Genomic DNA, 576,716 nt, shown 5'->3' on the forward strand with positions numbered 1-576,716 from the left:
CACTCATACATTTCTGGTGGGACTGCAAGTTTGTGCAACCACTCCGGAAAGCAGTATGGAGATTCCTTAGAAAACTGGGAATGGAATCATTTGACCCAGCTATCCTACTCCTTGGTCTATACCCAAATAACTTAAAATCAGCATACTATAGTGACATAGCCACATCGTAACTGTCATGTTTATAGCACCTCAATTCTCAATAGCTAAACTATGGAACCAACCTAGATGCCCTTCAACAGATAAATGGATGAAGAAAATGTGGTACATATACACAATGAAATATTATTCAGCCTTAAAGAAGAATGAAATTGCAGCATTGCAGGTAAATGGATGGAACTAGAGAATATTAATGCTAAGTGAAATAAGCCAATCCCAAAACACCAAAGGCCAGTGTTATCTCTGATAAGCGGATGCTGATCCATAATAGGGACAGAGGTAGGGAAGAATGAAGGAATATTGGATTGTGCAGATGGAAGTGAGGAGAGGGGTGGGACTGTGGGGGTGGGAAGGACAATAGAATGAGACAAACATTATTACCCTATAAACATTTATGATTACACTACTGTTGGGACTCTGCACCATGTACAGCCAGAGGAATGAGAAGTTGTGCTCCATTTGTGTACAATATCAAAATGCATTCTATTGTCATGTATAACTAATTAGAACAAATTTTAAAAATTAAAAAAGAACAATTTTATTGATATGGAACAGTTTTTTTTAATGTTCAACAAAAACAAATGTATATGTGTATTTTTAATTTAATAAGAATAAAGCATAGGGCCAGGGTTGTGGCTCAGTGGTAGAATGCTTGCCTAGCATGCATGAGGGTTTGATCCCCAGCACCACATAAAAATAGAAAAAAAAAAAAACAAGCAAACAAATAAAATAAAGGTATTTTGTCCATTTACAACTAAAAATAAAAAAGTTTTTAAAAAGCATAAGTGTATATATTATGAATTATGAAATGTTTAAGTAGATTTATGAAAACTCGAAAAACACACATGCAGAGTAGCACTCAATCAATGCTTCTTGGACTTCCTACTTAAGTTCACTTATCCACAGGCATCTTCTAAACTAAAGCTAATTTCTGGTAGTTAGTGGTAATGCTACATCTGTGATCATTTGGACTTAAATTTTTCTACAATGTACAAAACTGGAAGATCACTTTATAGATTTTGAAAATAAGGGCAAGTGGCTTACCTTATATGTGATGATAAATGTCCTCAGTGATACATTTTGGGACAAAAATACTAATGCTTAACTCCATAGAAATGAAACTGTTGATACTGTAGAGACACAAAGAAATCATGTGAATTTCTGAAATAGAGTGACAAGTAATTTCTTTGGGAGATAATATTGAATGGAAAACCAATAGCAGTATTAAAAGAAATGAGTAATAAATATACTTAGTGCACAATAATTATTTTAGGAATCCCCCCTCCCCATCAGGGAAGACTTATCCTAAGAAGGCAATGATTGCCTGAAAGAAAAATTCAATTATCCAAGCCACAGACAACAGTTTTAACAGACACTTTGGCTGTCTATATGTGATAATGATAAGTAATGATTAGCTATGACCTGCTAGCTTTTCACACCTACACCAGGGAGTTTGCTTTGAAGTAATTCCATTAGCCCAAGCAGACCTACCACATGCAATGCCAAAGACCTTGCCCTAATCACTGTTCTTTCCTTTTCAGTGACTTTCTTCCTTCTCTTATTTCCAAAAATAACAATGTAATGTCTAGTTACATTTTTTCCTTTATCACATGGTGCATGAAGAAGTGGGAAACTTCTATTAGTTAACAGAGATATTGCAGAGTTGCAAGTCAACAAGATTTGTTCTTGTCGGTGAGGGATGGAAACATTGGAGAAATGTTATGCTTTCTTCAGTTCTTTTCCCCTCTATTATAAGTGGTATAACTGTTTCCTGGCAATGGGATAACTTAAGCTTTATAGTCCCTTGGACTCCTAGGATCAGTTTGCTGAGTTCACGTATTCCTAGTTGAAGGCAACACTGTCTCATGACAAATGTCCAAGAAGCCTTCTCAGCCTGTCCAGTAGATTATTTGAGGACCCTCTGGCACAGTGATCCAACCTATAAATATGCTCTGAAGTGAAACAAGGACAATACAGAACATGATGGTACTCAATTTTTAGATGATAGGTTAACGAAAGAAGTCATTAAATCTTCACTGGGTGGACTGGAGATAATACAAGAAGACTGAAAAACTGAAAAATGGCTGAGGGCAACCTTCTTTACTGGGATTTTCTTTTTTTAACTTGAGTGCAGACCTAAATGACTGTCACTGGGTCCAAGAGATAGTCATTTGTTTTATGGAAAGGTGACAGAGAGTTGAAATCAGACTGGCCCTAGGAAACACTGGGGAATGGATGAAGTGTGTGATAAGGACAACTCCTCTTTGAGCCTTCAACCACCCAAACACAAGTTTCCAACACTCCACCTGCCCCCTTCTTCAGAGAAGGGAAATTGACCCAGGCCACTCACACCTCACTGTAAAACAATTGAATTTTCTTTATTAACTTGAGATTATTTACATGTTTAAAGAGAAATAAGAACTAATATAGTTAATGGGAATGGAAATTAATTTCCAGTGGTTGAGTTCCAGGCACTTACCAGAATAGGTGATTACTGACTATGGTAGAAATGAAGTCTTTCATATGCCCCTCAAATTATGCTATACAAAACCCAAAAAGTACTTATATTCTTCTCAGCTTGAAGAGGCCAGTTTTGTTGTGTGCTTATTGCAAAGAGAAAAATAAATATATAATAAGTCTATAATGATTTTATGGTAACTATTTGATTAATAGAAAGACAGAATTATAGCAAATTAATCATTTCTTTAGCTCAGCTAGTCAATACCTCAAATTCTGGAAGGATATAGGATAAAGAAATAATTACTTGACATATATCACATAATTCTTCCCATTTGTCTGAGTACTATCATTTAAGTAGCAAGATTTGGTTTATCTAAGGTATGTAAACAATTATAGTTATTTGAAGTTCTATGGGAATTTGATAGCTACAGTTATCTGAGAGTCACACAAGAAATCAAATCAAGCCAAATTAGCACAAAATCAAGCAAAATTAGCACAAAAGAGAGCAGGTTCCAAGACACTGCTGTCCCAGCAGCTTGTCAGTGATATCAACGTCCTCAGGAAACAAGTAAGATTCTCCCAAACAGCTTCCATTTGTTAATTTTTGCACTTGAGGATGTGAGACAAACATTGCCAGACTTGGTGGAGATCACATGTATATGACACTAAGAATAAAAAGGAAGAAAAAATAAGTATTGCCAGATGGACAAAAGGTGACCATGAATAACACAGCAAAATCAGGGAAAGAAAAGCAAACTCAGAGAAACCCCATTACAACTCCCTCTAGTGACACCGAATGGCATGTTTTCAGGATCAAAGTCATATCTGCCTTTAGTGTGTGCGGTATGAGCCAAACACACACACAGGCTCCCTCAAGAAAGAAGGCTGTTTTTCTGCAAGCAAAATGAGAAAGTGCTTTCTATGAGAAAGCCAGTGTCTGATTTCTAAACATTGCTACATTTGAAATCCATACAATAGATTAGTTAGTGGAATCCAGGGAAACAAGACAGTGACCACATCTTTTCAAAATAAGAGGAAAATAATAGGTTATATTTGTATGTGGCCTTTTATAATTACTCTTCCCAGCAAAAAGTGATTGAACTAAAATGACTCAAAAATCAATTCTTAATAATTTAGATTATTTTTAAATTAGAAACTCAGAAAACATGAACTCAAGCCAGGATATTGTAGTCATAATTCACAAGTTTTTGTAATATTTTTTGCTGTTATCAAATATATTCCAATAAATAAAGGCATGATAAATATAGACACTAACCTTAGGACACTTGAACCATGGATATGCACCATTCTGGTTTTGAAGATATGCATTATAAATGATATATATGTTACAGATATAGTAACTGGTCAATATTGAGTCAGCTTTTTAGTGGTATGCACAGGATGGGAAAGAAATGCTGTCACTCTCATAACACCAGATAGAGGAATTGGTATTAAAGTTTGCAAAGCCATACTCTATACTGGTTTTGTACAGGATAATGGGACTCCTACAAATGTTTTATGTGCTAAACAGGTGAAATTGTCAACACAATCTCGTTTATTATGTGCAATGGAGCATTAAACTTCCTTTTCACAAACATCTCTTAAAGAATAGTTTATTCCTCTTCTACACACTTTTTTTTTGTCTTCCTTCAAGTGGGCAACTATTGCTACTGATCAACTTGAATTTACTTTCTGCTAATACTAATGACATCTTCATTTATAAAATATTCTATGTATGTATTATTTACCAAGCCTATAGAAAGAACTAATTCGAGAGTGTAAATGACTTGCTGGGGGATTCCAAATACTTCCACTGCTGTCTGTACTTACATTCTAATTTTCAATACAAAGTTACTTATGATGGTTCTGCCACCAGAGCCATTTGTATCAGATATGTGGCAATATTCTAATAAAAGAATATGTTCTTAATAGTTCTAGATCTTTTCAATTATATCACATCCTTCCATACTCAGAATTTATGGCCCTGTTCAAGTACATAATTGCTCCCCAGGGTTTCTATGATAGAATTCCTACTGGTCAGACATAAACTCATATACATTCTTCTGCTACCAAATTGATAGTCCAATAACTTTTTGTTCATACACTCTCAAGTTTCTCAATTTTCACTGCTTCCCATTGTTTCTAAAAAAAAAAAAAATCTATGGTCTTTGACATGACAAAAAGATCCTCGATGTTCTGGTCTCCACTGACGACTTTAGCCCCATCACTCTGCATTCTGTCTTCTGGATTTCTTTCAGTGTTTCATTCATACAAGCCTCTCAACTTCAAAAATATCAATTCCTCAACAACAGCATTAAGTCATTCCTTATCTAAAATACTCCTAGTAATTCTTTTGATGTGGGGCCAGTTGTCTTCTGGGAGACCTTCCCATTTTATCCCTGAGTATTTGAGGTCCACCAGGCTCCCGAGGCATATGTGCTTTTATTTTATTACCTTCATTTCTGCCCAGAAGAATTTACTAAGGATAAACTGTGTGAGTCTGCTGTGTCTTTCTTATCCATGACTATAGTATCAATGTCTAATTTGGTAGACACAAACAAACAAAATTAACTAACAAAACCCATCAATGAATGAAGAGATATACTAATAAAATAGTTGATAAAATATGAATAAAACATAATTATTTTCTAGCTAGGGTTTCATCTACCTTTTTGTTTGCATAAGTAAAAAAGCAAATACATTGAAAAACAATAGGACAAGCACATCATACCAACCTATGGGGTATTTTGCATATTCATGTACTCTCTAGATTAACTATTTAACATACAAAGCATACTATTTTGCAGATAAAAAATATAGACATGGTGATGGATACAGTGAAAGAGGACATGGTAGCAGCATAGAAAACTAAACATTTTCAATAAAAATTTCAGACATGTCCTTACTGGGCTATACTCAGTAACTGTTTCAGTGTCCAGACATTGACAACAGCACCTGTGAAATACAAATTTCATCCTAATTTGAAGTAGTTTCTGTCTGCTCTCCTACTATAGGTTTCCACTCACAAATAGAGGAATCTTGGAAGTTCGGCTTTAAAGCAAACCAACATTTTTAAGGGTTCCAGCTAAACATTTAGTATTAAATGACTTAATAGTACTTTAGCTAATTCTTTGCAATTCTAGGAACAATGGCCTACACATTTCTTTGAGATGATAAATATTAGTTACTCAGGACTATAGTGATGATTGTTAAAAGCAAGTTTGCTGAGTACCAAATAACGCATTTATGGCACACTTCATTTTCTTCATGTCCCCAGGTGACAAGAAATAAAATTTTCAGTGAAGATTATTTATTATTTGGAAGAGTCTGGCCTGAGATTGAATCAATTTAATTAAGTGCGGTTTGTGTACAGGTAGATTCTGAATTTTGTGCTAAGACATTGGTAAATCTATTTATGAGTAATTCATGTGTCCAAGAAAGCTGTTTTATCCTGCATTTGTACTCCCTCTAGTTCAATAGGAAAAAGTCTGAGGTTGTTGAAATAATGAGCAGGAAGTGAGAAGGCAGCTTTCAAGTATATTAACGATTTTGTTGGATTTAGGATTATTACTGTGGTGTCAAAGTGAAAAAGACTGTTTTCAAGAAAAGTTCTAGAAAGATCTTGCTCTGTCTGGCAGCAAGTCAGTCTGTGCAGAAGTGAGCATGTCCTGTTTAAGGTGAGCCAAGCTGTCACTTACCCACTTTGAAAATGCACTTCCACTGGTCACTAGTGATTTTGTTTCTCTTAATAGAAATTTCAAAGCTAAAGAAAACTCCTCTACTGACAAGGGTTTTGAAAAAGGTGACTATTGTAAATAGTAAAATTTTTGCTGCAGCCTGATTGAATCAAGACCAAGATATCTACTGTTTTGAAGTGATTGGCTTTATTACTTAGTGTAGCAGCCCTGGGCTCGGCCTTTATCACACAGGCTTCTGATTTCTAGGCCTTGAGAGAAGTGATTATTCTGATGTGTTGAAAGCAGAAAATTCTAGAACAATGAAGGCACCTATGAAAACTATACTTTTTTTTCTTTATTTTGCTGATTACTACCAATATTTGTCCAAGAAAGAAATTCTACATACAGCAATCAGTGTTTTTCTTATCATTAGATCAAGTCTGCTAACATATTCTTTGATTTGTGTTATTCCATTGTGGTCTGATTTTGCATGGTACATAAATCCATCAAACGATTTCAATATGATCACAGATTGGATAAAATCAAAGAGCAAATAGATAACTCAAGAGGAAAATGATTATCATGTGGTCTCTTTTCCATGGAAGTCAAACTATATTGTTTGAATTGGGGCTTCTGAGGCAATGAAGGGAATGACTTGACCCTGGAAAATTTTATATGACTCTGTCATATGAGCACAGATTTTCTGTGCCTAGAAATATGTGATTTGATTTGTATGAAAACTATTCCTCAGAAAAGGACAAACAGCTGGGCATGGTGGCTCACGCCTGTAATCCCAGAGGCTTGGGAGGCTGAGGCAGGAGAATCTCAAGTCAAAGCCACCCTCAGCAACAGCAAGGCTCTGAACAACTCAGTGAGACCGTGTCTCTGAATAAAAATACAAAATTGGACTGGGAATGTGACTCAGTGGTTGAGTGCCCCTAATTTCAATCTCTGGTCAGGGGCAGGGGGCGGGGTTTTGTGGGGACAAAAATGGAAATTATATCAATTTCAAAAACATTGATTGGGCAGAAATAAATAAAATTCTCTCTTCCTCATATGTACTTTAAAATGATTCCAAAAATGAAAACAATTTTTAGTTATGTGAATGACATATGTTATGCTGAGGTAAGCACATGGAGTAGAGTATACTCCCATTCTCCTTGGGAATATTATATGACACTTATCAGACCATGTTATGTGCATCATTGGCCTCAACTACTGAACTCTAAAATACATATTGTAGGCTCCATTATCTGCAGAGGATGTAGTCCAAGGCTTCTAGTGGATGCAGGAAACCATGGATATTCTGAACCCTATATAAAGTCTTTTATACATTGCCATCAATCAGAACACATATTCCAGTTGTTTTCCATCCATAAATGTAATGCCTTTTTCATTTTAACTAAGCACTTTATCACTCACTGTGGATATAACTTTTTCAGTTTGAGATGTAAATTCACTAGAATGAATTGCTTTTTCCGTGTTTAAAATTTCATAGGTAAACAATTTGTTCTTACAGTAGATCTCAGCAAACAGTATTGATTTTTTTCTTAAGTTGAGAAATTTTATTTTTTCACTTAAATGACTAACCATGTGGCTTTTCTTAAACTGCCAGCATCATTACTCTTGCACTTTGGGGTCATTACAGTCAGCCTTCTATATCTGCAAGTTCTATAAACATGAATTCATGAGTAACCAAGGACAGGGTAGGGACGAAGAGCTTGAGAAGAAGATTAACATTAAACAGGGATGATAGGTGGGAGGGAAAGGGAGAGACAAGGGAAATCGCATGGAATTGGAAGGTGAGCCTCAGGGTCATACACAATTACATATAAGAGGAAAGGAGGGGTAAGAGAAAAATAATACAAGTGAAGAAATGATTTACAGTAGAGGGGAGAACAGGGGAGGGGAGGGAAGGGGAGGGGAAGGGGGATAGTAGAGAATAGGATAAACAGCAGAATACATCAGTCACTAGAATGGCAATATGTAAATCAATGGAAGTGTAACTGATGTGATACAGCAATCGGTATACGGGGTAAAAATGGGAGATCATAACCCACTTGAATCAAATTGTGAAATATGATATGTTAAGAACTTTGTAATGTTTTGAAAGACCAACAATAAATTTAAAAAAAAACATGAATTCAACTTAGCAGTGATTGAAACTGTAGTTAGACTTATGGTGATTATGTCTGTATTGAATATGTGCAAACTTCATTTTCTTAACATTATTCCCTTAAAAATACCCAGTAATAATGATTTACATAAACTTTATTGTATTAGGTATTATAAGTAATTTAGAGATAACAAACTATACAAGCACATGTGCTTAGGTTATATGCAAGTATACACAATTTCATATAAGGAATTTGAGCACTCACAGATTTGTGTATCTGATGGGGGAGATTCTAGAACCAAACCCTACAAATATAACTGTATAAGTAAAATAAAGGTAACTTGAACACAAGCATTTCAAAACTGTGGCAGTTAATCTGATAATCAAGATGGCTGTGGTGTATTCAGTGCGGATTCACTAGACAAGGGACTAATTCATGATGTGGGTGGGATGGAGTGGGATGATGGGAGATTTTATCAAGCCACTCAGAATGGCATGCAATTTAAAACCTTTGAATTGTTTGATTCTGAGATGTTCCATTTAACATTTTCTGCCTGTGGTTGACTAAGGGTAACTAAAGCTATTGGAAGTGGAACGGCAGATAAGAAAGGATGACGATATAAACCCAAAAGTTTGAAAGATACATTGAGAGCTTAGGCTATGACAGGGCTGTGTTCTGTCAGCATTTAAGATGTTTTCTGAAGTCTCATCTGCCAACACATAAAAATTGGGGAATGAAATCCTCATAGAGGACTTTAAGAAATTCAAATGTTTCTGGCAGTCTATCCAGAAGACTTATGCTTAAGCACCTGGAATGTTTATGGAGAGCCATAAACATTTCCAGGAAGGACCAAGAAAATTCTAAGCTCTCCCGGTTAGCTCCCTTTCATTTTGCAAACAAACAATATTTCTGTTACTGGTAGTTCTAAACATTAGATATTTTTCTTCTCTGTGGGTTACAAAGTATCTAAATATTTAGATATGTGACTGTGAGCAGAAAAATAGTAGTTAGAAAGAAGTTATACCTTGGCAATTTTTCTGTTTTAACTTATTGTGATTTTTTAACATAAATGTGGAGATGTAAAACATTAACAATGTCCAAACATTTGAAACATTGTCCAAATGTTAGCGATCAGGTTTTGGCAGTTTCATGTTGCAACAAAAATAAACTCGTTCAATTTTTCTAGACAACACCAGGATTTGGATATTTTTAAAAATAAGTAAATTCCTTATTGATGGCAAAAATAAGAATTAAAATTGAAAACGGAGGTACTGAGTCTTAATACAACATGGCTATGCCTTGCAAACATTGTGCTAGATGAAGGAAGCTCCACACAGAAGGCCACGTGTTTCATGATAGTGTATGTATGAAATGTCAACAATAAGAAATACATGGAGAACAAAAGTAGATTATTGACAGCCAGGGGCTGGCCAGAGATAAAACAGATTAGTAGGCATGATTGTTAAAGGTACTTATTCTCTTTACAGAATGAGAAAAATGTTCTTAATAACTGGGGATGGTTGTGTACTTGTTTTTTTGTTGTTGTTTTATTTTGTTTTGGGTACTGGGGATTGAACTCAGGGGCACTCAACCACTGAACTACATCCCCAGCCCTATTTCGTATTTTATCTAGAGACAGGGTCTTATTGAGTTGCTTAGCACCTCACTGTTGCTGAGGCTGGCTTTAAACTCTCGATTCTCCTGCCTTAGCCTCTGGAGCCACTGGGATCACAGGTATGTACCACCACGTCCAGCTGGTCTGTAGATACTTGTGACTTTTGTTAATACATTAATGACTGGTACCCTTGGATGAATGGTACCCTTGCACATAGTGTATCATGTCTCAAAAACAGTGGTAATATTTATTCAATAAGTAAGACAGAGAAAAGAGATTCACTTTGGATGCCAATTTTGTGTACATTCAAAATAGTAATCAATGACATATGAATATTAAACAAACATTGAGGGAAAATATTACATTATGAGCAGCAATACCCCCAGGAAAATATTTAGCAGAATTTCTAAATATATTTGTTTTCTTGTAATTCAATTTGTACTACACTGTATGGATAAGTTAGAATGTTAGATTGTCAGATGGAATATCTACATAAGTAAGTATCTAAAGTGTTAACATTGATTTGTATTAGTGTGATGGTTTCAATCTGGACTGTTCCCATAAAGCTCATGGGCCAAAGACTCCTTCTCCAATGCATTGATGTTCAAAGGTGGGAATTTGGGAAAGTGATTGGATCACGAGGGCTGCCTCATTACAGATGGATTAATCCATTGCTGGCTTCATAGCTGAACAGACAACTGGAAGTTGATAGAATTAACTATTGGGAGATTATGGAAGCTACAGGAGTGGGGTCTAATTGGAGAAAGTTGGTCATGTACTTGAGGATATATATCTTTGGCCTCTTCCTTACATATTCCCTCTCTGCACTTCCAGGCTGCCATGAAGTGAGCAGCGTTGTTCCATAGGGTCTCCATCTCATAATGTTCTGCCTCATCACATGCCCTTATCAATGGGACAAAGTGACCATTGCCAGAAATCTTGGAAATGAACACCAAAATAAACTTTTGGTCCTTTAAATTATTTTTCTTAGTGACAAAAATCTAACATATTTTACTTTTCAAAATTTCCATAGAAGAACTCTATAAAGCTCAGTTACATTTTTGAAAACTTCCTAAGATTGCATATTTTCTTCAACTTTTGTAGAGCAGACTAACCTTACTAACAAACAAGGGTCAGGTATAATGAGGAGAAATACATATTTTGGTTTTCTGAAGCTGAAAGGTGATGATAGTTAATTGAAGGCCATAACTCAGAAGTTCCAAGGTTGAGATTTGAATGAAAAATTTGCATTCTGCTGTAAAATAACCTGGGGATTTGAGACAATTCATTTCTCCTGAAATTTTGCTTTACAAATTTATGCTATTTTGCTTAATCATTCATTCATTCTTTCATCTACATATTTGTTAATTTTATTTAATGTAAATATTAGCTATCTGATTAATCATAGGTACTTATTAAGAAATGAATCAAAATGCTACTTAAACATAATAAATTGCAAGGATAGTTCATGTCATATCTATTTTTTAATAAGAAAAAAACCCAGGCACCAGTTGAAACTATTTTGAGATAGAAAAATTCTGTATCTCTGCTAAAGGAAATCAAATGAAGAAATATCATGGCAAGGAGGACTTTTCATATGTACTTGAAAATATTTGAGGGTAATGACAGTTTGTTGCAAGTGCCTGTTGAAAGACAAACAACAATTTAGTTTAAATATCTTAATTGGCCTTACTTTTTATTTTAGAATTTGGTAACACTCCATTCCATAAAACAAATGAGTGTTTTAAAGAACCAAGCAGAAGGTATTGTTTTTATAAACAGAGAATATTTAACAAAAGCAGAAATAAAAATAAAAAGTACATTGGTCATTACATTTTCCTTATAAGGCAGGTATAGGGAAACAAAATAATAGGAAAATAGCTGACAAATTAGCATCAGGTTATTCCAGATCATTTCCTTTGTACAAGGATTAAAGAGGAGGAACCTTCATTATTATGACAAAGGAAACTGATCTGTCCCCAAAATTTGACATTTTTCCTCTCTAATCATGATTTCTCAGATTAGATAACAATTTAGGTTCGATTTGACCTTTAGTATGTATGATTGCATGTGACCTTTTATTCTGGTCTGCTGCAGCCTGGTATGAGAGTATATTCCAAACCATTTTTACTTAACATGTCTTACATGTTTTAATGCTCCCAGTAATCCTGAGGACAGGTACTATTATTGTCTGTGCTGCATGTAGCTACTGTAGAGGAGACCTAGATCCACTATGCAGTACCCATGTATAACACTCATGCTATGCTGAATTTATCTAAGTTTTCATGGGATTGTTGATTTCCTATACAATAACATGAGGTGGGAAATGGATTTCCAAATTTGGGGGGAAGAAAATAACATAGCAGAAGAAATGAGAGGAGAATGTGTCTGACTGGAACTGAGGCTGATGGGGATTGGAACTGGAAAGGTAAAATGGACAGGCTTTGGACTGTTGGGAGAGGACAATGAACGATGGACTGAGAATCTTTTTATATCTGTTGGATAAGATCTGGAAGTAGGGACAAAGCCACCAGAGAGCCTTGAGTGAGACAGACTACTGTGAAAACAGAGTTTTTGAAGAGTCACCTGTCTGATACAGGCTAATTTGTTTGAGAGAATATAGCAATAGCTGTCAGGGAGCCATTGGAGTAATTTATCTTTCCATGTGTCAGTGATAGTGGTCAAAACTTAGCCAAGAAAACAGCAATAAGTAGAGTAATGTGATGTTAGCTTTTCTGGATTCCTTTAGTAAAATCCCCAATTAAAAAATCTCTTTATCTGACCACAACAACATTCCATCCAGATTTCATGTCCAGACCCTGCATTTGAGAACCTATTTTGAATTTATGAGATTTTCAGGATAGTATCCACTCCATTCCTCTAACCCCTAGTCTATTACCTTCTGTCTTCACTTTACTTTACAAAACTGGGTTATGTTTTTCAAGGTCATCATTTAACTAATGCCCTCACAAAATTTCTTAATTTTCTTTCCTCTTTGAATTTCATTACATTTCTCTGATGGATAAAAAATTAACATAGTGAAAATTATTTATGAGCATTTTAAGTACCCCCATTCTGCCCTAACCCCCTACCCCATGAATCTAGTACTGCTTCAGAAAGTCACATAATGAGATACTTTAGTGTTATTAATAGAATTCTTCTTTACCAATCTCATAAATATTATGTTTAGTTACTCAACTTTGTCCAAAACTCCTATGATGTTTTTGACTCAACATTCTCCTACTCCTCAACGTCCTTTAAAAAATATTCTAAAATCATGGGTATCTTCAAATATGTGCAATAGTAGAAAGAAACTATGAGTAGCCAGTCACTTTCTGTAATAATTATCAACATGGCCAACCCTTGCTTCATCTGATTAAATATACTATTCTTTCCCCATGTTATTTTAAGGGTAAATTTTGATATATTTATGCTTTATCTGTTAGTACTTTGAAGAATACCTCTGTTATGGTTTAGTTAGTAATTTGAAGAATACCTATGTTATGGTGAGATGTTCCCCAAAAGCTCATGTGTGAGACAACGCAAGAAGGCTTAGAGGTGAAATGATTGGGGTATGGCAGCCTTAACCCAATTAATGAATTAATAATCCCCTGAGAAGGATTAACTGAGTGGTAACTGAAGATGGTAGAATGTAGCTAGAGGTGGTGGGTCATTGGGGGTATGCCCTGGGGGTATATATTTTGTACCTGGAAAGTGGGGTGTCTCTCTGCTTCCTGATTGCAATGTCCTGAGCCACTTTCCTCCAACACACTCTTCTGCCATGATGTTCTACTTTACCTGAAGAATGGCGGCTGCTGTTTATGGACTGACTCCATGGAAACCGTGAGCTCTTAAATAAACTTTTCCTCTCTAAAACTGTTCTTGTCAGGTCTTTTAGTCACAGCAGCACAAAATCTGACTAAAACAACCTCTAAAACATAGAGACATGTTTTTTTCAAAATATCCATAATATCGTTATAAAAATAAGTTGTTTTCATTAAACTTTCATCCTAAGATGGATGAATTCCTCAATGGTGATGCTAATGGCAATGATGTTGGTGCTGCTGATGAGGAATTTACAGTTGGTTTGGCAGGATTTGGCATCCAGATAGTTTCCCATTTAGCATGTGTAGAATATATCTTTTGAATATAGGTCCTTGTTATGGTTTAGATTCTGAATATCCCCCACAAGCTCACAGGTTGAATGCTTGGCCTCCAATGCAGCCAATATTCACAGTGGGGCCTTTGGATGTGATAGAATCATGAGGGTCCTAATCTCATCAGTAAATTAATCCATTGATGTATTTATTGCTCATTGGGTTTGGGGGAGGTGGTGAAAACTGTAGGAAGTAAGGTCTAGTGGGTTCTTAGGGGCTTGCCCTAGAAACTATATCTCATTCCCAGCCTCCTCTCTTCCTCTTCTCAACTATCATAAGGTGAACAACTTTCCTCCAACACAGACTTCTATTTATGATGTATTATCTATTTATTCCTTACCATGGGCCCAGAAACAATGGAGTCAATTGGTAATGGGCTGAAACTTCTGAAATCATGAGGCAAACCTATATCTTTACTCCCTTTAGGTTGTTTTTATTCAGTTATTTTGTCACAACAATGAAAAGCTGACTAATAATCCTCATTCCTCATTGTTTTCCCTTGCCATGTTATTGTTGAAGAATTCAGACAATTTGTCATGTAGAATCTCTATCTTTCTTGTTATTACTAGCTGCATTGTTTTGTTTTTATTTATAAGGTTTCTTCGTCCTTGTTTTTCCAGAAAATTTTCAGCAATACCTAGAGACCTGTAAGTTTTAGCTCTACTGTTTTTGACAAGAATACATCACAGGTGGTACTGTGCTGGCTATAGCTTTGCATCAGTAATCACTAATGTCTGATTGCCTTCCCATGCATGATGTTAAGTTCAATGGCAGGATCAGTTACTATAAGCCTGACATATTCATTATGAAGTTTTCCATTTTCCCTTCATGTAGTAATTTAAGCTGTTATGAACAGCATTTGTTTAGAACTATTACTTCATTAGAGTTTGCAAAATGGCAATATTCTGTTCCTATTACACATTCTGCCTTGCAGGTACAGGTGAGAAAGAGAAAAGATATGGTAGAATGGAAATGTGTGCTCTTCCTTTCACCCCCATTCTCTTTGTTTTTGTCACTAAATAGAACAGGAGGACTATGCTGACCGTCCTCATTTTTAGGAAAAAAGAGGTAGAGGAAGGACATAAAGACAAGGTAACAAATTATGTACTTGTCATAGTAAACATATTGGTGAACTAAAGAAAGAATTATTGAATTCTACTTGGGGATGATAAGAAGTTATAAATAGCTGGGAGTGGGGTGGGGAGGAATAAGGGCGTATGTGAAGTGTGTTTTTATATGTGGTGTGTGTGCTTGTGTATGAGTAAACAGTGGTAAGATTAAAGAGAGGAGACAGAAGTGGAGGGCTTTATTAGTTATATGAAGTAGTTTGTAAATTTTTTCTCTAGTAGGCAATGAGATGAAAAGTTTTAATCAACAAGAAAGTAATATGAAAAATGTGTATTGAAGGAAGATCACCTCTCTAGCAGCAGGAAGAATGGGCCAGAAGGAAAAGATTAGTTATAGAGACCAGTATACTCTTTATTATTGTAGCTGCAGTGGAAAATGACAAGATCTGAACTTTCAGTAACATTCAGGGTAGTTCTCTCATGTGCTGCTCATCGGTACTTGTTCAACTCTCTGAAATCACCAGTTTTCTTATATGTCTTCTGCATTAAACTATGTGTATGAGGAACGGGTGATGGGACCAATCGGCCCTACATGCAGGTAACAAATGTAGATTATACTAAAATGCCAATAAAACTACCAGTTAATCTGCTTTTATTATCACCTTGCATTGAAATCTCAAAACAATATCAGTGTTAAAATACTCCTGTCTCCCAAAATATTTCCAAGTCTAAGTTCCAATTCACTTGCATCTAGTCATCATTTTGAACTAATCAGCTTCCATTTAGTCTTTTTAAAAACATTCTAAAGAATACTCAATTTGCTTCTATTTTGGCACCCTGCTGCTGCATTTGGAGCCTGGACAAAAGACACTGGGTAGGTATAAAAAGAATTTACTCATAAGATATAATCTTGAATATGAAGACTATTACTAAAATAGTCTTCATTAATATATTCTTCAACATAAGGATGATATATGCATATTTGGTATATGAAAACACTCAATAATATTTTTGTGAAAAATTTTCTAGAATAACTTTGTTTTCTTACATTTTTAAACTTACAGATTTATCCCTTTCTTTGTACCCCTTTTTAAAATCCTCATCCCCTTTCTGTCAAGACCCAGCTCACATTTCACTTCCACCATAAAGCTTTCATTTCTTCTAAATCTGTGTAACAACATTTATGCTTTTATGATGCCCAAACATCGCTGTACTTTAAGCATTGTGTATATATCTTATCAAAATGCACTTGGGCATTTTATTATTTTTGTATCTTTGATGTATTTAATAACCCTCAATCACAGTAGGTACCATAGGGATAGTTATAGATCATTTTGAATTAATTTCTATAAAAATGTATATGAGTTTTAAGAATCTTTCAATCCTGCAGTTGTGAGATTATTTTAGTGTTCTATGTTATGCTTCAAGTTGACTCTTTTTAGGACTATGAAATGGAAAGTATACATTTGAAGAAAAAAGATTTGATATTTAAGAGTTTTATAAGAAAATTTTCCAACTCACATTCTTTTTCTAAGTGAGCATAACAATTCTTTGGTGATATTTGTTTGATCCAAACTAGAAAGCTAGTCTAAACTAAAAAACACAAGTACACCACAAGTTATGTTTACTATATACCAACAAAAAAGGTTCACACTGTGGGAGAAAAGAAATAATGTCCAGGCTTGGTCACTGTATCTCTAGAAGCCAAAATCACATTCATCAAAATTGAAATAAACTATGAAATATTTTTTAAAATAGTCCTCTAAATAATCTCTCCAGGAGATATTAGCAATGCAAAAATCTATAAGTGGGATTTGGACTGAAAACATAGTAAAATGGCTTTTAGCCAGGATAGGAGATAGGAATTTATCAAGGACTAATGATGAGATTTTTGCACTAAAAATGGTATTTATTCATTTGCCAAGATGACTGATACCTGCTGTGTGCCATAAACTGTTTACTCATTGTTTCTTCCTGTTTGAATAAAAGTAAGGTCTACATGTCTATGAGACATGTTTAAATCTAATGGAAAAAATGTAATTATTATGCTCATTCATTACAAAATATAAATGAAAGGTACAGCAAGGATATTTTTAAAGTAATTTGAGATATCTAAGAGTGAAATAATTAATAGTTTTATCCTGAGGGATCAAGGAAAGCTTCTAAGAATAGGTTTCATTTCAGTTGAAGCATGAAGTATGAGTAAACTTATAAATTTTTGGATTGAAAATTTATGTTTTTGGTCTATGGGGTGTAGTGGCTGGTGATGATTTAAGGGTATGAGTACATATCATTAGTAACTGGTGTGCAAAGAACTCAATTCTAGATGTGAACCTGGAAATGATGAGTTGAATGTATGGTAGAGTACAATTTGTTTCAAGTTCTTTGGTGCTTTTCCCATTAAGAGAAAGAGCATATGTCCCAACCCCTTAAACTTGAGATGACTTGCTTTGCCCAAAAGAATATAGGGGAAGTAATATTGCATGTGGTTGAAGCCTTGTCCCCTCAGGCCACACAACTTCTGGACTCACACTCTTGGAACAGGTGGTAGCATATGTCTACACCTGAGCTGGACTACTAAAGAGGACATGTGGAGGACTCAGGCACACTGAATCAATAAAGGCCATCAGTGGCCAACATAAAGTGAGGCCATTACAGATTGTTCAGTCACTGACAAATACAAGTTCATTGTTCAAGTCAGTTTATACAAAGATCATTGGGAGAACAGCCCAGCTGATCTTAGGCCAGCTTGCCAATCCATAGAACTGTAAGTTGATAAATGATTGCTATCCAAAGTTACTAAATTTTGTGAATACAAAGGTTAACTGATATGGTGCTATTTTATTGAGCATCCATAATTTGGTATACAGTGCTTGGATTTTTTTCTCCAAAATAGAGTGAGTTTTATGTTTAGATAATACCTGCTCTGCTATGTCAGGTAAAGGGAAGTGGAGATAATTACTAGTAAGAGAAATATATTAGGTCATAAGTTGAGTGCCTACTGTGTACCTAACAGAAGGTAAACCATGTAGAGGAGGCTAAATACTGAACTTTGGAGCCTGTTTCCAGGCTTCTGACTTTTAGTGATTATTAGAGCTCACCTCTTTGGGAAGAAAGTGTTACATAGCAACTATAGCCAAACTTACCTTTAATTTTTTTGTGTTACTTTTTCCTTCAAGAAAGAGTCCCTGTTCTAGATGCTTCTTTTTATTCCCTTTTATCCCTTTGAGGCAAGCCAGGTTCTAGCCTGGTGATAATAAAATGTTTTAAAAGATTCACACTGAAAGTTTTTTTCTGAAGGGCAATAGCTAGTAATTTGTATTTCTTGAATAGGTTGTTGACCTCTACATCAAATATTTGGAGTATAATAAGTGCTTAACAAATTAGAACTAATATGATTACATCTCCATCCCATGGATCAGAACCTTTATTCAAATCTATCAAGGACTATAAAGACAAACTCACAGGCATCACTTCTTTTAGAAGATCTGAAATAGTGATGAGTTACATAAGTCTTTGCATTGCTATTCTACTTGAACATTTGTATAGGAAAAAAAAAAAGACCAGAGTGCAAGAGTACCTTTCAGATTGATTCTCTGCCCTTAGCTGTGGGGCTTTGTATCACAAAGGGATCATGTGTACAATTACATTGCTTCTTTGCCAACACTTTCTTTTTAATTGGGCATATGAAAGGTACCCATGGGAAATTAAATATATGGTAAGCTAGGGTAATTTCCCCTTTTTCTTTTGCTTTGCAAGTGACTGTGACTCCTTAGGGGCTATAGTTCTTACTAGACTGCTTGTCCCTCTGTATTCTAAATTCCCCATTGGAAGATGCTAGTTCCTGGATTCTGTAAAACCACTAGCTCCCGGTTTCTTCCCAGATCCATGAAGGGTAGTTATGCTCTATTTCAATTACATCATTTAAATCTTCTTTATGATGTTATTATTCCTTTATTATTCCCTTATCACAAAAATCACATAGAGAATTAGTGATAGACATGGGATTTGAAATTTGGCTCTATCTACTAACCTGTGTTGTAGCTGTATCAAACCATGCTGGGCCTCATAACCTCCCCAGATCACATGAACTTGAGTGTGTATTTTTTAAAGCCTGATAGATAATTCACAATAAATCTCTTAGTTTTCTTCAATAGCCCATTGTAGGTGATATTATATAATGGCACTATGAGACATCTCAGATACAACCAAAAATGAATGCAGATATTTTTAAAACTTTGAGTTGATAATGCTTATCTCATTCTATCATGCTAAAAGTAATGATACCACATGTATTGCTCAAATTTTCATTTTAGCTAACCACAGAAGAGATTGAGTTCTATAATTCTTGAAAGTATTCTTACCTCTCTCAACTTATTCTTTAGCAAAATTTCATGATATTATACATTTCAAGACACAGTGAGGCAAAGTTGTGTGGCTTATGATAAGAAAGCTTGTATCAATGAGGAAGAAATCACTTTTCATAAAAGGCTGACATTTTACTATACTATTGACATTTTGTCTTCTGATTTGTAGGAGGTAACATCCCAATTTTTTTGGAGAGTTTTCCAATCTGGTTGTCAGCTACAATAAAATTTTAGTGTATTCTCAGATGAGGTCTTTTTCTGTCATGGCTAAGGATTTATTAATCAATACCAAACCTATCTGAATCTAAACTCTAGCTTCATTTTGAATTATGTTTACAATTGTCAACATTAAGTCTGAGCAGACCATTCAACATGGGGTTTTAAAGAAAAGTTGAAGACAATAAAACAATTGAATATTTTTAAAAGAAGAGACAATAGAAATCAAGGAATTCTGATACATTTTCCTTTTTTTAATAAATACATAAAGCTCTTTACCATTTCCCTCAATTATTTTGAATAACATGATAATAGGATCTTTCAGACCATCATTATACCGATTTTTACAGCCTGATGTAAAATACTCGTTTCACAGAAATCATCATGACTAGCATTAATAGATGAATGTCAATGTAGTAACACAATAGTATAAGGCATATTTACACCATCTTAACATACAGAAATACCATACACATACACATTAAAAAACAAAAACAAAAACAAAAACACATATCCAGAACAAAGAAAACTCAATCTCCTAGACAGCTTACATTTATAGGCTTTGCCTGAAACTTGTTTTTTTTTTTGCTTATTTTTTTATATATTTTTTTCTTTCCAAGCAACAAACAGATCTTCCCTATTTCTTGTAATGTATTTGTAACATTGTGCTCATGCAAAAAAATAATACTTGTTTTATTGCACTGACATTTAAACAGTTTTAGATTTGGATATTAAAACCATCCTCTGAAATTTTAATTGATGTTGCTTCATCCATATTGTCATTTCAGTTGGTGTGATATGATGATTTGTTTTTGGTAAGTTACAAAATGACAAGCATGTCCAGTTGACCACAGTTCAAAAATCAAGATTCTAAGCTTCTTGATCATGCACATTTTACTTTCATTATTGCAACACGATTTGAATCTGATAGATACACCATTTTGACTCAACTTTTATTGGATTCATTTTTTGAATGGTTTCTAAAAATAACCACCACCAAAAAAAGAAAAAAAGGAAAAAAAATACTGTCCCACATCCACTGTTCACAATAAGGAAGAGCAGCAAGAATCACACTGACCATCAGTCAGGTGGCGACACTAGTAAACATCAAATGTCATCGAAATACCCAAGGGATGTGATCATCACTATAACCCATACTTCTGCAAGAGTTCAGATTGCCATTGGCGTTTGCGCTCTGGGAAATACTCTGGAATGTGGATTTTTTTAAAATCTTGAATACACTTTTTCATTTCTTCTTCCACACTTAGCTTCTCACAGACTTTCTTTTTGGAAAGATTTGTTTCCCGGGACTTGCTGATGAGTGTCTGAAAGAGTTCACTGTTTCTGCGTTTATCTGGTGGGGGCATCCATTGCACAGGGGTTTTTTTGGAGGGACGATCCAATGTTAAGGTGTTAGGTTGGTGAGCTGTAGCCTGCTGGGCATTGGGCGGGTTGTCCTGGGGAGTGCTGGCCTCTGAGTGGCTGTCACAGCTGGAAGTAGAGAGCTCATTACAGGAAGTCCCACTTTCACTTCCTTTATCTGTCACTCTGTCGTGTTTTCTGTCTTCGTGTTCTTGTTTAGGTGACACTATTTTCTGAGGTGGTCCTAAAGAGGAAAAAAAAAATGGATCAGAACAACTGAATAAATTGGAAGGTCAAATTAAATAAGCACTGTATTTTCTATTTTCAATGAAGAACACTGATCATATAAAGAATGCTATTTGTTGTAGTAGCCAGCCTTTGAGATATTATACCCCAAACCTTGCAGCTTTAAGTATACATTGAAACATGCATCATGTTTGTTAATATTTCATAATAATAAAATTTGTGAGGTTTGCTTAATAAGCCTTTGTGCCATGATGGATCATCAGTAGCTTTACGTTGTAAAAAAAGACTTTTGTTATTTTAGTTAGAAGATCCTGAGATCTGAAAAACAAATATCATATGTAAGTATCATGCTAGTTTTATATTTGTTTCATTAGACACTTGGTTCATTTCTGATCAGGACACTGTACAAGGTGGTGTCCTTGGTGCATACAGTTTGCCATTATAAAACAGAAAAGTACCATTGCTCTACTTTACAAAGTAGAGGTATTCTCTCAGCTCAGAGGTGTAATAGCATCATTTATACTTCAGGTGGTAGGCTGATTTAAATCTTACCCTCAGTCTCTTAATCTTTTTTCCTGTCTATTTTCTCAGAGAGAATTATGAAAGTGCTATAATATATATATGGGCCTAATATTATGGTGAAAGTATATAGTTGAAATATAGTATTTTCCCCAAATATGAGACTTAGCATTTGAAATAAATTACCTAGAGGACAGTTTTCAGAAAGTGTTAGCTTGCCAAAATAATTATTTCAAATATGCCAAGAGTTTATTTCCAAGAGGGAGCATATTTTATTTACCTTGACTCCACTGTGGAATTAGGACATCCATTCTAGCATTCATTGAGCACTATCACATACCCCAAACAATAATAAAACCTTGATTAAATGGAGCCCAACCATTCAGAGATCTTAGGGGTCCAGATTATCCTTTCTCTAAGTCAACTTTTATGAACATGCTATGTAAGTCGGCCTGGGGGAAGACATCAATGTTCTTTAAACATTATTCAGGGGATTTTACTTTGCATCCAGAATTGAGAAAATTTCTTCTAATTCATGGGGTCTCAACCTTGACTGAAAAGTAAAATAATTTAGAAAGCCTTAGCTTATCATTCTCTGGAATCAATCCAGAATGCCTGATGTCATGAGGAGCCACCTGGACATTGGGTCATTTGGTGGCTACAGGTGATTTCAGTGTGCAGCTAGTTATGGACCATTGTTCAATCAAATACATATCACATGAGTTAACAAGCAACATTGGTAGTTTACTCATAAGAGCGATGAGACAAATGAACAGATATATTTCATGAAAACCTGTAGTATGTACATCATGCGGCTGGTTGCCATCACAAATTTTCTTATTCAAAACAGAAGAAACAAAGCCAGTTGCAGCAGCATATGCCTGCAGTCCCAACTCCTGGGGAGGGTGAGGCAGAAGGATTGCTTGAACTCAGATGTTCAAAATCAACCTGGGAAATGTAGTCAGACCCACATTTAAAGATAAATAAATACATAAATAAATAAGAGTAAAAGGAGAACCAACAAGAGTTAAGTGGGACTAAAGTTTTCAAAAAAGCTTGAGAACTTCTTGCAGTGAGATTCCATATCTTGATTGTGGAGCTGGTTAGAAGATTATATTTGCTTGTCAACAATGATGGAATTCCATATTTTTAAAAAATGGGAGTTTTCTATGTGTAAGCTGTATCTCAATTAACTGGACACCCTACCAAAAGACTTTCTGAAACCACCTCAAAGCAAATGTACGTACATGAAGAAAGGTCTTAACCAATATTTCAAACTTACTTCATCTGTCGTCCAGTAAAACTAGAATAAATGCTAATTTTTAAGACTTCTTAGGAAGAAAGTACACTAAGACATTTTTTGTAGATTTGGAGCTATGGATTTTTTAAATTTATTGTTGGATTTTTGTTGTTTCTTGAATCTCGCCAATTTTTATTTCATTTCTTCTGTCAGGGAGAATGGGACATTGAAGCTGAGGAAAGGAGTAGAAAGGTACATTGTTAACAATTCCGGACTGACCAAGGTCCCTGTCCACCCTCCTGTGTCCTGAGGGGCTGATGGACATGGTATTTGTTAGGCTCCTGGCCTTCTGGTTTCTAGATGGATTTGGCCAATGGCAAGATTAGCCAGATGCCCTCACCCCACCCAACTCCTGGGATTGCTGTATTATAGTTGTGTTGCTAGTACAAGAAGCCCAGATCTATCAAGTAGCTCTCAATTATCCTCTGCTTTCTCTTCCTCCCCTTTCCTCCTCTTCATCCTTCTTCTCAAATTCCATTAAGGCTCACACTTCAGGCCTGTAGGTCATTATTAAGACCAGGGTATTGTTCACACTCTGGTAAACCACTGCTATTAAGTTCTCTTAAATCATTACCCTGTTAGGTATTTCCTTTTTTCTTCCTGGGTCCCTGACTGATAAAGCCACACCGGCCATCAGCCATCATCTCCATTGATTAGAAGGGTGTTACTGTAAGGCTCTGATTTTTAGTGATACTGTATTTTGATGACAGTTGTACTGGGGGAAAAAAATGAGTTTGAAATCCCACTGAGCTGGATTCAATTTCTGGTTGTTTCACAAATACTAGCCTTGTGACCTCGATTAAAATACTTTTCTCTCCTCTGCACGTTAGTACTATTTTCCTCAAGACAATTTTGAGACTATATAATATTCCATAAAAACAGAATCTTGTACAATTATTCTCAACAGAGAGAGTACAAATAGGTATAGCAACAGAACCTACTCAATGTTCATGCCCATGCCTGGAGACTTTATTTCAGTGTGCTGAAGGGGTTCTAGATAGTGTTTATGGAGATTGAGATGGTAGGGAAGACACAATATTTGCTTAATTATCTTTATGATTCATGCAAGCACAAAACTCATCACCCTAAACAACACCGAATATAAAGTACTTTTTTAGTCTTTCTGTCAATCTTTTGCATTTCCTTAACCAAAAATCTATATTAGAGGAATATAAGATTTTCATTCCTTATAAAGACTAAAGGATTAAACTGCAAATACCTGTGCAAGCCAATTTACATTTAAGGATCAATTAATGAGGAGAAAAATAATTTCCTCTTAATAAGCAGGGGGATAGAGCATTAGATAGAGACACTCAGGCAGAAAAGTAATAACATGGAAATGGAAGACACTACAGAGAGAGGATGTCAGATACTGCCAAAGTGAATGCTTCATTCTGTTTCTGTTCAATGGGAGAAATAATTGTTAACAACTTATGCCAGTGAGGATACAGAGTTACATAAAGTCTCTGTGCTAGTTAAATGTGTTACTATTATGCCTGATGGTATTATAATTTATTAATGAAAATAACCACCCCTAAACACATACAAATATAGATACTTGCTCTTGTACTGCAAGATGGAAGACCAAAGAAGACTTCCTTGAAGAAGACATCACAAGACCAGCCAACAGTTTGAGGCTGAGTACCCAGTATGTGCCAGGCATTGTGCTAAGATCAAAGGACACAAAGATAGATAAGATGAGCTCTCTGTTTTGATGAAGCTCACAGGCTTATTCTAACTCTATGTAGGTGAGGACAATTCGATACAGAGAAAAAGACTGGATACATGTGGCCAAGGATCCCTGGAATTTTCAGTAAAGATGAGCTAAGATGCATTTCCCATCAAATGAGTCCTAACTGAATTTCTCACATAAAGCTTTTTATTTATTTATTCCAATTCTTTCTGTTTTCTTTACCCCTCTTCATCACCTTTGTCTCCTTATTCCTTCCACAAATAAGATGGATCAGAGCATGCTCAAACATAGAGTCGACTTCATAATATTTTATGATAACAACTTAACTGTATAGGATATTTTAGAATATCACACTTCTCTCTGGAGACTTTAAAATCTATAAGGAAAAGATGGTGGGAACCTAAAATTATCATAAATTTGTAAGCAAGCTTTAGGCAAGAAGGATTACCAATTATACCAAATAGATAAAGAAGTTTGTATTATATGATCTAAGGGAAAATGTCACTTTGATTTTGTCCACATTTTCATTATATAGAATAATATGGGCAATTCTCTATAAAAATCATTAAGGATGACCAACAGCCTTCTTTTGATTTATGCCAGCACTTTTAAAAAATTCAAGTTGGTTAAGCATGTTCTAAATCATCATTGATAAGATGGTAGATACAAATTGGGACTAAGGTATTTAACTTATTTATGTGCTTTTATGGCATGAAATTAAGAAAAGTAAATTTATTCATGGAAAATAATGATTTACTCTTGTTGCCTAGTTTTCTTGTGGATGCCTGCTAATTGTAGGCTTCTAGGGGTAATTTCAAACTTTAATTTTATATCATTCCATTCAGTAGTCCAAAACCAATTGAAATGCCTTAAGCAGCACACAAACGATAATTTAAATATCACTATGTGGGAACAGCATGACTATTATAAATCCTGCATCTCTTAAACTAATACGAGAATTGAGTATATATTTGAATGATCTTCCCCCAAAGCATTTAGTCCAGTGAGATAGAGCATTAATCAGACCTGGCATAAAAGGGAAAAGGTAAATGTGCTCTGGAGGTCTTGTCAGCTGGGCTTTCTTCCATCACATAACAACTCGTTACTAAGTATTAATGCAACAAGAAGTCAGCAAATAAGCAAATCTGTACCTGAGATTTGTTTGAAAAAGAGTGAATTTTTAAAAGCATTCAATTCCATACATAGTTACACTTTAGACACTTTCAAACATTGGGGCCATTACTCAACTTTTCATTTTTTCATTTACTGTGAAAGCATATTGGACAGCTCTACTGCAAAACCACAGATCATTTTCCATTGGGAAGCACAGGCTTACTGACCCAACAGACCAGCAGGCCACCAACCTAGGTTCTGCTGCTCCTTGATTAATTGTTAAAAAAAAAACTTATTAAAGAATTATGTACGTGCACACCCGACATACCTAATACTAATTTTATGGTATTTTTAACGGTGTGGGAATACCTTGGAAGATATTTATGTTGAATAATAAAATTAACATTTCTGACTATTTACACATGCCAGCCTGAATCAAAATACTTTATGTGTATTAACTCATTTAATCCTTGCCATGATTCTTTGAAGCTTAAACATAAGGAAACTGAGTCTGAAGGAATACAAGTCACTTGCTACAGAAAACTAATCTAGTAAATTGTTGAATTGGGGTGTGAATCAGACAGAATGCACTATGTATCTTTAGGCTTCATTCTGGCTGTTGATGATTTAAACACTAAGAATAGATGCATTAAACAGATGTAAGTTGATAGTATCTCCTAGAACTACATCTTGATGAACTTACAGAAAGTTGTCTTTGAACCCTAAAACTCTGTGGAACACTTTTGTGGAAATAAAATTTATTTCCCTGTTCTAATATCTAATTTCTATCCATGGCAAGTTTTAAAATCTTTGATGTTTAATATTTAATTAAAATTTCATAGTTTGAAAAATCCCTTCCTATTCATTTTAACATTTAGAATTGTAGAAATTTATAACAGATGAGAACTTGGGGCTAATATCAAAATATTAAACAAGGACCAAGTGCTATGAATGTTAAATGACCAGTTAACATTAGTTGGATTGCCTGAGCCAGAATCAAACTCAGTTATACTGAAACAAAAAGGAAGAAAGACGTAGTTTTGCCCACTCATTCAGGTAGATAATTTGGTATAGAAATTGAATGTCTATATTTTTGTCTTTAAATCGCCACATGATTCCTGGGTAGTTCTGGATGTGGGCATGTGCAATAAGAGTAGCTCTATATTTTTCCTTAGAATACAGAAGCATTTCCAAATGAAGTTTGTGTACAACTGCACACTTGAAAAAACCCTTTATTTTAATCTCTTTACCTGCCTAGTGATGATAGAAAAGACTCGGTATGTAAAATTTGTCTGCAATGGGCATAATTCCCAGAAGGGAAATTGCCCTTTAATAGTACTAAACTCAATGGTGTGTGAATGGTTATGTGGTACTTGAATAGAATGAACCAATCCATCTTAAATATTAGCACCACATGCTTCTAAGTATTAAGCAGTTGAATCAAAAAGAAAAAAAACTCCATTTTTTCACAAACATTTATTGAGCACCTGTGATATACAAAATTTCATGTTAGTTACAAGAAGGGGGACACACGTGTGCATACCCACACCACAATCACAGTCCTTGATATCCAGTGGTTAAGGCTGGTCTGCTGCAGAAGTGCAGATGAAACAAAAACATAAATCAATAGACAGGCAGGAGGTAGAAAGGTGTAGAATGTGACTGGCATGAGCTAAGGAATGGAGTCATTCTTAATTCATCAGTAGAATTTCTACAGAAAATTGAAACTTAGAGGCCATACAGGAGGTGTGTTCATCTTGGGAAAAAAGCTATTCAAATGAATAAAAATTAATTTCTATGAGAAAAAAATGAATTCATATATTTATGAATTCTATTATCTTCACTAGCATTACTTAGCCACTTTTAGGAGTTGAGGGTAATAAAAAAAGTGAAATTAAAAGGAAAACATGTTATGGTACTCCTCTTTTTATCAGAATGTGACCCTTATCAGCCTGTTCTTCTAATTATTCCTATACTTGTTAATTTTTCTGGGAATTTATTTATTTATAGTATGTTTCCTAATCCTAAATTATAAACTCCCCAAAGAAGGCTGAAACTGCCTTTTTATCGTATTGTCTTTTCTTTCTTTTTAATTTTTTTTTTTAATTTTGGTACTGGGGATTGAACCCAGGGGTGCTTAACCATTGACCCACATCCCCAGCCCTTTAAAATATATATATTTGTAGGCAGACAAAGTACCTTTATTTTTATTTTTATGTGGTGTCAAGGATCCAACCCAGTGCCTCACCCACACTAGGCAAGCACTCTACTACTGAGCCACAACCCAGCCCCATCAGCCCTTTTGATTTTTTATTTTGAGACAGAGTCTTGCTAAGTTGCTGAAGCTGGCTTTTGTCTCAGCTTCTTGAGCCACTGGGATCACAGGTGTGTGCTTCCATACCCAGCTTACTGTGGTAATTAAATTACTTACTGTGGTAATTAAATTAATTAAATATTCATATTTTTATTAAATTAATATTATTAAAAAATTACTCCTGAATTTCTATAGTAATGGATTTAACTATATTATCCATTTGGTATTTTGTATTCACCATGTTTTGTGTTACTTAATATTCTTGAAACTGACCATAGAGTAGTGTTTTAGGTGGGTTTTTTATTGCTCTGACAAAATACCTGAAATGAACACTATAAGAAGAAAAAATTTGTTTGCCTCATGGATCCAGAGGTTAGTTTCCCCCACTGCTTTTGGGCTTTTGTTGAGGTAGAACATCATGGTGGGGAGAGTATGGTGAAGCAAAGCTGCTCACCTCAAGGCAGCCATAAAGCAAAAGAGAAAGACAAGAAGAGACTGGGACCCCAATATCTCCTTAAGAACATGCCCCCTAAAGATCTAACTTCCTCCGAAAGACCTCGATTCTTACAAGCTCCACCACCTTCTAGTAGTGCCACAGGCTGAAAGCAGATCTTTAGTACCGAAACCTTTGGAAACATTCAAGAACTCAACAATAACAAATAGTAAGAATGCGCCCACTTCCCCACACAAAAATGGGTTCCAAGGTCACATTTCTGTTGTACTATTTCCCTCCAAATGTTATAATTTCCGTGAGAGCAGAGACTGTATTTCCTGTTTGTTTCACCAAGGGCGTTCAGAAGGCTGGTGTGTTTTATCACTGAATAAATAATACTAACAACGGGAGTACGCAAATGTAGCATAGCATTAGGGAAAAAATGTGAGAGTAAATACATTTGCTTATTGGAACATATATTGCAGGAAATTCCAAAAGTAATCTTGTTGTCTTTCTCCCAAAGATTCAAAGCCTGTTCTAAATGTTGCTTTCAGCATAAAACCTTCCATTCTCCCATATGGATGTGATTTCTTGTGATTTTTTTTTATTCCCTTAACAATCCATAGTAGTTTGTTTGAATCTATTTCCAAGTACTGCACAAATTTCATCTTAAATAATAGCTATTTCTGTACATTTTAAGTGCCATCCTTGTTTTGCCTCACAAAATAACACACACACACACACACACACACACACACACACATACTACAGTACCTCATGAGGCAGAGATTCTTTCTCTTTTATTTTTGTATTTCCTGAAGTATCTACCACCCATGACCCATGAAAATTCAGTGACCATCAAACTGAATTAAATAAAATTAGTAATATTTATAAAACCATATCTAATCACATAGGAAATTGTTGTATTCTAAATAAACTCAAGTATAACTAAGCTTAAGTGGTATAACAAAAACAAACAGAAAGCCAGGAAGTAGAACAAGACAAACCTTCAGCAGTGAACCACAAGACAGACTTCATAGGCTCTTTAGTTATTAAAAATGCCAATCCCTTGGGAAGGTCCCTGCATTATCCCTTCTACTTATTAAGGAGAAACACACAGTACTCCAGAACCATCTATAATGGAGAAAAATGATTTCCTTTGCTCTGCAAGTGGATTCTACATTATTTACATGATTTTACCTGATACTCGCACCTAAACATGACCAGTACAAAAGATATCAGGGGTCCTCTTGGAAGACTGTTATAGCCATCGTGCAAGAGTTCTTCATTTAAAATTTATCTCCATGTTGCATAGAGCTAGGAGTCTATGCTATAGTCACCCTTCTTATGCTTCAAACAAACACATAAATGAAGGCCCTTTTGAGATCCTGCAATTAAGAAACAACCCCCCTGCTTGTTCTAGGTTCCCAAGTCTGAATCCACCAGTCCTTATTACCGATGTCACAGCTTTCTTCTCATGCCCAGGAGGCCACCTTCTCATGACCTCCTTTTCACAGGCACAGAGTATATAAGAGAATGATTTATCTGTTTTCCAAATTTGTGAATAGAAACCTGTGTATGCCTCTTGTTCCACATCTATAAAACTTGGATCATAACATCTACAAGGTGCTTGGTAAGGATTAATGAGATGTTGTTTTTATACCACATCTGATGGCACTGGGAGGGGGAAAAGGCGCTCTATAAATATAGGCTGGGGGTGCACTTATGATGTGCTGTGCGTAACAAATTTATATGAACATAAAACATATGCTGGTCGTAAATCATGGTTGTTTGTTATACAGTACTAAACAGCTGCCTGAAGCTCCAGACAAAACTTTGTTGGTTTTAACAGTGGAAGCAGAGTTTGTGAGGAGACAAGGATAAAAATAAAACAACAACAACAAAACAAGCTAAAGCTTGTGTACCGAGAGCAGAAGCAATCACCGAGAGAAAGCCATAGTTCCCAGGAATTTTTTTCAGATCTTTTCAACTCTGGAGTGTCTGCCTGCCAATAAACATTTTCAAGTATTTCCCATAATGTTCTGTGAGATGTGACTTTTTGTGAGCTGCCATACTATTTAATGTGAGTACCGCCTCTTTTCACTTTGAGATGTATGAAGTGCCCGTTACAGAGGAGGCAGGGTGCAGAATCACTACAATGAATGGAAAATGGAAGCATATATGTGCATAGCAGAGCTTAATTTCACTTTGTGGTATACAAAAAAAAAAAAAAAAAAAAGAAAAAAAATGTTGCCCTATCTTTGAAAATAGTAAACCTGAACTAGAGGTGAGGTTCTAACATGTAATGCCAAAAGTCAAAATAATTGTTTAAAACTTATTTTCTTATTTTGCTTAAGAATGAATAAAAATATGGGCATCTTCCTCCTAGAGTGGGGTTTCATGTCAGGATATGTGAAGAACTTTCTAGTAAGGTTATAAGAGGCCCTAGAAAAGACTATAGGTCCTAATACCCATAAATGTCACTTTACATGGCAAACATCTTTGCAGGTATAAGTAAGGATTTTAAGATTGTAAATGTATTATTGTGGATTATCTGGTTGGGTCTTTAAATTTAATTGCAGGTACCATTATAAGATAAAAATAGAGGGGAACCTGAGAGACACAGAAAAGGTGGAGAAAAAGAAAAGTGATGTGACCACAAAGGCAGAGGTTGGAGGAATGTGGCTACAAAGTAAGATCAAGGCAGACACCAGAACTTGGAACAAGTAAACACTATATGAAATGTTGCCCAGGAACAACTCGAGGTAGCACAACCTTGCTGAATTCTTGATTTCAGCCTAGTGAAACTGATTTCAGGCTTCAAGTCTCTAATGCTATGAGAGAATAAATTTCTGCTTTCTCTCTCTCTCTCTCTCTCTCTCTCTCTCTTTTTCCTTTTGGTACTAGGGATTGAAACTAGGGTACTTGACCACTGAGATAATTCCCCAGGCCTTTTTTATGTTAATTTTTTTTTATTTTGAGACAGGGTCTTGCTAAGTTGCTTTGGGCCTTGTTAAGTTGCAAAAGCTGGCTTTAAAATTGTGATCCTCCTGCCTTGGCCTCCCGAGTTACTAGAACTATAGACATGTGCCACCATACCCAGCAATTTCTGTTTTTCTTAAGCCACTAAGTTTTTGTTAGTTATAGAAGCCACTAAAAAGTAATATAAGTCCATTTAGTCTAACATCTGGCTCTTTTAGATGCTAAGTTCTCTTATGTAAGTGAAGATGATATAATCCTTAATGACAGGATTATACTGAATCTGAATACAGGATTTTAATTTCTTTATTAAAATAAAATGTCTTGCAGATTCTGTCAGGCTGTCATCCTGTTTCTGTGAAAGCTCCTTAGTAATGATAAGCTCAGAATAGTGTATTGCAAATCACTTTTCTTTGGGAGTATCCCTAATTTAAGAACATTTCTCTAGTTATAATTTTTCTCCTCAAATAATGCCATCCATGGGTCCTGTTTCTATCTTTTGGATAGAAAATCTTAAAATCTTACTTATACCTGCAAAGATGTTTGCCAGTTACACAGATGAGCCATATTTGAATGAGGTTCACAGTCTCCTTACACCATCTCTGTTCCCACAATACATTATTTTCTTCCTCTTTCTGAAAATACAAACATTACCACCTACTTCCTCATTCTTACACACACACACACACACACACACACACAATCATTAAACATGAGGCCCTTGTCTTTAGCTGATTCACACACACATCACTAGCACCTGATCACTCCTTGAGGTTCCAGCCCCCTGACTTCATTGCCTTCTAACCTTCAAAAACTATATGTCAAAACATAATCTCATTATTTCTTTTCCCTCTAAACTTATTATCCTTCCTGTGATTTCTGTTTTTCTTTTCTTTCTTTTTAAATAAAGGCATCCAATTCTTCTTAATCACCCAGATTTACAATTTGTGACTCATCTTCACTCTTCCAACTCCTGCCCCTGGACTGTTTCCCTTCCTAGGTGATCAGCCACCTGATCCTACTGAGTAAACTTTGATGTGCCCCTATCACTTCATCCTCATGCTTATGAGCCTTTATTAACTGAATCTATGGCAAGAATTCCAAGAAATGCTTTCTTCTCTAGACTCGATGTCTTATTATCAATGCTCAGATCAAGATCCCAGCTCCACACCAATGAAATATAGCTCTTAATATAATACCTGTTCTAAGATGTTGACACCTTTCACAAGCATCCAAATCTCTTAGCTCCACAGACAACACTTCCCATGGCCTAGTCTCAGCTTTAACTCCAAAACTCATTTTGTATTGCTTCCATCCTCTGTCCAAACCTAACTGGAGGAATTAATATTATCCTAAATACCACAAGTATTTGTATTCACTATGTGAATGATAGTTTGGTTTCAGTTTTTAACTATACTTGCATACATGGAGCAAACTGTTATTGGTTCTGTGTGTATGTGTGTCTAAGGACTTACTCAATGCCACTATGTACTTAATGTATTCAGCAGACTCCAGATTTATAACCTAGACTGGCTATTATAATATCTTACCAAGCCAGCCCCATAATCTAAGAACAGGGCTTGGCAGGCAAACAATCTGGATGGTGCACTAATAGCAAATATCTGGGATACACTGAATTCTCTTTGAGGGGGGAAGAAAGAGAAGGTTGTTTCATCCCTTTCCAAAAAAGATATGCCTGCATGTGACTGAGTCCCCCAGTCTCAAAGACAGGAGAGGAGAAAGAGAGGACACCCTAGCAGTGAATGGGTGTCTAGATCACTAATTCCTCTGTGCTGGTTTGACAAGTAGTGTTAGACCAAAAATATATATAAATCTTATGAGGAAAATTTCTTTAAAAAACTTAACTAAGTATTGCATTAGATGCAATTAACTTTGAAACACAGCTGAAACTTCTCTTCCTAAAGCAGGTTGATGGAAGTATTGGCTGTATGTGTTATTGGAAAACTTGTAACACTTCTAATGTGTAAACTTAACTTTTTATGCACATTTTAAGATATATCTCAGAAAATTGGGGGAAATTTGGAGTAAGGCAGAGAAAAATAATAAATCAATGTGTATTTCTGAGAAAGTTATTATGAGAGTCAACCTACAATTCAAAGAATCCAAACTGTTGTACTACTATTGAAGTCACATACCTCATCTATTGTGGCCAAGATGGGTATTATTGGCTCTATCATTATTATTACTATTATTACAATTATTGTCCTCAACTGAGCTCCTAATCCATTCTGTGTCCTGGGAAAAAGATCTATTTCAATCAAGTTAAACACAAACACACACATATGCACACACACACACACACACACACACACACACATACACACACACACACTATCTATCTATCTATGTATCTATCTATCTACATTTTACTTCAATATGAAAAGTGGGGTTAAATATAGAAATCAATATTCTTTGTAGTGAAATAAGTGTCTCACACAATTCCATAGCAACATCTATTGTCACCTTTTTCTGAATAGCCACTTTATGTAGAACAAAATGAGCTGAGAGATAGAAACTTACTGATGGAGTCAGGAGACAGCATGTGTACACATACATTCTCTGAGACTGGGGACTGTAGCAGGGCCTTGCATCTTCTAGACCACTCACTATCAACCAGGCACCTGCCTCATGCACTACATGAGGCATCTCATTTACACCTCACAATCACCTAATAAAGTAGGTGCTTATTATGCCTATTATCCACATAAGGGAATTAAGACTTAGGTTATGAAACTTGACAGGTCATATTTGGAAGTGGAAGAGGCAATATCTAGCCATAAATCTGTTTGACTCCAGAGCTTATACTGAATAAGTTTTGGAGATAAACTGTCTCAAAACTCCTGAAATTGGTGTTGAAACCAGTTTCCTTGAAATCTTAAATTAGAGCTATTGTTTCTTATAAATTTCATGCTCTGAGAAGATGAAATCAAGATGCAGATCTGTAAAAATTTTGAAATAAAAGTGTGGAACTATACCTGAGTGTTAGTATTTATTTAGGTCATTTTTGACATAATACTATTTGATATCTTGATTAGCCATTGTGACAGAAAATAAATTTAAAACATACATATGAAGATGTAGACTACAGTTTCTCTGTTTGTTGTGAACCTTACTAACTGGGACCGTGCTATTTAACCAAGCAATTTCTATTTATCAAATTTAAGGTTTTCCCATTTCAAAATAATTGCTTAAGTTGGATATCCATTGATATACACATTTTTGTAAATTCAGACCACTAATAAAAGACTATTTGATATTAATTAAATGGACTCAACATAAGTGAAAACTATGGTTCAAAGGAATAGTGTATATTTGTAAAGTGTATCCTACTGTGATTTTATAGAGTGAAATTAATACAATAGATAAGATGTTGAAGGGACATCATAGAGCAGAGAAGGAACAGCAAGGAGAAAGGAAGTATCTTAGGATTTGGGGCATGTCAGACACTATATTTTAAAAATTATCAAAGTTATATTTGTACAGTAAAACACCTGTAAGACAACCTTTCCATGATGTGCTCCTCTTGATTAGAAAAGGTTCTGACATAGGCCACAAGTTTCTGCCAAGGGTTTTCAGGGCTTAATTAAATAATGAGTAGATCCTGCCACTGCAGAGCTACCCTGAACTTTCCATGTCACCTCAGAGCATGCTTTAGTCTAAACCCAGAATTTCAACAGCAGATAGAATATCATTTTTATTTTTTTATATTAAAGCCTTATAAATTAAAAGTAGAAGATTCTGAAATGCTGCCTATGAAACTATTACAAGCTAAAAACATGTATTGGTACAACCTCTTAGTGGATCAACCAAAATATTATGTCAGGGAAGAATTTGCATGGATGATACTTTTGGAAAAATGTATTTAATTAATAGTTGTGTGAGTAATTATTCATTAAAAGCTTGGAGATAGATTTCTTTAAAAATACACGAAGCATTAGTAACAGAGTATGTTCTTGACATGACATGTATTGAATAACTTTCCATGAATTGCTGACAGCACAAAAACCACAGAAATGCATAGTTTACTTTGACTTCATATAGTTCAGTGAAAGTGATCAGAGATGTCCACTTACAATTAACTTTCCAAAAACTACTTAACAAAATTATGAGCTATTTGAAGGAAAAAATTCAAGTATATTCATTTCTTTTAGAAGAAAATTCTCATAATAATAAACAAGAATTGTATAATTATTCAATTACAAAAACTAAATATAGAGATTATTAACTAATTGGGAATTGTGATTTACAATATAATTGATTTAAATGTAATTATATTCGTATATTGGCATTACAGAGGAATCAAAAATATCTGTCAAATTAATGATTAAGGGGCTCACACTCCTTTATTTATATGGTCAGCAACAGTGTCTGCCTTTAAAATGCTATGAACTCTTCCCCAACAAAACTTCAAGGTCAAGACTAATGGTCAAAGGAAAGACAGAAAAGATTCTGATTTTATAGATCAAAGAGCACATGAAAATAGTTCATGTTTGTTTTTAATTTGTTTTCTGTCAGTTGGTCCTTTCTGATTACAAAAGATGCAACTAAAAATTTATAATTAAAATCTTTAATACTATGTGTCCAATTGCTCTACTCTTTATCTTATTAATTATAAAAAGATTATTTTATAATCCAATTTGTGGTAATACAAGTTTCATTAAAAATATTACCTGTTGGCACACAGTGCTTTCTATAGATAACTCAAAGTAATTAAGGAAAAATTAATTAAATCCATTCCACTTTTATTGGTAGCACATATTTATAGAATATCACCAGGGAATATGGTTTCAAGCTTTCAACTTTATAGAAACTGCAAAATATGCATTCCTTTGGCATGATATGGTATGGAAGGCATAGGAAAAAAAGGAGATTGAAACAAGATGGTAGGCAATTTCTTTTGTATTTTTAAGTCTGTTGCAAAACCTTTTATAAATGTTATCAGAGCCCAGTGACTCAGGAGGCTGAGGCAGGAGGATCTCAAGTTCAAAGCCAGCCTCAGCAACTTGGTGAGCCCCTAAGCAACTTAGTGAGACCCTGTCTTGAAATGAAAAATAAAAAAGGCTGGAGATGTAGCTGAGTGGTAAGTGTCTTGGGTTCAGTTCCCAGTTCCCCTTCTTAACAAAAAGAAAAAAAAAATGGGACAGGGAGGAGATAAATAGCAAAGGGAGAAGAAGAAAGCAAAGGGAGAAAACATCCAATTTAAGCAGGAAGGAGTAGGAAATTGGATTAGATTTGCATTCTCTAGTGATCATCCGATTTGGGTAGGAAAGGAACAGCTGCCTCATTGCTTTCTAGGTGCCAGATGATGCCACCTTAAAGTAAATGTAGGTGTCACTGTGGTGTTAATGTAGCAGAGTAAAAAATTTGAGAGAACTTTAGTGTAAAAGCCAACAGGATTTAGTGATGTCTCATTGTGAGGACAGAGGAGGAACCTGCAGGGAGAGGGAGAAATCAGTGATAATGCTCATCTCTGGCCTTCATAGTAAACTGGGAGACAATGATATATTGAAATTGTAGATATTGGAAGAAAACTAGATTAATGAGAAAGAAAGAAAGAAAGGGGACAAAAAGGATGAGTTCATCTGCTGTAAACCTATTGTATTTGGAGAGTTCAGTACATCAAGTGCAGATTCAGGTACATAAACTTGTCCAAATCTCAGACATACATTTGGACATACAATTGTCAGAATCTCAGAAAATAAATTGATCCTTAAATTTAAGAAAGAAGACAGAGAACATAAGGGGAAAACTGGAAAAAAAAAAGAAATCATGAAGTCATGATATTAAAAGATTACTAGCAATCTGGAACCTAGAACCCAGATGGTTACAATATAGCAAGTGAGAGAGAGGGCTAAGAGAAAGAAATAGCATACTAAAGATGCTTTCTTGTTCAGAAAGAGAATACAGATCCTGGTTAGAACCAAGGGGGAAAATAGAACAAAGCAAGTGAACAGTAAAACACACACTCAGAACTTGGATAAAGTAAGCAGGTTACATTAACACCAAATAAGCAGAAAGGGAGGTTGGGGCACTGACAGCCCCAGAGGCTACATTGTCTCTTCTAACAGGAACTGACTTAGATGAAGAAAGAGAGCAGCAAAATACTAAGAACACAAATGACCAAAGAATATTGCCATATACCTTTTTATTCAACACTATGCTGAAAATGATGATATAGAAAGAAAAAGAGAAACACATAGTACTTTTTCTTTCAGTCTTTCTGTACTCGTCAGTAAATCTAAGGCAGACAGTAGAATGCACACATATTAATAAGTGGAATAAACATATTGCTTGTTTTGTGTAGTGTTTCACTCTTCTGGCAAGAAATATGCAATGGAATAGTGATTATGTAAATTTGGGGATTCTATATATGAGTTTAATGCTCTTATATTTGCATTCAAAATTGACATCACAAAATATAAAGATAAACATTAAAACTCATACTAACCATTTAAAATTATTATTTTTTATTTAGAGCAATAATAAACGGACAAATAAGAAAATACTTTTTAACACAATCACACATACATGCATACACAGAAACAGAAAACCACTTGGACAAGTGGAGATAGACCACAGAAGAAAGGGAAAAGCTTTATTTTTTTAATACTATCAGCAGCTCTTTTTTCCTGCCTTTTGATCAAGGGATCCTGTGTTTTCATTTGGCACTGGGCCATGCAAATTGTGTCAACCAAAGAATCCAACCAATTCATTAAAAATAATGGAGATAAATGAGGCCACTGCATTCCAAACTCTTAGTACATACACGAAGTGAAAGAAATTATAGTCTTAAAGAAAGAAAATTTGTAGTCTTAAATATATTTAATCAAAAGTGAAAAGGAATAAAATAAATGAACCAAGTCTTCAACTCAATGAACTGGATTAGAGCAAAATAATATAAAATAGGAGCTTAATATAGAAAAAAAGCAGAGAATAACAGAGATGGAAAAGTTATAGAGAAAATAAATGAAACGAAAAATTGACTATTGAAAACAATAGACAATTTGGCAATATATCTGATAAAAAGAGAGAAAAGATCATTGAGACTGAGAAAAGTGAATAAATAAGATACACAAAGTCTTTAAAATGTTAGTAATTTAACACCAATAAACTTCAAATTAGTAACTTTCTAGATTGTACAAATTATCAAATTTGGCTCACTAAAAATATGAAACATGAAGAAATTATTATAGCTACAAGAAATAAGAAATAATTCTGAGATCTAATCCTAAAAAGGAAATATATGTAAACAGCTTTATAGAAACAAATTTAGAAAGAAAATATAAAATCTGTTACACAAGCATCTCCAAAAATGTAGAAAATAAAGGAAACTGTCCTAAATAGTTCTTTAAGTGTGAAAAACCCTAACTCTGATATTACAAAGCCAAAATACACATACAAATATAATTCTGTGGGTCCATCTACTTTCTGAGCCTAGGTGTAAAAATCTTATATAAAAATACACAAATTGAATTCAACAATGTGTCAAAAGAATAATGTATCATATATGAGTCAATGATATTTATCTTCTAAAATGAAAGATGTTTCACCACCATTAAATATATGATATTTGGGTTGGAGGTATGGCTCATTGTTGAGCACAAAGACAGCTTAGTTTTTTCTACCATGAACAGTGCTGCTATGAACATTCTAGCTGAAGTTCCTGTACGCACATGTGAGAATTTTGTGGCATACATCAAGAGTAAAAAAAAAAAAAAAATTAATTTTGTAAGAAAATATCATGTCATTTTCCTAGTTTTCTACTATTTTTCTAATTTTCTACTATTTTTTTCCTATTTGATTTGTGCATAATTAAAGGAGGAAATAAAAATACTCCATCATGTTATTAATCTTTAAAGTTCCCCACGTGCATTTTTATATTTTGTGCTATTTGTTATAGTTATTTTATTTTAAAAGCTTTATTGTATTTTATTATTATATTTGTAATTTGTAAGAAAATTCTGTAGACTTCAATTCTCATACTTGTTTTAAATCTAAAAAACAGCAAACTAATATTAAGAGCAAGAAAAACATTTTTAATTTGATTGTAAAGTATCAAAAGTATTTTAATTGAAGTTAGAAACAAACCCAAAACAACAGCTATTTTTTTTCATTCTTCAATGTTGTATAGAACGATATAATCAATAAAATAACAAAATGTAAAGAAAAATAAGCAAGAATATTGGTTAAAAACAAAGAAAACCATCACAATTTTCAAGTAATATGATGATCTCCATAGAAAAACTAAAAATCCATAGAGTTTTCTAAGAAGACTGCACACATGATTAATATTATAAATCAACATATTTCCTATACTTTAACAAAACTGAGTTTTTTAAAGCATAGCAAATTCATCATACACAGAGAAACAAAACAAATTTCAAAATAACTTTGTATAAACTTAACAAGAGGTAGACAAAAAAAATTTGAAATTTGGGGACTGCTGGACTTTATTGACACCCCTGGAGGTTCTAAATAAATAGTGAGACCTAGTATGTTACCTTCTAGAATAACATTGTAAGGAAGTGGTTATATCCCAGATAAATGTATGAACACAATGCAAGACTAATACAAATCTCAACAAACTGATTCTATCCACTAACCTAACAAACTGATCTTGACAGACTTGTCCTAAATAAATTGGGAAAGGAAACATATTAAAATTGAGCTACAATATTTTGAAACAGTAAATAATTATGTGAGATTTGCCTTCTTAGCTACAAAATCATATGTTAAAACTTTAATATGATTGCAGCAATGTGAAAAATTATGGTGGAATGGAGTGAAGAGTGCAAAGACCAAACCATGTACCTACAGAGGTTTCAGTTTGATAGGAAAACACACTATTCATTGAGCTGCGTTAAGCAACTGGCTATGCATTTGGGAAATTTATACGTTCACTTTCACTTCATCCCACATATAAAAATATATAAAATATATTGTAGGTCAATTAGAGAGTCAAATATAAACATAAACAAAAGAAAAGATAGTTATTTGAAAATAATTTTATGTAATTTAGTTGGAGTCAAAAATATAGCAGTTATAGAGATGAATCATTTCTATTTATAAAAGTAGAAAATTTCTATTGGAAAAGATATCATTGCGACGGAAGATGGCCGCTGCGTAAGGGGGTGGCTGAAGTGCTGAGCCTGGTGCTCAGAACAGTGGCTTTAATAGCGACTTCGCCCAGCTTGTTAGAGCTCCTTTCACCATTAATCTGTAGTGGACCACCCGGCCAAGCAGCAGAAAAAACAAAGAGATTGAAAAAGAGACGCTTGGCTCCCGGGCGCTTTCCTGCTCAAAACCGCGGGCGCTTTGCGCCCATCTGCTTCCTCTTTCACTTCGCTCCCGGCAGAGAAGCTGAATGGGTAATCAGCAGTGGATTGTAAGTACCTAAGGCAAAGAAAGCTCAGTACACCCCGCCCTTTTTTTTTTTTTTTTTTTTGAATATTGTCTATACAGGGAGAGTTAGTGGATTGGAATTGTTGGCGGGGCTGTAGTTTCGGGGCCGAAAATCCACTCCGCGGGAGCCGCCATTTGCTTTCTGCATGCTGTCTTGATGGCCCTGTCTACACGGTCCAGCTGCCGCATCTAGAGACTCGAACTGGGTTGCGTGCCGAGCCCTGTCCTCCGAAGGCTGGACCACGGCCTCAAGTGCCTCGGTCGCCTGTTCCCTGCTGCACCTTGGGGCATAGCCTGCTCTGGGGTCATTCGGCATCCCTCTGCGAGGGGACAGGCGCGGCGCCAGCCGCTTGGGCCCCCCGCGGCGGCAGCTGCTTGGGCCCTCCGCGGCGGCACTGCTAAGGTCGCAGACAAGCGCGGAGCCCAAGAGCGCAGACCAGAGGTGGAGGCGACGGCACCAGGGTTTCAGTTCTAGAAAACTGGACTGGAAACAGAAGCAGCAGTTTGCATAACCCCAAGATCTTGCTTATGCCAGGAAACTGTAAGGGTAACATGAATATCATTGAGGAGGTCTAACATGATGGCAGGCGCGGAGAAATCAAGTCTCTGACCTCTTCAACTGCGCGGGCATAGGGAGCTGTAAATTATCTAAAGCCTATTTGCTCAGGATTACTAGGCAATGCTGAGCTGACGTGGAGCTGGGGCGTACACTTTGGGCCCCCCAGAAAACACACACTGAGCACGAATTTGTTGCATTTAAGCCCCGGATCGACTGCTTCTCGTGACTCAGCACTAACGATCCTGCTGAAATAACTAGTCGGCCCACCTAATCTCACAGAGGTAAAAGCCAACTGAGCACCTTAGCCAGACCCAGGGAATCAGGAGTGACGTGGGACTTGCGGCGCAGAACCCCCGGCTATCGCTCCCACCAGGGCTGACAACAGAGGTCCCTTGCACCAGCTACCAGGGGAGTTGCTACCTAAGGGCAAACAAATTCGCTGGGGGTCCTCAGCCCCAAGCCCTACAAACTTAGAGTCCGAGGGAGGCAAACAGAAAGGGTGTGCCCAGGCATCCGTGAAAAAAGGGCTCCCAGGAACAGCAGACCCGGCGTGTAGCCAGTAATGTAGTAAGCGTCACAAGTGAGTGGGGCCTGGATTGAGGAACCACAAGAGAAGGACCTAGGCACTCAGGACTGGAGACTCGCACAGTCTGGGAAGAAGAGCTGAGGCACAGTGATTGGTTCCCACCTATCACGAGGAGAAGCCTGGCCCAGTGGGCATAGCTCCACCTACTGGAAGAGAAGTTAATCGAGCTCTATGACTGCATTTATTATTATTACTATTTTTTTAATGATTATTATAAGTATTTTTTTTCTTTCTTTTTTTTTTATTCTCACTTTTTGTAGTTGATGTTGTTGTTGTTCTTTAACTTTCTTATTAATGGTTTCAATTTTTTTAATACTTTTTATTCTATTATTATTATTATTTTTTAAACTTCAATTTCCATTTTTCTATTATCATTATAATTTTTTTTGTTTGTTTTAAAATTTTTATTTTTTTGTTTTTTCTTTCTTTCTTTTCACTTTCTTTTCTTTTGCCTTTTCATTTATTTCCAATTTTCTTATTCCCCCCCTCTTGAATTCCACCTGCCTACACTCACTCTATTTAGTCACTTCTTCCCTTCCCTTCTAATACCTCTCCTCCCAAGCATCAAATAAATTTATAAGAGTAAACAGTAACTCAGCAGTCAAACAGAACAAGAAGTATCATGAGCATAAAAAATCAAGGAAGAAAAGGAATACAAACAATGAAAGAAAGCCTAAATATTCAGGAGGACCTGGAGTCATCAGAAAAATGGCCATATAAAGAACTCAAGGAACACCTTAGACAGATGGAAAGGAACCTTAAAGAGCACATTGAAAATGAATTACATAAACAGATAAAAGAAGAAGTTAAGCATCTTTATCAGGAGATAGAGATTATAAAAAAAATCAAACAATAATTCTAGAAATGAAGGAAATGATAAACCAAATTAAAAACTCAATCGAGAGTATCACTTGCAGAGTGGAGCAAGTAGAAGCCAGAACGTCAGATAATGAAGACAAAATATATCATCTTGAAAAGAGTCTAGCCAACTCAGATAGACTGGTAAAAAAATCACGAGAAAAACATCCAAGAGATTTGGGATAATTTAAAAAAATCAAACTTACGAGTCATCGGGATAGAGGAAGGCACAGAGACTCATGCCAAGGGAATGAGTAACTTGCTGAAGGAAATAATTACAGAAAACTTCCCAGAAATAAAAAAGGAAACAGGTATACAAATTGTAGATGCATACAGGACACCGAGCACACAAAATCACAGTAGACCAACGCCAAGACACATTGTTATGAAGCTATCCAATATACAGAACAAAGAGAAAATATTAAAAGCTACAAGAGAAAAGAGGCAGATTACATTTAGGGGTAAACCAATAAGGTTGACAATGGATTTTTCATCACAGACGCTGAAAGCGAGAAGATCCTGGAACAATGTATTTCAAACACTGAAAGACAATGGAAGCCAACCAAGAATTCTGTATCCAGCAAAATTAAGCTTCAGATACGACAATGAAATAAAAATCTTTCATGACAAACAAAAGCTAAAAAAATTTGTAGCCAGAAAACCAGCATTGCAAAGCATCTTGAGCAAAATTCTACACGAGGAAGAAATGGAAAACGATAACCAAAACCATCAGCGGGAAGTGCCTTGGTAAAGACAGAGGACGGGGGGAAAGCTAATCATGGAGAAACAATCTAAATTAGGGGAAAAAAAAGAGATAAATAATCAAACATGGCAGGAAGTACAAACCATATATCAATAGTAACTCTAAACGTTAATGGCTTAAACTCTCCAATAAAGCGACATAGGCTGGTAACATGGATTAAAAAAACAAATCCAACAATATGCTTCCTCCAGGAGACACATCTGATTGGAAAAGACATACACAGGCTCAAGGTAAAAGGTTGGGAAAAAATATACCACGCACACGCTCCTCGTAAGCAAGCAGGGGTGGCCATTCTCATATCAAATAAAATCGACTTCAAGACTAAGTTAATCAAAAGGGATAAGGAAGGACATTATATACTGTTAAAAGGAACCATTCACCAACAAGACATAACAATTAGCAATATTTATGCACCAAATAATGGCGCTGCGACGTTCATAAAACAAACTCTCCTCAAGTTCAAGAATCGAATAGACCACAACACAATAATCATGGGTGACTTCAACACACCTCTCTCACCATTGGACAGATCCTCCAAACAAAAGTTGAATAAAGAAACTATTGACCTCAATATCACAATCAATAACCTAGACTTAACTGACATATATAGAATATATCAGCCATCATCAAGTGGATATACTTTTTTCTCAGCAGCACATGGAACCTTCTCAAAAATAGATCATATATTATGCCATAGGGCAACCCTCAGTAAATATAAAGGGGTTGAGATAATACCATGCACTTTATCAGATCATAATGGAATGAAACTGGAAATCAATGATAAAAGAAGGAAGGAAAAATCCTACATCACATGGACAATGAACAATACGTTACCGAATGATCAATGGGTTACAGAAGACATAAAGGAGGAAATCAAAAAATTCTTAGAGATAAATGAAAATACAGACACAACATACCGGAATCTATGGGACACAATGAAAGCAGTTTTGAGAGGGAAATTAATCGCCTGGAGGTCATTCCTCAAAAAAAGGAAAAACCAACAAATAAATGAGCTCACACTTCATCTCAAAGCCCTAGAAAAGGAAGAGAAAAACAATAGCAAATGTAGCAGAAGGCAAGAATTAATTAAAATCAGAGCAGAAATCAATGAAATTGAAACAAAAGAAAATATTGAAAAAAATAACAAAACAAAAAGTTGGTTCTTTGAAAAAATAAATAAGATCGACAGACCCCTAGCCATACTAACGAAGAGAAGAAGAGAGAGAACTCAAATTACTAACATACGGGATGAAAAAGGCTATATTACAACAGACGCTTCAGAAATACAGAAAACAATTAGAAATTATTTTGAAAACCTATATTCCAATAAAATAGAAGATAGTGAAGACATCGATAAATTCCTTAAGTCATATGATTTGCCCAGACTGAGTCAGGAGGAAACTCACAACTTAAACAGACCAATATCAATAGATGAAATAGAAGAAGCAATCAAAAGACTTTCAACCAAGAAAAGCCCAGGACCGGATGGGTATACAGCGGAGTTCTACAAAACCTTTAAAGAAGAATTAATACCAATACTTTTCAAGTTATTTCAGGAAATAGAAAAAGAGGGAGCTCTTCCAAATTCATTCTATGAGGCCAACATCACCCTGATTCCGAAACCAGACAAAGACACCTCAAAGAAAGAAAACTACAGACCAATATCTCTAATGAACCTAGATGCAAAAATCCTCAATAAAATTCTGGCGAATCGGATACAAAGGCACATCAAAAAAAATTGTGCACCATGATCAAGTAGGATTCATCCCTGGGATGTAAGGATGGTTCAATATACGGAAATCAATAAATGTTATTCACCACATCAATAGACTTAAAGATAAGAACCACATGATCATCTCGATAGACGCAGAAAAAGCATTTGACAAAGTACAGCATCCCTTTATGTTCAAAATATTAGAAAAACTAGGGATAACAGGAACTTACCTCGACATTGTAAAAGCTATCTATGCTAAGCCTCAGGCTAGCATCATTCTGAATGGAGAAAAATTGAAGGCATTCCCTCTAAAATCTGGAACAAGACAGGGATGCCCCCTATCACCACTTCTATTCAATATAGTTCTCGAAACACTGGCCAGAGCAATTAGACAGACGAAAGAAATTAAAGGCATAAAAATAGGAAAAGAAGAACTTAAATTATCACTATTTGCAGATGACATGATTCTATACGTAGAAGACCCAAAAGGGTCTACAAAAAAAACTACTAGAATAAATGAATTCAGCAAAGTGGCAGGATATAAAATCAACACACATAAATCAAAGACATTTCTGTATATCAGCGAAAAAACTTCTGAAACAGAAATGAGGAAAAACACTCCATTCACAATATCCTCAAAAAAAATAAAATACTTGGGAATCAACCTAACAAAAGAGGTGAAAGACCTATACAATGAAAACTACAGAATCCTAAGGAAAGAAATAGAAGAGGATCTTAGAAGATGGAAAAATATACCTTGTTCATGGATAGGCAGAACTAACATCATCAAAATGGCGATATTACCAAAAGTTCTCTATAGGTTCAATGCAATGCCAATCAAAATCCCAATGGCATTTCTTGTAGAAATAGATAAAGCAATCATGAAATTCATATGGAAAAATAAAAGACCCAGAATAGCAAAAACAATTCTAAGCAGGAAGTGTGAATCAGGTGGTATAGCGATACCAGATTTCAAACTATATTACAGAGCAATAGTAATAAAAACAGCATGGTAGTGGTACCAGAACAGGCGGGTGGACCAATGGTACAGAATAGAGGACACAGAGACTAATCCACAAAGTTACAACTATCTTATATTTGATAAAGGAGCTAAAAACATGCAATGGAGAAAGGATAGCATCTTCAACAAATGGTGTTGGGAAAACTGGAAATCCATATGCAACAAAATGAAACTGAATCCCCTACTCTCGCCATGCACAAAAGTCAACTCAAAGTGGATAAAGGAGCTAGATATCAAATCAGAGACTCTCCGTCTGATAGAAGAAAAAGTTGGCTCCGATCTACAGATTGTGGGGTCGGGCTCAAATTTCCTTAATAGGACACCCATAGCACAAGAGTTAATAACAAGAATCAACAAATGGGACTTCCTTAAACTGAAAAGTTTTTTCTCAGCAAGAGAAACAATAAGAGAGGCAAATAGGGAGCCTACATCCTGGGAACAAATTTTTACTCCTCACACTTCAGATAGAGCCCTAATATCCAGAGTATACAAAGAACTCAAAAAATTAGACAATAAGAAAACAAACAACCCAATCAACAAATGGGCCAAGGACATGAACAAACACTTCACAGAGGAGGACATACAATCAATCAACAAGTACATGAAAAAATGCTCACCATCTCTAGCAGTCAAGGAAATGCAAATCAAAACCACCCTAAGATACCACCTCACCCCAGTAAGATTGGAAGCCATGACGAAGTCAAACAACAACGAGTGCTGGTGAGGATGTGGGGAAAAGGGTACTCTTGTACACTGCTGGTGGAACTGCAAACTGGTGCGGCCAATTTGGAAAGCAGTATGGAGATTCCTGGGAAAGCTGGGAATGGAACCACCATTTGACCCAGCTATTGCCCTTCTCGGACTATTTCCTGAAAACCTTAAAAGAGCACACTACAGGGATACTGCCACATCGATGTTCATAGCAGCACAATTCATAATTGCTAGACTGTGGAATCAACCCAGATGCCCTTCAATAGATGAATGGATAAAAAAATGTGGCATTTATACACCATGGAGTATTACACAGCACTAAAAAATGACAAAATCACGGAATTTGCAGGGAAATGGATGGCACTAGAGCAGATTATGCTTAGTGAAGCTAGCCAATCCCTAAAAAACAAATACCAAATGTCTTCTTTGATATAATGAGAGCAACTAAGAACAGAACAGGGAGGAAGAGCAGGAAGAAAAGTTTAACTTTAAACAGAGACATGAGGCGGGAGGGAAAGGGAGAAAAAAAGGGAAATCACATGGAAATGGAGGGAGACCCTCATTGTTATACAAAATTATATATAAGAGGTTATGAGGGGAATGGGATAACAAACATGGAGGGAAATGAATTACAGTAGATGGGGTAGAGAGAGAAGATGGGAGGGGAGGGGAGGGGGGATAGTAGAGGATAGGAAAGGTAGCAGAATACAACAGTCACTAATATGGCAATATGTAAAAATGTGATGTGTAACCGATGTGATTCTGCAATCTGTATTTGGGGTAAAAATGGGAGTTCATAACCCACTTGATTCTAATGTATGAAATATGATTTGTCAAGAGCTTTGTAATGTTGTGAACAACCAATAAAAAAAAATAAAAAAAAGATATCATTGCAACATTAAAAACTTGCAACAAACTAAGGAAATAACTCCAGGAATATAATGTATTCTGACCCAATTGAGAGACAAACAAAGCAGTCAGTCTGATGGAATTCAAAATGTCACATTTGCTAATGATAAAAGCATTAGAAGACCTGAGATTTTCTATGAGGGAGAAATGATTTTGCTATTACAGCACCCTAAAATTAAACATACCATATCACAGGTAGACTTTTACAATTATAGATCTCTTTCTGTAGGGGCCTAATCACTCTAAAGCTCATGTAATAAAAGAGCAAAGCAAAATTCATCTTTTCTATAGACAAGCAGATTCCCAAGGAATAGATCATGAAAAGCTAGAAGAACACAAGAACATATACCAATCTGATAATCATGTTTCACAGGGAAAAGAGTCTGGTACAGGAAGCATGATGGGGAGCTTTCCTTACATTACTTCGTTTAAACAAATAATTGCAATCAATGCGTTTACAATATATGGTGATTAAAAATACAGGTAGAGAGACATTACAAGAAACCTGCCTTCAGTCTAACTAGTGACTTTGCAAAGGAACACCACAAATTTGTGTCCGAATTCACTTGTCTTATAACAGGGGAAACAATTACCAAGGGAACCAAATGATTCCTTTAAATTCTGAAAAATGCGAATATCCCATCAGAAAGATTTAGAGGATTTGGGCCAGCATTTTCTACAAGCAAGGCTTGGACACTATCCCCTTGACTTAAACCTCTGCAGCATGTGAACCCAATGTTCACTGCTGCTGTCAATAAAGATGAAACTATTGGGCATTGCATGTCCAGGTTATCACTGCCTCCTTCTAGAAACACCTATGGATTGCAGAGTGGGAAGAAGAGCGTTCCTTCCACCACCTGGAATGCTGCAACAGGTAGTCTAGGTTAGACCTCATGACTATTACACATGATGGGATCCAGAGGCCTCACCCAGATCATCTCATTTCAATTCCTATGAGTCTCTGCTAATTGAGAAGAAATCCCATCTGGAATATTGCTGAGAGACACAGAGGTTTGAGTTCAGGCTCAGGTCTGAGACACTTCTTGGCTGGAGGAGATCATATATATATTAAAATATCTATAAATTAAAATATTGATATAAAACATCTATATAAAATATTAAAATATATCCCTCAAATCAGGGTGTTCTCCTCTGTGAAGGGTTGTTATGAGGATTGCATGAAACATTCTAGGCAGGTAAGGTAAGTGGTAAGCTTGTGGTATTATTTTAAAATTTAGATAATAACAATAACAGTAATAATATTTCAAATTACTTTCTACTGTGCATCAGGTTCTTTTAAGAACCTTACAAATTTGTGAGATAGTATATTTGTGCACAAGGATCAAATGAGAAACCTGAAAAATGGATATGTCAATGGCCTAATCCTGACATTTGTGCTGTGGCTCCCTAGCTGTGTGACCTGGCACAAGAGATTTGAATTCTTTGTATTTTGTACTCCTGAGTCTGTAAAATGGAGATTAAAACGTTGTGTTTTCCAAAGTATTGTGCCTTACATTATATATTCAATATTTATCTAAAATTAAATAACAATATAAATCTTCAAGGGAACTTCAAATGGCCAAGGATGATATGAATGATATATCATTTTTTCCTGTGTTTGATAAATATTATCTTCTCTATTAGTTCTACCCTGATGCTCTATTTTAAATCAAAACCCACCTCTTTTTCTTTCTTCCTGCTTATTCTTTTTCTGGTTCCTCTAATGTATGATGGAATTTACTTTTTATGTTTCTGGTGTATTTCAGCATTTACCCCATTAGAATGTAAACGTCAGCACCTGCTATATCCTGTGTACCTGACATATTATAGGTACTTAATAATATTTATTGAATAAAGAAATGAATGAATGAATTATTGAAAAAACATCCCCCCAACATCCTTCACATTTTTCCTCTATACCTGGAATATAAAATTGTTGTTTTTTTTTAACCAAGTGTGTGTGTCTGTCAACAAATCAAGTTAATATGTTTAGACATAGTAACTTCTTAAGAACCCTGCTAGCATATGACGCCTTAGTCAACTGCTACACAAACACTAAACACAATATGACAAAGCTCCTTTGTAACAGAAAGGCACTACTGTTTTCCCTACAGGAAGCCTGGGATAATGCTGAAAGATGGAATTGCTCTGCCTGAGGAGTTTTATTAGATGTTACAAGCATGGGGGATGGCTTGCCACAGAGTTGCTAGCAGTATAAACCCAGCAGAGTAAGCAGGGACAATAATCAGAAGTCCAGAAACCAGGTCGAGAAGATGACATGTGACCCATTTGGGGACTAAAAAAATTCTGGAACTTGAGACAAATTCTGAAGGAATCCCAAGAGATTGTGAGAGTCTAAGAAGTCCTGTGTCCAGCACAGAGTTTTTCTTTTTTTGATATAAAAGGTGAACACAGCCTTTAAGAAGAGATGCTCCTTAGCTTTCTTAGAAATTTCCCCAGGAATTCTCTACTTTTCTTTCATCTGTTGAAACATCATCTCTGATCATTATCATAATTGTAGTATAGTAATTGCATTCAGTGTTTAACCAAAGGCACCATTAGCAATTATTTTTACAACAGTTTTACTGAGTCAATACCAATTGGTGTCATCTCTCATATTTGCCCCTGAGTATCCTGGCACTGTGAAGGACCAAATAACAGAGGAAGTAATTATCTGGCAGCATGGCCACGGGGACCTTCATAGAACTGCAGCACCACCAGAATGCATCTTAATGAGCGGCTTTTGAAGCTTCACCTCTACCTCTTATCACTACTTCTATGAAATGAAAACTTCCCTAATTAGGATCATCTTATCAGGCCACAAGATAGAATACAAATTTTATCAAAAACTGCAAAATAACACCAAAGAAGAAGCTAAGTATAACGTATGCAAATATTCTATCTGAAAAGCAAATGATCTTGTCCTGTGCCTCTTAACTTCTGGCAGATATAGTGCCCTGCCCTTTAATTCATTTGTCCTCATGAAACTCAATTGGAATCTATTCTTACTTATAAAAACTGCAACAACTGAGTAAATCAAAGGCTGCATCCTCAGATGACAAGTTAGAAACAAGGGAGGATGTGTTTATTTTATAGTGCTTATTGCTCTGATTTGGTGACTGGAGTCAAGGCAGGACAGATTATACACCAGTTTAAGGTACAACTTGAAAACATGATATAAATGCCTAGGGCAATATGTAAAGATTTTATTCATTTGCTTGTTTATTAAGAAACATTTAATTTGCATGTGGATTTTATTTGAGGGTTTGTTATTTTATACATGGCATGCACTTCCTGTTTAAGTATCCTAATAGAAAAATTAAAACAAAAAGATTAAAAATGTGCTTGATCTGGAATCTCAGATTTTTACCTCCTCACGAGCAATAATATTTAATGATCTGTTAAAATGGTGTTTTCTGAAAGGTTTTTATTATGCATACACAGCAGGGTTTGCTTTAGAATGGCTTCTCTTGCAAGGAAGAATAGAGAAAAGAGATGTGATGGGCTTGCAGACTTAATAAAAGAATATGAGATTCAGTATTTCTGTTCAAAGGCAAGATACCCACTAGGGAATGCCAAGTTCAAATATGATTTCCTTCTCTTTGAGTTCACTCTCCAAGCTAAGTAAACGCTTTATTTTATAGACTTAAAAAAAAGGTTTCCTTTCTCCCACTTCTTCTACATGTATAATTTAGGTTCTTTGTTCCTCTCTTCATAGATATAGATGAAAACAGATACACCATAGACATGGATATGCAGATATAGATATTGATAGATAAAGGCACAGGCATATACATATACATACATCAGCACTTGTTGAAGCTGCTTGTTTGCTAGGCATTGCCCTGGGTTTCTTGTTTCACCTGTGATTACTCAATTCATTGTGTATTAGACTTAGAGTTGAATACTGGATGGCTAAAGAAAAGTTACATTATAAAAAGTAATGGTGGTTACATATTTCTGACTAAATGACTCCATGAGTTGGAAGCCACTGAATGTTCTAGAGTTGAGGATTGGTATATAAAAAGCAAAGCTATAACAGAGTCACCAGAAGGCAAATTAACCTCTCTGAACTCAGCTTGAGATCTCCCTATTTGAATGTGTGATATTTACTTTTTCTGGGGATTGTGTAAATATTTCAACAGTTTATCAAATCATCATCTGAGCTTTTCATTATTTTCTTTCCCAGAAATGTTTTCTTCCTGTCTATGAAACTTAAAAATGTCCCCAGTGAACTCGAATCTTTTGAGAGTTTGAGAAATTAGCTAATTATTCAAATGAAACTTCCCAATTATCTAAAATTTGGACTGTATCTGTGGCAAGGAAAAAAAAACAAAGCTAAAGTATTTTCCTTTTTCTTACATATTTACCTTCTATCAACCACAGCATTTTTAAAGCAGTGATAAGACAATCTGGAAATTTTATTTTAATACAATAACCAAGGAAAAGTCTTATCAATGGTTAAAATGTAAGGTATTAGAAAATAAGAAAAAAATACAGTTTTGTTATAAAAAACAAGTGGTTATCTTATTATTATTTCATTATTTTTGTGTGCCTTGAAAATATGTATCTACTGTGCATCTTAATGATCAGACAAGACAAAATTTGACTAAGAGAATTCCCACAGAGGTGAAGTTCATCAGTCTTCCAGAGGCTGCAATGTGCTTATCACAACTGTCTAACATTTGTATATAGCAGTGTATTTGACAGTGCACTTCCCCTTTCACTAGCTCTGTTTATTCTTAAAACATCCTTACAATATTATTAAAATGAGGCAAATATTACTAGGCTCATTTTACTGATTTTTAAAATTTTTATTATATACTATTTCACACAATGTTACCAATTGTAACATGTTATTCAACAAAACATGATAAAGCAAATATTGATGATCACACCATCAATCTTAAGAAGCAAAACTTTACCAGTACCTTTCAAACATCTGTGGCTTCTCTCTTCTGTCATACCTCTGTGTATCCAGAAAGTTAGCTATTACCCTTAATTTTTCAAGTAATTTCCCTTGCATTAAAATTGTTTTAGTATTCATGAACACACATACACATATATAATATCTGGCATGGGTCTTCCTATTTGAGTTTTATGAAAATGCCATCATACATTTTAATTTTTTTTCTATTCAGTGTAAGTATTTCTAAGATTCATCCAGTTATTAGGTGTAATTCACTCATTTTCAGAGCTTCATACTTGTGCCATTGTATGAAAATACCTTAACTACTCTCCTGTTGGTGGGCACTGGAACAATATCTAGTTTTTAACTATTATTAACAGTGCTACTGTGAACATTCTGAATAAAGTTCTCATACACACGTGCAATAATTTTTTAGAGTATATCAGGGGTAGAGATAATTCAATTTTATAAGAGAATACCTATTGTTTTCTTGGGTTATCTTTACATGGTTTATCTTTATTTCCACTTTTTTTTGGCCTTTTGCCTTTTAAATAATAAATAAGGAAATAAAAATATCCCAACATTATTAATCTATAAAATTTTCCATATGTATTTATGTATTTTATACTATTTTTTATTATTATTTTTTTATTTTTCTTGTTCTTTATTACTATGTAGTTTATAATATTTATATCTTCCCCAAAAATACAAACTTTATAGTTGTATAATGTACCACTTTTTATAAATTTCTTACCTTAAAAATTAATTTGTCATTCTGTTGATATAATTTTTTTGAAATGGCAATTTTATGCACGAAGAATAGACATGTTGTTGCCAGGAGACAGGGATAAGGAGTGGAGTGTAACTATCAAAATATAGCACAAGAAATATCTTTGGTAATAGAACAATTCTCTATCTTGGTAGTAGTAGTGGTTATACAAATTAGACACGATAAAAGTAGACTGAAATAAATACACAAAAGTGAGATTATATAAAACTGGTGAAATCTGAATAAGGTAAGTAGGTTGTACCAATGTTAATTTCCCTGTTGTGATTTTGTAGTTTAATTAAACAAGAGTTGAAGAAACAGGGCTAAATAGTATATAGGACCTCACCATACTTTTGTACAACCAAATGTGAATGTATGATTATTTAAAAGTAAAATAGATAATTTTAATTGTTTTTACTAGACACAGACTAGTAACTTGTTTTCCATTGTTTTACTTCCAAAATATATATTTCCAACTAAGTGCAGTGGCTTATTTCTATAGTGCCAACAGGTGAAAGAATTTCTTGAGCCCAGGAGTTTGAGACCAACCTGGTCAACATATTGAGACTTCATCTCAACAAATGAACAATAACAAACAATAATAAAAGCCCACAACTTGTATTCCCTTAGGTTTTAGACATGTCTATTTAAAAACTGTTTGGTTATCAGTTTTAAAATGTTAAGTGTTTAGTTACATTTTCAGTGATTTAAATCTCATCTGAAAATCTGTGATTTTTAGCTGTGAATTTCTGTCCTTTACATTTATTGTGATTACTGAAATAAGTGGGTTAATAGCATTTTGTTTTTTTATTTTTCCTTTTGTCACCTTTCTTTTGCTTTTCTAATTGATTAAATATTTCAATTAAATATTTATTCTTGTGTCATATATTTCATTTAATTTGAGATGATAAATTCTCCTTTCATTCTTGTAATGGTTAAGAAAAAATACAATGGATATTAACATCTTTAGATGCCAAGACTAAAGTTAATTAGCATTTTGGACAACCTCTTAAACAATACAAGGCACTAAGAATATTGGAACTCTGGCCACCACTCTCTCTACTTAAATACTGTTGTTGCTCAGTATTAACTTTTGTTTTGTTTATTTGCTTTCTAATTCTACAATTTAGATATTATAACTATTATTACATATGAACAATATGTCAATTTATATATACATTTTTTTCTATGCTTTGGGGCCTTTCTAGAGTAATAGTGTTTCCTTGTAAAACAATTTTTTGTAGATGACTTTCAAGGATGTTGTCATAGGTAATTTTGTATCTGTTTATCAATTTTTTAGTTTGTTCTTCCTCTTAAAAGATAATTTTGCTGAGAACATAATTGCAAGTGGATTAAACTTTTTCATTGTAATTTAAAGGTATTTGTTTAATGATTTCTGACATCTAGCTGTTATAGAACAGTCTGTTGTGATTTAAGTGATCTTGCTTTTGTTTCCCATGACACTTGAGCTAAGAATGCTTTTTATGTTTTACAGTTTTAAATAAGAATGAGAGAGCAATTCTGCATGACACACAATGCCTCAAACACTTATCCTGGATTGTTCAGTTTGCTGGACCTTATCTCTTATATGTCTGTGTTAAGGGTACTTTCATTCTCCTTCCCCACCCACTTTCTCTCATGAGCATGTACACATGCACACAGGTATATTCTCTTCCTCTTTGCTTCTCCTTTGTTTCTCTTTTTGTTTTTTAATTTCTTATTTTTCAAAGTATATTTGCTTCCCATTTATTTTTTATTCATTATGCTTTATTATTATATAATAATATTATATAATTTATACATTATATAAATTGTAAACTTTGGGTTGGTGAATTTAATCAGTTTGGCCTACTTAAAAATAATTTTCATTAATTCTTTCAAATAAGGTCTTTCTTCTACTTTTCCACAGATAAAACATTTTTTGAAGATCTTACTTCCAATTTAATTTTTATTTATATATACATGTTAACATAATGAGACCTCATCTCAACAAACAAGCCACTATTTATGAAAAAATAAAAATTGCAATATTTATTGGGTGTCATCTGTTTCAAGGATGTATACATTGTATAACATTCAAAGAAGAGCAAACATATTTGTCTTCTCAAACATTTATCATTACTTTGTGGTGATAATATTCAGAATCTTCTCTTCTAGCTTTTTTGAAATACATAGTATGTTTATTATTGGTCACTTGATAGGAAATAGAACAACAGAACTTATTTGTTATATATAGCTACAGCTTAATATGCATTGATCAACTTTTACCCATTGTTATGGTTTAGATATGAGGGTCCTCCAAAGGCTCTTGTGTGAGACAAAGAAAAAATGTGTAGAGGTGAAATGATTGGGTTATGAGAGACTTAATCAGTGCATTAACCCCTAATAGGGATTAACTGAGTAGAGACTGTAGACAGGTAGGGTGTGACTGAAGAGATGGGTCATTGGGAGTGTGTCCTTAGGGTATATATTTTATCCTTGGTGAGGGGAACTCTGTCTTTCTCTTTACTTCTTGGTGACCACGTCCTGAGCCTCTTTCCTCTACCTCACTCTTCTGCCATGATGCTCTACCACACCTTGGGCTCAGAGCAATGGAGTTGGCTGTAGACGAACTGAGACCTCTGCAACTGTGAGACTCAAATAAATTTGTCCTCTTCTAAAATTGTTCTGGTCAGGTCATTTTGGTCATAGATGCAAAATAGTTTACTGAAACACCCAATCCTCTCCCTATTACTATCCTAGCCTCTTGTAACCACCATCAACTTTTTTAGATCACACATATGGGTGAGATCATGTAGTGTTTCTTTTTTTCTGTGCTTGGCTTATCTCATTTAACATAATAACCTCCCTATTCATTGAACTTCTTGTCCTATTCAATGTCTCTTAAACTCTTTCATATTTTCTACCTCTTTATTTCCTAAAACTGCACTATCGCTCAGTTTCCTGGCTCCATCTTCACTTTCTTGAACTCTCATTTCATTTGTATCTGAAATAGCTATTGACAATTTACATCTTTTGTCTTTCTCATGTACTCCAAATAACATCAGAATGTATATCAAAGAAAATGGACCATTGCAGGATTAATGATAACTTCATTGTCCACCTGTCTGTGGCTAAAACTACACCACTTTAAATTTCCTGTAAGTGCTTTTTGCCTGTGATTATAACTATGATGGTCGTGAGGATGTTAATTTGGCCATTTCCCAATGAGCCAGTTCATTCTAATATAGTTCTCTCTTTTTTACTGCCTTGTCTCTCCTGCCAACCAGTGAGCCAACCAAGTCTTTTACATAATAATGTTCTAAATTCCATAACTTATAAATATTAAGTATTTTTGTATTAAATATATTGGATTTTATTATTAATCTTATTGATGTCTCATTTACTTATAAGTTGGTTTTTAAAATTATTAATAGTATTGTGAGCCCATATTTGGTTTAGATTAATATGTGTGATATTTATCACTTAAGCATAGACTTCTTCCTTACAAAGAGGTTGCCATCAAATTCATAGACTTAGAGGAGTGCAAAATCTCAAATTGATCCTTCTTATGGTAGTATAGATTTAGCTTCTTACCTGATCCTAGTTGTCTTAATTCTTATTAGTGTTTGCTCCCTACAGGCTGTGGCTACACACCTGCTGGTAAGCACTATTCAAATTCTCTTTCCCATTTCCCAGTGTCCTCTTCTTCCCTTTTTTTTTTTTTTTGGTGGGGGTAATACCCGGGATTGAACTCAGAGACACTCTACCACTGAGCCACATCCTAAGCACTATTTTTTTATTTTATTTAGAGACAGGGTCTCACTGAGTTGCTTTGCGCCTCGCTATTTGCTGAGGCTAGCTTTAAACTCGAAATCCTCCTGTCTCAGCCTCACAAGCCACAGGGAGTATAGGCGTGCGCCACTGTGCCTGGCTTCCCTCTTTTTTTGACCCTGGGGAATTCCCTTAGTTTCCTGAAAGCCAGGGATCCTTAAATATTATCTACAGTACTATGTCAGTGATATACTTGTAGCAAGATTTATACTTTAGAATATGTAGTAGGTTTTACTTCTGTAAAACCAAAGTCCTCTAGCTAGCCCATCTTATAGGTCCAGAAACTAAAAGAAAGATAAGGCAATTTTTCTTATAGGGAGTAAGTAGCAGAATTAGCACTAGAACTCATAATTTCTAATTCCAATTTCAGTGTGTTTTCCACTGGTTACTGTATACAGCTGATTTTCATAAATGAAGTTCATTATTTTCTATTCCTTTAAACTCATTGTGCAGTATAATATGAACTACCCAATTCATCATGATTATTTTTTACTAAATTTGTACAGTTCATTTATTTTAAATGTGTATCAGTTTTATCTCCATATTAATTTTATCTCTATATTGAGACTAGAAATCCTCTCAGGAAACTGTCATTTGTGGAATTGTCTTTTATCTCTTTATACCTCAAATTTCTAAGTGAACTCTGAGCACCAATGCTCATTTCCTGATTGTTTATGAATAAATTTAATCTTTGTGTTGGAGCTCAGGACATACCACCCCCAAACAGAGGTGAAAATATGTCACACTCAAATGTCCCTCTTTGGTGTATCGAGTATTAAATTGGGTTATTATGAAAAGTCTGAGACATAGTAGTTGCTTTGAGAAACTGCTAAGAGCCACAGCCAAGTAGTAATGATGCATGGCATTTTTGGTTGAAAGGTGATGCCAGCAAGCCATTGAGATGATATGATTATGTTAAGATCTGCATTCAAATGGATATTAGATCCCTGCTGTCCACCTCAGCCTGCTATGGGACTCCTGGAGAGTTCCCATTGGTTGGGGAAGTGCGGTAGGAGGGAATTCCAGAGGAGGGATTTTCTGTTGGTGTGTGTGTCCGGGAGAACGCCGCATGTGTGGGTCGGCATATTTCCTGGGAGCGTACAGGGCATTGGCGAGAGTTTCAAAAAAAAGTTTGTTCCTGTTTGAGTGGCTCGTAATTTTGTGCCCAGCCAGACTGCGGCAATTGGTGCCCCGTGCGGGGAACTCCTGAAGCTCAGAGGTAAGTAAAATTGCTCGCCCCTGAGGGAAGGCGAGAGAATGGGTGACCATTTCAAAAAAAAATGTGTTCTTGTTTTGATTTATTTTGTTTTTGTTTCAAGCTGTCTATCCCTATAACTTTATCAGGCAAACTGGGAAAAATGGGTGGCTCAAGGTTTGAAGTTGTTCGGCCCTGAGAAAGAGAAAATTGATACAACGATTTTTTGTTCCGTTTTTGTTTCATTCTGTTTTGGTTTTGTTTTATGTTATCTTGTTGGGTTGCGTTATCTTTATAGTAGATTGGAAATTAATAAAAAACAAACCGAAAAACTGTTAAGTAAATTGTTAGAGGTCCAGACTATGCTAGAAAACATGTTAGGTCAAGCAAAAGGGAAGGTCTCTCGACCTAGTCAGATAGAGGAAGAAAATTTAAAGGAAGAAAGCTTAAAGGACAAACAGCTATCAGGCAGGAAACTACAACAGGAGGCTGCTACTAACTCCGTTCTATCACTAGAGAGCATAATTCAACCAACAGCTCCATGTATAGAGACAGCTGAGTGGCCCTCAACCCCCGTAGTTGATAGATGGAATCCTGAGGCAGGACCTCAAAGATTTGCATGCCCTGTACTTGAGCAGGCAGGAGGGCAACAAATTCACCATGCTTTAGATTTCAAAACAGTGAAGCAGTTAAAGGAAGCTGTAACAACCTATGGTCCACAAGCACCCTTCACAGTAAGCATGGTCGAATCCATTACCAACTTGGAAATGATGCCAACAGATTGGGCTAATATGTGTCGATGTGTGCTAAATGGAGGACAATATTTGTTATGGAAGGTTGCCAATGAGGAATTTTGCAAGGAGACAGCTAGACGAAATGCAGCAGCTGGTTACCCTCAAAGAAATCTATATATGTTGTTAGGAAAAGGACCTTATGAGGGTCAACGGCAACAAATTGAATATGATCCTAGCTTATACGCACAAATTGCTGTAGATGTGGTTAGGGCATGGAAAACTTTACAGGGGCATGGAGATTTACAAGTACAATTATCTAAGATAATACAAGGAACTAATGAACCTTACGCTGAATTTGTAGATAGGCTTATTCAAACATCTGCCAGAATTTTTGGGGATACAGAACAAGCAATGCCATTAATAAAACAACTGGCTTATGACCAAGCAAATCGTTACTGCAGAGAGGTCATTAGACCATGGAGACATGAAGATTTAAACACATATATTAAATTATGTAGAGACATTAATGAACAAGGGCAAGGCTTGGCAGCTACAATACAACAGGCTTTAGATGCCAGGCCAAAAACATGCTACAATTGTGAACAAACAGGACATTTTAAAAGGAGTTGCCCCATAGGAGGAGGGTTTAACAAAGCTAGGTATCAAAGGAATAGAATACCTGGTATTTGCCCACGATGCCGTAGAGGGAGACATTGGGCTAATGAATGCCGTTCTCAAACCACCATAGAGAGTATTCCGTTATCAAAAAACGGACAAGGACCAAGTGTTTACCCACAATATCGTGGAGAAAGGCATCAGGCTCCATTGCCAAAAAATGGACTGGGGGGCCCAATGCTCCGGGGCCCACAAACACAAATATACGGGGCAATGGAGGAACCCAGCAACACCATCAGGGTAGTGCCCAGGACACATTATCCATTAAATCCCTCATCAAACTAGAGGGAGCGCAGGATTGGACATCTGCGCCTCCGCCAGAGCAGTACTAACTCCAGAGATGGGAGTTCAAATCATTCCCACAGGAGTAAAAGGACCTCTTCCCCAAGGAACAGTAGGCTTATTATTGAGATGCAGTTCTTCTACACTAAAATGACTTATGATAAGTCCTGGGGTAATTGATTCCGATTATGAAGGTGAAATAAAAATTATAGCTAGTTCTCCAAGAGGTATATCAGTAATTTCACCAGGAGATAGAATAGCACAGTTATTAATAATACCCAGTCTGCATGATAAATTTTCCAGTCGTACTGTAGAAAGAGGTTCCAGGGGATTAGGCTCCACAGGTGTGGATTAGGCTATGCAGTCTTTAAATTTAGATTCTCGCTCAATGCTAAAACTAAATATTCAAGGACATGAATTTAATGGGCTACTGGACACAGGAGCTGACCTTAGCATCATATCTCGTCAAGAATGGCCAAAACATTGGCCATTAAAACAAGCCACTCAAACGCTTCGAGGCCTAGGAGTGTCAACTAATCCCCATAGAAGTGCAATGGTATTAGATTGGAAGGATCCTGAAGGATGTGAAGGAACTATACAACCATATGTATTGGATCATCTTCCTATGAATTTATGGGGACGAGATGCCCTAGATCAATTAGGTTTGACATTAACAAATAACATCAATCCTAACATGCCCACTACTAAGGCTAGAAAAGTCTTTAGGAAAGAAAAAAGATTAAGAGAACAAGAACAAGGTAAAACAGCATCAATTCAAATAGACCAAGGAATAAATAGACATGGATTGGGTTTTCAGAAAGGGCCACTGAGACAATAAAAATTACTTGGAAATCAGAAAGACCAGTATGGGTTCCTCAGTGGCCCCTGACTAAAGAAAAGATACAAATAGCCCATGACCTGGTCAAACAACAATTAGCGGAGGGACATATACAACCTTCCATATCTCCCCATAATACTCCCATTTTTGTCATTAAAAAGAAATCTGGTAAATGGAGATTATTGCAAGATTTAAGAGCCATTAATAATGAGATGGTTATTATGGGACCTGCTCAATCAGGGATTCCCCAATTGTCTGCTTTGCCAAAAACCTGGTATGTTTTAGCTATAGATATTAAAGATTGTTTTTTTTTTTTCAATTCCAATTCATCCTGAGGATAGTCCACGTTTTGCATTTACTATCCCTGCACTAAATCATGAAGGTCCTGATCAGAGATATGAATGGAAAGTACTCCCTCAAGGGATGGCTAATAGTCCAACTATGTGTCAAATTTATGTTAACAAAGCAATCCAGCCACTTAGAAATCAAAATCCTGAACTACAAATATTTCACTATAGGGATGATGTATTATTGGCACATAAAGATAAAAACACATTGCTGGAATGTTATGCCACACTTACAAACTTATTAAAAAATTAAAATCTAGAGATAGCAATAGATAAAGTACAATTAAATTTTCCAATTAATTATTTAGGAATTTTATTATCCTCAACTATGGTGCATCTACCAAAAATTCAAATACGAGTAGATCAACTCAAATCACTTAACGACTTTTAAAAGTTATTGGGAGACATAAATTGGATAAGGCCTTATCTAGGCATACCAACTGGAGAAATCGGACCTTTATTTGATATCCTAAAGGGTCCATCAGATCCAAATTCACCCCGCATGTTAATGCCTGAAGCAAGAAAGGCATTAAAAATCATTGAAATATATAGGGAAAATATGCATTTGGATAGAATTGATATAAGTTTGCCTTTATTATTTATTGTACTACCAACAAAAAATATTCCTACAGGGGTTTTTGGCAAGAAGGTCCATTATTGTGGATACATTTATCTTATTCTCCTAACACTATTCTTACTAGGTATCCTGAGGCTGTAGGACAATTAATACTCAAAAGAATAAAAGCAGCAAAGGGAGTGTTTGGGATTTCTCCCAATAAAATTATTACTCCATATACTATGGATCAAATTGATGAGTTAGCTAATGAGTTAAATACTTGGGCAATAATCATGTGTAAATCTAATGTTTCATTTGATAATCACTTACAATCTAATCCTTTGTTGTCTTTTTGGTCTAAGCATCCTGTAGTTTTTCCAAAAATGACAAAAAAAAACCCTATCATGAATGCTCCAAATATATTCACTGATGGGTCAAATAATGGTACAGCAGCAGTAGTTACCCCTGATCAAACTTTTACATTTTTAGTACCCAAACAATCAGCTGAAAAGGTAGAGCTTAAGGCAGTATTACAAGCTTTTGTGATGTTTAAAGATTCTGTATTTAATTTATTTTCTGATAGTCAGTATGTAGTTAATGCTATAGTATCCCTTGAATATACTGGCAGAATTTCCCCTTTCTCTACTTTTTCTCTTTGTTTTCCACTATACAAAGTCTAATCTGGGACAGAAAAGATCCATTCTTTATAGGACATATTAGAGAACATACAGGATTGCCTGGAGCCCTTAGTTTGGGCAATGAATTAGCAGATAAATCTACACATGACATACATATTTTTTCCACAATAGAAGAAGCTATAAATTTTCATAAAAGGTTCCATGTCAATGCTAATACTTTACAAAAGTGTTTTAAAATAACTAAGGAACAAGCCAGACATATAATAAAACAAGTTGTGTGACCTTTTTACCACAAGTTAATCTTGGAGTCAATCCTAGAGGATTGATACCTAACCATATTTGGCAGATGGATGTCACACACTTGCCAGAATTTGGAAAATTAAAATATTTGCATGTAACAGTTGATACTTCTTCTGGATTTTTGATGGGCTCCCTTCATGCTGGAGAGAAAACTAAAGATATTATAGCTCATTGCTTACAAAATTTTGCCACTGTGGGCGTACCAAAACAGTTAAAAACGGATAATGATACTGGTTATACTTCCACCTCTTTTAAACAATTTTGCTCATCATTTGGCATTACTCACATAACAGGAATTCCATACAATCCACAGGGACAAGGCATAGTTGAAAGAGCTCATCAAACTATTAAAATGTACTTATTAAAGCAAAAAGAGGGAATTGGAAAGGGGTATATATTCCCCAAAGATAAACTTAAAATAACACTTTTTACTCTAAACTTTTTAAATTTGGATTCATCAGGACTTAGTGCTGAGGAAAGACATATGTATCCAAAAAATGTACATAAGCCTAAGGTACTTTGGAAGGATATTCTAACAGGACAATGGAAAGGTCCTGACCCAGTGATTGTCTGGAGTCGGGGTTCTGTTTGTGTGTTTCCACAGGGAGAACAGCAGCCAATTTGGATTCCAGAGAGACTAACCAAAGTGAATCTACAGACCAAAAAGAAGATTATTTGACTCAAATCCATAACAGCTGATATCCAGAGCTCCAGCTTGGCTATTCTTACATCTGCAACAGTGATTGACCGGGATGCTTTTTTCAATATCTATTTTATTATTGCCTTTTCCCACATCATAAAGTTCTATTTTATTTTTTGAGCTCATACAGACCTAGGTTAATGTTTTTCTGATGAGTTTTATTTTTTGACTGTGGAGTTTTAAAACATTGCAATGGAGATTTCACCTGTGTAAAGCTACAAGGCCTTTACTATTGTCTTATGTGTTGTATGTTTGTGTGCACACTTCTGTTTTGTGTTGTATGTCTGTATGTGCATATGTCCATATATCATAGATGAGGAACGCTCATGAAAAAATGGATCCGAATTTTTTTTTATTATTCACGTGATTTTAATTGTTTAATTTAAATAGGGTAAACAACTGTTGAGGATTGTTTTAATATGTGAACAAATAGGAGGTTAACAGATCTGTTTGTTTACTTTCACCTTTCCTTTTCATTATATTTAGTAATTCTGTTCAGGATAATGTAAATTGTTCAGAAAATTGTTTTCCTAGTACCTGTTGGAATGTTACATAATTTTTTTTAGCATCTTTGTCAGAATTCCTATCTTCATCCCAGTGCCGGTGAAGACAAAGATGAAACCAAACTACAGCTTGTTCGATAGTTATCACAACAAACTGTATAAACTGATGCATCAATGAATAATCACTCAACAAGTAATGCTCAATCAAGGAGTCAATTTACTTTGGGAGGAAATGGACATATTGATAGATTTCTCCGCTTTGAACTAATTGCAGAACTTTCCTGGACTATATATCACTTGTATGCGTTGTGAAATATCTGTTGGTGCAGCGAATTGTGGTAGTGCTGGCGTATCTTTGCTGATGGTGTAACCCGTGATACAATTTTTCCAAAGGAGCTGTCAATTGGCTTGGTGTTGTGGCATTTCTGTATCCTCCTCCCTTCTGCTAGTGATGGTCTAAAATTTGGGGGCCAACAGAGGTGAGGCAAAGAATCTCACCCGCCCACTGGCACCAAGGCCAAAATTGGGGGCCAACAGAGGTGAGGCAATGAACCTCACCCCCCCCACTGGTGCATAGGCCTATCCACAAGTATGGCTGTATGCTGGACCGGTAGTCAGTGACGGGTAAGATCCAATTGCAGTGGTACCAACCTAAAACCTAGAGGTCAGCTCATCCAATGACTGGTAAGGACCATATGTTGAATTGGACAACCTAACAGGCACGGTCCCTGAGCCACATTGCTTGTTGCTTAATTAAACCGAAGGGGGGAGATGCTAAGAGCCATAGCCAAGTAGTAATAATGCATGGCATTTTTGATTGAAAGGTGATGCCAGCAAGCCATTGAGATGATATGATTATGTTAAGATCTGCATTCAAATGGATATTAGATCCCTGCTGTCCACCTCGGCCTGCTATGGGACTCCTGGAGAGTTCCCATTGGTTGGGGAAGTGCAGTAGGAGGGAATTCCGGAGGAGGGATTTTCTGTTGGTGTGTGTGTCCGGGAGAACGCCGCATGTGTGGGTCGGCATATTTCCTGGGAGCATACAGGGCATTGGCGAGAGTTTCAAAAAAAAGTTTGTTCCTGTTTGAGTGGCTCGTAATTTTGTGCCCAGCCAGACTGCGGCAAGAAACTTCTATTTTGTAAAGAAAATTTATATCTTTGCAGGAAATTTTCATTAGCCAAGGTGTTTTTACCAGGAAAAGAACTACCATCAGACAAGTGTTATCATTTGTTTCCTAGACCTCCAGAAGTTTGGATTCGTCAATGCCCCAAAGCCCCAAACTTCTATTCCTTTTTGTAGGTAAAGATATCGTATAAGCTTTGACCATCAGGTTCTGTGCTAGGTCTCATATTTTGTGGGACTCCTGAGTATGTGTAAGTAAAATTGAGTTTTTCCAGTTAATCTTTTTCATGTCAATTTAATTCATAGCCTAGCCAAAGAAGCAGAAAGTACAGAGGAAGCCATTGTACTCTCCCTCCGTACACCAGAAAATTCCTTGGCTCCTGTTTCTTTTCCTTTGTCTCTCCTCTCTTTCTGCTTCAGTTAATGTCTTGAGAATACAAAAAATGTAATCTTCTCTATATCAAAAGTCCTCTTCATTCTTCTTGAAAAGGAAACCATACATACAAATAATTTGTATATAGCAATAAGAGCAATGATATATAGCTTTGTGTTTTACCAGTATAAATCTAAACCTACAGCAAACAATTTTATTTATTACAAAATAACAAAGTCTTGGTATAAGAATAAAATTCTATGTGACAAATTTAATGACAGGCCAGAGGATGAAGAGGGGGATAATAAGGAAAATTATTTAACAGTTATAGGCAAGACCAATCCAAAGACTGTTTATGTTGAAATCTGCCCATTGTAACCCCAGGGCCAATGTGCCCTATTTATGTTACCTCTGGAAAAGAAATATTTCAGTGGAGAAACACAATTATAAAAAAAAAAAAAAACAATGTGTTTATTTAGAGAGATGGAAGTAATAGAATGTGATGCAGAAGGGTGGCTCCAAGAGAGGAAAGGCCTGGGGTTTCCCATGTGGTAGACATTTTGTATTTGATCTGGAAATCTCTCTCCTCATATATTATGTATTTGGGGTAGTTACTGTGGTTTTTGTGCCTGGCTTATTGTGCCCACACTGGTTTCCCTGTGTTGAAAGTTTACATTAATGTCTAAAGCAAACTCACTGGGGTTTAAAGTTGTAATGGAAATGACAATGAATGGGGTTCCACAAATGACAGCCTCAGTTCTCTGCTCATTGGAAGCTGGAAGTCTGTTAAGCAGATTAGGAATGTAGAATCTGACTATGAAGGAAGCAGGTTTCTGAAAAAGGTCCTTTATCCTGAAGTTGGGGTGATCTTTTGTCATTCAAGATGGAGCAGGCCCTATTTTCCCTCCCTCCATCCCCCTCTAGTCTCAAGTTACCTGCTTTTACAATTAAAAGTAATCTTTTGGACTCATAACCAACAACCAATCCAGAAACAACCGTTGTTCCTTCTTCTGGAAAGCCCTGCTCTCCACCAGCTCCAACCCTGCCCTCCGGGCCCCCATCTGGTTCTTCTCCTCTTATCTATAGCCAAGGTAAGCTGTGATGCTTTCCTGTACCAGTTTATAAAAATTCTCTTAGCTTTGGTCTGGAGGATGTTTCCTGAGTGTCACCCAGCCGTGATGCTGATAGTGGTGGGAAATTATCTCAGGATCTGGTCCTTTCTTTTTTCTTGGCTATCAAATATCATAGCTCAATAAACCCTTTTATTTCAGAGATCCCTTGTTCTCTAGAATTTTGGTCGAATAATAGCATAACCCCTAGGGAAAAATACTTCTTACTTGAAGAATATTTTAATTAAAAAAATTATAGTTAAGGAGACAGTTTTAAATAAAATGCATATAAGGTGATAAATTCTTAATTTATTCTAATAACATTCTTTGAAATTATTTATAAATTTTGGTAGGGAAACACATCTGTCACATTTTATCAGAGGGCTTATATATTTCACATTCCTATATTATAATTATAATATTTAATTATGCAGTCTGTCACATAGGTAAATCCTTAATTCAGAACTCTTTAGAGATATCACAGAGAAAGCGATGTTCATTGATCCTGAATTTTAGCTAAGGTCTGTTTGGAGATCCGGTTATCTGTGTAATATGTAACACCTCAAAAACCTTTTAGAGAGATTTAATGAACTCAAATCATACAATACAATAGGGCTTTTGGAAACTGGTGGAGCAGTATTAACATGCCTAGTTCTCCTGAAAGGAAAGAATCCACACAGGAGAAAAGAGCAGGGTCTGCCCTAACTGACACATCTTAAATTATAAGACCAGAAAACAGGTCTCCTGTGTGGTGTTGTGTCTTATTAGAAGCTTAAAAAAAAATACCTAAAGGCTAATAATATGGTGAAGTGCACAGAGGAAACTTCCAACCTTCACTGAAGCCAAACAACTTTCAATTTTCATACAAAGACTCCATATGAAAGAAAATAATGCAGAACAGGAAATCAGTATCTGTGAAATGGATATCTGCTATTAAATTTTTCTGAGTGACAATTCCAAACTAAAGCTTATGATGATACAGAGTTCGCTATATTGTAGAGATAATCAGTATATACCTTTTATTTTTATTTATTTATTTATTTTTTATTGGATGTTCACAACATTACAAAGCTCTTGACAAATCATATTTCATACATTAGAATCAAGTGCATTATGAACTCCCATTTTTACCCCAAATACAGATTGCAGAATCACATCGTTTACACACCACATTTTTACATACTGCCATATTAGTGACTGTTGTATTCTGCTACCTTAGTTTTCTCATTCCTATTAGCTAAGGTGCCTTTTAAATTCATAGCCATAGTGGTGGTGTGTTTTGAATGTGATATGTCCCTCAAAACCTCATATGTTGAAGGATTGGTCTCCAATGCAGTAATACTCAGAGGTAGGGTTTTAGAGAGGTGATTGGATCATGAGGGCTCTAACTATATCAATGCATTAATTCATTGATGAAGTCATACCTTTATAGGCTGTTGTATTGGAAACTGGTGGAAACATTAGGAGTTGTGGCCTACTTGGAGGAAAGAGATGACTGGGGCAAAATTTTGAAGGTTATATTTTGTTCAGCACCCATCCCCCTGCTTCCTGGATAGGAGCTCTGCTCCACCACCTGCTCCACAATATGACGTTCTGCCTCACCCCAGACCCAAAAACAATGAGCCAAGTGACCTGAACCTACTGAAACTGTGAGCCTAAATAAATCTTTCCTCCTTTATGTTGATTGCTGTCATGTGTTTTGTCAAAATTAGACACAAATACATATGTCTCAATGTTTGTTTCTCATCTCTTACCACTTCATATAGTAAGTAAATATGTTAAATCTCAGTGACATTATTATAAGGCTTTGCTGGGATTTAAAAAAAGAAACAATGACAGAAATAAGATCAATTAAGCTTTCATTTTTCTGATTTGATAAAGTAGGAGGCACTAATAATCCAATACTTTAACATATAAACTGGAAGTTCTTGCTATCACAATTAATGGACATAGTCTCATATTTATAAATGAACAGAAGGTGGGATAACAGGCAGTGGATAGGGATGTGGGAATATGAAAACCATACACACGGAAATTGTGGGTTTTTTTTTTCCACTTCAAAATGAGAGAGGGTGAAATCCTATTCCTCTATTAGGAAACAAAATCTGTGTGCTACAAGACCAGCACACACTGAAATTACCACTGGCTTCTACCAAAGAAACAACCTCATTTTGTCCCGGCTCTTTTTCTTTGTTTCAAAATTGCGCGTATCTGTGCATTTATGTGTGTGAGAGAGAAAGACAGCATGATAAATAACAATATACACAAGTGGCTTGACAAATTGTGGAAGCTATTAACATCTTTCTGTCAATGGAGAGTCACCTTTTGTGATCTGAAGCCCAAAGGATCTTTCTAGTCATCTAGAAACAAATGCTCCTTGTTCCTTTCAATGCACTAAAGTGAGCAAAAAGGCACATATGTCTCTCTTCAGCATGGCAGGCAATTAATTAAGAAAAAAGCTAAAGGAAATTATGTTAAATGAAATGAGTTAGGTACAAAATGGCAAATAATGCATGTTTTTAAAAGTGGAAAACATTTACTTGTATATATTGCTCTTTATCATGCTATCTATCTCACACACACAAATGCACATATATAATTTTGAAATAAAAAAAATCAAATGTTGATCTTATAGAAGTAGAGAGTAGAATAGTAGTTATCAGAGTCCGGGAAGGATGTGGGGGAGAGAGGATGTTTAACAGACACAGAGGTGCAGCTGAGTAGGAGGAATAACTTCTAATGCTCTATAGCACCTGAGGACAACTGAGGTTGACAACAATTAATGGGATATTCCCAAAGAACCATAGGAGGAAAATTCTGAGTGTTTCTAACACCAAAAAAATAATAATGTCTGAGAGGATGGATATGGCCATCACCCTGAGCATTGTGCCATGTATACATGCATTGACATGTTCCACTGCATCTCATAGATAAGTAAAAACACTGTCAATTAAGACAATTAAGATATATATATATATATATATATATATATATATCCATATTAAACATGTAAAATATATAAAATATATTCATATATATATTAAAACTGACCTTTAGATCTGTATCAGTGAGAGAGGATTTAATAACTGAAGGTAGAGTCAAGAGTGATCCTTAGACACAGAGTGAAACAAATACTTGTCACCAAGGCTTTCATTCGTTGAACTAAAACTCATGGGAGAAAAAGAAAGTCTACTGGAATGACAGACCACAAAAATAAGAATTCCTGATCCCAAGTTAGGGATTTCACCAGGGAAGAGTAGGAATTGTAAAATGGGTCTGTGGAAAACTTCACTGGGTAGAAGAGGAAAATTTATGGAAGAAACAAAGAAACACTAGCACCTCACATAGAAGTCAGAAAGTAAATAAAATAAGATAAAATAAATGAGGAGTATAATATTTGCATGCGATTGGTGTTGCCAAGAGGCTTTCCCAGCTTGCCTTCTTTAATCCTTACACCATACTCTTTCTTGGTCAGGACAACCCAGTGATACAAACGTAAGAAGCAGCGTAAAGTGAGATTCTGAGCTAAAAGGTGACTCCAAAATCTTTCTCAACTTCATGAAACTGTAATCAGATTTCTATGGCCATAACTCTTATCACTGGATTTGTGATTTCCAAAGTGTTCCTAAAGAAGCCGTTCCCTTTCTGCTCAAAGTCCTGTGGTATACATGTCTCACCTTGTAGAACCTGGCTCCATCCTTTTCTTGGCCCCACACACCATACCTTTCCTGAGATCCTAAATCATGGTCCCTTTTGTTACTACAAAACGTATTAAAAATGAATCAAATCTTAAAATACCCTTGAACAATAATACTAAACTATTATTACTTCAAATTTATTTCTGATTTTAAGCCAATCCATGGTTCTAGAAATTAATTTATCTGGAAAAATTTTAAATGTTGTAAATATAATTTTTATCATTTTAAACAAATAGAGATGACTATATTTAGAGGCAAAGAACAAATTAACAAATTCGGATTCTTGATTGCTCAATAGTGTGGGTTAAACAGTATAATCGCCCCTTCCCCCAAATATGTTCAAGTCCTAATCTCCTATTCCTGTGAATGTGACCTTATTTGGGAATAGGATCCTTGCCAGTGTGAACAAGTAAAGATATAATTGTATCAAATTGGGGTGACTCCTAACCCAATGAGCACTCTCCTTATAGGATGAGGGAAATTTGGGCATATACCTAGAAGGATATGTGCCACATGAAGACAGAGGCAAAGACTCAGGTCATAAAGATGTAAGTCAAAGAATTCCAAGGACTGATAGTCTCCACTAGAACTGAAGAAGAAACAAGGAAGATGTCTACCTAGAGTCAGAGGTAGCATGGTGCCTTGATTCCAGACCACAACAATGCAAAATTTATTAATATAAAAATATGATGTTTTTAATTTCAGTAAGTGAAAAGCCGTACTTGAGTGTTTATGCAAACTTACCAGTACAACATGATATCAGAAGTATAAAAAGTCATAACATTTGGTTTCTGCACTCATGTTAAAAGGAAGAACAAGATTTTCACACATGTGGATCCAAACATTACAATGTCTGATATACAAAACTTTACCATGAATGACTTTATTGATTTTACTGCCTATTTTGATGTTGTACCTCAGACGTTACTTTTGAGTTGAAAATAAGGTTAGAAATTTATCCAATATGTATCTGAGCTAAAGGATAAATCCTAAATAACTTATTACATGGCAATTTTTGAATGCAGAAAGGGAGAGGAAAAGAAAATGCCAGTTGTCTATTGTATCTGATACTCTGAGCAGAACAATGGTTTTTCTTGTGAGATTGGATAGTCCCCGTAAGGTTTGGTAAATATAATAGAGTCCACACCAAATATTACACAGTTCAGGGGAATGCCTGCATATGAACTGCTGGTGGAGAAAGAAACAAAGACATCAGTATGATGAATCTAAACAATTTGCCATCCTAGCAAGACTGGTATTAAGAAATCGAATGCTCTCATAAATTCAGTCAATGGTATCCCTGACAAGATTAAAAAACCAGATTGGCATTTCATATAGGAGTGGTGGTGGTGATATGGATAGTAAGGCCAGAGAAGTTAAAGGAATTTGAAGGGCAGGCAGAGGCCCTCCTTCATGTCGCTTAATCCCAAGAGGTAGTAGTCTTTCAAAGAGTTAATACCATGCAGGGGTCAACAGAAAGAGAGGGTTGTTTGGGGTTTCTTTCGAGATGGGGATAGAGAGGTAGATATTCCCTAATAGAGTGCAGATTTTCAGAGTCAAAATGAAATTTAATTTATTTTTTCCTATAACAGGGCAGGTGACTAACACATTTAATATTATCCGACAACTAGGATGTAGTAGCAATGAAACAGGGTTGATGACTCTTCAAGAGGAGAGACCCATAGGAAGTGTTGAAAAGGGTTCATCCAGGTTGTACTAGGGAAGGGTGTGTTGAAACTAACACTGTGCTCTCTCTCAGTCCTGCCCCAAGCTTCATTCACTGCCCTAGTCCATACTGCTTTAATAAAAGATGTGGCCATCCAAATGAAGTAGTAGATATCTTGCTTTTGCTTCCCACATAGGAGCATTTTTCCTTTTGATCTCTCTATATTTATCCTTCAAAAAGGGATGTACCTTGTCACACTAAGTTCTTTTGGGTTTCTTAATTTTGAAAAGGAGTAAATTCTGAGGAGAAGAACAGCAGTTTTGTGAAGCTGGGGCTAAAGGTGTAAGGTTTAGGTGTATTGGGAGTGAAAGGTCCATTGTTCTGGACTCTGAAGAAAATAAACTAAAGATGAACAGAGAATATTTAAGGTAAGTTCTGCATCTGTCTCCACAGTGTCTAAGAACTTCCAATTGAAGGGTTTGTTTTCCTTTAACCATGGTGCCATTATCATCCTGGGCCCCCAAGGTCCTGGATTTTCACTTCGTATATTTTGGGAGCCATATGATTGATTGTAGGCCTAACCAGCAATACTCACATCAGTTTCACATCAGAATAAATTCCTGATCCAACATGAGCTAACAATGTATATCATCACCACTGCTGAATTTCAAGGGTTAGACAGTACAAAGACAGGACATTCAATCAGCAGGAACCAGAATGTCCTTATAATGCAGCTAAAATCCCAAAGTCATCAGTTTATTTAAAGTCTCTCAGCTGAAAATTCACCCTTCACTACCTTCCTTGCTATAGTAGACTGGAATCTGTCTGGATGCTGTTTCCTATTCAGTGAGTACTGTGTTAAGCTTTGGCAGTGAAGGGTGGAGCTGGATCATTGCAGAAGAGGTGGAAAGATGTCTTTTCTTCTCCAGTGCTCTATTTGCTTTTTCTTGCTCTTCCCACATGGTGTGTGTGTGTGTGTGTGTGTGTGTGTGTGTCTGTCTGTCTGTCTGTCTCACAGACAAGTTACTGCCTTTTAGCGTGAAGTATCGGGCAAGAAAATTATTTAACAATAGCCATGTCTGTGATAGGTACAATAAGGGATACATGTAATGGAAAGGATCAATTTAGGATGAGGGTCAGTGGAGAAATTTCTTCATGAACTGGTATTTTCACTAAAACCTATGTGAGGATTCACTAAGAGAAGCAGGATTACTATGAGATCAGAGAATAAAGAATATATTGCAGGGATGAGTCCATATGTAAGTGTGGGAGCTGATGGGAGAGCATAGGCAGCCCCTCTGCCTGCTCATCAGATCTAGCACACAGGTACTACTCCTACAGAACAATAAAAAAGAGTGGGAGAGAGCCAGGCATAAAGAGGCACAAACTTAAATACCTGCAGCCAAAACATCTTGAGAATTTTTAGGAAATGACAGCAACAATAACTGGCTAATTTGGGGTAACCTTAAGAGTCGTCTTTATACTAGGTTAGAGATGTGGGTAAAAAACAAATTATGAAAGTCCTTGTGGGTTATGATATGGGACAGAGATTTATTCTAAATTCAAAAGAATATAATAGAATATTTTTGACCAGAAAAAAACTGAATTAATGAGATAGAGAATGTAATGTGGGTATTGATATTGGAATCAGGGGTATTTTTCAATACTCTGAATGAAAAATTATGGTGGAAATAAATAAATTGATCTGAAACTAAACTTTGAAAGTAGGACCCACAGGAATGTCTGAATGTCTCTAAGATGTATTTTTATAGAAAAGAATGGCTCATAGGATTTCTGTTTCTAGTGATCAGATAAATGTTAAAAAAAAATAGAGAAAGATGGAGATCATTAGAAGATCAGATTTGGGGTGGAGATAAAGGGAAAACAAATGTCTCATTTTATGCCTCCTGTTTTTAACATCACTTTGGGACATTCAGGTACAGAAGACTTAAATAAGTTGTTCAAATCCATGAACATTTCTTATAATGGCATGGCTATTTTTCAGTCACCCATGACTAATAAACATTTTGAAGCTCCTTGGATCTTTGCTTTTTCCCAGTTTATCATAAGGCCTAAATTTGAAACAATCCACCAAAGGCCATGTATTTGGGAAAAAATAAAGTTTGGTCCCCTACCTCTGGCACTGTTGAGAGCTGGTGGAACTTTAAGAAGTAGGGCCTGGTGGCAGGAAATTATGTCATTGAGGTCATGCCTTGGAAGGAAATATTGGGACCCCAATTCCTTTCTTCTCTATTTAATTTCTGTCTTCCAAAACATGTAAAGCTAGGCTCCACTGCATGATCTCAGTCATGATGTGTTTCCTTGCCACAGTTCCAAAGCAATGAGAGCAAGCAACAACAGACTGATACCTCCATGAGCTAAAATAAACTTCCTCTTAGTAAGTTGATTTTTTCAAGTAGTTTGTCACAATAACAGAAAACTGATTAATGTACTTTTCATATTCTGTCAAAATTGATCCAATTAACTTAAAAACATTTCACTGAGAACTTGATATATTATTTTTTGGGGGGAATTCTTATTAGTTGTACATGACAGCAGAATCAATTGTGATAAAATTATACAAGCATGGAATATATCTTATTCTAATTAGGACCCCATTCTTCTAGGTGGGCATGATGGTGGGATTCACTTTGGTATTTTCTTATGTGTACATAGGAAAATTATGTTAAGTTTATTCTACAGTCTTTCCTATTTCTATCACCCTCCTTTCATTCCCCTTTGAATAACCTTCTGAACTTCTCTCCCTCCCTCTTACTTACTTCCACATATCAGCAAAATGTTTGTAATAAAAAGGTGAATGGATTTCAGCCTTTACTTCACAGAACTCTCCTACTGCAGTGGAAAAAGAAAATGTTGTATGGATTATTAGACAATGTGGGAAGTGCTATCCTAGTGCATTGAGTTCTATTAGAATGACTTTGAAATATGTGTCACATTACTTTCCTTCTTTGTCCTTCAAACCCCTCGTCTCCATAGTTTTATTTTTGTTACTCTTCCTTCTGAGTTCCAATGATCTGGCCCATCCTGGCCAACTCATTGGCTATACAACTATATTTATAAACAGAGTTTTACTAAAACACAGCACTGTGCCCTATGACTGCTTTTATTCTACACTGTCAGATTTTAATAGCTGCAACTCACACTATGGCTTGTAAGTCTGAAATATTTATTACTATAGTTTGTAGGGTCCCAATTGACTAAAATATTCCAATATCCTATTTTGTGAGTGTCATGCTTCCTTTCTGTCCTCAATCCAATGCTTCCTATATGCTACTGCTATATTAATTACTTGAAGTTGCTATAATCTTTTATTCAAAAAGGCCTTGTAGGGCTGGGGTTGTAGATCAGTGGTAGAGCACACACCTAGCACATATGAGACACTGGGTTCAAACCTAAGCACCACATAAAAATATATAAAGTAAAAGTATTCTGTCTACCTATAACTAAAAAAAAACAATAATTAAAAAAGTCATTGTATACTTAAGTGAATATGAAAAAAATCATTCTATAAGTGCTTTTGAATTTATAAAACCATGCTCATAGTTCTTTAACAGCTCTTTAGTATATTATGAATTAAATATGAATACCTATTCCACCATTCAAAAGCTTTCATTATGACCAAGCCCTAATTAGTTCTTTAGGTTTATTTCTAATTATACGTCAGTAGAGGTGCTCCAGCAAATTTATCCTCTTACATATTTTGTCACTTCTGTGGCTTATTCCTATTTTCAGTCTTTACCAGGAAGTTCCTTATTCTGCCACTGGCCTTGAAGTTTTCATGATATTCACCTGTGCTTGTTAGGATAATATTAACCTATAAAATATGCAAACATTAAAGTTTCAATGTCTTAATAACCTGAAACTTTATGTCTTGTCCACATGATAGCTCAATGCATGTGTTCTTGATCTGCAGTGGGTGGTGAGGTGGTGAGTGTGGTGGTCTGCTTCACAAAGTCCTTCGAGACTACTATCTATCTTTGACTTTTCTGCCAAAGTCAACCTAGACATCCACATCTAGCCAGCAGATGAGGAAGAGGCAGCAAAAATAGGATTTGGCTTCTTAATCCCTTTAGCCAAAGAAATCACAAACATTGCTTCTGTCTATATTCCATTGATGAGAATTAGTCATGCAGCTCCCCATAATTTCAAGGGGGCAAAAGAAATGTGGCCATCACTGAACCACCACCCCTAGACAACAACTCTACATCACTAGTGGTGGGCATTTGGCACTCTCTACCAAATCACTTTAATGCCATGTTTCCGTACTATCTTAATTAGATAAGCTCTGTCCCCCTTCAACCTTTGTAACACTTTTTTTTTTTGGTATCGATTATTATGTTCTCACAAAGTCTATTAAGTATGTATAATTTTTTTATTTCTCTTTTTACTTTTTAGACAATATTATTTTATTCAACTTATTTTAGCAACAATATCCTTTGCATCCTTTGTGGTAATGCTGGATTTCATTTTGAATTTGTTATGCAGTTAATGATTTTTATGAGTAAAGAATCCAAAATTTTTCCAACTTTTACACTACTAAGATTACTATTTGGATGGAGAAGGAAATGAACTCAGTGAATATTTCCTAAGAGAAATATTCTTGAAGTTTACTTGAGATTCATAAATGGTTCTTGCTGCAAAAACTTGATAACCTTAGAATGTGTATGATTACTGACTTCTCTAACTATTTTTGATTATATGATTTTTTTTCCAAAAAGATATAATGAAGTGTTAACCACTAAGACCTGAGAATGTAAACTTATTTGGAAATAGGGTCTTTTACAGTAATAATAAAATAAAAATGAAGTTTTCAAATTTGGACCTAATACAATACGACTGTTGTCATCATAAAAAGCAGGAATCTAGACAAAGACACAGATGTGTATAGGGGAAGACATGTGACAATATGCAGAGATAAGGTCATGTGAACATGGAGCAGAGAGGAGAGTTTATGCTGCCACAAGCCAAGGAATACCTTGGACCCACAAAAGCTGTAAGAGGCAAGAAAGCATCCTTCTTCTTTAGGTTTCAGAGGGAGCATGACCCTGTTAACCCTAATTTTGAGGTTTTATCTTGAGAACTGTAAAACAACAAATCTATATTGTTTAAGACATCTTATATGTGGTATATTGTTACAACAGCCCTTAGAGACTAACACACTGCCTCTGGATTTAATCACTTTATTTTCTACTGATTTTTTCCTCTGGTGCCTCAGAAGTTTTAAAAACATTAGTCTCTACATGAGCAGTGGCTGATGTGAACCCAGATTATTGGTGAACATACTTCCATATGGAGACTTCTCCAGGAATAACTTGGAGACATTAATTATATTTCTAATATTATTTAGACACATGAGTCTACAATTCTTTAAATAAAGGACCTGAGACTGGATGTTTTCGATATTGTGGGCCACTCTGCCATTTTAAGGTAAAAGCAGTTACAGACAACATGTGAATGAATGTCATAGCTGTGTTCTGAGGAAACCTTATTTACAAAAACAGATGGTGGGTTACAGTTTACCAATTCCTGTTTCCATCTAAAAACATTAGTAAAATTGTACACGTAGCTTTTGGTTATGGTTAGGTAGAACAATCCCAAAGAGACACACCTTATTTTTTTTCTATCCACAACTATAGATCCATATATCAAAACATTTAATCACTGATTACAAAATACATGTCTTCACATTTGGTCAAGCCTACTGTGTAAGAAAAGATGCTTAGTAAGTAGTTCCTTTGAATATGTGTAAGCATTCTCATTATTTGTGGAGAAGCATAATTTTGAAGCTCATAAAAATAATATTGGTATAATTTTGGTGTGAACATACTAAACCAGAAAGTTTAGAAGTCAGAGTTTATTCCTTTACTTCATTCTTAAAATATAGTCTATCTTGCCACCAAACCCTTTCTCAGGTAACATTCTAAGTTCTGTCACTTTTATTCTTAAAACATATTTCAAACATCTACATCTCTTATATACCCAGACATTCATATGGTCTGATATATCTCACACTCCTCCTGTCACCTTGTATAGCTAAAGACTGTTCTTTACAAAGGAACCACTGGACCTCTTAAAGAACAAACCATACAATACTATAATCCTGCTTAATATCCATTTTTTTTGGCTTCTCAATGTCCTTAAGAGGAAATTCAAACTCCTTTATCATCACCATCATGATCTGGTCCCATCTCCAACTCCAAATGAATCTCATACCCTCTTCCTTATATGAATGGCTTCCCTAACAAGCACCAGAAATTTACTTTTGCATGTTGCTAGTGCTATGAGTCCAAGATGGGGGTGTCAGCAGGCCCACGTTCCTTTTGAAAACTGCAGAGGAAGTGTTTTCTTCTTGCCTCTTCCAGCTTGTGCTAGCCCCAGATGTTCCTTGACTTGTGACAGCATAACCCTACCCTCTGCTCCATTTCACATGAATTTCACCCTATCTGTCTTCCTATCATCTTGTCTCTGAGCATGTCTGTCTCTTCATCCAAATTTGATTCAGAGAAATTTTGGTTGACCTCTTTTGAGGCCTCTCCCCTGAGCATACAGTTGGCCATCTTTTCAATGTACCTTCATATGGTCTTCTCTCTGTGCCTAATTTTCTTTTCTTATAAGCATAAATGCCATATGGGATTAAGGTCCCCCATATGACCTTCATTTTATTTTAATAACCTCTTTAAAGGTCTTACCTCCAAATATAGTCACCTTCTGATGTACCAGTGGCAAGGGCTTCAAACGATGAATTTTTAGGTGATGAAATTAGATCATGACCATCCTTCTCATTCATTTTATATGAACAATATGACTTCCTATTTGTTCCTAAAACACTAAGTTTCTCCTCTTCCAGTGATTCCACTTGCTTTTACTTTGTCTACAGTTTTTTGGTGCCCTTCATAGGTCTGAATTTTTCTCTTTTTCATACTCATTGCCAGCTCTTCCTGGCCAACCAATCCAAAGCACCAAGTTCGCCCGACTGTTCCCCCATCACCACTTAGCTGAGCACTTACTTAGCTTGGTTATTTTTTGCTTCCTTCTTTCAGATGTAATCTCCTAGGACAAGATGTTTGTCCCACACGTCTATTACTTATATCATATCAATCATCTCAATATTTCATAGGTCCCCAATAAATAAATAATGATTGTTCCTTTTACATTCTATAAAGTAGGAAAGCTATTCAAAAAATTACAAAACTTCTCTACCTTCTATTCATTTTTTTTAGATTTAAAATACACAGACTCTGACGCCAGACTTCCTAGGTTTAAAATCCCACTCTTGCCATTTCATAGTTCTGAGGTAGGGCAAATTGAACAACTACTTTGTTACTTAATTTTTACATCTGGAAAACTGGTAATATCTGTATTTATGACACTGCATTATTATCATTATCGAATGAGTTATATATAAAATGTTTAAAATTATTTCCATTACATGACAAATGCTATATAACTGTTTAATACTATAATTTAAGATATACACAGGTTAATATCATTTGCTATAATCTATCAAAAAAGACAAAAGGCATTTTGTTCTGCCCATGAGGACTTTACTCAGAGCTAAACAGTCTATATAAATTAAATTATTGATAAAAAATCAATTTACTAATTTAGAGCAGATGAGATGATACAATTAAAAGTACTTGGACTAGTAATCATGAAGAAAGATAACTAACATGATTTTGAATCCTATAGAAATTGCCAAGTGAATTATAGGACCTATTAATGATTTTATCATCTCCCATCACCTGGCTTATAGAGTTGATTTACAAGAAGTATAATTTGTAAGGTACCTCTGGATATTACAAGTTAACTCTTTTTGAAATATTTCTCAAAAATGTTCTTTTCTCTGTGTAGAAGAGAAACCTACAGCAAAATAGAAGATGGTCGGGTGTCTCAGCTTGCACCTCAAAATTTAGAACCAACAAACAACCTTACAAATTCTTGAGCCAAACTTTTAGTTCAACTTTGCCATTAAGATCTCTTAATATTCAAAGTTTGTCCTCAGAATTTAGAAATCTTATTAGATTTAAACAGCTTCCAATTGGGAATATACAGACTCTCAAGCTTAATGGAAGGAAAAGAATGTGATTTCTGAGCCCATCTGGTCATCTGTGCTAGACAGTTCCAAGCAAATATCCTGAAAAAAATTGATTTTGCTTGCAAATTTATAAATTTGGTCCTAAATTCTCTGTGTTTGTTTAGTATTCCTCTACTGGGCAGCAGAGATAGTAAGTGGTAATGACAAACTCAGTTATGCATATTTAGGTGATTATTTTGGATTCCAAACACCTGCGCCAAGAATGGGTTACTGTTCAATAATTCCAGTTATTCTCCAGCTGCCACGTGATTGTTTCATATTTAGGCCAGGGAAAGATCATATATCTCACTCCATTCCACCCTACACTGGCCTATCTCTGATTTTCAGGTCTTTCTATAATTACTCCAATCAATGCTATAACACATTAAGTGGGTATTTATGGAAAATCAATTCAGAACACTATAATTAGCAAGCACTGTAAAGCCTGGAGATGTCAATGTAAAGCATTCAACTCTGAGTAGGGATTTATTTATAATAAAACTTGTATAAAATCACCTGTGACATTTACCAATACTGAGTTGGTTGAGGCTCAATCTTGATTTTTAGTTTATTTGAGATGGTACCTATAATGGCCTTTATCTTATTTTCTTATACAATAACAGTGAGTTATGTCCTTGTTACATTTATCAAAATAGAATGTTATCTTTGAATATGTAGTGTTAAGCATTTTTAGAATTGTGTTATAAACCCTGGAAAATATAAATTTGCATTCTATTTGTGAAATAATTTTGATGCTTTTCTCATATCAAAAGACATACCACAAAAAATTAACTGTGCTAATCTTTTAATTTCAACTTTTTATGATTTATGATGAAATTTCCCAAGAATATTTCTCTCTCTCTCCTTCCCCACTCCCCTCTCTCTCTCAGTACAGGAGGATTGAACTCAGGGGCACTCAACCACTGAGCCACATCCCCAGCCCTATTTTGTATTTTATTTAGAGACAGAGTCTCACTGAGTTGCTTAGTGCCTCCCTCCCTCAGCCCACAGTGCCCAGCTTTGTCTCTCTTTCTTATGGAAAAACCAGCTGTTATCAGTTCAAGTTGATTCCATGCATTGACTCCAGAAAATGAAATAGTGGTCATTCCCCAAATCAAGAACTGAAATGAAAACCCTTCCAGTATCTCTGAGTGTTTTCATAATGGAGTAAACACCTTAAAATTGGATGCTATTGTCAATTGGATACCATTTCCCAAGCTTTTATTCCTACATTAGAATTGTTTCTTCCAGAGGGGTGCTAGTTTATATACAAAATTCCAGGTTCCCACCATAGAAATCCTATTTCCATTGCTGTGAAGTGAGACCTTTTTAGTTTTTTTCACTCACTCCGGTGAGTCTTAAGTGATTCAGAAACAGCATTTTCAGAAATGGTAATTTTTATATTTCTACATTTCTCTCTTAATGCTTAATTGTTCAAGATATTATTATTATTATTTTATACTTTATTTTTTTATTTTTATTTTTTTATTGGTTGTTCAAAACATTACAAAGCTCATGACATATCATCTTCCATACATTTGATTCAAGTGGGTTATGAACTCCCATTTTTTACCCCAAATACAAGTTGCAGAATCACATCGGTTACACATCCACATTTTTACATAATACCATATTAACGACTGTCATCACACCTTTATTAGGGAATTAAGTGGGTAAAGGAACTGTCAAAATACCCAGTGGCAGAGCATGTATTCAAACTGACCCTGCAGCCCCAGACTTTCTCTCAGGTCACCCTGAGACATTGCACACCCAGTATACCTAACCATTCTATGGAGGCTGACTGACAAATGGGGCTGTAGGGGTCCTCAGCACCCCTCAATTTTCAAAGTAACTGCAAAACTAGGAGCTGAGGATGTAGCTCAGTTGGTAGAGTGCTTGCCTGGCATGCACAAGGCTCTGGGTTCAATCCCCAACACACACACACACAGAAAAAAAAAAGCTAGAGAATGAACTGGGCCCTTATATTCCATTGGAGGTACAAAAGAAAGGAATTCAGTAGTATTTACATTTCCATAATGGAAGAATCAACTTTGCTTTAGTTTTAGCTTCTAAAATGACAAAATGATAAAGAATTTTTACGACAATGCTAGCTTAATAAAAATCATAAAAAACAGGAAGGTGCTTTCCTTTGAGAAAGGGAAAATCCAACATCAGCTAGTTTATTTTATTTCTTAAGTTGACATAGATCCATTATATTATTATGTGATTATTTTTTTATGAAATTTGTAAATAAAATGGTATTAAATGCTCATTTTCTAGAAACATGAAACAAAATGACCAAATAAACAAGAGAATAAGTAGAGTTAAAGTTGGGAGTAGGAAATTAGAAGAATATGCAGAAAACTGGTTCTTTGTTACAAAATTTATAGTATTAGTTAGCACCTTTTAAATTTTATAGCACCTTTTATCTTATACAATGCATTATTCAAAAACTATAAATTCAAATTTAAAAATTAAAAATATTAAACTACTAATGTTTTTATTTGGTTTTGCTTTTTATTTTTATTTTTATTTTTTTAGTTTTGTCAATTTCTATAATTTGAGCTACAGTTTAGATGTTCACCTTATGGTGATTCTTTCCAGAGACTCAAAAAGAATGTGTGCTTTCTTTACTATTTCTATCTTTACAATATTCTGATCTGGGTTTTTTATTTTATGAGTTTTTTGATTTGCCTAAGTGTTTTCTGCCTATTCAGTATCTTTCCAAGCCTCAAAAATTTTTTATCAAAGATCAATTCTTTCACCATTTGTATCTCTCATTTCAATTCAGAGTGTTTCTTGAATTTAATCATCACAAATATAATTTGTTCTGTTTCAAGTAGCTTCCTAATTCATCTCAGTGCTGTGTGATGGTATAGTTACACTGGGTTTGTTTACCACTTCAGCAATCTGTACAGCATGTGAATCTGTCAATCCCCGATTTCATTAAGATTAAACTTGCTTTAATGCAGCAAATTCAGTTGCCCCAAGGTTTAGACAATGAACCAAAGAATAGAATCCAGGTTGCTGTCATATGGAGCTGTCAGATATACAATGTTGCTTTTTCTGTTTTATTTTTGTTTATAAATTCTGAATCTTGGCCAGGACTATCAAAGGTTACCATGATTTGGATTAAGAATACAATTTACAACAACAATGCTTATTATTTGAAAAAGGAAAAGCATATGATATGCAGTCTCTGAGAATTTTGTCTGTTTTTTTCCCTAAGAGATGGGATTTTTCTAAAGCTATGTATTATTGACACAAGCACAATGTAGAGTACTTCAGTAAAAGAGCAGTCTGTACATGTGGTGATTTCAAATACTTCCTATTCACACATATATTATTTCCTACTCACCACATGACCTTGGGAAAATTGCTTAACCTCTCGTGTGCCTCAGTTTTCTCTTCAATAATATGAAGTTTATAATACTATCAATATTGGAAAATAAACCACATGTCTGGCTTAGCCTCTTGGATATAATATTTATTAAGTTCTCAGAATAACCCATGAGTTATTTTCTTATAAACATTTGGTTAAATGCATTCCGACAGTGATGCTGGCCCATTAAGAAACAGTGTTATCTCGGACAGACACATTTTCTACTCTAAAGGAGTTTCTAGAATACAGAATGTAGATATTTAAAATCAAGGACAATCAGGGTTTGGACATGGGCACATATGAGGTAGGATGCAGAGACAACAGGAAGCTCCAATCTACACTTTGAGAGTAAAGGAAAATACCTTAGGATGGATCAAATAGTAAAAACTGAACTCTGTGCATTTTGAAAATGACAGTTCTAAAGATGACAGCAAGGATAGTCCCGTAGGTGTCCTCTGGCAGATGGATATCAAAAGAGAGAGTTGAAGGTGTTTTAGAATGAAAGGAAGCTGTTTTCTCTCTGGTCGTATTAATAAGTGTCACTGGACAGAGAAAATAATCAGAAAGAAGTTCAGTATCAGCCAAGGGCAGACAGCAGGGTACCTTGTGTCTCCTGCCTTGTGTGTTCCGCCTTGACTCTCAGCTAGAGAGCAGAACAGAAGATCACTCCATTTTGCCCACCTTAGCTGCTCCTTTCAGTTACTGAACAAGTAAGAGATCATGATATGCCAGGCCCTGCTGTGTAACAGCAGAGAAGGCCACAGATAAGGTTCCTGCCCTCAGGCCTTGACATTCCCATGTGAACTGAGCAAGAGTGAAGACTTCCTATGGAAACTATTACTTTCCTACAGGAGAAAAAAAAAGAAAAAGGTTCTTTTAAGTAATGTGCTATAAAACACAGACTTATGCCCTGTTCTAATTGATAGGATTGGCAGATAAACTTAGCTGGAGCCATGGTGTAAAGAATAATAGAACACATGAAAAGTCATTAGAGAGAAGGTGAAGTGTGTTGTGCAACTTAAGTCAAGATCATTAAATCATTAGATAAAAGCAACAAAACAACATGGACTTAGTCCTCCCTTATCCACAGGAAATATGTTCCTAGACCAACTGTGGATGCCTGAAGCTGTAGAGAATACCACCAAGCCCTGTATATATTGTTTTTTTCTACACACACACATGCCTATGATGAAGTTTAATTTTACCATTAGGCACAGTAAGGGATTAATACAGTTTACTGTATATCTTAATCTTGACATACAATATATTTTCTTTCTTAAGTCAAGAATTTTCACCTTTTCACTTAAAGGAAGTAGTTTGTGTCTTATTTTTGGCACATCTGAATTGCCAGCATCACCACTATCATTCACTGAGGCCATAATTACCATGACAGGGGATCTGAAAACTGTAACAATGTCTGAATGGCTAGTGTGGGTAGCAAATACAGCATGGATGTGCTGGATACAGAGAGAATCTCGTCACGAGTGAACACTACTTGGTCATGCTACTCAGAACAGTACTCAAAATTTAAAAACCTATGAATTGTTTATTTTGGAATTTTCCTTTTAATGTTTTAGATCCTAGTTGACAGCAGGAAATTGAAAATATGGAAAGCCAAACCAAGGTGCATATGAATATCAGAAAAGTGAGTGCATACAACGTGTTAGGCATTTATAGACTATCTCACTTAACACTCAAAATCCTTTGTGCAGGAAAAACATAGGACAGAAGGATTGACTAGCCAGTCCAAGGTCATCCAGCAAAGAAATAGCAAGATTGAGATTTAAAGTTATATGTTGTGATACTTTTTGGATGTTATTAAAGTTAGGATCTCTCTCAACGCATGGGAGATTATTTCTCATGTATGAAAATTTTGTGCATTGTGATAGTATCTATAAATAACTTTGCACACTACCTGATGTGTTTCTGTGATCATTTTTTGTATTACAGTAGTACCTCCTCATCCGTGGTTGGGATCCCCATGGTTTCAGTTCCCTACAGTCTCTCAATCAGAGAAAAAGAGAGAGAGAGATACAGAGAGAGAGGATAGACAAAATAGCTTTCAGTCTCCAATTATGTTACTTAATTCTAATATTTATGGCCAAGTTTTTTTAATGCACAAATTTTAATAGAGAAATAATATCATGCATGCCTCAATTATATGGCTGCCCAGCAGGGCTCCAGCCACAGGTCCAGGAACTCAGCCACTGTCTAACTGCAGTCATGAGCAAAGAAGCTAAGAAATAAATACACTGAGTTTATCATCCTTTGGTGGATGCTACAGGACCACTGTCTGGACCTACTAGAAGCTACAGGACAAAGATGTGTCATTGATGCAGTACAAAAAGTCACCTCCTGGAGTCTACAAGGGTCAGACACAGGTCGGAGTGTAAGATGGTTCCATGGCTTCTGGCCACCTGGAGCACAGAGGCTGCAGCATGTACACAAATGAGAAGCATGAAGAGACACATGCATGAGGGGTTCACTGTGGGCAAGAACATTAATTTTAAGATTAGTTCAGTTTCGAAGAAGTATTTATTTCTTCCCATCACTTTTATGTCTTTTAGTAATTTAGATTACCTTTGATTCTTACCTATATAACCAAGCATTTTGGAAGATCCTTCTCTCTCTCTCTCTCTCTCTCTCTCTCTCTCTCTCCCCCCCCCATCTAAACTAATTATCTACCTACCTACCTACCTATCTCTGTAATTCTTCTACACTTGGGTTATTTTGTTATATTTGCCTGAAATGTACACATAACTACACATGAGTGTGTCTGCATGGAGAGAAAGATACTAGACTTTCAAGAGACTAGACTTTCTAGAAGATATTGAAGAAACAAAATAAGACAGAAAAAAAAGAAAATATGCTGGAAATATACAGAGGGGGCATTTATTCATACACACCCCTTATTTCTGCAGTGTGGAAATAATTTCTTCTGAACCTCTAAACAGAACAACATGGGAAGAACTTTTGTCCTTCTTTTTCATACCTCATCACTCCTCTCCCAGAAGGGGAATAACATCTGGATAGTCTTTCTCCAGCTCCTCTTCCCTGTTTTTTTTTTTTTTTCCCATTTCTTTACAAGACATACAGTAGTTCCTGCTTTTCTGTAGGTGGAACTTATTAGGACAGGTTTCTATTGGGAGGAGGAAGTGGGTGGGATGGGGTTTGTAGTTCTGCATGAATATGATTATTCTTTCAGAAAACAGGATTAGGAAGATCAATTGTGACCTAGATGTTTGCCATATTCTCCAATTTGCATGTGCCAATAATGAAGCTAAAGTTTTGATCTCCATTTATCTAACTCACACCTCATTTCAACTGGTTTTCAACTTGAAAGGGAGGAATGAGCTTTACAAAAACTCTACTCTGGAAAGAAACCCAGCCACAACTATGTTGAGGAATGAAAGATAAGAAATCCTCTCCTGATTCTCTACCCCTGAGCATAAGCACATTTGTAAGAACTCTAATCTGCCCACATTGTTTGAGCATTAAATGAACCTCAGGTGTTGGAGGAGAGAAGCATTGCTGAAGGATTGAACAAAAACCAATGAAACAGCTGAGGTCCAAATCTCAGTTTTTACTCACATAAACACAGCACTCATATCTACTCCTGTCCTAGCTCCCTCCCCAAGTAATCTACTAGAACCAGTAAGAAATAAACAAAAACAAACTGAACAGAAACCTTCCAATATCCTCCATTGATCCTGGGATAAAGTCTAAAATCTCTGCCAGGATCTCTAGCCTTTTCTCCCACTCAGGATTTATTTTGTACTTATTTATTTACTATGATCCTCCCAACCCTTTTCTTCTCCAGTTCCTCTATGCCAATATTAACCCTACTTCAACAGGGCCTTTGCATATGCTGTTTCCTCTACTTGAAATGTTCTCCCCAATACTATCCTACTTAATTGCTCCTTGCAATTGTTCTTATTTCAGCTTGAACTTCCCTCCAGTTTAGGACAGGAATGATGCCATATGTTCTCATAGATTCAGCTATGTCTCTCATATAAAATGACACTACAGTAGATATGAATTATATATCAGATATAAATTATTCATGGTATTATTCTAGATATGATGTTTCATTTATTGATGGGATTACTTGGTTGATGATTATTTCTATCCAAATTGGAGTTTCATGATAGTAGAGATGTATAATTTTGCTATCTACTATTTAAAACAACATTCAGTAAAATTATAATAATTGTTTGTTGAATTAATGAATAAAACAACGAATGAAAATTAATGAAAATTATAGTCATTCAATGATTAACATGTGAATATATGCAGAAGTACTGACAAAAATAGATTTTATGGGTCTCAAAATACAGGATTCTAGTGTATTTCCAGAAAATTTTCCACTGGAATAAGAAATTGATTTCTGCATTAGATTTTAGTATTTTTATTTTCTGTTAGTTAAGAACAAAAATTTCTTTTATTTTATCAACCTTAAAAAAATTTTTCCTGTGGTACAATGAAGTTATTTCTTTACTATTCACACAATTATCTCATTTTTGAAATCTATATAATTTACACATATGGTAGTCATTTTAGCCATTAGTATACTTCAATGAATTTTATAGAATTATAAATTATTCCCAAAATGAATATTGCTTATTAAACAGTATCTTCTATTTAATAGCTTTTATTTATAAAAGATTATCATAAGATGCAGGGAAGAATAATAGTAGACACATATTGATCTGAAGGAAAAACAAACAGAATATCTAGGTTCCAGAATTTTCTAATTGAATTCATGGGTATACTTAAACAACCTGAACATATGTATGAATATTGTTACTACTATCTGGCCTGTTCTTTCACACCAGGGCAGGATTACATGAGGTCCCATCTATTGGTAACATCCAAAGTGCATTTCAAATCTAAGATAACCAATCTATCCTGAGTGTAAAATTTCAAAGGAGACATTGATCTTGTTGTAGACTCCAGAGCTTCATCATACTCTCTCAAGTAAGTAATTTTGGAGCTAAGAAGATAACCTCTGCTTGTCTCAAATTCTAGCTTGAACACTTATTGTGCATCCAGGCAAGATACTTAACCTCTGTCTTCCTTTATTTTCTCAGTAGTGACATAAAATCAACAATAGCATAGATCTTGCATTTCCATTTCCATTATGCAGGTGAAGTAAGGTAGAACAAGGACGTCCAAAAAACAGAGTGAGCATCAAATAAGTGTTAAAAATTATTCATAAGAATGTGCTATGTAAGAATTCACTGTCTAATATATAGTTCCTTATATTGAATGGTGTAGTGAAAATGTATTAAGTTGTTCAGAACATGACTCTGTAGTCTGTTATGACAAAAAGAAAAAAAAAAGAAATTTGTGTATATTTGATACTTTAGGTATCAGGGGGAATATAACTTTGTCAATTATAATTTGAGTGACAGTCATCATTTTTCACTTGCTGTTCACCTCTACCATCCTTTTGTCTCACTTTTACTGTGAGCTTCTCCCTCCCTCAGTGATATGTGTACCTGATTCTTTTGGTTAGCTTGCACCTTCATCTCTCAGACTCTACTTCCAATTTTTCAAAATGTTTTGGCTTCTAACCTTAATAATCAATTTCTCTTAGCCTCGGGCATAGCTCACTTCAGGATTTGGTAAATTGTCTGCTGTATTTCATGCCAATTACCTTCCCATATGGATTAAGAAATAAAGAAACTGGAGATGCAACCTAATACAAACTCCTGCAGAAATCATTAGAACTTTGCATAATGCCATCTATCAGAAACCCACTGCCAGTCTCCATTATGGAAGGCAGGTTTGCTTGGAAGCCTGTTTGAATCAATGTGTAAAACTGCTTAAGATGCTCACCGTTATTTCCTGAAATTGAGATGTAACTTTTGGCAGCCGTGGATAGGGATCCTCTATCAAAACAGTGATCTGATAAGGTTTACATTACTGGTTCTTAGGACATCTGTGGACTCTATGGCTCATATCTGCTTCATTTTCTTTTTTTTTCTTTTTTTTTATTTTATTGTTGGTTGTTCAAAACATTACATAGTTCTTAATATACCATATTTCACAGATTGATTCAAGTGGGTTATGAACTCCCATTTTTACCCCGTATACAGATTGCTGTGTCACATCAGTTACACTTCCATTGATTTACAAATTGCCTTTCTAGTGACTGATGTATTCTGCTGTCTATCCCATTCTCCACTGTCCCCTCACCCCTCCCCTCCCCTCCCCTCCCCTTCTCTCTCTCCATCCCCTCTACTATAAATAGTTTCTTCCACTTATATAATTTTTCTCCTACTCCTCCTTTCCTCTTATATGTAATTGTGTATAACCCTGAGGCTCACCTTCCAATTCCATGCAATTTCCCTTAACTCTCACTTTCCCTCCCGCCTATCATCCCTGTTTAATGGTATTCTTCTTCTCCAGCTCTTCGTCTCTACCCTGTCCTTGGTTACTCCCCTTATATCAAAGAAGACATTTGACATTTGTTTTTTAAGGATTGGCTAGCTTCACTTAGCATAATCTGCTCTAATGCCATCCATTTCCCTCCAAATTCTATGATTTTGTCATTTCTTATTGCAGAGTAATACTCCATTGTGTATAAATGCCACATTTTTTAATCCATTCATCTATTGAAGGGCTTCTAGGTTGGTTCCACAATCTTGTTATCGTGAATTGTGCTGCTATGAACATCGATATAGCAGTGTCCCTGTAGCATGCTCTTGTTAGGTCTTTAGGGAATAGACCGAGAAGGGGAATAGCTGGGTCAAATGGTGGTTCCATTCCCAGCTTTCCAAGAAATCTCCATACTGCTTTCCAAATTGGCTGCACCATTTTGCAGTCCCACCAACAATGAACAAGTGTACCCATTTCCCCGCATCCTCGCCAGCACTTGTTGTTGTTGGACTTCTTAATGGCTGCCAATCTTACTGGAGTGAGATGGTATCTTAGGGTGGTTTTGATTTGCATTTCTCTGACTGCTAGGGATGTTGAGCATTTTTTCATGTACTTGTTGATTGATTGTATGTCCTCCTCTGAGAAGTGTCTGTTCAGGTCCTTGGCCCATTTGTTGATTGGGTTATTTGTTATCTTATTATCTAATTTTTTGAGTTCTTTGTATACTCTGGATATTAGGGCTCTATCTGAAGTGTGTGGGGTAAAGATTTGTTCCCAGGATGTAGGCTCCCTGTTTATCTCTCTTATTGTTTCTTTTGTTGAGAGAAAACTTTTTAGTTTGAGTAAGTCCCATTTGTTGATTCTGGTTGTTAACTCTGCTTCATTTTCTAGATGTTACTTTCCTTCCCTATTGACACACTCGGTGGAGACCAAAGTTTTGGAGTGGTGTCCAGTGACCTATTGTGCAGCACCACACACATTTTCAGCACTCCCATGCACTGTCCCTGGTGTGCTCTTAATGCATGCCTCTAATTCTACTCAAAAATAATTGTTATCGGCAGAATTTTACCCTTGTTTATGTTCATAAATGATTTTGTCATCCTTTCAAGAATGGTGCCAAGAATCAAGTAACCTCAGGAGCTCAGAGATGGACTAATCCCTACAATAGCTTTTTAAATGTTTCTAAGACTGAAACCTACAATTCTAAAGATCAAATGGCCATGGTCAAAACATGTATGTGGAGATGTGCAGAATCTAAAAATATCAGTGACTAGTGCTCAACTGTCTATAAGCAGGACTTTCTATTATCTTATCTAATTTTTCAGAAGGCACTTAGCAAAAGAAATGCAACCAGGTCCCATTCTTTATTCACTTTTCCATGGTCTTAGACCACAATAGGGGAGACCAGAACCCATCCTTTCTTATTCACATAGACCCCTCTATACCAACTCTTTCCACCCTTGTTTTAAAAGGTCAATGTTGCACTGCCCCTATTTTTGCTAAGTATTTAATACCTAATCCATATTTCAGTTATTGTCTGCTAGGTTGGTTTGCAAGCATTATTTATGTGTTTTGCATGCATTTTCTTTTTTTAATCCAAGAAAAAGAAAACAATATAAATCATGTTTATAACACTGGTATAATTCAAAAAAGTTTAAAAGAATATAGGACTACAAAGTGGCTGAAAATGCCTTGTGAATGTTATCACAAGTCTAAAAGAAAATAGGAGCTATTTTCCCTAGAGGATTATAAGGTCAAAAGTAAAATAACTAAAATGCAACATTTGTTGAGTACATACTTTGGGCTACACAGTCCTCTAACTATATACATACAATGTCTTCAATTATATACATATAAATTAAGTCTTGATTCAGTTGTCCCTCTGTGTCCATGGGTCCTGTACCCACAAAATTCATCTAATTGAAAATATTGAGGGAAGGCAAAGTGTGTCTATAGTGAACACGTACACACTTCTTAAAATCTTGTCATATTCCCTAATCAACACAGTATTATAGCTAATTATGTAGTATTTGCATTTTGTTAGATATTAAAAATAATCTAGAGATGATTTTATTAAACAGAAGGATGTGCATAGGTTTTATGCAAACATTATTCCATTTTATAAAGGGACTTGAGAGCATCCTAGAAGTTTGGTGTCAATCTCTTGAGGACACCGAGGGACAAAAGCACACACACATATACCCACTCATTTAGTTCTCACAAAGTCCTCTATGAATATCTCCATTGCATAAAATGAGGAAATTATAGCAATTAAGTAACTTCTATAGGTTCTATGGCTTAATAAATAGCAGAATTGGGTTCAGATCCCAATGGTCTAGGTTCAAGAACTAATTAAAAAAATACTTAAGAACTGTGTACTATATGATCTTGGCAAGATACCAAGGTGAATATCACTTGCATACTTTATTTAAAAAAAAAACTCACTATTACCAGGAGACATTAGCCTAACCAAAGTGGACATATTCTTTTTCACTCTTCATGTTTCTACTTGCCTTTTTCTTAGGCTTAATCTCCATATCTAAATGGTATGCATAGTCTGATTTTTTATCTTTTATCTTTTAATACTGAAATCTGAATGCAGAAAAAATTTAGTAAATACTTTTTTCAGTTTTTTATATTAAGATAAACATATTTAATCGTTTTATGTTTCCTTTAGCTATTTTTTAAATATGAAAAAAACAAAAACTAACAGACAAAACCATACACACTTTCACTTATATAAGGCCAACCCAAAAGGAAGATGGCAGATAAGAGAGAAAATAGGAAATTAAAGCCAGTTTTTTTTCTGGAATAGACAAAGGAATAGGGAGGCTGAGAATGAATATATTATTCCTCAGCATGCTTTAAGATACATAAAATATTAACAACAGGACACTTGAAAAAATATGCAGGACACATCATACTCATAGGAGGCTAGCAAAATGTACCATCTATGGAAAACTTCAAAAAGTAATCTAACAGAAAAGAAAATTACATTTGATAAACAATGTATATAGTGTCCAAATTAATAAACATAGGTCCCTATATGTATTGTGACTTTTATACAAGTATCAATGGTATGTAAACTTTTAGGTGTTATTTAGGTAAAAAAAAATTGTAAAAATAAGTCTTGAAAAAAGGGAAACATAAGATTCTTTTCATAATGCAGTAAAATGAAAAAAGAGACTATCGAGAAAATGCTATTAAGTATATATTCTAATCAGTGTTAAAATGTCAATATCCCAATAACCATATGCCAGCAGTAACTTCAACTTAATTAGTATTTTTTCTTATCAAGCAATAAATCAAGTAGAAGACTGATTGCAGGAAAATTTGCTGACTACTATGAAACATTCTGAAATTGGTTTTCTAAAACTCAGATGCCTCCAGATAGATCAGGAAATCTTGAACACTTAAGGGATTCACAGCAATATATCTCATCTGTATCTGTGTCATGCTTCAAGTACTTTAAATTTGCATAGTTTCTTTAAATACAAGTGGTAAACACTAAAATGAACAAGCCAAACACACAATCCCCTACTGGGTAAGGGTGGGATTTGAAACAAGAAGATGATGACTGGCTCCCAAATCCTGAGCTGGAGTTATAGCAGATTCTAATACATAATGACATCTGGACAATACACTTATTTCTGTTCCATGGGCCATTCTTCTTAACATTCCATCTTATCATTCTATTGTTTCGAACTATTTAGAAACCCCAAACAAACCCTTACAATAATCCTCAGAATAAGCCAATCTCAAGTGATTTTCTTTTCTGACAAATGTGTTTATTGCTTACATGAAAAGGAATTTGAACAGTTATTGGGTTTGCACCACAACCTTCCAGACTATTGAACTTATCTGCTTCTTATCCCATGTTTCTCTCCATCTCTTAGGATGAAGCCTTCTGGTTTCCAGTTCATCTTTTCATATATGGTTCTCAACTCACTGTTTTCCACTTCTTCAGGGACCATGCTCCATTGGTCATAGCTAATTTCTCCTGGATCTTCATCTATAAACATGCTTCCTCCAAAAGCAGCACATGTAATTTCTTCCTATTCTGAAAATTAAAAATCCTCCCTTGGTTTAGATTTCCCATCATGACCTTTTTTCACTTTCCCATTTTTCCTGTTTAAGTGTGTGGGTTAATCCTTGATGTTTTCATCTCTTTGTTTCACATTTATTGAAAATCATCTTTCTTCTCGGATCTCCACCTCTATTTCATCCCTTTCCTTGGAAATAGCTTTACTAAAATAAACTGCAAAGACTCCTGCCAAACCCAGTGGCTGTTCCTCAGTCACTAACTATACTTCCCCATGGCCTTTGAGACATGGACCACAGCGCTGGCTTCTCTGCCATCTACTGCTGCAGTTTCTCCTTCTATTCTCTGCTGTTCCGTTTTAAATGGGAGGATGTTTTTGCTCTGTCCGCCTATTAGTAATGGCATTCTACAGAACTGTGGCAAAGTCCCACCCCTTTTTAATTCGATGCCTCCCTTACTTTGTAGTTTTAAGTCACTGTGTCCAATTGATACCCATGTCCATATATCTAACAGGAATTTCAAACAGAACATAATATCTGACAACTGTTCATCATCCCCATCTGAGCAGCTATCAATCAATGAGATCAAAGTGTCCAAAGTTATCATCTTATGCCTCTGCCTCTCACCTTCCTAAACTGATTTTTTTATTTCTGCATTTCTTTTCTCTGCTTATGGTGTCAGTGATTCCAGACTGAAAAACAATGTTCTAGTTCCACTTTTAGTGATCCAGACTTCCCCACATCCAACTTATCATGTACTTGTATTTGTTCCCATTTCTAATTACTGCCTGATTTCTTTTTTCTTTTCCAATTTTTTTCTTTTGCCACTAGTCAATTTTTTCCCTAAAATCTCTTTATGGAGTTATTGCAACAGTCTGTGTATATATATGTGTGATGAATGTGAAGATCATCATTATCCAATGCACATGTATGAAGACACGAATTGGTATGAATATACTATGTATACAACCAGAGATATGAAAAAATGTGTTCTATATATGTAATAAGAATTGTAATGCATTCCACTGTTATATATAAATTTTTTAAAAAAGAATACAGTATGAAAGCTCTCTTCACAAGTTTAAAGAGCACAATATTGTTAACTCTAAGCACAATGTGGCAGAGCAGATCTCTAGAAATTATTTATCTTGTAGAATTAAAACTATATACGCATGGAAAGACAACTCCCTCTTTTCCACTCCCTTCATCCCTTTGTGACCATCATTCTACTGTTTCCATGAATTTGACTATTTTATATACCTCAGCAGAATCATGTAATATTTGTCCTTCTTTAGGTAGGATTAATTCATTTATCTTAATTTGTCCTCCAGTTTCATCCATGAAGTCTAAATAAGATTCCATTATATACATTTATATGTATATTACATAGATTTCATATATATGATGTATTTATATCACATTTTCTTCATATAGTCATCCATCAAATTTACGATGCTTCCATATCTTGGTTGTTGTGAATCCTGTTGCAATGAACGTAAGAGTTCCCCCCAAATACATAACTACCATATGACTCAGAATCTCACTTCCAGTTATATCTCTGAAAGAATCAAACTTGGAATCTTGAAGAGATACAGTATTTCTTTTGTTGTCTCTTTTTTTGCCTCTAGTTTTGTCCTTTTCCAATCTGTACCACATTGTACTGTCACTGTGCCTTTCAAAAACATTCCTATGACTATAAGTTTTGTATGTGCTACTCAAAAGCTTTAATGATTCCCTCTGATCCACCAGAGTGTAAGCATTTTAGCTTGACATGAAATAATTTCACATTATGTAGCTTTACTAGATTTCGCAAATAAATTTATTGTTGAGGAAATACTTTTACTCAAAGTTAGTCAAGACTTATATGAAATTTAAATTTAATCAGATCCCCCACTTTTTTTCTTTCAGCTTCAATGATAGGGGACTTGCTTATTATTGAGTTTGATGTATTCCTGTATAAACATCCATGCTTGTATTCCCTACTTCTGCATATTACCCCACACACACACACCTCAAAAACAACAACAACAAAAAGAAAACCTACTAACTTGATGTACTTTTCTTCCAAGTCTTTTAAAACACTACATTTTCTGCCCATAACATCTTCTCTTTATCTGGGTGTGCTTCCTCTCCCAGTCGCCATGCCTATGGCTGGTCAGCCTATTCCCATTTCACAAATGGACTTGCAGTTAGGTGTGGTCATAGGACCAAATTTTCTCCAGTGTAATGGAAGCAAGTGTCATGACAGCCATCATCCATTCCTCTTTTACAAAACCTCCAAAGACTGTCCATCCAACATTCTTTGGGATGGTGACTCAGGAGGGACTTTGAGTCCATGTGTGAATGATTACCAAGCTGCCATCAGCCTAACCACATCAAAACTACATGGAATAAAGTGCCTCTAGGACTCAGAATGCTTTGGGGTAAAGAAAATAAAAACAAAAAATATTTTAGCTATTACATCGAGGACCTAATTAGCCTAACATTAATTCACTGTTCTCCCTCATATTCAAGTCCCAGCTAAATACATACTATTATTTACGGTGGGTTATATTTTCATTATGAAAATATAACCTACCGTAAATATCACCTAATATGCCTTCCAAATACAAGAGTGCAAAAGGAGGTGTAGAGTAAATGAAGATGTTTGTTGATTCTGGGGAGTAAGAGTTGCAGTGATAAAAGTAGGACTTTCATTAATTTATCTGGGGCATGGATTATACTGTAAGAAGCCTATGTTCTCATTATTTCTTGTGAACAATGACATATGGGTTAATGAATATGTTTCCTCAGGATTAAATATAGCTTTTTCTGTCTTTCACTTTTGAAAGAAATTGAAGTTAATAAGTTATCATTAGCAAGGCCTTTGAATAAAATCACTCAAAAATCAATTTCTTTTATAAATCAGTGCATTCTAATACATAGTTATAAAATTACAGAATACTTTTAATACAAGGGGAAAGTGCAATTTGTACTCTATGCCAAGTACTGGCACTATTTTTCTCTGAAAAGTCATATAATAAATATTTTAGAAGTTTTAGACAATTTTTTTTTATTATTATCAATCAATTCTGCCATTAAAATGCAAATCAGTCATAAATGACAAACAAACCAATGAGCATGGCATTATTCCAATACAGTTTTATTTAAACAAACAGGTAGGGGACACAATTTGGCCCATGTATTATAGTTTGTTAATTCTACCAAATCATACAGTACCTATATAGACATGAAAAGTTGTGTTCATGTTCTCACATACACTTTCTCTCTTCTTCTTCTCCCTCTACCTCTCTCTATTCTTCTTCGCCTTCTTTCTATTCTCCTCCCTCCCCATCTCTTCTTCCTGCTCTTCTTCTCTTCTTTCTCTAATATGTAAAATATTATAGACAAAGCCAAAGCCACATTTTCTATCTGATTCTAAGATCCTTTACCTTCACCCTTTCCAGAGGTACTACTATTCTGAATTTGGTGTCCATTAAGGTTTAGGTATGAAGTGTCTCTCAAAAAGCTCAAGTTAGTCAATGCAAGAATATTCAGAGGTGAAATTGGAATTATGAGAGCTATGGCCTGATCAGTGGTAATCCATTTGATGGATCAATAATTTCAGAGGATTACTGGGTGATAACTATGGGCAGGTAAGGCATGGCTGGAGAAAGTAGGGACATGCCCTTGGGGGTTATATTTTGTGTCTGGTTTCTCATTCTCTCTCTCTCTCTCTCTCTCTCTCTCTCTCTCTCTCTCTCTCTCTCTCCTTCCTGGCTGCCAAGATTTGAGCAGCATTTTTTCCATCATGCCCTTCCCCCATAATCTTCCACTTTGGACCCAGAATGATGGAGTCTGCTGACCCTGAAACCATGAATGTGAAATAATTTTTCCTCTTCAAAGTTGCTCTTGTAATGTACGTTGGTGACAGTGACAAGAAGCTGACTAACAGTGTCTATCATTCTTATGATTGCATATATGATTAACCTACATGTACATATATATATAAACCATGTGAATTAACATTTTGTTTATGAAATTACATAAAGTGTTATTTTTGTACACAATATTTTTCAGCCAGTTTTGAATTTTTATTAGATATTGAGTGTATTTTTTAAGATCTCTATTTATAGAAATCTTTGTATACTTCTACAAAATGGATGTGCGTAAGAATATATATGCACAAGGGTGAAATTTTTTTCTTAGATTCTTAGAAGTGGAAATACTGAGTATTTACAATCTGTGTATCTTCACTTATCACCAAGTTGCTTTTCAAATTAGATGTTATGTTTTCACCAGAAATATATTTGTTCATTATCTCATATCTTGCCACACACATGGTGTTACCTGACTGAATGAATTTTGCCTGTTTGATGAGAGTTCAATGAAACTCCAATATTGTTCTAATAGTAATTGCCTAGGCTTATGGAATGCTTATTATGTCAAGCATGATTCTAAGTAGTTATTCTAAAGAGTTATTTTTAAATTGCATCATATGCAAAAAGTATTATTTGCATTTCCACTTCACAGCCGATGGAACAGAGACTCAGAGATGTAAAATACCTTTTCAGGGTCAGGTCACTCAGGTTGTCAGTGGAAGAACTGGAATCTGAACCCAGGTAGCCTGGCTCTAAAGTTCATGTATTTCGTCCACAAAGCTGACAATTGTCTCTCTAGATTCAACTTTGTTTTCACCTGATTATGAGTAAATTTTACATATTTTACCATTTTATGAATCTATTAAACAGTCAGGTCTCCTCTATTGTTGAATTGTGGATGAACTCTTGGTTTACTGGGTTACTAGTTCACTACTATTTGTGTGTATGCACATTTTTTTACTGGTTTGCAGAGGTTTTTTTTTATATATTATGAGAAGTAAATACCATTTGATTTATAGAGGGTGCAAACAATTTCTCCAATGAAAAGTCTGGCTTTTCATTTTCTGAGGATGTTTTATATAATTTTGAGTGTTTTTTCTTTAGTCTAATGTATGCAAATGTATCATTCCTCATTCTTTTCTTTCTTGCCTATATTTTTAAATTCTTATTTAAGAAATTCTTTAACTCATGATCATAAGGATATTTCTTTGTGATTTCTTCTTCAGATTTTTTCCCATATGAACAGCAGATTTTACTAGTTTCATTTATAGAAAAGTCAATCCTTTGTTCCACTACATTGTAAGACCACCTGCAATGCTTATTGTTCTTACCTGTTAGGCTATTTTGAGGAACTTTCATTTCCACTAAGATATTTCTCTTTTTACACATATCAAAGTATTTTAATTGCCAAGTCTTTTTAGTATCTCTTATCATTTAAAAGGGTGAATTTTCTTATATCTATGAAAACATTGAGACTTGACTATTTTCATCACATCAGCTTTTCTTGTAATTTTAGGATCATTTGAAAACTTTCAACAGATAAGGACCAACTGGTTGGTTGGGAATAATTTGAATATATAAAATAATGTATGGAAAACTGACGTCTTTATTTTACTGGGTTTTTCAAACAAAAATATGGTGAATCTATTTAAGGAACTTTTATGTCTTCTCTTGAGATTTTATATTCATTCCACGAAAATTCTACATGACATTTGTTAGATTTATTCTTAGGTAACTTGTTTTAATTGTTATTAAAAATACTATTTAGTTACATTTTAATTATTTATTGTTAGGATTTATGATAGACTCCATTTTGGTGACAGCAGTTTTCCTTATGTTGTTCCTTTTAAAATGAAATGACTAAAATTTCTTCATTAAGGATTACATTGAAGTTTTAGAAGATTTTTTTATTTAGTTCAAGAGATTTTCATTTATACTTTGTACTTTTTAGATCATGATTAAACATAAAACTTTCCAAATGCTTTTTCCAAGTGTTAAACAGTTTTTTCCCTTTTATTATTTACTATAGATAATTTCAATAATAGATTTTTCTAAAGCTAAAATATCCTTCCTTTCCTGAAACAAATTCTACCTAGTCTCAATGTTTTTAAAGTATAATCTGGATTGGTGTTGCTAATATTTATTGAATATTTTTACATCTAAAGACACTTGAAATGTTTTTTGGTTTTCTTTTCCATCAAAAAAAAAGTTTTATTCAAAATTACATACAAGTCTTAGAAATTCAAAAGAGACACTTTCCGTGTGTGGTGTAAGAATTCACATATTATAGAGAGTGATAATTTGAAGGTTTATAATATCTTAACATGTAAATCCCCCTCAGGATATTGTTATGTTTTTGAGGATAGTTTTCAGTATATTGATTCTGTTTAACATCTTAAAATTATTAACAGTTTTTTTTCCTTAAATGAGATTGAAAAGTTCTATTCTTAGGTGCTTTTATTTTTAATATTTCCATATTTTAGAATTAATGTATTTTTTCCTTTGTTCTTATTTAAACTCTCTGGAGTGGGTATAGCCCATTAGTCTTCCCAAAGAATTAAAACCTATTGGTTTGTTTCCTGTTCTTTATTTCTTGCTTGATAAAATCTATTGGTAAAATGATCCAGGTGTGGAGTCTTTTTTATGGTTAAGTTTTTATTTCAAATTCAATTTTGTAGTTCACATTGGCTATTTGAGTTTTTAATATTTTTCTCCCTAGCTTTAATAAATTGTGATTTTTAAAGAATTTGGGTCCGATGGATTAAAGTGGCCATTCACCCCCAATGATGGTGGAGTTTGTGTCCTCTTGCCCACATCTGGGCTGAGTTTGGCAAGTAGGACATAGCAGAAGTGATACCATATTATTTCTGGTCCTGGCCTTTAAGAGGGCTCACAGCTTCCACTTGTCTTACATTCTTGCTCATGGTGAGCCAAAATGCATACAGAGAGATAGTAGACTTTCTCTGTTGGTTCTTTCCAATATCCCAGTCAATCTCATGTGGAGTCATTTGTGCCTGGTTAGCCCTATTTGCCTCTGATTACAGCATCTTGAGAGAACCCAAGTGAGGCCAATGGAATAACTACTTGATCACACCATTGATTGATGAGATAATAAATGATTGTTTTTGGATTTTGTCATTGAGTTTCAGAGTTTTTGTTCCATAGCAATAAGTAATCAAACAGAAATTGACCCTATAAGAAGGAGGTTTGTATTATAACAAAACCCTAAAATATGGGCATTGATAGTATACGGATGCTAGAAAACTTTGAGAAAACTGTAAGTGCAGAGTGGAAGGAAAGTGAAGAAATATTAGGGAGGCGATACAGAAAGAAAATATTATATAGTGCTTAAAGATGGGGCAATATTGTCACCTGCTGTGATACAGAAGTTAGGAAATATACCTAAAGAGTCTGCCAAGAAGATTTTTGTGCAAAATGTTGAAAGCACTAACTGGTTTCTTTTAGCCATGTATGATTAAGCTTTGAGAGAAAAATGAACAAATAATGAACTGTTCAGCTCTTTATTTAGTCAGAATATGAAGACATTTCCACGTTAGAAATTGCTAAATCAAATATGAAACTGCCTCTCATTCTCAATGTCCCTCAGCAAAAGATTTTCAAAGTAAGTAATGGCTTCAGGGCAAAGATCAAAAGCAGGTCCCTTACAGGAAAATGTGATATTAGGGTCAAGATGTCTGTGCACTGCTCTGATAGCACCTTCTCATTCTCAGATCAGCAGCAGCTAGTCTCTCTTGAGGATTATACAGCCTCACCCATAAAGACACAGGCCAGTCTTGGGCCAAGGATCTCTGAAACCAGAGCAAACATCTAATTCCTCTTGCAGAGTTTCCTTTTCCAGTTAATTTATGCAAATTTCAGCTACTTTAATAGTTTTTAATTTTGGTCTATACCTTCTCAGTCCCAGAAAATCACCTTTCAATTTGGGAATTCCTTCTCTGCCCTATGGTAAAGAAAGACCCGTTATTAAAAGAGCCTGCATTAATATGAGGTTGATTTCATGTATTTCATCTGACTCAAGGGTCTTGGGTTCTATGAAGATAGCAGTTCTAAATATTTCATACTTTTGTATTTAATTACAATATAAGGAAAAGTCTGGTACCATTTCATCTGTCATGGTTGAAGGCATAAATGTAATGAATTCATATTTATCTATGCAGATTACCCTTATGTGAGGATTATTTTATAATTTGTGAGTAGGAACCCCACCTCCTCCTAAAGTATTATACTTGTTTCTGCCAGGAGTCATCGCCCAAGGAACCAGTTTCACCTTGAAACAGGAAAAATAAGCATCCCGCTGTTAGGACAGAAGTCTTGACCCATTCACCTGAATTCTTATTTTGTAAGAGCTGAGAACTTAGGTGATACCTATAGATAATCTTTAATATAAAAATAATAAACATATAAAGACATTGTATGTATTTAGATGTATAAAAAGTTATTTCTAAAAATCAATAAAAATACAAAAAGCCTACAGAAAAATGGCAAGTGATTTGAATAGATCCTTTAAGTAAGAAAATATTTAAATATATTTTGAAATATATTTAGAAAATATATGAAAGGTGAATTACTTCATTAGTCTACCTATCAATTGATGGGGATGTGGAAGAAGGAATGTTCATAAGTTCATAAACTGTGGGTGGGAATACAAGGTCAAGAAACATCCTTGGAAAACTGCTTGGCAGTATATGGTATAGTAAAGCTGAACACCTGGTATTGCCTGTGTGATAGGTAGAGTAGCAGCCACCAAATATGTTCACCCCTGAATGCCCAGAACTCATGAATATATTACCCTACCTGATAAAGGAGATTTAGCTGATGCGATTATATGAAACATCTTGAGAAGGGGTGCTTATCCTGGATAATCCAGGAGAGCCCAATATAATGACAAAAACATTCATAAGAGACAGGCAGAAGGGACTGTTAGAGAGGAGATGTGAAGATGGAAACAGAAGTCAAGATGATGTGAGAAAAGGCCATGGGCCAAACAATGCAGGCAGCCTTTAGAGGACGTAAAGGTCAAGAGCATTAAGAAGAAACAGCACAGAGACCTATTTTAGACATCTGTACTGCAGAAGTGCTAGAATATTAGACTTGTATTGTTTTAAGGCTAAGTTACAGAAACAATTGAAATTGCATACTCCTAACACGGAGTGCATTCACAAAAAGGGGTACTGGAATGTGTACATCAACACAATTTGTTGTTATAAGCTTGAAATCAATTGACTATAGTAGAATGCATAAATAAATATATTGTGACATATTCATACCATAGAATATTATGTAGGAATGAGTGAGTCACCCAAAAATTCATGAAATAATACATATGGATATCAAAAACGTAATATTAGGTAAAGAGGTTTTTATACAAGAAGGAAATGTATGATCTCTCTTACATAAACTGTAAAACAAAATCTATGGTTTTCAAATATTTGAATAGTGGTTACCTTAGGGACAAATTTGAGTAGGAAGAGAGCAAAAGAAGGGCCTTCAGGTGCTGTTAACATCTGTTCCTAAATCTTGGTTATGACTATATAAGAGTTTTCAGTTTGCAAAAATCCATCGGTTTTATGTATTCAATTTAAACATTAATTAAAAGTTAATATAAATTAAAAAGTATGACCCAGAATTTTTTTTTTGATTGGCAGCAGAGAAGATTAAAACCTGTGCAAAATTTAAAATGTTAAAAAAAATTAAAATAATTTAAAAAGTCACTTTGGATAAATTCATCAAAAACATTAACCAAGGTCTTTTTGAGGTCTTATTTAAAAACTGAAATATTCTCTCAAGGCCTGAGGGCCTTGCCCAAGGTGAGGAATGTCCCTGGAGAACTGGCTTGAGGCCATGCATATCTAATTGAAGAGTTAATTGAAATACACATAGAAAAATATTCCCCCAAGCTGATATAGTGACAATGTTTTCCTCTCTAATTATTTTTCTCATGTCCCTACTGAGACTTTGACCTTAATATAGGTTGTATTTGTGGCTATAATAGCTTCTAGTTAGATATCTCTTGGTTTCTAGCAGGGTTTTTATTCTACTTCTTAACAAGCACACTGAAGTCCTCAATACCAGCTGCTCTTTCTGTGTATAGAAGAATAAGGATTCAAGGAAGTTGTAATCCAATTTGTAAAATGAGTTGTAATGGATAAACTCCCTGCTTTCTTCTACCTCAACAGAAAGAAAAAAGCATATGCACCCCACAATCAAAATACAAACATCTTGATCCATTGACCTAAGTTCCTCTTTTACAAAAGACAGGTACCTAGACAGGCTGATACCATGTTAATAACTTGACCAAACTGTGGTTTCCTAAATTAATTAAATCTCACTAAGTCCTTTTAACCTTTCAATTAAACATACCAAATGTTAGGTTGCTTCTTGTGCAGTGAGAGCTGTTTTAGGAAACTAATGGTATAACAAAAAATGAGTAAGAAAGTTCCTATACTTAGAGAAATGAGAAATTCGGAGGATAGGTAACTCATGATTCATTAATACAAATTCATTTTGATGTTTCAATTTTTAAGAAATACCTGAATATTCATATTATAAGGATTTGTGTTGAAAATCAAAATACTGAGCATTAAGTAAATTTTAAAAAATGTCTCTTTATTTGTGCACTATCTATATTAATGTAATCTTACAATTCTATATTATAAATGTCAAATGCAAGCAAGACTTAAATTGCACCATAACTGAATCAAGCAAAGACCATAACTCTATAATTTAGTTTGAAATAATCTTCTCAGTTTGAGTTTTGGAAGTGGATGTATGCAAAGTATTCTAAAGTCCCCATGTCAGTGTAGTAAAATAAAAAAAAATCAGTGATGCCTGACATTCATTTTTTTCTGCCTTTATCATTCCTTACTTATTTATGCTCCTTATTATTAACCTGTAGGAGTCTGCATTGCCCACCATTCCCTTTTCTAAAAACTATCCTTCCTAGTGTTTCATCTAGGGTCTCAGTCTAAGCTAGACCTTTCACCCAAGCCAAAGAATCATTTTAGCTACAGGTGATTGGACCATGAAGAGGCAACTAGACAGAGGCTGGCAATCTTAGAAACTCTTAAATTGGAGACCAAGAAAATTCAGAGAGTTTGATGAGAATCTAAAGTTGAAAACACAGAGAAAAATAAGAACAGTGACTATAAAGTAAGGAGCCATGAGGAAGCATATGAGGAAGCATAGGTTATTAATTAAAGTCAAGAGTAAGCAGAAATTGACATATACAAAAAGTAAAAAGTTGTTGGGAGAAGGCAGACAGAAAAGCAGATGTGAATCAAGGATAAAATGTACCCCACTGTAAGCAGAACATTACTGTCAGAACAGGAGAAAATATTTGCAAATCATATATATATATATACCTGATATAGGACTTCTATACAGATACGTAAAGAGCTTCTGTAATGCAACAGTAGAAAGACAATCTAATTTTAAAATAATCAAATAATCTAAATAGACATTTCTCTAAAGAACATGAAAGTGTATATGACGAGATGCTCAAAATTATTAGTCATTAGGGAAATAAAAATCAAAATGACAATTTACACCACTGCACACTCACTCCAGTGGCTTTAACCAAAAAGTCAGAGAAGTATAAGTGTTGCCCAAGATATGCAGAAAGTGGAACTCTTCATTCATCACTGGTGGGAATATAAAATGGTTCAGTCACTTTGAAAAACAGCTTGACATTTTCTCAAATTGTTAAACATAGATCTACCAAATGATCCAGCAATTCCAATCTTGGGTATATGCTCAAAAGAAATGCGAGTATAAACACATGAAAATGTGTATACAAATGTTCATAGAAGCATTATTCATAATTGCCAACAAATGAAATCGACCTGTGTTCATCAACTGATGAATGAATAAACAAAATGGATCACATATAGTGAAATGCTATTATGTAACAAAAAGAAACAAAGTACATGCTACAGCTGGATGGATCTGAAAAGGGTACTTGAAAAAACCTTTCACAAAAGACCAACATTATTGAATACCTTTTATATGAAATGTACAAGCAATAGATTACATGAAGTAAATTAATAGTTACATGGAGCTGGAAAAGAGGGTGTGCGGTAATGGTTAATGGGTACTGGGATTATTTTGTAAGCAATGAAATGTTCTAAGCTTAGATTGTGGAATGGTTGCACAGCTATGACCACAGGCTAAAAAAGAAAAAGACAAAAAGGAAAAAGAAACAAAGAAACAACATGAAATGTGCTCTTTAATGGATGAATTTTATAATATGTGGGTTATAAAGCATTAAGGATATTTTTTCAAGAGTACCAGAAGGGGGTTAATAAATTCATGTATCCAGGCAGAGAATTAGATTTCACTTTTCTGTATCTGAGATGTAATATTTGTTGAGGGCATATACTTTCTGGTTCTGTACTTATTTTCATATTTAAAAATGAAGATGATTTCATTCCCTTAATATCACATATTTGTTAGTATTTAATACCCTAAGCTTTAGGCAACCTGAACAACATTGTTTTCCTCAAAACTCAGATAGTATATTTATACATTTCCTTAGATAATAATGTCCCACCATTTTCCATTATTAGCTCTACTTCCTTTACTACAAATAAAGAATAAGGAACGTATTCGCTTTCTGCATTGACATATGAGGCAAGCAGTTTAACACATGGGCTCCGGAGCTAACATGCTTGGGTTCTGATCTGATACCACCACTTAAAAACTGTGTGCTCTCAAGCAAGTTACTTAACCCCTTGGTTTGCCAGTTTTACTTATTTATTTTTTTAAATCTGTAAAAGAGTACTAATAACAACACTTACTTTGTAAAACTGATGTGAAGTGCCTGACACAGAGTAAGCATTGACAGATTTGTTGTATCATTTAGAGCAAATAATTTCTAAATATATCTTTCCACAATGAATGGATTAAGTTAGGAAACATTTTACAAGACAAAGCAGCTAAAGCAGCTTCTCAAATTTGCCAGGCAAAAAAAGCATTTAAACATTCATCTAAAGACTCTGTTCTGAGTCTGAAGCAGTTTTTTCAGGAATTCGTTTTCTCAAAGGCAAATTTTTGGCTTGGTTTTGTCTATTTGTGTGAGGTGTCTTTGTTTTTGTTTTGTTTTGTTTTGTTTTTCTTTTCAAGAGTAATAATGCACAATCTTCCACCTGCAAGTCAAGAGAATTGGTAATTACATGTCTCCCCCCACCCCCCCTTTTTTTTGTTACAATACTGGGGACAGAACCCAGAGCCTTACACATGTGAGGTAAGAAGTCTACCATTCAGCTACATTCCCCTAGTTGTGCACATCTGCGTCTTTCTTTTCAGCACCATGAAGAATATGGTAGCCTTCGAATATCATCAGCAGGTACAGACTATAAATAAAGCATAAACCTGCTACACTAACACTTTGGCTCTAGCAATAAATCTTCTACTTCTCTTTACAAGTATAAATGGTCATAGAATTCAAGAGAATAAGAAGAAATTATAAGATTTATGTACTTTGTCTTCCTACATCCAAATACCTAAACCATCCTAAAAAGTAAGTCTAATTAAACACCTTGAGAGAGGAAAATGTATTTTCCCTTGCCAACCCATTCTAATTTTTTATCATCTGTATGGCCAAATAGTTATTTCTAAGTCAAATATAAGACTAAAATTTGGCTGCAGTTCTATTAGCAACTCTTTTCCTATACATGATGTTTTATTTCCATAGAAGCTGCCTTAATTTTATCATCCTTTTGCAATATATCTAAACCCATGAATGCAAGAAAATTCTGCTGTGAGAAAAAAATAGTGAAAAGGCAAATTATACTTTATGGATATGCTCTTCTAGGTGTATTGGGATTTTCATGATTCCTCTTACCCAAGGAACATCCTTAAATATGTCAATTATAAATCAAACACTTCACAAATATGATTATATGCTCAACTCTACACTATTCATTTAAATTTGACAGGAAGACTATTTCTACATATACCTCAGCTTTCCACAAGTTATTTAGGTGTTAGGAAGGCAGGCAGAAAGTGAAAACAACGAATTACTAGAGTTGGAAACTCTAAGAGGGCTCACTTGGTAGTAAATAAAATGATAACATGGAATAGAAATAAACATTTTATGTTAAAGTGTAAAAGAGTTATTAAAGTGATAAGGGAAATAGTTCATATAAAAGTAAGTACGGTAACATCAAACAGTATCTTGAATATTTTCTAGAAAATATTCTGGGATGGGAAAGTAGGGGGAATATGGCCATGGTAACCACAATTCACCCAGCCTGTGTGAATTAAGTGCTTACTATGTTCTAGGCACAGAACATTCAGTTTTGAGCAAAAGGGGGAAAAGTGTCCTCCTGGGACAAAAACAAATAGAGCCATCTCTGTAAGAGAAATGTGTTCTTTCTCTGTCACACCATTTCTCTTTTTCTCAATGGCAATAGTCCAAGAGAGAAGGGACAGCTGATGATAATGAAGGAAGAGAAGGGGCTAGAGTTGTAGCTCGGTGGTGGAGCGCTTGCCTAGCACATGTGAGCACTGAACTGAATCCTCAGCACCACACCAAAATAAATAAATAAAATGAAGGATTGTGTCCATCTACAAAGAAGATGATGAAGAAGAGGAGGAAATAATTGCCTGAGCAAAACCTCTATAAAGGCAGGAACAGGTAGAATTCACATGAAAAATGTATAAAGATCTATTTTACTTAAGAGAAAATAGACTCCTCTCATAGTAAATTACTTGTGCCTCAGGGCAAACGAAAAGTTATTTATTTCTTTAATAATAGCAATAAAAAAGAAAGAATGTGTTTTGTGCCTTTAATGAGAAAACTTCTAGAAAGTGTTCATTAAATTTTATTTGAATTACCTTTTGAGCAATGTCTTAAGGTAGATGTAACAACATTTATGGTTCTAAAAATAGTTTTCAAAATAGTCATATTTTTCTCCCTTGAGTTTAAAAAAACTATTAATCAAGCAGGATTAACTGTCACTAAGGGTAGCTATATAATGGCAGAATGATACAACATGGCCTAGAACTACACTGCCCATTGAAAGGGTAACAGCTTGTTCAAAAATAATCATTCAGTACTCTCTAGGGTGTCTTTCAAACTTCAAAGTGAGACATTCTGATGTTGTAATTTGTATGAAAACTTGGGTAAAGTGAAATATCTGGTGTTATGAAATTAGACATATGTTAAATTACCACAATAAAGATCAGCATAGGGCTGGGGGCTGCTTGCTCTGTGAGGCTTTTTGTTAACTGTTTTCACTCTGCTCATGACAATTCTAAATTTCACTCTGATACGTTTTTCTTCTGCCAATGCAGCAGTGGAGAGCATATGGTATTTTTTTCTCTTTAGTGCTATATTTTGATAATCTTTATTTTGTCATAGTTGAGACATAACAGTAAGTTGAAAACCATCTCTCTTTCACTAAAACTGGATTTCTATGTTAAAATTTAGGTAGATAAGGGGATGGAGCTGTTTTACTTTGCAAATAATAGTTTTAATACAAAACACAACCATATCTCTGGATTCTTTCAAAAAGAATAAATGGAACACCAATATTGTGCTGACATTGAATCAATACTAAACACGGTGGCCTCTGGCAGAAAGTACTGATATTACAGCCCTATAATTGGTTATTTCTTAATTGTTTACTCTGGCATAGGCCTCTTAAGCCTAGATATAAACACTGTGTTTTTACTATCTGTAGGTAGATTGACATAAAATGTATTATTTAACCTGGATATTTGAAAAGCAGAAATCAGTAACAATAGAAAAAAAAAAGAAAGAAAAAGAAGAGGATAAAAGGAAAGGAAAGAAGAGGGCAGAGGAGGTAGAGCAATACCCATTCTGGGAAATATGATTCAAAAATATGGAAAACTTGTATTAAGCCTAGGGATGTCTTAAAGCACATTTTTAGTTAACAGCCTTCAAATGGCACATGAAGTTGATTCTGCCATCAAGGTAGGACGTAGAGGTATTTATTATTAGCACACTTGCTTCCAACATTCAACTGCTTCCAACACTCAGATGTAGCTTTCCTCATCCCCCTACAACAAACCTGAGGCATTTCAAAGGAAGCTCTTTCCTGTCCCTGATATCATATGTTTATATATACATTATTAAGGGTTATTCATCGCATATGATTTTTTGTGTCAAAACAATTAAAATTTTCCTTTCAAATTTATCGTATCTTTAAGTAAAGAAAACAGGGTCTTTGAAATCTACTTATTCTCATAATAACATTCCTTTTTCCCAATGTGCCTCCTCACAATTTTTTGTTATTTCACTCCTACTTTTACTTTACACTTTAATGGTATAAAAATAGTTATCTTATGTGTTAACTACAGAGATTGTTACTAAGTCAGTAGGAAGAAAAATGAATGTGTACACTGTCTACTCTGTCTACATATCATATACAAGCATGAACTCAAGAGGAAAAAAAATACATAAATAAGTCATAACTAATTCCAAGTAAATCAATGTCATGGTTATGCTTATATTATTAATTAGTTCTTAATTTATTACAACTATCATTGCCTGTCAGAAAAGATATTGCACTTCAAAATACTTCCATTTGAGGTTCATCCTCCATCAATATTTACATGGAATACAAATCATCCTCCATCAATATTTACATGGAATACAAATAATGAATGGTAATCAATCATGATAGTGATACATTGAGTATATCAGACAAGTAATTTGCTAATAATTGTTTTAATGGTAGGCGACAGAAAAGCATAATGATTAAGAGTCTTCAGACTACAAACACAGACTTAAAGTACAAACCTCGGGCTGGGGATGTGGCTCAAGCAATAGCGCACTCGCCTGGCATGCACGGGGCGCTGGGTTCGATCCTTAATACCACATAAAAAATAAAATAAAGATATTGTGTCCACTTAAAAAAACTAAAAAATAAATATTAAAAAAATAAATAAAACTATTTTTTTAAAAAGTACAAATCTCAATGCCACAGTTTACTGAGTATGCGGCTGTGTTAATTCCTCCATCAAATGAAGATGACAAGAGCATCTACAGCTGAGGGAGTTGTCAGCATGAAACGAGAAGACATATACTAAGTGCCAGCACATAGTAATGGCCTATCAGTGAATACCCATGATATTACTAACATGGATATACATGGAGGCTGAGCCACAAGTAACTGCCCATTTTGACTGTATCTGTAACATTTTGTCACTTTCATATGGTTTAACTCATAAAAGCATACATACACAGAATCATTTATAGGATCTTCAAAAGAAACCTCACAAAACTTAGCAACATGCATTTTTTTTAAATGTCAATCATGTATCAGGCATGCTGCCCAGTATTAGGGACACAATTGTGAATGTAAGAAGTAACATCTTTACTCACAAACATACATCAATCATTTAAACTACAAAAACCTGGTAATTACTGCTATGCCATAAAACCAGAGGAATAAAAATTCTTCAAATACAAAAGCACAAATTTGTTTTCTCAGTCTACTGAGCATTTGGTAGGGCCAGAGTTTTTGGTATTCCCAAAGAAGAGTAGAAATAGCTCCTTTGTAGAAGATTATCCCTCTTCATTTATGAGTTACATCACATATTAAGAACCACACAACTTCTTATTTGACTTGAACAGTTAAATAGCTAACAACAAAACTGAAAAATTGAAAGAATAATAGGTTATTCACAAGTCTACTTAAAGAATTTTGAATGTTATATGACAGGTCATTTCTTTAGTTGCATATTCCCTAAAAAAGAAATATTTCCCAATTTAAGAAAGAAAACAATCATAAATATTCAAAAGACAACATTCTTTCCATGTGGCATACATAATTCATTGTTTTATCCATGCTACCTTTATACAGGTTAAAAAATAAGTATATTAAAAGAGGGCTGACTATCCATTTGAATTTAAAAGCTTGTTCTCTTGGTAGCAAATTTACAGCCAAAAAAGCATATGTATACATTTGCCAAATGTATATTAACAGAATACTACATAAATATTTTCTATGAGAAAGCAAGTAAGGCATTTTCAATGTTAGCATTGTAAAATCTTAATGAATTTTTCATGACTGAATGAATGCAGAGGTTTGCAATACAAATTAGAAGTCTGGTGAAAGGTTGGAAATATCTTTCAGTCCTCTCATGAAAACAAGGGAAGAGAGGAGATGAAGATTTCAGGAAAAGGAGTCACCTTTTCTAAAAACAAAAGAAAAAAATAAAAAAAGAAACACCTCATAAGTTGAAGTGCCAGTATCATTTATAGATGGTCATTTCTTAATTTACCCACTGAAAATTAAAGAAGTTTTTAGGGCGGTATGTATTTTATGAAATATCATTTTTAAAGGCAAAAGAAAAATGAGAGAAGGCAAACACAACATTATCATTTAAGCGAAATAATCTAGATGTTTGTGAAAAGATAAAAATGCAAATAACCAAAAAACACTGTAATGTCAATATAATTATCTTGTGAATATGAGAAGATGTTGAGTTGGATTCTCATAGTTAGGTTTATTAAAATTCATTCCAAAAACTGAGGAGAGAAGCATAAATTGTCATCTAAAAACTATTTCTTGGGAAAAGGTCTTACTGTTTGAAATCAAGTAAATGTTCAACAGAAGAAAAAAGAAACTCTAAAAGTTGAGTTTTCCAAATTGAAAAGGATTATAATTTCCTACTTGACCTATTGGTGCTACCACTCCCTGTATACTTTAACCCCATAGAGCGAGTCAAATATACCTCTTTTCCTTATAAAGTCAGATAACCTCAGATGTTTTGTTTACAGGTATCCCATAAACTTGAAGGATAATTTTAAATCCTTGTTTTCCTTCTTGGAGAAATTTATGAAGACTTCACTTTCTAGCCTTCAAAAGAACATGATGTCCTTCTTTGAATGATGTCATGCATATTTCAGAGACAGCTACACATCCTTTTCTTTTTCAAAGGCAATCAACAAATTAAATATTTTTGCATTTTTTATCTCCATAATCATTATCTAAAGACTTCTAGCTTTTCTCTGTACTAATAAAATCTGGAGCTTATCTGTGTCAATGTAATGCTAACCATCAGATTAAACTGAGGTCATATGTTATTTCTTGGAGATTTCTTCTAATCACTTGCACTGTTTCCACCATATTGCATGTCAAACTGAACTGGCTTTGAGTATCTGATCTTCATTACAGTATGTTAATATTTGTACAGTTAGTCCTGGACAAGTGTCAGGAATTTCATTGAAAATTTGTTGTATTATTTGTGGTGAGGGTTTCAAGTCTGAAATAGGAAATATATCCTTAATAAACTTATTGACTTTATAAAATAGTCTCAAATTAGGATTAGTTTGGCCAGGTAACTTGCTATAAAGAAAAAAACATAAAACTTCTATTCTTCTGAATGGAGCTTATCCTATCTGGAGATAAGCCCATGGCAGTCTATTAATGATTCTTTACCCTTCATGCTGATTAAGGTGCTCTACATATTTACAAAGTTGAAAAGACATTTGTATTACCCAGAATGGCTTTTCAGGGGTAAAATGAACCCTTAAGAAAATATAACCTGATGATAGCAAGCAATGAAGGTTAATGTTGAAAGAGTTTTTTCAAACAATAAAACTGTATTGGAAGGATCAAGACTATGTTGTTCCTTGAAAAGATGGGGGAAAGTATGCTGAAAAAAGAAGGGAAATGAGATGGAGATTATTTGGAAGATTAAAGTGTTGGTATAGCTGGAGACAACAGGACAATAAACACTGGCTCTCAATATTATCCACGTTAGGATGTGAATATAAGCTTTCCTTGTGTTGGCTATTAAACTTTAGGTAACCTTTCTCTATGAGAGAGGAACATTCTCTCTCCATCTTCTTTCTTCCCCTCCCATCTGTTTTTCTTTCTTCCCTCCTTCCTTTCTTCTTTTCTAGTGCCCTTTCTTTTAATGTGAGAAATAAAACAGCAATAAAGTATCCCCAACACTCATAAAAACATGAAAGCAAAAGAGATCAAAATCCTCAGGAGAGCTGGGAATATAGCTCAGTTGGTAGAGGGCTTGCCTTGCACATACAAGGCCCTGGGTTCAATCCCCAGCACCACCACCAAAAAAAAAAAAAAAAAAAAAAAAAAAAAAAAAAAAAAAAAAGAAAGAAAAAAAAGAAAAGAAAAGAAAAAAAAAAGAAAAGTCCTCAGGAATTTCTATAGTCACCTATAAGCTGCACCAGTGAGACACATGGAGACTTCAAGTCTATTTGTATAAACTAGGTTGAAATATGATGATTTCATTTGTATCTACTAAGATACAAAATACTGTCTTCAAGTCTAAAAGTTTCTTTGTGATGTTCTTTGTCAGTTCTTTATTTCTTTTGCATTGTGGTAGGTCATGCTGAATCCAAAGGGTGGCAACTACTCCATGCTGCACATCCATGTGACAGGCAGCACTCATGCAGGTCTGAATGACAGGCTGGGTGAAGGCAGGTAGGTAGTGTGAAGAGAATGGTGGGAAGATAGGAAGGATGCTGCCACAAAAAGCTTTCAGCAGAAAAGCGGGACACTAAGATATTATTTAAACAAATAGTGTGACATAAGGAACTATTGGTTAAAGGTGTGCATTGAAATGCAAGGGAATTTGCCTAAAATATGGTTTCTTATTCCATGAGAGCCAAAAATATTTCAGGTTGGTTATGCCCATTACCCCAGGGCAATGGCATACTAAAGGTGCAGTGGAAGCCCATGCTCTGGTTCAGGTAATAAGGTATGCACATTGTATTCAATTGAAAAAATAATAATACAACTATACAAAGGTAATACTTTTATTAACCTCATGCATGTGTAATTCTAACCCATTTTCATGATAAAATATCCCTTCTGTTCAAATAAGTTCTAAGTACCAAGTTTTAGTAATTATGTGCAAGCTTATAATTAGCATATTTATGCTATATTTTTTAATAAATGTAGTATTTGACATGTAAATTAATTCATAGAATTCTCAGTTATACATTTGGCCTCTGACCCATGTGGATTTAGTTGTATGTGTCTCTCTGAAAATAATTTCCTGAGGATTCAGATTTGTTTAAATTTGCTTAGGACACAATATTTGAACTTGTTCTCTATGATAATAAACATTCCTTGGTTTAAATAGTAGATTCAAAATAAATAATAAGGCACAATAATTATAAAGATCAAGAGACCAAACTTAAGTTAATTTGAATTCTACTATTTTGTGAGATCAAATGGCACTTTTATTTATATTATTATTATTTTTATTTATTTTTTTTACCTGGAATAGAATCCAGGGATGCTTAACCGCTGAGTTACCTCCCCAGTCCTTTTTATATTTTCCTTTGAGACAGGGTCATATTAAGTTGCTGAAGCTGGCTTTGAACTGGTGATCCTCCTGCCTCAGTCTCCTAGCCACTAAGATTACAGCTTGTTCCACTGAACCTGGCAGTAATGGAAAATTTTAAAAAATCCTATTTAGATTGCTCTGAATATTAAATGAGTTAGTACAAGTAATTAGAACAATACCTGGAGATTATTAAATAATTGAAAATGTCCAATGTTATTGGTATTCATTCTGGAAAACATGATAGACCAACACTTCCTGAAGTGTATACTTCAAAGAATTAAAACTCAGAAACGTTTGGGGAAACAAAGATTATGCTAAATTCTAAAAGAATAAAAAAAAGGAAAAAGTTTTATATGAAAATTCCAATCTAAGTTAGTACATGAGCATATAAAGAATTTAACAGCAGGGAAATTGCTTAACTTCGCTTAATCCTATAATTCATATTTGTAGGTCATGGGATTCTTTTTCAAGAAATACCTATTTGTATACCTCAGAAAACAAATCCACAGAGTAAATTGCTTATTTGCACATTCATTCTAAAAGCTTACTAAGCAAGAACTACAGAACAAATAACTTTGCTAGGTTATGAATAATCCAAAGAAAAATCATGCATGAGTTTTCCTTCTAATATTGAATTAATAATTAGTAATGAACATTAGAGAGTACTTACTTCCATGAACTGTCCTTCACATGTCACATCTATTGTTTCTTTCTTTCTTTTTTTTTTGTACTGGGGATTAAATGAACTCAGGGACATTCAATCACTGAGCCACATCCCCAGCCCTATTTTGTATTTTATTTAGAGACAGGGTCTCATTAAGTTGCTTAGTGCCTCGCTTTTGCTGAGGCTGGCTTTGAACTCATGATCTTTATGCCTCAGCCTCCCCAGCCCCTGGGATTACAGGTGCACCACTGCACTAGGCCACTGTTTCTTTTTATAAACCCTTTCTTCAATCCTACATGTAGAAATGATAAAGAGCATTGTAACAATAAAGAGTTTTAGGGTCATCCATCTAGCAAGTTGTGGAACAGAAAGGACTTTGGACTAAGAGGTTCCTGACTCAATGCAGGTTCTCACTATACCACTATATAAGGTAAGTTTTTCTGTTTCGTGAAGGAGTTTACTGTCAATAAGTTTACACAGAGGGCTAACGCATTCTTTATGTGTTTTGTTTTTGTCTCAGCTCAAAGCTAGGCATATGATCAATTATGATAGTTTACTATAGCCTTGGTTTTCTGAAAACATTATCTCCTCTGTTTCTTATTACTTCGTTGATTTTTATCAGTGTTTTTAACAGAGAAACATAAACTAGTTCAAGTCCATTGAGGATGGTAGTAGCTGAGATCTTAGGGGCAGAAATCCACATTTATAATAACTACATCTATCAACATGAATCATTCATTAATAATGTTGTATGATGTAATCAACTCATTCTCCCCTATGAAAGGTTAAAGTAAGGATTCCTTTCTCTCCCAATTTATATTTTTCTAATCTCACCTTCTTTCTGTTCTTTTGTTTGGATCTGGAATATACCTAAAAGGCTCATGTGTTCAAGGTTTGATCATCAGTGCAACAGTGTTCAGTGGAGGGGACTTCAGGAAGGCAATTAGCTCATGGGCTCTAACCTCATTGGTGGATTAATCCATTGATAGATTCATAATTTGATGGCATTATTGGATGGTGGTGGAAACTAGGAGGAGGGGTCTAGTTGGAAGACGTAGGCCACTGGGGATGTGCTCTGGAAGGGCATTCCCTCTCTCTTTCTCTCTCCCCCAAGCACCCATCTCCCTCTCTTTATATCTTTGCTTCCTTACCTCCATGAAGCAAGGAAATTTGCTCCACCATACCCTCTCTGCCATGATGCTGTGCCTCAGAATGGGTCCAGGAGCCAGCTAAGCATGGGCTGAAACCTCTGAAACTGTGAACCAAAATAGAACTTTCCTCCTCTAACTTGATCTTGTCAGGTATACGACAAATATCTCACCAACACAATTCTGTGTTGTGATACTGATTAATAGAGCAATAGGTAAAAATGAAGGGGGCATTGTATTTTTAGAGATGATGAGTAAATAATTTCAAAACTCAAAGAAGCAATCAATAGTCATTGGTTCTTTGATCTCATCCTGAAAAGTAAGCCAAACTTTAAAATTCTGTTGGATTTGGAAAATGTATCACACTCATATGGCTCAACAGTATTCAAGTTGGAAGAAAGTTTCTGAAATCAGAAATAAGAAGAATATCAGTGACCTATTTTATAGCCAATCCAATATCCCATATCTGTTTTCATTCTTTCCGACTTCTCAACAGAGTTTACCACTGAATGGCCTTTCCTTGGCTGAGGAGAGAACAGATTCCACAGACTACTAAAACCTACTGCATGCTTTCTCCAACATTTTTCTTTTGACATTCTGTAGCTCATTGCAGGCTTTCTGTGATCTATTTTTATCCTTTTAATCTTACCTTTGGGAGTCTCTTTAAAAAGTCTGTCGAGAGGACACTGAATAGTGGGGAAAAAATGGTCTCTGGGGGAAAATATTCTTAGATGTTATTCCCCATTACCCACATCACCTATGTGACCTAGGATAAAGTCCACACCTTTAAATTTTAAATTTATCTGTAAAATGGGGATAACATCTATATCAAAGTGTATTCCTTTTCTATTTTTGTCATTACAAGTTGCCACAAACTTGGCACTTAAACTAATATTCATTTGTAATTTCACAGTTTTCATGGGTCAGAAGTTCACAAAGCACTGTATGGCTCAATGATGTTCTTGGTATAAGATCTCATACGGAAGAAGTCAAGGTGTTAGTAATGCTGTGTTCCATACTAGAGGCATGAAGCAGGGTCAGGGGGGATCTGCTTTGAAGTCCATTCAGGATTCATGACAGAATTCAGTTATTTTCCCTCTTTCCATGGGGTCCCCTCCATCTTCAAATGGTGTTTGGAGTTATTTTTATGCTTCAAATTTACTTCCTCTTTTGCCCTTAGCTGGAAGAAAATCTGCTTTGGAGGTGTCTTGTGATTATATTGGGCCAGTTAGTCAATTTATTACTAACTTTAATTACATCTAGGATGTCCATTTTGCCATGTAATACAACATATTCCTGATCAGAACACCATGAAGCAAAAGCCCATAAGGTCAAAAATTCTGCCTACTATAAAAGATTACTGCAAGATCATTATAGTGCAAGATATATAACAAACTGAATAAAAAAATTTATCTTTTATTGGCTCATATCACACAACACACACACACACACACACACACACACACACACACTTCTCTTAGCTCTGATATCTTGGCTTACATCCCTTCTTAAAATATTTATTTGAGCAAATAAGATTAAGTGCAAATTTTTAAAATCCCAATATCATTCATGAAGACATTAATGACTTAAAAACCAACAAAACAAAAATGTTTACTATTTTCCCCTGTTTTTCAATGGCCAACTTGTAACCTAAATCCTTAGTTTCTGCTTTAACCTGGGACTGACAATGGTCTCAGAAATTTTCAGCCATCTTAGAGAAGGTGCAATGAAACCTGAATAATTCCTACTCCAGAGAATTTCTACTAAGAGAAACTTCTGGAGAAAAAGATTTATCCACCCTTTATGCGAAATCAAGAAATTTCACAGAGCCAAAGTAGATCTCTATAAGGCCTATATTATTCAGAGACAATCATTTGATTTTTCTTCTCCAATCCAATCACATAAAACAGCTCTAGAAGTTTCTCAAAATAAGAAGGGACCACTGTGCAATTCACTTTGCAGATTCAAGTTTTAAAGCAATTGAAGTTATTTTCCTCTCTCTATATTCAGCTTTTCTAGCACTGTCAAGAGCACATTTTCTCCTCAGATTTAGGGCATCCAGGTACTTGAACTTCAGTGATGCCAATTAACAATCTCACTTTTAAAGATCAAGAAAACAAATGAGAGGCTCCATAGTGAAAAGGGATTCAATGTCTCCATTTTACACCATCCTTCACAGCTACCCTAGGTCAGGGAGACTATTATAGGAAATAAAATCATAGACAGGGGACAGACATATTTTGTGCTATGCTGCTCTCCTCCTGGACAGCCAGTATCATAGCCATGGTTCTCTTTTTGGACTCTCTGAAAGTTTCTGTGTGCTACATAAACTCTTCCCCTGTGACCCCAAAGCACCTGTCAAATCTAGATGAAATTTTTTGCCATCTGCTACTGAGATGGTGTCCGTGGTTGCCTGCTTGGGTTCCTGTAGTTTATGTACAGCATTTCAGAATGTGTTTCAATTGAAATAAGGGAGGATGCAGGCAATGTTTCATTGGGAATAACGTGAAAAGTGAGACATCATATGCAGAGTTAGCTGAGAGTAGATATTTTTTCCCTCTCCCAAAGTAAAAGTCATTTTAATAAGAATCACAAAGTTTCAGAGCTATGAGATTCAAAATTACCCAATCCAGCTATCTGATTTTAAAACTGAGTAAATTGTGCAAATTTAAGAAAACCGTAATTTTATAGGCATGATAGAATTTCAGAAATATGAGATTCAAAATTACCTAATACAGCTATGTGACTTTAAAAATGAATAAACTGAGGTCAAGGAAAGCAAAGTAATTTGCCTGAAGTGGCACAGCTTAATGCAGACTGGTGTAAATCAGCACAATGGGGACAAGTCTTGTGTTATTTCTAATATATCATATGCCACACCCCCTTCAAAATTCTGCTAAATTCAATCTATGAAACTATCTTCAGTTATCTTCACCTGAATTAACTCATACTGATCACATTCAATTGCTGGTTACTGAATTTCACTTACTAATTGCAACAGAGTGAAATTTATAGCTCATTTTTTTTTCATGACAATGGCTTCCATTTCATAAAGTGAACGTATCTTCCTATTTAGATTTTAGAAGGAATCTATGTCCTGCTTTCTCCTGTGCACATATTAAACTATGAATGGCTCAAATAATAGAGATACTTGCTTCCAGCAACTTTTCCTGGACACTACAAACTAACGTGTACACTCATTAAACACTGGAGTTTGAATGATAAGAGATTTCCCTGGGCCTCCTGTCTAATGATATTAAGACAGAGTTCCCAATTTGTATTTCTGGTGATTTAGTATTCCTATCCCAACCATAATGATGGAAACCGCTTTTCCACTATCATTTAATTAGCCCAGCAATCCTGGTGGAAATTAGTCTTTAGAATATATCAGCAGAGAAAAGATTGAGAGTAGTTATAAAGAACCTTGCAGTAAGACTGGACAATTTTAATAGCACAGCATTTGTATTAAACACTATCAATAATAGGAGTAATCTTTTAACATAGAAGGATTAGAACCAGAGGATCTTAGCATTGGGAGCTTGTGTTCCCTATCTATGTAATGAAGGAAAAGCTCTAGAACACTTGAAATATTATTTCTAATTCTGACTTCATTTCATCCCCCAAAGCATGGCCTGTCTGGATGAATGGCATGATGATAAATATCCCAAAATTAATAAAAAAATTGTTTCAAGACAATGAAGAAAATCTGACTTGATTATAACTGCTATGTCTGTTCATAGCATAGCTGGATTCTTCTAAGACCTATGCATTCATCAAAGTATCTAAGATTTCAATAAATTTCATGCATGTTTGGAATTGTTCTGCCTTGTATGTTGAAGATATGAATCCATCTGGAATCAAAGAGAAATCATAGTTTTCAACAGAATTAGCAAAATGTAAACAATTCAATTAGGATCACATACCACATATTGAAACTATTTGAATAAAACAGTTCAGTTACTGCTATTGGCATTAGAATTCCATAGTGACTTTCAATCATATTATTTTAAAAAATAAATAGCGTATGGTTTTTGGAGCTTTCCAGTTGGAATAGTTTGAAGCATATAAAACCAGATTTGTACTTTTCATCTGCCAAAAAGCAGTCAAAATTTGCTTTTTGTCAGAAAAATATATGCATATTCCTTCTGCCCTTTTTATTTTTTAATTTTCTTTTTAGCAAAGTGAGAAGTTAAGCATTGGAGCTCAGATAAATTAAAAAAAAAATATGTGGTCTTTCCTTTTTGTCTCTGCTTCTAAGTCACATAAATACAAAATTATTAACAATTTTTCAACATTATTCACCATAGTGCCTTCAATTTTGATTTTTTAACAAATATGCAAATCAATCACGATAGACTCAAGGATGTAGAAGCTATTTATCTAAAGTGAAGTGAGAAATATTTTTATCACATTAAATAGATTTTTTTAAAGTATGAATACCTGATTTCCAGGGAGTCTATAAAATCTAAGTGATTAGTAGTGATTATTTTTCTTTAATCTGTTCAGACTTTGAAAGAAATATATGAAGAACTATTTGCACATACACACAAAAAAATCCTATTCTTTCACACAAAGCCAGATTGACGAAAATCACCAACTCTTTGATTTTTACAGGTACATTTCCAACATACAAGCAATGCAAACATGATATAATTTCTTCCATCAAGCACAAAACAAAGTAAACAACATGCAACTTGGCCTCATTTACTGCTCCAGGCACAACCCACATCATTTTGTTACCTGTGCAACAAAATACATTGAGAGTCGAGTATATATTTGCTGTCCCCATCTCCTCTCTTCTTAATCCCTGTCCTCTCTCTTTCTCCCCCACCCCACCCCACCCCATAGTACTGGTGATTAAACACCAGGCATTCTACCACTGAGCTACAACTCCAGTGCTTTAGTTTGTATTTTTAGACAAGGTGTCACTAAGTCGCCCAGGCTGGGCATGAACTTGGGATTCCTCTACCTCATTAGCCTTTTCAGAGTCTAGAATTACAGATGCACATCACCACATCCAGCATTCCATTTTCCCTTAATCCCATTTAAACTTTCCCCTTGACCATTCTTCCAAAAATTTTTGTCAAGGGCACCAGAGACCTTATTATTATCAGAGCCAGTGGTCAATTCTCAGTCCTCACCTTGATTAACCAGTTAGCATAATCTGACACCAACGCTATTTCCCATTTCATGCTTTCCACTAGACTTTGTGAACAGCATCCTTTCCTGGCTTTCCTCCTATTTAAGTGGTCATTTCTTCTCAGTCTCTTTGAAAGTCCATTCTCGTTTTCCAAATCATCTTTGTATTCTAGTGCTCACTATCTCCATTCTTGGACTCTTTTCATTTTTGTCCAAATTTATTCCATTGGTATATGTAGGAAGTTTGATGATTTCAAATGACAACTATATTCCAATAAACTTGAAGAATTATACCTAAACTCAGACTTCTCAGTGCCAGGCTCCTATATTCACCCTTTGAACATCTCATATTCAACATCTCCAAAACCAAATTCCTGGTCTTTATTTCCAAATCTATCCTGAACTTAATCTCCATTTAATTGATGGCAACTAGGTCTGTGGATCTTCTCCGTCAAAATACATCCGTCAGGAATTGTTACTGCCTCCACCTTCGAAATGCATCCATACTTGACTACTTTTTATCATCTCCAAAACTAACACCTTGTTTCCCACTTGTAACAAATGCAAAGTCTCCTAACAGATTAAAAATTCAATGTAGTCAAGCGTGTATAGGAAGGAAGAGAGGTGATATCAGAGAAAAACACCAGTGACAGAATCCTTTAGAATTTTTCATGTAAAGTTAAGAAGCTTGGATTATTCACTATTCGAATAGGAAACCACTAGAGCATTTTAAGTAGAGAAGTCACATTATCTCATCTGTGTTTTTGTTTTTTTAAAGAGAGAGGGAGAGAGGGAGAGAGAGAGAGAATTTTTTTTAATATTTGTTTTTTAGTTTTCGGCGGACACAACATCTTTGTTTGTATGTGGTGCTGAGGATCAAACCTGGGCCGCACACATGCCAGGTGAGCACGCTACCCCTGGAGACACATCCCCAGCCCTCATCTGTGTTTTAAGATAACTTTCATCATAGAGAGAGAATTAATGGCACAGAGGAAAGGGTGAAGACAGAAGGGTCAAACAGGAGGCAATGTGATAGACAAGGGAAAGAGTATATTTGGACGCAGATTCAGGATTGGTAGAGACTTATTGATTAGCTGAAGGAAAGTGATGTGGTAGATGGTGATGTCATTTACTAAATGAGCAGAGATTAACTTACTATAATAACCTGGCATCATCAAATGAATGACAAATACAAAGACTATTTATTCATACTTAAATATTCGATATATTTAAACCACACAAACTTGTACAAGTTCATTGAAATAGAGAATTTACTGATTACGTTCACACATCTAATAATGCATCTCTGCTTTAAAATTGATTATTTAATTATATCTCAGTCATGTTCATAAACTATTTCCTACAGGCTTCAGTCACAGAGTTGGAAGTGTTTGTTAGAGTTTACTATTTCCCAAGTGTTTGGTGAATGTTTATGTGGTAAAAATTCCAAGAAAAAGAAGCTCATCTACCCCAGGGACTCTTGGTTATTGTTCTTTCACTTCAGATGTCCAACTCCTTTAAGCAGTTCTTCTACAGGACTATAGTCTAATAGTGCTAAATAACCTTGGTTTTCACTTATTTGAGTCCCACCTCTGAACACTGCTACCGTCAGGAGCAAGCCTTTAATAAATGAGCCTTTTGGGGACATTCCAGATCCAAATTATAACAATAGCCATTCGTATTAAAAGGCCTATCCTAAAAAAAAAGGCTTTCTTCTAAGGTGTTTTTTTTTTTTTTTTTTTTTTTTGGAGGGAGGTATTGCTTTGGTAGGACAGGTTGGTTTGGAATCCAATTTGAAGAAAACAGGGAAAAACACTTCAAGGTTTGGATACACAAAGAATATTTTTGATAATATCTCAAAGCATAGGCAATGAGAGAAAACCCAGGCAAATGGAATTTTATGAAACTCAGAAGTTTCTGCCAGGAAGGAAACCACAGAGTTAAAAGACAACCTACAGAATGAGTAGATATTTGTAAACTATTCATCCGGCAGGGAATAATAACCAGAATATGTAAGTAAGTCAAACAACTCAATAGCAGCAGCAACAGCAACAACATAAAACACAGATAATTCTATTAAAAATAGGCAAATGATCTAAATAGACATTTCTGAAAGATGATAAACAAGTAACCACAAACATATGAAAATATATGCTCAATATCCCTACTCACCAGGAAAACACAAACCCAAACCATAAGCAATAGCATCTTACCATAATTAGAATGGCTATTGTTAAAAAGTCTAAAAATAACAAGTGCTAGGAATATATGGAGAAAGAGGAGCTCAATCATTGTTGCTGGGAATGTAAATTAGTATAGGCATTATGCACTACAGTTTGGAAGTTTCTCAGAAAACTGAAAATAGAACCATTGTATGATTCAGCAATGTACGTACTTGTTATATAACCAAAGGAAATGAAATCATTATTTCAAAGAGACACCTGCAGGATCATGTTTATTAAAACACTGTTCACAATGGCAAAGATATGGAATCAGTGAAACTGTCCATTGATGGATGAATTGATTAAATACATGTACTGAATATATATGAGGGACTATTATTCAGCCATAAAAAAGCACAAAATCCTGTCATTCCAAGAAACATGTATGGAACTGAAGGACATTACCTTAAGTAAGCCAAGAAGAAAAGAGCAAAAACACTTTTTTGCTCATTTGTTAAAGCTAAAAAAGTTCATGACGTAGAAATAGAGATTAATACAGAGGCCATTAGAGGCTAGGAGGTGAATGATAAGGATTATAAAAGATGGACAATGTGTACCAAAACAAACTTGGGGGAGAGCATTTCTAGTGTAATAAAGCACAATAGAATAACATACTCTAAGTAATTATTTATATATTTCAAATTAACCAGTGGTTAAGAGTTTGAAGGTTCTCAGCACATAGAAATGATACTAGATGAGAAGATGGAAATGTTAATTATCCTGATTTGATCATTATATATTACATATGTGTATGGAATTATAATATTGTATCCATAAATAAATAGAAATATTATGTGTCAATTAAAAGTAAAAATAAATACAAGTAGTAGTAATGTGGTTTTTTTTCTTTAGTGACTAGTCATTAGAATTAGGAATATTAACTGATATAAGTCCAGGAATTATCAAGTGATATTAAGTTTTCATTAATAATTCCTCAATTTGAAAGATTCTCTATTTTTCTAGTCATTATATGATTTCCTAGAGGACTAAATTTTGTTTCAGAAAAAACAGTCATTCCCCCCAAGTTTTTTTATTAATTATAATTTTTAATTTTAAAGTGGTCAACTGATTAATGTTGTTTGCTTACATAAGAAAATTTTCTGTTTCTCATTAATAATCTACAGTTAATAAAGGCTTACAAATAATTACTATAGATCATTAGGAGAGTTGATAAAATGTTCCAAATAAAACAAATATAAATATTTATAATAAGTAACCAGAATCTGAACAGAGGGAAGCCCTAAGTCAGGACTATCATAGAAAATGACACCTTAAAATTATTTTCAATTTGATATTTTTTTCATGTTTATAACATGGCATTTTCTTTTGAAAAGTATTTTATGAGAATTTTTCTCAATTGATGACCTTTTCCCTTTAAGTCTGAGTTATCATATATAATCTGCCAGTCTGCTGAGCTCAAAGTACTTTAAAAAAATGTTCAACTTGCCCAAATTTGAAACCAAATTAATTCATTCCTACTTATTGAACAATATTAGCCTTAACTGATGCCAAGGCTATGAACTCAGTTCTGCATATTAATTTGTGTTGAATCTGGGAAAGCAATGGTCCATAGCTTTACAGTCAAGCCTTGAAGTAGTAAAGGTGTTATTGGTAGAAGCAGCACACAGAGGGCATAAAGAAATCCAATTCGTGTAAGAAAATGTCAGGAAAAAGCAAATGATATTTATTACTTCATATTCTAGGTTTTAGGTCTTTGATCTTTTTTTTTTCCAGGAATGTGGTGAGGTAGGTCACTTGATAGGGTTTGAATCAAGTGTCTGATGACATGAGAGAAATAAAAAAGTCCAAGAACCTTTCAACACTGACCAAAAATGGAAGATGGAACAAGTTGTTAAAAATGATGGAGCAGAGCTACTTGAAAATTCTTTCAGCTTTTAAGTTAGAGAAGAAAATTCAGGATGAAAACGTTGTCAAACAGCCTATGGAAAGACAAGCAGGAAGTATAGTTTATCAGAAGTGCAAAAGGAATTGTTTCATTGTATAATATGTCTTTTCATTCAGTGTTCAATCATCTTCTGCATATTTTATTTTATTAATACAAAAATTTTACATTAACCCACAATAAAATGTTTAAATTAATGCAATGCCATGCTTTTTGCTAAAAAAAAAAAAACAGGATAATGCTCATTTTTGGCAAAAGTTTAATGAAATTGATAATCACAAAGTTATAAGTGATGTCATGTTGTAGTACTGCTAAGTCTTAGAAATGATATCATACACACAAGTTCTATATAAACATACACAAGGAAAATAAACAATTACGTTATTACTTCCAGGACGTCCCTCATCTTAGTGTATCTGGGTCGCTGGAGTCCGGTAGTAATTTAGGAATTAGAGAAGTTAATCTGAAACTTAAAATCTTAAGAGATTTTATGTCTCATTTGCCTGCTGGCACCTAAGAGCCATCAAAACTCTCTCAAGATCAGCATATAAGAACACATTCTGCCCAAGGCTTTTGTAAATCAAAACTAGGTTTTTCTCATTATAATGTGACAAATGTTTTCTTAAGAGAATACCTATTTTCTCTGATACATCAAGTTCAAAGCATGTTCTTATCACCCTCCAGCACCATATCAAAGGTGAGAGTATCTGGCTTCAATTTATAAAAGCATTGGCTCACCTTGACATAGAGCACCTATGCATACTGAAAAATTTCCTGATGCACTCTGAGTACTTTGGCAATTTGTCCCCTGAGATTTCACCTGGATTCTCATCAAACACCATCACCAAAAGAAGTGAAGATCCTTGATTTTCTAATACATCCTATATATCAATTTGTGCATCCATTTTAAAACGTTGGACTTGCTTTCATAAGCAAATCTTGTACAGAGCCCAATACAGAACAGATGATTGGTTAAGGTCCTCCTATTTTTTTCTCTGGGAAAATCCTGAGGCATGATTGTTGAAACTTAAGAAGGAGAATTGAATTGAAAAGCATAACTTAGGGAAAAGACAAAATAAAATGTTAAATGTAAAAAGAGATAAAAGGCTATCAAAACCAGAGAAACTAGAGGACATCAAGCATGTCCTAAAGAACTAAGATGTTGGCAATCTTAGGTTTGGACCTGAGTTCAACAGCTTGTGAAACCCAAGAATGCCCTTGTTTCTGGTCCTTTAACATTGTCTTTATTTAATTAATAGTTTCTGGGAAAAAAAAGAAAGAAATAACAGAAAACAACAATGACAAGGACAACAGCAACAAAAACTTAAAAACATTTAAAGTATTCAGGTAAATGTGTTTTTTATCTAAGTAAACTTTTTTTTTTTTAATTTTAATACAACTATTACTTGTCATTTACTTTTATTTGTTTTTAGTTCACATCTGGAATGTCCCCCAGAGGCTCATTGAAGGCCTGGTCCCCAAAGCCTCAATGATTAGAGAAAAACCTTTTTGGAAGTGAGTGGATCATGAGGGTTCTGGTGTAATTAATGGTTCATCTACTGATGAGTTCATCATTGAATAGAGTATTAAACAGTGGTGTAAACTGTAGGAGTTGGGCCTAGTTAGAGGAAGTATGGTGTATCATGGGAGGTTATGTCTTGTCCCTGGCCCCTTTCTTGCTGCTGTGTTCTCTCTCTCTCTCTCTCTCTCTCTCTCTCTCTCTCTCTCTCTCTCTCTCTCTCTCTCTCCCTCTCCCCTTGCTTCTTATGTGCCATGACATAAGCAGCTTTCCTTAACTGCATGCTCCCTGCCGTGATATTCTGCCTTACCAGAGGCCCAAAGGAATTAGATCAAATGATCATAGACTGAATTCTCTGAAATCAGGAGCCAAAATAAATCTTTCCTTCTTTAAGTTGTTTTTGTCTGGAATTTTTTTTCCCAGAAACAAAATGCAAACATAGTTTGCATGTTGCCCCTTTTGTAATGGTGTAACAGAATACTGGAGGCTGGATAAATTTTGACAATAGGAATTTATTTCTCTAGTTCTGGAGGCTAGAAGTCCAAGATCAAGGTTTTGGCATCTGTTGAGGACTTTCTTGCAGCATCCTCACATGGGGGAATGAGGAAAGGACTGACATTAATTCCTTCATGAGAGAGGAGCCTTCATGACCTAAACACTTCCCAGAAGGCCTCATCTCTCAACACTGGGGATCAAGTTTCCAACATATGAATTTGGGGGGACATATTCAAACCATATCAAGATGTGATTAATAACACTGATGATCCACAAAATATTGATTAAATATTAATTGTTTCTCCTTTTGTAAAAATAGTCTAGGTATTTGGTAGTTAAATTTAAAAAAAAAATTAAGTCCCAAGATACTCTGAACTATTCTTTCAATTTCCTTTAATTGCCTGATAAGTAATAATGGTTTTCCTTCATTTAAATATTTCTAATTCTTATCCTATCATATTTTTATTTTATTTATTTTTTTAATGTTTTTTTCACTTTTTTATTATTAATTGTTCAAAACATTACAAAGCTCTTGACATATCATATTTCATACATTTGATTCAAGCAGATATTTTTTAAAGCTGTATAACAAGTAATACTAAGAATCTGTGATTTAAGAAATGGAAGCATAGTGCAATGGAGATCATGAATGTACTATTTGAAATCCAGACACATACTACATTAAAGGATTTCAATTTTCCTCCATTGGACAAGCCAGAGATAAGTTTTACCTCATTTTTCTCATCTTGGAACTAAGCCTAATTTCTCTCCCTTGCTTTTCATCCTGACCACACCAAATTCTCTTCTATTCATAATAGCCAATACCAAAAAAAAAAAAAAAAAAAAAAAAGGCTATGGGTAATTTAGCCCCCAGAACAGAAGACCTGTGTTTAACCTTCAAAATGGCTTTCCCATAAAATTAATGGGATAAAGGATGTCAGTTTCACAGCACCATAACAGCAATACATGGGTTAATTAGACATTTGAGAGCAGGATCGGGGATCCAACAATGCTTTATAATGGTGTTCTACTATATTTAAAATAGATATGGTACATTATACTTTACAAACCAGTTTTATTTTAAAAATAATATCTCAGACAGCAATGTAATCCTTTTAATAACTTCATATGTTACTGTATTCCAATAACACAGTGATGAACAGTGTCATGTGGTCTCTACCAAAGTTTTTATTCTCTGAGTTCTAGTAAAAATACCTGACAAGCTGGATAAGCATAGTTTTGTTTTTTTTTTTTTTAATCTTTAGTTTCTGTGATTTTCTTAAAAAAAAATGTTTTGAATACTTTTCCAATTCAAAACCTAAAATCAAAGGATATAAACTACCTTGGAAAAATTCAAAAGAGTGACAGGTCAAAGATTACCCTAAGGATCACAGAGTGCAGGTTATATAAACCATTATCTGAAATACTCAAATAGATCACAGAAAATGAACCCTTTCCACCTTTTCTTTAACATTAATAAGACATTTAAGAAAGTTCCTATTATCAACACTTCCTAGTTTAAAGAGTATATCAAATGCTACAAAATGCAGAATACTTTCCCATATATTCTTGACATTTCTATGTGCCAAACACTGGGTTAATATTACAAAAGTCCAAATAACATATTTAATAATTTAGACACTAACATATATAAAATGTGTTATCAACTCAAACTACTAAGTTGAAGAAATATTTACAATAAAAAGGAAAAAGAATTCCACAAATAGGTAACACCAGTAAATAGAACTAATTAAGTAAAAATAGACTAGAATAAGAATGATTCTAATAAACTTATAAAAATAGAATAGTTATAAAATTTTAATTTATAAATTAAATTACATTTTGCATTTTTTTCATGCAAAAAAATTCACCTATTTTAACATAAAAATTCCCTATGTCTAAGATGCATATATTTAAATTTAAATAGATATTAAATATATATACATAAAACATAGTCTTATTGTGTATTTTTCCTCTAGCAAATTATTAGTTAATAACATCTTAGGGTGAATAAAATATAGTGTATGTGTGTGTGCATTTCTTGGGTTTAAGGCAAACACTAATTTACCATTATCTTTTACTTTAATACATTTTTGAAAAATAACAGCTTTCACATATGGCCACCATAAAGACATCTTGAAGAAAGACTGTGATTATTAATATTGTACAAATAAAATACTATATCTACTTCAGCCCAGGTCAGTCTTAAACTCCGTACACTCCAAGGGAAAATGCTTGTTATGTATATACGACACTAGAAATGTCCAATTTTCTACAGTAAATTTGAGACTTCTGTGTAACACATCTGTGTGATGTAATTCCAACACTTCTGAGTAATGCATGTGACAAAAATCTGTGGTTCTCTATGGAATGTTTTTACCTCTTATAATTAGAAGCCAGTCGTAGCTTTCAAAGCACACAGTAGTTTCAACACCCTTTCTTGTACATATTACAATGGATGTAGCTATTTCTAATCGTGCCATTAGTCTGTTAAGTTACTTGAGTCTAAACAACCTTTGTTCTCTCTCTATCTCTCAGTACCTGATGCAAGGTTCATAAGTTTGCAAGAATACAGGTGTATGATGAGGATTAAGATGAAAATATAAACCATAATACATGCAGGAGGAACAAATGGACTTAAGCTCTAAAATTTCTCTTTTTATCTGTGTGCTTATATGGAAATCTGTAACAGTGTTTCTAGATCTACTGAGGCTCTTGAAGAACTATTTGTTATCCATAAATGACCTACTGGACATCTTCTGTTTTGGAATTAGATGACATGTCTAAATTATATATACCACCTGAATGGATTATCATTCCTACACTGTCTCTAAATTTTCCTAATAATTTCCTTCAAAGTAGTGACTTGTCCCTCACCCCCCCACACATACTCCCTCTCTAAATAAAAATAAATAAATAAATAAAATTAACTAAGATAAACTAAAGGGGTAAGTGCAAAAACCCATTACAACTTTGAACACTAACTTTGCCCATGGAGTCTGTTTCAGCAGCAATAGGTACAAGTACATATTAAAATATATATATTTTAATATATACATATTATATATTAAATATATATATATAGCATCAATAGGTACAAGTATATATTAAAATTAACTCAGGTGAAGAGCTGACAGCTCTCCAGAAACAATGGGAAATGGCTCCCTGGAGAACAAACCTAAATTTGCTCCCTAATCATATCCTGACAGTCCCTTGATGACTGAAATTTCAAGTATGGAGAAGAGATATCAGTCTAGAGTTCACACCTGCTGGTTCTGTATCCAAGTGACAAAACTCTTCTGTCTTAAAGGTAAGTGACAATATTTCTGTTCTGAATAACCCTCAATGGATCATTCAGAAAAGAACACAAAAATATAAATTAGAAATTTAATTACATATTAAATGATAGTAGATAATGTAACAAATGAACATATCTTTTTAAAGTCATTATGTCCTATAAATGAGTAATCTACCAAGGTGAAAACATGACAAACACATACACAGTTGGCCCTCTGTAACTGTGGGGTTCACATTGAGTATTCAACCAACCACAGATTGAAAACATTCAGATAAATTGCATCTGTACTGTTTATAGACTGTTTTTCTTGTTATTCCATAAACAACACAAAATAATTATTTAAAAAGCACTTGCTTCGTATTAAGTGTTATAGGCAATTTACACATGACTTAAAACATATAGGATGATTAGTTATGTACAAATACTGTCCCATTTATATAAAGGGCTTGAACGTCAACAGATTTTGTTGTCAACAGTGGTTCCTGCAAACAATATCCCATGTATACTGATGTTGAATGTAGTTGTAAAAATAGTTGATTTCAAATTTTTAATTGATATAAAATTTCACTTATTTATTATAGTAAATGTCTTTGAAAATTGCCTTGCATCAAGGATATAAACATTCATATTGCTAAAATTACTTAATTATCTAGTTTTTTGCTTTAATTGACACATTTTAATTGCACATATTTATGGGATATCGTGTGATGATTCAATAATGTATATACTGCATAATGTTCAGACTATACATTAAAATACATTAGAGTACATTAGCTAGGTATCATCCATATTATAAAATTGAATACATACCTGTGGAAATTTATTTAAAAACACATAAAAGTAAGAAAAAGAGAATTAAACAGATATCAACCCATCAAAAATAAAAAGCATTATAATATGTGTGTGTGAGCGCATGTTTGTATAAATTCTTGTGTAACACTGGAATGATGTTGGCAAAGGTCTTCTCTGCTTTGATTTAATAATAAAACACTCCTACTTATTTATCCTCAAAAATGGGAAATTAATCATGTCGCTGCCCACCAAGTCCTCTTTCAAGTTGAAACATTCTCACATGATAAAAATCAAAGATATTTTTACTAAAAATTTAAGGTAAGATGGAAAACTGTTGTGTGTTCTTTTTTAGTATAAAAACTTAGGTGATCTTTAGTATAATGCCTTAGGTGATCTATTTAAATATCTGACTTTTATCTATTTTTTCATATGTAATAGAAATTCAGAGTAGTCTAACATGACATAGAGTACTGTAGGGTAACACATTGTTTAGTTTTATAATTAAGTCCACCCACTTATGAGTAAATTAGACTAGATTATAGCTCTCCAAAGGTCTGATATTTATCAAAGGCATAGCTCTGTTTCAGCTTCCTTACCATGATTTTTATTGCTAGTAATAACAGATAACAATAAATGTAAAGCACCTTCCACAATGGGTCTAATTCCAATCATGCTATCAGAAAAAAAGAGTATATTCATATATTTATGAGGAAATTATACTCTATATTGCAAACTCCTTTTAAATGAAAACTTATTTGAAATATTTTATTAAGATATAGCAGAAAAGAATAATCAAATTTGTAATATCATTGCACCAAAGGAACATACTATCATATGCAATAACTAGAAAAATAATAAAACTCATGCTATGTTTTTAAATGTGCAGTTCAAACTAATCCTATGCTAGTAGGCTTATCAACAAGAATGATTAAATGTTTTAAATTTTTTCTTAAATAGGCTAAAAGAAAGCAATAGTTCTTTAAATTAGCAAATGCTTAGCAGAAAAAAAATACTGTCTTCCAATATCTCACCTGCACAATAAGTAAAAATTCAGGTTACAAATCACAATAATGCAATACATATAAATCTACACTGATAAAACTTTATATAACACTAAACTTTGGCTGGGACTGTGCAATCTCTTGAGATTCTAACAATACCATGTCGAATAAGGAGACATTACTTAACATGAGACAACTAAATTTTGACTATAAATATCTCCAAGTAACTATTTACATTCATAGTTTTATAAAAATTCATTTTCCCTATCAAAGTCTTTCTGTTTATTTTAAGTCTAAGAAGAATAAAACAAAAAAAAATCATATGTTGGGAACTAGATCATATTTAATCTGTGTTGTTCCCAGTTCCAACTAAGCTCCTATAATATAGATTTCCACCATTATATTAATGATTGAAGCAATAAAATATAGGTAAGTATCACCCAGGAAAGATGAAACAAGAGTGAGTCTCTACATTTAAGTACATTCAGCAGTTATTTGTTTTTGCCAATCCAAATGGCATAGGAATGTTCATGGAGATGCAACTGTTTCTATCTTGATGTGATAGTGGCTGCCAATATTTATACATTTGTTAGAATTTATTGAACTATACACTAAAATGGGTGAAATTTTATACATGTAAACAATACTACAATATATTTTTAAATAACAAAAGAGGAATTCAAAAGAGTAAACAGATTTTATATATGTGAGAACAAAACATATTAAAAGGTAGATAAATAATGATAATACAGCAAAAACAAAAAAAAATGGTTAATGTGGAAAGGAGTTTAAAGTACAAGTAAAACTAATGGTAAATTCTAGTGAATGAATTGTCTGAACTCTAGACAGAGATATGAGAAAGAAAAAAGAATGTCAGATTTGAATATATAACAACTGAGAATTATGCAGATGATTAAAACACTAGTTTTAAATTTGAAGTTTCAGTTAAAAAAAAAAAAAGAGCCAGAGGGAAAAAAAAATGATGATATTCCTAAAGACAGATTTCTTAGAGGAGAATGAATTAATTAATTAAAAGAGCTGAAGCTTAAAGTAACTATCAATAAGAATTAAGCACTGTGATCCATTATACCAAAAACACTGTCTTCATAAAGAAAATGTTGTGATAAACACACATTCAGACAAACAAAATAAGAGATTCTACCAGAAGCTGATTTACTAAAGTAACTTCCAATGTAAAAAACTCAACAGGAAACAAAATTATTCCAGAATGAAAGTCTCAGAAGCAAGAAAATATGTGGAGAAAAGACTAATAAAATTTTTATCTAAATTAAGTGCCAACTATATAGAACAATATTGACAATCTCTCGATTATAGAGCATTAAAAAGTAAAAAAGAAAATTAAAAATTCAGAACCAAAACACTTTAATTAATAGCATATAAACTTGGCGGAAAAGATTTTAAGTTACACTATCATAAGAATATTTTTTGTGTGTTTTAGAATAGGAAAAACATTGATTAATCCTGTGGGTTTTTTTTCAAGTAAATATTCCTATTAGAACAATTAAAGTAAAAACAAAAAGACCAGAATATAATATGTATATTGAAATATAGAAGAAAATGAATTTTACAAAATCAAAGATCAGTTAAAAGAAAAAGAAGGAGGAAGAATAAGAAGGCAAAAGAAGCCTTTATTCAAATGCCATTACACCAGGGGAGGCCGACCAGACTCAATCTGAACTCAACCCCCCTGAAACCAAGGGCTGCTAAAAGTTTAAAGGAGCTGAGGAGTGAAAATCAAAGGCCATCAGTGTTTGCTAACTCCCCTTACCCAGAGGAAACTTAAGCTTTTGTAACTTTCCTCTTCTTCGAGGCTGGAGGTAGTTTTAGAAATCAAGTAGAGTTTTTATCGGAAGTTGAAGTTCCAATTCCCATCAAAATACCAATGGCATTCTTGACAAAACTAGAAAAAAAAAACAATCTAAAAGTCCATCTGGAAGCACAGAAGCAAGCCCAGAGCAATCTTGAGCAAAATGTATAGTCCTGGAGGCATCACAATGCCTGATCTCAAAACAGTACTACAAAGTCATAGTAACAAAACACCAGGGTATTGGCATGAAAACAGATCTGTAGACAGAGCAGAATAGAAGAACCAGAAATAAACCCACACATCTTCAGCCAACTGATTTTTGACAGTGGTACCAAAAACACACTGGAGAAAATACAGCATCTTCAATCAAAGCATGCTGGGGAAACAGGAAATTTACATGTAGAAGATTGAAAGTAGATCCCAGTCTCACACCTTGTACAAAAATCACTCACAATGGATCAAAGATTTTAATTGAAACTGAAAACACTGGAGCTACCAAAAGAAAACACGGGAGGAAAAAAACACTTCTAGAATTTGAAATAGGCAATGATTTCCTGGATATAGACTCCAATAGTCCAAGAAATTAAAACAAGGATTGATAAACAGAATTATACCAAATTAAATTTTAGCAAAGCAAAGCAAACAACATTTGGAGAGTCAGACTACAGAATGAGACCAAATCAACTATTCATCATATACGGGATTAATGTCCAGAATATACAAAGAATTTAAAATGCTGCGTAACATAAAAACAAACCATCTGATCCAAACAATTAGTGGGCAAATCATCTGAAATAGATACTTCACAAAAGAGGAAGTACAAATGGCAAATAAACACATGAAAAATTGTTCAATATCCTTAACTATCAGGGAAGTACAAATCAACTACATTAAGAGTCCACCTCATCCCAGTTAGAATTATTATTATAAAAAAGGAAAAATGCTGGTTAATTCGTAGAGAAAAAGAGAGCCTTCTACATAGTCACTGGGAATATAAATTAGTACAGCCCCTATGGAAAACAGTATGGAGGGTCCTCAAACACTGAAAACAGAACAATCACATGACCCAGCTATACCATTTCCTGTATATATGTCCAAAGGAAATGGAAGTCAGTATAGGAAAAAGATACCTGCACGCCCATGTTCATTGCAGGACTATTCACAGTAGCAAAAATATGGAATCAGCCTAGGTGCCTGTCAATAGATGAATGGACAAATATATATATGACACTATATATAATACACAATGGAGTGTATTATTCAGTAATAAAAACAAATGAAATCCTGCCATTTGCAGGAAAATACATACAACTGGGAGGGAAAATAACAAAGAAAATAAGAGAAGGGAGGATTCAATATAAGCTACAGTGGAAATGCTACAGTGAAATCCATTAACTTTTAAAATTAATGGGTGTTAATAATATCAAAGTAAAACTATTTCTGTACTTTTATAGAAATAACAAACAGAATATGTGATATCAATAAATCTAAGTACAACAAATTTGAAGTAAGTATAAATGGAATAAAATCTCCAGTTTAAAAAAATATTATGCTTTTGAATAAGAAAGTATGACTTAATTGATTACAAAAAATTCTAAACTTGATGATGGAAAAATATAAAAATAAATGGATATATTTTAAAAGTTAATTGTATGCTACATTGATATTAAATTTTAAAAGAAAATGTATTCTAAAGATAATCACTTTTTGATTAAATAATGATATTTGATAATAAACTGACTAGGATTATATGTTTATGAACTCATATTCACACAATAACATAGTATCAAAATATGTAAAGAAAAAATGGGTAGATCTATAAGGAAAAAGGGAAAAAACTGTCACTATGCTAGGTGATTTTATATTCCTCTAAGTTGATAATAAATCAAGTAGACAAAAACAATTTAACAAATCACTACACCTATAGACAATTTGAGTGATATATTAATAGGATTTATGTAAAATATGTGTGTACATGTATGATTCTTTAGTCCCAAATGAAAAACTGGATTTTTCAACACGAATTAGACATTTAACAATGTCAAACGATTTACTGCATTATACATTAAGTTTCAAAAAATGTCAAGGATTTGCAATCATTATAATTCTATTGTATTTTCTTTAAACGAAAAAATGAATTAGTAATATAAAAAAATCTTGTATTTAGACAAATTTTTAAAGTAAAACATTTTTACATGATTAATGTAATTTTTTACACATTTGCTAGTTAATTAATATAATGGAAATTACACAATACTTAGTTGAACAATGATAATGCATGATAATGCAGCACTTAAAAGCAAACTGATCTAATAAATTGTTTACAGTAAAAAGAAAAAATGATTAAAACTTAATGAGATAAATAATCAAATTAATATAAAAAATTATAAAAATAAAATTAAGTTAAAATAGGAAAACAAGCATTCAGGTAAGAAGGTGTGAAATACCTTATATTTTAGATTTTTAAACATCGTATCCATGAATGAGAAGACCAAGCTGTAAAAAATATCTGACACTGCAATAAGTAATGTATTCAACCCAAGTAAATACTCTGGAATGCCAGTGATATATTTATTAAATGTGGATTAGATAGCTTGGCTGTTAATAAGAAAAACACAATTGAAAGTATAAAAGCTAACAGTAGTTTAAACAAGATTATTTTCTTTCACATCAGGAGTAATTTGGAAACAGGCAATGTAAAGATGGATTGCCAGTTTTACAATGTCATTGGAAATATACTGTCATCTTTCCGGCCAGCCATTCTTGGCAAGTAATTGATGTCTCACTGACACATAATGATGGATGTACCTCTTGATTCTGAATTGCAGAAAGAATGACAGAATGGGGGAACAGGAAAAGTTCCATCAATTTAAGTCAATCTTCTTGTAAAGGCACATTATTGGAAAACATATCAATATTTTATGCTAAAATATTGTGCAGAATATTCAGTGACCCTCTCAGCTAAGAAATGTGCAGTTTTGTTGGATTCATAATTAACAAACCTGGCCTTCTCTTACAAAAAAGAAAATGGGCTTTAATAGAAATCTAATTTTTTTTTTCTTTTTAAATAAATTATTTAAGAATGAGAGGAGAAAAAAGGAAAAAAAGAAGAAATATCTAATTAAATTAGATTTTGTTCAGTAGATGTCAAGCACCAGAATGACTTAGAAGTCTGGAGACACCAAAAGACAAGAAGAAATTTTTAAGGTACCAGGAATATATTGCTTAAAAATGTGATATGATAGCTGTCTCCAAATATGTCAGGAATTACTTAACTATAGTAGCCAAGAAAAGATCAATTAAGAAGCATTTTATTGAAAGAAAGAAAGAAAGAAAGAAAGAAAGAAAGAAAGAAAGAAAGAAGGAAGGAAGGAAGGAAGGAAGGAAGGAAGGAAGGAAGGAAGGAAGGAGAGAGAGAGAACAGGGAAAATCACCAAATCAGAATTATTGAAAAATTTTAACAAGGTGTGTGTCTCAGTTGAAAGATCAGATTAGGAGAAACTTCCAACTCCATGATCAGGTACTGGTAACAATGATCACATACTTTCTTCATTTATAATGCCCAGAATTAATCAAATTTACAAAGTTGAATTAAGCTAGCTTATGTTTATCTATTGTCTAAAACTGGTCTGTTTTCTTTCCATTCTCACATTGTGAAATCCTCCTATACTCGCTCATTCATTATTATTTTCAAGAATCTTATCATTTCTAACCTCTAACCTGAGCATGATGGCTCACACCTGTAATCTGAGTGACTCATGAGGCTGAGGCAGAAAGAGGGCAAGTTTGATGCCAGCCTGGACAACTTAAGGAGATCCTGTTTTTGAGGTGTTGTGTGAGTTCATTTATTTGTTGGTTATTTCTTTTTTTGAGGAAAGAACTCCAAGAAATGAATTTTCCTCTTAAAACTGCTTTCATTGTGTCCCATAGATTCCGGTATGTTGTGTCTGTATTGTCATTTGTCTCTAAGAATTTTAACAGCAAATGTAGTAGAAGACAATAAATAATTAAAATTAGAGCAGAAATCAACGAAATTGAAACAAAAAAAAAACATTGAAAAAATTGATAAAACTAAAAGTTGGTTCTTTGAAAAAATAAATAAGATAGACAGGCCCTTAGCCATGCTAATGAAGAGAAGAAGAGAGAGAACTCAAATTACCAACATACAGAATGAAAAAGGCAATATCACAACAGACACTACAGAAATACAGAAGATAATTAGAAAGTATTTTGAAACCCTATATTCCAATAAAATAGAAGATAGTGAAGATATCGATAAATTTCTTAAGGCATATGATCTGCCCAGATTGAGACAGGAAGACACACACAATTTAAACAGACCAATAACAAAGGAAGAAATAGAAGAAGCCATCAAAAGACTACCAACCAAGAAAAGCCCAGGACCGGATGGGTATACAGCGGAGTTCTACAAAACCTTCAAAGAAGAATTAATACCAATACTTTTCAAGCTATTTCAAGAAATAGAAAAAGAAGGAGCTCTTCCAAATTCATTCTATGAGGCCAACATCACTCTGATCCCAAAACCAGACAAAGACAATTCAAAGAAAGAAAACTACAGACCAATATCTCTAATGAACTTGGATGCAAAAATTCTCAATAAAATTCTGGCGAATCGAATACAAAAACATATCAAAAAACTTGTGCACCATGATCAAGTAGGATTCATCCCTGGGATGCAAGGCTGGTTCAATATACGGAAATCAATAAATGCTATTCACCACATCAATAGACTTAAAGACAAGAACCATATGATCATCTCGATAGATGCAGAAAAAGCATTTGACAAAGTACAGCATCCCTTTATGTTCAAAACACTAGAAAAACTAGGGATAACAGGAACTTACCTCAACATTGTAAAAGCTATATATGCTAAACCTCAGGCTAGCATCATCCTAAATGGAGAAAAACTGAAGGCATTCCCTCTAAAATCTGGAATAAGACAGGGATGCCCTCTATCACCACTTCTATTCAGTTTAGTTCTCGAAGTACTAGCCAGAGCAATTAGACAGACAAAAGAAATTAAAGGCATAAAAATAGGAAAAGAAGAAATTAAATTATTGCTATTTGCGGATGACATGATAATATACCTAACAGACCCAAAAGGGTCTACAAAGAAGCTGCTAGAGTTAATAAATGAATTCAGTAAAGTAGCAGGTTATAAAATCAACACGCATAAATCAAAGGCATTCCTGTATATCAGCAACAAAACCTCTGAAATGGAAATAAGGAAAACCACTCCATTCACAATATCCTCAAAGAAAATAATATACTTGGGAATCAACCTAACAAAAGAGGTGAAAGATCTATACAATGAAAACTACAGAACCCTAAAGAGAGAGATAGAAGAAGATCTCAGAAGATGGAAAAATGTACCCTGTTCATGGATAGGCAGAACTAACATCATCAAAATGGCGATATTACCCAAAGTTCTCTACAGGTTTAATGCGATGCCAATCAAAATTCCAACAGCATTTCTTGTTGAAATAGATAAAGCAATCATGAAATTCATATGGAAAGACAAAAGACCCAGAATAGCAAAAGCAATTCTAAGCAGGAAGAGTGAATCTGGAGGTATAGCGATAACAGAGTTCAAACTGTACTACAAAGCAATAGTAACAAAAACAGCATGGTACTGGTACCAAAACAGGCAGGTGGACCAATGGTACAGAATAGAGGACACAGAGACTAATCCACAAAGTTACAACTATCTTATATTTGATAAAGGGGCTAAAAACATGCAATGGAGGAAGGACAGCATCTTCAACAAATGGTGCTGGGAAAATTGGAAATCAATATGCAACAAAATGAAATTGAATCCCTTTCTCTAGCCATCCACAAAAGTGAACTCAAAATGGATCAAGTAGCTAGATATCAAATCAGAGACGGTGCGTCTGATAAAAGAAAAAGTTGGCTCCGATTTACATATAGTGGGGTCAGGCTCCAAATTCCTTAATAGGACGCCCATAGCCCAAGAGTTAATAACAAGAATAAACAAATGGGACTTACTTAAACTAAAAAGTTTTTTTCTCAGCAAGAGAAACAATAAAAGAGGTAAATAGAGAGCCTACATCATGGGAACAAATTTTTACCCCTCACACCTCAGATAGAGCCCTAATATCCAGAATGTACAAAGAACTCAAAAAATTAAACAATAAGATAACAAACAACCCAATCAACAAATGGGCCAAGGACCTGAACAGACACTTCTCAGAGGAGGATATACGATCAATCAACAAGTACATGAAAAAATGCTCACCATCTCTAGCAAGCAGAGAAATGCAAATCAAAACCACCCTAAAATACCATCTCACTCCAGTAAGATTGGCAGCCATTATGAAGTCAAACAACAATAAGTGTTGGCGGGGATGTGGGGAAAAGGGTACACTTGTACACTGCTGGTGGGACTGCAAAATGGTAAGGCCAATTTGGAAAGCAGTATGGAGATTCCTGGGTAAGCTGGGAATGGATCCACCATTAGACCCATCTATCGCCCTTCTCGGACTATTCCCTGAGGACCTTAAAAGAGCACACTATAGGGATACGGCCACATCAATGATTATAGCGGCACAATTCACAATAGCTAGACTGTGGAACCAACCTAGATGCCCTTCAATAGATGAATGGATAAAAAAAAATGTGGCATCTCTACACAATGGAGTATTATGCAGCACTAAGAAATGACAAAATCATAGAATTTGCAGGGAAATGGATGGCATTAGAGCAGATTATGCTAAGTGAAGCTAGCCAAGCCCTAAAAAACAAATGCCAAATGTCTTCTTTGATATAAAGAGAGCAACTAAGAACAGAACAGGAAGGAAGAGCATGAGGAAAAGACTAATAGTAAACAAAGACGAATGGGGGGAGAGAAAGGGAGAGAGAAGGGAAAGCATATGGAAATGGTAGGAGACCTTCAATGATACACAAAATTATAAGAGGTTATGAGGGGCAAGGGGGAGGAGGGGAAAAAGGGGAGTGAATTGAACAACAGCAGAGGAGGTAGAGAGGGAAGATGGGAGGGGAGGGGCGGGGAGGGGGGATAGTAGGGGATAGGAAAGGTAGCAGAATACAACAGTCACTAATATGCCATTATGTAATATTGTGAGTATGTAACAGTTGTGATTCTGCAATCTGTTTCTGGGGGCAAAAATGGGAGTTCAAAACCCAGTTGAGTCTAATGTATGAAAGACGATATATCATGAGCTCTGTAATGTTTTGAACAATCAATAAAAAAAAAGGAAAAAAAAACAAACTTTGGAATCAAAACAGAAAAAAAAAAAAAGGGATCCTGTTATTAAAATAAAAACGGCTGTGGATACTGTAGCTCAGTGGTAGAATGCCTCTGGGTTAAATCCGCTCCTGCCCCGCAAAAAGGTATCATTTCTAGAAAATAGTCCAGCACTAGATAAACATGTCTTAAAAAAACGAAACAAACAAACAAACAAAAAAAAAACAATGATGTTTACTCAAGTTCAACATACTGTCATTATGTCATTATGATGTCAAATTACAAGTAAAATGTGAAACTTCATTTAAAAAAAAAGACCATTGGACATAAGATATGATTTCTCCCATTGTAATTTATTTTCCGATTAATTGCATAATTGAGTCTAAAACCTCAAGTGAAAACATTTTAATTCAACCTCTGTATCAACCAGTGATTTTCATTACATCAACTGACATGATGAGCAAAGTAGTAATTACCATGAAACAGGCCACAATATGTACATATTTTTTTAACAAAATGCATATCCTTAAACCCAATAAATCTGTGTAATTAAATAAAATTCTTACTCAAAAATTCACAAAATGAACATAGTGTAGATGTTCAGTGTATATTTCAGAGACACAAGTAGAACACAGATTCAACAATTACAAAGAAATATATCACATCTGTAAGCAGCTTATTATAAACAAGACTACAGCACAGTCTTAGTATGCCTTACTCCCATGCACTAAAGTATATTACTTGTCATTTTTTCATGTGTTATGTTATTATTATATAGAAATATAAAAGTTTCCCATAGTATGCAAGTATTTCTCTAATTTTTTTCTCTCTCCTGAAAATTGGTATTAAATCTTTAAATATTTTGAAAAATTCAGTAGAGAAACCATCTGATCCTAGGCATTTTTTGGTTGGGAGACTATTACTAATTCAATCTCCTAATGTGTAATTGGTTTTTTCAGGTTTTCTATGTGTTTGTGGTTAAATTTAGTTCAGTTACATATGTTCAGAAATTGATCCATTTTTTTCTAGGTTTTCCAATTTTTAGACATATAGTTATTCATAATAGCCCCAAATGATCTTTAAATTTCTGGTGCTGGTGTGTGTGTGAGTATGTGTATGTGTGTGTAAGTGATCTGTATTTATAAATTCAACTTTTAATGGGACATGATGAAAAGAAAACATTTAAGTATAAATTTATCTTATAGCTAGTTATAAAAACAGAATTTTGTAACTATTACTTTAATGTAGTATAATCTATCAATGAGTGCTGATTAAGTTCCAAATCTGAGACTTCAGTACAGACTAAATGATGACAAATCATTGTCCCTAAAACTGTAGGATCTGTTCCATATTTGGAAAATATGATTTTCTAAATATCATTTTTCTTGTATAATAGACTATGTACTAATCATAAGGTAGCATTGTCATATGTTAATAGAAAAGAAGGAAGTAAGGGAAAACAATGTATAATTCAACACATTTTGTGTTCAAGGTCTATATAATTTTATATTTCAATATTTCAGTCTGTGTCCTAGTTTGATAGGGATGAGATTTTTATAAGGTTGTAATGCTTCAAAAGAGAAATATACAACTAAGTGTCAGTAAACATGCTTACATTTATGGACACATCTTATTTAATGTTTATGGCCTCTTCCATACAAAGTACTATTAAAGATAATAAAACTTAGGTAGAAATTTAAAAACAAATTAATTCATTAATCAACAACAAAAAATGTAGATTAACAAAAATATTTAATACACTAAACTTAAATACAAAAGGAAGAAATAAATATTAAATCATCACCATATATATTATATATTTTTAATTCTTCTTTACTTATAATATATTCAACAACTTATACTATTGGAATTTTATAGCTGAGATACAAGGGAAATGATTAAGATTTTCAAAACTTTATGTAATACGTACCATTAGACTATTCCCATAATCTTTTTTTCTGAATTTCTAACATTTAATTTTTTAATTAGAATTACCAAATAATTGCATCTGTTAGCACAAAAACATTAAAAAAAAGTTGACTAACAGAATATTGAATATTTAAAGGAGATTTTATCATGGGATTTATATTATTTTCAGGCTGCTAAGTCTTGGAAGTGATCTTTCAGAAAGAAAAGGTGAGAAGAAATTGCATATTCTTTAAAAACACAAAGCCTGCTATTATTAAATAATATACAACCAAGAAGTAATATAACCTGTTTTTGTTTATATGTACCATTTTGAAATATGTGACATTTTAGAAGTCAATTTTAAACTTAGTTATATGTAGTTAATAAAGTAGATTGATAGTACATATGCTGTTTGTATAATGGGAATTTCGTGAATAAGCTAGTTTTGAATGTAAAAACAACCTTGATATATAACGACTAAACCAAGAAACACTAAGTGTAATGAAGTATTGTATAATGAGATAATTTTTAGTACTACAATAAAAAGGCAACAGGGGATTTTATTAAATAATTAAAATATTAAAAATTTTAAAATACAAATTTTGTAACATGATTTTTAGCAAACTACAGCCTCCTAAACTTGTCTAATGTCATTGTCTAACCCAATGATATTGTTAGTTAATCACTTTCAGGAAGAATAAACAAACATATACTATACTACAGAAGGAATTTTATCTACCCCAAAAATGTGTCAAAGTAACCTGTTTTGGAAACATTAATTATACTTCTATAAAGAATAATGATACAATTCATTAGTAAATCAGAGGAACACAGTACAGATGTTACTAATGTTCAGAAGTCACTGTAAATGTGATTAAGAGATGTTTGTGAGGCTGAGGTTGTGGCTCAGAGATAGAGCTCTCATCTCGCACGTGCGCGAGGCCCTGGGTTCGATCCTCAGCACCACATATAAAATAAATAAATAAAAATAAAGGTATTGTGTCCAATTATTATTAAAAAAATAAAATATTAAAAAAGAGATGCTTGAATTATAAATCCTATTTCAAAGTCAACTTTTTTATTTGATTAGTGTGGAGGTTGTAAGGCATTTGTTTTTATTTTTGCATGTGTGGGGGGTTGTAGACATTAAACATAAATCACCTATTTTTATGGATTCAGCTCAAATATTTGCCCTGATAAACTCATCTCCTTGCCACTGACTAGAATATTAAGCATGGATCATAATATCCATTCTCCAAAGCAGATATGTTCTATATGTATATTTCACAAGCTTCTACATCCCTTATTTGTAACTCCTCTGTACTGCTGTTATGTAATTTTAAATTTAGGCTTGTATTAGTCAATTTTATTTCACTGTAACAACGTACCTGAAGTAATATGTAAAGAGAAAAGTTTTATTTGGTTCACAGTTCCTGAGGCACCAGCTTAATATTAAGTGGCCCCATTGCTTTGTGCCTTTGATGGAGACACAGATGGCAATAGCAGAGAGTGAGTGTTGAAGGAAACTGTTTACATTATGAGGCAGGAATCAGAGAGGGACTGAGAGACTAGGGTCCAGCAATCTTTTAAGGGCATGCCCTCAATCAGCTGAGAGCTTCCCATTAGGCCCCACCTTTTAAAGGCCCTACTACCTTCTGATATTTCACCCTGGGCACCAAACCTTGATTGGATACATGGACCTTCAGGGACACTCACCCAAACTACAGCAAGGTTTGCTGGTACCTCAAGGTAAACATTTTTTCTAACTTGGCTCCTAAAAACACAGGCCCTCAAATGCTTCCATAAATGACATTCCAACCAACCCCTTAAAATCATACACATGTATGAAAAAGTAGCAAAAGAGAAGGAATAGTGACTGTATGTATAAAACCTACTAATTTCTAAATGCATACTGATGCATCTAGAAAGTTTAAATTTTACATAGATACACAGATGAAAGTATTATTTATCCTCTACCCCTGCCACATTTAATATCTAAGTTTGATATGAATCTCTTTACTCTTTATGCATGAAGATATGTCTCTACACATACACATGCATAGATTATATGATTCTTTTGTTTGTTGTGGGTCCGTTATAAGAACTTTACTCTTTGTGGGAAGATGAACAGGTTTGTTCAATGATTAATACAGGTAGTCTCCTAAAATTTCTAGGCAATGAGCTGTCTAGGACCAGGGTTTTTGTCTCTCTCCAGTGAAAAGTGCTAAGTAGGACCATACCTTTTGCCAATGTGTCCAGTTGGTAAGCAAGTGACAGTCTCATCACTCCATTACTAGCTGATGTCCTGGCAGACTATTTTTCCAAACAGCCTGTTCCCCGCCCCATTTTTTAGGTCACTTCAGGATTCATCTCTCATAAAATGAGAGCACCAGAGTGTAGGTCACATTCCTGGAACACAGTGCAATGGTGTGCTCAGCTGTGCTCAAACAAAGCACATTCCTGCAGAATTCAAAACAAACTGTGCACTTGGATTTATCTCTAATTCTCTCCTGAGCTCTGAACTAAGTAAAATGATATTTCTGTTATTTTCCCCAAAACTGCTGGTCATCAGTGGCATCAAAGATAAAGTAAGTACCATTACTTACAGCATGTAAACAACATTTAGAGAATATATTAACAATGGGAAATATTTTTACAGAGTTATAGCAGGCTATGGTGAAAGTAATGGTCATGTGCTCATGTGACCTGTGGGCTAAAGCAGACCATATGGCCCTGGACTATGATCTTTAGTAAAACTATTTTCTAGTTTGTTTCTTTGCAACAGTATTTCCTCAAACACAAAATATTCAATAAAACGTTTTCTTTTGCCCATTAATCATTAGAAATGAAGAACTGTGTAAAGTGATTTAAAAAATTAATGAGAACTACCATCTATTTAACCCGTAAAATAAGTCAGACCCTGTCTGGAAAAATGGTAGTTACCACTCATTATTCCATTTCATATAAAAGTGTTGAATTTCTGCAGTTTATCAGGTACTGGTCTAGGTAATGAAGATATAATATCCTTGTAAGAGACAGAGAGCAATATAAAGCTCTCATCCATGGACCAGATCAGGCACAGGATGCTCTGGGAAGGAAAGCTAATTTCTGACTTCAGGAGTAAATGAGGATTTGGCCATCAGGGATGTGTGGAAAGAAATTCTAACAGAAAACATTTGCAAAAGCCTGAAAGTTGCACCTGCCACAGTTAGAGAAGTCGCTATCATGAAACAGATTATGCAAGGAAAGGAGTCATGAGACATACAGCTAAACAAGTTAAGCACTGGAAAGATGATGAATGATCATGTTAAATATAAGCATTTGAGCCTGAAGTGGAACTGTACAAGAAATAAAAAATGATAGACTCAAGAGACAAAAGAAGGTGAGATGGATAGGACTTAATGAGTAACTGGATATGGTTAGTTACAAAGATGGAAAATTAATGGCATCATCCCAACATTTAGTTTGGGCACTTAGTGGGATGGAGAGCCCCTTCCTAAAGAAAAGAAGGATAAAGAACAGTACAGGTTGGTTGGTAAGGAGAAACAGACAGAAATCAGGACTTCTGTTTTGGAAATGTGAGTGTGAGCTGTCCACGGGACATGCAAATAGATGTCAATATGAGAGTCAGATACACAAGACTGGAGATCCAGAGGATTCTGGTGTTGATGATTGAGATATGTCATCAGAACACAGCTGAAAAACTAAGCATGCTTAGAAAGAATGTTTGGAAAAATAGCATGGGAAAATACAGTGTGGTAGAACCCAAACAATAAGAGCTTTTAATTAATTTATATAAATTACATATATTCCTTATAATCTAATACAAACTGTAAACTGTGCATTTAATAAAAAAATTCTGCTTCCTCCACTTAGCAAAATCTAGATCCTAAGAAGTCATTAGCAATATTTTAGTGTACATATATCTGTGCATATATAAGTGAATACATCCATATGTGTAAGTATTTATACAGTAAGATTCATATTCTATATTTTGAAGCATGCTTGTTTTATTTAAAAGAATGTGGATGTATTTTAATATCAGTGCATGATTTCAATAGCAGTGACACATACCATTGTATGGAATTGTGATAGATTTACATTTTAAAATTCACATTTAAATGCTTTTATAGAAATAATTCAAGGACATTGTAGAAAAATTATTAAAGATATTTTAAAATCTTCTTCCTCTTTTCCAGACTCAACCACTGCTAATCTTTTTAATTTTTAGGAAATCTGAAGGTTCAGTGTTCCAATATTACATTTAAAATTTTATGATGTAATTTATCAGGTTTAAATCTCCATTATTCTCCATTTATAAAAGATAAGAAATATAGTAAATTCAAAAAGCCTATATCTCATTTTCCCTCGATGTCAAAATATGTATTAATCATTTTAATTTCTTCAGAGGTTTGCATTTATTTTTTCATTTCTTTCTTTATATAATGGATGAAAATTTCTTTTTCAAAGACATCACATTTTATATCACCTGTTTCCCCCAGATTAAAAAAAGAGGAAAATAGTGACTTAGCTTCTTTCCATCTTTTCTTCCATTTCTCATAATTTTTGAGGAAAATTGTTGTTTTATATTTTAAGACATGACTTTTGCATTCTCTTCTGTGAATATAAATTCCAACAAAGAATTTATTTATCTCTATAGCATAATACTAAAAATATTCAACCACTGTGAAGATATCAACTAGTGATTATGGAGATCTTCATAACACAGAATCAGAATGTGGAATTGAACCTATAGTGAGTGACTTGAGATCATGCTATAGGAAACTCATTTCCAGCTTATTACTTTGTCTCATGTATTCTATATTGTCTCTCTTTCTTAACTTTTAATTTAGTCTAATTTTAATTTTTTATTTATTGAGGAGGATTCTTTTATTTTCCACAAAATTTTTTCAAGTGATTTTTTTTATTCAGGGTAAGTATGAGTTATTCCATTTCTAAAAAAAAAAAAAGTGCATACTACACTCTCACATTCCAATGATAATGTAGTGTAGTATAGAACTCTAGGTTCAAATAAAAAATTTCTTCTTCAGACTTAGATATTTGTGGTAGGGTCAGGTGTTAGTGGTGACAGGTTTAATGTGTTTCAGAGTGACAATTGTTTGAAATCAACATAATTAATATCACTACTATGTTTTTTCATTTCTTTCTGGATGCTTTTAGATTTTCTTTGTAACCTTGCTATTCTGCAGTTTTCCTCGTTGGGTCCTTTTCATTAATCTTGCTCAACACTTAATAACTTGGATTTTCCACTCATATGCATAATACCAGATAAGGCAGATCATTGTCTGTCTACTCTCCATCCAAAACTCCTTTAGGACTTAAACTAGACTTAATAAAAATCTCATTTTCTTATCACTTAAGTTTCCATATAATTTCCATGCCTTTATTTTGTCTGAAATCTGTCAGATTTCCTTGATTATTTTTCTTTTAGACAACTGTTGTTGAGATATCTCTTCTCCCCATATACCAGTGTTCATTTTTACCATTCAAAAGTTATCTACTTTATCTTCATACTCATCCTTACTTACCCTGAACAAAAATTCACTTGAAAAAATTTTCCAGAATATAAAAGAACTCTCCTCAAATAATAATAATAATAATAATAATAATAATAACTCAATTAAATATATTTGATTGACTTTAAACCCAAATCTGTACAAGAGCAATTAAATTATCTCTTACATTCTATTTTGCTGACTTCTTAATTTGGCAGTGGAGAAATTCTTTAACTGTTGGATAAAGCTGTCTGTTTTAATTTTTTTCCTTTTGTGGATCTCCAACAGGAGTTTTACATACATACAAAATTTTAATGGTACATAGCATGCTCACTTATTTATATATGGTCTACAGTTGCTTTCACACTCTAATAACAGTGGAGTAGCTACACAGATACCACTAGGCTGACCAAGTTCAAGTTTAGCACTTAGGGTAGAGCTCTCAGGATTTATGCTGATGTCAAAAACTCTAATTGCTAGTTACTTGGTTTACAATAGGGAAGGATGCATCTCTCTCAGGTGTTCTAAAGGCTTTTATTTTATAAATTACCTCAATGATTCATATTGGTTGTTGCATCTGGGACTTTGAATTTGGAACATTTTTGGACTTCTGTGGGCAGCTCTGTTTATCTCTAGTGTTTTGTCCTTTGATAGCTGAAGTATATTCGTCATCAATCTCATGCAGTCTGCTTTCTATGTTCCAACTCTGGTATAAGACTTCTGAGCTACAGCTCACACTGTTTCTTGTTTATTATCACTGTTATGGGGTCAGGTGTTCCATTTTCATGAAATTTTTGATAATTCTTTGAAAACTCTGGAAAGATGTGAGCTAGGTTTTTGAGCTCAAGTTGTTATCTGAAGCATGAAACTGAAAAAAAAAATTTACAAGGAATAATCAATAGTATCAAATTCCATGGAGACTTCAAGTGAGATGTGGGTGGTAAAGGGCTCTAGATATAGAAACAAGGATGTCATTGGTTACCTTGGAGATAGCAAGTTAAGTGAAATTGTGGGGGAAGAGGGCAAAGAGCAGTAGCTTAGGGAATAACTGAAATATGAAGAAACATACAGTGAACACACAACTTTTTAATGTTTGTGAAATACAAGAGAGAAATAGGCTGGTAGGTGACAAGGGATGTGGTATTAAACTTAGACTTTTACTTATTTATCATTGCTGTTAACTTTTAAGATAGAAGAGAATAAATTAAATTTAAAAGTGAAAGAAACTTTGAGACGGAAAGTTGTAGAGAAGAGTGAGGGCGGGGGGACACTTTGTGAAATACATCCTTGAAGAAGAGGAAATGAACAGAATTCTGGCACAGATGGAAGAATGTAGATGAGAGAGCCCACAGTGGGGAGAATGACTGTGGAAAAATTGATAATGCAAAGGTTTCCATTGGTCACTTTTATCCTCTCTGTGAAGCATAAGCTGAGAATGTGCATCAAGTGGTAGCTGACCTAAGGAATTCAGAAAGTCTTGGGAAAGCTGCCATAGATGAAGGAAAAGAGAGAAAAGCTGGATAATACTAAGTATTGAGAAAGGACTGAGGTCCAAGTGAGAGTAGGTGTCATTTATTTGGAGCGACACAAACTTACAATTGTGAATTTTAGTCATATCTTTCCACAACATGTGAAAGAGTGCAAGGAGGCACAGTTGGGGTTTCACCCAGGAGGGACTGGGAAATTACCGAGAGACTAACTGAAATTTGATCAAAATGTTTAAAATAAACAGGAAAGAAAGTAAAAATAAAATGCGACTGATAGAAAAAACTGAAGAATGTATAAAAAAACAGTGTGGAGTACGGCCAGGTGGCCAAACAGATGCAAAATAACAATAGTCAAACTCTCCAGAAAGTGCTTGCTCTCATTTATCAATGCAGTGAGAGAGTTAAAAAAAAATACAGTGAGAGAGTTGCAGAAAAAAAGATACTCCATAATAATAATAGAGAGTAAACTTCTACAGAATGATCCATTCTGTGTGCAGCTCTAGAAATTGGTTATCTAGCTGAATTTTCATATCAAGTTTAAAAATTATTATGGACTTCCTCTTAGAAGAAAAGCATGTCTTAGGTAACTTGGCAAAGGGTTATACAATGCAAAAAAAAAGTGTAGAATTTGGAATCTGAACAGTATGGCTATTTCAGAACTAATTCCACATTTTCCACACTCTTCCCTTGTCCCAAAGGTATTTCCAAAGAGATTGGGGGCAGCCCTACTAGATATAGGCAGTTTTATTCCCTCATCCCATGGAACTTCACATCCTGGAACAAGTCATTCCCATCCCTTCGAACACTAACTTTCCTTCCTTGCAGACAATTTCACAGGAAGAAAATGACCCATTGGTGGAAAACTTTAAAAAACCCACATCTAGAAGCAATTTCTTTCTTTCTTTCTTTCTTTCTTTCTTTCTTTCTTTCTTTCTTTCTTTCTTTCTTTCTTTCTTTCTTTCTTAACTGAGTGATTTTTCAAAGGGACTTAGAAAAGGACATTTCAGAATTTTCCTCATAGAAATCTTGACATAGATTCTATTTCTGCATTAAATTACAGGAATACCTGTTATAATACAGACATACAGCTATGTCTAGTCATTGGGACATTTCTCCTGTAAATATTGTGAAATAGGCCTCCATAGATTTTGCTGGTGCAAAGAGAATCACTGAAAAATAGCCCTCACCTCATAAAGTATTTTTATTTTAGAAGCTTAATTACAACCTGAGAGAACTCTGCTGGAAATAATTTTCAGGAAAGGTTTCAAAGGTTTCAAATTATTTTTAGGAAAGACTGGGAGGCACAACAGTAAAGCAGTGGCTGTATGTGAGAAAATAGAAAAATAAACATTAATGAATCCATAATAAATCTGGTGACTGGAAGAATATTAGACAGATGAAAAAATTCAGTGTTTATTCCTGATTTTTTAAAAAACCTATCAATAACTCCTTTTTGCTAATGTAGATAGGTTTGTTTGATTTATAACAAGTAATAAATATGAAGGCAATCAAAAGTACAAGATTGGAGTGACAGTAGAGATCTGACAATATGACATTGAGTCCTCACCAAAGAGCATTCTATTCCCAGATGTGTTTGCTATTCCAAAGGCCTAGGATCTGTTCCTTGCAATGCTTATGTGCTACATACCATTTGCTCACAGCTACTTCCACCAACCCTCCTAGGTAACTACTTCCTACCTTGTTGCTGCCCCACTCTACTCTGTTGATTTCTCTCAACATATTCAAATTAATACTATATTTATTTTTATACATTCTCACTTTCTTTATAATCCCCATTTTTAACGATGCAAATAATTAAGCTGGGGACCATGCTGTGATATGCATAACTCTCCACCAAGAACCTTGCACATACTCGATCATCATTTGTTAATAAATTCACCATCCTCCTCAACGTTATGGCAACAATTTTCCAAAGGCTGACTGTATGATTTACTGTGTCACTGAAGGTTGTATTTGGGTGAAGGTAACAGGCCATAAAGGGGGTCATCTGAATTTCCAAGATAATTTTTGTTTGTCTTTTCAATAATTTTTGGCTTTTGTTATAATAATAATATTATTATTATCATCATTATAATATTCTTTTCACTTTTGTCATCCCACGCTTAGTATTCTTCATGAGAGGCTGGAATATGTCGTGTTTGTTTGTTTGTTTGTTTGTGTGTTTGTTTAAGCTGAGAACATTATAAAGATATGAGGGATGGATAATAAGAAAGAAGCCTGTGTAGAGAATGCTCTCAGACCCACACTGGAATGTCTCTTGATATAGACAACAGCAACAAGAATAAAATCATCACCACGTGGTCTTTATTATTCCTGCAAGCATTGTAATAGGAAGTAAATCTTTACCAGAGGAAGGTCCAAAACTATTATGAATTAGAACAAAGAGGAATAGCTAAAGAAACTAAATACTTAATAGCAGAATAAGATAGCCTCCTGTGTACTTAGGTTAGGGTTGCCCTTTATCATCAGACAGGGATATTCAAAGTTTGTTGCGGAAGATACCTTCTCTCTTTAGACCATTGTTTGATCGACACAGTCATCTGTTAATTCTGAGACTCTTCTCTTTGCTATATTTCATTTTCCAACAAACTTTTTATGATCACAGGCTTCTTTTTGCTATGTTACTCTATTTAGTTAAAGTTTAGTTTACCATTCAGTTAATCTTTCTCTTTAAGGAAATTTGCATGCCTTTAATTTGATCTATTATGCGTTGATTTAACAGTTTAAGTCTCAGAAGGATATTTCATTTCCACTTTTTCCAAGTTTTCCTGGAACATTACAGCAAAGTCATAAAATACTAACAAATGCTGTATGTAATAGATTATACCTAGTTTGCATTCTTAAATTTGACTAATAAATATTCACCATAAAAATCTCCTTCAAAGTTTGATTAACTTTTCCCTCAGTTTTTCCCTTAGTTTGGGGAATTGTTCTTAATAGTATTTTAGGAATGCAGACTATTTTGTTAATGATCTTATGCTGAAAAAGACTTTGCTGAATATGCTGAGTCTTTTTTAAAAAATATATGTATATCATTTCATATTTTAGGCACTTTTTGCCTTCATAAGCAATAGTGTACACCACTGATGCTATAATAAGTGTGTGTGTGTGTGTTGGGGGTGTGTGAGGGTGTGTGTCTATTTTGGCTTTTATACTTTCTTGATCAATTTTTAGTTAAAGATTTCATTTTGTACTGTGTGCCTTTTACCCTTATGGATTTAGAAACTTGACTACAGCAGTTTGATTAATAAAAACCTGCAATTTGGTGGGGGGGGGGACTGCTCTAATTACATACATTTTACTTACTTGTCCAGTTTGGGCTCTGAATTACCAAGATAATTGTTTCCACTCTCCATTGCATTTGCTTAAACCACTGAAAGCCTAAGAAGCATTGTATTTTCACATTTTTTGTTCCTTGATCTTATGTAATCAAGTTGTGTTTTTCTTCCTCTGCCTCATGCTGTATTTGTCTGCCTGGTTAGGTCTTTATTCTTCTTATTATTTACTATGTAGGTCCACACTCCTGTCTCTCCCATACACGAACATCTGAAGTCAAGCTGTTTTCCACACAAATCCCCATGCATGAGTAACAGGTATTCTGACAGTGAAATTAACCAGCTCGTGTGTTGCATCCTTTCTCCTTCCAAATGAGAAAGCTAATCTTGTTATGTAAGGAGTCATTACTTCATCTACTCATCAGCTGCTTCTGACATGCTCCAGTTGGCTCTCAGTTTGGAAATAAAATTACACAGGGATGAAAACGAAGCTTGTTTCAGAACACTTTCAAGGAAGATTTGTTCCTCTCTAATGGGCTCTTTGCCGAAAGATATGGTTTTTAATTTGCGAGAAAATAAAAATGCAGTTCAGACAAGTGAAGCGTATAAAGTCAGGGGTTAAAAGACTTTCTTATTTTTATAGCAAGAAAGTTCAAGTTCCATATGCAATGATATTGAAAACACAATTTTTGCTATGATCTAACAGTTTGGGCAATTCATCTGGAAACAACTTAAAATTAAGTCAGGTTTTGAAATGGTGGTTTTCTATGCATATTAGTCTCAGAATACATTTTTTTCTCCTAAGAAAATATTAAACTCATGAACTTCAGCCTCACCAGCTCTATTTCCTTATAATTATAGTTCTCTGTTTCACACTTTCTGGCAAATAAAAAATTTTTGCTGTGATACATGGGATAATAAAGAATGTTTGCATAATTTCCTCACAATAGCTCTGGTTGCAAGAGATTTTTGTAAATATTGGAACTAAGAGCAAACCCTAACAGTATATTGAAATAAGTCTTAGAAAGAATACATGTCTGAGACAAACCTATTGATCATTATCCCTATCACCCTTACTATTATTATTTCACTGAAATAATTATAGAAGGTAAAAATTAAGAATATCTAGTCTCAAGATATATTTTGTGCATTCTCCTTCCAGATATTCCACAAAGTGATCCTGAGTAAGTTACTTCAACATCTTTATGCATTGATAGCCATCTTTAGATTGGGGGAGTCTGAAAAAAAAGGAGCTTCTAACTTACATAGCTGTTGTGAAAATGTAATGAATCATTATAAAGACTCTTCATTTACTAAATACTTGCCTTTTTTCAGACCCTGTTCTGAGCAGTTTATAGTACAAAAACAAATTGGTAACTTTAAGGAAGTTTTAAAATATATTTCTAAAGCACATCGGAAACTTAATATGCTTCTTTAGAATTATATCTTTTATAGGGAAGTAATGTCTCTATTTCAAATCAAGTACTAACATTATTTTTTACTAATATACCGATGGCCTATACATAGATCCAAGTCTATGTGCCTATTTTTAAATACAAACATAGTTATCAGGACTATTGCCTGTAGAAAGAACTTTTCATAAAACATCATCATAAAAGTTCAACAAATACTATGTGTACTTATATAGGCAAATTTAGTTGTTTGTACATTAGGCTTGAATAAAGTCTAATGAAACAAACAAAAAGTAACCAATAAGTAACTGTTTTTTTGTCACTCATAAAGGGAAATATACATTATGGGTACTTCAGTCAGAATAGCAATAATCAAGAATGCAAGCAACAATAAACATTGGCAAGGATGTGGGGTAAAAGTTACAATCATACACTGCTGGTGGGACTGCAAATTGGTGCAATCACTATGGAAAGCAGTATGAAGATGCCTAAGAAAACTTGGAATGAAACCACCATTTGACCCAGTTATCCCACTCCTAAGTTTATACCCAAAGGGCTTCAAATCAGCATACTACAGTGACTTAATCACATCAATGTTTATAGCAGCTCAATTCACAATAGCTAAACTATGGAACCAATCAAGGTATCCTTCAACACATGAATGGATAAAGAAACTGTGGTATATACACAATGGATTCAACCTTAAAGAAGAATGAAATTATAGCATTTGCCTTTAAATGGATGGAACTGAAAAATACTTTGGTAAGCAAAATAAACCAATCCCAAAAAAACAAAGCCTGAGTGTTTTCTCTGATATGTGGATGATAGTTCACAATAAGGGGGTGGGATAAAGAATAGAGGTATTTGGGACTAAACAGAGGGGAGTGAAAAGAGGGGAGGGGGTGTGGAGGTAAGAATTATAGTAGAATGGATTGGATATTATTACATGATCTGTGTAACTCTACATCATGTACAACCAGAAGGAGAAGTTATACTCCATTTATGTATAATGTGTCAACTGAATGTAATTTATGCATTCTACTGTCATGTAGAATTAGAACAAATATATATATATATATATATATATATATATATATATATATATATATTTGTACTGAATATTGAAATTAGTTTTAGTACTCCAAGTTAAAAAAGTGGATAGACTTTTTAACACAAAATTTAAATATCCATTCTAATATTGACCTTGTAGATTTTAACTGATAAGAGAAAACAATGAATGTAACACTGACTTTTCCTTTAGGATCATAGACACTTCCACCTACTACAATTTCCCAGATATACCATGAGAAATGTACTATAAACACTCCTGTGCCCATACCTCACAATCTGGCCATGATACCCACTGTATATTTTATATAGAAAGACTCCCATCAATTCAGATAAAAATGTAATAAGCCCATCAGCTATTACTGTTATCATTCTATTTTTTAGTGTAACTGAAGCCTTGCATTTCAGATTAGATAACTCCATCTCAGCAGTTAGGGGCATCCTCTGATCAGTCTTATAGCCATCAGTAATATGCCAGTATAATTTATTTTAAGATTTACAAATGTGTATTACACCTCCCATACATTTCTCTCTTATAAAATTCTATGCATACTGACTAGCTTGAAGGCAAAGGCCAATACTGTCCTTACTTCTCCAGAACACTGAAACTAGAGAATTCTTATGATTTACTTAGTTCTCAAATTTGTCAATTTCTTTTCTTAGGCTACGGGTTTTTAGAATGATTATCTCTCTAGGATTAGTTAAATTATTGCCATTTTCATCAGAACTTTGCTATTCATGGATGTTATCAGTTTCCTCGGATGTTTTCTAATTTAAAGGGGCTGCAGGCCATTTCTGCAGTAGCTAATATAATAAAAAGTAAGTAGTTAAGCGTGCTATGAAGTGACATGATAAAACCAGAATCTGAAATTAGAGAGACCTGGGAATAAATTCAGTCTAACAGTTTCCAGAAGTGTGAATCTGAGTGAAATCACTTACCCACTCTGAGTTTTAGTGGACATGTCTGTGATTTAGGTATGAAAAATGGCTATCAAAAAGCTTGATGTAAAAATTACATAAGGTAACCATATGCAAGTACAGATGATAGTAAATGTAGGTATTCAGTTTCATCCTACTTGCAACTGATCTTGTTACTAGCTCATTTCTCCACACATTTATTTATTTTGAATTTTTAAAATTATAATTATTAACACATTAATTGTGCATATTTATGGGATTCACTATGATATTTCCAAACATACACAAATCATGTGTTAATCATGTTCATCCATCCATCTTCTATACCCTCCATCTCTTGTCTCCCATTTCCCCCAAATCCCTTCCTAGACCCTAGGAATCCATGTTCTTCTCTCTGTATTTAATTTCCACATAGGAAAGAAAACATATGATACTTTTCTTTTTGTTTGGGGGTACTTATTAAGTTATCATCAACATCTTCATTATCATCCTTTCTTGTGCTGGGGACAGCACCGAGGGCCTCAACTGTGCTAGAAAAGTTCTCTACCACTAAGCTATACACACCCCAACCCTAGGTGACCATTTTTATTTGATAATATGCAACAGATCGGAAAGTAAAGTAAGATGATATAGCAGCTGAGCTAAAGATTAATGTTATATAGGGGTGAATGAGATTCATAATACAAGAGGAACATATAAAGAGGAGCACTCTTTGGAAAGAAAGTTTTAAAATGAAAGGTAAAAGCCAAAGACCAAAAAGACAAATCTGAATGCAAAAAAAAAAGTAATGGATATAAATTAAATGCCTAAGAAATTAAGGAAAAGAGAGTCAACCACTTGATTAATAATTATAGAAAGATACAATATTCAAAATCCTCTGTGTATAAAAGGCATCATCAAAAAAATCATATGGAGCAAAGATTTCCCAAGGAACCTATAAGAAATATTGAACTAAACACAATTGTGGGTATCACAATCAATTTATAGCTAATTAATAGAAATCAGGATATTTGTAGAGAATTTGAAGCTCAGAATTAATGAGGTTGAGTTAATAGCTACAGTATGTTGAATGTATCACCCTACAGACAGATACTATGCTTTTCATTCCTGTAAGTCATTGAAGATTTTTTAAAGGCATTTGATACCTGCCAAATTCTCTTCTAATTACTGTGATACAACAAAGAACAAATGGCATTTGTCTTCATTGTGCAACACATATTTTGGTGTATTAAGTCACTATGGAACCTCAATAAATTTCAAAGCAGAAATTATATGGGATACATTTATAAACCACACATGCTAAAGGAAGAAATTAAAATTAGACATATTTAAGCAAAATCCTCACCTATTTTATACTGTATTCATGTCGGTTTTACACAGTAGCACTATTTTTAAGAATTTAATCTACAAAAATAACCTGAGATGGGCACACTATGTACTTACAAGGATATTGATTAAGTAATAAAATATATTAATGAAAGTCTGTTAGGGATTGGATTGCAAACTTATGGAAACATTTTTAAATCATAACCTGTTGTCCTAAGATGCAATTATTTAAAACACAGATTTGAGAAGAACATACAATATAGCGGTATAAGAAAATTCTTTCATGTAACAAACAGCAACACCCAGGATGTAATCTAATGTAGAGAGTTTGATGACAAAGAAATAAAAAATCAAAATGAGAACTATAAATATAAGGGGACAGAAAGGGGCAAGAATTACAAATTCATTAAATAAATATATCTTGGAAATTTTAACCACTTTGCTCAAATGCTTTATAATCAAAGAGAGACGTCTAAAGAAATCAGACAAGAAACAGCAACATAAAAATATAGCTTTAGGTCAATTAAAAGCTCTGAAAATGCCAATCCCAGATTTAAGACTTGCAAAACATGTTTTAAGTGAGGTAGATGAAAGCACAAATATAGGTAGTATTAAAATGTTACATACAACAGAATATTTGAAAATTATGACACTATGCATCAATGTATGCTAAAAACTCAATAATGTCTAGGAGATTGAAACTTATTTGTAATAAAATATTTAACAAAAAAAGAAAAAATCCTGAAAACCCTGAATAGAATATTCTCCATTGAAGACATTTTAAAGATTAAGAAAGGGTTACTTACAAAATTAACACTTTTATTAGTGAGGCTGAGTCATTAATGAATTTTTAATACTTTCAATGAACATATAACATCTGTATTAGTCATAGTATACTAAAAATATGAATAAAAAATTATAATCTTAGAGAGAATGCAAAAGAAAGTATCCATTGATTTAATAAAAGAACTAAAACCTCTTAGAATCCCTGAAGAAAATTAAAGGTAAAGTAGTTAAAAACTTACAGAAGAAAACATTAATTGTTGAAAGCGTTAAGTGAATCAAATTTAATGGAATATAAAAGAAATAATATGTAACAAGTTTTGATCTCAGAAATATAAAATAGCTAAACTAAATGTTAGAATTTCTAATAAAATAAAATGTCAATGAGCCAAGATAGAATTGAAAACTAAATATTTGGGGCTGGGGATGTGGCTCAAGCGGTAGCGCGCTCGCCTGGCATGCGTGCGGCCCGGGTTCGATCCTCAGCACCACATACCAACAAAGATGTTGTGTCCACCGAGAACTAAAAAATAAATATTAAAAAAAATTCTCCCTCTCTCTCTCTCTCTCTCTCTCTCTCTCTCTCTCTCTCTCTCTCTCTCTCTCTCTCTCCTCTCTCACTCTCTCTTTAAAAAAAAAAAAAAAAGAAAGAAAGAAAACTATTTGGTTAAGTTCAGCACCACCTAATTAGAAGCTCAAGAATACAGAATTCTTCCTCCTAGTCAGGAGACATACTTACTTTGACAACACTTCATTATGGGGAGTCATTGAAGGCACTTGCCTTAAAAAGAAAGAAACTAAACTGAAATAAGAGTTTGAACTCAGGAAAAAATATGGCTACTTACAAAGTGTCAGTTGAAAAACTAAAGATAAAACACCTTGCTCAAATGGACAAATATCTGGGGAAACGATAAAGGTGAAATTTACCTGTATCATAATAGGAATTTAAAATAGTCAAACTTATGGAGAAGGAGCATGATTTACTAGATTTTGGTACTGGATTGAACTCAGGAGCACTATACCACTGAGTTCCATACTCAGCTCCCCCCCACTCCTTTTTTAATTTTTTTTTTTTTTTAGTTGTTGAGGACCTTTATTTTATGCATTTATTTATATGTGGTGCTGAGAATCCAACCCAGTGCCTCACACATGAGGCAAGCTCTCTACCATGGAGCCATGACCACATCCCTACCCAAGTCTTTTCTTATTTGTTATTTTAATGCAGGGGCTAACTAAATTGCTTAGGGACTCCTCCCTAAATTGCTACAGTTGGCCTGGAATTTGTGATTCTTCTCCTTCAGTCTCCCAAGTGAGTTGCTGGGATTACAGGCATGAGCACCATGCCCAGCTCAAAATTATTTTTAATTAAAACAATTGTATTATTTTTAAAGTAAAACAATTTCCAAATGGCATATATGCTATATATTTTAATTGAATATATATAGTCAATGATGCTATTTCAGTAATGTGGTAAAATTTATTCACAATTTGAATGTAATATTTGTGGAATCCCAAATTATAAAAATCATACAAATGAACTGTGCTATTTAAATTTCTATCTTCCAAATAGTAGAAACATTTCATTTCTGCTTATTAATGTTCGATATATCATCAAATTTTTAACAAGACATACATGCAGTTTTATGATAAAAACAGAGTAGTTAAGTAAAAATAAACTATGATATCAATATCATTTTATTGTGTAAGATTATTCAGTGATTTAAAATTATCATCACAGTCTGTTTAATGCAAAAAGAACATATTTTAACTCAGTTTAAGCCATCATCCTTGTTTATAAATAATAGTTAGCCAAAGGGAGTAGAGCTAAAACTACACAATAAAAATATTAACAACAGAAAATTTGTTATTGGAATTAGAGATGATATGTGATTTTCCTATGTATAGTTATTTCAAATTTTCAGGAAATTTCATAATTAAATAAATAATTTTCATATTAAAAGACCAAAGAAGTTATTTTTCAAATTAGCATTAAAAATATCTGAATTGGTAGCACTGGTTGTAAGATTTCCATAACTCAGAATAACAAGATATCAAAATGGATTTGAAATATACCTGAGAGAAATTTGGAAGGTAATTGAAGTTGCAAAAAGAGAAGAAATCACCAGGAAGTGTGGTGATCTGAAAACCAACTTAGTTTCTAAGGGAAGCATGAGGTAGGGTATTCTTGGGATGATAGTAAGTGGCACCACATATCTTTTTCTCTGATGTGTGTTCTCAGGACATTTAAACTGGTGTGTGTGTGTGTGTATGTGTGTGTGTGTGTGTGTGTGTGTGTACACACACACACGTGATTTCTGTTAACAATTTCAACTAATAATTTATGCACTGAATAAAGAACTTTATGAAACATCATTTAAAAAGCTTGCGAATTCAGCAATGAAAAACATATTTTGACAGGTGAATTAGCTCTATGAAAGAGCTAATCTGAGAAACTTTTTGAATTTAGATAAATTTTGAAATTTTATAGGAAGAAATTGGCACAGAAAATGGTTAAAAATTAATTTGTGCTTATAATTGAAAAATATCTCACCATAAGCCCCTTATGTACTTGTTAGAAAATAAAAAGATAAGAGAAATAGCTAGGATTAATATCTTAAATGTTAAAAAGGAAAATTTCTGTTTTTTTTTAAATTACCTTTTTTCTATTTCCCAACAACCTTGTATGACTAGAGAATTGAGGTTCTGGAGACAAGAAGAAAAATCATTTTAGAATCATCAATTTATAGCTTGAATATTGGGTGATAATGTCTTATGTCCAAAATGGAAATAATACCTACCCAATCTACCCACTTAGGTAGATTGTGAGTTGTGATTATGGTTGCCTTTTATATAAAAAAAACTGCAAAAAGCACTTTTTCATAAAATTCAAAATATATTAATTACAACTCATATTTTCTTTATTGAGTGAAGAGGAAATACCATCTATTGATTCATATATAAGAAGAAATTTAAATATGTTCATTGGTTATATAGCAGAAGGCTCCCTCAAAATTGCAAAAAAAAAATTTTAAATGGATACTATTATTAGAGTTTTAGAATCCTTAACAAAATATCTAACCATACTAACAGCAATACTGCATATGCAGTTGATGTGGTGGCACACATCTGTAATCCCAATGGCTCAGGAGGCTGAAGCACAAAGATGAGAGTTCAAAGCCAGTCTCAGCAAAAGCGAGACACTAAACAAATTGGTGAGACCTCAGCTCTAAATAAAATACAAAATAAGACTGTGGATGTGGCTCAGTAGTCAAGTGCCCCTGAGTTCAATCGCTGGTACCAAAACAAACAAACAAACAAAAAAACTCAAAACCAAAACAAACAAGCAATTTAAAAAACCCATAATTTTAAAAGTATCAGTATTTCAACCTTTAGGAAAACTAGAATAGCTAAAATAAATTGTGTGTGTGTGTGTGTGTGTGTGTGTGTGTGTGTGTGATCAGTTTCACCAAATTTATAGAAGGAAAAGGAAGATTAAATAGCTGGAAAAAGGAAACAAAAAAATTAAATTATTTGGCATCCCTTACACACAATTGCCTCTTTTTATTTTGTTAGTTCAGTCCCAAGACCTATTTTTTTCTCTCTCTTGGGTGCACACTAAAAATTACATATCCTCCAACTGAAAGCACCTAATAATCTGTTAGTCCATTTTAAGGTCTTGCACAAAATTTGGGACTAAGGTTAGTTCTTCACTTTGGTCTCCACCTTTCATCACACGTAGCCAAACCTTGATAAAACACAGAGTCAGAAAGTATTGGTTCCTATGCAAGCCATGGGACCTCAGCATTTCAAATCATAATGAATTTTAAAAGGCAAAATCCATCAAGGTGCTATGTTCTATCTGTGGTTCTTGAACTAACAGATTCCCCAGGGAAACACACTCTGGCGGCCAGAAAAATGCCCCATCTCCACCCTCAAAGACCTAATCTTGGATACTATGACAGTGTTATCTTAAATGACAACATGGGGCCTTACAGTTGTGATTGAGGTTAAGGGTTTGGAAAAGAGGAAATTATCTTAAATTATCCTGGTGAACCCAATCTAACAAATGAGTCCTTCAAGTGGAAGTCAGAAGAAGAACGGGTCCATGAGTACATGAGGACACACACCACCATTCCTACTGAGGGAGGTGCCACAAGCTAAGAAATACCAGTAGGCTCTCAAGGCTGAGAATGACCCTTAGTTTAAAACCAACAAGAATAGGCAGACCCTGTTCCCACAACCACAAGGACCTTAATTCTGCCAAAAACCTGAAAGAGCAGGAAATGGACTCTCCCCTTAGAGTCAGAAATAATTGCAACTCTGCCCAATACCTTGCTTGATTTTAGCTCTGAAATTTTTGCTGGACTTCTGATCTATGGACCTGTAATAAATTTATTTTTAAGCCACTAAATATGTAACTACTTGATATGGCAGCAATAAAATATATAAAGCATACACTTAGAGAAAATGTTAAAAGTCATTCAGTTATACAAATGAAAATCAAAATTATTAGGCTCTGTCAAATATTGATGTAGAAATAACTGGTTAAGAAGCATTCATACTTATTACTTACAAAGTCTCATAAAATAATATCATTTTAAAAGTATAATTAATGCTAATCATGTATTAGTATACTTATATGTATAGTTAAAAGTAGAATTAATACTAGTATGAATAACTTCTAATATAGAGAGAATAAGATGTTTATTTTTTCAATACTTGGCCAATTTTTCTTTAATCTTCTGGAAACCTTTTTGATTAGATTTTATTTTTATTTACATTTTATGCATAAGGCAAACTAAAATATAGAGGGAAAATGTACATTGCCCAAGGTTACACAGATAGTAAAAGTAAAGATGAAACTCAAATTCTAATCTCAGGTAATAAACCTTGTGATTTTAATGCTATGATAAATTTTATATATTACATATTAATATAGTTAGCAAATTTGTTTTTATGTCATTTACCCATTTGCATAATTTGGAGTCTCTGGTCTAAATCTATGGAATCTCACAAAGACCCAGAACCAGGAATTTCACATAATAATTAATACCTTACAAGGCCTGCAAAATGTAATTACATATAAAGTTTTAAAAATAAGTTAAACTATTGTGAACTGTGCTGCTATAAACATTGATGTGGCTCTGTCCTGTAGTATGCTGTTTTTAAGTCCTTCAGGTATAGACCGAGGAGACAGCTGGGTCAAATGGTGGTTCCATTCCCAATTTTCCAAGAAATCTCCATACTGCTTTCCAGATTGGCTGCACCAATTTGCAGTCCCACCAGCAGTAAATGAGTGTACCTTTTTCCCCACATCCTCTCCAACACTTATTGTTGTTTGTATTCATAATCATAATGGCTGCCATTCTGACTGGAGTGAGATGAAATCTTAGAGTAGTTTTGATTTGCATTTCTCAAATTGCTAGCGATGATGAACATTTTTTCATATATTTGTTGATTGATTATATATCCTCTTCTGAGAAGTGTTTGTTCAGGTCCTTGGCCCACGTATTGATTGGGTTATTTGTTTCTTTGGAGTTTCACTTTTTGAGTTCTTTGTATATACCCTAAAGATTAGTGTTCTATCTGATGTGTGAGGGGTAATGATTTGCTCCCAAGATGTAGGCTCTCTATTCACCTCACAGATTGTTTCTTTTGCTGAGAAGAAACTTTTTAGTTTGAGTCCATCCTATTTATTGATTCTTGATTTTAATTCTTGTGCCAAAGGAGTCTTATTAAGAAAGCTGGGGCCTAATCCCACATGATAGAGATTAGGGCCTACTTTTTCTTCTAGTAGATGCAGGTTTTCTGGTTTTATTCCTAAGTCCTTGATATATTTTGAGTTGAGTTATATGCATGGTCAGAGACAGGGATTTAATTTCATTTTGTTGCATATGGATTTCCAATTTTCACAGCATCATTTTTTGAAGAGGCAATAGTTTCTCCAATGCATATTTTTGGTACCTTTGTCTAATATAAGAGAATTGTAATTTAAAAATAAATAAATGAATAAAATAAAAATAAATAAAACTTTCACTACAAAACACTTCAAATATGAAAACAAAATATAAGAAAAATAGTATAAATTAAAGGTCAAATTTAAGAAGTCGTCTTGCAATTTCTTATGAAAATATTTCTTGAGAGTTAACTACATGTTATGCATTCTTTCTTCTAGAAATTATGGCTACAGCACAGGCATTAATCAAAGAGAAATGAAAATTTATGCTCTCAAAAAAATGTGTACATGAATTCCTATAAGTCTATTTATTCATAATTACCAAAACCTGGAAACAATCCTTCTGTACTTTACCTGAGGAATTTCTAAACAATCTCTGGTATATCCAAACTATGAAACAGTACTCAGTAATAAAGAGGAATGAGCCACCAATATGTACGGATGACTCTCAAACGCATTCTGCAAAGTGAAGAGGTCAGGACCCAAAGGCTATGTAGGTTATCAAACATTACATGCTACTAAAAGACAAAAGTATGGGGATAAAGAACATATTGATAGTTACCCATGGCTAAATGTAGGAGAAATCATTAACAGAATATTTTATATCTTGATTATGGTAGAAGACATAATTCTACATACTTTTAAAAACTTATATAGCGGTAAATCAAAAAGAGTAAATTTTACCATGAAAATCATAAATAAATAAATAGCAAATAGAGTTGACTTTATAAAATAGTGAGAGCTATTTAGGAGATAGCACAATTTAGGGAACAGAAAAATATAGGTCAAATGGCATAAATAGAAAAAAAAAGACATCAGAATCATCACACAACTGAACATACCAATAATGACATTATAAGCTAACTAATTAAAGTGACGCAACTATTAGAGTAAATAAAAAAGCAAGAGCTGAATATATAGTATATATATGAAGTCACCATTAAATATAAAAATACAAAAAGTTTAAATGCAGACAGCAAAATATATAACTTGGTAACACTAATTCTAAGAAAAATATTATTGATAAAAAAAATTACTTGTAGTTAAAGTATAATGTCCAAAATTAGCAGGGCTGACTCAAGGTAAAGGATGTGAAGTGGGAACTTCTATATTGCTTTACCAGAGTGAAAATTATATATTTTTAAAACATTTTTAATACTCCTATAAAACAATTTGATGAAATTCTCTATGTCAATCAAAAAAATAAAAAGTAAAAACAGACATTTCTCCAAAATATATATAAGAACATATTTATTCTATACAAAATTTGAAAGTAACCTGAATGTCTGTAAAACAGTGGATGTGTAACCGATGTGATTCTGCAATCTGTATACGGTAAAAATGGGAGTTCATAACCCACTTGAATCAAAGTGTGAAATATATGTCAAGAACTATGTAATGTTTTGAATGACCAACAATAAAAATTAAAAAAAATCAATGGATAAGCAAATTATGGCATATTCAAACAATAGAATGCTCTTCAGTAATAGAAGGAACTGAAACACTGATAACACAACAAAGTGAAGCAATCTGTTGAATCACAAAGATGATGCACAAGAGCACATACTGTGCAATTCCATTTCTAAGTTCAAGGTCGGCAAAACTAATCTGTGTCAGTCACAGTCAGAAGAGTGCCTGCCTTGGAGGAAAAGTGCTGGTAAAAAATTGACTGCAAAAGGCAGGATGGGATTTCTCTGTGAAGATATGATCTATACTTTATTAAGGATGCATATTATATGAATGTATACATTTGCTAAACCTATTAAACTGTAATCTATAAAATCTATGAATTTTAATGTATATAAATTTAAAAAATTACAGTCCACAACATAAAATTAAGTATAGAACCATTAAGTTTTTAAGGTTTTGGCAACTGTAAAATTAAAATAGGTAAAACCTAAATATACTTTTATTATAAACTAACAAAATATGTAAATATTCATATTAATATAATGTAAAATGTTATGCTGAGCTAAATCAGTGCTTTTTACTTGAAAATAAATTAACTGAGCTCAGAATTATAAGTTTATTCTTTCAAATTTAGTAGGTCTACATGTCAACTATTGAACTAGTTTCCTATTTCTATTTTCAAGCTACCTTGGAAACTTCAGTTACACACAATCTCATTACAACTACAGGACTGGGTTTGGCTCAGATGCATCCTTTGCACATTAAATACCCCTCTCTCCATTTTTATTGGCTACCAAGTTAAAGTGGTGGTCCAATACAGGCTAAAAACATGCAATTCAGGCACGTAATCTGGTATCCTGACATAATGAATGAGCAAGCAGTTGACTCAGAGCATGTTTATTTTTCACAGATTATCATTTAATTTGAAGCAGAGAATTTTAATAACAATTCCCATAAATATGAGAAACAGTATTCTATGGAGCTACAGTTGGAGAAACACTGCTCTGAACTCCCCCTTTGAATTGGCAGCATACAATGGAGAAGAAACTAATCAGAGTTTTGCCCACCTCACTGTTCTTTAGCTTAAGCGTCCCCTCACATTATCTTCTTCTCCCTGTTTCTATGCTTTCTCAAGACCCCAGAGACCATTTTCCCTTTTCTGTACCTCAGGACATATAATAATTAGACTACTTCAGTGTATTTCTCAAGCTTAGGTACTTGAAATAATTTCTAGTTCTATTTCTAGACGTATTTTAATCACTTCTAATATTCAAGTATTTCATTTGAGAATATTTTTATTAAATACTAACAAGTCAGTCTTTTAGGTTTTAATTTATCAAATTATTTTTGTTATTCAATATCCTTTATTTTTAACATAAATTACTTTTAGAAATAATAAATATAAAAGAAAAATGATATCATATATTTACATATAGATATATAGATATATAGATTCGAACATAGTAAAGAAAATAAGAAATTTTCTCAAATATGTTCTTAGCAGATCTGAATAAAATGCCTTTAGGGAATGATTTTAAAAGTACTCTCTGGTCATGACAACTTACACTTACACCAGGTAAAAAGGTAAAACAGAGAACTGGCAATCAAATGGTAAATTCTGGAGGTATATTAACAAATGAATAATTGAAACAAAAATGTACCAGAGGTCCCAGCTATCTAAATGACTACATATGTTTAATGTACCATACATTAGTCACAAAAATTCATTTCATGAAATCAAGTGCTAAAAGAGAAAGAATGGAAAAATTGGTAAGGTTGGCTACCCTTAGTTTTCCATATTACCATATATAGATAGATATGTTTTTTTTCTAATAAAATATGTATCCCTTTAGTTAAAGGCAATATACTTTTTCATGTTTAGTAATAGGAATTTGGATTATACCCTTAGTTTCATAAGCCCATCAGCAAGAAAAGTGAGGTATGTATTTTGAAGAAGAGGATAGGGCAGTAAGGACTTGGACTAAAACTCTCATGAGTTCAACAAGAAATGAGAAAATATGTTCAATGTACCAAAGAACTCTCTAGGGTTCCTAGGATTTAGATTCTCCAAGGCATTCTCTTGGATGATACTATGACCTACAACATCAAACAGAAGCACTTCTTGCTTGAAGAGGTCAAAGTAGAGGCTGCTGCTAAGATGTTGTGTAAAAAGGTGTCATTCCAGCACTTCATAGAGTGAATATCAGGCCAACTTGTGGAAATGAGCAATTGCTCACATATTTTAAAGCTTCAAATCACCTTATTTGACATGATAAACTCAGCATGAGGTATATGTAATGAATGAAAATGCCATCCAAGTTACTCTGGCCAAGGCCCAGTGATGTTTGGAACACAGGCAGTGGACCACATATGGTGCAAGCCAGTTCTGCAGCATCAACAATGGCTATTCAAAGCAAAGTGGTTGTCAAGTGACTCAGCTTTCAATGGCAATTGAAACACTAGCAATAGAATGCACAAAATACCAAAAGCAGATAGCTCCTGATCAATGAGGCCCTTCCAACCTCCATGCTTAATATGTGATCCATGGAGAAATATCTGTGTTTACTACTATTAGTTCCATGTTGTTTAATGCAGTACTCCAGAGCCTTTTCAACTAAACATGATTATTTAACACTAAATCCCAATAAACCTTTAACAAGTAAGGTGTTTTGTATCATAATTTTTGTATACGCCTTTAGTACAATTAACAAGAAAATAATATTAGATTAAAATATGTCAGCATTATCATTTATGATCACTAATGCAACTTTCTATAAAACTTTTAAATTATAAGATTTAAAAATTAGTTTTAAATGTGATTTCATATTATAGGCACAAAATAAAATCATGCTAATGATAATGCAGGCAGCCACATGTTTCTCCTGGTACCATTAAAGAAATAACTAGATCAATACTTTTATACAAAAAAATGCCATTATTATCCCTGTAGGGCATAATCTTGGCCTTTCCCTTGAAATAAGTCGGCAAGTTACCTTCATGATAAATAATGTAATATTAATATCACAGCTGGAGAACTGTTCTGTGAATACACACAGCAGGTATTGAAATTATAGCCCAATTTTGCTTCGAAATGCACTATCCCTTCCTAATGAGTATGTCTAGCTTCAAATAACATAGGATGGTAGAGTTAAGAGCATAATTAAAATAATTGTATTACATAAAAAAGAGCATACAACTTTGCATGGTAAAGAATGTGGGTCAGCTGTGAAATCATTAAAGAAAATGGCATAGTTAATTAGTCTAAATATTAGACAAGTATTATTATTCAAAATTTGATTTCTCTACTTCTCCCTTAACTCAGTACTAAATAACTTCAATAATACAGACAGAATATGTAACATCAATCTGAAATTTCCATTGTAAAATGTAAGTGAAAACCAACTTAAGAACCTGTTGTGGTTTAGATGTGGCATCCCCCCCAAAAGCTCACATGTGAGACAATGCAAGAAGGTTTAGAGGAGAGGTGATTGGTTCATAGCCTTAACCCAATGTATGAGTTAATTGGGATTAACTGAGTGGTAACTAAGTGGTAACTGAGTGGTAATGGTTGGAACAGGTGGGAATTTGGGTATGGCTTTGGGAAATTCATGTGTATCTGATAAATGGAGAACTCTCTTTCTCTGCTTCTTGATCATCATGTGAGCTGCTTTCCTCTGCCACACTCTTCTTCTATGACATTCAGCCTCACCTCAAGCTCCAAGAAATGGTGCTGGCCTTCTATGGACTAAGACCTCTGAAACCATAAGCCTTCAAATAAATCTCTTCACTAAAATTCTGCTGGTCAGATCTCTTAGTCACAGCAGCAAAAAAAGCTGACTAAGACAGAATATATTGTCTTTTGTCTCATTTGTTGCAATAAGAGTGAAAAATTAATGCAAATTATAGAGAAAAATAAAGTATCCCAAAGCCAAATGCAAGTGTGCGCATGTATGTGTGTATCTTCAGGTTCTATTCTTATGACCAACAGTATTTGTTCTAATAATGAACATCTGTGTGTCTCGAATATTTTCAGTTATAACTTATATGTTATTTTCTTACCCAAGAACACTCATAAGGAAAGCTGTATCTATTGCTCCAGAGGGAATGTGGTATATTTTCTTAGGATTTTTAACATTACTGAGTGTTAGACCCATCATTTTAGCAGACTAGTGACACCTCTTGGACCTTGATGCTTAGAACCATTTGTGTTCACACATAATCACAAAGTCACATTTCAGAAACAAATAACAACAAAAATGGGTAACATGACCATTTTGCTGTGTTCACCCTACTAGATAGATTGATTGACAGCATTAGGGTATTGGTTCCCTGAACTTTATTGAATTCCTCTTTTCTCTGCTGACACAGTTCTAATCTTATTATCTTCTCTTTTTTTCTCATTTTTTCTTTAATTCCACCTTTTTGAACACACTGTCACTTCTTAAAATAGTACATTTATAATTTATGTTTCTAGCTGAGATTACAGAACAGTTTAAGTGATGTTAAAGTCTATCTATCCATCATTATCATAATCATCACCATCACCTAGCTGTAGCACAAGCATGTCTTCACTTTTCAATTTTCATTCTTTAATAAACCAAGGACAAACATGTCTGAGAAAGAAATGAAAGTATATGAAGTTTGTGAGACATAATAACAGACAGAGTAAAAAAAAAAGAAGGAACTGTGCAATGAAAACTGCAGAACACTAAAGAAAGAAACTGAAGACAACCTTAGAAGATGGAAAGATCTCCTGTAATCTTGGATAAGCAAAATTAATATTTTCAAAATGGCCATAGTATCAAAAGCGCTATACAGATTCAATGCAAATCCCATCAAAATTTCAATGTTCTTCACAGAATTAATAAAAGCTATCATGAAACTCATTGGAAAAATAAGAGGCCCAGAATAGCCAAAGCAATCCTTAGCAAGAAAAACAAAGCAGGCATCACAATACCAGACCTTAAATTATACTACAGAGCTATTGTAACAAAAACAGCATGATATTGGCAGCAAAACAGGCAAGACCAATGGAGCAGAATAGAAAACAAAGACAAACTCACTTAAATATGGTTACCTAATACTAGAAAAAGACACCAAAAAACATGCTGGATAAAAGATAGCTTCTTCAACCAAACTGGTAATCCATATATAATAAAATGAAAATTAATCCCTATCTCCCACCCTGCACAAGAAACCACTCTAAGTGGATGCTTAGACCTAGAAATTAGACCAAAAACCCTGAATCTACTAGACAAAAATGTAGACCCAACATTTCCACATATTGGCTCAGGAACTAATTTCCTTAACAAGACTCTTAAAGCACAAGAAATAAAATAAAAAATCAATAAATGTGATGATATCAAACACAAAATAACCAAGAGCATGAAGAGAGAGCCTACAGAATGTGATAAATGTATTTGCCACCTGTAACATAGATGGGGTATTAATTTCCAGGCTATATGAAGAACTCAAAAAGCTTAACAACAGAAAGATCCCAATTAACCCATTCAATAAATGGGCAAAGGAAATGAACAGACCCATCTCAAAAGAAGAAAAATGAATGGTCAACACATCCTTGAAAAATGTTCAACTTCTCTATCAATTAGAGAAATGCAAATTAAAACTGTACTACAATTTCATCTCACTCTAGTCAGAATGGCAACTATCAAGAATACATTAACAATGGATGTTGGTAAGGATGTGGGGGAAAGGGTCTGTTCATGCATTGTTGGTGGGACTGCAAATTGGCACACCACTCTGGAAAGCAGTATGGAGGTTCCTTAAAAAACTAGGAACTGTACCTCCATTTAAATCAGTTATCCCACTCCTTGGTATATATCCAAATGATTAAAAATCAGCATACTACATTGATGCAACCAAATCAATGTTTATTATCAGCAGAATTCACAATAGCTAAGCTATAGAGCCAACCTACATGCCCTTCAACAGATAAACGGATAAAGAAATTGTGGTATATACATACAATGGGATATTATTCAGCCATATAAAATGACTTTATGGTATTTGCTGGTTAATGGATAGATCTGGAGACTATCAAACTAAGTGGAATAAGCCAATCCCAAACAAAACAAGGTCAGATATTTTCACTGATATGTGGAAGCAAAACCACAGTAAAGAGATTGGGGAGGGACGGTGGTGAGAGAAGTTGAGTAGATTAGACAAAGGAGAATAATGGCAAGGGAAGGCAGTTAGAAATTGGGAAGTCAGCAGAATAAATCTGACATAATTTTCCTATGTACATATATGAAAGTACCTAAGTGAATCCCACCATCATGTACATCCACAACAATGGGGTTCTAATTAGAATAAGATATATTACATGCTTGTATAATCTTATCAAAACAGATTCTACTGTCATGTATAACTAAAGAGAACCAATAAAAAGAAAAAAAGAACATAAATTTTCAATAACACTTAAAAAAAGGTGTATATGAAAGGGGAAGGATGGATATTTGTGCATGGAATTCCATTCATGTAAGACAACCTCTAAGGCTTCCTCCCTGCCTTTTATTTTTCTTTTTTAATAAAAGAGGAAACACCTTTGTAAAAAGAAGAAGGAGGAGGAGAAGGAGGAGGAAAGATCTCGAAGTTCTGGGAAGGCCTTTAAGGTGACACAGAATGAAAAATGTGTAAGGATAGGAACATAGGTGAGGGAAACACGGTTTAGCAGAGAGCCACTAAGACCACAGTAATGATCAGAAAAAGTCTTGTCTGAGACATTAAGATAGCTGTTACAGAGCACTCCTAACATCTTATGTCATTGGTAGAAAAAGCTTCCAAAGAAAGACCATGGCTTCGGTTAAAAAATCCTGAAGGATTCTGGAAGTACTAACAGCTGGACCTCGTCCACCAACTTCAAGGCTTACAGCTGAGCAGCATGCTCCTCCTGGAAGGAAAAGCTGAGCAGCACATTTGTACAACTGTTCTCCCCTTGACCTTCCACCCACATGATTGTATCTGACTCAGTCTTAGTATCCTCTATTCTGATTACTCCACACCAATCATTTCTAGACTCAGTCACCAAATTTATTATACAAAGCACAATTCTGTACCAATGCCTATTTAAAAAACTGTCAATATTGTTTAATATGACTCTTAAATATTTATTATTTAACAAATTTGAAGTCTTTAAGCCAGCACCTAATGCTCACCAAAATCTGGGCCCAATCATTCTGAGTTTCCTAAGGTACAGTAAAGTCCAGTAGAAAAGGTATTTCAGAGGTAGAGAAAGAAGTGCTTTGTAATATTGCATTTATACTCTACTTAATAAATATATACCTTTTTTCACCTTAAATTCCTCATTACTAAAATAATATCTGAGACAGATTCTTAAAAAGTTTGCTGAGACAATTTTAGGGATCAAAAACCACTTAATACATTTAATTCCTCTTTACTATTCTTTCTGCTGTGCATGCATCCAATCAGATAATTTTCCATGTCTTGAATATATCTCATAATTCCCTGCCTAGACTCTAACTCTGTCACTTTTAAAAATTCCTTCTCCACATCATACCAATTTCCTAAAACTTTCTCAGCTATTGAAATCCTACCTATCATCTGAAGTCCTGAGCCCAACCCCTTCTGCTCAACCCCAAGCCAATGTTCCACAATTTACACAAGAACTAAAATTGAAACCAAAACCAATTTGGGAGAATAACCATCGAATACCATGTGCTCTTTGTATTTCTGTACCCTTTTGTTTTCCTTTATTCTTGGAATAAGTGAATCATGAGGCCAAGGTCAATGTGTGTATTTATTTGTGTATAAATATAAATATTAGAGTCTCTAGAACAGCATTTGCAGTAGCAGACCCTAAAAATAATATTACAGCATAACATCACCTGGAGATATGTGTGCTTACAACTTCAACAGATTATTTAGTGACACTCTAAGACTATCTTGTTTATGTGTAACAGTTCCGCAGAAGACATACTTGGCAAAATGAATTAAAAAATTTTCATTGTTTGGAAAAGCAGCATGTTATAATCATTAATCTATGATATGCCATCAATGTAAAATGGCATTGAATTCCCAAAATGAATCTGGGAAGCTAGATCATCATTTCCATCATTTATTTAACAAATATTGATTTTTCTGCCCCAATTCAGCCTCAGTCCTTGAAAGAGCTGTCAGTACCTACTCTTGTTCTGATTCCTTCTCCTGTACTCCTATCCACTTCAATCAGACTTCTGTTCCAAATATCTAAACACCTTATCCAATCAGCAATGAATTCAGTGCTGGCTGCCTGGAATACTTTTAGGATAAACTTGGATTTGCTCAATATTTCCATTTCATTCAGATTCCTTTCCAAAGATAGAGTCTCAGCTCCCTGATCCCCATCTATAGAAGAATTTTTCCTCATTTATTATTTCCTTACTCTGCATTTTTCTCACATAAAACAATTATCTGACATTATTTATGTATTGATTTTGAATTGGTTTATATTTTTTTTATCTTCTGTTTAGAATGCACCTTTAAAAAGCATATGGGTTTTGTCTTATCTTCAGCACTTTAAGCAGCTCCTGGCTGTTCGAAAACAGTCTCAGAATGCATGAATAAATGATGCTCTGATGATAACATGATTGGTTAGATGACCTGACCTTTTCACCACAGGACTCAAATCAGTTCAGTGTTTAATCATTAAAAGAATTTTTTATACATCAAAGGTGCTAAACAAACCCATTGAGTTGGTATTAAAACCAAGTCAGATTTCTATCTCATCTAGGTTGTTTCTTCAAAAAAAATTATACATGTTGCTACCGAATTATCTTTGCCATTGATTTTAAATTTTAAACCACGAGGTCCCTGGATCTCCATGGAGATTTCTGAAATGAGTGAAACTTTGAGTTAAAGGTCTTTTGGCTCACCTCCCTCTCCCCCATGCCTGCTTTCATTAATTTTACACACTGAGGTCCCATGCATTTTTTTCCTTTACAGGGAGGAGGGAGTTGTAAAAAATAACATTTTATTATTTTAATAATATCACAATCCAAAAAATACAATAAAACTATCAATATATTACAATAGGACAAAGAGATCAAAGGACTTTACTAACTTGATATTAACTCCCTGCCTAGCACACTGCTGTGTAAAGAGGGTAGCTATTCAACTGAGGTGAAAATGGCCATGGAAACACTTATAGTTCCAAATTAGTCAACACTTGAACTCCATTAAATGTCTACTTGACGTTGCCTATGCAGGCATAGTGTAAAAAGAAAAAAAAATGAATGTTTTAATATTTTTCTCAACCCTCCCCCTTCTTTTATACTCTCCATCTGTATTTCAAGGTGAGTAGAATGCATGGAAAGGTATACATTATTTTTTAGTAATTATTGGGTAACACCTGTCTTCCACTCCAAAAGTAGGTACTCACTCTAACCATATTAGAATTTTATAAGCCATTATCTCCTTTTCTTTCTCTCTCTACAATACCAACTACTTTTACCAAGTCTTGCTTACACTGGTTTAGATGTGTCTTTAAAAAAAAAGGTGCATAATAAAATTTTAAGTGTGCACGATTCAATAAGCTTTTACAAACATCATACCTTAGAAACCACTGCCATATTAGAAAATAGTCCAAAACTCAAAAATTTCTTTATGTCACATACAATCTCTATACTTCTGATCCCAGACAATTACTGAGCTGCCAGAACTAGAAATGTTGTATCTTTTATAATTTCATATAAATGGAATTATAAGGTTAAAAATCACTGGTGTCTACTTTGTGTTGCGTTGTATCATTATCTCACTTTTAATTATTAAATACTATTCTGCTATACAAATATGCCAAAATTAATGTCTCCTTCTTATGGACATTTGAAATTGCTATGTTTTGGGTAAGGTTACCCCAAAAGCCTATGTTGTAAATGCTTCATCCCCAGCCAAAGGTGTTCCTGAGAGGTGGTAGAAACTGTATGAGATGGGGCCTATTGTGAGGTATTCTGATTATTGGGTCATGTTTCTGAGGGGAATTTTGGAATACCCCAATACCCCCTCTTCCTATTTCTTTGTTTCCCTGCCACTACGAGGTGAGCAGCTTGCTCTTCCATGTGCATCTCAGTCATGATGTGCCATCTCTCTACAGGCCCAGAGGCAATGGGCCCAAGCAAAAGTGAATTTGGGCTGGGGCCGTGGCTCAGTGGTAGAGCATTTGCCTAGCATGTATGAAGCACTGGGTTAAATCCTCAGCACCACATAAAAATAAATGAAATAAAGGAATTGTGTCTATCTACAACTAAAAAAAAAAATTTTAAGTGAACTGTAACCTGTGAAACTCTGAGTCAAAATAAACCTTTTCTTCTTTAAGGTGAATATCTCAGATATTTATTATGGTAATGGAAAACTGACCAACACAAGAATGTTTCCAACTTTGCAATATTCTCCTAGGAACATTCATATGTAAATATGTGTATGCCCACATGTATTAATTTCTCTTGGATAAATCTGTCATGTAAAGTATAAGTTTAATATCATAAAGGACAGACAGATTGTTTTCCAACTTGTCAAAATTTATATTCCAAAATTCATTTAAATTAATATGTAAGTAGCTTCAGGTTTTCTATTTCTTCTTGGAGTGTAAAATGTTAAATTGTGTTTTTAAAACATATAATCCTTTTATCTACATTGTTAAAATTTAATCTGGGCTTGGTGGTGCACACCTGTCCAAGTGACTGCTGAGGGTGAGGCAGGAGGATGGCAAGTTCAAGGCCAGCCTCAGCAACTTGGCAAGGCCCTAAGCAACTTAGTGAGACCCAGTCTGAAAATAAAAAAATTAAATTAAATTAAAAAAAATAATGTCTGGGGGTATGGTTCAGTGGTTAAGTGCCCCTGCATTCAATCCCCTGGTAACAAAAACAAAAATAAATAAATAAATAGTTAAATGTATTCACATAAAATTACTTATTATTTTTACTTCTTATTTTTTTAGTATCTGAAAGTTATTAAGTAAAGTCCCCTCTTTCTTTCCTTTCTAATACCAATAATATATCTTCCTTTTCCATGATTAACTAGAGGTAAATAAATTATGGGAAGTTTTCATAAAGTTGCTTCATTACATGGATTTTTTTCTATTTTTAATTTTATTTTTATGCTATCTTTATATTTCAGCTTTTCTTGGTTTAAAATTGCTTTTTCTTCCTAAGATCTGAAAGGGAAGCTTGTATCATTGATTTTAGATATTCTTCCATTTTTGCCATAAACTTTCAATATTAAATGTTTTTCTGATTCCACAAAGTTTGCATTAACATTCATTTAGCTCAGATGTTTTGTTATTTCATTTATCTCTCCTTTTTACAAATTGGTCATTTTAAATTATATAGTTTGATTTCCCAACATTTAGGGATTATGCAAGCACCTTTCTGTTGTTTTGATTTAATTCTATTGTACTCACATCCTGTATGTCATTTGCTACCAATATTTTTAATTCCAGTAAGACTTGCTTTATGATTCAACATATGTTCTCTTTTGGTGAACCATACATATGCTCTTGAGTGCATTATGCTTTTATTGGGTGGAGTTTGATTCTGTTAAATGGAACTCTTGATCAATAAATGTCAATTAAATCAAGTTGCTTCATAACTTGATCATCTTTTAAAATTATTCTGAGTTTATATCTAATTGTTTTGATAATTTTATATCTAATTGTTTTAAAAATTATTGCCAGAGGGATATTGAAATTTACAATCACTATTTTGGATTTTTCTTTTTTTTTTTTTTTTTGTCCACTCAGTTGTATCAATTTACTTTCTGCAATTTAAACCACTGTTGGGAGGTGAATAAGCATCAAGTATTGTTGTTTATTCTCAATAACTGTGCCTCTTAACATGCTAATAAGTTCCTAATTATCAATCCCTGTTAATTTCATGGTGAAATTAAACATTATTTGATCATAATAGAGTGACCACAGTTTTCTTTATAATTAAACCTGTATGTATGTACTTTTCTATTTGCTTTTTTAAATTTTTTTGCAACTTTTTTGGTCTGTTTTTACTGTATCCACTTATTTTAACATCTTTGATATCACCAATATCAGATAATGAATGAAGCCAACATCACTAAAAGTTTCCTTGACTCTTTTATAAATCTATTGCTTTTTAACTTTTCTCTAGAAAATGCAAATATGTTATATGTCATTAAAAATGAGTTTCAATTTTCTAGAAATTTAAAGAAGTTAAAATAAATATTTTGAGATTTTATCTATGTCATGTTTATCAATAGTTCATCATTATTTTGACAATATTTCACACATATATATGTGATTGACTATAATATATAAATAGATAAAATTTATTCATTCATCTGTCAGTTAATGTAATTTTGGGTTGTTTCTCATTTTTAACAAATAAAGTTTCTATCAGCATTTGTGTACATGTCTTTATGTGGACAGAGGCTTTCATTTTTTCTTGGGAAAATATCTAGAAATGAATGCTAGATTTGCATATCAGGTTATACTTACTTTAAAAGACAAAAACTATATGTGTTCTGAGAGGTTGTATCATTTTATATAGCTGGGAGCACTGTATGATTTAAAGCTGTTCTTTATTCTTCTGCATGCTTTATGATTAATCCTGATAACTTTAGCCATCCCAATGGGTAAACTAGTAGATAAGATAAGTAGTAGTGGTATTTCATTATGGTTTTAGTTTTCATTTCCATAATAACTAATTTATGTATAACATATACATGCATGTGCATTTAAAACATATATAAATGTATGTGTGTATACTGAAATATATGGATAATATTTGCATATACAGGTGGATATATAAATACACTGTATGTATTTATACATGTATAAATCTTTTGATGCCTGGTGCTCAATTTAATTTTTTTAAATTTAATTGTAATCCCTTTACATATTTTGGTGAAATTTCTGGTCTAATAGATGTTTTATAAATATTTCCTCAAAGATTGTGGCTTGTATTTCACATTTGTGTTCTTTATTTGAAAGTAGCTATGAAAATGTATATGTATATTGTAAACCATAAACCACAATAATATCCACAATAGGTGCAATTATTACAGAAATGATGGAAATAAATGGAATGGCATTCAGTTAATCAACAAAAGGAAAGAGAAAAGGAAAAATGTAAAAGTTTATGATTGTGATGAAATCAAATTTGTCAACATTTTCCTTATACTTTAAAATTTTCATATTCTATAAGAAATCTTTGCCAAATCCAATGACATTAATTTTTTTCCAACCTGTTTTAGAGATTTAAACTTTTAGTATTAAATTTTGGTCTATGATCCATTTGGAATTAAGTTTTACATGAAGTGTAAAGTAAGGACTGGTTCATTTCTTTTTATTCATATGGGCAATCCAATTATCCTAGTATCATTTTTTCATTACTCATAAGCACTATGCTATATTGTTTTACTTAGCCCTTCTTAACAATATAAGATCTATATCACAAACTCCATAAGAGAAGACTTCATGACACATTTAGCAAAGAACTTGCAAACAATAGGCCTGATACAGCCAATATGTGTTTCTTTTCTGGATGGCAGAGAAAGTAATAAATAATATCCATGAAATGTTATTATTTATAAAAAGCTGATGATAGTTGAAAAATTGACAACAGCTGAAGAATTACAAAGTAGGCAATAAATAATAAAATGGCTATCATAGTCTCAACACTTTGTTACATATTGTATTAAAACTGAAAATTCAAACAAAATCTTATGAATGCTTGAGTGAATCTAGAAGAATTTGATAAATGATAGATAAGATGAAAACTGTTTTCAGATAAAGTTTATCCCTTTCTTCAACAAAGCATTAGTTTAAAAATTACTAATTATTACTGAGGACAAAAACAATAGTATATAGTGCCATGTTTACCTCTGTTTTTAAAAAGGAAACACCAAAATATAATTTATCCATCTCTTTTTTTATATTTTTTAAATTTATTCTAATTAGTTATACATGACAGTAGAATGCATTTTGACACATCGTACACAAATGGAGCACAACTTCTACTTCCTTTGGCTGAACATGTTGTAGAGTCACACTGATAGTGTAATCATACATGTACATAAGGTAATAATATCTGTCTCATTCCACTGTTCTTCCTATTCCACACAATCCCCCTCCTCTCAATCCCCTCTGCGCAATCCAAAATTCCTTCATTCTCCAACCCCCCATTATGGATTAGCATCTGCTTATCAGAGAAAACATTCAGCTTTTAGTTTTAGGATTTGGCTTATTTCACTTAGCCTAATATTCTCCAGCTCCACCCATTTACATGAAATTCCATAATTTCATTCTTCTTTGAGGCTGAATAATATTCCAATGTCCATTTCTTGTAATATTCTTTAAAAGTTTTGATTACTAAACTATGCAGATAAGGTCATTCCTTCAGAATTTGGTGAGACAAATGAAGACAGCTGAGCAAGTTGGTTCCTCTTAATTAGCAAGCAAAATACAGTGTTTTAGGTTTTAGGAATTCTGACTAATGCTGTTAATATTTTATGATCTTCACTAACCTACTAAATTATTCAACCTAATTTTACATCTAGTTTTTAAAAAAATCCTCTGCTGTTATGGATAGTTCCGATCTCATTACATTTTTTTAATTTATTTCTTACATACATGACAACAGTGGAATGCATTACATTCATAATTATCCATTCACAGCACAATTTTCATAACTCTGTATATAATTATGTTCATGCCAAATATGCCATTATACATGAGCCCTCTTATTTTTTTTGCATTACAATAATTTTATATGGATTTTTCAACATGATTGTCATTAAGAAATTGTTCTCATTAATTTCTGAGTTATTTTCTGGTTAGACAGGATTGTCAGAACATGACTTCTGCCTAGAGTATCAAACAGAATAAGTCACCATCTATTGTTTTAGTGAAAATTATTTAGTCCACAGTGTTTTTGTGAAAATTTTTTGGTCCACATATTAAGGGAATCACACGATCAATTGAGAAATTAACACAGTTCTTCTCTACTTGCTAATATCAATATCAAACTAAAAATGTAATTTATTTATCTTAGCACACCATATGGTAGTAGTTATGTAAAATTTTTAATGAATGAACAAAATTATTGAAACATTTAAGTATGATCATTTTTAAAACCCATTAAAAGAGGACAGACAATAACCAATATATTTTATTGGTAATGTTGAAGAAAATACAAAATATTTTTTGATAAGTATTATCAAAAAATATCACTTGCAAAAGAATCACAATCTAAATGTAGAATCTGATTGCATAAATATACACACTCAACCCTGAAATCCGACATTCTGTACATAATTTCTTCCCATCCTGGCTCTGGCTAACATACCTGGGTAATATACATTCTTCTGATTTAACCCCTGGCTTACTCTGAGTCTTTGCTAATTTTCAGAATTTGACTACAGCTTGAGTGTGTCTTTTCAAGTCCTCCTTTCCACTGCTTTTCTCTCAAGTTTGATCTTCTATCTGCTTTACCAAAAAGTTAGTAAGCTCCTAAATATTCCAAGCAGTTTGCTGTGAGTTGAGAATGACTGACATCTCTTTTTAGATTTCTTTTTTCATTGCAAAATAAAAATACAAAGACTAAGCATTATGAGTTAACAAACATAACAGAACAATTGATACCATCTACAGACCTGTTAACATAGCCTTAGATCTCTGTCTCTTACCAGGTACCCTCATCAAGTGAAAAGAACAGTGCACGACCATTATATGTTCCATTTTCCATTTTTATTGGAGATATTTGCTCTTTTTATAACTTGGAATAAAAGGATTCATATATGTGAGAAAATTAATGACCATCAGGCCTATGACATGAGATGGCTGTAAGACTGAAATGATTCCATGCTAAGAACAATATTATTGAAAACTTTAAAATTCTATAAGATTATAAAAGACACTACTTTTGTAGATGATCCTCTTTGCAAGAGGTCATGCTCTTTCTTAAATAACTCCATTTTAAAGACATTTATTTCAAAGAAAAGCATTTAAAGCAAAAAATCCCTTCAAAGATACAAAACTAGTCAACATTTACATTACATAAATCCTATTTCATCCCTTATAGTGCCATCATGTTACTCTTTAAAAAAGGAGAAAAAAGAGGTTAAATAACTTGACAGTGGCAGCACAGGGGGCAGAGAGGTGGAATGCAGGCCATCTGACCCCAGAGACTGTGCTCTGCCCTCAACCATGGTCTCTCCTCTTCTCTTTCCATTCTCCTGTGTTATTACCAAACTACTGGGACAGAGAAATACAATGACTCTCAATATTAAAAGAAATCAAATGACTGAAAGGTATTTCTGTATTCTATTACAAGAATACTTCAGAATGGCTATGCCTGGTGGTGCACTGCCTATAATCCCAGTAGCTCAGGAAACTAAGGCAGGAGATTGCAAGTTCAAAGCCAGTCTTAGCCATTTAGTGCCCTAAGCAACTTAGTGAGCCCTGAATCAAATTTTTTTAAAAAAAAATTTAAATAAGAAAAGGAAGCTGGGGGTGTTGCTCTGTGATTAGGCACTCCTGTGTTAAATACCTGGTACCAAAAGAAATTAAAAAGAACTCTTCATAATGTGCAGGGGCCAATTAACTCCACTATTTAATGGCAGAAGACTTGCCTCCAAGACTGACAAGAAGACACTAAGCTAAAGTCTATGAGGAACTTTGCTTAAGGAATCATTAATTCTGATTACTTGAGTGACAATATTAAATGCATTGTCACCATTCTAAAATCTATCTAAAACTTAAGAAAAAAACTTCAAGTTCTCTCTCTTTCTCCTTCTCTCTCTCCCCCTCCCTCCATTCCTCCCTATTTTTTCTGTGTGTGTGAGCATGCATATGTAGAAATTTTATTTTATACATTGTACCTTAACTTTGAATAAATACTCCCCTAAGTTATCATCAAAATAAAAGGAAGCATGAAAGTTAAATAATAATTATATACAGCATGACAATTAAGATCCTCTCTGAACATATAAATATTCTTTAATTAAAAACTCTGGATATCTCCTGTTTTGTTTGTTTGTTTGCTCTACTCACAGTGAAATGGAAAACAACATGTTAGGGGAAAGAGGTGCTGCTAGCAATATTTCTTATGGTAACCTTGAATGCCATTAAAGCATCTAAATATAGAAGGTGAAACTGAGTTGGAAACTTCTGCCGAATCTATAGAGGAAGGACTTAACAAAGTCAGGATGCTTCACCCTCTAGAAGCAATATGCTTCTTGTAATTTAATATGAGCATAAACATACTTCTTAAAATGTCACAGTAGGGTCACTGCTTAATTAGCAGTTTAAAAATTATTTAAATCAAGCATATAGTATAAAAGCTACATAGCAGAAAAACAGATTCTGATTTTGGAGCTAGTAACTGCAGTTATAGTCTCAAATCATAGCCAAGTAAAATTTGCACATCATTTTCCTTTATGAATTTCATTTTCTCCTTTGGTAAAATATAGAGATTGTTTCAAATGATATCTAGTGCAATGTTGTGTTCTACTGAATTGCTTTACATGTTTTTTTTTTCTTGCTTGAGCTTTATTTCCCAATCTGAAATACTGTGTTCTCTCTTGCTCCAAAGTTCCCCTTTTATTCAACAGTTTTGTTTGTTTGTTTGTTTGTTTTTTTGATGTTTCACAGGGAAATAAGGAGAACTTTCAAAATCAAAGCCTTCTACCTATATAGTCTATGAATTTTATCACCAAGATATTTTAATTCCTGAAGCACACATTTTTTTTTCATGATTTTTGACCTACTGGTTTACTTTCCTTTGTTTTCTCAAATTACTATACAACTTACTTAGTTCTGCATTTCATGTAAAGGAAAGAAGCATTTCCATTTCTACTATATTTCCCACAGCATATTATAGAGTGCAAGAAACAGAGATATTTGAATATCACTGCTCAAGGTTTCTCAAGTTATTTTTATTAATAAGTAACAAATTACTGTTTATCAAACAGGTTCAAAACGGTAAAGATTTAATATCCAGTTTACCACCTACTGGATGAGTGGCCTCTAGCAACTTTCTTAATCTTTGTACTCTACCAAACTGGAGATAACACACATCACTAGATTTTGTAGATTAAATGAAGCAGTTAATGGAAAGATTTCAGGAAACCACCTGACACAGAGTAAGTCCTCCATAATACATATTAGAGCTTATTATATTGCTATTTTCTTTTTTTGCATCCAGTTAAAAAAGAAATATCATCAACAAGAGAGAAAGAAATTAATAGTATCTAATTTAGTCATAGGAATGGCTGCTTCCAAACTATATTGTACATTTATAAGCTATAAGAGTACCAGATTAGAAATAGGAAAAGGTGTTTGGTAAAAAAGAAAAAAAAAATCTCCATGAACAAGTTCAAGACAAAAAATACCACACTAGAATGGGATATTTGCATCATAAATAACAGACAAGGCAAAAGAACCATAATTTTAAAAGGATCATAGTAAATCAATAATAAAAAGTAAATAAATCAAATAAAAATATGCAACAAACATTCCCACAAAAAGATGTTCAAAAGGGCACAAATATAACCTCATTAACAAAGAAAATTAAAATGAGTTGTCTCTTTTTGACTATTCAAAAATTTTTAAAAAGTGATATTCATTGTTGGAGATAATGAGGAAACTATTCAGTCAAAACAAACATGGTACAAAAAATACATTTCACGATGTCAATAGAAATAAATTTTATTTTTGGGGGGGATACTTGGGATTGAACTCAGGGGCACTTAACCACTGAGTCACATTCCCAGCCCTATTCTGTATTTTATTTAGAGACAGGTTCTCACTGAGTTGATCAGCACCTCAATTTTGCTGAGGCTGGCTCTGAATTCGAAATTCTTCTATCTCAGCCTCTGGAGCTGCTGGGATTACAGGCATGTATCACCCAGCCTGGCTAAATTTTGAAATTCTAAATCACATTCTGAACCAAGTTCAACTATCTACTATGGACACAACTATATACTATTGTAAAGAAATATTTTGCAACATTATTTGTAATCACAAATAATAAAGTACCTTAAAAAAGAAGTGAGTAATTTCTAGAGTTAAACTATAGATTAATAAGCAGTTAATTTTTTTTAAATGATAGATCTACTGATATTAATTTGCATTAAAATTTAGGAAAACAATGCTAAATAGTTATAGTCTTGTAGATTACACAGGTCAGATGAATATTAAAAATATATATTAATGGTACAACCATGGGCTCAAATCAGTTTTGTTCTTTATTCTATCACTGTGTTAATACTTAGGTAACAAAAATCTAAGAGATATCAGTAGAATAGATGACAGGAACAAAGCAGCAGGGAAGAGGAGAGGGAAAGAAGAAATACTGGTTGAATGATATTGAGCAAATTATATTGTCTTATTGTGTATATATGTTAATATGTAACAATGAGTCCCACCATTATATAGAATTTTAATTCTCTGATAAAAATACAGGAAAAAAGACATCATTAAAAAACTGCCTTACTTAGAAGAGTTTGCTAATATTTGTTATTAATTTGGAACATCAGAACAAGCATAAACACATGTGACCCTGAAACAACACTTGTATTCATTAAGAAAGTGATGCATGCACTGACTTAAGCATTTTGAGAATCTTTCAATGCAGTTATATTATAAATCAAAAGAATTCTTCCTTTGGTGTACATTTTATGAAAAGGAGACTTTTGACAGTTCCATTAAATGGAAACGTTTTACAATAGAAACCTATATGATAAAATAATGTCAAAGCAATGTTCCTTTCTATTGAATCAATATCTCAAAAAATGGTCATTTTGTGCTGCACATGCTGCACATGATGGCACACACCTGTAGCATCAGCTACTCAGGAGGCTGAGGATCCTAAGTTCATGCCCGCACGGGCAATGTAACAAGAATATGTCTTAAAGTAAAATAAAAAAGGGCTGGATGTGGCTCAGTGCTTGAGCACTTGCCTAGAATGCATAATGCATAAGACCCTGGGTTCAATCCCAAGTTCCATACTTAAAAATATATAAATTAATAATAAAAAGAAGCCATTCATGCAGCTATATTCTACTGACAGTCATTCCTATTATGGTTTCATGTAAAAATGAAATTATAGCTAAAACATAGCTCAAGAATATCAAATCAAATTTTGCAAAAATTATACAAAATGTTTACATGTTAATTCCACTTTCTCTTTTAATAAGTCTCATTTCTACATAAAACATTTATTTTAACAACCTAAAATATAAGGCACAGTGGGAAAGGGGAAAATGCACACCCAGACTCAATGAAGGCATAGGAGTTGTTTTTGAACACCAGCAAAATTCTCACATGGAGAAAAAGTAGACATACATTGCCTTGCTCTCAAAGGTTGAACTTAGACAAGTGTTTGGAAACAATAAAGGAAGAATTACTTTAGAAGTATAAGAAATTTGTAAGCTTGCACTTTTTGTTTCATACAATTCTCTACTTCCTGCATGATTTTTTTAAGGAATATATATTGTTTTTAGAAGGAAAAAAATTCACAATCAAGAAATAAAAGCAGCTTACTTAGCAGACTCATGGCTCTTAAAGAAAAAATAATTGATTTAGAAAGTGATTTTAACATTTTCCCATAGTAGAGAAGGTTGTCACAAAGAATACTGTTGCTCATCCCAGAAAGCTTTCAAATAGATATTGGGCTATTAGAATCCAATAATATCTAGGCCAAATTCCTTTGTTAGATACTTCTTTAGATGGAAATTGAACAAAGATTTCTGAAGTCTCTTTGAAGTGCAGTAGACCACTATGGCACTGTGAAGTTGAACCCTGCCCATATACAAATATTATTTCAAATGTAATTTATCTCCATAAGCCAAATGCAACTGGATCACCTGCAAGAAAATTACTCCTTTTTGTGAGGTACAGTTTTGTTTTGCTTTGGATGTAAGGTATACCCAAGCTCACATGTGAGATAATGAAGGTTTGGAGGAGAAATGACTGGGTCATGGCCTTAATCAGTGAATTGATTCCTGATGGGATTAATTGAGTGGTAACTGGAGGCAGGTGGGATGTGGCTGGAGGAAGTGGTTCATTGGGGGTGTGGCTGTGGGGTATATATTTTGTATCTGAAGAGCAGAGTCTCTCTTTCTCTGCTTCCTGATCAACATGTGAGCTGCTTCCCTCAGCCACACTCTTCCGCCCTGATGTTCTGCCTCACTTGAGCCCAAAGGAATGGAGCCGGCCGTCTATGGATAAGACCTCTAAAACTGTGAGACCTCAAATAAACTTTTCCTCCTCTGGAATTGTTCTTCTTGGGTCCTTTAGTCACAGCAGTAAAAAAGCTAATTAAAACAAGTTGGAATCAGAGCCATCCTGAGACGATGGAAGGGGTAACATACCAATCCTATATTTTATTGCTCTGTAAAATATAAACATTTTTACCTCATTTTAACTCCTGAAGAAGTTAAGTTATAGGGTAGTTTACTCTTACTTCACTAAATAATAGTGATTTTATTTTTTGTTTGTTTTTTTGTTTTGTTTTGTTTTGTTTTGTTTTGTTTTTGGTACTGGGGATTGAATTTAGGGGCACTTGACCACTAAGTTACACCCCCAGCCCTATTTTGTATTTTATTTAGAGACAGGGTCTCACTGAGTTGCAAAGCACCTCACCTTTGCTGAGGCTGGCTTTGAACTCGAAATCCTCCTGACTCAGCCTGCGGAGCTGCTGGGATTAGGGATTACAGGCATGTGCCACCACACCCGGCAATAATATTGATTTTTATGGAAAAATATTTTAAATAATTATACAAAGACTTGAATTCCTAATTTTATAATCTTCTACTTCATGAAAGCTTTCTCTTATAAATTATCATGTATTGATATATTTAATTGATAAGGGATAACAATGGCATATAAATGTGTATATACTTATTTTTGAGGTAAGAATATGTTGAATCCAGAAACCCTATAAGATGCTGACAGTTAGCCAAGTATTTCAAACTAAACTACTTGATGGGAACCAAGCTGCCATCTGTCATCTTCCTCTAAAGGAAAGGTGATAAATTGTTGGTTTTTTCCTCCAGCATCCAGCTCCTCCTCTTAAAAACTTCCACTCTTGAAGAATCACACTCCTCTCTGTGTACTATTGGTGGGAAGATCACTTTTTCACTAGGCCTGCCAGACCTTGTGGTTTCATTGTCCCCTAACATCATCAAGAACAGTCCTCCATAGCCCATCCAGGACAAACAGTGAACACAACCCTCCTCGGTGGGATCCCTCACAAAAAGGGAGATCACCTCTCTCCTCCACCCTACATACACAATAAATATGTGTGCCATATTTTTTTTCCCTACCAATTCTTAGGGCTTGCTTTTCAGTGAAAAAACAAAAACAAAAACAAAAAACAAAAAAACAAAGACCAAATTTTCCCTTTCTTTACCAAGGAAGAGTCAGGAAGTAATCTAAGTCTGGATAATTAAATGCTCTCTGCTGTGAATACTCCAAGTGAGGAAATGATGTACAGATGAGAAAGCTGAACCAGCATAAGACTCACAGAGGCAGTTGCTATCAAGCTTGAGTTCATGCTACTCAGTGCTTTGGGGCTGCCATAATTCCAAATTGTTTTCAAAACAGTCCCCAGAAACCCCAGAAGCTCTATCTCTGAGTTCCCACATATTCTCCTTGTAAATTTTTCCTTTGCAAGTGTTAGCCAAAATCAGTTTCAGTATCTGGCAAACAAAATCCATAGATTAACAGGGGATAACGTCAAAACATGTAGTTAGAGTACTGAATTTAGATACACAGTAAGAATTACTAACCCCGATATAAAATATTTTTGGAAAGACAAGCATGAAATTGAAAAATCAATTTTATTTTTCAAAATGTGTCATATACAACAGCAAGAAAACCAATCAAGCACGAAGATTAAAAATTTATAAAAGATATACAAGATCTTGCCATGGGGAGGAAAAAAATTTATTGCGATAAATTAAGAAAGCCCCCGCCCCCCCCAAAAAAAAACACTAAATATCATGTTCTTGGACTAGAAGTTTTAAAATTTTCAGACTTTGATTTACCTCAAATTGCTCTAGGGATTGAATGAAATCCAAGTAAAAATACAGCTCTGTGTATGTATGTGTAACTTGATAAGGTGATATAAAAGTGTGAACAGCCAAGAGCCAAGAATAGCCAAAACTGTACTAAGCAAAAACAAAGCAGGAAGACATGCTCTATGGGATATCAGGAGTTATAAGATAAAATTTTAAGACAATGTGGCAATGGCCCAAGGACAGACGAGTGAACAGATATAACAAAATGAAAAATCCATTTCCCCATGCGTGTATATCAGGACAACTTATTTTTAACCAAGTTAGTCCTTCATACATTTGGGGAAGGACAATCTCTTTCAATAAACAATTCAAAGATAATTTAATACCCACATGCAATAAAATGAGACTTGAAATCTATCATGATATATAAAAATCAATTCCATATAAATTTTTAGAGCTAAAATGTAAAAGACAAGATATTAAAAGTTCAAGAATATAGTTTATGGAAGTACTCTTATGAAAAAGGGCAGGAACACCTTGCCTAAATAGGACATAATAATCACTAACCATGAAGAAAAGGATTGACAAATTAGACTGTAAACAAAAACAAAAATTGAGAATTTGTGTTCACAGAAGATAGCATCGAATGAGTGAAAAGGTAAGCCACTAAAATACACAGAACCAATTAACACAAAGCTTTCATACTCTGTGTGTGAGTATGTGCATATGTGTGTATTGGTCACCCAGATCAATAGAGAGGAAACAAAAAGCATGACAGAAATATATGGCAAAAGATTTTAAATAGACACTTAACACAGGACCAAAAAAGACTTCAACCTCGTGAGTTAGATATTCACATTAAAACTACTCTAAGATACCACAATACACCAATCAGAGTGGCTAAAGTCCTAAAAACCTGACAAATACCAAAGTTATCAAGGAGATGAAGCAATGGGAAAACATCACGCAACTGATACTATAACCACTTTGTAAAATTGTTTGGCATCATCTATTAAAAGCTGAAGATACATATACTTCATTCCTCACCTAAGTATACACCCAACAGATCTGAAGGTAAAAACCAGAAACATTGTACATACTCAGAAACTGTAAAATGCATTTAAAAATCATGAAATGTCCATAGAATTAATACCACAAAGCAATGAAAATGAACAAAGTATAGCTACACATAACTCAGCACATATTACAATATTCTGTTGGGAGAAAGAGGCCAGGCAGAGATGGATGCATACTATATCTTCCTGTTTCTCAAAAATAGTGAAATAAACATGTTTAGAGATGAGCACTTCAGAGTATAAACTAAAAAGCAAAGCAAGGGAATTAACAATAATTTAGTAACAATAAAACCAACATGAACTATTACCTAAAGAGGCTGAGGAACAGATGGTGATTGAGAAAGAAACTGGGGACTTTGGAGAGCTGGCAAAGATCTATTTCCTCTCCTGGCTATTGGTGCACAGTGTTAACTGTGCCCTGGTGCATTAAAGTTCTCCTAACTGGCTTTTCCTAAAAACATCAACTAGTATAATTTAAGAGCTCGTTGATTATTTTATTAAAACCGATAATAGGATAATTTTTGTCATAGGAACATGGTAAAGTATGGACATGATATTTTGTTTATAAAACTTATTGATTATGTAAGCCATCAGTTATTTATAGACTACACTTAAGCATACCTTAAAAATAGAGAAGGGAACAACATACCCTGTTGTTCCCTTCTCTATACCTAAACTCCTTTTAATATGTATGTTCTCTTGTATTGAAGTACTATATGATTCAAAACACCCAATAAAGATAATTATTTTATGTAAATATTGTTTATTTCATTAGCTATTTAACCCTCTTCTATTGATCTTCCTGCTTGTGAGTTCTAACTCACATAGAGCATATATCAGATCCATGTAGGACAGTTACATTTTCTTCAGGTTTATAGAAAATTTGTAGCATCAGGGACCACTCTGATTAAATTCAACATTGATGATAAGGTCAGATAAGAGATGTACTCTTAAAAATATGCATGTAGTCATTCCCTACCTATTTCTGAGACAACACAGCTTAACAAAATTATAATTTCACTCTACCTTTATGTGTTTTAAAACACACACACATGCAATATGTATACACACTAGACTTTTAAAAATAAAAGATAATGTATTATTTTGACAGCATTAAAACACAGGCAGATTATTACATAGGGATACAACACATAGAGACACATAGAAACACTTCTTAAGACTAAACCATAAGGGCTTAGCAATAATTCAGTCAGTTTTTCATTAGATGAAAGTTAACAGTTATACAACACTCCAATGTTTTTCTTTTTCTTTACATTTTAATGAAATATTTTATTCATAAAAGAGAATATAGAGAGTATATAAATTATAAATGAAACATAATGAAAGGGTAGATTATCCACTGTTTTGCTCCTACCATTGAAATTATCTGACAAACAACAACATTTTTATTTGCTTTATTTATTCCTGGCTGCAAATAAAAGATAAAATAAATTGTGAAAAGCTCTTCTCTCCCTGTGCTACTTCACACATTACTGCATATGGTTTTCTTTCCATCTGTGCCTTCAGGGTGATATAGTTATCTTCCATGGACATTTTCATAACTCCTAAAGAAAACTTAAATACAGCCAAAGAAAAATAGAATTCAAGCTGCCCAAAGGAAAAGGGAAACTATATTAATTGATGACGTTAATTATCCTTATATCTACTGAAGTCTGGAGAAGTAGACCCAGTATTTTCTTGATTGAATGAGTTCATTGTTCTTCCAAACACCAGCAGAGAACAGAAGGAAAGATAATCCCTACATTTAATTCACTTGCTAACAAATAAAGTGAAAATGAAGTAATATTTGTAGTATCATTTTAGGAAAGTAACCATAAACATTTAAGATTTGAAGGGTTTTTAACTTTTTCTATTAGCAAGTCAGTGTAAATGGGCAGCTAATAGTTTCTTAAACTTCAGATAGATACTAAATAATCAAAACAGGATCTAGAGGAGCCACCTGTTTCAGACCCTCTGCACCTTACATATTTCATTTACATCCAGGTATGTTTCTTTATACATAACTACTTTGCATTTAATTCTCAACATTTCTTCATCAATTTGCTCAACACTTTTCTTTTCCTCTCCTTTTCCATCAAAATTCATTATCATCTTTTCATTCTCTGTCTCAGAGCAGAATTTTATTGAGATCATCATTAAAAGCCTTCACAGATGTCTTCTACTCTCCTACGGGTAACTTCAAGTGAGGTGAGAAGTCTCCTCCTTGATCTTAGCATTCCAAGTATTTCACAGATATCATTCATCTGTCACTGCAATAGCTCTAGGATTCATCTACCAAGCTCACTGGTGAAGATCCTTATTTTATAAGAGAGATTATGAAATCATCTTCCTTTGGGATAAATAAGAAGAGTTGTCTTTCTGTCAGAAATGGTTTAGGTAAAACTTGCCGGAAAATATAGAAAAGATTTTCACACACTTAACTCCAATTCAAAGCAGTTAGGTAAATGCCATAACAAAGTAAAAAATCTCTGTGCCATACAAATTTCAGAAAGACAAAGGTCACTTTAGACTGGCTATTTTAGATCAGCAATTTAGGAATGTCATGTTAGTTGGCTTTAAAGAATTGGCAGCATTTCAATAAATGGGAAGATAGAGGAAAACATTCTAGGCTGCAGAAATTATAAATAGAGGTGGAGGTACAAAAACAGATGCCAAGTCCCAGCGGCTCAGGAACTGAGGCAGCAGGATCATGAGTTCAAAGCCAGCCTCAGCAGTGTAGTAAGTCTCTAAGCAACTTAGCAAGATTCTGTCTCTAAATAAAATATTAAAAAAAGGCTGAGGATGTGGCTCAGTGGATAAGCAGCCCTGAGCTCAATCCCCTGTACCAAATAATAATAATAATAATAATAATAATAAGATAAAATAAAATAAAGGAAGAGAGAAACAGATGACAAGGATGGGGTGAGAGATTCAGAATGGACTTTGACTAAAGCACTGTTCACATGTGGATAAATCAATGTCAATGTTGAGAGGTTTTCTGAGCCCATGTTTTTGGTTGATTTTTGATGCAAATATAACAATTTTGATCCTTATTGTTTAAGCATTGATATGCACTAAGATAAGAAATATTTTCATTTAATCAGAACTCCAACTTACATAAGTTTGCCAATAATACTTTCCTTCATACTTAAAGACATTAAATCCTAGAGGGATTAAAGAATACCCAAAATCCTCAGGTAATAAGTATTGCTTGTGCCAAACCCATATTCTTTGTCCAACACAATACAGAACATCTACTGCAATGATATGAATTGTGCAGTTTTTCTGTAAGATCACATGATAGTGTGGAGGGGAGTACAGTGCATTCAGGAAAAGGCTATCATGGGGACAAGATGACGATATTGTAAAAACAGTCATGGAGATGTAATGGAGAGCAAGGGTGATTACACTAGGATCATAATGGAAAAGAAATCTTTCAAACAGTGTCAACGAATCTGCACAGTATCTTTACTACATTATAAAGAGAATACAGGTGGCTAATTCCTTCTGTATTAAAAATCAATTTAAAAAGCAAACCTTATAAAACTTTAACCAACTCAAGATCAAAACTTTTTAAGTTGTGGATATTTAAAAACTAAGATCTAGCTCAATAATTATAAGCAAAATTCTCTAAATACCAAATGTGTTATAATCCATCTGCTTTATGTATTTTATATAATTCAGGTTAAAATAACACAGTAAAATTAGAGCATATTGTTATATTGATTAAAATGATTCTTGAAATTGATATTTTCAGTTCATTTATGCCAAAAAGAAGTTCACAAGCAAGATGGTAATTTAAACAAGAAGCTGGAGGATTAAAAATACATTCCTTTTTCAAGTTATCTGAAAGCATCATTAATTCTCAGTATTTCCTTGATGCTTGTCACCATGGTATCAAGTTACAGAACTATCAGAAGAGAAGCATTAAAAGGAACTGAAACTCCTATGTCTTTTTTATTCCATTGTAAGTCATATCAAAGCTTACAATTTAAGAGGAATACTTCCAAGTTATTTATTCTAAAGTCAAAGGGGGACATTTTTAAAGAGTGACTTTGAAGTACCCCTGTAAATTGTAATACTAGGACTAGAGCTGGTCTCTTAAGGCAAGGATCAGGAGCTGGGGCATCTACCTGAAAATTTTCTCCCTCCAGCATCAAACAGTGAATGAAGTACAGCGCCAGCCAACAGAGATCACAGCCTCGAGTAAAACAAGAGGCTTTAGGAAGGACCAAGGCACAGAAGGAGATGTAAGAAAACAGAATTTCTCCTCAAGGCACACTTATAATTTCACACCAATTTATGAATTGTCCTTTGTGTGTTCAAAACAACACACTGGTTCTATTAAAATTGAGCTTGAAGGAAGTGTTGCTGCCTGTGATCTCACCCTGAGTTAAAAACATTTAGTTAAATAGAAGCCACTTTAATGGCTTTCAAGCAGAGAACTCAGAAATGGCTAAACATTCTTATCTATATCTAAATGCATTGCCACATTTATGTCTCTGTATCCATAACAGAGAAATGGTTGAAGGCCTTGTTCATGAATAAGAAACATCCGTGGTGCTTATGTAACCAGATATTCACATACTAAAGCATTAATTAGACAAAGATTTTTCCACTTAGAAAAATAAATCAACTAAGTGGATTATTAATCTAAATGTAAAACACAGAATCATAAAGTTACAAAAAGATAGGAGAAAGTTTACATGACCTTTGATTTGACAGTGGCTTTTAAGATACAAAACTGAAAGCACTATCCATGAAAGAAAACTCATGTCAGACCTCATTAATATTAGCAACTTCTGCTTTGCAAAAGATGTTAAGAGAATGAAAAGACAAGCCACAGACTAGAAGAAAAATAACTGCAAACATATATGTTATAAAAAAGACTTGTATCCAAGATACAAATGAATAAATAAATAAATAAATAGATAAATTTATCACACTAGTGCAAGACGTTAATACATTAAAGATATTAATAAGAAGAAACACTATACCAGGATGGTGGTGGCTATATGGGATCTCTCTGTATTTTCTGCACAGTATTTCTTTAAACCTAAAACTTTTTAAAAAAATAGTCTATGAATTTTTTTGAAATAAAAAGTTGTGAAATATTTAATCTTAAAAAATATAACTTTGCAGAATGTATTATATATAATATAATATAAATATGTAAATTTCTTTATAATGTTAATTGCATATGATTCCATCAAAATTCTTATTTCGATGAATATAAAAGATGACCTCAAAGTGCACAAAGAACAGATATTATATTAATTACAAAAATAAGTTCAGAATCATTGACCATTTTAGAATTAATGCACCAAAAATGTGATACAGAAATGTTAGAAGCAATAACAACAAGTTGAAAAAAAAAAAGCAAATGAAAACAGCAAAAATGTACCCCTTAACATACAAGAAAGACAAAAAAATTACTAATCTTAATAAAAGGAATCTATCCAGCCTTAGCAAAGATATGGGATAATGGCCATAATTTCCAAACAGATAAAGATTAAATTGTTTCAAACTCTTGGAGAGCAGAGAATTCAAAAATATGTTGAAAATGTAAATGTGTGTACAAAGTGACCCAGTAATCTTATCTTGAAATTTATCTTAGTGAGATAATCAGAAAAGAACCAAAAAAAAATGTGGAAGAATATTTCTTCCAATCTTAAATAATTGGTGCAACTTAGAAGTAGCATACATACCCATCAAAGAGGAAACTATTAAATAATTGTGCTTATCCTTAACTATACATTACTATGCAGTGATTAGTGTGGATCTGCTATATCTCTTTTTGACAGGGAAATACCTTACTTACATACTAAGTTCACTATAAAATTATATTTATAACATGATATACATCAAATTATATGTAAGCTGTCTGTATTTATACATTTATATATGTTTGTGTGCAAAGAGAAGGCTGAGAAGGTGTCTTTGCCTTTATTTTTATATCTTACTTCTTAAAACCGTAGACCTTGGGAACATCATCAAAACAAGTAGGGAAGCAAAGAAGATGTAGCTCATCAAAGCACCACCAGCATTGTAATCAGTGTTGCACCCCCTCGTTCCTTGTAGAGGATTTGGAATCACAGACATTCTCACCAACTTCCAGAGACTTCATTAAGCAGCCTAGTCTTCCTTTTACTTACCCTCTGTCATTTGTATAGTCCTAGGAAGCAGATGGCAGGTATACACTATTCTCCCACCAATTTTTTTCTATCCTCACAGCCTGAGTGGTCTCTTTAGAAGAGGAATTTTATCATGTTGTATGTATTCTAGTCCTCTCCCTGAGTTCCCATTGCTCTTAGAATAAAGACAAAATACATTAAGACCTTTCATGGGAGCCTGTTAGCTACTTCCTCCAACCTCACAGTGAAAGAATTCCTCTCTATAATTCAGCTAAATAAGTCTTCCTTCAGTCTCTCCTACTTGCTAGGCTCCCTACTGCTACAGGACCTTTGCATAAATTGTCCTTCTTCTTCTTTCTTTTCTCCTAGTTAACCCCTACTTATTAGCTAAAGCATGAAGTCCTCAAGGGAGCCCTCTCTGACCTTTTTGACTAGGTGAATTTTCCCATTATACAGTTATATAGCATCATTTCTTCTTCTGTTGCTCTTATGCAATTTATGAGAAAGTGGATTAATATCTGTCTCCTCTACTTCACAACAATCTCCAGGAGTACAGAGATCAAGTCTATTTTTGCTTACTGATGCACTGCCAGCACACAGCCTGAAACACAGAAAGAACTCCATAAATCATTCATTGAATGGAATACACGAATCAGTCAATGAACTAAACAATCAATCCCAAAGCTAGCAGAATTCTTTGAGGTTCATCTTCCATTACTGGATTCAGTTTAGCATATGAGGCTCTGATGCTTACACTGTATAGTGTATGTACAGGGAACCATATATGGATAGACAGTCACTGACTATGAGGAAGTACATGAAATGTCAGTAAAATGAGAGCAAAAGGTAATTTCTCTCAGTATTCAACTTTTTTATTGGCCCCAGAATACTTGAAATGAGAATTAATACCATTATATACTCCATTAACTAAATATATCATTAGTTAAAACCTTTTGAGAAAACTAAAGTGAGGCATCTCTTTTTTCTGATTGTCAGCTTGATAATCTAGGCAGATGCTCTTGCGCATATCTTTCCAGCTATGGTATTATAAACTATAGCAAATGTCACCACAGAAACCATCACCCTTCCAGATATTCATGATTTGATATAATTTGTAAAGCTATCAGTGCGAGTTGCTATCTTAGACTATGGTAGGGACAAAGAAGGAAGAAGAAGAAAGAAAAAGAGAGAGAAAGAGGGAGGGAAGGGAGAGTGGGTGGGGGAGGGGAGGCGAGGGGAGGGGATGTAAGGGGAGAGGGAAGAGGAGGGGAAGGAAGGGAAGAGGGAGGAGGAGAAGAAGGAGGAAGAGGAGGAGGTAAGAAAAAAATCTTTGTCTTCAGGAAAAAAATAAATAAATCTTTCAGCTGTACTATCATTGATGGTGTTGAGCTGAAGACCTCTGATATATGCAGTCATGCCCAGCCAGTGAGATTAAAGATAAAAGTCAGGATTTCCACAGCATCAGAGAAAGCTTCCTGAACAGATTCTTCAGTGTCTGTTTTATATCTTCCTTAAAGGCAAATCAGATTCCACAGGAGCCTACTCAGGAATTCAGCCAATTACTGCTGTACCTCAGTGACACTAATACTTTTTGGTGAGATTAAGTGTAGGACTGTGTCTGAGTGCATGAAGAACCCCTCTAAATGTGAGGGCGGGGTGGGGAGCTAAGCCACGGATCCCCTGACTGTTGGAATTAGACAGCAGTAGAAAGATAAATATGGATTTTGGCACCCAGAATGGAAGAGGTTTTTGAGGAGAAAAGCTGTTATGTAAACTACAGACAACAAATGATAAATGCTGTTAGATTTGTCTTTGTTCCCTGGTATCTTCAAAAGCCCTTGCCTCAGAGAAAAGCAACCTCAACTCAGATTATAATTAAATTAAAAGGGTGATGATGATATTTTGAGGAAGTGTTAAAGTTTTCATAACCCTTGAGAAGAGACACTTTCTAGAAACCTTACCTTCTGACTCACTTCAGCATCTGTACTGGGATGCTTCTAACTTGGTTTTACATTTGATTGGACTTCAGTAATTCATGGGTGTAGACACTTTTCAGTTTTTCTTGCCATCTTTTGCAAAGTTTAATGCAACCTGATGATCCAGGTTTTCTGCACCAGCAACTCCATTCAAGTAGGAACTGAATACACACCAGCATATGGGAGACATGGAATAATAAGACCTGTCTCTGTCTCTGGGGAAAATGTTATAGTAAATGCTATCATAAAAGGACTCTACACTGTAGGAAATGGATTAATTTCCCCATCACAGTCTTCAGTCATTAATTTGAACTGCTTCAAGTTTATGTCTATGCTTCTAATTAGGTTGTGTTTAGGGTTCTACAAAATAATTTCCAAAATAGTGTTTTCAGGACTCTATCTAGGAGCACTGAGCACGATTGCTAGCTCAATATATGATCCATAGTTCCAAACCAGATGAGAATATGTTCTACAGAAAAAATCCATTCAAACCTACTGACAGGAGTCACACATTTTTGCGTGAAGGAGTGTACAAATTGCTGAGCACTTAAGTGAGGTCTTTTGAGTTTCACTGAACTTAGTTGATAATCACATTTTTCATAAAAGGAATAACAAATTATAATAATAGATAAAAACAATTGCTTTCACTGGCATTTCTTTTTTGAGAACTTGCAGGGTTTTTTCTTTTAAATAAACAGAATCAAACCTATTGGTTGGAATCTTACTGGAATTTATACAAATTATTGACATATTCTGAGTTTGAAAATACTCAGATATTTCAGAGTGATGAAGAAAATTCAAGATGATTGAGAATAAATGTTTCCTGACATTGTAGTTTTTCCTCTTTCTGCCAGATACCAAGGATAAGTTCTCTTTTTACCTGCAAAGTTCACACAAGGAAATGATTCTTTTTAAAAAGGTATTTGGGTGTCCATTAGTGTTCCATCATTTCTTTAATCCTGCTTTCTCATAGAGAGCAGATGAGGTTCTGAACTCAAATCTACCTTCATTATCATTAAAGGAATACTATGTTGAAAATGCAGCTAAGAGGTACCAGCTATTTGAAAAGCACACTGTCATGTATTCAGGAGTATAAAATATTTCAAACTTTTGAGGTGGCCCTATAGCCAAAGTACATCAGAAGTTATACCCTTAGATTCATCAATTATATATCAGTGAAATTTATCCTATCAGAATTAAAATGGGCTCAAAATTTTACACATGAAATTATTCATTATATCATAATTTACAAATTGAAAAAAAAAGCATCCTAAAGACATTGAAATAGTTTGTTGGCTAAGTACTATGTAGCATAAGGACTGTGTGTACTAATAAATAACAGGATATCTGACCAATGTAAGTTTTAGCAAGTGAGAGTCCATTTCACCCACATGATAACTGATAGAGAGTGGCTTGCCCTACTTCCAGTGTTCAGTGATGCCCCAGGATCATAGCATTTTTCTTTATTTCTGCTCTGACATCCTTAGAATAGTGTTTATATTCTCATAATTGGAAGATGGTAGACACAAAATAGAAGTAAGGGTAAAATGATCAAGAATCTCAGTATATCAATCTCTTTTCTTAAAAGAACAAAAACTTCACAGAAATCCAGCAGCAGGCTTCTACTTAAATCCCATAGGCCACAACTGAATTGCATGACTAACCCTTTCTGGAAGAATGTACAAAGTAAGTATGCTTTCTCCAGCTGTAGTTCTGGGAAGTGGCAAGAGAGGAGGTGGAAATAACTACAAAGTTGGCCAGTTAACAGCACTGGTCACTGTATCCTCAGGATTCTCCATAGAAACAGACTCAATAGGATTTATGGAGAGATACAGAAAGAGATTTGTTATGAGAAATTGGCTCACATGATATGAAGGCCAAGAAGTCCAGTGATCTGCTATCTGCAAATTGGAGGACCTGGGAAGCCAAAGATAAAATTCAGTCCAAAAGTCTGAGAATTGGAGGCCAACAGTTTAAGTTCAGATATGAATCTAACAGCTCAAGAACCAGTAATGCCAATGTCATGAGCACAAGAAGATGAAGGTCACATATCAATCACAGAGTGTATCTACCCTTCCTATGGCATTTTGTTTTATTCAGTTTCTGAATGGATTGGATGATACCTTCTCAGGTTGGTGAAGATGACCTCTACTGTTCATTTTACCTTTCCATATGCTGATTTCATTCAAAACACCTTCATAATGCATACCTGAAGGCACTGTTTATCTAACTATCGGACATTACTTATGCCTATCAAGTTGATACATCCAATAAGCATCACAGACACATCAGCTCTATCTTTGAAGCAATTTGCGTAATAGCAGGGACTTTATCTGTTTGTTCAGTCTCTGAGGTTGAGTATACCTTTTGGCACACAAGAAGGATTTGGTGAATGAAAGGATTGACAAGTGAACAGAATATAGGTAATCATTAAAAGTATATTTTTTTTAAAGAGAGAGAGAATGTGAATTTTTTTAGTATTTATTTTTTAGTTTTTGGAGGACACAACATCTTTATTTTATTTTTATGTGGTGCTGAGGATCAAACCCAACACCCCACACATGCCAGGTGAGTGCACTACCACTTGAGCCACATCCCCAGCCCCAAAAGTATATTTTCAAAGGATACTGAGAGCATTGGAAATTGTGTCCCCTTCCAAAAAACAAAAACAAAGAAAGCAGAATGCAAACCTATATCTTCTATGATCCCAATCCTAAAACATACATGTAAAATATATTTGAAAATAAATTCCAAATTATCAGGAGCAGTTCTCTGTAGTTACTATTACTGTGAGTTATAACTATGTTGTACCTTAGTCTCTATTATTGTTATACAGGTGGCAGAATTTATAACTCAACGTTCTTAGGAAAATAAAATGAAATGAATACATCTCACCTGCTAGATATCCAAAAGATTTTTTTCCTCCCTGTTTCATTTTAATTAATTTTTTGGACAGTTTAAAAATTCTCTGTGATTTAGCCTTGTTTTCCAGTGGGATTCTATCCATTTCTATTCCAGATAATTTACATTAGGCTTACAGTTAGTATTCTGCTGATTCCCCATCTGAGGCCAGTCCTGACTATGAAATGGTATGAGTGTACACATGTGTGTGTGTATGTGTGTTACAACTTTTGTTCTTCTTTGGAGCAATGTTATTTGCTTTTTCTAATTGAAATAGCTTTATTCACACTAGAAAATGTCTTGGTGAAATATGTCTTTTAATAAGCCTACTGTGTCATGCAGTCTATTAGTTAGAATATAATACTGTTCCTACTCTCCATGGGCACACAATCCAGAAAAAGACACACAGTTGTACTAGAAACTATAGAATAACAAGGCAGATGCATGGAGGATGCTTAGGCTGTACCGAGGTGTGGGTGCAAATGTGGAGAAAGGTAACAGGATCTACCTGAGGGCAAGGAGGATCCATCCAGGCAGCTTTATGGATGAGGTGATAGGAGAGAAGATTTAAATTAGAGAACGTAATTGGCCTTAAAATGAGAGAGAAAAGAATGTGAAGGATTATTCATTTCATGGTAACAAATCCTGGGGCAGTTTTTGCCTTAGTCACTTTACTCACAAACTGACTTCAAAATCCTGTGAGTTCCTAGTTAATAAAAATTCTTCACTCTTTCAGCAAAGGAAAGTTCTTAAAGCTGACTTTAGGATGCTTTCCAAGCACATATTTGCATCTAAATTTATGCTTCTGAAAATCAGTTCAGCTATCAGAGACACTGCTTCAATTCCTTTAAAAACCTGGGGCATGATTACAAGTTGCATCCTTGGTGCAGAGAAATAACTTTGCATTATCTTTCATTGCAGCACAACTATAATAAAATCCCAGCTGAATCAATGGTTTTGGAAATCTATGTAGTCGGTTTTAACAGCTCATGTAAAACATGGAAGGTTACTTTTGCATCCAATAAGATAGAATCTCATCTGTTGCAAATACCACAAGTAAATACAAATGCAAAACCTTTACCAGTACTAACAGAGCTCACCCTCCAGTGAACATCTTGCCTCCTTCCCACACCTGGCTGACTCCGCTTCACCACAGTAGACATAAATTCACCATCTCTGGTTTCCTTCCTCACCATGGAACCTGGGGAGTCCTTTTTGTTTGTTCCCTTAGCTTCCTGTGCTGTTCATCCTAACAAATGCCTAACAATTACCCACATCCTTCACAATGACCCTGGACCATAAAACCCTTTAAAAGAGTCAGTACATAGTAGTGATTAAGACTAAGGGCATCAGAGCCAGGCTGTTTGGATTAAATTTCCAATCTGTCATTCAAGGCTCTGACCCTATGTATTTAACCTGTTTATTCCTCAGTGTCTTCATTTGTAAAATGGAAACCATAAGAATACCTACCCTGAGCCCAGACGCAATGGTGGTACATGCCTATGATCCCAACCACCAAAAATAAAATGGGCTTGGATGTGGCTCAGTGGTTATGTGGCCCATATTTCTATTCCTGGTAACCCACTACCTCCAAAAAAAGAATACCTACCTTGATTGATTGTTATAAAAATTAAATGTAATATTTTAAAGCATTATTCTAGAGCTATAATAAATACTATATGGGTTTGGCCATTTAAAATTATTATTTAATCTTCAGTGGATATGGCTTAGGACGTACACGATTCCTGGCACTTAACAGATAACGAATGTGTGCTGACTCAATGAACTGAAGAAAATCATTTACCAAATTTTTCTTCCCACCTCATGCTTCGTAATTCCCCTGCTTCCCCTACTTCCTCCTTTTTCTCCAGCCCCTACTTCCTTTTCCTTCTCCCTGATTATCCTCTTCCTTTCATTTCAGACTTCCAGTCAATACTCCAAGTCATTATAAAACTTCAGATTAGACTTTGTAAATTTTCCTATCCCTCATCCATTACATTGAAAAGTCAGGCTTAAAGAAGTCTGAGCTTATTTATCCCCAAGTATTATTCTTTAGAAAGACCATAGAGTAGTTGAGATAGATACATAAGCAAGGGAAGTTAAGATCCCAATCTTCTCCACCGAGTTTGGGCAACCTTCAAAACCAGTCATCAGGGAAGGTACTCACCATTCCTTCATCATCTAGGATAACTAGGATCTTCCAGATGGTAGGTTTTCACTGTACACAGATCAGCCCAAAATTACAGTGTAGATCAGTGAAAAATTGAGAGAGAAGTGATCAGAGAGAGGATAGGATAGTCAAATTGGAAAGGGGAGGTATGCAGGCCAACTGCAGAGGAGGTCATAGATAAATCAAGAGCAAGAAATGGAATTAATAATTGGGCAGTTAATATGTGCCAGATTCTCTAACAGAGGCTCTTTACATTTTTTTTTTTACTTTTTCTTTACAGTAAATGAATGAGTTAAATATCTCTCGACTCCTATCAAAACTGAAGAAACAGAAGCCTAATGAAATTAACTGGCATTTCCTAAAGTTAATAAGCAAGGTTGAATGTTCTCTGGGCTAGATGAATGCTATCCCACAACATGGGGAGTGGAGCAGGAATAGACGTTCAGTGGATTAGACAAAGGGGAATGAAGGGAAGGGAGAGGAGCTAGGAATAGGAAAGAGTAAACTGAATCTGCCATAACTTTCCTATGTACATATGTGAATATACCATGGAGAGTCTCAACATCATGTATATTCACAAGACTGGGATCCTAATTAGAAAAAGATGGATTCCATGAGTGTATCAATATATCAAAATAGATTCTACTGTCATGTCTAACTAAAAAGAACAAATAACAAAAATTTAAAAACAGCTCCTTTAGGATTGGACATGAAGTCTGATTTATGCCATTTCAAAGGTCATATTTTTTGTACTACATTATGTTAATTATGATGATAATAGTAATTTTGACCAAAGAGGTTTTCATATTTATCAGTAAATTACTTTAAAAGTATACTTGCTTAAAATATATGAGATAAGACAACCAAGATAAATGTGAATGTTCTTTATATTCCAAGACACAGGTGGTGAGTACAGTGAAAGCTGAAATGACACAGTGTATCAGTACTTACAGAGTCTCAGAGAGCCTGACAGCCAAGAAAAGTGAAGAGAAGGGTGGGCATTTAATGGCAGCTGTTTGTTTGTTTGTTTGACTATGTAGAAAAAGTATGACATAGTTTTTTAAAAAGCAAAGCTAAAAAATAAAGTAAAATAGTCATGGGCATCATAGAGTACCTAACAATAAATGGATACCATTGTTATGATTAATATTTTATTTTTTAAACAAATAGAGATTACCAAGTTACAATCACAGGGTAAGTTATAGATAAATCAGATATTGAAATTTTAACATAATTTGTATTTTCTCAAAACATTCTGTTTCTCATTTCTTTAACTTTTAGCTATATAAAATTAACCTTATTCATTTTAAAGAAAATATGTGTATACATTTATTCTTTATATAAAAATATGTGTAAATTTACTCTTTATTCTATAAGTGGATATTTTATGTACTTATCAATAATACAGTTATCTCCAAATTTAACATTATTGGGAAAAATATAACATGATAGACATCATTTTTACCAGAAAAGTATTGGGTGCAATTTATTTTTCTTTTTCAATTTCTACTAAGGAAATCTGGTAGATTGCTTATATTAATTGGTCATCTTAAATATTTTCTATAACTTCCTATGACAAGTGTTCAAGAGTGGAGAAGAAAGAATAGCCAAAGCAGAAAATGCTAAAAGGAATTAAAAAAAAAATAATAGCTTATTACATAAGCTCAGGTTAAATGAAGCAGACTCCTGGAGGACAGAAATATTCTCCAAACATAAGTTATGAGAGAATGAAATAGTGCCTTCTTTCTAGCAAAGAACATACCATTTAGCACATCAAATCAGCAATTTGCTGCCTGGCATCCTACTATCTAAACAAGCATATGCCTAGACCTCTTAGACAAGGTCTATATTCAAACAAAATCTGTCCCACTAAATATTGTGGAATCCTATTAAAATCATAGTATTTTAGGAAAAAAACAACATTTTCCTTAAAACTTAGCCATATTATCACATTCATTTGCCTGCATTTGTTTTAGGTTAGAGACCTCAAGTTTGGAGAATTAAACATTACATTATTTCCATGTAAGCAAAAAATATAGACAATAAAGGGTCCAGTCAAAAGTGGTACCCAGGGCACAAGTTTCTCCTGCTAAATGCTAAGGGTGGTCCTATTATAGGAGGAAAGGGGAAGAAAGTCACAGAGGATTTTGCTCTTGATGTCTTCTGGGTATTATTATTATTATTATTATTATTATTATTATTATTTTCTATAGATAATAAAGTTTCACTGAAGGAAGTCACATGATCAGAAGGCCATCCATGGAAGAGATGCAGACTTGCTACCTCAAGGATCTGCAGATTTGCTTGTGCCATAATCTATATTCTTTCCTTCCTCTTTCTCTTTCTAACAAGCTTTTATTAAGCCCAAACATCAGACAAATACATCGCTCCTTACTCTACCTTCCTAGAGAGCTCTTATCATAATTCTATCTTCCATATCCAGGCAGAAACTGCAGGCAGTGATTTGCAGTTGTAGGTGTGCATGTGTGTCTGCGCATGCTTACCCATACGTGCATACATGAATGAGAGGGAGGAAAGGATGACTGGACTTCACAATTGGATAAACTAGTTAAATATCAAAATTCTATGATCCTCATATTTCATTATAAAATATCTTCTATGAGATGGCAAACTGCAAAGCACACAAACTTTTTTTAATTTGATTGAAACACTGTATTAAGCTAGATAATAGAATTATATATTGTTGCCAGGTAACATTATATTAATTTTCAATTACTGAAATTTTTATTTAAATCAATTCTACTGCGTGACCACCACACACACTAGGATAATCTAGCAATTATACAGAACTAATATACATTTTTAAATAACTACTAAAGTCAAATTTGTATTAGTTCATTATACAATCTCCCTGATACAGCGAGATGTTTCCTTTTCAATTAAATAAAACCTATTATGATATTTCATATTTCTGTTGTATGTTGACAGTGAATGACATAGATACATATTTCCTCACATATAGAATATACACAGATCCATATATTTACATAATTAGAGATATAAGTCTGTTTGCTTTGCTTCCTGAACTGTTGCACTTGAATGTACAATTCATCAATAATTGTGAGCTCTGAATCAGACCTAGACAAACCATAGAGCAAATAAAATTTCTTTTCCTTTTTATGTTTTATCATGGGACACTTTACATGCACTATACACAACTGTCCTATAACATCATCATTTTTTAAATGGTTTCCAACCTCATTATCAAATTAAGCTATTCTAGGTTTTATTCTTTCATGAAACTCATTTAATCACACCTATCCACAGAAGGTCAAGCTAAATCAATAATATATTTTGACCAAATGCTGACTGAGCACATGATAAAATCAATATGGCCAAGGTTAGACCCAACTGAACATTTTAATTATGCAATAAACCTATGGGACACAAAAATAAATCTGAGACCTTATCATGAAATTTTGTTAATAAAATTTGATTGTTAAAAATTTTGATGTTGGGGCTGGGAATGTGGCTCAAGCAGTAGTGCGCTCGCCTGGCATGTGTGTGGCCCAGATTCGATCCTCAGCACCACATACAAACAAACAAACAAAGATGTTGTGTCCGCCGAAAACTAAAAATTAATACTAAAATTCTCTCTCTCTCTCTCTCCCCTCTCTCTCTCTCTCTCTCTCTCTCTCTCTCTCTCTCTCTCTCTCTCTCTTTAAAAAAAAATTTGATGTTGAAGTTTTAAAGGTACCAATATAATACAAGAACGTCATTTTTACACCTTCAATCCTAAACAGATGCTAACTTTGCAATGAATAAACAAGATTTTTAAAGCATATCTCAATTTGCTCTATCATGATAATCTTTTATAAATTTCATATATTGTTATAATTTAGATATGTGGTATCCCCCAAAATCTCTTGTTTGAGACAATGCAAGAAGGTATACAGGTGAAATGATTGGGTTATGAGAGCCTAAACCTAATCTATAAATTAATTCCTTGATAGGGAATAACTGAGTGGTAACCAAAGGCAGGTAGGGTGAGGCTAGATGTGTACCTTTGGAGTATATACTAAGTATCTGGCAAGTGGAGTTTCTTTCTGCTTCTTGGTGCTATGTTCACAACTTTCCTCTGCTACATTCTTACACCATATGTGCTACCTCACCTAGAGCCCGGACAGATAAAGCCAGTCTTCTATGAACTGACATTTCTCAAACTGTGAGAAATAAACTTTCCCCCAAATAAACTTTTCTCATTAAAATTGTTCTTATCAGGTATTTTGGTCACAGCAACAACAACAACAACAACAAAAAGCTAACTGAAACGCATACCTATCACGTCTATTTTGAAAATAATTCATCATATATCTTACATGATTTTGGAGATTTTTCTCTTGTAAAATATTGAAGGTCAAAGTCAATATTCTTTTTCATTCTTTCTTGTAAAAAGTGAAGACTTTCAAAGTGAAAGTCTTAATTTTTTTTAAAATTTAATTTTTAAAAAATAGAATTATGAAGCCATGTACTATTTTCTGCTTTTTATTAATAACATTTTATAAATACCTGTAAGTTCAAAAATAATATAATATCTTCCTGAGCCTAGTTAATGGAATCATTCTTATCAGAACCATTACATTTCAGCACATTTCCAAATTTATTTATTTAGAACTCTGTTATTTTTGTTACTAAAATTGGGAGCATTTACAACTATTCGTCACTGCAGCATTTTTAATTTTTTTTAAGTTTTTGTTTGGGGATATACATGACAGTAGAGTATATTTTGACACATTATACATAGGAAAAAAATTCATGGAATGAATTGTACATAACTTTCCTATTTCGTATGTGAATACATCACAAGTGAAACTCCATATCATGTATAACCACAAGAATGGGATCCTAATTAGAATGTTATACTCCATGTATATATAAAATCATCACTGTAGCATTTTACCTCGAACTAATCTATACTTATACTTCAATTTTAATATCTCATGAGATTTTTTATTCTGTTAAATGTAAAATATTTACCTATTTCTAAAAATACACATTCATCTAAAATAAAGACCTCTCAGAACTAATAAATGAGTTCAGCAAATTTACAAACAAAAATCAATTGCATCTTCATACACTAAAAATGAATGATCTAAGAAGTAAATTAAGAAAGTAATTCCCTTTTAATACTATCAGAAAGAATAGAGTATGTAAACATAACTTTATCTAGGAAAGCAAAGTAGTTGCACACTACAAACTACGAAAGTTGTTGAAAGAAAGTAAAGAGGATACAAATATATGGAAAGACCTTCTGACATTCATGGACTGGGAAACTTACTATTGTTGAGCTGTGAATGCTATCCACAGGGATCCATAGATTGAAGGCAATCACTGTCAAAATCTCATTGCCATTTTTCTTCAGAAATACAAAAAAATCAGCCTTAAATTTATTTGTAATCCCATGGGACTCTGAATAGCCAAAACAAATTTTAAAAAGAACAAGTGGGTGATTCACACTTTCCAATTTCAAAATTTATTACAACATTACAGGTAAAAGAAAATGATGAAGTACTGGCATAAAGACAGGTAAATAGAACAAGAAAATAGAATAGAGAACCTAAAAATAAACCATCACATACATAATGAAATAAATTTTGAAGGAAGCCAAAACTATTGAAGGGGGGAAAGAGTCCTTTCAACAAATTGTGTTGGGAGATCTGCAAACGCACATGTGAAAGAATGAATCTGGACATTTAATTTACATTACACACAAAAATGAACTCCAAATTGAAGAACTGAATGTAAGAGTTAAAACTTTAAGATACTTACAAAATGGGAAAAGCTTCATGAAATTGAATTTAACAATGACTTTTCTAAATATGGTACTAAACACACACACACACACAAAGGTAAATTAGATTATATCAAAATAAAAACTTCTGTGCATACAAAGATATAATCCACAGAATGGGAGAAATATTTTCAAATCATATATCTGATAAAGAGTTAATATTGAGAATGCATAAAAGAATTCCTACAAATTAACATGACAACAGCAATAATAATATTCTAATTAAATATTGGACAAAGAACTGAATAGATATTTCTCTAAAGAAAATAATCTGAATAACTAGTAAGCACAAGAAAAGATTATCAAAATCAGGAAGGAAAATGCAAATTAAAAACACAATGAGGGAGAGCATGGGAAGAAGATTATTTCTAGATAGGGAAGAGGGGAGGAAGGGAAAGGGTGGGGGGAGGGGAATAGCAAGGATGGGGGAATGTGATGGTCATCATTGTACAAAATACATGTATGAAGTTTGAATTTGGTGTCAACATACCTTATATACAGAGATATGAAAAATTGTGGTATATATGTGTATTAAGAATTGGAATGCAAAAAAATAAGAGTACGTGTATAATGGCAGAATTTGGCGTGAACATACTTTATATACAGAGTTATGAAAAATTGTGCTGTATATGGGTAATAATGAGTGTGATGCATTCCCCTATTGTCATATATTAAAAAAAAACAATGAGATATCGTGTCACACCAATTAGAATACTTATTGTTAAAAAAAAGAAGAACAGAAAGTAAAGGTGACTTTTGAGGGATGTGGAGACACTGGAACCCTTGTGACTTGTGGGTGGAAATGTAAATGGTGCAATGACTATAGAAAACAAACTGACACTTCCTCAAAAAACTGAAATACAATACCTATGATCCAGCAATTCCACTTCTGGGTACAAACCCAAGTGAATTAAAAGAAGGATGTCTAAGAGATATTTTTATACCCAAGTTTTTAATAGCCATATTCACAGTAGCAAAAAGGTGGAAGAAACCAAGTGTCCATGTGCATATGAATAAACCAAACAAATAAAAAGGGTTACCCAGCCTAAGAAAGGAAAATCCCTCTGATTCCTGCTACATGATAAATGACACTTAAAGACTTTATTCTGTATGAAATAAGAATATATCTGATATATAATTTTACAAAGGTACAAATACTATATGAGTCTTCTTACATCAAGTACCTAGAGTAGTTGAATTTCTAGGGACAGAAAGTAGAATGATGGTTGTCAGGGGATAAGATGCATGGGGAATAAAAGGTAGGAAAGCTGTTTAATGTTTAAACTTTGCAAGATGAAAGGGGTTGGGGAATTGGTTGTGCAACAACATGAATGTACTCAACACTACTAAAGTAACTGCACACTTACAATAGGTTAACCTGGTCAATTCCTTATGTGTATTATTGCAATTAAAATGTTTTAAATAATAAAAATGAATACTCAAATATTCAGAATAAGCACCAAAGACATTTTTTTTTGTTTGTGTTACTGTGACACTGAATAGATATGATAACAGTGCTCTTGAGCCCATCCAACTTGAGTTGTCAGAAATAAAAGTTACTGTTCAGGAAGTCAGTCCTCTAAAACAGAAGCCTGAAGCTAAAACCAAACATGATCCAAATTTCAAGGCCTATCCCAAACCTTAATACATTCCTAAATAGAAGACTTGTGTCTTGCTCATTGTGAAAATATCAGAAACTTTGGCAGAGAACAAACTTTTAGTCCTATGTCCCTTTTTGTGTTCCCTCTAGCTGCATAGATCATGTTATTTAGACTTATGCTCATTTCATTAACATAGAACTGGGCCTACAGATTTTTACTGTACGAAAAGCTTTAAATAAACCTCTTCCTTCTTTTGGTGTCTGAGAAAGGAAATGAAGCCTTGCTGGAAATGATAGAAGCAATCCTCTGAGCCAGCATACAATATCACCCTCTTGTGTCTTGAGTGTTACACAGTGATATATATGGCCTGATGCAAAATAAGGCATTAAAAATATTAAATGACCTGATTGTTGATCACATTTTTTAGAACAATTAATAAGACACAATTTGAGTTTGTGGCTTAGAATTATAGTTCTCATTTGCATAGTTTTAACTATCGCTGAGTCAGTTAACCACAACATCAAAGTCAAACTTCAATTAAATATTTGAGGTGTGCTTGAAGAAGGTTTGAATGGCTTCAGATCACCTTGGTTGCTCCTGCCAATATTCATGAGCATCCAAAGGTTAGAGGCCCCATTAATCTGATTCACTCATATAAAGTACCCTTAAGAAGATGCTTCATAAGTGTTTTTTTGATCACATTCATGATGAAAAAACTCTCGGCACTAAGAACAGTCAAGTGAGATAATCCCAAAAGAAGGAAACAACTTGTCTTGCAGGTTAAATGAGGAGACGAGACATATAAAAATGGTGAGATTGGTTTACATGCAAAGATCAGTCTAGCCTCATCATAATTTCTGCCTTGAACACCGAAATATATATTTTATTATAAACTATAGCTCTGTACAGCTGAAAAACATCTATTTTTACTAAATGCCCAAAATACCACCAAATGGTATTCATGCAATAAACCTAAATATATCAAATTGTCAGAACAGATACGGACAAAGAAGCATTTCCTTCCCGGCCTACAAAGCAAGAATACTGATCACCACTAACACAGGAAAAGTGCTGACACTTGAATCCCAATTCCTGCTGGAAATAGTCACACCACAAAATACAGGAAAGACACGATATTGTGACAATAAGGCAGAAGTTGTACTCCTTCCATATTTAACCATTTATTGTTGTAAACACAGTTCTGTGGCAGTAGGTGAATGTGATATTTTTAGGAGTAGGATCAGATTTTGGTAAAGGAGAAAACAAAAGGTTATTCTATTTTCCAAAAGCTATAAAGAAGGTTAAAAGAACAATATGGATTCACCTTGAAAATAATTCTTTCTTTAAAAAATAATGTGAAAAAAAAATTCTACTATACATTACAGCTATTCATGCACCAGTGAGGCTAAAAATAAGTGATGAAACAAAAATATCGGGGTATTAAAATTGTATCAATAATTTTGGTAAATGTAGTATGTTTTCAAAACAGCAGCTGTTTTGAAGGTCACACTGAAACAATACATGAAAAAGAGGTCTAATTAACATTATAAATATTATGCTTTCCTAACATTATAAACCTTACACTTAATTTTAAAACTCCAGTCATAAAATTCAAATGACCTTTTTTCTAAAAAAACTTTCCATGCACTCACAATGAGATTTTTGAATGGCAATAATCAAAATCTCAAGCATCTTATTAATCAATAGTATTAAAGTGATATTTAATATAGCAGCATTAAGTTCATATATCTCTGTATATATAATTACTTCAAATTTGACAATTTCTGCAGTATAATTTTGGTCAATTGCAGTGTAGAGTTCAAGAAAAGATAATATTTTCCAACCAATCTACTAGGCATAGCTGTTAGAAGTTTACTTTTTCTTCAGTCATTAGAGAGTACCAAAAGTCAAATTTAGTCCGAAATATGACATATTCCTTACAGAAACATAATTTTGAGTAGCAAACTCAAACAAATTCAAAAGGAAAATAGCACCTACTTATTACCCCATAACATGGCAAGGACTGGAAGTTTTCATATGCACCACCTCCATGGCAAGTGCTACTACATCCTTCTATATAGATAAAGAAATTAGTCAAAAAGATTAAGCAACTAGCCCAAGTTCACAATTCACAAAAGTAGGATTTGTTCGTATGTCTTCTTTGAGCTAGCAAATTCCATGACCCCAAGGAGCAATCACAGTGGGCCTCAAGAAAGTGTAGAGACTTTAAGTATATACCTCAGTAGTAAAGCATGGACTTACTATGCCCATAGAGAAGGGAAGGAAAGAAAGAGACAGGAAGAGAGAAACAAGAGAAGGAAGGAAGGAAGGGAAGGAGGGAGAAGGAAGGGAACGAGGGAGGAAGGATTAGTGCTCCTTTGGTCTTTTTGAAAGCATTCCAAAAGAAGGCCAATGTTTTGCACCAAATTTACCGTCACAAAATGGCATGAAATAGTCACCATTATCTCTGTTTGAAATTTGTCTCTTCAAGATCAGGTTTTGGCTTCTCGTTGAGCCCAGATTAGATCATTTGACCTCCACATCTGTTTGCTATTACATGTGTGGTATAAGATGGAGGAAGCACTGCCTCTAGAGACTTTTGATTACAACTCTAAACTAGGTCAAATGCTCAAAAACTACAACAATAACAATGACCTTTTTTGTTTTATTCAGTGAAGAAAAATGAATTCACCTGAAAATAATGGAAGAACTTCCTAAGGATAACAAGCATGTTCTCACATCAAAAATAGTATTTAGGTTTTCATACAGGCCTTGGCCCAGTGACTCAACAATAGCAGGCCATAGTGCTGTGAACGTTTAGGTTTTTGCTTCATGAAGGTCCTTCATGTTCTCGAGATACCTGCTCAGCCTTCAGACAGGACAGTCGTACTCAAGGAAAGAAGAAGAGACAGCATCATCCCCTAGTTTTCCACTTTCAATGACAAAGCGAAACCTTTCCTGAGCATACTCCTAGCCAATTTCTTCCTATTTCTAGCAGTCAGAGCTGTGAGCTCTTAAACTCTAGCACCAAGAAAGGCAGGAACGGGAATGTTTCCATTTCCACACACTGCAGGAAAAAACACCGATTGGACAAGGGAGAAGAAAGAGGATGTACATGATCCCACCATAGTGCTTGCCACCAAGGTGGTTTTCTAAAATACATTCTTTAAATACTTTTTAAAATATTTCTTAACTATTCTTTTTTTACATAATGATCTTGTTCCTTTTTTTTTACAAATCATTCTTGAATATAAAGAAATTGGGACTTATTGTTGTTGGTATATTGGCAAATGTATATAATACCAGAGAAAACATCACAAAGATTTTAAACAATTATTTTCAATAAAATTATAGTACCTAACTATGCAGTTAATGCAACTAATTTGTTTGTGATTACAAAGCAGTTGCACCATAAAAAAGTACAGTTAAAGCTACATTTTGAAAAAAGACACCCAATTTCCTTCTGGTTACACGTATTCTTTTTTGATGCAAAGGACTCATTTCACCATTTCACAGACATATTTTCATAGGGAAAAATTTATTGACAGAGAATTGAAATATTTATTCTTAGGCTCGGAGAATGAAAGTCAGAAATGTATTTTGTTTTATAAAGAAATCATAAAATGTATTTTATTTTATAAAGGAGTCATGAGAAAATCTTTAAAATGACACATGTCAAGTAAATAACTGGAATTTATGTAACTCTGTGCCTTTAAAGAATTCAAATTTTTAACCTTTTTTCCTATTGACTAAAAGTTACTTGGAAATAAGTTTAAAAGGCAACTGTTTCAGTCCATTAAATCATGGATGCAAGAAAATGATACCCAGTTGTCTAAATCAGCTGATGGGTCGCTGTTAATCTTAGCCACCTTTGGTTCCAAAGTATTCAATTCTCTATGTGATTTCTCACTGGAAATAAAAGAAGCAAAACTAAACCAAAAACACTAAAGATGAAGTACAAAGAAAAGCCACTTGTCCTAAGTCACATAGCAACAACTAATTTATTCATTAAGTACTCACTGTGCATTGGCTATATTCCAGCTTTCAGGAACACAGAGTTGATGAAGAGGATAATAGAAGGTATTTCACTTGGTGGCCATTATAGCAGTTTTTCAATTAGATCATTTCATACCATTAAGAGCTCTCACAAAATTAAGGTTCAGAACAGACTCTAGAAGTCAGCTAGTCATCTAGGTAAATTTCTCTGGGGTGTAAGAGAGCAGACCTATTCCACACAGGATGGTCATTTAAACTGAATTCTGAAGAATGAGCCAAGCATGTGAAAGCCAGGTACAGTGTGCCCCATGTGGGATAAAGAACATTTGCTGAGCACTCCATTTATGGAAGAAAGAGTACATGTGGTTCTTGGAACACAAAAAAATCCAGGTTGACAGCAGCATGTTGATTCTGAAGAAAAGTATGAGTCCAGGTCTAAATGTAGGCCAAGAACAAATAATGCAGAGCCCTGGAGTCCATGGTAAGAAGGCTGGATTTAATATTTTAGGTCAACAAACAAATGAGAGAAGAGATCTGATGATAAACCCTTTAAGAAGGTCTTCATGCATTCAATAAATAAAAGAAGTCATTCCATTTGTCCATTAGGTGAGAAGGGTTTCAATAAAGTAGTGAAAAGGCAGAAGTCAAACTGTAGAGGTCTAAAAATAATTGATCAGTGAATTCAAACAACTGGACTTAGAAGTGAAGGGGGCAACAGAAATAACAGCAGAGAGACCACTTGGCTGAAAATGATTTTTTAAAAAATTGCTGAGATGTGGAAATTTTAGTTGAAATGCAGAGATGAAAGAGCTAGGAGAACAAGGAATGGCTGAGGGAGTAAGTAAGATTGATCCTAGAGCAGGCAGAAGTGGATGACATCTATTTTAAAGGTGGGGGAGTTACTTGAGCAAACTTTCAAGGAAAGTTTCAAGTTTCAATGAAGATATTGGTGGTCATCTTTAAAGAACTAGGGGGGGAAAAAAAAGGACACAACTGATGTCTCCAAACAGGACAAAGTGCATCTAATAAAACATCAGTGATCAAGTGGCTCAAAGACTTGATTACAAAGTAAAATAGGGAGAACATGGTCTGTTAACACGGTCTCCTTCACAAGATGAACAAAAACAGTCAAGTTACAGTAAGAGGCGAAGGTTGGGTACCAGGAATACACAACAGAAGGCTCAAACTCAGAGGGAATACTTTCACCTCTCACTAACTGAAAAAGGGTTAAATCTTTTGCTGAACATTTGCTCTAAAAGACACTGAAGTAGAATACAATGTGTTTCTTTCCAGATAAGCCAACCCTTATCATATTTTCTGAAACAACTTTGAATATCCCTCCCTGTATCATTCTTTAAGTCAAAATTTCTTCTGTGATAAAAAGAGAACTTGACACTAGTTAGAAAACAGATAATCTACCATTAACTCAAATTCTTAGTCATGATACATTTTCCAATTGTATAACTGACATCACTGCTTACTTATTTAATTAAACTGATTTATTTTATTACTAGAAGAAAACAAGCTAAATTTTCTCATAGTTAATTTCTGATAAGAAGTTTCTCTAAAGTTTCTTCAAATTTAAAAAAAAGGGCTGGGGATGTGGCTCAGTGATAGAACACTTGCCTACCATGCAAGAGGCCCTGGGTTTGATCCCCAGCACCCAAAAAAAATAAAAAATAAAAAAGTAAAATTTGAAAATAATGGTCTGTGTAGCCTACCCAATAGCAACTGTTGCATATTTGAATCAGACATAAGACATTTAAAAATCTTTTGAAGTGCAGAATTTCATCCACTGATGTAAGGACGAAACTATGATATTGCTGTCTCTTAGTTTCTATCTTTTCTAGCATGCTGTTACCATGCCCAGACTGGAGAGAGGAAAAAAAAAGGAAAAAAAAAACATCAAAAGCAGTTTTTTTAGCACCTTCAATTCTGCAAGCTTAATCAATCTCCTGGGAATTCACTATGTGGCTAGTTTATCTTAGTTCACTGGATAAATTTCATAACTTTTTTTTTTTGATCTTGAGTTTCTTAAGATACAGTTTGGTATGATAAGTAAAGGCTTTAGGAACCTATACTGCTATGGTTTATGGTGCTGAGGCCTTTCAAGCAAGAGTTTACAAGTCCTCCTTTCAGTACCTTTCCTCTAATCAGCATATCAGAAAGCCTGAATTCTTTAGAACTCTCTGGAATGACTGGAGTTTTCATTATAGCTTGTTTTAAAAAGTACTTCCCTGTCATGCATCTTCTTTTAGCTGTCACATTGTCAAAGACCGTAGGTTGTTTTCATACAAGTCTCTTTACCTCTCTAGGTCTTGGTCTCCTCATCTATAAATGGAGATGAACATACTCCTTATATTATAGATGCCTCTAAAATTAAAGGAGTTGATATATGTAGGCTGTTTAACACAGGACAGAGGACATACTAGATCTTAAATAAGTTACAGCAATTACCTTCTTATTCTGTCTTCTCCTCTCATTCTCATTCCTTCATCTCTCTAAACCTCAAAATGTGTTTACTAGTCCATCCAGAAAATGCAATATTATTATGATATTGATTAAATGAGTTCAATTTTTATATTGCTAAGACCAACATAGCTCTACCAAAATAAATTTATATAAAGGGCCATAAATTTCCACAAACTACAATATATGGTAAAACATAAGGTAGTCCAATAATGATTCCCTTAGAATAAGGGACAATTCAGGGAGTTACATTCTTAACACGTTAGATGCTAGTCATGCTGTTATTTGATTTTTTCATTTTAGTATCTCTGAATTTAAGCCTTTCAAATATTTATTTTCTCTTTAAGCCCAGACCTGAGCTCAACAAAGCAATGTAAAAAATCATCTTTTAATGCAAATGTTCAAAGATTCTACTTTGTCTTGCATTAGTGTCTTTAATAGAATATCAATATTTAATCGTTAATTGATATAAATTGTCATATTGCATTTAAATAAAGGAATAAAAGTGCATTAACCCAATGTTCTAAATATAAGACAAAGAAAGCCACATCGAGAAAGAGGTCTATTATGCCATTAATAATATTTAGAGAAAGAGGTCTAGGAAAATTATCCCATTAACTTCTATGTGAATTTAGGCAAAACTCTCCAGTCTTAGAAGCTGACTTACCTGAAGTTAATAAAGATGAAGCTTCAAATCTACCTCCTAGGTCCCAAGAGGAGCCTGAGAAATGTATTTACACTTATATTTAATAAAATTTGCAAAATCTATTATAACTAAAATTGATGATAATTGCTATCTTTTTCTACACTGACTTCTTGCCTGCTGGCACTGTAGTAGTCTGAGCACTTCCGAAATATGGCTAAGGGGAAGCTGAATTAGAAGTACCTTTAGTGGGACATATGAAAATGAAGTTAAATAACTACCTTTAGGTTAGCCATCCCAGTGCAAAAAGGGCTTCCAAGAATATTCCTACTGTCCACTGACCATCTTAGCCTTGTCATACAAAGACATGATTTAAACAGGCCTTTTGACACCCAGGACTAAAAGCAGGTGGCCAGTGAAGGAAAGCAAGAATGGAAATGAGTAGAGCTAGACACAAATCTGTGGGAAATGCTTCCATTTATCAAACATTCAGTGTAACACTGAAAATGAGAATTTTGTCAAACCTGAAGATACACATTGTCAAGAATATATTCAACAATGCAGCATGAACAATCACAAATATATGACTTGGGGGTGGGAGTTAAACAAAAAAAGAACTTATCGGAATCCCTTTAATGGTCACAAAGCCCTAGGAACAGCAAAGTCAGCGTATATGTATGTAAAGTCACACTTGTGAATCCCCATAATAAAGGTATACTTCAATCCATTATCAGGAAAACAGGCTAAGTTATCTATTTTTTCCTATAGAAAATAATATAAAATCATTTTAATATGTAGAAGGCAGAGGCATTGTATTGGCTTTTTAGGGCTATGATGTAAAACAACAACAACTACAAAGATTGAGGGACTTAAACAATAGAAATTTATTCTCCTCAAGTACTGGAGGCTGGCAGTTCTGAACTGAGGTGTCAGGAGGTTTGATGTCTTCACCTTGCAGTTGATCATTTTGTCTGCCCTCACGTGGTCATTCCTCGGGAAGGACACATCCCAGGAGTCCCCTTATATGTCCTAATCTCTCCTTTTTATAAAAATCCAGTCATATTAGATTAGGTCCTGACCTAAAGAACCTTTCAAATTTTATTATCTCTTTAAAGACTTTGTCTCCAAATTTCAGATGCTGAGGTGCAAGAGATGAGGGCTTAAAGGAACACAATTCACAATTCAGACCATAAAAGGCACAAAGATACACAGCCCAAATTGTAGTAAAAAAAGGTAACAAGGATGTGTACAGCCATTAATAAATTTTAAAAACACTGTAGACTGCTTTTGTGAATTTTGTGGTATTTCTGACATTTTAATTTTTTTTAAATTAGCAATTTCTTGCCTTTTATTTTCTCATATGAAATATTCACTTTTGTATCTTATTTTGTATTTCATAATGTACTTTGTATTCTTCTTTTAAGAGCTCTTCTGTCAGAGCCCCTGATGTTGTGGTAGATTTTGTAAGAAACAAAAATCTTTGCTTACTATATGCAAAGCCATGAATTCAATTCTTAGCACCAAAGAAAAAAAAGGAAAAAAAGTGGGGGGAAAAAAAGAAAATCCAAGCTTTAGATTGAATGTCTTAACATAATATTAGAGTTCAAATGACCCATCTTTAAATTTGAAATCATTTTATTGACATTGAAAAAATATGTAGACTCAATTCCAATACAAGATATCAGCATTTTGAAAAGAAGCAATCATCTCTGAGATGCCACATATTGAAACTATTTCCTAGGAGCCCAAGGGGGAAAAAATTGTTTATATTTTAATTTCTGATACTCAACTGTACTTAAAGTCTAGACATTATATTCCTGTTTATATTCTTATTTTTTTTTCATGTCTTGTTTCTATGTACATAAAGGTCAGATGTAGGAAGTTTTGAAAATACCAATGAGGAAAATTTTGTCTAGTGACATCAATAATCTTTACATGAGGCTGACCTTGCCAAGAGGAAAAAGTATGATATTTTATATTTTTATATGAAAGTCTATATATCAATATTCAATGAGACACTAAACCTGTATAAACCCTATATAAAAACTTTCCTGGAACATAAGCTTGACTTTGGGTATGATCCACGTTTCACACAGAACTAAGGAGATAGAAAACAGAAGGGGAAATAAATGGAATAATCAAAAGAGCTGGCCTATTTGTCAGATAGCCAGGGGGATAATGAGAGAAGCTTGGTTTTCAATTTCTAAAATCCTCATGTTTTGCATTTCAAGAAACCGCCTAACTTACATTCATTCAGGATTCTATCATTTTACATTTAATTTCATTTTTGAAGTCACATAAAAGTAATGAAGCTTGTCAAGCAATCTCACTTTGAAAGTTCCCTGAAATGTTGAGGAGAATTTAGGTCAGATGTTCAGGTGCTAAATGCTTTTCTTGTTTCATAATAATCACAGTTCACCTTCACTCAGCAATGTGTGAAGCAAAATATTCTGGGTTTCTTAGGGAAAGTTACTTTGAAAAACTTAAAGAAATTTACAGTTCAAAGTAGATAAAGTGCAATTTCATATTACTAAATAGAGATATAGATTTCTACCTTCTGTGATCTAATATTTATGATCAAACACACAAGACTTCCTTCAAAGCAAAACAACAGTAAAAAATGAATTCATAACACCACACATGGTTTTAGGTTAAAAAAAAATCCACTAGCAAAATGGTCTCTTACTAAGGGTCAAAGATTTGATCTGCTGAGTCTTTAGAATCATTAAAGAATAGAGGAAAACAAGGCCAGAGTTGGTGTCTCTCCTCTAATTTTCTTCTGTTCCTCTCTGGAACTCCCCTCAAAAAGTTCTACCTAGCAAGAAAAAAAGGCGCTCACTACTCTTTTTTGATTTTTTTGTTTTTTTGTTTGTTTGTTTGTTCTACTTAGTTCCGAATGCATTGTACACAAACAGAGCACAACATTTCAATTCTTTCGTTATACACGATGTAGAGTTGCACCATTCATGCAATCATATATGTACCTAGGGTAATGATGTCTGTCTCATTCCACCATCTTTCCTGCCCCATGCTCCCTCCCCTTTGCCCCCTCCCAGTTATGGATCAGCATCCACTAATCAGAGAAAACATTCAGCCTTTGTTTTTTGAGGACTGGCTTACTTCACTTAGCATGATATTCTCCAACTCTATTCATTTGCCTACAAATGCCATAATTTCCAAGATAACAATTGCTAACTATCTTAACAGTAGTCCCTGTTAATTTGGTGGTCAGTCATCCTTCTACCATGATTGGTTTGAAGGTCTTGACCCCCCTGTTTTCTCAGAGAACAAGCCCAACAAGTTTAGGGCATCCTCAAACATTTCTTTAGATACTGAATCATCCTTTCACCAATTTTTGGTTTTAGGAAATTGAACAAAAGTAGAATTGTGAGGTGATAGTTGGACAAGTAAACTGAATATATTTAGTGGGCAGAGTGGGCAGTGGGCCATGGGTGACCATGCTAGAAGACTGACATATTTTGAAAACCTAACTGCAAGATCAACAACTACATTGTTCATTTCTTTGTAAAGTTAACACTAATAGAATAAAACATATATATTATGTTTGCTTTAGATTTATATATTTTGCTTACTTTAAACTACCTTGGAGACTCTTCCTCTTCCCACTCTGACACAGCATTCAAAAGCAAAAGAGTGAACATACATTGAGTATCAGTACTGAGCTTGGAATAGAACAGCAACAAGTATGTGGGAGTCCCTGTGGCATCCAGAATACACAATGGATGGCTTTGGGTGAAATACAGCCCAGGGGGCTGGGCTTGTGGCTCAGTGGTAGAGCGCTTGCCTAGCAAGTGTTAGGCACTGGGTTCAATCCGCAACACCACGTAAAAATAAATAAATGAAGATATTGTGTCCATCTACAACTAAAAAAAAAAATTTTAAAAATAATATAGATCAGACCATCATCCTCAATGCATAATTTTATGTATTAAAAAATATGACTCTGCTTTTCCTTAAGTCAAGCATGGTTTATAAGATACCGAGTCTTAAGAAAAAGATTTCAGAGCATAAAAACCTATGCAAATAAAAGCCTTGACCAAAAAAAAGGAAAAAAAGTTGAAGTAAAATTTTTAGAAAAATATGTATTCATAATTCCAGTGAAGAAGATCCCATCTGTGCTTCTTGTCACATTTTTTTTATCTTCAAATTTACATATTGTATTTACAAATGTTTCTGTTCTCAAGTTAATTTTAAGAGCTCAAGTTGGGTATTTAAATATTTGAATAAAACATAACTAAATAAATATGAGAACACAAATCTTGGATGTTAAATGCCTATAGATGACTATATAACTTTTCTCTCTAATTATCAGCCAATACTTGGGTTCAGTTCCAACTAACAGCCCACTAAATATATTCAGTTTATTTGTCCAACTATCACCTCACAATTCTCTAAAGTACATTTAGTACTAATACTTTCTTGTGCAAAAACCTACTGCTTTACATTTTCCTTACTTTAATCAATATTCTCCCAGTTATTTAAAATACATTTCAGCAGCAGCACCCTCAGCAGCACTCAGCTCTTTTATTTCAAACCAAATTCTAAAGACACTGATTTAAAAATTGCCCATTTTATTGACATAATCTAGGTTCTCATCCTACACCTCTCCATTACGATAATAAACTTTTAATTCATTTTGTGTGTGTATGTATGTGCTTCAAAGTCTACTTTTCACTTAAACTAATACAGTCATGACATTACTTTTTTTTTCTATTTCACCACATTCATCATGACATTCCATTACCCTGGATCAAATCCTTCAATAATCTATCACCTACAGAAACAACCCTGAGCTTTCCAGTCCATTACAAGGATAAGACAGACTCCTAAACTCCTCTCCTATTAAGCCCTGTCATTACAATCAGAATGGTCCCTTTGAGTTCTGCAAACAACTTGAGATCTTTCATTTGCTCATTTTCTATCCCTCACTGCATGCCCCACACAGAATGCCTTCCTACTTTGTTTCTGACTGCTGAATTCTTATCAGAAGAGGAAAAGTAGAGTGGGGAACATGTACCCTGAGTTGTCATTCAAATTTGGGATCAAAGCCCAGTGCTACCTTCTAATCCACCATAAAGGACAAGTTAACCTTGGCTTCATTCTTCGCAATACTGAGGTAACAAACTCATCCTGTGGCCAATGGAAGATTAAATGAAACAATGCATGTAAAAAAAAAACTAAATGGATGAATGGTTTAATATACCAGTCAATTAAATATTAAGTCCATACTTTTAAATATCATAAAGTTTTTAAAATTATGACTTTGACTCATATATGATCCCTAAGTATTTATTAAACAGAAAGGAAATCTCTACAGCATTTTATTGTTGCCCATACATTTTATGAACTTTTTAACAATTTTAACTAGAATTCTTTATCAATTGAAACAAATAATAATAATCTTTTTAAATGACATACCCGTAACTAGAGTTTAATATATCTAACAGTTGAAAAATAAGTGGGAAGATATTGGAATTGGACAAGATTTGAATGCATAACTTCTCACCATATCTTTTAGTATTAGGAGTTTTCTAAGTAAAATGGTTGACAAATGTGAGAAGGACATTTTTAAACATTCAAATATAAATTCCTAGCATAATCTATGGCTTGTTCAAGACAGGCCTTCCATGCAGATAAAGTGTTAGTGGGAAGACAATCTGCATCATGGAATAGGCGGGAAGACCAGTTCTAACCATAAGAGACACAGTGGGGGTCAGGGTAACCCCCTTTGGATAAATTATGAGAAAGTGATGGGAAAAAAGAGCTGCCAGGGACTAATGAATAATGACGAAGCAGTAACTCAGGACCTCTCTTGGCTAAAATAAAAATAGTAATTTTTAAGGACAAACTACGGTAACATTTTACCAACTAAAGTGGAATAGTAGAATGAGGAACATATACTCTAAGTTGTCAGGCAACTCTAAGGTCGAATCCCAGAGCTATCATCTATCCAGTGTGAAGGACAAGTTCAAACCTGGTCACTGAGCCAGTTATTTCAACCACACATAAGAAATATTCTTAGCAATCTATATTAAATATGGCATAGTAACACAGGAAAAGGGGAGGGGAAGAAGTTCAGTGGAGTAGACAAAGGGGAATGGCGGGAAGGGAGGTGGACAGGAATAAGAAGACAGTGGAATGAATTCAACACAACTTTCCTATGTTCACATATGAATACACCACAGTTAAACTGCACATCATGTACAACCACAATACTGGAATCCTAATTAGAATAAAATATACTCAATGTGTGTCTAAGATGTCAAAATAGACTCTGCTATCACATATAACAAAAAAGAAAAAAAAAACTTTTAATGGGGATGAAAAACATGGGATGGTATGAAACTAAAAAGCTTCTTCACAGCAAAAGAAACAATCAAGAGCATGAAGACAAAGCCTACAAAATAGGAGAAAATCTTTGCCACCCACACCTCAGATAACATGTTAATTTCCAGGATATATAAAGAACTCCAAAAGCTTAACACCAAAAGAACAATTAACCCAATCAATATGTCCACAACCAGAAATTTCTCAAAAGGAGATACATGAATGGTCCACATCTATATGAAAAAAAAATGTTCAACATCTCTTGCAATTAGAGAAATGCAAGTTAAAACTACACTGAGATTTTATCTCACTCCAAGCAGAATAGCAACTATCAAGAATAAAAGTGACAAAAATATTGGCAAGGATGAGGGGAAAAGAGTACACTCAGAAATTTTGGGGGGTAAAGCAGTATGAAAATTCCTCAGAAAACTCAGAATGGAACCACCGTTTGACCCAGTTATCCCACTCCTTGGTGTATATCCAAAGGTGTTAAAATCAGCATACTACACTGACACAGCCACATCAATGTTTACAGCATCACAATTCACAATAGCTAAGCTAAGGAACCAAGCTATATGCCGATCAATAGATGAATGAATAAAAAAATTTTGACATATGTACACAATGGAATATTACTCAGCCATAAAGAAGAATGACTTTATGACATTTACTGGTAAATAGATGGGTCTGGAGACTGTCATGCTAAATGAAATAGGCCAATCACGAAAAACAGATGTTGAATGTTTTCTTTGATATGTGGAGGCTAACCCACAGCAAAAGAGATAAGGAAAATAGAAGTTCAGTGGATTAGATAAAGAGGAATAAAGGGAAGAGAGGGGGGATAAGAATTTAGAAAGACAGTGGAATGAATCTGACGTAACTTTCCTGTGTACATGTATGAATACCCCACAGTGAATCTCAACATAGTGTACATCCATAAGACCCATGCTTGCATAAATATATCAAAATAGATTCTACTGTCAGATATAACTATAAAGAACAATTAAAAATAAAAAGAATGAAAAGCATAAAAAGTCTATATTAATCATAAGCAAAGCTATAGCATTCTGAGTCTTTTATACCCAATTTGTTGATTGTACACATTTCAACTGCTCTGGGATCATTGCTTGATTAATGGCACAATGAAATGGCTGGCACCCATAATCAGGAACCTTCTTAATTTTAACTCTTCTCCACAAAACTATTTCTAAAATGTATGGCACATTTCCCTCTCTTATTATGGATATTGCCCTAATTCTGATATAAACCTGTTTTTATATTTGCCGAGACAAGACTGTAAAAGAACAATAAGTTAAATACTTTGAGAATGATCTATATCAACTCTTTAATCCATAAATTTTCTAGAAATTATGTTCAAGTTAACAAGTAGGGCCTCTTCTTTGATGGAGCCCAACATTTGATGGAGCCTAATGGTTAGTGACAAATATCAACAGATTATAATACTAAGCACAATGATAATAAATATGCATCAAGCTCTTTCTATGGTCAAATGATGAGTCATATTCTGCTTGAATTATCAATTTAATAGTTTCAATCACTTTAACAACATAACTATAACTATTATTTTCATTTTACACTTGAGAAAATTTAAGCATTGAAAAATGTTAACTAATTTCCCCCAAGTTCTTAATGAAAGAGAATAGCTGCATGAATGTTGTTAGAGCCTCATTTGGCATTTCCCAAGATAGTTCTATAAAACAGCAAGTATTCTTTGATAAACAGTTACCAATATCAAACACACTTTGGAGACTTTGAGTTAGGCTAAAAAAAAATTAACACAGAACTTCTTAGAAACATTAATAATACTCTGAAGCACTAGGTCTCCAGAAAGGTACATCAGAAGGTAGAATAACTCAATATGTCCACAATGATTTGATAGCACACTCCATTTTTCTTTTAAACATCAAGTATTCTTAGAAGACACTTCGAGAAACACTTTCAAAAAGTATAATGCTTTTTTTCATATAATCCTAAGTCGTATCATCCTTCAACATAAAGCTGACAGCAAAATGCCAAAACATACAATTTGTAAAAACGACCTTATGCTTTTTCAAATGTGTTATACCTGGTGTTATGAGCGGAATTGTGTCTCTCAGAAAAGATATCTTGAGATCCTTATTCTCAAGGCCTACGAATGCTAGCTCATTTGGATATGAGATCACTGGTCACTCTAAATGTAATTAATTAAGATGAAATCAAATTAGAGTGCAGTGGGCCCTTATCCTTATATTATTGGTGTCTTTATAAGGAAAGGAGTAAGACAAGAAAGGGAAATACCATATCACAACAGTTCCAGACCTTGGAGTGCTTCAGCTGCAAGAGAGGAATGCCAACGTCTGACAGCCACCAGCAGAACTTAAGAGGCAAGCAGGGATTCTGCTCAGGCTTTCAGTGGAAGCACAGCCTTTTTGACACCTACATTTAAGACTTTACACTCCAGAAGTGTTTAGTAATAATTTTTGTTGTTGTTTTAAGCCACTCTGTTTGTAGTACTGCGTGATGGCAGCCATAGAAAACCAATACGGAGGATTAGGAGGATATAAAATTTTGGTACTTGAAGCTGGGATAAAATCTAAAATCTTAGAGTAAAATCACTGTGTAATAACTGGAAAGGATCAACAATTTGGGAAAAAAACTACTTGAGGAGTGATATTCATGTGATTGATTGAGATCTTATTTGCATTTTAAAAAATGAAATAATCCAGAGTAAATGATTATTAATAAATCTATGAAACCCAATTTTCTCAGCTGAATAATGAGGCTACCAACTTCACCTTAAAGAATTACTATGATGAATAATAGATAATGGCACACAGGAATTAATCAAGAAAGATTACTGCACTAGCTACTTTCTGCCACCATTCTCTCTGCAGACAAAAATCATTCATTCACTCTTTTGAGTTATCATAGAGAACTCCAAAGGCATTGTAGAAGTATTATGCTAGCAAAGAAAGAATAGGTAATTAGAATATAGTTTAACCAGCTTGAATACAGCCTCTCAAACATGGGGAAAATATTCCTATCCATGAGATGCTACCATTTGCATAAAGGCCCAGAAGAGTTAATATAACTTCTAAAGCAAAGCCACACATCTTTGAAAATTACCCTTCTGTTATGGTTTAGATATATCCCTCAAAAGCTCATGTGTGACACAATGCAAGAAAGCTTAGAGATGAAGTGACTGGGTTATGAGAGTCTTAATTTAATCAGTGAATTAATCCTCCCATAGAGATTAACTGGGTAGTAACTGTAGAAAGGTAGGGTGCGGTTGGAGGAGGTTGATCATTGGGGGTCATGCTTTCTGGTATAGATTCTGTCTGTGGGAAGGGAGTCTCTGCTTCCTGGCTGTCATGTCCTGACCTGCTTTTCTCCACCACACTCTTCTGCCAAGATGTCCTGACTCACCTTGGGCCCAGAGCAATGGAGTTGACCATCTGTGGACTGAGGCCACTGAAACCCCAATCCTCAAACTAAACTTTTCCTCTTTTAATTGTTCTTGTAAGGTTTTGGGGTCACAGCAAAAAAAAAAAAAAAAAAAAAGAAAGAAAGAAAAAAAAAAGAAAGAAAGAAAGCCTGACTAAAACACCTTTTATTAAAGGGATTTCTAGAATACTATTTATTTATAATAAAACTTGGTAGACTGATCACTCGTAAGGACTGCTGTGATTTCATTGGGCCCTCCTGGATAATGCAGGATTATCCCCTATCTCAAGATACTTAATTTAAACACATCTGTAAAATCCTTTTTTATCCAAGACACAGGTGTCAGGGATTATAGGCTGGACAGATTTCGGAGGCCATTATTGTGCCTACTCCAATCACCTACGTAAATAGTCTTTCTTTGGAATGTAATACTATTTATTACATAATGGAATTTTTAAGATTTAACGCCACCACACTTAGATCTCCAAACTGTGTTTGAAGCATTGATTTGGGAGAATTAAAAACTTTTAAATTACTTAATTGGACAGAACAGCCTCCAAAAATAATGTAGTAAAAAATAAATTACTTAGTACAATGACACTTAAAATGAAATTTCAAATTGATGCTATCATTTTTCTAGAAATACTGTCAATTAGTTAAATTATTCAATATGATGAAGCTATTTTCCTGGCATTTCCTAATAATAATTTTAATTATTTGAAGGGCTGCACGAAAATAAAAAACACAAGATGGACTTCTTTCTTTTCTCTGAACCCTTTCTTCATCACCCTTTCATGGTCATGAATCCTTGCCTTTGTAATTTATTTGTTAATTCAGGGCTTGTTCGATTAATGGATATTGGCAATGAAATATTATTTATATGCTATCTGGAATTCATCCACAGACAAAATGTGCTTACTCTGTCCTTATATTTGCTGTTTAATACAATAAATTCAATATTAAAAGAAACTATTATTCTACATCAAATATTGTACCAATATGTAAAAATCCTCAGAAGAAAAATTCATTGAATAATTTACCTAAATTGACGAAAAGAAGCATGAATACATCTAAATGAAAAAATGGATTATAGAATTTGTTAAGATATAAGAGATTTCTAAATATGCTACAATAATATCTAACTAAGTTAGTAAACCTTAAAGAATGGGTAGGTCCATGAAATTAAATTTCCTAGGTAACTAAAACTTGGAACATTAAAAGATAAATTTTGGAAAAGAAATCCCCACTCCTCTAGATAGAAATCTCTACAACATATGACCTATATCCCTATGATCTATGATGGGCAAGAGGTTTGCTTGAACTTCAACACAGTCTCTAATAGTCATACTACTAAATATAACATGTAAAAGATAAGCTGACGTACATATACTGAACCCTGCCTAAAGGACAACACTTCTCAAAAATCAGTGCTTAGAAAGCAGTTTGGAAAGTGTGGTACGTATGTGTGAAAAATTCCATTATGTAGTGAACAGTATTGACACAAGCAAAGAAAAACTACATAGTTGGTTGTGGTAGGCAGAATAATGGCCCCTGAATGTCCAAGCCATAATGCCTGGATTCTATGACTTGTACAAATGAAATTTTATGGATATGACTAAATTAAAGATCTTGAGATAGAGAATAATTACCTAGAAGGGCCCACTTTAATCCCAATAGCCCTAACAGGTGAAAGAGAAGAGAATCAGAAAAAGAGATTGATTAAGTGAGTTGAAAATGACACACTGATGTTTTGAAGACAGAAGGGGTCCCAGGGACAACGAACATGGCCAAGCTACAGAAGCTATCAAAGAGCCTCAAGAAAGAATACAGTTATGAAGACACTTGGATTTTGGCTCTAAGACCCCTTTCAGACTACTGATCTCTAGAAATGTTAAGACAACAAATTCACATTGCTTGAAACCACAAAATTTGTAGTAATTTGCTTATAATAGCAATAAGAAACCTGTACACTGAGCTTTATAGAGTCTTAAAAAAGAACACCAAAGAGCAAATGGTTTGAAGGATTTCATTCAGCACTGACCAAGGAAAGAGACTCTTTCTCTGATTCTTGTGATTATTTTCATTATGAGAAAGGTGTACTCTTCTCAGTCAGGAGACCCATTAGGTCTTTAAGAAAAAGCTGGTTAAAACATTCTACAAATCAATGTAGTTCCCCTTGATCTGCTCCTGTCTTCCTCATGCAAACTTCCAATGACCACTTCCAGGATGTAAAATACAGAGAAATGTGCTCTGAACTTGAATAGTATTCTGTCTCTAAGAATGGCATTCTCTTCACTACAAAGCAGTCCAAAATAATAAGTGTGTTCTAGCCCTCCCAATCCCATTCAAAGCATACACCCTAAGAAAACTGACCTGGCTCCTCAAGGCTGAGGATTAGATTCACAGCTGCTCTTTCTGAAGTTTGAATGTCCTGCCATGTTACCTTTGTAACACTTTTTACCTCACTCTTTTAGGCTGACACTTTTTTGAATAGATACACCTGAAGAGTACTATATTAAACTTATATTGTAGAATATTTGAAATGTTTTTAAACTACTTCAGGGGCATACTTGTAATCAAGATAATAAATACATTTCAAGGGCTTGCTCTATCTCATGGACTATACAATGAACTTTAACAGTTATAATCTGTTTTAATCCTCAAAATAATTTCTGCATCATTGCACAAGTGAGGAAATATGCTTAGAGAGGTTGAGTAATTTGTCCAAGGTCACACGGTTATTATGGAGCCAAAATTTGAATCCTTGTCTACCTGACTTCAAAGTCCCATGCTCTGAACTGTAATCACAGCAATACTACCAAGTTGCTGGGGATTCAAGTGCTTCTTACCCCTATAGCAAATAGCCTAAGAAGGTAGGGTTTTGAAATTCTTTTTTTTTTAAATAGAGAGAGAGAGAGAGAGAGAGAATTTTTTAATATTTATTCTTTTAGTTTTTGGCAGACACAACATCTTTGTTTGTATGTGGTGCTGAGGATCGAACCCGGGCCGCACACATGCCAGGCGAGCGCGCTACCGCTTGAGCCACATCCCCAACCCACGGTTTTGAAATTCTTGAATGGTGTCTTTGTTTTTTCATATATTTCTAACTTATGTATCCCACAGAAATTAAAAAGGAAAGATATTAAAATTTATGCCTATTTTTTCTTATTTTGATCTAGCTTCTGCATATGGAAGAAAACATTCAACTCCTGACTTTCTGAGTCTAGGTTATTTCACTTAGTGTGATGTCCTCTAGTTTCATTAATTTACTCAGAAATGCCATAATTTCATTCTTTTTGTGGTTGGGCAAATCCATTGTGTATATATACCACATTTTCTTTATCCAATCATCTTGGGCACCTGGGCTGGTTCCATAACTTGGCTGTTGTGAATTGTTCTGCTATAAACACTGATGTGCCTGTATCACTACAATATGCTGATTTTACTTCTTTAGGAATAAATACCAAGGCATGGGGTAGCTGGATCATAATGGTGGTTCCATTTCTAGTCTCTTAAGGAATTTCTATTCTGCTTTTCAAAGTGGTCATAGTAATTTGAAGTACCACCAACAAAATGTGAGGGTACATTTTCCCCCATGTGGGCCAGAGGGAATCTAGTGAAAATGGAAGGGAGATCAGTGGAGTAGAGAAAGGGGATGGAGAATGAGGGGATAGGAATGAGAAAAGGAAGTAACTGTGAAATAAAACTGATCAAAAACTATGAATGAAGGGCTGGGGATGTGGCTCAAGCGGTAACGCACTTGCCTGGCATGCACGGGGCGCTGGGTTCGATCCTCAGCACCATATAAAAATAAAGATTTTGTGTCCACCGAAAAACTGAAAAATAAAAATATTAAAAACTCTCTCTCTCTTCTCTCTCTCTCTTCTAACAAAAAACTATGAATGAATAGTAAGAATACCAGTAGAGAGGAAGGGAAATGTGGGGAGGGAGGAAAGAAAGGAAAAGAGAAATACTGGGGACTAAAGTGAAGCAAATTATATACCATGCATGTATGGTGATGTCAAAATAAACTACAATATTTTGTATAACTCTACTACACTAATGAAAAAAAAAAACCCACTGTTCTTGAAATTACTGAGCCCAAAGAAAGGCAAAATTGCTTCCCTATGCAATATCACAGATACTAGTAATCTGCACCCATGCATATGTATAAAGAAGTGGGAAAGAAAAACAGCATCATACAGGGAAAAAGACTCTTAGAAGTGCAGTGACTTGTAGATCATCACTTACAGTTTAGAATACAGCCATTTGGAGAATCATATTTCTCAATGAACTATGAGTTTGTCAATTGCAAAAAAAATATTCATCACCATTTTCTTACACAATAGATGTTCAAGCTTCCCCAAGATCTATGTGCCATTTTTCAAAGCGAAAGAGTAGAAATCAAAGAAAGGAAGGACAACATAGACTGTTCTCATGTTTCCTGGGAAAAGCCTTCTTTTGAGAAATTATTTTGTGCCTGTTTATGTTCACCATCTACTGTATATGTAATATGCATTCAATGGAGCTGAAATAGTTAACTACTATAAAACATTATTAAATTTGTATTGAAATATTTTTTAATTATGTCTAAATCATAGCCCTCAGGCTATTACTCACTAGGAGAGCACTACAGTTGTGTTTTGTGAAAACATTATCTTTGAGAAGGATTTTAAGATAAAATAATAATATTATGTTTTCTAAAAACTTACTGGTCCAAGAGAATGTGCCACATTTTACAATTCCTGGTAATAGGCTTTCCTGTTAGATTACAAATGAAGGAAGAAAGGATGCATGACTAGGGCTTATATTCCTTTCTATGGTGTATCCTTGAGAAAAATCTCTTCCATGGGGCCTGAAAAAGACACTAACATGGACCAGAAACAAGTCTCTCCAGCAAGAACCTGGTCAGCTATATCTACTATAACTGTTGTCCTAAACAAACTTCCCGAGATCTATGTGCCACTTTTCAAAACGAACGATTAGAAATCAAAGTAAGGAAGGACAACATAGATTGTTCTCATGTTTCCTGGGAAAAGCCTGCTTTTTAGAAATTATCTTTGTGCCTGTTTTTCTATTTTAAAATAGACACGAATTTGTTCCTCTGTGTCTCAAACAAGGCTAAAGAAAAAAAAAGTGTGTTTTACTATAGTCTAAAGGCCTATAACTTCTGGTCTTAGAGGAAAGTGGCAAAAACCTTCCCACTTGAAATAGGAATCCTTAGAAAATACTTACTTGCCAGGAAAAACACTTTCATTTGTCAGTACCAGTCATTATGTCTATAACTACCAACTTGGAGTCTAAAGACATTGGGACAACCATGATATGAGGTCTTTAGTCAGAAGACCAGAGATAGTTCAATTAACTTCTGAATATTGTGTAGGATCACATTTAATAATAAGTAACGAACAATAATTTCATTTTGTCTATTCTGCCTTTGATGTCCTTTCATTGTGATTTAAAACAATCAAAGTAAAGTCTTACCCAGAGTGGATCATCATCTCTGATTTGAGCAAACTCTAAACCCATCTAGAGATGACACTCATTAACTTTAAATATATGTCTGATTTGTTAAGTTGGTGAAAAAAATTAAATGAATGATAGGAACCAAAGTTGCTGTCGTTGTTAAAGAATGTAAGGTTGGATAAAGAAGAAAATCCATCTAAATTTGGCTTTATAAATGCAGTGTTAAATTTCCCTTTTAAATTCAATTTGCTTAAATGAATATAAACCACTAGACCCAAGAATAGGAAAAGCTGATTACAAATGTTAATTAAAAAATATTTAATTTTGCTGGGCAAGATGAACTACATGAAGAAATATTATTCATGCTCAGATAATTCTCAGGGAACTGCCAAGAAAGATAAAAGGTTAATTTTTCTGAAAATATAGGTAAACAAAATGCTGTCTGCCTGTTTATTCATGCTTATTAAAGCATAATTTTGAATATATGTTATTAGATAATGATAGAAAGACAAAATTAGTATACAGCTATTCAGCCTTTGTTTTTCATGAAACTCAGACAAGTCATAACCAGTAGAGTCATCTCATTGATAATAATAACTAGGCTCATCAAACAAAACTGATTTAATGAAATACTATGTGCCAGGTTCTGTGGAAGATCTGGATTAGAAAGATGAGTAAGATATTGTGCTGCTCTTTAGTAAGCCCAAAGTCTAGCAGAGCAGACAGGTACAAAGATAACTCACCTAAACACCCTGAAAAATATAACAATCTGAATTTGAGGATAGTTAAAACCTACAAATCACAACTCAGATTTTGGAGGAATTGGAAAGCCACAGATCAAGAAACCTAGACATTTGGCTTTAAAGGATATCAATGGAAGGAAGATATCACAAGAGGCAATGGCAACTTGGGCAGAGACATGGGTGAAATTAAAGGGCAGCACCATGTCTCATCCAGAGACAAACATAAGCTGCTTTTCAGGAGAGAGAAAAAAAAAACAATCAAAGAAAGGTAGGCAATGAATTTTATTATGGTTTGGATGTAAATTGTCCTTCAAAAGCTGCTGTGTTTAATGTTCAAATGAGATATGATTAGATTACAAGAGCTGTAACATAATCAGTGGATTATGCCACTTGGTGGATTACTAATTTTAAATGGATAGTAACTATAGAGGCAGGTGGGGTGTCACTGGAGGAAGGAGGTCATGGGGTCATAGCCTTACATACTATATCTTGTCCCCTGGCTTCTCTTCCACCCCCTTCCTTCCCAGGTACCATGAGCTGAGCAACTGTCTTCTCCCTGTCCTCCTGCCATGATGTTCTGTATCATCTCAGGTCCAGAGTAATGTAGTCATCCGTCTATGCACTTAACCTCTAAAACCATAAACCCAAAATAAAATTGTCCTCTACTAAGATATTCTGGCCAGGCATGTTGATCAGAGGGATAAAACCCAACTAATAAATTTCCAACAGAAAGGCAAGGAACTTGTGAAACCCCTTCCTGAAGGTTGTCCTCTAACTTTTTACAAACATTTTAAAACAAATTATTAAATTTGAAGAAGGGCTGATGATTTTATCAACATATACATATCACAAAAAAATTAAAATAAAAACAAAATTTAACTTTCAATGCTTTAACATCATTGACAGAAATAATAAGATTTTCAGAAGGTAAAAGTGTTTTAAGGGTACAGTAGAATAGGATGGAAAGTATATGAACTTGGGAAGAGGACTCACTAGCTGAATCCCAACCATACCACCTATCAGATGTTTGGCTTAATTATCCTGGCCTCAATTCCCATGGCAGTAAAATGAGAATGCCAATCTTCTATCTCTTCATAGGATTATTAGAATTAAACAAAACAGCACAAAATTTCTACAATAGTGTCTACTAGTTGGATTATATCAAGAAAATATTCCTTTCCATCTCCTCAGCCTTAGAGCGTCAGTGAAGTGGTGGCTGTCATTGGTGATGTTTTTGCTACTGTATAGGAAAGAGACTGATCTTCCCAAATCTCTTTACCAATCACAAATCTGACTGCTTCGGTTTCCAGGATACTTTGAACACTAATCTAAGCAGTTCTCAGCCAGGGAAATTTTGTCCCCCAGGATGCATTTGGCAGTCTCCAGACATTGTACATTGTTACAACTGCAGAGGGGAAAGTGTGTGCTACTGGCACCTGTTTGGTTGAGGCCCAGGATGCAGATAAACATCCTACCTGAGTTAATCCACCTGCTGCAAAGGATTACTGCATCCAAATGTCAATGAGGCTGAGAAAGCCTGACCTAAAAGTTGACCCCGTTATTTGTCTCTTTAATACCCATTACAGGGAACAGATTCCACACTTTTCCTCTCTGGAAATTTTTGAAGTAATGACAAGATTCTGAATGCAAAAATAGTCTGTTAGTAAAACTGTTATGCTGTTAATTATTTTATGAACTGTCAAGATGTCAGTGAAACAAGAGCGTCTGTGCAGTTCATTAACTGACACAGCTGTGATTCCAGAAAATGTCTACTAAGTCTGTCTGCTTAATAAAAAGTGACCCAATTCCACTGTTCATTTAAGCAGGAAGAAGTCCTCGACATGGCCCACAAGAGACAATGAACTTCATCTCCCTTTAAAGGTGAACCCAGAATCCTAAAGACAAATGGAGAGTAAACATTTGGCAGGGGAAAGAAAATAAGTAACAAATGTACCATGTACCATTAAATCGTTTACTTGAAAAAGTAGTGATAAAAACACAAGAGTTCTGAATAACACTTACCTATGAACAGAAGTGAGCTGCTTAAAACATAAAAGAATGTTCTAATCAATGAAATATCCTCCATTATATGAAGTTACACTCTGAGAAGTTCAATTTTTAGAACAGGTATTTAATGAGAACTCTGAATTATGATTATGACTTGTTTTGATATACATATTTTCAAGTGTTGATAGAACAATATTTAAATGATATTATAATTTCATTTTGAATTTATACATAACGAAGTAGTGTCAAGTAGCCCAGCCAAATGGGTTCTAGATGGATTTTAAACTAAGACTGGCATCTGCTTTTCAAGTTCAATTGAGACATTGTTAACCAATCTGGGTTAGTCAGCCTTTAATAAAGACTTACCTATGGACTTAAAAAAAGACCATCCTAGGTTTACTGCCATCTCCCTCAACATTTCCAGTCATGAGCAGTCTGGTAATTTAGCTTTGCTGACTCCATACAGCAGGCATGTTTTCCGCAAATGTTCTTGCTCATAGGCCAGTACTCTCAAGGCTCTTTCCACTAAAGTATCCTGCTTTTCTATGTAGTTAGATGAACCTCCACATACATAAAACGTAAATAGCCATTCTCTTTACACTTCTCTATCAATCAAATAATTCACACCTACATTTATAGACAGATATTAGTTCAAAGGAATGAAAACATTCTTCATAGACTTAAAAACAGCTAAATGCTGTTTTTGAGTTGCCTATCAAAAGAAATCTTACCCAGTTTAATATGTGAGGTTTTTCCCTCCATAAATCAAGTTTGTCCACAAAATGTTAAGCTTAGCAATTGTTTCAGATTTTATCTCTGAAAAGCTAAACACCTAGTCACATGGTTTTAAATACCCTCAAAACTCATCTCCAAACACATGGAAATGACATGCACTTCTGCTAATTCAATCAGAGACTATCTACCAGGAACATTTGTTATACTAACATTAATGAATACACTGTGCTTACAAGTTGAATTATAGACCGAATTGTGTGCGCTACCCCAAAATTTATATGTTGAAGTCTTGCTATCAGTACCTCATAATGTGACTCTTCTTGGAAATAGGGTCTTTTTAAGAAAGTAATTAACGTTAAACGAGGTAATTAGGGCAGGCTGTAATCCTATATGGCTGGTGTTCTTGTAAGTAGAGATTTGGACAGAACACACAAAGGGAAACCTATATGAAGACAACAGAAGACAGTGTCCATAAGCCATGAAGAGAGGCCCAAGAGGAAACCAACCTGGTAATAGCTTCATCTCAGACTTCTAACATCCAGATTTGTAACAAAATTAATTTATGTGTTTAAGGTCACCCATTCTGTGGTGATTTGTGATGACAACCCAAGAAAACTAAAACACCCAGGGAGTCTACACATTCTGATATGTGGAAGGAAGGAAGTATTTATTTACCACAGATCATTTCCACAATTAAATGTGATTTACTACCTTTGCTCTTTCTGAATCTGAAAGGACAAAGACAACTAAGAATTAAGAATACACCACAGTCAGCCAATCTTCTCTCTCTCTCCAAACTGCGTATCATATAACTGTTTTGTTATTTGGATCTGGAATGTCTCATAAAGGCTCATAGGTTGAAGGCTAGGTCACCAAAGAAACAAAGTTCAAAGGTGGGACTTTGGGGAAGTAACTGGGTCTGACCTAATTAATGGATTAAGTCACTGAAGAAATCAGAGCTGAATGGGTTATGGGGAGGTGGTGGAACCTAGGAGGTGGGGCCTAGTTGGAGAAAACAGATACTAAGGCACATTCATATCTCTTACCCTTGGTACCCTTTCGCGTGCTCGCTCGCTCTCTCGCTCTCTCTCTCTCTCTCTCTCTCTCTCCTTCCTCTCTCTCACTCTCCTTCCTCTCTCTCCCTCTCCTTCTCTCTCTCCCTCTCTCTCCATCCTGGCTTTGCACTTCCACTCCTTTCCACCTTGATATTTCTGGCTTAGAACAAGCCAATCATGAGACTGAAACCAAGAGCCCAAACAAACTTTTCCTCCTTTCAGCTGTTTCTGACAGGTATTTTGTCACACTGACAAAAAGCTCTAACACACTATACTGACATTTAAACCAGGTCTAACAAATCAGTTTGCTTTGCATTTAATAAATATAAGGAGATGTTTCCTTTTGAGTTAGAAACAAAATATTTTTTTACAAATAAAAACAGGGGTTTAGTGTATATCTTTCTGCAACTAATCCTAAAATCTAGAACTATTCTGGACATCATCATTGCTCAAGCAATACTTGATGAATGTTCAAAGAATCACTGAATAGAAAATACTAGGTAGTTTCTGTTTGTTCCTGACAAGGTAAAAAACTTGCACAAGTTGCTGTTTATTCCCCAGTAATTCATCCTTAGGACAAAAGATAGAGAAAACCATAGATCTAAGGAACCAGATATGTCTATCATTATGAAAACTATGAGAAAACTGTGCTGTGAGATAAGATCCTGTGGCAAAGAATGGCCCAGTGCTCCATCACAGGATAACCAAGGGAGCAATCCTGTGATTGCCTTTCCTGGATATATTGTGGAAGGGTTATTCTCCATATCATTTTCAAGATCCTACTTAGCAGTAACAGCATAACTGCATCAAAGTTATCTAGCTGAAAGCAATAAAAGTAAAAGAGCAACTCAAAAAAAAATGTTTAAGAACCAAGCAAGGTTCTCGCTTCAGCAGCACATATACTAAAATTGGAATGATACAGAGAAGATTAGCATAGCCCCTGCGCAAGGATGACACGCAAATTCATGAAGCGTTCCATATTTTTGCCATCTACTGGAAGAGAAGTTAATCAAACTCTAAGACTGCATTTATTAGTTTTTTGTTTGTTTTTCTTTTTTCTTTTCTCTTTTTTTTTGATTTGGGTTTTTCTTTCATTTTCATTTTTCTTTCTTGTTGTTTTTTTAATTTTTTTTACAAATTTTTTTAAAAATTTTTTTTCTTCTTATTTTAATTTTTTTTATTATTTTTTTTTAAATTTTTTCTTTTTTTATTTCCTATTTTTTTTCTTCTTTGGTCTTTTCATTTCTTTTCAATTATCTTATCCCCCCCTTCCTTGAATTCTACCTGCTTACTCTCATTCTCTTTAGTGACTTCTTCCCTTCCCTTCTAATACCTTTCCTCCCAAGCATCAAATAAATTTATAGGAGTAAACAGTAACTCAGCTGTCAAACAGAACAAGAAATAACATGAGCAGCTTCAAAAAGCAAGGAAGAAAAGGAGTACAAATAATGCAGGACAGACTAAATATTCAGGAGGACCTAGAGTCATCAGAAAACTGGTCATATAAAGAACACAAGGAACACATTAGACAGATGGAATGGAACCTTAAAGAGGATACAAGACAGCAAATACAAGCAGCGAAAGAACACATTGAGAATGAATTACATAAACAGATAAAAGAAGAAGATAAGCATCTTTATCAGGAGATAGAGATTATAAAAAATAATCAAACAATAATTCTAGAAATGAAGGAAACAATAAACCAAATTAAAAACTCAATTGAGAGTATCACTAACAGAGTGGAGCAAGTAGAAACCAGAACGTCAGATAATGAAGACAAAATATATCATCTTGAAAAAAGTCTAGCCAACTCAGAAAGGCTGGTAAAAAATCACGAGAAAAACATCCAAGAGTTATGGGATAACATAAAAAAACCAAACTTACGAGTCATCGGGATAGAAGAAGGTACAGAGATTCAAACCAAGGGAATGAGTAACCTGCTGAATGAAATAATTACAGAAAACTTTCCAGAAATAAAAAAGGAAACGGATATACAAATTGAAGATGCATACAGGACACCGAGCACACAAAATCACAGTAGACCAACGCCAAGACACATTGTTATGAAGATGTCCAATATACAGAACAAAGAGAAAATATTAAAAGCTACAAGAGAAAGGAGACAGATTACATTCAGGGGTAAACTAATAAGGTTAACAACGAATTTTTCATCACAGACGCTGAAAGCAAGAAGGTCATGGAACAATGTATTTCAAACACTGAAAGACAATGGATGCCAACCAAGAATTCTGTATCCAGCAAAATTAAGCTTCAGGTATGACAACGAAATAAAAATCTTTCATGATAAACAAAAGTTAAAAGAATTTGCAGCCAGAAAACCAGCATTGCAAAGCATTTTGAGCAAAACACTACACGAGGAAGAAATGAAAAACAATAACCAAAACCATCAGTGGGAAGTTCCTCGGTAAAGACAGAGGGCGAGGGGAAAGATAATCATGGAGAAACAAACTAATTTTTTTTTAAAAAAGGATAAATAATCAAACATGGCCAGAAGTACAAACCATATATCAATAGTAACTCTGAATGTTAATGGCTTAAACTCTCCAATAAAGCGACATAGGCTGGTATAATGGATTAAAAAAACAAATCCAACAATATGCTGCCTCCAGGAGACACATCTGATTGGAAAAGACATACACAGGCTGAAGGTGAAAGGATGGGAAAAAATATACCACGCACACGGTCCTCGTAAGCAAGCAGGGGTGGCCATCCTCATATCGAATAAAATCGACTTCAAGACTAAGTTAATCAAAAGAGATGAAGAAGGACATTATATATGTTAAAAGGAACCATTCACCAACAAGACATAACAATTATCAATATTTATGCACCAAATAATGGTGCTGCAACATTCATAAAACAAATTCTCCTCAAGTTCAAGAATCAAACAGACCACAACACAATAATTATGGGTGACTTGAACACACCTCTCTCACCATTGGACAGATCCTCCAAACAAAAGTTGAATAAAGAAACTATAGAACTCAATATCACAATCAATAACCTAGACTTAACTGACATATATAGAATGTATCAACCATCATCAAATGGATATACTTTTTTCTCAGCAGCACATGGATTCTTCTAAAAAATAGACCATATATTATGCCATAGGGCAACCCTCAGTAAATATAAAGGGGTGGAGATAATACGATGCATTTTATCTGATCATAATGGAATGAAACTGGAAATCAATGATAAAAGAAGGAAGGAAAAATCCTACATCACATTGAAAATGAACAACATGTTACTGAATGATCAATGGGTTACAGAAGACATAAAGGAGGAAATCAAAAAATTCTTAGAGATAAATGAAAATACAGACACAACATATCAGAATCTATGGGACACAATGAAAGCAGTTTTGAGAGGGAAATTCATCGCCTGGTGGTCATTCCTCAAAAAAAGAAAAAACCAACAAATAAATGAGCTCACACTTCATCTCAAAGCCCTAGAAGAGGAAGAGCAAAACAACAGCAAATGTAGCAGAAGGCAAGAAATAATTAAAATCAGAGCAGAAGTCAATGAAATTGAAACAAAAGAAACTATTGAAAAAATTAACAAAACTAAAAGTTGGTTCTTTGAAAAAATAAATAAGATCGACAGACCTTTAGCCATGCTAACAAAGAGAAGAAGAGAAAGAACTCAAATTACTAACATACGGGATGAAAAAGGCAATATCACAACAGATACTACAGAAATACAGAAAACAATTAGAAATTATCTTGAAAACCTATATTCCAATAAAATAGAAGATAGTGAAGACATCAATAAATTTCTTAAGTCATATGATTTGCCCAGACTGAGTCAGGAGTCTGGGCAAATTGAACACAATTTGAACAGACAAATATCAATGGATGAAATTGAAGAAGCCATCAAAACACTACCAACCAAGAAAAGCCCAGGACCGGATGGGTATACAGCGGAGTTTTACAAAACCTTTAAAGAAGAATTAATACCAATACTTTTCAAGTTATTTCAGGAAATAGAAAAAGAGGGAGCTCTTCCAAATTCATTCTATGAGGCCAACATCACCCTGATTCCGAAACCAGGCAAAGACACCTCAAAGAAAGAAAACTACAGACCAATATCTCTAATGAACCCAGATGCAAAAATACTCAATAAAATTCTGGCAAATCGAATACAAAAACACATCAAAAAAATTGTGCACCATGATCAAGTAGGATTCATCCCTGGGATGCAAGGATGGTTCAATATACGGAAATCAATAAATGTTATTCATCACATCAATAGACTTAAAGATAAGAACCATATGATCATCTCGATAGACGCAGAGAAAGCATTCGACAAAGTACAGCATCCCTTTATGTTCAAAACGTTAGAAAAACTAGGGATAACAGGAACTTACCTTGACATTGTAAAAGATATCTATGCTAAGCCTCAGGCTAGCATCATTCTGGATGGACAAAAGTTAAAGGCATTCCCTCTAAAATCTGGAACAAGACAGGGATGCCCTCTATCACCACTTCTATTCAATATAGTTCTCGAAACACTGGCCAGAGCAATTAGACAGACGAAAGAAATTAAAGGAATAAAAATAGGAAAAGAAGAACTTAAATTATCACTATTTGCAGATGACATGATTCTATACCTAGCAGACCCAAAAGGGTCTACAAAGAAACTACTAGAACTAATAAATGAATTCAGCAAAGTGGCAGAATATAAAATCAACACGCATAAATCAAAGGCATTTCTGTATATCAGCGACAAAACTTCTGAAACGGAAATGAGGAAAAACACTCCATTCACAATATCCTCAAAAAAAATAAAATACTTGGGAATCAACCTAACAAAAGAGGTGAAAGATTTATACAATGAAAACTACAGAACCCTAAAGAGAGAAGTAGAAGAAGATCTTAGAAGATGGAAAAATATACCCTGTTCATGGATAGGCAGAACTAACATCATCAAAATGGCGATATTACCAAAAGTTCTCTATAGGTTTAATGCAATGCCAATCAAAATCCCAATGACATTTCTTGTAGAAATAGATTAAAGCAATCATGAAATTCATATGGAAAAATAAAAGACCCAGAATAGCAAAAGCAATTCTAAGCAGGAAGTGTGAATCAGGCGGTATAGCGATACCAGATTTCAAACTATATTACAGAGCAATAGTGACAAAAATTGCATGGTACTGGTACCAAAACAGGCGGGTGGACCAATGGTATAGAATAGAGGACACAGAGACTAATCCACAAAGTTACAACTATCTTATATTTGATAAAGGGTCTAACAGCATGCAATGGAGGAAGGATAGCATCTTCAACAAATGGTGTTGGGAAAACTGGAAATCCATATGCAACAAAATGAAACTGAATCCCTTTCTCTCACCATGCACAAAAGTTAACTCAAAATGGATCAAGGAGCTTGATATTAAATCAGAGACACGGCATCTGATAGAAGAAAAAGTTGGCTATGATCTACATACTGTGGGGTCGGGCTCCAAATTCCTTAATAGGACACCCATAGCACAAGAGTTAATAACAAGAATCAACAAATGGGACTTACTTAAACTAAAAAGTTTTTTCTCAGCAAGAGAAACAATAAGAGAGGTAAATAGGGAGCCTACATCCTGGGAACAAATTTTTACTCCTCACACTTCAGATAGTGCCCTAATATCCAGAGTATAAAAAGAACTCAAAAAATTAAACAATAAGATAACAAATAACCCAATCAACAAATGGGCCAAGGACCTGAACAGACACTTCTCAGAGGAGGACATACAATCAATCAACAAGTACATGAAAAAATGCTCACCATCTCTAGCAGTCAGAGAAATGCAAATCAAAACCACCCTAAGATACCATCTCACTCCAGTAAGATTGGCAACCACTATGAAGTCAAACAACAACAAGTGCTGGCAAGGATGTGGAGAAAAGGGTACACTTGTACATTGCTGGTGGGACTGCAAATTTTGCGGCCAATTTGGAAAGCAGTATGGAGATTCCTGGGAAAGCTGGGAATGGAACCACCATTTGACCCTGCTATTGCCCTTCTCGGACTATTCCCTGAAGACCTTAAAAGAGCATGCTACAGGGATACTGCCACATCGATGTTCATAGCAGCACAATTCACAATAGCTAGACTGTGGAACCAACCCAGATGCCCTTCAATAGATGAATGGATAAAAATAATGTGGCATCTATACACAATGGAGTACTATGCAGCAATAAAAAATGACAAAATCATAGAATTTGCAGGGAAATGGATGGCACTAGAGCAGATTATGCTTAGTGAAGCTAGCCAATCCCTAAAAACAAATACCAAATGTCTTCTTTGATATAATGAGAACAACTATGAACAGAGCAGGGAGGAAGACCAGGAAGAAAAGATTAACATTAAACAGAGACATGAGATGGGAGGGAAAGGGAAAGAAAAGGAATATTGCATGGTAATGAAGGGAGACCTTCATTGCTATACAAAATTACATATAAGAGGTTGTGAGGGGAATGGGAAAATAAACAAGGAGAGAAATGAATTACAGTAAATGGGGTAGAGAGAGAAGATGGGAGGGGAGGGGAGGGAGGATAGTAGGGGATAGGAAAGGTAGCAGAATACAACAACTACGAATAGGGCATTATGTAAAATTGTGGATGTGTAACCGACGTGATTCTGCAATCTGCATTTGGGGTAAAATTGGGGGTTCATTACCCACTTCAATCTAATGTATGAAATATGATATGTCAAGAGCTTTGTAATGTTGTGAACAACCAATAAAAAAAAAAAGAACCAAGCAAGTCTACTCAATAACATGCTAAAAAGTAAAAGAGAAATCTTAAGAGAATTGAAACTGAGTGATACATGCTAAAATGCATGAGTGCTTTATAAAATACCATATATTATTTTATCTTGTACAACATGATGTTCTGAAGTGTATGTACAATGTGGAATGGTCTAATCTGCCTTATTCACAAACATTTTAACGAAATGATTCCAGTTATCATTTTTGTGGTAAGAGAACATAATGTGTATTCTCTATATTTTTCAAAACCATCATTAACTATAGTCACTTTAGTGTATAAGCAATCACTTGAATCTTATTCCTCCTATATAACTGATATTATGGCTGTGGGATGGGGAGAACTTGGTCAAAGGATACCATTTAAAAGGAAATTTATTTTAAGTAAATTTATTAAGGAAAAAAGTGCTTGACAAAATGAGCCAATCATTAAAATTAGTGAGCCAGAAAGGAGCAAATGAGCAAACCTAGCAAAATAAGGAGGAAAAATAATAGATACTAAAAAAAAATCAATAGAGAACAAACCCATCAATGAAAACCCAAAAATTTAAAACCTCAAAGAGATTAATAGATGAAGAGACTTCAACCAAAAACCAGAGTTTGCTCATTAACCTCAAAGAAGTGAGCAAAACTGAGAGTAAGAAAGAAAACACAGAGAGATAAAAAGAGGGCGGTAAAGGGGGAAGAAAGGCTATGCATATAAAAAAAAAGCCCAGAAATGAGAGAGAAGTAAACATAGACATAAAAAGAGATTAAAATGGCTATGAGTACATATGTGCTACCTAGTTTAGCACTGAGACAAAAGATATATTGCTGAAAGAAAAAAAAACAGAAAACATATAACAGGTATGAAAGGAAATAGAAAACTTGAACAGATTTATGAGTATTAAAGAAATGTAAAAGGCAGTCTTTTCCTCCCCCAAATTCCCTGGCTCTGCTGATTCTGCTGATTTTTAGATGCATGCTGTCAAAGAACAGATAATTTTTACCTTTCAAGTAAAAACCAGGAACAAGTTGCCCATTCTATGAAAGTAGTGTATCTTATTTCCAAAATTAGATAGAGGGAGTACAAAAAGAAAATTATAGACTCATTGGATTATGGATATATATGCAAATTCCAAGACAAAATTTCAGCAAAATGTAATACTATATTAAAGAAAAATTCTATATGATTAAGTAGAATTTTTTCGGAATTGCAAGACTACCTTAGTACAAAAAAATAAAAAGCACAAATTCCCCATATCAATAGACTAACAAAGACAAAACATACAATTATTTTAAGAGATGTAGGAAAGCAGGTTGAATATATCTTAAAACTTAAATGTGATTAAAAAGAGAAATCCATCCCTAGAAAATTAGCAATACAAAGGAATGCCCTAAACTTTGTGATGATTAAAGACTAACTGCTTAGGGCTGTGGCTGTGGCTCAGTGGTAAAGCACTTGCCTTTGTGAGGCACTGAGATTGACTCTCAGCACCACATATAATAAATGAATAAGACAAAGGTCCATCAACAACTAAAAAAAAAAAAAAAGACTAATTCCCTAAAGTAAATACTATGCTTAAATATCATTATTGAGTGGAAAACTTTAGGCACATTATCTTTACAATAAAATCATGATGGAAATTCATCCAAAATTATGCATTAAATTTCAAAAGAATTACATAATTATAAAAGACCCAAGAATTGCATCATTCAACATGTTTTGGATAGTGCTATGAAGCCTGGAAAGTGCTATTTAAAAAAGTAAAAGAAACAGAAGTACAAACATTGGAAAAGAAGGAATAAATCAGTCATGTAAATAATATAATGATCTTCAATAGAAAAAAAAACAATAGTCTTAACAGACAAATTGTTAAAACTCAGGAAAGAGTTTGATCATATATAAGATCAATTTATAAAAATCATGAACATTCTCTACATTAGAGATAACCAAATAGCCAGACAGAGGATGTAATCAGAAGTACAATATCTTTCATAATAATGAAAAACTCAACAAAGTAGAAATCAATTTTGAGAAGGAACATACAAATCCACAACATTAAAAGATGTATGGCATTAACAAAAACTAAACAAATGAAATAGATTCTTCAAAGCAGAAAAGAGAACTTAATATAGGAGTAAGATAATTTCCCAAATCACTATAATAAGTAGGCATAAATTAAGGAGACAAAGACAACATCATTTAGTAAAATAATAAATAAATAAAACAGGATTCCTATCTTTGAACACTGCATACAAGATTATTATGGATAGTTAAAAGACATTAACATGAAAAATAAAACTATTAAGATAATAAAATAAATATCTTATACAACATGTCCTTGTTTTTGATAGTAGTGTATTGGACTAGGAAATGGATTCACAAATCCAAAATAAGATGAAACATAATGGTAATTAATTTGCAAAAACAAATTAAAAAGAAACATGAAATATAATGGTAATTAATTTGCAAAAACAAGTTAAAAAGAAGTTCATTCTATCAAAAATTTTATAAATATAAAATTTGATCAGAAAAAGCACTTAAAATGTTTGTATATAAGCATAACTTCTTTAAATTTAGGATAAATTGTCACAGAATTTTCCAGTGCTTGGGCACAGCAAGAACAATACCTTAGGACTTGCATGACCACCAACACACTTTCATTTATGATAATAAATGATGGTCTCTACAGGAAATAATTTGACTTTGATCATTAAATGCCTTAGAGAGTAAAGAGTCTTCCAGAGCCTACTTGTTCTCTGCAGAGATCCAACCTTGGCAAAACCACTTATCTTCTGTGGGTTTTAGTTTCTCCATTCATCTGAGAAGCCAAGCTGGGCCTGATCTCTGCTATTAACAGACCCACCAGAAAATTAAAAGTTAAAAAGTGGAGCAGTCTTCAATGCTATGAAATTAAGATCCCTGGAGATGGGGGGTTGGGAAGCCAGCTCAGTTCTGAGACATGGTCAGCAGAAATACCAAAAAGCCAGAGCCAGACAAGAAAGGTCATTAAAGTCAAAACCACTGAGGAAGGACAATGGTCTGCCCTGTTCTGAAAATAATATTAGGGTTGTTCCCAGACGACAAGGGGTGGATTCCAGGTGACAGGAAGCAGATGCATGCAGAGAATAATCACTAAAGCAATCTATAATTACATTTACTTTACTAGCACAGTAAAAATCACACCCCAAGGTAGAGACTTCAGATGTAATGAGAAATGCATCCCTTGAAGAGGCATGATGAAGAAGAGCATAGGGGCAAGGAAAACGCCCTCTGCCTGTGATGACATCAAGAGATTGGGTCCCTGCCCGTCCTACACGTGATGTAAAAGCTAAACACTTTTTGTCCTTTGTTCTGAGTCTGTCTGGGATTTCTGTCTCCTGCATGCTGCCTTGTGCTCAAATGTGGGAAGAATCTTGGTCCTGTCTCAGATGTGCTTTTCTCTCCTTTTGATAAAGAGCACAAGAACCCCCCAAGGTCAATAACAGGTAAGGTGGGAAATTAATCCAGATAGTGAGTAGTGTTATCAATGATATTTGGATTACAGATCCCTTTAAGAGTTTATGAACACTAAGGACCTCACTGTCTTCTAAAAATGTGCAGATTGTACACATAACTTTGCCCAATCTGGATCTCAGATTCAATACTTCTAAACTAGAATATACCTAAAATTCCTTTTAATTCCAAAACATAATAATAAAGAAATGTATTAAGGTAGGTTACTAACTTTCTGGCTTGTATATTAGAAGGCATAAAATGGCCATTACTAAAACAGAATGGGTAGGAGAAAAGAAAGGAGATTGTGAATTTGGAGCTTATCTTGTACACAGTAAGCAGGTATGCCACTTACATATCAACATGCAGATTTCTAGTGGGACTGGGTAGACCAGTAGGAAGAGCACTCAAAGGAGAGATGAATGCTAATCACTTTCATCCCATCTTCTCTCTCCTTGGTATCTTTTTTCAGAATTAAAACCACATTTATTTTGTCTCTTCACCTACATTGTAAATTACCTGAAGGAAAGATGATGCCTATGATATACATATTTTGAAATTCCTCTTTAAAGATTCTGGCTTGATGATTACTTGATAAACATCTATGAACTCAACATGTTCCAATGGCTTGAACAATGTTAACCTTCATCAAAAACAACAAAAAATGACTTTGTGTACGGTTTTCAAAGAATATTCTGGCTTCCTGCACTCAATTTGTTTTCAGGATAGATTTTGAGCTTTTGACAGATATATTCCTAGGTGCTCAGAAATCTTACAGCATATATCCGCCATTCCTCTAAAATAATCTCAGGGATTTTCTTAACACCATAGGACTCATGACCACAGATTTTTCAGACCTATACTTCCTAAACATCTCTGTAGTGATTCCACAAAGTGGTCTGTATCTATTTAGATTATTATTATTTGTTTTATGACACTTTAAAAAGTTGATTAAAAAAAAGTCAGACAAAATTAAGCATTTTCAGTCTCTGGGTTATTTAGAACAAGGGCTGCCCTAGGCAAAATGATGACATACATGGCATTTGTTTGTTTGTTTGTTTTTACAAATGTCTGCTTTAGTTCCATTGCAATAGTTTAGATGTTAAATGTCCCCCAAAGACTCACATGTTAAAGGTTTGGTCCTCAAGGTGACATGATTGGACTGGGATGGAATCTTTAAGAGGTACAGCCCTGTGGGACATCATTAGGTCACAGGAGACATGCTCTTGAAGGGATTTTTTGAAAATTTCTCTTCCTCTTTGCATATCTGGCTGGTATCATATGCAAGTTTCCTGTACCACATGCTCCTACCATGTGCTACCCTCAACAGACGTTCAAAGCAAAGGAGGTCAATAGATCTTGTACTAAAACTACCGGAACCATGAACCAAAATAAAATTTTCTCTTCATAAGTTAGTTACCTCAGGTATTTTGTAACACTGATGGAAAGCTAATACAATGTATTTCTTTGAAATACCTTTCCCTCTAGACCTAATTTTAGTTAAAATGATTTCATGTTCTTTCTCCTTTCTATCCTATTAAAACATTTTCTTGAAGTGTGTATTTTTTATCTCTATTTCTATAGTTCTATATATGAATATATATATATATATATATATATATATATATCATTTACTATCCAATTTTAAATATTGTAATTAATTTTTAATTACAAAAGAAATATAAGCTGCAATTTAAATATTTGCTTAAAAAAAAGAATGAAAGTTAGGGATGGATTGTGGTTCAATGGCAGAGTGCTTGACTAGTAAACTTGAGGCCCTGGACTTGATCCCCAGCACCACAAAAAAGAAAGAAGGAAAGAAATTTTTAAAAAGAAAGAAAAAGTTATTAAAATATCCATTATCCTGAAACTAGTGGTCTGTATCTATTTAGATTATTATTATTTGTTTTATGACAATTTAGACCAGTAGACAGGGCACTCGAAGGAGAGATGAAACTATCCATCCAGTCTTTACAATGCATGTACATTTACCAGCTATTTGTTAATATAATTAAAAACATTCTAAATATACAGATCTCTGTCCTTTCTTTTACTTAATATTATGAAAAGACCATAATTTTTCTTATAACCCACTTACTTATATTAGGCTTCTTAAATATTAATCCAGAAAGGTTCTGAAAGAATATTCCCAAAACTTCATTTCAGTAAGGAATACTGGATTTTTAACTAATATCCCAAATGACATTGCTACAAGTACCTTAGACTATCACCGCTTTATTGATTTCTTCACTCATCCAAGAGAAAGCAACTGATCACATCAACCACTCTCATTGGTATCCTTAACTACCTCTGATCTGTTCATAACATCCATATTAAGAATCCACAAGTGAGATCAATCCAATTATCCACCCTCTCTGCTTCTGAATCCACACCAGAGACTACCTCCCAGTTATGCACTTTGCTACCACTACTAATTTATAATTTTCTTTAATTATCTCTGAAGTTACTAATAAGCTTCTAATTGGTAAATCTAATTGATGTTTTGAGTCTGAATCTGCAACTGATTCCCTGCACCATTTCCATTTTTGAATATACACTTATTTGTGCTAAATGTTTTTCTTCTGTGGCTTTCACAACCAACCACTCTTCTGATACTGCTAATGGCATATATGGACTGGCATATATGGAATCCACCAGATAGAAATTCTTCATAGAATGTGACTTATTTACTGTAAGTCACCCTTTAATTAGGGCCATCTGGTAAAAAGCTTCACAAGATAAGGTCTCTCCTTACTAGAAATATCATTTCTCTTTTATTGGGACAGCAAGTTGATATGGAGATTTGACCATATCCTCCATTTTCTTTTCTTTCTTGTAAGACATCCATTAATAAAGTGAATTAATGAATTACAGGCCAGCTGCCAGCTGCTATAATTCCTTACTCCCAATTCACTTGATTATACCACCTTTTTAGCGCAAAAATTCATCCTTTGCTTCCCATTGCCACTGCTGTGCATGGCTCAACTCTACCTTGAACCTTTCCAATAGCCATCAGCTAACCAAACCAATTTAGTTTCCCCAATTTTGTATGTCCCTCTGCTTCCACAGTTGTTTTTTCCAAATGCACATTTTTGTCAAATCAATTTATGATTTACAATCCTTTGCCTGACGTCTAGTGTCATCTGCCTATATTTCTAATTTCTGTACCTCAAAATGTTCCTTGATATTCACCCAAATCAAACTATTCCTTGAACAGACTATGTTTGTATGACTAGCAAAGTTATCAATTCCTGTCACGTGAATGTCCACAGTTCCATCAATAATTTGCAATGTCTTTTTTCTCTAATGTCTTCCTGAACTCTTCATTCAGTTCAAGCAATTACATCCTCCTCTTTATCTTATCCCCCATTGTTCTTTATAAATAATAAGTAAAATAGTTACTTCAGTAAATAAGGCTTTTTATGCACGACATTACTGAATACTCAGACAACCTTTTGAAATATATACTATTATTCCAAGAATTCTACAAAAGAGGAAACCATGATTTTTGAAAAGATAAATGATTTACCCAAAGTCAACTCAGTTATTAACTAAAGAGGAATACGGGGTATATGCACCCTTGTTACTCCAGAGCCCTTCTCCTTAAACCTGGACATAAGATGTCTCTACTTACCCATCACGCAGTTTTCCTAAATAAACCAAAAATCATTTTCCAAGTGACAATTTGGTGCCAAACACAGTGTGAGGCTTTACTGAGCATGGAAAGTAAATCTAATTTTAAAAATCACCCTTACTGGAGAAATCACCAGTTTTAATTTCATTTAAAATGCCTGCCTAGTATATACCATTCTTCACAACTTCATCCAAGAAATAGTACTGAATGTTAGACACAATTTAACACTTCATGTCGGAGCAAAAAGAGACCGGATCTGAGGCTGGGGTTCTGGCTTAGTGATAGAGCACTTGTCCAGGATGTGTGAGGCACTGGGTTCAATCCTAGCACCACATAAAAATAAATAAATTAAATAAAGGTATTGGGTCCATCTACAACTAAAAAAAATATTTTTTAAAAAAGGAGACTAGATCTAAAATGAAATAACCTTCCTTAACTTGACTGACCAAAACATTTGCTTCGGGTTTAATAGTGAATTCCTCTGGGGAGTGTAAAGTCATGTAATAATTGCTGTCATCATGAACTTTGGGGGATTATTACAACATACAGGCATTACATTGTCTGTAATTTTCCTCTACCGCCCTTTATCTCGCAATTCACTGACTTAACTTTATATTCAAAAGCTAAGTGAGGGGCTGGGGTTGTAGCTCAGTGCTATAACCAGAGGGCTTGCCTGGAATGTGTGAGACACTGGGTTCATTTCCTAGCACCGCATAAAAGCAAATAAATAAAATAAAGGTATTGTGTCCACCTACAACTAAAAAAAAAAAAAAAATTTAGAAAAAAAAGCTAAGTGAAAGCTGTTCACTGGCAAGTTGCTAGGGTAGAACCTTCCACTTGCATCTTTCCTATATCATGACGTAGGATGTACTTCCTTAGCCACAACCCTCCTCATATTTTACCTCAAAGCAATTAATTTATTTTACTACTGATTCAATTTTATAGCACAATTCAACTGAGATGCTAAACAAACTTGACAAATGTCATCATTTTTATGCTTAAATCCTTTTCAAATGGGAGATAGGGAAATAACCCCAAGGTGATTTTCACCAGATCAATAACTAGAAAGTGGCAGAAGCAAAAGGAACCAACATCCTCTGGTTTTCTTTAACCCTTGCCTGAATTTTTATGCACTAAAGCATAACTACAACTGTAGTCGTCTAACAATTTAACAGATATTCATTTATTCTTGACTCTGTATATCTGCTTTAAAACTATATACAACCACAATATAAATATTTTTCAGGTGTTTTTGATTAACCAAAATGAGACCCTATTTTCTATACTTTCATTTCATTGACAATTCACAAATAAGAACTGTTTAATATAATACAATTAAAATTACTAGTCTCCTGTTCACTATATACATATTCTATACAAAGAAATATCATAAGAGGAGTTAGATAATATTTTCTTCACAGAGATGTGACATGTACAAATAAGAATACAGTTGTAGATATTTTAATAAAAATTATCTCTTTAGACGTTTTTCCCAAATGCAAATGAGGCACAGAGAGGATGGGCTTTCTGAATATCAGCATGAAGCAGCTACGTGCTGTAAAATAAAATTTTTCTGATTCTATTGTCATCAAGTTCTGGCTCTGATCAGTTTGCCCTCCTACTATGAAAACTGAAAGTCAATAAGAAAGACTTGTGCATTTGCCCTGCCTCTCCTACGTTGAGCATATTTTAAGTAGTTCTTCAGAGAAAGTTCTTCACTACAAAAATTCCAACCAATAAATTTGGAAAATAGGATAAAAATAGAAAGCTACAATATTGCAGGCCCTAATATAATATTTGAATCAAGAAACTGTATTTAATGATAAAACTATTAGGCAAACTTACACTGGAGGAATCAGACTGACATCTACTAATCAACCTAAGTGTCATTAAAAACAGGACAACCATACTCTGTCTGCAAAACAGAATACATAGAATCACCTATAAATAGTCTTACAAAAAAAAAAAAAAGGAGGAGAGAAGTTGAATCTAGTCAAGGTCAAGTTATAGAAAATATAGGGACAGGAAAAAAACAATTTATATGATATCACAAGAAAGCAAACAACCATATCCATAACATAGGCCATTAATTAGGTCTTTTGTAAGAACCTTATCTGATCAGCAAAACAAACTGACATCATTACCTGTAAAGCCGGATGGTGGGAGTCAGGGGTGGAGAAAAACAGAGAAACAAAGAACAAGAGGAAAAACTATCCTATATTGAGAAAAAATGAGACACAAAAATAAAATCTCTATTCCTGAATTTTGAAATATGTATAATATATTTTTGAGATAATCTTGGATTTAAGATTATAAACTATGCATCAGGTATTTCCATGAAATTATGATTTATCTTGCTAGGATTGAAAACAAAATAATGCTTATGCAAGAAAATATCCATTTTTATTTTTAGATATTTAAGTATGTAGGGGCAACCATATCATAATATTTTGTTTGCTTCAAAATTCTTTAGGAAAAAAACAAGAGAAAAATAAAGTACTGTTTTGATAATTGTTGAATTTAGGAGATGAGCATGTGGGAGTTTATTATTTTTTTAACCATTGTGTCTATTTTCATTATGTTTTCAGTTACATTTTTAAAAAAAAAGGCAACCCAAAATCTAAGTAGTGACTATAAAACTGCTGCCTTAACAGGACACAGGTCTGGTGCCCTTTCATGCAAAGGCCACTACCCTGCTGACAAAGCTGGAAACTTCCTCCTAAACCATTAGATTAAGAGAGGGAGAAATAAGTGATTTGCAGAGGCTATAAAATACTCTTTAATCCTAAACTTTACTAACACAAGATCCTGGTTAATTTGCTCATGAAACTGACCAGAAGTGCCAGAAGTGCGCAATGATTTTTGAGAGAATTATTTTGCCAAATAAACTGTAAGGCTGGCTATGAAAAGCCTAGGCTATTTAACCCTGAGAGCAATTCACAAACCCCCGACCTACAAAGATAGGAAGTGATCTGTGAAATCTGTGAGGCAGCCAGGAGGGTATGCAGCCATTGGGGCCTCAGAGGTGGCCTCCGAGGACAATTAACAGGAGAGAATCTCTCAGAAGGTAAAGGAAAAGACCTCAAAGGATAATACAAAAGAGTCTTACGCAAGGGATGAATCAAGCACCACAAGAAAGATTTAACAGGGAATTTATTCTATGGCCCGTTGAAGGACTGTTTGTTATGCCTTCACAGCAAAGATCTGCTACAGACCCATGGCCACTGTGTTTCCCACTCTCCTATTATCAGATCGAAAACTTTCATTGAAGTCATTCTGCTCTTATTTGATAATTTTTATTGAACTCACTGGTGGCAACTAACAAATACTGGCATAATCAAAGATGACCATGCCACAAGGAATCATATTTAAAATTGGTACAATGTAGTAACACATACGGACCAACAATGGAGGTAGGCTGATGAGACATGGAATCCCTTGTAGGGCAACTTTAGGAAATAATAATTTGCATAAAGTTTTATCATGTTATGCAGGAGCTTGTGTCCATGATGCTGTGGCTGTGATTGAAATTTCAAAAGGGGCAGAATGTGGTGAAAAACATAGACTATAGTGGATCCCTAGACCAGCTCACCCAAATTATTTCCAAAAAAAAACCTTGTGATTTACAGAGATTAGAGAACTAAAAACTACATTTCTATCAGTAGAAATCAGAAAAATAAAAATTAAAGTACAAGTGAAATTTCACCTATTTTCGCAACAATTACAATTTCACCTATTTTCGCAACAATTACTTCATCCACTGGTTCTAGATGTGTAGACCGGTATACTCCTTTGCTAAACAATCTGACAGTATTTAGTCAAATGACATACATGTCAAATAACATATATACAGAGGCCCAACAATTCCCATCCCAGATGTATATTTCAGGAAATTTTCACACAGGTCTCAGTGGACTTAGTCATAATCAGATTGAAGGCAATCTGAGTTAGATAAAATACATGCTGGGAAGTAAAAAGCAGCCATTAGGAACAATCACTTAGTTTACATGAAATACAAAAAATGAAGAGATCTAAAAAAGTAAATGCTTAATAAGAGAGATAATGTATATACAAACTAAAAATATAAGCAAGACAAAACAGAATGCACATTTTTCCAGAACACATATAAATACAAGGCTTCATGTTAAACAATCAGAATGGCTACAGAAGATGAAGTGGTGAAAATCACATAGAGTAAACTTTAAAAATAATAATTAATAAAATAATAAGATTACCCAGACCAACTATGAAAACACACAGGGAGGAGCTGTTGGTGGGTTTTTTTTTTTTCCTTAAACTATATTTCCTAGACTCTCCTGTGGCTTTCTTTCCACACGTGACTCATATTCCACAACTAGACACTCCTGTGAGTCTAAGCAAAAAGAGAAGGAAGAAAGTGTGCTAAGGATGGTGTTTTGATGAGACATGCGTCATAGCCCAGGTGGTGTGACTAACCCCTGGAAGCTGCCTGGCAAGTTCCTGACCTCCCAAATCCTTACGAAGAAGCATCTCCCTTAGCAGCCCTACTCTGTGATATGGTTGGGATTCATTCCTGGAAGCTCTACGCTCCCAGCCAGTCTGCACTAAGCTATTACACTTAATAAATTCTTTCCAGCATACATTAGCTGAACTGGAGTTTGTTGTCTCTAACTAAATTCAGAAAAAAACAGAATTTGAAAACCATTGACTTTTCAGATTTTTCCAGATTTTTTATAAGGTAGATCTGAAAGTGCTGTAGTAGTTTGCCAGACCTGCTGGAACAAAGCATCCCAAAGTCAGTGGCTTAAACAACAGAAATTTACTATCTCACAGTTCTGATTGCTGAAGTCTCATACTGAAGTATTAGTGGGTTGGTTCCTCCTCAGTGCCACCAGGGAAAATCTGTTCCAAGTTTCTATCCTAGCTTTTGGTGGTTTGTTGGCAGGTTCTGCCATTGCTTGTCATGTAAAATCATTTCTTCTACTTCTGCCCTCATTTTCTCACATACATGTAGGCCTTCCTCTTGTGTGTGTGAATGGCTAACTCTATGTTCAAATTTCCCCTTCATGTAAGTCTACCAGTATTTTGGATTAGAGCCCATTCTAACGACCTCATTTTAATTGATTACCTCAGTAAAGATGCCATTTCCAAGTAAGGCCACATTCTGAGGTACAAAGCATACGGTTAGGGCTTCACCATGTCTTTGGGGGAAAGTGCAATTTAACCCATAACATACTACATACAATCTAATGAAAAAAACATTGCCATTGGTCCCTAGAGTCTGATGATTCTGCTAAAACTGTGGGGTAAATATCTCCCTCCTCCTTTTAGGTTTATCAAAGACTGGGTATTATTACTAAACTCTGCAGTAAGAATGCTAAATACCAAATGGTTTGATAGTAGCAGCTATAAAACAGTCATCTTGAAAAAACTAAGCTTATTTTATGATCCAAACATGTCAGTACAAAAAGTAAAAACTGAAATATTATAATGGTTATTAAAATGCTTAGAAACATATCAGTCTAGCAGAAGAAAAGGAATAATCATATACTAAACTATAGCAACTTCAGCATTAGGCTGTCAAGCATATATGTGCTTGATTTCATTTACCAGCAATATTACTAATTGTCAACAGGTCCTTTTCTTTTATTATACGGAAGATACATATCTTTAAACCACTGTCTATGTAGCTTGCTAAATCAACCCTTTACAGGCCCCTTGACTGAAATGGAAAGGATACCTCAAAACTATATCAAATTCTAACTTAAACTTAGTTATCAGATACTTGCCACAGATAACTATGAAAGTCTTCATTTTAACTTGACTTAAGGATTTATTCTTCAGGAATATGGAATATCTATAAGAATTATGACAAAAATCGGACTCTTGAATTCTATTTCTGTAAATGATAAACTTTCTCAGAAAATAAGTCAGGTGTAACACAGACCAGAAAGACTGTCACTTTCAAAAGACTACATTTTTCTCTAAGTAGTAATTTTTACAAAAGATCAATATCAAGAAGTACCTCGTTTTTAAACATAAATTGGTCATTATTCAACTATTGCTCAAATGTTTTAAATTGTAAATAGTGACTATACAGTCATATTGATACTCTCCCAAGACAGGCTGATTTTTGTATACTTGTACACACACACATACCATCCCCCCAACACACACACACACACACACACACACACACACACACACACACAAGCTCTTGTGGTCAGAAGTGGGTAAGAGATATAGTCAATGTTTGGCCATGAGCAGGGACTACACAGAGCCTCTCAGTTTATGAAAGGCACATGTGCTCAGTGTGCCATTCACCTAACATTAAATATAAAATCAAGCAGGGCACACAGGCTGAAAATCTGTATTTCTTGACCCTGGTGATGAAAGGCAGGAAATAAGTTCACTATTCTTTACTACCACACTTTCAGCAGTTAACAGGCTACAGGCATATAATTCAGTTGATGGATGCATGGATAAATATAAGCAGACTAAATAAGAGATATGATTCAATAGCTTAAAATTACTTTGAACTTCTCTCAGTTTAATAGTTTAGTATTTCCAATTTTTTAAAAAGCCATTGAATGACATAGTGCATGAAAAAGTTTCCCATTTAACAAGTGTTTTGTTAAAAGTAATATACTCAACACATTCCTTTTAAGAAATGACAGTGTTACACAGGAAAACAAGAAAAAACATTTTACTTTCATTCAGCATAAATTACTTAACACATATTATTTATGGTGTTCCATGAAGGTATGATGGAAAAGAAGATCAATTTCTACCATTTTCTATGTGAAGAGTTGAAGTACAGAAAAATCAAGCAGCACAAAATAAAATAAATCTAAGTACCCATGAAGGTTAAGAATATAACCCAAGGATTTCAATTGTCAAAAAATTTTAATCCTAAATTAGGATCAATATTAGAAGGACCTATCCCGAAAACCACCATACAGATGATACCAATATTTCATACCCACCATGCCTTCTTCCACTCACCATTCACTAAAAAGCTGCCACGTAGGAACTTTTTTCATCAAAAGAAAAGTGGAAGTCATTTTGGAATTATATCATGAATTCTTATCCACCACCTGCACAGAGGCATGCTAGATGCAGCCTTCACCAACCAGAAGAAAAGAGGTCAGATTATTAGAGAATTACCTCTCAACAGCTGCCAGCATTTCCCGGCTTTCTTCAAATACCTGGACTTTGAGCAACTAGAAACACATTCAAAGAACAGTTTCAATAGAAGCTGATTGAGTTGACAGCTAACAGTTTTCCTAAATTTGTAAAGATATGCATTTGAATCTAAAATATAGCCTAAAATTTTGGCCAAATGCCCAAACTCTAAGCAATGTTTGAGCTCACGTGGCTCCGTAACAATTTGTTCTCTTGCATAAAACTGCTGAAAATCAGAGCTAGAAGCTCCCATCTGAAATATAAATAAAGAATATGAGTAACAGATTGAATATATCCCATGGTCTGAGCCAACTTTCATTGAATACTAGTAGTCTTATTAATTATGCCCAAATTGACCATTACTAGCACTGTATCTGGAAAGGTACATTTTCCCCCTAAATAATAAAAAAACAATTAGAATAAAGGTGGGTTTTTTTCATAGTATGTAACAATTAATGTTATATTTAACAAGTCTATAATTTAAAAAAGTAAAAACTCACTAACGATAATAAGACTTTTCTGACGCAATTTTGTACAAGTGTTGCTCTCGATTTCCTCAAAAAGAAAAAGGAATCTGTTACTGATTATTAATAATATAGAGAAAGGGATTACCTATGTATTGGGGGGCCCTTAAATTAATATTGGCAGTTACTAATACTTATTGAGTACTTAATTTGTGCCTGATACGGTTCTGTGTTTTATATGGATTACTTCATTTAATCTTCATAACAAATCTATAAGGTGAATACTGTTGTTTCCCTCACTTTCCCTTCAGGAAGATTTAATTATTTTCCCAAGATCTCAAAGCTATAGCCTGAAGTTTTCAAGGAACATGACTGAAAAGCATTAAATTAAACCATTTAGAGTGTTTAAGAATTTGCTTCTTAGAACCAACAGAGTTAGGCAATACTAATCTCTCTATTCTACTTTTACCAGATATTATAAAATACATACTATTATGCAAAATGATGAGAAAGAGTGATACATTAGAAATCACTTGTCAGGGTTTTTGTTACTATAACCAGTGAGAGAAATGAAAGTAACATAACTGATTGGGTTAAATCTCTATTCTGGTAATGCACAATAAACATTACATATATTTTTTCATACATTCTTCTGTTATATTTAACTTGGGTTTTTTCCCCTATATGGAGTTTTATGGGAATGGTTACAATATGGTGGAAAAAACATTATAAGGTAAAAGCTGACCAAACACTGCACTAGATTTAACTAGTGAATAATCAAACTAATAAACATCCTGTTAGATAGCATGAAATAATGTGCTGTTATGGCCAGCAAAGTTTATGTTTATTAACTACCCTGACACAAGGTTAATGAATATAGGTAAAACTGATAGTGTTATGTTGATCATTAAACAGTAATACCTATTAAGTGTATTTTAATATGTCTTTTAAAAACTGAGTTGAAATTGCAATGTAGATATAACTGACCTGCAAATAATTATCTATTGGTATAGACAGATACTTCCTAACCCTTCCTGAATTTATACCAAAATAAGGCCTGATCACATCTGGAGGCAACCATCATTCCATACTCTGTTATTTTTTAAAAAGTAATTACTCAACATGCTAGAGGAGAAACTGGGGCACTGAGAATTTATCCAAATCTTGCATACACTAAACAAATCAATCTATTAAATTTTGATCCTTTATACCATACCTTCCACTATAATTTAAATATCAAGAAATGTGTACGCTTACAATTTCTAACAATTTAGCTTATAAGAGCCTTTTAACTATCTCATAATTAACATTTTCTTTTCATTCTTTATATCGATGTGTAACAACTCATGTAATTACTCCTGCCTCTTGCTAATATACTAAATAACCCCTAATAACCCTTCTATAATATAACCCATAATAACCCTTCTATAATATAATTTACAATTACATAAAGCTCAAAGTGATTATCTTAAATATAAAGCCTCTGTCTTGTCCACAGTTGCATGTTACAGGTTCTATAGCCTGGTAAAATTATTTAATAAGTGTTCTTTAAACTGAAGTGAAACTAAGTCTCAAATTCAGCAACTGTCTCAATGTACTCTTGAACACCTGTAGCTCATTCCTCAATCCACCTTTTCAGTTGGAAAACACTGTCAGTAAATTCATGTTAGCTCTTTCACTTGGCCACAGATAATACAAAATTGAGACGTAACACAAACTCTCAGGGAGAAAACTAGCATGAAGGTCAACATGAAAACAGGTGGTTACATGTGTAGGACAATCAATAAAGGATCTATAACTGCTGAATAATGAAAATATAGAGAAGTGCTGATGCACCATGAAGAAGGATCGGACAGCCAGGGTTCACTCAGCATTATAATGCTGGGATACCAGGGGATACACTAAAAAGTCAATGCATCAGGAAGTAAATTTATAAATGAATTTATAAGTAAATTTATAAATGAATGAATTCGACACAAAATACTTTATATATTTGTATTTTTGAAATCACAAAACACCACTAAATTGTTATGTAATTAGAAACTTTTACAGGGGCTAGAGTTGCAGCTCAAGGGTAGTGAATTTGACTAGCATCTGTGAGGGCCTGGATTCCATCCCCAGCACTGAAGAAAAAACAATTAAAAGAAAAAGTTTATGTGGTTAACAGAAACTAAGAATAAGAAGTATGTCAAGGGACAGGGAACCTATATTCACATCAGCAGCTGGATCTCCTCCATCCCACTGACAACTTAGAGAGTGCTTACCTTATTTGGTGCAGTGACTGTAATCCTAGAAATAAAGCCATTCTATCTAATCACACAAAGTTGCATCAGGGTAGTACAAAAAGCTAAAGAAGAAGATATGTGTAGAGAGAGTACTATACAAGACATTCCAAGTTCAAAGGCCCTTTAGAGCATCCAGTGTCATACCACAGCCTCCTGTGGAATTGGGTACTTGCATACATGTATTTTTGCTCAACAAACATTTGGAGTTCAACATATAAACTACTTAAAAAGAGAACAGGAATATATCAGCACTTCCTTTACTATAAAATTACTAAATATGAAAAATCAAAGAAATACATAATGCTGGATTTAATTATGAGTGAGATACATCTCACATTTTAAGTATATAACTATACACTGTCTATGCAATACTGTAAAAAATAACTTTTTATCTTTATTATCTCTTTTTAATTAAAACAGCCACAACTACAGTTACAAGACATCCCCTCCAAAACAGCACAATAAACCACTCTGTTTTGCCCAAGAAAAGGGCAATCCATCTTCAGTAATAGAGGAATAATTTTATCATATGAAACTTTATCATACTAGTACATGCTGTAGTATACTAGAAAAACTTAATAAATAATGAGTGAAGAGTGAAAACAGATGAAGGTGTCCATGTAGCCAAATAAACCTGGAATTTAATGTTTAATAGGCTGTATATAACCTTGAGCATTAGATCCCAATGACTTAAATACAAGCACTTAAGATGTGAATCCAGCTTGGTATTTCTCAGAAAATATTGTCAAAGTTTCAAGTTCTAGTGGGAAGGGCTAAAACACTTCTTGGCTCTGAATCAGAAATGTGTTCTGTTGGGAGGTGATCCAGAAAAACCAACAGGAGGATGATTGGCAAGTCTAGGTCACTTGGTCTGAAAAATTCAAGTTCCAGGGTAGAAGTTAGTTACTTAATTAGTTGTTTCAAACTCCTCGAAGTTTAGCACTCTATTATTTAATTGAGAAATAACTTTCTGATTAACTTTACAAATAACTTTAATTAACTATGCTTTGAATAAACCAAAAATGAAAGTTTAATGTTGGCAAGAATAATAAGGTTTATAGAATTTTACTTGCAATAGTACAGCTAACATTGCTCAACTTTGAATATGGGTCAGACACTTTTCTTGTTTTCTCAAATCTTATAAAATTGATACTATAATAAGTCCCATTATACATGTGAGGGAACTAAAATACAAAACAAGTAAGTTAGTTAACCAAGATCACACATTTGCAAGTAGCAATGGCTGGGATTACTGAACCATTTGCCAATCTCTTTCCTTCTATTGTAGAAACTCAGGAGTGATGCAGAATGCTAAAACTGATATTAAAGTGCATAACTATAATTCTATTATTTTTAGAGTAGCATAATCCACTAAGTTCACTTGTAACTTGTAACTCGATAATGTATTATGCACTAAATAAATACATTTTATACAACAAATAAGTATTTTTGAAAAATATGTATCAAGGGGAAAATAAAAACATTAACATTCTTTTATGCATATAAAACACAAATAGATATATAAGGTCATCCAATAATTTTACTCTCATGATAAATATTAAAAGAAATTCCATTCAGTATAATCTGTGGCAATATAATGGAAGCTATATAAAATATTATATACATGTACATATGTATAAATATATATATTAGTACTCAAGATAAATTTTACATTCAAATTTAAAATGACAGCTATATTTAATTGAGTCATAGCTGAATTGCATCTTCAAGAGACAATATTTAATCTGGGATTGTATAATTCAACCTAAAGTTAGAATAACCCTTAAAAAAGTTCTGGGTTGCTTCCTAATATTCCTAGGACTGTTATGAATCAACTTCACAGCTCAAAAGGAAAGTGAGTACTCTGCAAGTGGTTATTCATAGATATATAAGGTCATCCAATATATTGAATATTTTATTTTATGTAATAATCCTAGCTCCAGATTTTTTAAAGATCCTGAATTTTAAATATCAATTTATCTTATTAGTTAAGTTTTCCTAATTTATAGGCCAACTGTATTATCTCTTCATGATCAACGTAATGAACATTCTCAAGTCCATAATTTTCTGCGGGGGGAGGAGGTTCACTGAAATTATGAAAGATTACCAAAACCTTTAAGAAATCTTAAGAAACTTAACTCTGTAAAACACTCATGCATCTATCTATTTTAACAAAAATCGCTAATCACAAGAAAGGCAAAATTTCATTTCACACCACCTTCTGAAATGCTTGAAAATAGTTCTTTGATGAAATTATTTACATATTTAAAATCTAAAAAAAGTTCATTGATAAAGATAAATAAAATATGCTAAAATGTTTTATTTAATATATACTGAAGAGATGCCAATTTTATATGAATCTAAAAATACTACTTTCCTTCATGTGGCTTTTCTGACCATTAATCTTGCTCCTGTGTAACAAATAATACTTTGATATAGTTAAGACAATTGGGTTCTGATCTACCACTTCAGTAGACACTTCATTTGCTTCTTTGGCATGGTTTCCTCAGGAAATCCAGCACTATTTTAAAAGACAATTTAACTCTAGAGCTAATGTGCTGTGTCTGTCTCCTACCTGCAAGGTTACCAAAATATACAGACAATGACCACCTTCTAATCAACCTTGCATTTGTTCAAGGAGAAGTCTCTTCTACTTTTCAAATCAAAACAAAGTGTACAAAATTGTACAGTTCCCCAATAGTAAGTGAATTAGTAAAATAAATAAACATAAACAAAGCAGATCTATGTTCCTTGTGAGTTTCCAATGCTACTTTTTCTAACACTACAAGCAAGTTTCTTTGGTGACATGCCAAAGTAAAAATGTTTGTAAATAATGGCAAAACCATCTCAGCTAACTTTTCATTTATCCAAATTTTCCTCAAGTTGTTGCCCTTCTAACTTTACACCTGTCACTGAGAATTGTGGGGGCCACACTCCCACTCTACCCACAAACAGTCCTTGAACTCCACTGAGCCCCCACCAGAAATGCACTACTAAATGGATAGCTAAAGATAGATGATAGATAGGTAGGTAGGTAGATAGATAGATAGATGAAATGTGTCAAATACTTTCTGAAATCCTGTTCCTATTTCTCGTATTTAAGAAAACCCATGCAATGTTCACTTGGGGAAAGTGCATTCAACCCCATTTAGCACCCAAGGGATGCAAAAAAGAAACATAATCTATCTCCCTCTCCCCCCCCCCATTCATCTCTCTCTCTCTCTCTCTCTCTCTCTCTCTCTCTCTCTCTCACACACACACACACACACACACACACACACACACACCAGGGCATGTTCCCTTTCTAATCTCCAACCCTGAAAATTGCCCTCACCCTCGCCAGTCCAAAACGGGGGAGTTGCACTTGAGGTGCTAACTGCCTTGGGTAATTGTGGGTTTCCATTGCTCAGTATAAGCTTTGCCACCAACTGCTACCACGCCCAGGCCCCTGAGGAATCCTAGAGGCACATTCATCACTTGGTTGCCCCCTACCGAAATCGCCCGCGGTTGGCGCCTCTGCGCTGGCCCATACCTAGGAGAGAGATACTCTGGGCGAAGTACAGCAATGCCTAGATGCCATTCCGCCGCCTGGAAGACCACCACTTAGAGACACACAAATTGACCCCCCACTCCCCGCCAAGAGTCCCACGGAAGCAGACAGGAGGAAGTCCTGTGAGCGCAGCATGTATCCTCTCCACTGTCCTCAGTCTAGGACAACCCGGGGCATCCAAAAGCTAGGCGGGGCAAGAGGGCAAGATCAATAGTTATGGAAGAGGACTTCCTTAAGTAGGGACTGGGTGCTACTGAATTCGCGAAAACGTTAATCTAGAAAGAGAGATTGGAAAGGGGGGAAAGAGTAAACTGTCCTCCCTTCATAAGGGAGGCTTGCAAGAAGACCTGCTTGCACTATTTAACCAGCTCCCTCCTGGGGCACTTCTGCAGGGGACACCCTTACAGGGTTACAACTGAGCTGGAACCTGCCACGGTCAGGGAGCTGCGGATAAATTAGGAAATGCAGAGGTCGCGAACTTACGGAAGAAGATGTACTCAGTGTAGCTGCTCCAGATCTTGTCATCGCGGTATTGGTTGACGAAGGCGGCGGTGCCTGAGGAGTTACATGCCACCATGTGGAAGCCGGCCTCGGACAGGCGATCGAATGCCTGCTCCAAGTAGGTAAACTTGAGGTAGAAGCGGGACGTGTACTTCTCAGGCTGCCGATCGGGGTCGCGGCTTTCGTTGAGCGTGTCCCCAAAGACCTCCTTGGCCAAAGCTATACGCCCGCACACCATGATGCGTGCCACACGCCGGAACTTGGCGTCTGCCTGGTTGTCGCGCACGGTGGTGTAGGAGCCGCGGTAGCCCAGTGTGAGGAAGCCTGAGCGTTTGTCCAGCGCGGCGCCGCCGCCACCGCCGCCGTGCGCTCCTGGGCCCGAGGGCGCGGCGGCTGCGGCCCCTCGCAACAGCAGCGCATCGCTGCTGCCCTGAGAAACGTTGTCCTCCAGGTCGCTCTGGCAACCCTCATCGTTGAGCGAGTTCTGCTTAGTGACCTTGGGCGACAGCAGCTTGACCAGGTCGGTGAGCTGGAAGTACTCGGCTTCGCGCAGAAGCCGCTCCTTCTCCGGGAAGTGCTCGGGCAGCGCAAGCTGCTTGTCCCGCAAATAATCCAGCACATACCTGAACAGAAAGCCGTCCCGGTCGATGAAGAAGCGCGCCCGGCTGTCCCTGGGCAGCTCGCCCCGGCGCCGGGCGCCGCCCCGGGGACTAGAAGGCGAGAACATACTGGCCAAAGTGCTGTCTGGGACGCTGAGCAGCGTGGAGTGCTTGGTCACATAGACCTGGCCGCCCACGTTCAGCTCCACCACCTCGGGGAAGGGCGAGGGTGCGCAGAGCCCCGGGGCGGCGGCTGCCGAAGCGCCGGGCGAGCTGGATGAGGAGACCATCTCGCTAATTGGCAGGATGGTGCTGCTGCTGCTACCGGTGTCCTTCAGAGCCATGGTCCCCCCCACCGGCGGCCAGGTGACCTGAGAAAGCAGCACTTTGTGGTTCCCAGAGCCCGTGCCCCGCACGCCTCGCAGCCCCCTGCCCTCTGCGTGCGCCTGGGCGCCCTGCACCCTCGGGTCGGTGCGTTCCTCCCGGCGGGTGGCGGGGCTCAGGGCTCGGGGCAGCGGCGGCGTCGGCGGCGCCCGAGCTCCATCGGGGAAGCGATGCGCGGAAGAGTAGCTCCGCGGGAGCGGCGGTGGAGGAGGCGCGAAGAGGAGCGACCGCTCCTTTGGGGCGTCGGCGGGGAAGTGTGAGGGAGACTTGCGAGAAGCTCTGGGGCTGCGGCTCGCTCTCCGCGGGGAGGGCAGGAGGAGGGGCCGGAGCAAAGAAAACTCGCCGCCCCAGCAGCTTGCTAGCGCGCCGCGAGCCCCGAGCGCGGACGGTGGCGCTCACTACTCTTTGCAGCCCAGGAGGCAGCACTGACGTCAAGCCCAGTACTGGGACCCCAGCCACAGCTGTCATTTAAAGAGATAGGCTCCAGCCGCTGGCTACCGGACTCCGACGCTAGGGGGCGGGGCTGAGGGCCGAGCCTGTAGGAGATGCTACTGGGCAGCCAAATGGGAAAAGCGGGCAGGGAGCCACCAAAAACAAACCCAGAAAAGGGACATCTCTCTTTCATTCATTTAATTCCCTCTTTCCATCTGTCCCTGCCTTATTTTCTCTCTGTTCCTTTCTCTTTCCCATCCACCCTTCCTTGTCTTCCTCCTCCATGTTAGCCCAATAAAACTAGTTTCCTAGACTCTCCTTAAGAAGCAGGGAAGAGAGAGAGATTAGGTTTTGATTATAACACAGACGCCAGGCACACAATCTGAAATTACTACAAATGTTTACAACTGCAAAAAGACTATAGGCGAGGGAGAGTTTAATCTCTCACAGTTGCTTTATAATACTTTTTTTTAAAAAAGGAAGAGCGAACTGCCTGTTACCTCTACTACAGTCACATTTCATAATCTAATATTTAACTTCATGCTTTATATCTAGTTAAGGATTTGAAATTCAGAATCTGATTCAATTTCCCAAACAGTGAAGGACTATACATAATAATGTAATTTTCCTTCTATCATCTTTATGACATTCAATTCATGAAAGATGCTTAATAAATGTTTATGGACAGTGGGATTGGGCCAAAGAGCAAACTTATTCTATTGGTTTCTTGTTTCTAATCCTGATCAGTTTCTTCATTAATCTCTTTGTTTTGTTTTCAGTGTCACAGAGCAAGATAATGGTAGCTTTCTAAGCTCAATTTGTCACAAATGAATTTAAGCCCATCTTAATTTTTATTTGTACATAGCAAAGGTACATACAGAAAAGTCAGTATCATATGTGATTGGTTTTGTGTCCAGAAACATAAGGAATCATTGGCTTATAAAAGTACAAAGGTGAATAGAGCATGTTGTGACACTGCGTAATTAGTTTCCAAAAGTATTATAAAAATATAGTAGATGAACTCTCCATTAAGAGTTAGAATTATGTCCAGATTTTAATATTTTTAAGTCCTATATAATTCTTCCTCTTTAAATTCACAAAAGAAAGAAAGAGATTTGAGATGCAATTTTAACTTTACTTTTTCACAAATGAATAACATTTATTTTTTGGAGCATTGCAAACTATATTTAATTAATCAATCCGTATAAGCCATGTCCACAGAAAATGCTATACCAGTTTTGAAGTTTGATTACCTGAGGCAGAAAGAGCCTAACAGACTAATGAAAGAACACATATATTTGCCAAACAACTGAGATTGAAATAAAATCGGGTTTGCACTATGCACGTTCATGCAATCCTCTTACTCAAACCACTACCTTACCCCAAATTTATAAATTTACTGATCAAATTAAGAAGTAGCATTGAAAGGCTGGAGATGTGGCTCAAGCGGTAGCCCGCTCGTCTGGCATTCGCGGGGCACTGGGTTCCATCCTCAGCACCACATAAAAATAAAATAAAGATGTTGTGTCCACCGAAAACTAAAAAAGAAAAGTAGAATTGATTAGGCCTTCTTTATTTAAAAGCTAAAATTGAGCATTGAAATAATAGGAAAAACAGATCATTTTCTATCTCACTTGAAGAATAGGAAAACATTTTTTTTGGATTTAAAATAATAGTTCCTAGAAAAATGAATTAATAGAAGCTTTATAACCTTCAAAGATGAATAAATAATAATGCCTCAAAGCACTACTAATGAAGCCCATTTATCATGATGTAATGTCCCTAATGATACGTATGGTACAGGCCATAGAATTGTAATGAAGTAGATATATAATAAATATGAATACATATATATATATGAATATGAAGAGTCCAATATTATCAGACTGAAATTATCATTTCTATTTTAAAAATTACAGGTCCAATTACATAGAATATGCTTATAGGGGCCTCTAAAATTTATGCTCTAAATGAATCATCTTAAGATTCAAAATGCATTACATTGTGTGAAATGTTGCTTTTCAAAATTATCCCTTCAACTTTGATTGAGTTTTCTCCTTAATCTCTTCTGTTTTGGCTACTCCTCTTACTCTCTGGCACCCTCTCACATCTATACCTTTCAACCAAATTCCAGACCCAATAAATTGCAGGTCCAAAATGCCTTTACCTGACCTCTGTGCTAGGAATTCTTCTCTTCTTCCACTGGTTCCCTGGTCTCTGTCCACTGCTTACCTCTTCCTTACAGTTTAAATATCACTTCCTCTGGAAATCTTTGCATTTTTTAATCTAAAGCAGAAGAACCCCCTAAGTTGCTCCCACAGAACCCTGAGCTTATATATAAACAAAGTTTATCATACTGAATTGTCTCCCACCAGATTGTAAGTATGGCTTGAAGCTGGATGCACTTTTCTTTCCTCAGAATGGTGCCTTGTACCTAAGAAGTAGCAACCATTTATTAGTTGAATGCTTACTGCTTACAAATGTGTTCATACCATGAATAGATGTCAGTACATCACCTGTGTCCTGACATTGAGATTGAAAAGGTAAGATTTGCCTTCACAATTAAAATCAAGACAAGTGAGAACAAAATCTTATCAAAATAAACCCAGACCTAAAAAAGAAAGGAAAGCAAAAAGAGATAGACATGATTGGAGCAATCTATTTGGTGCACTGAGCAATCTACACCAAACACCACAATCAGAATCAATTTGCTCCAAACCACAGACACCATTAACGTTCTTAAGACCTACTTGATCACAAGTATGGGTCCTTGAAGATTTTGCTGTGCAAAGGCAAAGCATCAAATTTCTCTGACTATGAGCTACATTAGAACCCATTCCAAGCACATTTTAAAAGAACACAACCAAAACTGTCTCAAAAAGCACAGCAAACAAACATAAAGAATATATTAGGTCCAGATTATAACACATAACCCTTTGTAACTTAAAATAACAAATTGAATATTTCTTCATTAGTCAGAGTTATTTAAAGGCAGGAACTGTGTCTTCCTTGATAGGAAAGGAAAAACACAAAATGTAACAGTGGGATTTTGAGTCAGATAGAACTGTGTTAAAAATCTTTTTCTCTTACTGGCTTTATGATTTTAGCAAGTTACTTAATCTCTTTGAAGCTCGGTTTCCTCCTGAGCAGGGTGGAAATGACCACATGCTCCTTACATTGATGACGCTTCTGGTAACAGGGTCATCCAAATTTAATGGAGTTTATTTTAAGTTATTACATCTGTTTAAAACCATTTTTTAAGGAATAGATGCGAAGATATATCCCAATGGGATGCATTTGGGATCCAGAAGCAGTAAACTAATTATAGTAGCTCCACCTACCTTTTTTCTAAATGTCTCACCCCAAGGCCTATGGGAATACAGATCTACCATTATGAATGTTTTCATACCACTCTGTCCTTCCCTTTCTATATTCATTGTGGACACTATTTTGTCGTACATTATCATCCTAGATACTGATATGATTTCATTGATCAAATTTACTCTTTCTCTTATTTTTGTTTTTAAACTTTGTTCATTTTTTAAACTTTTGCTTGTGGTTTAATTACCCTTTTTAGGGTGCTTGTATCAAAGTCCAGCTATACTTCTAATTTTCAGTAAACTATGTGGTATTTGTTTTTCTTATTAAAGAAATACTCATTTCTTACTAAAAGCATATATATATATATATATATATATATATAATATATATACACACACACATATATGTATATGTATATATATAAAGAATTCCTAAGACTCTCCTGTAATTCTAAGTAAAAAGACTGAGATTCTTTCCAATTTCAGAGACTACAATTTTCAATCAGTGCTGTTTAATAGAACACACAAACCATTTCAAATTTTAGTAGCCACACTAAAAAGTAAAAAGTTAGATAGGTAAATTTATTTAAACTTATAACACATCTCAACTCAAACTAGCCATAATTTATGTGCTCAATAGCCACACACAGCCGGTGGCTTCTGTGTTCTACCTCATAGCTCTTCAGCATTTATGGCTCACCTGTGTGTTTTGAGGGTTGGGTAAGAAAACATGACTTGGAAAATTTTATCACAGGACTAATAAGAGGAGTCTAGAATCCAGTGCTTAAATAAAGTCATTTAACACATGGAATGGAGACTGAGAGTTTTTCTAGCCAAAAAAAGAAAGAAAGCTCCAAAGAGAAGAAAGAAAATCATGTAATCACTAAAGAATTTATGTTTCCCTTACAAACCAGTATAATGGCAAAATTTGAACATGTTTTTCAGTATAGATCACTCTTGGAAAAAGGCCAGACTAGGGGTTATTTTGTGGGCATATGGCCTCCTGTGAGGCAAGAAGTAAAGGGTTTCCTGCCAGAGCAAACTAAGCAACGCTACCCTTTATAAGAATAAGACTGAAGCTAGGATAGGAATAATCATCTACAAATTTAACAATTGCTGTTCAATCTGGAGAGAGCTGGAAAGCAGAGTATAAAGAGGAGTTTATCCACAAATCTCTTATATATCATTTTGAAAATGTCAGTGATTCCATGAAAGGAAAAACCTTTTGCAAATGAGATATTTAGAAAATTCAGAGTATCTGTACATTTCATGCATGTGATAGAAGGCATAGTCCAGCAATTTAAATATCTTCATATAATGTAACAAGTTATTGTTTTATATTAAAAACTTCACAAAATAAAAATTAAATGTTAGGGTGACCCCTAGTAAAACTCTAATAAGTTAAATGCTCAAATTTATGAAAACTTTGTATTGTAATTCAATATAGCTAAGCATTTAATGTAATGCCTGGTACATAAAAAGTAGTCAACAGGTGTTTGTGAAAAAAAAATCATTTCGAGTCCTTTATTTATTAACAAAAAGTTGTGTTTTCGTGGCTATTTAATTAGGTGTGGGGAGTGTGAGAGGGTGGTTAAAACACAGTCTCATATTTCGTCTTTCCTACCTAGCTGCTACCTTGAAACAGGACTTATCTCCCCAAACTGGGGGAAAGGGCAACAGGATCACCATAACCTCAGAACATTCTGGGTAACAATTTTAGTTAGGCTGGAAAAAGGGATAATGTTCAGAATCTGGATACACTCAAACCCTGGTCAAATTACATCACCAGGAGCCTAACACGAGGGATATTAAATGCATATAAATTTTCTCCTATAATTAAAAGCCTGTTTCACTGATTGGAAAGCACACTGTAATATATAAGATAATTTTAAAATGTTAATTCTAACAACAAGTTGGAATTTCCTTTAGAAATGCTTCCAAATTTACATACTTATTTAATTTGTTATTTTGACCAGCGATTACTCATTGTTGAGTTTGACTCCATTGGTACAATTCTAATAGCAAAAGTTCAATTATTTTCTATACTTTGAAATTTTTATTCTATCACTGATTTTGTCTAGACGATCATTTAGGTAATGAATGTAAAACATGTAAAACACTATATGCTTCTTAAATGAAGTTACTATGAAAATAAAATTGTACTAGTATAAATATTAATTTTCTCCTATGATGCTTGTTCTTAATGGAAACATTAAAACAACTGGATTTATTAAATTAAGTCTTTGATTAAAAATTGTAGTTAATAAAATGTTTGAAAAATATTTGTTTTTTTTTAATATTTTGTAGTTGTTGATGTACCTTTATTTTTTATTTATTTATATGTGGTGCTGAAGATCAAACTCTGTGCCTCACACACGCTAGGCAAGTGCTCTGCCCTGAGCCACAACCCCAGCCCTTGAAAAATATCTTAATCTAAAACAAAGCAAATATCCAGGTGTGGTGGTGCTCTCCCATAATCCCAGCAACTCAGGAGGCTGATGCAGGAGGATCATGAGTTCAAAGCCAGCCTCAGCAACTTACTGAGGCCCTAAACAACTTAGTGAGACCCTACAGTTATATTGGACAAAGGCACCAAAAACATATATTGGAGAAAAGATAGCCTCTTTAATAAATGGTGCTGGGAAAACTGGAAATCCATAGCAACAAAATGAAATTAAACCCCTATAATGCACAAAACTCAATTCAAAGTGGATCAAGAACCTAGGAATTAAATCAGATACTCTGCTCCTAATAGAAGAAAAGTAGGCCCAAATTTTTGTCATGTCGGATTAGGCCCCAATTTTCTTAATAAGGCTTCTATAGTGCAAGAAATAAAACCAAGAATCAATAAATGGGATGGATTCAAACCCAAAAGCTTCTTCTCAGCAAAAGAAACAATCAGTGAGGTGAATAGAGAGCCTACAGAATGGGACCAAATTTTTACCACATGCACATCAGATAGAACATTAATCTCTAGGATATATAAAGAACTCAAAAATCTTAACACACACACACACACACACACACACACACACACACACACAACCCAAATAACCCAATCAATAAATGGTTCAAGGAACTGAACAGACACTTCTGAGAAGATGATATACAATCAATCAACAAATATATGAAAAATTGTTCAACATCTCTAGCAATTAGAGAAATGCAAATCAAAACTACTCTAAGATTTCATCTCACTCCAGTCAGAATAGCAGCTATCAAGAATACTGACAACAATAAGTGCTGGCAAGGATGTGGGGAAAAGGGCACACTCATACACTGCTGGTGGGACTGCAAATTGCTGCAGCCAATACAGAAAGTAGTATGGAGAGTTCTTGGAAAACTGGAATGGAACCACCATTTTACCCAGTTATCCCACTCCTTGGTCTATACTCAAAGAACTTAAAAACAGCATACTACAGGGACACCGCCACATCCATGTTTCACAATTCACAATAGTTAAACTGTGGAACCAACCTAGATGCTCTCCAGTAGATGAATGGATAAAGAAACTGTGATTTATATACACAATGGAATATTACTCAGCAACAAAAGTGAATAAAATTATGGCATTTGCAGGTAAATGGATGGAGTTGGAGAATATAATGCTAAGTGAAGTAAGTCAATCCTGAAACTGCATGGGGAATGTTTTCTCTGTATAAAAATGCTGACTGATAATGGGGATGGCGAGGGAGCATGGGAGAAACACACAAACTCTAGACAGGGCAAAGGGAAGGGAGGGGACACGACATGGGGGTAGGAAAGACAGTAGAAAGAAATGGACATCATTACCCTAAGTACATGTATGAAGATGTGAATGCTGTGACTCTATGTTGTGTACAACCAGAGAGATGAAAATTTGTGCTTATATATGTGTAATATGAATTTAAATGCATACTGCTATCATACATAACAAATTAGAATATTTTTTTAAAAAATGCTGGGGATGTGGCTCAGTGGTTAAGTACCCTGGGTTCAATCTCCAGTAATAAAAATAATAATAATGATAATAATAAAAATATAAGAAAATTAAAATAAATGTTCCCAGATAATATACTATAAAAATTATAAGTGTGGAGTGGAAAGAGGAATGCTGATAGTTTGATACAATTATAGGTAGTATTTATCCATTAATAATAAATCAAATTGTTTCTCTTATCATTGGGATTTTTTAAAGGAATGATTGAACATATGTGAAATTATTGGAATCTTCAATAGGAAGCACTTTGTCTGATCCTGCAACATTATTTTCACCTATGTGAAGCTAATGTGAAATGTGAGGCTCAACCCCATGAAATAGTTACTTTTGTAAAGTCTCAAGAATTGGCAGTTTTATATGGTGCAACCTAACAGTTTTTAACAATGAGAAGATGAATCTACTACCCTATCAACAAATGCTTAAACGTTGAGAAATGCATAATTTATAACTTGGGTTTTAAACACTTATATTTGAGTGTGTCAAACTCTTATATTTTTTCCTAAACAAACAACAAACAAACAAACCTGCCTACCACTTTACTCAGGACTTAAATATAGCTTGTACAAAGAATGATTTATTTATCTTTGGCTTGTTTGTATTCTCAATTACCATTCATATATATCTGTTTTCTATCTGCACCTAAATATTAAACTCTCTGAAGACAGGGACTATTTCTCAGTTGTTTTAATTGGATTATCTGTATACAGGAACCCTAATATGAGGATGAGCAAATTATTTATCTACAGTGTGACTAATTAGTGGTGACTTATCCCTGTTTCTATGTACTACTACTAGGTAGGGAAGTATTGATATTTGTATATCTCTACTTTGTACTTTTAAAGTACATCATCCAGTCAGATTTAAAATATACAATTAAAGTACAATCCTTTAATCTAGGAAAGCATTCTAATATAAGTTATAAATTCAGCTAATGAAAACCTAATTCAGTACACTAAGTTACTCAGGTTCAATAATCAGCTGTTTAAAAATCTAGCTTTTAAGTAAATTGTGTGTTATAAAGTCCTATGCCAATAAATATTAAAGTGTGTTGTGTTTTTCCCCATAATATCTAGAGTAGATTTAAGACAGAAACTCTGAATTTCAATCCCAGCCCTAACAATGATACAGATTTACTTAGTGACATAGAGTATCTTTTTTTTCTGGTCATTTTACTAGCTTGTCAAATACAAACACCCTAATATCTTCTGGGAAATGCTGTTCTGATTGTATATTGTTGCACTGCAAGCCACCCCAGACTTAGTGGCTTGAACAACAATAACTATCACTATCTTTTTAGTTCTGAGCTAAGCTGGGTAGTTTTTGCGCAAGGTGTTTCGCAAGGGTAAAATGAGAGGTGTCTGGGGCAGGATCATCTGATGCTTGAGCTGTGAGGTCTCAAACAGTCAAGGGCTGGAATGGCCAGAGCTCTCTGAGTGTTCCTGTGTCCCTCTGCCTGGCGTGGCCTCTCCTCTTGTCTCTTCTTTCTCCCCTCTTCTCTCTCTCCTTTCTCCTTCTCCCACACCCTCTCTCTCTGATCTGTGCACGTGGTCTTTCCATCGTGTTCCAGGGCTCCATGTTTGCACAAGTGAGGAACAGAAAACAAGGCAGAAAATGTATAATCTTTTATAGACTAGCCAGAGAAGTCACAATGTGTCACGGCCACCATATCCTACCAATCAAAGCAGAATAAGGTCTTTCCCTATTTTTAGGGGAGAAAACATAGACATAGACTTGGCTGCTTGAAAGTAGAGGGGGAAAGATTCTAGAAGAGCATGTGGGACCAAAAGTACTGCTGTGACAGTTCTTGGAAAGTATACTCTTTCACGAAAGCTATGAAAATCAAGCATCATTATACCCTTATGAAATTTACATTGAAAGAGTTCTGTAAATAGAGTCATAGGATTTTACTGTGGCATGTATTTTCTAGGATTTTGCATACCTAATTGTGATGTATGGGACACATATACACAAAGAGCCACATACACTTGCACAAGCAGCCAACTGAATAGTGTGGCTGTCACATCTTAAACAAATATTTAAACACGTGAAAGGACAGCCAGGTGTTTCCTTCATTTTAAATAAGAATCTCCATATTGTTCCATCCTGATCATTTATTCTGCTCTAATAAATTGCTTCAGCCAATTTGCCTTTGCTCTAGTTAATCCAGAACTCCCTCCGCCTTATTCTTTTAACATCCCCTATAACATCTGCAAGCTTTAATTCTCCCTCAGTGAATTATCTCTTTTCATCTGTTAGATGCTGACCTAGTAAACACAAATACATCTGTGCATACTTAAAAATTTACTTGTTATCCCATTTTCAACAATCTTTCCTACTCTGATTATTATAGCGTAGATATAGTTCCATTGCACAAATTCTCATCTCTGTGTTCCAAAGTTCACTCTTCTCCCTGCAGAAGCATTGGCTTGTGTTTAGAAGTAACCACTATGCTCATTTTTGGTCTGATTTCCCTGTTATTCTCATTATATTAAAGATTGGAAAAACAATAAATAAAATGTGGTTTGGTTCATGACTATCCAAGAAACCAGAAATTTTGAAGTTTCCTATCCAATCTTAAGGTAACTGATCAAACAAAAAGAACCCGTCAGTTATTCCTACTGAAATATTTTTAAATGGTATTTATGTTTTATCATACACATGGTTTTAATAAGTTTTGAGGTAGCTTTGCAATCTAAGCTCATACCAATTTCTTTCAACAAAATTCAAGTATTTATTGAATCTTAATTATGTACTCTGCTAAATACATTGGGGTATTATTACAGTGAATAGGACATTTATATTTACAGCATGAGAATTTACATTTATAGCATGAGAAAGGAGAATCAGACAAGTCCACAAATTGAACCTGAATTACAGAGGGATTAAATGCTTCAAGAAAAGAATACACAAAGTAATGTAAAGGTCAGTGGGAAGAGGAAGGAAATACTTCTGGTTGAAAAGTTAGAAGATGCTTGAAGAATAGGTAGTGGGTATAGTAGGCCCTAAAAGATGGCAAGATTGTGATGGACTTGTATGATAGAAAATAGTACTTCACATTAAAATTGCAATGTGAAAAACCAGGCAGGTTAGTGACAACACTGTCACTGACCATCTGTCCATCATCTATTTACCTAGCTATATATCCAACTGTTCGCCTCCCAATTCAAACCCATACTTGTTTCTAGAAAGGCAGCTCATAAAAATATAACAGATAAAAATCAAGACAGGGTAATAGCATGCAGGAATGAGACCAATAAGAAAGCTATAATATAATTACACATTTCGTAGTGTTCTAGGTTATTAAGTTTGACGCAAATTAGACTTCTATGGCATATGAGCTTCCTAGAGAAAGCAAAAGATAAGTGGTCATATGAAAAAAAGAAACTGCCAATCCATTTAATAAACAAATTGATTTTCTAAATGTTACTATATACAAAACAGCTTAGTATAAAGTCATGGTCAAGATCTCAAATAATTTATCCGATAAACATGTATTAGCAGATTAAGTGGCCAATTTATTCATCCTAATAGCAAAGAACTGTACATTAGTTTTACTGATTAGTAAAAGCAATTCTGTAGGTGAGGTTGGTAATATTATCCATATTTTTTTCTTTTTTTTTTTTGGTAGAAAGAAATAAAGAAAGAAGAAAAGAAAGAAAAAAGTGGTAATAGAGACTCATGGATAGTAACTAAATCACCAAAAATCATAGAGGTAATAACTGTTGGAGTTGGGATTTTGTTTATATCCAAGTTTGTGAGAGTAAAATAGCTGTAGGTCACAAAGTGTGATTGTGACAAGCAAGTGAGAATATACTGTTAGGGTTGAAATAAAAACTGTGGGAGCAAGAAAGATAAGGATGCCTTCAGGTCAAAAGGAGGCAGTGTGTGGAAAAAAAGAGTATATCATAGAACAGATGTTTAGTGGAACAAAGCCTAAAGAAAGATGGGATAAAGAGAATCGATGAAGGGTCAGCCATTGCAGATAGGCAGAAATATTATTCCCTGGACAGACAATGAATAAAAGCACTATCACCTAAAGTCCCCAAGAAATGGTCCACCTATTTCCCAGCAACTTTGAAATCAAATATCCTAGGGTTTGTTTAGAATTATAGACTAATCCAAAATATTTTTATTGTCTTTCAGTCCCTGAAAGAATCAACATTCAAGAGCAAAGAAATAGGATGAGAGCAAGTTTCCAATTTTATTTTATTCCATGTTCTACCTCTATGAAATCAATCATAGATGTCATTTTGGATCCCTAGTCTAGGGATCAGAATTGCTATATTTTCCTGTGAGCCATGGACATGCCACTAACCTAATATTTATATGGTATTTGGGAAAAAAAACAGACTGGGTCTTGGATTTTTCATTTTGGATTGCTTTCTCATTTTGTGAGAAACTCCGTATACCATATAAAAATTAAATTGCAATATTTACACACTTGAAATTTACTATAAATTAAATGTTCCTAGATCATGTCCAGCATTCAATAAGCAATCAATTACTCTAAGTGCTTTTCCTCCTGTACCTTAACCTCACAGAGGGTAAACTAGGATCTGACACTAAGATGAGAGTCCTTAATACAAGAACACTAAATGCCTCTGAGTCTCTCATTTACTCATTCTTTTATTTCCGTTTTTTTTTTCAATAAATATTTACTTAATACCTTCTTTGTGACAGACATGCAACTCACATAATGATGCAAAACCTCAGGTTTGGGTGGCATTCTCTTGGCTGTCCTGTTTATCCTGAACCTTGAGTCTATTCCCTGGTTCTAACTTTTTTCCCCCCAGTGGTTAGTCACACTTCTTGTGTTAGTGATTAAAATATTGTGTCTTGGTACAGACATTTAAGGTAAACTAAGATGCTGATTTCTGCTTCCTGCCTTACATGTCTTTCCTAGGTTTTATATACTGTCTCTAGATTATAATTTGTTCTGATGCTTGGTACAGCCTGGACAGAATCAATGAGATAACATATCACATGTGCTTTAAACACCTCAGAGAAAAGAATATGAGCAAGAGTGATATATAAATTGTGTCTTTTATCAATATAAGGAAGAACAGTAAAATTTATAGTGAATGTGCTAAATTAAGTATTTCCTGCGTAATCTTTCCAACCTAGAATTTCTGTCATTTAATCCTCTTTGTCATAAAACAGTATACAGGAAACCTATGAAGCATTCCTGTTGTATGATTGACAAAAGCTGGTGTGTACAGAGCTTAAGAAATGCAGCAAAAGAAGCAGTAGGCCTAGCAAGAGCAGAGGGGTCATTGCTGTACCCAAGGACTAAGGGTAAAAGGAGAAAGCAATTCCTGGAACCTCAGAGATGAAGGCCAGGTGGAAGAGTTGTTGGAAGAGGCTGAGGCCTTTGGTAGAGACTAACCAACCCTGTTACCCCAGCAGAAAAGAAGCAAGGGGAAATAAACAATCTTAATTCTCATTATTTAGTTATTTAATTTTTTGACAGTCATCACACTTTGTTAAATACAACAAAGCTGTAGAGAACAAGAAGGCTCACTTTTTTACTCCATGTGGTTCAGCATTCTGGGGACACAGATCAGAATGTGGCGGGGTGAGAAGCAGACCTGGCAGAGGAGATATCCAGAGCACACCAATACTCCAAGCACACGGTGCTAGATAGCAAGGTAACCAATGGGCAAAGGGAACAAGCCAGAAAAGAGAACTCTGGACAGGTGTTGGTGGCAGAGCAGGCCAGGGTGAAAAGCAAATGGAAGATTTAGAGCAAAAAAACAGTATTTTTTTCTGGAAGTTCATGTTTTAAAAAGCACTTGGAATTTTTAGAAGAATTTCAGTAAATTGACAGAATTGGAATACAGAAAGAGTGAGTGGGGGGGGGGAACGAGATCAAAGCTAAGCTAGAAAGCCAAGTTAAGTAGTTTTGCATTTATTATGTAAATACATGGTGTGGGCTTACCCAAGTTATGTGAAGGAAAAGAGTGATAAAATCATCATATGATAAAAGAAGTAGAGGAAGGAACTAATGAGAACTGGGTAAGTAATGACACCATTTTTCCAAGACTTCATATACCCAACCAGAATAATAGTAACTCATTTCTTAATCTTACAGACTATGTGCTATGTGCTGTTTTAAGAATTTGGCTTATATTAAACTATTTTATCCTCATAATAATATTATAAAATGTGTACTCGCTCATCCCCACCATGGCTTAGATTTATAAAGGGAAGGGTGGCACAAAATATTAAATAACTTGCCAAAATTCACACATCAAGCCAATGGTGGATGTGAGATTAAAAATTAGGCAGCCTGGCTCTAGAATTATGAGTATAATTCCTTCCTTACTCTAATTTCTAGCCTGTTTTGTTTGTTTATGAACAGAGAGAAAGATTCATGTAAAGTTACAGCAACATTTTTATTTCCTGGCAACTCATTGCATTTTGCTTTTGAACATTTTCACAGATCAAACTTCTGACATCTGTAAGGCTATGCTTTAACCAGATGATTGGCATGCAAACTGAAATTTGCGTACTTAAAAAAAATGAACTGCCATAAATAATTGTCCCCTTCATTAAACTGTGGTATCTCATCCTGCCTTATTACACATGTTTCTGCTAGATTCTATCCTAGTGCTATGGAAAAGAAATACAATACAAAAGTGAGACATACACTTTTAAATGTTCTAGCATGGTCCCATTAGATAAAGAGAGAGATAACAAAGTTCAGAAACAAACCAGAAGACCACCCTCACTTCTGACAACAACTGCAAGTTCAAAGATCCCCAAGGTCATTCTTACTTCTGATACCAGTTACAAATTTCAGGACTCATGATACCCCACCCTTAGTTTTGATGTTTGCTAGAAATATTTAGAACTCACTGAAAGCTATGACTTTGGTTGAAAAGATAACAGGTAAAAAGTTAGTCAAAAGAAAAGGCACATGAGATAGAATTCAGGAAAGTTTAATGCATGGAGCTTCTAGTGTTCTTCTCCCGGCAGAATCATGGACAGTGCCCACTTTCCCAGCATCAGTGTATGCCAGTATGCACAAAGTAGTGCCCAAAACAGAAGCTCAAATGACTTGGTGTCAAGAGATTTTATTGGAACTCAGTCAAATAGACATGCGTAGCTGCCCATGTGGCAGCCTCAGTCTTCAATGCCCCCTAAGTTTGAGCTAATACCATAGGACTCAAAGCCCCATAATAAATCATGTTATTGGAGAGTTTGCAATGATCCAAGATTTCCAGATAAACAAAGACAGTCTCATCAGGCAGGAGGTTAGGAGGGTTTAGAGGTAATCTCTTAGGAGTTGAAGACAAAAGCCAAACTTCTCTTTGGCCAACATTATATTTCTCTACTACAAATGGGTGAAGTTCATTTTAATAATGGATCTCATTTAGGTCATTACATGCAAAACATTATCATTTTAATATATACTCAATATAAACATTATTGATACTTTTTGCATTATTTCTCAGGTGAAGTCTTAGAATCCTGTGGATATTTTACATTTACAAAACGTTTCAACTTGGACTAGCCACATTTCAAGTACTTTATAGCCACATATGGACAGTGCCATATGGCCAGTAAAGCTCTAATCTCTTCTAATTCTTACTGAATCTAACAAATCCCTATATAGTTCTACTGTGGATATAATTATCAGTGTTTGGGAATGTTTTTTGTTTGTTATCATTTTATCACACTTAAAAATAATTATTCTAATCATAATATCAACAAATAATCCCTCTTACCACTCATTTGAAATCTGACTCTATCCCTTTTCAGAGTAGTCTTCTTTCCCCTGGTAATTTTCATTACTTTTGGATTGATTTTTACTTTGAACTTAAAGGAACACTCTAGAAGGGTGGTGACCTCAGGTCACCAACTGAAACTTTCTATTTCAGTGTGTTTGATTTTTGTGTAACATATATTATCCAGTTCCTTCTGAATGTGTGTGTGTATATATAATACGTATTTGTGTATGTGTGTGCAAACCCTCCTCTTTATTTTCTTAATTTTTTATTTCAGTGTTTTAATTAGTTATACATGACAGTAGAATGCATTCATGAACTTTGATATATCATACATAGATGGAATATAATTTCTCATTTTTCTGATTGTACATGTTATACAATTAGATTGATTATGTGTGTGTATACACACACACACACACACACACACACACACACACATACATTCTACTATCCTTCCTATCCTCACATCCCCTCGCCTCCCTTCCCTTCACTTCCCTCTATCTAATCTAACTTAACTCTATTCTTCTCTAGTGCCCCTCCCCCTTATTGTGAATCAACGTTTGCATATTAGAGAAAACATTCAGCCTTGGGTTTTTGGGGGGATTGGCTTATTTCGCTTAGCATGGTATTCTCCAACTCCATCCATTTACCGGCAAATATGATGATTTCATTCTTCTTTTAAAGCTGAGTAATATTTCATTGAATATATATATGCTACATTTTCTTTATCAAGCCCTCCTCTTTCTAAAGGGGACATTTGACATAATTTATTTTTGTCTTGGTCTAGAGGTACCTCAAAAAGTTTGCAAAGAACTGGAATATATCTTGGAATCTTGCCAGTCTGGGAACACTATTAACTCTTAGCGAGGTGAAAAATGTTTTTCCAGAACTCTCTTCCTACTGCAGTCCAACACTTTAAAATGTATGCTCAATAACATTAAGTAAAAATGTAGAGAAAATATTTGTCATTTAGTATGGCTTAGTTTTCTGGCACATAAACATATTAAAAGAACATATTCAAAGGAAACTGTAATGGTGGCTATTGAAATGCCAAGCTGTGAAGGTCATAGTCTGTCTGAAAACGCCTTCCCACTCCTTCTTGGCCTGTGCTCTTCATCTGTTGTGCTACTTCCTGGGGTGAAGGAGCATGTTGTGGGTTGGTGGTTAGTAGATATGGACCTTCAGTATTTTAGATTGTTCCTTCTTCATTAAAGTTTTACAAGAGTTTTCCCTCATTCTCTCCCTTTCAAGATCATAAAATCATCCGCTCTTCCACACCAAACAGTGGGCTCTTCTCCATCATAGAAATTACTTGATGTGAAGTGATCTTTGTAGATTTTCTATTGTTGCTTTGTTGCCCTTTTTGCTGATAATCATATTTCTGGGTTGTAGTGATTGGATCTATGAGATAGAAAGGTCTGATTTAAAGCACTCAGTGATTGTGAAATAAGAGCATTCTTCCCACCTAAACATAGGGGGCTATTTATGTATTTATTGTCTGGATGTTAGCCTCTTCTGCCCAGAAAAATCAGTGTCTTTCATTGTCATTATTGTTAATCTGCATTTCTCTCTCTCTCTCTCTCTCTCTCTCTCTCTCTCTCTCTCTGTGTGTGTGTGTGTGTGTGTGTGTGTGTGTGTGTGTGTGTGAACTAATACCCAGAATTTATCCTGACCTTTAAAATCCCTCCTCATATTCTTAACTGTCAACTCTGGTTCTTTCTCCCAAAGACCCCAAGTCATTTTTCTCTTTTAAATGTTACCTAAATATCTCCTTCTCTTTTCAAGGCCATAGGTCATTTTTCATTTAAATCATTCTATGATTTATTGGGTGGGAATATCACTTCACAATAAGCCATATTTTACTGTCAATTAGTGACCTATCAACAGCCATTACCACCAACCAGAGCAGTACCTCAACTACACACATATGAAGTAGAGCTAAGTGAATTTTTAACTGAAGCATCTCTAATAACAAATACCTGGACATTTACAGGTTGGTAAAATCAGAAAACTATATAGTTGTGAAAAACAAACCTAACATTGTTCTGATTCAGATTTTTTAAAGTGAATAACTAAAAGGATAATTTAGTTTCTAGACAATGTAGCTAAATCAAAGTTTAAAACAAACTAAATCCAGAAATTCAGTGCTGATGGCCACTGTAGTTGCATTACTTTAGAATCTCTCTGAATTCATTGGCAAAACATATATGAATAACTAAGATAATAAAATGAAACAGCCACCAATAACATTTACAAACAGTTTAAAAAAAGAAACTGAACTGGGTTGGCAGATAAAATGTGAAACACCTAGTTAAGCTTGAATAACTCCTTTTAGTTTAAGAATATCCCAAATACTTCATGGGACACGCTTAAACCAACATATTATTCATCTCAAATTCATATTTAATCAGGAATCCTGAATGTTTGCTAAATCTAGCAAGACTTTATTTGCTAAATCTGGTGTCAAACTACAACTGCACAACCTAAGTAGTTTTACCACTTTTGTTAGAGAGTAGCAATGAAACATCCCACATATGGGAGGGAATGGGAAGAACCCTGGAGCCCAACAGGTACAATCTGGACAGAATGGCAAGTCACAAGAGAACAATGGAAAGTGAGTGGGTGCTCTATATTTTCTGGGTTTAAGTGAGTACTAGAAGTTTGCAGTGAAGAGTAGCTGGAGTAGGCTGTAGCGATCAACCAGTTCTGGGTGCCTTTAAGATAAAAGGAGAACACTCCTGGGACAGAATCCCAAATTAGCAGAATAGAGACAATAGATACAAATAAAAATGAAGGACCAGAAGGTTGGTAAGGGACATAGGCTAGTATATCTGTAGCTCTTATTTTAATACCTGGAATCTTAAAAAATAAAAGTATCCTCACCCATTTCTCCTTTCCAAATATCCAGTATCTGGGGACTGGTTGAATAAACATCCACACAATGGACCATGATATGGCTACACAGGGAACAAAGGCTATCTCCATATGTGACTATGGAGAGAACTTGCAGGATATATTATTGCATAAAATCATGTGTAGTAACATGAGATTAAGAAATATGTTTAGAAAAAAAAAGAAATATGTTTAGGGTTCAAATAAAACTTAGAAGTTGAACAAGAAGGAAGTTATATAAATTGTAGAATTAAAAAAAAGTGTTGAGGTAATTTTTGACCAGTTTCTTGACTTTATCCTATTGAGGGAATAAAATGGTAGTGCAAGTACATTCAAGGAAAACTCTTCAGTACTGTAATCTTCTGCATATAAAAAAGAAGCTGCACAGTAATGATAAATTAATAATAGCTTTGAATCTAAGAATAATGTTAAATCTGACAAGTTTCACAGAGAAGTGAAATGAAAAGGGAGTATAAGTTCAAATTTCAATAGTATCTACAGAAATTGTTTTTAGAGTTATTCTTCATAGACAAGGATATCATAAAGAATGTCAAATTATATTTTAAAAGACAATCAATTATTGGAAGACATAATAAGAGAATTTCTCCCAATATATTAAATTAATGACTTCAGTCTATGAGAAGTAAATATTTAATAAAAAATTAATAAAAAGAAATAACATCCTGAAAATAATATTCTCATAACAAGTTTTGGAAATGCTGCCATATGCCACATTAATTTTCAAACTGATATGGTGAAACTACTTAGAAAACTTCTAAATTTGGTTTTGATGCATATTTCTACTCCTTAATTGATTTCATTAGACTATTGTCAAAGTTCAAAAATATGTGTTATATTATTAAATGAATAATGATAATTATTTACATAAATATTACTACATTATATCTGACTTCACATCATAGTTTTGTTTTTAATATTACAACTTTGTTAATAATGGTCATGTTTATTTAACCAGTTGTGATTAGGGATTTTTGACCATCAAACACTGAATCAAAAGTAGAAAAGCAAAAAGTCAAATTATCATTGTAGATGATATGATCCTATACTGAGAAGATTAAAAAAAAAAACTCCCCAAGAAGACGTCTAAATCTGATCAACATATGAAAATCAATAGCTTTTCTATATACCTGTAACAAATCTGGTAAGAAAAAAAAAATCAGCATTCCATTCACAATAGTCCCCCTAAAACTATGATCAAAGAGGCAAAAGTTTTATACAATAAAAATTATAGAACATGGGAAAAAGAAATTAAAGACCCTAAAAGATGAAAAAACTCCCACATGCATGGATAGGGAGAATTAATATTGTTAAAATTATCATATAATGAAAAGTGAACCACATTTTTAGTGTAACCCCCATCTAAATACAAAAGACATTCTTTACAGAACTAGAAAAAAATAGGAGTCCTAAAATTTATATGGAAGAATAAAAGACTCAGAACAGCCAAAGCAATCCTGAGTGAAAAGAACAATGATAGAGGCAACACAATACAGGATTTCAAATTATACTACAGAGCTATTGTAACAAAAACAGCATGGTACTAGTATAAGAATGGATTCACTGACCAATGGAATAGGATAGAAAATACAGAGACAAATCCAATCAGATACAGTCATCTGATCCTTGATCAAGACGCCAAAACATACACTGGAGAAAAGACAGCCTTCCCACAAATGGTGCTGGGAAAACTGGGTATTCATGTGTGGAAGAATGAGACTAGATACTTATCTCTCACCCTGCACAAAAGTCAATTTCAGGTGGATCAAAGACCCAGATATTATACCAGAAAATTTGCAACTGTTAGAAGAAAAAATAGGATCAATACCTAACATATATAAGAAAGCAAAGTCTTGCTCAATAGGACTCCTAAAGCTTAGGAAATAATACCAAGGATTAATCTAAGAGATAGTGTCAAATTAAAAAGCTTATACACAGCAAAGGAAATAAGAATATGAAGAGAGATAATATAAAACAGAGAAAATATTTACCAGCTATTCTTCTAACAGAGGATTAATATCCAGAATATATAAAGAACTAAGACAAAAATCTTAAAAAGAAGGAATAACCCAGTCAACAAATAAGCAAATAGACACTTAAACAAAACAAGAAATACGAATGACCAACAAATATAGGAAAAAAAATGTTTAACATCTTTAGCAATCAAGGAAATGCAGATTAAAACTACACCGAGATTTGATCTCGCTCCAGTTAAAGTAAGAAAAATAATCATCAAGAATACAAGTAATAATAAATTCTGGCAAGAATGCAGGGGAAAAGGAATACTTATACATTATTAGTGAAATTGTAAATTAGTAAAATCACTAAGGAAATCATTGTGGAGATTTCTCAAGAGACTAAGAATGAAATCACAATATGAGCATGTTACACTAGTCCTTAGTATTTATCTTAAAAATCAAAGTAAGCATACTATATATAGCAATACATGCAGAATCGTATTTAAAGTATTAGATTTCACAATAGCCTAATAGAAACAGTCTGAATCCATCAACAGACGAATGACTAAAGAAAATGTGATACAAACAGCCACACCCTCACACAAACACACACTCACAATAAGGTTATATTTAACCATAAAATATGGAACTGCAGAGAATCACATTAACTCGAATAATTCAGGCTCAGGAAATTGAGAGTTTTATGTTTTCTCTCATGTGAATGCTAAAGAGAAAAGGGGGGCAGGTTGTATGAAAATAGAAGGGAGACCAGCGGTGTAGAAGAAGGGAATTAGGGGGAGGGAAGAAGGGAAAGGGTAAGTACTGGGGAATTAAACTAATCTAATTATGTGCAAGTACAAATATTTCACAATGAATAACTTATAATTATATTGCACCAATGTATAATTATGTATAATTATATTGCACCAATAAAATTTTTTTAATTTAAGAAAACCGAGTTAATTTTATTGCTCAGTTTATAGCACAACATCAACAGGTTATGGTCTGAATATTTAGTGTATCACTATTTACTTCCCTACTTTCACTTCTCTCCTAGTTCACTTCTCTCATTAAAACACCAGAGTTGATATTTAATGTGTCTTCTAAGATTAATTTTATGCATCCATCAACTTCTATTCACATATGTAAATAACTAATAATGTTTTCTATATGTATTTTTTAACATGATATAAACAACAAGGTGCTATACATTATGTATTATTTTTTTATTTTTCTCAGTAAATATTGTTTCTGATAACTATTATATTTTTCTGTAAATCCAGAGCTTTTTCTGATAAATATTCTATTACATATACAACTGTATGCTATTTATCTGTTCATATATGACAAACATAGATTGTCTCCAATTTTCTACTCTGACACCACAAAAACAAACATCTTTGTAAAAGTCTCTATGTAGCTACCTGAAGGAGAGGCTTGTGTGTTTATGTTCCAAAGTAATCAGGCATTTCCTCACTTTTTCTGAAATATTTTGTTTACTCTCTAAAATGGCTTCAGTAATATACACTCTCAAAAATAAATAAATAAATCCCCATTTCCTGATTTATCTAGTGTTCTCATTTTTGCTAATTATATGGGAATAAAGTGGCAGCTACATGATTATTTAGTTTTAAATTAATGTGAGAATATTTTCAATATTTATTAACTATTTGCATTTTCCTTCTTTAAATTGTTTATTTAAATCTTTACTCACTTTTTATATTGGGATCCTTCTATAATCTAAGTTATTAGACTTTCTTCAGTTAAACATGTTTCAAATAATGCCAGAAAATAAAGAACTGATAAACAATCAAACGAAAAACTCAATGGCCCAGAATATAAAATAAGTAGCCATAAGTGCATACTGATTTACTTAAATGATTGAGACATAAATAAATGGGGTAAAATGCACAAATCTCTGCTGAATTTAAAATAATATGTTTAGATACTGCGCTCTCAATAATGTGCAGTACAGTGTTGTCTCCCCACCCTTAAGTTTAGTTTCCCATAGCTGAATTTCTTCTCAAGAATGTAGTATGCAAAGAAAAACTTTACTATGAAGAAACATGAAAAATACTACACCAATAAATAATCAAGGTTAACATCAAGAGTGATAAGTCTTATTGATAAAATATGTCCTCCATATTATGCAATGGGAATGGCATTTTATTTCTTGGCCTTCTTATGTCAAACACTTAATCCAGGCTACTCATGTGAAAAACATCACCCTAGTAATATCAAGGAATAGTCTACAAAATGAGTAGTGCTTACCAAAACTATTAAGATCATCAAACACTAGAAATTCTAAGATACTGTCAGTCTCCAAGATCCTAAGGAGACATAATGACTAACTGTAATGTGCCATCATAGATGGCATCCTGGAACACAAAAAGGACTGTAGGTAAAAAGTAAAAACTAAGGGCTGGGGATGTAGCTCAGTTGGTAAAGTGATTGCTTTGTATGTACAAGGCCCTGGGTTCGATCCCCAGCACCACCAATAATAAGTAAATAAAAACTAAGGAAATCTGAATAAAAAGGACACTTTCACTAATGATAGTGTATCAGTATAGATTCACTAGTTTTGACAAATGAACTACACTAATATAAAATGTTAACAACAGAGGCAATCAATGGCTGGGCATACAGGAGCACAGATAATCCCAGGTACTGGGAAGGCTAAGGCAGGAGGATCATAAGTTCAAGGCCAGCTTCAACAACTTAGTAAGACTGTCTCAAAATAAAAAGGCCTCACTGCTAAATCTCACAGGTCAAGTTCAATTCCCAGGGCTGGAAAAAAAAGGTCGAGGGAATTGACAAAAGGGAATACAGAAACTCTGTACTATCTTTGCCACTTCCTGGTAAATAGAACTAATCTTATATCAAAAATTTATTTTTAAATGCTGCTAACTTGTCAACTTTTCTTCTAACTTGCCAACTGCATGTTTATTTTGCCTATACTGGCTTCATTGAACAGAAATCTATACATAATGGTTACATTGATGAAGGTGGTAATAATGGAGGTGAAGTGAACAGGTTTGGAAAATATAGAGGATAGTAAATTAGATGAAGGACACATAAAAAATAAGCCTTTATGCATGTTATGAAAGGATTCTAATTTTTTTACTATGGAAATGGAATAGAAGCATTATGGGGCTGGGGATGTGGCTCAAGCGGTAGCACGCTCGCCTGGCATGCGTGTGGCCCGGGTTCGATCCTCAGCACCACATACCAACAAAGATGTTGTGTCCGCCGAGAACTAAGAAATAAATATTAAAAAAAAATTCTCTCTCTCTCTCTCTCTCTCTCCTCTCTCACTCTCTCTTTAAAAAAAAAAAAAAAAGCATTATGGCCTTATTGTGATAGTAAATAGCATCCAATTTTTCTATTTCAATTTCTAAAAGACAAGCTCCAATGTCTTATTAGTTCTGGTGGTTTGCTGATAATTTTTCTAAATGATCAATTAATTAACAATATTGAACACTTATCTTCCTTTTATTTGCACACATTTTCTTTTGTATTTAATTGGGCAAAAAAATAGTACCACATTAAACAGTAGACACATAACAGAATTTTAGTATTAAAAGTCAATTTCAGCAATCTTCTTTATTAAATATAACATTTGTATTTGTGTTTGTCAATTTATTTTCTTTGCTTTATTTTGCATTTGGGGATAGATGTCTAGAGTGTTGAGGGAAGGCCATTTTTATATGATTATAATTCCATTTATAGTTTTTAAAAAGTTTTTTATCTCAAGTTGATATTGAACATTATCAAAAGCTTTTTCAGTGTTTATTGAGATTATCACTCAATAAACCTTTACTCACTTTTTATATTGGGATCCTCCTATAGTCCATTTGTGTGATAGACTGTGTTGTCTTGTTTGCTGTTCTTGACAGTGCATTCCTGAGATAATTTTTCTGATTCATTGTGTGTTATTTATGTATTTTTTTATTTCGGTACCAGGGCTTGAACTCAAGGGCACTGGACCATCGAGTCACATCTCCAGTTAGAGACAGGATCTCACTGAGTTGCTTAGTGCCTCACTTTTGGGGTGACTGGCTTTGAACTCATGATCCTCCTGCCTTAGCCTCCCAAGCTTCTGGGAATACAGGCGTGTGCCACCATGCCTGGATCATTGTGTGTTATTAAAAATATGTTGCTGAATTTTGTTGGATAATATTTCTAAATCTTTAACCCATGCTCAAAGGAGAAATTGGCTTATACATTCCTTTTTTCGTTATGTCTTCATCTAGTTTTGATATACAGCGGTGGATATTTTTTCATTTGTCTTTCAAGATGTATTCTTCAGTCTTCTTACTCTGTCATGGGAGATGATTGAATAGATTTCATCAGTGGGCTCCTTTTCCTCTTGCTTCTGGTAGAGTTCAATGATCTTTCAACAGCAAATGAGATAGGTGTGAGAATTTACTCCCCCAATTCCTTTTCTGTTTGATGTATAGTTTGGTGTATCCTTCTATGAAAAATACCAGGACCACTGTGGATTTTGCCAATAATTGTTTCAAGTTGCCCCTTTAGGCAAAACAGCAGTATTGGCTTTGCCTGTTTAAGTCTGGGTACAAAAATATTCATCTTTGTTTTATTTAATCCACTCCATACCACTATAGAGAGTCCCTTCAATAAAATCTCCTTAGTTGCCCAGTGTGCATGTGGCAGCTGCTTCCTCCTGGACCCTGTCTGATAGAGATGCCCAAGTTACATTCACTTCAGAGATAAGTTGTGCATACTCTTTCCTTCTATAAGAAATAAATTTTGTGATATAGACATAAATTTCTTGGCAGAACTCCACCTATATAAACCATCGTTTTAGAGATCAAGATTAAGTATTTAATCTGTAAAAATTTTCTGATTTGATATCAATTATAGGGCATTATATTGTAAAAATGTCTATACTTACATAGCATTTCAAATTAGTGGCATTTAGCAGTTCATAATATTCTCATAAAAATTTGGAAATCTTTCACACCTGTAGCTGTTTTCCCTTTGGTTTAACATTTTGTTTTCTGATATGTTCCTACTCTCTTGATGTTTGCGGAAAGTGTGTCTTTTGCAATGCCTTTTCAAACAACAAGATTTTGCTTTGGAAAATCAACTTTTCATTTATCCTTTGACTTTCTCCTCCTTGGGCCCATGCACTACCTTTACAATTTCATTCTCCATCTATACATGGTAAAAGAGATAATTGCACTTAAATTGTATGTTTGGAATATAAAGAGATAACCTTTTATATGTTTGGAGAAATAGACTTAACACTCCCTAAGATGATAAAAACACCTACTGTGGTATTGCTACTAGAGATGAGACTGCTTTTCATCTTTGTATTTTATAATCCTTGATTTTGGAATGTTTGAGTTAACTGATAATGTGCAAATGAGTACATTTAATTAAGCTTAATTAAGCTTGAAAACCCATTAAGAATATTGCCAGGGCAACCTGCAAAGTACAAATTTGATCAGTAATTCTGATGTAGTCACACCTTATGTGCCTCTTTAGATTTTCTTGGACTCATCTCTCTTCCTTCTGTTGCTCTACAGTTGCCTCTGCCATAAGAAGAGAGTGAGACTCAGGATTCTGCTAAGGCTGAGCAGCCCTTTGTCTAAATTCTGTATATCACTTACAAACTTGAAATAAGTTCCCAACTACATTCCCAACTGCAGCTTTCCTGGTGGCTACCAAAGCAGCCAGTTAATAAAACCTAGTTACTTGGAAGGGTTACTTCTCTGTGGGATGAAATTTGTCTAATGGTACGAGGTGAAAGAGAGAACAAGCAGGTCAGTTTCCTTCTCTTGTTCCATCCAATTTTTTCATATAGTCTATTTAGAGAGAGTCTTCGTGACCCAGTAGTGCTTCCTCAGTCTGCTATCACAGTAACATATCAACCTTCTTTTGTTGTCCAAACCACCCTTCTCTTTTCTTTTCTTTACTCTCACTGGCCTTAGAATGCACTCCTCTTAACTAAGCTTCTATATTTCAGATATTTTAGGTTCTCTTCCAGGGAACTCAGGCAATACAGATATTACAGCAGTCACTCACATCCAATAGCAAGAAGGCCACCATAAAAGAGCACTATTCTCTGCCTAAGGAAGCAAAAATACTTTCTGATAGAAAAGTAGATGTGAGAATTCATGATTTTGAGGTGTTTTTTTTTTCCTTTTCAAGCTTTCCTTTCAAACAAGGAAAACAAGAAATATTGGCAAGGATGTGAAGAATTTAGAATTCTTATACATTGCCTTGGGAATGAATATAAGATAGTACAGCTAAACTGGATAATAGTTTGGTGGTTTCTCAATAAACTAAACATTTTCATAGAACCATCAATTCCTCTCCTGGCATATACCCCCAAATAACTGAAAAAAGATACTAAGCAAAAACATTTATACAAATGTTTACAGCAACACTATTCATAACAATGAATAAGTGGAAATAGTCCAAATGTCCATCAACTTATGAACAGATAAAAGGTACTATAATCGTAATAGCCATACATGGGAATATTTCCCCACAATCAACAGAACTAAACACTGATGTATGCTATAACAAGGGTGAATCTTGAACGATTATACTGGATAAAAGAAGCCAGGTAAGCAAGGCTCTGAGTGCTTCTTTTTACAAGAAATTTTCAAAATAGGCAAATCCATAGAGAAGGAAAAGAATTAATGGTTGCCACTAACTGGGAAGAGAGGAATGGGAAGTGGCTGCTTAAAGGAAATAGGGTTTCCTTTTGGGATATGATTAGATGACAGTGATGGTCATACAACATTATGAATATACAAAGGTTATTATGGTGAATTTTATTACAATATAAAGAAATAAAAATGAATTAAAATACATGTGTTTATCTAACTCTATTTATCTGATCCTTTAGAAATACCTTACCATTTTCTAAAATACTCTCCTACTTCTTATAGAGAATCTCTTGGTTGGGAGAGTTGAGGAAGAATAGTAAATTCTGAAATGAACTATTATAGTTTCGATATGAGGTGTTCCCCAAAAACTTCTGCGTCAATGCAGGAGATGATCAGATTATGAGAATCCTAACCTAACTAGTAGATTAAGCTACTTGATGGATTGATCATTTGAATGGCCTAACCAGGTGGTAACTGTAGTAGGGAGGATATTAAGTCTCTGAGGGTTTGCCTTTGGGATTTATATTTTGTCCTTGGCACCTCCTGCTCTCTCTGCTTCCTGGCTACCATGAAGTGAGCAGCTTTCCTCTACTACACCTTTCTGCCATGGTGTCCTGCCTCACCTAGGACCCAAACAATAGTATCAACTAACCATCATCTAAAACCTCTGAAACCATGAGCCCAAAATACATTTTTCCTCTTCTAAATTTTTCTTGTCAGGTATTTTGGTCGCAGCAAAATTAAGCAAACTAACGCATAAACCCTGTGACCTTATGCTCCTTAGTCACTGCTTGATATCACCATTTCCTTCTCCTTTAACTGACATCTGTGATTATGTGTCCTACAGTGACTAATACCAAAGACGTCAGCTTCATCATGAATGCTCACTGAAAATGCTAGCTCAAATGCTGTTGTCCCTGGTGTCCACACTGAGATGCAGAGGCTGCCTTTTGTCGTTTATTGACTCATTTATAATCCTTATTTTAGAAATGACTAGGGTCAATGAATGCCTACATGAGGAGCCCTTGTGTCTGTACCTGACTCATCGTGGCCAAGACTCCATATGTAAATATGACTGGTTATTTGCCAAGCAATTTGACAGATTTTAGCAAAGTACATATTTTAGTTTTCTCTTGTCCATTTACTAGAGACTTTTGACCTAAGTTTTAGACCTGAAACCCTAGAATGTCTGAGTGTTGGGAATAACCATTCCTCTTTTTGGTGTGCTGTGAAGACATTAAGTCAAAGGCTACCAGGATATGGCCTATTGGCTTCTGGCAAGACTTACTCCAGATTATTCCTGGGATTTTTCTCTGAGTATGCACAGTGTGGAAGAAGTCTCCACTCTCCTGCTCCTCTTGTAGTATCTCAGAATGCCAGCAGGCAACACTTAAGGAAAGTGGTGATGTTCTCAAGATTCTGACATGTTGTACATGGATAATCTGAGATTCCTTCTGCACCATGCCTGAAATAAAACATTTCTCTGTGATAGTGCCTTTGAAGCAAACAAAAAGAGTCCACTAATTTGGGGGTATGAATCTGAAATAATATTACTTTTAAGGTTGCATATAAGAAGGAAAACCTGCTTCTCCTAGACGTATAGTAAATTGAAGTTCTATGAAGATACAATGGAGAATGAAACCTGATCACAAAATTATAATTTTGACATACATTAGACATGTTCAGAGAAATTCTCTGAATTAAATATCCAATGTGATATAGGCACAAATTATAGACATCAATGATACCATAAAACTAGGTTACATTTAAATCTCTAATTCTTTAAGAGATCTATTTGAATAAGGACATTAAATTTTTAAATGCTCTTTTATCTATCTAAAAGAAATCTATGTGTAATTTACATAATGTGCAGACTGGGTACCTAATAAATATATTTTCAATGACTGAATAAAGATCTAATATTAGAAGTAATTAGATTTACAAGATTTTTTAAATTGGAAAACATTCATTTGCTACTAGTTTTCTATAATGAAGTATTTATTTGTTAAATCTTCAAACAGGAGAAATATATATTTTTATACTACCATGTCATTGTTGAAAAACATGAGAACATAATTTTCTTATAATGAACTAGATAATACATGAGGATAAAATAGCATCTATTTGTTCAATGCAACCTATTTTTTTTTTCCTGAGAAACAGAAGACTTATTTGACATGTAAAAAGTACTTTTATTAGAAGATTGAAAAATCCTGGAAACGGTGATTAAAATGTAGCTAAGAAAAAAAACTGTAATGGAGTTCCTATAAAACAAATTAAATTGGAATTTATTGACATTAAAATAAAGAAATGTTAGCCCAATAATGGAAGGATCTAGCCAGAATTAGAGAGTTGTTCATACAAAGCAAAGAAGTATGCTTCAGTCATCACTGTAACCTACAATGAAAAGTGGAACAACTGGCCCCTATATAATTAAAGATAACTCACTGACAGGGTAGAAAGGAAAATGAGGGAGTCTGGCATTTTGTGAATGCAAAAAGTTTGGAAGGTATGAAGAAACTGCCAAATAAAAAAGTGTAATTCACAGTATTAATTCCCTTAACAATCATTTTTTGAAAAGCTACCCTGAGTTGACCTCTCTGTGAAGTGACTTATAGTAAATTGAAGTTCTATGAAGATACAATGGGGAATTAAACCTGATCACAAAATGATGAAGTGCTGGGAATAGAAAATGAAGAGGTGGTGGTTGACATTCTAGAGACAGCAAAGGATATGTCTGAGGAACAACAACAACAACAACAAAAATTAAACATGCCATTTGATAAGTGCCTTTGCACACACACAAATAAAGTGTTTTAACAACTTTAAGTTGAGGGGGCGGATATTGATTCTTTCCGATAGAGTTGCCAAAAATGTCCCTGAGAAACTGTGGTTAAACAGTAGCAATGCCCAGGAGTTATTGGCTATGGACCAGGTGGACGAAATGCAGGTAGGTCATGTTTGCTGAAGGATGACAATAGGTAAAATCACTGCCAACAGAGGAAGAAAGAGACTGAAACAAATACCAAGCATTTTAAAACCAGATTCTTACCACTGTAAGTTTTTTAGTAGTCATAGTTAGCAATAAGCTGACAAAGGAAATGCTTAAGAGTAACACAATATGGCTTCTCTGTAATTTTTTTTTATCCATATCACTTTGTCATCATGATGTCCAAGGTTATACAAGGAGTTTTTGCATATCTTGGCATTGGTTGTGATACTTCCTCTCCTTCTCTGCTCTGGTTTTCTTACAAAGTTGATTTGTTCATTTTTTCTAATGCTTCACTATTTACCTGTTTCCATTTTTTAAGTTTTGAGAGGGAGAGGGAATATGTGTGTGTTTAGTGGTTATTTTCCGATCAGTGGATTCATAGAGACCAAGTTTGAGAAAGACAAAATTTTTATTTTACATGTATCACCTTGAAGACCCTTTTTACCCCCTAAGGTATCCTGGCATCTCCTGGCATAACCTGTTATTAAAATTTATATTCAAAGCATTCTTCCTCTCAAGTAACATTTGCATTCTAAAAGAGGTTAGAATAAAAATTCTCTATATTTCAGCATCTATAGAACATGGGAGAGAAAAATATTTGGGAAAATGAGCAAGCCTTCATTCTATATCATGCTGCAGACATTTCTTTTTATGCTTGTAATTCAAACTTTGAATGCAATTTATAATTAACAATTAATATCACTTTACTATCATAAGTGAGTAATAACATGTTATTTTATATTAATCAAAATCTTATTTTTATGAAGTATTTTCACAGGCTAGATCTTGGCAAAGTCTTACTATAGTTGTTGGTGTTGTTTTTGTGATTATCCATTTCAGAACTGGGGCAACTGGGGTTCACTGGGGAATTATATGTCTTGCTTCAGCTGATACAGCTAATAAATGACAAACCCTGAATTTGCATCAAGCATTCTTTCTGTCTCTCAGTTGATGGTATCGAATACTTCTCTGTTAATAGCTCCCGTACAAGGTTCTGACCTACAGTTGCAAGGTCCCATACAGAGAGAAAAAATTCTGTGTATGTGGGGGGGGGGAGTTTTCCAGAAATTTATGTGAAATCTTCGTATTTCAGATGTTTCAGGTGCAGGGAGTTCAAACATCACTAACTTGAGACATAGCTCAAGAAGTACTCTTGGGAATTATGCAAATCAGAGCTGAGCAGAAGAGAGTTAGCCCCCTAAATTAATAACATTCAACCCAACTTGAAAACGGGTCCTAATGTAACAGATCTTGTGCCCTTCTACCTCTACCCCATCCACTTGCTGCCCTCCAGCTCTCAGGCCATCGCAGGGACACTGCCATCATGACTTAAATACTCATTTCTCCAGTTTGGCAGAAGGGCAAATGGTGTTAAATCAACCAAGTAATTTGCATTAGAAGAGAAATAGGAAGATTTTACCCCATACAATGAATTTCATATTATGAACATGAAAGTAGAAGACAGTCCCATATTCTAAATATACATAGAGCTACTCTTCTAAAATTGTTCCTTCAAAATCTTACTGTTTGGTTTTGTTCTGTGGGGTTTTGTTTTGTTTTTTTATGATCATATGCTGCCCAGAACATCTGTGAACAATAGTGATTTAAAATGTAAAGATTAGTACCTTTACTGAGAAGTTTTAACAAAATGGGTTAATGACTAGTCTCTGTATCATAGTAATAATGAGCTCCATTTGAGAAACAGCCTTATTCAAGAGTAGGATAGTCACCTGGGACATTTGTACCTCAATCCTTCACCTATAAATGAGGGTAAAAATCCTTGACTTTGGGAAGAATTAAATGAAATAACATATGCACATTGTTTTCCTCAGTTGTCCCCATCTCTCTCTCTCTCTCTCTCTCTCTCTCTCTCTCTCTCTCTCTCTCTCTCTCTCTCTCTCTTCTTCCCCCACCGGCTCTCTCTCCTTTGTGAAGTCTCAGCTATGTTGCCCAGGCTAGTCTTGAACTCATAGGCTCAAATGATCCTTCAGCCTTGACCTGCCGAGTACTAGAACTACAAGAGTGTGCCACCCCACTTGATTCTCATTATTCATAGCAGTTATGTTCTATAAAATTCAACCAAATTAGTGCATACTGAACAACTCACTGATACTAGAAGAAATACAGAATTAGGTTCCTATTAGCCTCTGGTCATCGAATTTTTTTTCAACTGATCAATAGGTTACCTTGACCGTTTCTACTTAAAGTGTATATTGTTGATTTATTAACTTTGAACTCATTGCCAACAGCACCATAACCCACACCTGCACAAGCCTTCTTGCACTTGGGACACTAGACAGCACTTGCACTCTTTTTGTGGAAGGCCACTTCATCATGAAATCATATGCACACAAGAACACACAAATGCAAAATATGTGGTGCTACTTAAGCTATGAAAGAAACACTTGCTTAAAGTGTGAAAGCTGAATAAAGAATTAATGCAATGTTTTATTCAGCTTCAGCTGGGAACATGAGAGTCAGGTGACTCCGATATTTTACCACTCTGCACATAGCTGCAAATGACTGAAATAATGCATTAAATATTGATTTGAGGATTAATAATATAGTTTAGCTAAGCATATGATATTTGTGAAGATGAAATCCTGGAATAAGGAGCAACTGTACAGTGTTATAGTTAAGAGCCTGGAATTAACAGATCAGCTTCATACCTTGCAACACACCTCATCTTGGGCAAGTGATTTGTCTTTTTGTGTGTTTGTTCGTTGAATCTCAGTTTTATCACCTGTGAAATAAAAGTAACAATAGCTATAATTTCTTTGATTTGTAGTGTTAAATGTGAAACTTCATTAAAGTGCTTACCTGGTAATATTAAATGATCAAACATATAAGTTACCAATGTGATGAGGACTAAAAAAATAGTTAAAAAGTCACCTGTAATCATAAACACAATTTTTTATTAACACCTCTCAAAATGCCTTTCTAAGAGGAAGGATTATTTGACTAAATAATTTAGCATTTTTTTCTTGCGTAGGGGGAAGAACAAACTTTAATGGAATATATAGTGTTATATTCTAATATAAAAATGTCTTTGACAGAGTATTATAAATCAATAGCCTCATTTTTTATAGTCTTAACTAAAGTATGCTGGTGCTAAATTTTAAATGAGGCCTTGTGCTAGAATTTCAATTAATACAAATGGAATAGAAAGTTGAACTGTTAGTACTGATTTTATTTGCTTTGATTAAACAAGGAAAAATGAGCTCATGTCTCTAAGGGTCTGATCTCAATGCCGAAAGGTAAGTTCACAGAAACATAGTCACATGAACACAAATTTCATTTCTTTTTTATATACTCTAAATGGTTTCTATTTTAAATAAATCTTAGCTTTTGCCAGAAATCCTAATAAGCCATCCAACTGTATAACATATGTGATGCCCTCCAAAAAGAGAGAAAACCCACGTTATTAGCAACAAACCCAAGAATTACTGCTCAAAAACAAAGCCTCCTTAATTCATTGAGATCTCTGAATTATGTCTTGCTTTATTTCAATTAGGTATATTCACCATTCAAAAATCTACCAGAGAGTGCAAAACACAATAATGAATGATGAAATGTTATTAAACCAGAAAGAAAATGAGGGGGAGGCTTTTTTCTCATGTTCTACATTGTGATTATAGACTGCTAGGTAGAAGTGAAATGAGACTTTTCAGGTTGAATATAGTTCAATTAAAAATATTACCAAAATGAGTTAGGTAACAATATACTCAATAGCTGTTCATAACATAACAATATGCTCAATAGTTTATAAACATTTCTGGCTGAGAATCTTAAAAAACAAAACAGCCAATCAGAACTAAAGAAAGATTTTCCCCAGAGGAATACCTAAAATGTACACATTTTTTTTAACTAAGTCAGTATATTTAAGAATGTACTAGAGGTAAATGAACTTCATTTATCTCTTTTCTAAAAGGGTGAAGAACATTCACTTTTAAATTGTATACAACTGATTTTTTTAACCAAGCTTTTGAAAATTATAAATAATAATTTAAGTAATCTGAGGGAAGTCAACAATATATTTATATTTATTTAGATTTAGATTTATATAGATTTTTATTTATACAGATCTTTGGAGTTTCTTTCCCCTTTTATAGACATTGACTGAAATGGTTTTGCCAGAAAGTGCTACTTAGAAAAAATAAACTTATAATGTTATTTAGCCTTTTTAGACTGATAAGTACTTTGTGAATTTTTAGTAAACTGATACATATATACTACAAAGACCAGTGCAAAGTTTGCACAATTCATTGATATGAATAAGCAGGTTAAAGGGTGAATGAACTGCAAGGCAAATCAAGTATAAGAGTAAGAAATAAGACATCCTTCTCTTCTGTGATGTTTGAGGGTACTATTTGGAGAAATGATTATCTTCTTCCATAAGCCTATAGCCTAAAGCAAAGGAATATCATCATTCAGGTCAACAAGTGTCCTATATTACCACAACCTCTATTCCTGCATATTTCACAGTTCATTATGCTCCATAAACATATCATGGGGATTCATCTCAATCACATTACAAAAACATTCAAAGACTGGAAGTGATTTACGTTTCAAAGATCCATCGGTCACATCACTTGACTTTACTAGAAATATACAATTATGGCTGATAACGCCATCTAACACACCATGATCCAGAGTTTCAATCTGACACCCTTTGGTGCTTATCTTTGGCATCGTCCAGAAGCTGCATCTGATGCCAAGCTTGATCATGCAGAGAATGTAGATTTAAAGAGCCATTTTCATTTATAACAAACAGACCCAGCTGGGAACACAGCTGTTAGATGGGAAAGAAAAGCAAAATTTCCTGCTACCTGGGAAGGCCTAATTATAAAACCACCCAGACAAGCTTTTAAATTCCATAAGTGAACTAGCCTAACATCAATGTGGATGTAACTTAAAGAGAGAAAAATGGCAAAATCATCTGAATCACATATTACAGAAGAAACAAGTATTCCACAAATTCCTGAAACCTATAGGTCTTAATTGAAGTTGCCTTTGATTTTCACATAGTTCCCTGGTTTCTTTATATGCAGACTTAAAATCTATAACCCAGACAAAGAAATGTGAATTATAGTAATTTTTGTACTTTTGTACCAATATTTTTCATTAAAGGAAAATAAGAAAAGAAAGTAAATATTAAAAACAAGTCCAAAATTTTGAATATAACAATAAATTTTCTTGTAATAGTGAAAGGAGATAAATAAATTTACATGTAAAGTCGCTGAAGCATTTCTCAATATTTTAGCAGGTTATGACATACAATTTCATTTTTATTATGGTATGTTATTCATGGTTGTCCTTTAAAAGTAATTTTGAACTTGAACTTGTAAAATGAAATGATCTCTGATCTACATGATTTTACCCTATATCTTAGCTGCCCGATATCTTTTCATTGTGCATTATAAACCTCTCTATACACTAATCCTGGAACCTACAGTCTGCGGAGGGTCTAAAGTAAGCAAGAACTGCATAGTATTTTATTCCCCCCCCCGCCATGGAAGGTCTCTTTTAAATAGTTTTATTAAAACTCTGAAACACATCTACTATTCATAAAAGAGATGGACATTTTAAGTATTTTTCCAGATTCTAAAGGGTTCAACCCCTTGGTTTCTGAGTATAGCACCAGTACATCATGCGATAGATATTTCACAAACATTAATTAATTTTGATTTTGGAATCTTTTCATCTTATATTTATCCCATTCTAGGTCATCAGTAAAGATTCATCTAACCTATAACTAAGCCCTTTCAGCAACTATGATGACTAAATTAAAAAAAATCATTTTTCAAGTAAGGTAGTTGGTAGGCTCTACAATTAAATATACATATTAAATTTGCTATTAGATTATTCCTCTGAAGTAATTTGTTCTTGGGTTTTTTGTAGTAGGTTTTGATACCTTTTTAAGATGAAGAGTCCCTAAACTAGGGGTTAATTTTAGAATTTTATGGTGAAAAATAGACTTCATGTGTTAATCAATTAAGTAGCATATTGTCCAAAATAGTGGAAGAACACACATGGATTCATCTCACAATGGCACCCACAGATTTTATGCAGCGTACTAAAAGATCACAGAATACTAAGTCACCACCAGCAATGAAAAGTTTAAGGACCAACCATTCTTAGGAGTAACATCAATAAATATGGTGGAGTAAGACATTTCAAAAGTTGTCTCTCCATAAAACCAATGAAATAACTGGCAAGAAATTATCACAATCAACTTTTTCAGAACTCTGGAAATTATTCAAAGGCTTGCAACAGAGACTGCAGAACATTTAAGGAAGAATAGCAGCTGAGTCTTGGAAAAACAGTGAGCTTTGTGTCATTTTCACATAACCCTAATGCTATCCCCTTCCCTTACTCAACAGCATTGAACAACCTTAAAAACAACAGCCAGTATTCCTAGTACCAGATGGAGCAGAACTGAAATGATACACTTTCAAGTCTCATTCCCAAAAAGGAGTCATTATTTCCCCCACCTGGTGCTTCCCTGGAAGATTTCACTGAAAAAGTCGTGTCTTCATTTGACCTCAGTTGAACTTATCTTGTGCTAATTTTTTAAACATCAATGTTGCCTGACACAACAAATAACAGTTGGAAGACTAATCAAAACTTTTTAAAATTTTTTTTAGTTGTAGTTGGACATAATATCTTTATTTATTTTTATGTGCTGCTGAGGATTGAACCCAGTGCCTCACACATGCAAGGTGGGTGCTCTACCACTGAGCTGCAGCCCCAGCCCCTAATCAAAACATTTAAAAGGAAAAGCTGCAAAATGAGAGGTCCATGAGGCTTTAAAATGTTTCAGTATATTCCTGGGAATCTGGAAGATTGATTTCATATGTGGGGTATGCATGTTCAGAAAAGACCCAGAAAAGTCCTTAAACTTTCACCTCTGATTAGCTTTGTGGCTCTACAAGCAGGAAACGCAGACTAAGGGATTGACTGATAGGAGTGTAGAAGCCTGGGAGAAACAAACACGCAGAGCAACTAGGAAAAACAATGGCAGATGTGTCAGTTACAGATATTCAAAGACATCTCTGTCCCATCATTAGCTGACTCCGATCTAATCGTCTAGTAACCCTACAAAACTTTGTAGAGACTTCAGTGGCAGCATACCACCAGATAGCGAATTCACAGAAATGGTTCATGAAGGTCACTAAACAAACAACCAAAATAAGCAGAAGCAACAACCACAACAAAAATCCTGGGGAGAGGGTGAATCTTACCATTTAAGATGCCAAATTATATTATTTGAAATGTTCAGATTTCAACAAAAATTTACAAAACATACAATAAAATGAGCCTTACCCATAATATGTAGTACAAGACAAAACAATTGTAGAAATCATATCTGATGAACCCCAGATCTTGAGAATTATTAAACAAACATTTAAAAATAGCTATTTAAAATAGTTCAAATAATAGTTCAAATATTTTAAATAGTTCAGATAAAAGTCAATGTGCCAATAATTTATATCAATTATCAAAGCTCTAAAGTAAATGGTGTTGGAAAACTAAATCAAAATATTACAATAATATCTAAATAAAAAAAGAATTATTAAAAGATAAAAATAATTTAAAAAGGAATCAAATATAATTTCTAGAATTGAAAAGTACAACAAATAGAAAGAAAAAATAACTTATAGGAGATAAACAGCAGATTTCACTAAGCAGAAAAAATTCAGCAAACTGTATAGGCCAAATGATATCACATAATTTGAGGAATGGAAAGATTAAAACAATGAATAAAAATATACTGAACTTCAGAGAATCATAAGACACTAAAATCATATGCACCAAGATACAAGTAATAGGAGTTCTAGAATGAAAGTAGAGAAATAAAAGTTATTTTATATAAATATAATATAGTATAAATACATTTTTGCACATTTTTATACTTAATTATTTGATTTATTTTGTGGACCTGTATTAAACAGTTATATAATGCAATAATTATAAATCTAAGTTCATGGTAATACAATGCCTAAGCATATAATTGGTGAAAATTAAAGCATTTAAACAAAAGAAAAATATGCAGTTATATAGAAAAAGAGTTTTGTGTATTATTTAAGGTGCTATTGATCAAGAATAGATTATTGCAAATAAAGAGATTAATAATAATTCCCAAGGCAACCACTACAGGAGTAATTTTTAAAATGTACTGAATGAAATGGCAAAGCAATTAAATTGGAGGAGCAGGAAATATTAAACACACACAAAAAGTATTGAAAGAATTAAGAAAAAAAAATTATAAGACAAATAGCCCTATGTAGTAAAAAGCAAAAATAAATTTTGGCATACCAGTAATTCCATTTAGCATAAATGGATTAAACTGCCCAATTAAAAGTCACAGATTGGCAGAATGAGAGAAAAGAACATATTAGGGTCCACTTACAGACCAAAGACACAAAAATATTAAAATTAAAATGATGGATAAAGACATTCTATGCCTATAATAATCAAAACAAAACTGAAATGGCTATACAAATATCATACAAAACAGATAGAAGTCATTTGTGTAAATAAAGAATATTTGATAACGATAAAAGTCAATGTGCCAAGAATTTATATCAATTATCAACGTACATACACCTAACAGAGTCCCAAAGTACATTATATTATTCAGGGTTCTCTAAAGGAACAGAGTCAACAGGAAGTATAATTAATTATAAAAGTGAGACTTTTTAGGTTTGCTTATGTGACCAGAAGCTGGATAGTACACAATGGCCATCTGCAGGCTGGAGAGCTGGAAGAACCAGATGCTGTGCATTCCCAAGAGGCTGAAGCCCCAGAACAAGAAGGATCAACATGCTACCCTGGTCCCAGATGGAAGGCTTCTGAAGAATTCACTTTAGAAGAGTGAAGAAGAAAGAGTCCAGTATCCTAGGATTGTGCAGTAATCAAGAACCCCTTGCAGATGAATGGAGCTTGCATCTGCTGTTGTGTCCCTGTTCTTCCAACTTTTATTTCAACCAAGCCATCATCCTATTGGACAGTGCTGCCCACACTTGGGGAGGGTCTCCATTTCAGTTGGCTATTCCACATGCTAATCATTCCTAGACACACCCAAAAGACTCCTAATGCTTGGCATCTCTTAATCCAATCCTGTTGACAATTAACCTTTACATATATGAAACAAAACCTGAAAGAATTGAAGGGAGGAATAAAAATCTTAACAATATTAGTTGGAGACTTTAATGCTCCCCTTTCAAAAATAAATGGAACAATGAAAGAGAAAATCAGCATCAAAATAGAAGCTTTGAACAACACTACAAACCAACCAGACTTAACAAGCCCATAATGAATATGCCACCCAACAATGACAGAATTCACAGTCTTTTTAAGCGCTCACTAAATATTTTTCCAGTAGCCAAAATGTGAAAATTACCTGAATATTTAACAACCGGTGAAGGAATTAACAGAATGTGATGTACACATACAGTGGAAGATTAGTCCACCATAAAAGGGAATGAAATACTGACACATGCAACAACATAGATACATCTTGAAAATCTTATGCTTAGTGAAAGAAGCCAGATAGTGGAATATCTTATTTATATGAAATGTATAGAATAATCAAGTCCACAGATGCAGCAATAGATTAATAGTCACAAGAGGAAGAGAGAGGGATAAATGGCTGGTGATTGCTAATGGGTACAAGATCTCTTTTTGTAATGGTTAATGTGTTCTAGAAATAGTTGTTCTGGTTATGCAATGTATGGATACACTAAAAATCACTGACCAGTATGTTTTAAAGGTATGGATCTTATGCTATGTGCATGATCTCTCTTTTCCATCCTTTTTAAAATTATTAGTGTTCTAGAACTGATTTTTTTTCTAGAACTTGTCATTTAAAATTTGACTCAAAAGTATCACAGTAAATATGTGTTAACTCATGTTAAAAGACTTGTTAGATTCTGATTGTAAACCAGATAGCTTTAGAAAAGGGTAATTGTAGTCACCCACTAGGAGCTCCAGAATGTCTACCACCTAAAATAAGTCAATATTGTCTAAAATGTTTGTTGAAGTAAATGTGAGGCTATAACTTAACAGAGAACCATAGAATATTAAAGATATTAGGATTATAACCATACGAAAAATGATCCTTAAGATTCAAAATTTTATCATATTGAATATATTTATTCATTTATATGATATTGAACTTATAAGGCTAAATGTGTGTTTTCCCCTTTGAGCTTTTTAGAGAATAAAACAGGGAAGCAGTACAGTATATGGGAAACGCTAAGAATAACTAAGTATTTAAGTACTAGTCCTATAATCTTAAGTAATTCATTTAACCTCTCTTAGCGTCAGATTCTCTATAAAGAAGTTTGTCTCTCTGGGGTTGTGGCTCAGTGGTAGAGTACTTGCCTACAATGTGTAAGGCACTGGGTTCATATCCTAGCATCACATTAAAAAAAAAACTAAATAAATAAAGTAAAGGTATTGTGTCTATCTACAGCTAAAAATATTAGAAGAAGAAGAAGAAGAAGAAGAAGAAGAAGAAGAAGAAGAAGAAGAAGAAGAAGAAGAAGAAGTCGTCTGTCTCAAGTTTTGAGTTAGAATCAAATAAGAAAATATTTGTTAAAGTACTTTGTCAAATGAATAATTTTTAAAACTTTATTTCATCATATTTGTAGGTTATTTATAGTTAACATTTATGTCACAATGAAGGGATTAGAATACTACTTTTATAAATAAAAAAAACAAAGTGTAACTCCAGGACTTTATGTGTTTTTAATATGACAAAGAAGTATCATTCTGGTCTTGACTATAGATGTAAATACTCAATTTTATATCCTTTTTAGCCCTTTCTGTTTTTGGAATTAAGGACTATTACCACCTTAGCTTCTATTGCTGGAAACTAGAAACAGTTGTTACACATAAAGATTTATAAATCCTTTATTCCTAAAGAATTTTTAATTATATATAAACAATCTCAGGATTTCCCATATAATTCTTTTTTTTTTTTTTTGAGAGGAGGGAGGGAGGGAGGTAGAGAGAGAGAGAGAGAGAATTTTTTTTTAATATTTATTTTTTAGTTCTCGGCAGACACAACATCTTTGTTGGTATGTGGTGCTGAGGATCGAACCCGGGCCGCACGCATGCCAGGCAAGCGCGCTACCGCTTGAGCCACATCCCCAGCCCTTCCCATATAATTCTAACCTCAATCAGAGAAAACAAAATCATTGAGGCCAAATAACAATAGATTAAATAATAGGAGTTCAGGAAGGGAAAAATAACTATGGATGAAAAATTCTAAAGCCATATCTAAGAATTTCAATTGATTTTCCTTTCTGTTTTAGAAACAAAGAGGAGGGAAAATAGCAGGAAAAAGAAGAAAAATATTCACTGATCTACTGAAATGGTTAGATTATAGGAAGATTTAGAACACTGCTATAGTTAGTATCTATTTCAAAATGTTCAAAGAAATCTAGAAAACAGGCTCCTATGGCTACAAGATACCCACTAACTTGGGTTTTTCTCTTTTAGAATTGCTACTGATTCTCTTCCATTCTATAATTCAGCCAGTATCATTGATTATCAGCTTTGTCCTGTGACAAATTGGCTTCACATGTTTTGGCTCTTTCTATACAAGAACCCTAGGAAAACCTAGAAGTAGAGCCAGAAAATCACCTTTGTTGGCAGAGACAGTCATGGTTCTCACAGCAAATGAGCAAAGGTCAGGGTGGGGAGTTAGAAAAGTCCCTATTTTACTGCTGTTTAGTAGTTTGTGATCTTAGTCAAGTTGCTCCATCTAAGTCTCAAATTTCTCACCTACAAAATATAGATAGAATCTACTTCATAAGATTTTTGTAAGATGAATATAATAATACATGTGGACTTTTTAGCCCAAATCTTTTTCACTTAATAAGTGGTCAAGGATTGCTTTGTAACTTTTATTACCACTATTATAGAAAGGGGAGGTAAATGTAAAATAGAGAAAATAAACTATGGGAGCCATTTTACTGATCAGGACTGATTTGCTAATTTTTAAAAGCTTCTTTCATTTATTCAAAATAAAAGTAAATAGAATTATGAAATGATTCATGATTTACTATTTGTACTACATAAGTGGATGCTGCTATTTGAATGGCTTGCAAATTGTTTTTGAAGTTTCTAAAATTCATCTAGTGTCTAAATAACATATACCTATATGAGCTGGATGCTCATCCTACCAATTCCCTCAGGTAAACTGCTAACTAAGTTTGGGACAAACTGTCCTGGGACTTTGTAGTTTGGCTCAGGCCCACAATGCAATGCTCTGTAATGTTTTCCAGAATTAAATGCTTGAGTTTCCAGAATATAAACATCCCTGAAATCACCAAACTCATTCATATGCATAAAACTTCCAATTATCATTGGAGTTTTGAGGGGGTGGAGTGAGTGGGATATTTGGAGATCAAATAAAAATAAGAGATTAGATTGTGAGTGTGTTGTATTTTTTTTCTTACACTTACACTGGACACCTAATCGTGAAACAAGTCAGCTAGGGTTGAAGGGGGCTCCAGATACTCTGAGGGGCTCAAGAAGAACTGAGCATGCTCCCCATTGTATTTATATGCCTCTGTGCTCACCACCTGAGCTGATGAAGGAGATTTTAAATTGACCTGTTGACATTGTTAAGTTGCAGGAAGATTAAGAATGTAGTTATAGAAACTTCCTCAAAATATGCCAAGACATCTAGAAAGCAGACTTCCATGGCAGCAAAATTCCCACCAACTGAGCCATAAGTAGTCTATCACTTCTTTTCCTGCCAAAATCAGCCAGCACCATGAATTGCCTGGTGAGCTAATGAGTTCCTGACTCCCTAATCCAGTGACTCTCAAAATGAGGTCCTTGGCCTGTGTATAAGTGTGACCTGTGAAGTTGTTAGAAATGCAGATTCTCTAGCCCCACAGATCCAGGTGTTTGCTCTGTCCTAACAAACCCTCTATGTGATTCTGTTGCACTCGTGAGTTTGGGAACCACAGATATAACATGCAATAACGATGGGGATAATATGAGGAATTGTGGAGAATGTCCAGAAAGGGTTCCACAACAGGTTCCTAAGAACTTCATTTGCAAAATGTATGACAAAGAAGTAAAACTTGCAATGGAAATTTATGAGAAAGTTGGGGGAAATTATAAAGCCATGCATAGCATAAGGACATTCTTAAAGAGGACAACACATGAAATTGCAATCCCATGAGATAGAAATTGCTTACTAAGGTTGTAGCTGTCTTTTTTAAGTACACTCTATAAAGTTCACACATTGACAAAATCACCTATGAATACATGTCTTAGAATGTGATGTGTTTAATTGCTGGAATCTCATTTACAAATGAGAGTAATGTGCTTGAATTATTAATTGAAGAAATCAGTAAGTTATATTTTTTATTGATACAAGTTGATGTCTTTAATAGTGAAAATAAATTCTAGAAGAATTTCTTCCGAGGTTTGGCCTTTCTAGAAACAATAGAACAGATTCCAGACAAAAATAAGATCTGGGAAGGAAGTGAGAAAGGCAAAGAAATTCAAAGGTAGTGAAGGGAAATTAACTGGAGTCAAAATCTGAAAAAAAAAACAATGTAATAAAAAGAAAAAGAAAAAAATAAACACAGGCTCATACCAGCAAAATAGAAAACATTATTTCTTATCACATAGTACAAATCCAAATCTTCAAATCCCACATCTTAACAATATAATAAAGTGAATGCAAATACATGCTTGATCATAATGAATCTTTTCTAATAATTCTAAGAGGATGACATGGGAAACTAACAGGTATTTAAGGCTGAGAGATACAGATAAATTTTTTTTGTTGTTGTTTCCTTTTTTCTTGTGCTGGGTATGGAGCTTCTTCAAGCTATACTATACTCTGTATCCCTCTCCCTAGAAAATTTAAGATGTTACCTTTCAAAGTGCCCAGAAACATGAAAAGATGACCAAAACTCAAATCTGCTGACTATTCTCTGCTTCTTTTTTCTACTTCATGAAGAATTAGATACCATAGACAAAATACATATGAATTATATCACTATTGATACTGAAGTCCTTGATAAGAAACAACAACGTATGAGAGATTTTGCTCTTCTTTTCAAATGTAGAGTGTGAATGTGGAAGAGATTTTGATAAAAGGCAATTATATCAATAATATGATGGTGGAAAGCCACATTTTTACCTACATCTCAATTTTGTCCAGTGGATTCCAAAGATATGTAGAGGTGGGAAGAAAATTCCCAAGAAACAAAAGTCTGTAATAAAAATACATACATGTAAGTATACAAAAATGTCAATATTGGTAGTGACCAAAAAAAAAAAGAAACTTAAAAGAAAACAGGGGAAAGAAATAGAGCTTCAGATGTCTTTATTTTACATTTTTTAAATTTATTTTTTAGTCCAAAGAGATACTTAATCACTGAACCAAATCCCCATCCTCCCCCATCCCCCCCAATTTTTTGAGACAGGGTCTTGCTAAGTTTCTTAGTGCCTTGCTAGATTACTGAGGCTGGCTTTGAACTTGCAATCTTCCTGCCTCTGCCTCCCCAGCCACTGGGATTACAGGTATGCACAACCACACCCAGCTGGATGTCTTTATTTATAGTGATTGTTAACAACAACAACAAAAAGTAATAACCCAGGTCTCACAAAAATCCCCAGGTGGTGGAACACAAGACTGGGCAAGGGAAATGGAAAGATATATCTATTTAAAAGCAGCATCATGTGATATGGAATTATGTGCCAAGGAGATACTTGTATAAAAATTCTCAAAACAGTGTACACATGAAGTAGAGAGCAGGTGGATGACAGTGGAAGAGATATGACATCAATATAGTACTGGTCAGGACCATCTAATCAAAGTTAGTCTGGGATGATGGTTCCTTGCCTAATACAGAGAACAAAACTGGAGCAGAAATTATTAGTGGTTGGGGACTTCAATTATCTAGACATCTATTGGATGTTTCACTTAGCCAAGAGAAGAGCAGCAGCAGATTAAATGTCGCTTAAAAAAAGATGTCATTTCAGAGGAGACACAATTGTATAGTTTCAAGTATAGAAAAGATATTCATGAGTCTTGTATTCAATCCCCTACCCAAACTTAAATCCAGGAAAACTGAGACCTGAGAGATTGTTGCAGAGTTGATTATATGTGAGACAGAAATATGATACAAGTTGCATCTCATTTATTAACCCTGTTACTGATTGCTTGTGTACCTCCAAAATTAACAATGCTATAGTTTGAGCATATCCACTGAGAGGCCATGTGTTGGAGCCCTAATTCTTCAACAGCAGGGTAGGGAGGTGGAGCCTAGTAGAGGAGTTTGGGTCATGGAGTAGAGCCCTCATGGATGAATTAATGCCTTTCTCATAGCAACAGGTTACCTATCTCTGGGGTTTGGTCTCTTTTTCTCATGTACTTGCTTGCCCTTCTATTTTCTCCATGAGTTGGATCAGCAGGAGGACCTTACCAGAAGCTGGACAGCTGTGGGTGCCATACTTTTTGACTTCTCAATCTCTAGTACCATGCCCCAAAATAAACCTATTCACTTTATAAATTACCCATTCTCAAGTATTTTGTTATAACTACATAAAATAAACTAAGACAATTATGTTGAAACCTAATTCTCAAAGTAGTTGTATTTAGCAATGGCACCTTTTAGAGATAATTAGGTTCTGAGTGTGAAGTCTTCTTGATAGAATTGGTACCCTTAAAAAGAGACATAGGAACAGCTTGGGGCATGTCTCAGTGGTAGAGTGATTGCCTAAAGAACAATATCTTGGTTTCCATTACTAGCATGGAAAAAAGACAAAAAGAAAGAGAGAAATGAGAGAGATGGTCTGCCTACCATGTGAGAATATATCAAGAAGCTTTTCTCTGCAACCAGAAGAGCCCTTACCAAAAACTTAATCAGCCAGGAACTTTATTATGGACTTCCCAAGCCTTCAGAATTGTGAGAAATAAATGTCTGTCTATGGCATTTTTATTACTGCTGCCCAAATTGAGACATTCTTTGAATATTTATGGAATATCTTCTATGTGTCATATACTGTTCTAAGCACTTGATTACATTTATAAAGAAACACAAAAATCTCTGCATACAAGAATTCAGATCAGCTGGACATGGTGGCGCACATCTGTAATCCCAGTGGCTCGAGAGACTGAAGCAGGAGAATGGCAAATTCAAAATCAGCCTTAGCAATGGTGAGGTACTAAGCAACTCAGTAAGACCCTATCTTAAATAAAATACAAAATAGGGCTGGGGATGTGGCTCAGTGGTTGAGTGCCCTTGAGTTCAAACTCCAGCATCAAAATAAATAAATAAATAGATAGATAGATAGATAGATAGATAGATAGATAGATAGATAATGCAGAGCAAATTCTTCTGTGTTAGATGGGGAAATCAGACAATGAAAAACAATAATAGGTCAATTATCTAATAAAGCACAATTAAATACTGTAGTCACTGGCCACATGTAGCAAATTAAATTAATTAAAACTGAAAATTTAGTTTTATAGTCACACTACTATATTTTAATTGTTCACCACTCACAGGTTTCCAGTAGCTATCCAGTAGAGTAGAGCTAATTTGTTAAAGATAGCTTGTGGAATATTTTCTTTAAAAAAATGATTTCACCATATTGGTTATTTGTGGCTGTATAGTAAATTATCTCAAAATTTGGCAGTTGAAAATGATGCACAATTATCATCTCACAAAGTTTCTGAAGATCACAAATCTGGGAGTAATTTCTTGGGTGGTTCTGGCTCAGGGTTTCTCAAGAGGGTGACATTCATGAAGATCAAGTCATGTGGTCAGCCCAAGTCATTTGAAGCTTACTCACATGGCTAGTGGCAGGAGATTTTGTTATCTCACAAAGCAAACCTCTGCATTGGACTGCTTACAGCAGTCCAGTTGATATGGAGAGGATTCCAATATCAACTTGCATCATCCAAGGCAAATAAGACAGAGAGAGAGAGAAAGAGAGAGAGAGAGACAGACAGACAGACCATAGTTTTTTAATAACTTAATCTTATAAGTGACATCCCATTACCTCAGCCACATTTTATTCACCAAAGAGTCACTGAATTGAACCACACTCCAGGAAGGGTATGAAATTCCCTCTCTTGAGAACAGGAACATTAAAAGGTGTGTGGACTGTTCTCTGACTACCCCACTCAGGGTAAGGACTGGGATTCCCAGGTCCAGGGGCTTATGAGGGAGGACGAAGCAGTGTGAGGTGGTAGTCAGAGGAGATCTGGTTGACAGATGGGACTTGAGCAAAGACTTGAAGAAATTCAAGAGATTAACACCCAGGATCCTTTCAACTATTGCGCATCATTTACTGAGAAAGTCACAAATAGGTGGGTTCCAAAGCACTTCTCTGGATTCAGAACCAATTTGTGACAACTGGGCAGAAAGATGTCTTGCTGCTGGTTTTGAATTCCTAATATCATAGAAAGGGACTACTAGACATGGAAACATGGATTGCATAAAGTTCAAAAAGATGATGACTTTTTTGCCTAAGACTGAAAGTAATTAAAAATTATTACTAAAATTGACACTGGATTTCAAAATATTTTTCTGAAGTTTAGAAATTTTTCATTATTAACATTAAAAATAATTATGACTAAAGATGGAGGAATAATGGATTTTTACTGAAGATTATTCTTTTATTTATGTATTTATTTATCTTTTAAGGAAGAATTTAATGGTAGTTCCCTATCATTTTGTGTATGTGAGGCAAAAACCTACTTGGTGTTTTTGGAGAAGTCCTATGTGTAGCAAAGAAAAAAAAGTCAAATAGTTTCAACTATGAGATGTTTCATTGTCTTGTTATTCAGGTTTATCTATATTTCAACATCTACATCTATCTGTTTATCTCTATCTTTCAAACTACAAACTTAGATGTTTCTTTACCAGAAAGGTTATCTACTATGTTTATTATTGGCCATAGTTTGGTGTCCCCCAAAAGCTCCTGTTAATTTAGGAATGTTCAGAGGTACAATGATTGCATTATGAGAACTGTGTCCTAATCAGTCCTTCATAGTTTGAGAGGACTAACTGGGTACTAACTACAGGCAGGTGGGGCACGACTGGAGGTAGTGGATCACTGGGAGCCCTGGAAGGGTTATTCTTCTAGAAGCTCTTTCCTTCCTCCCTCTGTTTCCTGACCCTGCCATCAACTGAGCAGTTTCCATTGACTGGTCCTCCCCCGCAAAGTGATGCCTCATCATAACCCAGAGCAATAGAACTTGCCATCTATGGACAGGGATCTCTAAAACTATGAGCCTCAAATAAACTTTCCTTTCATTAAGTTGTTCTTGTTGGGGAATTTAGTAACAAGAACAAAAAGAGCTAACTGAAATATCTCAGGAAATAATGTTTTCTTGTTGAAGCATGTGCTCAAAGAAGATAGAGAAGACCCAAGAAGCAGTGAAAGAGGAGTATGACCGTCATGTCTCTTGAAGAATGTTTAGAAAAAAAAGGTAGGTCTTGATGCAGCATAATCAGAATTGGAAAGTCAAGTAATCCAGACGCAGAAAATGTTCTCTTTTATACATATGTATTCTAAGATAAGAAGTCAGAGTACCTTGTCTTCCCAGAAGGGAAGGGATGATCCATTGTCAGTTGTCTTCGAAGGGGATTAATCCAGAAGCAGAGAATGAGATAGGACTTGAGAATGGAATTTTTGCTTTTGTTTTTCTGCTACTAAGGTCCAGTTCAACCTCATCTTCCATCTGTGGGGATACTGGATTAATCTCAGGGGCAGTAGAGCATTGACCCCTACCATGTGGAGATGGCAGACAGTAGGTTCCCGAAGGGGTTTTTAGGCCTAGCTACTCTAAGAAAAACAAGCTTGTATTAGAAATCAAAACCTATTTTTAGTCTTACATTCATTAACTCTGTTTTAAGGGAAAATAAACCCATCTAAAAGATAAGGCTGCCCAAAGTTTCTTTATTGGAAATATTACTGAGAGCAGGTGTTGTTTGGAGGGCAAGAGACAAAGCTATGAAAACAGACCAGGTTTCTGCCTTTCTTAGAAGGGAAGACAGAAAGTAATAATATAAATAAATTTATAAACAATATGAGAGCTGACAGCAATGAGTGCTATAGTGCTAGGAAGAATGGTAAATTTGAAGTATGACATGAAGTGTGCTACATTCAGGGAGGGTGGTGCTCTTGGTTTGAGGAAACCCAAAGAAAGAACTAACCAAGCTGCAGGGATATCAGAGGGGAAAGTATTCCATGCAACTAGAAGAGCATTTTTGAAGGTCCTGAAGAAAGTACTTGGGTGGCATGCAGAGGAAGCCCAGGTGATAAGGTATAGGAGCAAAGGAGAGGAGTAGGGAAAGGGCTGGAGAGGCAACTCAGAGATTTCATTACATAGGGCCCCTGAGGCCTAAGGTGGACTGAAATTCATTCTATGTGAAGGAATGCCATTGGGGAGGTTCAAACATGGGCGTAAGATCTGAACATACATTGTCAAAGAAGACCAAAGCTTATGTGTGCTGTGAGGAGAATACAGGGTGCAAGGACAAGCATGAAAGTAGGGAGACCAGTCGTTCTGTGGATAACCAGTCCTATCCTAAGATTCAGAAGCAGAGACAGAGGAAGAGAACAGTCCTGTCCATGTGCTGAGTTTTCAGCAGGAGTAACATATGGGAACCTCAAATGGATAACTGAGCTTTTCAGACCATCCTACAGCAGCAGGCTAGCAAGAGCTGGAGACCAGAGTGAAAAGTACAGGGGATTTGTCCTAAAGCATATTACAGAGAGATTTCTGAGAAATGCTTAAAGACAATGAGAAGACACATTCAAGGAGGAGCACAAATTTGGAAACATGGCTTTAGGGGTTCATGTCTTTGTAACTTGGGTATGAAAATGGACTACAATTTAGAAGTCGTAGGCTGGTATGGTTGGGGGCAGTTTTAAAAAGTACAAAGCAATGGAGAAATAATTCAGAAAATATGTTCATAGTTCTATTTAGTTAGAAAAGCTAGTTCATTGGATCACATTGTCCCAGGGGGTGGTCTAAAATGAGTATAAAGGGTCATTTAAAAATGGAAGAAGTAGTTTACATAAACAATAAATGTAAAAGGAGGAACCTTGGCACTGTAAACATCCCCAAATCTTGACAGAGTGGAACAGATGATAAAGAGAGAAAACTAAAAGGCTGTCTCAAAAAGTCAGCTATGAATCAGACCTGTCAATCCCCAACACATCTCCCCTCTAGAGGCCCCACGCACTGTGGGTGCAATTCCATTAATAACACTGATCCTTTGTCTTGGGGCTTTCTCTTAACACTGGAGTTTGTTCTGCCTAGGAACAGAGCAAGCCAGAAGAAGTTCTGGGGAATTATCACCTCCTCTTACTCTCTGAGAACAGCGGTCAAGCAAAGGGCTGGTGAGACTTGGTAGGTGAATACTTCAAATCCCTTACTCCATGGGGGAAAACTAAGAGATATTCCTTCTGCTTGGTTACTCAAAGTTCCCCAGCAGATGAAGATCCAGTGGCCCACCGTGCTAATGACCTTTTATTAGCTTTCTTCTGTCTGTCTTACCCTGTCTCACCTCTCTATCACCAGTGTTTTCCAGAATTTTACCCAAAATAATCTATTTATGTTCCAGTTCTTAAGTTCTACTTCTGGTCAAAGCAAATGAAGACAACCAGGGTTGTTATAATGTGCATAGGTCAGAATACCATAGAATGAAAGTGGATAGAGATAAATGTGAAATTGTGTCTTTATTTTTAAAAATGAAATGACAAGAGAGTAAGGTGTGAACAACTTTATTAACAACTTGTGCCACAAAAGCATGTAACTTGTATAAATTTTACATCATTCCCATAACAAATGATCACAAATCTAATAGCTGAAAACAACACAAATGTATTTTTTATATTTATGGAATCTAAAATGGAACCACAGAGCTGGTTTTTTTTTTTTAATTTCTGGGGTGGAATTTGTTTCCTTTCCTTTTGCAGCTGCTATAGGGTCCCCTATTCCTCTTTTTGTATCACTTTGATCTCTAGATCCACCATTGTATTTTCTTCCCTGAACTCTGATTTTTCCCCTTTCTTATTGTAAGAACTATCATGATTACATTAGGCTAAACCCTATAGTCCAGGATAATCTTCCCACTTTAAGATGTTTAACTCAATCACATCGGTAAAGTTTCTTTTGCTTGTAATGTAATATATTCACAGTGTCTTGGAATTAGGATGCAGGCATGTTTGGGAGGGTCATGGTGAGAATGACCATTGGCATCTTATATAACTATAAATTTGACAAAATTGAGTGTAATATGGCTACTTAAAATGATCATACTCATAGAAATTAATAACTCTGTTTTAAGACCTATGATTTCTCATATAACTACATTTTTTTCTTATAAAACAAGGTTCATTCTTTTTTTTATGATGACTCCTCTCTTAGGAAGTTTGCCATTAGTCAAGTCATTGATGGATGATCTCAGGGCTCCACACTACTCTCTCCTGACTCTGCCTCCTCCTTGCTCTGTAGGGTGGTTGATCTTTGTGGTCCTGCATGTTACTATTAGGGAAATGACATGGAAGAGCAAAGAATGGTCATTGATTCAAACTGCTTGGAGGTTTTAGTTCTGTAAAGTAGCCATCAAAGCAATATGTTTAGTCAGTCTCTCTCCTTTAGGTTTCTTCCATTATATAAAAAGAAAGTCTGCAATCCACATCCTATACTGCATCATCCTGCCCTAGCACACCTGAATTTCCAGTGAATAGCTACAGCACAGAGTTTCAGTCACTAGGATCCTCAAGGAGAAAACTATTTTGAGGTTGGGCTTGGCAAGCAAATAGAATTTTGATAGTAGTATGGCACCTGGTTAGGGAAAGGAAGTTCAAGACCAAAAGTAAAATCACTAAAGTTTGAGTCATATTTATAGAACAGCAAGAAATTTGCATAGATTTGAACCTTATTTGTAATTTTAGTGCTCTTGAGATGAAATTAGACAATATCACATGTGAACTTTAGCTAATAGGTTGCAATTTTTGTCACTGTGGCTTTTGTGTATTTATGTACTTAATTTAGTAGAAACCTAAAGTTGTAAAATTTTTCTTCATGCAGAAGGAAGCACAATATCATTATTGTTGCAAAATTTGCATGCTGGGCTTATAATGCTTTTGTGTACTACCCCTGGAGGTTCATTATGATAAACTGATTAAGTTTGTGAATTCTTTGGTACATAAAAGAGAATCGTTGCTGAATAAAGATGCTTTCTTTCCTAAGGAAGCATTTTTTTTTTTTTTTGCCTATGAACTGGTAACCCTCTCATTAGAAAGAAACCCATGACTTATAAGAAATAAAGCTAACTTTTCTTATTTCCTTTTACATCAGGCATGAAGGTAGTTCCTTTCCTCAAATAACTTCTCTAAATTGAAAAATAAATTAAAAGTTGTCTAAATTATATCAATACAGATGTCTCCTCAACTTACCATTAGGTTAGGTCTCAGGAAATTCATACTAAGTCTAAAATACCATAATGGAAGATGTGCTTAATTCACCTCACTTGACAGACATCATAGCTCAGCAACACAGTTCACGGTAGACTGTTGGTTGTTGACCCTTCTGATCCTGTCGATGACAAGGAGATGTGGCTCACTCCCACTGCCCAGTATCATACTATATATTAGTCTGGGGGGAAGAACAAATTAAAAATCTGAAGTATGAATTCTTCTAAATATGTATCACTTTTGTACCATCATAAAGTTGAAGAATCTTAAGTTGAACTATCATAAATCAGGAACCACCTATAGATCATATTTCTCAAACAATTCATTTTTTAAAATTTGTTTTAATTAGTTACACATGATAGTACAATGACCAAAGAAGGTTTTATGAGTTGTTTGTCTTTTCAACATTGGTGCTTAAGATCCTTGTGACAGCTTTAAAAGTATGTCTATCAGAAGTGGCAAAACAGAGGTTCATGTACCTAAACCACCTGGTTGTTCAATTTCACAACTGAATGTGTCTAAATTCCACAGCATTTTAGGTCATATTTCTTCTTGAATCATGGAAGGATTTGGCAATACTGAGCCTGCATGCATCAGTTGGCTCAAACAAATGAGTGGTACCCCATGTTGCTCAGCCACATGCTTCCCCCACAGGCTCTGCCCAGTCTTCTTTGCTCCTTGAACTTTCATTCCCAGCTTCCTATAGGCATTTGACTTTGTTGTCCAATATCTATATCTGATACTTACATTGAAATTGTTTTGCTCAACTTTTTTGTTGTTTACACTAGTCCCAATAAGTGACATATCTCCCATATTTTTCCAGGAAAGTAGTATCATGCCATAGATTAATCCTTAGTAGACTTTCCCAAAATACAATAAGGGTTCAGTAGTAGAACACCTCCTAGCACGTGAGAGGCTCTGCTTTTGATCCTTAACACATCAACAGACATGCAAACACACACAAAGGATCTCCCTACGTACCTGGCTTGAATCTTCCTTTCAGACTTTTCAAACAGGAATAAGGAAATGTAAGAGGAAAGTTTTCCAAAGTCGCATATTTATTTGCTAAGTGTAAAAAGCTGAAAAGAAAAAACACAGGTCATGTTTCACTCAATTTCTTGCCACCCAGAAGGGGAAAAAAATAAAACGTTTAGTGAAAATCAGCAGCTTCGGCTTTTGCTGCAGAAAAGAAAAATAGAGTAAAACCTACATGCAAAAAAAAAATGTTTTTCCTTTTATAAAATCTCTTTCATTATTTTAATGAAATGACTCTGGTGGCAGGCATTAAGCAGATCTTATTAAATGGAATTTAATTTGACTCTAAATTATAGTTTACTTACAATTTAGTGAACCCTTTTTATATTCAGTTTTCATTAGTAAAATGGGACTGATAATACCTAAACTATAGAATTGTTATGAGGCTTCTGGAAATGCATAGAGAAGTTGGGCATAGAGAAGGGTAATAATCCGTGCCATGTTACTGTAATTTGAGCTAAATCTCTACATCCAACCTCTACTTCAGTAGACAGAAAAAGTTGATTTAGACATGTTGTGGTGTTAAAGGATGGCTTCTGATATTCACCCCAACGTTACATGAACCCAGAGATATGCTTCCTTTGTACTGGTAACCACAAACTACAGCACGAGACAAACAAAATCATGTAACTGGGCAGATTCCACTATAAATTTTGGTGACTGAATTTAAGTAGGCACTAAACACTTTCTAGCAATTCTACCACAGTTTTCTATCAACCTGTTTGTTTTTTGTTTTTTTTTCTGGCAAGATTATCTCATAATTTCTCACTTTTCACAATCCCCACCCTTCTTTCCTCCTTGTTTACAGCAGATGTGCATGACACATCTTCACTGATAAGAGACAATTAGTGTGCAAGAAGATGCTCATATTCCTCTCAATAAATCTACAGGACACACATGGTTTACACACTCCCTCTTATTCTGGTGTAGGAAGTATCACTTCTCCCATCACAGGCTGACTGTATCTTGATGCATCCTGCAATCTCAAAGACTCTGACCCTTAGACATTCTATCTATATTCTCATCATCATTCTCCCTCTCATTTAGATGTTATCTTCATGCACACAAATGTATATCTTTAATAATAAGTAACTTCTTTCTTGACCACACATTCCTTTTCAGCTCCTATCCCACATCAGACTTCTGTAATAAGTTAGTATAATGTTGTCTTCACTCCTGCTATCTGGTCATTCAGCTCATTACAACTTGGCTTCTGTCTTACATAACCAATACCCTCTCCCCATGTAACCAATGACCTCCATGTGGCAAATTGATCATTTTTATATTTCTCAAATTTGCTGTATGTATTATACACCTTAGGATCTTTTAAAAATTCATATTCAAGCCTACAGAATAAAAGCAAATCTTTACCACAAGCACATCAGATAGGATATATAAAGCACTCAAAAACCTTAACACCCCCCCCAAAAAAAAACAAATAACCCAATCAATAAATGGGCCAAGGAACTGAATAGACACTTCTCAGAATATGATATACAATCCAATCAACAAATATATGAAAAAAATGTTCAACAGATCTAGCCATTAGAGAAGTGCAAATCAAAACTACTTTAAGATTTCATCTCACTCTAGTCAGAATGGCAACTATCAAGAATACAAACAACAATAAGTGTTGGCAATGATGTGGGGAAAAAGTCACACTCATACACTGCTGGTGGGACTGAAAATTGGTGTAGCCAAGACTGAAAGCAGTATGGAGATTCCTTGGAAAACTGAGAAGGGAACCACCATTTGACCCAACTATCCCACTCCTTAGCTTATACCCAAAGACTTAAAAACAGCATACTACAGGGACACAGCCATATCAATATTTATAAAAACACAATTCACAATAGTTAAATTGTGGAATCAAACCAGATGCCCTTCATTGGATGAATGGATAGGGAAACTTTGGTATATATGCACAATGGAACATTACTCAACATTAAAAGAGAATAAAATCATGGCATTTGCAGGTAAATGGATGGGAGTTGGAGAATATAATGCTAAGTGAAGTAAGCCAATCCCCAAAAAACAAAGGCTGAATGTTTTCTTTGATATGAGGATGCTGACTCATAATGGTGGTGGAGGGGGAGCATGGGAGGAATGGAGAAACTTTAGATAGGGAAAAGGGGAGAGTTGGGGATGGAGGGGGTAAAGGGGCAAGAATGATGGTAGAATGAATTAGATAACATTACCCTAAGTACATGTATGAAGACACGAATGGTGTGAAAATACTTTGTGTACAATCAATGACTTGAAAAATTGTGCTCTATGTGTGTAATGTGAAATGATTGCATTCTTCCATTGTGTATAACAAATTAGAATAAATAAATAATAAAAAATGCAGATTCAGATTGTGTAGACCTGTAGTCTGGTCCCAGGCTCTGCCATTAAACAAAGCCTCCACTCTGGTCCATAACCTTCTTCTTTGTGCTTTACATATGAGATTCCTCTCATCTTTCAGTTCTCATTTAAAACTAATCTCCACAAAAGGTCCTTTCTAGATTATCCTTCTAGAGTGGATACTTGATATATTATTCTCATAGCATTCTAATTTTTATTATGAATATTTTGTTTTCTTGTTGTTGGTTGACTTCTACCCTACACTATAAACTGTAGAGAATATAGAGACCATGTCTTCATTCTTATAAAGCATAGAATACTATGCTCCACAGTACTAAAGCTAGGCATGTAGTTAGAGTTTAGTAAATACTGACAGAATGAGTATCAATATAGGTGATCCTATCATATCATGCTCTTCAGGTTCAAATTGGAGTTTGAAAGTGTTCAACAGTGCATTTGCTGATCCTTCTACCTTGAGACCTTCCCCTGTCATCCTGTCACCATTCTCCAGTACAGTGATTCTCCCAGTACCTACCATAACTCTCTCAGATTATATACACGCAACAACTGTTAGCAATTTGGGGCCCAAATTCTTCCAGAGCATGAACAAGGAAAATACTAGAGAGGGTTTTTTTTTTGCCCGAGTTATCTGTGCTAAACATGTGTGACATCAAGAACCTGCTAATGTTCATTCTCATTTTTTATAACACCACATCGTACACAGTGAAAGGAGACTTTTAATGTTTCTTTCTTGGAAAAAACATGCAGTGAAAGTGCTCACAAGTCTTCTCGTTTTTATTGCAATGTTTGCAGAGTATTTTGTGTGATAAGATAGTAAAATCTTAGAGGAGTTTAGGAATAAATATATAATAACCATTTTCTCCCTTAGAATTTCCTAACTTTTGCCTTTGGGAATAAAAAAAATACACTCTGAAATAAAGGGCATATTTAAAAAAATATTTCTTCTCAGATGAACAGGGAAATAATTTAATACACAAGGTGGGGAGGAGGGTAGAAACAGAGCTCAGTATACCGTTTAATCTCTTCTAAGTAAAGGAAGGTATTATTTAGTGGGGCAGCTAACCTCTTAAACCTCTCAGTAAACTCTGAAATTAAGCACACAGTTGGGAAGTATATTCTACTCAGCCATAAAAAAAAAAAAAAAAAAAGAGAACTGACCTGTCTTAAAATTCTACTGGTATGAATACTCTGGAAGAGACATGGGAATTATCTGCTAAAATCATACCAGATTGAGAAAAAAAAAATAAAACAAATAAACTTGGGAAAACTTCAAAGGGATAAATCAGTAACCAGGCAGGTCCCCAAGCTGGCAGCTATCTTAACAGCTAGAACTAAAGAGACATCAATTCCTGGTAAACAGGCCTTCACTCTCAGAGTACTTATAGACCACACAGAGAGGGCCCTCAGAAGGGACCACCAAAGAGCTCCGTGTTTCTTTCAGATGCTGTCTTTGCTTTCCAGAAGCAATTTGTCTGAAATAAATAACTCCAGGATTAAATCTTGAGGGACTTCAATGTGCATCTGTGTTTTGTGTTGTGCTTGTTTTTTCCCTCTTCCTAAATTCACCCTGACAATTTTCTTTGTCTAAAATGACTCAAAATGAAGATAGGTTCTTTAACAGTGTTGACCACCAATACCTGGGTCTAGTTAGCAATGATAACTTATTCAGTAGTTAGAACTTTTATGGGCTAAGGGAGAGAGCACTATTATCTTAAAACTTCTTCATTAAATAATAGTAGTATATATAAAAGAGGCTAACAAGAAAAGTTGAATGTGCTTAATAACGATCCCTTACATTTGTGTACATGCACCAATTTGTGTTTTCATGTAAATGATCTAAAGGTTTCCATGCTTCTTTTTTTTTTTAAATCTTCTTTTCCCTTTTCTATTTAGTTTTCTTTCAGATCCAATGAAAATGGAGGAAAATCGTTATCAAGGAGCCAGGAGCAATACATCCAAAGTTAACACATGGAATAATCTAGAAATGGAATAGTTTGTTCCTTAACAAATTTCTACTTTCCCCATAAGAAAGCCAGTTCTAAATGAGTTGATGATTTATAATTCACTCCAACGATTAAGGGCACCAAAGTTCTGTCACTGAGGGTTTATTGTGTATGATTTAAAGTCTCTTGGAGAAGATAGTGAGAGAAAAAGGAATATGAGTAACTGAGCAGGATATTGCTTGTTGATCTTACTCTATCTGGAGTCAGAGAGACATAGTGGGAATCTTGAGTCAATGTTCACTCTTTTCCTATCCTGATGCCATAACAGAGGTATCCCCTAGACTTCTCCCTACTTTGCCTGGTGTCCCATCTAGAATGCCTTGGGCTAAATTTTCCAGTCCACACAGGCATAAAACTTCTGACAAAGATGTGCTTCACTCTAGACTTTGTTTAGAAAAACAAAGTACCAACTTATAATTTGCCAAGATGTTTGCTACATACTTGAGACATAAATCATAAAATAACATTTTCTACATGAGGTGTGTTTAGGATGATGACTGAGTTATTGGCAAAGATTAGAATATGTAACCATGAAAATAGTGAGAGCCTTCCATCTCCTTTTGGGTCTCTCTATGTTAAACTTACGTTGAAGTTGTATATCCTTTGGAATAAAAGAACATGCGAAGGATTTATCTCTAAATTAGGATTTTGGTTCTGAGAAAACAGAAATTATCACTTGCTTAAACCAATTCTAAATTTTGAACTTAGAAAAATATTCCACAGATAACTATAGTTTGAACTACAAATAGTTGCTGCTGATTTAATATAAAGTTTTAGAGAATTTACCTACTCTTGCTTTGACAAATATTGAGGGCTACAAGCCTTAAAGAATTAATGTCTTCTGATTATGCTTTTAGTACTATTAAGTAAAGGCTTATAATAAAACTTCTTTTCACCTATTCAAAAGGATTAGACTACCTTATTTTCATAAATAACATTTCTTGTAATAGCTCAAGTTCTCACTTTTTACTATTCAATATTAATATTTCAACAATTTAGAATAACTCCCTGAATTTGTAAAGTGTTTGATTTATATATTTTAAATCATTTAGCACAATTTTTAAAAATCATGACTAAAGAGCTTTAAGGCTTTATAGGGGATCAAGAGAGAAGTAAAAATTCTCAAACTCATCCTCATTTTGCAATCTTATTTTCATTGATGTACAAAATATTTAAGAGACTAGAGAGCATTAAAAAATAATTCCTCCTTTCAGAAAGAAGCAGAGGAAACCCAAGTAGTTTGATTTTATAATGCCTCAGATGATTAGATAATTGCCTACAAGTGATCACCAGAAACTTAAGATAAAGCTTTTGGAGTTAGGCTTTTCTGACATAGTGGCTTGATTATGAGAATTCATCCCTAAAGATCTTGAGTCAGGAACATTACGTGTGTCAGTAAAGCAAGAGAAAGTGCCCCTTTGCCTCTAGCACGGGTTCAGCCCTTTGCAGAGTTCTGCATCTGTAAGAAGGTCACATCACAGCTGGAGAGGCAGAATCAGCCAGTTTTTCCCAGGAATGACTAATGCCTTTTAGGAAGAAGTACTGCCTCACTGAAATTAGCAGGCAGTGGTCTTTTATATTGGATACTTTCTTGTTGGTTTTTTTTTAATATGATAAAACAATGAAATGGACAAGCCCATCAATAAAGAAGCAGAATGGATAATTAAATAGAGATTTTTATTCACTGGTTAGTGATCATCCTTCATCCCAGCTCCAGCAAATCACAGAACATAACGCAAATGATAAACGATATGGTGTAGCCAGCATTGTTAATTACAAAGTAGATCTCACTTGAGGTCACTTATCATTTGGAGTTTAAATACAATTAGACTGAGTTCCTTGCCCTGTATCCTGTGGGAAACACAATAGTGTCTCAAAGATTTCTATGAATTTGGCAAAGGCAGTTACATATTTATAGTCATCTCTAGCTAAAAATTTAAATATCAATGGAAATCATGAACCAATTCATGTCTCATACCCTTGGAGTTTTTCATTTCTCTCTGCTCTTTGCCAGTTTAAAGGGGGAACTCACCTCTTTCCTTGTTTTGTTCTCTAAAACATGCTTATGATGTAATTGCGTGGTTAGCAGACTTCAGTGGAAGTTTAGATCTACAAAGTGAAAGCAATAGATTTAAATTTATTAATTCAACAAGTATGTAATGGCTACCTGTTCTGTACCAGACACTGTTTTTTGTATGTTGGGGCTCTAGAATTAAATAAAATTTTAAAATCCTTGCTCTTCTGAACTTAAACCCTAGTGGGGAGGGAGAGATGATAAACAAATATATGCATATCTTGTACGCCAAAATATATAGAGAGAAAACCAAAGCAGGGTTATTTAAATCAGAAGTCAACTTTACTGGAGATATTTAACTTGAGTCCTGGGGGAAGTCAGAGCAGATAGATAGGTCTACAAGCATGGGGTAGGAGGCCATAGGAACCCATAGGAGGCCACTGAGTATTATATATGGAAAATGACAAACCCCCCAAATAGTGAGACCTGGGAAAGGGGGAGTGAGAAGGAAAGCCTACATTGAGAGCATTGATCCTTTCCCAATATGTTCTTTCCTGGTGATAAACACTGGGGAAGTGGTGTTCATCAAACCTAGAAAGGCAGTCTCTGGGAAGAGGCCAAAGCATTAATCATTCCTCAAACAAATCCTTTCCAGATACCAATCACTGACCCCCAAGCCCTCCATCAAGTCCAGTAAGATGAACCCCAGAGACTGACTGCTTACCCTAGACTCCCTTCCACTTTGAGCAGTAATACAGATTCCAAATTCCTGGGTGCCCAAGCTGACACACTCATTAATTAAGTCACCTCTCAGTATAAACTACATAAGCCCAGACCCGTCCTTTGTTCAGTGGCTCATTTTCCACCAGAGAAGTGGGTCCATTCTTGTAGGTGTAGTCCCGTTTCTGAATAAAGGCTGAAACGATCTGTGAAGTTTGGGTCCAGCAGGGTCTCTTTGTTCCAACACTGAGGCTAGAGAGAAGTGACCAAGGAAAGAAGGAAGTCAGAGAGGTCAACCTATGCTGGGTTAGAGTTTGGGGATAGGATAAATAATGAAGTATTGAATGTGGGCAGAGCCTTCCAAACAAAGTATAAAGTATAGGAATCTGACATTTTCTGGTAGTCAAGTTCTTGGTAATCGGAACCGCTCCTGAGTACCACTCAGTTCTCTCTCTTCAGGATTCTGCATGTTCCTCTTGCCTTCTCAGGCCTCCATGGTGCTACTCTCTGAGGCTATAGAACAGGCTCTTCCAGTGCCCAAGGCTGGCCAGTCTTTTTCTGGCTCACCTCTGTTAACCTTAACAGATCTACGAAATTTGGCATTTGTCTTAAGGAAACCACACATGTCCCAGGGCACTTAGTGCAAGGGCAAAACAAAAAGACATCTTTCAGGCCTGCTCCAACTACCAGCTGTGCATGTCTGTGTGTTTGTATTCAGTGTTTTGACATGCTAGAGCTGGCTGTTCACGTTTGCTCTTGAGATTCGGGTCTGCACATCAGGAACACAATGAGCCTGAGGCAAAGCAATCAGAAATGTCCATCTCTACCTCAACAGAGGTTTGGTGTCAAATTTTTCCTCTGAGACAGCAGCAAATAGTCATTACCCATTAGCTAGCAAGTTTTTTCTTAATAGAAATGGAAATTGTACATTATTTTTACTTTGTATTTCCAACTTTTAAGTCTCTTCTTTAGAATTCTTTAAAGTAAATACTATGAAAACTTTTTTAAGTTTGAAAAATTCAATGTACTTGTTGATTACCTTATGTGGAAGTATTGTTCTATGTGTAACGGTTATAGTCATATGAGTTTGGATTTTGTTTCTTTTTCTGCCATAATTGACAAAGTTACAGTCTAGTGATTCTCAAAAAGTAGCCGGAAGAGAGTCAGAGTGACTCTTATCAAATATGGCAAGCACAGAGAAACCAGGTGGACTTTCAGGGTGGACCACCATTTGGGAAGTTTTCAAGAGTAGACAGTAGGACAAGGTGCATGCTTATGCAGATAGTAGGGACAGTGGCTGAGAAAGAGGTTGAAGAGATGATTAAGATAACTATATTAAGAAAACCCACTAGAATTCCTGACTACAAGGATGGAAATGTGATTCGAAAGCCTAGTTGGCAGGTAGGACTCCCTGCCAAAGACTGCATATATTTTAGTACAAGAGGGATTTGAGCTAATAGGTGGAGAATCAAGATTCAAATTCTGGCACTATCAGAAAATAAGTCTGTTATTTGAACCAAGGTATTAAAATAATGCCTACTAGCTGGGCATAGTGGTGCATATCTATAAGCCCAGTAACTAAAGAGACTGAGCCCTCAGCAACTTAGTGAGGCCCTAAGAAACTTAGCAAAACCCTGTCTTAAAATAAAAAGGGTGCAGCTCAGTGGTAAAGTGCCCTGGTTCAATACCCAGTATCAAAAAAAAAAAAAAAAATTATGTGCCTGGGATTATACCAGAATAAAAATGGGAAGAAAATGAAGTGTTTTGTTTTTTGAACTTTGGGGTATATTTTAAAGTGATACTGTTATAGTAAAAAAAAAAAAATTGGCTCCAGGCATTATGTGAATATTAAAAAGGAAAGGATCATCTTTGGCTAAGAAAATTAAGATAATCTTCCTGGTAAATATTGAAATATTGTATCTAAAGTTTTGTAAGGTCAGGCAGTGGTGATCAAAAGGATGCAGATTTTAAAAGGGTCTGAAAGAGGCTTTATACTAAGATTTCAGTCCCAAGTGGAACCTTCAGACCAACAGGGTGGGTCTGAGGAGAAGCGCATGGGGATCCACCAGACTGGAATTTTTATTGGGTTTAGGGCAGAGAGGTGGGGGGCTTGGGACAGGAAAAGGGGATTTTTGGAGTCCTTTGTCTTACTGGGGTTGTTGGGGGGGGGGGCTGGCTAAGATCCAAGATTGGCCAGGAGACCCCGCTGATTGACAGGCGGTTCCATCAGTGCCTGATTGGTGATTCTTTCCCATGCAGGTTGCTTGGTGCTTTGTTCCTCAGCCACCTCCATAAACCCAACAAGTTTTCATAACAGATCTTGAGCAAAATGTAAGATATATCCAGTCCCTCTCTCAAAATTAGCAACTGGGAGTGAAATTGTTAAGAACTATTAAGTAAAGCTTGGGGGCAAAGAAATCGCTATTGTGGAAAGCCACAGCTTATAGCATCAGATAAACATTGAGAAGGTTATATCCTGAGAGTCAGGTCTGTGCATCTATAAATGACATAGTACAGAGTTCCACTGAGTTCAGTAGAAGATATTACCCATGTTCCAAAGTATTAAGACATTGGAGTTATGGTGGTTTTTATCCTATTAAAATATATTAATATTCTATTTGTATAGATGTAGATATAGGGATTATTGATCACAAATTTGAAACAATACTTTCTAGAATTCACAGTGAGAGAATTCCTGTTTAATTACATATAATGGCTACCATTCTAGGATGGGCAAAGAAGGTTCTCAGTGTATTACTTTAAAAGTATATATTTTTAGTAAAGACTGGACTTTGCAGAAAAAAAGTTGCTTTATAAATCAATATGTGTATTAGCTCTGTTACTGTAATGGCTAAACATTAATGTCTAGTCCAAAGTTTTATTGGAAGGCCAAATGCAAAAACTAGTCAGTTGCTTTCCAAATGAAAAACTATACTGCCTAGCATTATAATGGTCTCTGTTTCTTGTACTGTTTTTCAAAGAAATGTGGTAATATCCTAATGAGCAATAACTAAGAAATATTGGGAACTCTTGTCCTCTGAAAATAAATGTTTTATAGATTAAATGACTCCAATGGAGGAAATAAAGGTTATATCCAAGTGAAACACAGTGTTAGTTACATGAACCTGCTCTTTCTAGTGTGCTCCTCACAATCGAAGCAAAGCCTAGACACACTCATTTCTGTTGGTAACTCTATGCTACTGAATTTCCCGTAATAAATTTGGTTTCTCATTGTGGATGGAGAAAGAAGCTATTGAGAAAGACACTTTAATTATTCTAAGGATATTTATTGAGCATTTAGTACACACCAGAGAATTTATTGTATGGTAGATATGGTAGTGATGATGAGAGGTTGGATAGCCCCAAAACGGCAATAACAATAGCTCCTATTCTATCTATCCTTCTTAAAATATGACTCTACCATTTTTCTCACAGAGAGGTGGTATCTATGTTTGTGACTATGGAAAGAATGAGAATCTATAACTTGTGAGCTTCAGTCATAAAAGAGGATTCAGCTTCTGCCGGAATTTCTTAGACAGCCTGCTCTTAAAATCAACTAATGCCTAGAGAGGCCCAAATGGAGAGGAAATGAGAGCTAGTCCCAATTTGCCAGCTATGTGCATGAATCACCTGAAACAGGATCTTTGAGTCTAGCCCAACTCAAGCCATCTCAGCTAATATCACATGGAGCGGAAATAACCTTTTCCCACCAAGATTCTCTCTATTGTAAATCTGTGAGCAAAATAAGTGATTGTTACTGTATTAAAACTCTGTGTTTCAGGATGGTTTATTACACAGCAATAACTATCTGGAACAGTGAGAAATCAACCAGATTTGCCTTCTTCTGAAGCTTGTAGTGAATGTTGATGAAAAATAAGCAATTATGATATGACATAGATATTATTTTAATAACAAAAACATATTAATGTACAGGTATGTTGGGGGATTGAATTGTAGTGCTGAATGATATTTTTCTCATGAAGAATAAAATCTAAAGGGAATACCTGGAAAATGAGCAAGAAACGGAAACTGTACATTTTAGAGACAGAAAGGCAATATGTCTTTCTAATAGTCTATATGGTGATGGGTATATTGAACATGGGAGAAAAATGAACAGAGAAGAAGTATGCAAAATAAATAAATTAAATCAGGTCATGAAAAGTTAAGACTTTATTCTGAAAGAGACTGTGAATCCAAAGAATTTTTTTTCATTGGCTAAGGATGCAGATAGATTTGCATTTCAAAAAGGATGAAGGCCAAGGGAGGTAAATATAGAGGTGTAGAGATTAGTTAGGTAGTAACAATAATCAAGTCCTTCTATATCAGCAGAGTTTCTGTTCTTGGTTAAAGGAAACTTCATCCTTCTAGATACTCACATAGAACAAAGCATTGGAGACATTTTTTACTCCTTTTGTAGGTTTAATCGGTGTCTCTTTACATATCCTGCTTTATCTACCTTTCAGCTAAATGTGGACTCTGATCATTTACCATCTACATTCCTCCTATCCTGGACCAACCTATCATCACTCATGGGAATTACTGCAAAAGCTGTTTAAGAAATGTCCCTAATTTTATTTTTGCCCAACCTATCATGTGCTCTATTCTCATCACAGCAAAGTCAATATTCAAAAGCCAAAATCAGGTCAGCTTACTCCTTTGCTCAAAACCATACAGCACCTCCCATTTTACTAAGAGTAAAAACCAGAATCCATGCAATGACCCAAGAGGCTATAAGAAAACTGGTCCCTTGTTTTCTGACTCTGTCTTCAATTCTGCTTCCTGTTGATCATTCTGCTCAAGCATCACCATTAACATCACCACACCAGTGGCATTTTAGTATTGGGCTTCTGTATTATCTGTTACTTCATGCTGGAAAGCCTCCCCATAGAAATCTGTGTGTCTTAATTTTTTGACTCATTCAAGTTTTTATTAATCTCACCCATATAAAGATGCAATCAGAAGGTCCTGCATTTACCCACCCTTGTACTCCCCTTACCTTGCTCTACTATTTTTTACTTTTCTCAAAGCATGTGTCACCTTATAGAATAGTACATAATTTATTTATTATGCCTATTTTTCTTTTACTATCTTCCTTTCTATTTATTTTCTTAATTGAAAGAATATAAGAACAATGAGAGTAGGAATCATTTGTTCATGTATATGATAATTTTTCTTGAAAAGTCTCTAGGTCATGGTAGGTGTACATGTATGTTGAATGAATTAATAAATAAATGATGATCGAGTTAGTGGAGCTCTCCCCATTTTTTTCATCACATTCTTTAGAGTTCAACAGAACTTTTGACTTGTCCTTTTCTCTACTGAAATTCCACCACTGCACTATTTGCATTCTCCTTTCCTTTTCCCACTGTGACTGCCATTGGAATTTAATCGACTATCAAAGTCATCTTAGTTTCTTGGTCAGACCAAATACCAGAAAGAGCATTTCAAATATTAATAATCATACCATCCTAGTAAGGAAAATAGGAGTAGCCTTCCTAAGGCATCAAAAATTTAAGTGCTTTATTCAAGGTCACTTTTTCAATCAATAGGGAGCATAACTACTTCTCTAAAGGGCAAGAATTAAGTTCAATGTATTTCAAAGAATGGACAGGATGACAGAGCACATAGAGTGAAATTAAGCAGGAACAAGTGTTGAGTGAGACAAAAGCTATCTACATACATAGAAAATTTTTTTTAAAAATGGTCCTTTCCTCTGTTAAACCCATCTCCTTGGGGGTCCAAACATGCTAAATGTGCATTCCACTGTAGACTACCCAAGTTGAGTTTTTTTTGATATCTGGCCACAAGGAACAACTCTCTTAGCTTCCCTTCAAAATCATATGACAATTCATATGTAGCTCACTTTTTAAATAGTAACTCCTTTTTTACTTGTGTTGAGTATCCATTATTGTGTGTTTTACATGTGCTAGGTCCTAAGAATGCAATAAGAAACAAAATATATATGATTGTTTGCTCTTGGAAGTATGGTCTAGGTCATCCAGTAATTAATATAAATAGCAATAGTGAACTAGAGTTCATAAATAAATTTAGTTATTTTATTAGTTTTATTAGAAATATAAAAGCACTGATACATTTCTCATGCTCATAGCTATTATAGATTTAAAAATAAAATTAAAAATTAAATGCAAAAAAGCCATAAAACCAATACAAATAAAACATTAATGAGAACTTTTGATTTTGGCCAAGATAGAGTAACAGGGATGAAAGTATACATTTACTAGATGTTAAGTGGTATTAGATCACTGACAGTACTATATTAAAGATGTATACTATAAATTCTAAACTACAAATAAGAAAAACAAATAAGAGATATACCTAAGAAGATACATTAAGTAAGGAAAAATAGGATAATACAAAAGAGGGAAGAAAATAGGAAAGAAATAACAAAATAGTAATTTTAAACCAGTAATATCAATTATCACATTAAATAGACATTCAATCCTCATTACTTGTAGATTGTATATTTACAAATTCATCTACTCATTAAAATGGACATTCAATCCCCAAATCAGTATTTATTTATTTTTTTATTTTTTTTATTTTTTGCAGACTTCTATAGACTTTAGGAATCTAACACTGTATTTCCCTAAAGAACAGTACTTTTTGTATTAACTAATTCAGTGATTGTGGAAACTTTATGAAATATAACTACCTTATCTGTAGAGAATCAACTATAAATGAGCTTAACAACCCAATTAAATGCCAGAAAATGTTAGATTGGATTAAAAAAAGCAAGACAAAACAAATTTGTCAATTAGAAACTAACTTTGATAACACAATTTAGATTATAAAAGGAAATCTAAAAGGTACAACATGTTAGCACTAACCAAAACATGATATAACAAAGAAGAATTTAGAACAAGAATAATATCAGAGATAATGATATTGATTTTATACTGAAGAATTTAAAAATTTTTAAAGAAGACAAAGTAATTCTAAGAACTTGTACACTTAACATCAGAACTTCTAAGCATATAAAGCAAAAAAAATAAGAACCTGAAAAAACAACAAAGAGAAATTAAAAATCAATAATTATAGTTGAAGATTTCAATATTTATGTTATTGGTGAAACCATTAGAAAAAAAAAACATTAGTAAGTATACAGAAGATTTTGACATCTTAAATATCTTAACCTAATTGATGCCTATTAAAACAGTCCACCCAATGACAGCAAAATATACCTACTTTTCAAATGTTCATGGAACACTTACCAAGATATGTCATATAATAGAACTAAATTCACTAGATTTTAAAGTATTCATGTTGTATACATTATGTTCTCTGAATACTACAGAAATTATAAATCAATAACACAAACATCTGGAAAATTTTTTAAATGTTTGGAATCTGAACAACAAACTTCTGAAAAACTAATTATATGTCACATTTAATGAAAAAACAGCTAGAAGTTACTTCAAAATAAATAAAAATGAAAAGACAGCATACCAAAATTTGAGAGATGTAGCTAAAATAGTACTTAGAAATTTATAGCATTAAATTTTATATTAGTTAAAAAGACAGGTCTAAGTAGAATGGACCTTAGCTTCCACTTTAATGTAACTAGAAAAACATCAAATTAAACCCAAAGAAACACTAAAAGAAATAATAGAGGTCAGAATGAAGAACACATTAAAAAATAAAAAACAACTCAGAAAAATCAATGAAATCAAAATGTGGCTTTTTGAGAAAACAATAAATTTGATAAATATCTAGCTAGCTGGAGCAAGGGGGAAAAATCTGAGAAGATATCAATTTGCCAATGTCAGAAATGAGGGAGATGACATTGTTATTTATAGATATTAAGAGGATAAGAGAATATTTTGAGCAACATTATTCTAATAAATTTCCATTAAATTCTTCAACATATAAAATGAAAAAATCCCTTGAAAGACACAAACTACAAAACTAACTAAATAAAAAAAATAATAAATAAATAAACAACCTGAGTAGTCCTGCTATGGTTTGAATGTGATTTTATTTTTATCCTAAGGGTTCATATGCTAAAAACTGAGTGCCCAGTGTGGTGGCATAGAAGTTGTGGAAGCTTTAAAAGGTGGGCCTAATAGAAAGTGGTGTGTCATTGAGTGCATCATGTGGAAAACTTTAATGCTGGCCTCATGAAGTGAATTAATTCTCATGACAGGCAATTATAAAAGAATTTGACTGGCCCCTGAGCAGAAGCCAGCACCCTGTCTTACCTACATTACCAGAATGGTGAGCTAAGTAAAATGTTTTTCCTTCACACATTACTTTACTTCAGGTATTTTGTTATATAAATAGAAATAAAAACAGATGAATACAAGCCCTATCTCTTCAAAGATGTGAATTTATAGTAAAAAGTATTTTTCACATAGGAAACACCTGGTCCAGATAGATTCAAACTTAATTTTTTTTTTTTTTTTTGGTAATGGAGATTGAACTCAGAGGCACTCAACCACTGAGCCACATTCCCAGCCCTATTTTGTATTTTATTTAGAGACAGGGTCTCACCGAGTTGCTTAGCACCTCGTTTTTGCTGAGGCCAGCTTTGAACTAACTATCCTCCTGTATCAGTTTCCTGAGCCACTGGTATACAGGTATGTACCACTGTGCCCAGCTTGAATTTTTCTTTAAGGAAGAAATAATGGCAAATATTAAAGAGGATGGAGTATTTATCAACTCATTCTATGAGATCAGCATTACTCTAATACCAAAAACAGGAAAGGGTTGGTATAATAACTACAGACCAATTTTTTAAAAATTCTTTAAAAATCTTTTAGCAAGTTAAGTCCAATAATATATTAAATCATTAATACATTATGAACAAATAAGTTCTGTCCCGGGCTACAAAGTTGGTATAACATTTGTAAATCAGCCAGTGTAAACTGGTTAGGAGCTTTGCAAATTGTCAATTTGTCTAAGATGAAATATATTTCCCAAAGTCCTATCTTTTTATGTTTGGGGGTGGAGTGGACAATAAGGAGGACTCCTGTATAAGAATTATAGGGCAGATAATTAAAGTAGAAGTTATTTTGCAGTTCAAACACATCATTGCTTATCTGTGGATTCAGCAACTTTGTATGCATCAGTAGCTAGGAGAGCAATCGCTTCACTTACCCTCCACTTTCCTTTGACTTCTGTTAGTCTTGAGCCAGATGTATGCTTAGTTCCAAAATGAAGAATGTCGGCTTCTCTGATAAGAAAAGCATGCTTGTAGGTTGTTATGGTTGAGATATGAGGTGTCCCCCAAAGCTCATATGTGAGACCATGCAACAATGTTCAGAGGTGGAAAACTTAAATTATGAGAGCTATGACCTGTTTAGTAGATTAAACCAGTGAAACAAATCAACCTGTGGTAACTGTAGGTAGGTCAGGTGTAGCTGGTGGAAGGATGTCGCTGGGGTTGTGCCTTTGGGATTTATATTTTGCCCCTGGTGAAAAGATCTCTCTCTCTCTCTCTCTCTCTCTCTCTCTCTCTCTCTCTTTCTCTCTCTCTCTCTCGCTCTCTCTCTCTCTCTCCTTCCTGACTATTGTGTTCTGAACTGATTTCTTCTGCCATGACCTTCCACCATGAAACTCTGCCTTGGACTCAGAGTTATGATGTCAGATCATGGACTAAACTTCTGAAAGCATGTGTCAAAATAAACTTTTCCTCCTCTAAGTTATTCTTATTGGATCTTTTGGTCACAGCAATGAAAAAGCTAACTAAAGTATAGGCTAAAGAAAAGGACAACTGACATGAGTTTTAGTCTGTCCTCACAGCTTCCAGTTCGTGCTGTGAATTACCCTTATTCCACCCAACTCTACTTGAAATCCACTTTTTCTTTTTAACTGATTCCCTTGCAGACTTCAAGTTTCATCTTTTGACATGAAGACTCACAAAAACGATGTAACCAAATCCCAAATTTGATAAGGTCCAATTATTTATAAGACTACATAGTAATCTGCATCTCTGATTGTACCATGACTGATCCAGTCAGCATATTCAATATGTACAGAAAAATAACTTGACTAAATTGAACATCTATTTTCTGTTAAAAATTCTTAGGAAACGAGGAACAAAGAAAATGACCCTCAGAATGATCACATGTCTTCAACTACAGGTAACATCATATTTAGTGGTGAAAAGCTAAATGATGCCTTCTTAAGATCAGGAACAAGTCACAGAAGTCATCTCTCCTCATATATATTTAACTTTGTACTGGAAGTTCTAATGGTGGGAGTAAAACAAAATGAAATAAAAGGGAGCCAGAAGGGTGAATTAAAACTGTTTTTATTCAGATGATATTATTCATATAGAAATGTTGATAGAATCTACACAAATTCTACTAGAACTAATAAAGAATTTTGGCAAAATGGCAATACATGAAGTTAATGGACAATAGGTGATTATGTTCCTATTTGTAGCAATGAATAACTTCAAGTTGAAATTTTAAAAATAAATCATTTAAAATAGAATAAAATTAATAAATACTTTGAAATACAACTTGACAAATCTTTGAATGACTCCCACACTTTACCTACAAAATAATACTGGTAAAAACAGAAAACCAAAATAAGTAGAGGCACCATGTTCATGGATTACAAGACTCAGTGTTATTAAGACACAATTTTCCCAAAAAGTGATCTATAGATTTTTTGCAATAAAATTCTAGTAAAAGTCTATGAAGACTATTGTGTAAATTAACAAGCTGTTTCCAAAATGTATATGAAAATTCAGAGGACATAGAAAAGAAAAAGGAAAATTGGAGAACTACGTAACTTGATGATTTCCCATAAAGCTAAGGCAATCAAGACAGTGTGGTATTGGGTATTGGAATAAATATAAATAAGTACACTAGTGAAATGGAACAGAGACTTCAGAAATAGAGCCACAATTCAATTCAATTCTCTCCCTTTTTTTTGGAGGTAGAGAGGGAAGATGGGAGGGGAGGGGAGGGGAGGGGGGATAGTAGGGGATAGGAAAGGTAGCAGAATACAACAGTCACTAATATGCCATTATGTAAAAATGTGAATATGTAACAGATGTGATTCTGCAATCTGTATTTGGGGTGAAAATGGGAGTTCAAAACCCAATTTGAGTCAAATGTATGAAAGATGATATATCATGAGCTATGTAATGTTTTAAATAATCAATAAAAAAAAAACAGAAATAGAGCCACACATTTATGATTAGTCTTCCACAATGGTATAAAGGCAACTTAATATGAGAGAAATCTCTCATCAACAATTACTAAAACAATTGAATAGAAAGAATTTCTATTATACATCACACCATATAATATAAAACCTAAAATAGATCTACTATATGCAGCTATCCCACTTCAGTTTATGTATACATAGGAAATCATATGAACATGCCAAAGAGATACCTTCCCACTGTGTTTGTTACTACACTATTCACAATGGCTAAGGTATGAATTCAATGTAGAGCCCGTCAACTGATAATGGATAAAGAAACATGGTGTAGTGTGTACATTGATACAAAGGAATGATATTCTATCTTTCACAGCAAAATGGCTGGATGGAACTGGAGGGCACGTTAAGTGAAATAAGTCAGACACACAGAAAGACAAATACTGCATGTTTCCTCTCATATGTAGATGCTAATAAAAGAGAGGAAAGCATCTGGATGTAGACTAGGGATTACCAGAGGCTAAGAATGGTGGGAATTGGAATAGAAGGAGGTAGGATAATGGGTACTAAAACATAATTTTTTAAAATTTATTTTAACGTGTTATATATGACAGCAGAATGTGTTACAATTCATATTACACATATAGAGCTCAATTTTTCATATCTCTGGTTGTACAAAAGGTAGCATCACATCATTCATGTCTTCTTCATACATGTACTTAGGGTAATGATGTCCATATCATTCCACTGTCTTTCCTACCCCTGTGCCCCTCCCTTTTTCTCCCTCCCCTTTCCCCTGTCTAGAGTTTTTCTATTCCTTCCATGGTCCCCCACCAACTCCATTTGAATCAGCATCCTTATATCAGAGAAAACATTTGGCATCTGGTTTTTAGGGATTGCTAACTTCACTTAGCATTATATTCTCCAACTCCATCCATTTACCTGAAATGCCATGATTTTATTCTCTTTTGTTGTTGAGTAATATTCCATTGTGTATATATATCACATTTTCTTTATCCATTCACTTACTGAAGGGCATCTAGGATGGTTCCACAGTTTAACCATTGTGAATTGTACTGCTATAAACATGGATGTGGTTGTGTCCCTATTGTGTGCTGTTTTTAAGTTCTTTGGGTATAAGTTAAGGAGTGGGATAGCTGGGTCAAATGGTGGTTCCATTCCCAGTTTTCCAAGGAATCTCCATACTGCTTTCCATCTTGGCTGCACCAATTTTCAGTCCCACCAGCAATGTATGAATGTGACTTTTTCCCCACATCCTCACCAACATTTATTGTTTCTTGTATTCTTAACAGCTGCCATTCTGACTGGAATGAAATGAAATCTTAGAGTAGTTTTGATTTGCATTTCTGTAACTGCTAGAGATGTTGAACATTTTTATATATATATTTGTTGATTGATTGTATGTCATCTTCTGAGAAGTGTCTGTTCAGTTCCTTGACCCATTTATTGATTGGATGTTCATGGTGTTAATATTTTTGAGTTCTTCATATATCCTAGAGATTAGTGTTCTATCTGATATGTGAGTGGTAAAAATTTGCTCCCAAAATATAGGCTCTTTATTCACCTCATTGATTGTTTCTTTTGCTGAGAAGAACTAAAACACAATTTGATAGAAGTAATAAGTTCTAGTGTCCCACAGGACAGTAGGATGACTATAGTTTACAACAATTTATTATATATTTCATGAAAAACTAGAAAAAAGGAGCATGTAGGCTTCAAACACAAAGTAATGAAAAGAAGATGTAAATGTTAACTACCCTTATTTGATTAGTATACATTATGTACATGTATTGAAATATCACACTGTAACTCATTAATATGTACAATAATTATAAACTAAAATTTTTTCCAAAAAAAGTCCATAAAATAAAAACATTAACTACCCTAATTTGATTGATATACATTATATACTTCTGTCAAATTATCACACTGCATTTTAGATATGTAAAGTTAAAATAATAATTAAAAATAGAAATTTTTGTCCAACTTAAAACATAAAATAAGAGAATTCTTGAAGAAAACTTAAGGGAAAAATCTTTGTTCCTTTTCTTAGATATAATACAAAGTATAAGAGCCATAAAAAAAATTGATACAGTGGACTTCATGAAAATTAAAAACTTTTGTACTCTGAAGCCCCCTGTTGAGAGAATGAAAAATACAAGATATAGACTTAAAAAAATTGCAAATCTCCTTTTTGATAAAAGATTTGAATTCAGAATAGTTTTTTAAAGTTTTTAAATTCAAAATAAAGATATAAGAACTAATAAAATGGGAAAATATTTTTATATGTATATGTTTTCACTTTAACAAAGAAATAGATGGATAACAAATAAGTACAAGGAAATATGCTCAGCATCCTCTTTTATGAGAGAGATGCAAATTAAAACCACAATGAGTTTTTCCAAACTTTCAGGATGGCTGAAATAAAAGAGAATGAACATATCAGCAGTAGAAAGAAATATAGAGAAACTGCAAATCTCATTTTTTGCAGGTGAGAAAGTAAATTGATATGACTGACTTTGGAAAAGAGTTTTGAAGTGTTATAAAATATTAAATATACATGTGCTATATGATCCAGCTATTGCATGTGAACAAAATGAAAGCATATCCCATACAAGGTATGGGATGTATACATGCAAGTGTTTATAATTACATGTAAGTATTTATAGCAGCCTTATTTACAATAAACACAAACAAAAAAGCAATCCGTATTTCATCAATAGGTGAAAGAACAAATAAATTGTGATGTATTCATTTAGTTAGAAAATACTTAGCAATAAAACTTATAGAACTTATAGAACTATTGAGGAATATAAATGCACAGATAATCCAAAGTAATTATGCTGAGTGAGAGAATTCAGACAAAAACAATGCATACTCTCTTTAAAATCCCAGAAAATGCAGATCAATTTAATAGCTATAAAATAGAGTAGTGTTTACTTGGGATTGTGGCAGATTGGAGGAATAGGAATGTATTATCAAAGGTCACCAGGAAAATGTGTGTGGGGAGAGGGGTGATAGATATTTTCATTTGATTGATTTGGTGATAGTTCCATGAGTATTTTACCTGGCAAAACTTAACACATTGCTTAAATATGTGCATTTTATCTTCTGTCAATTTTATCTTCATAAAACCATTGTAAAGATGAATCTTAATTATTTATAACAACAGTTTTTTAAACTTAGTACATTGCAGATATTGTTCTATGTACTTAATATATTGCAGATGTATTCATGTATACCCTGCACCGATTTTTTGAAGTAAGGAAATAACAAACCCTATGTTTCAGATGATAAAACTGAGACAGAGAAATTCATTGAATTTTCCCAGAATCACGCTCCCAGGAAGTAAAATGGCTCCAGCCTGTCTGGTTTTGTAGTTTCTAATGCCTGTCTGGCAAACCCGCCTAAGCTTCCCATGTTTAGCTGCTGCTTTGTGACACTCCTGTTCCCTTCAGAGGGGATGTGAACTGCTGGAACAGGCAGGCAGACAACATCCTTTCATTTATTTTACATTTTAATGTTTTATTTTACATCAAGAAAATGTTTCTTCTATCCATTCTTACAAACTGAATGAATGCTACACTTATAGAGACTATATTTCTTAGAAAACGAATCTAAATCTTGGACTAGCGAGCATCAGCAATATTTGAATTATGTTCTTCCACAATGAAGGCAAGATTTTATGGGAGAATTATATATAAAAAAGTGTTGAAATTTTAAGAATAACAATGCCTTGCCACTTAGAGTGAAGTCAGATTTGTTATTTTATGCTGCCTGGTCCAGCAGTATTCTGTCTTTGTCTGTCTGAATAAAATTGTATGTTTGGGATTTTTTACTTCAAATTCATTTTATTGTGGAAAAATAGACAACATAGCATTTAACATCCTAACCATCTTAAAGCATACAACTCAGTAGTATTAAGTAGATTTATAATATCAAATACATTATATTGATATGCAACCATCAGCACCATCCACCTCTAGATCTCTTTTCATCCTATAAGACTAAAACTCTATATCCATTAAACAATAACTCCCCATTATTCTCTGTACCCAACCCCTGGCAACCACAATTCTATTTTCTATCTTTATGATTTTGATTACTCTAGTTACCTGATCTAAATAGAATTGTACAGTATTTGTCTTTATATGATGCACTTGCTCTACTTAGCATAATGTCCACAAGGCTCATTCATGTTTTAACAGATGTCAGAATTTCCTTTCTTTTTTTTATTTTATTTTTACTTTTACATTTTAGTTGTAGATGGACATGATACCTCTATTTAACTTATTTATTTTTATGTGGTTCTGAGGATCGAACCCAGTGCCTTACACATGTGAGGCAAGCACTCTACCACTGAGCCAGAACTCCAGCCCAAGAATTTTGTTTCTTTTTAAGGGTGAATAATATTTTGTTGTATGCACATAGCGCATTTCATTTACTCATTCATCTGTTGATGGACACTCAGGTGACTCCCACATTTTATCTGTTGATGATAATGTTGCAAGAAACATAGGAGTACAACTGTCTCTTTAGGACTCCCTTTGTCATTCTTTGGGATGTATACACAGAAGTGGAATTTATGGATTATATGGTAATTTTAGTTTTCTAAGAAACCTTCACAGTATGTTCAACAGCAGCTCTACCTTGCTACATTCCCAATAACACTGTATAAAACTTTCTATTTCTTTACAAACTTGCCAACACTTTATTGTTTTCAGTGGTTTTAATAGTAATCATCTCAATGCATGTGGAATGGTATTTTCCTTGTAGTTTTGATTTGTATTTCCCCAATGAGATATTGATATTGACCATCTACTTTCAATTTTATTGACCTTGTCATTATGTATCTTATTTTTTGAAGAATGTCTATTGAAGCCCTTTGCCCATTTTGAAAATTGGGTCATTTTTTGTTATGCTGAGTTTTCAAAACTCTTTATATATTCTAGATATTCCATATTTTTGTGAAAATGTATTCCTTGCTCCATCCTTAAATTAGTATTTCTCTAGGTGTAGTCTGCAAACTAAAACCAGAATCAGTTGGAATATATGTCTAGAACACCCAATCTCTGAACCCATCATATTACCTGTTGAATTAGAGGAGCTAAACTAGGGGCATTGATGGTGTATATTAATACATGTTATGAGTGAAACTTGCAAGCATTAGAATTTGAAAAAAATAACTTTTTATTTATTTTTTATGGAGTTAGGGGTTGAATGTGGGCCTTTTGAGCTACACTTCACTTTACTCCTTTTAAGAACTTTTTTGAAAATACTGAGATGCGGTCTTGCTAATTTAATTTGCCTGAGTTGGAACTTGTGATCCTCCTCCTTCTGCCTCCTACCTATGTAACAGTGGTCCACTTTAAGCTTTGAATATAGCCCTTGCTGTTCTGCCACTGTGATTTATTTTTTAATATCTTTTAGTTGTCAATAGACCTTTAATTTATTTATTTATATGCAGTGCTGAGAATCAAACCCAGAACCTACACATGCTAGACAAGTACTCTACTATGAGCACAACCCCAGCTGTGGCTTATTTTTTTTTTAATATTTATTTTTTAGTTGTAGTTAGACATGATACCTTTATTCCATTCATTCTTTTTGTTTTTCTTTAATGTGGTGCTAAGGATTGAACCTAGGGGCTAGCACGTGCAAGGTGAGCCCTGTACCACAAGCCACTAACCACAGTCCCAGTGACTTATTTTTTAAATGGTCATATTTTTTCTCTTCTCTTCCTACTTCTTCTTAATCTCTCTCCCTCCCTAATCTCAGGAAAACAGGATTACCTTTATTGCCCATCCTAGATAGAGTTACTGTCCTTGAGCATCCTTGCACCATGGGAACAAAGGCTTTGGGGATGGCAACAGAAGAGCTCAGAAATTACTATCTCCCAAATCAATGAGTGAATTACAACTCAGACAGAGAACATGTGGAATAAAGCCTTTGAAGCACCTCTTTAAAAGCCCCCTATTTCAGCTCATGGGCAGAATCCCAGCTGCTGAGACACAAGTCCCTTGTGTTTCTCTTTTGCTAACAAAGCAACAAACTTTCTTTTTCCTTTTTCTCAAAACCATGTTCTCATTATTGGATTGGCATTGGGGACATGGACTGAACTTTCAGTAGCAAATTTGGCAAACCATATGGAACCCACGAGCAGTCCCCACTCCAGCTTTCCTGGGCAGGTCTGGCTCTCCAAGAAACCACACTTCCATGCTGAGGGTGCAAGGTGGCTGCTGAACTTGTTGAGAGGCAACTGCAGGAAAGTTAGGAGACAGGTGAGTTTGCCTCTGGGTGAACTGGAGGAGCGGTTCCTGTAAGTAAAGGGGGAGTGAGGGACCTTCCCAACAGCTGTCAAAGCTCTTTTGCTTTGGGGAACTCTCACTTTCTCTCCATGAAATGGTACAGATTGCTCCATCATGGTACACTTTGAGAAAAATGAAACTGTTAGAAGTCGTGACACCCTTGGCCATCTGGTAAATTCCCCAGTGTAAATGCAGAGACCCTTAATTCCACACATTGGTTCCTATTTATGGAAACATCTGGTCTCTCTTTGTGGGGACATCTGTGGCACCACTGGTATAGGAGTCATGATTAAGTGGGACTTGAGAATCTCAAGATATTTACTCCCTTCTGGTCTGTTCTAGGTTTTCTTTTGTTTGTTGGCCTTGAGTTTGGAATTTCCCTGTATTTTTGTCTGTATCTGTTTACTGCCCCTTTTAAGACATGGGCAATATCACTTTGATCCTATAGGTAGTCTCTTGGGGAAGATCTTAACTGGCCTGTCAACAATGGTTTTGGGGACCCTCTCTGATTGTCCCTGTGTTTTGATTTTGTACAAGCTTATAATTGAAGTTGGTCTGTCAGAGATAAAGTAAGTTGGAGAAAGGACCACCTATAGGTGTAAGCCAATCTAAGATGATGTTTTACTATAATTATCTGGCTTTTGATTAGCTTTCTGAATTATTATACAATCTTGCAGTTGGCATTGGCCTGTTACAGGTAAAGTAAGTAAAAGAAATTTGGATGTGCAGGCAGGTCTGTCTGTCTTAAATGTTCCCATCTGTCAGCCATGATTTTGGTGATTCTCTCTTGTCTGTCTCTGTTTTTTGTGTCCCTTTAAGATATGGGCCCTGTTACATTGATCATACTGGTAGTTCCTTGGGAAGAAAGATCTTGGCTAACTGGGCCTCCTATAGATATAAACCTGTCTAAGAAAAAGGTGTTTTACAGGATCCCATTCTGGCCTTTGAATGGCTTTTCTGGATTTTTATGCAATCTTGCAATTGGAGTTTTCGGTCAGAGGTAAAGTATGTAGAAAAGATTTTGTACGTACAGGCATTTGTGCAGTTGCATGATAAGGAGTTTGAACAGTCAGAAACTAAGCTGAGTAGGCAAAAAAGGCACTGTCTGGTATACAAGGATAACAGGGCACCAGAAGAAAGGGTTAAAAAGAGTTAAATCCTTTAAACCCAATGCTGGCACTCCCAGCACTGCTTCTCAGTTGGCCCCAGGCAGGCGCAGATTGCAGATTATCTTACTGTGGGTCAAGGACAACAACCCAGGGTGAGGAAAAAAAACATCTCGGAAAGATGCCTGAGCTATTAAAAAAAAAAAAAAATGGCAAAGAGAACCTGACCTCTGCCCTGCCTGTCAGCCCCCTTTTCCCATGGGGGTATAGGCTGCTGGCCACAAAGGTTGTGGCAGTAGGTTCTAGCACTGTTAATCTAAGATCTGGGGACAGAAATAGTCTCCCCTTTTAAGATCCTAACTGCACACACTATTTGGACAACAGATATCTGTCATGGGGTAGAGCAATTTTTGTTATAATAATATCCCATAAAATTAAGTGTATAAGGATACTGGCAGGGTAACAAGTGTACCTAGAAAGGAAAAGATAAAAACAAACGAACAAACAAGCAAACAACAACACCCAGAAACTAAGGCCAACCTGTTTTTTGGCAGCCTCTGCAAAGGATCTTTAAGAGAGCCTAAAGAAAAGAATGGAAAGTGACCCCTCCATCAAATATCAATATGCTTAGTATAAAAAAAAGGACCAGAAGGAGTATCTGGGTACAACTGATAGTGGTGGGAAACTCACTTAATATTGATGGCATTGTGACAGTGATAAGGAAATAGGTCAGATTAAAAAATATTCCTACCCCTTGAATATCACCTGGGAGAATATATGCCAATGTCTGATCCCCCTCCTGGGATGAAATATGTTGTGTAAATTAATGCACAGATGACATTGATAAGAATGGTTTCAGAATATGAATTTAAGAAAATGTCTGAAATTAGAAAAGAGAGAAAATAAAGTTATAGGTATAAATACATTTTAGTATGGAAAATTAGAAGGTGTTATGCTCAAGTTTGGGACCCCCAAAAGACCCCCAGAGACCAAGATCTATGTAAGCAGCAAAGAGGTATTTATTGGAGCTAGCTCGATCCTCCGCACGCACAGCAACTGGTGACACTGAGAGGCCCCGAGCCTAGGGTTTGCAGCAGTTTTATACACTCTTTGGGGAAGGTACGGACTTCACATACATCATGGCATGTCTTAGCAAATCATCACACACCGCGGGAAAATCATAAAACAACTCTAAAACATGATTAGCACATTCACTGGCTGGAATAAGTTGGGTAGGGGTGATTGGTTAGTACAAGAGGGGGATTGGCTTGAACTGATTGGTTTAAGCCACGAGGGTAGTACGTGCTGAACTACATGGTTTCCCAATATGTTATCAACCACCATAAACTACTGGGGGATCATCTGACATCCCAGGTATTTTCCCTGTCTCATGCTGATTGGTGGTTGCTAGGGGGTTGCTATGGGTCCACACCTGGCGCCACAGATCTCTCCTGGTTTTTGTAGATAAACAACTCAGCAGGGTGGGTATGTGCCTAGGAGTGCTCTGTGGATTTTTCCAAGGACAAGGATCATGCCCTCTTCCATGGACAGGCTTTGCTCTGAGGTAGAGGCTGGTTTCTCAAAGGTAAAGAAAATGTTTCTGACTGAAGAAATACTTTGGTAAAGAACTATTCTTGTGCTAAAGTCCAAGATGAAAGAGGACAAAACTAAGAATGTAAACAAACATAGACATAAACATAAATATAAACAAGTTGTAGAATGACTGAGTATGTTGCAGAGGGTTTGTGAAAGGTAAATCTCAAAAAAAAAAAAAAACTAGGAATGTGATTAAATTGACTGTAATTAGCACAGTCAACAGTATTCAAATTTTAATGTACTGATTATGAAGCAAAGTCTGAAACATTGATCTGCTTTTATCTTTCAAGATAATTTTCTTGCATCCTTTAGGTTTTATTACTTAGGGAAAATAAGTATTAAAGCAATTAGGGTTTGTACCTGTTTTAAAGTCTTTTAAATAATTATTTTGTAACTGGTTAAATAAAAAACTGTCATTTTAGGTTATGACAATATAGTTGACACCCTAAATATATGTGTCTAAGTATATGTATCCATCTGAGAACTACACCTATCTAAGCCTTGTCTAAGTGTTATGTAGAAGTTTATAAAATGAAATTTTATGTAAGTTTAACAGCAAGATAACCAATAAGTACTGTCTTTTATACATTGTATCTGACATAGAAGGGCTACACTCTGATTTGAAGACCTTTCTTATGTTTCTTTGCTTTGACTAAGACTATTTCTGATCATTAACTCTATTTCCTAAATACATAAGTGATTTAGGGCTATTCTTTGGTTTTTGCTAGTATGCTAACCCATGCAGACCTGTTATTATTGTTACTATATACCAGATTCTAAATTGTACTTTAAAAGTTAAATGTAGTTAAATGTAAAGCTTTGGAAAGAGCACTTTACCAAGTTGGTGTTCTCCAAACTAAAATTAGCTGTAGCAATAGCATCCTTCAGATTTATATAGAAATAACAAATCTGCTTGATATTTATTTATGTTATTTAAGGTTTTATAACCATAAAAGGTAACCTGTTGTGAATAAGTTACATAAACAGTTTTGTGTTATTATTTATACTAAAATAGGAATTTATATGTATTTTTGGAAGGTAATAAGGAGAGCCTGATCTGTTTAAAGGTGATATTATAAAACATGGGAGCATTTTGCTATGTTTTCTCACAAAAAGAAAGTTAAGGCTCTTTTAAAAGTTAAAAGTCTTAGTTTGATTCATGTTTCAGATGTACTATTGTATTGTATTATTTGTCAAGAGGCTGCCTTACGTAAGCTAAGGCTCTGCCTCTCACCTTAATACCTTTTAGAATGACTCCAAATAGGCTACACTTAAGCTCATTTAAAGTTATGTTCAAAATATATTTTTGTTGTAAAGATTACTGTGATCTCAAAACAAACAGAGGACATAATACATGACTAAGTAAGGTTTAATGTTATAAAAATCATTTTCTTGGTTTATAGCTATTACATAAATTGATTACGTTTTTGCTCAGTTAATTTTATTTTGTATTTTCCTTGTAAACTTTATAATTGTTGACTGTTAATGTTCTGCAGAGGTACTGCTCCTAATAAAACAACCTGAATTAATTTGAGATAATAAGCCATCACCAACAGGACAGACAGGATATAAGGCTGTCTTCCCATACTCCAATTAAATGGAAAGGGTAACTCTAGTATTATATACATGGAAGTTAAAACTTATTATTTCAACAGCAAGGCAGAGGAAACTGGCCTGCTGTATGTTTGAAATAAAAAAACTTGGAGATTAAAGTAAAGGAAGTAAAAGGACCAGGGAAAAAGCAGTCAACATTTTGGCCCTTGCCCTCTAAGATCAGCCAGAACCCAGAGAATGACAGGACACCTACTGGGTCCTGCAAATCTGGTGAGTTACCAGATCTGCCAATCAGGGAGATAGAGAGGACTCCAGAAAACAGAAAGCCAACCAGTGCACATTATGCAAAGAAGAGGGTCATTGGAGAGGTAAATGTCCCTGATGCTTCCAAGCGAAGCCAGGGATAGTCAGTAAGATCCTGACTCCTTCTGGAAGATGACACCACTGGTAGAGGAAAGCTAAAGGAATCAAGACAAGACGCTGCACAGAAGTTCCCAAGAGTGGTCTCTGAGGAATCTCGGCTGACTCTTAAGAGTAGATAGGAGCAGGAGCAGTTTTGACCAACTTGGTCTTAAACACCTGGCAGGAGAGTAAAGCTAAAGCACAGTTCTATATGAATATTTAAAATGAAAGACATTTTTTTTAAATGTAACTTAAGATGTGTACTTGTATCAGCCCTACCCAAAGTAAGTAAAACTGGAGGCTATAAAGGAAAGTTTCTTATGTGAGAGTGCCTAATAATTATCACAAAGAACTCTAGAGTCACAAGCTTGTCTTGAATCAATTTAAGCCTGATCTTCTAGAGCGTCAAATCTTCCTAAACTTCTACAAAGATAAACTTGATTTGTTTTTCACTGATATCATTAAAAGTTACTGTTTTCATGGGCTTCAGAGACTGGCTGAAATAATAATCACTTTTGTGGTAATTGTTTACAAAAAAGTAATGCTTTCCTTTCTTGCTTATTATTGTCTTAGCATTATCTCTGCTCTATTTATGACCTGCCAGCTGCCACTGTATACCTCTGAACTACTCTCATGTTGAAAACCCTTAACTCTCCATACCCCACCTGATAGAAAACAAGGACTTTGGGATACTTTTCCCAACTTGTCATCTTTCACCAGGAAGCGGCTTGGAGGTATCATCATTCATTTTTCAATAAAAATAGAATGTAGAAATTGACAGTGGGTAAATGTAACAGTGGTCCACTTTTTGTTTTGAATATAGCCTTTGTTGCTCTGACACTGCCACTTATTTTTAAAATAGACATGTTTCTTTCTCTTCCTCTTTCCCTGATTCTCCTTAATCTCTCCCCTCCTTAATCTCACAAAAACAGGATTACCTTTCTTCCCCATCCTAGACAGAGGTATCTGTCCTTGAACATCCTTGCACCACAGGAATGAAATAATTCAGACACTGGGGATGGCAACAGAAGAGTTCTGAAATGACTATCTCCCAAATTAACAGGTGAATTACAACTCAGGCAGAGAATATTTGGAATGTAGCCTTTTTACCACCTATTTAAAAGCCCCCTGTTCCTGCTGAAAAGCAGAATCACAGCCTCTGGTGTTGCCAAAAATTTGTTACTTGTCCCCATGCCAATCCAATAACAAAGACATGATTTTGAGAAAAAGAGAAAAAGAAGGTTTATTGCTTTGCTAGCAAAAGAGAAACACAGGAGCCTCCCTTCCCAGAGGCTGGAATTCTGCCCATCCACAGGAATAGGGGACTTTTATAGAAGTGATTCAGAGAAAATGAGATTAGGGTGGATAAAATCAGAGAAAAGAAGATCAGAGAGTAGAAGTTTAGGGGAAAAAAAGATTGGGAAAAAAGAAAACAAAATATACGTTTCAAAGCCACAAGGGATGTACTCAAAGCATCAAGTGAACCCCTATTACACTGGGACAGGAGTTTCCTGCATTTCTCCTTTGCTGGCAAAGCAATAAATCTTCTTTTTCCCTTTTCTCCAAAACTATGTCCTCATTATTGGATTGGCACTAGGGACAAGGACTGATCTTTAGGTAACACCTAAGGAGTTGCTATGATTACAGGTCTATGCTCTTCCACCCTGAGAAATATTTTCTTAAATGTTGGAGCTTCCCAGAGATCATCTCTGGGATCACTATTCCCAGTTCAAGGTTTACACATCACCTGCAGCTATGCTGACACCTTCAAAAGTATTCCTGTGCATTCTGACTTCTATTTTCTTATGTCCAACAGATCTAGACACCTCAAAATCAACATATGGACAAATAAACTTACCTTTTCCCAGAAAATCCTCCTTCAACAGTAGCCCTCACTAGTACCCCTACCATCTTTCTATTCTCTTAAGTTGAATGCTTGAAAGTTAGAAAGCTGATAATAATCCTTGATTTTCCCTGTAATACATTGATTACCTAAGATATTGAGTACATTGTTCAGGGGGAGTGAGGGTCCAGGGTGGTCCTGAAGGAGGAGTGGCATTGGCAAAAGAAGAAGAGTCGGGATGACAGGTTACAAGTTATGAGCAGCCTCCAGAAGAAATCTCTGCTGCCTCTGGAGGGAACTTTATTTTTATACCTTTTTTTTACAGGTGTTTTTTCAGGTAGTTAATGGATAGCTTCAAAGCCCGAAACTTTTTTTGATTTACATAATTTTCAAAATTTACAATCTTTTCTGACATACATTGATTACCTAAGATATTGAGTACATTGTTCAAAATATTTTTCTGTAACCTTAGCCAATCATGATTAAGCTTTTACGTTTTCACCTCAATCACTAGGTGCTAGGCGACGACGCAACTAGACTACATGTCTCCTGACCTATTATTCACTTCTAACTTTAAAGCATACCTATTATTATTTCATTAACCTTTAACTTTAAACCATACTTATGATTATTGGTAAGCTTTCTTACTTCTAAACTAAAATCCCAGTAAAACACAGTTAAAGTAGTGAAAGTCTATTATTTAAAAGCCTATTACTCTGAAGTGCCTCTAAAATATATCTATTAATTTTACATTATTTTATTTTTAATTTACAAAGTAATTTCCTTTTTTTCATATGACCTATTCAACTGCTTTCTTAAAGAACTTCCTTGATCCTTGGTCAAAGTACATCAATTCTTCTGTCTTTGTAATCTTTAACTAAATGGCTGAACACCTCAACTCATTTGTCATTTATATTAACTATGTGTTTTCCATTTTCATCATAAGTTTCTGTGTAAAGCAAAGGAGGGTCTTTTGGTTGGAGGAATATATTTTTATTAGCTTCTTGTCCTCAGGGGGTTACCATAAGCTACATACGGTGGTCCTTGTACTGTTGGCACAGCAATTGTTTTTCTGTAGCTAGGCTGTTGTACAGGTTGTGGCTTTAGGATGGGGTTGGGAGGCTAGTGTAAATTGTTAACCATGGGATAAAGATAAATATTTCTTGTTGTTCAGGCTTGAGGAATAACACCATTGTTTGTATCCTGAGAGATATTGAAATGTAATTCATGGCATGTCTCAATTGTATCCTTAGTCTCATTCTGGGAATTTTCCTGCAGCCTCAGGCAATACTTCTTTTATTATTGATTGACATATGCCCTGTTATCCATATCCTGAGTATCATAAACAAAACACTTAACATTCCTAATGGATCCGGTTTCCAGATGGTGCCCTGCCAGCATGCCTCAAGCTGTGACCCTGTCAGACAGTGGGTGCAGGACCACCTTCACCACTTTCCCTTCCTCCCCAATCAATTAGCATATTCAACTGACTTTAAATAAGAATAGTTGATGCTCAGGAAATCAGGGTACTGGGTGCCAATCACAAGGTTTTGTTCAAATGCAAAGACCATACCTGTCTAGCCACTAGAAACATTAATGGGCTCCATCAAGGCTTTTTTTTATATATAAGAATCATGAGGCTTATCTGTGAGAACATTCCAGCCAACCCCTTTGTCCCAGAGTTCTGGGGAACTAGAAGGTGGGGAAGAATCCTGAAGGATGCAGCCATTGACTTTAGTACTTTCTCAGTGCCTGGTTAACATATATTTGGATAAATGCTCATACCATTGCTCCCCTCTCAGCCAAAACAAACAAACAAACAAACAAACAAACAAACATATAAGCCCTTAGGCTAACATAGCAAAATGGATTTTTCCCTCTATCAGGTGCTCTCCTACATTGGGAGAGTTCTTTTCTCAAATAAATCCTAGCCCATTTATTCTCCCCCTTGGTTATTGTCCCTGGAATTTATTCTTCAAATTTGCTAGACAAAAACCTAGAAACAATTTGTGAAGCAAAAAATCTAATTTCATCTCAAAATCCCCCAAGCATTTCTCACATCATTTTTTAAATTTTTTTATTTATACATGGACACAATATCTTTATTTATTTTTATGTGGTGCTGAAGATGGAACCCAGTAATCACATCTGCAAGACAAGCACTTTGCCACTGAGCCACAACCCCAGTCCTTCTCACTTGATTTTAACATTTCTGTTTTAGTAGTCATTGAGGTAGTTGAGGACTTCACACCGCCTTAGAGGTGGCACATCCTAGCTCTCTTGTTTTTTTTTTTTTTTTTATTGATTATTTAAAACATTACATAGCTCATGATATATCATCTTTCATACATTTGACTCAAATTGGGTTTTGAACTCCCATTTTCACCCCAAATACAGATTGCAGAATCACATCTGTTACATATTCACATTTTTACATAATGGCATATTAGTGACTGTTGTATTCTGCTACCTTTCCTATCCCCTACTATCCCCCCTCCCCTCCCCTCCCCTCCCATCTTCCCTCTCTACCTCCTCTGCTGTTGTTCAATTCTCTCCCTTTTTTTCCCTCCCCCTTGCCCCTCATAACCTCTTATAATTTTATGTATCATTGAAGGTCTCCTACCATTTCCATATGCTTTCCCTTCTCTCTCCCTTTCTCTCCCCCCATTCGTCTTTGTTTACTGTAGTCTTTTCCTCATGCTCTTCCTTCCTGTTCTGTCCTTAGTTGCTCTCTTTATATCAAAGCAGACATTTGGCATTTGTTTTTTAGGGCTTGGCTAGCTTCGCTTAGCATAATCTGCTCTAATGCCATCAATTTCCCTGCAAATTCTATGATTTTGTCATTTCTTAGTGCTGCATAATACTCCATTGTGTATAGATGCCACATTTTTTTTTATCCATTCATCTATTGAGGGGCATCTAGGTTGGTTCCACAGTCTAGCTATTGTGAATTGTGCCGCTATAATCATTGATGCAGCCGTATCCCTATAGTGCGCTCTTTTAAGGTCCTCAGGGAATAGTCCGAGAAGGGCGATAGCTGGGTCAAATGGTGGATCCATTCCCAGCTTTCCCAGGAATCTCCATACTGCTTTCCAAATTGGCCACACCAGTTTGCAGTCCCACCAGCAGTGTACAAGAGTACCCTTTTCCCCACATCCCCGCCAACACTTATTGTTGTTTGACTTCATAATGGCTGCCAATCTTACTGGAGTGAGATAGTATCTTAGGGTGGTTTTGATTTGCATTTCTCTGATTGCTAGAGATGGTGAGCATTTTTTCATGTACTTGTTGATTGATTGTATGTCCTCCTCTGAGAAGTGTCTGTTCAGGTCCTTGGCCCATTTGTTGATTGGGTTATTTGTTATCTTATTGTTTAATTTTTTGAGTTCTTTGTACATTCTGGATATGAGGGCTCTATCTGAGGTGTGGGGGGTAAAAATTTGTTCCCAGGATGTAGGCTCTCTATTTACCTCTTTTATTGTTTCTCTTGCTGAGAAAAAACTTTTTTAGTTTAAGTAAGTTCCATTTGTTGATTCTTGTTATTAACTCTTGTGCTATGGGTGTCCTATTAAGGAATTTGGAGCACGACCCCACAATATATAGATCGGAGCCAACTTTTTCTTCTATCAGACGCAGTGTCTCTGATTAGATATCTAGCTCCTTGATCCATTTTGAGTTAATTTTTGTGGATGGCGAGAGAAAGGGGTTCAATTTCATTTTGTTGCATATGGATTTCCAATTTTCCCAGCACCATTTGTTGAAGATGCTATCCTTCCTCCATTGCATGCTTTTAGCCCCTTTATCAAATATAAGATAGTTGTAACTTTGTGGATTAGTCTCTGTGTCCTCTATTGTGTACCATTGGTCCACCTGCCTGTTTTGGTACCAGTACCATGCTGTTTTTGTTACTATTCCTTTGTAGTACAGTTTGACCTCTGGTATTGCTATACCTCCAGATTCACACTTCCTGCTTAGAATTGCTTTTGCTATTCTGGGTCTTTTGTTTTTCCATATGAATTTCATGATTGCTTTGTCTATTTCTACAAGAAATGCCGTTGGGATTTTGATTGGCATCGCATTAAACCTGTAGAGAACTTTGGGTAATATCGCCATTTTGATGATGTTAGTTCTGCCTATCCATGAACAGGGTACATTTTTCCATCTTCTGAGATCTTCTTCTATCTCTCTCTTTAGGGTTCTGTAGTTTTCATTGTATAGATCTTTCACCTCTTTTGTTAGGTTGATTCCCAAGTATCTTATTTTCTTTGAGGATATTGTGAATGGAGTGGTTTTCCTTATTTCCATTTCAGAGGTTTTGTTGCTGATATACAGGAATGCCTTTGATTTATGCATGTTGATTTTATAACCTGCTACTTTGCTGAATTCATTTATTAACTCTAGCAGCTTCTTTGTAGACCCTTTTGGGTCTGTTAAGTATATTATCATGTCATCCGCAAATAGCGATAATTTAATTTCTTCTTTTCCTATTTTTATGCCTTTAAATTCTTTTGTCTGTCTAATTGCTCTGGCTAGTACTTCGAGAACTAAATTGAATAGAAGTGGTGATAGAGGGCATCCCTGTCTTGTTCCAGATTTTAGAGGGAATGCCCTCAGTTTTTCTCCATTTAGGATGACGCTTATATAGGTTTAGCATATATAGCTTTTACAATGTTGAGGTAAGTTCCTGTTATCCCTAGTTTTTCTAGTGTTTTGAACATAAAGGGATGCTGTACTTTGTCAAATGCTTTTTCTGCATCCATCGAGATGATCATATGGTTCTTGTCTTTAAGTCTATTGATGTGGTGAATAGCATTTATTGATTTCCATATATTGAACCAGCCTTGCATCCCAGGAATGAATCCTACTTGATCATGGTGCACAAGTTTTCTGATATGTTTTTGTATTCAATTTGCCAGAATTTTATTGAGAATTTTTGCATCCAAGTTCATTAGAGATATTGGTCTGTAGTTTTCTTTCTTTGAAGTATCTTTGTCTGGTTTTGGGATCAAAGTGATGTTGGCCTCATAGAATGAATTTGGAAGAGCTCCTTCTTTTTCTATTTCTTGAAATAGCTTGAAAAGTATTGGTATTAATTCTTCTTTGAAGGTTTTGTAGAACTCCGCTGTATACCCATCAGGTCCAGGGCTTTTCTTGGTTGGTAGTCTTTTGATGGCTTCTTCTATTTTTCCTTTGTTATTGGTCTGTTTAAATTGTGTGTGTCTTCCTGTCTCAATATGGGCAAATCATATGCCTTAAGAAATTTATCGATATCTTCACTATCTTCTATCTTATTGGAATATAGGGTTTCAAAAACTCTCTAATTATCTTCTGTATTTCTGTAGTGTCTGTTGTGATATTGCCTTTTTCATCCCGCATGTTAGTAATTTGAGTTCTCTCTCTTCTTCTTTTCGTTAGCATGGCTAAGGGCTTGTCTATCTTATTTATTTTTTCAAAGAACCAACTTTTAGTTTTATCAATTTTTTCAATGGTTTCTTTTGTTTCAATTTCGTTGATTTGTGCTCTAATTTTAATTATTTCTTGTCTTCTACTACATTTGCTGTTGTTTTGCTCTTCCTTTTCTAGGTTTTTGAGGTGTTGTGTGAGTTCATTTATTTGTTGGTTTTTTCTTTTTTTTTTTTTTTTTGAGGTAAGAACTCCAAGAAATGAATTTCCCTCTTAAAACTGCTTTCATTGTGTCCCATAGATTCTGGTATGTTGTGTCTGTATTATCATTTGACTCTAAGAATTTTTTCATCTACTCCTTTATGTCTTCTATAACCCATTGATCATTCAATAACATATTGTTCATTTTCCATGTGATGTAGGATTTTTCCTTCCTTCTTTTATCATTGATTTCCAATTTCATTCCATTATGATCAGATATGGTGCATGGTATTATCTCCACGCCTTTATATTTACTAAGAGTTGCCTTATGGCATAATATATGGTCTATCTTTGAGTAGGATCCATGTGCTGCTGAGAAGAACGTGTATCCACTTGATGATGGTTGATATATTCTATATATGTCGGTTAAGTCTAGGTTATTGATTGTGCTGTTGAGTTCTATAGTTTCTTTATTCAGTTTTTGTCTAGAGGATCTGTCTAATGGTGAGAGCGGTGTGTTGAAGTCGCCCATAATTATTGTGTTGTGGTCTATTTGACTCTTGAACTTGAGGAGAGTTTGTTTTATGAACGTTGCAGCTCCATTGTTTGGTGCATACAAATTGATGATTGTTATGTCTTGTTGGTGGATGGTTCCTTTTAACAGTATATAGTGTCCTTCTTGATTAACTTAGGTTTGAAGTTGATTTTATTCGATATGAGTATGGCCACTCCTGCTTGCTTCCGAGGGCCATGTGAGTGGTATGATTTTTCCCAACCTTTTACCTTCAGCCTGTGTATGTCTTTTCCTATCATATGAGTCTCCTGAAGGCAGCATATTGTTGGATTTGTTTTTTTGATCCAGGTTACTAGCCTATGTCTCTTGATTGGTGAGTTTAGGCCATTAACATTTAAGGTTACAATTGAGATATGATTTGTACTTCCAGTCATGCTTCTTTATTTATTTATTTTAGTTTGGCTAGTTTTACTTTTTGGTTATTTTCCTCCCCCTTTACTGAGATACCTCCTGCTGTTAGTTTTGGGCACTATTTTTCAATTCCTCTTCTTGTAGTGTTTTGCTCAAAATGCTTTGCAGAGCTGGTTTTCTTGCTGCGAATTCTTTTAGCTTTTGTCTATCGTGAAAGATTTTAATTTCATTGTCAAATTTGAAGCTCAATTTTGCTGGATACAGTATTCTTGGTTGGAATCCATTATTTTTCAGCGTTTGAAATACATTGTTCCAGGATCTTCTCGCTTTCAAAGTCTGTGATGAGAAATCGGTCGTTAACCTAATTGGTTTACCCCTGAATGTAATCTGCCTCTTTTCTCTCGTAGCTTTTAATATTCTCTCCTTGTTCTGTACGTTGGCTATCTTCATAATTATATGTCTTGGAGTTGGTCTATTATGGTTTTGAATGTTTGGGGTCCTGTAGGCTTCCAGGATTTGGCAATCCATTCCATCTTTCATCTCTGGGAAGTTTTCTAGAATTATTTCATTTAATATGCTGTCCATTCCTTTGGTTTGAATCTCTGTGCCTTCTTCTATCCCTATGACTCTCAAATTTGGTTTATTTATGACATCCCATATCTCTTGAATAGATTGCTCGTGGGATTTAAGCATCTTTTCTGTGTTGACTATATTCTTTTCAAGTTGATAAACCTTGTCTTCATTATCTGATGTTCTGACTTCTACTTGATCAAGTCTATTTGTAATATTCTCATTTGAGTTTTTAATTTGGTTTATAGTTTCCTGCAATTCTAGGATTATTGTTTGATTTTTTTTAAGATCTCTATCTCCTGGTAGAGCTTGTTCTTTGCCATTTGAATTTGTTTGTTTAATTCATTTTCAAAATATACTTTTATTTCTTGGGCTAGCTGTCTCATGTCTTCTCTAATATTCCTTTCCATTCGAGTTAGGTATGCCTTGAGTTCTTTCCCTATCCCTGCTTCTGATGTTTCTATGTCCTCCTGTAGAATTAAGTTGTCTTGCATTGTTTGTAATCCTTTTTTCCCTTGTTTTCTCATGTTGTCCACGTTACTTTCCAGCTCTATTTGATTGTCGTGTTTCTGCTCTCTTCTATAGATTTGTTTTGTTTCTGTATTACTCTGATGTCTCTCCTTTGTGTTGTTAAACTATGCCTGCTAACATGGATTCCGCTGGGAAGGAATTCCCACGTTCAAGCTCCAGTGACGACAGTACTCTGCTATGACGGGCCCCAGTCTCCTTGCCGTGGTGTCCTAATGGGGGGGTGTGACTGGACTGTCTCTGTTTGGTTTCAGCTTCCCGTCGTGGCAGGCGGGCAGTCTCCAGCCGCCCAGTATCACACGCCACGGGCAGGTGATCAGTCGCCAGCGGGCAGGCATTCTCCTACCGCCCAGTTACGCGGGCAGTTGGTGAACTGTCGCCGGCGGGTCTGCAGTTTCCAGCCACCCAGTCACGAGGGCCTTGCCTCTAGTCCCCTGGTTTCTCCTGCTAGTCTTGGTTTCTCCTGCTAGACCAGATTTCCCCTGAGTGATGGTTCTCGGCAGTTCAAACTGTACTCTGGGCCTGCAGTTTGTTGGGTGTGGAGGGTGGCTATTGGGAACCCCGGCACTCTATTGTTTTGTTTCCCTTGTGGGGGATAGAACTTAGTGGAGTGTCCCTTGTGGGGGATGGGACTGTACCGCTTCCTTCCCCGTCTGAAATCCTGAACTCAGCCCGGGGGTCAGTGCGGGCTTGGCTGGCGGGATTCCACCCTGTCGCAGCCACTTATCTCCCTGCTTGCTAGTTAATCCCTTCTCTGCGGCGCCATGCCTTCTGTAGCCGAGGGGCAGGCCGCGCAAATCAGACAGCCTGGATCTCCGGGGTCACACAGTTGGCTTTTGGGATCCCTGGCACTCTATGGTTTTGATTTTTTCTGCTTGCCCCTCCCCCAGCGCTGGCTAGACAGGTTTTGTTTTGGCTGCTGATGGGAGGGGGGGTTGAAGGTCAGGTGCCTCTAGTTTTCCCTTAGTCTTTATGCAGGCTCACTCTGATACTCCCTCCCCCGGAAAGCCTAGGAGAGATTTTATGTGAAATCCCCCTATGTATGGGGGCTGAGCTGAGTGACACACACCTGTTTTGTTGTTGCAATCTGTCGGAGAGTGGCGGTGGATACTTCAGCTCTCCAAGATGGTGGCCGCTGATTGCCCAGCTCTCTTGTTTTGAAACTGCTCTCCAACTCCTATTAAAGCCTTCAGATTGGTTTATGCAAATGCAAAGCATCAGCTAATCCCAACAGGAAAGAATGGGCATTTTCAAAATAGCATAATTCAAGGAAGCTTTATTTACAAAGGGACAATTTCCACAAGTTTGGTCGACAACATACAGTGTAATAATCTGACCAAGCTATCACCATCTTTGAGATCTATGGGATGAGGTAAGAGAATGGTTACCAGAAAATGGAAAAAATAAACAAAACTGGGTACTTGGAAAGAAGCAAAAGAATTTGGGTCAGTTAAGAACACTTCAGCTCAATGTGTCCTTGCAGGGAGGAAGCCAGTACTAGCACTAGTGTGTTATCTCCTGCCTGGCTCTATTGGTGAACACACACTGGAAATCAAAATTCAAGAGAACCCCTTTGTTATGGTTGGGATCTGGAATGTCCCTCATATGCTGAAGGCTTCTTCCCCAGTGTAGCAATGACTGGATCATGAGAGCTTACTTATTGATTAGGCTCCTGACACATTTTTTAATTTGAAAGGACTATTGGAAAGTGGTGGAAACTGTAGGGGGTGGGACCTAGTTGAAGGGTGTGGGTCCTTGGGGACATTCTGTTGGGGACTATATCTTGTTTCCAGCCCCTTCCTCTGTTTTCTGTTTTCTAGGAGGTGAACAGCTTTCCTCTACTATGCCCTTCTGTCATGACATTCTGCCATGGAGTCAGTCAGCTGTGAACTAAACCACTGAAACCATGAGCCAAAATAAATCTTTCCTCCTTTTAGTTGTTTTTCTCAGGTACTTTGTCTCAGCGATAAAAATCTGACTAATACACCCTTGATTTAATCTAATGTATCAGTCTTCTCAGCAGAGCAATGAATTGGAAGGGTGGAAAATGGTTCTGGAAGGCAGTGGGGACCATCCAGTGCACAAATCACACAATGGCACTCCTGAGATTGTGCACATTTGGACTCTCTTTTCTCCTGTTAGGCAAAATTTATTTAGTTAAAATGGAACACTAAGGCTGGGCACGGTGGTGCATGCCTATAATCCCAGCAGTTTGGGAGGCTGAGGCAGGAGGATCATGAGTTCAAAGCCAGACTCAGCAACTTAGCAGGACCCTGTCTCTAAATAAAATTTAAAAAGGGTGGAAGATGTGGCTCAGTGATTAGGCACCCCTAGGTCTAACCCCCTGTACCAAAACAAAAAACAAACAAAAAAAGAAAAGGAACACAAAGCACCCCTCATTGCCTCACTCTCTTTTGCCTGACAGTGTGTGCCTGGTTTGCTGTGCTTTAGAATGCAAATTTTTGTGGCTCCATATTCTCCTCATATTTTTGATCAGTACTCTTCCTGTTAGCAGGTATTCTGTGTTCTTCCCCTCATCTCCTTCCAACAATCAGCTCAGCTTGTGTCTTTGGGTAACATCTCTTTGGCTATCTTTTATAAACATTCTAACTTGGCTAGTCATTTGACTTTATACAGTGTGAAATCTCCCTACCATTGCTTTTACCACATTGTTTCATTAATATCTACTTATGGGTTTTAAGTTCCTTGGATAAAGAAATATCTTATACATGTTTATAGTCAGAGGGCTTAGTCCAGTACTTATTTGTTGAAAGAAAAAATAATAAATTAGCAATTTCTCTCTGTCTCTTCTTTCTGGCTATGTGTGGTAATAGTCAAAAGAATCACTTTCAGGTTTCTAACAAATGGTGTGCATCTAAGTACCTCTCAGTGGGGCTACAGCCAGCATTAATATTGAAGTGGTAAGTAATGGCCAATTTTGTTTCCTCTATAATGGAAATTGATGGAAGGAATCTTCACCATGGATAATTAGATTGATTTTAGTTATACCACTTTAATATCCAGACAGTTCTTAAAAGTGATTGTTGTAATTACAGAAAGACAAGCTGATACAGAAGGCCATTCTTTATTGTTCTCTCTTCAGTCTGGGCTCATGTTGCAGGTGAAAAGGCTTTGTTCATTCTTCTTCTACTGTTTGCTCATCTCTGACGATGTTCTTTAAGAGGGCTGTGTTTTCTTTTTAAACTAACATCTTATCAGTGTAGATTGAAATGTGGAAGTCTGAGGCCCCAATAAGTGCACATGGAATCAATCATCATACTAAAAAAATTTAATTTCATGTCAGTGGGGTGTATACCTTGACTGTAATGTGAGGTATCAAGTAACAAAGCAAAATTTTAGCCTGCATTTTGGAAACTTATGCTAAAATTATCTTCATAAAAAGACAGGAGGATATTAGAGGGGAGACAACTTTCCCCAAATGCTCCTGTCTGCCAAGAGGGATATTTGCTAAGCATGCTCTTATTTCTCCCTACTGCTCTTTTTCCTTTTATTATCTCCACCTTTGGGGAGCAGGTGGAACATAAGTGTCTTACAGGCACTGTTAATTTGGAGCAGTTAATTGTATATATCTCAGAAAGATCTCACAATATGAGGGGATATTTGCCAGCCATTTGTGATATTTAGAATGGATAAAACTTCTCATTCATTATAATGCTCTTTCAATCAAATAAAATGCCAAGGAAATAAATGCTGGCATCAACACCATAATCAATTATTTTTTATGATTATGGTGTTCAAGATGCTATTAAAATTTTAGTTAGAAACAGAAAACTCTTATTCACCTGTCTTTTCTCTTTACCATGGCACAAAGCAATAAAAATATCATTTATGAAGAAACCCATCTCTCATTTATATTGAGCAACAAAACAAATAGGGGAAGGAAAGCAAGGAGCTCACTTAAAAATAATAAAATTGCTTCTGTGAATATAAATGAAACTAAGAGATCTCCAGCTAAGACATTGAAATATCCTTGAAGATAGAATTTGTATTCTCCATTGTTTCTGATATAATGCTTTGCATATTGTTAGTACTTAGCAATTTTTTCCCTATAGAATCTAATTAATTTCCAAGCATATATTTCTGAGATTTTAAACTGTTAAAAAGAAAGTCTCAGAAAGATTATTGTTGATCAAAATGTATCTTGACACCTGTGAAATACATTTCCTATATCAGGTGATATCTCATTATAACTAATTCTATGTGGGTTTTAGTGAATCAAAAAGAAGAACATATATGCAATTTTCTCCACTCAAGAGCCACACATTTTACTCTGCATCAGTGAAAGGGATTAGATAATCTCCAGCATCTCTTCATTGCTAATGTTCTATAAAATTTGTTTACACAGCTTTGTTAGAGTTAATCAGGGATGAAACAGGTAATCCAGAACTCGGAAATAACATGAGCTTTTAAGGAAGTAAACTCTAATCGTTAGGGGTATGGAAACTTGAGTTAAAATGATGCAATTATTTGATTCCATCCAGACTCTGTTTCTTACTAGCCTTGTGACCTTGGTACATGTCACTTGGCCTCCTAATCCTTAATATTCTTGTCTGAATATAGGGATGGTAACGCTAACTCTAGAGAAGTATCAAATGTGATGATGTATACAAAATTCTTCTCATGGTCTGGATAGATAGTAAATACTCTACAATTTATAACTATTTCTAGTATAAGTAACTATTACTAGTATACTGTAAGGGCAATAATTTAAGTGCCTTACTGAAAGCTTTCTTGTTATTAACAAGAAATGAGGACATAATCTAAGTTGAGGACTCACTACTTTTACATTTCTGAAGATCTTGAAGAGTAAAAATATAATTAATGTGTCCAAAATGGGAATTTGTCAACATAGATAATGGGAAGTACAAAGAGCCAGAAGCCATTCTTTTCCAGGAAAAGGAGAAGAAGGATTCCCTGTATCACAGACTCACCCTGTCATTTTGACTGGCCAGTAGTGCCCACATATCACTCCCTTTAGCAGGGCTTTCCTGAATCTCAGGTTAGCTATTCTTCTTCACATATCATAGCTATATTGGAGTTCAAGTCATCAAACAAATGACTCCTTTCTTCTCCACTGTGTTCGGAATCACATGAGAATTAGATAAAAGAGACAAAATGACCACTCACATTACTAATAAAATTAATATAGAAGAATGTAGCTTTTATTTGCCAGTACGTGCACTTTTGTTTTTCTTGAAATAGAAGAATGGGAATTGGAACATAAACCTGAACTGTGGAATTAAGACCAGCTATACAATTCCCAGCAGTGATATATCCTTGAGCACAGGTACTTCTCGACAGGCAGAGGAGAGCACATCCACTTGCTCCAGGTGGGCAAGCAGATGAGGAAGATGAAGAAAGGAGAGGGGCGGTGAGTGCTCTGTTCTTGTCCTAATCTCTCCTTTAAGGAAATTTACTCCTCCTCCCCAGAGGAAAAATGAGTGAAAAGACAGTGAGAAATCCAGGGTTATGCTCATGAAAATGTAGGGTAAGTGGCTTCCATACGGAAGTATTATGAGGAGGAAGTAAATACTCCTCAAATTAGGGTTCTCCAGAAAAAAGGAATCAATGGAGTGTGTGTGTGTGTGTGTGTGTGTGTGTGTGTGTGTGTGTGCATGCACACACATGTGTGCAGATAGAGAAAGAGAAAAAGGAGAAAGAGAAAGAATTGGCTTACATGATTTTGGAGATAGGCACATTCCAGGATTAGCAGGATTGATGGGCAAGCTGGAGACCCAAGAAAGCTGATAGTGATGCTTTACTTTTATTCCAAGTCCAAAGGATTGAGGACTAAGTTGTTGATGAGGTAATTCTACAGAAAATCCAAAGATTGAGACCCTGGAAGAGTTCACATTGCAATTCAGGTGCGAGGGTAAGGAAGAAGACAACGTCTCACGTGGAAGGCTTCAGACTAGAGGAATTGTCTCCTACTCAGAGGAGGATTAAACTTTTTCTTTTATTCAGACCTTCAACTGTCTGTATGAGGCTTATCCACCTTAGGGAGGGAATACTACTTAGTCTAGCAACTTAAATGTTAATCTTATCCCAAAACTCAATTACAAAACAGCCAGAATAATATTTAGGACCATATGGCTCAGTCAATTTTAACACATAAGATTAATTATCACATCCTAGTTTATCCTAAATAATAACATTCAGCCATCACATCTTATTGTAATTATTTAATACACTACCTATTTTGATGTAAGCTTGTTAAAATAAGACATTAGTTTGATTGGTTGACTGTTACATCATTGTCACTAAGCACAATGAATGAATCTGATAAGGCACTCAATAGATATCAATACAAATGATTAAATGACTCAAGAAACACATCCTCCAGCTCAGGTATCTTGGCTGCCACAACCCTGTAATAATATTGTGTACATCAGGCTGCTATAAGTAACTCCATTAAATATACTAATAATATTAGTATGCGTTAGTTATGCATATTAGTATGCATTTACTTATGCAAGAAATAATTATAATTTTTTTTGTAGGTTAGTTAACTCACTTATCTCTCACAATGATCCTAGAGATAGGTGTTGAAATTTTATAGCATTATTTTATAGCATTGTGAACTAAGATTCAGGGGGATTAATTTTTCAAAATCATATGCTACTAGCTTCAGAGATAATCACCCTAATTTAATACTCACCACAAACCTGGTGACAGAGTAAGTGGGTCACAAGACAGGATAGCTGTTCACCTTGTTTTATGTGTGTGTGTGTGTGTGTGTGTGTGTGTGTATAAATTCACACATGGGTATGATTCTGTAGGTTTTCTGGGTGGAAATCTGTATCAGAGATTCAGAGTCTTTTTTTTTTTTTTTTTGTAAATTGAAAAGAGAAAATTTCTGGGCAAGCAGAATGAGAACCGTCTTGTTTCCATCTTAACCAAGTTGATGCCAATTGGTGGGTCCTCTCGATGTTCAGCTGGCCTGCACTTCCCTGGTGTCATAGGTATTTCTTTCCACATTTCTGTAAGACATCAAACTCACTAAATAATTTAATTTATGTATCTGCATAAGTCTGTCTCCTCTACTAGGTGACTCCATTTATTAAAGCAAGACTGGGTCTAATTCTGCTCTAGATTATCAGTGCACTGTGTTGAACACAAGACACGAAAGTTGGTCCATAAATTTCTCTTCAAGTGAATCTATTTTCTCTTGTATGGAGTGACTGTTTGGAGTTTGAGAATAGTCTCCAGAGTTAGAACATAGTTCAGTTTTGTGCAAAACATATGTGTTTTGTAGGAATAAATGTGTACCCTTGATTCTTTGCTCCAACAAAGGAACCAATTACCACATACATAATTTATTATTTGACTTAACAATTCATAAATTATTTAATTGATTTGAATTTTGAACATTTGTTGAACACTAAAAACATGCTATAGAGGAAACAAAGATACTTAACAGTTAGCCTAACAGTTTAGACAAGTGAATAGAGAAAACTATATATAGTTTATAATCAAGAGCTTATATAGATATGAGTATAGACCATAAATGCAAAAGTATCTTTTTGTTAAAATACTAGACAAAAGTTCCCTAGAGGGAGTTAGACTTCAGTTGTTTCTTAAAGAATTTAGTGGAATTTGATAAGTTAAAAGGAGAATAAGAACCCAAGGTACTTGAAAAACAAAGAACACAGAGGTAATGGGAGTGGGAGCATAGACCAATCTATGCCAATCATTTTCATATCTTGTGGTATTCATTATCATACTTATTCATGTGATTTTCTTTTTTTACATCATTTTGGAGGGAGAATACATTATATTGTTTGTAAAATATTCTGTAAGCTGAGGTCTCTAGAACATTCTTTGTTTTTCTTGAAACAGAAAAGTGGGAATTGGAACATATGGGGAACATATGTGTGGATACAAAGGAATCCTCAGTCTGAATTCTGTCGTGCACAATTACTATGTAACCTTGATTAGGCTGATTAACTTCTCTGAGCTTCAGTTTCCCTCATCTATTAAATGAAGGGAAATTTTATTATCTGTACAGAATGAAGATAAAATTATATACTGATTATGCAAAGTCTGCCGGCTGTTATACTTGTTGCCAAGCAATTGTCACTTGATGACTGATGTCTATTAATGTCATTATATTGTTTAGTAACCTTTAGCCCATTGCGTTCTATTCCTTAGCCTATCCTAGGAAGGCAGGTTCTAATTCACACTGCTCCTGTTCTCTATTGTCCCAAGTTATTTATCTTTTTTCCCATGTTTGTCCTTTTGAGGACTTTCATCATATGTACCAAAGTTGTTTTGCTAAACCTGAAACAGAAAAGTAGGTAAACATCATCCTACCATGAATTACCCAAACAATTTCTTTCAGCTTTCAGGGAAGGAGGAGGAGGAGGAGGAGGAGGAGGAGGAGGAGGAGGAGGAGGAGGAGGAGGAGGAGGAGGAGGGGAAGACAGCAAACATTGTTTGGCATCATAAATCTTATAGTATTTTTATTATGTGTGATAAGGAATTTGGGAAAGGGGAGCTTTTCTAAAAGATCAAGATTCAAGTGCTAGAGTTATGCTATATATTAGAGGGGAATCTTCTTAAATTTAAAAATAATAAGAATATCCAATATTAAGGAAGGTTGTTTGGAATTTCATTAAATAAGAACTTTTTAAGGCAAAAGTATCACACAAATAATTTATGTATATAAAGCATAATATATGTTCAAAGGGCACTGCTCTGCTGTGATCTAAATGTTTGTGTTCTCTTAAATAAATTTGTTGAAACCTAATTACCAATGTGATAGTATTGGGGCTGGGCCTTGCACGGTGATTAGGTCATGAGGGTAGAGCCCTCACGAATGAGTTTAGTGCCATTATAAAAGAGGTCCCCAGGGTCTGGCATGCCCTTTTTATTATGTGAGAACACAGCAAGAAGGTACAATCTAGTGGGAATGGGCCCTCACTAGAGACTAAATCAGCTGATACCTTGGGACTTCCTAGACTTCAGAACTGTCAGAAATAAATTTCTGTTATTTATAAGTTACTCAGTTTATAGCATTTTGTTATAAGATCTTAAACAGACCAAACAGTCATTACATTGACTTTCTTACTATTAGGACTCTGATGATGAAATTTCCTTGCAACTCAAAGGTATTATTTTAGGTTGTTAACATTATTTCCACAGTACTCCAAAAAAAGACTCACTTGTGGAATGAAAGAATAACATATTTTGCTTGATCTTTTCTTGTTTATTAATCAGGTAAAAACTGGAGACACCTACACTTATACTGTGTATTTCTGTAATATTTTTAATGAGTAAAAAATGGAATATGCGTTCTATTTATATATTATATATGTAAATGTATTTATGCATATAAATATAAAGTATAATGCTACATACTATTATTGACAGAATTATTTCCCCTCAAATTTCGTATATTGGAGAGCCCAACCCCAGGATGACTGGTTTGGATATAGAACCTGTGAAGAGATCAGTAAGGTTAAATGAGGTCATGTGAGTGGGGCCTTGATCTGACAGGGCTGGTGTCCTTGTAGGAAAAGCAAGAGACCAGAGATTTTGTTCTCTCAGTGAGCACAAATAGGAAAAACTATATGAAGCCACAGCAAGAAAGTGGCCATCTGAAAGCCAGAAAGAGAGAATTCACCAGAAAACAACTCTTCTAGCACCTTGACACTTCCAGCCTTCAAAACTATGAGAAGATACATTTAATGGTATTTTGTTATAGTAGCTAAAGCAGACTAATGTACCTATTAGAACATTTCTTTAGTATAATTTTAGTACATATCATGAATAATAAATTGCATTTTTGTGTCATCCATTTTACAGCATGATCTAAAATAATGTACTTTTTTAGTCCATGAAGTCTAAATATCTTCATACTGCTGCAAGTTAAAAATAGAATTTGATATGCTACAAGAGTTAATATGCTTTATTAATCGTTCATGAAGATTCTTCATTACCATTGTGAATCCATCTAATAATAAATTAAATGTCCATTATCATAATTGCTGCATAACACAATGTTGTGTTGATGTTAATATCTAGAGCCAGTACATGACTAAAACATAGTGGATGTCTTCCTAATTGTCGATGATTATAATTATAATAACTTCAATTTGATACAACATTATCTTTTCATGAATTCATTGCATAGTACTTATATCATCTTTATTGGAGTTTAGTAATAAATATCCATGCATTACAAGCACCCATTTGTCTTAGAAAGTTGTGTCTTTGTATATTTTGTATTTTGCTTTATTTTGTTTTGGTTTTTGTACCAGGAATTAAACCCAGAGGCACTTAACCACTGAGCCACATCCCCAGCCCTTTTCATTTTTTAATTTTGAAATGGAGTCTCACTAAGTTGCTTAGGGCCTTGCTAATTTGCTGGCTTTAAACTTGTGATGCTCCTGCCTCAGTCTCCTGGTCTTTGTGTTTTTGATGATAAAGAAACTGACAGTTTTTCTAGTAGTGTCCAGTAGGCAAATGCCAATCATTCAAGTAGCTTTTCCTCAAGTGTCTTCATTATGTGCTTTGTCCTGAATAAGAGTAAGAATCCTGTGCTTTTAAAGAACAGCATCACAGACAATTGCCGTTAGTGGGCACAGATGTGATATTCAAATGATAATTTTTATTTAGCTTCAGGTTTATGCCATAAGCACAACCAGACCCCTAATCAAACCTTGCACTCACAGATCCTCTGGTTCCAACCCCAAAGCCCACTGAAGCTATCCTGTTTCGGAACACCCTAGAAGCCATTGGTTGATGAATTCTGAAGGGGGATCATAGACAACCCCATTTGTTCTTCAGTCTGTTTCTTTGGATTTCACCTTCCGTGTTGTATGTGCCTCCGTCTCCTTCATGTACTTATGTCAAAATACTCTGAAAACTTAATTTTTCAAATGAAAATTCACATCATTTATTGTACTTCTAGGGCATAAAATGAAAGCATGATAAAACTATAGAAATTCTGCTTAGCTTTGGAATGTCACTCCTCCGTGGTGTTTTCTTCAGGGCCGTCAAGTAGCATGTAAGGATCTGAATATTAAGGAGTTACTGCTGTCCTTTGGAGAACCATGTACAATCTCCGTGTGTTTCTCTAACATTTCCCTCTATCCAGATTCAACTCTTGTCTCATTTCAGGAACAGATGGTTGCTTTCCTGGACCTATAGGCATACTGGTGAAGGAAAAAATCTATAATGAGGCCATTATATAGGAATGTGTAAAAGGGTAATGATTAGTATGGTTCTGTTTAAGCCTGTTTCAGGAGAAACTATTTGAATAAAACATAATCACATAGGTTTGGGACAGCAAATATTTATAAAAAAGGACAAGAACCAGTTCTTAAACACTGATTCTCTAGAGCTGTTTATAAATAACTACAACCATGAAAAGTTGGGTTCTGAAAATTGGAGTGAAAGTTCTGACTTTACCTTGTTACTTTCCTCATGTCAGGCCCATATTTGGCCTGACATTTTCTAAATCTCTACTTGGTATGAGTACCCTCGAACAACAGAGGATGGGCATCCACCTTGCTTATATTTTTCAACTTCCAGTCTTTTATCAAAAATAAAGGCAATAATTAACATGAAAATTAAAATGCTGGGTATCCATCAGCCTAAAAGAAAACAAGTAGAAAAGAAAAAAAGAGAATAAAGATAGTCTCAAATTTAGTAACATGGTAATTTTAAATCCATTCCTTCCAATGCTTAAGGAAAGGGGAAATTTTTTAAACAAATATTTTGTGTCAGGGATATAATTTTTTTCTGTCAAATTACTTTTTCTGTCAAGAATAAGATAATAAATATTTTAGATAATGTTGTCATATGCAAATACTGAATTCTGTTGTAATGCAAAGACAGTCATCAATAGTATGTAAATGAATGAGTGTGGCCATGTTCTAATAAAATTTTATTTATATGATTTCATATAATTCATACATGAATAAGATATTATTCATCTTTTAATTTTTTAAGTCATTAAAAGATATAAAAAGCATTTATTTTATTTTATTTTTTTATTGGTTGTTCACAACGTTACAAAGCTCTTGACATATCATATTTCATACATTAGATTGAAGTGGGTTATGAACCCCCAATTAGCATCCAGACTATGAAAAAATAAGGGGTAGATAGGATTTGGCCTTGTTTACCCCTATTTATAGCTTATTAAATGCAGAAGTAGAATGGCTTCTCTCGCCCATGATCTATACAGACGAGATGAACTGGGTTTAAAGGATGTGGCTGCAACATTAAGCTAAGAAAGCTGTGAAAAATCACACAATGGAGATATAAGTTTTTCAGATTGAGGCGGGGACAGTTCTGCGACCTTAAGGGTCAGCTTCCACACTGGAAAGAGTGCTGGAAAAGATAGCATGAGCGTAGAATCCCTTTATTTTATGGCCCTGAGCAGAATCAGAGGGGGATAAGGTTTCAAGGGAATCTTGCTTTGTGTTGTCTCCTGGTCAGCAGATTGATTGACATGTTGATGAGTCACACCCATCCCAGGTGCTGTGTGGGATCTTAGGCAGAGCTACAGTAAGAGGCTCACCTGCATCTTGTGGTCAATCCCTTGACAGGGAGTTAGTTCATAGTGCCAGGCCTATCCCCTCAAGAGGCTAGTATGTGCAACACAATTCACACACAGCCCATGGACGGCTCAGGGTAGGCTTCTAAACACCATTGTTCTTGGTAATGGAGGTCTGAGTGGGCAATGCTTTGAGTTTATTGAAGGCATGCCTTGCTTTGGTGCAGTTGAGAATAAGCTGATAGAGTCCTTAGATACCTGCATGTGGAATCTTTGTTCTCTCACTCCAACATACAACTACTCATTTACATGGCTCACTGTTGAACTTAGAAAAGGCCATCCTCCCCTAGTACATGGAATAGCAGAAAAAATCATCTCTGGACAAAGGATTCTCTTCTACACTAATAAAAATAGAAGGGTCCTCTGAGTAGAGACACTGTGCCCCTGTTCCTGTGAGTGTGCTTCATGCCAGGATTGCAATATTCAACCAGCAAAGAGGCAAGCTTATTTCTCACTTGTTCTCTGTCTTCATACTCATGCACTTTCCTCCATTGCTCTTTTGAACTAATTTGTTGCTGAGGGCCATTGCCAAGTAGGAATGACGCATCGAAATTTCCTTGCCAGCGTACCCCATGTTAAATGGACTTGCCTTGGAAATTTGCTGTGACCTTGCATATGTGTTTGAGAAAGGTGACCCTGCTCAAGGACCAGGGTGGATCCAGGTTTGAGGAAGTATCCCGGTCCTTGGGTTTAGGGCGTTCCTGGTTTAAGACAATAGGGGTTTTAGGGAAGTTGGAGGTTGAAGATTATTGCTGCCGGGATTAGGGTGTTCCTGCTGCTTGTTCCCATTGAGTTCTCGTGAGATTCAAAGGAGATTGGAAAAAAGCCTCGTGGAGTAGGTGAATTGGGCGGCAGAACTGGATTTTCCCAGAACGTGTGTGTAGAGGCCAGTGTGAGTTCGGGAATAAAGAATTGCTGTTTGAATCTACAAGGTGTGTGGTGGCTCGTGATCTTGTGCCCAGCCAAGACATTGGCAATTTGTCCAGTTTGTTTAGAGAAAAATTTATTGCCTAAACTGAAAACACATACCTGCTTAGTTTTGAGGGCTTTGGCATAGTGGAAATGGCAAGAGGACTCTAGTGATACATAAAATGACTTTCAAATAGAACCTGTTTCAAATAACCTATACCTCAATATAGGCCTCCATTGAAATTAGAGTCTGGGTTTCACCATGAAGCAGACTACCTTCTCTGCTGAAGGCTTTTTCCTTGTTACTCTGCTAAGCTTAATGAGTATCAGCATTTTACCTTTTAAATTTATTGTCAGATTTTCAGTTTCCTCATATGTATTTTCATTGTTCACTTTAAAAAGGAGGTTTTTTTTTTTTTCCATTTCTTATTCTGGAGAGAGCAAGGAGGAAAGTAGAAAATAAACTCATGGGTTGGGCTTACCATTTTGAGCAGTGGAATAATAATTTTAAAGACTTATTAAAATAATTACAACAAAGGTGATGTGTTAGTTGTTGCGTTTTTTTTTTTTTTTTTTTTTTTTTTTTTACTGTGGCCAAAATATCTAACAAGAACAACTTAGAGGAGGCAGTATTTAGTTGGGGCTCACAGTTTCAGAGGTTCAGTATATGTTCAGCCAACTCTATTGCTCAGAGTCCTAGATGACAGGGGAGCATCATAGTGGATGGACATGGTAGAGGACTGCTCACCTCATGGTGGCTAGAAATCACAAGAAGCTCAGGTCAGATATAGTCCAAGTGTCACAGGAAAGCATGGAGCTGGAAAGTAATTTCTGTTCAAAGTAGTTTACATGTATTATTTTATTAAAACTTCCGCAAACTTAAGTTCTTGTGTTCAGACAAAAGAAAATTTAAGATCAGACACCAAAAGTCATGCAAGAGAACTTTATTATAGGTGAAAGAAAAGTAAAATCAAAGTGAGGCTTAAGTAGAGAGCACTTTCGAGAGAGAGTGAGCCATCTCCAAGCAGAGAATAACAAGACACCACTGTCTCCATGTTTACCAGGAGAACTGGTACCACCTTCTGTACTCTTTGCCCATCAGATGTTCAACAACTCCTTCACGTTGGGCAGTGGAGTTTTTGACCTTAGTTGGTCCTCTAAGGAACTGGCATGGCGGCCACCTTATTTAGGAAGGTTTCATCTACAAGCCAATCCCATGTTAAAGTGGGCACTGGGGTCAATAACTGGTCAGAAGTTACCTTAGTGTGCCTGCACTGCTAAAGGAATCTTCCTTCCCAGACAATTGGAGACACAGCTCTAATTTCTAGCTTCACATCAACCTCAGTGGACTCTGACAAGAGTTAATCCCATTAATCCCTTTCTCTTGACATGATTTCCATCTAACTCCCTTGTTTCTATTTTTTTTTTTTTTATAAATTAACTTACTACCATTGGATTTCTTAAAATAGTTTAAATAAAGACTCTTTAAAGAACACTTTATGGCATTACCATGCATTTTACTGCTCTTTGCTAGCTACTACTTAACACAAGGACATTCCCCTAGTGACCTACTTCCTCTAGCCATGCCCCACCTGCCTATAGTTGCTTACCACCCAACAGTCTATTCAAATTATGAATCCTTCAAATGGATCAATCCACTGAGGAGGTTACAGCCCTCATAATTTAATCTTGGAACATTCCTGTGTTGTATAACACATGAATTTTTCGTGGGTCAATAAAATTCCAAACCATAACAGGTAGGTTGGACCACTGTGAGAAACATTGCCTTAGACCATGTGGATTTTTCTACCTTTCTATGGCCCTCTGTCACTCAGAGAATAAGGTTTAGATTCAGATGGATTCATACTGTTAACTACACCATTTATTAGTTGTGAGAAATTGGATCACTGTTCAAAGTAATTTACATGTATTATTTTATTAAAACTTCTCCAAATAATGTAGGCCATGTTCATAATTTTGCTCAGTGGCAAAGAAATTAAAATCTGAAATATTTGGCAATATCAAAAATATACTCACAATCACACTATATTGTAATCAATAGTTCATGCCATATTGACAGTGTGTAGTGACATTATTTCATTGGTATGCTGTATCAAATTTGAAATAAAGGAAGAATGCTTGGCAGACAGTGCTCGATTCATGAGTTAATTATATTTATCCTTTTTTTAAAACTAGTCTTAAATTTAAAAACACAGCCTTAGCTATTACCGTCTTCCTGCTTATTTCTTCTGTCTTTTAATTATTGGTAAACTCTCACCTGCTTCAGATTTATTCCTTTTATACTGTTTTAACTAGTATGGATTTTCTATTTCTTAATTCCCACAATAATCATAGTTCATAAAATGATTTCATTACACATTTAGTGGTATTAGCTGTTCTTTTAAAAAATGTTTTAATTTTATAAAAAATTATTGATAATACTCATATCAAATTTCTGTGTTTTTAATAAAAAGACTTGAAAGATGATAAGGTAGAGATTACCTATTCATATATTTGTTGATGGAATATTTGATGTAGAGCTCAAGAGTTTTCTACGTTTATGCTCTAGGTGGTCTATAGAGCAGTTGGCTCTATTAACATGTGTGCTATTGTGAACTGAAAAAAAGCAGCACATGTATTTATATATATGTATTACTATATGTCAATATATATTTTATGCTATATATGTAATGGTAGATATTCTTCAGCTTATGTTGGAGTTATACCTTGATAAACTAATAAAATGAAAATATTATAAGTTAAAATGCATTTAATACACCTAACCTATAGAGCATCTAGGCTTAGCAACCCAGTTCAGTTGCTTGCTTTCCTGGTTACTTGGTTGACTAGGGTTGTGGTTCATGGTATACCCAGAATGGAACAGATGATCACACTGCCTGTTAGCTCAGGAAAAGATCAAAATTTTATGCATGATTTCTACTGACTATAGAAATGACTTTTGCCTTATTCTCAATCCAAAAAGTCAAACCATTTAAATTAGGAATATATATAATAAATAATATATAAAAAACATATATAAACATTTTGTACCATATATGTGTGTATATACATGTAAGTATGTATGTTTTGTGTGTATATATACATCTATACATACATACATATAGTATTTGTAATACTGATGTTCTGAAGGAGATAAAAGAATGAGTTCATTCATTATTGTTTTAAATATATCGGATTAAGTCTTAGGTAGAAAACACTTTGCATTATTAGTGACCATAACAGCAAAGGACTTGATTGTTTTTTTTTTTTTAATTTGACTAGTTAAAAGGAAAGGTTATGTGTAAGTACTGAGAATTGAGCTTAGCACATAAAATCTCTCCTAGGCTTTCCGGGGGAGGGAGTATCAGAGTGAGCCTGCATAAAGACTAAGGGAAAACTAGAGGCACCTGACCTTCAACCCCCCCTCCCATCAGCAGCCAAAACAAAACCTGTCTAGCCAGCGCTGGGGGAGGGGCAAGCAGAAAAAATCAAAACCATAGAGTGCCGGGGATCCCAAAAGCCAACTGTGTGACCCCGGAGATACAGGCTGTCTGATTCGCGTGGCCTGCCCCACGGCTACAGAAGGCCTGGCGCCGCAGAGAAGGGTTTAACTAGCAAGCAGGGAGATAAGTGGCTGTAACATGGTGGAATCCCGCCAGTCAAGCCTGCACTGACCCCCGGGCTGAGTTCGGGATTTCAGACGGGGAAGGAAGCGGTACAGTTCTATCCCCCACAAGGGAAACAAAACAATAGAGTGCCGGGGTTCCAAATAGCCACCCTACACACCCAACAAACGGCAGGCCCAGAGTACAGTTTGAACTGCAGAGAACCATCACTCAGGGGAAATCTGGTCTAGCAGGAGAAACCAAGACTAGCAAGAGAAACCAGGGGACTACAGGCAAGGCCCTCGTGACTGGGCAGCTGGAAACTGCAGGCCCGCCGGCGACAGTTCACCCACTGCCCGCGTAACTGGGCGGTAGGAGAACGCCTGCCCGCTGGCGACTGATCACCTGCCCGTGGCCTGTGATACTGGGCGGCTGGAGACCGCCCGCCTGCCGCGACCGGGAGCTGAAACCAAACAGAGACAGTCCAGTCACACACCCCCATTAGGACACCCCGGCAAGGAGACTGGGGCCCGTCATAGCAGAGTAGTGTCATCACTGTAGCTCGGACGTGGGAATTCCTTCCCAGCGGAATCCACGTCAGCAGGCATAGTTTAACAACACAAAGGAGAGACATCAGAGTAATACAGAAACAAAACAAATCTATAGAAGAGAGCAGAAACACGACAATCAAATAGAGCTGGAAAGTAACGTGGACAACATGAGAAAACAAGGGAAAAAAGGATTACAAACAATGCAAGACAACTCAATTCTACAGGAGGACATAGAAACATCAGAAGCAGGGATAGGGAAAGAACTCAAGGCATACCTAACTCGAATGGAAAGGAATATTAGAGAGACATGAGACAGCTAGTCCAAGAAATAAAAGTATATTTTGAAAATGAATTAAACAAACAAATTCAAATGGCAAAGAACGAGCTCTACCAGGAGATAGAGCTCTTAAAAAAAACATCAAACAATAATCCTAGAATTGCAGGAAACTGTAAACCAAATTAAAAACTCAAATGAGAATATTACAAATAGACTTGATCAAGTAGAAGTCAGAACATCAGATAATGAAGACAAGGTTTATCAACTTGAAAAGAATATAGTCAACACAGAAAAGATGCTTAAATCCCACGAGCAATCTATTCAAGAGATATGGGATGTCATAAAAAAAAACAAATTTGAGAGTCATAGGGATAGAAGAAGGCACAGACATTCAAACCAAAGGAATGGACAGCATATTAAATGAAATAATTCTAGAAAACTTCCCAGAGATGAAAGATGGAATGGATTGCCAAATCCTGGAAGCCTACAGGACCCCAAACATTCAAAACCATAATAGACCAACTCCAAGACATATAATTATGAAGATAGCCAACGTACAGAACAAGGAGAGAATATTAAAAGCTACGAGAGAAAAGAGGCAGATTACATTCAGGGGTAAACCAATTAGGTTAACGACCGATTTCTCATCACAGACTTTGAAAGCGAGAAGATCCTGGAACAATGTATTTCAAACGCTGAAAAATAATGGATTCCAACCAAGAATACTGTATCCAGCAAAATTGAGCTTCAAATTTGACAATGAAATTAAAATCTTTCACGATAGACAAAAGCTAAAAGAATTCGCAGCAAGAAAACCAGCTCTGCAAAGCATTTTGAGCAAAACACTACAAGAAGAGGAATTGAAAAATAGTGCCCAAAACTAACAGCAGGAGGTATCTCAGTAAAGGGGGAGGAAAATAACCAAAAAGTAAAACTAGCCAAACTAAAATAAATAAATAAAGAAGCATGACTGGAAGTACAAATCATATCTCAATTGTAACCTTAAATGTTAATGGCCTAAACTCACCAATCAAGAGACATAGGCTAGTAACCTGGATCAAAAAAACAAATCCAACAATATGCTGCCTTCAGGAGACTCATGTGATAGGAAAAGACATACACAGGCTGAAGGTAAAAGGTTGGGAAAAATCATACCACTCACATGGCCCTCGGAAGCAAGCAGGAGTGGCCATACTCATATCGAATAAAATCAACTTCAAACCTAAGTTAATCAAGAAGGATAAAGAAGGACACTATATACTGTTAAAAGGAACCATCCACCAACAAGACATAACAATCATCAATTTGTATGCACCAAACAATGGAGCTGCAACGTTCATAAAACAAACTCTCCTCAAGTTCAAGAGTCAAATAGACCACAACACAATAATTATGGGTGACTTTAACACACCGCTCTCGCCATTAGACAGATCCTCTAGACAAAAACTGAATAAAGAAACTATAGAACTCAACAGCACAATCAATAACCTAGACTTAACTGACATATATAGAATATATCAACCATCATCAAGTGGATACACGTTCTTCTCAGCAGCACATGGATCCTACTCAAAGATAGACCATATATTATGCCATAAGGCAACTCTTAGTAAATATAAAGGCGTGGAGATAATACCATGCACCATATCTGATAATAATGGAATGAAATTGGAAATCAATGATAAAAGAAGGAAGGAAAAATCGTACATCACATGGAAAATGAACAATATGTTATTGAATGATCAATGGGTTATAGAAGACATAAAGGAGGAGATGAAAAAATTCTTAGAGTCAAATGATAATACCGACACAACATACCGGAATCTATGGGACACAATGAAAGCAGTTTTAAGAGGGAAATTCATTTCTTGGAGTTCTTACCTCAAAAAAAAAGAAAAAACCAACAAATAAATGAACTCACACAACACCTCAAAAACCTAGAAAAGGAAGAGCAAAACAACAGCAAATGTAGTAGAAGACAAGAGATAATTAAAATTAGAGCACAAATCAACGAAATTGAAACAAAAGAAACCATTGAAAAAATTGATAAAAGTAAAAGTTGGTTCTTTGAAAAAATAAATAAGATAGACAAGCCCTTAGCCATGCTAACGAAAAGAAGAAGAGAGAGAACTCAAATTACTAACATGCGGGATGAAAAAGGCAATATCACAACAGACACTACAGAAATACAGAAGATAATTAGAAAGTATTTTGAAACCCTATATTCCAATAAAATAGAAGATAGTGAAGATATCGATAAATTTCTTAAGGCATATGATTTGCCCAGACTGAGACAGGAAGACACACACAATTCAAACAGATCAATAACAAAGGAAGAAATAGAAGAAGCCATCAAAAGACTACCAACCAAGAAAAGCCCTGGACCGGATGGGTATAAGCGGAGTTCAACAAAACCTTCAAAGAAGAATTAATACCAATACTTTTCAAGCTATTTCAAGAAATAGAAAAAGAAGGAGCTCTTCCAAATTCATTCTATGAGTCCAACATCATTTTGATCCCAAAACCAGACAAAGATTCTTCAAAGAAAGAAAACTATAGACCAATATCTCTAATGAACTTGGATGCAAAAATTCTCAATAAAATTCTGGCGAATTGAATACAAAAACATATCAGAAAACTTGTGCACCATGATCAAGTAGGATTCATTCCTGGGATGCAAGGCTGGTTCAATATACGGAAATCAATAAATGCTATTCACCACATCAATAGACTTAAAGACAAGAACCATATGATCATCTCGATGGATGCAGAAAAAGCATTTGACAAAGTACAGCATCCCTTTATGTTCAAAACACTAGAAAAACTAGGGATACCAGGAACTTACCTCAACATTGTAAAAGCTATATATGCTAAACCTCAGGCTAGCATCATCCTAAACGGAGAAAAACTGAAGGCATTCCCTCCAAAATCTGGAACAAGACAGGGATGCCCTCTATCACCACTTCTATTCAATTTAGTTCTCGAAGTACTAGCCAGAGCAATTAGACAGACAAAAGAAATTAAAGGCATAAAAATAGGAAAAGAAGAAATTAAATTATCGCTATTTGTGGATGACATGATAATATACTTAACAGACCCAAAAGGGTCTACAAAGAAGCTGCTAGAGTTAATAAATGAATTCAGGAAAGTGGCAGGTTATAAAATCAACACGCATAAATCAAAGGCATTCCTGTATATCAGCAACAAAACCTCTGAAATAGAAATAAGGAAAACCACTCCATTCACAATATCCTCAAAGAAAATAAGATACTTGGGAATCAACCTAACAAAAGAGGTAAAAGATCTATACAATGAAAACTACAGAATCCTAAAGAGAGAGATAGAAGAAGATCTCAGAAGATGGAAAAATGTACCCTGTTCATGGATAGGCAGAACTAACATCATCAAAATGGTGATATTACCCAAAGTTCTCTACAGGTTTAATGCGATGCCAATCAAAATCCCAACGGCATTTCTTGTAGAAATAGACAAAGCAATCATGAAATTGATATGGAAAAACAAAAGACCCAGAATAGGAAAAGCAATTCTAAGCATCAAGTGTGAATCTGGAGGTATAGCGATACCAGAGGTCAAACTGTACTACAAAGGAATAGTAACAAAAACAGCATGGTACTGGTACCAAAACAGGCAGGTGGACCATTGGTACAGAATAGAGGACACAGAGATTAATCCACAAAGTTACAACTATCTTATATTTGATAAAGGGGCTAAAAGCATGCAATGGAGGAAGGATAGCATCTTCAACAAATGGTGCTGGGAAAATTGGAAATCCATATGCAACAAAATGATATTGAATCCCTTTCTCTTGCCATCCACAAAAATTAACTCAAAATGGATCAAGGAGCTAGATATCAAATCAGAGACACTGCGTCTGATAGAAGAAAAAGTTGGCTCCGATCTACATATTGTGGGGTCGGGCTCCAAATTCCTTAATAGGACACCCATAGCCCAAGAGTTAATAACAAGAATCAACAAATGGGACTTACTTAAACTAAAAAGTTTTTTTTCTCAGCAAGAGAAACAATAAAAGAGGTAAATACAGAGCCTACATCCTGGGAACAAATTTTTACCCCACACACCTCAGATAGAGCCCTCATATCCAGAATGTACAAAGAACTCAAAAAATTAAACACTAAGATAATAAATAACCCAATCAACAAATGGGCCAAGGACCTGAACAGACACTTCTCAGAGGAGGACATACAATCAATCAACAAGTACATGAAAAAATGCTCACCATCTCTAGCAATCAGAGAAATGCAAATCAAAACCACCCTAAGATACCATCTCACTCCAGTAAGATTGGCAGCCATTATGAAGTCAAACAACAATAAGTGTTGCCGAGGATGTGGGGAAAAGGGTACACTTGTACACTGCTGGTGGGACTGCAAAATGGTGAGGCCAATTTGGAAAGCAGTATGGAGATTCCTGGGAAAGCTGGGAATGGATCCACCATTTGACCCAGCTATCGCCCTTCTCGGACTATTCCCTGAGGACCTTAAAAGAGCGCACTATAGGGATACAGCTGCATCAATGATTATAGCGCTACAATTCACAATAGCTAGACTGTGGAACCAACCTAGATGCCCCTCAATAGATGAATGGACAAAAAAAAATGTGGCATCTATACACAATGGAGTATTATGCAGCACTAAGAAATGACAAAATCATAGAATTTGCAGGGAAATGGATGGCATTAGAGCAGATTATGCTAAGCGAAGCTAGCCAATCCCTAAAAAACAAATGCCAAATGTCTGCTTTGATATAAAGAGAGCAACTAAGAACAGAACAGGAAGGAAGAGCATGAGGAAAAGACTACAGTAAACAATGACGAATGGGGGGAGAGAAAGGGAGAGAGAAGGGAAAGCATATGGAAATGGTAGGAGACCTTCAATGATACATAAAATTATAAGAGGTTATGAGGGGCAAGGGGGAGGGAAAAAAGGGAGAGAATTGAACAACAGCAGAGGAGGTAGAGAGGGAAGATGGGAGGGGAGGGGAGGGGAGGGGGGATAGTAGGGGATAGGAAAGGTAGCAGAATACAACAGTCACTAATATGCCATTATGTAAAAATGTGAATATGTAACAGATGTGATTCTGCAATCTGTATTTGGGGTGAAAATGGGAGTTCAAAACCCAATTTGAGTCAAATGTATGAAAGATGATATATCATGAGCTATGTAATGTTTTAAATAATCAATAAAAAAAGAAAAAAAAAAGAATTGACCTTAGAAGTTACAATTCAGTATTTCCCATTCATTTCCCACTTTCCTTCCCATTAATACATTCCAAATGGTATTTTTTGGAGTATAATGGGAAGAGAAAAATAAAGAGTTATAATTGCTACTTTTGAAACACTTGTCTTCTTTTTTACCACCTGGGACAATTTTGATAATTGGCTCCATTTTCCCATTATAACCAAAGAAAAAATTAATAAATAAGAAATTTTGCCAATTTGAACCTTTACTGAGAGCCATATAAAACAAAGTTTAGTAATGAACACAGTACTAAACACTTGAAACTCAATTCTACCAAGGACAACGATAATGCTGATTAATGAATTTCTTTCGATGTCTAATTTATACAGAAAGATCAAAGTCAATTTCCCTTATTCAGCAAAACTGGATTCATTAAAAATTCTCACCTTAATTAATGGGTCTCCCTAAAAAACCAAAAAAAAAAAAAAAAAGAAAAGACCCATAAATAAATGCTAATTTTACACACTTAAAGTTACTGTAAATTACATGCAAATAGGAAAACATCATCAGTATAGGATATTTCTGTGTGAAATTCCGGGTACCACTATCTGAATATATTCTGTGTTGTGTTCAGGGAATCTAGTTAGGCTCTGGGAAGAGAGCAGTCATTTTAGGGGCCTGGATTTCATGGTCAAGGCCAGCAGGAACCTTGGTTCATAAAAGATTGAACTAAAACAGTAGCCGTGAAGAAGAAGAGGAATTAGATACAAATTTGTTTAGAGGTGGAAAATTGTTACCTTAGCTTTAAAGACAAAAAAAAAAAACTTCTGGAAAAAAAAGCAATGAAGAGACCCAGCCCAGACTGCCCACACCAACTCATGCAGGACCCACGCTCACAGTAGGCGCAGGTTCACCCCTCCACTGGCAGACACCCACCTGAGCCTAGACTCTGGCCCAGGACCGCCACTTCCAACCAGCAGACTACCACAAGAGCTCAGACCCAGCCCAGACCACCCACACCTACCTGTGCAGGACCCAGGCTCACAGTAGGCCCGTTTCCACCCCTCCACTAGCCTAGCCTCTGGTGCAGGACCGCCCCTTCCTACCAGCAGACTAATGCAGGAGGTCAAGCCCGGTGGCCCATATCTACTCACACCAGCCTATGTGGGCACCCAGGCTCACAGTGGACCTCGGTCCACCCCTCCACCAGCAGGCACCTGCTGGAGCCCAGCCTCTGGCACAGGAACACCTCTTCCAACCAGCAGACTACTGCGGGAGTCCAGGCCTGGTCCAGATCTGTCCACACCAACTTGCACAGGACCCAGGTTCAGGGTAGGTCTGAGTTTGCCCCCCACACACACACCTGGGAGCCTAAGCCTAACCCACTTCCATCTTGGGACACTGCAGTCATTGCCATAGCAATGACTTCCCCACGAAGTAGTCCCTAACTTTCTGACAACTGACAGGGTCTAGAAGCAGCTGCATCTCAGAGCAGGCATCCCAAAGGGAGAGTGAGGCCCACTCTTTCAGCCCCATCTCTGTAAGATATTGCTTCCATCTTGGGGCACCTTAACTATTATCTTGAGTTACCTCTGCTATTGCCACCACCAACTTTAGATGCAGTAGCATACATTAAGGGACACCAGCAGGGTCTGGAAGCCCAATATCAAAGTGAGGAACAGATAATCTGCATGGGTACTACAAGAATATAGGGAAGAAACTATAATATATCAGATCCCACACTGCAATAAAGGAAGACACATAGACAACATGAAAAAACAAGGGAGGAAAGTGCCCCAAACAAACCAGGATACTATAATAACAGAACCCATAGACAGTGAAGTTGACTAAATGTCAGAGGGAGCACTTCCAAACTCATTCTATGAGGCCAATATCACCCTGATTCCAAAACCAGGCAAAAACACCGCAAAAAAAAAAAAAAAAAAAAGAGAGAGAGAGAAAACTTCAGACCAATATCTCTAATGAATATGGATGCAAAAATTCTCAATAAAATTCTGGCAAATCAAGTACAAAAACATATCAAAAAGATCGTGCACCACAATCAAGTGGGATTCATCCCAGGGATGCAAGTTTGGCTCAACACACAGAAATTAATAAATGTAATTCATCACATCAATCAACTTAAAGATAAGAATCATATAATAATCTCAAAATGCAGAAAAAGCATTTGACAAAATACAGCACCCCCTTATGTTAAAAACACTAGAAAAACTAGGGATAACAGGAACATATCTCAAAATCATAAAGGCTATCTATGCTAAGCCCCAGGCCAACATCATTCTAAATGGAGAAAAATTAAAGGCATTCCCTCTGAAAACTGGAACAAGACCGGGATGCCCTTTTCAACACTTCTATTTTTTTTTTAAAGAGAGAGAGAGAGAGAGAGAGAGAGAGAGAGAATTTTTAATATTTATTTTTTAGTTTTTGGTGGACACAACATCTTTATTTTTATTTTTATGTGGTGCTGAGGATCGAATCCAGCGCCCCGCACATGCCAGGTGAGCGCACTACCGCTTGAGCCACATCTCCAGCCCCTCACCACTTCTATTTAACATAGTTCTTGAAACACTGGCCAGGGTAATTAGACAGATGGAAGAAATTAAAGGGATACACATAGGTAAAGAAGAACTCAAATTGGCACTATTTGCTGATGATATGATTCTATACCTGGAAGACCCTAAAAGTTCCACCAGAAAACTCTTAGAACTACTAAATTAATTCAGCAAAGTAGCAGGATACAAAATCAACACCCATAAATCAAAGACATTTCTGTATATCAGTGGCAAATACTCAGAAAGGCAAATGAGGAAAACTATCCCATTCTCAATAGCCTAAAAAAAAAAAAAAACTTGGGAATCAACTTAATGAAAGAGGTGAAAGATCTATATTATGAAAATTATAGAACCCTAAAGAAAGAAATCAAAGACCTTAGAGGATGGAAAGATCTATCTTGCTTATGGATAGCCAGAATTAATATTATCAAAGTGATCATACTTCCAAAAGCACTATACAGATCTAATGCAATTCTGATCAAAATTCCAATGACATTCCTCATAGATACAGAAAAAGCAATCATGAAATCATCTGTAAAAATAAGAGACTCAGAAAAGCTACAGAAATCCTTAGCAGCATAGTAAAGTAGTTGGTATCACTATATCAGACCTTAAACTATACTACAGAGCAACAGTAACAACAACAGCATGGTATTGGCACCAAAACAGACTGATAGACCAATGGTACAGAATAGAGGACACAGAGACTAACCCATAAAACTACAATTATCGTATATTAGACAAAGGGGCCAAGAACATGCATTGGAGAAAAGATAGCCTCTTCAACAAATGGTGCTGGGAAAACTGGAAATCCATATGCAACAAAATTAAATTAAACCCCTGTCTCTCATCATGCACAAAACGCAACTCAAAATGGATCAAGGACTTAGGAATAAGACCAGAGACCCTGCGTCTAATAGAAGAAAAATTAGGCCCTAATCTCCATCAAGTGGAATTAGGCCCCAACTTCCTTAATAAGACTCCTGTAATGCAAGAATTAAAATCAAGAATCAATAAATGGGATGAAATCAAACTAAACAGTTTCTTCTCAGCAAAAGAAACCATATGTGAGATGAATAGAGAGCCTACATCTTGGGAGCAAATCTTTACCCTAATCTCTAGGATATATAAAGGGTATATAAAGAACTCAAAAAGTTAAACACCAAAAATCAAATAACCCAATCCATAAATGGGCCAAGGACCTGAACAGACACTTCTCAGAATATATTTTTCATATATTTGTTGATTGATATACAATCAATCAACAAATATATGAAAAAATGTTCATCATCACTAGCAATTAGAGAAATGAAAATCAAAACCACTCTAAGATTTCATCTCACTACAGTCAGAATGGCAACTATTTGAAGACAAACAACAAGAAGTGTTGACAAGGATGTGGAGAAAATGTACACTCATACATTGCTGGTGGGACTGCAAATTGGTGCTGCCAATATGGAAAGCAGTATGAAGATTTCTTGGAAAATTGGGAATGGAACCACCATTTGACCCATATATATCACTCCTCAGTCTATACCCAAAGGACTTAAAAACAGCATACCACAGGTACACAACCACATCAAAGCTTATAGCAACACAATTCCTGATAGCTAAACTGGAACCAACCTAGATGCCCTTCAACAGATGAATGGATAAAAAAAATGTATAATATATACACACAATGGAATATTACTCAACAATAAAAGAGAATAAAATCATGGCATTTGCAAGTAAATGGATGGAGTTAGAGAAGATAATGCTAAGTGAAGTTAGCCAATCCCAAAAAACCAAATGCCGAATGTTTTCTCTGATATAAGGAGGCTGATTCATAGTGGGATAGGAAAAGGGAGCGTGGGAGGAATAGAGGAGCTCTACATAGGGCAGAGAGGTTGGATGGGAAGGGAGAGGGTATGGGGTTAGAAATGATGGTGGAATGTGATGGTCATTATTATCCAAAGTACGTGTATGAAAACATGAATTGGTGTGAACATACTTTGTATACAACCAGAGATATGAAAAATTGTGTTCTATGTGTAGTAAGAATTATAATGCATTCTGCTGTCATTTATAAATAAAAAATTTTAAAAAAATTAATGGAAGGTGGGTTCTGTACATGAGAATAAGTTAACATTAGTTAGAAGGTTCACAGCAGTAGGTATAACTAAAGAAATTACTAAAAGTGATGTGAATTTTGTGTTTCTAGCTTTACACAACATCTTTACAACTTCCATGTTTATGTTGCCAATTATAGTGATTTCATAGAAAGTTCTAGAAAAGGCTTCATTTTGCCAATTTCTTATTCTGTTTCATATTTGGGCAGTGACTGTGTTCCCCTACCTAGTCACTGCTGCTACTGGGCAAATCCTCTTGCACCAATACAGATTTTTCAGATGCCAGGGTCAACAACTCTGTCCCTTTAGATAAAAAATGGTAACTACTACCAACTGGACTCCCTAATGCTTCTTATCTCTCTTGGTTCCTTTAACTTTCCTCACATCTCTGAAAATAGTTTCTATATTAAGTGGTCTCAATAATCACTTCTGTGTGTCCTGCAAGGGTCTTGATAAAATAATCCATGTTCTTGAAGCATTAAATCACCAATTTTGCCTTGGAATTCAGGTTTTTAAAATCAACTTTGTTGGCCCTTTTTTGGAGATTAACCCATCTTCCTTATATATCCCTCTTGTCTTCTCTGTCCCCACCCCCCAACAAAGTTTTCTTGTCCAAACATAGTCATATTTTTTCTCCTGCAACCCTTTCTATATACTCTACACTGACACATAGGCCATCACACTGTAATGAACCATCTACATACATCCCAGATTTTGGAGTCTAGGAAAACTGGCACTCAGTAATGCTTAATGAATGAGTTAATATTGTGAAATAAATCTCCTAAGAGTTGACATAATTCTGTGGCCCTGATGATGTTTCATTATAATTGTATCATTTTATGATTGTAGGGCACAGTGGTTATGAACTTGGTTTTTATGTCCAGGCTATTTAGCTGTGATCCTACCCAAATGGTTCTCCCATTAACCCTGCCAAGTGACCATGAAGATACTTATCCTCAGTACCATGGCAACTTTAGCTCTACAATAGTGATGATAATGATAGTACTTGCTTAACAATATTAATATAATATGGGTTTAAATGAGTTAAAAATAGATGAAGTGCTTAAGACTGTGTCTGGCATATAAGAAGACTGTGTAAATACTTCCTATTAAGTTTGCCCTTTAATTTTTAGTTATTATATATGTCACTAGAAGAAAGCTAAAATACTGAACTGAAAGTAAGCAAAGAGAATATTTCAAACACACTGAAAACTGGATATAGATATGCCATCAGAATTTTAACATCTCCATTAAGAGTTTTAAAAAAATAAAATTGCTAATGAGGAATTGTTGCTCAAAAGCTTAGTCTATTGTCAGGCTCACAGAACCAACAGAAGACCTTATCCTTGGGCTGGATAATAATCACAAGTCACAAAGCAACAGTCTTAAAATGACTTCTATAGACATTCAAGCTCAGGTAGCATTGTGTTGCTTATTAATTACATTTTCTTTATAGGCTAGATCTATTTCTTTTCTCTGAGTGTTTGAGAGACATCCCATTTTGGATTTTTAAATACAGATAATTGTCACTAGTCCACCAGAAATTTTTGAAAAAATTAAAAAAGGAACATGGATGACACTTCTGGATGCTAAATCCTTTGTAATCATTGTATTTTGGCAACTGATTTTATCATGGATGATATTTCTACTCTACTTACCAGCTGTATGACCTTGAGATGCTCACTTAACTTTCCTTTGTTCCTTTAACTGTAAAATGGGAGTAATTGGAGTATCTACACCATTACAGAGGTTAAATGGGGTGATAACAAAAGGCTCTTTAAAAAGGACTGGCACAAGATGAATGCTCAGATTGTTAGATATTATTGAACTTCATTTAAAATAAAAATACTTTGAGATAGTTTCAGAGTATTGTATTTTTTCCAGCAGGTGTTGGCAATTTTTATTTCGGCTATATAAAAATAAAATGTTTGAATAGAAATAGAAGACTAGACAACAACAAAAACAGTAACAGTGGTTATCTTTCTAAAATAACAAAAAAAAGGGGGAGAATTAGGAGTTTGGGGCATTTTTATTCTCATTCTGTGATTAAAATTTTTTTTATAAGGCTGAAAGTATCACTCAGTGGTGATAATTTCAGCCTTTGTGCCATGCACAAAATCTCTGGGTTCAATCTCTAGTCTCATGAAATTTTTTTTTTCTGTAATGAACATATATTAATTTTATAATCAGCAAAGAAAAATCCATGTTTTCTTTAATGCTGAAAATTTCTGTTAAATTTCTGACATTTTATAAAACATCTTTTGTTGACATTGTATTAATGATACCATCTAATAATGTCCCAATCTCTTCCTCTTGTGAAGACAGTTTATATATTTTTTTGAATTCTGAAATATTTGTTATTTCAGGAAGATTTTTCAGAGACATTTGGTGACCTCATGCTTGAGATATTAGGTATTTTTGATTTATTTGTTTTTCTTCCTCTTCAATATAAAAAATTAAAATTGAAGTATGATCTGCTGAGATATCAAATTTTTTCAAAGCCTCTGAAGTATTGTTATTTGGAGAATGCTTGAAAACAATTTCAGTAGACAGAGTTCTCATCTTCATTTTTCCCAGTTTGTAGAGGTTAACTACTTTGTTTGCTGCCATAAGTATCTGAAATGGGTCAACTGTCATTGTAAGTTTTAACAATGCACCATCAATGGTACCTTTCATGATCTTTTTTCTCAAGTCTCAAGCATATTACATCTTTAAATAACAGAAGGATGACCCAAAAATTTATCTCTGAGTTGCTGAAATTACATCAGATTTTTTTTTTGGGGGGGGGGGGCAGGAGGTGGGTGGGAGTCTTTGTTCTTCTGGGAAAATCTCCCCCTTGGCAAACCAGTTTCATACTAATTGTTAGTTTGAAAAAGAAGGAGCAACTTATCAAAGAAACATAAATTAATTATCTTCTTATTTAGATGTGATATGTTGTAGGCAAGAATAGAAGGGTACTTATCTTCCCTTTCAAGATGACTTTCAGTGTAATTTAGTTATATCCAATAGAAACAGATTCTTCCTAATGACACCTGAGAGGTTATTTTAACTGAGTATTAAGATAATAAAAGGATTAATAGCAAAGAAATTAGTTATTTCGATGTTATGTTTCATAGTTCAACAAGGCAATGAAATTTCCACTTATAATTTAGTCATCTGGCATATACACATATTCAAATCTATTCCAAGTGCCTTGGATGATGTTATGGATACAGCTCCTTTTCTTTCATCAAGCTACTTTTACATCATCTTTTAATCTCCTATACGGACTTTTGGACCCTGAACTAACCAAGGTCATTTCTTGATTTCATTGTTAGAGCTGATAAACTGTTAGTGTGAAGTGTTCCATTTGTTACTGTTTAAATTTTAGCATAAGCTGTAGAATTACACCAAGCCTTTATTAGTGTTGCTGTGATTCTGTGGTATATAATTGTTAATTTGCAAAGCTCTGTCACTTACTAACTTGGCACTCACAGGCAAGTGCATCTCCTTTAAAGTGTTGTGTCCTTTAAAATGGGGCTATTAAGAGTATTAGCTTATGAGGACTAAAAAATAAAAATAACATTTGTAAATTTTTAGATCATTCTTGGCACCCAAAAGCACCATATTAATAATTGTAAAACAAAACAAAGACGAAGAAGAGTATAAATCCTAAAACTTAGATTGTTGTGAAGTGACTATTAGTCAGATTTCCATTATTGCAACAAATATCTAAGATAAGAGATAGTTTGGGTGATAGTTTTAGAGATTTCAGTCCAGGATCAGTTGGTCCCAGCGCTTTTGGACTTAGAACATCTTAGTGGGGAGCACATGACCGAATAAAGCTTTTTACCTCATGTCACAAAGTGAGACCAAGATCCTGAAATCTTTGTTGAGGACATGCCCCTAATGACATGACACCCCCCAGTAGGCTCCACCTCTTAAGGGTACCTACCAGTAGCTGCCTTGGGCTAGAGACCAAAACTTTAACACATGAACCCTTGAGGAACATTCCAGGTCTAAAATATAGCAGTGATGATGAATCTTTCAAGGTCGGGGGTAACTTTATTCTTTTGGTTGTAATGAAACAAACTGATAAGACAACCTTGCAGGAATGTGTGCTCATGCACACAGTTGAGTTTTGTTGTGCTTAGCAAAACAAAGGGGTTCTGTGAGAAACTATGAACTCTTTGAGCTGTGTCCTTGTTGCAGTCTTGAGAATTAGGAGAAAAGAATGTTCTGCCAAGTTTAAAACCTATATAGATATAGAATGTAATTGCCCAGAAATTAACTAACTACAACTCAGATAATAAGAAATATGGAGCACTGTGGTCATGAACAAAGTTACTCTGAGAATGTTTATCCATGCTTGATAAGATTAAGCTGCCAGAAAGATGTGTTTCATTTTTGCTGTATAAAAGAAGCAGGGAAGAAACAATGGGCTGCTTATTCTCTACTGGATGTCTGCGTGTGCGTGTGTCTTTCTTTATGTATGCATCTCTGCTGTATCTTTATGCATCTCTGCTGTACCAGGAATTGCAGATTGTCAGCAGGTTCTGACACAGGAAGATCTCTACTGGTTGGTTGTAGGGGCATGAAAGGGATTTTAAACTGTAGAAACTCTAGGAAAGTAGACTCTGAGCTACTTGGGCATTGTCCAAGAAAGCACTTAGGAAGTGATGTAGGTGATGCACTGAAGAAAGTAGTCCTGGGTTCTTTCAAGGCTACAAAGTCAACACAATCCTAGGGAATATAAGAAAGTAATAAGAAACACAAAATCCTGTGGAAAATGTTCTGGAAATGCAGTAAGAAAATGCATATTATCTAGGCTGTAGTATCATGCTCCTGAGCAAGTTATTCAACTTCATTGAGTTTCACTGGCTTCATTTGCAAAATATGTACATTTTTAGTATGATTTACATTATAGGATTATGTGAGGATTTCATGAGATTGAGAGCTCTTATACTGTGTTCACTATAAAAGTAAAATACACTAGCTGTTATTCCTATTGTTAATAAAGTCCTTGTGTTGTCATTTTATAGAACCATGGTGGTTCATTTTCTCAAATTCTTTGTGTCCTATGAAAGACCCTTCATTTTCTATTCCTCTATTACCATTCCCTGAATAAAAAAAGAAAAAAAATTAAACTTGTAAATTTAGCCTAAGGAGATGAAAGTATAAGTAAAATTTTGAAGAATATCTCCAAACTTTTTATCTTACTTACAGCTATAAGTAATGATGAATGTCTGAAAATTTAAAATTTTTCATATCAGGTATGGTGGAATATGCCTATAATCACAGCAGCTTGGGAGACTGAGGCAGGATGATGGCAAGTTCAAAGCCAGCCTCAGCAAAAGTGAGGGGTTAAGCAACTCAGTGAGACTCTGTCTCTAAATAAAATACGAAATAGGGCTGGGGATGTAGCTCAGTGGTTGAGTGCTCCTGAGCTCAGTGCCAGGTACCCAAAATAAATAAATATTTTTTTTCATATTGCATATTGTTCCTTAGGTATAGTTTGTTCAACATGATATAAAAGTATTTTTATTTATTGTAAAAACAATCTTTCAATATTCTATAATTTATTTTAAAATTTTTAGATTATTTTCGAATAATTTCTGCATCCCTCCATGTTTTATAAATTGTAAGCAATTTCTGTTGAATTGGAGTAATTTATTAGATGTAATTATGGAAAAATTAGGTAGAAAAACATAAAACAAGAGTGTCTATGGGAAAGGGTAAAGTTATTTCATCTCCTGAGAATGGTCCTTGCAAAATAGCTACCACTTTAGGAAGCTGCACCTATTGAATGTTTATGTGCAAAGGCATTACTCTAACAGCTTCAAAGATGTAACTCATTGAATTCTCCTAAAAATCATATTAAGTGCATTTGTAATTATACCCATATTATACAAAAGAAATTTAAGGTAGAGAGAGGTTTAATGGTGTGCCCAAAATTACACAGTAATTTGTGGAGGTGGCAAAACACAGAACACAAAATATAGTGTTATAGAAAGTGAGGTTGGTTTAAAAAGAAAATTAACTATGCCACAACCTAAAAATCTTATGAAAAATACAACATATATATATATATATATACATATATATATATATATATATATATATATATATATTCTATTTTTAATAGAAACATCTATAGAGCACTATGGCCTTAATTTAGAAGATAAAGAAATTGAGCCTCAACTGAAATTCAGTTGCCCATGGATGGTTGCAAAACAAAGTTTAAACATGATTATAACTGTGGAACAGTTACTTGGTTGCCAAATTACAAGGTGAGGGGCTAAAAGTAAACTTGTCAACTATTATCTCTTTTGGTTCAATGGTTTTCTAGCTGGATTTCATCAATATCTAAATGTTAGTAGACCTTCTTCTGGAATCTCTCCCATTATCTAACCCAATTTTTAAAAATTATTTTCAGTTTGATGTTAAAAATAAAATATTTGAACAACATACCTAGATCATCTAGATAACCATGCAATGCTGGTAATTTCAGAGTTAATGATTGCCATTTACTTCATGGCTGCCATGAGTATGGTATAGTCACAATTAACTGTCATATTCCGATAGAAAACAATAATTTTGCAATTAATAATTAATTAACTCCATAAACAATTTAAATGTTATGTTTCATTAGAAAACCAAAACAGTTCAGCAGAGAAAAAGATGCAAGATTTGAGCCAATGAAAGAAACAGTACTGCAGGCTTTCTGAACTTAGAAAGCAAATGCAATAGTAGTTGATACCTTATTCATCTTAGAAAGCACAGCTTGTAAATACTTCTGAAGGAGGAGTGTAGCATGACAGAGAAGTATGTCCTAAATATTTGAAAGTGACTACTCTTTTGAAGAATACAACTTGCAGATGGGGGTTATAGTTCAGTAGTAGAGTACTGTCCTGGCAAGTGTGAGACACTGGCTTTGATCCCAGCACCACACACACACACACACACACACACACACACACACACACACATCTTGCCATTTTTGTAACAACAAAATCCCATATACCAAGAAAATTGCAAAAGCTCAGTTTGTTTTTTTAATTATCCAAAAGATTGGTTATACCCATATTTTTTACTTGGCTCTTAAGCTTTCAGAAAAGTATACATTTATCTCCCTAACTGTGCTTACCCTACACTTAACTAATGCTTATGCTGATTTCTGTCCTTAAAAATAAATGGTACCCTCCTAACTTCATCATCTTTTTTACTTCCTTCACTATTGCTGAAGTTGTTTTCTCATTGTTTTTTACTCTGATCCATTTCACATTGCCTGTTTTTACAACTTATCTGTCTTTTTTAACTGATTTACTCAGTCATAAAAAAGAATAAAATTATGGCATTTGCAGGTAAATGCCTGGAACTGGAGACCATTATGCTGAGTGAAATAAGCTAGACCCAGAAATTCAAAGGTCAAATGTTTTCTCTGATATGTGGAAGACAGTCCAAAATAAAGTGGGGCGGGGGGTGGTGGATTGAGGGTAAGTGGGAGGAATTCTATCGAAACAGAAGAAAGATCAGTGGAGAAGATGAGGATTAAGGGAGAGGGAGAAGGGATGGGATAAGAGAAAAACAGTGGAATGAATCTGCCCTAACTTTCCTATGTACATATATGAATATACTATAGTAAATCTCACCATTATGTATATCCTCAAGACACAAATTTAAAAAAAAAACTGAAAATAAACAGCAGAAACACCAGTAGAGTAGAGGAAATGAACAGGGGGAGGGAGAAAGGGAAGTGTAAGGAGAAATACTGGGGACTGAATTTCAACAAATTATATCCCATGCATTTATGTCAAAATGAATCCCAATGTTCCATATAACTAATATGAACCAATAAATAAAATGCTTGAAGTGATTAAAAAAGAGGCTTTGATATAGGACTTTGACTTGGCCTCCTTATATGAAAGTTCTTTTGGCATCTGTTTCCACAATAGTGAATTTTCATCTATAGTCAAGATATCCTCTGGCCAGTAATTTCCCTCCACCATTAGCTTATTTAGAATTTCCAAAATGTCTTCAGCAGTCTTTGCATAAGCACTTGCAGACTCACCATGTACCTTCACATTAGGTGATGAATAGAGATTTTTGGGAGGTTTAAACCACCCAGAGCTAGTAGTAATTCAACACCACAGTTAAGTCTAGCCTTTATTTAAATGTCATGAATGACCCATTTGTTTTGTCTGTGGTGCTGATTGATATATGCTGTATATCTGATCTTCAATCCAGGGCACTAGAAGTATCTAAAGCAGGCTGTCTTTGAGTTTTTGTGAAGTTTTATTGCCTTCAACAAAGCAAACACAATTGCTTCTGTCACTTTGTTACTGTTCTTCAAGAGCAAAGCTATGGTGAAATGCAGCATGGTTGAATGTCCAACAATAACCCTCACTGATTTCCCAGTAAGGAAATATATCTTAGTATTCCTTAATCATTTCTAATTTCATTTTCAGGTCAATCACCAACATGACCTCTTACCAGCAACATTAGCAGTGCATTTTATATACTTAGGAATCACCATGGACAAAACAAGATTAATTTAAGCACAAAAGCAAATAATGCAGTCAAAAGATGTTGAAATCTGAGATGTATGAAGCTTCTGGCCACATCTTATCTGCTGTTCATCACTGACCAAAGCATTGGTATGTGGCACATGAATGTAACTCACATATGACCATACTTCATTTTATTACACTTCATTTCACTGAGCTCCCCAAATGCAGCATACTTTAAAAACTGAAAGTCTGTGGCAATCCTGCAGAAAGCAAATTTATTGCATTATTTTCCCCACAGCATTCACTCACGTTCTATCTCTGGTTGATTTTGGTAATGTGTACACTACTTACCTTTTTAAATACTATTGCCTGCTGTGATTGTCTTTGATGTTATTATTCTGAGATGAGAAATTTAATCAATGAAAATAACTTGTGTTCTGACTGCTCTGCTAATCAGCTATTCCTCTATTGCTCCCTCTCTTCAGGCTTCTCAATACCCTAAGACAATATCAAAATCAGGCCAATTCATAACCCTATCGTGCTCATGTGAAAGGAAGAGTCACATGTCTCTTACTTGAAACCTAAAGCTGGGAGTAACAACACTTAGCGAGGGAGGCATATTGAAAGCTGAGAGAGGCACAAAGCGAGGCCTCTTGTGCCAAATAGTAGCCAAGTTGTGAATGCAATAGAAAAATTATTGAAGGAAATTAAAAGGGTTATTCTAGTGGACACAGGAATGTTAAGGATGTTAAATAGCTTCACTGCTGATTAGAGAAAGTTTAATGGTCTGGATAGAAGATCAAACCATGTACAACATTCCTTAAATCAAAGACTAACTAGAAAGTCCCTAACTCTCTCCAATTCTATGGAGACTGAGAAAGGTAAGCTTTGCAGAGGAAAGGTTTGAAGCTAGAAGAGGTTGGTTCATGAGGTTTAAAGAAAAGCCCAAAGTGAAGCAGCAAGTGCTGATGAAGAAGCTGCTGCAAATGATGGAGAAGATCTAGCTAAGGTAGTCATTACAATGAAACCTGCACTTAATTACAGGTTTCAATGTAATCAAAACGTCCTTCCATTGGAAGAAGATGCTATCTAGGACTTTCACAGCTGGAGAGGAGAAGTCAGTGCCTGGCTTCAAAGCCTCAAACAACAGACAGACTCTCATTAGGGACTAATGCAATGGACAAATTTAAGTTGAAACCAACGCTTGCTTACCATTCTGAAAGACCTAGGGCCCTTTAGAATAAATCAACTGTCTCTGTCCTCTAAATGGAATAAAGCCTGGATGACAGCACATGGTCTGTTGAATATTTTAAGCCTACTCTTGAGACATTACTACTTGGAAAAATAAAAATTCCTTTCAAACTCTTGCTGCGTGTTGTCCACGTATCTGGTCATCCAAGAGCTATGATGGAGATATAGAAAAAGATGAATGTTTTCATACTTGCTAACAGAAAATCCAGTCTGCAGCCCATAGGTCATGGAGTAATTTTGACATTCAAGTCTTATTATTTAAGAAGTATATTTCATAAGGCTTTATTTGCAAAAATAGTGATTTCTCTGGTAGATTGGGGTGAAGTAAATTGACAGCCTTCTGGAAAAGATTCGCCATTTCAGATGTCATTAAGGATATTTGTGATTAACAAAAGGAGGCCAAAATATTAATGTTAACAGGAGTTTGTAATTTGATTCAATCCTTCATGGATGATTTGGGGAATTCAAGACTTCATTGGAGAAAGGAACTGCAGATGTGGTAGAAACAGCAAAAGAACTAGGAATAGAAGTGATCCCTAAAGATGAGAATAAATTTCTGCAATTTATGGATGAGCAAAGAAAGTGGTTTCTTGAGATGACAATTATTCCTAAGAAAGATATTGTGAACTTTGTTGAGAAGATAATACAATATTTAGAATATAACATAAACTTAGGTCATGAAGCAATGGTGGGGTTTGATAAGGTTAACTCTAATTTTGAAAGAAGTTCCAATCTAGGTAAAATGTTATCTAACAAGTTGCTTGCTGGAGAAATTGTGTGTGTGTGTGTGTGTGTGTGTGTGTGTGTGTGTGTGTAAAGAAGGGTCAAGCAATGTAGTAAACTTCATTGTTGTCTTCTTATATAGAAATTGCAAGAGTCACTCAACCTTTAGCAAACACCACCCTGATCAGTGAGCAGCCACCAATACTGACAGGAGATCCTGCAGCAGGAAAAAGTGTGACTTATGAAGGCTCCACTGAGTATTAGCATTTTTAACAATGAATTATTTTAATTATAGTGTATACACTGTTTTAAAAACATCAATAGACTACAGTAGAGTATAAATGTAGCAGGTTTTTTTTTAATTTTAGCTATTTCAAAAAAATTTTAATTTGTTCTAATTAGTTATATGTGACAATAGAATGCATCTTGACACACCATACATAAATGGAGTATCACTCCTTCTGGTTGTACTGTTGTAGAAATACACTGGTCATATAATCATATATGTACATAGGGTAATAATGTCTGATTCATTCTCTTATCCTTCCTACCCCCATGCCTTTCCCCTTTCTTCACTTCCCTCTGTCTAATCCAAAGTTTTCTTTATTCTTCCCTACCCCATCTCCATTGCCTTATTGTGAATTAGCATCCATATATCAGAGAAAACATTTGGCCTTTGTTTTTTTTTAGGATTGGCTTATTTTACTTAGCAAGATATTCTCCAGCTCCACCCATTTACCTGCAAATGACATAATTTCATTCTTTTTTAAGGCTGAGTAATATTCCATTGTGTGTGTGTGTGTGTGTGTGTGTGTATATATATATATATATATATATATATATATATATATATATATATATACATACATACACACACCACATTTTCTTTCCATTCATATGTTGAAAGGCATCTAGGTTGGTTTCATAGTTTGGCTATTGCGAATTGAGCTGCTATAAACATTGATGTGGCTGCATCACTGTAGTATGCTGATTTTAAGTCCTTTGAGTATAAACTGAGGTGTGGGATAGCTGAGTCAAATGGTGGTTCCATTCCAGGTTTTCTGAGGAATCGCCATACTGCTTTTCTAAAGCATAAAAAGTAAATGTAGCTTTTATATTCTGGGAAACAAAAATATTTTTGTAGCTTCATTTATCATGATATGGGCTTTGTTACAGTGGTCTTGAACCAAATTGTCCATATGTCTGAGGTATGCAGTACTGGATTGCATCAAAAAATGGTCAGATGAAGCAAATGTGGGGAGGCTTTAAAACTAAATATAATAAAATCTCTATAGTATTAACTCAGTTTCAACTTCCTGTCCTTGAAGGTAAAGCTGTTGCCTTTTCTTCAAGCATAGGGAAAAAGTTTTTCACATCACAATTTTTATCTTCTGCTTTTAAGAAGCAGCACAAAGGTCAAAGTAATTCTTTTGTACCTCCTTAGTCCAAGTGTTTTTGACTTAGACAATCAACATGCCAGAATAGCACATTTAACCCCTTTGGAAGCAGACACATATGGATGGCTGATAAGGAGAGTGTGGAACTGCCATGGTACAACCATGGATCAAGTTTATGACTATAGTTTCATAAATGAAAGGAATGTCCCCTACATATCCTAATTTGCTATCCATATACTTCACAAAGCTTTGGCTCATTCCCACCTCAATGGTTCATAAAACTTAAAACCTAACCTGAAGTTAGAACTAAGTATACAAACAGTTAAGCTCCATTTTTGTTCAGACTTCTTTTATGCTGCCATTCCTATTCCTGTAAACTGCTCCATAATCAACCATAGTAAAAGATACCAAACTTTCTGGAATTTTTCCACAGTCATCAAAGTGACTTGTTATTCCTTGATCATACACCAGTACCTTGAAAATAGCATAGGACAAAATAAATGTTGAGGGGGCTCTGGGTATAGTTCAGTGGTGGAGTATTTATAAGTATGCATAAGGCCCTGGTTTTGATCCCCAGCACTGCAAAAATAAGCAAGTAAATAAATAAATGCTGAATATGCTCTTGACTAATGAATGACTAATAAATGAGTGAAAGGACATATGGAAAACATCATCCAAAAGAATGATTAACATAAAATGATTGTCAATAAGGATTTGGATGAACTAAAAATATTAACAAGAACATTGACTATCAGACCATTTGACAAATGAGCAATGCTGGATAAGAACTGAGCCAGATGACTTTTTAAAGTCCCTTCTGTGATTTTTTGATAATAAAGTTCCATCATCATGAAGGGTATTTCCTTACTCAGAATACATTTTGTTTGTTGAATTTCTCTTTTAAAAATTAGAGAGCAAAATGTGCATAGCTGAATGCAGGGCAGGGTAAGGAGTAATGAGGTAATATAAGATCTGACACCTGCAAAGAAAGAGCTGAGCTCATTCTTGATAACCCTGCCGAAAAGACAAAGTACCTGAAGAGAAAGCAGTTAAGGATGATTGGCAAGCATTCCATTTAAAGACAGATCATACCTTATGTTCTGTGAACACCATCACATTTAGAATGGTAGTGACAGAATCTTTATCAAGATCAAACAGAGGGAGATCGAGTAAATACAATCATAGCTGAGAGATATCATGTGTTCCTACTTTTGGATTGTTAAATTATTCTACACTGAGAGAAAAAGTGACCCAGATCTGACAGAAGGACAGAGGAGGATGGATGATGATGGCCTCAGTATTTGCCTGATCAGCAGTGTTGACTATGGAACATACTTCTAGTTGAACAGAAGGATGCTGTCTTCTCTGGATGTGTCTCTTGCATACTTGTATAGGAAGTATTTCTTATGTCTGTTTAATAGCCTACTCATTGACAACCTTTTTGATAACTTCAGGTTTTGCTTACATACCCTCCCTTCTTTTCATCAGCTATTAAAAATTTACTAGGCACAAGAAAATTTCATTTAGAACTCTAAATACCTTTTACATGTGTTTCACAGTCACTGCTAACATTTTTAATTGTTGGGCATGCTTACCAAATCTTCTAAGAGAACAGGGCAGAGCAGTGAGAACAAACTGGATCTATGTCAATGAGGCCAAAAGCAATCACAATTGATCTCCTTCTTTTTACTTCTGTCTTGTCCCTAGGGTTTCAACATACAGCTGTGCAGGTTGATTTCTGCACAAAGATATCTTGTAAAAGAGATAAGTGGGAGCTGAAATCTAAGCAAGCTCCATTTCCCAAGTTATGTGTCCTAATATACGGCTGCATTCACTCAGGATACCCATCTCTGCTGGATTCTCCTGAAGGTATTCTGTGGGCTCACAGCAGCTTTGCCTGTTTCTAACAGGGCATAGATAAAAACATGTGCCTAATGTTCAGCAGTGCTCTATCTCATATGAGAAGAAAGGTCCTTGTGAAAAACTGCTGATGATTACCAAATCTCTCTTTCTTCATCTTAAGAAAACTTGGTATTGTTCACAATGGGAATGTACACACGAACCCTCCTCTCCCTCCTGCAAAGTATAGCTAGGATTGCACATGCTTCATGATTCAGGCATGAGATATAATCTGAGGCTTTTCAGAAAGCTTTACCCTTTTCTGGGTACCAGATCTTCCTACTTCTGTTTATTTTCCTCTTTGCAAAGCAAGTAGCATGCTGTGATGCTTCCGCCTTTTTGTGATTATATGAAAACATGATAAAAGACCTCCTACTAATCAGGCACACCAGGAAGACAAAAGGATCCAGAACACTAACAGCATCATGAAGAAGATACTGCACAAATATGACCTTCCCACCTCTAGAGTGCTTGTTATGTGTAAATGTGTTTGTTAAACCACCAAGTACCTGTTACTGACATGTTAGTCTTGCCCATAGCATGGAAAAGACGTATGAGAATGCTTTTGCCAGATTTTATGTCCAAAATATTTAGTAAATATTATATTGATCTTGTTTTTAAAATTTTAGCATTAAGACCAAGGAGAACCTAGATCATTGGTTATACCTCATAAATAAGTAAAATACATAGGTTTTAGTTAAACTGTACAGATATATTGCTGAAGACTAATTATGAGACTTCTTAAAGCCTTAGTAAGTTTCCAAAGAAAGAGGAGTAGCAGTTAAAATTTAGCTGAGTGCTGCTGTTTCCTCTGTTTAATATGCTCAGGATATTGAAAATTTTAAACAGATCCTGGCACAGAGTCAGTGAATATTAAATAATGATTATGATAGAAATGTATGCATGGTTTTAAATAATTTCCAAATGAACAATTTATGCCATAGGTAAAAACAGACTGCACAAATAATAGATCCTGATGTTACATTTCCTCAAATAGGCTATTTCAGAGGCCAAAGTTTCTTACTCTTTGAAGACTGAAAAGTTTTGTTATAAATTTATGTACAGTAAGGTTAACTACAAATATACAAAGAATACTTATTTTCATGAAATAAAACTTTTTGTATACACTATTTTAAAAGGAGATTGCTAAACAAGAGGGATAGATGAAGATGTTTGTACCCTGAAGACTGGTTATTACCTGTAGTACCTAGCAAATAGGCTTAGTGCCAGGGCTCCTCCTCAGCCTACCTCTAGGGGGCAGTGTTTTCCATTTCACAGAACTAACTTCCTGAACTGCCATTTCCCAAGCATTTAAACTTCTCTTGTCTATTGTTTTCTAAATAAGATTCCAATGGAGAAGGAAAGATAAGTGAGGCTCAGTGTTTCTCCTGGGATTTTTAATGGTTTTATGGTAAAAATACACCTATTTTTATGCAAAAGCAAGGAAAATCTAGTATTTAAAGTAGGTAAAATTACTCTGCAGTTGAAACATTTGAATAAAATCTGCTGGAAATAAAAGGAGAAACAGAAAAACAGGCTACTAGTAGAATAATTTGAGATGCGTTTTTCAGTCTTTGTTAAAAACAACTAAGCGGAATAACCCAAGAGATCATAAAAGTCTGAATAATAGATTATTTGAATGGCTCTAAAAAAAGAAAAGTTTATGCTGCATGAAGAATATACTTTTAAATATTCTTATAAAAATTTTCAAACATGACCCTGCATTAGGCTACAAAGAAAATGTCAAGTAAATCCCCAAAGTGGAAGGAAAAAGTACATTCTGATGACAGTGCAATTAATCTGCATATAAAGATATAAAAAACAAAATGCAACCACTTAAAAATGTTAAGGAAAATGTCTTACTGTAATATTTCATCTGTTAACCAATCTCTCTCCAACTCCCCTCTCTCTGTTCTTCTGAGCCTCTGGTAACCACTACTCCATTTTCAACTTCTGAAGATTAACTTATTCCTCATATGGGTGAGATCATGCAATATTTCTCTTTCTGTGACTGGCTTACCTCCACTTAATATGACTTCTAGGCTCATAAGTGTCTTGAATGACATGATTTCTTTTTTATAGCTGAATTATATTTCATTTTATATATATATATACATGTATATATATATATATACATGTATATGTATATATATAATTTTCTTTATCCATTCATCCACTGCTGGACACCCAGGTTGATAGGAAGGTTAAGTTCTGGTACTCATTTCTTAGAAGTAAGATGACTATAGAAAACATCAATGCTGGATATATTTCAAATAGCTAGAAGAGGGGGTTTTGAATGTGTTTATAATTTTGAAAAGAAACATTTATGATGATATATATATATATTACATTATTTGATCTTTGGATCAATTACTATTATTTGATCATTACACAATGTATACATGTTACAGAACATTACATTGCACCACCTAAACATGAAAAATTAATGTGTCAAAAAAATTGTTTAAATATCTTCTTAAAATAATACAAAGGCAAAAAAATAGAAGATATTAATTTCTAAATATTTAGAAAATGACTATAAAAAGAATATTGAACATTGAATCTCTATGGGTTGTCACTAACATTCTACTAATGAGAAAAAAATAGAGCCTTTGAAACTTTCATAAATGAATAAGAGGGAATAAAGATAAAAGTGTAATTTATAAGTTAGCATAAGATTGTAGAATTTTAAATTATGATTTTTCCTTTAGTTAGAACAAAATCTGGAATACTTTTACCCAGCTTTGATTACTGGGAACAAGCAAGATGAAGACTCCTGCCCATGGATACTTATTCTATGTTCTTATATTATAATAGGCCTTCCTTTAAACTAATGAGGAAAGCATGATTAATCAAAAACTTCAAAAACATAATAATTCAAAAACTTTTACATGTAAGGCTATATTTAACAATAGGTTTATATGATATAACAAGAGGAAAACTTTTTAATTTTTTTATTAAAGATTGATTGAATGCATGCATGCTAAGTGTATACTCTACGACTGAGCTACAACCCTAGCCCCAAGGAAAACTGTGTGTGTGTGTGTGTGTGTGTGCGCGCGCGTGCGTGCGTGCGTGCGAATACCCATGCCCTATGTGCCTTCATATTATATAAGTGATAGTGCTGTATCCTCAAAATATTTTTAATAACTAGCTTTTTTACATTTAAAAGATGGCTACTGTGCATTGTTTTCCTTTTGTAAAAGAATAAATAATATTTCAAAATTTAATGTAAAATTTAAAAAATATTTTTAACAGATAAAAAATTTGTATGTATTTTTAGAGTATCATATAATGTTTTCAATATCTATTTGTTGTATAACATTCAGATCAGAATAAACCTATTTTCTCAAAAACTTATTTCTTTATGATGAGCATTCAAAATCCTTTCTTCTAGTTTTTCAAAGTTAGAAATACATTATTGTTATCTGTGGTTAATCCACTGTGCAATAGAACACCATAACTTCTTTCTCCTGTCTAACTATCACTTAGTATCATTTTTAAGGCAATATTTTTAATTAAAATTGACATTACTCAAAAAACCTACATATAATGTGGAATCTACTTATATCTCATCAGAGAATAAAATAAGGAAGTAAAAGAAAATATCCAAGGGGAAAAATTGAATTTGTAAATTAGAATAAAAAGGAAAATCCTTAATACAGTGATTTTGAGGGAATGAAGAAAATAAAACTAGGAAGATAGGAACTGGTGTTGAATGAATATTAATGAATATGAAAAGTTCGAAAGATAAAAAAATATGATCTTACAACTAGATGCTAAAAGTCATAGATAATAACTCAATATCTACATCTGACTTTTTAAAAAGTAGAAATAAGATATTTTCTTAAAAGATTTTGAAAGGTGTATTTCAAGCCTCACAACATGTTTAAAGATGTCTCTGGGGGCACGTCTATCAAAGTGAGGAAAGAAAATGTATTTACCTAACTTTCAATATTATTTAACATTGTTCTTGAAGAACTATTCAAAGCAATTGAAATTCATATCTTTCCTCAGAATACTGTGCCTCATCCAAATTCTGTCATTATTCTCAATGATGTCAACATGTTCCTCATGTACAGGGACCCTTCTCTTCACTTCACCAGATCTTTATATCACTAGAAACTGAAGCACCTGCAGATCTCAATCTCCAATACCGTACTTTCCAAATGGTCCCTCTGAGTCCTCCCATTCTTCTTGCTCAAGGGCACTCTCCTTACAACAATAAAGACATTGACCAAGTTGCTTTGCAAAACAGTAATACACTTAACTGATGGACTTAGAATTATTATATTGTCCTAAATTATAGTTTTGTTGTTCCTATTTTTATCACTTCTTTTGCCCACCAACAAGTAATTTTTGACCCACTGATTTATTTCAATACAACAGAAACACTGAGGCTTGCAAACTTAATAAATATGAACATTAATATGTATAGCCCATGAAAACAATTTTATTATGTATAACACCCTGTTAATTTAATGTAAGCTTGTCAAGTGACCAACACAATCCTTCAGTACATGCATAAACCTTGAGAACATTAATTTCTATTAAGAACACAATGAGATTTCTGTGAAAATCATAATCAGTCTTAGAATTCCAACTTGTAATATGTATGCTGACAAATTAATTCCATTTATTTTTCTTCTGTAAATGCTAACCCACCCATGGAACAACTAGAGGTTCAAAGAACACCCATTGTGCAATGCTTCTGTATAGATTTATGATATAGAAATACATGTACAACTTAATATTCAAAATAGCCTTACTCTTTTTGAAATAAATGCAGTTACTTTCTCCCTTTATGCACAGACATGACATCTACAGAAGAGGCAATGGAAGAATTATCATTATTTAGACAATGCTGTTAATAAAATTAGCCTATAGTCACTGAAAACTTCTCAATCCATTTACATAAAGAAATAAAACACTCAGTTTTTGGCTACCCTGCAAAGATAAATGAAGCAATGGAGTTAGTGTTAAGAGGATTTAAACTTAAAAAGAGAGAAAATATAAACTGAAAGATGAAAAATTATAAGGATACATGAACTGATTTTTGTCTGTAAATTTGCAGATAGTTAGAAAAGAGGGAAAAATGGATTCAGACACTTTTCTACAGTATCACTTAGCATAAATCTTTCTCACTGGAGACAGAGATAGTGTACAAGAGATAATGTATAAGAGAAAAAAAATTATGTATATTTAATTAAGCTCAATGTACTGCTAAAGCATTACAAGAATCAGAGACCAAAAGCTAACGAAAGGAGATTCTTTTTTGTTTGTTTGTTTGTTTGTTTTAATTAGTTACACATGACAGTACAATGAGCTTGACATATCATACATTTGAATCAGATGGGATATAATATCTCATTTTTCTGAGTATATAGGTTGCAGAATCACATTGGTCATGCAGTCACATATACACACATAGTAATAATAATGTCTGTTTCATTCTACTATCCTTCCTATCTCCCCAACCCCTCCCCGCCCCTCCCATCACTTCTCTCTATCTAATCTAGGGTAACGCTATTCTTTACATTATCAAAGTAATTAAATTACAATAGTTCATAAAATAGAACCTAAGGTATTAGGAAAAAATGGATGGAAATAAAAGCAATGGCCATCACTCTGGTAAAGCCTGATGTTTAGCTACCATAGAGAATTTCATCTTCCACAAAGTTACCCAGAGAAAATTACTTTATCTGTAAAGAGATCCACAGAAAGCTGTGAAATTCTAAAACAGCTAAGGTCATATACCCTATGCACTAGCTACAAGAAGAGAGTAAAGAAACGGAGAACACAGAGCCCGGCAAAATACAAACTGGGATTCAGAGATTTGTTGCTTTGGGCAAACTCAGGAGTATGTAATAATTTTTGACATTTCTGGCTCACTAACATTACAAAAGTACCCAGATTATAGAATTTGACCCAGTTTCTATCTCATTTCTCTCTACCATGACTACTGCAAGGAGTGAGTTCTACTTACTTTTGAAAAGACATCATATGATATCAAGAGTATATTTTGAAATTTTTAAAATCACAGTGATATTCAAAGTAGAAGAACACTTATAATTATTCAGCAATTGGTTTGTTGGTTCAGTTCCTAATCTTTCTTTTGCAATTGTACCTCTCTTTAAAAAAAAAAGTCCAACCAATAGATTTACTTATATAGAGAGAAAAAATAGAATTTAAAAATATACACATGCATTTTTGTTTAAAAAGATATCTAGGCATTATAATAAAGTGGGCTAAGATATTTGAAACATAGCTTAAAAATATACAACTACAAAGACAACACACATAGATACCTCAAGGAAGTTTAGAAAAACTTATTAATCATAAATCTCAAACTTTAGGTGACTATATAACAAAACTATTACAAACCATCTATATCAGTCTGAGTCCAGGCTTCCAATGTATAAGAAATGTAATCAATACCACCAGTGACTGGTGATGAGTTCTGCTTCCTCACATGTTGAAGTATAGCATTAGAGAAGCACACTGGGACAAGCATATAAAGCAGGGTTTATTTAAAAGGGGGTACCATAAACTTCTCTCAGGAGGGAGAAGGGGCCATAGCTGGTATCCTGCTATCCCAAGAAGTGAGGGTGTTCTGTCTTTTTATATGTTCTAGGCTTTCTTTGTTCTCCTGATCTCTTCCCCTTATCTCTCCCCTTCCTATGTAAATGACTAGGTCCATGAGATGCTCTGTGGGACCATCAAAAGGTGGGAAACAGGTGGGCTGGAGGTACCAGGGAAGAGTGATCAGGGCAGGAAGGAGGCCCAGGGTGAATTAATTAGCAGAACCCAGTCTGCTCAGAGTTGCTTCATTAACAATTCCTTAGGATGGGTAGTATAGGCCAGGCTTTGGGAACATTAACTATGAATCCAAATGCATTCTTCTGTCATGTATAATAAATTAGAACAAATAAATTAATTCAAAAAATTCAATCATTTGGAAACATTTAGGTTTCCAATCTTTGGACCCAAACCAGTTTGGTCTGTTTTCTTCAATCTGGCCTGATTTGTCTATGTACACTGACTACCTGTTTTTTATTTTTTATTTTTTATTTTTTTTTAATTTTTTTTTTATTGGTTGTTCACAACGTTACAAAGCACTTGACATATCATACTTCATACATTAGACTGAAGTGGGTTATGAACTCCCATTTTTACCCCAAATGCAGATTGCAGAGTCACATCGGTTACACATCCACACTTTTACATAATGCCCTATTGGTAATTGTTGTACTCTGCTCCCTTTCCTATCCCCCACTATCCCCCCTCCCCTCCCCTCCCATCTTCTCTCTCTACCCCATCTACTGTAATCCATCTCCCTCCTTATTTATTTTCCCATTCCCCACCCAGCCTCTTATATGTAATTTTGTATAGCAATGAGGGTCTCCCTTCATTTCCATGCAATTTTCCTCATCTCTCCCTTTCCCTCCCATCTCATGTCACTGATTAATGTTACTCTTTTCTTCCTACTCTTCCTCCCTGCTCTGTTCATATTTGCTCTCATTATATCAAAGAAGACATTTGGCACTTGTTTTTTAGGGATTGGCTAGCTTCACTAAGCATAATCTGCTCTAGTGCTGTCCATTTCCCTGCAAATTCTATGATTTTCTCATTTTTTATTGCTGCATAGTACTCCATTGTGTATAGATGCCACATTTTTTTATCCATTCATCTACTGAGGGGCATCTGGGTTGGTTCCACAGTCTAGCAATTGTGAATTGTGCTGCTATGAACATCGATGTGGCAGTATCCCTGTAGCATGCTCTTTTAAGGTCTTCAGGGAATAGTCCAAGAAGGGCAATAGCAGGGTCAAATGGTGGTTCCATTCCCAGCTTTCCCAGGAATCTCCAAACTGCTTTCCAAATTGGCCGCACCAATTTGCAGTCCCACCAGCAATGTACAAGTGTACCCTTTTCTCCACAACCGCTCCAGCACTTGTTGTTGTTTGACTTCATAGTGGCTGCCAATCTTACTGGAGTGAAATGGTATCTTAGGGTGGTTTTGATTTGCATTTCTCTGACTGCTAGAGATGGTGAGCATTTTTTCATGTACTTATTAATTGATTGTATATCCTCCTCTGAGAGGTGTCTGTTCAGGTCCTTTGCCCATTTGTTGATTGGGTTATTTGTTATCTTATTGTCTAATTTTTTGAGTTCTTTGTATACTCTGGATATTAGGGCTCTATCTGAAGTGTGAGGAGTAAGATTTGTTCCCAGGATGTAGGCTCCCTGTTTACCTCTCTTATTGTTTCTCTTGCTGAGAAAAAACTTTTTAGTTTAATTAAGTCCCATTTGTTGATTCTTGTTGTTAACTCTTGTGCTATGGGTGTCCTATTAAGGAATTTGGAGCCCGACCCCACAATCTGTAGATCAGATCCAACTTTTTCTTCTATCAGACGCAGAGTCTCTGGTTTGATATCAAGTTCCCTGATCCATTTTGAGTTAACTTTTGTGCATGGCAAGAGAAAGGGATTCAGTTTCATTTTGTTGCATATGGATTTCCAGTTTTCCCAACACCATTTGTTGAAGATGCTATCCTTCCTCCATTGCATGCTTTTAGCCCCTTTATCAAATATAAGATAGTTGTAACTTTGTGGATTAGTCTCTGTGTCCTCTATTCTATACCATTGGTCCACCCGCCTGTTTTGGTACCAGTACCATGCTGTTTTTGTCACTATTGCTCTGTAATATAGTTTGAAATCTGGTATCGCTATACCACCTGATTCACACTTCCTGTTTAGAATTGCTTTTGCTATTCTGGGTCTTTTATTTTTCCATATGAATTTCATGATTGCTTTGTCAATTTCTACAAGATATGCCGTTGGGATTTTGATTGGCATTGCATTAAACCTATAGAGAACTTTTGGTAATATCGCCATTTTGATGATGTTAGTTCTGCCTATCCATGAACAGGGTATGTTTTTCCATCTTCTAAGATCTTCATCAACTTCTCTCTTTAGGGTTCTGTAGTTTTCATTATATAAATCTTTCACCTCTTTTGTTAGGTTAATTCCCAAGTATTTTATTTTTTTTTGAGGATATCGTGAATGGAGTGTTTTTCCTCATTTCCGTTTCAGAAGTTTTGTTGCTGATATACAGAAATGCCTTTGATTTATGCGTGTTGATTTTATATCCTGCCACTTTGCTGAATTCATTTATTAGTTCTAGTAGTTTCTTTGTAGACCCTTTTGGGTCTTCTAGGTATAGAATCATGTCATCTGCAAATAGTGATAATTTAAGTTCTTCTTTTCCAATTTTTATGCCTTTAATTTCTTTCGTCTGTCTAATTGCTCTGGCCAGTGTTTTGAGAACTATATTGAATAGAAATGGAGATAGAGGGCATCCCTGTCTTGTTCCGGATTTTAGAGGGAATGCCTTCAACTTTTGTCCATTCAGAATGATGCTAGCCTGGGGCTTAGCATAGATAGCTTTTACAATGTCAAGGTAAGTTCCTGTTATCCCTAATTTTTCTAATGTTTTGAACATAAAGGGATGCTGTACTTTGTCAAATGCTTTCTCTGCATCTATCGAGATGATCATATGGTTCTTATCTTTAAGTCTATTGATGTGGTGAATAACATTTATTGATTTCCGTATGTTGAACCATCCTTGCATCCCAGGGATGAATCCTACTTGGTCATGGTGCACAATTTTTTTGATGTGTTTTTGTATTCGATTTGCCAGAATTTTATTGAGGATTTTTGCAACTAGGTTCATTAGAGATATTGGTCTGTAGTTTTCTTTCTTTGAGGTGTCTTTGTCTGGTTTCGGAATCAGGGTGATGTTGGCCTCATAGAATGAATTTGGAAGAGCTCCCTCTTTTTCTATTTCCTGAAATAACTTGAAAAGTATTGGTGTTAATTCTTCTTTAAAGGTTTTGTAAAACTCCGCTGTATACCCATCTGGTCCTGGGCTTTTCTTGGTTGGTAGTCTTTTGATGGCTTCTTCAATTTCATCCATTGATATTGGTCTGTTCAAATTGTGTGTATCCTCCTGACTCAGTCTGGGAAAATCATATGACTTAAGAAATTTATCGATGTCTTCACTATCTTCTATTTTGTTGGAATATAGGTTTTCAAAATAATTTCTTATTGTCTTCTGTATTTCTGTAGCATCTGTTGTGATATTGCCTTTTTCATACCGTATGTTAGTAATTTGAGTTCTCTCTCTTCTTCTCTTCGTTAGCATGGCTAAAGGTCTGTCGATCTTATTTATTTTTTCGAAAAACCAACTTTTAGTTTTGTTAATTTTTTCAATAGTTTCTTTTGTTTCAATTTCATTGATTTCCGCTCTAATTTTAATTATTTCTAGCCTTCTGCTACATTTGCTGTTGTTTTGCTCTTCCTTTTCTAGGGCTTTGAGATGAAGTGTGAGCTCATTTATTTGTTGTTTTTTTCTTTTTTTGAGGAATGACCACCAGGCGATGAATTTTCCTCTTAACACTGCTTTCATTGTGTCCCATAGATTCTGATATGTTGTGTCTGTATTTTCATTTATCTCTAAGAATTTTTTAATTTCCTCCTTTATGTCTTCTGTAACCCATTGATCATTCAGTAACATATTGTTCATTTTCCATGTGATGTAGGATTTTTCCTTCCTTCTTTTATCATTGATTTCCAATTTCATTCCATTATGATCAGATAAAATGCATGGTATTATCTCCACCCCTTTATATTTACTGAGGGTTGCCCTATGGCATAATATATGGTCTATTTTTGAGAAGGATCCATGTGCTGCTGAGAAAAAAGTATATCCATTTGATGATGGTTGATATATTCTATATATGTCAGTTAAGTCTAGGTTGTTGATTGTGATATTGAGTTCTATAGTTTCTTTATTCAATTTTTGTTTGGAGGATCTGTCCAATGGTGAGAGAGGTGTGTTGAAGTCACCCATAATTATTGTGTTGTGGTCTATTTGATTCTTGAACTTGAGGAGAATTTGTTTTATGAATGTCGCAGCACCATTGTTTGGTGCATAAATATTGATAATTGTTATGTCTTGTTGGTGAATGGTTCCTTTTAACAGTATATAATGTCCTTCCTTATCCCTTTTGATTAACTTAGTCTTGAAGTCGATTTTATTCGATATGAGGATGGCCACTCCTGCTTGCTTACGAGAACTGTGTGCGTGGTATATTTTTTCCCATCCTTTCACCTTCAGCCTGTGTATGTCTTTTCCAGTCAGATGTGTCTCCTGGAGGCAGCATATTGTTGGATTTGTTTTTTTAATCCATGATACCAGCCTATGTCGCTTTATTGGAGAGTTTAGGCCATTAACATTCAGAGTTACTATTGATATATGGTTTGAACTTCCATCCATGTTTGATTGTTTATCCTTTTTTTTTTATTAAAAAAAATATTTAGTTTGTTTCTTCGTGATTATCTTTCCCCTCGCCCTCTGTCTTTACTGAGGCACTTTCCACTGATGGTTTTGGTTATTGTTTTTCATTTCTTCCTCGTGTAGTGTTTTGCTCAAAATGCTTTGCAATGCAGGTTTTCTGGCTGCAAATTCTTTTAACTTTTGTTTATCATGAAAGATCTTTATTTCGTTGTCATACCTGAAGCTTAATTTTGCTGGATACAGAATTCTTGGTTGGCATCCATTGTCTTTCAGTGTTTGAAATACATTGTTCCATGACCTTCTTGCTTTCAGTGTCTGTGATGAAAAGTCCATTGTTAACCGTATTGGTTTACCCCTAAATGTAATCTGTCTCCTTTCTCTTGTAGCTTTTAATATTTTCTCTTTGTTCTGTATATTGGATATCTTCATAACAATGTGTCTTGGCGTTGGTCTACTGTGATTTTGTGTGCTCGGTGTCCTGTATGCATCTTCAATTTGTATATCTGTTTCCTTTTTTATTTCTGGAAAGTTTTCTGTAATTATTTCATTCAGCAGGTTTCTCACTGTTTTTTAATTAGGCTTCATAATGTCCTTTTAAAAAACTTAACTTATTGCATTATACTACTTTGGTGCCTGCAGGTGAGAGAAAATGTATGTCTAAATCACCTTTCTCCTTGAGTACTATGCCAGACATTACTAGGATCTTAAATATATTTTTCTATGAAATTGAATTTGTTTAAATTCTTCCTGGTTAGTTTAACAATCCCTGAAGCTTTATTAATTGGGAAAAGAGAGAGAAGATTGAACATTTGCAATGAAATGAACCATGTGGTCTTAAGACAATAAAAACAAGTAATATAAGAATAATTAAGACTAGTTATGGTTCTAGTATAAATGATCAGCCACTTCACTTTCTAAGATACACTGAGATTTGGCTAGGAATCCTCAAGGGGATCTTTCTGTCCTAGGTCTGGTCTAGATCTGCTAGTGCTATTTTTACCCCCTTTTTTTCTTAAACCACCCACTAACCTTGTTCTATTCCAAAATTGGTTCATGTCAGGCTAATTACTTCTTTTTATAAGAGCAAAAGAGTTTCTATACAGATCTCAGGGAACTGATCCAAGCTAACTTTAATGCAGAAACTTTTGCAACTGTTTTTCTATAACTCTAATATAGATTTGTAGTTTGCAAACTTTTCATGGGTACAATTCTTTTCCAAATGCAATAATTCCAAATACTAATAAACAGCCACCCGAAAATACTCAGAGATGGTTTCTTTCCTTACCTAACTGAAGAGCTTTCTGATCTTTAGGAGAAAAAATAACTCAGGTTGATAGGAAGAGTAAGTTCTGGTACTTTATTGCTTAGAAGTAACTTCTAAGCTAAATAAAATTCTTCTCCCGGTACTACAATAAGTTGTTATATAGCATTATAACATCCAAATGCCTCGTTCTTATTAATGCTCCATATACTTTTATGTATTAACCACTCATACATGGAAATTTCCAATATTACATAGTGTAAAAACACCACTTAAAATGAATCATAAAGTTTCTATCTATTTAGATTTCTATTTCTATTTATTGAAAGTTTATGCAATATTGGATTATATTTTAAGGTAAGAGTGGATAAATTGTAGGTGGCAGCTAAAATAGGAACCAATACACATCATGATTGTGACTTCTCCAATCTTTTCCAAAACACAGAGGCTTAAAAACTTGATTTTTTTTTTACATAGATAGTAGGAGTAGCACTTAAAGAAGCAATTACTGTCCACTTCCATCACAACTATTCACTATGATATCCACAAGTTATTGCTTCCAATGCACTTAAAGTAACAGTATATTTATGCTGTTACATTCTAAAAGGCAAATGGAAATCAAAAGGTATATGCACAGAAATATCCCAAAACAAGCAATAAAAAAAAAAAAAGAAAAACAAAAAACCTATAGGCAACTACAGGAAAAGGAAATTTAGGTTTTTAGAGGTACAGATTGTTTTTTTAAAATCCACAATTAGAATAGAAAATATATATCTTTGTGAGTATGGGATAAAAGCTACTAGACAGTTTTATGTTTGTCATTTGAAATGAATTCAGAATTATGCATCTGTTAAAAATAAATCCAATGGATTGAGTTCTCAAGCAAAGTCATGTTTAAGCACAAAGTATATTAAGAAAACACAAAATTCATAAAATAAAATTTTAGTTATTCAATAAAATTAGATTCAGAACTCTTTAACTATTATAAATACAGTTGTTTATTATAGAAAATCTGAAGATCAAAAAAAGTCACTAAATAAAATGGTTATTCTACGTGACAAAGAAAATTACATTTGGTTTTCATTTAAATTTTTTTCTATTTGCACATTTTAATATCTGAGATAATACTAAAAATTCTTTTTTTTTTCTGGTGTGTCTTTTTTTTTATTGGTTGTTCACAACATTACAAAGCTCTTGACATATCAAATTTCATACATTAGATTGAAGTGGGTTATGAACCCCCAATTTTACCCCAAATGCAGATTGCAGAATCATGTCGGTTACACATCCAGAATTTTACATAATGCCCTATTAGTTATTGTTGTATTCTGCTACCTTTCCTAAAAATTCTTAATGTATGTGGATTTTTATATTGTTACTTAAGCATTTTCCATGTCACTGGTTTATTTGCAAGGAATTGAAACCCAATTAAAAGTGGCTTAAGCAAGTAAAGGTAAATTTTGGCCTATATGAATAAAAAGGTTACTGAAAAGGCCAGGAGTAAGCTTGTTTGGACTCACATGCTCAAGTGAATTAATTAAAAATTCATCTTTACCCACCTCTTAGCAGTGCTTGTCCCCATGTTGGCTTTATTCTCAGTTAGTTGTTCCCACAAAAGGCAAAAAAATTCCAAAGAGTTCCAATGTTGCTTCCATCTAGAAACCCCCTTGGAAATCTTTTGCCTCTTCAGCAATGCTCCCAGAGAGGGGTCACACTGGGGTCCTTCGCTAGACTCAAAGGGAATATAGCACTTACTACTCAGGCCTGAATTACCTGGAATATTTAGGAGTCACTGGCATACAGCTGAACCTAAAGCTCATGGAGCTGGATGAGATTTTACTTAGTGGGCAAGCACTAACACAGAAGAGCCCAAGGAAGAGTACAAAGCAATAATCCTGTTTATCTTTTATATAAATTCCACAATCTGTAAATTGTCAGAAAGGCCACAAAACCAAAATACCATGTATTCTAACATATCTAAAGGTTAGGATCAAGATACAATTTTAGGAGAAAGTATTTTATTATGTTAATACATCATTGGAATTCAGTACCACAGAATCCAATTAAAATAGTACTAAATGCATTTAACAAAATTCTGCATTTAAATGTAAAGAAATAATCCATTGCTCTGCACCTAATGATTGTAAGTTACTTTCTGGTCAAACAATGGAACTGGACAGCCTGCTCATCTTCAAAGTCAGGTTTAATAATATATGGGAAGCTATGATATAAGACAAACTGCCATTCAATATTAACATAAACGTTTGCATTAAGGTAAAGCTGCCACTTCTGAGGACATTCAATGTCTTTTGAAAATTTTATGAACAAGATCAAACTGCACAGGACTAGAATTTTAAAAGTAACGTGTGCCTTATAACAATATACAAAGAACTGGGCATGACAGAAAATAAAATATGAATAGCCTTAGTACTATGTTCAGAGCATGTTATAATGAATAATTTGCAGTATTTCCTTTGGAATTTTTAAATAATGTAAAGAAACCTACATTAAGAGATTTATACAATGAAGTATATCTAAATATCCTGATAATTAGTTTTAGAACATTGCTTGATGTATAATCTGTAAAATTGCTGGAGGTATTTTTAAATTGTGCAAAGAACTCATGGTTCAGGCTTTTTATTTTAATTAGGTGTCTCTGTTAAATAATAGCTATATAAGTATACTATGACTGTTTATATGATTAAATAATCCAAATTTGTAAGATAAAGTAAAAATTTCAGTGTGAAAGAATATATCCTGAATATTCAAAGCAAACTAGTTAATAATAAACTTCATATTCCCAAAAAAGTATTGGAAGATCACTTTCACATTTATTTTATATGCATTTATTTTGCAGCACTTTTATAAAACATAATATCCTCTTACAATTATTTTAAAGCAATCTGCAGTCCTTATGGAGTACTAGAAAATACATCAACTGTGTCAAATTGTAATATACAAACGGATCAACTCTTTTTCTTGATTTAAAAATATATGTTATTTCAGTCTCATTTACAATCTATTACAATAGATTGGACTAGAGCACTGGTATTCTAGAGACTCAATAAGCAAATTTAAGTGATTCTGCTAGAGGTAGTCTATAAGCACAGTTCAAAGTACTTTGCTCTCATAATTTTAAAAAGGAAGAGAACTTTGTTTTTCTTAGCAAAAGCAAAATTAGGAAAAAGAGAGGGATGAACTGGACAAATAAAAATTTAAAACTAAAGTATGTCAAAAAACACTGACCTAAATTAAAAAGCAAATTACAAACTGACAAAATCCAAAAGCCAGCTTGACTCCAATATTTTAAGATATTTAAAAATCAATGAGAAAAATAAGCATCCTAATAGAAAAGACAAACCAAGCACCTGAGAAAAATTCACTCACATGTTTTGAAAACTTGGCATAGAAGTGTATTTAATTAATAATCAAATAAATACAAATTAATATAGTATTAGAAAATATAAAAAATAGGTAATCTTCTTTATAGTTAGCTCTGTATTGAATCTTATTAAAATTTGTAGGAGGGTAGGAAAATAAGCTCTATTATATCTGGTAGTGGGAGGTTATATCCATCCATTTGGAGACTATTTGGAAATATTGTAGAATGTTAAAACATATATTAAATCTACTGGCTTAAATTCTAGAAGTTTAGTAGGCCATTCAATCCTTTAATGAATTTATTGATTATAGGTCATTCAGTTAGTCGTTGGTCAATCGTAACATTTATCATATCTTCAAATTCTTATAAGGGGAAGACAAAATGAATGAGTTTTGCCCAAGTAATATGAACTGGGAGCATCTGGCCTAAAAAGCAAACAATTCATAGGCCAGTTGATGTTCATTGAATTAGTTTGATGGGAAAGATCTGCCCAACTAGTCTAGAAACATTATTTGGTCTTATAAGTTTATATATCTCAAACATTCTGTCAAATGAAGAATAAATTTTAAGCAGTTAATCCTGAAATTTAGAGTTTATCAGAGAAATAGAAGAAGACATGAGATTCAGGTGGAGCCGAGGGGAGTATAGAGTTGGGGTCACAAAGGCCATAGAATGCTGATGTTTAGAGGAAGCAGTCAGAAGATAAGTGAAAAGAGCATGGAAGTCAACAACATAAAGAACAGAGTACCCCTGTCAAGCTCCTGACAATTCATGAACTTCTGCTGTGGAGACTGTCAGTGCTGCCTTGGATCAAGCTCCATTTGTATGCTGGCCAGCTGCACAATGGTTTCCATTCTTGGACTCCTATTTGATATTGGCCTCTCTAATTGCCCTAAGTGTTTCCTTGCCATAAATTTTTCATTATTAAGATACCTAGAGTGAGTCTATGTTTCAACTAAAAGATCCTAACTACAACATCTCCAGAATTCTATGCGATTCATCAACATCAATGAATAAGCTAACATATTACCCTTGGAAGTATCACTTTAGGAAGATCATCATGTTTACTTGGCCTTGATGATCATTTTTACATAGGAATAGGCAACAGGAAGGTCATTATATACTGTATATTTCATGTAAACAGATACATAATTTTATTTTATATTTATTTGCAAGAATATGATATGTAGATTGTATGTCTTTGTTTCAAAAATACTTTTTAGTTGTCAATGGATTTTTATTTATTTACATACAGTGCTGAAAATTGAACCCTGTGCCTCACACGTGCTAGGAAAATGCTCTACTCCTGAGGTATTACCTCAGCCCCAGATTGTGTGTCTTTTATGGGGAGGAGCCATTTCTTTCTTTTAAGCCCTCAAACACATTAGACTGTGTAGTTTATAGCATATGTACCTGGGCTCAGTGTCTTCTTATTCTCTCCTGTTCTATTTCCTTTGGAATCAGCAACATACACATTTTGAAATTAAGATATAAGATTTGCATATTTATATTTTCAATTAACAATATCATTATTTTAAAATAACAACCATATTTCAAAAAAGTTTTTCAAATAACATAAACACTAAGTAATTTGTTTCTACTATATCAATGGCCCTCCAGTTGCTGACATTCCGAAAATTTTACAGCATACACATATTTTATTAAGCAGTTTTAAAATATATTATTTAATATATTTTTATGTTTTATATACACAAATTGTCTATGGCCATTCATACCACATTATGCAGTTTTCACATCCTGATACTTTATAATGATTTTGTCAATTCCTCAGGATATGACTTTGGAAAAGATGAAGCCTGTATAAATATAAATATACACATACACATATATGCACATTCTCTGTTTCCTTAGGATTCTAAGAAATTGAGTTCACATCTATGAATTAAACCAGAAGACAGTTAAAAGTGCTCATTTTAAGGAAGTGTTTACTTGACTAAATCAAGGAAACAGAAAATTAATCCTGCATAACTCAGGGCATTCTCTTCATAAAAAGCAGATAAGTATTTCAGTGTCTTCCTTGTAAGTACCACTTTAGGAACATTTATCATTTATGTTTCTCAAGCATTCCAGACTGAATGCTTGGTGTAGTTTTGTTTGATTTAAAAATTGCTTGTTATTGAGGTTGACTGTTGACACATATGGGGTAACTTGATCCCCACCTTCTTCTTCTGAAAGTAAACATGTTTTTGTCAGGTTCAACTGCTAATTCATGCAAATGCAATCTCCTTAAAATTATGAGAAATTCTGTTTAAAAATGTATGCATTGATCTCCTCTTTGCACTTGTTATTATCTATAAAGAGTATTTTAAATCCCCACAATACCCCTAAATGTCTTCAAGATAATAAAATCATGGTTTTATCAAGAAAACAAGATTCCATTAACAAGTAAGCTAGACTATAGAACATGATAAAACTGAAAATGATCTCCTTTATGGAATTTGAGCAGAATCTGTGCTTTAAATAAAAGCTTTGGGACACATTGAAGAGTTTAATATCAATTGGCCTATTCCCTAATAATTGTATGCTCAGAGTCTCACAGTCCGTCTTAAAACAGAATAAAGCACTGAGCAGAGACATTTTAAAATTTGTAGCAATTAGTTTCACATATATGCTGAGATTGGGATTCACTGCTATCTGTTTCATCTAAGACTAAAACTTTTATGAATATGTAGACTATTGAAAGTATACTTAACAGCACTATATAATATCAATAGCTTCCTAAAGACAGGAGACATGATAGAGGCATCATTGATATTGACCCCAAATTGGGAGAGGCATCATTTTGCATAATTCCCAGTGAAATATTAAATTTGACTGAGTCAAATCCAACATTTGTTACAGCCAAAAAGAGACCTTGGCACCATTGAAATGAAGCTCACCAATTAAAGAAGCAGCTTTTTGTGTAAGTACTCTTCATAATTCACACAGAGATCTTGCCAACAGGGTCAGCAGGACACAGGAAATACACTCTCTAAAAGGTGTACTGATCGATGAAGACACTTCGGTTCTCATTCAAGCTTCAGATTATTCCACCAACATTCAATTTGCAAACTCAGGGATACAGGCAGAGCTTCTGCATGAGTGTGTTATTCGCAAGAAACTAAACAGCATATGTGATTCAGAAAGCATCAACGCAGCCTGAAAAGCTGGGGAATATCATTATTTGCAGAGCATTTTTAGAGGAAGGAAGGCATCTTAGAATATTAGGAAATTTAAAGTAATACTTATAGGCTGGAGTGTTGCTCAGTGGTAGAGCATGTGCCTAGCATGGAAGAGGCCCTGGATTTGATCCCTAGCACCACACACACAGAGAATAGAGAAGAATGGAATGGGATAAAATGGAATGAAATGGAATAGAACAGAATAATGTTTATTTACAGTGTTTTTTAATTGCTGTGAACCATGATGTTATTCAATTCCACTCAATAAATAATTATTTAACACTGTTAAAGAAAAAAAATAGAGCTGTACAATAGTTAAAGTAGTAAAAGCAGATTTAACTCAGGTACTAGTGCAATGTGGGATAAGAAAACTCAGCAAAGAACTGGCCTCAATTCCTAATACAAGAACAAGTACGGATTTATAGCCAAGAATCAAGGTGGGGAGGGGCAGTGGATAGAAAATTTTGGAAAGGAAACAGGGTAAGAAGGAATTTGCTAAACTGTCTAGACTTGTGCTGAGAGGCTTATCTCTCTAACATCCACTGTAGGGAGCTTGAGGGTGCAGAGAAACCCCTTCAGAGACTGTTTCAGAGAACAGCATCTGCTTTATTGCACACATTCAGTACTCTGAAGCCTTGACCCAAAGGCTGACTGCATGCAGTAGGAACCAGTGTAATCCCAACTCAAGCACTCTCACAGCTACTAGCATCTTTTGTGACTGTAAAAGAGATGAGAACTTGGAAGCTTTGAAATTGCACCTGCCAGTGTTCTGACAGCACTTTGTCTTGAAACATAATTTTCTGTGTTAGGACTTCCCTGTTGCACAATGAGCAAGATAAGCATTCCTGCATGTGGGTTCAAGGTTAGGCCCTGCAGCAGACTGGATTCTTGCTGAAGGCAAAACAGCGACCAGATGTCACCTAGAGGTTGGAGGAGGGTGAGAAATTTGATAAGATATCATGTGTATTTAAATATGGAGGGTGGAAGTTTGGTCAACTGAATTAGGAGGATTCTTGCTAAAACTGGGTTGGTGCCTCTCCAAAAAGGTAGATCAGACAGCCTCACTAAAATTTGGTTAAGGAAGGAGACTTTGCCAATACAATCCAGATACAATGTACTAAAATAGTTGTGGTAAGAAGAAGAAGAAAAAAAAGGATCTGCTTTCAAGGATCTTAGTCAAACCGGGAAGATATGACACTTAGCCAAACATCAACATTAGTTCCTAGTCAAGACTAAGACAACTATTAAATCATGGCACCATTATTTGTTCCAAATAACAAAGGCCCTAAAGTTTATCAGAAGAAATGATGGGCTTCAGCCTGACCTTTCAAGGATTCCTCCCCAGACAGTCTAGGGAGTCTCTAATGAAAACGGTACCTTTCCTGGTTGTGTCTATTCATGCAACCACAGGTCTCCAGCATCAAAACTTTAACTGATGGCTTCCAGCTGTTCTGAGGGCACAAGATCTGCCTCTAGCCACTCTTATTGTCACCACCCACTTGGAAGCGACACTGAATGTCGCTGTACTCCAAGCATGAAAGAGTCTATTTTTATGACCTCACAGCAGAGCTCAGGCTAACATTTTGTGAAATTTTAAGAAAGGTTTAATACTAGCTGTAAATATTCACAAGCCCCAACATTCAATAGTCTGAAGTCTTGGCCCAAAGGCTAACTGCATGTGATAGGGAACAGTGTAATCTCAACCCAGGCACACTCACAGATACTAGCATCTTTTGTGAATGTAGAAGAGATGAGAATTTGGAAAGTGGACTTTCCTATGGGAAGGATGAATATGGGAGGACACCCCTGACAAGTTGTGCCAATTGTGCCAGTTTTCATGCTTAGTGGCAAAGAGAGAAAATATACCACAGTTCTTAGATGTATGAACTCTAGAGTCACATTTGTATAATGGTATGATTGATCATTGTCACCAAGACTTGGGAGAACTGATGGTCACAATGGAATGGAGTGCTACATGATGCTTCTGTCCCTAAGTTTCTCTTCAGTGACAACCCTTTGCAGTTTGAAATCAACCACGGCAGTTATATTAACCCCACAGAAATATTCAAATGCTACAGATCAGAGGTCTTAAGTCTGTTCAGGCTGCTGTAACAAAGCACCATAGAATGGGTGGCTTATAAATAACAGGAAGTTATTTCTCACAGTTCTGAAGGATGGGAAGACCAAGATCAAGGGACCAGCAGATTTGTGTCCTGTGAGAGCCTGCTTCCATATTAATAGATGGCCATCTCTCTGAGTCCTCACACAGCAGGAGGTAGAAGGGAGCTCTCTATTTTCTTTTATAAGGCACTATTCCCATTGATGGAGACTCTGCCCTCGTTACCCTATCATTTTCCAAGGATTCATGTCCTAATGTCACCACACTAAGGGCTAGAACTCCAGTGTATGAATTTTGATGTGACACAATATTCAGTATATATTATCAGAGCTCCCTTCTGCTTTTAGAGGTTGTTAAACATCTACCAGCAAATTCATTTTTTTAAGCTGGGCAAACTTCGGCAAACTGTCTACGTATTCCTTTAATTTCTTCATCTATTGGTAATAAAAATACCCACCTCATAAGTGAAATGTTTTATAAAACACTTAGCCACCTATTGGACATAAATTATCAATAAATACACATTGTTATTATCATTACTACAATTATGAAAGTGAAAACTATTGAAGGTTACAGTGCAATGTGAAACACATAATACATAACTGATCAGGACCTGCAGAACTTGAATTTCAAACAGTACTTGGTCAGTACTTTTAAGAATACAACAGCAAGTACAATTAACAAGGGAAACGACAGTTAATGCTGGTAGCTTGCAGTTTGTGTTTTCCTTAGAATTATTCAGACATTGTGAAGCCATTGTTGGTACCATAGCCCAATTATGAGACTAGAATTTGGGGTTTAATGGGGTTGTTTTAAGGCATTTGTAAGGGATAAGGGAGACCTGGGTTCTTTTTAAAATTTTTTAAATTTTTTATTTGCTCTAATTAGTTATACATGGATGCATTTTGGATCATTGTACACAAATGAACACAGCTTTTTATTTCTCTGGTAGTATATGACGTAGAGCTGCACCATACGTGCAGTCATACATGTACCTGGGGTAGAGACCTGCATTCTTAAATGTGCCTGACATCAGCTAGGGTGAGGTTTGCCTTTTAATCTCCAATACTATCCTTGCATCTCCATGTTTTTGACATCTTTAACATGCAAAGGTTGAACTTTGTGGTTACTAGAGCCTCAGATGTGGTTAGCATTAGAACATTGGACTCTTCTCCCTATCTCAATCACATCATATACCTAACAGCTGGAATTCAGGTCCATTAGAACCAGTTGTCCAAGCACACCAAGCTCTTGTCAGCCTCTGGGACTTTCTGTGTGTTGTTCCCTCTCCCAGAAAATGCTCTTTTGCACATAAGCATCTCCACCCATCCTTCAAGTCTGTATTTGTCTGCTAAGACTGTCATAAAATTGTACACATTGAAGGGTTTCAAAAACAGAAATTCATTTTCTCAGAGTTCTGGAGGCAGGATCTCCAAGATCAAGACCAGCAAGATTGGTTTCTGGTGAGGTCAGTTTTAGACTGCTCCTGCTTGCTATCTCATATGTTCGCTCATTACCCTTTGTGAACCTGCAGAGAGAGAAATGGCACATTTTTATTTTTTCCTCTTCTTATGAGGATACCAGTCATATTGGAATGGGATTCTATCAACCCTTTTGACCTCATTTACCCTTAATGATCTTGTTTAAAGGTCCTGTCTCCACATATAGTTACATTGAGTGTTAGGGCTTCATCATACGAATCTGGAAGGACACAGTTCAGTAATTATCAGGAAACTGCTTTAAAAAAATCTTGCTTGATTAGTAAGTACTGGTACTGCCCAGCCTCTCTAAATTTGATCTCTTCTTTCTTTCTCTCACAATATTATGTCCATCTCCTTCATTATGTGAGTGCATGTATGATAACACACTGATATTAAGTGTGATGAGTGTGTGTATTTTAGAAGATTTATTTATTTCCTTAAAGTCTGGTTTCAGTACTGGACCAAATATCATAAGGACTATAACCAAGTCCTCAGCATTCACTATTATATGTCCAGTGATTAGCAGAGCCTGGCAAATAGTGAGCAGTGAACACATACTGTGGTTTGCTCTCTTGCTTATTTAATACATTAGCATTTTTACACAAGATGTAAAAGAAGAATGTTTCCTAACATTTGTTGAAATAATTTATGTCCTGGCAATGCTATATATATTTTCAAGCATTATTTCATTTATCCTGCACAGCAACATAAACTGTTGACATTTTGCTTTCCAGTTGGTGATGATAATTACTATCTGCATTTGTGATTCACAGGAGTGGAATTACTGGGTCAAAAAGGATGCACATTTTAAGGCTCTTGACACATATTGTTAAATTGATTTCCAGAGAGTTTATGGTGATTTACATTATTGCAACTGAGTGCCCACCTCACCACACCCTCCTAAGTATTAACATTCACTTTTTCTAATTTTAGAAATGAAAACAGTATATCATTGCTATTTTAATTTGTTAAATTTAATTTATTTGGTTACCAAAGAATGTGAAGGCAAGGTCATCAGCTCTAGGCTGTAGTCATATCTTGTCTCTCATATTCCATATTCCCCTGGCCCTGCTTCTTAACTTCACAGGGTCACCAAGGAACCTCCAAAAATTCATAGGTTTTTTCAGCACAATGTTTCAGGAACATCTTAAGTGTGATGAGTTTCTTAAAATTGCTTAAGGAAAAATTTTTTTTTTGTTGTTATTCTTAACAAATTCTAACAAATTCTCTGTATGAAACCCTCAATAAATCCTGATGGCCAACAATGTTAAGTCCAGACTCCTTGTTACAGAACCTGAGTCACCACATTTGCTGACCACCATCTCCTTAAGGGACCTAACACAGGACCTTAGAACCCAGGGGAGTTGGTCAAGCAATCCCATATCTAGATGGTTAATTAGAACAAACCAAACTGGAAATACCAGTCAGGGCTTTCTTCACTGACTATAATAACACCAACAAGGGACAAGAGCTGTCTCCTCAGTGTTCCAGTTTTCCCTTTGAACTTGGCACTGGGAACTTGTCAGATGGATGCAATTCAGATGGCAACAATCATGCCTCTGCCTATGAGTCCCACACAAATGGCTCTGGCCTGTTTATGAATCTGGGAACTAGAAGGAAGGACTGACGAAAGAAGTAGGAATGGAAAGGTACTGACTCAAAGCTGAGAATAGCTCCTTAGAAGCTGCCTGGGAAGTGCTGAAATCTTCCTGGGCCAGATAAGAAGGGCACTGATATGCATAGGAGCATGACTGGTCCCAGGGAGCCTGACTACAGTTTCTTCCAGAAAACTACAGTTCACCAGCTGTGCCATAAGTCTGGTGCAGGGGGCCAATTTAATGACAAGTAGAATACCCAAAAGGTAGAAAAACCTCACATTTGCCTTTTGCCAAAGCCACAAAGATTGACCACCACTACTCAGGAGAGTCTGGTCTCTGCTTCTTTTCAGCTTGCCACATCTTGCATGAAAGACTTATTAGTATCTAACCTGGAAATCTGTTGGTGGAATTTTGGTAAATATAATTCCCAGGGTTCTAGCTTTTATTTCATATATCATATATATCATACAAAAGGGGGAAAGATTCTAAGTTGTATCAATACATTAACAAGCACAACACATAAGACAGAGTACAGGCATGGGGAAGAGGGAATATATTTGCCAAATAGACTATATATAGTTTAAAATGTTGGAAGCAGAGTTGGGACAACGGGACAACGCAGAATTGAAAGTTCAGATGACTTTGAAAATGTGAACAAATAATTTACAAAATAATAGATGCTAAGAAACTTATAAAATTAAAAGTTTAATCCTATTAGTAATCAGATCAAACACACCATTTTTGGTCACTTAAAAAAAAACATTTTTGGTCACTTGTAAATGCTGTTAGTATAACTTTTTATATAAGCTAATCAGTGTGTCAAGTACAGGAAAAAACAGTTATTTCTACTAGAATTTATCTTTCTCTCTTCTCATAGATGGTCAAAGTACATCAAGAACCTTACACTGTTATTTTCTTTAGTTTCTCAATTCTAAATAAAGAGTTAAGTTGATGGTCCACAACAATCTAGATATCCACCAGTAAGGGAAAGTTAAAAATAAATTGGACTTGTCTGAAAAAGGAGAAAAATATAAATTAGATGTGGAAAATAAATTCTGTGATACAAAGTGCATTTTACAATATTAAGGGGCATTTCATTAAAGAACATGCACTTTCTTTTTATTCTTTTCTAAATTAATTTTTTAAAATATTTAGTTTTTAGTTGTAATTGGCCACAATACTTTTACTTTATTTATTTATTTTTATGTGGTGCTGAGGATCCAGGGCCTCACACGTGCAAGGAGAGTTCTCTACCCCTAGACCACAACTCCAGCCCTTAAATATTTTATTTTTTTAGTTGTAGATGGACCCTATTTATTTGTTTGTTTGTTTATTTACTTTTATTTGGTGCTGAGGACTGAATCCAAGCACTCTACCACTGAACCATAGTCCTAGCCCAGAACATGCACATTCTTGCTGTTGTATACATAGAAATAAGTGGAAAGAAGAACACCAAAATGTTAGTATACGAGCCTTTTTTCACCATCCTTTTTGTTTGTTGTTTGCTTGCTTTTATGAAATCTATAATTAATGTTTCAGTTTTATAAAAACTTAATTGCTTGGAGAATCTATTTGCTATTTTAAGTTAATAAATTTGAAACCAAACTCTTCTGTATAATAATGTGATTCTCTCTCTTTCCAGCAGTTCCAGTTTCCCATCAGACACAGTAAGAAATAAGAAAACCAGGAATCTGTATTCCTCGAAGGTTATATGCCACTTCACAAAGCAAGTTGGCTGAAGGCAAAGAGCTTAGGAAGTTGAGAGTCTGAGACACTCTGTCATCCTGGGAGGAAAAACACGAGGTTCTTGAAATACCTTCCTCCATTTCCAAGAACACAGCCAAGTTAAGGGAACAATAAGAGCTTGTCAGGGCAGAATGTCCCGAAAAACATTGTCTTGAAGGACATCAACTTTTTCTCATGGACACTAAGATATGTAGAAAGTTGCTTTCTTAGGTACACACCAAGTTCCTTGGAATACTAGTCATACAATGGGACAAATCAAACTAAGCTAATAATGTCACTGCTTCTGTCACCTAAGGTAGAAAACTCTGTTCCCAATGGTAACTGCTACAGAGCAGAGCACTGTGGAGAGGATAAGTTTTTATCCAACAGGCCACCACCAGATCATCAATGTGAGGAATTAAATTATTAATTTCTAGCAGAGCACTGGAGGAAACTGAGGTGCTACTTGCCCATTCACTTGCCACTTGACCTTCCTTGAAAGCGTTTTTCAACAAACCTTAGGCTCCACATTCCATCTCCAGATGTCTTCTGTGGTCTCATGACAACCTATTCCTCTGTCCTACCACAACTGTGCTGTGGACAGTACAGACATCATGATATTTGGCCTGAGGAGATGTCCCAGGATGGAAGAAGAGTAGTGAAAGAAAAGGAAGAAACTGAGGAACAAAGAATCCTAGTGAGAGTTTTCTTTTAAGATGTAACAATTTTTTAAAAACAGCATCCAGAGTGTAGCTGTGGCCACAATAACAAGAAACTTTTTATTTTAAACATTTTTTATTATCATCACTCTTTAACAATTTGTGTTCAGATGTAACCAAATTTTCATGGTCCCTTTATGATTCCTTAGCTTCTGAAGGCAAAGGAGTGATGATATCAGCTAATTTATTTCCTAGCTATCATTACAGTGATTAATGACTAGCCATACATAGAAGTCTGCTTTTATTTATTTATTTTTTTCTCATTAAAATCATGCTAGAAATGTTGACACCTTTTCAGGCATTTCAGGTTCAAGAATATTTGAGAACCATTTTTGTGGATGCTTGCTTCAGTGAATAAATTTCAAATTATGTGAAATTAGTTTTATGTTAAAAGCAAAACTCTCTCCTAAAATATATGTTAATTTTATTAAATTGTTTAGAAGCTTAGAATTCCCTTTGGACAGAGTTAGCTAACCTCTTGGGTAAGGACAGACAACAAGACAATCTTTCCTGCCTATTGTATATTCTGAGCTAGTGCAACGTTATTCCCTAAAGTTATGTTACTCTATCTCCAAGATGGTAAAATGGAGGAGGCAGGGGATTCAGTGATCCCTAATGAGAACAGAAGTAGTTATGGTGTTAATGGAGAGGGGTCAAGAGATAAAGCTCTTCTAGTCAGAGTTTTCATCCACATCCTCTCTAGGTAGATGCTATAAGTTTGAGGCAGCTTAGTTTTTAAAATGGAGCCACCATATAACCCAGCTATACCACACCTCAGTATATATCCAAAACCAAATTATGCACACCCATGTTTACTGCAGCACGATTCATAATAGTCAAGTTATGGAACCAGCCTAGGTATCCATCAACAGATAACTAAAGAAAATATGAACACACACACACACACACACACACACACACACACACACACACACAATTTTATTCACCATAAAGAAGAAAAAATTTTATCATTTTCCAGAAAATGGGTGAAACTTGAGAGCATATGTTAAGCAAAATAGGCCCGACTCAGAAACTCAGGGATCATTATGTTTTTTCTCATTTGTGAAAACTAGAGAGAACAAAAGAATAAAAGAGGGGGGGTCTCATGAAATTAGGAGGGAGACCAGTAGAATAGAGAAAGGAGAGGAAAAAGATAGGTAATAGAAAGTGAAATTGACCAAATTATATTATGTGCATGTAACCTCATGTCACAATGAATCCTGCTATTATGTATAATTATAATGCACCAAGAAGAATCATTTTAAAAAGATATCTTTGTCTCCTTCACTATTTATAGATCTCAGTTCTCTCTGTAGCATCTAATTCCAGCAGAGTAGCTTGAACTTCCTGTATAATGGCTCAAAGCTTCAAAAGACATGAAACCAAAATAGTTAGCTCTCTTAAAGTTTAGGTTCAGAATGGGCACAGCGTCATTTCCACTATACTATTGGTCAAACCAGTCACAAGCATTCAAGGTTCAAGAAGGGAGTATGTACACTTATGTATATAGAGGGAAGGAACTGGTGGCAGTGACCATCAGAGTCAAGAGGAGATTGGTCATAGGGATTTGAAGATAAAAAATTTCTTATCAGATTGAGGAAGAGATTGGAAATGACTTGGATAAACAGGTGATATTTTAATGCTTATGTATTAATTTTGACATTAATAAGCATTAAATTTGACATCAGTCTTCTTTCACTGAGTGTCTAACATACATCATTTTCCAGACCATGAACAATATGATGGGCTACATTGCATACTTCCATTGCCCCCAAATTCATATATTGAAGTCCTAACTCTCACAACTCAGAATGTGAAATGGAAATACAGCCATACCAAGAGTTGAGGTGGAGGCTGGTATCTATAGCACTGGGCCACTTAGCATTATGGTTTAGCTATGAGGTATCCCCTGAAAAGTTCATGTGTTGGCTATATGATATTCAGTGTAGGAATATTCAGAAGTTAGTAATCAGATTATGAAAGCTATAACCTAATAAATGGCTTAGTCCATTTGATGGATTAATACTTTGGATTACTGGATGGTAACTGTAGACAGGTAGGGTGTGGCTAGAGGAAAATTACTGGGGATGTGTCCTTTGGGATTATATATTGTCTCTGGCTCCTTATTCACTTGCTTTCTGCTTCCTGGCTGCCATGAGCTGAGCTGCTGTCTTTTACCATACTTTACACCATGACATTCTTTCTGTCTCACCTTGAGCCCAGAGTAATGAAGTCAGCCCACCATGGACTAAACCTCTAAAACCATGGGCATGAAATAAACTTTTCCTCCTTAAATTGTTCTTATCAAGTTGTTAAGTTTTGGATATGTGGTATCTGTTCCTGTGTGAGACAATAAAATAATGCTCAGAGGTGAAATGGTTAGACTATGAGTGCTGTAACTTAATTGTGGATCAATCCACCGATACAGTTTAAATAGGTGGTTACTGTAGGCAGGTAAGGTAGTTAGAGGAGGTAGGTCACTGAGGGTATGTAAGTTTTGTCCCTCATGAGCAGGGCAGTCTGCTTCCTTGTTGGCTGGTCCTGAGCTGCTTCTTTCTACCATTTATTTTGCCATGATGTTCTGCCTCATCTAAGTCATCTGACTATGGACTAAACCTCTTAAACCATGAACTAAAATAAACTTTTCTTCCTCTAAATTGTTCTTCTCAGGTCTTTTGGTCACGGTGATGGAAAAGCTGACTAAAACTAAAATATTTTGATTTGAGCAACAAAAAACTGACTAATTCACTTAGAAAAATTTCATAACCAAATGAATGCTAGTTCTGATGTGCTATGCAGTTGTGTGCAGGATTCAGGATGTTGCTGATAAGCATTATAAGCATTTGTAAATATTCTGGATGATTTCATTCTACTCCCAGTTAAGAGAAATATTTTGTTCAAGCTATGATTGAAAAGACGGATTAGTAAATAGAATTTATCATTATTTTAAAATAATAATCTGTGAAAATTACAATGTTTAAGCAAATACTAATGGCCTTTCTAAATGGTCTATTTTATCTATGTTTATAAATAATGGGAGGTTTATTGAAAAGAGTTTATGCTAAAGGGAATTTAACTTGGGAAATCTTGCTGGAAGTGGATTTCTAATGAGATCAAGTTGGTATTAATGTATATCATTCATCAGGGAGTAGTTATTTACATTTCTGATTTATTGTTTTAATTAAGCAATGTTTTCTAATAGCAGCCATGACCCTAGGGCAGATAAATAGGTATAGATTGTAGGCATGAAAAGCTTTGCACCAGATTATGATTTGTTGCAGAGACACCAGCCTAGGGTCATATACAAATAGATATGAAATAAATACTTTTGTAATTATTGTTTACAAAATAGCACTGGGAATAAAATACCCTTTCTTATTGTATATGTTTTTGGAATTTGTTCCAGCAAACTCCCTGGGCAAAAGAATATTGAATATGGAAATACTATATAGGATTATGGTGTCTTTACAAATAATCACATTCTAAGCAGACCCCAGAAATCTGAAAGAATTCTACAAAATTTTATTTAATACACTTTTGACACAAGAGCAACCTTACTTGTACTTATTATACTGCCTTCTCTAGTCCCTGTTTAGTAAATGACCCCTCCAAGGAAAGTTTGAAATGGCTATTTATCAATAAGGTACACACTTTTTTATTAAATAAAAAATCCCTCAGCTTGCACATTTTGAAAGGCAAGACAGATTTGAATGCCTTTACTTTTTGTTATTGTTGTTGTTTATTTATTTATTTATTTTTTGTGGTACTGAGGATTGGACCCAGGAGTACTTCACCATTGAGCTACATCCTCAGCTCTTTGGTTTTCCTTTTGAGACAGGGTCTCATTAAGTTATTGACACTGGCCTCAAAATTGTGATTTTTCTCCTTCACCTTCCTGAGATTACAGATGTGAGGCACCACACCTGGCTTTCTGTGATTTCAGTGCGACCTGGTCAATGGAAGGACCCTCCAAGTATTCTGGCTTTGAATGGTATTTTTTGCCACTCTTAATCTACCCTGTATTCAACTTCTGTGAAATATTTGAGATGCTCTTCCTTACACACTACTTTTTTTCTACCATGGCTTCTCTTTTGGTACAGACAGTTAAATACCGTTTTCAAATTATCTTAGATTTGTTGCAGGGACAGGTAAAACCCAGGTTCTTAATCTGTCTCCAGAATTATACTTTAATTACCCCCCAAAAAAAAATCTCCCTAAATTACAGGCAGTTTCAAGTGCTATTTTGTGTGTTTTTGTGTATGTGTGGTTTTGTGTAATAAAAATACCTCTGCAGTGACAGTTTAGGTGATAAATGTTCTACATGTGAGTGCTACATCATATACCATGGAACATTTTTTCAGACAATGTGAAGCATGATACTTATTTTAACTCTCTCTATTATGATAACTTAATGTGAAATCCAAAGACTTGCTGATACCAAGATTACTAAATGTTTATGTTTACCTATAGCATAGGAGCTCTTATAAGCAAACCACAGAAGTTGACTCTAGTCAAGTAAAAAGAAATGTGATTTATAAGAACAATAAGTGATAGATCATAGGATCAACTTTAATGTGAGGGGATATAATGTGTTTGGAAAAAGGACATAATTCATAAGAGACTAGAAAAAAACATAGTGCAGATCTTGCCAGATATAAATTGTTTGTGAGATATAAACTTCACCATACGTGCATAGCTACTACCACAGATAAAATTTGGCCTTCTCCTTCCACAAATATTTCTAACAACCCTTTTGCCTGTGTAACCCTTTATCAGGATTCCAGGTGCTGAACAAAAGAATCAATTGGCTGATCCTAATTTGTGGGCTGCTAGTGACCAGAAAGAGGTTTAGTATATATGAAATGCTTTCAGCATAGGAAAGATAGTCAGAAGCTTGGGAGCCAAATAATGAAACTTTGGCAAAGGACTTTTTTTTTCAAATTTATAAAATTGCATTATTATTTCTAGTAATGCTTAAAAAAAGTTTAGCCAACCTTGACCTTATCCTACCCATTAGTTGCGCCACCATGCCAAAATAATTGTTTTTCATTAAATATGTGTATCAATTAGTCATCATCTTTTAGCTATAATTTTATTCATGATATTATGGAACAGCAAAACTCTTCTCCTGAAATCTCATCCCAGAGGATCTGTTACAGCTGTGGCAAGTTTCCATTTACTGAGTAATTACTATATGTTAGGGCAGTAGGCAAGGTAATTTATATGCAGCATCTTATTTAGTCTCCTAAGGACCTTGCAAACTCTACATCATTCACTCCATTTTCCATGTGAAGAAAATGAGATTCAGAAAGCTATGTAATAGTCTCAAAGTCACCAAGTTATTTATATTTCATATGCAGAGCCAATTAGAACCTAGGATTGATTGGCTCCCTTTCTTCCTTTTTTCCATCCTTCCTTGGATCCTTCCTTCCTTCCATCTTTGTCAGAGTCTTTTTTCATATAATTTAAACCAGATTGCCTGGCTCATCAACAGTGAAAAAGTCCATGAATTCTACCTTCACAAAACAAAATCAAAATCAATCAATCCCCCTGCCCTCAATCTTTCTCTGTTTTTAAATATTGTCACCATCATGGAGATTCCTGTGAAAGCCTAGTTGGTTTTGAAACTTTGAAAAAACAATATCAGACTTCCATTCAGTGATGAAAACAGTATTAGAAAGATATAAACCTATGATTGTGGCACAAAAACAAAGTAGAACCCCCTAGTGCTTTAAACAAAAGAAGAACAGGATGTTATCAGTGTGTGGCTTTACAGTTGGCATTCCTCACTTGGAGGCAGAGCAGGTTAGAAAAGCATCTGTCATCAAATGTTACAAAGGCCATTGCCCTAGTTAAACTGTTGTGAACTGGGGCGCTTGAGTCTGAGTAATTCAGGACTTTTATTTTCAGCACATGTCCCCAATCATTCCCGTCGAAATAAAGGCCATCTCTTGACTCCAAATGTGCCATTTATCCTTCACACATAATGTGTAACTTTTATCCAACCAGTAAAGACAGAAAAGTGAAAAAATGTTACATTCTCAGATAAAAGAGATTGAAAGCATTTGAGGAAAAGAGAGACCATCTTTACTGGGGTCTATTAAAACAAAAAGATATTTCTATTTATGTACTCCATGAGTTTCCATTCACTTTATCATTTGTCCTATAAAACCCATTCTTCTCACCACAAATAAATTTCATATTTTTTTAAAAAAATTAATAAGGGAAATGCCTCCAATCTACACAAATCTATATAATGTTCATATATTTTAGAATGGTGGAAAATAACTATATTTTGTAAAATTTTTCTATTCAAATGCTAACTAGATCTGAATCTACCTCATTTATTTAAACTAGAGCTCAGCAGTAGGCCCAGGAGTCATTCAGGTACCATTTTAATTCTGTATGACAATCTACATTTTTCTTCTATTTTATTATTGTTTTATTTTCCCCTAGAAGCTAAAGCCTTTTGACCCTGTATAGCATTGGCCAAGGTCAAGAAGAAGGAATAAATTTGAGTAGATTAAACAGTAGACACATTCCTAGCTGGTAGCAAGCAGTGTTATAGGCTCTGGAATCAAGCTTTGCTGATCAAATTCTAGGCATTCACTGAATAATGATTATCTTCTCTGTAACTTAGTAGCCCTACTTGTTAAATGGAGGAAATGATAACGCACTGCATAAAATTGTGAGCTAATACATGTAAAGTATTTAGACAAACCCATAGTAGGTCTTCAGAAAATAGCCAAACTGTGAAAACTTAGTACCTGCATCTCCTGATGCAAGATTTCTTCCAAAATAGTCTCCTAGCAGCCAATCCCAGAGATGAACGATAGTTTAGCTAACTCACTTTCAATTGGAATATGTTTTTAGATAATTTCCAATTTTTCACAGTTACATATTTGCTTTGTTTCCAGATTAACCTTAGAATCAACTTTTTCACTACTAAGAAAATACTTTTTTGGTTTTAATTGTATTAAATAGATACATTTATATGGGGAGGGAGTCTTTATGAATTCCAGTTTTATCATTTAGGGATATAATATATATGTCTCTATAGTCAAGTTTACTTAAAATATACCTCTAACTTTTTATAATTATCATATAGACCATCTATATTTCTGTTTATTAATATTAATATACATATTAATATAAATTCTTAGGTATTTAACAATTCTGTCATGAGGAATTGTTATTTTGTTACTTTTATTTTTGTTACTTTTATGGAAATACTTAGTATTTTCTTTTTTAAAAAACTTTTTTTAGTTATAGATGGACACAATATCTTTATTTATTTTTATATAGTGCTGAGGATCGAACCCAGTGCCTCACACATGCAAGGCAGGCACTCTACCACTGAGCCCCAGCCCCAGCAATATTTAGTATTTTCTTCTCATGACTTTTTATATAGACGCTATAATTTTTAAAAAAATATTTTTTTAGTTATAGGTGGACACAATATCTTTATTTATTTATATTTATGTGGTGCTGATATTTGAACCCAGTGCCTCATGCATGCAAGGCAAGTGACCTACCACTGAGTTACAACCCCAGTCCCAGATGCCATCATTTTTAATTAACTGATCCAATAATGGGTTGTTAACCTATAGAAATCTAACATGTACTGCAATTCTGACCTCTTTTTCACATATTCATACCTTAGCTGCTTTTCACACTTTTGTAATTACCTTGTTTCTCTATTGTTTTGTTATCTGTTTTTTCCCCCATTCTCAAAGGACCAGAATTTCAGGTGTCTTGTTCACCATAATGACTAATATCCAATCACAGTCTTATTCATTTATTAATTTGCTCATTCATTCACACCCTAAACAAAGATTAATTTCCTGTTCTTTGTCATAAATTTTGTATAGATATGGAGTTTTTGGCTTCAGATTGTTTATCTTCCAGAGGGACAGAGGGAGATAAAGAAAGAAGAAAATAAAGTAAGTTTGGATAATGTAATTTCAGTAATAAATAATTACCCTAAGATATAAGGTAATAGGGGAGATTAAGCAAAGGTGGGTGGATGTACTGCTGCAAAATGAACAAGCAGTGAAGGCCTCCATGGGGAGGTGATAATATGAACAGAGACCTGAATGATGTGAAAGATCTGGATGAAGGATGTTGCAGGTAGACTGTATACTAAGGTGGATACATTTTGTCATTTGAGAAACAATAAAACTGGTGAGAAGGGGAAAGAATGGAAGGAGGGAGTTTTAAGAAGATAATCATGGTCACAGCATGCAAGCAACACAAGTGTTTTTCAAATGCTAGCTAAGGAAACATTCATGTGCATATACATCATGTGAGGTCTTGTAAAATGCAGACTCTAATTCATGAGGCCTGGGACTGGGCCTGGGATTCTGACTTTCTACCAGCCTTCCAGGGAATGCTAATGCTATTGTTCTGGGGACCACTCTTTGAATACAAGTAGAGCTATACAAAGCAGGTTGAGTTTTATTGTAAATATAAATTAAAGCTGTAAAAGGATCTTGGACTTGGGATGACATAATTGAATTTACATTTTCATAAGAGCACACATACTGAGATGTAGAAAAAACTTCCTGGTGAGAAAGCATGGAAGCAGGAAATTAGTTAGGAGATTTCTTTCCTTAGCCAACAGAAGAGAGTGGCTTAGAGTAATTTTGACCATGAAGGAGCTCATGCAACATATTTTATGCTTGAGAAGTATTTGATTAAAGAGTCAAAATACTTGATGGACTGGATGTTGACATGAAAATCAGAGTAACAAAGACTGACTACTAGCTTGTAGATGGAGCCACTGGTAGATTTCTGGTTCTCAAAGAAAAAGATGAGGAAATTTGAGGAGAACAGGTTGAATAGTTAGATATCAAGGGTTTGATTCCAGATCTCACATTTTTTAGCTTATTATATTAAAACTCAAATGGAAGTATTAAGTATAAATTGAATATGTATTCAAGAGCTTAGAAGAGAGTGTTGGATGGAGATGGAAATTTTGGAGTCATTAGATTTTAAAGCTATGCAATTAAAATGAACTCAGATAACAAATGAATATTAGAGAAGAGATTTGAGGTTAAAAATGGGAGAAAGGGAAGTCAAGGAGACTGAAAAGGAGCCAACAGTAAAGTAACAGAAAAAAAAAAATCAACAGAGAACATGGCACTTCAGAAGTCAACTGAAGAAGGAAAGGCCTCAGCACAGACACTGGGAGAGACTGGTGAAGAGGGATCCAATAGAGACCCCAAGAGCTGAAATTAAATGAGACTGAGAATTGACCATTGAATTTAGAGAAATCTCCTCTGACCTGATTTGACAAAGGTGATTTTTTTAAATTAATTTTTTGAGAGAGAGAGAGAGAGAATTTTTTAATATTTACTTTTTAGTTTTCAGTGGACACAACATCTTTATTCTATTTTTATGTGGTGCTGAGGATCGAACCCAGTGCATGCCAGGTGAGCACTCTACCTCTTAAGCCACATCCTCAGCCCCAAATTAATTTATTTTTTAAATACATGACAATGGTGGAATGCATTACACTCATTATTACTCATATACAGCACAATTTTTCATAACTCTGTATATAAAGTATGTTCTTGATGGATAAGGTGATGAACTCTTAACTAGACTTGGAGAAAGAAAGAATAGCAGGTGATAAAATAGAGGCGGAGGCAACAGATAAATCTTTCAAGGATTTTTCTGACAAAAAGGAATAGAGAAATTAGCTACATCTGGAAATTTAAATTTTAAGGAAGGAGATATTGAAACATTTTTATGTGCTGATATGAATGATAGGTCAAGAGAAAACACTGGTTATACAAGTGCAGGGGCTGATTGTGAAGAGAAGAAGAGAGTGACCATAGGGTCACAATTCATGTAGGTAGATACAGAGGGTGGTGGGAAGATGAAATACTTTCCTTCTGTTTCTTTTCTTTTCTTTTTAAACAAAAAGATAAACAACCCACAGTGAGAAATGAGGAATAACTGTTGAAGATGTGAGCAGTAAAGAACTGATGTGATTTAGTCATCTTAGCATGAAAACAAATTTACTATGAAAATGTAGTAGTTTCAAGGAGAGTACTGAGGAGCCATTTCAGATATGATAATATAATTATCATGAAAGAAACTGGATTGCCTCTAGTAACATTCATGTATTTAGGGAGAAAAACAGCAAGCTTACTGAGGATCCAGGCAAGGGAGAAATTAAATCAAAGACCATGGCATCTAAACCAAGTAAGAAGGAAGCGAGGGACTAAAAAAGTAGAAAGTTGACACATTATCTAAGCAGAACCAAGGAACAGTTGTTGAAGTAAGTGAACTAAAAGATTGAAGGTTTTTTCACTTTGCTAAATAAAACCCTGAATAACCTATCTCTGAACTCTCCCAAGGTGCCAAACTACACAATATTCAGCCACATATGCACAGCTTGAGCAATCATGAACACTTCTCAGAAGACTTTACTATAGATTTCTTCTAAACAGTAAGCATATGATTTTATTTACTTATAATTTCTCAGAAATTATTTAGAAAACTAGTGTCCATCAGTTCAGCAATTATATCTTTTTTTTAATTTTAAAGTATTTTACAATGTTTTAATGCACCAAATTGGAAAGCAAAACATCATTCAAACCAAAAAGGCCATTAGAGCACCACCCTTAAGTGCTGTTTTGCCTCTCTGCTTATTATTCTCTCAACAGTAATAAAACAGAAATCATACCACCCAACTGGAATGCTAATACACTTCCAGAATAAGCCATCTCGTACATTCTTCAGAAGACTGTGAGGAGGGCGAAAAGTCCATAAAGTAAGGCACAAGGATAGGCAATGAGAAGCTGCTGTCCTTCCATGTCCAAGGCCGAAATGAAGATCTTAGAGGCTGAGAGACTACACCAGCCAATGATGATCAGGGCTGACAGGGTTCCAAAGGTGCCCCTGGAACAAAGACAAAGGACACAATTGCCTTACATTAGAAGTGAGATGACTGGATCAGAGAGCTGCCTCTGAAATGTCCTTGTTATCATATCCAAAATTACTTTAAGTGAGGGTGATGGACCATATTGCACCTAAAAGCCTCAGTCAGTTAGAAATGTTTATGTTTCAGTAAGACTAGAATTAGGAAGAAGAAGAGGAGGAGGAGGAGGAGGAGGAGGAGGAGGAGGAGGAGGAGGAGGAGGAGGAGGAGGAGGAGGAGAAGAAGAAATTGCCTGCAGTCACACACTGTCATATTCCATTCAACCCCCTGAAATTCTCTTAAGCCCTGCAAGTAGAGCCTTCTCTTATAGCTATAGATTTCCTTTCCCATATTTTCTTCAGAAATGGACACAATTGCCTTACATTAGAAGTGAGATGACTGGATCAGAGAGGAAAGGTAAATAGAAATAAAATAGAGATCAAATCTAGCAGGGTAACCTACTCTTCCCAGGTCCACCTCCCAGGTTTTGTCAGAGATATAAAACCCTGACACAGCTCAAATAGAGAACCCATGGAATAGGAAAGCACATATCTGTGGGACCTCCCAGTGCCTCACCAAGTACATAGTTTATAGGTTAACGTGAGGACTTTTTAGAATTTTTTAATCCATCCATACTGGAAAGAATTCGTAAAATTGGTATTTTCAAAAAGTAACTGTGGAGTCAATCTGTACTTTAACAACAAGTGGACAAATAAAATAGTTTAGGGTAGCCAGATGGAGAATAAAAAGGGAAGTAGAGGTGGTAGAGAGTAAATTTCTTTCCTCATATGTAAAATAGAATGGATTGTGAGGCAGGAGGATCACAAGTTTGAGGCCTGCCTCAGCAACTTAGTGAGGCCCTAAACAACTTAGTAAAACCCTGCCTCAAAATAAAAATTAAAAAGATCTGGGGGTGTAGATCAGTGGCAAAGCATCCCCGGGTCCCCTTCCCCCCCAAATAATAATAGTACAAAAAGACAGAAATAATTATTTAGGAAAATAAGACATAAGAGATAGGAACAATCTCAGGATTTAGTGTCTAGCTTTAAAGCAATGATGTAACTTGACAATAGTTACCTGGTAAAGTGGGTGCTAGGCAAAGATCTTTTAACTCCTAGTGCATCGTTCTTTCTACCATCAAACTACACAACCTCATTTGATCCTGATTTGATTCTAAACTTGAATATTTTCAAGTTTAGAATTTTAGTTGTTTATTATCTGTGAGAATGACAGAAATACTAACTTTTAATAATTGAACAAAAGTAAAACAGGTAAAAAATTGCACAGTGCAGCTTATAATACCTTAGATTATTAATAAAACAAAAATATTAATGGTACCAAATACTATATTAATTGGTTTAATTAAAACCAATTAGAAATAATTGCTGGAATGATATAATGTGTATGTTTCCATGATGGAAAATTTAAAATTATATGTAATTAATTTTAATGATATAGTAATATGCCTAAAATGGCAATTTTAACTTAATGGTCTTAGAGGTCAGATAGTTATTCCCATTTAATATAATTTAAAATATTTCTAAACCATCTGTTAGGGTTTGGATCCCAACTGTCCCCTCCAGGCTTAATACTAAAGGTTTGGTCACCAGCCTGTGCTACTATGGGAGGCATTGGAACCTTTAGAAGGTGAGGCCTAGTGGGGGAAATCAGGTCACTGGGGCCATAGCTTTAATGGGGATATTGGGAGCCCCTTTCTCTCTCTCTTTCTGCTTCTCAGCTGTAATGAGGTAAGCAGTTTTGTTCTACCATGTGCTCCTTACCATAATGTTCTGACTTTCCATAACCCAAAAGCAAGGGACCCAAGCAACCTTTGACTAAAACCATGAGCCAAAATAAGTCTTTCCTTTTAATAAGTTGATTTTCTCAGACATTTCTCAGACACATCATCCTTTATAATTTCAGAATGAAAATAAAAAGTGCAAACTCTGGGTGATTTACCAAATCCAAGAGTTTTAGTTCTTTATTTTCCCCCTAATACTCTGAACCATTTAAAATGTCCTGAGGGGACATGAGACTAAATCAATCAGGGTCACTCCAAGTGAATTTTGGCTGACTAAATAAAGACATAGACACAGAAAGTACCTTTTTGGGTTTAGTGACATCTGCTCAGCCACAGCTTCCACAGGTAGGGCAAGGCAGCCAAGAAATAGAAAGAGCATGCCCCGAACCCAGGTTTTATTTGGCAGAAGCCATTCAAGTGAGACAAGGGGTAGGGTTACAACAAACTAGTGGGTGTAATCCAACCCCATCAGGTTATGCCCACTCCCACTTCTGGAGCTACACCTCTCTTATCCTAGCAGAGGTAAGGTCCAATTGCATTGCAATGGGTACAATACCAGTTCAGTACCTCTTTACTTAGGACTTAATGGTATATAGGTAGCTCCTGTCTAAAGCAGCTCCCAAAAATGCCCTAAGACTCTACTTTGATGAAAATAATGTTAAAAACTTTGAATTTTTAAATGGTGGTCAAAATACTATTCTTTTACAAAGTGTCTGACAAAGTAGCAGTAGAACCAAACTCTGTACTATCATGTCCAGCCTATGTACTAAGCAACCCAGTAAATGGAACAACTTGCTAAAGAACACAATATGCAAAATGTGTACTTTTTTTCCATGGATAAGACTCAATAAACATAAATCACATTATATTAATGCATTCAAGGTATCCATCTCCTGTTATTTTCTTCTTTTTTAAATGTTGAGTGATCAATGATAAACTAGGGGTTTTCTCTAAATTAATATTGCTTTAAATGAACATTACTTTAAGAATGAGACCATGTTAAACAAAAAGAGTACTGCTAAGGCATTCTCAACAATGTTATGACAACAATTGTTTATTATGAAAATAATTATAACTATGAACACAAAAATATTAAAGGCTTTTGTAAGTTGTTCATGCTTGCACTGGTAAATTTTTAATGTCCTATCCAATGCCATTAATAACCTAAGACTTGTCTCTCCGTTGGATATAAAAGAATGAATGAACACTAAAGGCAAATATTTATTTCCAAGTGGGTTTGGAACATGGCAGGTGACAAGAATTATGATATCACTTGCTTTCTCTCACCAAAGTGGTAGTGATAGGCAGATACACTGGAAAGTGCCCTACAGAAGCTTGTATCTATGGTATCCTTATTCATAGTTTTGGATTGCAAATATCAACTGTGTAAGTGAAGGAAGAAAACTTTAAAAATGTATTGAATGAGTATATATGCTATAAAGTTCTCCAGAATTAACATCCTTATCAGGGTTCCTGGGAATTCTGCACTGCAAGGAGACCAGCTGAGAAAGAACAGTTGCTTCCAGGCTAGAAGGCGGAGTGCCTGGGAGCTGAAGCAATTTGTCAATGTTCAGCAGGCATTTACTCTTCCAAAATCAAATAAGTGAATTTTCTGTAGTTGTTATATTACCCATGACAATAGTTCACACTGAAGAATGTGGCAACTTAGAAAGTGCCAGCTTTAAAAATTGCTTGGCTTGATTTATTTTTTAAATCATGGAAATAGGAATAGCACCTGAGCCAAAACCAATTTAATTTTCTGAATCCATGTGTAGCTTTTAATAGACATGGTTTCCCCAATTCCATTGCCAAAATGATCAAAAAGAGCTTAACTTTTGCACTGGTCTGGCAAGCCTTAATGATGATTGTGCATGTGGGGTCCATCAGTGCACACAGACACTTACTGTAATGAAAAGAAGATAGCACAGCTGGACAGGATGACCATGGGGAGCAGGCAGTAACCTAGCACACTGGCCACACAGCCATATGACACCCCTACAGAGCTCATCAAGTTCAGTAAGGCATGAATCCCAAGGCAGCCAATGGCACTCATGCCATACACGTAACCAAATTGAACTTTTCCTGCCTGAAACAAAGCGAAGAAAAAAGGATAAATGCTCAACCAACATGGAGAGAAAACCAGAATGACAACAGAGCAGAGAGGATCTGAGAGTCAGTTTAAGCTGTTCTGTATCTTTGTAGTACCATCATCAGGAGAATGGGAATTCCAGAAAAAATACTGCCTGTAGTATAAATTCTGATTCTGAAAACAAATATCATGAGTATACTTGGAGTAAGACAAGCAAAAAAGACAACAGAAAGATTAAAAACTGCTAGGCATATATATATATATATATATATATATATATATATATATATATATATATATATATATATGGCAGTGTAATATACAGACACATTTACCATAGGTTGTCTATAAGGAGAAGAGTTCACAAAACAGACTATATTTTCTCCCCATATTTGTTGAGTATCTGAATAATGAAACAAAGTGATAAAAATTCCAACTTAGTCTTGTAGATCTCTACAAAGCATATTAGTAATACTGCCATTTTAAAATTCTGTTTCAAATTCCAACACAGGTTTATATTCAAAACAGAAAGCACAGATACTACTTTATAACTTCAAAATACTTCCTGATCAACTCTGCCTGTAAAATTACCCTCATTACAACATCATGATTCAAAATGTTTCATGTTCTTCTAATTATTATACTATTTTTATATTGCCCATTCATGTTGCATTTCTAGACCACACTCATAGTTCCATCAGAAAGGATAAATGATCAAGTAATTTTAAACCACTCATTTTCTTGGTGTTAGGGGTACAGATAAGGCCCAGGTGTTAAAGGCTTGAGGAGCAATGTATGGCACCATGGATGAGCATGGAAGGAAGTTAGGTTACTCTGGTTGTGTCCTAGAAGGGAATATTGGGACCCTGGTCCTTTCCTGTCTATCTCTTTTGTTTCCTGGCTGCCATGAAGTGCCATGAAGTGAGCAGCCTTGTTCATCAAAATTCATCCTCCATGATGTTTTGTCTTGCCACAGGCTCAAAGACAAGAAGGCCAAATGATCATGGACTGGCACCTTGGAAACAGTGAGGCAAAATAATCCTTTTCTCCTTATAAGATGAATATGTCAGGTATTCAGTCACATTAATGGGAAGCTAATTAACAGAAAGGAGAAAGAATAAAGCTAAATTTATGTTCAGAGCTTGAAGTTATTTCCTGTCTTTTGCTTCCTTCAACCTGAAGAAATCCCACTAAAACAATTGTGCCTTATGTCAGCAGAAATCATAAAAATGATGAGTATGTTATTATGAATCTTACATCTCAGAGATAGTGAAGAGATTTGGGTATTGATACCAAGTTAGCTTCGCTTTTACTGTACAATAGTTATACCAGCCCATAAAATGATTCCTTAATTATAGATATCTAGGGCACAGTTAACCTAGTATCAGATGGATTCTGAGTTAAATCTAACTTCAATTAATATCCAGGGGGAGATTTTGGAATATCTTTTTTGCTCTGTATATATAAGAATCAATTGTAAAGTACTGCATCTAATAGAAAACTCCAAATGGTAAAGTTTCATTAAATGATTCAAACATTATTTCATATACATGTATATGAAATATACATGTATATTATACATTTATATATATATAAATATACAAACATATATATGAAATATATATGTATTTCCATAATTTCAGAACTAAAGGGCAACTTAAGAATCACTCAAATTCCTTTTGTCTTGAAGAAAATGAAGAAATGAAGGCATAGAAATATGAAACAAAAGTTCAAGATCATAACTAGTAGCAGTTATGGGCAGACTGAATTTTCTCAATTCCCAATAAGGTTTCTTTTGACTATATTGTTTGTATTTAAAACATAAGAGAGGATATTTAAATAACTCGAATCAACATTATACATCAAGAGATATCTTAATAAGATTAATGCTATCCTTTAAGGGATGATAAATGTAATATTTTCTACAGAAAAATAAACAGCTGTTATATCACAAATGGATTGGAAAAGAAAGATGAGTTAATATATTAAATTGATTGTTTCTGACTATTTGATTAATTGGCATTGCCATGATTAGCAGCTTATTCCAAGATTATCAAATTACTGTGACAAAGACTGAAGACAAAATGAAAACTCTAGTTGTTAGTGTATGATTGATACAGAGTATTTGTATTAGCTGTAGCAAAAAGAAAAAAATAAGATGTTATCACTATCCTGTTGTATTATCATCACCATACTTTTGTGTTCTCAGCACTATATCATTGTATTATTATCACTATACTATTGTAGTGGATAAATATGATGTGATGGTTATTGGCAATAATACCATATATAGACCAGATTGCTATCAGTATTTTGATTGGTATTATAAAATTAATATATGGAAAGTTAAAATTTGTTTAGTTACAAATACATTCTAGAATATTTTTGAGAATTGTAGCTACATTTAGGGAAAATTAGTTTTTTATAGGAAGTGGATAGTAGTAAGAAGAATGAATCTCTATTTTAAGGGCTCTTCCTAGAATCTTTAATTTCCTATAATATTTTCCCTGCCAGTTTGTGCTTTAATGAAACTGTAATTTTCAGACAGGCGTAATCATCTTATATTTTTAATGTATTGTCATTCCCTCCTTGATATAAAATGATAACTTTTTTTCTCATCTCTATTTTCTTCTTCCTTTTATTAATGAAACTTAGGTTTTTCTTAACCTTTTCAATAACCTTTAATATCATTACTTCCAAATATAAATAATATGCACAAGACACATGGTAAAGTCAGGGAGAAATGCTTTCATAGAAGTTAGAAAACTAAAATTATAGTGAAATGAGTGAACAAATCATACCTTATCATTGCACCTTAATTTATTCATAGTAGCCTAATCAAAAACAAGGAGACCTGTCTCACATCTCACAGGATGTTAGAAATATTCTTAGGATATACTACGGCAAAGAAAATAATGACCAAAGGGAAATGATTTGTCCAGTGGGACAATATAAATCTAATAGGAAACAAGAACTAAACTTTAGGACTTTTATTTCTCAAATCCATGTTTTCCTTCAAATGATTCCTGATTGACAGTCTTTTCTTAGTAACAAGAAAATTTGATTTGGTAGTTGTATTTTTCTAAATTTTAAGTTTATATTTTTGTCTGTTTTCATACACTACAACAGCTTCTTTTTGTCACTATGGCTGATTAATTGAATATGTCTCTCACTTTAAAAAGTCAAAAACTAAACAATTTTTACTACATAAAGCAACATACTTTATTTCTTTTTTTAATTAACAAAGATCTTTTTCAGAACACATACTGGCAAGGATAAGCATTAAAATCTGGTGTTTATGGTTGCACAGTACCAGAAGCAGGGTGGCTCCCAGGGCTATACAAAAAAGGATAGGTCCTGTGAGATCAGTTTCATTCATAATGCTGCCATCTGCTGGCTTCATTGGGTTTAACACCGTCAAGGTTTTTTGCCATATATGATCAAAATTGATTCCAAGTTCTGCAAAAAGAAAAAAAATATATATATATACACACACACACACACACATACATATACATATACACACACATACATACACACATATACATACATACATACATGCATACACACACATACATACACACACATACATATACATTTATATATGTAAATTTAGAGGGTAAAACAAGTTACATTATTTAACTAAAATTAACACATTTGATTAGTTTACTCAGCCTTTTAATCTTATTGTTGTATCTTCATATTTTAAAGTTATATATAATAATCTTTAAAAACAAAATGAAAAAGAGTTTTGGTTGCCCAAGTATATGAGCTAAAGGAATATGTTAGAGAAAAAAACTTCCATCTAGGAAACATTTTCCTTATTTATGCAATGAAGATAAGATTAAAGTACAGTTAAAATTGGGAAATAGACTTATATAGTAAAAATTAAAACACTAGCTAACAGACCAAAAATCTATTGCATCTGTAAATATTTCCTTTCCCTGTATACAATTGCTAACATTCCTGAAATTTTGTGTTATCAACCATGGCATCATTTTTTCAAATAGCAGAACTTCATAGGTCTGGGATTTTTATTCCACTCTGGCTAATGAGAAACAATTTAATGCCACATGGATGAAACTTCACAAAGGAAAAAAGGGTAGAGGTCTTTCCAGGAAGAAAAATAATCAGTATATTTTTATTTCTATAAAATCAGTGCACTCTGAGGTAAGGTCAATATAGTTAAAGATTAACTTCTTAAGACAAGTTAATCTTTCCCCTTTGTGAGTGATAGTGTTAGAATAAAATATTGAAAATCAGTGGGGTCAATGTCCATGAGTCCAGACTCATTTAGAAATTTCTAATTCTTTTCTCCATAGTCTGTTTTCCAAGGAATTTTGACTACTATATTCCTCTCCTTCTATATAATTTTTGGAAAAAAAATCTATTCATTTGAAATCTACTGAATATAGAAATAAATTTTGATACTATATCAGTTTATTTTCTCACTATTCTTATAAACTAGGAAGTATCTTAGGGAGAAAAACAGAACATTCAAAGAAAATTATGTGGCTTGGCTGTTTAGGATACAGCAATCAAACTTTCACTTCCTTTCATCATTTTAAAATTTCAATAAGGGTGAGATATATCCTAGAAAGAATCGAGGGTAAGTATGTGCATTTCACCTGAAACAAACTACCATTTATTAAGTGTTTGATCCTTTCCAAGATTTACATGCATTAGTCTTATTAACATGTTAGCACTGCTGTTTTAGTCCCATTTTATGTATCAGATGGATAAGGTTTTGAGAGATTAAGCAGATTATCCAAAGAAAGAAAATCAGTTTTGCATATTCAACAATCTGAAGAGCACATGCATTTAACTGTATAGGTGTTTTTGGATAAATGTGCATCTAATCTTCATATATATATATATATATATATATATATATATATATATATATAGTAGTCCAACTCTCCCTTGTAAAGGGCTAGCTTTCTAAATTCATTAGTATGTGGCATCCAACTTTCCTTACTAGGATTTGGCAATCTTGGTTAGATACTGAGTATAGCTCAGCTGTTTCTGTTTTGGGCTTAGATTCATGACTTACCACTGAGCTACACCCCCAGCCCTCAGCTTTGTTTTTGTTTTTTATTAATAGTGGCAAGTAGCACCTAAATACCTTGCAAACCTGACATTAAGTACACAGCATACAACAGGGACTGTGAATGTTTCTATGATGAGGGGCATGTTTTAACAATGCAGTAATATTAACACAGTCAGCTAGATACTGATCTGAACTGGGGTAGGAAAGACACTCTTTTTCTTGTTTCATGCACTGCTAGACACTTTGCCATCCAAAAAAAATTTTTTTATTTGACTAGTTAAATTAATAGTGAGCAACTCATTTACATTTCAACTTCCAAGTTTTTCCCCTTTATTTTCCAATGCATTTATATATTTCTTAATAAATAGACACTTTGGAAAAATATACAAATCCACCAAGCTTAAAATAAGGTTAGAATTCTAATGTAACTTTTAAAAATAGCAGAACACTTTAAAAATTGAGAAATGATGTCATTTAACTTCATCTGAGTCTTATGAAATATTCAAATTTTATTTTTTGTTTTGACATTCATGCTAACTGCATTTTCAATATTTGCCATAATAAAGTAGCCTTTGATTCCAATTGCCTTTTTCCTTGACAAGCATAGTTATTTCTGAAGAAACTCAGAGGGAAAATTATTTATGCAATATCATTACTGATTTCTACCATTTACTTGATGGCATAATTAAATTCCACACATATTTCAATATTGATTCTGAAATAGTGAATGAATGCAGAATCTACTAAATATTTTTGTAAGAAAAATATTTTGTTTACTGAATTATATCCATATAAAATTTAGCTCACAATTTTTTTTTACAAGGTTTGGGAATTAGATAAGTATGTGTTAATTGTAGAAACCCTAATACAACACTTTTGTATACAAAATAAAAGATAAAAGATAAAAACCACTGTGAAATTTGAATGCAAAGTTTGTTATTTTGCTGTCATCTAGTGGTAGTAAAATATATAACATATGCTATAAAAATAAAATATTTTCTATGCAAATTGTAGCATTACCCTTTATATATAAATATCAGGCTGTACAACAAATACCAATATCGGTATTTTTTTAGTCTGACAGTCTTAAATTGACTATTATTCTTGAAAATCCTTTGTTAACATATTGACTGTCCATTATCAAAAAGTAAAAATCATCATTCTTACATAAACCAAATGAGTGTCTTAGATTACCTTGAGGAGTAAGTAAGAACTGGAGGAGTAAACAAACACATTTTCAAATTAACATGCTTTTATGCATGGAATGTTCATTATTATAGCTTCATAATTTTATAGGATATTTTGGTATGTGCTCAATCAAAACTAACACATGTCATTTATCACCTCATCCTAGAAAGCCTGCTTAGGGCTATTCCATGTCTTTGGACAGATGAAACTTGCAACTTTCACAGCTTTCCAGTTTGAAGAACATTCTGGACCAAAACTCTAGATAGTTCATAAATTCAAAAAATAGAATTATGTCATGTGCTCCCTTCTCTAGTATGTATATGGTAGGAATGATAACAAAGAAATTTAAAAATTCATTCAGAAATGTATGGGAAGGGGAATCTAACATATTTCCTATTCAAAGTTAAAAAGACATTAGTAGAGAATGTATAAAAATAAAGTCTAACAATAGAAACATTTCAGATAACTGAAAAAAAATATTTTCAATAAATTTTGTGGGAGAGAATTGGTTAACCATTAAAGAGAAAACTAATGTAAAATCCTTCACATGTTACACTAAAACAATTGTCAAATCAAAAATCTAAATACTAAGCAAAGGAATAATCCTAAATTTGAAAATCTATAAGTGAGTATGAACATTTTCTGGAATTAGAGAAATAGAGTCTAAGCAACACAGCAATTGGAAAGAAAAGTTTCCAACAAAAGTATTCTTGATTTTAAAATATAAACATTAAAATTTCTGTTTCCCAATGATCCATGACCAAATCAGATGGCAAACACAAGTTAGGAAGAAATGTTTGAAATATATATTCCAGAAAGTAATATCTTTACTATATAAATGTCTCTTAAAGAAAGAAAAAAATTAAAAATTTCTAGTAAATATGACTAAAATAAAAATAAAACAGGAAGAAGTGAAAATGGTCAATAAACTTGTTTTTAAAATGTCAAAATTTTTAGGAACTAAGAAATGCAAAGTCTTCCTTTTTCCTTTCTTCCTATCAAATCAAAAGAGATATATCACAGATTCTCCTACACTGGTTTAATGGAAAATCCAATTTCTGAGATTTGGTTGACCTAATCATTTCAAGTTATGAATATATTCCAAGGATAAGGCTCTGTACAGGTCAAAGGATTTTCAGCACGATGCTCACCAAAGCATTACTTTTTTTTTTTTTAAGAGAGAGTGAGAGAGGAGAGAGAGTGAGAGAGAGAGAGAATTTTTAATATTTATTTTTTTTAGTTCTGGGCGGACACAACATCTTTGTTGGTATGTGGTGCTGAGGATCGAACCCGGGCCGCACGCATGCCAGGCGAGCGCGCTACCGCTTGAGCCACATCCCCAGCCCCAGCATTACTTTTTATAAGGAACAACTTTTAAGGTATAAAACATTGTACTTTTATGCCAGAATATTAGGAAACCATTATAAATCATGTTTTCAAATAATATTTAATGACTTTTAAGAATTCATTATGGAAATACTCATGATAAAATGTAAATGAAAAGAATACAAAACTATACCCATGGAATGATACAACTTTCACCTTTAAATACTCAAATTCATATACATACAATGAAAATAATATTTCATTTTTAAGTGTGTATATACCTACATATAAAATATATACACCATGCATAGGAAAACAGCACACAGACTGGACAGAAATACACCAAATTGTAAATGGTAATCAAGTCTTGGAGTTTCAATTTGGAGTGATTTTTATATTTTCATTCATGTTTCCAAATATACTGGATACAATTAGACAACTGATAGCTTTTTTAATTTATTTTTATTTATTTTTATTTTTTTATTGGTTGTTCACAACATTACAAAGCTCTTGACATATCATATTTCATACATTAGATTGAAGTGGGTTATGAACCCCCAATTTTACCCCAAATGCAGATTGCAGAATCACGTCGGTTACACATCCACAATTTTACATAATGCCCTATTACTAATTGTTGTATTCTGCTACCTTTCCTATCCCCTACTATTCCCCCTTCCCCTCCCCTCCCATCTTCTCTCTCTACCCCATCTACTGTAATTCATTTCTCTCCTTGTTTATTTTCCCATTCCCCTCACAACCTCTTACATGTAATTTTGTATAGCAATGAGGGTCTCCCTTCATTTCCATGCAATTTCCCTTTTCTCTCCCTTTCCCTCCCATCTCATGTCTCTGTTTAATGTTAATCTTTTCTTCCTGCTTTTCCTCCCTGCTCTGTTCATAGTTGCTCTCATTATATCAAAGAAGACATTTGGTATTTGTTTTTTAGGGATTGGCTAGCTTCACTTAGCATAATCTGCTCTAGTGCCATCCATTTCCCTGCAAATTCTATGATTTTGTCATTTTTTATTGCTGCATAGTACTCCATTGTGTATAGATGCCACATTTTTTTATCCATTCATCTATTGAAGGGCATCTGGGTTGGTTCCACAGTCTAGCTATTGTGAATTGTGCTGCTATGAACATCGATGTGGCAGTATCCCTGTAGCATGCTCTTTTAAGGTCTTCAGGGAATAGTCCGAGAAGGGCAATAGCGGGGTCAAATGGTGGTTCCATTCCCATCTTTCCAGGAATCTCCAAACTGCTTTCCAAATTGGCTGCACCAATTTGCAGTCCCACCAGCAATGTACAAGTGTACCCTTTTCTCCACATCCTCGCCAGCACTTGTTGTTGTTTGACTTCATAGTGGCTGCCAATCTTACTGGAGTGAGATGGTATCTTAGGGTGGTTTTGATTTGCATTTCTCTGACTGCTAGAGATGGTGAGCATTTTTTCATGTACTTGTTGATTGATTGTATATCCTCCTCTGAGAAGTGTCTGTTCAGGTCCTTGGCCCATTTGTTGATTGGGTTATTTGTTATCTTATTGTCTAATTTTTTGAGTTCTTTGTATACTCTGGATATTAGGGCTCTATCTGAAGTGTGAGGAGTAAAAATTTGTTCCCAGGATGTAGGTTCCCTATTTACCTCTCTTATTGTTTCTCTTGCTGAGAAAAAAACTTTTTAGTTTAAGTAAGTCCCATTTGTTGATTCTTGTTATTAACTCTTGTGCTATGGGTGTCCTATTAAGGAATTTGGAGCCCGACCCCACAATATGTAGATCGGAGTCAACTTTTTCTTCTATCAGACGCAGAGTCTCTGATTTGATATCAAGCTCCTTGATCCATTTTGAGTTAACTTTTGTGCATGGCGAGAGAAAGGGATTCAGTTTCATTTTGTTGCATATGGATTTCCAGTTTTCCCAACACCATTTGTTGAAGATGCTATCCTTCCTCCATTGCATGCTTTTAGCCCCTTTATCAAATATAAGATAGTTGTAACTTTGTGGATTAGTCTCTGTGTCCTCTATTCTATACCATTGGTCCACCCGCCTGTTTTGGTACCAGTACCATGCTGTTTTTGTCACTATTGCTCTGTAATATAGTTTGAAATCTGGTATTGCTATACCGCCTGATTCACACTTTCTGTTTAGAATTGCTTTTGCTATTCTGGGTCTTTTATATTTCCATATGAATTTCATGATTGCTTTATCTATTTCTACAAGAAATGCCATTGGGATTTTTATTGGCATTGCATTAAACTTATAGAGAACTTTTGGTAATATCGCCATTTTGATGATGTTAGTTCTGCCTATCCATGAACAGGGTATATTTTTCCATCTTCTAAGATCTTCTTCTACTTCTCTCTTTAGGGTTCTGTAGTTTTCATTGTATAAATCTTTCACCTCTTTTGTTAGGTTGATTCCCAAGTATTTTTTTATTTTTTTTGAGGATATTGTGAATGGAGTGTTTTTCCTCATTTCCGTTTCAGAAGTTTTCTCGCTGATATACAGAAATGCCTTTGATTTATGCGTGTTGATTTTATATCCTGCCACTTTGCTGAATTCATTTATTAGTTCTAGTAGTTTCTTTGTAGACCCTTTTGGGTCTTCTAGGTATAGAATCATGTCATCTGCAAATAGTGATAATTTAAGTTCTTCTTTTCCAATTTTTATGCCTTTAATTTCTTTCGTCTGTCTAATTGCTCTGGCCAGTGTTTTGAGAACTATATTGAATAGAAGTGGTGATAGAGGGCATCCCTGTCTTGTTCCAGATTTTAGAGGGAATGCCTTTAACTTTTGTCCATTCAGAATGATGCTAGCCTGAGGCTTAGCACAGATAGCTTTTACAATGTCAAGGTAAGTTCCTGTTATCCCTAGTTTTTCTAATGTTTTGAACATAAAGGGATGCTGTACTTTGTCAAATGCTTTCTCTGCATCTATCGAGATGATCATATGGTTCTTATCTTTAAGTCTATTGATGTGGTGAATAACATTTATTGATTTCCGTATATTGAACCATCCTTGCATCCCAGGGATGAATCCTACTTGATCATGGTGCACAATTTTTTTGATGTGTTTTTGTATTCGATTTGCCAGAATTTTATTGAGGATTTTTGCATCTAGGTTCATTAGAGATATTGGTCTGTAGTTTTCTTTCTTTGAGGTGTCTTTGTCTGGTTTCGGAATCAGGGTGATGTTGGCCTCATAGAATGAATTTGGAAGAGCTCCCTCTTTTTCTATTTCCTGAAATAACTTGAAAAGTATTGGTATTAATTCTTCTTTAAAGGTTTTGTAGAACTCCGCTGTATACCCATCCGGTCGTGGGCTTTTCTTGGTTGGAAGTCTTTTGATTGCTTCTTCTATTTCATCTATTGATATTGGTCTGTTCAAATTGTGTGTATCCTCCTGACTCAGTCTGGGCAAATCATATAACTTAAGAAATTTATCGATGTCTTCACTATCTTCTATTTTATTGGAATATAGGTTTTCAAAATAATTTCTAATTGTCTTCTGTATTTCTGTAGCAACTGTTGTGATATTGCCTTTTTCATCCCGTATGTTAGTAATTTGAGTTCTCTCTCTTCTTCTCTTCATTAGCATGGCTAAAGGTCTGTCGATCTTATTTATTTTTCCGAAGAACCAACTTTTAGTTTTGTTAATTTTTTCAATAGTTTCTTTTGTTTCAATTTCATTGATTTCCACTCTGATTTTAATTATTTCTTGCCTTCTGCTACATTTGCTGTTGTTTTGCTCTTCCTTTTCTAGGGCTTTGAGATGAAGTGTGAGCTCATTTATTTGTTGTTTTTTTCTTTTTTTGAGGAATGACCACCAGGCGATGAATTTTCCTCTTAAAACTGCTTTCATTGTGTCCCATAGATTATGATATGTTGTGTCTGTATTTTCATTTATCTCTAAGAATTTTTTAATTTCCTCCTTTATGTCTTCTGTAACCCATTGATCATTCAGTAACATATTGTTCATTTTCCATGTGATGTAGGATTTTTCCTTCCTTCTTTTATCATTGATTTCCAGTTTCATTCCATTATGATCAGATAAAATGCAAGGTATTATCTCCACCCCTTTATATTTACTGAGGGTTGCCCTATGGCATAATAAATGGTCTATTTTTGAGAAGGATCCATGTGCTGCTGAGAAAAAAGTATATCCATTTGATGATGGTTGATATATTCTATATATGTCAGTTGAGTCTAGGTTATTGATTGTGATATTGAGTTCTATAGTTTCTTTATTCAACTTTTGTTTGGAGGATCTGTCCAATGGTGAGAGAGGTGTGTTGAAGTCACCCATAATTATTGTGTTGTGGTCTATTTGATTCTTGAACTTGAGGAGAATTTGTTTTATGAATGTCGCAGCACCATTATTTGGTGCATGAATATTGATAATTGTTATGTCTTGATAGCTTTTTTTAAAAGCAAAGATGTTGGTGGAGTCAACATAAAGGTTTTAGTTAATAATAACTTAAACACTATAGGTCACTCTCATTAAACTAGGTGTTTATTAATTACAGAGACAAAATACAATGAACCGGTAAAAACATAACTACCCCGAAACTTAAGTGGCTTCTAAAGAACCAGTGGATGTATTATACAATTTCTGGTATCTTTTTGAATGGTTTAAATCATTCATTTTGTTTTACAGTTTCTAGGCAGAAAAAGAAGATGGCTCATATAAAGAATTAGTATATGCAAAGGACTTGGAGTAACTAATCATAAATATATCTTCTTAGGTCTCAAATTTAAATCCACTTGAGTTTTCACTTTTTAATACCCATATTTCTAGTATCATACTGACATTTTAGCATGGCTGAATGTATTGAAAACAAAAATCAATGGATAGATACACCTCTGAACCCCCCACCCCAGGGACCTCAGTTTCAAGTGTTCAGGGTTTTCTTTTCAAAAGCAGCATCATTTTCTAGAATCACATTTTTTTCTCTGCCTAGTCATACCAAGCTGAGATGAGAGGGTTCATGTAAGTCAGGGGAGAGAAGCAGGCTTGTCAACAACAAATATTAATTTAAAAACTATTCCCTTTGCTCCCAGGCAAATAGCAGAAAATAAAATATAAAGTGCTTCATTAATTGGGGCAGGAAGGGTGGTTGCTTTGGTATTAGTACTTTTGTCAAAAGCTGTCTTTGCTGAGAGAGTCAAAATTTAAGAAAGAGTGAATAAACATTAATAACTATAGCCATATCATAATAATAGCGCAAATCTACTACCAAATTTCTCTATACAAACATGCAACAGATTTTCAATGATTTCCATGTATTGGTTTGGCAGGCTCTTGTTATGCTGAAACAATTATACATAAACACTGTATGCAGCATGCTGACAGCACACATTAAGTGCTGATTATTGCTATTATTCTTCGAGCTGTGCACACATTAATAACACTTCCTTAACTTATCTTCTAGCAAAGGAGGCTCTTCATCAAAACTGTCAATGTAAGGAGATTGTGAATAATAATCCGAGTTGGATGCTGGCTGAAAAAATTGTCCTGCATAACCTGACGGCATGAGCATCTCTGGAGGAACAAGAGGGTCAGGCTGAGGCTGCTTACTGGCTTGCTGTCTAAAAAAGGGAAAATACTGATATTTATACATGTAATGAAAGGATATCATGACAAATCAAGAGAGGACATATAAATTTTCCTTTTATGAATTCACTTATCTTTTATGAATATTTACTTATAAGTAAAGTAGCCTACTTCAAATTTAACTGTAATTTTAAAATCCCACAAAATAATTAACTGACCTTAAAAAGACTTGTAGAAGAATGAGCTATACCTACCAATTTTAATTGAGCATATACAATGTGCTGGGCACTCCCCCTTATATTTTCTGAATTAAAACTTTGTATGGTTAAAACTGTATTTGTAATCCCATCTCATAGGAAAGGAAATAGAGGCTTATGGATACAAAATGACTCTCCCAGTATCATGCCAAAGCTTTGCAGGTGCGAACGCACTTCATGGAAGCTTTCTAGATGGTGCTTTGCTCCCAAGAGGATGCAATCACCAATTGTGAAGCCCTTACAAATCTGTAGAAATAACAAGTGAGAACCACAATTTTAGTAGTATAGCCAAATTCAAAGGAATAATAAATACATGAACTACCTACTATCCATAATGGAATGCGCTGTCCAGTTCTGGCCATTCCCAGAAAAATATTACTAATCAATGAATGTATCCTACAGCTTGCTTTAGTTTCTTTTTTGAAATGAGTAATTTAGTTTTGCCAGGACATCATATTTCAATTCCTTTCTGAACATGGTTTTGTTTTATTTATTTATTTATTTTTACAGTTTGTGAGGAAGTGGGAAAATATTGATCTTTGTAAATAATGTCTTACTAGAACTAGAGAAAGGAAGAAAGGAAAAGAAAGAGTGGTAAAGTTATTGGTGAATTTTGTATAGGTGTATAGCTTTTACCAGGGGATGAAGTATAAAATATTTCCCATTAACACGTTTAAGTTTTTTCACCTAAGGCCTTTTGCCTATGCTAAAGATAAGGTCCAAAAATTTGAAATTTGTGACCCACTGTGATCTGCTCATGCTAAAATATTTACAGAATGGCTTTTGAATATTTCCTTCTGACATTAATCTTAATATAAAGTATAAGAATAACACACTTAATCTTTTATGTGTATAAACTTGATCAATAAAATAACTATTTTAGCAAATAAAGCCATAGAGATGGAGAGACATACATTTAATAATTCACGAACTCAACTGTAGCTCATTAAGGGTAAGGAACCTTTTGAGCTTCCCACAGTATAGGCTGATTACTATAGTTTTCATTTAGTAATCCCCCCACCCCTCTTTCTAATAGAGTAGGTAAACTATCAAAAGTACCAGTAAAACAAATGACAAATTGATCAGTAAAATTGCCCTAGTGTATCTTTTTTAATGTATGCCTTTCTAGAAAAATAAAAAGGGCAAAGAAAGATGACCCAATGATGTATCTAAATAAGATTTTCATTGACATACTTGCCTGGCTTCACCATGAATCATGCTCAGGCATTGCCAACTAGGTTAGAGGAAGTATAACTTCCACAGTTACTACCTGTAGAACAAGCTCTATAAATGGAGGGACTCAACATGGGTAGCTATTCTAACCCAGTGTCTCCCACAAAAGGGAAAAACACATTTTTACACATTAGAAAATACATATATGCCCATCACCAGCCAAATCCTGTCCCCTCCTCTTTCCTCTATCCGGCTTTGCTCCCTCATCCAGTAAAACTTCTCCAACAGCAGCTTGGTCTCTCTCATCCTTATTATAATGGGGCATAGTATTAAAATTTCTCCACCACATATTTAAGATAGTGAGCATTTTAAAATTTTTCCATTTTGAGGAAAAGTCAAAATGATTTATTTAGAAAAATTATCACATTCACATTCCATGACTGTAAAAATTAAAATTATCTTTTTTGTTTTATAACTTCAACATTGTAAACATTGACTATAATATTTACCATTACATCTTAATGAACAAAACTGAAGTGATACCACAAGAATCACATCAACAATTCATAGTTTTACCCCCAAACACTCTATACATAACCCAATTATCTTTCAGGCATTTTTCCTGAAAGTGTTATGAGGAATTATGATTTTAACCACATACTATGAATCTACTTAGTCCCATGTTTTCTGGTATTATCCGTTTTACTAGGTTGTGCCAATTCAAAATGGCTACACCAGCAAGTTCTTTTATATTCTTAGTGATATATGTTAAGCTTTCTATATCTTTTCACACACACACACAAAAAAAAAAAAAACCAGAGAGAATAGGACTGGAAATTTTGTATTACCTACAACATCATTCAGTGTTATTACCTATAACACTGAATGATTAACCTATTAGAAATAATGTCAGATTACTACACTCAGTACTTAAGACCTTAAAGATACATCATATCTGTACCCCACATAGCAGTGATGATTTTTTAGAGTGTACCAAAAATCATTTTGTTTTCAATTATACAGCATTTTTATTAGCACTATAAAAGGCAGATAGTGAAACTGTGATGATTTCTAAGTCATCAAATTATTCTAGGTGAAATAAATTTCTACTGAATTAGACCAAAAGAACTGGACTATGGATTGAAGGATTTAAACATTATCTTTGTTAGTAAACATCTCCTCTTTCTGTAAATGCTACTTGAAACAACTAGAAGGTGACTATAAAGCTCTTTTAGAACAATCAGCAATATTCTTAGTCATATTTCCATTATTTTACTTCTAAGACTCTGGAGTTAACATCTCTGCCTTAAGCATCTTCCAGTCATAGGATTTTTCCTGAACCAAGATGTGTGGCTTAGCAAACCCAACCTATGGAGTTGAAAATCCTTGTGACTGAATTGCCATTTTATAATCTCAGGAAACCACTTCACATTCTATGCCTCAGGTTTTTTTCATCTGTAAGATGAATATAGAACAGAAGTCACAGCATTGTTGTGAACTAAATTAGCAAAAATAAGTACAGGACTTAGAATAGTGTTGAGTACATGAGAAATGAGAAAAGTATAACTAATTAGAATAAATTAAAAAAATAGAATAGAAGAAGGGGATCAGGGGAGAGAGTGGAGGGAAAGGGGAGGTACTGGGGAATGAAACTGGTCAAATTATACTGTTTTATTGTGTACATGTATGAACATATTATAACAAATCACAAATAAATAAATAAATAAATAAATAAAAGTTTTTTAAAAAAACCAAAAGTGAGTAATAAGCATTAGTTAAACATTTACAAGCTCTTTGCTTCCTGAGACTTTTGGATGCAGTTTAAATAACTTCCTTGCACCCAGGAATAGTGTGCATCTGTGATTGGGGTCCCTTCCTCAATGAAATTAACATTAGCAGAGGGCTGAGTTTGTGGCCCTTATACACTAGTTACCTTCAGCTTTTACACATTTTGGTTTCCCTAGAACACCTGAAATAATTTCCACAATATCCCACCCATCCTGTGTTTTCCTATCAGAAGAATCTCCACTATACCCATACCAGGAATTCTGTCTCTGAGCTATAAAACAATCACCATTTTTTCAATATCCCCCCTTTCACCACTCATACTCATATAAAACTTCAATTAGCTTTGAAAATCTTATCTTTACCTTACACTAACGTATTTAGGTGGTCACAATCGGGAAATATTTTTACCTGTTTCGGACTCAGTATGACTTAAAATGTATCCTCTAATGCAAATATTTTAAAAATCATCATAAGAAAGCTCAGTTATAATTTTTGTGTTTAGAGATATGTTTGTTGTGTAGTGTCACTTTTCTGTGCCTTTTCACATAATCATTAGCTACATACTTTATTAGAGGTTTTGTTTTTCCCAAATTAAAAGTTTCTACTTCCATTGTGATGTTCAACTGGTTTCAGGGGTTTAATCCATGGTGTGCCTACTCCATGCTCTAGACCCAAGTGAGGCAATGGAGGAATGCCACTTACTTCATGGTTGCTAGAAGCAGAGAGAAAGAATGGGACAGCAGGGAAGATGAACCCTTCCAGGGCATACCCCTAGTGACCAACCTCCATACTTGACCTGCCTGCAGTTATCACCCAGACCACTAGGATGGACTAACTAGGTCACTGAGAGTAGTCTAATCATTTCACTTCTGAACATTTCTGCATTAACACAGAAACTTTGTGTTACAAACTTTCATCCAAACCATAACAGCATCTGAAACAGGCTAGGCCATTACCCCAATCAACAAAATCATGAGCTGCCCTCATTTGGTTACATTAATTTCCATCTCTTTATCATCTTGACTTCTGGGAAATGTTGATATGAAAAATCAAATGAGGAAAGAAAATTGGGTCAGATGGGGTGGATGGAGAAAGCTGTGCTCCATAAGTTCTTGCTTAAGGATAAAACTTTGTCTTTTGTTGTACTTAATTTTTTCAGTCTGAAAATGTAGATGGTAGTTAATACTACTCTCTTTGCTGCAAGTACATTTATGATGTTATTTTACTTTCCAAAGTGTAAGACATAAAAGGTTACCTGACTAATGCCAGACAACATAGAACAGGGATCTGAATGAGATAAAATTCCAGATACTTCACTTTTACAGTTGTAAATATATCCCAATACATTTCCCTATCCCTAGAGCACGGTTCAGCAAATGTGGCTAGGAAGAAGCTTGTGAAAGTAGCATCCATTTGCCTATGTGGGTAGGATGGATCAGTCAATGAAAACAGTGTCCAAATTTCCCCAAGTAGAGTTGAACAGAAGAGCTTCCCAGTGCCTCTTATATTTATTCTGTCTTTTCGTCTTTCCATTTGGAGATTTCAAGGTAATTTTTATTGCTTGTTTTGAAAAGCCTTTAAGAATCTTGGTTGTGAGGTTATTTAGCATAGATTTTCTGGACTGGCATGGACACCACATATCCTAGTTTGCCTATAGTGGTCCAGTTTATTAGTACTGTCTCACCATTATTATTAACAGCACAATTTTATGCTAATATATCTTCATTATACAACAAATCATATGTTAACCATCATTGTGGGCCTCATCAAACAACACTGGATTTACATCCTAACCCCATTTCTTATTAGTAACCTTGAGAAAGTTTCTTAATTTCTCTGTGTGTCCAGTTTCTCATATGTAATATGAGAATATTAGTAGTACCTATCTTATAAGGTTATTTGAAGATACAGTGAACTAATTTATAAAGCTTATAATTGGTCCTAACAGAGAAAGTGCCTGGTAAATTTAGTTATTATGAAAGTTGAAGTATCTGACTCTTCTCCTAGTTCACTAACAGACCCATAAAACATCATTGGAAAAGAACAATATGACCAAATAAACAGTAAGTTTAAGTGACTTAAGGCTTATTAATTACTTTTAAAACTATACTTATATAACAATTAAATTGTGTTTTTAAATGTACACTTTCCTACATATCATCATAATCATTTTTATTACAATTCCATGAAGTTGTTATGAGTAATGTCCTTATGTCTCAGATGAAGACAGAGAAGTCTTCCCAATGTCATGAGAACAACCAATGGTAAAGCCAGAACTTGAACCAGATGCTCTTCACTGTATATACATTGTTTTGCATGAGTAAAGGCAAATACTTAATTCTTAATAATTGTTTTATTTTTAGTTCAAGTTCAAATTTTATCTCAAATAATAAATACATTGTGAAATACATTCATGATGATTCCATTATAGCATTTTTCTACTATCTGTATATTACAAATGCATATTTAATTACCCAATTCCCAAAAATAAAATCTCAAATTTTGTGAGGGAAGACGGTGGATTCCATTGTAAACCCTTATCTTTGGTTTGTAATGGTCTTAATTTCAGACACAAAGTAAAACACTTAAAAATTTATTAAATTAGATGAAATCTGTTTTGCAAGCAGTGTCTTGAAAAAGATCAGGTAAAAGGAATAAGCACTTGCCTAGTGCTTGCATTTAGGTGCCCTCTTAAGTGCTAGTTGAAAAAAATATAGAGAGAAGATATTAACTTGGCAAGTGAAAGGGGCATTCACAGAAAATTGGATTAATTTCTCTGCCCTTTCCTGTTATTTCAATGTGGGTACTTTACTGAGATATGGTAAGGAGAAGCTTTTCTTCTCCCAAAGAAATTCTTCTACTTGAAATCCCTTGTTATCATATGAACAATTCTCAAAATGGGTGTATATTGACTTAATATAAAATACTTACTCTCTTGATCCATAAAGATTTCCATAGGCATTAGAATCATTATAACTTTGCTCCTGATTATCAATGGTATAATTAGATTGGTAAAAGTCAGTGTCAAATTGTCTCAGGTTTGACATCCTAAAAAATAAGAGCAGTTTTTTAAAGTTCATGAATCCATAAGTTTTTGAGACACTTACATGATGATATAAAATTATGGCCAAATTCCTATCAAAAGGTATTCTTTGGAAGAGGAAATTAAGTATTGTGAAAAGAATTATGGAACTAAATGCTAGAAAGTCATTTACAAAATGTGTTACTTTTAACTACTTTTTCTGGAGTTTTAATATCTTCAGGTTGTGACTTTTGACTAAATTGACTTTTGTTGGCCTAAAAGAACTAACTTCTTCCCCAAATATCCTATTTTTAGTAGTTTAAGAGAAAAAGCTTAAAACGTGGTACACATCTGAAAAGTGTTCTCTTAAGCAGTGTCAGTTTTTCACTTAAAATACACACACACACCAAAGTCAGAAAGTAAATAGCTGAAAATAATATTGAGACTGAGTTTGATTTTCCTAGAGACTTACAGTTTGCCAACAGCCTCTCTTCTCTCCAGAGTAAAAACAAAACTCTACAAACCTATTTCCTAGTTCTTAGATGTTGTACGTGGGCTTCTCACTGAGTCAGAGGGAGAAAGGCACAATACTAGTAATGGAATAGATTTTTTTTTTCCTACATTCTCTGTACATTGTTTCTACTCACTTCTTGGAGTGAAGAGGAATGCATGACTTTGACTTAGATCTCAAGGACAGAATTATCAGATAGAAGAAAAAATGAAGAGGAGAAAGAGGTGGTGGAAAAAGAAGCTGTTAGAAAGTAATAGTAACTCTAAATAAAAATTAGAGACTAGAGACTTTTTAGTTGAACAGATATGATTCTTCAACTCAACATATTAATCTTTATTTTTATTTAATAAACTTCTTATTTTAAATAAGTAAATTTATAAGTCAAAAGCAGTTATTCATATAATTATAATCATTTGTGGAATACTACCTATAATAAATTTAAAATGAAATTGCATAAGCAGCATTGACTTTAAGAGCTTCATTAATAAAAAAAATTCAAGTAGCAATTGTTAAATATATCAAATTTTTCAGTTCAGTAAAAATACAGAAAGGTTTTCCAAAATTAGATGCAGCAATTTATACATTGATTTAATAAATCAAGAATTTTCATTAAGAATGTGTATAAAAGTAGGTATGAATTATATGAACTAAAATCAGGACTTAGAAATAAATCTTTTAACTACTTACAATATAAATAACTTACAATTTCTTGTGTTATAACCATATGAGTCATAAAAACATGTTGTTATGAAGCGTGGAAAGTAATTTCATTTGAGAAAATACTGAGTTTTTACAGCATGCAAATCTTTATGTAATATACTAACTAGTGGTATTGGAGATCTTACATAACCCAGCTTCATATTTTATTTAAATGCCAAGTCTTTTAAAAGGATCAGTAATATCAGGCACATACCTCTATTTTGTATCTGGTGTCTGTATTTTATGTGGAAAGATCCTCCAACAAATGTAACTTTACTTGATAAATTTAAAGCAAATCAGTTGGTGAAAAGATGACGAACTGGCTATATATAAAGTTTCTAAATTTGTACTCTGACACTCTGAACAGATGCTACAGCCAAAAAAAAAAAAAAATCCTGCCAATATCCAGTATCATATAACACTTTTTAGGGTTTACAAACACCATGAACAGCATACAGACATAAATTTGATAATGTGGAAAAGTAGATTCAGTTTCCTAGTGTGGGGTGAAGTTGTTTCTTTGAGGCAAGCTGTGGAAACCAACAGACTCAATGCTTCTTCTAAGTCTGTGATATTCAACCTAGATAAAAGTTCCTAATAATATGCAGCAAAAACCAAAATAAAAATGGGGGAGGACTTCAATTTTATCTATACCTAAAATGTTCAATTTATGTGAACAACATTCAGAAGTACTACAATGGTCTATTTTTTTTCCTGATTCTTACTCTTCATCAGAGGTCAAGAAAAATATACTAATATGATTTAGTGTTTTCCATGCAAGGCATGTTCTATCCCATTTTCAAGACATCTCTAAGCACTGGAAGCTTTTCAACTCTTCCCTATAGCAGGTAGCTGCCTGAACTAGCTCTCTATATCACCGAGTCACTATCAAAAGAGGTTTCTGGTTCTGACTCAGGTAACCTGGCTAATCCTCTCAATTCTATCTGGATCTATGTTTTTTTTTGTACTTGATACCAACCTCATAGGTGGAGGTCAAGTACTCCGGTGGTCTTTTTATGCTAATTCTCCTTTTTAAACTTGGGACTTCTCATGTATCCAAATTCCAGTAACTGAAATTTTCTGTTCAAGGGCAGATAATTTGACATTTAGGAATTCTCAGCAGAAACCAAAGACAGAATGTCAGAGTAATTTTTTTTCTACCTTGTTTAAAAGCATTTGGAATTTGAATTTCTTTAAACAGAGCTGCTTTTTCTAGGTCACCAGTCAAGTAACAGTGGGTCGCACACCTTAACCTACCACTGAGCACCAGACTCTATTCTTGATGCTTGGTTACAAACTAAACAGACTGGCACTTAAATATATATATTTTAATATTGGTTATACCACATCTATAACTAATAACTATGACCACTTCGGCATTGTTGTAGAAACTTTAGATTTCGGTCATTATAGTTTTTGTAATAACCTTCAGAGGTATTGTCATCTCATTTACAGAAAGAGAAATAGAGATTAAATAACTTGCATAAGGCCATCAGCTAGTGGGTAAAAGAGTCAATTAGCAGGCTGAGTCCAACACTTACTTTACTACACAAAATAATTTTATAATAACCTTGTAGAATGGATCATCAGATTGTTACAGGTGTTATGATTTAGGTGTCCTCCAAAAGCTCATCTGTGAGATGATGCAAGAAAGTTTAGAGATGAAATGATGGGTTATGAGAACATTAACCTGATCAATGTGTCAATACCCTGATAAGGATTAACTAAGTGTAACTGAAAGCAGGTAGGGTGTGTCTTGATGAAGTGGGTCAATGGGGACATGGCTTTGAAGCATATATTTCATATCTGGTCAGCAGAGTGTCTCTCTTTGCTTCCTGGTGCCATGTCCCCTGAAGCTTTCCTCTGCCATACACTTCCACCATGATGCTCTTGCCTCTAGCTTCAAGAAGTGGAGTTGGCCATCTATGGACTAAGACCTCTCAAACTATGAGCCACCAAATAAATTATTCCTCCTCTAAAATTGTTCTTATTAGGTCTTTTGGTAATAGTAGCAAAAAAGTTGACTAAAACATTTGATGAAAGACAGAGTTTAGATGAAATTTATATATATATTCATAGTGTCATCAATTGATTATTTTATTTATTTAAGCAATTATTTTGGATTTCTGGATGACCAAAAAGACTGAATATGAATAACAAAATTCTCACCTGTATAAAGATCACCAAGTTCTACTCAGAAACACATTTTCCTTTTCTCTCCTCTCTCTAGAAATATAAAAGGTTAAGAAAGCCCTTTATTACCTAGATATTATTGATGATATTGACTAAATCCATTAGGTACCACTCAGTAAAGATGAACAAATGGCTTGGCTATATTTTCTTTAGCAATTAAGGGCAAAAAAATCTTTCTCAATGATCTGTTATATCTTTTTGTTTCAATATTACAATATTGTTACTTCATAATCTTTGGGGTTTTATCATTATTACAATTTTTTCAAGGTATTTCAAGTCCGATTTGAATTTTATTCTTATCAGTGAGTGAAAGTGGTTATGGCAGATTGAGGAAAACAGTAAGATAGAGTACATATTTCAATATTATTGTTAGTATGCATGGGCTGTTGTTGGCCATGATGGAAAAACCATTTTTCCTACTGCAAATGCATCATCCTTATCAATAATTTTCTTCTAGATTTTGATAACAGATTGACTCTATTTCATATTCTATTTGATAAAACAACAGCTCTATTTCCTTTAAGTATGAGAAACACAACTACTTAGAGTTTTAATTTCAAGTGTCTTGATATAAGGGTGCTCTTTCAAGGAAAACTCTCTGCTTTGTAGTCTTTATATTTTCACTCCCTGGGAAGAAGTGTACAGAGAAACAAAAATTTTCAGAGAAACAAAAATTTTAAATATAATTTAATTTTCTTTAATTAAAAAAAATCTGCTTTAAAATCTACAAAGCTAGAATGTTTTCTCACAATTTCCAGAAAAATAACCTACGAGGGTTTAGAAAGAGACAAATACACCAAAATCTGAAAAACCAATGATTAAGAGTCAATCTGTTATCAGAATCTAGGGTAAAATTCTTGATAAGGATGATGCATCTGTAGTAGAAAAATGATTTTTCCATCATGGCCAACAACAGCTCATTCTTATAAAAGGAAGAAAATTCCTGAGATAACAGAGATTCATCTTTTGCTAAATAGAAGAGCAGTTATCAACCCTACTGTAAGGACATGGAGTTGGGAATCAAAGCAGAAGTATTTTACCAGAAGCATTCTACCTCTGAGTTACATCCACAGTCCTATCCTATTTTATTTTGTGACAAGATCTTGTTAAGTTGTCAAAGCTGGCCCAGTATCTGTGATCATCTTCCCTCAGAGTTTTAATCAGCTTCCCCTCCCCTCTCTCGCTGGGACCAAAACAACCTGACCAGGACAATTATAGGAGGAAAAGTTTATTTGGAGTTCAGTTTCAGAGGTCTCAGTCCATAGACAGCTGGCTCCATTGCTCTGGGCCAAGATGAAGCAGAACATCATGGTGGAAGATCCTGGTGGAGAAAAACTGGGCAGGACATGGCATCAGGAAGCAGAGAGAGCGAGCTCCACTCTTCAGGGAAAAACACTTAGCCAAAGAAATGCTCCTGTTGACCTACTTCTATTAGCCACACCCTACCTGCCTATAGTTACAACCCAGTTAATCCCTAACAAGGGATTTATGTACTGATTAGTTTGGAGCTGTCACAACCCAATCATTTAACCTCTCAGCTTTCTTGCATTGTCTCACACATGAGCTTTTTTGGGAATACCATACATGGAAACCATAATGCTCAGGCTTCAGAGTTGATGGGATTACAGGTGAAGGCCAACTCTGGAATTACAGGTGAGCACGACTGCATCTGGGAAAAAGTGTTATATTCTTGTGACCCTGGCAGAAGCTTTTTTTTTTTTTTTTTTAACCATATATTTTTTAGTTGTAGGCGAACATAATACCTTCCTTTATTTTATTTGTTTATTTTTATGTGGTTCTGGGGATCAAAACCAATGCCTCACACATGATAGGCAAGCTCTTTACCACAATCCAGGCCCTGGCAGAAGCTTTTGATGGGAGACTTACTTGTGAAGCAAAGCTGTTCATGTGCTGCCAACATTTCTGCAAAAACATTGTATTACATGGTGAAATGGAAGGCAAGCTATAGTGTTTCTTTTGCATAAATCCTCCAGGGTTTTTTTTTTTTTTTGACATTTATTTTCCTCACATTCTTAGTACAACTTATAAATGTTTATTTCTGATATTATTTATTCAGATGTGACAATTCCCTTCATGGGATTAAAAAATAAATAAGTTTTACAACTGCCAAGGAAAAATAAGCCTAAGGGAAATGATGCTCCCAGGGGTAACTCACTTTCAAGTAAATTAATACTAATGTGAGGTGTTGAATAAGTCTAAAACTAATGATTTAAATTAGAGGAATTAGAAGAAGAAAAATTAAACAGCATTATATAAATAATGATTCACATAAAAAGAAAAACATGTCAGAGAAGCAAAAAAGTAAAACCTGTCAGAAGTATATGCTAAAGAGATTTAGGGGAACTTTTTTTGTTTGTTTTTGTTTATTTCAGTGCTGGGGAGTGAACACAGTACCTCACACTTGCTAGGCAAGCACTATATCACTGAGTTACGCTCCCAGCCCTTAAAATAATTTTTTAATAAGACAAATGAAGCCACAAGAAAAGTAATTCCCTCAAGAAATAAAGATTCATATTCCTTGGCATTTGAGCACTTAAAATGTATTCTCCAAACTACTTATGAGTCCTTTAATCCTAGTAATGGATATTTGTTACTACTCAACATCCAACTTGCCTTATCATTTCCTGCCAGCACTGTGTTTCCTATGGAGAACATTGCTGACATTGTCTAAGAGCCATGTGGTTTGGATCAGAATGACTTATTCCTTAGTACCAGTAGCAGATCTAAATCCTCATCTCAGAATGCTTGTTTTCATTGGCTGTGAGAACTGATACTTTCTCCCAGAATTTGAAAAAAAAAAAAAAACTAAAAACACAACATTTCAATTGGTTAAAACATTCATTTTTTTTTAAGTTTATGGTCATACATAGTAGTTGGGTTCATCCCAAGAAAATCATATATGCATGGAAATTGATTTCAGTTCATGATTCCTCCTTCTCTCCCTCCCCCTTTTCCCTTCCATCCTCCCTCCTCTCTCCCATTCTCTTTACAGCATTTATTTCTAAGTACATCAATATAGGAATACACTAAAATATAGTTAGGCAGAGCCAAGGGATTATCGGATAAAAATCACACATTGTAGTGTTCCCCAAGGTCTCCTTGCTTTTACTCTTGTCTTTACTGAGAAACATAGAATGTGTTGATCACTCTGTCACCAGCCAGCTACATGCTTTATCCAGCAGGCTTAAACCCAATCCCTGAACATTCCCAGGCATTGAGAAAGGCCAGTTAGGTTATTGTCCAAAACAGCAAAATAGCTCCAGTCCTGAGCCAAATCCTTAATCCCTCTTATAAACTCCAAACAAAAATACCTCTCCTTGGGAACACCTAGTCAGAGCATCCCTTCTCAATGTCCAACCAAGGATATGCTGCACTCTGCAATAAGTTTTTTAATAAATGCTTTCAAGTGATCATCCTGGAGTATAGTGTTTCTTTCTTTGGAATCTCGACTGGCCCCTATCTGGGAATAGTTTGGGGGTACTCTCTTTATGAGAATTCCATTCTTGCCACTTTGGGGGCCATTCTAGCTAAGGATTTGGCCAGAATCAAACATGTATTAAAATCCATATAAAATTAAACATATCTTTATAGCAAAAATCCATTAAAAGTTCCAATGAAGTACTAATCTTTAGTGAAATATGCATGTTCCCTGACATAGCTTCCTGAAGAAAATAGACCTTTGCAGGTTTATTAGTGAAGACATTTGTTTCCAAATATATGACCATCCATTGTCTGGCATTGGTGTGGGTTTATGTAAGTTATCTGATTAATGAAAAGAATAGCTTAGTCACCAGTGTGTAATATGGTGAATGGAAAGCATTTCATTGAACTGGAGCATCAAATAGGTTTTGCACACCCCAAACATCAAAAGAAAGAATGCCAACAGAACTTTCAATCATTGCTAAATCTAAGAATCATGAGAGTCACTGAAGAATATGTGAATAATCAGCTTTGGTCTTTTAAAATATTTTTACTGATGAATTGCAATTTAATATTACAGTAACTTCAGAATGATGTATTCTTATCTCCACACAGCATGATTTGTACAATTTCATTCCTTGTACCTGCTCTTTCTCTCCTCTTTTCCCTTTCCCTAATCTCCACCCTCTATTTTACTGGTCTCCCTTCTATTTTCATGAGATCTTTCCTTTTTCTGTTTTATCTCTAGCTTACACATATAAGAGAAAATATATGACTATTGACTTTCTAAATAAGGCTTATTTCTCTTAGCATGATGTATTCTACATTTTGGTTTTGGAATAATATCTCATGAATCTACAAAGTGGTTGAATTAATCTTCACCTTACTGCCACAGGAGTCTCAAAAGTAGAAAACAAAACACAATTCTGCCTCTTATCTTCTAGTACTACTTACTTTTTTAGACAATAGCTGATGGCTGTCATGAATAGAAATCAGAGGCCAGTTGTTACATTTAACATGTGAACTAGGAGAGCCTCTTTTTTATTTTCCAATGCCTTTGTATGTTTGGTAACTGCCTCTTTGACACTCCATATCCTTTTAAAGGCAGTTTAATTTTACCTTCTAATTAAATTCAGTTCTTTTGCTGCACTATCACTGTCCCTGTGTAGGCTGTCATTGTTATCTCTTGGAACTAGTTTATTTCTTGTCACCAGGCAGCTTTTAAAATGATCTACATGAAACATAAATTTACTCCGCTGCTTCCTGCTTAAAATCTCTTTAACCTTGCAGTGGGTACAGTTACTAGCAACATGAAATCCAAGCTCCTATTCACATGGCCATCTCCTAATTCGTTTTCCAACTTCATTTCTTGCAAAACTTCTTGTAATCTAGAAGAGCCTGCTGGGCCCTGCACATGTTACGCATTTGCTTACATAGGAACTTCCATGTGGAATACCATCCCCCACTTCATGTTCAGACTGAACATGAGACTCATCCTTTAAAGCTCAAATTAGAGGTTTAAATAACGGTTCAATGAATTAATTTTGAAATTTGCAAGACAGTGTTTAAATGCCATTTTGCTATAAGCTATATGTATGAATGTGGGTAAGTTATTTAACTTGCCCAAGCTTGGAAAAATCCATGGCAGCTCACAGGCTGATGATGGGAATCATCTGAAGACTTGGTCACTTACAGTTAATGTGTATCATCTTAGCAAAGAGGATAAAATTAACATCACTAGTCAATTGACTTTAACCTAATATGCAAGTTTTTTTAAAGCAGAGTTTTCTCTGGTTAGAGACAGAGGAAGAAGTCAGAGATACAAAGCACAAAGGACATTTGATGTTCCATAATTGGCTTGAAAATGGAGAGGACTATGTATCAAGGAATATGGATAGCCTTTAGGACATGAGAGCTCCTCCCAACAGATAGCCAACAAGGAAATGGGAATCACTGTTTCCAATGGAATGGAATTCTGCCAGGTTTTAGTTTTTTTTCCCACTACAACAAAATACCCAAGGCAATAAACTTTGTAAAGAGAAAAGGTTTATTTAGTTCATGGGTTGGGAGGTTCAAGTGCATGACACCTGCATCAGCTCATCTTATGGCAATGGTACATCACAACACAGTAGATAACAATGGTGGGAGTGTGTACAGGAGCAAGCAGGTCATTATATCTCAAGCCAGGAAAAAAAGAAAGAGACATGATTCCGAGTCCCTATCCCTTTTAAGGACAACCTCCTGAAGACCTGAAGGTCCATGAGGCTGTACCTACCAAAGGTTGTACCTCCTCCCAATAGCACTACCACAGGGAACAAGCCTTTAATCACAATGGACCCTTGGAGGACAAAAAATCATATTCAAACTATAGCAGCCAGCAACCCAAATGAACCTGGAAGTAGATTTAAAAAGGTCCATATCCTGGAATTCAGCCTTATGGAATACTATGCAGAGAACCCAGCTGAGCCATGCTGGACTTTTCCCTACTAATTTGTAGTATATTAGGTACTATATCCATGACAGTTAGTTCCATAACAACAGAAAACTAATATGGTGGATGTGTGGTCAGGTTATGCAGAGAGCATGTTATATTTATATATTTATTTTATATTATGCAGAGAGCAAGGTATATTTCTGTGGTCATCTGAAAAAGATGTACCACAAGTTTTTATTGATATTTGTGGGTTTGTAACATTTTCACTTGAACATAAATACTTTAAAAGTGGTTCCTATTAAAAATTCTTTGGACTAAGATTAATTTTAAGATAAGTTCACAAATCACTATAGATTTCAATGCAAATTCTTGGTTTGATTCATTTTTCAATTTCAGAAAGATGAGGTCCATTCAGGTTATTAACCACTATCAATATTTATAGAGAAGGTTGTTGACATTAGCTGGGCTGGAGGTCAGCTCTTCATTAATTTTATGCAATGAATTATGTCTCTCCTAAATGAAATGATAAAGTCATAATCCCCAGTACTCCAGAATGTGACTTATGTGTATATAGGACTTTTACAGAGGTAACCAAGTTACAATGAGGCCATTATGATTAGTCCTAACCCAATATTATGAAAAGAGAAATTTTGGACACAGACATGCAGAGAGGAAAAGATGGTGGTAAGTGACACTGGAAACATACCATGCGATGAAGGCAGAGATTGGAGTGATGCAGCTACAAGCCAAGGAATGCCAAAGATTTCCAGCAAATCACCAACAGATAGTGGAGAGGAATGGAACAAACTCTCCCTGCCCATTCTCAGAAAGAACTAACATTGCTGAAACCTTGACTATAGACTTCCAGCCTCCAGAACTCGTGAGTCAATAAATTTATGTTAGTTAAACCTTCATTTTGTTATGACAAACCCAGAAAACTAATATGGATTTTGGTAATAGGAAGGAAATAACAAATATCTGAAAATGTGGAAGTTTCTTTAGAATTAGGTCATAGGGAGAGACTATAAGAGTTTTGAGTTACAGAAAAGAAAATGTTTAGATTTTCCTTGAGATTATTGGTAGAAAATTAGATGTCAAAGGAGTCTGTTGCGGGAGGGTTCAGAAAGAGGAGAGGTGTAGAGAAAGTTTCTGTCATCTTAGATAATACACATTGTCAGGAAGAGAATTGTTGCAAAAATGTAAAGATGCTTCTGGTGATGTCAGGCCAAAGTGAGGAGCATGTTATTAGAAACTGGAGAAAAGATCATCAAATCAGTGCTATTAAGTGGCAGAAAATTTAGCTGAATTGTGTTCTATTGAGTGCATTGAACTTGGGTATTCAGCTGAAAATATCTGTAAGCAAATTATTGGAGGTGCAGCCTGGTTTCTTCTCCTTGATTACTGTAAGTCCTGTGAAAGAGATTAAAAAGGAATTCTGCCTCAGCATCACAAAATAGACATCCTGCCTGAATTTCCCTGCAGATTTTGGATTTAAGATACAACATCAACTCTTATCTGAATTTTCAGCCTATCAGCCTGGGCTATAAACCTTGTATTTGCTGGCTCTACTACTGTGTGAGCCACTTACTTAAAATTTTCATTTTCAATATCTGTCTATATGGATATATATATGTGTGTATCTATATCTTATATAAGAGTCCTGAATGTATGAGAACCCAGTGTAATCAAGAAATATAATACATTTACGCTTCTGCTTTAGGAACTTTACTCTAGCAATGGTGTATAAAATGGCTTGAATAATAAAGTGGCTGTTGATTATATTTCTCTGGAGAACCCAAGTATAGACACTTAGAGGAAATTTTTGAAAAATGTAAATGTACACCCATATAAACTATTATGTTCCCTTGAGGCCTGTTACTTCCATTTCACAAAAGGATACTATGGAGTATGACTTTCTCTCCTATCAAAAATTTAATTTTCTATGCTCTGACTTCAAAAAGTCACCCAACATCACAGTTTTTGTTATCTTTTTACAGATGGCTTCCCAAACTGTAGCCCTGCACTTTTCCCCTTACTGGATATTAATGTGAATACTTAAATTTTACATTCTGTTAAATAGCAATGCTATTATACAATCTATCAATGCTAAAAGAAAAATTCAGTTTTCCTGGACTCCTCCCTCTTTCCATATTAAATCAACCTTGTTATTTGTCTTCAAAATGTCTATTAATTTCCACTTCTCATTTTTTAAGTCATTGATTTATCCAGAACTTTGCTGTGTCTCACCTAGATTATTAAAATAGAAAATCCTTTTTTTCTCTTTTTCATCACTTCATTTTCTTATTAAATAAATTTTATACAATGTCAAAGAAAGCTTCCCCAAATGGCTTCTGCACAGGATGATGTTGTAATCCTAAGGTTCTTCATAGAATGACTCTGTTTTCCATATAAAACTCAAGTTATTTTCTCCTCCTCTTCACCAAATACTTTCTATTTGTGATATAAAACAGTTGGAAAATCCCAATATATTTTCAAAATTTAAAAAAAAAACAGAAAATTTAAAAACCAGCTTTAAAAAAAAATGAATTCTAAGTTGTAGTTTACACTGTAGACAAATGATGGCACCATTTTATGTGTGTAATAGAAGCACCAGCGATCCTTTAACACTGCACGAATATGCCTTGAGATTGTTACATGCTTTTAACAACTATAGTGATGTTATTGTAAAAACTCAATGGTATTGCTAGAGCTAGAGATGCTCCTGAATACCAATAATCTTGAAACAGAAATTAGTAGTTATAAAATTGTGATTTATATGTTTTAATTTATCATTCCCTTTGTTGTGGGCTAAATTGTGTTTCCAGTGCTAAGGTGCATATGTTGAAGCCTGAGCCTGTAGTACCTCAGAATATGACTGTTCGGCGATGGCAGTCTTTTAAGAGGTAGTTAAGTTAAAATGTGGGCATTGGCATTGGCCCCAATCAAATATGACTGGTGTCCTCATAAGAAGAGGAAGTTAGGGCACAGAAACATATAGAGGAAAGACCATGTGAGGACACAGCATAAAAGTGGAGAGCTACAAGCCAAGAAAAGAGGTTTCAGGAGACACCAACTGTGCAGACACCTTCACCATGTATTTCCAGCCTCTGGAACCATGAGAAAATATACTTGTTATTTGAGCCACTCAGTTTGTGGTATTTTGTTATGACAGCCCCAGCAAAACCTAATATATACTTCATTATTGTATAAAAACATAAATAAGAAAGTTTTGCATTAATTATATAAGAATGGAATCTCCCTAATATACATCTATTCTTTGGGTGAAATGGGCCATGATTTATGATTTTTAAAATTAAATGAAGCCAGGCATGATGGCACATGCCTATAATTCCAGAGGTTTAGGAGGCTAAGGCAAGGGGATCATGAATTCAAAGCCTCACCAAAAGCAAGGCACTAAACAATTCAGTGAAATCCTGTCTCTAAATTGAATACAAAAGATAGGGCTGGAAATGTGGCAAAATGGTTGAGAGCCCTTTAGTTCAACCCACAGTATTAAAAAAAGAAAAATTAAATGAGTTCTTCAAAAATCCTTGCCTCAAAATATCACAGGGCTCAATTTTGACCATGATTCTCTGTCAACTCTTAGTCAATGTCTTCTGATTATACCCATTTGTTTCCTTGCTCAACAGAATGGAGACTAATGGAATGGTCTAGGATGTAGGTTCTAGAGCCAAACTGCTTGGGTTCACAGTCCTGCTTTATCACTGTGTGATTATGCAGTTATTTAAAATGCCTGGGACACATTTTTCTTAGCTATCTGTGCAATGGAAATAATAAGATGCCTACACTAGAGGGCTCTGTAAGCCCTCTAAAATAGAGATAGGAATAGAGAAAATGTGATGATGCTCTTGTCAACCCCTCTACACAATTAAGCTCCAGTTATTTCCCTGGGGATGGGCAACTACTTATCCTTCAATGCACAGAAGATTCCCAGAAAAATAAACGTGTGCTGTTAAAAATATTTCAGAGAGATGAGCTTGATTTCTAACAATCTGGATTCAAATGTAGATTTTCCCATTTATCTATTGTATTAGTCCATTTTGTGTTGCGATAATGAAATACCTGAGGCTGAGTACTTTCTAGTTAAAAGAGATTTACTTAACTCACAGTTCTTGAGGTATAAGAGGAGGTGCTGACAAGGGCTTTTAGTGGCTAGCATCACATGGCAGGAGTGCATTTAAGAAAGGTCATGTGTAAGTAAGTAGGAGCCAGATTTGCTCTTTTACAATAATCTGTATTCATGGCAACTAACCCAGTCTTGGGATAATTACATTAATCCATTCTGAAGGTGATGCCCCATGGTCTGATCAACTCATATTAAAGATCCCATCTCAATACTGTTTTATTGCAAACAAAGCTTCCGGAAAATGAATCTTTCGAGGACACATTAAACCATATCAAAACCACAGCATCCATTACACATTTTCAAACAATTTGCTAAATTTCTCTGAGTTTCCTCAACCAGTACATTATTTGACATGGTGGTGCTCAGTATTTTTCTAATGAGTCTATTTTTCTGTTGTAGGCTGGACATGTTAGCCTTGTAAGATACTGCAGTGTTGTGAGAGTAATACTTATGGCAATACCAAGTAAATGTAGGTGAGAAACAGATGTGGAGTTAAAAACACTGAATCAGCCAGGCACTCTGGTTTAGGAGGCCCAGGCAGGAGGATCAGGAGTTAAAAGCCAGCCTCAGCAAAAGAGAGGCATTAAGCAATTCAGTGAGACCTTGTCTCTAAACAAAATACAAAATAGGGCTGGGAATGTATCTCATAGGTTAAGTTCCCGTAGTACTACCCCCCAACCCCCGCAGAAAAAAAGACACTGGATCATACAGAGAAAGAAAAAATGAGATTCAACTCAGGGTTTGATCCTTTTGATTAAAAAGGGGCAAGTGGCAAGCATTAGATTAGAATTTTAAAATATTACCACCAGTTAACAAACCCAGATGGGTTTTCCATGGACCTCCCTCACACTCTTTTATTACTTTCCACGCCATTGACTCTGCTCAAGTCCAGTTGTACCTCAGATCCCTTTAAAATGTGCAGTCATCTCTGTCCAGAGTGCATTTTGTTCACTCTAGACTGTGTTTCCCATTGCAGTAGTATGTTACTATTTAAAAACCTGTGCTTATCACATTAACTGGTGTCAAGCTTCGTTTTTGACATGATAATACTCAAATCATTAAAGTCAGGGCAACATTGACAAAATATTATGCTCGGTGCATTTCAAGATATTTATTTCTATCAACAGAATTAGTCCTGTGTCCAGAATCACTCTTTTTTTTTAAGTTATGGATGGACGCAATATCTTTATTTTGCTTATTTGTTTTTATGTGGTGCTAAGAAGTTAACCCAGTGCGTCACATGTGCAAGGCAAGTGCTCTGACACTGAGCCACAACCCCAGCCCAAGAACCACTTTTAGCTCATAATAGTTTCGTGAAAAAACAGGCTGTAAGAACATTTTGATCCTAAAAGCCTTAATTTCCCCCAAATTAAGGGGGGGGGGAGTTTTGTAAACAACATTGAAGATTTCAATAACAATGGTGAGTTTCCAAGTGAATGGTGAATGGTGAATCACAATGGTGAACACACCTGTTATCTTTCTTATTTGCACCAAACTCTGGATACTTACAGAAAAACCCAAGAGAAATACTGGGAGACAGTCATGATACCCTGCAGGTCTTAACAGCTCTTTGTCCCCCATTCTGCCTTCTCCAAAGCCCTGTGCTCCGTGTAAGGTAAACAACTGATGAAGAGGCAACTTGAAGATAATGGAGACAGTGGGATCTTTCTCCACTTTCAGTGCTTGCCAAAACTTTCCTAGATTCACCATTGCAATCAGCCCTGTTTCCTCTCAGAATATTAGTGCAATAAATGACTACTCAGGGAATACAGTTCGACTTCCAGATTTTAAAATTCTCATTATCATTCTGCCATTAGGTAGGAAGCAAGTTCCCCAAATTAGCATCTTTAGGTCCCACGACCTAAACCTGGGGTCCTCAACACCCCCTAGGGAGGGCTGAAGAGACCCGCACGTCAGGCTCGGGACTCGGGCTTGCTGGCGCCTCAGCAACTCCACCACTCCCCACCCGCGAGCTCTAGAGTGATCGTCCATCTGGAATTCCCGAGGTGGCTCGGGGACCTAAAAGGTCAGACTCCACGGGGCCGGGGGCCGTCGTGGGGAAAAAGAGAGACAACCGGCATTGGGCTTACTGCACACCTAAAGGCAAAGTCTACTACAGTGCCCCGGCGCCCCAGTACTCAAAAAGAGGATTGGCTTTCACTCACGTGACCTCTTCCCTTCTAGCGCAGAGACGCACTGACGTCAGGACGTCGCGGGGCGTGCGGGCGTGCACTAGAGGTGCTGTGTCCGCTCACCCACAGGAGCGATGGGCACTTGGTGTGTGGGGTAGTACGGTGGTTCCTTGTGTTTCGGCAGCCGGGGTCCTGGCCTGGCCACCCGCCCTAGAGGCGGCGATTTGGAATAAACGAAGCCTCTAGCTATGGCGCTGTCGCCTCCCAGGGCCCTCTCTTGAGGCCTCCTCCTAGGGCATGTGGGCCCTAGCGGGCCGGGGCTGGTGGCGGGGGCTGGTGCTTAAACCGCGGGCCACTGGGGCCGCGCGACCCGGGCTGTCCAGGGACCCGTCAGCCCCGACCCTTAGGGCTGCTACGAATTCCTGGACCACAGACAGGCTCTACAGCTCCGCAGAGCTCAAGGTGACGGCCTCTAAGTCTCCGGTGAGACCTTTTAAAATATTGGAGAGTGCCCGCCCCGGCCCCCACATGTGATCTTGGAAACGTACTGGGATTCCTGGAACTGGTTGTGAGCCCATATTCCGATTCCTGCAAGGGAGGCGGGAGAGCGTGGAGCGCCTGCAGGCTGCACGCCTTTCCACTGCTGCCAGTGTGACCTTGAGCCAGTCATTTAACTTTTTCAGTTTAATTCTAAAATCCTCCAAGGAACCTGCTAAATTTTTTTTTTTTTTTTTGCATTTGAGACATTTGGCTCTGCTTCTTCATTTGTTCAGTGATATACCAATTAAAGGTCCAGTGGCTATTTGCGGGGGTTGTGTGATGCAGTACAAAGAGCTGAACATGCAAGACGAAGAGAAGTATTGACTATGTCTTAGCTTCCTTTTATTATTTCATTTTATTTCAGTCAAACAACCTGCAGTTTTGACTGTTGTAGTTGGAGAACGTGGGATTTCAGTAACTGTAGAAACTGCACTATATGATAGCTGTTAAAAGACTAGGCAGAAAAGTGAAAGATTGAATGCAAGTTATGAGTTAGTAGAAAGTAAGGTCTGTGTGATTAGTCAACTTTGGCCTATTCTAAGATCCCTGTGGGGTGTGTGTGTGTGTGTGTGTATTACAATTAAAAGTTCTTAAAACTCGAATGAGGGAAACATCTACTGTGGAACTATCAGATTTAGTTTTATATTTTTACGCAATTAAGTATAATTGTACTTTTGTCTCCCTTGGATTGCGGCAGTTATAAATACAAAAACATTAAGGAGAATTTTATAATTTCGTGCTGTTTGTTGATTATGAAATATTGACTGGAAAAATAGAGTGCACAAAATGAATATTTTACTTGAATGCCAATTTTTAGCAGTTTCTGATGTGCTGAAGTAAAACGTTCAAAATGTGTGTATTAGAAAGCAGGAGTTTAATTTTTAAACATTTAAAAATGTAATGATAAGCCCTGGTTTTTGTTCTCGCAATTTAAAAAAAAAAAATTTCTCCAGGAAATTTTCAAAGTAACAAAACTATCTAAATTAAAATGTTACAGTTTTTATTAGGAACACAGGTTTTTAAATAAACCTGATTTATGATTTCATGTGTGCTAGGAGCAGAGAATTCTTTCTTTCAGCTTTTCTGAGCTCCTTTGCCTTAAGAACTTCTACTAGATAATCTGCATACTCAAGACTGTTGAGAAGTTCCAGATGTTTTGTATTCTGCATTCATGGAAATAAATTCAGTTCCTCATTGGCCCCAGAAGTGATGGAAGCATTAAGGGATTTTTATTTACCTGACTGATCGTCTTTGACTATGAAAATATTGTGTTTGATGAGTCTTCTTGTGATCTGTTGTGTTATGAGCTCAGTCATATATCTGTAGTCAGAATAATTATATGTAAACACTATAAATACTAGAAATAAAATTGAAGAGCAAGAAAATGTTTTGAATTAGTATATTTGTTTCATATAAGGAAAATTTCATACTCCTACATGTGATTTCTTTCCCCATTCTAGGAAAAACCTGACATGTCTAAATTTCTTGTTGAAGATATTAGAAATTTTAGTATCATTGCACATGTGGATCATGGCAAAAGTACTCTAGCTGACAGGCTTCTAGAACTAACAGGTATTTTCATTTTATATCATATGCTTAATCAACTGCAGTGAGTTATTGGGAATCCACTTTTACCATGTTAAATTTTATTTTTAATTTTGTGTGTAGTATTTTCTTTTTTAAAGTCCAGAGAAATACCAATTAAATGTTTCTGTTTGTAGGAACAATTGATAAAACAAAGAATAATAAGCAAGTTCTTGATAAATTGCAAGTGGAACGGGAAAGAGGAATCACTGTTAAAGCACAGACAGCATCTCTCTTTTACAGTTTTCAAGGAAAGCAGTACCTTTTAAATCTCATTGATACACCAGTAAGTATATTAATAACTTTGCATGTATTATGAAAAACCTTTTATTAATAACACAAACATTGTTTAATTTTTTTGAACTGAATTTTAAATATCTTTTTTTCCTCAATGTTTTTGTTTTAGTGTAACCTCTTTCAAAAGTACAGTTAAATAAAGAAAAAAAAGTAAACCTGTGTTTTAACAACTTTTTATCAGTGTCAGTAGATTTGCCATAATGCCCCTTCCTGGAATAACTGTAGCTAACATTTAAAGGTATGGATATTTTTGTTTTTTAGGGCCATGTTGATTTTAGTTATGAAGTATCCAGGTCACTTTCTGCTTGCCAGGGTGTTTTACTGGTCGTTGATGCAAATGAGGTAGGATTTTTCATGTTATATAATGATATGTCTATTTGGTTGTTTCAAGATGTTTTCCTTAAAATGTATTATGGAAACAGAATTTTTCTGTTTGAATAAAGAAATAGATTGTGTTTTTCAAAATCATATGCTTTGATGCTGTTAACTTGAAGTTTTATTACATTAAGGAAGGGATTCTGTAGGATTGAATAATTTGTTAAGTTTTTAAAGCTGATTGAAGTATTCAAAAGATTGTATTTTTTGTTGCAGCATGAAGGTTGTCCTATTATCAGTACATCCTATGAAAACCTCCTCCACCAACTTTAGCAGTCTATGTCAGTTTTTAGTAGAGTTTAAAAATCTTTAGTTTTTAGGTGATTTTTAAGGCAATACTTTAGAAAGTGTTAGAATGTCTTAGGGTTAAGGCAATAGTTTAGAATGTTGCCAATTTTTTTGTGTGTGGTATAAAATTCGTGAAGTACCTATATAAGAAATATACTAAAGTTTAAGCTTTTCATGTATCTCAGTTTTTCACAAAGTCTGAATTAAAAATTCAGGTTTTATTGTTGTTGTATTGTGTGTCTTGATTCTGCCAAGAACAGTAAATCTCCACCTTACTTACATAGTACTAGGCTTTATAAACTGCATCACATGATTGTATTCTGTAGTAGGTTTTGAAGTCCTTGAGGATCCATTTTTCATCTCTGTGTCTCTAATACCTGGCACAATTCTTGGCACATGAAGGACCTCCAATTAATGTTTCTTGAACTGAAAGAAATTATCACAGGGAATGAGCCAGGTGTATGGAAGTGTGGGTTATCAAATTTGCTGTGTAAAAATCTCTGCTTAAGGCTCCCTGTGTTAATCTTTGTAGAATGTCTATTTTGTTTAAACTATTCCCTTACCATGAGTGATCTTTATTTTAACTCCAAACGCATAAGCTAGAGAGCAAAGTCGGAAGGGCAGTATTGGTCAGCTACTTGTCATTATATTGAAATGCCTGAGATAATTAGCTTATATAGAGGTTTATTTTGGCTGTTTTGGAGGCTCCCGTCCGTCACTGATTGACCCATTACTTTGAGCCACTGACAGTGCAGCATATCATGGTAATGGTATGTTGCAAAAGCAAAACTACCCACCTTGTCAGCCTGGAAGCAAAAAGAGGAGGAAGGGGTTACTATCCTACAGTTATCTTAAAGGGCATGTGCCAATGACCTAAGGGTCTCCTGTAGGCCCCACCTCCTAATAATGCAACCCTAGAGATAATACCTTTAATACATGGGCTTTTGGGGAATTCAGGGCCCAAACTATAGCAGGCAGATATTTGGCATTTTGTTTATTATTTGGGTGATGGAAAATCTATTTTGATGAGGATGATGGTTTGAATACGGTTTTGAATATAAATTTTGTGATGGTAGAATGGTCATCTCAGACTCTCATGTCTTTATATTTCCAGGGTATTCAAGCCCAAACTGTAGCAAATTTCTTTCTTGCCTTTGAAGCACAGTTAACAGTAATTCCAGTTATAAACAAGGTAATTATAATAAGACAACAAAGCTATTTATTATTTTACTTTTGGAAAGTTTATTTACTGTTTAAATGTCAGGTGCAGGATTTTATATGAGGGCTATCTAGCCACTTATTCCATGTATTGGTGGGATTGACCTCTTTGAGTTGCATGGGATAGAATTACAAGTCAAACTCCTAGGCCTTTGCACAGAGCTGAGAATGGAGTTCCTCTAAATTGCATGTAGTGTGAGAAGGCCATTTCTGTAGAAATGGTATGACAAAATATATTATACAGACAAAAATATATTATACAGACTGCACATAGGAAAAACAAAGAGGCTTATGATTATGAGAAAACAGTATAGCCCATGAAACAGTTCAGTGATAAACTGAGCTCTCTATATAAATCTCAGTTTCATATTTCATTGCATTATATTCCTTGATATTAGAGTTTAATAGAAGTAAGTCTGCCTATAGGTAAGACAGCTTTTTATCACACTTTATATTTAATTTTGAAAATCTATTCACATGGTGCTAATTGATGTGATTACTGAACTCTTCTGCACTGAACTATTTCTTTGCATGTTGTGCTGCCTGACTTGTATATTTTGTAGTCATACTTGTTAAAATTATATTATCTACATGTAAATTATCTTAATTTTTTGAAATAAAAACAGAGGTTAGCAGTAAGCCTTTAGCTATCTCCAAATACTGTTAATATATATTTTGTTTTTATTATGCTAATGTGGTGGATTTTATTTTTAAGATAGATCTGAAGAATGCTGATCCTGATATGGTTGAAAAACAAATTGAAAAAGTATTTGATATTCCAAGTGATGAATGTATTAAGGTAAAATATCATTTTTTGAAGATGGATTTTACTTTTAAAAATCTCGGGTAAATGGCTTAAGTGAATTTTATGGTATTTGAGCATTTGACATTGTACAGTGTCTTTGTTATTTCATTTGATTCTCACCAGGAACCCATTTTATATTATTAGGACACACAGGACTCATTTCTGTGTTTAAAGGAACCAAGGCTCAAAGATTTTTATCATGTTCCTTAGATCATAGGTTGTAGTTAGCCAGTGTATCAGGACAAAAACAGGCCTTTTGTTGCAGTATGACTTCTTGTATGCCATTTTACCTCTTTGGAAATACTGTCTTTGCAGACCAGGTTCCAACTAATTTCATATCTTTGAATTTTTACTTACCTTTCAAAGGATAGTTTGCTTATTAAGTAGCCACAACCATAGGTATGCTGCATGGTAGAAAAGTATGTCATTGCAGCAATATAATATTTTGCTCTTATTTGGTTTTTGAAAGAGCAAATTTCTAGTGATATTATTTTTATCCTATACACAATAGACAAATGCATACAACAGAATGAAGTAGCAACGTTTTACTTATATCTTATTTATTTTGGGGGTGGGGTACAACTGGCATGTATCCTAAATGCATAGGATAGCCTCCAAAATAAAGAATTTCTTGCCCAAAATATCAATAGTGCTAACTTCTCTGCAAAGACAGTATTTCCAAAGGGGTAAAATGGCATACAAAAAGTCATATTGCAGTGCATTTCATTAATAACTGCAATGAAATGTCAGTAGAATGAGTTTGAAGGGGAAGAGGTAGTGTTCAGGAAATGGGTTTGGAAATCAATATTTCAGAGAAAGTTCTTACACTGATGATGACAAAGGTAACTCATAGTCTTGTGGTTTAAGTCTTACATTGTTTTTTCAGTGTGAGAACAATAAAAGAGTAATGGGCTTTATAGTTGCATGCCATCCACATATACTGATCATTTTTGAGATTTAGGCTGAATATGAATAATCATTTCATATTTCAGATATGAAAGCTGAATTTCAAGAAAATAGGTATTAGTGAAAGTCCTACATTCCATGCAGACATATGATTGTTACTCTGTTTTTCTTGAGTATTGGGGATTAAATTCAGGAGCACTCCACTACTGAGCCATATCCCCTGTGCAATTTTGTATTTAATTTAGAGACAGGGTCTGACTAAGTTGCTTAGTGCCTTCCTTTTGCTGAGGTTGGCTTTGGATTCACGATCCTTCTGCCTCAGCCTTCCTAGCTACTGGGATTATAAGATGTGAGCCACCGTGCCTATCATGATTGTTACTCTTGGACTTTTTCAATTCTTAGTCCATTACTTTCTCAACAGCATGCTAAAAATGCTCTTATAATTCAATCCTGGAACCATGGAACCTCCTAACTGTAATGAAAAAAGGTATTTGTCAGCATACAAATGTGATTTTCCTTTTGCTATATTGAAACTAATTGATAATTATTAGAATTCTTCTGAATATAAAGCTCAAGTCATCAGAATAGAAAAATATATCCTTAATTTTAAATGCTTTTTCTTTTTTTCCTGTATATTTTTAGATTTCTGCTAAACTTGGAACAAATGTTGAAAGTGTTCTTCAAGCAGTTATTGAAAGAATACCCCCGTAAGTATTTTTTGCTGATTTTATACTGTAATAGTTCAAAGACCATCAGTTTGATTTTTTTTTTGAATCGTGGATATGCAAATACACTTGTAGCGAATGAGAATAAACCTTTGTTTTTAGTAATATACTTAAGCATATACAGTAGAGTAAAAGGAAGAGAACAGGGGTGGTGGGGATCTCTTCTTAACAACCATGAAAAAATTTCATTGACAATTCTTTTTTGCTTTATAATGAACAAATATATTAACAAATAAATATTGCAGTTTATTCAAAGTTGAATTCAATCTGACATACATATTTTACAGAAAGATTCTTTTATTTTGGCTGTTAGGTATCAACCCTTTCTCAAGAACAAGAGTACATTAAACATAATACCCAAGTTGAAAATAGGTGTTTTTATTAAGATTTTAATTTGGTATATATATTTTTACTTGTATTTAATAGCCCTAAAGTGCATCGCAAAAATCCCCTGCGAGCTTTGGTATTTGACTCCACCTTCGACCAGTATAGGGGTGTGATAGCCAATGTAGCATTATTTGATGGTGTGGTTTCCAAAGGAGATAAAATTGTGTCTGCACATAATCAAAAGACATATGAAGTTAATGAAGTCGGAGTTTTGAATCCTAATGAGAAGTCAACTCATAAATTGTAAGTAATCTGTAACAGTAGCTAAAATGTTTGTATATATTTATATTTCTGCCCCTTTCTCACCTTGGTGAGCTTACAATGATCTCTACTTTGTATCATAAAAAAGTACCTGATTATTTAAAGCAACTATACAGTGAATGCTGCAGAAGGGTCTCATGTATGAAGAATGGTAGGAACGTTTATGGATATAAAATATAATCAATAGATGTTTATTCTTGACTAGTCACAACTGATTTAATGATATAGTAGATTGGGTCCTACATTGATATGTTCAGTGGAATAATTAGTTTTTCCCACCCATATCCATGTTGAGAAAATTTTTTTAGACATGTAAGTTCATTACAACTAGATTTTCTAACATAAAGATAGTATAGAACTTTGCATTCTTTTCTTTAGTGTGAAATTCACAATAAAACCTTGATTAACTAAAATCCTTGGGGAGTAGGATTACAAAGGTAGTGTGCTTTAGAAAAACAGACCTGAGTTACAACTAGAGTGCCTGCTCTATGTTAGATACTGATGGGACATGACTTTAGGTACATAGTTTGAGGTTTCTTGGGTACTGTTTCTTCATCTGTAAAAAGTTAGGGTATTGTGCCAGATGTTTGCATAGACCACATTTGAAGGTTCAATATTGTATGCTTAGAAAAGCAGTATATTACTAATTACCTTGAGTCAGAAATTCTGTGTATTTTAATTTTACTTAAATAATTCTAAAATCAGCTTCTATTGGGCCAAATATATTATTGCTTCTTCACTTAAGGTTCTCATATTTCATTCTACATATAAATTAGTTTACATAGGGATTTCTTTTCTAAACTAAGGTAAAACTCTTGACATCTTAGAATGTGTTCTTTTCCTACAACACAAATATCAGATAGTTGTCAGATTTGTTGAAAGCTCACATTTTTCTGCTTAAAATTCACTTTTTTGTTTATTAAAGAACATTTGTAACATTTTTATTAATTAATAAAATAGATGATTAGTATATCATGCTTGTGTCCAGTGAAACTAGTTATACTGTGTTTATAATTTAGAAGCTGTTGTTTAATTTGTAAAAGTTGTGCAGACTTATGAAGAAGTTTTAGGCTTCTGCAGGGGTTTTTGTGGTAATGGCTGAGACATGGTGTTTTTGGTTTTTTGGTCTTTTGTGGATAAGCACCAGAGGTTTAAAATTGATATGTAGCACTTATTTGTGGTTTGCTCAAGTTTTGTTTGGAAAGTATGTGATAGTTTCTTGGGAAAGCTGTACAACTGTAGTATGCAATTGAGATGTTAAAGCAGTATGTTTGCATATAATAATTTTATTTAGATATGCAGGACAGGTGGGCTATCTGATTGCTGGGATGAAAGATGTCACTGAAGCGCAAATAGGAGATACATTGTATTTACATAATCATCCAGTGGAGCCCTTGCCTGGGTTTAAATCAGCGAAACCAATGGTATTTGCAGGTGAGGAGCTCACAAATTCAAAGGTCAAGGGCCAAAAATTTTTCAACTAAAAGTCTGACCCTTTAGTGAAAGAAAAATCACAGAGGATAAAGACAGATTCTGGTTATTCTAAATGACTGTTAATGTCAGGATATTCTTGTCGTTTCATTTTTTATGTGTGCATGCTATTGACACATAAGTTGTTAATTTCATATATGAGATGAAGTTTTTCTGGAAGTTCATTTAGGACTCCTTAAGAAAATAAATGCATATGAAAAAAGCTGGTTTATAGGATATTATTTTCATTTCTCTAGGGAGTTCATTTTTATATCTGAAATGTTTTTTCTAATTAGGATGTTTTTATTTCTGATTATCAGTATATTTACTGAATATTCTCCTCTTACTTAACTGGGTTTTCTTTAATGTTGTACCCGTGTAAACGTGATACAGAATACAGTGTGACTTTAAGAATATAACTTCAGAACTGTTTACTATTATGTGGTATTAAGATATTTTAGAAAAGACCAGATCAAAGATCATCAAGTTATTCTACACAGAGTACCAATTGGTTTTCTCCCTATAGACTATCTCATTGGAAATTATGAACTTGGGTTATCCCCACATTTAAGCAGCCAGCCATTTGGATATTGGTAACTTGCAAGGTGTGGTATTCACAGTTGTGAGACAAAAGAGAATTTGATGAATCAGTACACTCCCATAGTATTTGTTAGTAAATTCCTAAAAAAAAAAAAAAATTTGTCTTTGGATTTAATAGAGAATGGACCATATAAAATTAAAAGTTCTATGTAGTTTTCATTTCCACTCTTATTTCTTCTCTAGTAATAGAGATGTAACTATATAGTAAATGTTCCGTTCAATTGTAGAACATCTTACACTTAAATAAACTCAACTTTTTTTTTCCTGTAGGCCTAAATTTCCATGGTTCCTTCTTGTTTTTCTTCCCTCATACTTCCATAAAAGCATAAAAACACTGGAATGTGAATCCATTTTTGTATTCCTTAAAGCTAATGAATTTTGCAACCAGTTTAACTTAATATTGATACATTTGAGTAAACCAGTATTTTAGTCAATAGAATACATTAAAGTAACGTAAAAGCCAATTGGTTACTTTTGGACTGGAGAATACCACATATTGTTTGGTTTATAGGCAGCTTATCTTGTGATAATTAAAACTTCTTGTGTCACCAGGAATGTACCCAGTAGACCAATCTGAATATAATAACTTGAAGAGTGCTATAGAAAAATTGACTTTAAATGACTCCAGTGTGACAGTGCATCGGGATAGCAGCCTTGCTCTGGGTGCTGGCTGGAGGTAAGATTCATTCCTGTAGTAGAGTTGCATTTTTGTAGGAAAGCGTAGTTTAGATGGTGTATTGCTCTTGAAATATTTCTAAAGATAAGTTTATATTAATATAGTAAAGTTAAACCTTATGTCAGCCTATTTTACACTGTGGATTCATGTTTTATGAATAAGTTTTATGGTAATTTTAGATTTGCAATGGAGGATTTGAATCTTATTTAATAAATTATATTAGCATTTAATTATGATGTGAGTTTTTGAATGACTTTTGGTCCACCCCTCCCCTGAAGTAACATGTTCATCAAAGCTAATAGAGCCCCCAGGATATAAACAATTTAAAGTATGGCTTTTTTGTCCTCAAGGTTGGGATTTCTTGGACTTTTGCATATGGAAGTTTTCAACCAACGACTAGAGCAAGAATATAATGCTGCTGTTATTTTGACAACACCTACTGTTCCATATAAAGCTGTTCTTTCATCAGCAAAATTAATAAAGGTACTAGAATGTTTCATATTGTTTCACATCAGCATAAAAGGGAAAACTAAATTGTGTATGAAGAATGTAAGGGTAAATTCTTAGTAAGAAGTAGCTGAGTAGCTATTAATAAACTATTGATTGATTAGTGTAATAATTTATGCATTTTTTTCTTAATTTGATCTCTATATTATCAAAGCTAGTCTATTACTGATAGTAAAAATTAGAATAAATAATGAAAATACTGTTCTAAATATAGGACAAAGATGAAAAATATAATTTTGGTCATAAGTAATTTATTTTATTAAAAAGTAAAGCATTCATTCTTGTGGGCATTGAAACTTTAAATTTCAAGTTAATGATGGAGACAATGTTATTTTCCATCCAAACAGCAATTTATTAATTTTAAGTAACCATTAACTTTGGAATCTATATTTTCCAACAAAATTAACTTAGTAAACTAATACCTTAAAAGGGTCAAATTGACACATATACTTTTTAATAGCCCATGAAATGTAAAGTGTAGTAAGTCAATAACTGAAATATTTATTAACAATTGTTTTAGTAATGTTAAATGATTATTACTGGAGGGGTTTTGAATTTTGTTCTTCTTAATTCTCTTTAGTTATATATAACATTAGGATTCGTTTTGACACAATTAAAGCATGAAATGTAATTCAGCCTAATTCCTCCAGTATTTCCCCACTTTCCCTTTTCTTCCCCTCCACCCTCCCATTGTTCCCTTCCCTTTACTGATCTTTCTGATATTTACACACAGTGTTTTTTGTTTTTTTTAGTTATGTCTTGTGGATGTACTTGATATTGAGAATTCACTGTGCTTATATTTATATACGGACATATGAAAGTTGGGTCAGATTCATTCCACTGTTCTTCTCTCATTTTGTTGTCCCTCCCTCCCACTCAATCCCCTTCATCTAGTCTACTAATCTTTCTTCTATTTTGATAGAATTCACCCACTTTCTTCCTTTCTCCCCCAACCCCTTTTAACCACCTTATTTTGGACTAGCTTCTTCATATCAGCAAAAACATTCAACCTTTGACTTTTTGGGTCTGACTTATTTAATTTAGCATGATATACTCTGGTTCCATCCATTTACCAGCCAATGCCATAATTTCATTCTTCTTCATGGCTGGGTAATACTACATTGTGTATATATATTACATTTTCTTTACCCATTCATCTGTTGAAGGGCACCTAGGTTAGTTCCATAGCTTGCCTGTTGTGGATTGAGCTACTATAAACATTGATATGGCTGTCTTATAGTATATGGTGCTTTCATATATTGTGGATATTAATTAAAGAAAAAGCATGTTAAGATAATATTCTAAGCTTTAGGAATTCTTATATGTTCTTATTAGTGGCAAAAAGTTTAATAAAATAAATTCTAGAGTATGCTATAAGGTAAAAGGTTTGCTTTTTAAAGAAATGTGGTAATTATTACATTAGTATTTTTTCTTGTTGATTTTTCTAAATTTTAGGAATACAGACAAAAAGAAATCACAATCATCAACCCTGCACAATTTCCTGATAAGCCAAAAGTAACAGAATATTTGGAGCCAATTGTTTTGGGTACCATTATTACACCAGATGAATACACTGGAAAAATAATGATGCTTTGTCAGGTAGAAATGAAAAACTATTTAATACAAAAGTAGAATTTAATCCTCTAAAACAGCAGTTCCCAACCTAGGCTTTGAAAGATTTATTTCTGTTGAGAAAATTGAGTTTAATGAGATTTTCATATATATAGCTCTGTCTATATCTATACAAGTATAAAGATGCATATGCTTTTAAATTCTATTTTCAAGTAAGAAAAACAATCAGTGTTTTTGATCATCTGGTAACTTATTGATATTTTTAGCCCAAAGGAAATAAATTTAATATACATTCTAAACTGGCTAGAAGTATGATTCCTTTTAGCCCTTTAAGGACTTCAATATCATTTGAAAGAGGATTTGAATATCATTTGAAAGATAATTATAAAACTTCAGGGACCCTAGATTAGAAGTATTCCCCATTTTGCTTTATAATTCTTGCTTTTTTTATTGTAATAATACCTACTCCACAAATGGGGTATAATGAAATTCATCAAATCTACATATTTGGAATATTGACACACAGTATTTGGAATATTGACACATAGTGTAAAGTATGTCAAATGGTGACTAGAAGACCTGAATTTTATTTCTGTACCACAAACTACATTGTCATTACGATCTGTTGCTTAATTTCTCTGGACCCAATTTGTAAAAAAAAAAAAAAAAAGAAATAAAATTAGGACTTTGCCTTTTGTAGTTACATGTGATTTATTGCTCAATGTAATAATGTGTAATTTAAAAAAGATAAAACTGTTAGATAAACACAAAGGATTAAAAGCTTTGCTAGCAAGCATAATGTAATTGAAATACAAAAAGGTTCTTGTATTAAAAAATAATGCTTCTAAATTTTTAGTAGGCCATTAGAGAATTATTTCTTCATTTTTTTCCATTCTTTATTATTAGGATTTGTAACTTGGTAGTTGATATCTGTATGCACCAGTTTAAGACCAGTATTTGTCTAGATTTTACTTAAATACATTTTTTCTTTCTTTTTTTTTTTTTAGGCTCGAAGAGCAGTTCAGCAAAATATGATGTTTATTGATCAAAGTAGAGTTATGCTTAAATATCTTTTCCCTTTGAATGAAATTGTGGTAGATTTTTATGACTCTTTGAAATCCCTGTCTTCTGGATATGCTAGGTAAAAAATATATGGCAATCTCAAATGTTTGTTAACTTTTTGAAATACTGACAAGAATATGCCACCCACTTAGTAATTTCAACTCTCGAATATAGTTGAAAATAGAAGTCTAAGGTTGGAAAGGCTTGGAATCTTGTAGTTCTAACACTGAGGTGGTGTTCAGAGAATACTTATATTTTGCTTATGACAAAAAAATTCTTTTGATCAAATTGTAACTCTACTTTTAATAGAAAAAAAAAACAACTTAGCACCTTCTTTATGAAAAGAATTATATTCCTTCTGTCTTTTTTAAGAATTGTACATGTTAAAAAGCTACTGTGACTTCAGCTATACTTTTGAAATGTATTTGTATGTTGCGTAATCCCAGGCACATCTATTTACACATGAAAAACAGAAGTACATATTCATTCTATTTAAAATGCTAGGGGTTCACCTGTGTTTATGAATAAATAACTTGGTTTTCCTAGGAATAAATGTTTTACATCATAAAAAACTGTCTGTATAGGAACACAGCCAGACAAAGTAAGAGTTGAAAGTTAATATTAAATAATAAATAAGGAACTGGGTATCTAGTATTCTGGCATTCTTTTTTTGTTGGGGCAATTAAGTCTGTATTATGTCTTACATTACAGGGTAGTGTATAGTAGAATTTAAAGGAAATATGAAACAAAATAGAGAAACAGTGGGAAAATAAACATTCAGATCTATAAAAAACACACAAGACATGAATTTTAAAATTAATACTGAAAGAAAAATTCCAGTGTTTCAACTTCTGTAATAACCTGGAAATTTAACTTTTTTTTTTTTCAGTGAAGAGGGTCAGCATATAGAGTAACTCTTTTTACTAAAGAAGTCTTAATGTTTGATTATATAGAGAACTTAGTTTTTCTGATTTGTCATCCATTTTATTTTTCTTGTATGTCTTTTAGACAAGACTTTGAGCATGTAAGTGGTAATAAAATTTAAAATAAAATGAATTAAAGTGGCAGGTTCAAAAATTACTACAGTTAAAAGGATTATTAGTAGATATATTTGTTTTTAAACATTTTAAACAAAAGTCTATCAACTATAGTTTGCCTTTGGGTAATACTTTCTGTATTAAAAAATCTTTTAGCTTAAAATACATTTCAAATTTTGAGCTACTTAAAACTAAAATACTCAAACTTCTAACATTAAGGTGATTCTCATGTTCAAGATGAATGTCATTTCCACACTTAACAGAAATTCCTTATAGTTCGTAGCCTTCTATAAAGCCGTCAACCTCCCATGGATTGAGATCAGGAAAAATTAGTTTCATGTTGAGTTTCAAAAATCTACTACAGCATGGTCATAATGAGGATGTAATGCCAAACCAAACAGCTATTTTCTCTCAAACTTAAATCCCAAGCACAGTATCTTTTTGGAGTTCCAGATGTGTTTCCTGTAATCATATAGGAAATCCAAAAGTTTCATGTATTAATGGCTGTTTGTCAATGCAACAGCACTTATTTAAACAGGATTGTCATTGGTAATAGAAAACTAAACAGAAACTCAACTAATACATCTCGAGAATGACCCATTAATAATATATGGTACTGAACAGAGCCCACCAGCTGCTGGGAACATTGGGGAGGAAATGACTTTTGTCTTTAGTGATCTATTGTTCTAATCTAGTTTAACCATTTTCTTTTCCTTCACCTTCTGGACATACACCTGTTGTTTTTCATCCCTTATTTCATAAAGTTTATTCCTTATTGTGGACATTTAAACTCACTGTATATGTAATATTTTGATGGCAAGCTAGATTTTGTTATAGGGGAGTAATGAAAGAAATAAGAAAAATTAATCTCCTGGGATATGTCATTTGGACTTTTTTTTCTTGTTAGCTTTGATTATGAAGATGCAGGCTATCAGACTGCAGAACTTGTAAAAATGGATATTCTACTGAATGGAAATATTGTAGAGGAGCTAGTAACTATCGTACACAAGTAAGTTGAGTAGAAACTAATCATGAAATGTGAAAATAATCACTTTTGATGCATTTTTTCTTTAGTTATTAATCACTCATTTTTATTCCAACAGCTACATTTAAAAAATTTTTAATAATTGAAAAATGAAATTATGAACTGGTACACTGGTTAAATTATGGCAAACCCATAACCATATTTCAACTCATTAAATTATATTGTAAATTAGTATTTAGTGACAGAAAATGAGGAAGGTAAAATGTACACTATGATTTAACTACAATAAATATCAGAAGGATATATCTTAAAAATGTTAACTGATTTTCTGTGGAAGAGAGAAGGGGCATCAAGGATGTTTTTTATTTTCTAATGTGTTTCTAAATTTTCTAACATTAATTTTATTTTAAAAAGTTATTCATGATTCAGAGAGAGATGTTTATGATAAATAAGTTCCACTTGAACCTCCTCTAAAAAAAATCACTGTTAAATTGATTATACAAATGCCTATAGATACATTAAACATTCTTATTTAGGATATGTAAATAGTTATATATTTTTCTGTTTCAGAGACAAAGCACACACTGTTGGCAAAACCATATGTGAACGTCTAAAGGATACTCTTCCCAGGCAGTTGTTTGAGATAGCAATTCAAGCTGCCATTGGAAGTAAAATTGTTGCAAGAGAAACGTGAGTTGAAATTCATTTTCTGTTCCCAGGCTGGTTTTAGAATTGATATACCTAGAAAACTGAAGAATATTGGAAATTTTAACTTACTATTGGCCTAAGTTTTATTCCTACTTGTAGAAACAGTATGATAGCTGACTCCAGTTCCAGTGGTTTAAGTGGTGACTTTTACTTTGAATTACTTACATAACTCTATCAGGAATATTTTTTACGGATATAAGTTTGAAAAAATTTCCATTTATTTCCATTGAATGACTATATTGTATTTCCTTGGAGAGGAATTTCCTTAAGGTTTTATCTAGATAGACTCAACCAATTCAGGTAGTTTATATGTAATAGAAACTGAAACTAAAAGATAAAATAAGTATCTTTTACCTGAAGCATGTAATACCACTTCCCCAGAAGTAGGGAGGTTCTAAATCAGAAAGGAATGTGAATATCATATTAGGCTTTGGACTGTAGGTTAGGAACCTCATATGTGGGTTATAATAGATGAGAGATGCCTTCATTTCTGTAGCAAACTAGTCTTTTCCACAAGATAGTAATAAGTCAGAACTGAATCAGCTGATAGGAAATATTCCTAATTGCAGGAAGTCTTATAGTACACTTCCCTTTTTTTAATGATCCTAATTACTTCTGGGGAATCAGAAATACCTCTGTAGTTATGAAAAGTTGTAAATTGCTATTTAATTCTACCTTAACCAAAGCCAACATCTATATATAGATTTGAGATAAATTTTATGTCTATTCTTGGAATGAATTTCATTTTGTAAAACTGTTTTGCTTCAGTTATTTTTGTGTTTCATGAAAACAGACTAGGCGGAATATAGTTGATAACCACAGAACATCAGGAAAATAGTAAATGATCATTCAATGATTGTGTTAAGGTTCTGCCAGCACGTATGGTTTTCCCAACAGTGTATGCTTTGTCTCTGAAACAGAAAAATATGTAATTATTTACCTATCCTAAATATTTGAATGTTTAATGTGATCTGTAGTAATTTGCATAATCAGTTTTTTTTTTTTATTCTTGAATAATAGAGGTCTGTATCTTAATGAATATCTGTAAAAAGGAGTTTTGGGTTTTTTTTTTAGTTATATAGAGATTTTAATACTTTTTTTCAATCATTGTGGGTATTCTGATACTATATGAAAACTAAATAAAAAAAAATTCTTTGCAGGAGGACTATTTTTAAAAATTAGAGTAACCTGGAAATTTCTCATATACTACAGTAATAGATTATTAGTCTATGATATAGATATATTCAAATTAGGATAGGTTTTATAAAAGCTCTGTACCACTGAGCCACAACCCCAGCATAAAAGCCTAAATCTTGTAATGTCTTCCTAGTTTATCTTCCTAACTATTCCATCCACATTCAATACTAATAATAATCCACTTTAATTGTTTTAAGTAGTAGCAGTATTACTAGGTTGAGCCATAAATAATGTAACTCTTACATTAAGGTCACATTAGGCTGAAGTTTGAGTAATCAAGCCTAACTACCACAGCTTGGCCTTTTTTTCTTAATAATACTGGTTGATAATCATGTTGAATTTATTTGCTGTTTTATGCTAACTGAATGAAAATACAAGACACTTGAGCTACTATTTATTTGCTTACAGTAGTTTTATATACATAATAGCATTATCATTAAAATATTTTATTAAGGAGAAATTGTTTAAAAGTACTTTTTAAAAGTATGGTGGAAATGTGTACTTAAACATAATTTCCTCTTTTACAGTGTGAAACCCTACAGGAAAAATGTTTTGGCAAAATGTGTACGTATCTAGTGTATATTCTATTTCGTAGTATTTCTATTTTGTGTGTTTTAAGTCAAAAGGGGTAAAAATATATTGGTTTTCATGTTGGTTTTTATAAATGTCCTTTATTTTAATCTTCAGGTTTCCTTTTTAAAGAGGTAAATTTTAGATTGATCATAGTAATTAGTTTGATTACATTCATAAACATTTTTTCATCTTATTCATAAGACTTTCCATATATATGTGTGTACACACACACACACACACACTCTAAGGGTAGATTTGATAACTTTTTTATGGTCTAATATATGATGAAAGATTCTGAAGACCATGGCTTTTACAGTGGTAAGATTGAGAATTGAGATCCACCTCTCTTGTTTTGCCAAAGTTTTCTGTATCTCAGTTATTAACTCAATTATTATGAGAACTAAATGATTCTTTCTAAATGCTCAGTATAGTTTCTGGCACATTTTTGTCTATGTGAGTAAGACTTTCTATATTGGATTATATCTATATAATTTAAAATTACAAGCCTTGAGTTGAATTGGTAATGAGACTGATAATTCTAACATGCTATAAATAACTGTAGTACTGTTTCTGTGGGGAATCTTCATATCCATCCAAAATAACTAAACCTTTTATCATTGTTTGAAAAGATAGTTTAATGAGTGTCTGCCAGCAAGATTAGAGAGGTAACTTTGCGTATGTCTACCTCATGGACAGTAATTTCATAAGAATGTTATGATTCTATTGTGATCTCTGTGTAATTATAGGATTATTATTTTGTGAAGTTTTTTGGACTTAAAATTTTTCAAAATATTTTTCAGTATGGTGGTGATATCACCCGAAAGATGAAACTTTTGAAGAGACAAGCAGAAGGAAAAAAACGGATGAGGAAAATTGGCAACATTGAAGTTCCTAAAGATGCTTTTATAAAAGTTCTAAAAACACAAACTAATAAATAACTCATGGAAAACATAAGGAACTTCAATAAATTATAAACTGTGTTAAGAACTTCAACAAATTAAAACCTGTGTATTTTTTTCTTTATAATAACTTACAACAATAAAATGAAAATAAATAAGTTTCCTTATTAGTTTCAGGGTTTTCAAGTTTGTTTAGTAAAAGTTAGGTCATAGTAAAGGTTAGGTCATTTAGTAAAGGTGAGGTCATAAGTGGAGCATACCTCCACAGGCTGTACAGGTTAAATGAGATAATATATTTTAAATACTCAGAAGAGTGCACAATGTAGTAAAGCATAGTGAATTTTAACTGTTATCTTTTCGTGCATGTTTTTCTCTCACTGCAAGGTCCCATATTAATATTCCATGTAGTTTAAGTGAAAGACTTTCCAAAATCCACCTTAAGCGTCAAAACATTAGCTGGATCAATTTATCTGATATGTATGATTTACTACATATGAATCACTTATTAAACAAAGTGAAGTCAAATAACAGTATCTAGGCATCTGCTTTATCTTTTGATGTTCATACAGTTTATGACATGTTGGTTTGTAATGAGATGGTTTATAATGTACATCTAAATTAAAATTAAAGCAGAGGCAGTCTCTTATTTCTGACATTCAGAATTCATTCATGCAGTATGATAAGTGTTTGGTATTAGCAGCTGTTATGAATTACAGCTTAACAATTATTTAATTTTCATACCTGAGATCACAGAGCCAATAAACAGCTATATTAATTCAAAGCTCTTTAGTTCCACATTCATTCATTAATAATCACTGACAGCATGCAGAATGTATCATAGCAAATAAAATGATTTAGCCATTGGTTTTTGTCTTCTACTTGAATGAGGAAAATGTCTTTTCAGAATAAGACTATCAGTGATGAATTTTATATTGTTACATTTGAGATAATTATAAATTAAGATAGTGGGACTTAAATTAAAATGGCAGAATATATGAAATGAAGAAGCAATTAATATGGTTTCAGAACAAAATGTTCTATTCTTTCATTGTTGCAAAGGAGTCACAAGTTGCACCTGGCACATAATATGCACTATGTGTCTACCATTTAATATTTGTGCTTGTTTTATATGGTCAAATTTTATTCTGTAGTCAGTCACTCTTCAAAAAAATTTTGGAAAGTGACCTAACATAAGTAAGATTTCTACAATGAGTATTAAAATGGCACCACTTATTAAGTTTGTTGTGTGTCAGCCACTGTACTGAGTTCTCTTTTATTCAGTCTGTAAAGGAGAGGAAGAAGTTGACACTTATTGCTCACAGTCAGTTTTTGACATAGCTGGGATTCAGACAATGGTTTCTTCAAAGACTACTTAAATTTTTCTTGTGAAATGTGTTCAAAAGGCTTTAAATTCTTAAGAGAATCACATCTTCTGAGTTAGGGAATTACTGTGGCCAGAGAGCAATTTGCTGAACAGTTAGAGGACACATACCTAAATTAGCCTCCTAATGGTGGCTGTAATGAAAAAATTCTTTTAGACCTTTAAAGCATAGAAATACCTGTGAATGGTACACAAAAACAGACAATGTTGGCCTTTTCATTATGGCATCATATGACCTAAAGTAGTTAGGGTAGTTCAAAGTAAACAATTCTTATTACCAGAACTATTAGTATAAGATACTACTGATTTACTGGATAGTTAAATATTTATAAAGCTATTAAAAACATGATCTATAATTAAAATAAGGCAGCATTATTTTACACTAACAGTTTTATTTTTATTTCATTTTCAGTTTATTTGCTAAATATTTTAAGGAGTGTAACTACATTTCAATTGCAGAGACAAGCAGACATAAATAAGGCTTCTATAACATGGGCTTATAAAATGTGAAACAACAGGACGGAGTGTTTTGTCTTTAACTTCCAATGGAATACTGAGAAACTACAGGTAAAGGTATTGTCTATCTGTAATTGTATGATGGAAACAAACCAAAAGGAAATGTAGGCTCACAGATACTGTTAGTTGCTGGAATCTCCCAAATGCAAGTATTTATTTCACTTCTGGAAATAAAATTTAGATAAATTATTTATTATAAGTTTTATTTGAAGTAAAAATAGAAAATATATTTAATTTGCACTATGCAAAGTTATGTCACTCTAAAATAGTTTACAGCAATTCCTTTTATATATATTTCACATTATAATTTTAGACATTTTTAATAAGGAATAAAGCTAATCATTTGAAGTTTAACAATAATCAGAAAATATTCTTCAAAAGAATTTCCTTAAGTGTGTACCTAGGTATAAAGCTCGTAATTTTCAAGATGCTATTATTAAGGGCATGAACCCAAGTCATTAAATAAAAATAAGCATATCTGTAAAAAAGTGCTGTATAAGAAGGTAAGCAAAAGCATGCACTTAACCACTTTTTAGATCTAAAAGGTTGTAAACTAAACATTTAGGCACTGTCATCTCTTCAAGTGTTCTTTGCCAACAATATATAGCAGGACTTTTATTAATGTCCACAGGCGCTACCGCAGGAAAATGACTAAGGCAACCACATGCAGAAAAGCATGTGTGTAATGCACAGAAAAAGAGCATTCCAAAAGTAAAGGTTTTCCATGACAGTTGTTGATGAAAACTTGGAGTGTCTTCTTGTAATTAAATAAAAATCCATTTCACTAATCATGTCCCAAATGGTACCTGATGTTCAGAATCTTTTTTAAAAAACTTAATCATTCTAAAATTAAACAGGCAGATATTTCATTTCTATGCTGTTTTATAGGTGGCTATGTAGCTACTGTACTGTATAGTAAAATAGCCAACCAATTTTAAAAGACTACATTTCCTAAATCCTAGTGTAAAAGAGGCATTTTAAATATGGAATGTATAACATTAGATCTTAAAAATTACAATCTTCAAAATTTCCAATTTTATCATATTGCATAGCTGATAATTCATCTAATAAAAAAGTTTTCTTTCAAGCAGAATTTTGCTTCAATCTCCTTCAATTTCCTTCTTTCATACTGTGTAGTGGGTCCACAAGTTTATTGTGCACATGCATTAAACCTTAAAGAAAAAAAGCACAATTCTAGTTTTGTTTTAGTTAATTTTGAACTCTCATTTTCTTTAGCAAGCGTTTTAGTTAATTTTGAACTCTCATTTACTTTAGCAAGCAAAAGATTTATAAGATATAAGTATTTTTGTTCCCATTTGATACAAAAATCAAGTTTATTGAAAAACTAAAAAATGTTTCAAAATGTTAAACTACCTAGCAAATATCAATTTATAATATCGATGAAACAATGTAGATCTAGAATGTATACAGGTACTTTGGAAGTAGCCAGAAGTAGGAGCAGTTCTTCAGAGCATTTCTATGTCAGGACACCAAATTTGAATACAATTTGTTTATTAATACATTCTAATTACATTTAAAAGTTTTTATTGACTTTGATCTTCTGGTAGTTCTTTTACTAGACTCCAGAGAGGAGCTGAGAACTATTACAGTAGGATAGCTTTAGTCCTTCAACATATTACCATACGCATTCATCTGGCAAATTGTTTTCTACCCCATAAATATATGTGTTTATGAAAAGGGTTGATTACATATTAACCATTACATATTGAGAAAGGTTTCCTAAACCAGTACAGAAGATGCCTATATTAAACGCTAAGTTACTGTAGAAATTGAGATTCTAAATTTAAGCAGAGTTTAAATTTCATTTTGTAATATACTTGCGAATCGTTAACATATTAAAGCTTCTTGAGAAGTAGCATCTTTTAGTTATTAATGTCTAAAGGCATAAGTACTATATTTCTTTGAAAAGAAATAGTTCTAAGAAGATTGTCTTTGACAGAATCAGTTAACTGATTATTTTATACTTCGGAAATCAGAGAAATCATTTAAATTTTCTAGGTCACTGTAAACACAGAGGCTGGGGAAAAGCACTTGGAACTTGGTTTCCAAAGAAAATGGGATTTTTAGTTTGGGGAGATAGGGTAAGTAAGGAAATGTTCTTGTCAGGGAGGCTGAACAAAGCACCCTAAAATACAAATTGTGAGGGAGACCCACTTCTAGGGTATAAGCAAAGAACCCTGAGAGGAATTCCTGTAGGGGGAAAAAAAAAAAAAAAACTTAGGAGAAGTCTTCAAAGGAGATTCTGAAAGGAGGAAATATCCCATTTTCTACTGCTACTGAAAGTAAAAGAAAGTTAACTTCTCAACAGCCTACTTAAAGGCTTAATCAGCACTTCAAAGGTCCAATTTCAGTAAGACAGGGAAGAATAATTTCAGTTATGTAATTTAGAAGATGAATCATTTTGTAGAGGATCATCCTGTACAGTATAATTTTCTATATTTGCTAACAACTTTGATGATGGGTAGAATACATTGTGGCTTTAAAACACAACTTAAAACATCAAGATAAACATTAAAAATCCAACTACTTTATAAAGTTTCTTTTTTTTAACTACACACTGAAAATAGCTTTTATACATAAGGCTGTTTTCAAACTAGAAATTAATTTGAAAATTCTATTAATTGCTTTCTAGCTAATCTTTAATAATTTACTATGAAATAAGGTAAAAACTGACAAATTTCTACATTAAGAAATTCCATAAATAGAAATAATAACTGGCACTTAAGTCGTAAACAGAAATAAGTAAATTCTTGATACAAAATTAATAATAATTTGTATTTAAATGACATTTTGTATAATGTTATATGTCATAGTATCTAAATATCGATTTATTTACAAAGTAAATTTTACCTCTGTCAGGCTATAGGGGTGGCCCCTAAAAGGGACACAACAGAAAAAAAAAATGCATCACCATGAATAATTTATAAAATACACTAACTCAAAGATAAATAAGTTCTAATTAAAAAGCAATACCAAAAAGCTTTATATGAATAAAATGCCCAAGTATTAAACTTTTCTTGTGATTAACCTGTATCTTTCAAAAGGTACATATGAAAGAAGCTTCCATTCAGTAATAATTGTTACTGTTTGGAATTTAGTTAACCTAGATCTTTTTCAGGAACTAAATAATTAGAACCTTTACTAAATAATTAGAACTCTGTTAACATTTTTTAGTGAAGACAGAAGAAAAGGTAGTATTGTAAATGGAATTTGAAGAACTATAGGCAACAACACCCAGAATAGTATCCTCCAGTTTTTTGATGGGATATAATAGTAACTCAGTGAGAACATGCCAAATACATAAAACTACATTTGAAATATGTGCACACTCTTGAGTATTTAATTAACTCTACTCTAAATCAAAATACTTAACTGCAAAGTAAGGCTTATATATGGCCCAGAATAAGATCTAAATTCTACTTTTTTGACACACACTGATATTCTGAAACCTCTTTAGAAATATATACAGCTCCAAAGTAGAAAGTACAAGGTACTCTTCAGGTAATGCAAATATCCTCTCATGAACAGTTTACACTTTAACATGTTTCAGAAGAACTTGGAATTTATATAACACTAAAAGAACTAAACATACATAAATACCTCCTTCTCCTCTAGTTTAAATTATCTAACTTATGCTTATATTTTTCCTGGAAGCAATGATTATAGTTTGGGGAAAAGCACACAAATATATATTTGATTTAGATGATAGTATATTCACACTTTATTCCTCTTCTGGGAGGTAGTGTAACAGAGTGGACAAAAGCCCAATTCTAGGTATCTGATTTCAGTTACCCAGCTCTGCCCACTATAAGCTATATGACTTCAGGTAAGTAACTTAATATCTCTATCTGTTAAGCCTACTAAATCCTTTGAAAATGGCAGTATATGAAAGTTCACTTTATAGCACTGCCATAAGAATTAAGTAAATCAATGAATATGATACATTTAGAATAATGCCTGGTCATACAAGTACTGGCTATTATTAAACTAAATATTCACTAAAATGTAAAAATAGTCTGATAAATATCAATTTGTGATAAAATCAGACAGACTGGTACCAACAGGGTCTATTTGGGGATTACTGGTACTAGAAAATGGACACTGAAACTGGCATATGTGGAAATGTGGATTGCTGTATTAACTTCAAGAAATCTAATATGTGCGATGAAATCTGGAGGACGGTTTGGAGATATAGGGATAAAATTCCATTCAAGAACTCTGTCTACTCACAGTTTATCACTGAGATGCTCTCTGCTTCTATCTGCCAAATTACAAAGAAGCCAACATTTTGTTGTTGTTGTTGTTTAATTGGATATATTTGTGGCTTGGTAAAAACAAGTAATTTAAATGACAAGAGATAGAAAAGATGAAGTATTAAATAATAAGGAAATATTTAAATAATGATTTATCCACTTAACTATCCATTAAAAAATGTTTTTAAAGAGTTATTTTGTAAAATAGGAAAATGCTCACAAAACATAAGTGCAAATACAAAACAAAACTATACACACAGCATTTTCTAAATTTGTTTTAAACATGAGATTTTCAGTGTTTTGTAAATTTCAATCATTTGTATCCAACCTCAATATTTTTGCCATATTCAGACATTTTATATGAATTGCAAGTTACTGATGTCCTTTAAATCAATTATAATTTTAAATATTATTAATACTATATTTCTGAATATGAGATTCTGTATACTATAAGACATACTTATTTGATATACCACTAAAACAAAATGCTATCAGGTATACTATGATAAGACACCAATTTTAAGAAACATTCTAATTTCAGAAAGATAAATGTGTCTTAGAAGCAATAAAATATGATAACTTTCTTACACCTGTATTAAACAATGATATTCATGAAATATAGCTGTGATGTTTTCTATACATTTTTTAATACCTGTTGAACACAGTAACTACAGTAAAAGATTAAAATATATATTTATTGATGTAACAGAAGTAGCATATGTACTATACACTCTGTGCTAACATTTAAAACCAATTAATTTTCAATATTGACTACATAAATATAGATACTTTATAAAGAAATACCATTTATATAGCTTGTTTATGTTTGGGTTTATATGTAGAGTTAATTCTTAGTAAGGGAATGGAGTCTCCATTTAACATAGTCAAATTGTCACTTGAAAAATCTACTAAACTATCCATTATGTCAAGTATATGCAGTTTTTTTTATACACAGTAAGACTTACTGAACTAGACTACAGAAAAAAGCAAAAGGAAAATCATCACACAGGATTGTGGGAAATCAAACTCTATCTGCAGAGTTTATTCCATACTCTTTCAAATTTAGTGCCATTATAAGTTTAATCTACAGGAATATATTGGTTTGAAATTATTAAGATTAAATGATATAGTGGGAGACCCATCTTAACCATGAATTAGGTTCTAGGTAGAGGGTTAAGATGGAACTTGTAAATATAAAAACAAACCCAGAAAAGACAAAGATAGACTTCCTGTAGGGTTATTTAATATGGTAAATTCAGTATAAAAGTAAAATATTTTCCGAAATTTGGGATTTCAAGAGTTGGGTTTACTGAAAATACAAGTAAAGACATTTCTCTCTCTCCCTCTCTCTCTCTCTCTCTCTCTCTCTCTCTCTCTCACACACACACACACACACACACACACACACACACAGGGAACCTACTCTGAAAGCCACTATTATCTGAGGTGAGAATTTTTATCCATTGAAAAAACTGGCCATTGTATCAGCACAATTCCAGTTTTCAACAGGCCACAGTGTAGAATTAAACCCAGTCACATTAAATTCTGTCATCTATAACAGAACGTCTCAAACATTGCGTTTTATATTCAATGCTCACCTTTAAAGTATTTCACAGTTTTAACTCTTAACTCTAAAGTAGCATCTTCATCACATACAAAAATAGTTCGGGGATGCTGCTGGAAAGCTGAAACAGTCCACATGTGATTGACTCCTTCTTCTATTGCTTTGTACAGGGCAAATGCCTTGTGTGCACCTGTTATGAGGATCATCACCTAAAAAGTGATGAATATAACTTGTTAATTAATAGTTTAATTTTGTTCCTGATGAGTAGGCAACTCTGACATGTAAGTGCATATTATTATCATGGTGGGATACTGATGTGTAAAAGATACCTGGGAGGATCAAGAAAAAGGGTATGTCTTGCAAAAGAAGAATTATGGGTCTTCAAAAAATTTACATAATTTGGAATGATACACCAAATTGTTCTACTCCAGATACTATTACAGAAAAGCAGAAAGACTCTAAAACAACAGATATTTAAAGTGTTTAAGATCATTTCATTGACCATGTATGATTATCCAAAGTTGTTTCAAACAAAAACTAAACTTAAATTAGGGATCCACTTAAACACAGGAGTTGCCTTTTAGGCACATATGCCTAAAACTTAAAATTTAGAAAAAAACCAAGTTCATGCTCCTAAATTCCTAACTGCCTATGAAATAATTCAAAGAACATATATAACTGTAAGTGTATATGTATATCAAAATGAATCTTCCCTTTATCATTTTTTAGGAGCAAGTCAATCTGATTTTACAACTTAGAATATACACATGAATATATTAATGTTATGAATCCTTACATAATTTGCCTTATAATTAAAAACATTAGATATTTGCAGTTCTAAAATATGTATAACATCATACACATTTTATACACATATATGTGCATATTTTATAACTAGGAGGAAATGAAACACTAATAGATCAGGATATTACAACATTTCTTTTTTATCACAATTTACTATTCAGTTTTCACTGTGAAGATATATCTTGATTAAACCCAAGTCCATGAATATATTAAGATATGTATGGATTTCCACTAATTTTTTTAATTGATAAATCTTGTTCTTATGAATAGGTATACTAGCTCAACAAAAGAATTTAATGTAGCTATAAAGCATTCATCTTTTAAAACAGTAATTAACTATGTTTGATATAATAAGATAAATAAAACATTAACTAATGAATCTGTAAATTAGTTTTTCTTGCTGGGCATTAATAGCCAATGTGTTCTTTAAAGACTGATGCATGTATTACGGAAGGAACTCTGTAATAATACAGGTTACTGAGAAAAAACACTGGTGATTCTTATGCATGAACTGACGTTTGAGAATCAATGATCAGGCAGATATTGCAATGATATAGCCTCATGCTACTTAAATAATAAATGCATTACAATAACACTATTTTAAAAGGTTATGAGACGAGCAGATTTGGGTGATAGTTCACATTTAAGCAATCATTCCATCAACAAGTAGATATTTATAGCTTATAAAACTATTTTTAACCCACTGTATCCATTCCTAGTAGATATTTAAATCAAAAATGCAATTTTTCATGTGAGGAAATTAAGGATTAAAGATTTACCTAGGAAGAAATAGGAAGCAGAAAATACATGATTTTCAGATTTTCATTTCTAAATTCTTACCCACCATACAGTCTGAAGATGGCAAGGATGCCAGAAGATGAGATACAGAAAGAAACTATTGTACTCAATATATAAAATATATACAACATGTACAATACATAAAATGTAATAAAGCATAATGGTGACATGAAGTAACACTCTCTGGGGCAGTTGAGGAAAGTTTTAGAGTAGCTCCTCTAGAAAATCAAGTTTAAGAATAAATAGAAAATCTCTATATACAGGATCCTTTCAGACAGTTAAGGAGTAGTCAATAAAAAGCTAAAAGTTTGGTAAGGATGGAGCACAGGAAATGAAAGGAAATAGCTGGACACTGGACACTGAAGTCAAAGACTTTTATGCTAAACAAAGAGGCTAGATTAGATCCTGTGATGGAATAATAGAGACTCACAATTACACAAATAATAAACTGAACAATGTTTTTGATAAACTTATCCAGGAAGTAATATAGTGAATAGGATAGGTGAAGACTGGACACAAGCATGATTTAGGATGGGACTTGCAGAGAAGATGGTAGTTTCAGTAATTAAGAAATCATTGATAATCTGTGTGACTTTCGGTAAGGAAGTGAAAAGCTGATTTTAAGTTTTATTGGCTTTGCTTTAATTTGTAAGAATAACTATGCAAATAATTACAATTAATAAAAATAATTCTAAAGATGTTACAATAGCTAAAAGTACTTGTGTCTTTTGGGGGGATTATCTTCATAATATATGGCATTAATTTTTAAATATAATTTAGTAAAAACAAATTTTAATCATTTTTTTAAATTTTTTGGTACTTGTAATTGAATCCAGGGGCACTTAACCACTGAGCTATATCCCCAACCCCCTTTTTGTATTTTATTAGAGACAGGATCTCACTGAGTTGCTCAGCCTCTCAAGCTGCTGAGATTACAAACTTGAGTCACCGCACCTGACCCAAATTTCCTTTCCAGGTAAATTGGCTTTGAAAAATAGCCAAAAGTCAACAAAAATCATTTCTAGTGGTTCAGGTAGATAAACAATCTGTAGTGAATAGGACCAATTTTGTCCAAAATGGATTGTGAACCTAAGTATTTCATTCAAACTATTCCCAGAAGTTGCTTAATACCTATTATGTGACAGACAGTATGAGGGAGTACATATACATGCCTCATAAATTCATGCAGAGTATAAATTAGTGAAAAAACAGATATTAAATCAGTAAATATACTAAAATAATTACAAATTATGACAAGTGCTACCTAAAGGAAAATATCAGAGTGGTATGACAAAATAAGAGAAAATAATTTTGCCTATGAGTATGATGATAAAGACAAAAACATGAAAATTAAATGGTGCAGTGTTGGCCATGCAAGGAATGGAAAAGAGCATTCTAGATATAGTGTCATTGTGAAGACCCCAAAGCAAGGAAAGAGTTTGATAATTGAGGCTATTAGCCTATGAGGTTCCTAATCTAGTTGAAATTTCCAAAATCTTGATGAAATATGAAATAACTTCCAAGGTGTGTTCAGAAGATCCTCATTATCTGAGCTGCCATGATGTGAATATATATATCAATGAATTCACTACTTGAATTTAGTTCTATATTTAAATCTTTCCACTTAACAGTAGCTAAGTGTACGTGCTATTAAAGAAAATGACACCAAAGAAAAAGGAAAAGAGAATATGAATAAGTTAAACCATTATAATTAAAGATAGAAAAAAAATCAATAAATAAAAAAACTTCCTTCAAAAGAATGCTATGAAAAAAATCAAAGAACTAAGATAGGTCCTAAGCAAAATGACATAGCCCTGGAATAGTTTTATAATGATCATTTCCAGTAATACTTAGAAAAAAATGCTGTTAGGTGAATGACATCATAATTTTGTTGGAAAATTTGATTCAAAATAGGGGGAAAAATCAGTATTTGAATATTCTGTTCATTCTAAAAATTAACATAAGAATTGGGTTAAAACATATCTTGTTAAATGTTAGAAAACTTTGTTTCATTTTTCAGAAATAAAATTGTTCTAAAATGTTTTTTCTAACTTATTTACTATAAATTTTCATTCATTAAAAGACATTTTTCAAATACTTATGAGATTTAGATGAGAAATACCCATATTTCAATGATAATTCTATTTATATGTTCAAATCTAAGTATAATTAAAATAGACTTTTTAATAATACTCTGTCTACTTTGAGCTATCTAATCTGGCTACCAGAAAATAACTGATTTCTAGGCTTCCACATAATTTAACCACTAATAATCATAAACTGACTATAATTTTTCCTGTTATTCTCAAGGAAGGTAATGACAAATGAATTTTAAAAACTTAAAAATTTGACAGGGTCTACTTTTCAGAGCATGTGCATTAAATTTAGAATAGATCTAGGATTCGATGGGTTCCTTTTCAGCTAGAAACTAACTGGTCTATCCTCTATGTATACTAAATCATCCTGAGTAGTGGGCTACCACTGCATCTGTCCCAGCATCCTTTCACAATACTGTTTATTTCAATCAAAACAAACCATGTGATTGCTTAAGATTGTAGGACCTCCAACTGTGAAGCAGGAATAATCAAATGAAGCAGTACCTCAAAAAAAGGTGCTGCTAATTCTTTATAGCTCCAAAAGATAAAGTTAGTTGATTTCTAAATCTAACTATGAGACTGACAAAAAAGCTGAACACTAAAAAAAAAAACCACTAAAAAGAGAATGTGACCAAATATCAATCATTCTGCATGACAATTACTCCAAAATACATAAACATCAAAATAATATATAAAGAACATAGAATTCTTACTTCTCTAGCATCCATCACTGTCCCCACACCAACAGTGAGGGCCATAGTTGGCACTTTTGACAAATCTCCATCAAAATATTTAGCATTTGCCAAAATGGTATCCATTGCTAGAGTCTTTAATCTTGTCCTTGACACTAAACTGGATCCTGGCTCATTGAAAGCAATATGACCATCTGGACCAATTCCTTTAAAAAGAAATACACACATACCAAAAAAAATATAATTATTATTTTTCTCTCATTTAAATTGTCTCAAGGTTTAACATGGTTTTATGAGCAAAAATTCATAACACACTTACCTTGTCATAATTTATAGCTGAATTTCTAATACTGCATTAAAATGTGTTTCTGCATTTCATTTAACAAAATATTTCCATTTTTTCCTATAAGCATAACATTGATCTGGTATGATTCTAATAACAGCAGTAAAATTAAGTACTACCTTAATAACAATTCATAACAGTATTTTCACATACATCATCACAACATATGTGTAACAATCTTATGAGATGGCAAGATTAGGCATAACTATTTCCTTCAAGTCCTTCACTTTTTATTAAGACAGAAATCTTTGATGCTTAAGGTAAATAAGAGACTCACTTAAGATCATAATTTGGTAAATACAAACTCAAATTCAAGTCTTCTGATTCCTAACACAGTGTTTTTTTTTTTTAAACTGCGGATTGAACCCAGGGTGCTTAATTACTGAACCATATCCCCAGCCCTTTTTATATTTTATTTAGAAACAGGACCTCACTGAGCTGCTTAGGGCCTAAGTTGCTGAGGCTGGCTTTGAGCTTGCAATCCTCCTGCTTCAGCCTCCCAAGCCACTGGGATTACAGGTGTGCACCACCACGCCTGGCTAACCAAGTGGTCTTTATACTCACACTTTAGTCCAGAAGGGGCAATAAACTAGTAGACTCTGTGTAGTATAGTTTCCTCAATTAAAACAATGTATACATTGGACAAGATAATATTTTTATTGCAAATATAATGCAAGCAAAATATCACTAATTCTGCACTGTAATTACACCAAAATATATAAGCATCAAAAAGAAAGAAAGAAAGAAAGAAAGAAAGAAAGAAAGAAAGAAAAAGAAAGAAAGAAGGAAACGAAACAAAACTATTAGGAGAGTATTTTTTTTCAAACATTTTTCACTATAATCTATGTCAATAACATTTGACACTATAATGTACACATACACACATATCACACACACACACACACACATCTATCTAAAATATAATTAAAACAACAACAAAAAAAATCACACAAAACTATTCTCAGTCTTAGTGGGAGAATTTCCCAGCCCAAATCAAGGTAAAATATGACATAGAATAACCTAGTTTTAAAGAATGATGAAGAAATAAATAAGCTGTTAAGCAAATATAGACCACCAAAGCACAAAAAATCCAGGAAATTTTAATGTGAGGACATACCTTTTTAATGTGAGGACACACATGTGATAAATATGCACATTTTTCAACTATTAAGTAAATATTTGCATCTAAATATGTTTTAATTATAATTGTAAATTTCTAGGTTCCTAATAAAATTATTTCTTAGATATACATATACACAAATATTTATATTTAAATCTATATTTACATGTGTAAAGAGGAAAGGATGGAACTAGGAGAATAAAAGCTTCAAAAGAAAAAAAAAAACGGTCAAGTGTACTAAGATCAACACTGGAGCTCTCACTGGTGATTTGGGCCATACAAAAGTGTGCAGCTAAGCTGAAGCTATGAGCATAGTTAAGAGAAAAGCCTTGACACATTTGTTTACTGGACATGGGTAACTCAAAAACTGAGGTCTCTGATTACATATATTATATATGTACATATAAAATATACATATACACACGTATATAATTCGGCTAATTACTCTTTGGTCTTTAGGTCTAAAGTGAGATATCAGCATCTATATGAAACATCTCAAAAACTCATTGTGTGGATTATATGTCTTTCCTATGTTATTATAGTTCTGTGGGTAGTATGTAAAGTTCAGGAGAACAATATATTACATATAGGAGGTACTAAATAGATAATGGCTGAATAAATGAATGGATGATTTTTATTTTTTGGCAGACTCAGTAGTTTCTCCCACTTGTTGCTCTACTTCCCTCACCACAAGGGCGTAAACAATTATCATTTCCTATGTCCCTTTTAGATAGAGATTATTGTCTAGATATAAGCACTTGCCCCAAGATAAACAAATCTATAACTGCTCTCCATATTAGAATCTTGACCTGGAATACAAAAAAAAAAAAAAAAAAATCAGAAGACATCTAGAATTGAGGCATAGGATGAGAGCACTACAGAGAAAAGATTGATGAGTTCTTACTTTTGAGATCTTAGGTTCTCTGATTCTTATTTTTCCAAAGACTTATTTTTTCCAAAAACTTATTGTTTCAACTCTTCCTTCGGTTTTGAGTTGCCTCAGAATCATTCCAACTAATTCACTTCTGGTCCCATTAGTCTGTCCATATCACTGGCAACCAAAGAATTCACTCATGTAACCAAAAAAACAAAAGGTTGGAAGTTTTTCCTACTGTTTTCACTTAAAAAAATACTTTGAGAAATTTCTTATGTTAATATATTTTATTTAGAAAATGCCACGTTTGTGTATCTTGTTACTTGGGTACGTTAAGAAGTCATGTTATACTTTACCCTCTCTTTGAACACTTTTGCCATTAGAGGAAGAATGAGAACTTTTAAGAAGATGTACTTCCTCGTTTCTCTTTTTTACCAAGAGAAGAAAACTCCTGCTCTAATTCCCTGGAGTAAGTAAAAGTAGATTAACATTCTTCAGCTCTTCTAAGTTCTGTTTCCAATTCAGAGGGGAGGAGGAGAAAACCCCATTCTGGCTTCAAGCCAACCTGCAATCTCTAGTCCAACTTTACCTTTAATAAAGCTGATATTTTGATCCCATTTGGCACAGTTCTTAGTGTTTTTATTAACCAAACCCTGGAACAAAAGAAGGGTAAGTGGTAAGACCCTGATATCAAGCCTCATCTTGAAAAGTCCAATGATAACAAACCTAGATCAACAAAGGAAAAGAATCAAATGAGATTCTTTCATGAATACATATCTAATAAATAGGTTATCCCAAGTAGAAGAAGAAAATTTAGTAAGCTAACCTTTCTCTTTTCATGCAGAGTAATTATAGACTTTAGATGGTATATGGACAATGTCAGACCTGGGCTTATCAGACTATAGTGAGGATGTTAATGGAGGAGACAAAGGAACTCTCTGAAAAAGTTTTTTTTTTTTCCCCTCTTTCTCTTTTTTCTTCTTTTTTGGTGTGGGGGAGATGACTATAGAAAGCTTAAGACAAACTGGTTTTAAAAAATCTATTTTTTTAAGTAGTCAGTGATAACTATAAAAAATTATAATTCATGCTCAATCTACTTTGAAAGGAAAACTGAGGTGCTGTAGTGAGGAAACCTTCCCAAAACATTTATCTAAAAAAAACATATGAGAAATGACTTACAGCTATAGGGAATGAAAAGTGTTCTATCAAAATCTGGGATAAGTGAGCTACGGTTTTTAAAATTACACTAAGCTACGAATGCTTTCTGGAAAGAAGGCAAAGAACAAAATAGGGAGATCTTATCACATTTTTAAACTCTACTTCCTGGCACTAGATTCTTATATAAGGTCAATAAATAAATAGGGAAAATAAAATTCCACAATGAAGACATTTTTTTTCCATGTTTAATAAGCAACCTCTAACAACTAACAACCTCTAACAACTATAACTGCTTTCTTTGGCCCAAAGAAATAAGTGAAAACAATTCTCAATAAAAGTAAGATAAACAGGTTAGGTCAGTGATTCTACTTCAGTTTGGTATGGAGTTTAGATAATCTAAAGCGTGGATGGTTAGTATACTCCCTAAACATTCTCAAACATTTATTGTCTCTGGTGCAAATGGTAATTATGTCAAAATGATCCATATGTATAAAACTGGAACATGTAAGCACTCCTTTAAGGTTTGCTTAATACTAGGAAATTTTATTTAAAACATATATAACTTTCTATTTTGAAAAACAAAATAGTTTAACTTGGATTCTTGCTCATATAAATAAACATTCTATCTACACAAGAAAATAAATGACATATTTCCTCAAAGATTTTTTGATCTTATTCAGTAACCTGTCACTAATTTAATAAAAACCTCCTCAGGAGAGAGAACTATGTCAGCAGCTGTAGTTTAGAAAAAAGAACAAGACTGAAGAAATAACTACAGAGTATCAATATATATTAAGCACTGTTTCAAATATGTTATGGTGTGATTAATTTTCAGATTTTGGAACAGTTAATATTAATCTTATTTATAAACACAGTGAACTTCAATAAACTTACCATGGACATGCAGAGAGCAAGTGGCCAAAATAGGATGTAAATTTATATCTCACAGCAAAACCCAATTTTGCAACCAACTACATCAAACATACTCAATTATTCCAATCATAAACTAACATATTTCTAATTCATGTAATTATGAGTGTTTTTCTAATAAGTAAATTATAAAATATACATATTCAGATAGGTAATATATGTTAATTTGAGGCATTAGTATTTTAGTTGAATACTAAAAACTCTAGTGAAAATAATTTTGGCTTTAGCTTAGTTGATACACTATTCAGATGGCAACTGGCTAGATGTCTCAGATGCTTTGTACTGATAACAGAAAATCATGTTATTACAAAGGAAGACATTCCTATTTTTAGTACATTATGCATACACACATACACACACACACACACACACACATATATATATATATATTTATATACACACATAAATTATAAGTGAAATTTGGTCAGTTTAATATTCATACACTGGAATTTATTAAAATAATTACATAGTTTAACTCATACTATCTAAAGGTTGATGATAAATAAAAAGACTTAGATCATTGTAATCTGATTTTTCTTAGTGAGATGAAACAATTTAAGTGACCTGCTACAATCTACCCATTTCTTATGCAAACTTTTAGATTCAACTCTAATTTGATAAATAGGCTGCACTGGAGTATTAAATATTAAAGATAAAGCTATCATTTAGGAGGTAAACAGGTCATTCATTTTTTATGATGTGGTAAACTATCAAACTTAAAGAGATAATTAGAAAACTATAACAGGGATTGGGACCTACCTCTCAAAATATAATTTAAGCAATTCTGAGCATTAACTATTAGAATTTTAAGATTATGTTTGATGAAAATTAAAAAGAGGAAGTCAGGCTATTTCTGAGTATTATACAAAGTTAAGATTTTTTTTAAATTTTAAAATATTAATTCAAGAATTAAAAAACAAATAATTAGTGGCAAAATTGTTTACATACCTCCAACAAAGAGATCAATTCCTCCAGCTTCTTTTATTTTCTTTTCAAATGCATCACATTCTGCTTGTAAATCTGCAGCGTTTCCATCAAGGATATGAGCATTGTTAGGATCTATATCAATATGCTTAAAAAAGTTATTCCACATATAAGAATGGTAGCTTTCAGGATGATTTCTTGGAAGTCCTAAATGAATTTAATAAACAAAAGTAACTATTTCCAGAAGTACAGCTTTTTCACATTGTATTTAATTTAAAAATATTTTTAATGTGGAATGCCTGCTTGTTATATGCCCAGTATTATAACATACCCCAGGTATGTAGTAACACAATAAATTTATAATACACCCATGGAAATATTATTATCCTCATTTTATAGATGAGCAAGTAAAATAGAGGGGTAGTAGCTCACAGAGGGGTTGGAATACAAACACAGGCAGTGTAGGCCATGTGCACTTAATCACTATACATTTCTTGAACACATGAAGTTTTCAGCAGTGAAGCTAATTTACTAAATTAAATTTATTAAATTAATGTTTATTAAATTAACTAAATTTGTTAAATTAACTGTTCAACTGAAATGTTGGCCATGTTACTACTCTATTCCTCCCGTATCTATGAAAAGTATATTGAATCATAATAATTTGTGGGGCTATCACTTATGTTTCTGTTAAAAGTGTATTCCTATATTTATATTTTAACAGAATTTCTATGAATCAGAGATCTTCCCAGTTAAGCGAGATAACACTCAATACATTATTAAAAAAAAAAAAAGCTTCACAGTTACATATGGTTTTTAATCTGAAACATATATTTTACTAATTACTTTTACATACATTAATTTATCCTCACATCACTAGTTTTAACTGTGCCTTAAGGGAAAAAAGAGAGAAAAAAAGAGACCATAAAATGTGAATGGATTGGCTCAAAGTTGCATGACTGGTAAGTGGCCAGTCATGTATTCTCCTCTTGTATTCTTGCTACTATACTGTGTTATCCACATAAAAAATACAAATTTTTATGTGAATTCCCAATCTCAACATGAAGTGGTATATTCCTATTATATTCAAGACATAAATTAAATATATATATTTTCTAAAAATATATTCATTTAATTAAAAACATAATATGTAATTCAAGAAGAGCTTACCTACATATTCATCCATGTTAAAAGTCTTCACATATTTAAAAGAAAGGTCTCCACTCTTGTGATATTCTATTAGTTTTTTATAACATCCTAAAGGTGTACTCCCTAAAATAGATAAAGATTCCATTTTCTAACATAACTTGAAAATTCATCTTAAAAAACATTTCTATATGCTTACTTCAATTCTTAACTGTATTCTGTATTTTTAATTTATTAGGCAATTATTAATCTAAATACATACCCAATTAACAAATATACATTAGCTTCTTTACAAGCTACCTTGTAAAGAGCATATTTGAATTAAAAGAAAACTAAACACCCCAGTTTTTGAAAAATGAAATAAAATAAACTCAAGTTCTAGTATAAATTGATACATAAATAGGATAAGTGTTGACCACTTAACAAAAAAGAGAACTAGTGCTAAATTTAAGTACTGCTCCTACAGTAAATTTTGAAATTGAGAGTGAGGAACTTTAGCCATACAGCTTTTTAACTAGAGTTCCTGTTTTTCATTTCCTGTTATCTTTAGCACATATCAACTAAAATGTGTAAATGAGAATCAGAAGTGTTAAGTATTTAAAACAGAGAGAACTTCTAGGAAATGGAATCTTGGCAGTGAGTGCTTGATTTTAGTTTTGTTTTTGTTTTAACTATTTATTTTTTAGCTGTAGATAGACACAATAACTTTATTTGATTTTTATGTGGTGCTGAGTATCAAACCCAGTGCCTCACCCATGCTAGGCAAGCACTCTATCACTGAGCCACAACCCCAGCCCCTGATTTTAGTTTTTATAATATGATTCTTTTATATGTTTTATAAAATTAATTGATATTTGGAAAGAGATTTGTTTGTTGGTGATTCATGATATGACACAATGAAGAAATAGATTTAGCCAATTGCAAATGGTCTCCTTCATTGTTTTCTAAATTTGCTCTATTTTTTTCATGTTAGATTGACAGCACTCTAAAACAACTAATCTGACCTTCCCAATTCTGATTGGAGTATTGGTTCCTAGTACAACCATCACGAGAAAGAAAATACAAAACCTACATATAAAATATATACCCAAGTAGCATGTAAAAGTTTGTTAGAAATTAACAGTCTCTGAACAACAACAACAAAAATCAAATAAAAAGAGGAAATTTGGGTGTAAAAAACTGCAAGGGGCGGGGAGGACCTCTCCTAGCATGCCTGAGGCACTGGGTTCCATCTTCAGCACCACATAAAAATAAAATAAAGATACTGTGTCCACTTAAAACTAAAAAGTAAATTTAAAAACCTCAAAAAACAAAAAGCTGCCTCTCATTTGAGATGACAGTTATAGAAATGGCTATAAATAATAAACACAAAGTTAAAAAAAAAACAGAAAAGTAATAGATTTTCTGAAAACTAAGCATGTTATTTTCAACTGCAATTAATAATGTAAAAATTATGTGGTTAAACTTTATAATTCTTTTGCAAAGAACTATTCTTTCATTGACACGAAATCTCAAAGATGGATAAATATGCTTCTCTTTTTCCTCTCTAGAAGGATTAATGAATCTTGTTTTTTCATTGTTAAGAGAATTAGAAGAGTTCCTTAAGAATATATGAATAAAAAAGTGAGAAACTGTCACAATGATAAGGACAAAAAAACACATTCATTTTCTACTTTTTAATCTAGATAAACGAATGAAAGATATGGTACAGAGGGAACTGGTTAAGGGAATTTTAATACTTTGTTTGTTATTGTTATTTAGTAACATTTAGCAAGTCCTCACTATAATTCAGATCAAATAAAGATTACCAGGATTTTTTTCTGTATGATAAGAACTGGTAATATAGGGATAACTAAGAACAAAATAACCATGACACAAGGAAAATCTTAAATAACCTAAAAGAAGTCTAATCAAAAAGATTATAGTGTTGCTAGTTGGGAAAATAATTTTAAAAAAAAAAGATGGCATTTTAATTAACTCTTTAAAAAAGTCTGAAATTCTGACAAAGGGAACAGCACAGTTGTGATTGAAAACAGACCAGAGACAGGGGAGGAGGCCCAAAGACATTATCTTTTGTTTTCACACATCACCTTATGTAAATCTCACAACCTTGGGAAACTGACACTATCTTTCTTATTCTGAGGATGAAAGAAATGAGTAAAAAAGAGAAGAATTTGCCAAATATCAAATGGCTGTGAAGTCAGAGATTCAAATCTAGATCTGTCTAGTTTCAAATCTCCTGGGTTCCACTATATACCATGCTAGCAACATGAATGGAAATGAAGCAAAGAAGTCAGCAAGTTTAGTCCTATTCTTTGAACTACAGGCAGTTCAATTCACCGAGTCAATTCAGTGTTTGGGAATGGTGGGAATAAGGTTGGGAGGCAGGTCAAGTTCTCAGCATGCAGACCTTTAAATGTCAAGCCCATTAATGTCACTTCAGTAAATATATACTGAAGAGCTATTCCCCAGCAATTGTGCTGGGTGGGAGAATAATTATTCTATAGCATGTTAGCTGCAATCACATGTATTTATGTTCAAATTTTAAAAGCATCAGGAAGGAGAACATAATTATCATGTCAATAGTCAATGAAAATGAATAGGGGAAAACATCAATAAGAGTTATCCAGAGATACTCCCCTTGTAGGAGCATCACTAAGCAGTTACACTACCAAAATTAAAGCTAAAGTTGTAGATCTATATACATAAAAACATGTTCAGCACTGCTAGCATTTAAAATTCTGAAGTTTTTCTGTTTCCAAATTCAAATAAGCATTTACTTCTGCATGATAATTAAGAAATGTGATGGGCACAGTTAGGCTTAAAGTAACCCAGGATAACAGTAGACAAACTGATACTGTGAAGTCACATTCAATGACCACCTCACATTACAGAACTGAGGGTGCTGCTGTAAGTGTACAGTACTGTTGTGCATAATTTAAAAAAAAAAAATCCCCCTCTGCTGTTCTCACCAACATCTACTGTCCCAGACCAAAAAGGAAAAAGCAAAACAATAAACAAAATCAACTTGAGAAATATTAGTCATGCAAATCACCAAAGCAGAAAACATCTGAGATTAACTTTTATGTAGTTGGAATGTATAGGAGGAGGAACAGGAGAAAATTGTCTATTTGATTAAAACATTATGAGAGCCTTGAATTTATAGAGTATTCAGTATGCAGGGGACTTATGGAATACTAACTTAGTTGAGCCTCCAAACAGCATTTTAAGTTATTATTATTCCTACCCTTCTTACAGATAAGGAAACAAGTGTAGTTATATAAAATAACTGCCTTGAAATAACCAAGAAGTGGTTCTGACTCTAGGTATAATATCCTTTGCAAAGTCAAAGGTTAAAAATACCAAATGAAGAGCCATAAGATCAAATGGCACACTTCCTGGTCATTTTTTAAGACAAGACTTAACAGAAAACTGAATTCAATAATTATAATTAATGTTTTGTTTATTCTGTGATAAAGAAATAGCAGTCTTATAATTTTTCAATTATAACATTCTATATTTGAAGGAAAATAAATAATAAAAGGCTAATAAGAGATGATGACAGGTGATGTAAAATTAAGAAGCAACACATGCTTAGGTACCTCCTGTGATTAATAAGAAAGGTAAGGTATTAAGAAATTGTATTAATAGTGAAAATAATGCTCCTAAAAACAAATAACTTATAAAAATGAACACAAAAATATAATGATCAAAATTTGTTAGGAAATTCCCTACTGCATTTCCGAACAGTAGGTAAAACAGAATTTTTTAAAAATAGTAATAAAATGTAGATACTAGATTATATATAATATATATACTAGATACTAGATTAGACTAGATAATAGGCTATACTAGATACTAGATTATATATATATGCATATATATGAACATATATATATATATATATATATATATATATATATATATATATATAAAATACTAGATTATATATAAACTTCTGACATAAAGCCATTAGGTTCAATCAGTGTTATGGCAAGAAATGTATAGAAAAAATATTTTACTAAGAGAAACTTTACAATTTCACAATCTTAGATAACCTGGGTCTCTAAAATTTAAAAAGTGGTTTATTACCTGTTGGTAAGCCCAGTGTAAAGTATCTGTCCTGTCCAGGTTTGAACTGAATGATGCGATTACAGATGTATTTGGCTGCCCATTCACTAGCCAAGTCATAATTATCAAGAATCACAAGCCTCATTATAGTGATACACAGCTTCCAACACAAGAAGTTCCAACCTGAGAAAAATCCATTGTAGAGCACTTTAAGTATTTTACAGACACTCAAATAGAAGTGTAATATATTGATGATTTTAAAAAGGGAATTATTAAGAAGAACATGCACATAATAAAATATAATCTATACTTTAAAAACAGTAATTAATAATTCTAGGTTTTAAACAGTGGGTCAGGTCATTTAAATAAACATATTAATGCTTATAATAATCTTGGAAAGAATAAATAAAATTCCCAGTTTTAGATAAGAAAATGGACTCCCACAATTTGAACTCACATAGGTTGTAACAAAGCCAGAATTCAAATTAAGGCATTCTTAATATAAAAAGCACCACATACACTGTATATAGGTATAACACATACTCCTACTAAAGCAATATAAAATAATCCTAAAGAGAAACAGAGCAGTAGTCATTTGTTGATTACAAGTTAATAGTAACAATCATTACTAAGCAAATTTTAGGTTACTTGCTAAAACTCAGGGCATAACAGAATAACCAAATCTCTTTTCTGTTAAACAATGTTTAAATCCCACTACTCAGAAATAATTCTCATCGCTAGGTATATATCATTGCAGATACCAATGCAAATAAATAATTTTTAAGAATGAGATAATATTAGACATGCTACTTTTAATAAAAAGCAAATAAACAGAAGAAAACAAAGTAAACTAAAGAAACTGCTGAACTGGGGGGGAAATGCTTCACAAAAACTAATTTTAGGTTTTAAAAGATTAAAGTAAAGAAAAACTATTATATGGATACTGAAATGAGTTATGGATTGATCTATCATGAAAATGTGGATTTTAGCATTTTTAACACTAATTCACATCTCTTGATTTATGCAGAAATGTGATTTTTATATAGCAAAGATTTATAACATATACACAATCAATATTCTATATTAATTCTTAGATTTTAATTCTTAGTTTTATATTTAAATAGGTCATTCATTAACACCAATCCTTTTGACATGGCTTCAGCATTACTGAGTTCTGCACCCACACACTTTTCAGAGTATTAAGTCAAATGTTTTAAATTAATAAGTCAAAAAAGATCTTATTTCAATGAATATAGTTAGAATTCTGACAAAACAATAAAAATTATGACCACCATAATCTAGAATTCTAGCATAACAAGATGTAAATAGCATTTATACTGTCAAATTCAGCCAAACAAATGGACTCATCTTCCTTTTATCAATAACCTAATATCAAAAATAATTTTATAATCACACCAAAAAAGGAAAAATAATTGCTGGCTGATATGATCATCAAAGATACATATTTACTTCTAAGAAGAATAGTCTGCAAGCTTTTAATAAAAAGAAAAAAAAAGCTGTAAGGAGCAGGAAGGACATTAGATCTTTTCAAGTTTCTTCTACGTCCTGGGCATACTATTTTCTTAGCTTATCCAATTTATGAAAATCTACTATATGCTAAGCACTATGCTTGGTTCAATAGACACAAAGGCCATAGAAACAATAATTCCTGAGGTTGAAATTATCATCCTTTCTTTTCAAATGAAGAAAACTGCAACTCTAAGAGATTTATTGCTAAAGTTCTTAAAGCTATTAAATAGTTTTAGACAGAGGTGGAGGTGTATGTGATTCAAAGACTGGTTCTCCAAATATGCCACATTGGTTGAGAATCACTTAAGATGTTTGTTAAAAATACAGATACTTAGGCCCCTCTTCCTAGGCAGTGTTTCAACATATGTGAAATGGGAGCCTAAGAAAGCTGCAGATATACCATAGGTGATTCTTAGAATTGGGTTAAATTTGAAAAAAGAACACAATATATTTAATTGCAAAAAGATTCAAGCAAGTCTCTCAAAGCAAGGTATAGGCAAGTGTTTGTTCCCCCCTCCCCCCCTCCCGTTTTGGGGGAGCACTGGGGACTGAACCCTTGAGCATCTTAACACTAAACCGCATCGCCAGTCCTTTTTTTAAATTTGAGATGGGTCTACATTGCTCACGCTGGTCTTGAATTTGCAATCCTCCTGCTTCAGCTTCCCAAGTCACTGGGATTACAGGTGTGGACCACCACACCTAGCTTGTTTGTTTACTTGTAACTCTCTACAGGGCATAGACTTCACCTCCAAAAGTCCTAAACAAATCACCTCACCCAGAGGAAAGAAAGTCTTCAAAATTTTAAGATGTGCCCTTTTCGGTTTTTGCCAGTCTTCAGAGATCCAAACTGCTGGGGCTTCATGGAATTCTCCAGCATTGTGACCAGAAGGCATTTAAAAAAAACAATACAGCACCAGCCCTTCCAGCAGGTGCTGATTCATTTCTGATGTGCATCAGTTAGGGAACTGGCAGCTGAACACAAACCTGTGAACTTGAGAACTGGATGGGAACTTCTATAACACTTAAGTTACACTGCTAGTTAGTGGAATGGCCAGAACAAGAATCCAGACATCTCTGTTCTAAGCTTCTCCCTACTGCACCCTGTACCTGATCTGAAAAGGTTTCTGAAGCTTGGACCAGAAAAGCAGCATGGGCGGCCTGGCCATATCGGCAGGCGCAGGATCCTGAAGAGCTGGGAGAAGCAGCGGAGAAGCCTGTGGCTTCTCGGGACCGTGAGGTCTGCAGCCCACCTCAAATGCGTGACTGGCTGGGCCCAGTCATTCCGCAAACTACAGCGAATGCAAATGAGGATGGCTGTTACGAATTTCTAAAAATGTCGGGAGAAGAGTCCTGAGAAAGGCGCGCGAGAAAAGGGGACAAGGAATTAGTGTCCCAATTCCGGAGAGGACGACCAGCCAGGTTCGAAAGGGTCTAGGCCGGGGAACCACAGGTCCCCCGCCCCGAGCCTCCAGGGACCCCAACCCGGCTCTGGTCTATCAAGGCACAAAGCTCCACAGGCTAACCGCTAGCCAGGTCCCCGCCCAAGTTCCCTCCTAGGACCGATCCCCCAACTCACCAACTCTCTGGCTTTTCCGAGGCTGGAACAGCGGGAAACAGCAGCACTCAGCAACCCGCGAGCGACCCCAGCCGGCACTGGGAGGGCGAAGCCCGAGGACCCGGATGCAGATGAGACCCAGCTAAGGGAGCGGAGTCCTGCGCATGCGCACAGCCTCCGAGCTTCTGGTTGGAACAGCAAGTTTAGTGGGGACTAACCACTTCCTACCTGGCGGTCTTGGGTTCCTGGGGTATTCTGTAGACACTGGTTTCATTGTTTTTCCCTCTTCTTTCTTCTTTTGTTTCTCTTGCCTCTCAGATATTGAACTGCATTAGATTCCTTAAATTTATAATATTTATGATATTTCCCATGCAGGACAATAATGCTCATAGATTAATTTTTAAAATAATGGGCAGTATGAATTCATCTCGTCACCCCAAGCCATTGCAAACATACTGACACTGTCTTTTGTATCGTAAAAGGTCATCAAAGTTAAGTTTCAAGAAAGGCAAACCATAAACCATGGGAAACCCAGGAGTGTCTTAAAAAATAGGAAACAGAGGATATTAGAGTGATGTATATGGCTTGTGCTGAATGATTCTGAACAAAGCATAAGGGAAACAGAAATCAACTTTGAGTAGATATCACTAATCTTTGTACAGGAGAAGAAAGTTATTGTTAAGCAAGTAACAATTACTCAAAAGGACAAAAATCTCTTGTCCTCACCATGTCTCGCCAAAAACCATTTAGGGTTCTGTCAAAAACAATACACTGACTATTGTCTGTGAATGACAGACTCAAGATCCTATAAAAACTACAAAATTAAGGTAAATGTGAAATGTTATGTCCTCTAACTTATGATCTTAAGTTATAAGTCCAGGCTGTTTCTCTGGGTCATATACCAATCTTTGCTTATGTCCTCAAGCAGAGTGGGATGTTCCATTCCTACCGATATGACTTCAAATACCCGAGTTTCTCATTGTTACAGGACAAGGTTTCTTATCACTATAGCTTTGAGCTCATTTACCATAGCAATTTTTAACATCTTCCCAGTGCTATCATTTGTCATCTAACAAATATTTATTTGCATCTATTTTGGTCAGAAAGACCTGCAAGTAATAAAAGCACTTTGGCACAGCATGATAGCATACATGTAATACCAGCTCCTCCAGAATTGAGATAGGAGGATCACAAGTTATAGCCCAGCCTGGCCAACTTAGTAAGATCTTGTCTCAAATAGAAAAGTATTTAAAAGGGCTAGGGATTTAGCTCAGTGTAGAGCTCTTGCATAACATGAGCAGGCCCTATTTGGGTTCAATATCCAGAAACACAAGAAAAAAAAAGTGGGAAATATTACTTATGCATAGAAAGACATTTCTGAAATATTTTCTTTCTTCATTGTTTTACTTCTTTAATTTAGAAAAATAAATTTGCCTATGCTGTACGTACTGACTGGTTAATTTCTTCTTGATCACACTGTATCATGTCCCATAGACTCTTTTCTTAGGCTTGTGTTTCTCATCTCTTGCAACCCATCTGCCATGCTGTATGTTCCAAGAAGTCACTGCAGTCAAAAGCAAAATCTTTAATAGTAGGCAATAAATTTGTTTTGGACAACGGCAGGGACATGTAAGCTGAGTCATCATTTGTCTATCCAATACTTAGGTACATATTAGTAAATATTTGCTTGGTAAATATTGAATGACTATTATGCCAGATGCCATCAGGAGTAAAACAGAAGTATAGGCCCTGCCATTTGGGAACTAAAAGAATGATGGGAATGCAGATATAAATCATTACCACCTCATCACTCAGTAACTCCAAATAATGCAAAGTAGTCTCAGTCATGAGTCTTTATTTAAGACAGGTCTTTATGTTTGGAGATAACATCCATAAAAAAAGACCCATATCTTGTCTTTCAGATAAAATCCCAAGAAATGGAAAGTTTAACAGAAATATTCCCTGAACCAAGGTTTAGTTTCAAGAGTTTGCTAGAAAAGCTTTAACAGGCTGTAATTCAGGAGAGTGGCAGAATTAGAATAGCATAGGAATAGTAGAATATAGACAGCTATATAGGTGACATGAGAGAAATATCAGAGAGCAGTAATACCTTATATCCTTGGTAGATGAGATAGGACCAGCAGTTATCTGACAAAGAACTTGAAGTTATCTGACAAAGAACTTGAAGTTATCTGAGGATGAGCCTAAAGTGATGTTTCAGTCTGTATGCCTTATGCTAATGAAGGCCAGTAGACAAAACATAGTCATCAGATACCAGTGGGAATAAATGCTGATGACCAAGGACACACAAGTGAGATACACTATGGTAGATGTCAGAGAGAGAACTCCGGGAAAGATGCCTCCGATCATGTAGACTTGCAGGAGCCTTCTTACCTTAAGTGAAGGGAGATGCTCAGAACTGGCAGAATGTGCAACTGAAGTGACTAAAGAAACAGAAAAACAAATTAACCAAAAAAAATTGTTGTTTTCTGCATTAATAAATAAATTAATTAATAAATAAAAATGGGGCTCAGGGAACAGGGATGAGGTGGTTTTGGTATGCATTTCCCTGAAGACTGATGATATTGAATATATCTTTCTGTGATTATTGCTGTTTATGCATCTTCTTTGGAGAATATATACAAATCCTTTGTCAATTTTTAAATTAATCTTTTTTATTGTTGGGTTGAAAGAGTTCTTTATGTATCTTTGGTAATAAACCTTTATCAGATATATAGTTTATACACATTATCCCCCAACCTGTGGATTGTCTTTCCACTTTCTTTAATTTGGTGAAGTACAATTTATCTACTTTTTATTTTTTGTTGTGATGTCTAAGAAATTACTGTCCAATAGGAGGACAAGAAGATTTAGACCTATGTTCCATTCTAAAATTTTTAGAACTTTTTCTCTTTAAATTTAGAACTTTGATTTGTTTAAAGTATAGTAGGGGGGGTCCAGCTAGCTCTTGTTTTTACATGTGGATGTTGGTTGTCATGGCACCATGCATTAAAAAGATGATTTATTCCTCATGAAATGGTATTGACACTCTTCTTAAAAATCAGTTGACCATAAACACATAAACTCTCAATTCTATTCCATTGAGTTGTATGTCTTTCTTTATGTCAGTACTACACCATCTTGATTATGTTAGCTTTGTAGTAAGGCTTACGATCTGGAAATAGGAATTTTCAATGTCTTTTCTTCTTTCCAAAGATTATTTGCTTACTTTGAATTCACTTGCATTTTCATATGAGTTTTAGGATCAATGTTCATAATTTCTGAAAAAAATAAAGTCATTGGAATTCTGTAGTAATTGCACTGAGTATACATATCAATTTACAAAGTATTGGTGTCTTAATTTTACTAAGTTTACCAAACCAAGAATACCAGGTGGCTTTTATCTTACTTCTCTTTAATGTTTTAGCAGTGTTTTGCAGTTTTTAGTTTAAAAGTCATGCACATTTGCTGTTGCAAATGGAATTGTTGCATTAACTTCACATTTGCATTTTTTAAAAAAATTTATTCTAGTTTGTTATGATAGCAGAATGCATTATAATTCATATTACACATATAAAGCACAATTTTTCCTATCTCTGATCGTATATAAAGTATAGTAACACCATTCATGTCTTCATACATGTATTTAGGGTAATGTCGTTCATCTTATTCCACTGTCTTGTCTACCCTGATAGCCCCTCCCTTTTTCTCCCACCCATTTTCCCTATCTAGAGTTTTTCTAATCCTCCCATGGTCCCCCTCCTAACCCCACTATGAATCAGCCTCCTTATATCAGAGAAAATATTGGGCAGTTGGTTTGGGGGATTGACTAACTTCACTTAGCATTACATTCTCCAACTCCAAATATCCATTTACCTACAAATGCCATGATTTATTCTCTTTCATTGCTGAGTAATATTCCATTGTGTATATATACCACATTTTCTTTATCCATTCATCTACTGAAGGACATCTAGGTTGGTTGCTGAGAGCCACAGCCAAGTAGGAATGACGCATGGCAATTTCCTTGTCAGCCTACCCAATGTTGCTTAGAGGGAGGACTCTCCATTGTGGAAATGGGCTTGCCTTGGACCCAGGTCATTTGCAGTGACATTGCATGAAAGGTGACCTTGCTCAGGGATTAGGGCAGCTCCGGGTTTAGGGTGGATCCTGCTGGATGAGGGTGGATCCGGGTTTAGGGTGGATCCTGCTGGGAATAGGGCGGTTCTAGGTTTAGGGTGGATCCTGCTGGGAATAGGGCGTATCCTGCTGCCTCAAGTGCCCGCTCCTTGAGTTCTCATTGAGTTATTGCGGGATTCAGAGGGTATTTGGGACGCAGAACCTGGTGGAGTGTGTGTTATTTTCCCAGAACGTGCGTGTAGAGTGCCTGTGAGAGTTCGGGAATAGAGAGTTGCTGTTGGAATCTACAAGGCTTTTGTGGTGGCTCGGTTATTTTGTGCCCAGCTAGACTGCGGCAGTTGGTTCCCAGTTTAGCTATTGTGAATTGTGCTGCAATAAACATTGGTGTGGTGTGTCCCTCTATTATGCTGTGTTTAAGTCCTTTGGGTATAGACAGAGGAGTGGGATAGCTGGGTCAAATGGTGGTTCCATTCCCAGTTGTTCAAGGAATCTCCATACTGATTTCTATATTGGCTGCACCTCTTTGCAGTCCCACCCAACAAAGCATGAGTGTGCCTTTTCCCCCCACATCCTTGCCAACAATTATCGTCATTTATATTCTTAATAGCTGCCATTCTGACTGGAGTGAGATGAAATGTTAGAGTAGTTTTGATTTACATTTCTCTAATTGCTAGAGATGTTGAACATTATTTCATATATTTGTGGATTGATGCTATATCACCTTCTGATAAGTGTCTGTTCAGTTCCTTGGCCCATTTATTGATTGAGTTATTTGTTTTTTTGGTGTTTAGATTTTGGACTTTTTTATATACCCTAGAGATTAGTGCTCTATCTGATATGCAAGTGATAAAAATTTGCTCCCAAGCTGTATGCCCTCTATTCACCTCACTTATTGTTTCTTTTGCTGAGAAGTTTTTTAGTTTTAATCCATCCAATTTATTAATTCTTGATTTTAATTCTTGCACTACAGGAGTCTTATTAAGGAAATAGGGGCCTAATCAAATATGATGAGCCTACTTTTTTTTTCTGTTAGATGCAGGGTCTCTGCTTTAATTCCTAGGTCTATTTTAATTCCCTGATCTATTTTAAGTTGAGTTTTGTGCATGGTGAGAGATAGGGATTTAATTTCATTTTGTTGCATATGGATTTCCAGTTTTCCCAGCACAATTTATCGAAGAGGCTATCTTTTCTCCAATGCATGTTTTTTGGCAACTTTGTCTAATATAAGATAACTATAATTATATGGGTTAGTCTCTGTATTCTCTGTTCTGTACCATTGGACTACCAGCCTATTTTGGTACAAATATCATGCTGTTTTTGGTTCTATTGCTCTGTAGTATAGTTTAAGTTCTGGTATAGCGATGCCGCCTGCTTCTCTCTTTCTGCTAAGGATTGCTTTAGCTATTCTGGGTCTCTTGCTTATTTCTGTGAGGAATGTCATTATGATTTTTATTGGAATTACATTAAATATGTATAACAGATAAATCTGTATAACAGTGTTTAGTAGTACCATCAGTTTGACAATATTAATTCTGCCTATCCAAGAACAGGGGAGATCTTTCCATCTTCTAAGGTCTTCTTTAATTTCTTTCTTTAGCGTTCTGTAGCTTTCATTGTAGAGGTCTTTCACCTCTTTTGTTAGCTTGATTTTCAAGTTTTTTTTTTTTTGAGGCTATTGTCAATGAGATAGTTTTCCTAGTTTCTTTTTCAGAGCATTTGTCACTGATATACAGGAATGCCTTTGATTTATGGGTGTTGATCTTATATCTTGATACTTTGCTGAATTCATTTACTAGTGCTACAAGTTTTCTGGTGGAATTTTTGGGGTCTTCTAGGTATAGAATCATATCGTCAGCAAATAGTGCTAATTTGAGTTCTTCTTTTCCCATCTGTAGCTGTTTAATTTCTTTCATCTGTTTAAATTGCTTTGGCCAGTGTTTCAAGAACTATATTAAATATAAGTGGTGAAAGAGGGCGTCCCTGTCTTGTTCCAGTTTTTAGAGGGAATGTGCCGCAGTCTGGCTGGGCACAAAATCACGAGCCACTCACACCTTGTAGATTCAAACAGCAACTCTTTATTCCCGAACTGTCACCGGCACCCTACACGCACGTTCTGGGGAAATCCCCGCTTCCACTGGGCTCTGCATCCCAAAATACTCTCTGAATCCCCCGAGAACTCAACGGGAACTCAAGGAGCTGGTGAGGCACCTGAGGCAGCAGGATACGCCCTATTCCCAGCAGGGTCCACCTTAAACCTGGAACTGCCCTAAACCCAAGGAACGCCCTAAACCCTGATCCGCCCTGGTCCTTGAGCAAGGTCACCTTTCATGCAATGTCACTGCAAATGACCTGGGTCATGCCATGCATCATTCTTACTTAGCTATGGCTCTCAGCAGGAATGCTTTCAATTTTTCTCTATTCAGAATGATGTTGAGCTGGGGCTTGGCATTGACAGCTTCTACAATGATCAGATATGTTCTTGTTATTCCTAGTTATTATAGGGTTTTGAACATGAAGGAGTGCTATATTTTGTTGAATGCTTTTTTCTGCATCTATTGAGATGATCATATGGTTCTTATCTTTAATTCTATTGATGTGATGAATTACATTTATTGATTTCCATATGTTGAATCAACCTTGCATCCCTGGGATGAACCACACTTGATCATGGAGCACTATCTTTGTGATATGTTTTTGATTTGTCAGAATTTTATTGAGAATTTTTGCATCTATGTTCATTAGAGATATTGATCTGAAGTTTTCTTTCTTTGATGTGTCTTTGCCTGATTTTGGAATCAGAGTGATATTGGCCTCATAGAATGAGTTTGGAAATTCTCCCTCTTTTTCTATTTCCTGAAATAAATTGAAGAATATTTGTATTAGTTCTTTGTTAAAGGTCTTATAGAACTTGACTGTGTATATATCCTGTCCTGGGCTTTTCTTGGTTTGTAGGCTTCTGATGGCTGTCTTGTATTTCATGACTTGAAATTGATCTGTTTAAATTGTGTATATCATCCTGATTCAATTTGGGCAAATCATATGACTCCAGAAATTTGTCAATGCCTTCGATATTTTCTATTTTATTGGAGGACAAGTTTTCAAAATAGTTTCTAATTATCTTCTGTATTTCAGATGTGTCTGTTGTGATATTTTCTTCTTCATATTGTACTGTAGTAATTTGAGTTTTCTCTCTTTTTCTCTTTATTAGCACAGCCAGGTGTTTATCTATTTCATTTATTTTTTCAAAGAACCAACTTTTTGTTTTGTCAGTTTTTTCAATTGTTTCAATTTCACTGATTTCAACTCTGATTTTAATTATTTTCTGTCTTCTACTGCTTTCAGTGTTGATTTGTTTTTCTTTTTCTAGGGCTTTGAGATGTAATGTTAAATCATACATTTGTTGACTTTTTTTTTCTTTTATGGAATGAACTCCATGCAACAAATTTTCCTTTTGAATTTGCCTTCATAGTGTCCTAGAGATTTTGATACATTGTATCTGTGTTCTCATTCACCTCTTAGAATTTTTTAATCTCCTCCTTGATGTCTTTTGCAACCCATTGTTCATTTAGTAGCATATAATTTAGTCTCCAGGTGTTGGAGTAGCTTTTATTTTTTATTTTATCATTGATTTCTAATTTAATTCCATTATGATCTGATAGAATGCAGGGTAGTATCTTTACTTTTTTATATTTGCTAAGAGTTGCTTTGTGGCATAATATATGGTCTATTCTAAAGAAAGAATCCATGTGCTGCTGAGAAGAAAGTTTATTTGTTCATTGAAGGATGAAATACTGTATATATGTCAGTTAAGTCTAAGTTATTGATTGTATTATTGAGTTCTATAGTTTCTTTGTTCAGATTTTGATTGGCAGGTCTATCCAGTGGTGAAAGAGGTGTGTTAAAGTCACCCAGAATTATTGTGTTGTGGTCAATTTGACTCTTGAACTTGACAAAGAGTTTGTTTGATGAATGTGGATGTTCCATTGTTTGAGGCATATAAGTTTATTATTGTTATTGTCTTGTTGATGAATGTTTCTCTTAAGCAGTATGAAATATCCTTCTCTATCCCTTTTTATTAACTTTGGCTTGAAGTCTACTTTTTTGATATGAGATGGAAACCCTTGCTTTCTTCTGAAGTGCTTGTGAGTGGTATGATTTTTACCAAGCTTTCACCTTTAGTCTGTGGATGTCTTTTTCTATGAGATGAGTCTCTTGGAGGCAGCATATTGTTGGGTCTTTTTTTTTTTAATACAATCTGCCAGTCTATGTCTTTTTATTAGTGAGTTCAGGCCATTAACATTCAGGTTTATTATTGAGACATGATTTGTATTACCAGCCATTTTAATTTAGTTTTCATATTTACCTTGACTTGGTTTCCCCCTTTTATTAGTTTTTTTCTTTAGTGTAATACCTCCCTTTGCTAACTTTTATTGTTGTTTTTCAATTCCTCTTCATGGAATATTTTGCTGAGAATATTTTGTAGTGCAGGCTTTTGAGCTGTAAATTCTTTTAGTTTTTGTTTATCATGGAAGGTTTTTATTTCATCATCAAATCTAAAGCTTAATTTTGCTGGATATAAGATTCTTGGTTTGCATCTTTTTAGAGCTTGATATATGTTGTTCTAGGATCTTCTAGCTTTCAGGGTCTGGGTTGAAAAAAAAAACCTGCACATAATATAATCAGTTTTCCCCTATATGTAATCTGATTTCTTTCATTCATGGTTTTTAATATTCTCTCCTTATTCTGTATGTTAGGCCTTTCCATTGTAATGTGCCTTGGTATGAATCTGTTGTGATTTTGTACATTTGGCATCCTGTAAGCCTCTTGAATTTGGTTTTCCAATTCATTCTTCATGTTTGGAAAATTTTCTGATATTATTCCATTGAATAGAATGTTCATTCCTTTGGTTTGGAACTTTATGCCTTTCTCTATCCCAATAACTCTTAAATTTGGACTTTGTATGCTATCCCATATTTCTCGAATGTTCTGCTCATGGTTTTTAACCATTTTCACTGTGTTGTCCACATTCTTTTAAGATTATATATTTTGTCTTCATTGTTTGAGGTCCTGTCTTCCAAGTGCTCTAATCTGTTGGTGATACTTTCAATTGAACTTTTGTTTATTGCTTCTTTCATTTCAAGGATTTCTGTTTGTTTTTTTCTTAGAACCTCTATCTCCCTATTGTAATAATCTTTTGCTTCCTGTATTTGTTTATGTAGATCTTTGTCAAAATGATCTTTTGCTGCACATATTTGCTGTCTTATATCATCCTTTAATTCACAGAACATTTTAATTATGTACAACTTGAACTCCTTCTCTCTAATTCCTTCTGCTGTGCTGTCCATGGATTTGAATAATGTGGTGTCTTGATTGGTTTGAGGCACTTTCTTCCCTTCTCTTTTCATGTTGCTTGTGTGTCTTCCCTTCAGGCACTGTGGATTTGAGGCATTATAGTGCCCCTGTAGGGTTCCAATACCTCTCCTTTGAGGTGAAGGAAATGTTATCAAATCCCAATATAAACAATATACATCCTAAAAACAAATATTTGCTATTAAGATATTTACAGTTTGTTTACAATGTACAAAATGGTGAATTCATTTATTATCTACAATATAATCATTAGGTTTGTAAAAGGGTTTACAATTTCTGATGGTGGAGAAAAAAACAGGGGGGTGTAGGATGATATGCTGAGGAGGTAGGAGGTGAAGATATAGAGTTATTATATCTTAGGAAGTGTGAAAGAGAAATCTAAAGAAGAGGTTAATAGCAGGAAAATAGAGAGGAAGTAATTTAGGGTAGACAAGTATGTTGGAAGACTGTAGAGTACATAAAACAAACACACACATATATCAAGAAAAATTAAAAAAAAGTTAAATAGTAAAAAATGATGGAAAAAAAAGAAAAAGGAATGTACAACACAACTGTAAAATACAATTCAGATGCCCAAGTCCTCAAAATCCTAATTCAAGCATAGTACTTGGTTTCACATATGTTGGGGATGTAAGGGCGGGAGAATAGAGAGAAGAAAAAAAAATCTTGAATGAAGAAAGAGGGATTGTTTTGGTTGGAGATCAGTATCCTTCTTGCTTCCCTTCTCATCCAATAGGTGGTGTTGTGTATTGTTAGGTGCTGTTGTCTGTTATTAGCTGGTATCTCCGTCCTCAGGATTGTGAAGGTAACAAGGGTGGGAGAGTTGGTCCTGGTTGGAGGGCACCTGGAAGTGGAGTATGGGACCCTCTTATCCCCAAAGGCTGACTGCACCTCAAGGATCTCTTTTTGGACCTACTCATGTGATCTGAGGGCCTGGTCTTTCTCCTTATCTCACCTGTGTGGGAGCAGGAATATCGCTCATGGAGAAACGGTATTCTCACTACTTAAGTCCCAGGTCACAAAGTGACACAGAATGCTGCCTTCCTCTGGTCTGCCATCTTGGATCCCTCTTAACATTTGTGTTTTTATTTCATAGTGTAAAAAAATACAACCGATTTTTAAATATAGATCTCATGTCCTGCAACTTTGCTGAATTAACTTATTAGTGCTAATCATGTATGTATACCTGTTTGCACATGCACTCATGCATATTAATTCTTTAGTGTTTTCCATATAAATTATTATGCTTCTTCAGATGGAAACAATTTTACTACCTTCCAATCTGAATGACTATTATTTCATTTTCTTGCTTATTTATTATTTATTATATTCTTCCACAGAAATGTAAGATAGAAGTGACAAGAATGGGCATCTTCATTTTGTCCTGAAAATCTCTCAGTCTTTTGCTATTAAATGTACTGTTAACTGTATTTTTATAGGCACTTTTTGTTGGGTTGAGGAATTCCTCTTCTAAGTTTGTTGAGTGCTTTTGTTATGAAAGGGTATTGGATTTTTTAAATATGTCTACTGAGATAACTATTTGGCTTTTTTTAGATAACTATTTGGTTTTATTCTATAAAATAGTGTTCATGTTGATTTTCATAGTTTGAAACAACATTACATGCCTGGGAGAAATTCCATTTGGCAATGTATAATCCTTTTCATAGGCAGTTGTATTTGGTTTGCTAACATTTTGTTGGGGATTTTTGCAGCTATACTTCTAATTGTTACTAATCTATAGTTTTCTTGGAATGTCTCGCTTAGCTTTGAATCAGGGTAATACTGGCTTCTTAGAATGAATTAGGAAGAATGCTCTCCTCTTCTAAGTCAAAGCTTGAGAAGAATTTATGTTAATTATTCTTAGAATTTGCCAGTGAACTATTATTTGACTTTTTTTGTGTGTAAGTTTTTTGGTGTCTAATTCAATCTTTTTATTTATTTTATATGTATTGGATTTTACAATATTTAAGTCTTCTGCATCCTTACTGACTTTATATCTACTTGTTCTATCAATTTATGAGTGGCTTGGCATTTTAAAGAGGTAAAATGAAATTGTCTGTTTATTCATGCTGTATTATCAGTGTTTGTTTTATGTCTTCCAAACCTTCTAAACTTTATTACTAGGTATATAAATATTTTGGTTTATGAGTTGACTACTTTATCATTATGAAAGAATCTTGTTTGTATCCAAAGTAATATTTTTTTCCTTTGAAATCTTCTTCATCTTATGTTAATATCACCATTCCAAATGTCTTTCAACTACTGTTCACATGGTATATTTTTTTTGTTATTTTACTTTTATCCTATTAATGTATTTGCATTAAAGTTGATTTCTTGGTCCATATTCTGTCACTATAACAATATACATGAGGATTGGTGTTTTAAAAGAGAAAGAGGTTGATTTAGCTTACAATTTGGGTTCTGTAAGTACAAGAGCATGATACTAGCACCTGGTCATTTCCATGGTGAGGGCCTTGTGCTGGGTCACATCATGACAATGAATCCAAATGGGGAAGCAGACATGAACAGAGGGAGCACATGTGGGAAAGAGACTTAAGAGGAGGTATCAGGCTTGCTTTATAACAGCCCTCTGTTGTTATGATCAATCCAGTGCCATAAGAGAAAACTCATACCTATGAGAAAAACATTAATCTTCCTGAAGGTCCCAACACTTCTCATTAGAGACTAATCCTCAACCTGAGTTTGGGTAAGTACAAGCCATATTCAATCTATAGCAGAGGGTTATTACTTTTTATAAGTCTAATTTTTAAATAATTTATATTAAATGTGATTATTATATGGCTGAGTTAAATCTATCATCTTACTACTTGGTTTTATTTGACTTTATCTTTCCTTTTTTTCTACCTTCTCTTAGATTGAATGTATTTTACAAGTCAGTCTTACCATCTTTGTCATGTCATTTTTGTTGGTTGTTATAGGATTTATAATACATATATTTATCTTATATCTACCTTCCCTGATATCATATGACTTCATATGCATCCTAAACACCTTACAATCCTATATTTCCACTTCTGTGCTGTTAACAAATTTTATTTTTATATGTGCTTTTAATTCCATGATATTTTTTCTTTACACGGTCAATTATTTTTGAAAGAAACAAGAAAAAAATATTTGTATTTCCCATGTAAATATTTCTGATGATCTTTATTTCTTTTTGTATAGTCAGTTTTTCTTTTTACATTTTTTTCTACTTAAAGGATTTTCTTGAAGATTTCAAGTATTGTATATCTTCTGGTAATATTGTGTTTCAAAAATGAAAATGAAACATGTGCTTTACATATAAAAGCTGAAATTGTTTCTCAGGCAAAGAATTCTAAGCTCATAATTTTTTTCTTTCAGCATTTAAATTTTTTTTTCACTGCTTTCCATCTTTTATTGCTTCATAAAAGAGATCTTCTATAATGATCCTTGCCTTTGTTTCTCTGTAAAAAATGTGCATTTGAATCCCTTTTTGGTTGGTTTAAAAAAATTTTTTTTGATTAATAGTCTTAAGTAATTATGACATACCTTGGTATAGTTTTGTGTTCGAACTACCTTTTTTGCAGGTGTTTTTTCAGGTGGTTAATAGATAGCCTCAAAGCCCAAAACTTCTTTGATTTACATAATTTTCAAGAGTTACAATCTTTTCTGACATATATTGATTACCTAAGACATTAAGTACATTGTTTAAAATATTTTCCTGTAACCTTTGCCAATCATGATTAAGCTTTTACATTTTTACCTCAATCACTAGATGCTACACTACGCAACTAGACTACATGTCTCCTGACCTATTATTGACTTTTAACTTTAAAGCATATCTATAATTATTTCATTAATCTTTAACTTTAAAGCATATCTGTGATTATTGGTAAGCTTTCTTACTTCTAATCTAAAATTCCCGCAAGACACACTTAAAATAGTGAAAGCCTATTACTTAAAAGCTTACTACTCTGAAGTACCTCTAAAATATATCTATGTTAATTTTACATTATTTTATTTTTAATCTCCAAGGTATTTTCCTTTTTTTTCATATGACCTATTTACTGCTTTTTTTACAGAGTTTCTTTGATCCTTGGTCAAAGTACACCAAGTCTTAGGTCTTTGTATTCTTTAATTAAAGTGCAGGCTCTCTGCCTCAACCTATTTGCCATTAATATTAACTATGTGTTTCCCATTTTTATCATAAATTCCTCTGTAAGACAAAGGACCGCCTGTTGGTGGGGGGAATGTATTTTTATTAGCCTCTTGTCCTTAAGGGGGATACCATAATCTTCCTTTAATTAATTAAGCTACATACAGTGGTCCTTGTACTGTTGGCACAGCAATTGTTTTTCTGTAACTAGGCTGTTGCACAGGTTTTGGCTTTAGAACGGGGGTCTTAGTGTAAATTGTTAACTTAGTGTAAATTGTGAGATAAATATTTCTTGTTACTTAGGCTTGAGAAATAACACTATTGTTTGTATCTTGAGAGATATTGAAACACACTTCAGGGCATGTCTTAATTGTATCCTTAGTCTCATTCTGGGAATTTTCCTGCAATCTCAGGCAATACATACTTTTTTTTTTTTATTATTGATTGATGTATGCCCCTTTATCCATATCATGAGTATCATGAACAAAACACTTAACATTCTCCATGGTTTTGATTTCCAGATGGTGTGGCCCTGCTGCAGGATCCCCCACACTGTGACCCTGTCAGACAGCGGGTGCAGGAATGCCTTCACCATTCACTGATTTTCTGTTCATTTTTCTCCACTCATTTATATTATCCTCCATTCATTTTTTTAGTTTCTAGTATTGTACATTAAGTTCACTAATGTTTTATCCTGCCATGTCTAATATGCTGTTAATTCAATAACAGGGTATTTTCCATCTCAAACATTATAGTTTTCATTTCTAGAAATTTGAGTTTAGGTTTTTATATTTCTCTTTCTACATAGCATCTTTAGTCTCTTTCCATTAGTTTCTTCTTCTTTACTTTTCTATTTAGTTATTTATTTTTATTATTTTTGTGGTGCCAGGAATTGAACTCAGGGCTTCACATGTGCTCGGCAAGCATTCTACCTTTGAGCCACATTCTCAGCCTCTGTTAGCTTCATGATCATATGGAATACAGTAATAATAACTGTCTTAATGTTCCTGTCTACTAATTTTATCATTTATAATATTTCTGCTTCTCTTCCAACTAGTCAATTTTCTCCTCATTATTCTACTTATTTGCATGCCTGTTAATTTTTATTTGATATTCACATTATGAATTTTATATGTTGGGTAATGAACATTATTGTTTTCCTAAAAATATTTTTTGAGATATTTATGTGTAGTTGTAGATGGATACCTTTATTTTATTTGTTTATCTTTATGTGGTGCTGAGGATCAAACCCAGGGCTTCACACATGCTAGGCAAGCACTTTACTACTAAGTCCAGCCCCTAAAAACATTTTTGAGTTTGTTCCATGAAACTAATATTAGTTAGCCATCTTTGGTTCCTTTGGGTCTGCTTTTATGCTTTTTCACATAGGGATTTTTTTTCCAGGGTTAATTTTCCCCACTAATGAAACAAGAAATTTTATAGTACCATACTCTAAACTCCACCTCATGAATTATGATGTTTTCTATTCTGCTTGTGGGAAGAGGCCATATGTTAGATTTCATGTATGCTCAGACTCTGTTCCCTCTAACCCCTTCAGGTATTTCTATACTAGTCTCATATGCTTTTGATGATCAGAGCTCAGCTGAATGCTCCAGGGGACTATCCTTCAGATTTCCAGAATCTTCTCCCTTTTAACTTTCTTCTTTTGGTAATATGTTTCATAAATTTTTTCCAGTTTTTTAGTTGTCTTAGAAGGGTAAATATGAACCCATCTCAGCTGAATTTTAAGGATACCCTCATGGTTACACAAAATACATATACGATGGTGTGAGGGGGAAGGGAAGAAAAAAAAGAGAGAGAGAGAGATAAGTGTCACAGTAGAATGGGTAGAGAGAGGTGATGGGACGAGAGGGGAGGGGAGGGGGGGTAGGGAGTGCAGCAGAATACAACTGACACTAGGATTGCTGTATGTATACCCATGGATGTATAACCAATGTGATCCTGCAATCTATACATGTGGAAAAATGAGAATTCATACCCTATTTGAATCAAATGTATGATATGTCAAGATCATTGTATTGTCTTGAGCAACTAATAAAAAAAAAGAATGTCACTATGATTGGTGAAAAATCAATACATTTTTTTCTTTTTTTTTTTATTGGTTGTTCACAACATTACAAAGCTCTTGACATAACCCACTTCATACATTGGACTGAAGTGGGTTATGAACCCCCAATTTTACCCCAAATGCAGCTTGCAGAGTCACATCGGTTACACCTCCACATTTTTACATAATGTCCTATTGGTAATTGTTGTATTCTGCTACCTTTCCTATCCCCTACTATCCCCCCTCCCCTCCCCTCCCAGCTTCTCTCTCTACCCCATCTACTGTAATTCATTTCTCTCCTTGTTTATTTTCCCATTCCCTCACAACCTCTTGTATGTAATTTTGTATAGCAATGATGGTCTCTCTTCATTTCCATGCAATTTCCCTTTTCTCACCCTTTCCCTCCCATCTCATGTCTCTGTTTAATGTTAATCTTTTCTTCCTACTCTTCCTCCCTGCTCTGTTCATAGTTGCTCTCATTATATCAAAGACGACATTTGGTATTTGTTTTTTAGGGATTGGCTAGCTTCACTAAGCATAATCTGCTCTAGTGCCATCCATTTCCCTGCAAATTCTATGATTTTGTCATTTTTTATTGCTGCATAGTACTCCATTGTATATAGATGCCACATTTTTTTATCCATTCATCTACTGAGGGGCATCTGGGTTGGTTCCACAGTCTAGCAATTGTGAATTGTGCTGCTATGAACATCAATGTGGCAGTATCCCTGTAGCATGCTCTTTTAAGGTCTTCAGGGAATAGTCCAAGAAGGGCAATAGCAGGGTCAAATGGTGGTTCCATTCCCATCTTTCCCAGGAATCTCCAAACTGCTTTCCAAATTGGCCGCACCAATTTGCAGTCCCACCAGCAATGTACAAGTGTACCCTTTTCTCCACAGCCTCTCCAGCACTTATTGTTGTTTGTCTTCATAGTGGCTGCCAATCTTACTGGAGTGAAATGGTATCTTAGGGTGGTTTTGATTTGCATTTCTCTGACTGCTAGAGATGGTGAGCATTTTTTCATGTACTTATTGATTGATTGTATATCCTCCTCTGAGAAGTGTCTGTTCAGGTCCTTGGCCCATTTGTTGATTGGGTTATTTGTTGTCTTATTGTCTAATTTTTTGAGTTCTTTGTATACTCTGGATATTAGGGCTCTATCTGAAGTGTGAGGAGTAAAGATTTGTTCCCAGGATGTAGGCTCCCTGTTTACCTCTCTTATTGTTTCTCTTGCTGAGAAAAAACTTTTAAGTTTAATTAAGTCCCATTTGTTGATTCTTGTTGTTAACTCTTGTGCTATGGGTGTCCTATTAAGGAATTTGGAGCCCGACCCCACAATTTGTAGATCGGATCCAACTTTGTCTTCTATCAGATGCAGAGTCTCTGGTTTGATATCAAGTTCCTTGATCCATTTTGAGTTAACTTTTGTGCATGGCGAGAGAAAGGGGTTCAGTTTCATTTTGTTGCATATGGATTTCCAGTTTTCCCAACACCATTTGTTGAAGATGCTATCCTTCCTCCATTGCATGCTTTTAGCCCCTTTATCAAATATAAGATAGTTGTAACTTTGTGGATCAGTCTCTGTGTCCTCTATTCTAAACCATTGGTCCACCCGCCTGTTTTGGTACCAGTACCATGCTGTTTTTGTCACTATTGCTTTGTAATATAGTTTGAAATCTGGTATCGCTATACCGCCTGATTCACACTTCCTGTTTAGAATTGCTTTTGCTATTCTGGGTCTTTTATTTTTCCATATGAATTTCATGATTGCTTTGTCAATTTCTACAAGATATGCCGTTGGGATTTTGATTGGCATTGCATTAAACCTATAGAGAACTTTTGGTAATATCGCCATTTTGATGATGTTAGTTCTGCCTATCCATGAACAGGGTATGTTTTTCCATCTTCTAAGATCTTCATCAACTTCTCTCTTTAGGGTTCTGTAGTTTTCATTATATAAATCTTTCACCTCTTTTGTTAGGTTAATTCCCAAGTATTTTATTTTTTTTGAGGATATCTTGAATGGAGTGTTTTTCCTCATTTCCGTTTCCGAAGATTTGTTGCTGATATACAGAAATGCCTTTGATTTATGCGTGTTGATTTTATATCCTGCCACTTTGCTGAATTCATTTATTAGTTCTAGTAGTTTCTTTGTAGACTCTTTTGGGTCTTCTAGGTATAGAATCATGTCATCTGCAAATAGTGATAATTTAAGTTCTTCTTTTCCTATTTTTATGCCTTTAATTTCTTTCATCTGTCTAATTGCTCTGGCCAGTGTTTCGAGAACTATATTGAATAGAAGTGGAGATAGAGGGCATCCCTGTCTTGTTCCGGATTTTAGAGGGAATGCATTCAACTTTTGTCCATTCAGAATGAAGCTGGCCTGAGGCTTAGCATAGATAGCTTTTACAATGTCAAGGTAGGTTCCTGTTATCCCTAATTTTTCTAATGTTTTGAACATAAAGGGATGCTGTACTTTGTCAAATGCTTTCTCTGCATCTATCGAGATGATCATATGGTTCTTATCTTTAAGTCTATTGATGTGGTGAATAACATTTATTGATTTCCGTATGTTGAACCATCCTTGCATCCCAGGGATGAATCCTACTTGGTCATGGTGCACAATTTTTTTGATGTGTTTTTGTATTCGATTCGCCAGAATTTTATTGAGGATTTTTGCATCTAGGTTCATTAGAGATATTGGTCTGTAGTTTTCTTTCTTTGAGGTGTCTTTGTCTGGTTTCGGAATCAGGGTGATGTTGGCCTCATAGAATGAATTTGGAAGAGCTCCCTCTTTTTCTATTTCCTGAAATAACTTGAAAAGTATTGGTTTTAATTCTTCTTTAAAGGTTTTGTAAAACTCCGCTGTATATCCATCCGGTCCTGGGCTTTTCTTGGTTGGTAGTCTTTTGATGGCTTCTTCAATTTCATCCATTGATATTGGTCTGTTCAAATTGTGTGTATCCTCCTGACTCAGTCTGGGCAAATCATATGACTTAAGAAATTTATCGATGTCTTCACTATCTTCTATTTTGTTGCAATATAGGTTTTCAAAATAATTTCTAATTGTCTTCTGTATTTCTGTAGGATCTGTTGTAATATTGCCTTTTTCATCCCGTATGTTAGTAATTTGAGTTCTCTCTCTTCTTCTCTTCGTTAGCATGGCTAAAGGTCTGTCGATCTTATTTATTTTTTCGAAGAACCAACTTTTAGTTTTGTTAATTTTTTCAATAGTTTCTTTTGTTTCAATTTCATTGATTTCCGCTCTAATTTTAATTATTTCTAGCCTTCTGCTACATTTGCTGTTGTTTTGCTCTTCCTTTTCTAGGGCTTTGAGGTGAAGTGTGAGCTCATTTATTTGTTGGTTTTTTCTTTTTTTGAGGAATGACCACCAGGCGATGAATTTTCCTCTTAAAACTGCTTTCATTGTGTCCCATAGATTCCGATATGTTGTGTCTGTATTTTCATTTATCTCTAAGAATTTTTTAATTTCCTCCTTTATGTCTTCTGTAACCCATTGATCATTCAGTAACATATTGTTCATTTTCCATGTGATGTAGGATTTTTCCTTCCTTCTTTTATCATTGATTTCCAGTTTCATTCCATTATGATCAGATAAAATGCATGGTATTATCTCCACCCCTTTATATTTACTGAGGTTTGCCCTATGGCATAATATATGGTCTATTTTTGAGAAGGATCCATGTACTGCTGAGAAAAAAGTATATCCATTTGATGATGGTTGATATATTCTATATATGTCAGTTAAGTCTAGGTTGTTGATTGTGATATTGAGTTCTATAGTTTCTTTATTCAATTTTTGTTTGGAGGATCTGTCCAACGGTGAAAGAGGTGTGTTGAAGTCACCCATAATTATTGTGTTGTGGTCTATTTGATTCTTGAACTTGAGGAGAGTTTGTTTTATGAATGTCGCAGCACCATTGTTTGGTGCATAAATATTGATAATTGTTATGTCTTGTTGGTGAATGGTTCCTTTTAACAGTATATAATGACCTTCTTTATCCCTTTTGATTAACTTAGTCTTGAAGTCGATTTTATTCGATATGAGGATGGCCACTCCTGCTTGCTTACGAGAACTGTGTGCGTGGTATATTTTTTCCCATCCTTTCACCTTCAGCCTGTGTATGTCTCTTCCAATCAGATGTGTCTCCTGGAGGCAGCATATTGTTGGATTTGTTTTTTTAATCCATGATACCAGCCTATGTCGCTTTATTGGAGAGTTTAGGCCGTTAACATTCAGAGTTACTATTGATATATGGTTTGAACTTCCATCCATGTTTGAATGTTTATCCATTTTTTTTTTTTAATATTTAGTTTGTTTCTCCGTGATTATCTTTCCCCTCGCCCTCTGTCTTTACTGAGGCACTTCCCACTGATGGTTTTGGTTATTGTTTTTCATCTCTTCCTCGTGTAGTGTTTTGCTCAAAATGCTTTGCAATGCAGGTTTTCTGGCTGCAAATTCTTTTAGCTTTTGTTTATCATGAAAGATTTTTATTTCGTTGTCGTATCTGAAGCTTAATTTTGCTGGATACAGAATTCTTGGTTGGCATCCATTGTCTTTCAGTGTTTGAAATACGTTGTTCCAGGATCTTCTCGCTTTCAGCGTCTGTGATGAAAAATCCGTTGTCAACCTTATTGGTTTACCCCTAAATGTAATCTTTCTCTTTTCTCTTGTAGCTTTTAATATTTTCTCCTTGTTCTGTATATTGGATAGCTTCATAACAATGTGTCTTGGCATTGGTCTACTGTGATTTTGTGTGCTCGGTGTCCTGTATGCATCTACAATTTGTATATCTGTTTCCTTTTTTATTTCTGGAAAGTTTTCTGTAATTATCTCATTCAGCAGGTTATTCATTCCCTTGGCATGAATCTCTGTGCCTTCCTCTATCCCGATGACTCGTAAGTTTGGTTTTTTTAAGTTATCCAAAATCTCTTGGATGTTTTTCTCGTGATTTTTAACCAGCCTATCTGAGTTGGCTAGACTCTTTTCAAGTTGATATATTTTGTCTTCATTATCTGACGTTCTGGCTTCTACTTGCTCCACTCTGTTAGTGATACTCTCGATTGAGTTTTTAATTTGGTTTATCGTTTCCTTCATTTCTAGAATTACTGTTTGATTATTTTTTATAATCTCTATCTCCTTATAAAGATGCTTAACTTCTTCTTTTAGCTGTTTATGTAACTCATTCTCAATGTGTTCTTTCGCTGCTTGAATTTGCTGTCTCGTATCCTCTTTGAGGTTCCATTCCATCTGTCTAAGGTGTTCCTTGAGGTCTTTATATGACCATTTTTCTGATGACTCTAGGTCCTCCTGAATATTTAGGCTGTCCTGCATTGCTTGTACTCCTCTTCTTCCTTGCTTCTTGAAGCTGCTCATGTTGCTTCTTGTTCTGGTTGACTGCTGGGTTACTGTTATTTTCCTATAAATTTATTTGATGCTAGGGAGGAAAGGTATTAGAAGGGAAGGGAAGGAGTCACTAAGGAGAATGAGAGTAGGCAGGTAGAATTCAAGGAAGGGGGGATAAGAAAAATGAAAAGACAAAAGAAGAAAGAAATAGGAACTAAAAAAGAACAAAAATTTAAAAAAATATTAATAATAATTAAAAGAAAAAATAAATAAAATTGAGATTAGAAGAGAAAGAAGGAGAAAAAAAAGAGAAAAGAAAGAAAAAACAAGATTGAAAAATGAAGATGAAAGAAAAACCCCAATCAATCAAAAAAAAAAAAAACAATAAAAAAGACTAATAAATGCCGTCTTAGAGTTTGATTAACTTCTCTTCCACTAGGTGGCGCTGTGCCCCCCAGGTCAAGTCTTTCCCGTCAGTACGCAGGAACCATTCACTGTGCAGCAGCTCCTCCCAGACTGGGCGAGTCTCCAATCCTGAGTGCCTAGGGCCTCCTCTTGTGTCCAAACACTTCCACTTTTCCTCTAGCCAGGCCCCTCTCACCACAATACTGGCTACAGGCCAGGTCTGCTGCTCCCGGGAGCCCTGTTTTCATGAACGACTGGGCTCACTCCTCCAGATTGCCATTCCCTCAGACCCTAAGCTTGTAGAGCTTGGTGCTGAGAATCCTCAGCGAATTTTGCTTGCCCTCCTGTAGCCACACCCCCGTAGCTGGTGCAAGAGACCTCAACAGCTAGCCCTGGAGGGAGCCGCAGTCCCGCAGCACCTCTGACTCCCTTGGGCTGGCTGTAGCACTCTCGGGAGAGCTGGGAGGGGCTCTTAAGGTTTCCCTGATGCGTGGAGAGGGAGAACCAGGAGACCACACACCTGCTGCAGCAGGCTTCAATGAAGTTATCTCCTCCGCCGCAGTCCTGCCACGCCAGCCCTCTGCCACAGTGGTGTCCTCAGCAAACGGCTGCAGTTCGCCTCCCCCTGCCGGGCGACCAACGCCTCGGGCGGGTCCCCACTGTCTCCCAAGCCCCGCCTGGACCCTGCGGCCACTACCCACGAAGGCCCGGCAGGCATCCACCTCCGGGGAATGAGAAGCGCTGACCAGCCGCCTCAGCCGGATAGCTTAATGCTGAGTCGCAGCTGTCTGTCTTAGCTTTTCAGACGCGGTGGTGCGGGGCACGGAACAGGAGGGGCTTACTCACTTCCCGCCGCCATCTTTCTCCTCTCGCTATTTCGGGATGATGGCGGGGTGCTGGCTCACTCTCTCCGGTGTGTCTCTGCCTCGAGCTCCCGCACCTCTCTCCGCCGCGGTTTCTACAGCCGGCGCTGCCCTGTTCGCTCTTTCCGCCCCCGGCGTTCCCGGCTTCTAGCTGCACCGCGGCCCGGTCCGTGTCTTTATGGCTCGCGGCGCCTGGGGCCGGGGAGGCGACGGCCTGACTCCGGCAAGTATCACAGTCCCCAGGCCCCGAGTCCCGGCGGCCACACACCGACACTTCTAATAGACCTACCAGATCCCGGCAGGACCCCTCTTCATGGAATTCTGCTAGAAGTTCCTCAGTGTGAAGACTGCCGCTGTTCCAAAGGGTCTTTTTGATCCCGTTAGTGCAGAGACATCAGAGTCGCTGCTTCCTCCTCGGCGGCCATGTTCCCTCCCCCCAATACATTTTTTTTCTACCCACTGTTTTAATTTATTTTCTCTCTGAAAAAGATGACTATGAATTTTTCAGAGTACCCATTAAACAGTCATTATCAGGAATTGATTATAGTTATTTCAAAAATAAGACCCAATTTTAAATATCTATATTAATCAAACCTAGTTCAAATATCTTAGGAAATAAGTTCAAATATCTTAGGAAATATAAATAGAAAATGTTATTTGAAAGAGTCATATAAATTACAATTTAATGGCTTTTAAAATATTTTAAATTTCATTTTATTTGAATTTTGAAATATGGAGAAATGTATTTTTTGACTAGCCTGACATAGATGACCCCAAAACTTCTCTCTCTATATATGTATTTATACACTCTACAAATACTGTGCATATATGATCATTTTCTGTGTCCTATCATATCAAAATATTTGTAAATCTTCAGATGAGAAGTGTAAATCTTTGCAGCAACTGTGGATAAATGAATTGGCCTGAGTGAGCTCATGCCTATTGGTAAGAGACACTCAGAATATTTGTGTGTCTGTGGATTTGTGTTTTAGTTTTCTTTCTTTAGAGCATGCAATACAAGCAAAAGTAAGGTCAGATTTGTTTCAGAAAAGAAATGATTTTGTACACATCATTACTAGACATTGTATGGCAAACTGATTGTGAAAATGGCCTCAAATATACTCCATCTCTCCTCATATCCACACCCTTTCGAATGTGACTGAGCTTTCTGATAATTTATTTTGCATCACTGTTGTAGCAATTGCTAACTAGTATACATCTATTATAATGCACTGGAGAAAGAATGATCATGTGTAGCTCCCACACCCCTACCCTCAAACATGATGAAAAACATTCTCAGAGATGTTGGATGTATCAGCTGAGATGGGTTTTAAGCTCCTGAGCAGATAGATACCTTACCATTCATATCATGGAGGAGCAATGTTTGCAGATCCAGTTCCCTGGCTCATGACAGGCCTATACAGTGAAGACTGGCAATACAGGATATCTAAGAGTTTGCTTAGCTTTTACTCATAATTTTAACCAGAGATTCAAATATGTAGACAGGGCAAAAGCCTTCCTTCAGGAAATGTTCATATCATTCATTTCTTAAAGAAATATACAATCCATAAGGACAAATGGGGACAAATCGGGATATTTAGACTTTTAATGTAATTGGGTTTCAAGTCAGCCATCTGGTTTTAAGGAGAAACTGAGAAACTTGATTTGAAGATACATTTACGTAGAAGAATCATTGTTTTAAATTAAATGTTGGGTTTGTTTGGGGTCATTTGGCATTTGACAAACTTGGGGAAGGTCCTAAGTTACTATTCATAGGATTAACCTCAACCAGCAAACCCCTGCTATAATTTGTACTTCGTTTGAATGTGTCTCCCAGGGGTTGGAAACCTTGGAATCATAGTCCTCAATCTGGTTGTATTAAGAGGTGGTGAAACCACCTTCAAGAGTGGAATCTAGAGTGAGGTGTAGAGGTCATTGGAAGCCTTTCCTTTAGAAAAAAATAATGCTGAGATCTTATACATCAGTTCTTATAAGAGCAAGCTGATATAAAAGAGTCAGCACGTTTACTCTTTCCAATGATCCTTGAGTGTTCTTGCCTTGAGGCCCTTACCAGAGACATAACAATTGGGGCCACCCAATCTTGGATTTTCAGTTTTTCAAACTGAGATAAATAAGCCTCTTTTCTTTATATATTATCCAGCCTCAAGTAAATATTTAAAGCTGTGGAAACAGGTTAATATACCTCCCTCCCTGCAAACACTGAAGTAGAATAAGAGCTTATAAACAGTAAGAATCAGAGGAAGTGGACAATTGATTAAACAAACAATGAAAGATTGTTTTCACACTTAGAAATGAAGGAACAATCTCCCAAATCAAAGATGTGATGACTTCTCTTTTAAAAGGAAAGCAATAGAATTCATGTAATCAAAGGTAGAATAGATGATTATTGAATTAAGAGTTTCATTAAAATCTAATTCTGCTAAATCTGCCTACTATGGTTTACATCTTATCATATTTTTATTTATTATGGGGAAGTATATTCTGGACCATGTAATAAATTACCTATTTGTAGCCATCACTATCAAGTTACTGTTCTTTTAAATTAAAACAAGAACTTTTGTTAGAAACTCACAAAACCCAGATAGCAAAGTTTAAGAAATTTATATCATCACAGAGACTTCCAGAAAATTTTAACAATCATAAAACTGCAGATGGAAAGAATGTATAATAAGATTCAGGAAATTTCAATTTTAATAACAGAATAAAGAAAGCACTGTCTCTTGCCTGTAATTTAATAAAGAAAGTTTTACTTGGATCATAAAATATAAAATTATAGCCTCAGAGGCTTCTCAATGACAGCTAACACTAAGATTAAATAAGAGTTTTAGAATTAAACATCATAATGTGTTATACTGTAGGTACATTTCTTTAAATAATAGCTATAAAAATAAGTCAGTGTATTCTAAAATGTTTACCACTAGAGGCTAAGGAGAATCTGGAGGCAAACTAAATCAATAATTTAAGATTGTATTCTAAAGAAACTGTTGACAATAATTCTTTTTCAACTGATAAAACCTATTGGTACCATATAATGAAATGCTTAATCTTCATATAGAGAAGTCTTGAAATGACATTTAAACTTTCAGAATAAAAGGATAAAGCCCTCAGCAATCTTCAAAAGACAGGAATCATGTAGGTTTCATCTTCAGCTGTGACTTTAGCACCTTGAGTTGAGCCTGGTGTGTAGTGTGCTCAGAGTTCAGAGCATCTCAATTTAAATCGAGAGCTGCTATGCTGCACATTGACACAAGAGGGCATGACTGAGACAGAGGATAGCCCCTGCATCTGGTACTGCATTTTCTTAGAAACTGTTTTTTTTTTTTTTTTTTTCTCTATCCATGTTTATGGATAACAGGATTCTGGATGATCTATAAAATAGCAGTAACTGACAGAAAAGAGTATAAAGTATATTAAACTGAAGCATTAGTACAATATAAAGTTTAGTATCTGTTACATTTGCTAAAGGATTCACTAGAAAACTTGTAAAGAAAAACACAAAATAGAGTGGTGAAAATTTCAGGATTTTTTTCCCTTTAATAGCAGCACATGAACTGAGACTCAGTATCAGGTCATTGGGACATAAATTGTTTTGTTCATTGGATTGTGCATTCCTTAAATTATATTTTCCTCCACTTTTATGAGTAGTGAGCAAATTCAGTGTCAAAAAATGTTTAACTTTGATAAGAAGATATATTCTTCAGAGAATAACATAGAATTAACAAACAACCGGTAGAATTGGAGAAGTGGCCTTTAATATTTTACAGTTGGAGAAAAAGTGAGAGCTCTACAGACCTTCTATACTCTTGGTGGGTGGCTGTATTGGTTCTACAAAGACACAAGGCATGACTTCTTCCTGACCATTGTAAATTAGGATTGTGTAGCTATTATAGACCAATCTTGCCGAAGTCTGGCTGGGCACAAAATCACGAGCCACTCAAACAAGAACAAACTTTATTTTTGAAACTCCCGCCAATGGCCTCTATGCTCCCGGGAAATATGCCGACCCACACACGCGACGTTCTCCCGGACACACACACCAACCGGAAATCCCTCCTCTGGAATTCCCTCCTACCGCACTTCCCCAACCAATGGGAACTCTTCAGGAGTCCCATAGCAGGCCGAGGTGGACAGCAGGGGTCTAATATCCATTTGAATGCAGATCTTAACATAATCATATCATCTCAATGGCTTGCTGGCGTCACCTTTCAACCAAAAATGCCATGCATCATTACTACTTGGCTATGGCTCTTAGCACAATCTTATTCTCTTTTCTTCTACATCAATATTGTCTTCCTTCAAAAACTAACATCAGAACAACAAAATAACAATTAAGAAATTCCTCCACAACTACCTTCCTAGGTATTTTTCTTCATTGGCAATGGTCATCACATTTGTTTCTAAGATTGATGGGCACTTTCCCTCCTCTCATTTGATCTCTAGGAAGTATTTAATGTCATCGATCTCTCTTTCCACTTTAAAATATTATTCTCTCCTGCTTTCTTTCTTACCTTCACAAACTTTTAATCTCTCAAATGAGATTCTCCTTCCAAAATTTCCTCTTTGATTCTTTTCTGTCACTTTATTCATTGCCTTTGTACAACTAATTCTACTCTTCGATTTCACTTATACTGTGATGAACTTATAACTTTAGCTTAGTTCTCAACCTTGAGCGCTAAACCTCTATGAAACTGAGTCCTGCGTTTCACAGCTGGAAATTTAAATGTATTCAAAGAGATCTAATAACTGTTTACCCCAAATTCATTCCTCTTTCATCATTTAGTTCAGTGAATGCCAATACCATCTGGCCAATGGTCTAAGCCAGATGTCTAAGCTGTAATTTTGTTTTTTCTTTCCTTCTCTGCTTCCATATTGACTATTCTGAGAACTTTTATTGCTTGTTCTTCAAACAGTTGATCACAATTGTTGGACCCTATCACCCATTAGAGAGACTAAAAGTGTCAGTTTTTTAACAGGATCAATTCTTTCCATCCTGTTATGGATGTTGCTGTTTGAAGATGTGATGCTTCAGATCATGAAATAGAGACAACAGATACATAGATAAGTCAATGCAAAGTTTGGACAAGGGGACAGAGAAACTGTGCTGTGATTATTAATGTGACAACTTGATTAGGTTTGGAATGGCCAGATAGGTGGTATTGCATTATATTTCTGGTTGTGTTATGGTTTGGATCTATAATGACCTCCCAAAATCATGGGTTTAAAGCATGGTCCCCAATTCAGCAAGGTTTAGAGGTTGAACTTTTACACAATGATTGGATCTTGAGGGATCTGACCTCATTAGTGGACTAATCATTAATAGCTGGATGGACTTCTGAAATGTAGCCTAGTTAAAGGAAGTAGGTCTCTGTGTCATGCCCTGAGAGCCCTCTCTCCTGTTTCCTGGCTTCCATGAGCATCTTTCCACCAGCTCTTCCACCATGGTGTTATACCTTATCTCAGGCCCAAGGTAATATAACCAGCTGACCACAGACTGAAACCATAAGCCAAAATTAATATTTCCTCCTCTAAGTTGTTCTTGTCAGGTACTTTAGTCACAGAGATGAAAAACTGACTAATACAGGATGTGACTGTAGGGGTGTTTTTGGAAGTGATTAGCTTACATGATTATGGAAATTGAGAAGTCCCACAATATTCCTCCTAGAAGCTAAAGGCCTGGGAATGCTGGTATTTTGTTCTAGTGTAACCCTGAAGTCCCGAGAACCACAGAAGCAACAATCAGCTGTGCTGAAATCCAAGGATATCAGAGGGATTTTATCTTTAAACTTCAAGTTAGAGTATGACTCTGCCCTTCTTAAAAAAATTTCAATGTTTCTATTAATCTTCAAGACAAAGTTTAACTTCCTTCAAAGCAGAACCTAGTAGCCTCCTGATTTTTTTCCTGTTGCTCAACCCTATCTGCATCAATCTTGCCTTCTCACTATGTATTTTCTGTACTAGCTACGTGTTTAGTTTTAAATAGGTATGATTTCCATTGTTTTTGAAAAGGGATTTGTGAACCTCTTTCCTCAGTTTGTCTGCCCAGCATTTGTGTCTAGATAGGATAATTTATTTATTGTTATTATTCTTAGACAGCTTTAACATAAGAATAATAATGATATGAGGAGGTAAAATTGGTTTTAGCCTCATACAGAATTCTATGATGTAACTTGGAGTTTATAAAGACCTCAGGATAAAGGACTTAGGAAGTTCAATTTTAAGTTTCCTTAATGTTTATACTATCTTTCATTTCCAGGCCCTTATGTATGCTATTATTTCTGTCTGGAGGATTATTTTTCTTTTATTATCCCACTTCTTATCTAGTCCCTCAATATCAAGTTTGATTTTTTTTCAGGTAACATAAGATAGTAGTTAGAGGTCTTGTAGTTCCAAAGTGGCAGATACTACTTTAGCTGCTAAATCAACTCACTTCTCACACTATCAAAAATTTGGTTAGTAGAGAAACAATGAGCCTAAGTAAAATTGGACACTTTATTAACTACAGGACACTAGGTAGCATGAGCTTCATAACCATATTGTTTCTACTTCTTTCTCTTTATCTTCTGGGGATGATAAAGAGGGGCGTGGTGAACACTGTACACACAATAGGTTGTGTCACTGCTGAGGAACACTGAACATAGGAAATGGTGTTATTCAAATTTCTGTTGCTATAATAAAATACCTGAGACAATTAAACTTTTTTAAAAGGAAAGGTTTATTGTGGCTCACAGTTTTAGAGATTTTAGTCCATAGGCAGTTGGCCCCTTTGCTTTGGGGCTTGTAGCAAGGCAGTACATCATGCAAGGGAGCATGTGGTAGAGCAAGCTGCTATACTTATGATGGTCTTCATGCTAAAAGAGAGACTGGCATCTCACAGTCCTTTTTAGGCATGCCCTAACATCGCCTACTAGGTCCCACCTCTTAAAACTTCTACTATCTCCCAATAGTGTCAATCTGGAAGCCAGATTTAGGTCTTTGCCAGGGAAGATCTGAGCTATAGTAGAAGCCAATCTTGTAAAGAGCTGCAAGCCAATGTATCTGATTTTGCACCTGAGGGAAACATTATCTTATGTTGATCAGAGGACATATCTGTTCTCTGACACAGAGGGAGACTCTCTCTCTTGTTTTCAAGGATATTTTCCAGATAAAATGAACTTATGTTGTCTGGATTATTGGAGATAGGTTTGAACATCTTGCTGTTTCCTTTCTCCTGATTGTTCTCATAATAGTAAATCATAATGTGAGATATGGAGAAATCCAATGGAGAATTGGTTCCAAAAGTTAGGACCTGGATGGACTCAAACTAAAAAGCTTCTTCTCTCAGCAAAAGAAACAATCAGTGAGGTAAATAGAGAGCCTAAATCTTGGGAGTAAATCTTTACCCCTCAGACATCAGAGCACTAATTTCTAGGGTATATAAAGAACTCAAAAAAACTGAACACCAAAAATCAGATAACCCAATCAATAAATGGGCCAAGGATCTGAATAGTCACTTATCAGAAGAGGTTATACAAAATCAATTAACAAATATATGAAAAAAGTTCATCATTGCTAGCAATTACAGAAATGCAAATAAAAACTACTCTAAGATTTCATCTCACTCCAGTCGGAATGGCAGCTATTATGAAGACAAACAACAATAAGTGTTGGCAAGGGTGAGGGGAAAAAGGCACACTCATACACTGCTGGTGGGACTGCAAATTGGTGTAGCCAATATTGAAAGCAATATGAAGATTCCTTAGAAAATTGGGAATGGAACCACCATTTGACCCTGCTATCCTTCTCCTTGGTCTCTACCAAAAGGACTTAAAAACAGCATACTACAAGAACACAGCCGCATCAAAGTTTATAGTAGCATAATTCACAATAGCTAAACTGTGGAATGAACTTAGATGCCCTTCAGTAGATGAATGGATAAAAAAATATGGCATATGTACACAATGGAATATTACTCAGCAATAAAAGATAATAAAATCATGGCATTTTCAAGTAAATGGATGGAGTTGGAGAAGATAATGCTAAGTGAAGTTAGCCAATCCCCCCCAAAAACTAATGCTGAATATTTTATTTGATATAAGGAAGCTGATTCATAGTGGGATAGGGAGAGGCAGCATGGTAGGAATAGACAAACTCTAGATAGGGCAGAGGGGTGGGAGGGGAAAGGAGGGGGCATGGGGTAATTAATAATGGTTGAATGTTATGATCATTATTATCCAAAGTACATGTATGAAGACATGAATTGGTGTGAGTATACTATGTATACAACCAGAGATATGAAAAACTGAGCTCTATATATGTAATAAGAATTGTAATGCATTTCGCTGTTATATATAAATAAAAAGAAATTAATTAATTAAAAAACAAAAAACAACAAAACAAAACAAAACAAAAGTTAGGACCTGGGAATCAAAGAGATCTAGAACCGAATTTATATACTAATGACTCTCAAATTTATTTCTCCAACCCAGACTCTTCCCTCAAACTCCTTTTTGATGTATCTAGCTCCCTACTCCACAAGTATACTTGGATATCCAATAAGAAGATCAAACTTACTGTGTTCAAATCAAAGTTCCTGCTATTTTGCCATCAAATTTCTTCCCCTGAAGAATTAATGGCAACTTATTTTTCTGGTCACTCAGGCTTTGAAACTTATTGTCCTTTTTGACTTCTCTCTTTCTATTATATCCCACATTCAGTCTATCTCCAAGTACTGTTGGATCTTTTTTCAGAGTCATTGAGAATCTGTAAATTTGTCTTAATTGTTATTGCACCTACACAAGTTGTCTGAATTGCTGACTCTGTGTTCTAACTAGTTTCTCTGTTTTATCTCTTCTGTTTGTTACCATAATAAGCCGGAAATGATCCATTAAAACATGGCCTCCTAGGATCAAAACCTCATTTTCTTATCAGGATCAGGTGCCAAAAAGCTTACTGTGATTTACAAGGTCATATATGATCTGGCTGCTCAACTGTTGCAACCTCGATTCCATCTTCTGCTCATCTTTCCTTTCTCCACTTAGATTCAGTCACACCAATCTGCCACCATGGGACCTTTTGCCTTGCTATTATTCTCCTTTAGATGCTTCCCCCTTATAAATCTGCATGTCAAATTCTATCATTACCTTTAGACAATTACTCTAATGTCCTTTTCTCTTATATATTCACTGACTAATGACAAATGCACTTGAATGTCTAATAAAATGCCAAGAGTTCTATATGAGCAGTTTATTGATTATCTTATTTAAAAATTTGGCCATCTATTTTCCTTCTGTCAGTTGTTTTATAGGTATTTATCACTATCTACCATTCTTCTATATGCATAAATTTATCACTATTTACTGCCCCCCCAGTACATATATTTCATGGTTTAGATATGAAGCATTCCTTAAAAGCTCATGTATGATACAACTCAAGAATGTTCAGAGGTGAAAGATTAGATTAAGAGAGCTGAAACCTAATCAATGAATTTATCCACAGATAATAGATTAACTGGGTGGTAACTGCAGGCAGATAGGGTGTGGCTGGAGGAAGTAGGTGACTGGGAGAATGTTTTTTGGGTTTATGTTTTGTTCCTGGTGAGCAGACCTCTTTCCCTGCTTCCTGGATGTCATGACTAAGCAGCTTTACACTGCCATACCCTTCTACCTTAATGTTTTGCTTTACCTTGGGCACAGTGCTATACAGTTGGCTTGCCTTGGACTGCAGCTCTGAAACCTGAACCCAAATAAGCCTTTCTTCCTTCAAATTTTTCTTGTCAGTTCTTTTGGTCACAGCAACACAGAGCTGACTAAAACTAACTTTATAAACTTTAAATATATTATCTCATTGAATTCTTAGAATCAATCTGTGTAAGGAGTAGACTGAGCAAGCTCACTATTACATATATTAGGAAGAAACCAAATTTTAGAAGGATTCACTGTTCAAACTGCAGTCAGTACATTAGCAAATCTTACTAGTGATTTTTTTTTATTCTGATAAAAAGATTCTCACATTTTCTAAAAGTTACTGAAATAAAAGTATTTTTTAAAAGCAGCATATCTATGAATATTAACTTGAGATCCTCTCCAATTCTGGTTGTGTTTGACTTTCATCATCTTTTAAATACATTTTGAATATCTTGATGAAATTGTGTTAAAAGTGAGGTATATCTTAATTCTCCTCATTCTCTTATACCTCATCTAGATCCTATTATGTAGGAAGGTCAAACAATGCCTAATTTTCTGAAATGGTCTATTTTAAAAGCAAAGATCAAATCATAACATAAAGAGAAAATTGGCCTCCTTGAAATTAAAAAAAATCTTGTAAAAATTATTATGTGCTAGTTGAGGGTTTTTGCTTCTAAATTGGTGTCTTACATGACATTAATTAAAATAGCTCTATAATCATGACTTCAATATTGAGTCTTTTTAAATGTCTTCTCTAGTAATTGTTTTGACAAAGAGAAAAATCATTACTCTTATCAAATTATAATGATCATCTTACCAATATAGTTAGGAATTAGTGACAGGTTATTGGAGTAGAAAAGATGACTGATAAAGAGGGCAGAGTTTCTGGGCAGCTGGGGAAAGTTAGAATAATTCTGTGAACGCACTGTTTTCTTCTTGCTTATTTCTTAAATTTTGAGACTTAAAGAATACAAGTTTATTTTATTTTTATAGTTCCAGGAGTGTGGAATCCACACTAGTCTCAGTAGGCTGCAGTGAATGTGTTGACAGGACCACATTCCCTCCTGGAGACTGTGGGAAAGGTCCAGTTTCTTGTCTTGTACAAGTCCTGGAGTTTCCTTGGAGTTCTTTGTACATGAGCAGTTTCCAAACCTTGAAAGCCAGTGGTCTTTCTCACAATGCCATCTCTCTTGTTCTTACTCTCCTTCTTCCTTCTTCCATGTTTCCAGGGCCCTGTGATTGCATTGAGCTGTCTGAATAATCCAGGACAATTCCCTTGTTTTGACTTTAGCTGATGAGCAACCTTAATTTCATCAGCAATCTTAACTTCCCTTTGCCAGGTAATGAAACATACTTACAGTCCCAGAGGATTAGAATGTGGACATCTCAGTGGGACATAATTTTACCAACTACAGTGGCTAAAGCAAAGACAGAGGCCTGAGATAGAATATTAATTATGATTTTATATTTAGGTCAGGAGGGTGGGGTGGGGGTATCAGTACTACAGTTTGATACTTGCTTACATCTTAGTTCCCTACTTATTTTAGTTCTGATCATGCTTTTTTATGACTACTTGATCCAGGTCAAACCCATAATTGGCAATTACCTTTCTTACACAGTGCTTCAAGTGCTTATTTTGCAAATGATTTTACAGTTATCAATAATATATGCCTACTTACTGACTATGAGATTTCTCATACTTGATATTCATTTTTCATTTCTTCTGGCAGGAAAAGGACACTTTATTAATCATATTAATTCTAACTCACATATATTGCTGTCTACAATCATGGGGAAAGGACTTTGTTTAGAAGAAGATGCACAAACAAGTAAACAGAAATTTGCAACGCCCCCCCTTTTTATCCTATAGAACTTTTTTTTTCCAAATGATATATTCTTTGGTATCTAAAACCTGTATCTGGAATAGGTTAAAATGGAACTGTTGGCTGGGGCATGGTGGCACATTCCTGTAATCGCAGTGGCTCTGGAGGCTGAGATGGGAAGATCATGTGTTCAAAGCCAGCCTCAGCAAAAGTGAGGTGCTAAGCAACTCAGTGAGACCTTGTCTCTAAACAAAATACAAAATAGGACTGGAGATGTGGCTCAGTGGCCAAGTGCCCCTGAGTTCAATCCCTAGTTTAACTCCATCCGCCACCAAAAAAAAAAAAAAAAAAAAAAAAAGAGAGAGAGAGAGAGAGAACTGTTTTGTTGTTAGAGGAAGAGCTCTAAGACTTATGCCTCACTTTTCATTCCTGCCAATTCCCCCCTGAAAAAAATGTGAATTCATGTGTCTTCCCAAAATGTACCAAAGAAGTAGAAAATAAAACACATAAAAACTTAAGGAGAAGGCAGATTGAAATAAGTGACAAAATTGAGGTACAAAGTAGAGTAGAAACTCAAGAAACAGAAGTTATCATGATCTGCTGAAGCTGGTTGTTTCTGGAGCCTTGGCTTGGAGGACAAGTAAGATTTTAAAGAATTGAGGTCCTGAGGCATAGCACAGGAAGAAAGCAAAGAGGTGAGTGAAAACCAAGAGGAAATCTGACTCAGTGGCACACACCTGTAATGCTAGAGGCTGGGGAGGCTGAGGCAGGAGGATCACAAATTTAAACCTAGCCACAGCAATTTAGCCAGGCCCTGAGCAACTTATAGAGACCTTGTCTCAAAAAATAAAAAGGGTTGGGGATGTGGCTCAGTGAAAAGTGCTTGGGGTTGTTCAATCCTTGGTACAAAACAAGCAAACAAATAAACAACAACAACAACAAAAATAAACAAGAGGAAAAGCACAGGCTATGACAATTAAATATGAGTCAAGAGGTGAAGTGGAAAAGGAGGGGAAAGCCTTGAATACAATGGTGAAAACCCAACCTTAACTTTGGCCATGTGAAACTTAATGCTGATTAAAGGAGTAAAGAATAAGAAGCAAGTTCAATTTGAATAGTTGAAGCCCATTTATGAAATTAGTTGGTAGTCTGAAAATCTCCTTTGCACTAAGCAGAGTTCATGCTGATGAATTCTGACAACTACTCTGACTTCCATTCTGTCGCCCAGTAGTGTGTCTTACTTGTTGATAAGGCATGCCCTCAGTCACATCCCCTCACCCCAAAGGTATATCATCTGTCACAAACCACTCTGTTCTGTTTCTGAAATAGCACACATGGAATTTTCCTATTCCTAGGAGGACCTATAACTTGATTTACGCATAGCAGAACACAGTGAATACAAAGCCTATTTATATAGTATCCTTGGCAAAGTTTCATTTTGGAGAATTCCCACAAGAAGGTTGATTTGACAGATGTGAGAATGGAGTTTATATGGCTTCATACCTCAAAGGAAATCATGGCTTATTTCCACACATTCCGGTAATGTTTGTTATGAAAGTTTAATAGATTGTGCTGTTGTACCACATGCTAGATAGTTTTCAGTAATAACTTTTTCTTAAAAAATTGAGACTTATATTGAATATTCTACAAAAATCTTGCAATTTGTTTTAGCTGCATCATTCATGTGGATTTACTTTCAGATTATTGGAAACATGCATTGAACTTCTATTCATTGTCTAGGAAAAACTAGTGTAAGGGGCTACTGGCACCATCATCTAGAAATAGCACCATTACCACCACATTTCTCAGACAAGAAGCCATCATTATTGATGGCCCCCTCAAAAACACGGTGACAATGATCTATTCCTCCTTCTCTCTACACCTTTTGCAATGAGACTTTGTCATGTCTCTCATAAGAAGTAGATCTATTTCATCTTCCCTTCTGTTTGGGTGGGCTTTGTGAAAATTTACAAGAAATAAACAAGAAATACAGAAAAAAATTAAAAATATATTTTTTGTTGTTCTAAATATTTAAATTTACAACATTTATCCAAGTATCAAGGATAGGTAGTTATATTTGAAAATCTGTGACTTCAGTCCCAGCTCCGTATTATCTTTATTTGAATAAATATTTTAAGATATAATTTTATTGAGATATAACTTACATAATATTCACCTATTTAAAATGTATAGTTCAGTGGTTTCTGCTATAGTCACAGAGTTGTGAAACCTTTAGCACAACTTTAGACAATTTTAGAGCATGTATTTATCATCCCCAGTGGGAATTTTTAACCTATTAGCAATCACCCCACAGCCCTTCACCCATCCCAACCCTAGGTAACCACTAATCAATGGTGTGCCCCTACATTCTGGAAAATTCATATAAATCGAATCATACAACATTTGCTTCTTTGTGTCTGGCCTGTATTTCTTAGCATAATATCTTCTGGGTTTTTTAATATGATAGCATGTACACATACTTCATAGCTTTTTATTTCGAAGTAATATGCCATTGTATGGAAATACCACATTTTACTTATCTATTTATCAACTGATGAATATTTCGGTTGTTTTCACTTTTAAGCTGTTATGATTAGTGCTACTATGAACATTCATGTACATTTTGTGTACATGAATATGCATTCATTTCCTGGTGTATTCCTAAGTTTGGAATTTCTGAGTCATAAGGAGGTTTATGGTTCCTTAAATTAGGGAAGAATTACCAAACTGTTTTCAAAGCTGATTAATTATTTTATATTCCCACTAGTAGTGCATAAGGGTTCTGATTTCTCCACATCCTCTCTAACAATATCTCAATAAATTTATGAACATGTACATTTCATACTTCCATGAAATTAATCTCTGTCTTCAATTTCTCATCAATTCAATATGTTTGCCATGAAACTGTCATACTGATATTTCTAAAAGTTTTAAGCAGGCAGCTCTTTGGAAACATAATTTCTTCTTATTACCAATGGTAACATACACAAATCCTGGACCCACATTTCAATGTCCTGAATAACTTAGCAAAAACACTCGACCTTTTCAACATTAATGTTTGTTTTAAACAGGCCAAGATTTCTACTTCCTCGCTTTTCTTGGTCTAGAAATGTCCCACTATCTCATTAGTTTGCATTACTTTGTTCATTTCTGTTTCTTCCCGCCTTCAAAATAGTTTTTCTGCTTCCACTGATCATAAGGCACTCACTGGATACTTGCAGGCCCTTGCAGTTTTAAACATGGAACTAAGGGGTGGGGTGTAGCTCAGTGGCAGAGTGTTTGCCTGTTGTGAATGAGGCCTGGACTTTATTTCCAGATCTGCTAAGAAAAAAAGAAAAAAATATATAAGATGGAGCTGCTACTATCATAATGTACAGTGTCCTTGCCACCCACCCCCTTTTAAACCAAAATTAGAACAATTTCCTTAGACTTGTTTTCAACAACAACAACAAAATAAAAACATTTTTCACAATACAAATTATTGATATAATTTCTGTTATCTTCATAAAGAATGAATTGATTTATCCATCTTTTATATTCTTAAAACTCAAGGTGATTGGAATTACAGAAAGTCCCTTTTAGTTTAGTCATGGATTCTGAACAAAAAGTTATTCAAATGTTAGAATATTACATCTGGCACAATTTCTTATCCATAACAAAATACTGTGATTTCTTTATTACAGTTTTCACCTAGAATTATGGTATGGATTAAAAGTCTAAGGAAATATGATAGACATGGTAAAGTGACATTTAGTAATGGCATGACATAAAGAAGGACAAAGTGATTAGAATCCAGGGAATTAAAACCAGAAGTGATACATACTGTAAGATATCTTATGGAAAAGAATCAATGCTCAGGATTTTAGTTTCGTCAAGATGTTTATTATTGTGTATCCTTTTATATTTAGAAGCAAAATACTATCCGGTTTGTATTTATTTAAAACTCTAGCATTTTCACAATTTAATTCACCTACGTGTTCATTATATCCATTTAGGGAAAGCTTGGATACTATAAGAAATAATAGGGTAATAAGAAAAAATTAAAAAGCATTTTTACTCATGTTCTAGGCCGATGAGCATTCTAGGTTGGCAGACAGCTATGCTTTAGGAAGTCCTGCAGGGAACTGGTTTTCTTCTGGATGATACCCTGGAGAGTCATCCTCACTTTCTTGAGTGAAACTGAGTTTAAATGCTTCTTTCTTCTCACCTGTGAAAATGGAAGCTGAATACAAGGGCTCAATCTAAGGTTTTCCAGGTTAGGCCTGGAAATCATGTGAGTGTAACTTCTGCTGGCAAGCCCTTGATTAAGGACTCCATCACCAACTTTCACCTGTCCACAAGGACCCCCTAGGAGATAAAGCCCTGGCTAGGCAGTTGTGTCAGGTGTATCTCTCACTACTGAAGAAAAAAAAAAAAGAAATAGATCTTGGGCAGCTAACAGTTTCCTCACATTTACTCTATATCAAAGATCTAAGACTACTAATGAAAAAAAAAAATGGATACAGAAGAGACTATTGCTAGCCTTGGATATGTAGCCTTGGATAAGTTCTGCCACATACCAGCCAAATTTCTTGAACATTTAATCTCTACACTTTGCATTGCTACAATAGTAGAAGAAATAACCGTATTTTCTCTTGAATAACCAACTACTTACCATCTGTGTGACTGTGAGCAAAAATCCTCTACTCACTTAATACCATTGTGACCTTGGACATGTATCTGCTATCACTCACCATCTATCTGACCTTGAACACCAAAATTTTTACCACTTATTACCTGTGTTACCTTGAACACCTTGCCTTATAATACTGATTAGCTATGTGACCTTACACTCAGGGCCTCTATCATTTAGCACCAGTGGGATCTTGAACACATACTCTCTACCATTTACCATTTATTATAACCTTGGTTTAATAATCTCTATCATTTAACACCTATATGACCTTGGCCACAGATAGCAGAGTCTTTCAACTCTATCTCATATAATTTTAAAAGATTGCATTAGCCAATACAATGAATGAAAACAAACACAATGAGAAATACACAGTGCAGGATAATTTAAGCTGCTAATGTCATAACTACTACTATGGTTACTGCTACTTTTGTTAAGTTAGATAACAGAAAACTGCAAAAACTTTGTAATTAATCTTTCATTAATGACATAGAGAAAGGTTTCAGGATACCAGATTACCAATATGAATTTGAGTTATTGCTAGCCATAGACATGAATAAAGATTATAGTTAATATGTTAGCAAAATCAACATTTAATGTGCATATTGATACTTTATATCAATTAATATACATATGATACTTCATAGCAGTTATAGTTTCAGATTAAATGAAAGAGTAACAAATGAGTGTTGTTCTATTTGACAGTTTTATAATCCTATGACTTGCTTATTGAGTGATTTTTGTGAAGAAAGTGAAAACATCAAAATGGTATAACTTATTCTGAATATATTCTTAGAATTAAATCTACTGTTAGTACATTTCATCCACACTTTGCTATGCTAACATTCCAGGAAAACTAAGCAGCTTTAAAGATTATTTACTCACTAAATAAATAATTTAATTCAATACAGAAGTCCGGAAACAAACAAACAAACAAACAAAAAAACCAATTACCAGATTAACAAGGTTTTCCAAAATCAAATGATATCAATTTTTAAATAGGCTATTTCGTGTTAATGATCTGTCCCATCACACATGCAGGAAACTGCCTGGAAAGATGAAGAGTCCTTGTGAATTATCTAGAGTAAACAAATGATTATCAAAGACAGAATTTGTTTTTTACTGTATTTTACAGATATCAACAGGAGACATTTTCAGCATTCTGCTTCTACTGATGCCGTAGTTTGCTTTTTGCTTTAAGTTAGTCACAAGTTAAGATTACCAATAGATCTCTTTCAAAGTACATTGATACCTCATTTATTTTAAGTGAGAGTTCACACTTGTTAGTGACTCCATACACTGTATGATTTTCAGATTTAAAAATTTTCTACAAATGTGCATGTGTTTGGTATGTGTTTATATATGTAAGCATACTTAAATCCTTTCAATGATTCAAATACATTTTCACAGAGTGTAGAAAAAGTATCCTTGATACTTATAAATTAGGTGTTTATATGTACATTAGCATTCACACATGTATGCACACATAAGAATTTAGCAGTTTTATTGTTTTTGATTCATCATGTATGTGACATTATTCTTTTGAAAATGTACCTGAAAAGAAAACAGATTATTATTACCAGCAATGGAGATGATGGAAATTAAAGAAATCTTACAAATCTTTTAGGAAATAGAAACTTATACTAATTTGAGATCAAACAGTCAAATTCAGCAGTGATGTGGCAGTATGTTATGAACAAGATTGCCATGCTTTATGTAAAAATGTAAAAGTATGAAAATTATTTCAATGAGTATTCATGGAAAATTAATTTTTACAGGTTTATAAGTGCAAAAATATAGAGATGTTTTGTAGAATGAATAAAAGCATAAAATGGAACTGTTTACATTCAATTATGGCATTTAAAAGGATATTTTACAATAGAATATTTAAGAATTTGGGGAGTTGATATAGCTTTAGCATATTCCTCCTGGAAATAAAATATCAATTAGAAAAGAAATAATCATTGCTTAGAGAATCTCAGTTACTACATATGATTCAGTCTTAAAACCTAGATATGTGGATTAACCCAGATATGTGGATTGTGTTCTGGATTTTGCTAAAACAGCACTAACATTAAAATGTAGTATTTAAAATATATATTCAAGTTTACGTTCATACTGATAGATTTTAAATCAATTTTAAAATTAATTATCTTTTAGAATATACTGAAAGTGAAAAAGTCAGTATTTAAAATTAGAAGTGTTTATTTGCACAATGTAAGATTTAGCAGATTATCAAGGTTTTCCAAAATCAAATGATATCAATTTTTAAATAGGCTATTTCGTGTTAATGATCTGTCCCATCACACATGCAGGAAACTGCCTGGAACAGCTGAAGAGTCCTTGTGAACTATCTAGAGTAAACAAATGATTATCAAAGTCAGAATTTGCTTTTTACTGTATTTCATAGATATCAACAGGAGACATTTGTGATATCTTATTTAGAGATATCTCATGAAAATGCCCTAGAACATCATTACATTTTTTCTTTTTCATATTTGCAATGGACTATTTACTGGACCCTAATATTTTACTATTAATCAAAACATTGTCCTGAAATTAGTAAAAACATTGTCATTTTAATTCTTTACAACCTTCGGGTACTAACAAGTTTTGCCACTGGGGGTCACTATTGTTCTATATTTTTAAAAACAGTTACTTAAAAAGTGATGCAGGTGGGTAACTTGTAATGTTTGGCTTCTGGTTTAAAGAAACATCACTTCAGAAAAGTCTTAACCATAGACAGAGGTTCCTAGAGATTTAAATACCATCCTTGATGAGTCAAGTGATTCCACAGAACCAATGATTTTTCTACAGGTTTTCTTCAGGGATAATAAAATAGTGACTATGTTCAAAATAACCATGCATGTATTTCAGGAGGGTTAAAAAAGCTTTGCCACTTGGAGGCAGTTTATCGGCTGGATGCTCTCCTAGGCTGCAGAGACCAATGGAGGAGAAAGAATTCAGTGAAATGGATGAGGCATGGCTGAGGACTCAGTAGGGAGGCTCTAGCTCCATTGCCCACCAGCTGGGACTCGCTTCTCCTCTGTAAAATGAAGAGGGCAGCAGCCTCCATAATTTCAACAGTCCCTTCTAATCCTATATTTCTAAGAGTTCCTGTCAATATCCATCAGATTTTAAAGTTTTCATATGAAAGGAAGTAAAACCATTTTTAAATTTTCCATTCCATGATAGACAAATATCAAGACGACAAAAACAAAAGTCCTTTTTGGTTGCATCTGACATTTGATGATTGCAGAACAAAGTGATACTTGCTAGAGCTCTTCTTTTGTAGTGAATCAGTCACAAGCGGAGACCAACATTCTGGGAAGTTTTTCTGATGTTTTTGGCCAGGTTCATGTGCTTTTCACCAGTTTTGCCTAGGAAGTTCTTGCATACTGAAGTCCCTCCGAAATTTACTTAATTGGCACTGATTAATTCATAGAGTAAAGATGATTCCTACCCCTAAACCACTGGATTCTCTTATTTGTTCAGCCTTTAGCAGAGTAAGATTTTCTCTCAGATGAATATGTTAGCCTCCATGTTTGGGGGTGGTTTGGTCTCTAGCGCTATAGTCCTAAGTCAGGTGATCTTGACCTTATGCCTCAGATCTGCCAATGATAAAAACAGCTAGTGTTGTAAATAGTGCAGGGAAGTAAAACTCCAGCAGAAAGCAAGGGTTTTAATAGTTTAAATGGGTCACAATTCAATACTTCCAGCTAACTGGAAATTAGGAGGAAAATACTTAAAAATGGGAAAAGCTCAAAATCTGCATGAAATTGCTCTCATATCTTTGGATTCACATAAACTGTGCAGGCACAGGGGACATCCAAGGAATGGAAGGGGAAAAAATACAGTGCTGCCCACTTCAGGGGTGACAGGAAATCTTTCCAAATAAGAAGGTCATTTAATTGAAATCTCAGAACTATGACATGGGAATAATAATTATTCAATTTGCACTAAACATTCATTTTAGGACTAAGTTGAAACCCTCCCTAACAAATTATAAAATCAAACCCACACAAGTTCAAGATCTGTAGTAAGTAACATATTTGCTAAAACAGAATCAGCAGTCCTTAGGGAAAGATTCCAGAATCCAGAATTTTATTTTGAACAATCCACAATGTATAATATGTAACCAAAAGTTACTATATATGTGTAAAAAAAGTGGGAAAATCTAATCTATAGTCAAAAGTAAATTAAACGATAGAAACATTTGTTGAGATGTCTCACATGTTAGAATTAAAGACAAGACTTTAAATTGGCTCTTATACATGTGTTTAAAGAGGTAAAGAAAATGATGCTAAACAGATGGAGAATCTCAGCAGACAAATGACTATCATAAACAGGAAAAAAATAGAGATTCTACATAAAAATATAATATTTTAAGTACAAATTCATGAACAGGTTTAATAGCAGATAGAAGATTGCAAAAGAAAAGGTTGGTCAGTAATCTTGAAGCCCAATCAATAGACATTATATGTTCTAAAGAGTAGAGTGAAACACAATTTTATAATATGAATAGATACTTACTGTATTGTTTGATAATATTAAACAATTTTATAATATGAATAGATACTTACTGTATTGTTAAAGGGATATTCAAATAGGAAAGAAAGAAATGGAAAGGAAAACTGAAGAATAATGGCTAAATTTAGCCACTTTGGTGAGAATATCAATCTACAGAACCAAAGCTAAGTAGACTCAAAAAACACAAAGAACACATCTACACCAAATAAGGCACATTATATTAAGGTTACTGAAAACCAACAGGAAAAAAAAAAAACTAAATCTTGGAAGTAGTGGAAGTAGAGAAATTTCATAAAAAGAAAAACAGTACAAGTTATAATGGATTTCTCATGCCAAATAATGGGGGGCAGAGGGAATGAAATAACTTTGAAATATTCAAAGGAGAAAAGGATAATCCATCTTAAAAATATATCTGACTCTTCAATGCTAAACAGTACTCCCCCATCTTAGTCACTTTTTCATCTCTGACAAATACCTGAGAAAAACAAGGTAAAGGAGGAAAGATCCATTTTGGCTCATAGTTTAGGAGGTAGCAGTATAGGGTCAGCTGGCTCCATTTCTTTGGATCTGAGGAGAAGCAGAACATTATGGTGGATGGACATGTCAGAGGAAAGTTTCTCAGCTCATGGCAACCAGGATGCAGAGAGAGAGAAAGATAAAGAGAAGGGACCAGGGATAAGCTACAGTTCCCAAGGGCATACTGCAGTGACCTATTTCTTCCAACTATTCCTCATCTGCCTACCCTTTTCACCATCTCCCTGTAGTCCATTTAGCTATCAGTGGATTAATTTACTGATGAGTGAAAGAATTCCCCACGCAAAGACACTTCGAGGGGAGAATTCCAATTTTATTGCAAAAAGCTGTGTGCTTATATAGAACTAAAGGGGAGATGGTAGGGCTTAGATAAATGGCAGGCCACCCGTTTATTGGCAAGTTCTTCCAGATATCAGCTCCTGCACCCAGGAATTAGTTCTCATTGGGGCTGAGGTTCCCCGCAAGCGAGGTTTGAAATTGGCGCCGGCGGGAGAGTTCACAAGGGCGGGAACTTTTCGCGCCACTGCAGAGAAGAAGAAGGTAGGAAGAAGAAGTTCTTAGGCACCATGTTGGGGTTTTTTCTCTGGGGTACGGCTGCCGTTTATACTTTTCCCAACAATGAGGTCAGAGCCCTCATGATCCAATCACTTAATCTAAGCCCCACCTCTGAGCCTTGTTGCATTGGAAACCAGGCCTTTAACACATGAGACTTTGAGGGACATTCCAGATCCAAGCCATAACTCCCTTCTCCCCAAATGGTAGGAGATACCTCCCAATACCCCAGTGGTTGTGTGAAACAACAACTACTTCTTCCTCTTCCTCCTCCTCCTCCTCCTCCTCCTACTACTACTACTATTATTCTTCCTCCTCTTCCTCCTCCTCCTCCTCCTCCTCCTCCTCCTCCTCTTCCTCCTCTTCTTCTTCTTCTTCTTCTTTGCATATAAAGTAGGGGTTACTGACAGAGGGGTAACATAGACTTCTCCCAAGGGAAAAGGGGCCCATACCTGGTGTCCTGATATCCGAGGAAGTGAAGGTATTCTGCTTTTTTATAAGTCCTAGTTTTCCTTGGCTCTCCTGCTTCCTTCCTCCTTATCTCTCTCCTTCTAGTGAACATGACTAGGGCCAGGAGATGCTAGGTGGAATGGCCAAAAGATGAGAAGGCTAAAAGTTGGGAAACAGGTGGGCTGGAGGGGCCTGGGAGGAGTGATCTGGGCAGGAAGGAGCCCAGGGTGAATTAATTAGCAATTCCTCCTCTGTTCAAGAGTTGCTTCATTAACAATTCTTTATAATGGCTGGGCTTTGGGAACATTAACATTTCTTTTTTTAATTTTTTTATTTATTTATTTTTAGTCATACATGACAGTAGAATGTATTTTGACATATAATACATACATGGAATGTACATACATCAATCATATTGTCAATTCTATTCTGCCTACTCCTATCCTCCCTACTCCTCCCCTCCTCTGCCAGCCTTTCTCTCTATCCAATCTAATGTGACACACTTTTTTTTCTTTTTCTCATTACAACATCATATATGTATTCTGTATAACAATGAGGTTCTCCTTCCATCTTCTGTGCAACTCCCCTTCTCCCTCTTTTTCCCTCCCACCTCTCTTCTCTATTTAGTGGTAGTCTTCTTCTCATGTTCTTCCTCCCTACCCCATTTTGAGTCACCCCCCTTATATCAGAGAAGACATTTGGCATTTGTTTTTTAGGGATTGGCTAACTTCACTTAGCATAATCTGCTCTAATGCCATCCTTTTCCCTGCAAATGCCATGATTTTATTATTTTTTAGTGCTGAGTAATATTCCATTGTGTATAAATGCCACATTTTTTAAATCCATTCATCTATTGAAGGGCATCTAGGTTGGTTCCACAGTCTAGCTATTGTGAATTGTGCTGCTATAAACATTGATATGGCTGTGTCCCTGTAGTATGCTCTTCTTAGGTCTTTTGGGTATAGTCCGAGAAGGGGAATAGCTGGGTCAAATGGTGGTTCCACTCCCAGCTTTCCAAGGAATCTCCATACTGCTTTCCAAATTGGCTGCACCAATTTTCAGTCCCACCAGCAATGTATGAGTGTACCTCCCCACCCCCCGCATCCTCGCCAGCACTTATTGTTGTTTGACTTCATAATGGCTGCCATTCTTATTGGAGTGAGATGGTATCTTAGAGTAGTTTTAATTTGCATTTCTCTGATTGCTAGAGATGGTGAGCATTTTTTCATGTATTTGTTGATTGATTGTATATCCTCTTCTGAGAAGTTTCCGTTCAAGTCCTTGGCCCATTTGTTGATTGGGTTATTTGCTTTTTTGTTGTTTAACTTTTTGAGTTCTTTGTATACTCTAGAGATTATAGCTGTATCTGATTTTTGAGGGGTAAAAATTTGTTCCCAGGATGTAGGCTGCCTATTAACTTCACATATTATTTCTCTTGCTGAGAAAAAAAACTTTTTAGTTTGAATTTGTCCCATTTGTTGATTCTTGGTTTTAACTCTTGTGCTATAGGTGTCTTATTAAGAAATTTGAGGCCTGCCCCCACGTGATGAAGATTAGGACCAACTTTATCTTCTATTAGATGCAGAGTCTCTGGTCTGATTCCTAGCTCCTTGATCCATTTTGAGTTGACTTTTGTGCATGATGAGAGAAAGGGATTCAATTTCATTTTGTTGCATATGGATTTCCAGTTCTCCCAGCACCATTTGTTGAAGATGCTATCCTTTCTCCATTGCATGGTTTTAGCACCTTTGTCTAATATAAGGTAGTTATAAGTTTGTGGATTTGTCTCTGTGTACTCTATTTTGTACCATTGGTCTACCAGCCTGTTTTGGTGCCAGTACCATGCTGTTTTTGTTACTATTGCTTTATAGTATAGTTTAAAATCTGGAATCGAAATACCACCAATTTCGTTCTTCCTGCTTAGAATTACTTTAGCTATTCTGGGTCTCTTTTTTTCCAGATGAATTTCATGATTGCTTTTTCTATTTCTGCAAGGAGTGTCATTGGGATTTTGATGGGAATTGCATTGAATCTGTAAAGTGCTTTTGGTAGTATGGCCATCTTAATAATATTAATTCTACCAATCCATTAGCAAGGTAAATCATTCCATCTTCTAAGGTCTTCTTCTATTTCTTCCTTCATGGTTCTGTAGTTTTCATTTTATAGTTCTTCCACCTCTTTTGTTAAGTTGATTCCCAGGTATTTTATTTTATTTTTTTAGAATATTGTGAATGGAGTAGTTGTCCACATTTCCATTTCAGAGAATTTGTCACTGATATATAGGAATGTCTTTGATTTATTGGTATTGATTTTATATCCTGCCACTTTGCTGAATTCATTTACTAGCTCTAGAAGTTTCTTGGTTGAATTTTTTGGGTCTTCAAGGTATAGGATCATGTCATCGGCAAATAGTGCTAATTTAAATTCTTGTTTTCCTATATTTATGCCTTTAATTTCTTTTGTCTGTCTAATTGCTCTGGCTAGTGTTTCAAGAACAATGTTGAATAGAAGTGGTGAGAGAGGGCATCCCTGTCTTGTTCCATATTTTAAAGGGAATGCCTTCAATTTTTCTCCATTTAGAATGATGCTGGCCTGAGGCTTAGTATATATAGCTTTTACCATTTTGAGGTAATTTCCTGTTATCCCTAATTTTTCTAGAGTTTTGAACATAAAGCAATGCTGTATTTTGTCGAATTCTTTTTTAGCATCTATCGAGATGATCATATGGTTTTTATCTTTAAGTCTATTGATGTGGTGAATTACGTTTATTGATTTCCGTATATTGAACCAGCCTTACATCCCAGGGATGAATCCCACTTGGTCATGGTGCATGATCTTTTTGATATGTTTTTGTATCCGATTTGCCAGAATTTTATTGAGGATTTTTGCATCTAAATTTATTAGGGATATTGGTCTGTAGTTTTCTTTCTTTGAGGTGTCTTTATCTGGTTTGGGAATCAGGGTGATATTGGCCTCATAAAATGAATTTGGAAGTACTCCCTCTTTTTCTATCTCCTGAAATAGATTGTAGAGTATTGGTATTAGTTCTTCTTTAAATTACTTGTAAAACTCTGCTGTATATCCGTCCGGTCCTGGGCTTTTCTTGGTTGGTAGTCTTTTGATGGCTTCTTCTATTTCCTCACTTGATATTGGTCTGTTTAGGTTGTTTATACCATCCTGACTTAATCTGGGAACATTAACATTTCAATCTCCCTTAGGCACAGTTTCCAACCTTTGGGCCCAAACTGGTTTGGTCTGTTTTCTTCAATCCGGCCTGATTTATCTATCTATACTGACCACCAGGTCTTTAATTCTGGCTTCATTCCCTTTTCTATTTTTAGGGACTCCTTACTACTGTAAGAAAACCAGAGGATGACTGCTCTGGCTGCTTGAAGCTAGAAGGGGGCTATGTGGGGCAAACAATTTAGAGTTCCCTTTTAAAAAAATTGGGCCAAATCCAGAGGTCCATGGTAAATGTCTGGTTGAGGAAGAACAGGCTGTAAAGTCATCTGGAGATGGGTGCTTTTATGAGAGAGAAATAAAAATACATGAGTACTGAAAAGAGATTAATATAAAAATAAATCTTGCAGCATCTGGAACATGTTGATGAATATCATGAAGATGATAGATCTCAATAATCTTTCACCAGGATGTGTGAGGGCTGAGAAACTGTCCCCATAACAAGGCTAGAGAGGACAAGGCATGTGTTTGGGAATGTAAATTTTTTACATTGTCAGAGTTATCAGTAATATAAACACAATATTTAACTTTTAATAGCACAGATATCCATTCTCACAAGATGCAGTTAAACTATTTAATATCATCTGATTTTGTAAAATATCTTTTTATTGGCATGGCCTCAGTGTCTAGTAAAGATTCCTTTATTCTGTTACTTAGGACTACCTAATCATACTAGCAAACATTAAGCCTACCTGTGTAGGTTAGGAAGATCTGTAGGCCTTAAACTAATTAAAAACTTCTGGCTGTGGCAGTTTCTGTTCACAGTTACCAGGCATTCCTGTCTATGAATCTCTATTTTGTAGCCGCCAATCTTACTTATTCTTGGGGGTTAACATAAGTGTATATCTTAAGTTACATTTAACTATTTTTTTTCCTTTTTAAATGCCCAGAAATGGCAATGTTTTGTGTTTAACTATCTATTTAAAAATAGATAGAAACAAAAGTTAGTTTGACCTGCTTCATCCTATTTTTAAGAGTCGTCTGAATTCCCACAGGGGTCACTAGTGGGGGAACTTGAGAGCAGCTTCTTAGCTCTGCTATCTGCTAGTGCCATTTGCACTAGGACGGGTCAAGGTCATGCTGACCATGTAGCTTCCATTGGAAGCATTAGGGTTGTCTCCCTTCTCCAGGGACCCTCCTCTTCATAGCATGTGCACTGATTGGCTTTCCATTCTCCAGTGGTCTCACTAATCTCCCTGATTGGAAGGTTATGTGGCTCAGAGTTGCAAAGTTCTTTAGAGAGGTTCCCTGTTTCCTAGATTCAGGCTGACTCAGAGGGCAAGAGCCAAATATTGGTTTTCTTGGTCCTTTTAATTTAACTTCAGTTTTTAAGTCTGCATCTTAAATAACCAGCGAGTCAGTCTCACCAGTCTTAAATTAATAGTACTGAGCTTTAACTTTAATGTCTTTAACCTTACAGTCACTTATCCCTTTTATTAATTGGGGTCTGTATTATCCTATCTGTCCTGTAGGTAATGGCTTATTATCTTAAATAAACCCAGGTTGTGTGTTTTTGAAACAATACCTCTGCAAAATATTAACAGGCAACAGTTGTGGAGTTTACAAGGAAAAAAAATTGAAATTAACAAGAGTAAAAAGATGTTTAGTTTGTGGAATAGCTATCTTGAATTTTGGAATGAGTTATACATTATATCTCCTGTTTGAGATCAGAGTAGTCTTTACAACAAAAATCAATCTTTGGAATGCAACTTTAAAATACTTTGAAGTCATTCTGAGTGTAGTAAGGTAGGAGGCAGAGCCTTACTTCAGGTAAGGTGGGGCTCTTCATAAATCTTCATGAATCTTAAGTAAAACATTCTAATTTTGAAGCTGATCTTCGTAAATATCATTTTACAAAGTTTACACATATTGTGTCTTGAGTCTATATGACTGTTAGCTGACAATATGACATTACACTTAAAACATGAATTAAAGAAAGGCTGAGAGAGCTTTTAACCTTTTTTGTGGAAAGGTAGCAAAATGCTTTTTGTTTTATAATGTTAACCTTTAAACAGATTAGGCTCTCATTAACTTAAAAATATATTTAAATTTTACCCAGTGTAAAAAGTAACATAAAACTTTATATCTTATTGACAAAAGATACAGTTACAGAACATTAAGTGATATAAATAAATCTTTAATAAAATTTTTTATCCTTATAAATCTAAAATTACCATACAACTTTAATTTGGAGAATACCAGCTTGATATAATGCTCTTTTAAACCTTCTACCTTAAAAACTTGTCTACATAGAAGACAAACAGATTTAATATACAAAGAAGAGTAATAGCAGCATAGTTACATTGATATTTTTATATTAACATAGTTCAACTCTTAACAAAATAACATAGTATAATACCAAAATAACAGATGTTTTTAACCACAATTGTATAAACCTTAATTCCTTCAAGATTACTTGCTCTAAAAACAACTTAATAGATACCATGTTAGTAAATTAATGTTTTAAGAAATCCTTGACATTTTAACATATAAGTTAAACTTTGGTTTAACATTTGATCTTGGGAAAAAACCTTAAATAACTTTGATTTTTGTTATATATTGTTAAACCACGATGCAAAGAAAAGACCACTGACTCCAATTGAAATCAAATTGAAGCAAGCGTGTAATTCCAACCAGCTGAGGCTATTTCTCCTGAAAACCATGGGAACAGAAGACAGCCCAGCAGCCCTCTAGTAGCACAGCTTTACAGTCCAGAAAGTAACAAAAAAGGGGGGTCTCTTGAGAACTTACAGATAACAGAATTTTGACAAGTATAACACAAATGCTGGTTAATGGTCTAACTGGTTCAGCACTTAGGGGGTAAATTAGATCCCAACATTGGAATTTATGAGGCTCCATTAGAGCTTCACAGAGAGTTGTTATCTGGCCAGGGAAAGCCAGAATTTATGAGGTGCCACTAAAGTTTTAGAGAGGGTTGCTATCTAGTCAGGGAAAGCCAGGAATGGGTGAGTTCAAGGCATGGGCAGGCATTTCAAGCAAGTTTAGAAGTTGCAGTAATTTATAGTAAAGCCAAAATTAACTTTTCATGCCTTTGTGGCGAGATGGCTCCCAATTTTAAGAGGAAATTATGCTGGGTATATCTATATCTATGTCTATATCTATCTATCTATCTATCTATCTATCTATCTATCTATCTATATCTCCATACCATATATATGTAACTAAGTTGTATATATATAGTTAAATTTGTACTTTACTTACACAGACATTCTGTATCACTTACTTACACTATCTTGTTTATTTCTATCACACAAATACTTTCTTACCCAGAAACACTTTTTTCCCCTTCTATTAAATATAGTTTTTATACCTGGAATCTTCTAATTTTTCTTTCCTATAAGTGCTTCTGCTTTTAACATGAGCTGCTGATGAGCTGTAGGTCAATCTGCAAGAGTCTTGCTTTTGACCCAGAAGCAACAGTTTAATTGAATTGAAATAGTTAGATCTTAATAAAATATTTAATAAATTATTATGAACCATAGTCTTTCATTGTTCTGTAGAACACAAAAACTTATTCTTTCTGAGTTTTGGTAGCTATTATTTAACACTCCAATCATGAAGAAATGATGGCTGGGAAATATTAATTACCCAGATTTAATTCAGGTACCTTATTTGCATGTGTTAAAATACTGCATGATACCCCTTTGATATGTACAATTACTTTTTTTTTTTGATGATGCTGGGGATTGAACCCAGGAATTCATACATGCTAGGCAAGCACTCTACCAACTGAGCCATATCCCATGTACAATTACTACATGCTAATAATTTTTTTTTTTTAAATAGGGGAGGGTTTAGAATCTTGAATGTGGCCATTTAAAAATTAATGCTTATAGCTTTTCTTTTGAGAAATTATTTTTTTATATTAAACAGAAACTAGAGATTTTTTTAAATTGTTGCAGGAAATGCAATGATATGTGATATATGTGACTTGTAAACTTCTGTTAACATTTATGGCTCTTACTTAACACATTTTCCTTACCTCCCTTGGAACCTAACATCATTGTGATATAAAGGGCTGGGGGAAGGAAGGCAATGTTTTATATCAAAAAGCTATCCTTGTGCCTTAAATTATGCCCAATAAACTGTATCCATTGTGAATTTTTGAATAAAAAAATTCTCATTTCCTGTCTATGTCTGGAGAGGCCCTTTGTGTCATCCTTTAAGAAAAAGGGGACAGTAAAACACCATGTTGTTCTGTCCATTCCTAAGAACCTAGCCAAGCCAAGAGAACAGAAGGGTGTCTAGTCCAGAATAGCTAGATATATGTTATCTGGAAGGACACTGACCTTATCTCACATCCTTTATTTCACCTGGGAATTCAGGTGCAGTAATATTATCTATAGAAAGTTTCTTTTGCACATACACCAGAATTGTTGCTCCCTTGGATGCTGGTCATACAAGCAAACTAAAACTAAGTAAGTTAGGGTGGATGATATCACTACTTCTGCAACCTAACATAGAAAACCCCTCTCTAGGTGGTGACAGACATGGAACTGAGGGCATTGTGGAGAGGACAGATGTCCAGCGGGCCACCACTGGACAGAATACAGGAAGTACCTTTTCTCCCTGTGAAGCACAGTGAGGGGTGGAGATGCTCTCTGTTCAACCTGTCTCCACTGTAACCATTTCTCTATAAGCCCTATGACTCATATGCTGTCTCCAAGTATTTTATTTGTTCTCTCAGCAACCTTTTTCATTGCTCTGGCACAACTGGGGTGTGGACCTGCCATCCTTCAGTTAAAATTGTCTGAAGAAAACTTTGAAAAAAATTCTTCAATACTCCCACTATCATACTGAGCCTGGGTGCCGGGAGCAAGACACAAGACACAAATTGGTTTTGCTGGAAAATATTAAGCAGTGCTTTAGAAATCTAAAGGATTGACAACAGTGAGAATTTTAGATACCTAATACTTCAGCAAGATCTCTGTTGGCACCATTAATTACCTGGATTTAAGGGTATTTTTTCCTTTACTTGGTATATCAATGAAATAGTTTGGATGTCCCTCTCTTCCTCCTTCCTTCTTCCTTCAAACAACAACTCTTTGTTGAAAATCAGTCACTTTTGAAGGCTTGAGCATATAGAAGAGAATGAAATTTTCTATTTTAAATGTAGGAATATGGATACTATATATAAAAGTTAATATATCACCATGGTATGTATTATAAAGTTGAATAAAGCCAGGTAAAGACTATAGAGTTTGTGTGTGATGGTTTTGAGGGAATTATATTTTATAGAGGTTTTTTTGGGGAAGGTGATATTTGATCAATACCTAAAGATAACTAAGGAATGAGCCATGAAAACACCAGGAAGAAGATTTCAAGCAGAAGATCATGAGAGTCCTGACATAGGAATTTGCTTTGTGTGTTAAAATAGCATCTATGACGTGCTATAAACCTGGAAAGCAGTGACTGAGAGGGTACTGGAAGCCATCAGGTCTGAGATATGTCACGGGGTTTTGGCAATGGGTTTGAGATTTTACTCTAAGTAAAATGGGAAGTGAGGATTTACAATACGCAAAAGAATCTTTTAGAGAGTTTTTTTGCTAAATTTTCTGAAATTACTCAAAGAATTCTATTGCCAGTTCTAGTTAATGTAAATTAACATACAAAAGTGGAAAGAATTAAACTTTTCTGCATTAAATATATATATATATT

General features: G+C 34.6%; 4 protein-coding genes, 2 long non-coding RNA genes and 1 pseudogene across 17 annotated transcripts; 1 reads left to right on the top strand and 6 right to left on the bottom strand.

Annotated features, from left to right (window-relative positions):
• Positions 1 to 20,616: 20,616 nt before the first annotated feature.
• On the bottom strand, positions 20,617 to 269,070 carry KCTD8 (potassium channel tetramerization domain containing 8). The gene is made up of 2 exons (XM_081304320.1): positions 267,408 to 269,070; positions 20,617 to 21,438 (listed from the first exon to the last, which is right to left on the bottom strand). Exons 1-2 carry the CDS (start codon positions 268,366 to 268,368, stop codon positions 20,978 to 20,980), a joined length of 1,422 nt encoding a protein of 473 aa, XP_081160446.1. The 5' UTR covers positions 268,369 to 269,070; the 3' UTR covers positions 20,617 to 20,977.
• Positions 269,071 to 269,901: 831 nt separating this feature from the next.
• Positions 269,902 to 328,429, bottom strand: LOC308654808. The gene is made up of 4 exons (XR_014023322.1): positions 328,302 to 328,429; positions 321,846 to 321,943; positions 301,046 to 301,119; positions 269,902 to 270,378 (listed from the first exon to the last, which is right to left on the bottom strand). It is a non-coding gene; the product is annotated as an uncharacterized lncRNA (long non-coding RNA).
• Positions 328,430 to 390,677: 62,248 nt separating this feature from the next.
• LOC308654650 (EKC/KEOPS complex subunit TPRKB-like) lies at positions 390,678 to 394,984 on the bottom strand (annotated as a pseudogene). The gene is made up of 2 exons: positions 394,941 to 394,984; positions 390,678 to 391,183 (listed from the first exon to the last, which is right to left on the bottom strand). The product of its transcript is annotated as an EKC/KEOPS complex subunit TPRKB-like (transcript).
• Positions 394,985 to 406,622: 11,638 nt separating this feature from the next.
• On the bottom strand, positions 406,623 to 415,943 carry LOC308654336. The gene is made up of 2 exons (XR_014023225.1): positions 414,114 to 415,943; positions 406,623 to 409,235 (listed from the first exon to the last, which is right to left on the bottom strand). It is a non-coding gene; the product is annotated as an uncharacterized lncRNA (long non-coding RNA).
• A 22,405-nt stretch (positions 415,944 to 438,348) lies between these two features.
• On the bottom strand, positions 438,349 to 464,707 carry YIPF7 (Yip1 domain family member 7). Its single transcript, XM_081303948.1, has 7 exons — positions 464,621 to 464,707; positions 463,844 to 463,882; positions 463,106 to 463,222; positions 456,827 to 456,991; positions 447,150 to 447,294; positions 443,652 to 443,833; positions 438,349 to 439,927 (listed from the first exon to the last, which is right to left on the bottom strand). Exons 3-7 carry the CDS (start codon positions 463,219 to 463,221, stop codon positions 439,765 to 439,767), a joined length of 771 nt encoding a protein of 256 aa, XP_081160074.1. The 5' UTR covers position 463,222; positions 463,844 to 463,882; positions 464,621 to 464,707; the 3' UTR covers positions 438,349 to 439,764.
• Positions 464,708 to 478,815: 14,108 nt separating this feature from the next.
• Positions 478,816 to 497,588, top strand: GUF1 (GTP binding elongation factor GUF1). Of its 4 annotated transcripts, none has more exons than XM_081304598.1 (17): positions 478,816 to 479,215; positions 480,754 to 480,865; positions 481,015 to 481,163; positions 481,436 to 481,516; positions 482,952 to 483,029; positions 483,771 to 483,854; positions 485,409 to 485,473; positions 485,918 to 486,121; positions 487,434 to 487,573; positions 488,762 to 488,885; positions 489,236 to 489,368; positions 490,848 to 490,991; positions 491,972 to 492,105; positions 493,971 to 494,072; positions 494,619 to 494,738; positions 496,481 to 496,517; positions 497,327 to 497,588. In XM_081304598.1, exons 1-17 carry the CDS (start codon positions 479,051 to 479,053, stop codon positions 497,462 to 497,464), a joined length of 2,010 nt encoding a protein of 669 aa, XP_081160724.1. In that variant the 5' UTR covers positions 478,816 to 479,050; the 3' UTR covers positions 497,465 to 497,588. The 4 variants fall into 4 exon arrangements, with proteins under 4 accessions (XP_081160724.1, XP_081160723.1, XP_081160725.1 ...); XM_081304597.1 differs by having other exon boundaries at positions 478,817 to 479,236; XM_081304599.1 differs by lacking the exon at positions 478,816 to 479,215 and adding an exon at positions 479,283 to 479,610.
• Positions 481,564 to 523,361, bottom strand: GNPDA2 (glucosamine-6-phosphate deaminase 2). Of its 8 annotated transcripts, XM_081304603.1 has the most exons (9): positions 523,219 to 523,361; positions 520,138 to 520,299; positions 516,070 to 516,171; positions 514,924 to 515,106; positions 509,572 to 509,756; positions 505,195 to 505,369; positions 503,574 to 503,604; positions 502,194 to 502,218; positions 499,466 to 499,486 (listed from the first exon to the last, which is right to left on the bottom strand). In XM_081304603.1, exons 2-9 carry the CDS (start codon positions 520,259 to 520,261, stop codon positions 499,481 to 499,483), a joined length of 831 nt encoding a protein of 276 aa, XP_081160729.1. In that variant the 5' UTR covers positions 520,262 to 520,299; positions 523,219 to 523,361; the 3' UTR covers positions 499,466 to 499,480. The 8 variants fall into 8 exon arrangements, with proteins under 8 accessions (XP_081160730.1, XP_081160732.1, XP_081160727.1 ...); XM_081304601.1 differs by lacking the exon at positions 502,194 to 502,218 and having other exon boundaries at positions 497,721 to 499,486; XM_081304605.1 differs by lacking the exon at positions 502,194 to 502,218 and having other exon boundaries at positions 497,721 to 500,494.
• Positions 523,362 to 576,716: the final 53,355 nt, after the last annotated feature.

The sequence above is a fragment of the Spermophilus citellus genome (genome assembly GCF_964194105.1).
Source record: "Spermophilus citellus genome assembly, chromosome: 8".
Classification (NCBI taxonomy): domain Eukaryota; kingdom Metazoa; phylum Chordata; class Mammalia; order Rodentia; family Sciuridae; genus Spermophilus; species Spermophilus citellus.

Bases quoted from the DNA above. Each gene is read 5' to 3' on its own strand.
- KCTD8 (XM_081304320.1), bottom strand. From the start codon at position 268,368: ATGGCTCTGAAGGACACCGGTAGCAGCAGCAGCACCATCCTGCCAATT. The intron at 21,439-267,407 runs GTAAGTTCGCGA...TTTCCTCTTTAG, and splicing joins CACTGAGTACATCTTCTTCC to GACCACCTCAGAAAATAGTG.
- YIPF7 (XM_081303948.1), bottom strand. From the start codon at position 463,221: ATGTCAAACCTGAGACAATTTGACACTGACTTTTACCAATCTAATTAT. The intron at 456,992-463,105 runs GTAAGTATTTTA...TCCCTTTTTTAG, and splicing joins AATCTTTATGGATCAAGAGA to ACAGCAAGCCAGTAAGCAGC. The intron at 439,928-443,651 runs GTAAGTGTCTGT...TCTTTGTTCCAG, and splicing joins GCTATCTTCTTTTCATTACA to GGGCACCTTTGGAACCCTGT.
- GUF1 (XM_081304597.1), top strand. From the start codon at position 479,051: ATGTGGGCCCTAGCGGGCCGGGGCTGGTGGCGGGGGCTGGTGCTTAAA. The intron at 489,369-490,847 runs GTACTAGAATGT...TCTAAATTTTAG, and splicing joins CATCAGCAAAATTAATAAAG to GAATACAGACAAAAAGAAAT. The intron at 492,106-493,970 runs GTAAAAAATATA...TTTTCTTGTTAG, and splicing joins CTGTCTTCTGGATATGCTAG to CTTTGATTATGAAGATGCAG.
- GNPDA2 (XM_081304601.1), bottom strand. From the start codon at position 520,261: ATGAGGCTTGTGATTCTTGATAATTATGACTTGGCTAGTGAATGGGCA. The intron at 516,172-520,137 runs GTAATAAACCAC...TATCTATTTTAG, and splicing joins TACACTGGGCTTACCAACAG to GGAGTACACCTTTAGGATGT. The intron at 499,487-503,573 runs GTGAGTAGACAG...TTTTATTTCCAG, and splicing joins GAGCATCTCAGTGATAAACT to AAGTGAAATAAATACTTGCA.